Here is a 451,797-nt window from a genome sequence, read left to right on the forward strand (position 1 = left end):
CTGTATAGGTCATTGGTACGGCCTCATCTAGAATACTGTATTCAGTTCTGGAGGCCATATCTTCAAAAGGATATTAATACATTAGAAACTGTACAAAGGAGGGCAACTAAAATGGTGCATGGCCTACATCACAAAACATACCCAGAAAGACTAAGAAATCTCAATATGTATAGTTTGGAGCAGAGAAGGGAAAGGGGGGACATGATAGAAACTTTCAAATATATGAAGGGTTTTAACAAAGTCCAGGAGGGAAACATTCTCCAAATGAAGAGAAGCAATAGGACACGAGGACATGCACTGAGACTGGAGGGGGCGGGAGGTTCAGGGGAAATTTGCGGAAAAATTATTTCACAGAAAGGGTAGTGGACAAGTGGAATAGCCTCCCATCAGAGGTGGTAGAGGCTAAGATAGTAGAGCAATTTAAACATGCATGGGATAGACATAAGGATATCCTTACAAAGAAATAAGGATCAAATAAGGTTAGTGATAAAAAAAAAATAATATATAAAAAAAAAAAAGGGGCAGACTAGATGGGCCAAGTGGTTCTTATCTGCCGACAAATTCTATGTTTCTATGTTTCTATGTCTCTGCAAGTGAGGGCGGGGTGTCCGTCAAAAGGTTCTGCAGAGCCCAAGCCAGCTCATTCCCTCCCCAGGCAGCAACGAGCCAGGTGCAGGACGCAAGCTCCCGGGGTAGCGCTCAAGATTACACAGACTTGTAGCCACTGTAGAGATACGGGACGCCGGTCTCTAGCACCGATAGTGATCATTGGATATCTCATTCATCTCCGCATTAGATGCTGAGTGCACGGAACTTTCACATGAACTGAATGATTTTGCACCACGGTACTTTATATAAGTGATTCATACAATAGTGATTTCTGCATTAATGCACTGTATATGTATGCCTCCTCCATTTCATATAATCATAAGTAAAGGTTCCAGAACCGGTTCAGGATATTGCATTTCATTGGCAGATGTCAATCATTACACAACAAAGGCTTTAACAAGCCAGACTACCGGCATCAGACACCGAGGGGCGATAGCACAGCGAGGATAATAAACCAACCTTATCCCAAGTGTTATCTCACGCGCCTCACACATATGTGAAACTACATAGTTTGTTGTAATAGTATGACGCGCGTGCACATTGTGCCGCATGCGCAGTATTGCCATTTTTTTTCCTGATAGCTGTGACCGAAATCTGCTAGCGAACAACTCGGAATGATTCCCTTGGTGCAATGGTGGCGGTACATAGACGACATTCTCTTCATCTGGAGGGGAAATAGAAATAGTCTTAATGCCTTTTGTGCACATCTAAATGAGAACAATGTCAACATACATCTGACTTTCTGCATAAGCAATTCATATGTTACCAGTACTTATAGTAAGCCCACAGATTCTAACACGTATATTGGATCGGATACTAGCCATGTGCCACAGTGGTTACAAAATATACCTAAGGGGCAAATGGTTAGATTAAGAAGGAACTGCTCCAACTTAAATACCTTTCAGGAACAAGCCTCAGATATGGTTTCAAAATTCGAGCAAAAAGGATATGATGAAAATAAATTAAATAAAACAGTTAAAGAGGTGGAAGGATATGATAGGAATATATTATTATCCCAGGAGAAAGTTACCTTAGATAAAGATGAAAGTGATGGGTTGGCTTTTGTCACTCAATTCAATCGACAATATAAAAAGGTGGAACAAGTAGGAAGAAGAAACTGGACCACCCTATTAAAAGATCCAACCTTAAAATCCATCCTACCAGAAAAGCTGAAATTTATTTACAAAAGCGCCCCCACAATTAAGAATAAAATTGTTCAGAGTTCCCTCCCGATGGATAGAACTAGATTTTTACCCTGAAATAAAGGTTTCTATAGATGTGGTGATTGCAAGTTATGTAAAGCATGTCCTAATAAAAACACCAAGTTAACTGAAATAGAAACATCTATGGGTGTATTCAAATGTAAGGATTTTATTACTTGCCACACCAACTATGCAGTCTATATGATTGAGTGCACGTGTAATAAATTATATGTAGGTAAAACGAAGAGAGCATTAAAAGTACGATGGGCAGAAAATACTCGTAATATTGATAAGGGTAATGAAGGACATCCATTCTCATTACATTTTAAGAAGATCCACAATCAATCATTAAAAGGAATGAAGAATTTTTGTGGATTAGCGATTACAAAGAATAATTGGAGAGCAAACGATAGAGATAATAGATTACGTAAAAATGAAACGAGGATGATTTTTTATTTTAAAACCTTACAACCACTGGGATTAAATCATGATTTCGAAATCAAATGGTTTTTGTGAATTTATTAATAAATGATACATGTGAGAGAGTGGAATCACGAGACTCTCAAACCTCTTTCTGAATTAGCATATACAGATTTTATTAGCTGTATTCTAGGAGTAGTGTAGTTAGGTGATCCTTTTTATATTTTTTATTAATAGGATCTATATATACTCATCTTTTAGTGAATATGTATAAAGCAGTAAGGACCCTTTTGAATGTATTAATTTTACATATATATCCAATGGTTTATTACTGTGATTCTTATCACATAGCGAATTGGTATGCGTTTTTGCTTTTTATTATTTTGTCATTATCCCTATAGAAATTGTGATTTATTCCGCTTTTAAAACAAAATGGGCAATAATACTCTTTCTTCTGTTATGATAAGTTTGTTCTTATCAAAACACGGAGTAGACACCACTTCCGCCCTTAGTCAGGGATGAGGGAGTGACATCACTTCCACCCTTAATCAGGGATGGGGGAGTGATGTCACTTCCGCCCTTAGTCAGGGATGGGGGAGTGACATCACTTCTGCCCTTAGTCAGGGATGGGGGAGTGACATCACTTCTGCCCTTAGTCAGGGATGGGGGAGTGACATCACTTCCACCCTTAGTCAGGGATGGGGGAGTGATGTTACTTCCGCCCTTAGTCAGGGATGGGGGAGTGATGTCACTTCCGCCCTTAGTCAGGGATGGGGGAGTGACATCACTTCCACCCTTAGTCAGGGATGGGGGAGTGATATCACTTCCGACCTTAGTCAGGGATGGGGGAGTGATGTCACTTCCGCTGTTAGTCAGGGATGGGTTAGTGACATCACTTCCGCCCTTAGTAAGGGATGGGGGAGTGATGTCACTTCCACTCTTAGTAAGGGATGGAGGGAGTGACACCACTTCCCCCATTAGTAAGATGTGGGTTAGTGACATCACTTCTGCCCTTAGTAAGGGATGGGGGGGGGGGGGGGAAGTGATGTCACTTCCGCCCTTAGTCAGGGAGTGACGTCACTTCAGCCAGTGTGATTCATCGATATGGAACTTCCGTCTCAATGGAGGAAGAGGAATCTAGTATTAAATAGAAGGACTTATTGATATAATTTATGCCCTTAGTTGAACTATAAGAAGAACGTCATACTTGCCCATATGGGTGGTCTTCAGTATGCCGAATGTCGGGATCCCGGCGCACAGTATACCGGCGCCGGGATCCCGACACCCGGCATACCGACAGCTATTCTCCCTCATGGGGGTCCACAACCCCCCTGGAGGGAGAATAAAATAGCGTGGCACATGTAGCATGCCACCATGCCCGCAAGGGTCTCCTTTGCGCTTGCCACACTGTCGGTATGCCGTCGGTCGGGCGCAGGTATGCTTGTCGCCGGGAGCCTGGCCGCCGGCATACCGTTCTACACTCGCCCATATATCTATTATCAATTTTTTTTTAGGTATTGACCGGCTCACCCCTATTATAATATGGAGGAGTCTTCACTTCCACCCTTAGTTAAGGATTAAGGACTGACCTCACTTCCACCAGTATGGCATTGATTGAGATGATATTCTTGTCCCAATGGAGGAAGTGGAGATAGGAGCCAAATAGATGTTACTAAAGACGTAACGTCCGCCCTAAGATGAGGGGAAAGAAAAACGTCATATAATCGCCATTATGTTTAAGAAGTTTTAGGGATTAAAAATCTATCTATATTTATAATACAGATTTTATAAAATAATATTTTGGGATGTATTTTTATAATGAGTAAATGCCCAATGACGTAGTATGGAAGTTGGACATAATAGGGAAGTTACATATGTGTCACATAAAAAATGGCTACTTCCGGTGACTCCTTTCCGTCCACTAGGTATAAATTGCATGAATGTTAGTCTGTCACCATTCCTTGACAAAGACGCCAGGAGCGTGGAAACGCGTCGGGAGTGGTGACAAACAGGACAGAGTACATCAGCCTTGCCAGCACATTGTTGGTCTAGAACCATCAGGAGGGTGAGATTATCCCGGGATTCCACTCTCCAGGGAATGGTGACGATGTTATAATCTGACCGTTTGGAGCTGATGAGAAAAAGATGAAAATGTCCCTGTATCTTTTTATATTTTAATATTTTTTAAATATCAATATTTTAAGCATTTGACATTCGGATAATTACTTATGCAGTGTAAGCCATAAACACCGGAGGAGAGGAAAGGGAAAAGATACCTGTATGCACTTTTACCAAGTTGTCTTACAAGTAAGCTCCATGGGGGTAATTCCAAGTTGATCGCAGCAGGATATTTTTTAGTAGTTGGGCAAAACCATGTGCACTGCAGGGGGGGCAGATATAACATTTGCAGAGAGAGTTAGATTTGGGTGGGTTATTTTGTTTCTGTGCAGGGTAAATACTGGCTGCTTTATTTTTACACTGCAATTTAGATTGCAGATTGAACTCACCCAAATCTATCTCTCTCTGCACATGTTATATCTGCCCCCCCTGCAGTGCACATGGTTTTGCCCAACTGCTAAAAAATGTCCTGCTGCGATCAACTTGGAATTACCCTCAATGTCAGCACATATATGTATTGGTGGTACACGTGGTGTCTTTCCTGTTGATTGAAGGGGAGCAACGATTGGTGGAAGAAAACCTCTTGGAAACGGGTTCACAATGTATTCCCTGCTCTGTACACCTAGTGGCTATACTTTAGGACATTTGTGATCAGAAATACTGCACTATATTATTTTTATTGTTGTGTTTATTTTTCATATGTCTGGAGCGATATGATGGATGGATTGTGGATTTGTGGCATCCCAAGAATAACAGGGTGCTAAGTATATCTGTGTTGTAACGTCTCTAAGTGCATATACATATGGTAGTATTTTGTGCATGTATGAGACGGGTGACTCATATTTACCTAATGTAATGCAGCGGGATTTCTAGACTGCGCTATAGAATATTGTCATTTTCATATGACTATACTTTCCTATATATGCTGAATACAGAATGGGTGAATATAATAGATAAGATAATGATGAATATGAAATCACCGTTATATTGTGATTATATAGAATCATCTGGGTATCATGTATACATACCCGTGTATATACATACTGTCCAGGAATATATATATATACCTTTAGAAAGTTGTCTCTGACACAGTATTTGACAGTTCCACCCTCTGATCAGGGACATTATCCATGTGTCCTGTCATCTCAGGGGAATTTCTGGGAACATATAGATTACTGCTCATCATCTCATGTAGTACTGCTGTCCTGCGTCTGGCTGTAGCCTTCTGAATACAGATATTATGTAGAACCTTTCTTTCCCTGTTCGTGTAGAAGGAATAAAGCTGTATACATTACACACGGTGCGATGACTATATAGTCACAATGGTAAAAAAATTAGCACATATCGCACCATGATCCTCATTCAGACCTGTTCACATGCTGTATTTTCTCACAGTAGTACGATCGGGTCTGAACTGCGCAAGCGTGTAACCCACAATTTGCAGGCGTGTTGCTGCCCGGTGACAGGGCAGCAACACATTGCAATGCGCAGGCGTGTTGCTGCAGGGTAACAGGGGTCGCCGGAGAGCGATGGCTTCTACGATGAAAGCGATCGCAGGCATTACGGTGTGTAATAATGTGTAATGGGCATTACAGTGTGTGGCATAATATGTAATGGGCCTTATGGATGTGTAATAATGTGTAAGGGGCATTACGGGATGTGGCATAAGTAATGGGCATTATGGTATGTGGCATAATGTATAATGGGCATTATGGATGTGTAATAATGTGTAATGGGCATTATGCTGTGTGGTATAATGTGCAAGGGGCATAATGGTGTGTAATAATGTGTAATGGGCATAACAGTGTGTAATAATGTGTAATGTGCATAACGGTGTGTAATAATGTGTAATGTGCATAACGGTGTGTAATAATGTGTAACGGTGCTGCAGATTTGTTTTAATTTTCAGCTGTGTGCTCACAATTCAAGTTGCTGTTTGTGCATTACTATACAGGTTGTGTGACACAGGTGTGTACATTACACTTGTACTTTGTAGATAAATTGTGTATAATATTTTTCCCACAGATATGTCAGCAGAGGAAAATCACAAATTCTGGTCTGGATTTATTGAATTGTATCACGAGAACGAGTGCCTGTGGTGTGTAATAAGTGTGGACTATGCCAACAGGACACAGAGGAATCAGGCATATGACCAGCTGATCAGATACAGTAGAGCCAGGAACAGCGCTGCAGACCTAGATTAGGTAAAGAAGAACATCGCAAATTTCCAGTGTTTTTGTAGGATTACAAGAAGTACATGGAATCACAACATTCTGGAGCCGGGACGGATGAGGTTTACAAGCCAACGCTGTGGTATTATCACCTCATGAAATTCACTTTAGAGCAAGAGACAAGACTAAGGTCACAGTGTAATCTGGATCCAGATTCTCCCACTCTTGTGGAAGAGGAGGCATCGGATAGTCTGGACCTGGTAAGTACACACACATTTGTATTGTATTGTACACACACATTTTTACATGGAGTTCATTTTTGTTTTATATTGCAGAATATTACACCGGAGCTGGAAGTGAAGCCTTCCATGAGTGAGGCAACTGAAGTGGACGACCCAACGCCACAGCAATGACCCCCAAAACAGTGGAGGTCATCCGAAAAACCACTTCTGCCCCGCCCAGCTCACAACAGTTTTTTACTCATGCAGAGTTTTTTACTCATGAGGTTCTATATAGGTCTCCGGACTTGGAGCAATCTGTTGCCAATTACATTGAGGTGGAGATGCGACTGATGAAGGAGGATCAAAAGATCTGCAAGTGTCTGGTTCTTGATGCTACCTCATGCACAATGATGAATCTCTTGTTGAGACGTGTGAGATAACACCACCTGCCATGTGCTGTCTCCCAAATGTGCACCCACATCACCAACCCATGCATTATGTGCCGGGAAACCCTCCTCAACAGATTAGCTATTTTACGCAAGGACCCATACAGCCCACCCCCTCCTTCCATTCCAGCGTGTCGTCCAGTGGTATGTACTTAGACATGCTGAATACACAGTCCTCTGTACTGGACGATCCTCATTTTTTAAATTTGTTTTTTATTTTCAAACCGGATTTTTAATTGTTTAAAAAAAATGTTGTTGCCCTTACCCTAGTCTCTTGCTCCAAGTAATCTGCATTGAGGTCATTAGAACCACAGCGTTGGTTTCTTGACCTCAGTGTCCAGGACTTCTGATCATTGTGATCTATGCACTTCTTGTGTTCCTTCTAAAAGCACTGTTCAGAAATCTGCACTTCATCTTCTCTCCCCAATGTATGGTGGCAGCAGTGATCGCGCTGAGCCGAAAAAAAAGTGGGTCCCAGGGACCCCTCACCTTTAAAAATTAGGGTCCTAACTGTCCTTTTGTGGGTGCCATCGGAATGAAGGTTCTTATTAATCTTATTAATGATTCAAATATAAAAACACAACAACAAAACAAAAACTTAGGCGTCTGGCTTTGTGGGGAAGGGGCTTGGCCACATAATAGTGCCAATTTACATTACACCACACAGTAGTGCCGCTTATACACATTGCACCAGGTAGAACCTCCTATACACACACTGCGCCAGGCAGAGCACATTATACACATTGCACCAGGTAGAGCACATTATACACATTGCACCAAGCAGAACCACCTACACACATTGTGCCAGGCAGAGCACGTTATACACATTGTGCCAGGCAGAGCACGTTATTCACATTGTGCCAGGCAGAGCACGTTATACACATTGTGCCGGGCAGAGCACGTTATACACATTGTGCCAGGCAGAGCACGTTATACACATTGTGCCAGGCAGAGCACGTTATACACATTGTGCCAGGCAGAGCACATTATACACATTGCGCCAGGTAGAGCACATTATACACATTGCACCAAGCAGAACCACCTATACACATTGTGCCAGGCAGAGCACGTTATACACTTTGCGCCAGGCAAAGCACATAATACACTTTGCGCCAGGTATAACCAGCTATACACATTGCGCCTGGCAGAGCACGTTATATACATTGCGCCAGGCAGAGCACGTTATATACATTTCACCAGGTAGACCCACCTATACACACACTGAGCCAGGCAGAGCACGTTATACACTTTAAATGGGGAGAAGATGCGGGCAGCGCGATTGAATGGGGAGAAGCTACCAGTGGTGATTTGATGGCAAGAGAGGCATTGAAACAGTATTATTAGCAGAGACGCACTGGTCACTTAGAGACCTCTCCGCTTGTAGTGCGTAAAACGTGCTATAGCGCATATTTTGCAATCAGTGGGTGTAGTGGGAAGAGAGTGAGGTGGGTGTAGGGGAAAGAGAGAAACTGACTGAGAGGGGGGAGACTGACAGTGTGGTGACAGAGAAGAGAGACGGACAGAGAGAGGGGGCGGGACAGACAGAGAGAGAGAGAGGGAAGGAGACGGACAGAGAGAGACAGGGAAGGAGACGGACAGAGGGAACCAGACAGACAGAGAGAGGGAATGAGAGAGGGAACGAGGAGACGGACAGAGAGAGAGAGTGAACAAGGAGACGGACAGAGAGAGAGAGGGAACGAGGAGACGGACAGAGAGAGAGAGGGAACGAGGAGACGGACAGAGAGAGAGGGAACGAGGAGACGGACAGAGAGAGAGGGAACGAGGAGACGGACAGAGAGAGAACGAGACGGACAGAGAGAGAACAAGACGGACAGAGAGAGAACGAGACGGACAGAGAGAGAGATAGGGAACGAGGAGACGGACAGAGAGAGAGAGAGGGAACGAGGAGACGGACAGAGAGAGAGAGAGGGAACGAGGAGACGGACAGAGAGAGAGAGAGAGGGGGAACGAGGAGACGGACAGAGAGAGAGAGGGGGAATGAGGAGACGGACAGAGAGAGAGAGAGGGAACGAGGAGACGGACAGAGAGAGAGAGAGAGAGAGAGGGAACGAGGAGACGGACAGAGAGAGAGAGAGGGAACGAGGAGACGGACAGAGAGAGGGAACGAGGAGACGGACAGAGAGAGAGAGGGAACGAGGAGACGGACAGAGAGAGAGAGGGGGAACGAGGAGACGGACAGAGAGAGAGAGAGGGGGAACGAGGAGACGGACAGAGAGAGAGAGAGGGGGAACGAGGAGACGGACAGAGAGAGAGAGAGGGAACGAGGAGACGGACAGAGAGAGAGAGAGAGGGAACGAGTAGACGGACAGAGAGAGAGAGAGGGAACGAGGAGACGGACAGAGAGAGAGAGAGGGAACGAGGAGATGGACAGAGAGAGAGAGAGAACGAGGAGACGGACAGAGAGAGAGAGAGGGAACAAGGAGACGGACAGAGAGAGAGAGAGAGAGGGAACGAGGAGACGGACAGAGAGAGAGAGAGGGAACGAGGAGACGGACAGAGAGAGAGAGGGAACGAGGAGACGAGCAGAGAGAGAACGAGACGGACAGAAAGAGAACGAGACGGACAGAGAGAGAACGAGACGGACAGAGAGAGAACGAGACGGACAGAGAGAAAGGAAGGAGGGGATAGATGGAGGCAGAGGAAAGGGAGTGATTGAGAGAGGGGCTTCTACTACTGTCACATTGCTTGAAGTCAGTGGTGTATATAATCTGGGGCTGTTAATGTACATGGACATGGCTGCCAGTGCCTCTGCACATTCCTTCGACGGACTTTTGGCGCTGGGGACGGTCAGGACAGGGGCATACCTCCCAACTGTCCCGATTTTCGTGAGATGGTCCCGCTGTCCCATCTGTGGGCAGCAGTGTCCCACGGTGGGGGCAGGGGAGGGACAGTTGGGAGGCTCTTGCACTCACAGCAGAGTGAATAGACGCTGTGCGCATGTGCACACAGCTTCTATTCATGGAGACAGAGGTACTGGGGGCATGCCAGCAGCTCACTGAGCGCTGGCCATGCCCCCATGGGCCATAGTAACCAGAACGGGGGCCGTGGCTTGCGATCGTGGAATTGCCGCAAGGCCACGCCCCTTTATGCAAAGACACGCCTGTTTTATGTAGACACGCCCCCTTTTCGGCGCTGGGTGCCGAAGTCCCTCTTGGCAATCCTTGAATGTTGGGAGGTATGCAGGGGTGTAATAGAAGTAGGCAAGGGCTGAGAGAGCGGCTCCTGTCCTCCCCTTCCAGCCCGGTGTCCGTGTCAGCACAATAGAGGGGGAGTTTAGATTAGTAAAATAAGTACAGTAAGACACAGGCAGCATTTGAGTGGGAGGAGGAGAGCGGACCTTTTACTGGTCGGGAGACAGGACACGAGTGACTGGCTGTGCAGTGGCCGTTTTAACACACGGGCTCTGGGGCACTGGTGGTGGGCGGGCGAACAGGCGCAGCGCTGGTCGCGGCATTTAATGAGTCAGTGAGACTCATTGTAATGCCGTCCCTGAACCAGCCCCCACCGCGGGAACAGACAGCCCCCCTCTCCCCACGCCACTAGTAACCGCTTAAAGCTAATCTCTACCATGAGATCGCGGAGCACCCAACCCCTCTCTCCCTGGCCACGGACCACTGGTAGCACTCAGAAGCCAAACCCCCTCCCCAGCCGACTGTTACCCACTGTCACAGAGGATCGCTGCCACGGAGCTGCTCTATCATGTCCTGACTGGCGGCAAGGCTCCACCTCCTGTTTTTAAAGCCTGCCGCCGGCGCCGTGCCGTCACGCCAATCAATCTGCCAGGCTAGGGATTGGCTGCAGCGGAGCGCGTCCCAGAGGACTCGCGCATGTTGGAAAAGTGAGTCCCTGAACATCAATACCGGGTAAAAAACGCGCTATAGCGCGTTTTTGCGAACACTGGTGGCAGCACTGATATTCTGTGGGATACGCCTGATTCCTCTACTGGTTGCTGTTGGCATAGTCCTTTTTAAGAAGTCTCTTGTTCTCCTGATAGAGTCAATGAATCCAGACCAGAATTGGTGATTTTCTTCTATTTTTTGTGTATCATTTTTTTTTATTGTGTTGTGTTTTTCTTGTTTAATTAATGGTTGGTAATGCAAATGTCATTTTGTGTAACATATTTTTGTAATAATCAGAGGGTCAGCGAGACGTTATGGAGCCAATGTATCATTTACTATTTGCTGCTAATTCCCGCAAAACAACCGGACCTCCCAAATGTAAGTAGAAGGGACAGCAGCAGGTATCTCCCATACCTTCATACATGGACGTTTCCAGGCAAGGGTCAGATAAGTTTATTTAAATACTGTAAAGTTTGATTAATTTACAAGGAAAAGCAATACTGTATCACACTGTGGTTCGGGCCGCTGCAGCCACATAACGTAAGCAAATAACCGCTAAGATATGTATGCACGTTGCATATACACGCCAACACGCTATGCGCACAATGCAGTGACCCGTGTGGCTGACTACACCTTATCCCCAAACAATGGAATGCGACACCAGTAGTTACATGTAATGTTGTGGTCCAACACATCAACAGTATTTACTCAAAATATACAGATAAGATACAATATTACAGAGAAGAGCTACAACCAATAGTACATACGTTTGTTCACCAGCGCTCCCGGATCCGGTCCTCAGTCAGTCTTAGCAAGATGACCTTCAGAGAATAGACTGAGCCTAGTCAGGAGGACTCTCTTTATACAATGTGTCCAAATACAGTACAATGGGAAGTGTAAGCGCTTCTTTCATAGGTCAAAGGGCAGGTCATTTACAGTACATGAGGGGTCATAGGTTGGTTTAAATGAATGGGTGATGCTTGGTCCGGTCCAGGTGTACTTGCAGGTGTTCACCCCTGGTTCCCGCCGAATATCAAGAGTACAGTATTTACAGTATTTGTGAATAGTACAATTCTGCACATATCTATGCACAGAAACATGCTATAAACTGCAAATAGCAACCGGAATGTAGATCTCAAGATATTGCACATCTGGATACCAAGCACTAAGTCCTAACCTTACTCCATCCCCTCACATCCTGAATGACTCTGTTATTCTATCCTTTGAGTATATGTAACTTGCTGGAAATGTGTGTGGAGACTATGTGCAAATTATGCACTATATAAATAGAATATTGAATATGTCTTTGTGGCTTTTCTGTGCGATTGCGTATGCTACCGTATATACTCATACCACGTGTCAATACGTGAACCAGTGTACGTAGCGTGCGTGGATGCGTACACATGGTGACTACGCGCACGCAGAGGCCACTCGGTTTGGTGTTTGCATGTGGTGTGTATGTAATATTTTTGACTTCGACAATACAACAACCCTAATTCACCTACAAGTAAAAACAACAAAAAAACTGAACCTTTGAACAGACATCATTTATTTAAAAAAAAATAAGATATCTATATACACCCCACTATTCACACGAGCACACAATCAGACATAGCCACAATCACAAGTACATAGTCACTATTGGTGGTTCTGGGCTCCGGCCAGTTCAAGGGAAATCGCACAGTCACAATGGCAACGTGTGTACCCACCTTTGCACACCAGACGGGGTATTTATACACAGCAACACTGATATTATGTGGACACAAAAGTAACACTACAAGTGACACATTAACAGGAAATTGTTTCTGTCACCATAGCGACAATTATCTGGAAATAAGATAATACAGACACATAAAAAGACTCAACGGAAATCTTTTGTTTTTAAACAACTTTATTTCATATTTTTAATACACAGATTTTTCTCTATATTTTAAACTTAAAAAATACTTTACTCTGCACAACAGCCTATGGGGGTCATTCAGAACCAGCCGCAATAGCGTCTCGCAACAGTTTGCTGGTGGTGGTAATATATACATGCACACATTGCGGTCACATCCCTGAGGGGTTAACGCGGGTGGGCTAGGACCATTTTTCAGGGGCTGCATGATGTCACATCTGCGTTCATCTCTGATTAACCCCCTATAAGCTTCCAGAGTGCACCTCATATCTCATCTTTTCCAAGTTACTACAAATGATATGAGATCGGTAGCAGCACTACTTTCAGGATTATTACACAGAACACACATAAAGGCTGACACAGCAAATAACAGTAACACATACAAGGGATTAATTAGAAATAAGGAAGCATAATCATCATTAAGTCTAATTATCAACTGATTCTATGCGAGACCCATACACCTCTTTACTGCCTCCAGCAGCCCCTGGTACTGCACTGCGGCCATCCGCCCTGTCTCCCCCCCACTACTACCACTCGCCGTCTCCCCCACTACTACCACCTGCCCTGTCTCCTCCCACTACCCCATCTTCTCACACTACTGCCACCGCCCTGTATCCCCCCACTACGGTCACTTGCCCTGTCTACCCCTCTACTGCCACCACCCTGTCTCCTTCCACTACTGCCACCCGCTGTCTCCCTGACACCTTAGCTCTTTTTTGGGACATGATTACCCACATAGACACTGCCTCCAGCAGCCCCTGGTACCGCACTGCAGCCATCCGCCCTGTCTCCCCTGACACCTCAGCGCTGCTTGGAGACAATATTACCTATGTAGACACTGCTCCAGCAGCCCCCACTAATGCAAAGGTGCCGCCTACCCGACATCTCAGCACTGCTTGGGGAATTGATACTGCTAGTTACAGTCCTTCATCTGCAGATGGAACCGAACAGGGCGCTGCTTCTGGTACCTTGGACCCTGGTCATGTAGGGCTGGGAGAGTCAGTAAGATTATGTAATAGAGTCACCATCTTACAGGCAGCCGGTGAAGGGAGCAGAGAATGGGTGTTATGTGGCAGGAACGGGCTGGTTAGGTAACAGCCTGGCTGCTGCATTCTGTACAAGCTACAAGCGGTGCAATTCTTTTGCTGGGAGACCCAGGTAGAGGACATTGCAGTAGTCTATGTGTGAAGATAAAAAATACATGTATGACTGTAGGTAGATCTTCTGAGGGAAATAAGTGCTGGAGTCTGGCTATGTTCCTCAGATGAGGATCTGATTGTGGCTGATATTTGATGTCTAAGCGTGGAAGTCAACTGTTTGAAAAGTTGGTTGGGGGTGTTTTTTCCGGTCTAGTAGATAGGAAAAAACAAACACCTGACTTTTCAAACAGTTGAATACCCCCCAAGTATCACTCCACCATCCAGGACACCAAGGGGGAAATTTACTAAGATGGGAGTTCTATTTAAGATGGGATGTTGCCCATGGCAACCAATCAGATTCTACTTCTCATTTATCTAGCACCTTATAGAAGATAATACCTGAAATCTGATTGGTTGCTATTGGCAACATCCCATCTTAAATAGAACTCACATCTTAGTAAATTTACCCCCAAGATTCCGCACATGATCAGCATTTTGTTACTCTGAACCCCCAAGCTTAAGTCTGTTTGGTTTGCAAAGCTGAGCTGTAGCCCTGCCCTTTGTTGGTGAGCTTCTATCAGAAGGACCTGTTGTATGTATATTGCAAAAAGCATAAGAGATAGGACAGAATCTTGAGGAACATTACATGGCAATGATAAGTATACTCAAGAAGATCAAAATGGTTTCTCACCTGCGTGGTCTATTGTGTGCAACAAAAGCTTATTTCTCAGAGTATGGAAATGCCTGTGTGACTTCGCTGATGTGTAACAAGATGTGATTTCTGTGTAAAACATTTCCCGCACTCAGAGCAAGAAAATGGCTTCACACCTGTGTGACTTGTTATGTCTAACCAGATCTGATTTGTGTGCAAAACATTTCCCACACTCAAAACATGGAAATGGCTTCTCACCTTTGTGACTTCTCTGATGTATAACAAGAACTGATTTCCGTGCAAAACATTTCCCACACTCAGAACATGGAAATAGCCTCTCACCTGTATGACTTCTCTGATGTCTAACAAGATCTGATTTACTTAAACAACATTTCCCACACTCAGAGCAAGAAAATTGATTCTCACCTGTGTGACTTCTCTGATGTTTAACAAGATCTGATTTCCATGCAAAACATTTCCCACACTCAGAGCAAGAAAATGGCTTCTCACCTGTGTGACTTCTGTTATGTCTAACCAGATCTGATTTGTGTGCAAAACATTTCCCGCACTCAGAGCAAGAAAATGTATTCACACCTGTGTGACTTCTGTTATGTCTAACCAGATCTGATTTGTGTGCAAAACATTTCCCGCACTCAGAACATGGAAATGGCTTCTCACTTGTGTGACTTCTCTGATGTATAACAAGAACTGATTTCCGTGCAAAACATTTCCCACACTCAGAACATGGAAATGGCCTCTCACCTGTGTGACCTCTCTGATGTTTAACAAGATCTGATTTCCATGCAAAACATTTCCCACACTCAGAGCAAGAAAATGGCTTCTCACCTGTGTGACTTCTCTGATGTCTAACAAGATCTGATTTACTTAAACAACATTTCCCACACTCAGAGCAAGAAAATTGCTTCTCACCTGTGTGACATTGCTGATGTCTAACAAGATCTGGTTTGTGTGCAAAACATTTCCCACACTCAGAACATGGAAATGGCTTCTCACCTGTGTGACTTTGCTGATGGGAAACAAGATGTGATTTCCGTGTAAAACATTTCCCACACTCGGAGCATGAAAATGTCTTCTCACCTGTGTGACTTCTTTCATGTTTAGTAAGATTTGATTTGTCTGCAAAACATTTCCCACACTCAGAACATGGAAATGGCTTCTCACCAGTGTGACTTCGCTGATGTGTAATAAGATCTGATTTCCGTGTAAAACATTTCGTACACTCAGAGCAAGAAAACAGATTCTCACCTGTGTGACTCCTCTGATGTATAACAAGATGTGATTTCTGTGTAAAACATTTCCCACACTCAGAGCAAGAAAATGGCTTCTCACCTGTGTGACTTCTGTTATGTCTAACCAGATTTGATTTCCGTGTAAAACATTTCCCACACTCACAGCAAGAAAATGGCTTCACACCTGTGTGACTTCGCTGATGTGTAAAAAGTTGTGATTTCTGTGTAAAACATTTCCCACACTCAGAGCAAGAAAATGGCTTCACACCTGTGTGACTTCTCTGATGTGTAACAAGATGTGATTTACTTAAACAACATTTCCCACACTCAGAGCAAGAAAATTGCTTCTCACCTGTGTGATTTCTCTGATGTCTAACAAGATCTGGTTTGTGTGCAAAACATTTCCCACACTCAGAACATGGAAATGGCTTCTCACCTGTGTGACTTTGCTGATGTGTAACAAGTTGTGATTTCCATGTAAAACATTTCCCACACTCGGAGCATGAAAATGTCTTCTCACCTGTGTGACTTCTTTCATGTTTAGTAAGATTTGATTTGTCTGCAAAACATTTCCCACACTCAGAACATGGAAATGGCTGCTCACCAGTGTGACTTCGCTGATGTGTAATAAGATCTGATTTCCGTGTAAAATATTTCGTACACTCAGAGCAAGAAAACAGATTCTCACCTGTGTGAATTTGCTGATGTGTAACAAGTTGTGATTTCTGTGTAAAACATTTCCCACACTCAGAGCAAGAAAATGGCTTCACACCTGTGTGTCTCCTCTGATGTCTAACAAGATATAGTTTGTGTGCAAAACATTTCCCACACTCAGAACATGGAAACGGCTTCTCACCTGTGTGACTTTGCTGATGTTTAACAAGATCTGATTTGCGTGTAAAACATTTCCCACACTCAGAACATGGAAACGGCTTCTCACCTGTGTGACTTTGCTGATGTTTAACAAGATCTGATTTGCGTGTAAAACATTTCCCACACTCAGAACATGGAAACGGCTTCTCACCTGTGTGACTTCTCTGATGCATAACAAGATGTGATTTCCGTGCAAAACATTTCCCACACTCAGAACATGTCAGTGGCCTCTCACCTGTGTGACTTCTCTGATGTATAACAAGATGTGATTTGTATGTAAAACATTTCCCACACTCTGAACATATCAGCGGCCTTCCACCTGCCTTACCTGTGTGTGGGTTAATAGGCTTTGTGTTCTGTGTAAAACATTTGGCATCTATAGAACAGGGAAACACTGTATCTACTGTCAGAGCTGTAACAGATGCACCAATATCAGAGTGATCAGGAGAACACTTCCCAGGATCAGAAGGACCAGCTGATAGAGCTGGATGTATCATTGGGGTAATGGGGTTATCTCCTGGAGAATCCGGTCTACTGTCGTTATCGGTTATTTCAGAATCCAGGGATAACATTAGATGTCCTTCTGAGATATTCCTGCTTGTGTGTCCATCTGCTGGAAATAAAATACATTATGGAAATGTGACATTTTTTGTAACAATATTAATCTTGTAAACAATAGGATAAGACGACTCTCTGGGACACTTAATTGTAAATGTGTGGGTATAATAAAACATAACTTTTAATGAAGGCTTTATAATATTGTGTCTCAATCATTGTGTCCACCCTCCTGAGAATACTCACAATAACAAATATAATATTATAATAAGACTTAGATATACCTCTCTCTTATAACTAACCATGAAACATCAATAGAGATGTAGTCACTCGCCAAGTCCTATGTCAGCACCAATGTAAAACAATAGATGGGGAACATATCGTAGACTCTAGATGAACAATAACATCAGTCATATGAGTTGATAGATCAGAGAAATGTCTCCTAACGTTACTCCTGGAAGCATTGGTAAGGTAGCATTCCTTTATGTGTGTGCTCATACGCTGGTAAGCCTGTACATGTGTTACTCACCCTTATATAAGGTATATTGCTACAGCAGAGTAGGTGTGTGGAACAAGGTATTTTACATGCAATACACCATATAATACACTGTAATCATCATCATCTGATAGGTTATAATACACTGTTACACCCCATCATCAGTGTCTTAACTCTATACTCTCCATAGTAATAAGGATGATGTGTGTACGGTAAGTATGATACAGAGAATTACATATCAGAATCTATACAGCTGCAGCCATACTTCTGCTTCTCATACGTGTGCTACTGGCAGCAGTGAACATCTGAGTGAGAGTGCAGGGAAGACAGCAGAGTCTGATGAGAAAGAGATTGGATCTGCCTTTGCAGGGATGTACCACACCTGTCACCCCTGTTAGTATATAAAATAATAAAAAAGAGGGGTGTGGTCCATCCAGGCGTGCTTTATGGAGATCTCCTCACTAAGTGGCTTCTTATCTAACCTACCTGATATCTCTTAGCCGCCGCTGGTACCAAGACCCAATCTATTAGGTCCACCACTCCTACTGCCCTAAAGCCGCTCCCTCCGGGCACCGTTCACTGCCGCAGCCTAGTGACGCCGCTGATGCCACAGGCTGTATTCTGGGGCTAAGTGTGCCCAAGTTTTCCTGCACGCTCCTGACACCTGACTTGAAGGCGCTTTTCGCTCAGTCGGGATCACTTGCTCTCCCACTCACACGGGTGCGCAGATTCCGCTACTGCTGGGGACAGAACGGGCTGCCCATAGTCAGTGGAGCCCGGCGGTGATATTGGGAAGTGAGATGACTGTCATTTTGGATCCTGGTGCCCGGCCATCGCATGCTTTGACTTCTGCCTTCAATAAGGTGTAAAATTGATATAAGCTGCTAAAAAAGTGTTGTGATGGCTGGACCGGGGTCACTACACTAAATTGAGGCATTTGCCTGGAGGTGAAACTACCTTCTATTTATATGGTACCACTATAATCTACTTCCTCTCAGTCTACATGCAGAGCACAGTATCAAGTATCGTCTGAGTACAGCTCATTACACTCTGATTACAACCTCACAGTATATTATTTTGTGGATTTATTCACTGAATATATTTTTCCATTTGTGTCTCTCTGTGCTGAGTACTTCACGTCTGTGATCACGCTGACCTCTAGTGGAATTTCTCGGTCATTACTGTGTTATTTGAGTTGCATTACATCATGTTTACTTGAAATTTTGGCTCGGCTACCCCTGTCATCCCGACTAAGAATGTCATTTTGAACTGTGTCATCTTGATGTAACCTCCTAACAGCGTACTCCTTTTATTTATAGATCGTTTGTATTTTCCTATCTCTGAGAGGTCCGTCTCTTTGTAGCCGGCTTAACATGCCTCCAAAAAAGGTTAAAAGGTACCAAATTGGCCCACCTGTCCATCTCTTTGGTACCTCAAATTCAGGTGGTCCTTCTAAGACCGCTACAACATCATCTGCTTCTTCTTGTCAGACGCACATGAGGCATACTGTGACAAATTACATGGCCCTATGTGGGCAATGCCATTATGTAGTGTTAGGACTGCTGACATCGGAGAAGCCGTGAAGTGGCGCAGCAGCTTAAACATGTGTAAACTTATTCTCTGAATTTCTATTACCAGATAGGTTCAGGTATGGTTACAGGTCATTTTTTAGTTTGCTGAAGGGAAATGTAGGGGTGGGATTTGCAACCCCCCCTCTCTGTCTGTTTGTCTGTGAACCCTGCCCCTTTCCAGTACCTGATACATAATTATCTCCAGGAATGATCGAGCATTTACCATTGTTTGTCTGCTTGTGTGCGAGAGGCATTGAATGGGAGCAGTATTTGGAAGGCATGCTGTTCCTTGTAGTACCCATGGGAGATCCTGGGGGTGGCTCCTGGGCAAGTTAGCTCTCTGTCTGGGTGTGTTTTAGTAATAGCCTTTATCATGAGGCCTACTGTGACAAATTACATGGCACTATGTGGGCACTGCCATTATGTAGTGTTAGGACTGCTGACATCGAAGAAGCCGTGAAGTGACGCAGCAGCTTAAACATGTGTAAACTTATTCTCTGAATTTCTATTACCAGATAGGTTCAGGTATGGTTACAGGTAATTTTTTTGTGTGCTGAAGGGAAATGTAGGGGTGGGATTTGCAACCCCCCCCTCTCTGTCTGTCAGACGCACAGCCCAGCTGTAATGGCTGAAAACATCTTAAGACACACTAGATGGTCCTGTTACTCTATGCTCTATACATTCTGTGTTATCTACATTTAAGGACTGAAATAACCTCAGAATTTAACTCTAATATTCAAGCTTTGAGGTCCGGTATCAGTGAGATTGGCACTCGTACAGACTAAGATGAAAGAGATTGTTGCGTCTCACAAAGATCTGATTTCAGCACATGACACCCTTCAGGAAGACCCGGTCTCTATTCGTGATAAAGTAATTGATTTAGAAGACAGGTCTCGGAGAAATAATATCAGAATAATGGGCATGACGGATTCTGTTACAAATTCTGAGCTTTATGATCATGCCACGGTCCTCTATTCAGAAGCTTCCACTGAAGACTCCCAAAGCCCAAACAGACCCCTATCCAAGCACCGAGGGACACTCTGCTCAGGGTCCACTTTCTTCATATAAAAGAACACATTCTAGTCTGCTTTGTCTTCCTCATCCACAGCCGAGTGTCTGGATAATCTGCAGATATTTCCAGATATTTCTTCTGTGACGCTGGCCAAAAGGCGTCTATTCCACCCAAGGAAATGTGCAATACAAATGGGGCTTTCCTACTAAGATTATTGTGATGCGAAATGGCACCTTCACAGTGATACCTTCACCCGAGGATGGCCCTGCTATTCTGAAAATGTGGGATTTTTCTGTTGACAGTCCTTCATGACACTTTACCTAAACCAATCCCAGATGAGTTGACTTCCGTCTTGAAGCAATATGCTAAGTTGTAAGACTGCAAGAGACACTCAGAGTTTGTTTCCTACTGTAACATGTGCCAACTGGGACTAAGTTACTGGGCATGGATCTATTTTTGGGTCAGATTTATTTATTCTTATTATGGGTTTAAAACGTGTCTGTTTCTCTTTATTTCCTGTGCTATTTAATTGCTATATAGTATATGGTCTGATATACTTTCTAGTCTTACGTTTCATAATACCTTTCTAGAATGTTTGGGTGTTCAGGCAAAGCATGACTGATTCGTCTAACATCCTGTTGCCCTTATAAAGGTGTTGGTAGAACCTAAATTGAATATCAGGCCATGTTCCTGGCCTTTACCTCCTTTGGACACATTGGTTACATTGAGATTTGATATTTCTTTGTACAGTTGTTACTATGATGACTAGATTTTGCACTCTCGCATGGCTACTTGGGGCAGTCGGTGGGTTTCCCTTTTAGGCCCGACCGCCACCTTTTTCTACCTTTCTGTCACGGTACCCTAGTGACGGAATCTCTAGCTCCTTTATGGACGCTATTTCTGTTTGTCTTCCATTTTTGTTCCCTATTTTATTTTTTCTGTTATGATAGTTTGAAGTATGCACACGCCCTACAGACTCTATTGGACTTTACACAGATGATCCTAGATGTTTCATACCAAGATCTGATCTCTATCATGGTGACGTTTTTAATTCTTAATGTAAAAGGTCTTAATTCTCCTCATAAGAGACGTCTTGCAATAAAATATTTCACTGACCAGAAGGCGGCGGTGGTAGCCATTCAGGAATCACATGTTCCATTGCACTCTGCCCCTCAGTTTACCAATAACTTGCTATATCTCCTGTGGTGTAGCCATCCTTTCTAATAGATCCTGCCCCTATCACCTGGAAAGCAAGTGGGTGGATTGCAATGGTAGATATTGAATTCTAGTTGGGAAAATCCATTATAAATATGTCACCCTCACTTCTCTCTATGCCGCTAATGCCAGACAGCCCCAATTTCTTATATATTGTTTTTCAAAAGCTACAAGAAATTGCACTTCTCCTTATGGGAGATGTTACTCTTGCTACAGACCCTCATCTTGATAGATCCTCCACTACTGATGAACAGACCAGTAATGCCGCCCGTTCCTTAGCTTCCTCATGCTCCCTTTATTAGCTGAATCTGACCTCTATAACACTCGGAGAGTTAGACATCCAGGTGTGCGTGATTACATTTATTACTCTGCTGTACACAGGTCATATTAGAGAATAGACCTCCTTCTAGGTCATTACAATTGATCCCTTGCATTAATATATTTCATTATGGGGTGATAGTGTGACGACACATTGTGTCGCACAGTGGTGAAATACACGCGGTTACTTTCCTAGCCCTGTTCCTAACCATGGACTCCACTAATTGCCATTATGTTATTAGTCATATGCTAGGCAATATTGTATTGTATTGTGTTATTATATTGTACAGTTATGTTTTATCTGTTATATTAGGAATATGCAGGTTATTTGGTTATACTGTGTGCAATGTGTGTGATTGTATGCCAGAGTGTTAGTAACATAGTTACATAGAAACATAGAATTTGATAGAATTTGATGGCAGATAAGAACCACTTGGCCCATCTAGTCCGTTTTTTATTTTATCCTTTAGGCAATCTCAACCCTTTTTTAACCTTGATTCTTTGTAAGGATATTCATATGCCTGTCCCATGCATGTTTAAATTGCCCTACAGTCTTAGCCTCTACCACCTCTGATGGGAGGCTATTCCACTTATCCACTACCCTTTCTGTGAAGTAATTTTTCCTTAAATTTCCCCTGAACCTCCCCCCCTCCAGTCTCAATGTATGCCTTCGAGTTCTAATACGTCTTTTCCTTTGAAGAATGTTTCCCTCCTGAACTTTGTTAAGACCCTTTATATATTTGAAAGTTTCTATCATGTCTCCCCTTTCCCTTCTCTCCTCCAAACTATACATGTTAAGATCTTTTAGCCTTTCCGGGTAAGTTTTGTGATGTAGGCCATGCACCATTTTAGTTGCCCTCCTTTGTACACTCTGTAATGTATTTATATCCTTCTGGAGATAGGGTCTCCAGAACTGGACACAGTATTCCAGATGGGGCCGTACCAATGACCTATACAGTGGCATTATCACTTCATTTTTCCTGCTACTGATTCCTCTCCCTATGCAACCAAGCATCTGACTTGCCTTTCTCATTGCTTTGTTGCATTGCTTTCCTGCCTTCAAGTCACTTGAAATAGTGACTCCTAAATCTCTTTCCTCCTCAGTAGTTTCCATTAGTTACATCAGTTCATTGTAATGTAAGTCCCCTAGCTATACAATCAGATGTGATTAGGAGTAGGTTCAGTAGTAAACAGTTTCTGTATGGAGCTGCAGGTAATCTGATCCTATATACCCCATTGTGTACAGGAGCCCAGATACCTCGTCTCGTCCTCTGTGACCTCCTGACTGACCAGCTTGAGTGATAAAAAGACAGGGGAGGCAAGAGGAGTAGGCTCTTCTGAGGTGAGATCTGGCCAGAAGGTCAGAGAGTGTGGAGTTCTTGACCTGAGAGGAATGAGGTGTATTGCTTCTGAAAGCTACTGGTAGGATAGCGCTTCCAATGTGCTGAGGCCTAGAAGCATGGTTGTTATCCTCTTGTTTCAAAAAGGCTACTGGACATGCACTGAGGACGAGGCTGCCAGTGTGCTGAGTGAGGATTGTCTAGACGCATTGTGGACACTGGATGACAAGCTTTTCCTGGGAGTGCAGACTTGGTGGCTCTGCTATATAGATACTCCCGCATACATCTGTAATCCTATACTATTGTGGGGACCTAGTGAGATACCATCCTGGCATGTAATAGTTACTGTTTTAGTGTACTGTGTGTGTATATTTACAATAAAGGGCATTTGCCACTTTACTAAACTGTTTACCTGAGTGATCTGAGAATCCGTATCCTCACAATTAGTTACTACTTTTTAGATGCCATTTTGTCCATGTGTATCTCCATTTTGTTTATGTATGTCCTCACTGCTCTATATATGTTCATTTTATTAGGATTAGTGGGAAGAATATACACAGCTTTTAGGCTGGCTGATTATAATAGATATATCTTCCTATTATCAGTATCTCAGATGGAAAGTGTCTAGTAAGATGTTTGGAATATTGTATACATAAGTAGGTGAAAGGGGACAGTTGTCCAGGATAAGATAAATGATGTTATTAAAGGGGGACCCTGGGGGCGACTGAACTATATTGTTTAAACTACGTAATTGATGACCATCATCTGGGACAGATCATGAAACATCTGAGATAAGAGCTGAGTATCTAATTTGTTCTTCCTATTATTGTAACTGAGTATAACTTGTTATTTCCAGGTTCTCATTGTTGTAACTTAGAGAAATAAATGCTTATCCTTTATGAAATGTCCTGTGTCAGTCTCCATATTTATCACATTGTATCCCAGAACCTGGTCACTTGAATTTTTCTACCGACAGTAATTTCATGGTCTGATCACACCCCTCTGATAGGGTCCTGGTCGCCTTTTCCCGCTACTCCTCCTTTACCACCTTGGAGATTCCAGGATTATATATTAATGGATGCTGAAGGCACTAGAGTTTTTGCAAGAGGCCCTGTCCTCCTACTTAGACGTGGACGCTCCTGAAGATACTTCCATTAGGAACCATTGGTGTGTCCTTAAGGCCATGGATCAGAAGGCCGTCATCCAATTGCCAGGGGACAGGTAATCAGCAGGGAATGTGCAGGACTCTGAATGCTGGTTCCCACACACAAGCTCAATAAATTTATTATACACCTAAGGCGGTGGTAGCAAGACTCAGATGCTGCCAACTCAGTAATAGGAGCCGTTCACTAGCCAATTCCCTGAGGCCGGCTGCTACAGGAGCATGTGAATACATGACAGGGGCTGCACCAGATATTTCCTAAGCTTTGTATCATGTGGCATGAGTAACCCTGAGCATGTGCCCCAGCAAGCAGCCGCACCATGCCAGAAATATATGTAGATATGGTAGACCTACTGTCGATAACGCTATTTCTCCTAATTCCACAGTATCCACATGATATACATTGAGATATGAGGTCAGCGGATTGGAACCAATGATCAAAAGCTTTTGGCCTCCCAGAATACAACGGGCCAGTCCTCTATATCCCCGCCTCCTGGCTCAGGAAATTCAGTTGTTTTCCAAAGCTCAAGGCAGGAGCATCATAGAGAGCCCTAATCAGGCGAGAAGAAGACACATGCACACACTTCCGTACAAGAAGGAAGAGGTTAGTAAGTGTAAGGGTCCTCAAATCAGGTGTGTCAGGGTGGGATCCCTGTGGATACAGTGGACCAAGGAGAAATAGAGTTATCAACAGTAAGTCTACCATAACTACATAATTCTCCTGTAGGGTCCACAGTAATATCCACAGAATATACATTGGGATGTCCCAAATCAATTTCGTGGAGGGGGCGCTCCAGATTGGAAAGGAGAATCCTTTGCCCAAATGTAGCATCCTGAGAGGCAAAGGTATCAAAGGCATAATGTCTAATGAATGTGTTAATGGAAGACCATGTGGCTGCCTTACATATCTGTTCTGCTGAAGCACCACGTTGTGCTGCCCATGACAGACCTACCTTACGTGTAGAGTGAGCAGAGACACTAGCTGGATTAGGGATATCAGCTTGAGAATATGCTTCTGAATCGTCATCCGAAGCCACCTCGCCAGTGTTTGCTTGTCAGCAGCCAATCCTCTCGTGAAATCCGTAGAAAATGAAGAGTGTCTGTCTTTCTGATGGCACTGGTACGATCCACGTAGACCCTTAAAGCCCGGACTACGTCCAAAGATGCATCTCCCGCAGAAAGATCTGGCCCTTGGAAGGCTGGGACTACAATTTCTTTGTTAAGGTGGAATTTAGACACCAACTTAGGAAGATAACCAGATTTGGTTCTGAGAACCGCTCTGTCTGGGTGAAATATCAGAAAAAGAGGGCAACACAACAATGTCGCAAAATCTAAAACTCTTCTAGCTGAGGCAATAGCAGAGTAGAAAGAGAATCTTAGCTGTCAACCATTTAAGATCCACTTACGTCAGTGGTTCAAATGGAACAATTTGAAGCACCTTTAGGACTATACCTAGATCCCAAGGCGCTGTAGGAGGAACAAATGGAGGTTGGATGTGAAGCATTCCTTGGAAAAAAGTGCAAACATCCTGCAGGTTAGCATTTTTCTTTTGAAACCACACCGTCAATGCTGACTCCTGAACTCTCAAGGAAGCCACCTGTAGACCTTTATCTATTGCTGCCTGAAGGAATGCTAGGACTCTGGGAACTCTGAAAGACCTAGGGTCAAATTTCCTGGCACTGCACCATTGAATATAAGCATGCCATATTCGTTTGCATGAATGGCATGTCGACTGAGAAATTCCGCTTCCTAGTGCCACCGTAACGTGTGGCTCACCTCCTTCATTGCCTTTTGGCTGCGAGTTTCTGATGATTGAGGTACGCTACTGCCATTGCATTATCCGAGCGAATTTGAACTGGTTTCCCCCACAGAAAGTCCTTTGCCTGAATGAGTGCCATATATATGGCCCGAAGTTCCAATATATTTATTAGCAGGCAACTTTCTTCCTTGGTCCACTGCCCCTGGAAGCAACATTTTTCTGACACTGCTCCCCAGCCCTGAAGACTGGCATCCGTTGTCAGAACCTCCCAATCTGAGATCCGAAAGGGTCTTCCTTTGTCCAGATGGGATGTCTGTAGCCACCAGGCTAATGACCTCCGTACTTACAGAGGAAGGACCATAGTCTGAGTTTTTATTATCTGATATAACCCATTCCACTTGGAATTTAGCATACTCCACCATGTCGAATGTCGACACCATTGATCCCATCACACGCATAGCTGCGTGAATGGATACCCTTTGACTCTGTAGCAGCTCCTGAATCCTTGACTGTATTGTGGTCATTTTGTTCAGAGGTAAAAACACTCTCTGAAGACCAGAATTCAATACAGCCCCCAAGTGAGTCATACGTTGGAACCAGGGACAACTTTGCCCAATTTATGAGTCAACTGTGACACTGAAGCAATTCCTGAGACTGCACCAGGATTAATAGGTCGTAGAGGTATGGAAAACTCCTTATCCCTTGTCGACGGAGATAAGCCGCCATTACCATCATAATTTTGGTGAACACTCTGGGAGCTGTAGCCAGTCCAAATGGTAGGGCCTGAACTGAAAGTGTTGCTGGAGGATAGCAAACAGTGCTATAGGAACATGCAGGTAATCATCCTGGATATCAAGGGATACCATAAAATCCTCCAGCTCCATGGCCAAAATAATGGAAGGTAAAGTCTCCATATGAAACAGAGGCACCCAAATGTACTTGTTCAGCACCTTGAGATTGAGTATGGGCCGGAATGACCAATTTGGCTTCTGAACTAGAAACATGTTGGAATAGAAACCTTGTCCTTGTTGCGCGCGCACAGGGAATTGGAATTATCCTCCCAGATTGAAGCAACTTCTGACCTGCCTGTTGTAAGGCCCTGGCCTTCGTTTCTACGGAAGATGGGCTGGTACAAAAGAACCTTTGTGGAGGGTGTTTCTTGTAGGCAAACGCATAACCATGAGAAACCGCTTCTTGCTCCCAGGCATCTGTGGTGGACTGCTGCCAGATCTGTGCAAAATGATGAAGTCTGCCTCCCACCCCCCTGGAGTCCCCCAGGTGGAGGACCACACCATCAAGCTGACGGTTTATCTTCTGGCTTGGAAGCAGGCCCTCTGCTAATTGCTTTTTAGTCTTACCAGACTTGTCAGATTGGGACTGTTTGCCATAACCCTTCCCTTTTGCTTTTCCCTGGGTCCGAAAGGGCCGAAAAGCTGGAAACCTAGGTTTGGATTTGTGGGTTGAAGGAAACTTCACATTCTTGGAGTCTGCCTCTGACTACAAAATACTGTTTAATTCTTTACCAAAAAGAATATCTCCAATAAAAGGTAAAGACTCTAGAACCTCCTTGGACTCGGAGTCAGCTCTCCATGTACGTAGCCAGACCGCTCTGTGAGCTGCTACTGCTGAGGCTGATGCTTGAGAGACAATAGTACTCATGTCCAAGGCTGCTTCTTCCATAAACATGTGCAATATGGGAGTTTTGCTCTCTAGATGCCAATGAGACATCATCCTCCAATGCATCAGCCGAGGCCGCCACTGCTTTTGCCATCCAGGCTGAAGCTATGGCTGGTCTTACAATTACCCCAGACAATGAGAAGATTGTTTTTAAAAAAACATCTATTTTTCTATCCGTAACAATCATATAATGATGTTGAAGGCAGAGGTAATCTAGATTTTCGAACCAATCGAATGACATGTGTATCTACTTTGGGAGCCACTCCCTTTTTAAACAGTCCCCAGCTGGAAGAGGATAATGGGAATTCCATTTCCATGAAATTCTAAACTTCTTACTGGGTGTGACCAAAGCCTCTTGCATAATCTCCGTCAGCTGTTCTAACCCCGGAAATTCAGTTCTGACTGTTTTGGGATGTTTAAACACAGGAGCATTGGATTTTAACAAAGGGCTCTGCTGCCTCCTATAAGGATAGAAAGGCTTTCACAGCACTAATTAGCTCAGGTATATCCACTGAGCTGGGACCTTCATCCTCGTCTGTGTATGCAGACCCAGAATGCGAGGAATCCTCATCCTCCGAAGTGTCCCCATCTGAAACATGTGTAGACTGTGAAGATGTAGTTTCATGTTACCTTCCACAGGCCTTTCAGTCCGTTTTAGTTGAAAGGCTGCAGATTCCTGGACTGGATGTGATAAAACCCAGGGGGAATGTTGCATGTAAGGGTTAACAGGGTAACCTATCATTGGTATAGGAGCTGGCATTATGCGCTCAGCTACACCAAATAATGTCTGTGCAAACGTAGCCCATGGGGGTTCCATCTGAACGTGTGCCTGCCTAGGATTATTCAGGAGGCTTTGGTGAAAGCTAAAACAATTTGCACATAATCCATTCTGCACCAGATCCTGAGAGGTTAACCCAGCTTTCCAGGACAAACATGAAATCAGTGTTGGTGCTGCTGTGGAGAGTGTATCCTCCTCACCCTTGCTGCTCTTAGACATGATAAACAAATCACACATTTGTATGGTGTTAACTACACAATTTGTGACTGAAATCAATTAATAGCTTGCTAAAGTGACATGCAATCCGATTCCTCCCTGCCTTGCACCAGCACTGAGGATCTGTATACATGACAGAAATAGTAAAGTCAGCAATCACACTAGCAATCAGTCACAAGTTATACATTAGTATAATAAGCAACATGAGCACATCACCAACTACAGATACATTTCAAGTATGTAGGAGAACCATATTACTGCATTACCTTATATAGGAAACTTAACGTATTCAGTCACACAGCGAAAGAAACGGCAATAGTTTACAGACTCATATGCATCAGGCACTTATCCAACTCCTCGTACCCAATACATTAGTGAATGCTGAGTGGATCCAGACGCAAATAGTGTACACAAACTCCAAGTGCACACAACAGTGAACATAGACGCCCAAGTGAAGACAAATGCACCAGTCACACAGGCGCCTATGCTGCGATTGGGTCCTTTAGAAACACAGCATCTCAGACGGAAGCAGCAAATCAGTTCATGGCAGGAAACTCGGAGGAAACTGGTCATGAACCGGGGGAGGGGTGACCAGGGGAGCGTCTTACTCCCCACTGCTGACTTAAACCCCAGGGACCCAGGCCTCACACTAATCCCTGGAGTCTATGATCCCTGGAACCTAGCACTGGTGTACCGAGGTGGCAGCCGCATCAGCAACTGTTCGGTAGTCTCCCCCCCCCCACGCTATGCGGAACTGACGCCTTACCTTCTTCCCGTGCTCCGGCCACAGCCTGTTAACGTCAGCTGGACTTGCTAGTACATCCAACACAGACTTCCGCCGAAACAGCACTGTACACGTGGGTTAGTGTTGTTGCGACCTGGCGGGGAGTTGTTGGAGTAACTCTTTCTGAGGTACGTGTAAGATGCTTTTCAGAAAACTCGCTTAAGAAATGTAAGACTATAAAAATAAATGAAATAAGCTTAGGGCTGCCAAAATCAGCAACCCAAAGATCGTTGTCCGGCTCCTGCCACACCAACAAAAAAACTGAATTGCCTAAGCCAGAAAGCAGGGATATAGGGGACTGGCCCGTTGCATTCCGGGAGGCGGAAAGCTTTTGATCATTGGTGCCAATATGCTGACGTTACCTCATATCCCAATGTATATCCTGTGGATACTGCTGTGAACCCTGCAGGAGAAAAGGAGTTTATATATAGACCGGCGTGTGCTAATAGTGATACTCTCAGGAAATACCTTGCATGTAATACCATAGGCATAGGTACTGCTAGCAAACAGTATGGCTGCTGGTGACACACAGTGACATGATGTGAAGGGCGAGCAGGAGTATAATAGGGGCTCATGGCTCCTGATGTATGAGACACACCAGAGAGAGTGGGGAGGAGACTGGTCAGATCTCTGGGCTGGTAACACACAGTGACATGATGTGAGGGGGAGAGCAGAAATATAATAGGGGCTGATGGCTCCTGATGTATAAGATACACCAGAGAGTGTGGGGAGGAGACTGGTCAGATCTCTGGGCTGGTAACACACAGTGACATGATGTGAGGGGAGAGCAGGAGGATAATAGAGGCTGATGGCTCCTGATGTATGAGATACACCAGAGTGTGGGGGGAGGAGACTGGTCAGATCTCTGGGCTGGTAACACACAGTGACATGATGTGAGGGGGAGAGCAGGAGTATAATAGGGGCTGATGCCTCCTGATGTTTGAGATATACCAGAGAGTGTGGGGAGGAGACTTGTCAGATCTCTGGGCTGGTAACACACAGTGACATGATGTGAGGGGAGGAGAGCAGGAGTATAATAGGGGCTGATGGCTCCTGACTCCCCCACTGGGCAGATACATTTCCCTCATTAGTTTGTACTGACAGAGGAGGGTGTAGGATAAGAGATTGCTGTAGTGACTGAGAAAGGAGAATATGTGACTCTTTTCTGTAATAAGTGTTTATTACTCACCTGTGCTGATATCTGTAGGGATTTCCTCCTCCTTACACTGCTGATCACCCTTCACATACGTCTCGTCTTCTTCCTCTATATCTTCTGCCTTTATAACAGTCACATACGTCTCTTCTTCTCCCTCTATATCTTCTGCCTTAATAACAGTCACATACGTCTCTTCTTTTCCCTCTATATCTTCTGCCTTCATATCAGTCACATACGTCTCTTCTTTTCCCTCTGTATCTTCTGCCTTTATATCAGTCACATACGTCTCTTCATCTCCCTCTATATCTTCTACCTTTATATCAGTCACTTCTTCTTCTTCTATGTCTTCTGTTTTAATATCAGACAGACGTTCTACCTAAAACACAAAAAAAAACCCACTATAATGATATTTGCATACAGTCAGTTTAAACTGAGGTGAAAAAATAAGAATTTACTCACCGGTAATTCTGTTTCTCGTAGTCCGTAGTGGATGCTGGGTACTCCGTAAGGACCATGGGGTATAGACGGGCTCCGCAGGAGACTGGGCACTCTTAAAAGAAAGATTAGGTACTATATCTGGTGTGCACTGACTCCTCCCTCTATGCCCCTCCTCCAGACCTCAGTTAGGGAAACTGTGCCCGGAAGAGCTGACATAATAAGGAAAGGATTTGGAATCCAGGGTAAGACTCATACCAGCCACACCAATCACACCGTACAACTTGTGATAACTATACCCAGTTAACAGTATGAAACAATAATGAGCCTCATTAACAGATGGCTCATAACAATAACCCTTTAGTTACGCAATAACTATATACATGTATTGCAGAGAGTCCGCACTTGGGACGGGCTCCCAGCATCCACTACGGACTACGAGAAATAGAATTACCGGTGAGTAAATTCTCATTTTCTCTGACGTCCTAGTGTATGCTGGGTACTCCGTAAGGACCATGGGGATTATACCAAAGCTCCCAAATGGGCGGGAGAGTGCGGATGACTCTGCAGCACCGAATGAGCAATTCAAGGTCCTCCTCAGCCAGGGTATCAAACTTGTAGAATTTTGCCAACGTGTTTGAACCCAACCAAGTAGCAGCTCGCAAAGTTGTAAAGCCGAGATCCCTCGGGCAGCCGCCCAAGAAGAGCCCCCTTCCTTGTGGAATGGGCTTTTACAGATTTAGGATGTGGCAGTCCAGCCACGGTATGTGCAAGTTGAATCGTGCTACAGATTCAACGAGCAATAGTCTGCTTCGAAGCAGGAGCACCCAGCTTGTTGGGTGCATGCAGGATAAATAGCGAGTCAGACTTTCCGACTCCAGCTATCCTGGAAACATAGATTTTCAGGGCCCTGACTACGTCCAGCAACTTGGAATCCTCCAAGTCCCTAGTAGCCGCAGGCACCACAATAGGTTGGTTCAAATGAAACGCTGATACCACCTTAGGGAGAAACTGGGGACGAGTCCCCAGATCTGCCCTGTCCATAGGGAAAATCAGATATGGGCTTTTAAATGACAAAGCCGCCAATTCTGACACCCGCCTGGCCAAAGCCAGGGCCAACAGCATGACCACCCTCCACGTGAGATATTTTAACTCCACGGTCTGAAGTGGCTCAAACCAATGTGATTTCAGGAAATCCAACACCACGTTGAGATCCCAAGGTGCCACACCGGAGGCACAAAAGGTGGCTGAATATGCAGCAAACCCTTAACAAACGTCTGAACTTCAGGCAGTGAAGCCAGTTCTTTCTGAAAGAAAATAGACAGGGCCGAAATCTGGACTTTTATGGACCCCAATTTTAGGCCCATAGTCACCCCTGCCTATAGAAAGTTCAGGAATCGACCCAGCTGGAATTCTTCCTCTCTTTTTTACTATCCTCAGTACCCTGGGTATGCGAGGAAGAGGAGGGAACACATAAACCGTCTGGTACACCCACGGTGTCGCCAGAGCGTCCCAGCTATCGCCTGAGGGTTCTTGACCTGGCGCAATATCTTTTTAGCCTTTTATTGAGGTGGGACGCCATCATGTCCACCTGTGGTTGTTCCCACCGGTGTACAATCAGCTTTAAGACTTCTGGATGAAGTCCCCACCTCTTCCGGGTGGAGGTCGTGTCTGCTGAGAAAGTCTGCTTCCCAGTTTTCCACTCCCGGAATGAACACTGCTGACAACCGATGCATCTGAAGATGCGATCCGGACCACTTGTCCAATAGATCCCACTGGAAGATCCTCGCATGGAACCTGCCGAAGGGAATGGCTTCGTAAGAAGCTACCATCTTTCCCAAGATTCGCGTGCAGTGACGCACCGACACCTGTTTTGGTTTCAGGAGGTCCCTGACCAGAGATGATCATTCCTGGGCTTTCTCCTCCGGGACAAACACCTTCTTCTGTTCTGTGTCTAGAATCATACCCAGGAACAGCAGACGCGTCGCAGGAATCAGCTGCGACTTTGTGATATTCAGAATCCAGCCGTGCTTATGCAGCACTTCCTGAGATAGTGCTACGCTGACTAGCAACTGCTCCTTGGACCTCGCCTTTATCAGGAGATCGTCCAAGTACGGGATAATTATAACTCCCTTCTTTCGAAGGAGTATCATCATTTCAGCCATTACCTTGGTAAATACCCTCGGTGCCGTGGACAGACCAAACGGCAACGTCTGGAATTGGTAATGACAGTCCTGTACCACAAATCTGAGGTACTCCTGGTGAGGTGGGTAAATGGGGACATGCAGGTATGCATCCTTGATGTCCAATGACACCATAAAATCCCCCTCTTCCAGGCTTGCAATAACTGCCCTGAGCGATTCCATCTTGAACTTGAACTTCCTTATATAAGTGTTCAAGGATTTTAAATTTAGGATGGGTCTCACCGAACCGTCTGGTTTCGGTAACACAAACATTGTGGAATAGTAACCCCGCCCCTGTTGAAGGGGGGGGGGGGGGGTACCTTGATTATCACCTGCTGGAGGTACAGCTTGTGAATAGCGTCCAGTACTACCTCCCTTTCTTTGGGAGCAGCCGGGAAGGCAGATTTGAGGTAACGGCGAGGGGGAGTGAACTCGAACTCCAGCTTGTATCCCTGAGATACCACTTGCAGAACCCAGGGATCCACCTGTGAGCGAACCCACTGGTCTCTGAAGTTCCGGAGATGCGCCCTCACCGCACCTGGCTCCGCCTGTGGAGCCCCAGCGTCATGCGGTGGACTTAGAGGAAGCGGGGGAGGATTTTTGTTCCTGGGAACTGGCTGTCTGGTGCAGCTTTTTCCCTCTTCCCCTGCCTCTGGGCAAAAAGGAAGCGCCTCTGACCCGCTTGCCTTTTTGTGTCCGAAAGGACTGTACCTGATAATACGGTGCTTTCGTAGGCTGTGAGGAAACCTGAGGTAAAAATATTGACTTCCCAGCTGTCGCTGTGGATACTAGGTCCGAGAGACCATCCCCAAACAATTCCTCACGCCTTTTAGAATCAGCATCACCTGTCCACTGCCGAGTCCATAATACTCTTCTGGCAGAAATGGACATTGCATTAACTCTAGATGCCAGCCGGCAAATATCCCTCTGTGCATCTCTCATATATAAGACTACGTCTTTAATATGCTCTATGGTTAGCAAAATAGTATCCCTGTCTAGGGTATCAATATTATCTGACAGGGTATCGGACCAAGCTGCTGCAGCACTACACATCCATGCTGAAGCAATTGTAGGTCTCAGTATAGTACCTGAGTGTGTATATACAGACTTCAGGATAGCCTCCTGCTTTCTATCAGCAGGCTCCTTTAAGGCGGCCGTATCCTGAGACGGCAGTGCCACCTTTTTTGACAAGCGTGTGAGCACCTAATCCACCCTAGGGGATGTCTCCCAACGTAGCCTGTCCTCTGGCGGGAAAGGGTACGCCATCAGTAACTTTTTAGAAATCACTAGTTTCTTATCGGGGGAACCCCACGCTTCTTCACACACTTCATTCAACTCATCTGATGGGGGAAAAACCACTGGTTGCTTTTTCTCCCCAAACATAATACCCTTTTTAGTGGTACCTGGGTTAATGTCAGAAATGTGCAACACCTTTTTCATTGCCGTAATCATGCAACGGATGGCCCTTGTGGATTGTACATTAGTCTCGTCCTCGTCGACACTGGAGTCAGACTCCGTGTCGACATCTGTGTCTGCCATCTGAGGTAGCGGGCGTTTTTGAGCCCCTGATGGCCTTTGAGACGCCTGGGCAGGCACGGGCTGAGAAGCTGTATTGTCATCGAACCTTTTATGCAAGGAGTTGACACTGTCGGTTAATACCTTCCACATATCCACCCACTCTGGTGTCGTCCCCGCAGGGGGTGACATCACACTTATCGGCACCTGTTCCACCTCCACATAAGTTTCCTCATCAAACATGTCGACACAGCCGTAGAAAATGGCGCCGGTGTGCGGAGAAGCCCCGCCCCTTCATCGGCTGGCTTCTCCCGCGTTTTTTATGTATAATGGCGGGGGTTAATGCACATATACAGCTTATTAAAACTGTATTATGTGCGGTTTGCCATGTAAGGTACTCTAATTGCTGCCCAGGGCGCGCCCCCCCCCCAGCGCCCTGCACCCATCAGTGACCGGAGTGTGTGGTGTGCAGAGGGAGCAATGGCGCACAGCTGCAGTGCTGTGCGCTACCTTAATGAAGACCGGAGTCTTCAGCCGCCGATTTTCAACTTCGCATTCTGTCTTCTGGCTCTGCAAGGGGGACGGTGGCGCGGCTCCGGGACCGGACGACCGAGGCTGGGCCTGTGTTTGATCCCTCTGGAGCGAATGGTGTCCAGTAGCCTAAGAAGCCCAAGCTAGCTGCAAGCAGGTAGGTTCGCTTCTCTCCCCTCAGTCCCTCGTAGCAGTGAGTCTGTTGTCAGCAGATCTCACTGAAAATAAAAAACCTAACAAATACTTTATTTTCTAGGAAGCTCAGGAGAGCCCCTAGTGTGCAACCAACTCTGGCCGGGCACAGATACTAACTGAGGTCTGGAGGAGGGGCATAGAGGGAGGAGCAAGTGCACACCAGATAGTACCTAATCTTTATTTTAAGAGTGCCCAGTCTCCTGCGGAGCCCGTCTATACCCCATGGTCATTACGTAGTACCCAGCATCCACTAGGACGTCAGAGAAAACACTATAATGACATTTGCATACAGTCAGATTAAACGGAGGTGAAACAGTATAATATCAGTGTATAAGACACATAGCTCCTCTACAGATCATATAGTGACAGTCACTTTGGTATATTGGGGAGACCCTAAATCTCACCTACCTGTTCCTCCTGTGGGATCCTGTGATTCTCCTCTGTACAATCCTGGGAATACAGAGGACGGGGACATCTCTCTGGGGTATCTCTGTTACTGGGCCCATCTGTAGGAGACACACAGTGACTGAGTACAGTGTATATATGTGATTATCAGATGATGTGTGTATATAGGGGGCCCCCATACCTGCTCTCCCCTGTACAATACATGACAGTCTCCTCTTACCCAGTGATGTGAGGGGCCGGTGATTCTCCATCATCACGTCCTTGTACAGACCCCTGTGTTCCTCAATATACTTCCCCTCCTGCATGGAGACATAGACAGTGACATCCTGACACCTTATAGGAACCTGACACACACAGTGATACAGTCATCACCCAGACACGTCACCTGGTGTTACTGTATAATGTCCCATTCCCAGCAGTCACCTCTCCAGTCATCACCCAGACACATCCCCTGGTGTTACTGTATAATGTCCCATTCCCAGCAGCCACCTCTCCAGTCATCACCCAGACACATCCCCTGGTGTTACTGTATAATGCCACATTCCCAGCAGTCACCTCTCCAGTCATCACCCAGACACATCCCCTGGTGTTACTGTATAATGTCCCATTCCCAGCAGTCACCTCTCCAGTCATCACCCAGACACATCCCCTGGTGTTACTGTATAATGCCCCATTTCCAGCAGTCACCTCTCCAGTCATCACCCAGACACGCCCCCTGGTGTTACTGTATAATGTCCCATTCCCAGCAGTCACCTCTCCAGTCATCACCCAGACACATCCCCTGGTGTTACTGTATAATGTCCCATTCCCAGCAGTCACCTCTCCAGTCATCACCCAGACACATCCCCTGGTGTTACTGTATAATGCCCCATTTCCAGCAGTCACCTCTCCAGTCATCACCCAGACACATCCCCTGGTGTTACTGTATAATGCCCCATTCCCAGCAGTCACCTCTCCAGTCATCACCCAGACACCCCCCCTGGTGTTACTGTATAATGTCCCATTCCCAGCAGTCACTTCTCCAGTCATTACCCAGACACGTCCCCTGGTGTTACTGTATAATGTCCCATTCCCAGCAGTCACCTCTCCAGTCATCACCCAGACACGCCCCCTGGTGTTACTGTATAATGTCCTATTCCCAGCAGTCACCTCTCCAGTCATCACCCAGACACACCCCATGGTATTACTGTACAATGTTCCATTCCCAGCAGTCACCTCTCCAGTCAGCACCTGAATGATCTTGTTAGTGAGTTCCTGGATCTTCTGGTCACTGTGTCTCTCATGTATCAGTGAGTGAGGTGGAGGCACCATGATGGTGCTCTGGGACCTGCTCAGTCCTCCTGACACATGAGCATGGCTGCTGGGTGTCTCACGCTCACCAGATGTCTTCTTCACACCTCTGTGAAATGGGGGAGACATAAATATCACTGTAAATATCCCCTCACCTCCACAGTCATGTCCCTGTACTATTACCATAGATAATAAGAATTTACTTACCGATAATTCTATTTCTCGTAGTCCGTAGTGGATGCTGGGAACTCCGTAAGGACCATGGGGATTAGCGGCTCCGCAGGAGACTGGGCACAAAAGTAAAGCTTTAGGACTACCTGGTGTGCACTGGCTCCTCCCCCTATGACCCTCCTCCAAGCCTCAGTTAGGATACTGTGCCCGGACGAGCGTACACAATAAGGAACGATTTTGAATCCCGGGTAAGACTCATACCAGCCACACCAATCACACCGTACAACTTGTCATCTGAACCCAGTTAACAGCATGATAACAGAGGAGCCTCTGGATAGATGGCTCACAACAACAATAAACCCGATTTAGTTAACAATAACTATGTACTAGTATTGCAGACAATCCGCACTTGGGATGGGCGCCCAGCATCCACTACGGACTACGAGAAATAGAATTATCGGTAAGTAAATTCTTATTTTCTCTGACGTCCTAGTGGATGCTGGGAACTCCGTAAGGACCGTGGGGATTATACCAAAGCTCCCAAACGGGCGGGAGAGTGCGGATGACTCTGCAGCACCGAATGAGAGAACTCCAGGTTCTCCTCAGCTAGGGTATCAAATTTGTAGAATTTTGCAAACGTGTTTGCCCCTGACCAAGTAGCTGCTAGGCAAAGTTGTAAAGCCGAGACCCCTCGGGCAGCCGCCCAAGATGAGCCCACCTTCCTTGTGAAGTGGGCATTTACAGATTTTGGCTGTGGCAGGCCTGCCACAGAATGTGCAAGCTGAATTTTACTACAAATCCAACGAGCAATAGTCTGCTTAGAAGCAGGAGCACCCAGCTTGTTGGGTGCATACAGGATAAACAGCGAGTCAGATTTTCTGACTCCAGCCGTCCTGGAAACATATATTTTCAGGGCCCTGACAACGTCCAGCAACTTGGAGTCCTCCAAGTCCCTAGTAGCCGCAGGTACCACAATAGGCTGGTTCAGGAGAAACGCTAAAACCACCTTAGGGAGAAATTGAGGAAGAGTCCTCAATTCTGCCCTGTCCGTATGAAAAATCAGGTAAGGGCTTTTATAAGATAAAGCCGCCAATTCTGACACGCGCCTGGCCGAAGCCAGGGCCAACAGCATGACCACTTTCCATGTGAGATATTTCAAATCCACAAATTTAAGCGGTTCAAACCAATGTGATTTTAGGAACCCCAAAACTACATTGAGATCCCAAGGTGCCACTGGAGGCACAAAAGGAGGCTGTATATGCAGCACCCCCTTGACAAACGTCTGAACTTCAGGAACTGAAGCCAGTTCTTTCTGGAAGAAAATCGACAGGGCCGAAATCTGAACCTTAATGGATCCTAATTTTAGGCCCATAGACACTCCTGTTTGCAGGAAATGCAGGAATTGACCCAGTTGAAATTCCTCCATTGGGGCCTTCCTGGCCTCGCACCACGCAACATATTTTCGCCAAATGCGGTGATAATGCTTTGCGGTCACATCCTTCCTGGCTTTGATCAGGGTAGGAATGACTTCTTCCGGAATGCCTTTTTCCTTTAGGATCCGGCGTTCAACCGCCATGCCGTCAAACGCAGCCGCGGTAAGTCTTGGAACAGACAGGGTCCTTGCTGGAGCAGGTCCCTTCTTAGAGGTAGAGGCCACGGGTCCTCTGTGAGCATCTCTTGAAGTTCCGGGTACCAAATCCTTCTTGGCCAATCCGGAGCCACGAGTATAGTTCTTACTCCTCTCCATCTTATAATTCTCAGTACCTTGGGTATGAGAGGCAGAGGAGGGAACACATACACTGACTGGTACACCCACGGTGTTACCAGAACGTCCACAGCTATTGCCTGAGGGTCCCTTGACCTGGCGCAATACCTGTCGAGTTTCTTGTTGAGGCGGGACGCCATCATGTCCACCTTTGGTTTTTCCCAACGGTTTACAATCATGTGGAAGACTTCTGGGTGAAGTCCCCACTCTCCCGGGTGGAGGTCGTGCCTGCTGAGGAAGTCTGCTTTCCAGTTGTCCACTCCCGGAATGAACACTGCTGACCGTGCTATCACATGATTTTCCGCCCAGCGAAGAATCCTTGCAGCTTCTGCCATTGCCCTCCTTCTTGTGCCGCCCTGTCTGTTCAAGTGGGCGACTGCCGTGATGTTGTCCGACTGGATCAGCACCGGCTGACCTTGAAGCAGAGGTCTTGCTTGGCTTAGGGCATTGTAAATGGCCCTTAGCTCCAGGATATTTATGTGAAGTGATGTCTCCAGGCTTGATCACAAGCCCTGGAAATTTCTTCCCTGTGTGACTGCTCCCCAGCCTCGCAGGCTGGCATCCGTGGTCACCAGGACCCAGTCCTGAATGCCGAATCTGCGGCCCTCTAGAAGATGAGCACTCTGCAACCACCACAGGAGAGACACCCTTGTCTTTGGTGACAGGGTTATCCGCTGATGCATCTGAAGATGCGATCCGGACCATTTGTCCAGCAGGTCCCACTGGAAAGTTCTTGCGTGGAATCTGCCGAATGGGATTGGAAGCCACCATTTTTCCCAGGACCCTTGTGCATTGATGCACTGACACATGGCCTGGTTTTAGGAGGTTTCTGACTAGTTCGGATAACTCCCTGGCTTTCTCCTCTGGGAGAAACACCTTTTTCTGGACTGTGTCCAGGATCATCCCTAGGAATAGAAGACGTGTCGTCGGGATCAGCTGCGATTTTGGAATATTGAGAATCCAACCGTGCTGCCGCAACACTGCTTGAGATAGTGCTACCCCGACTACCAACTGTTCCCTGGATCTTGCCCTTATCAGGAGATCGTCCAAGTAAGGGATAACTAAAACTCCCTTCCTTCGAAGGAGTATCATCATTTCGGCCATTACTATGGTAAAGACCCGGGGTGCCGTGGACAAACCAAACGGCAGCGTCTGAAACTGATAGTGACAGTTCTGTACCACAAACCTGAGGTACCCTTGGTGAGAAGGGTAAATTGGGACATGGAGGTAAGCATCCTTGATGTCCAAAGACACCATATAATCCCCTTCTTCCAGGTTCGCAATCACCGCTCTGAGTGACTCCATCTTGAATTTGAACCTTTTGTATGTAAGTGTTCAAGGATTTCAGATTTAAAATAGGTCTCACCGAGCCGTCCGGCTTCGGTACCACAAACAGCGTGGAATAATACCCCTTTCCCTGTTGCAGGAGGGGTACCTTGATTATCACCTGCTGGGAATACAGCTTGTGAATGGCTTCCAATACCGCCTCCCTGTCGGAGGGAGACGTCGGTAAAGCAGACTTTAGGAAACAGCGAGGGGGAGACGTCTCGAATTCCAATTTGTACCCCTGAGATACCATTTGAAGGATCCAGGGGTCCACCTGTGAGTGAGCCCACCGCACGCTGAAATTCTTGAGACGGGCCCCCACCGTGCCTGAGTCCGCTAGTAAAGCCCCAGCGTCATGCTGAGGACTTGGCAGAAACGGGAGAGGGCTTCTGTTCCTGGGAACTGGCTGTTTGCTGCAGCCTTTTTCCTCTCCCTCTGCCACGGGGCAGAAATGAGGAGCCTTTTGCCCGCTTGCCCTTATGGGGCCGAAAGGACTGCGCCTGATAATACGGCGTCTTCTTATGTTGAGAGGCTACCTGGGGTAAAAATGTGGATTTCCCAGCAGTTGCTGTGGCCACCAGGTCTGATAGACCTACCCCAAATAACTCCTCCCCTTTATAAGGCAATACTTCCATATGCCTTTTGGAATCAGCATCACCTGACCACTGCCTCGTCCATAACCCTCTTCTGGCAGAAATGGACAGCGCACTTACTCTTGATGCCAGTTGGCAAATATCCCTCTGTGCATCACGCATATATAGAAATGCATCTTTCAAATGCTCTATAGTCAGTAATATACTGTCCCTATCTAGGGTATCAATATTGTCAGTCAGGGAATCCGACCAAGCCACCCCAGCACTGCACATCCAGGCTGAGGCGATTGCTGGTCGCAGTATAACACCCGTGTGAGTGTATATACATTTTAGGATATTCTCCTGCTTTCTGTCAGCAGGTTCCTTAAGGGCGGCCGTACCAGGAGACGGTAGTGCCACCTGTTTAGACAAACGTGTGAGCGCTTTATCCACCCTAGGGGGTGTTTCCCAACGTGCCCTATCCTCTGGCGGGAAGGGGTATGATGCTAATAACCTTTTAGGAATTATCAGTTTTTCATCGGGGGAAACCCACGCTTCATCACACACTTCATTTAATTCCTCAGATGCAGGAAAAACTACAGGCAGTTTTTTCTCACCAAACATAATACCCTTTTTAGTGGTACTTGTATTATCAGAAATATGTAAAAAAAAATTCATAGCCTCAATAATGTAACGTGTGGCCCTACTGGAAGTCACATTCGTCTCTTCATCGTCGACACTGGAGTCAGTATCTGTGTCGGCGTCTGTATCTGCCATCTGAGGTAACGGGCGTTTTAGAGCCCCTGATGGCTTTTGAGACGCCTGGACAGGCACAAGCTGAGTAGCCGGCTGTCTCATGTCATCAACCGTCTTTTGTAAAGAGCTGACACTGTCACGTAATTCCTTCCATAAGCTCAGCCACTCAGGTGTCGACTCCCTAGGGGGTGACATCTCCATTACAGGCAATTGCTCCGCCTCCACACCATTTTCCTCCTCATACATGTCGACACAATCGTACCGACACACAGCACACACACAGGGAATGCTCTGATAGAGGACAGGACCCCACTAGCCCTTTGGGGAGACAGAGGGAGAGTATGCCAGCACACACCAGAGCGCTATATATACAGGGATAACCTTATAGAAGTGTTTTTCCCCTTATAGCTGCTGTTTATGAATACTGCGCCTAATTAGTGCCCCCCTCTCTTGTTTTACCCTTTTCTGTAGTGCAGGACTGCAGGGGAGAGTCAGGGAGACGTCCTTCCAGCGGAGCTGTGAGGGAAAATGGCGCCCGTGTGCTGAGGAGATAGGCTCCGCCCCCTTCTCGGCTGACTTTTCTCCCGCTTTTTGCTGTATTCTGGCAGGGGTTAAAATACATCCATATAGCCCTGGGGGTTATATGTGATGTATTTTCGCCAGCCAAGGTGTTTTTATTGCTGCTCAGGGCGCCCCCCCCCCCCCCCAGCGCCCTGCACCCTCAGTGACCGGAGTGTGAAGTGTGCCTGAGGAGCAATGGCGCACAGCTGCAGTGCTGTGCGCTACCTTGGTGAAGACTGATGTCTTCTGCCGCCGATTTTCCGGACCTCTTCTTGCTTCTGGCTCTGTAAACTGTGTACCTAAAACTAAACTTTTTCTAAGAAACTCAGGAGAGCTCCTAGAATGCACCCTTCTCGGCCGGGCACAAAAATCTAACTGAGGCTTGGAGGAGGGTCATAGGGGGAGGAGCCAGTGCACACCAGGTAGTCCTAAAGCTTTACTTTTGTGCCCAGTCTCCTGCGGAGCCGCTAATCCCCATGGTCCTTACGGAGTTCCCAGCATCCACTAGGACGTCAGAGAAAATAGGATTTTGGTACTTACCAGATAAATTATTTTCTTTGAATCCACAGGGGGCACTGGAGTTCTCTTGGGATATGGACGGTGCAATAGCAGGGATAGGCACATTTAAACATTTAAATGTGTAACCCTCCTTCCCCTTCCATACTCCCAAGATGCCTTATTGTTTTTTTGCTGAGCCAAATAGGAGCGACAGAGAGGATGAACAACGGAGAATTACATATAACATTATAACATAACGGACAACTATAAAGTTGACACAACATAACAGACAATTAGAAAGTTGACATGACAATAGATAACAATCACCTTAACATTTGAACAAGTCTGTGAAAATGTGTTACCATAAGAACTATTGAACTTACCACCAGCCAGGTGAAACTGCTCTGGGTGGGTGTCCAGTGCCCCTGTGGGTGCAACGAAAAGTATTTATCTGGTATCAAAATCCTGTTTTCTTTCTAAGCCACTAGGGGTCACTGGAGTACTCTTGGGACGTACCAAAGTTTCCCCCTTGGGCGGAAGAGCTGTCTGATGTGAAAGAAGATACTACCTGTGGTAGAAAAGCAGGATTTGTCCAAAGTTCCGCTCTGTCAGTATGAAATACCAGATACAGTGGCTTGTATGACAAGGCACCCAATTGTGCAACACACCTTGCTGAAGCTAAGGCTAGGAGAAACATGGTTTTCCATGTTATAAACTTACCATTCACGAGTTGCAAGGGTTCAAAACTTGACTGCAAAAACATGCAAAACTACATTCAAGACCCATGGAGCTGTAGGTGGAATGAATGGAAGTTGAACTCTAAGGACACCTTGCAGGAAATTGTGAACTGTTGGCAAAAGAGCGAAACGCCTTTGAAAGAAAACTGACAAGGCAGAGACCTGCACCATTAGTGTCGCGAAACATAGTCCTTCATCTAACCCCGTCTGTAAAAAGAGCAAAAGATGGGATAACTTGAAAGAATATGTCGGAAACATCCTAGCTTCACACCAACCGCTCGCCAAATCCTGTGATAATGAGCTGCTGAAACTGGCTTCCTAGCACGTAACATGGTTGGTATAACCAACTGTGGAATGCCCTCTCATCTTGAAAGTAGTCTCAACAGCCACCCTGTAAAACGCAGCCACGCTAAATCGGGGTAAAGGAACAACCCCTGCTGTAGTAGGTCTGGACATAGCGGGATCAGCCAGAGATCATCTGCGAGTAGACCATGGAGATCCGAGAACCACACTCTCCGAGGCCAACGAGTCGCCACTAGTATGACGGTCGTGGACTATCGTTTGATCCACTTTAGCAACCGAGGAAGCTGGAGAAATGGAAATAGATACACAAGGCTATACGGCCACGCTATGGTGAGAGCAATCACTGCCACTGTCTTTGGATCTCTTGTTTTGGACACATATCTGTCTGATGATTGTGGCGAGAAGCCATTAGATCCACCTTTGGGTAACTCCACCGTTGGACTAACATCTGGAACACTTCTGGATGTAAGGCCCATTCTCCTGGAGGAAAATCCTGCCGACTGAGATAATCTGCTTCCCAGTTGTGCACTCTTGGAATGAAGACCGCCAACAATATCACGTGGTGATGTTCGGCCCAATTGAGGATTCGAGCAACCTCTCGCATGGCCTTGTGACTTTGAGACCATCCCCTTTTTGTTGATGTATGCGACTTCTGTCGCGTTGTCTGACTGAACCTGAACAGTCTGAAACAGGAGCAAGTGAACTGCCTGACGCAGAGCGTTGTAAATTGCCCAGAGTTCCAGGACAGTGGTTAACAGTAATCTTTCTCGGTCTGAACATAGACCCTGAAACTGACAATGTTGGACCACTGCTCCCCAACCTTTGAGACTTGCGTCCATCATCAGAATTATCCAATTCCAGACTTCAAACCTTTTTCCTGCACTGAGATTTTGTATGTGGAGCCACAAGAGTAGTGATACATAACGGACAATTAGAAAGTTGACACAACAATAGATAACAATCACCTTCACATTTGAACAGGTCGGTGAAAATGTGTTACCATAAGAACTACTGAACTGACCACCAGCCAGGTGAAACTGCTCTGGGTGGGTGTCCAGTGCCCCTGTGGGTGCAACGAAAAGGATTTATCTGGTAAGTATCAAAATCCTGTTTTCTTTCTAATCCACTAGGGATCACTGGAGTACTCTTGGGACCTACCAAAGTTTCCCCCTTGGGCGGAAGAGCTGTTTGGCACCAGTAACACTAGACGGCCAAAGCTAGAAGCTGATGCCGCAGAATTATCAAACTTGTAAAAGCGCACAAACGTCTGCACTGATGGCCATGTAACTGCATGGCAAGGTTGTGTCGTAGAAGCTCTAAGGCCTGCTGCCCATGACGTTCCCATCGACTAGCATGAAAGTGTACCTGACGAATGGTCAGGTTAATCTATCTGGCCATGGTCTGTTTGGAAGCTGGCCAACCTATATTGACTGCATCATAGAGAACAAACAAAGTATCGTTATATGTACAGTTGATGTTCGGGCTACATAAACGCGGAGTGCGCGTACCACATCCAATGTAGCTGGAGTACCCGAATCTTCTGAAAAACAGGAACTGTGATTGGTTGATTGATATGAAAGAAGATATTACCTGTGGAAGAAAAGCGTGATTTGTCCAAAGTTCCGCTCTGTCAGTATGAAATACCAGATACAGTGGCTTGCATGACAAGGCACCCAATTGTGCAACACGCCTTGCCGAAGCTAAGGCTAAGAGAAATACTGTTTTCCAAGTTATACTACAGCAGGGGTCGTTCTTTTACCCCGATTTAGCGCGACTGCGTTTTATGGGGTGGCTGTTGAGACCACTTTCAAGACGAGAGGGCATTCCACAGTTGGTTATACCAACCATGTTACGCGTTAGGAAGCCAGTTTCAGCAGCTCATTATCACAGGATTACTGGCAATCAGTGTCCTGGAACTCAGGGCAATTTACAACACTCTGCGTCAGGCAGTTCACTTGCTCCTGTTTCAGACTGTTCAGGTTCAGTTGGACAACGCAACAGAAGTTGCATACATCAACAAAAAGGGGATGGACTCAAAGTCACATGGCCATGCGAGAGGTTGCTTGAATCCTCAATTGGGCCGGACATCACCACATGATATTGTCCTGGAGACAAGCGAACCATCTGATGAATTTGTAGATGAGAGCCAGATCACTATGCGAGAAGATCCAGTTGAAAAGGACCTGAGTGAAATCTTCCGAACTGGAGTGTGATGAAAGATGCTCCCATCTGTCTTACCAGTCGAATGCACAAATGCACCAAGACTGTCCGTGGTTTGAGCACTGGCAGTACTAGATGATGAATAGCATGTACTTTCTGTTGTGACAGGTAAATGCATTGTTCCACCGTAATCAGAATCATTCCTAAAACTGAATTCTTTGACAATCCAACCGTACTGAACTAGTACACTGTACAACAGTAAGGCATGTTAAAGAATTTGTTGAGACGAAGCCTTGATGAGAAGGTCATTTAAGTATGGAACGATTATCACTCCCAGGGATCTGAGATGAACTATCATCACAGACATCACCTTTGTGAATACCCGAGGCGCTTGTCGTACTGCAAACTTAAGTACGCCAGATGCGGATGTGGTGGCCAAATTGGAATGTGTAAGTACGTATCCTTGAGATCCCGCAAAATCATGAATTGCTGTGGTTCTAAACCTGCAATCACTGACCGTAGGGATTCCACCTTGAATGTGTAGTGACGTACCGATTGAACCCCTTTAGGTTCCATATTGGTTTGACTGAGCCATCCGGCTTTGATACTACAAAAAGATTGGAATAAAACCCTTGACCTTGTTGGTGTACTGGAACCTGAACCAAAACTGCTGAATGTACGAGAGACTGAACAGCGGTCTGCAGATCTGCCCACTTGTCTGCTGACACAGGCAGACCTGTCTTGAAAAACTGCATCGGTGATAGACAGTCAAACTCATTGAAACCTCTTAAAACAAAACTGCGGATCCCCCTATCTGTGATGTCTGAAACTACGCGAAGGGAAACTTCTGAAGGTGTGCTCCCACAACTGAAGAGCCGAGATGGGCTGGAAGCCCGTCATGCCACTGGCTTGAGTCCTGACGATGGTTAGTGGTTTGTTGAAAACCACGTCCCTATGCATGGTTGGCAGGTAAACAGATCCCCCCCTCATTTACTGAGAATTCCATTTGTCCAATTCAGGACCAGATAACATCAGTAGAAGGCAACGCCTCTATTCCTCATTTTGATTCTGCCTCGGCCTGTCAAGAACGCAACCACAGCAGCTGTTGGGCTGAAAGCCGAGAACAAACTTGTCCAACGTCCAACGAAGCCGTACCTAAATACTCAACCAATTCACAAATGTGATCGGTAAGAAATATAAGCTGGTCTGAGGAAAAACCCTGTTGTAGGCCTAACCTGAGCTGTTTCATGCAACTACAGCCTTGTTAACCTAAACTCCAACTTAAACAGGTGTAAGCATCACCCCTGTTGCTGTATACATGGACTTTAGCATGGCCTCCAGCTTACTCTCCGAGGGGTCTTTAATCGTAGCTGCACCCGGGACTGGAATAGTTAATTTTAGTGAAAGTTTATAAACTGAAGACTCCACCGATGGTGATTTAGTTGTCATAGCCTGTGGGAAAAGATATTTAGACAGAAATCGTGTTGTCCCAGAAAAGTGTTTAACTGGATTTAGCCATGCTTCTATGAAATGCTTATTAAGAGATATGAATAAGAAAAACACACAGTCGCCCATAGTCTGCTAGCTAAAACCTCATATGTTTCAGTGCAACCTAGCAGCTGGCGTACCGCTCTAATGAGATCATCATAGCTCGGGCTATTAGTGACCTCACTATCTGACTCCTGACCCAATGCTGAGATAGCAGATGTGGCACTGAATCATCAGAATGTGATTATGAGACAAACGATGACATTCTTAGAAATTGAACTATACATGGACTTTGTAACCCAGCAAAGTTCTAGAAACATCCTGAGCCCACATTGGCTGCTCACACGGTATTAACCGTGAATCAGACTTAGCCGCCTCATGGTCTTTTCGTGCAGCGGACAACTCTGACTGCAAATCAGACATTCTCACAGTTATCACAGACAAGCTGCTGTTTCTCATATTGTCATGCAGACAGACAATAATACAGTGAGACAACGTCCGCACAACTCAGTGAAAATAACTGTAGTGTCTATAATACCACGTGCACCGCACTGTGTCATAGAGGAAATCTATGATGGTCACTGTGCCACCTACTAAACACCCCTGCCCCCTCCAGTGGCCGTGTGTTGTAGGACTGACATATTGCTGTAGGAAGAAGCAGGAAGTAGGTGTGTAACCTTTGTGTGAAAATGGCGTCCCAGCATGTGCTTTTTTTTTTTATAAACATATAGCATTCCAAAAGCATTAATAACCTAGGCTTAATAGCCTATGTCCCTTATAGCCCTGGCCACCATCCCTTATATTTAGGTGAACCGCTGAACTAGGGACCGCCATGACCTCCCCCAATGCTTAAAGCAGTGAGCCGCGCCTAGCTTCTTCCACCCATACCCCCCGCATTGTATACCAAGTGCCGGCTCTGAGTGACGGTGCCCTGCAGCAGCTACCCACCGTGGTCTGTATGCTGGTGGAAGCCGGGGAGCGGGGTAGATGTGTGATGTGACGGGCGTCCAGTGGCAGCAGTGTGATCTGTCCGCTGCTGGGAGCTGCGCTGCCGGGAGCCGCTTCTCTGGAGCCACGAGGTGTAGCCTGACAGGTGCCCAGCGGCAGCATTATGTGACCGCTGCTGGGAGCCGCTTTCCAGTTGTCTAGAGGGGCAGATTGTAGAGGGCAGCGCTGTTTGGAGCTGTGCTGCCTGGTGCCAGGGAGCAGGCTGGTGTGGAGCGACACAGGCGCCCAGTGGCAGTATGTGTCTGACCGCTGGTGGGAGCCAGGAAGCGGGGGAGATTGAGCCAGTAAAGCTATACCTTAGTAAGCAGCTCATACAAAACACTTTCCCCGCACATGGAGGGGCGGCAGCAGGAGCTAACTGCCCCACAATCACAGCAACAAACAGGTCCAACAGAGCGGCGGCAGCATAAGCTGACCACCCGCTCCTTACCTCAGTGTAATGGGGAGGTTCTGACGGGGCTTCTCTCTAAGCTCCATCAGCTCCTGCAGCCATGGCTGAATCAGCTAACGCTGATGAAGGTCTATAGCGGGTCTTCTCTGTCTAAGCACCAACAAGCCTTTGCTGCACAACAGCAGCACACACTCCCGGACCCACACTTCTTAATAAGCTGGGAAGGGAGTGTGATTGATACAAGAAAAAATATTTAGAAAAAGTAAAAGTAAACCCTGCAATGACTCCCGGTTGTGACCTTCCCTGATGAAGGCAAAAAAAAAACACTGAGGCATCTTGGAAGTATGGAGGGGGGAAGAGGGTTACACATTTAAATATTTAAATGTGCCTATATCTGCTAACACACTGTCCATATCCCAAGAGTACTACAGTGCCCCCTAGTGGATGAAAAATAAATAAGTGATGTCACTGTGACGCTCCCAGATCCCCTAACCTCCCCAGTCATGTCCCTGTATTACTATAGATATAAGTAATGTCACTGTGACGCTCCCAGATCCTCTCACCTCCCCAGTCATGGCCCTGTATTATTACTATATATATAAGTGATGTTATTGTGATGCTCCCAGATCCCCCTCGCCTACCCAGTCATGTCCCTGTATTATTACTACAGATATAAGTGACGTCACTGTAACACTCCCAGATCCCCTCACCTCCACAGTCATGTCCCTGTATTATTACTATAGATATTAGTGATGTCACTGTGACACTCCCAGATCCCCTCACCTCCACAGTCATGTCCCTGTATTATTACTATAGATATTAGTGATGTCACTGTGACACTCCCAGATCCCCTCACCCCCCCAGTCATGTCCCTGTATTATTACTATAGATATTAGTGATGTCACTGTGACACTACCAGATCCCCTCACTTTCCGTCATGTCCCTGTATTATTAATATAGATATGTAATGTAACTGCAACACTTCCAGACCCCCTCACCCCCCAGTCATGTCCCATTATTATTATAGATATAAGTGGTGTCACTGTGACGCTACCAGATCCCCTCACCTCCCCAGTCACGTCCCTGTATTATTATTAGAGATATAAGTGATGTCCCTGTGACGCTCCCAGATCCCCCTCACCCCCCAGTTATGTCCCTGTATTATTACTAGAGATATAAGTGATGTCACTGTGACATTCTCAGATGCCCTCACCTTCCCAGTCATGTCCCTGTATTATTACTATATCTATAACTGATGTCACTGTCACATTCCCAAACCCCCTCACCTCCCCTGTCATGTCCCTGTATAAGGTATGTCACTATGATGCTCCCAGATCCCCTAAACTCCCCAGTCAAATCTATGTATTATTACTAGAGATATAAATTATGCTACTGTGACACTCTGAGATCCCCTCACCTCCTCAGTCATGTCCCTTAGTGTTCAAGATAGGCTGTTTAAGCTGGGTGCCACGCCCTGCCCGATTTTTTAAGGGCAAAATCCGTCCTGCCCTTTCTGCGGCATCCTGATAAAACTGCTGTCAGCTTCCTGCCTTCTCAGCATGTAAAGATGCCTTGCGCGTGCGCACGGCATCCATTCATGCTAGTGGAGAGAGCTTGGGGAAAGCCCAGCACATAGTAGGTGCTGGGAACGTTTCCAACAGTGACGCTGCCGGCCGCCCACATCCCCTGCAGTAACGTCTGTGGGCTGCACCACCCACTTAAATGATGTTTTATGGCCACGAACCCTATTTTACATGCCAACGAACCTTTTCGGATGCGCGCGTGACTTTGCCGTGCGCGCACACATATGCCACTGCAGTCCAGGGCACTGCCTAACACTATTTCTGGAGTGAACACTATCCCTGTACTATTACTACAGATAAGTTATGTAACTGTGACTCTCCCAGATCCCCTCACCTCCCCAGTCATGTCCATGTATTACTAATAAAGATATAAGTGATGTCACTGTGACTCTCCCAGATCCTCTCACCTCCCCAGTCTTGTCCCTGTATTATTACTATAGATATAAGTGATGTCACTGTGATGCTCCCAGATCCCCTCACCTCCCCTGTCATGTCCCTGTATTATTACTGTAGATATAAGTGAAATCACTGTTTTATTCCAACGTCCCCTCACCTCCCCAGTCATGTCCCTGCATTATTACTATAGATATGTGATTTCACTGTGACACTCCCAGATCCCCTCACCTCCCCAGTCATGTCCCTGTATTATTACTATAGATATAAGTGATGTCACTGTGATATCACCACCACTCCCAATGTATAATAATAATAATAATAATAATAATAATAATACCAGGACACCACAAGCTGCTGTCCCTGTATAATAATAACCATACACAAAAACCTGCTCCCCCTGTATTATACTAATAACAACAACAGGAACCCCCATTCTACTCTTCCTTTAAAATAATAATAAAATGACACCACAGGCTGCTCCATCTGCAAAAAAATAATAATAATAGGACACAACAGGCCGCTCCCGTCTGTATAATAATAATAATAATAATAATAATAATAATGATGACAAAACACCACAGGCTGCTGCCTCTGTATAATAATAAGTGGACACGACTAGCTACTCCTTCTTTATAATATTAATAATAGGACAACAAAGGCTACTCCTCCTGTATTATAATAATAATAATAACAACAATAACTGCACACCACAGGCTACTCCCCCTGCATAATAATAATAATGCTTCCCCTGTATAATAATAACAACAGGACACCACAGGGTGCTCCTCCTGTATAATAACAGGACACCACATGCTGCTCTGCCTGTATAATAATAATAATAATAATAATAATAATAATAGAACACCACAGGCTGCTTCCCCTGTATAATAATAATAATAAATAACTGTACACCACAGGTCGCTCCCTCCGTATAATAACAGGATACCACAGGCTGTTCCTCCTGTATAATAATAATAATAACAACAACAACAACAACAACAGGACACCATAGGCTCCTCCTCCTGTAGAGTAGGATGTCACAGGCTGCTCCTCCTGTCTATTATGACAAAACAGAATGCTACCCCTGTATATTATTGCAACACAGGCTGCTCCTCCTGTATACTATGACAAGACAAAATGTTATCCCTGTATATTATGACAATACAGGCCGCTCCCCCTGTACAGCACAATGCCACAGGACACAACACCTGTAATGTCCCGTATATAGAATTACGGTAACGGTGGGATCTGTGCCACCTGTAATACGGTAACGGTGGGGTCTGCGCCACCTGTATTACGGTAATGGCGGGGTCTGCGCCACCTGTGTTACGGTAACAGTGTGGTCTTGTGCCACCTGTATTACGGTAACGACGGGGTCTGCGCCATCTGTATTATGGTAACGGCGAGGTCTGTGCCACCTGTAATACTGTAATGGCGGGATCTGCGCCACCTGTATTACGGTAACGACGGAGTCTGCGCCACTTGTATTACGGTAATGGCTGGGTCTTGCGCCACCTGTATTACGGTAACGACAGGGTCTGCGCCACCTGTATTACGAAAACGGCGGATTCTGCGCCACCTGTATTACGGTATCGGCGGGGTCTGCACCACCTGTATTACGGTAACGGCACAGTCTGCGCCACCTGTATTACGGTAACGGCACGGTCTGCGCCACCTGTATTACGGTAACAGCACGGTCTGCGCCACCTTCATCACGGGAACGGCGTGGTCTGCGCCACCTGTATTACGGCAGCGGCGGGGTCTGCGCCACCTGTATTACTGTAACAGCGAGCTCTGCGCCACCTGTATTACGGTAACGGCGGGGTCTGCGCCACCTGTATTACGGTAACGGCGGGGTCTGTGCCACCTGTATTATGGTAACGGCGGGGTCTGCGCCACCTGTATTACAGTAATAGGACACTAGAGTGTCAGCCACCTGTACAGGGATAATGCAGCACCAGAGGCTGCTCCAGCTGCACTATAACAAGGCACCAGAGTCTGCTCCCCCTGTAGTACAGAACCTGACACCAGAGCTGCTCAGCCTATAGAATAATAATAATAATATCATTACCTGCTGCCAGACACAGCAATGGCTGCTCTCTGCTCCTGCTGCCTTGTGGGAATGATAGAAGGAAGGCGGAGCTCAGACCAGGGGAAAATGGCCGCCGCTCCTGACGTCACTACCCGACCAGGGAACCTATTGCTGCTGCCGGACTGGTCTACAAGAAAATGGCCGCCGGCCTCCTACACTGAGGACATGTATGGTAAGAAGGATTACAGAGGGCTGGGCTGTGGGTGGTGTAGAGGAGGGGAGGGGCCAGTAACCAGGTAGCAGCCGTTGCCAATCATACACTACTTTCGGCCTGTGCGTTCCACCTTACTTCCGGACTGTGCGTTCCACATACAGGAAGTGAGTTTTCATCGACTGCTGCAGCCTCCCAGTGTCCGTGGAGATCAGGTAATGGCGTCTTACTATACAGGGGGAGCAGCCTGTGGTGTCCTGTTATTATTAATATACAGGAGGAGAAGCCTGTGGTGCCCTGTTATTATTAATATACAGGGGCAGCAGCCTGTGGTGCCCTGTTATTATTAATATACAGGAGGAGCAGCCTGTGGTGCCCTGTTATTATTAATATACAGGGGGAGCAGCCTGTGGTGCCCTGTTATTATTAATATACAGGAGGAGCAGCCTGTGGTGCCCTGTTATTATTAATATACAGGGGGAGCAGCCTGTGGTGACCTGTTATTAATATTATACAAGAGGAGCAGCCTGTGGTGCCCTGTTATTATTATTATTATACAGGAGGAGCAGCCTGTGGTGTCCTGTTATTATTGTTATTATACAGGGGGAGCAGCCTGTGGTGTCCTGTTATTATTTTACCGGGGCAGCAGCCTGTGGTGTACAGTTGTTGTTGTTATTATACAGGGGGAGCAGCCTGTAGTGTCCAGTTGTTGTTGTTATTATTATTATTATTATTATACAGGAGGAGCAGCCTGTGGTGTCCTGTTATTATTGTTATTATACAGGGGGAGCAGCCTGTGGTGTCCTGTTATTATTTTACCGGGGCAGCAGCCTGTGGTGTACAGTTGTTGTTGTTATTATACAGGGGGAGCAGCCTGTAGTGTCTAGTTGTTGTTGTTGTTATTATTATTATTATTATTATTATAATACAGGGGGAGCAGCCTGTGGTGTCCTGTTATTATTGTTATACAGGGGGAGTAGCCTGTGGTGTCCTGTTATTATGAAACAACAAAGTATGGTCCTTCAAAGAGAACAAAGGACCAAAAAAAAAAGCAACTATAAGCCTTTTCCTGGGCACACTTGAAAACTTGAAAAAAATTTTTGGAAATGATGAAATTATTAAGACATAACTTTTATTAATGTATACTTTAAGAGAAGACGAGAGCTGGCATCAATAATTAAAGAACATGGGTGTTCACATGTACTAATGTACCTGTTATGGGCAGAATAATGATTTAAGTGATCGAAAATAAATAAAACCTCATTCACAAAGATAAATCATACAGATCCTCTATGATCGGATTTTTATATGAGTGAGGTCACTACCTCGAGTCTGATATAATCTGATAAATGCTGTAACCTGTGACCAGGTTAATGCACTGGGCCCCAAAGTGTTTTAACTGCTGGAGAGTAAAATACCTACGGTACCTAGTATTCCCTGGTGGTTCCCCATCCAGGTACTGACCAGGCCCTGCAGTGCTTGGGTTCCAAGATCAGACGAGTTTGGGCATACTCAGTGCGGTCTGACCGTAGGTAAGTCTGTCTCCTAGGCGCACCGTTGACCGATTGTATTGGGACCCAGGATGTCAATCACAGAATAAATACCAGGTTATATTTGTGCAATAAGTTGATACAATAAATTGCTAGATTGTTGCTGAGGGATCTAGTCAGTGGTGATTTGAGGCAGTAATAATGACTGTGGGGTCTTGGGGTTAGGATTCCCAAACTCAAACTCTATTGCAGTTATGCTCTCAAATAGCCCACAATAATCAAAACAATAATAAAAAAAAAAGTGTCTACAGTACAATTCATTCTCTGATATTGGTTTTAGTATAGTAATTACAGTTGCAGCCTCTTTCTCACCCCTTACCCAGTAATCATGCACCAAAAAAGAGATGTTATGCACAAAAAATATAAGAGTCTAAATACATTACATAACAGGAGATAATCAGCTTTCACCTGTTAGCCAAGGAAGCATATGGTGGACCTTATGGGAGAATACGGGGGAGCTGTGGTTTGGGCAAGGAGAACTCGTTTCCTTACCCAACCTGTTCAGGAGACCCTCAGACTGGTGGACAGTGCAGGAATCGAGGAGTGAGGCGGCCGCGGTCTGTGCGACCGGAAGTTCGGGCACTGGAACCGGAAGTGACGCATGTTTCGCTCCAAGAGCTTGATCACATGATCGCCTGCTCTCGGAGTTCCCCACTGCCAGTATTTATGTAAGGGCGCAGCCTATCACTTAGTGGGAGAGGTAGGGAAAGCATCTAAGTTAGCTACATCACCTGAGGTTGAGAATAGATTTCAACAAGTTAGAACTAATTGATTAAGCAGTATATCATTAAGAGTATAATGAAATTGTTATCCAGCTAAACTGATTAAGTTTGGAGAACAGAAAATGAGGATAGTAAATCCTATATTGAAAATTAATATATATATGAAATAAGAATAAAAAATACAACTTAAAAAGGAAAAAATTAATAAAATAAAAAAGGGGGAAATATGAGATAAAAAAAAAAAATTTGTATGGTGAGTATAAAGTGAAAAGTATCAATTACAGGGGATTGCAGGTTATGAATACATGTCAGATTAGGTGTCATTTATTAGGAGCAAGATATGGTTATTTATATTAAATCCGGAGGAATTGTAGGGGTGATGTACCTACAGGGGGGGGGTTTGGGAAAAAGGGGGTGGGGGGGAAAGAAAGGGAAAGGTGGGGGGGAAAGGGGGTTGTTAGGGGGGAGGAAAGGAGGAGGGGAAAAGGAAAAAAGATAGATAATAAAAATTAATTACCAAAATGGATATTTAGGGGATTCTGAATAAGTGTGGGGGGGAAAGAGTTAGATATGTAGGATGGGTAAGAGATAAAGACCTGAATCTAGTACAGTGAGCAAACCGGAAATTACAACTTTTTGCACGGAAATTATTATTAACAAAAATTTTTACAGAAAGAACAGGAACATCTGAATTCCCCTCTGACTTGGAAAATCTATCGTCACAAGAAAGGCTAGCTCTGGCGACATTGGAGGAACTTGCTGACCCTAATGAATCAATTCCCACTACACAACAAACGAGACCCTCGCTGAAGAAAAAATCCATCTTTTTTTCCCAAGGATTCCTTATGCCCAGAGGTTATAGTTTTCCCGAACTTGGTTACTCGGGATCTGGACAGATTATATCTGAATAAGAAATACCGTCACTCTGCAGATAATCTGATACCGAATTAACGGAGGACTCTCCAGGAGATCAAAACCTGGACCGACGTAGTTCTGAAACCGTCGGATAAAGGAGGAAATTGTCACAACTGAGGGCCTGAGCTGATCGGAGGCAGCCTCAGTTGTAGGGGCTGAGATGTAACGGAACCTGGGAGGTTGTATCAGACCCCTAGACATGTAAGTAACATGTAGAATAACTGCCCGAAGGCGTGACCACGACAACCAGGATAAAAGTCAATGATGTTTATTATGACAAACTCCGTAACACAGCAGCAGTAAAAGGAAACATAAAAGTCAACAGAGGATAAATACAATTACTGGGTACTACAGGGTGGCAAGGGCCACAGGCACTGGTAGTGTGAGACAGTTCTTATAATCTTCTAGTTGGAAAGTCCTTACCAGGCCTGACTGTAGCAATGGAGAGAACCCAGGATCGTACCAGCTGGTGTTCCAGGAAAGGCTGGGCTGCTGAAGATAAAACGGCTGCTGTGGATACTGGCTGGAACCAGACTGTTGTTGGTACGGAGTGGATACTGGCTGGAAGCAGTTAAATAATAAACGAACTTGAGAGCGATGAAATAATAATGAAGTTTGGAGTTTGAGAGCGGTGAAATAATAATACCGGTGGAGAGTGGTAAACTGCAGAAAGGACACCGGCCCTTTAAGAGAAGCTGTACACTGCTGGAAGCTGGGCTGGAAGCAGGTGATTGATAATGAAGTTTGGAGTTTGAGAGCGGTGAAATAATAATACCGGTGGAGAGTGGTAAACTGCAGAAAGGACACCGGCCCTTTAAGAGAAGCTGTACACTGCTGGAAGCTGGGCTGGAAGCAGGTAATTGTTGTAGCTGGAAACAGGTGAGTCCAGAATGGATCGGAGAGTCAGGCTACACCGCAGATGGAATGCTGGTGCTGGTCTCTATAGCAGAAGTCTGGAGACAGGAGCTGGAACCTGGAAGACAACCACAGGAGAGAGACAAACTGGAACTAGGTTAGACAACCAAAGCACTGACGCCTTCCTTGCTCAGGCACAGCTTACTTATACCTGCAGCAAGGAAGGGGTTGGCTAGGCAATTATGCAAATCAACAATACAGACAGCAGATTGGTGGAAATGATCAGATGACAAAATCCAAGATGGCTGCGCCCATGCAGACACTTGGAGGGAAGTTTGGTTTGTAATCCATGTGAGAATTGAAACAGTAATGGCGACGCCGGCCACATGAGACAGGAGACGCCAGACTGACAAGCGCACATTTAACCACGCGGGCACAGCGGAGGCCGCGGCTGATGAAATCACCACTCTGACATTCTGCATGTGGAAACTCAGGAACAGCGGGATCCGGTCCTGGAACGCTGAGCCAGCCTTAGGAGGCATCTGAAGGGTAAGTAATGGCGTCCAGATACCCGGATCGTGACAGAAATGTTGTGATCTGGCCAACAGAATTATATCTCAAACAAGCCAAGAAACAACTGGACGACCAATCATGCTACCAGAAGAGTATTTTTGACCCTACAGAAAGGTACACTAAACTCTATATGAATATCATAAACAGGGCATATCACGAAGGCACTATAACCAAGTCAGAGCAGGACTATCTAACGGTAAATAATCCTCGAGTACCTAAATTTTACCTTTTACCAAAGGTCCACAAGGATCTCCGGGACCCCCCTGGTCGGCCCATAGTCTCAGGAAACGGCGACCTACTAGAAAGAGCCTGCACATTTTTGGACACACATCTTAGGGACTACGTTTTGGAACTCCCATCATATACCAGTGATACAACTGATGTCCTCAGAAAGATCAGTGATATACATTTGGAAGAAACACATCTCCTCATGAGCCTTGATGTTGAGGCGTTATATACAAGCATCAAACATGACCTTGGCATCTAAGCGGTAGAATACTTTCTGAGAATGTGGGGAATGGATGATTTTCACCAATTTCTGTTACAACTTCTTCAATGTGTATTAAACAAGAACTATTTCACTATCAACAACCTCTTCTACACCCAGGTAAGAGGAACAGCGATGGGGGCAGCTTGTGCCCCGATGTACGCCAACCTCTTCCTGGGCTGGTGGGAGAGGGAGTTTGTATTTACGTCTGATCTTGGAACCCAAGCACTGCAGGGCATGGTCAGTACCTGGATGGGGAACCACCATGGAATACTAGGTACCATAGGTATTTTACTCTCCAGCAGTTAAAACACTTTGGGACCCAGTGCATTAACCTGGTCACAGGTTACAGCATTTATCAGATTACAGGTACACTACCGATTTTCCGGCATCCTCGGTTCCAGTGCCGTGCCGGATTATCGATTTTGCCGGATTAACGGTGGAAACTAATTTTGCACCTTCAGAACATTTCTGAAGCAATAAATAGTAAAATATATGCTACAGTATATTAATTAATGAATAAACACAATAGTGTATCCAAACTGTTTATAGGCAAAACAGGTATCAGGCTCAGGCTGTGTGTTCCGCCCATGTGGACGCCATAACAGCCCCACTGATGCTTGCTGTGTCACCTGCAGTGTCCGTGGAAGCTGTACCCACATTGCGTGTTACGCCCATGCACAGAAAATGTTCCAGATTAAAGGATGTCCCTAACCCCCTTTAATCCGGAAAAATCAAAATTGTCCGGATTAAAAGAGGTTCCGGATCATCGGTTGCCGGTGGTGTACCTGTATATCGGACTCGAGGTAGTGACCTCACTCATATAAAAATCCGATCATAGAGGATCTGTATGATTTATCTTTGTGAATGAGGTTTTATTTATTTCTCTGACGTCCTAGTGGATGCTGGGAACTCCGTAGGGAATAGCGGGCTCCGAAGGAGGCTGGGCACTCTAGAAAGATCTTAGACTACCTGGTGTGCACTGGCTCCTCCCACTATGACCCTCCTCCAAGCCTCAGTTAGATTTCGTGCCCGGCCGAGGTTGGATGCACACTAGGGGCTCTCCTGAGCTCTTAGAAAGTAATAGTCTTAGATTTTTTTATTTTCAGTGAGACCTCCTGGCAACAGGCTCACTGCAGCGAGGGACTAAGGGGAGAAGAAGCGAACCTACCTGCTTGCAGCCGGATTGGGCTTCTTAGGCTACTGGACACCATTAGCTCCAGAGGGATCGACCGCAGGCCCAGCCTTGATGTTCGGTCCCGGAGCCGCGCCGCCGCCCCCCTTACAGAGCCAGAAGCAAGAAGATGGTCCGGAAAATCGGTGGCATGAAGACTCTGTCTTCACCAAGGTAGCGCACAGCACTACAGCTGTGCGCCATTGCTCCTCTCACACACTTCACACTCCGGTCACTGACTGTCGCTGGGGGGGGCGCCCTGAGGCAGCAATAAAAACACCTTGGCTGGCTAAAATACCTCAATATATAGCCCCAGGGGCTATATATGAGGTAATACCCCTGCCAGAATTCCATAAAAAGCGGGAAAATAGGCAGCGAAAAAGGGGCGGAGCCTATCTCCTCAGCACACTGGCGCCATTTTTCCCTAACAGCTCCGCTGGAAGGAAGCTCCCTGGCTCTTCCCTGCAATCTACAGTAACAGTAATAGGGAAAAGAGAGGGGGGGCATTAAATTTGGCAGTATATACATTATATTTTATTGAAAAGCAGCTATTAGGGACATAACTTAGTTAGTCCCTGTATTTATATAGCGCTCTGGTGTGTGCTGGCATACTCTTACTCTGTCCCCCCAAAGGGCTTTTTGTGGGTCCTGTCCTCTGTTTGAGCATTCCCTGTGTGTGTGGAGTGTGTCGGTACGGCTGTGTCGACATGTTTGAGGAGGATAATGATGTGGAGGGGGAGCAGATGCCTTTAGCAGGGATGTCACCCCCTGGGGGGCAGACACCTGAGTGGATGAGTTTATGGCAGGAAATGAGTGCACGTCTAGACTCCTTACATAAAAAATTTGACGACATGCCGACTGTGGGACAGCCGAGTCTTCAGCTCGTGCCTGTCCAGGTGTCTCAAAAGTCATCAGGGGCTCTGAAACGCCCGCTATCTCAGATGGCACAAGTAGATGTCAACACGGATACTGACACCAGTGTCGACGACGATGAGTCAAATTTAATGCCCGTTAAGGCCATTCACTACATGATTGAGGCAATGAAAGAGGTGTTAAATATTTCTGATTTACATCCAGGTACCACAAAAAAGGGTATTATGTTTGGGGAGAAAAAACTACCTGTAGTTTTTCCCCCGTCAGATGAATTAAATGAAGTGTGTGAAGAAGCGTCGGCGTCCCCTGATAAGAAATTGGTAATTCCTAAGAAGATACTAATGGCATTCCCTTTCCCGCCAGAGGATAGGTTACATTGGGAAACACCCCCTAGGGTGGATAAAGCGCTCACACGTTTGTCTAAAAAGGTGGCACTACCGTCCCAGGATACGGCCGCCCTTAAGGAGCCTGCTGATAGAAAGCAGGAGGCGATCCTGAAGTCTGTATATACACACTCAAGCATTATACTTAGACCAGCTATTGCGTCACAAAAAAAAAATAGAAAAAACTATGCGCTCAGGTGAATAGCACTGCACTAGGTTGTCAGCAGCCTCTTGAAGAAGGGAATTGCCAATCCCTTAAAACGAAAACTATAAAACAAATAACAAGTGGCGCTAGACAACCAGAGTATAATAAAACATTTATTTTCTAAAATGCATGTAGAAATTACAACAACCTCCCGGGGGTAATAAATCTTAAAACATCACAATGTCTGAATAAGCACTAAATAGGTCTAATTAGTAACATATAATTAGTATATCATTAACACCTGGAAGTTGAACAGCCTTTTATGGATTATATATGTGCACACTGATATTGCTAATTGATGAAACGAAAGTCACTAGCACCTGTATTCTAATAGCCAGTTGCAAATACATAAGTTCATAAGAATGGGTAGCTGTTGCAGAAAAGAAACAAATGTATGTTATTAGCTGTATGCACACAGTTACCACTGGGCAGGAGCTCCTTCAATCTCTGCTCCCTGGTGTTGTCCCACTGTCCGGATGGAGACACTCGCCAGAACCTCAGTGGGCAATCTGGAAGCCACGCCGTGCGGGGTGTCTAAGAGCGCTGTCCTAGCCCAGTCCACACCGGCTCCGGTACGTCCGTACTTTGCAAACGGGGGCTAATAGCTGGTAAATCCGGAGTAAAGTAGGGATAGCGTTCCTGGTGTGTGTGACCTACAATGAGCCTTTCCTCTATTGGGCGGGCGTCCGACAGGGGCTCCGTTCGCCGGTCTGCGCCAGACTTGGAGAGGAGGCACTCGTAGCTTCCACCGTTCAGCTTAGAGTATGCGGTCTGGCTGCAAAGGTGAAAAGATGCAGTGCAGGTGTCTCCAACCGCAGTAGTGGACAGTTGATCTCAGTGAGCAAAGTAAATCGCTGTTTAGGTGTAAAGCTTCCCGTAGCTTTGGGGTGTAAATCCTTGTAGTAGGAAGCCTGTATCCTTAACGCGTTTCAACGCCAGCAGGGCGTCTTTTTCGAAAGGCAGGTCCCGTCCAATAGAGGAAAGGCTCATTGTGGGTCACACACACCAGGAACGCTATCCCTACTTTACTCCGGATTTACCAGCTATTAGCCCCCGTTTGCAAAGTACGGAGGTACCGGAGCCGGTGTGGACTGGGCTAGGACAGCGCTCTTAGACACCCCGCACGGCGTGGCTTCCAGATTGCCCACTGAGGTTCTGGCGAGTGTCTCCATCCGGACAGTGGGACAACACCAGGGAGCAGAGATTGAAGGAGCTCCTGCCCAGTAGTAACTGTGTGCATACAGCTAATAACATACATTTGTTTCTTTTCTGCAACAGCTACCCATTCTTATGAACTTATGTATTTGCAACTGGCTATTAGAATACAGGTGCTAGTGACTTTCGTTTCATCAATTAGCAATATCAGTGTGCACATATATAATCCATAAAAGGCTGTTCAACTTCCAGGTGTTAATGATATACTAATTATATGTTACTAATTAGACTTATTTAGTGCTTATTCAGACATTGTGATGTTTTAAGATTTATTACCCCCGGGAGGTTGTTGTAATTTCTACATGCATTTTAGAAAATAAATGTTTTATTATACTCTGGTTGTCTAGCGCCACTTGTTATTTGTTTTATAGCTATTGCGTCAGCATGGATGTGCAGTGCTGCCGCTGCGTGGTCAGATAAACTGTCAGAAAATATTGACACATTAGACAGAGACACGATTCTGCTAACAATTGACCATATCAAAGACTCAAGGGCCCTACACACTAAAAGATTATCTGTCCAATCTGTCTGATTGGAAAGAAAATCTGGCAATGTCTGGGAGCAAATGGCAATTGACTATTTGCTCTCAAACATTGGAAAACAGACAAAAATGGACTTTAAGACAAATTGGTTAAGTTTGTTTCATTAAACCAATTTATCTGAACTGTTTTTGTCCATTTTCTTGATTTTGGGAGCAAATTGTTGATTGTCATTTGCTCCCAGCCATTGCCAGATTTTCTTTCCAATCAGCCAGATTGGACAGATAATCTTTAAGTGTGTAGGGCCTATAAGTCTTATACATGAGAGATGCACAGAGGGAAATCTGCCGGCTGGCATCTAAAGTAAGTGCATTATCCATCTCTGCTAGGAGATGCTTATGGACTCGCCAGTGGACTGGAGATGCAGATTCCAAAAGGCACATGGAAGTTTTGCCTTATAAAGGGGAGGAATTATTTGGGGATGGTCTCTCCGACCTAGTTTCCACAGCAACGTCTGGGAAGTCAGCATTTTTACCCCATGTCCCCTCACAGCCTAAGAAGGCGCCATTTTATCAGGTGCAGTCCTTTCGGACCCAGAAAAACAAGCGTGGAAAAGGAGGGTCTTTTCTGTCTAGAGGCAGAGGTAGGGGAAAAAGGCTGCAACAAACAGCAGGTTCCCAGGAGCAAAAGTCCTCCCCCGCTTCTTCTTCCAAGTCCGCCGCATGACGGTGGGGCTCCACAGGCGGAGCCAGGTACGGTGGGGGCCCGCCTCAAGAATTTCAGCGATCAGTGGGCTCGCTCACAGGTGGATCCCTGAATCCTTCAAATAATATCTCAGGGGTACAAGCTGGAATTCGAGGCGACTCCACCCCACCGGTTCCTAAAATCTGCCTTGCCGATTGCTCCCTCAGACAGGGAGGCGGTGCTAGCGGCAATTCACAAGCTGTATTCCCAGCAGGTGATAATCAAGGTACCCCTACTTCAACAAGGCCGGGGTTACTATTCCACACTATTTGTTGTGTCGAAACCGGACGGTTCGGTGAGACCCATTTTAAATTTGAAATCCTTGAACACATACATATAAAAATTCAAGTTCAAGATGGAATCGCTCAGGGCGGTTATTGCAAGCCTGGACGAGGGGGATTACATGGTATCCCTGGACATCAAGGATGCTTACCTGCATGTCCCCATTTACCATCCTCACCAGGAGTACATCAGATTTGTGGTACAGGATTGCCATTACCAATTCCAGACGCTGCCGTTTGGACTCTCCACGGCACCGAGGGTATTTACCAAGGTTATGGCGGAAATGATGATACTCCTTCGAAAAAAGGGAGTTTTAATTATCCCGTACTTGGACGATCTCCTAATAAAGGCACGGTCCAAGGAACAGTTGTTGGTGGGAGTAGCACTATCTCAGGAAGTGCTGCACCAGCACGGCTGGATTCTGAATATCCCAAAGTCACAGCTGGTTCCGACGACTCGTCTAATGTTCCTAGGGATGATTCTGGACACAGTCCAGAAAAAAGTGTTTCTCCCGGAGGAGAAAGCCAAGGAGCTGTCATCTCTAGTCAGAGACCTCCTGAAACCAAAACAGGTATCGGTGCATCACTGCACGCGGGTCCTGGGAAAGATGGTAGCTTCTTACGAAGCAATTCCATTCGGCAGGTTCCATGCCAGAATCTTTCAGTGGGGCCTGTTGGACAAGTGGTCCGGATCGCATCTTCAGATGCATCGCTTGATAACCCTGTCTCCAAGAACCAGGGTGTCTCTTTTGTGGTGGCTGCAGAGTGCTCATCTTCTGGAGGGCCGCAGATTCGGCATACAGGACTGGGTCCTGGTGACCACGGATGCCAGCCTTCGTGGCTGGGGGGCAGTCACACAGGGAAGAAACTTCCAAGGACTATGGTCAGGAGACTTCTCTTCACATAAATATTCTGGAACTAAGGGCCATCTACAATGCCCTAAGTCAAGCAAAATCCCTGCTCCTACATCAGCCGGTGCTGATCCAGTCAGACAACATCACGGCAGTCGCCCATGTGAATCGACAGGGCGGCACAAGAAGCAGGATGGCAATGGCAGAAGCCGCAAGAATTCTCTGATGGGCGGAAAATCACGTACTAGCACTGTCAGCAGTGTTCATTCCGGGAGTGGACAACTGGGAAGCAGACTTTCTCAGCAGGCACGACCTCCACCCGGGAGAGTGGGGACTTCATCCAGAAGTCTTCCAAATGATTGTAAATCAGTGGGATCGTCCACAGGTGGACATGATGGCGTCCCGCCTAAACAAAAAACTAGAGAGGTATTGCGCCAGGTCAAGAGACCCTCAGGCGATAGCTGTGGACGCTCTAGTGACACCGTGGGTGTACCAGTCAGTTTATGTGTTCCCTCCTCTGCCTCTCATACCAAAGGTATTGAGAATAATAAGAAAGCGAGGAGTAAACACAATTCTCGTGGTTCCGGATTGGCCAAGAAGAGCGTGGTACCCGGAACTTCAAGAGATGATCTCAGAGGACCCGTGGCCTCTGCCGCTCAGACAAGACCTGCTACAGCAGGGGCCCTGTCTGTTCCAAGACTTACCGCGGCTGCGTTTGACGGCATGGCGGTTGAACGCCGGATCCTGAAGGAAAAGGGCATTCCGGAGGAAGTCATTCCTACGCTGATTAAAGCCAGGAAAGAGGTTACAGCAAATCATTATCACCGCATATGGCGGAAATATGTTGCATGGTGTGAGGCCGTAAAGGCCCCAACAGAGGAATTTCAACTGGGTCAATTTCTGCATTTCCTGCAAGCAGGAGTGAATATGGGCCTAAAACTGGGCTCCATTAAGGTACAGATCTCGGCTCTGTCGATTTTCTTTCAAAAAGAACTAGCTTCAGTACCTGAAGTTCAGACATTTGTAAAAGGAGTGCTGCATATTCAGCCCCCGTTCGTGCCTCCTGTGGCACCTTGGGATCTCAACGTGGTGTTGAGTTTCTTAAAATCACATTGGTTTGAGCCACTAAAAACCGTGGATCTGAAATATCTCACGTGGAAGGTGGTCATGTTATTGGCCTTGGCTTCTGCCAGGCGAGTATCAGAATTGGCGGCTTTGTCTTGTAAAAGCCCTTATCTGATTTTCCATATGGATAGGGCAGAATTGAGGACTCGTCCCCAGTTTCTCCCTAAGGTGGTGTCAGCGTTTCACCTGAACCAGCCTATTGTGGTGCCTGCGGCTACTAGGGACTTGGAGGACTCCAAGTTGTTAGACGTGGTCAGGGCCCTGAAAATATATGTTTCCAGGACGGCTAAAGTCAGAAAATCTGACTCGCTGTTTATCCTATATGCACCCAACAAGCTGGGTGCTCCTGCTTCTAAGCAGACGATTGCTCGTTGGATTTGTAATACAATTCAGCTTGCACATTCTGTGGCAGGCCTGCCACAGCCAAAATCTGTAAATGCCCACTCCACAAGGAAAGTGGGCTCATCTTGGGCGGCTGCCCGAGGGGTCTCAACTTTACAACTTTGCCGAGCTGCTACTTGGTCAGGGGCAAACACGTTTGCAAAATTCTACAAATTTGATACCCTGGCTGAGGAGGACCTGGCGTTCTCTCATTCGGTGCTGCAGAGTCATCCGCACTCTCCCGCCCGTTTGGGAGCTTTGGTATAATCCCCATGGTCCTTTCGGAGTTCCCAGCATCCACTAGGACGTCAGAGAAAATAAGAATTTACTCACCGGTAATTCTATTTCTCGTAGTCCGTAGTGGATGCTGGGCGCCCCGTCCCAAGTGCGGATTGTCTGCAATACTTGTACATAGTTATTGCTAACTAAAGGGTTATTGTTGAGCCATCTGTTGAGAGGCTCAGTTGTTTTCATACTGTCAAACTGGATATAGTATCCAGGTGTGATTGGTGTGGCTGGTATGAGTCTTACCCGGGATTCAAAATCCTTCCTTATTGTGTACGCTCGTCCGGGCACAGTGCCTTAACTGAGGCTTGGAGGAGGGTCATAGTGGGAGGAGCCAGTGCACACCAGGTAGTCATAAATCTTTTTTAGAGTGCCCAGCCTCCTTCGGAGCCCGCTATTCCCCATGGTCCTTTCAGAGTTCCCAGCATCCACTACGGACTACGAGAAATAGAATTACCGGTGAGTAAATTCTTATTTTTTCATTATTTTTTGGCTGCATCATTTGGATAGAGCGCCTACCTGGTATTCCCCACATTTGTCTCTGTATGAGGAGGCCGGCTACCCCTCTCCAGGTGGCTGCTAATCCTAAGGTGTATTCCATCACAGACCTGCCCAGCGCCAACAAACCTTGTTTTTACATGCTGTGTGCGCTGCCAACATCTGCACCCATGCAGCAAGTAGGGGAGGGCAGCATCTAGAAGCAGGCACAGAGAGCGGCACTTACTCCTTCAGGGGGCTTCTTCGCTCATCCGCCTCACGGGGCTCCCAGCAGCTCATCCTTCCTAGGCTGCAGAGGGTGTGGGTAGGAGGCAGGGGGCTGCGGGTGTAGCATGGCAGGAGCCTCTGGTATGGGAGGGCCAGGTTATAGCCTGCAGGCAACTGGCACTGTACCCCGCTCATGGCTGCTGCTGCTGACCCCGTCCAAGCCCCAACTCATGTTACTCCATGCGGCTGCTCCCCTGTCTGTCTCCGGCTGCCTTCCCCCTGTCTGTCTCCGGCTGCCTTCCCCCTGTCTGTCTCCGGCTGCCTTCCCCCTGTCTGTCTCCGGCTGCCTTCCCCCTGTCTGTCTCCGGCTGCCTTTCCCCTGCCTGTCTCCTGCCTCCTTCCCCCTGCCTGTCTCCTGCCGCCTTCCCCTTGCCTGTCTCCAGCTGCCTTCCCCTTGCCTGTCTCCGGCCGCCTTTCCCCTGTTTGTCTCCTGCCTCCTTTCCCCTGTCTGTCTCCTGCCACCTTTCCCCTGTCTGTCTCCTGCCACCTTTCCCCTGTCTGTCTCCTGCCACCTTTCCCCTGTCTGTCTCCTGCCACCTTTCCCCTGTCTCCTGCCGCCTTTCCCCTGCCTGTCTCCTGCCGCCTTCCCCCTGCCTGTCTCCAGCCGCCTTCCCCCTGCCTGTCTCCGGCCGCCTTTCCAGGAGACCCTGTCCCTTCACAATGTACTGCACATCAGTTCATTGTGACTCCACCCACAATAGCGCTACAATCTAGATCAGGCCCACTATGCAGTACAGCATTATGGGGCTGGGTCACAGGAACCTTGGAGACACTGACCAGGACTCTATGGCTGTGGGGAAATAGGAGACTTAATGACCACTCTATTCCACATTTACTATGTTACATGTGCAATATGTTTTATGTGTTATATTTATTTCAGGAACTCCAGCTGTGGGGAACGGAGTCTTTATTACACATCACACGTTCTGTATTATCTCTGATTGACCGAGGATGGACAAGAACAGGAGTCACAGGACTGAGAGTATAATAAAAATCACCCTGGAGATCATCTACCTGCTTACTGGGGAGGTGAGTGGATCTGGGAGCGTCACAGTGACATCACTTATATCTATAGTAATAATACAGGGACAGGAATGGGGAGGTGAGGGGATATGGAAGCGTCACTGTGATGTAACCTATAGCTATAGTAATAATACAGGGACATGATTGGGAAGGTGAGGGGATCTGGGAGCATCACATTGATGTCACTTTTATCTATAGTAATAATTCAGGGACATGACTGTAGAGGTGAGGATATCTGGGCGTGTTACAGTGACATCACTTATATCTAAAGTAATAATACAGGGACATGACTGGGGAGGTGAGGAGAACTTGGAGCAACACTGTGACCTCACATATCTATCGTACTAATAAAGGAGCATGACTGGGGAGGTGAGGGGTTCTGGGAGCACTACAGTGACATCACTTTTATTTATATTAATAATACAGGGACATGACTGGGGAGGTGAGGGGATTTGGAAGTGTCACAGTTACATCACATATATCTATAGTAATAATACAGGGACATGACTGGGGAGGTGATGGGATCTGGGAGCATCACAGTGACCTAACTTATCTATAGTAATAATACAGGGACATGACTGGGGAGGTGATGGGATCTGGGAGCATCACAGTGACCTAACTTATCTATAGTAATAATACAGGGACGTGACTGGGAGGTGATGGAGTCTCGGAGCGTCACAGTTACCTAACTTATATCTATAGTAATAATACAGGGACATGACTGGGGAGGGTGAGGGGATCTGGGAGTGTCACAGTGACATCACTTATATCTATAGTAATAATACAGGGACATGAATGGGGAGGTGAGGTGATCTGGGATTGTCACTGTGACATCACATATCTTTTTTGTAATAATACGAGAACATGACTGGGGAGGTGAAGGGATCTGGGAGCGTCACTGTGAAGTCACATATCTATAGTAATAATACAAGGACATGACTGGGGAGGTAAGGTGACCTGGGAGTGGTACAGTGATGTCACTTATATCTATAGTAATAATACAGGGACATAACTGGGGAGGTGAGGGAATCTGGGAGCATCGCAGTGACACATGACTGGGGAGGTGAGTGGATCTGGGAGTGTCACAGTTACTTCACTTATATCTATAATAATAATACAGGGACAGGACTGGGGAGGTGATGGGGGGTCTGGGAGTGTATATATTGATATTTGATTTCTCCTCCATTACACAGGATTACACAGTAGTGAAGAAGACATCCAGTGAGTGTGAGATACTCAACAGCCATCCCCGTGTGTCAGGAGGACTGAGTAGAACCCAGAGCCCAATCACGGTGCCTCCACCTGACTCACTGACACATGAGAGACACAATGACCAAAAGATCCTGGAACTCACCAACAAGATCATTCAGCTGCTGACTGGAGAGGTGACTGCTGGGAATGGGACATTATACAGTAACACCAGGGACTGTGTCTGGGTGATGACTGGAGGGGTGACTGCTGGGTATGGGGCATTATACAGTAACACCAGGGGACGTGTCTGGATGATGACTGGAGAAGTGACTGCTGGGAATGGGGCATTATACAGTAACACCTGGGGATGTGTCTGGGTGATGACTGGAGAGGTGACTGCTGGGAATGGGGCATTATACAGTAACACCAGGGGACGTGTCTGGGTGATGACTGGAGAGGTGACTGCTGGGGATGGGGCATTATACAGTAACACCGGGGGACGTGTCTGGGTGATGACTGGAGAAGTGACTTCTGGAAATGGGACATTATGCAGTAACACCAGGGAACGTGTCTGGGTGATGACTGGAGAGGTGACTGCTGGGAATGGGACATTATACAGTAACACCAGGGGGGGTGTCTGGGTGATGACTGGAGAGGTGACTGCTGGGAATGGGGCATTATACAGTAACACCAGGGGGACATGTCTGGGTGATGACTGGAGAAGTGACTGCTGGGAATGGGACATTATACAGTAACACCAGGGGGGGTGTCTGGGTGATGACTTGAGAGGTGACTGCTGGGAATGGGACATTATACAGTACCACCGGGGGATGTGTCTGGGGGATGTCTGGAGAGGTGACTGCTGGGAATGGGGCATTATACAGTAACACCAGGGGGACATGTCTGGGTGATGACTGAAGAAGTGACTGCTGGGAATGGGACATTATACAGTAACACCAGGGGGGGTGTCTGGGTGATGACTGGAGAAGTGACTGCTGGGAATGGGACATTATACAGTAACACCAGGGGGGTGTCTGGGTGATGACTGGAGAGGTGACTGCTGGGAATGGGACATTATACAGTAACACCAGGGGGGGTGTCTGGGTGATGACTGGAGAAGTGACTGCTGGGAATGGGACATTATACAGTAACACCAGTGGGGGTGTCTGGGTGATGACTGGAGAGGTGACTGCTGGGAATGGGACATTATACAGTAACACCAGGGGGGGTGTCTGGGTGATGACTGGAGAAGTGACTGCTGGGAATGGGGCATTATACAGTAACACCTGGGGATGTGTCTGGGTGATGACTGGAGAAGTGACTGCTGGGAATGGGGCATTATACAGTAACACCAGGGGATGTGTCTGGGTGATGACTGGAGAGGTGACTGCTGGGAATGGGACATTATACAGTAACACCAGGGGGGGTGTCTGGGTGATGACTGGAGAGGTGACTGCTGGGAATGGGGCATTATACAGTAACACCAGGGGGCGTGTCTGGGTGATGACTGGAGAGGTGACTGCTGGGAATGGGACATTATACAGTAACACCAGGGGGGTGTCTGGGTGATGACTGGAGAAGTGACTGCTGGGAATGGGACATTATACAGTAACACCAGGGGGGGTGTCTGGGTGATGACTGGAGAGGTGACTGCTGGGAATGGGGCATTATACAGTAACACCGGGGGATGTGTCTGGGTGATGTCTGGAGAAGTGACTGCTGGGAATGGGGCATTATACAGTAACACCAGGGGGACATGTCTGGGTGATGACTGGAGAAGTGACTGCTGGGAATGGGACATTATACAGTAACACCAGGGGGGGTGTCTGGGTGATGACTGGAGAAGTGACTGCTGGGAATGGGACATTATACCGTAACACCAGGGGGGGTGTCTGGGTGATGACTGGAGAGGTGACTGCTGGGAATGGGACATTATACAGTAACACCGGGGGATGTGTCTGGGTGATGTCTGGAGAAGTGACTGCTGGGAATGGGGCATTATACAGTAACACCAGGATGTGTGTCTCGGTGATGACTCAAGAGGTGACTGCTGCAAATAGGACATTATACAGTAACACCAGGGAATGTATCTGGGTGATGACTGGAGAGGTGACTGTTGGGAATGGGGCATTATACAGTAACACCAGAGGACGTGTCTGGGTGATGACTGGAGAGGTGACTGCTGGGAATGGGACATTATACAGTAACACCGGGGTATGTGTCTGGGTAATGACTGGAGAGGTGACTGCTGGGAATGGGGCATTATACAGTAACACCGGGGGATGTGTCTGGGTGATGACTGGAGAGGTGACTGCCGGGAATGGGGCATTATACAGTAACACCGGGGGACGTGTCTGGGTGATGACTGGAGAAGTGACTTCTGGGAATGGGACATTATGCAGTAACACCAGGGAACGTGTCTGGGTGATGACTGGAGAGGTGACTGCTGGAAATGGGACATTATACAGTAACACCAGGGGGGGTGTCTGGGTGATGACTGGAGAGGTGACTGCTGGGAATGGGGCATTATACAGTAACACCAGGGGGACATGTCTGGGTGATGACTGGAGAAGTGACTGCTGGGAATGGGACATTATACAGTAACACCAGGGGGGGTGTCTGGGTGATGACTGGAGAGGTGACTGCTGGGAATGGGACATTATACAGTAACACCGGGGGATGTGTCTGGGGGATGTCTGGAGAGGTGACTGCTGGGAATGGGGCATTATACAGTAACACCAGGGGGACATGTCTGGGTGATGACTGAAGAAGTGACTGCTGGGAATGGAACATTATACAGTAACACCAGGGGGGGTGTCTGGGTGATGACTGGAGAAGTGACTGCTGGGAATGGGACAGTATACAGTAACACCAGGGGGGTGTCTGGGTGATGACTGGAGAGGTGACTGCTGGGAATGGGACATTATACAGTAACACCAGGGGGGGTGTCTGGGTGATGACTGGAGAAGTGACTGCTGGGAATGGGACATTATACAGTAACACCAGTGGGGGTGTCTGGGTGATGACTGGAGAGGTGACTGCTGGGAATGGGACATTATACAGTAACACCGGGGGATGTGTCTGGGTGATGTCTGGAGAGGTGACTGCTGGGAATGGGGCATTATACAGTAACACCAGGGGGACATGTCTGGTTGATGACTGGAGAAGTGACTGCTGGGAATGGGACATTATACAGTAACACCAGGGGGGGTGTCTGGGTGATGACTGGAGAAGTGACTGCTGGGAATGGGACATTATACAGTAACACCAGGGAACGTGTCTGGGTGATGACTGGAGGAGTGACTGCTGGGAATGGGGCATTATACAGTAACACTGGGGGACGTGTCTGGATGATGACTGGAGAGGTGACTGCTGGGAATGGGACATTATACAGTAACACCAGGGGGGGTGTCTGGGTGATGACTGGAGAAGTGACTGCTGGGAATGGGACATTATACAGTAACACCAGGGGGGGTGTCTGGGTGATGACTGGAGAGGTGACTGCTGGGAATGGGACATTATACAGTAACACCAGGGGATGTGTCTGGGTGATGTCTGGAGAGGTGACTGCTGGGAATGGGGCATTATACAGTAACACCAGGGGGACATGTCTGGGTGATGACTGGAGAAGTGACTGCTGGGAATCGGACATTATACAGTAACACCAGGGGGACATGTCTGGGTGATGACTGGAGAAGTGACTGCTGGGAATGGGACATTATACAGTAACACCATGGGGGGTGTCTGGGTGATGACTGGAGAGGTGACTGCTGGGAATGGGACATTATACAGTAACACCAGGGGGGGTGCATGGGTGATGACTGGAGAAGTGACTGCTGGGAATGGGACATTATACAGTAACACCAGGGGGGGTGTCTGGGTGATGACTGGAGAAGTGACTGCTGGGAATGGGGCATTATACAGTAACACCTGGGGATGTGTCTGGGTGATGACTGGAGAAGTGACTGCTGGGAATGGGGCATTATACAGTAACACCAGGGGATGTGTCTGGGTGATGACTGGAGAGGTGACTGCTGGGAATGGGACATTATACAGTAACACCAGGGGGGGTGTCTGGGTGATGACTGGAGAGGTGACTGCTGGGAATGGGGCATTATACAGTAACACCAGGGGGCGTGTCTGGGTGATGACTGGAGAGGTGACTGCTGGGAATGGGACATTATACAGTAACACCAGGGGGGGTGTCTGGGTGATGACTGGAGAGGTGACTGCTGGGAATGGGGCATTATACAGTAACACCGGCGGATGTGTCTGGGTGATGTCTGGAGAAGTGACTGCTGGGAATGGGGCATTATACAGTAACACCAGGATGTGTGTCTCGGTGATGACTCAAGAGGTGACTGCTGCAAATAGGACATTATACAGTAACACCAGGGAATGTATCTGGGTGATGACTGGAGAGGTGACTGTTGGGAATGGGGCATTATACAGTAACACCAGAGGACGTGTCTGGGTGATGACTGGAGAGGTGACTGCTGGGAATGGGACATTATACAGTAACACCGGGGTATGTGTCTGGGTAATGACTGGAGAGGTGACTGCTGGGAATGGGGCATTATACAGTAACACCGGGGGATGTGTCTGGGTGATGACTGGAGAGGTGACTGCCGGGAATGGGGCATTATACAGTAACACCGGGGGACGTGTCTGGGTGATGACTGGAGAAGTGACTTCTGGGAATGGGACATTATGCAGTAACACCAGGGAACGTGTCTGGGTGATGACTGGAGAGGTGACTGCTGGAAATGGGACATTATACAGTAACACCAGGGGGGGTGTCTGGGTGATGACTGGAGAGGTGACTGCTGGGAATGGGGCATTATACAGTAACACCAGGGGGACATGTCTGGGTGATGACTGGAGAAGTGACTGCTGGGAATGGGACATTATACAGTAACACCAGGGGGGGTGTCTGGGTGATGACTGGAGAGGTGACTGCTGGGAATGGGACATTATACAGTAACACCGGGGGATGTGTCTGGGGGATGTCTGGAGAGGTGACTGCTGGGAATGGGACATTATACAGTAACACCAGGGGGACATGTCTGGGTGATGACTGAAGAAGTGACTGCTGGGAATGGGACATTATACAGTAACACCAGGGGGGGTGTCTGGGTGATGACTGGAGAAGTGACTGCTGGGAATGGGACAGTATACAGTAACACCAGGGGGGGTGTCTGGGTGATGACTGGAGAGGTGACTGCTGGGAATGGGACATTATACAGTAACACCAGGGGGGGTGTCTGGGTGATGACTGGAGAAGTGACTGCTGGGAATGGGACATTATACAGTAACACCAGTGGGGGTGTCTGGGTGATGACTGGAGAGGTGACTGCTGGGAATGGGACATTATACAGTAACACCAGGGGGACATGTCTGGGTGATGACTGGAGAAGTGACTGCTGGGAATGGGGCATTATACAGTAACACCAGGGGGACATGTCTGGGTGATTTCTGGAGAAGTGACTGCTGGGAATGGGACATTATACAGTAACACCAGGGGGGGTGTCTGGGTGATGACTGGAGAGGTGACTGCTGGGAATGGGACATTATACAGTAACACCGGGGGATGTGTCTGGGGGATGTCTGGAGAGGTGACTGCTGGGAATGGGGCATTATACAGTAACACCAGGGGGACATGTCTGGGTGATGACTGAAGAAGTGACTGCTGGGAATGGGGCATTATACAGTAACACCAGGGGGACATGTCTGGGTGATGACTGGAGAAGTGACTGCTGGGAATGGGACATTATACAGTAACACCAGGGGGTGTGTCTGGGTGATGACTGGAGAGGTGACTGCTGGGAATGGGACATTATACAGTAACACCAGGGGGGGTGTCTGGGTGATGACTGGAGAAGTGACTGCTGGGAATGGGACATTATACAGTAACACCAGTGGGGGTGTCTGGGTGATGACTGGAGAGGTGACTGCTGGGAATGGGACATTATACAGTAACATCGGAGGATGTGTCTGGGTGATGTCTGGAGAGGTGACTGCTGGGAATGGGGCATTATACAGTAACACCAGGGGGACATGTCTGGTTGATGACTGGAGAAGTGACTGCTGGGAATGGGACATTATACAGTAACACCAGGGGGGGTGTCTGGGTGATGACTGGAGAAGTGACTGCTGGGAATGGGACATTATACAGTAACACCAGGGAACGTGTCTGGGTGATGACTGGAGGAGTGACTGCTGGGAATGGGGCATTATACAGTAACACTGGCTGACGTGTCTGGATGATGACTGGAGAGGTGACTGCTGGGAATGGGACATTATACAGTAACACCAGGGGGGGTGTCTGGGTGATGACTGGAGAAGTGACTGCTGGGAATGGGACATTATACAGTAACACCAGGGGGGGTGTCTGGGTGATGACTGGAGAGGTGACTGCTGGGAATGGGACATTATACAGTAACACCAGGGGATGTGTCTGGGTGATGTCTGGAGAGGTGACTGCTGGGAATGGGGCATTATACAGTAACACCAGGGGGACATGTCTGGGTGATGACTGGAGAAGTGACTGCTGGGAATCGGACATTATACAGTAACACCAGGGGGACATGTCTGGGTGATGACTGGAGAAGTGACTGCTGGGAATGGGACATTATACAGTAACACCAGGGGGGGTGTCTGGGTGATGACTGGAGAGGTGACTGCTGGGAATGGGACATTATACAGTAACACCAGGGGGGGTGCATGGGTGATGACTGGAGAAGTGACTGCTGGGAATGGGACATTATACAGTAACACCAGGGGGGGTGTCTGGGTGATGACTAGAGAAGTGACTGCTGGGAATGGGGCATTATACAGTAACACCTGGGGATGTGTCTGGGTGATGACTGGAGAGGTGACTGCTGGGAATGGGACATTATACAGTAACACCAGGGGGGGTGTCTGGGTGATGACTGGAGAAGTGACTGCTGGGAATGGGGCATTATACAGTAACACCTGGGGATGTGTCTGGGTGATGACTGGAGAAGTGACTGCTGGGAATGGGGCATTATACAGTAACACCAGGGGATGTGTCTGGGTGATGACTGGAGAGGTGACTGCTGTGAATGGGACATTATACAGTAACACCAGGGGGGGTGTCTGGGTGATGACTGGAGAGGTGACTGCTGGGAATGGGGCATTATACAGTAACACCAGGGGGCGTGTCTGGGTGATGACTGGAGAGGTGACTGCTGGGAATGGGACATTATACAGTAACACCAGGGGGGGTGTCTGGGTGATGACTGGAGAGGTGACTGCTGGGAATGGGGCATTATACAGTAACACCGGGGGATGTGTCTGGGTGATGTCTGGAGAAGTGACTGCTGGGAATGGGGCATTATACAGTAACACCAGGATGTGTGTCTCGGTGATGACTCAAGAGGTGACTGCTGCAAATAGGACATTATACAGTAACACCAGGGAATGTATCTGGGTGATGACTGGAGAGGTGACTGTTGGGAATGGGGCATTATACAGTAACACCAGAGGACGTGTCTGGGTGATGACTGGAGAGGTGACTGCTGGGAATGGGACATTATACAGTAACACCGGGGTATGTGTCTGGGTGATGACTGGAGAGGTGACTGCTGGGAATGGGGCATTATACAGTAACACCGGGGGATGTGTCTGGGTGATGACTGGAGAGGTGACTGCCGGGAATGGGGCATTATACAGTAACACCGGGGGACGTGTCTGGGTGATGACTAGAGAAGTGACTTCTGGGAATGGGACATTATGCAGTAACACCAGGGAACGTGTCTGGGTGATGACTGGAGAGGTGACTGCTGGAAATGGGACATTATACAGTAACACCAGGGGGGGTGTCTGGGTGATGACTGGAGAGGTGACTGCTGGGAATGGGGCATTATACAGTAACACCAGGGGGACATGTCTGGGTGATGACTGGAGAAGTGACTGCTGGGAATGGGACATTATACAGTAACACCAGGGGGGGTGTCTGGTTGATGACTGGAGAAGTGACTGCTGGGAATGGGACATTATACAGTAACACCAGGGGGGGTGTCTGGGTGATGACTGGAGAAGTGACTGCTGGGAATGGGACAGTATACAGTAACACCAGGGGGGTGTCTGGGTGATGACTGGAGAGGTGACTGCTGGGAATGGGACATTATACAGTAACACCAGGGGGGGTGTCTGGGTGATGACTGGAGAAGTGACTGCTGGGAATGGGACATTATACAGTAACACCAGTGGGGGTGTCTGGGTGATGACTGGAGAGGTGACTGCTGGGAATGGGACATTATACAGTAACACCGGGGGATGTGTCTGGGTGATGTCTGGAGAGGTGACTGCTGGGAATGGGGCATTATACAGTAACACCAGGGGGACATGTCTGGTTGATGACTGGAGAAGTGACTGCTGGGAATGGGACATTATACAGTAACACCAGGGGGGGTGTCTGGGTGATGACTGGAGAAGTGACTGCTGGGAATGGGACATTATACAGTAACACCAGGGAACGTGTCTGGGTGATGACTGGAGGAGTGACTGCTGGGAATGGGGCATTATACAGTAACACTGGGGGACGTGTCTGGATGATGACTGGAGAGGTGACTGCTGGGAATGGGACATTATACAGTAACACCAGGGGGGGTGTCTGGGTGATGACTGGAGAAGTGACTGCTGGGAATGGGACATTATACAGTAACACCAGGGGGGGTGTCTGGGTGATGACTGGAGAGGTGACTGCTGGGAATGGGACATTATACAGTAACACCATGGGATGTGTCTGGGTGATGTCTGGAGAGGTGACTGCTGGGAATGGGGCATTATACAGTAACACCAGGGGGACATGTCTGGGTGATGACTGGAGAAGTGACTGCTGGGAATCGGACATTATACAGTAACACCAGGGGGACATGTCTGGGTGATGACTGGAGAAGTGACTGCTGGGAATGGGACATTATACAGTAACACCATGGGGGGTGTCTGGGTGATGACTGGAGAGGTGACTGCTGGGAATGGGACATTATACAGTAACACCAGGGGGGGTGCATGGGTGATGACTGGAGAAGTGACTGCTGGGAATGGGACATTATACAGTAACACCAGGGGGGGTGTCTGGGTGATGACTAGAGAAGTGACTGCTGGGAATGGGGCATTATACAGTAACACCTGGGGATGTGTCTGGGTGATGACTGGAAAGGTGACTGCTGGGAATGGGACATTATACAGTAACACCAGGGGGGGTGTCTGGGTGATGACTGGAGAAGTGACTGCTGGGAATGGGGCATTATACAGTAACACCTGGGGATGTGTCTGGGTGATGACTGGAGAAGTGACTGCTGGGAATGGGGCATTATACAGTAACACCAGGGGATGTGTCTGGGTGATGACTGGAGAGGTGACTGCTGGGAATGGGACATTATACAGTAACACCAGGGGGGGTGTCTGGGTGATGACTGGAGAGGTGACTGCTGGGAATGGGGCATTATACAGTAACACCAGGGGGCGTGTCTGGGTGATGACTGGAGAGGTGACTGCTGGGAATGGGACTTTATACAGTAACACCAGGGGTGTCTGGGTGATGACTGGAGAAGTGACTGCTGGGAATGGGACATTATACAGTAACACCAGGGGGGGTGTCTGGGTGATGACTGGAGAGGTGACTGCTGGGAATGGGGCATTATACAGTAACACCGGGGCATGTGTCTGGGTGATGTCTGGAGAAGTGACTGCTGGGAATGGGGCATTATACAGTAACACCAGGATGTGTGTTTCGGTGATGACTCAAGAGGTGACTGCTGCAAATAGGACATTATACAGTAACACCAGGGAATGTATCTGGGTGATGACTGGAGAGGTGACTGTTGGGAATGGGGCATTATACAGTAACACCAGAGGAAGTTTCTGGGTGATGACTGGAGAGGTGACCGCTGGGAATGGAACATTATACAGTAACATTAGGGGACGTGTCTGGGTGATGACTGGAGAGGTGACTGCTGGGAATGGGACATTATACAGTAACACCGGGGTATGTGTCTGGGTGATGACTGGAGAGGTGACTGCTGGGAATGGGGCATTATACAGTAACACCGGGGGATGTGTCTGGGTGATGACTGGAGAGGTGACTGCCGGGAATGGGGCATTATACAGTAACACCAGGGGGGTGTCTGGGTGATGACTGGAGAAGTGACTGCTGGGAATGGGGCATTATACAGTAACACCTGGGGGTGTGTCTGGGTGATGACTGGAGAAGTGACTGCTGGGAATGGGGCATTATACAGTAACACCAGGGGGGGTATCTGGGTGATGACTGGAGAAGTGACTGCTGGGAATGGGACATTATACAGTAACACCAGTGGGGGTGTCTGGGTGATGACTGGAGAGGTGACTGCTGGGAATGGGACATTATACAGTAACACCGGGGGATGTGTCTGGGTGATGTCTGGAGAGGTGACTGCTGGGAATGGGGCATTATACAGTAACACCAGGGGGACATGTCTGGTTGATGACTGGAGAAGTGACTGCTGGGAATGGGACATTATACAGTAACACCAGGGGGGGTGTCTGGGTGATGACTGGAGAAGTGACTGCTGGGAATGGGACATTATACAGTAACACCAGGGGACGTGTCTGGGTGATGACTGGAGAAGTGACTGCTGGGAATGGTGCATAATACAGTAATACCAGGGGATGTGTCTGGGTGATGACTGGAGAGGTGACTGCTGGGAATGGGACATTATACAGTAACACCAGGGGGGGTGTCTGGGTGATGACTGGAGAAGTGACTGCTGGGAATGGGACATTATACAGTAACACCAGGGGGGGGTGTCTGGGTGATGACTGGAGAGGTGACTGCTGGGAATGGGACATTATACAATAACACCAGGGGACGTGTCTGGGTGATGACTGGAGAAGTGACTGCTGGGAATGGGGCATTATACAGTAATACCAGGGGATGTGTCTGGGTGATGACTGGAGAGGTGACTGCTGGGAAAGGGGTATTATACAGTAACACCAGGGGACGTGTCTGGGTGATGACTGGAGAGGTGACTGCTGGGAATAAGGTATTATACAGTAACACCAGGAGATGTGTCTGGGTGATGACTGGAGAGGTGTCTGCTGGGAATGGGGTATTATACAGTAACACCAGTTGATGTGTCTGGGTGATGACTGGAGAGGAGACTGCTGGGAATGGGGCATTATATAGTAACACCAGGGGCCGTGTCTGGGTGATGACTGGAGAGGTTACTGCTGGGAATGGGGCATTATACAGTAACACCAGGGAATGTGTCTGGGTGATGACTGGAGAGGTGACTGCTGGGAATGGGACATTATACAGTAACACCAGGGGATGTGTCTGGGTGGTGACTGGAGAGGTGACTGCTGCGAATAGGACATTATACAGTAACACCAGGTAATGTATCTGGGTGATGACTGGAGAGGTGACTGTTGGGACTGGGCCATTATACAGTAACACCAGGGGATGTGTCTGGGCGATGACTGGAGAGGTGACTGCCGGGAATGGGACATTATACAGTAACACCAGGGGATGTGTCTGGGTGGTGACTGGAGAGGTGACTGCTGGGAATGGGGCATTATACAGTAAAACCGGGGGACGTGTCTGGGTGATGACTGGAGAGGTGACTGCTGGGAATGGGACATTATACAGTAACACCGGGGGATGTGTCTGGGTGATGTCTGGAGAGGTGACTGCTGGGAATGGGGCATTATACAGTAACACTGGGGGACGTGTCTGGATGATGACTGGAGAGGTGACTGCTGGGAATGGGGCATTATACAGTAACACCGGGGGACGTGTCTGGGTGATGACTGGAGAGGTGACTGCTGGGAATGGGGCATTATACAGTAACACCAGGGGGACATGTCTTGGTGATGACTGGAGAAGTGACTGCTGGGAATGGGACATTATACAGTAACACCAGGGGGGGTGTCTGGGTGATGACTGGAGAAGTGACTGCTGGGAATGGGACATTATACAGTAACACCAGGGGGGTGTCTGGGTGATGACTGGAGAGGTGACTGCTGGGAATGGGACATTATACAGTAACACCAGGGGGGGTGTCTGGGTGATGACTGGAGAAGTGACTGCTGGGAATGGGGCATTATACAGTAACACTGGGGGACGTGTCTGGATGATGACTGGAGAGGTGACTGCTGGGAATGGGGCATTATACAGTAACACCGGGGGACGTGTCTGGGTGATGACTGGAGAAGTGACTGCTGGGAATGGGACATTATACAGTAACACCAGGGAACGTGTCTGGGTGATGACTGGAGGAGTGACTGCTGGGAATGGGGCATTATACAGTAACACTGGGGGACGTGTCTGGATGATGACTGGAGAGGTGACTGCTGGGAATGGGACATTATACAGTAACACCAGGGGGGGTGTCTGGGTGATGACTGGAGAGGTGACTGCTGGGAATGGGGCATTATACATTAACACCAGGGGGACATGTCTGGGTGATGACTGGAGAAGTGACTGCTGGGAATGGGACATTATACAGTAACACCAGGGGGGTGTCTGGGTGATGACTGGAGAGGTGACTGCTGGGAATGGGACATTATACAGTAACACCGGGGGATGTGTCTGGGTGATGTCTGGATAGGTGACTCCTGGGAATGGGACATTATACAGTAACACCAGGGGGACATGTCTTGGTGATGACTGGAGAAGTGACTGCTGGGAATGGGACATTATACAGTAACACCAGGGGGGGTGTCTGGGTGATGACTGGAGAAGTGACTGCTGGGAATGGGACATTATACAGTAACACCAGGGGGGTGTCTGGGTGATGACTGGAGAGGTGACTGCTGGGAATGGGACATTATACAGTAACATTAGGGGACGTGTCTGGGTGATGACTGGAGAGGTGACTGCTGGGAATGGGACATTATACAGTAACACCAGGGGGGGTGCATGGGTGATGACTGGAGAAGTGACTGCTGGGAATGGGACATTATACAGTAACACCAGGGGGGGTGTCTGGGTGATGACTAGAGAAGTGACTGCTGGGAATGGGGCATTATACAGTAACACCTGGGGATGTGTCTGGGTGATGACTGGAGAGGTGACTGCTGGGAATGGGACATTATACAGTAACACCAGGGGGGGTGTCTGGGTGATGACTGGAGAAGTGACTGCTGGGAATGGGGCATTATACAGTAACACCTGGGGATGTGTCTGGGTGATGACTGGAGAAGTGACTGCTGGGAATGGGGCATTATACAGTAACACCAGGGGATGTGTCTGGGTGATGACTGGAGAGGTGACTGCTGGGAATGGGACATTATACAGTAACACCAGGGGGGGTGTCTGGGTGATGACTGGAGAGGTGACTGCTGGGAATGGGGCATTATACAGTAACACCAGGGGGCGTGTCTGGGTGATGACTGGAGAGGTGACTGCTGGGAATGGGACATTATACAGTAACACCAGGGGGGGTGTCTGGGTGATGACTGGAGAGGTGACTGCTGGGAATGGGGCATTATACAGTAACACCGGGGGATGTGTCTGGGTGATGTCTGGAGAAGTGACTGCTGGGAATGGGGCATTATACAGTAACACCAGGATGTGTGTCTCGGTGATGACTCAAGAGGTGACTGCTGCAAATAGGACATTATACAGTAACACCAGGGAATGTATCTGGGTGATGACTGGAGAGGTGACTGTTGGGAATGGGGCATTATACAGTAACACCGGGGTATGTGTCTGGGTGATGACTGGAGAGGTGACTGCTGGGAATGGGGCATTATACAGTAACATCGGGGGATGTGTCTGGGTGATGACTGGAGAGGTGACTGCCGGGAATGGGGCATTATACAGTAACACCGGGGGACGTGTCTGGGTGATGACTGGAGAAGTGACTTCTGGGAATGGGACATTATGCAGTAACACCAGGGAACGTGTCTGGGTGATGACTGGAGAGGTGACTGCTGGAAATGGGACATTATACAGTAACACCAGGGGGGGTGTCTGGGTGATGACTGGAGAGGTGACTGCTGGGAATGGGGCATTATACAGTAACACCAGGGGGACATGTCTGGGTGATGACTGGAGAAGTGACTGCTGGGAATGGGACATTATACAGTAACACCAGGGGGGGTGTCTGGGTGATGACTGGAGAGGTGACTGCTGGGAATGGGACATTATACAGTAACACCGGGGGATGTGTCTGGGGGATGTCTGGAGAGGTGACTGCTGGGAATGGGGCATTATACAGTAACACCAGGGGGACATGTCTGGGTGATGACTGAAGAAGTGACTGCTGGGAATGGGACATTATACAGTAACACCAGGGGGGGTGTCTGGGTGATGACTGGAGAAGTGACTGCTGGGAATGGGACAGTATACAGTAACACCAGGGGGGTGTCTGGGTGATGACTGGAGAGGTGACTGCTGGGAATGGGACATTATACAGTAACACCAGGGGGGGTGTCTGGGTGATGACTGGAGAAGTGACTGCTGGGAATGGGACATTATACAGTAACACCAGTGGGGGTGTCTGGGTGATGACTGGAGAGGTGACTGCTGGGAATGGGACATTATACAGTAACACCGGGGGATGTGTCTGGGTGATGTCTGGGGAGGTGACTGCTGGGAATGGGGCATTATACAGTAACACCAGGGGGACATGTCTGGTTGATGACTGGAGAAGTGACTGCTGGGAATGGGACATTATACAGTAACACCAGGGGGGGTGTCTGGGTGATGACTGGAGAAGTGACTGCTGGGAATGGGACATTATACAGTAACACCAGGGAACGTGTCTGGGTGATGACTGGAGGAGTGACTGCTGGGAATGGGGCATTATACAGTAACACTGGGGGACGTGTCTGGATGATGACTGGAGAGGTGACTGCTGGGAATGAGACATTATACAGTAACACCGGGGTATGTGTCTGGGTGATGACTGGAGAGGTGACTGCTGGGAATGTGGCATTATACAGTAACACCGGGGGATGTGTCTGGGTGATGACTGGAGAGGTGACTGCCGGGAATGGGGCATTATACAGTAACACCGGGGGACGTGTCTGGGTGATGACTGGAGAAGTGACTTCTGGGAATGGGACATTATGCAGTAACACCAGGGAACGTGTCTGGGTGATGACTGGAGAGGTGACTGCTGGAAATGGGACATTATACAGTAACACCAGGGGGGGTGTCTGGGTGATGACTGGAGAGGTGACTGCTGGGAATGGGGCATTATACAGTAACACCAGGGGGACATGTCTTGGTGATGACTGGAGAAGTGACTGCTGGGAATGGGACATTATACAGTAACACCAGGGGGGGTGTCTGGGTGATGACTGGAGAAGTGACTGCTGGGAATGGGACATTATACAGTAACACCAGGGAACGTGTCTGGGTGATGACTGGAGAGGTGACCGCTGGGAATGGAACATTATACAGTAACATTAGGGGACGTGTCTGGGTGATGACTGGAGAGGTGACTGCTGGGAATGGGACATTATACAGTAACACCGGGGTATGTGTCTGGGTGATGACTGGAGAGGTGACTGCTGGGAATGGGGCATTATACAGTAACACCGGGGGATGTGTCTGGGTGATGACTGGAGAGGTGACTGCCGGGAATGGGGCATTATACAGTAACACCAGGGGGGTGTCTGGGTGATGACTGGAGAAGTGACTGCTGGGAATGGGGCATTATACAGTAACACCTGGCGATGTGTCTGGGTGATGACTGGAGAAGTGACTGCTGGGAATGGGGCATTATACAGTAACACCAGGGGGGGTATCTGGGTGATGACTGGAGAAGTGACTGCTGGGAATGGGACATTATACAGTAACACCAGTGGGGGTGTCTGGGTGATGACTGGAGAGGTGACTGCTGGGAATGGGACATTATACAGTAACACCGGGGGATGTGTCTGGGTGATGTCTGGAGAGGTGACTGCTGGGAATGGGGCATTATACAGTAACACCAGGGGGACATGTCTGGTTGATGACTGGAGAAGTGACTGCTGGGAATGGGACATTATACAGTAACACCAGGGGGGGTGTCTGGGTGATGACTGGAGAAGTGACTGCTGGGAATGGGACATTATACAGTAACACCAGGGGACGTGTCTGGGTGATGACTGGAGAAGTGACTGCTGGGAATGGTGCATAATACAGTAATACCAGGGGATGTGTCTGGGTGATGACTGGAGAGGTGACTGCTGGGAATGGGACATTATACAGTAACACCAGGGGGGTGTCTGGGTGATGACTGGAGAAGTGACTGCTGGGAATGGGACATTATACAGTAACACCAGGGGGGGGTGTCTGGGTGATGACTGGAGAGGTGACTGCTGGGAATGGGACATTATACAATAACACCAGGGGACGTGTCTGGGTGATGACTGGAGAAGTGACTGCTGGGAATGGGGCATTATACAGTAATACCAGGGGATGTGTCTGGGTGATGACTGGAGAGGTGACTGCTGGGAAAGGGGTATTATACAGTAACACCAGGGGACGTGTCTGGGTGATGACTGGAGAGGTGACTGCTGGGAATAAGGTATTATACAGTAACACCAGGAGATGTGTCTGGGTGATGACTGGAGAGGTGTCTGCTGGGAATGGGGTATTATACAGTAACACCAGTTGATGTGTCTGGGTGATGACTGGAGAGGTGACTGCTGGGAATGGGGCATTATATAGTAACACCAGGGGCCGTGTCTGGGTGATGACTGGAGAGGTTACTGCTGGGATTGGGGCATTATACAGTAACACCAGGGAATGTGTCTGGGTGATGACTGGAGAGGTGACTGCTGGGAATGGGACATTATACAGTAACACCAGGGGATGTGTCTGGGTGGTGACTGGAGAGGTGACTGCTGCGAATAGGACATTATACAGTAACACCAGGTAATGTATCTGGGTGATGACTGGAGAGGTGACTGTTGGGACTGGGCCATTATACAGTAACACCAGGGGATGTGTCTGGGCGATGACTGGAGAGGTGACTGCCGGGAATGGGACATTATACAGTAACACCAGGGGATGTGTCTGGGTGGTGACTGGAGAGGTGACTGCTGGGAATGGGGCATTATACAGTAAAACCGGGGGACGTGTCTGGGTGATGACTGGAGAGGTGACTGCTGGGAATGGGACATTATACAGTAACACCGGGGGATGTGTCTGGGTGATGTCTGGAGAGGTGACTGCTGGGAATGGGGCATTATACAGTAACACTGGGGGACGTGTCTGGATGATGACTGGAGAGGTGACTGCTGGGAATGGGGCATTATACAGTAACACCGGGGGACGTGTCTGGGTGATGACTGGAGAGGTGACTGCTGGGAATGGGGCATTATACAGTAACACCAGGGGGACATGTCTTGGTGATGACTGGAGAAGTGACTGCTGGGAATGGGACATTATACAGTAACACCAGGGGGGGTGTCTGGGTGATGACTGGAGAAGTGACTGCTGGGAATGGGACATTATACAGTAACACCAGGGGGGTGTCTGGGTGATGACTGGAGAGGTGACTGCTGGGAATGGGACATTATACAGTAACACCAGGGGGGGTGTCTGGGTGATGACTGGAGAAGTGACTGCTGGGAATGGGGCATTATACAGTAACACTGGGGGACGTGTCTGGATGATGACTGGAGAGGTGACTGCTGGGAATGGGGCATTATACAGTAACACCGGGGGACGTGTCTGGGTGATGACTGGAGAAGTGACTGCTGGGAATGGGACATTATACAGTAACACCAGGGAACGTGTCTGGGTGATGACTGGAGGAGTGACTGCTGGGAATGGGGCATTATACAGTAACACTGGGGGACGTGTCTGGATGATGACTGGAGAGGTGACTGCTGGGAATGGGACATTATACAGTAACACCAGGGGGGGTGTCTGGGTGATGACTGGAGAGGTGACTGCTGGGAATGGGGCATTATACATTAACACCAGGGGGACATGTCTGGGTGATGACTGGAGAAGTGACTGCTGGGAATGGGACATTATACAGTAACACCAGGGGGGTGTCTGGGTGATGACTGGAGAGGTGACTGCTGGGAATGGGACATTATACAGTAACACCGGGGGATGTGTCTGGGTGATGTCTGGATAGGTGACTCCTGGGAATGGGACATTATACAGTAACACCAGGGGGACATGTCTTGGTGATGACTGGAGAAGTGACTGCTGGGAATGGGACATTATACAGTAACACCAGGGGGGGTGTCTGGGTGATGACTGGAGAAGTGACTGCTGGGAATGGGACATTATACAGTAACACCAGGGGGGTGTCTGGGTGATGACTGGAGAGGTGACTGCTGGGAATGGGACATTATACAGTAACACCAGGGGATGTGTCTGGGTGATGTCTGGAGAGGTGACTGCTGGGAATGGGGCATTATACAGTAACACCTAGGGATGTGTCTGGGTGATGACTGGAGAAGTGACTGCTGGGAATGGGACATTATACAGTAACACCAGGGGGGGTGTCTGGGTGATGACTGGAGAAGTGACTGCTGGGAATGGGACATTATACAGTAACACCAGGGGGGTGTCTGGGTGATGACTGGAGAGGTGACTGCTGGGAATGGGACATTATACAGTAACACCAGGGGGGGTGTCTGGGTGATGACTGGAGAAGTGACTGCTGGGAATGGGACATTATACAGTAACACCAGTGGGGGTGTCTGGGTGATGACTGGAGAGGTGACTGCTGGGAATGGGACATTATACAGTAACACCAGGGGATGTGTCTGGGTGATGTCTGGAGAGGTGACTGCTGGGAATGGGGCATTATACAGTAACACCAGGGGGACATGTCTGGGTGATGACTGGAGAAGTGACTGCTGGGAATGGGACATTATACAGTAACACCAGGGGGACATGTCTGGGTGATGACTGGAGAGGTGACTGCTGGGAATGGGACATTATACAGTAACACCAGGGGGGTGTCTGGGTGATGACTGGAGAAGTGACTGCTGGGAATGGGACATTATACAGTAACACCAGGGGGGGTGTCTGGGTGATGACTGGAGAAGTGACTGCTGGGAATGGGGCATTATACAGTAACACCTGGGGATGTGTCTGGGTGATGACTGGAGAGGTGACTGCTGGGAATGGGACATTATACAGTAACACCAGGGGGGGGGGGGGTCTGGGTGATGACTGGAGAAGTGACTGCTGGGAATGGGGCATTATACAGTAACACCTGGGGATGTGTCTGGGTGATGACTGGAGAAGTGACTGCTGGGAATGGGGCATTATACAGTAACACCTGGGGATGTGTCTGGGTGATGACTGGAGAAGTGACTGCTGGGAATGGGACATTATACAGTAACACCAGGGGGGGTGTCTGGGTGATGACTGGAGAGGTGACTGCTGGGAATGGGGCATTATACAGTAACACCAGGGGATGTGTCTGGGTGATGACTGGAGAGGTGACTGCTGGGAATGGGACATTATACAGTAACACCAGTGGGGGTGTCTGGGTGATGACTGGAGAGGTGACTGCTGGGAATGGGACATTATACAGTAACACCGGGGGATGTGTCTGGGTGATGACTGGAGAAGTGACTGCTGGGAATGGGGCATTATACAGTAACACCAGGGGATGTGTCTGGGTGATGACTGGAGAGGTGACTGCTGGGAATGGGACATTATACAGTAACACCAGAGGGGGTGTCTGGGTGATGACTGGAGAGGTGACTGCTGGGAATGGGGCATTATACAGTAACACCGGGGGGCGTGTCTGGGTGATGACTGGAGAGGTGACTGCTGGGAATGGGACATTATACAGTAACACCAGGGGGGTGTCTGGGTGATGACTGGAGAAGTGACTGCTGGGAATGGGACATTATACAGTAACACCAGGGGGGGTGTCTGGGTGATGACTGGAGAGGTGACTGCTGGGAATGGGGCATTATACAGTAACACCAGGGGGACATGTCTGGGTGATGACTGGAGAAGTGACTGCTGGGAATGGGACATTATACAGTAACACCAGGGGGGGTGTCTGGGTGATGACTGGAGAAGTGACTGCTGGGAATGGGACATTATACAGTAACACCAGGGGGGGTGTCTGGGTGATGACTGGAGAGGTGACTGCTGGGAATGGGACATTATACAGTGACACCGGGGGATGTGTCTGGGTGATGTCTGGAGAAGTGACTGCTGGGAATGGGGCATTATACAGTAACACCAGGATGTGTGTCTCGGTGATGACTCAAGAGGTGACTGCTGCAAATAGGACATTATACAGTAACACCAGGGAATGTATCTGGGTGATGACTGGAGAGGTGGCTGTTGGGAATGGGGCATTATACAGTAACACCAGAGGAAGTTTCTGGGTGATGACTGGAGAGGTGACCGCTGGGAATGGAACATTATACAGTAACATTAGGGGACGTGTCTGGGTGATGACTGGAGAGGTGACTGCTGGGAATGGGACATTATACAGTAACACCAGGGGGGGTGTCTGGGTGATGACTGGAGAGGTGACTGCTGGGAATGGGGCATTATACAGTAACACCGGGGTATGTGTCTGGGTGATGACTGGAGAGGTGACTGCTGGGAATGGGACATTATACAGTAACACCAGGGGATGTGTCTGGGTGATGACTGGAGAGGTGACTGCTGGGAATGGGGCATTATACAGTAACACCGGGGGATGTGTCTGGGTGATGACTGGAGAGGTGACTGCTGGGAATGGGGCATTATACAGTAACACCAGTGGGGGTGTCTGGGTGATGACTGGAGAGGTGACTGCTGGGAATGGGACATTATACAGTAACACCGGGGGATGTGTCTGGGTGATGTCTGGAGAGGTGACTGCTGGGAATGGGGCATTATACAGTAACACCAGAGGGACATGTCTGGTTGATGACTGGAGAAGTGACTGCTGGGAATGGGACATTATACAGTAACACCAGGGGGGGTGTCTGGGTGATGACTGGAGAAGTGACTGCTGGGAATGGGACATTATACAGTAACACCAGGGGGGGTGTTTGGGTGATGACTGGAGAGGTGACTGCTGGGAATGGGACATTATACAGTAACACCATGGGACGTGTCTGGGTGATGACTGGAGAAGTGACTGCTGGGAATGGGGCATTATACAGTAATACCAGGGGATGTGTCTGGGTGGTGACTGGAGAGGTGACTGCTGGGAATGGGACATTATACAGTAACACCAGGGGGGGTGTCTGGGTGATGACTGGAGAAGTGACTGCTGGGAATGGGACATTATACAGTAACACCAGGGGGGGTGTCTGGGTGATGACTGGAGAGGTGACTGCTGGGAATGGGACATTATACAGTAACACCAGGGGACGTGTCTGGGTGATGACTGGAGAAGTGACTGCTGGGAATGGGGCATTATACAGAAATACCAGGGGATGTGTCTGGGTGATGACTGGAGAGGTGACTGCTGGGAAAGGGGTATTATACAGTAACACCAGGGGACGTGTCTGGGTAATGACTGGATAGGTGACTGCTGGGAATGGGGTATTATACAGTAACACCGGGGGGAGATGTGTCTGGGTGATGACTGGAGAGGTGTCTGCTGGGAATGGGGTATTATACAGTAACACCAGGGGATGTGTCTGGGTGATGACTGGAGAGGTGACTGCTGGGAATGGGGCATTATATAGTAACACCAGGGGACGTGTCTGGGTGATGACTGGAGAGGTGACTGCTGGGAATGGGGCATTATACAGTAACACCAGGGGATGTGTCTGGGTGATGACTGGAGAGGTGACTGCTGGGAATGGGACATTATACAGTAATACCAGGGGATGTGTCTGGGTGGTGACTGGAGAGGTGACTGCTGCGAATAGGACATTATACAGTAACACCAGGTAATGTATCTGGGTGATGACTGGAGAGGTGACTGTTGGGACTGGGGCATTATACAGTAACACCAGGGGATGTGTCTGGGCGATGACTGGAGAGGTGACTGCCGGGAATGGGACATTATACAGTAACACCAGGGGATGTGTCTGGGTGGTGACTGGAGAGGTGACTGCTGGGAATGGGGCATTATACAGTAACACCGGGGGACGTGTCTGGGTGATGACTGGAGGAGTGACTGCTGGGAATGGGGCATTATACAGTAACACTGGGGGGCGTGTCTGGATGATGACTGGAGAGGTGACTGCTGGGAATGGGGCATTATACAGTAACACCAGGGGACGTGTCTGGGTGATGACTGGAGAGGTGACTGCTGGGAATGGGGCATTATACAGTAACACCGAGGGACGTGTCTGGGTGATGACTGGAGAAGTGACTGCTGGGAATGGGACATTATACAGTAACACCAGGGAACGTGTCTGGGTGATGACTGTAGGAGTGACTGCTGGGATTGGGGCATTATACAGTAACACTGGGGGACGTGTCTGGATGATGACTGGAGAGGTGACTGCTGGGAATGCGACATTATACAGTAACACCAGGGGGGTGTCTGGGTGATGACTGGAGAGGTGACTGCTGGGAATGGGGCATTATACATTAACACCAGGGGGACATGTCTGGGTGATGACTGGAGAAGTGACTGCTGGGAATGGGACATTATACAGTAACACCAGGGGGGGTGTCTGGGTGATGACTGGAGAGGTGACTGCTGGGAATGGGACATTATACAGTAACACCGGGGGATGTGTCTGGGTGATGTCTGGAGAGGTGACTGCTGGGAATGGGGCATTATACAGTAACACCAGGGGGACATGTCTGGGTGATGACTGGAGAAGTGACTGCTGGGAATGGGACATTATACAGTAACACCAGGGGGGTGTCTGGGTGATGACCGGAGAGGTGACTGCTGGGAATGGGACATTATACAGTAACACCAGGGGGGGTGTCTGGGTGATGACTGGAGAAGTGACTGCTGGGAATGGGACATTATACAGTAACACCAGGGGGGGTGTCTGGGTGATGACTGGAGAGGTGACTGCTGGGAATGGGACATTATACAGTAACACCAGGTGATGTGTCTGGGTGATGTCTGGAGAGGTGACTGCTGGGAATGGGGCATTATACAGTTACACCAGGGGGACATGTCTGGGTGATGACTGGAGAAGTGACTGCTGGGAATGGGACATTATACAGTAACACCAGGGGGACATGTCTGGGTGATGACTGGAGAAGTGACTGCTGGGAATGGGACATTATACAGTAACACCAGGGGGGGTGTCTGGGTGATGACTGGAGAGGTGACTGCTGGGAATGGGACATTATACAGTAACACCAGGGGGGGTGTCTGGGTGATGACTGGAGAGGTGACTGCTGGGAATGGGACATTTTACAGTAACACCAGGGGGGGTGTCTGGGTGATGACTAGAGAAGTGACTGCTGGGAATGGGGCATTATACAGTAACACCTGTTGATGTGTCTGGGTGATGACTGGAGAGGTGACTGCTGGGAATGGGACATTATACAGTAACACCAGGGGGGTGTCTGGGTGATGACTGGAGAAGTGACTGCTGGGAATGGGGCATTATACAGTAACACCTGGGGATGTGTCTGGGTGATGACTGGAGAAGTGACTGCTGGGAATGGGGCATTATACAGTAACACCAGGGGATGTGTCTGGGTGATGACTGGAGAGGTGACTGCTGGGAATGGGACATTATACAGTAACACCAGGGGGGGTGTCTGGGTGATGACTGGAGAGGTGACTGCTGGGAACGGGGCATTATACAGTAACACCAGGGGGCGTGTCTGGGTGATGACTGGAGAGGTGACTGCTGGGAATGGGACATTATACAGTAACACCAGGGGATGTGTCTGGGTGATGTCTGGAGAGGTGACTGTTGGGAATGGGGCATTATACAGTAACACCAGGGGGACATGTCTGGGTGATGACTGGAGAAGTGACTGCTGGGAATGGGACATTATACAGTAACCCCAGGGGGGTGTCTGTGTGATGACTGGAGAAGTGACTGCTGGGAATGGGACATTATACAGTAACACCAGGGGGAGATGTGTCTGGGTGATGACTGGAGAGGTGTCTGCTGGGAATGGGGTATTATACAGTAACACCAGGGGATGTGTCTGGGTGATGACTGGAGAGGTGACTGCTGGGAATGGGGCATTATATAGTAACACCAGGGGACGTGTCTGGGTGATGACTGGAGAGGTGACTGCTGGGAATGGGGCATTATACAGTAACACCAGGGGATGTGTCTGGGTGATGACTGGAGAGGTGACTGCTGGGAATGGGACATTATACAGTAATACCAGGGGATGTGTCTGGGTGGTGACTGGAGAGGTGACTGCTGCGAATAGGACATTATACAGTAACACCAGGTAATGTATCTGGGTGATGACTGGAGAGGTGACTGTTGGGACTGGGGCATTATACAGTAACACCAGGGGATGTGTCTGGGCGATGACTGGAGAGGTGACTGCCGGGAATGGGACATTATACAGTAACACCAGGGGATGTGTCTGGGTGGTGACTGGAGAGGTGACTGCTGGGAATGGGGCATTATACAGTAACACCGGGGGACGTGTCTGGGTGATGACTGGAGGAGTGACTGCTGGGAATGGGGCATTATACAGTAACACTGGGGGGCGTGTCTGGATGATGACTGGAGAGGTGACTGCTGGGAATGGGGCATTATACAGTAACACCAGGGGACGTGTCTGGGTGATGACTGGAGAGGTGACTGCTGGGAATGGGGCATTATACAGTAACACCGAGGGACGTGTCTGGGTGATGACTGGAGAAGTGACTGCTGGGAATGGGACATTATACAGTAACACCAGGGAACGTGTCTGGGTGATGACTGTAGGAGTGACTGCTGGGATTGGGGCATTATACAGTAACACTGGGGGACGTGTCTGGATGATGACTGGAGAGGTGACTGCTGGGAATGCGACATTATACAGTAACACCAGGGGGGTGTCTGGGTGATGACTGGAGAGGTGACTGCTGGGAATGGGGCATTATACATTAACACCAGGGGGACATGTCTGGGTGATGACTGGAGAAGTGACTGCTGGGAATGGGACATTATACAGTAACACCAGGGGGGGTGTCTGGGTGATGACTGGAGAGGTGACTGCTGGGAATGGGACATTATACAGTGACACCGGGGGATGTGTCTGGGTGATGTCTGGAGAGGTGACTGCTGGGAATGGGGCATTATACAGTAACACCAGGGGGACATGTCTGGGTGATGACTGGAGAAGTGACTGCTGGGAATGGGACATTATACAGTAACACCAGGGGGGTGTCTGGGTGATGACCGGAGAGGTGACTGCTGGGAATGGGACATTATACAGTAACACCAGGGGGGGTGTCTGGGTGATGACTGGAGAAGTGACTGCTGGGAATGGGACATTATACAGTAACACCAGGGGGGGTGTCTGGGTGATGACTGGAGAGGTGACTGCTGGGAATGGGACATTATACAGTAACACCAGGTGATGTGTCTGGGTGATGTCTGGAGAGGTGACTGCTGGGAATGGGGCATTATACAGTTACACCAGGGGGACATGTCTGGGTGATGACTGGAGAAGTGACTGCTGGGAATGGGACATTATACAGTAACACCAGGGGGACATGTCTGGGTGATGACTGGAGAAGTGACTGCTGGGAATGGGACATTATACAGTAACACCAGGGGGGGTGTCTGGGTGATGACTGGAGAGGTGACTGCTGGGAATGGGACATTATACAGTAACACCAGGGGGGGTGTCTGGGTGATGACTGGAGAGGTGACTGCTGGGAATGGGACATTTTACAGTAACACCAGGGGGGGTGTCTGGGTGATGACTAGAGAAGTGACTGCTGGGAATGGGGCATTATACAGTAACACCTGTTGATGTGTCTGGGTGATGACTGGAGAGGTGACTGCTGGGAATGGGACATTATACAGTAACACCAGGGGGGTGTCTGGGTGATGACTGGAGAAGTGACTGCTGGGAATGGGGCATTATACAGTAACACCTGGGGATGTGTCTGGGTGATGACTGGAGAAGTGACTGCTGGGAATGGGGCATTATACAGTAACACCAGGGGATGTGTCTGGGTGATGACTGGAGAGGTGACTGCTGGGAATGGGACATTATACAGTAACACCAGGGGGGGTGTCTGGGTGATGACTGGAGAGGTGACTGCTGGGAACGGGGCATTATACAGTAACACCAGGGGGCGTGTCTGGGTGATGACTGGAGAGGTGACTGCTGGGAATGGGACATTATACAGTAACACCAGGGGATGTGTCTGGGTGATGTCTGGAGAGGTGACTGTTGGGAATGGGGCATTATACAGTAACACCAGGGGGACATGTCTGGGTGATGACTGGAGAAGTGACTGCTGGGAATGGGACATTATACAGTAACCCCAGGGGGGTGTCTGTGTGATGACTGGAGAAGTGACTGCTGGGAATGGGACATTATACAGTAACACCAGGGGGGTGTCTGGGTGATGACTGGAGAGGTGACTGCTGGGAATGGGGCATTATACAGTAACACCAGGGGGACATGTCTGGGTGATGACTGGAGAAGTGACTGCTGGGAATGGGACATTATACAGTAACACCAGGGGGGGGTGTCTGGGTGATGACTGGAGAAGTGACTGCTGGGAATGGGACATTATACAGTAACACCAGGGGGGGTGTCTGGGTGATGACTGGAGAGGTGACTGCTGGGAATGGGACATTATACAGTAACACCGGGGGATGTGTCTGGGTGATGTCTGGAGAGGTGACTGCTGGGAATGGGGCATTATACAGTAACACCAGGATGTGTGTCTCGGTGATGACTCAAGAGGTGACTGCTGCAAATAGGACATTATACAGTAACACCAGGGAATGTATCTGGGTGATGACTGGAGAGGTGACTGTTGGGAATGGGGCATTATACAGTAACACCAGAGGAAGTTTCTGGGTGATGACTGGAGAGGTGACCGCTGGGAATGAAACATTATACAGTAACATTAGGGGACGTGTCTGGGTGATGACTGGAGAGGTGACTGCTGGGAATGGGACATTATACAGTAACACCAGGGGGGGTGTCTGGGTGATGACTGGAGAAGTGACTGCTGGGAATGGGACATTATACAGTAACACCAGGGGGGGTGTCTGGGTGATGACTGGAGAAGTGACGGCTGGGAATGGGACATTATACAGTAACACCAGGGGGGTGTCTGGGTGATGACTGGAGAGGTGACTGCTGGGAATGGGACATTATACAGTAACACCAGGGGGGGTGTCTGGGTGATGACTGGAGAAGTGACTGCTGGGAATGGGACATTATACAGTAACACCAGTGGGGGTGTCTGGGTGATGACTGGAGAGGTGACTGCTGGGAATGGGACATTATACAGTAACACCAGGGGATGTGTCTGGGTGATGTCTGGAGAGGTGACTGCTGGGAATGGGGCATTATACAGTAACACCAGGGGGACATGTCTGGGTGATGACTGGAGAAGTGACTGCTGGGAATGGGACATTATACAGTAACACCAGGGGGACATGTCTGGGTGATGACTGGAGAGGTGACTGCTGGGAATGGGACATTATACAGTAACACCAGGGGGGTGTCTGGGTGATGACTGGAGAAGTGACTGCTGGGAATGGGACATTATACAGTAACACCAGGGGGGGTGTCTGGGTGATGACTAGAGAAGTGACTGCTGGGAATGGGGCATTATACAGTAACACCTGGGGATGTGTCTGGGTGATGACTGGAGAGGTGACTGCTGGGAATGGGACATTATACAGTAACACCAGGGGGGGGTGTCTGGGTGATGACTGGAGAAGTGACTGCTGGGAATGGGGCATTATACAGTAACACCTGGGGATGTGTCTGGGTGATGACTGGAGAAGTGACTGCTGGGAATGGGACATTATACAGTAACACCAGGGGATGTGTCTGGGTGATGACTGGAGAGGTGACTGCTGGGAATGGGACATTATACAGTAACACCAGGGGGAGTGTCTGGGTGATGACTGGAGAGGTGACTGCTGGGAATGGGGCATTATACAGTAACACCGGGGGGCGTGTCTGGGTGATGACTGGAGAAGTGACTGCTGGGAATGGGGCATTATACAGTAACACCAGGGGATGTGTCTGGGTGATGACTGGAGAGGTGACTGCTGGGAATGGGACATTATACAGTAACACCAGTGGGGGTGTCTGGGTGATGACTGGAGAGGTGACTGCTGGGAAAGGGACATTATACAGTAACACCGGGGGATGTGTCTGGGTGATGACTGGAGAAGTGACTGCTGGGAATGGGGCATTATACAGTAACACCAGGGGATGTGTCTGGGTGATGACTGGAGAGGTGACTGCTGGGAATGGGACATTATACAGTAACACCAGAGGGGGTGTCTGGGTGATGACTGGAGAGGTGACTGCTGGGAATGGGGCATTATACAGTAACACCGGGGGGCGTGTCTGGGTGATGACTGGAGAGGTGACTGCTGGGAATGGGACATTATACAGTAACACCAGGGGGGTGTCTGGGTGATGACTGGAGAGGTGACTGCTGGGAATGGGACATTATACAGTAACACCAGGGGATGTGTCTGGGTGATGTCTGGAGAGGTGACTGCTGGGAATGGGGCATTATACAGTAACACCTAGGGATGTGTCTGGGTGATGACTGGAGAAGTGACTGCTGGGAATGGGACATTATACAGTAACACCAGGGGGGGTGTCTGGGTAATGACTGGAGAAGTGACTGCTGGGAATGGGACATTATACAGTAACACCAGGGGGGTGTCTGGGTGATGACTGGAGAGGTGACTGCTGGGAATGGGACATTATACAGTAACACCAGGGGGGGTGTCTGGGTGATGACTGGAGAAGTGACTGCTGGGAATGGGACATTATACAGTAACACCAGTGGGGGTGTCTGGGTGATGACTGGAGAGGTGACTGCTGGGAATGGGACATTATACAGTAACACCAGGGGATGTGTCTGGGTGATGTCTGGAGAGGTGACTGCTGGGAATGGGGCATTATACAGTAACACCAGGGGGACATGTCTGGGTGATGACTGGAGAAGTGACTGCTGGGAATGGGACATTATACAGTAACACCAGGGGGACATGTCTGGGTGATGACTGGAGAGGTGACTGCTGGGAATGGGACATTATACAGTAACACCAGGGGGGTGTCTGGGTGATGACTGGAGAAGTGACTGCTGGGAATGGGACATTATACAGTAACACCAGGGGGGGTGTCTGGGTGATGACTAGAGAAGTGACTGCTGGGAATGGGGCATTATACAGTAACACCTGGGGATGTGTCTGGGTGATGACTGGAGAGGTGACTGCTGGGAATGGGACATTATACAGTAACACCAGGGGGGGGTGTCTGGGTGATGACTGGAGAAGTGACTGCTGGGAATGGGGCATTATACAGTAACACCTGGGGATGTGTCTGGGTGATGACTGGAGAAGTGACTGCTGGGAATGGGACATTATACAGTAACACCAGGGGATGTGTCTGGGTGATGACTGGAGAGGTGACTGCTGGGAATGGGACATTATACAGTAACACCAGGGGGGTGTCTGGGTGATGACTGGAGAAGTGACTGCTGGGAATGGGACATTATACAGTAACACCAGGGGGGGTGTCTGGGTGATGACTAGAGAAGTGACTGCTGGGAATGGGGCATTATACAGTAACACCTGGGGATGTGTCTGGGTGATGACTGGAGAGGTGACTGCTGGGAATGGGACATTATACAGTAACACCAGGGGGGGGTGTCTGGGTGATGACTGGAGAAGTGACTGCTGGGAATGGGGCATTATACAGTAACACCTGGGGATGTGTCTGGGTGATGACTGGAGAAGTGACTGCTGGGAATGGGACATTATACAGTAACACCAGGGGATGTGTCTGGGTGATGACTGGAGAGGTGACTGCTGGGAATGGGACATTATACAGTAACACCAGGGGGAGTGTCTGGGTGATGACTGGAGAGGTGACTGCTGGGAATGGGGCATTATACAGTAACACCGGGGGGCGTGTCTGGGTGATGACTGGAGAGGTGACTGCTGGGAATGGGACATTATACAGTAACACCAGGGGGGTGTCTGGGTGATGACTGGAGAAGTGACTGCTGGGAATGGGGCATTATACAGTAACACCAGGGGATGTGTCTGGGTGATGAGTGGAGAGGTGACTGCTGGGAATGGGACATTATACAGTAACACCAGTGGGGGTGTCTGGGTGATGACTGGAGAGGTGACTGCTGGGAAAGGGACATTATACAGTAACACCGGGGGATGTGTCTGGGTGATGACTGGAGAAGTGACTGCTGGGAATGGGGCATTATACAGTAACACCAGGGGATGTGTCTGGGTGATGACTGGAGAGGTGACTGCTGGGAATGGGACATTATACAGTAACACCAGAGGGGGTGTCTGGGTGATGACTGGAGAGGTGACTGCTGGGAATGGGGCATTATACAGTAACACCGGGGGGCGTGTCTGGGTGATGACTGGAGAGGTGACTGCTGGGAATGGGACATTATACAGTAACACCAGGGGGGTGTCTGGGTGATGACTGGAGAGGTGACTGCTGGGAATGGGACATTATACAGTAACACCAGGGGATGTGTCTGGGTGATGTCTGGAGAGGTGACTGCTGGGAATGGGGCATTATACAGTAACACCTAGGGATGTGTCTGGGTGATGACTGGAGAAGTGACTGCTGGGAATGGGACATTATACAGTAACACCAGGGGGGGTGTCTGGGTAATGACTGGAGAAGTGACTGCTGGGAATGGGACATTATACAGTAACACCAGGGGGGTGTCTGGGTGATGACTGGAGAGGTGACTGCTGGGAATGGGACATTATACAGTAACACCAGGGGGGGTGTCTGGGTGATGACTGGAGAAGTGACTGCTGGGAATGGGACATTATACAGTAACACCAGTGGGGGTGTCTGGGTGATGACTGGAGAGGTGACTGCTGGGAATGGGACATTATACAGTAACACCAGGGGATGTGTCTGGGTGATGTCTGGAGAGGTGACTGCTGGGAATGGGGCATTATACAGTAACACCAGGGGGACATGTCTGGGTGATGACTGGAGAAGTGACTGCTGGGAATGGGACATTATACAGTAACACCAGGGGGACATGTCTGGGTGATGACTGGAGAGGTGACTGCTGGGAATGGGACATTATACAGTAACACCAGGGGGGTGTCTGGGTGATGACTGGAGAAGTGACTGCTGGGAATGGGACATTATACAGTAACACCAGGGGGGGTGTCTGGGTGATGACTAGAGAAGTGACTGCTGGGAATGGGGCATTATACAGTAACACCTGGGGATGTGTCTGGGTGATGACTGGAGAGGTGACTGCTGGGAATGGGACATTATACAGTAACACCAGGGGGGGGTGTCTGGGTGATGACTGGAGAAGTGACTGCTGGGAATGGGGCATTATACAGTAACACCTGGGGATGTGTCTGGGTGATGACTGGAGAAGTGACTGCTGGGAATGGGACATTATACAGTAACACCAGGGGATGTGTCTGGGTGATGACTGGAGAGGTGACTGCTGGGAATGGGACATTATACAGTAACACCAGGGGGGGTGTCTGGGTGATGACTGGAGAGGTGACTGCTGGGAATGGGGCATTATACAGTAACACCGGGGGGCGTGTCTGGGTGATGACTGGAGAGGTGACTGCTGGGAATGGGACATTATACAGTAACACCAGGGGGGTGTCTGGGTGATGACTGGAGAAGTGACTGCTGGGAATGGGGCATTATACAGTAACACCAGGGGATGTGTCTGGGTGATGACTGGAGAGGTGACTGCTGGGAATGGGACATTATACAGTAACACCAGTGGGGGTGTCTGGGTGATGACTGGAGAGGTGACTGCTGGGAATGGGACATTATACAGTAACACCGGGGGATGTGTCTGGGTGATGACTGGAGAAGTGACTGCTGGGAATGGGGCATTATACAGTAACACCAGGGGATGTGTCTGGGTGATGACTGGAGAGGTGACTGCTGGGAATGGGACATTATACAGTAACACCAGAGGGGGTGTCTGGGTGATGACTGGAGAGGTGACTGCTGGGAATGGGGCATTATACAGTAACACCGGGGGGCGTGTCTGGGTGATGACTGGAGAGGTGACTGCTGGGAATGGGACATTATACAGTAACACCAGGGGGGTGTCTGGGTGATGACTGGAGAAGTGACTGCTGGGAATGGGACATTATACAGTAACACCAGGGGGGGTGTCTGGGTGATGACTGGAGAGGTGACTGCTGGGAATGGGGCATTATACAGTAACACCAGGGGGACATGTCTGGGTGATGACTGGAGAAGTGACTGCTGGGAATGGGACATTATACAGTAACACCAGGGGGGGTGTCTGGGTGATGACTGGAGAAGTGACTGCTGGGAATGGGACATTATACAGTAACACCAGGGAGGGTGTCTGGGTGATGACTGGAGAGGTGACTGCTGGGAATGGGACATTATACAGTGACACCGGGGGATGTGTCTGGGTGATGTCTGGAGAAGTGACTGCTGGGAATGGGGCATTATACAGTAACACCAGGATGTGTGTCTCGGTGATGACTCAAGAGGTGACTGCTGCAAATAGGACATTATACAGTAACACCAGGGAATGTATCTGGGTGATGACTGGAGAGGTGGCTGTTGGGAATGGGGCATTATACAGTAACACCAGAGGAAGTTTCTGGGTGATGACTGGAGAGGTGACCGCTGGGAATGGAACATTATACAGTAACATTAGGGGACGTGTCTGGGTGATGACTGGAGAGGTGACTGCTGGGAATGGGACATTATACAGTAACACCAGGGGGGGTGTCTGGGTGATGACTGGAGAGGTGACTGCTGGGAATGGGGCATTATACAGTAACACCGGGGTATGTGTCTGGGTGATGACTGGAGAGGTGACTGCTGGGAATGGGACATTATACAGTAACACCAGGGGATGTGTCTGGGTGATGACTGGAGAGGTGACTGCTGGGAATGGGGCATTATACAGTAACACCGGGGGATGTGTCTGGGTGATGACTGGAGAGGTGACTGCTGGGAATGGGGCATTATACAGTAACACCAGTGGGGGTGTCTGGGTGATGACTGGAGAGGTGACTGCTGGGAATGGGACATTATACAGTAACACCGGGGGATGTGTCTGGGTGATGTCTGGAGAGGTGACTGCTGGGAATGGGGCATTATACAGTAACACCAGGGGGACATGTCTGGTTGATGACTGGAGAAGTGACTGCTGGGAATGGGACATTATACAGTAACACCAGGGGGGGTGTCTGGGTGATGACTGGAGAAGTGACTGCTGGGAATGGGACATTATACAGTAACACCAGGGGGGGTGTTTGGGTGATGACTGGAGAGGTGACTGCTGGGAATGGGACATTATACAGTAACACCATGGGACGTGTCTGGGTGATGACTGGAGAAGTGACTGCTGGGAATGGGGCATTATACAGTAATACCAGGGGATGTGTCTGGGTGATGACTGGAGAGGTGACTGCTGGGAATGGGACATTATACAGTAACACCAGGGGGGGTGTCTGGGTGATGACTGGAGAAGTGACTGCTGGGAATGGGACATTATACAGTAACACCAGGGGGGGTGTCTGGGTGATGACTGGAGAGGTGACTGCTGGGAATGGGACATTATACAGTAACACCAGGGGACGTGTCTGGGTGATGACTGGAGAAGTGACTGCTGGGAATGGGGCATTATACAGAAATACCAGGGGATGTGTCTGGGTGATGACTGGAGAGGTGACTGCTGGGAAAGGGGTATTATACAGTAACACCAGGGGACGTGTCTGGGTAATGACTGGATAGGTGACTGCTGGGAATGGGGTATTATACAGTAACACCAGGAGATGTGTCTGGGTGATGACTGGAGAGGTGTCTGCTGGGAATGGGGTATTATACAGTAACACCAGGGGATGTGTCTGGGTGATGACTGGAGAGGTGACTGCTGGGAATGGGGCATTATATAGTAACACCAGGGGACGTGTCTGGGTGATGACTGGAGAGGTGACTGCTGGGAATGGGGCATTATACAGTAACACCAGGGGATGTGTCTGGGTGATGACTGGAGAGGTGACTGCTGGGAATGGGACATTATACAGTAATACCAGGGGATGTGTCTGGGTGGTGACTGGAGAGGTGACTGCTGCGAATAGGACATTATACAGTAACACCAGGTAATGTATCTGGGTGATGACTGGAGAGGTGACTGTTGGGACTGGGGCATTATACAGTAACACCAGGGGATGTGTCTGGGCGATGACTGGAGAGGTGACTGCCGGGAATGGGACATTATACAGTAACACCAGGGGATGTGTCTGGGTGGTGACTGGAGAGGTGACTGCTGGGAATGGGGCATTATACAGTAACACCGGGGGACGTGTCTGGGTGATGACTGGAGGAGTGACTGCTGGGAATGGGGCATTATACAGTAACACTGGGGGGCGTGTCTGGATGATGACTGGAGAGGTGACTGCTGGGAATGGGGCATTATACAGTAACACCAGGGGACGTGTCTGGGTGATGACTGGAGAGGTGACTGCTGGGAATGGGGCATTATACAGTAACACCGAGGGACGTGTCTGGGTGATGACTGGAGAAGTGACTGCTGGGAATGGGACATTATACAGTAACACCAGGGAACGTGTCTGGGTGATGACTGGAGGAGTGACTGCTGGGAATGGGGCATTATACAGTAACACTGGGGGACGTGTCTGGATGATGACTGGAGAGGTGACTGCTGGGAATGCGACATTATACAGTAACACCAGGGGGGTGTCTGGGTGATGACTGGAGAGGTGACTGCTGGGAATGGGGCATTATACATTAACACCAGGGGGACATGTCTGGGTGATGACTGGAGAAGTGACTGCTGGGAATGGGACATTATACAGTAACACCAGGGGGGGTGTCTGGGTGATGACTGGAGAGGTGACTGCTGGGAATGGGACATTATACAGTAACACCAGGGGGGGTGTCTGGGTGATGACTGGAGAGGTGACTGCTGGGAATGGGGCATTATACAGTAACACCAGGGGATGTGTCTGGGTGATGACTGGAGAGGTGACTGCTGGGAATGGGACATTATACAGTAACACCAGGGGGGGTGTCTGGGTGATGACTGGAGAGGTGACTGCTGGGAATGGGGCATTATACAGTAACACCAGGGGATGTGTCTGGGTGATGACTGGAGAGGTGACTGCTGGGAATGGGACATTATACAGTAACACCAGTGGGGGTGTCTGGGTGATGACTGGAGAGGTGACTGCTGGGAATGGGACATTATACAGTAACACCGGGGGATGTGTCTGGGTGATGACTGGAGAAGTGACTGCTGGGAATGGGGCATTATACAGTAACACCAGGGGATGTGTCTGGGTGATGACTGGAGAGGTGACTGCTGGGAATGGGACATTATACAGTAACACCAGAGGGGGTGTCTGGGTGATGACTGGAGAGGTGACTGCTGGGAATGGGGCATTATACAGTAACACCGGGGGGCGTGTCTGGGTGATGACTGGAGAGGTGACTGCTGGGAATGGGACATTATACAGTAACACCAGGGGGGTGTCTGGGTGATGACTGGAGAAGTGACTGCTGGGAATGGGACATTATACAGTAACACCAGGGGGGGTGTCTGGGTGATGACTGGAGAGGTGACTGCTGGGAATGGGGCATTATACAGTAACACCAGGGGGACATGTCTGGGTGATGACTGGAGAAGTGACTGCTGGGAATGGGATATTATACAGTAACACCAGGGGGGGTGTCTGGGTGATGACTGGAGAAGTGACTGCTGGGAATGGGACATTATACAGTAACACCAGGGGGGGTGTCTGGGTGATGACTGGAGAGGTGACTGCTGGGAATGGGACATTATACAGTGACACCGGGGGATGTGTCTGGGTGATGTCTGGAGAAGTGACTGCTGGGAATGGGGCATTATACAGTAACACCAGGATGTGTGTCTCGGTGATGACTCAAGAGGTGACTGCTGCAAATAGGACATTATACAGTAACACCAGGGAATGTATCTGGGTGATGACTGGAGAGGTGGCTGTTGGGAATGGGGCATTATACAGTAACACCAGAGGAAGTTTCTGGGTGATGACTGGAGAGGTGACCGCTGGGAATGGAACATTATACAGTAACATTAGGGGACGTGTCTGGGTGATGACTGGAGAGGTGACTGCTGGGAATGGGACATTATACAGTAACACCAGGGGGGGTGTCTGGGTGATGACTGGAGAGGTGACTGCTGGGAATGGGGCATTATACAGTAACACCGGGGTATGTGTCTGGGTGATGACTGGAGAGGTGACTGCTGGGAATGGGACATTATACAGTAACACCAGGGGATGTGTCTGGGTGATGACTGGAGAGGTGACTGCTGGGAATGGGGCATTATACAGTAACACCGGGGGATGTGTCTGGGTGATGACTGGAGAGGTGACTGCTGGGAATGGGGCATTATACAGTAACACCAGTGGGGGTGTCTGGGTGATGACTGGAGAGGTGACTGCTGGGAATGGGACATTATACAGTAACACCGGGGGATGTGTCTGGGTGATGTCTGGAGAGGTGACTGCTGGGAATGGGGCATTATACAGTAACACCAGGGGGACATGTCTGGTTGATGACTGGAGAAGTGACTGCTGGGAATGGGACATTATACAGTAACACCAGGGGGGGTGTCTGGGTGATGACTGGAGAAGTGACTGCTGGGAATGGGACATTATACAGTAACACCAGGGGGGGTGTTTGGGTGATGACTGGAGAGGTGACTGCTGGGAATGGGACATTATACAGTAACACCATGGGACGTGTCTGGGTGATGACTGGAGAAGTGACTGCTGGGAATGGGGCATTATACAGTAATACCAGGGGATGTGTCTGGGTGATGACTGGAGAGGTGACTGCTGGGAATGGGACATTATACAGTAACACCAGGGGGGGTGTCTGGGTGATGACTGGAGAAGTGACTGCTGGGAATGGGACATTATACAGTAACACCAGGGGGGGTGTCTGGGTGATGACTGGAGAGGTGACTGCTGGGAATGGGACATTATACAGTAACACCAGGGGACGTGTCTGGGTGATGACTGGAGAAGTGACTGCTGGGAATGGGGCATTATACAGAAATACCAGGGGATGTGTCTGGGTGATGACTGGAGAGGTGACTGCTGGGAAAGGGGTATTATACAGTAACACCAGGGGACGTGTCTGGGTAATGACTGGATAGGTGACTGCTGGGAATGGGGTATTATACAGTAACACCAGGAGATGTGTCTGGGTGATGACTGGAGAGGTGTCTGCTGGGAATGGGGTATTATACAGTAACACCAGGGGATGTGTCTGGGTGATGACTGGAGAGGTGACTGCTGGGAATGGGGCATTATATAGTAACACCAGGGGACGTGTCTGGGTGATGACTGGAGAGGTGACTGCTGGGAATGGGGCATTATACAGTAACACCAGGGGATGTGTCTGGGTGATGACTGGAGAGGTGACTGCTGGGAATGGGACATTATACAGTAATACCAGGGGATGTGTCTGGGTGGTGACTGGAGAGGTGACTGCTGCGAATAGGACATTATACAGTAACACCAGGTAATGTATCTGGGTGATGACTGGAGAGGTGACTGTTGGGACTGGGGCATTATACAGTAACACCAGGGGATGTGTCTGGGCGATGACTGGAGAGGTGACTGCCGGGAATGGGACATTATACAGTAACACCAGGGGATGTGTCTGGGTGGTGACTGGAGAGGTGACTGCTGGGAATGGGGCATTATACAGTAACACCGGGGGACGTGTCTGGGTGATGACTGGAGGAGTGACTGCTGGGAATGGGGCATTATACAGTAACACTGGGGGGCGTGTCTGGATGATGACTGGAGAGGTGACTGCTGGGAATGGGGCATTATACAGTAACACCAGGGGACGTGTCTGGGTGATGACTGGAGAGGTGACTGCTGGGAATGGGGCATTATACAGTAACACCGAGGGACGTGTCTGGGTGATGACTGGAGAAGTGACTGCTGGGATTGGGACATTATACAGTAACACCAGGGAACGTGTCTGGGTGATGACTGGAGGAGTGACTGCTGGGAATGGGGCATTATACAGTAACACTGGGGGACGTGTCTGGATGATGACTGGAGATGTGACTGCTGGGAATGCGACATTATACAGTAACACCAGGGGGGTGTCTGGGTGATGACTGGAGAGGTGACTGCTGGGAATGGGGCATTATACATTAACACCAGGGGGACATGTCTGGGTGATGACTGGAGAAGTGACTGCTGGGAATGGGACATTATACAGTAACACCAGGGGGGGTGTCTGGGTGATGACTGGAGAGGTGACTGCTGGGAATGGGACATTATACAGTAACACCGGGGGATGTGTCTGGGTGATGTCTGGAGAGGTGACTGCTGGGAATGGGGCATTATACAGTAACACCAGGGGGACATGTCTGGGTGATGACTGGAGAAGTGACTGCTGGGAATGGGACATTATACAGTAACACCAGGGGGGTGTCTGGGTGATGACCGGAGAGGTGACTGCTGGGAATGGGACATTATACAGTAACACCAGGGGGGGTGTCTGGGTGATGACTGGAGAAGTGACTGCTGGGAATGGGACATTATACAGTAACACCAGGGGGGGTGTCTGGGTGATGACTGGAGAGGTGACTGCTGGGAATGGGACATTATACAGTAACACCAGGTGATGTGTCTGGGTGATGTCTGGAGAGGTGACTGCTGGGAATGGGGCATTATACAGTTACACCAGGGGGACATGTCTGGGTGATGACTGGAGAAGTGACTGCTGGGAGTGGGACATTATACAGTAACACCAGGGGGACATGTCTGGGTGATGACTGGAGAAGTGACTGCTGGGAATGGGACATTATACAGTAACACCAGGGGGGGTGTCTGGGTGATGACTGGAGAGGTGACTACTGGGAATGGGACATTATACAGTAACACCAGGGGGGGTGTCTGGGTGATGACTGGAGAGGTGACTGCTGGGAATGGGACATTTTACAGTAACACCAGGGGGGGTGTCTGGGTGATGACTAGAGAAGTGACTGCTGGGAATGGGGCATTATACAGTAACACCTGTTGATGTGTCTGGGTGATGACTGGAGAGGTGACTGCTGGGAATGGGACATTATACAGTAACACCAGGGGGGTGTCTGGGTGATGACTGGAGAAGTGACTGCTGGGAATGGGGCATTATACAGTAACACCTGGGGATGTGTCTGGGTGATGACTGGAGAAGTGACTGCTGGGAATGGGGCATTATACAGTAACACCAGGGGATGTGTCTGGGTGATGACTGGAGAGGTGACTGCTGGGAATGGGGCATTATACAGTAACACCAGGGGGGGTGTCTGGGTGATGACTGGAGAGGTGACTGCTGGGAACGGGGCATTTTACAGTAACACCAGGGGGCGTGTCTGGGTGATGACTGGAGAGGTGACTGCTGGGAATGGGACATTATACAGTAACACCAGGGGATGTGTCTGGGTGATGTCTGGAGAGGTGACTGTTGGGAATGGGGCATTATACAGTAACACCAGGGGGACATGTCTGGGTGATGACTGGAGAAGTGATTGCTGGGAATGGGACATTATACAGTAACCCCAGGGGGGTGTCTGTGTGATGACTGGAGAAGTGACTGCTGGGAATGGGACATTATACAGTAACACCAGGGGGGTGTCTGGGTGATGACTGGAGAGGTGACTGCTGGGAATGGGGCATTATACAGTAACACCAGGGGGACATGTCTGGGTGATGACTGGAGAAGTGACTGCTGGGAATGGGACATTATACAGTAACACCAGGGGGGGGTGTCTGGGTGATGACTGGAGAAGTGACTGCTGGGAATGGGACATTATACAGTAACACCAGGGGGGGTGTCTGGGTGATGACTGGAGAGGTGACTGCTGGGAATGGGACATTATACAGTAACACCGGGGGATGTGTCTGGGTGATGTCTGGAGAGGTGACTGCTGGGAATGGGGCATTATACAGTAACACCAGGATGTGTGTCTCGGTGATGACTCAAGAGGTGACTGCTGCAAATAGGACATTATACAGTAACACCAGGGAATGTATCTGGGTGATGACTGGAGAGGTGACTGTTGGGAATGGGGCATTATACAGTAACACCAGAGGAAGTTTCTGGGTGATGACTGGAGAGGTGACCGCTGGGAATGAAACATTATACAGTAACATTAGGGGACGTGTCTGGGTGATGACTGGAGAGGTGACTGCTGGGAATGGGACATTATACAGTAACACCCGGGGGGGTGTCTGGGTGATGACTGGAGAAGTGACTGCTGGGAATGGGACATTATACAGTAACACCAGGGGGGGTGTCTGGGTGATGACTGGAGAAGTGACTGCTGGGAATGGGACATTATACAGTAACACCAGGGGGGTGTCTGGGTGATGACTGGAGAGGTGACTGCTGGGAATGGGACATTATACAGTAACACCAGGGGGGGGTCTGGGTGATGACTGGAGAAGTGACTGCTGGGAATGGGACATTATACAGTAACACCAGTGGGGGTGTCTGGGTGATGACTGGAGAGGTGACTGCTGGGAATGGGACATTATACAGTAACACCAGGGGATGTGTCTGGGTGATGTCTGGAGAGGTGACTGCTGGGAATGGGGCATTATACAGTAACACCAGGGGGACATGTCTGGGTGATGACTGGAGAAGTGACTGCTGGGAATGGGACATTATACAGTAACACCAGGGGGACATGTCTGGGTGATGACTGGAGAGGTGACTGCTGGGAATGGGACATTATACAGTAACACCAGGGGGGTGTCTGGGTGATGACTGGAGAAGTGACTGCTGGGAATGGGACATTATACAGTAACACCAGGGGGGGTGTCTGGGTGATGACTAGAGAAGTGACTGCTGGGAATGGGGCATTATACAGTAACACCTGGGGATGTGTCTGGGTGATGACTGGAGAGGTGACTGCTGGGAATGGGACATTATACAGTAACACCAGGGGGGGGGTGTCTGGGTGATGACTGGAGAAGTGACTGCTGGGAATGGGGCATTATACAGTAACACCTGGGGATGTGTCTGGGTGATGACTGGAGAAGTGACTGCTGGGAATGGGACATTATACAGTAACACCAGGGGATGTGTCTGGGTGATGACTGGAGAGGTGACTGCTGGGAATGGGACATTATACAGTAACACCAGGGGGAGTGTCTGGGTGATGACTGGAGAGGTGACTGCTGGGAATGGGGCATTATACAGTAACACCGGGGGGCGTGTCTGGGTGATGACTGGAGAGGTGACTGCTGGGAATGGGACATTATACAGTAACACCAGGGGGGTGTCTGGGTGATGACTGGAGAAGTGACTGCTGGGAATGGGGCATTATACAGTAACACCAGGGGATGTGTCTGGGTGATGACTGGAGAGGTGACTGCTGGGAATGGGACATTATACAGTAACACCAGTGGGGGTGTCTGGGTGATGACTGGAGAGGTGACTGCTGGGAATGGGACATTATACAGTAACACCGGGGGATGTGTCTGGGTGATGACTGGAGAAGTGACTGCTGGGAATGGGGCATTATACAGTAACACCAGGGGATGTGTCTGGGTGATGACTGGAGAGGTGACTGCTGGGAATGGGACATTATACAGTAACACCAGAGGGGGTGTCTGGGTGATGACTGGAGAGGTGACTGCTGGGAATGGGGCATTATACAGTAACACCGGGGGGCGTGTCTGGGTGATGACTGGAGAGGTGACTGCTGGGAATGGGACATTATACAGTAACACCAGGGGGGTGTCTGGGTGATGACTGGAGAAGTGACTGCTGGGAATGGGACATTATACAGTAACACCAGGGGGGGTGTCTGGGTGATGACTGGAGAGGTGACTGCTGGGAATGGGGCATTATACAGTAACACCAGGGGGACATGTCTGGGTGATGACTGGAGAAGTGACTGCTGGGAATGGGACATTATACAGTAACACCAGGGGGGGTGTCTGGGTGATGACTGGAGAAGTGACTGCTGGGAATGGGACATTATACAGTAACACCAGGGGGGGTGTCTGGGTGATGACTGGAGAGGTGACTGCTGGGAATGGGACATTATACAGTGACACCGGGGGATGTGTCTGGGTGATGTCTGGAGAAGTGACTGCTGGGAATGGGGCATTATACAGTAACACCAGGATGTGTGTCTCGGTGATGACTCAAGAGGTGACTGCTGCAAATAGGACATTATACAGTAACACCAGGGAATGTATCTGGGTGATGACTGGAGAGGTGGCTGTTGGGAATGGGGCATTATACAGTAACACCAGAGGAAGTTTCTGGGTGATGACTGGAGAGGTGACCGCTGGGAATGGAACATTATACAGTAACATTAGGGGACGTGTCTGGGTGATGACTGGAGAGGTGACTGCTGGGAATGGGACATTATACAGTAACACCAGGGGGGGGGTCTGGGTGATGACTGGAGAGGTGACTGCTGGGAATGGGGCATTATACAGTAACACCGGGGTATGTGTCTGGGTGATGACTGGAGAGGTGACTGCTGGGAATGGGACATTATACAGTAACACCAGGGGATGTGTCTGGGTGATGACTGGAGAGGTGACTGCTGGGAATGGGGCATTATACAGTAACACCGGGGGATGTGTCTGGGTGATGACTGGAGAGGTGACTGCTGGGAATGGGGCATTATACAGTAACACCAGTGGGGGTGTCTGGGTGATGACTGGAGAGGTGACTGCTGGGAATGGGACATTATACAGTAACACCGGGGGATGTGTCTGGGTGATGTCTGGAGAGGTGACTGCTGGGAATGGGGCATTATACAGTAACACCAGGGGGACATGTCTGGTTGATGACTGGAGAAGTGACTGCTGGGAATGGGACATTATACAGTAACACCAGGGGGGGTGTCTGGGTGATGACTGGAGAAGTGACTGCTGGGAATGGGACATTATACAGTAACACCAGGGGGGGTGTTTGGGTGATGACTGGAGAGGTGACTGCTGGGAATGGGACATTATACAGTAACACCATGGGACGTGTCTGGGTGATGACTGGAGAAGTGACTGCTGGGAATGGGGCATTATACAGTAATACCAGGGGATGTGTCTGGGTGATGACTGGAGAGGTGACTGCTGGGAATGGGACATTATACAGTAACACCAGGGGGGGTGTCTGGGTGATGACTGGAGAAGTGACTGCTGGGAATGGGACATTATACAGTAACACCAGGGGGGGTGTCTGGGTGATGACTGGAGAGGTGACTGCTGGGAATGGGACATTATACAGTAACACCAGGGGACGTGTCTGGGTGATGACTGGAGAAGTGACTGCTGGGAATGGGGCATTATACAGAAATACCAGGGGATGTGTCTGGGTGATGACTGGAGAGGTGACTGCTGGGAAAGGGGTATTATACAGTAACACCAGGGGACGTGTCTGGGTAATGACTGGATAGGTGACTGCTGGGAATGGGGTATTATACAGTAACACCAGGAGATGTGTCTGGGTGATGACTGGAGAGGTGTCTGCTGGGAATGGGGTATTATACAGTAACACCAGGGGATGTGTCTGGGTGATGACTGGAGAGGTGACTGCTGGGAATGGGGCATTATATAGTAACACCAGGGGACGTGTCTGGGTGATGACTGGAGAGGTGACTGCTGGGAATGGGGCATTATACAGTAACACCAGGGGATGTGTCTGGGTGATGACTGGAGAGGTGACTGCTGGGAATGGGACATTATACAGTAATACCAGGGGATGTGTCTGGGTGGTGACTGGAGAGGTGACTGCTGCGAATAGGACATTATACAGTAACACCAGGTAATGTATCTGGGTGATGACTGGAGAGGTGACTGTTGGGACTGGGGCATTATACAGTAACACCAGGGGATGTGTCTGGGCGATGACTGGAGAGGTGACTGCCGGGAATGGGACATTATACAGTAACACCAGGGGATGTGTCTGGGTGGTGACTGGAGAGGTGACTGCTGGGAATGGGGCATTATACAGTAACACCGGGGGACGTGTCTGGGTGATGACTGGAGGAGTGACTGCTGGGAATGGGGCATTATACAGTAACACTGGGGGGCGTGTCTGGATGATGACTGGAGAGGTGACTGCTGGGAATGGGGCATTATACAGTAACACCAGGGGACGTGTCTGGGTGATGACTGGAGAGGTGACTGCTGGGAATGGGGCATTATACAGTAACACCGAGGGACGTGTCTGGGTGATGACTGGAGAAGTGACTGCTGGGAATGGGACATTATACAGTAACACCAGGGAACGTGTCTGGGTGATGACTGGAGGAGTGACTGCTGGGAATGGGGCATTATACAGTAACACTGGGGGACGTGTCTGGATGATGACTGGAGAGGTGACTGCTGGGAATGCGACATTATACAGTAACACCAGGGGGGTGTCTGGGTGATGACTGGAGAGGTGACTGCTGGGAATGGGGCATTATACATTAACACCAGGGGGACATGTCTGGGTGATGACTGGAGAAGTGACTGCTGGGAATGGGACATTATACAGTAACACCAGGGGGGGTGTCTGGGTGATGACTGGAGAGGTGACTGCTGGGAATGGGACATTATACAGTAACACCGGGGGATGTGTCTGGGTGATGTCTGGAGAGGTGACTGCTGGGAATGGGGCATTATACAGTAACACCAGGGGGACATGTCTGGGTGATGACTGGAGAAGTGACTGCTGGGAATGGGACATTATACAGTAACACCAGGGGGGTGTCTGGGTGATGACCGGAGAGGTGACTGCTGGGAATGGGACATTATACAGTAACACCAGGGGGGGTGTCTGGGTGATGACTGGAGAAGTGACTGCTGGGAATGGGACATTATACAGTAACACCAGGGGGGGTGTCTGGGTGATGACTGGAGAGGTGACTGCTGGGAATGGGACATTATACAGTAACACCAGGTGACGTGTCTGGGTGATGTCTGGAGAGGTGACTGCTGGGAATGGGGCATTATACAGTTACACCAGGGGGACATGTCTGGGTGATGACTGGAGAAGTGACTGCTGGGAATGGGACATTATACAGTAACACCAGGGGGACATGTCTGGGTGATGACTGGAGAAGTGACTGCTGGGAATGGGACATTATACAGTAACACCAGGGGGGGTGTCTGGGTGATGACTGGAGAGGTGACTGCTGGGAATGGGACATTATACAGTAACACCAGGGGGGGTGTCTGGGTGATGACTGGAGAGGTGACTGCTGGGAATGGGACATTTTACAGTAACACCAGGGGGGGTGTCTGGGTGATGACTAGAGAAGTGACTGCTGGGAATGGGGCATTATACAGTAACACCTGTTGATGTGTCTGGGTGATGACTGGAGAGGTGACTGCTGGGAATGGGACATTATACAGTAACACCAGGGGGGTGTCTGGGTGATGACTGGAGAAGTGACTGCTGGGAATGGGGCATTATACAGTAACACCTGGGGATGTGTCTGGGTGATGACTGGAGAAGTGACTGCTGGGAATGGGGCATTATACAGTAACACCAGGGGATGTGTCTGGGTGATGACTGGAGAGGTGACTGCTGGGAATGGGACATTATACAGTAACACCAGGGGGGGTGTCTGGGTGATGACTGGAGAGGTGACTGCTGGGAACGGGGCATTATACAGTAACACCAGGGGGCGTGTCTGGGTGATGACTGGAGAGGTGACTGCTGGGAATGGGACATTATACAGTAACACCAGGGGATGTGTCTGGGTGATGTCTGGAGAGGTGACTGTTGGGAATGGGGCATTATACAGTAACACCAGGGGGACATGTCTGGGTGATGACTGGAGAAGTGACTGCTGGGAATGGGACATTATACAGTAACCCCAGGGGGGTGTCTGTGTGATGACTGGAGAAGTGACTGCTGGGAATGGGACATTATACAGTAACACCAGGGGGGTGTCTGGGTGATGACTGGAGAGGTGACTGCTGGGAATGGGGCATTATACAGTAACACCAGGGGGACATGTCTGGGTGATGACTGGAGAAGTGACTGCTGGGAATGGGACATTATACAGTAACACCAGGGGGGGGTGTCTGGATGATGACTGGAGAAGTGACTGCTGGGAATGGGACATTATACAGTAACACCAGGGGGGGTGTCTGGGTGATGACTGGAGAGGTGACTGCTGGGAATGGGACATTATACAGTAACACCGGGGGATGTGTCTGGGTGATGTCTGGAGAGGTGACTGCTGGGAATGGGGCATTATACAGTAACACCAGGATGTGTGTCTCGGTGATGACTCAAGAGGTGACTGCTGCAAATAGGACATTATACAGTAACACCAGGGAATGTATCTGGGTGATGACTGGAGAGGTGACTGTTGGGAATGGGGCATTATACAGTAACACCAGAGGAAGTTTCTGGGTGATGACTGGAGAGGTGACCGCTGGGAATGAAACATTATACAGTAACATTAGGGGACGTGTCTGGGTGATGACTGGAGAGGTGACTGCTGGGAATGGTACATTATACAGTAACACCAGAGGAAGTTTCTGGGTGATGACTGGAGAGGTGACCGCTGGGAATGAAACATTATACAGTAACATTAGGGGACGTGTCTGGGTGATGACTGGAGAGGTGACTGCTGGGAATGGGACATTATACAGTAACACCAGTGTATGTGTCTGGGTGATGACTGGAGAGGTGACTGCTGGGAATGGGACATTATACAGTAACACCAGGGGATGTGTCTGGGTGATGACTGGAGAGGTGACTGCTGGGAATGGGGCATTATACAGTAACACCAGGGGGTGTGTCTGGGTGATGACTGGAGAAGTGACTGCTGGGAATGGTACATTATACAGTAACACCAGAGGAAGTTTCTGGGTGATGACTGGAGAGGTGACCGCTGGGAATGAAACATTATACAGTAACATTAGGGGACGTGTCTGGGTGATGACTGGAGAGGTGACTGCTGGGAATGGGACATTATACAGTAACACCAGTGTATGTGTCTGGGTGATGACTGGAGAGGTGACTGCTGGGAATGGGACATTATACAGTAACACCAGGGGGGGTGTCTGGGTGATGACTGGAGAGGTGACTGCTGGGAATGGGGCATTATACAGTAACACCAGGGGGTGTGTCTGGGTGATGACTGGAGAAGTGACTGCTGGGAATGGGGCATTATACAGTAACACCGGGGGGCGTGTCTGGGTGATGACTGGAGAGGTGACTGCTGGGAATGGGGCATTATACAGTAACACCGGGGGGCGTGTCTGGGTGATGACTGGAGAGGTGACTGCTGGGAATGGGACATTATACAGTAACACCAGGGGGGTGTCTGGGTGATGACTGGAGAAGTGACTGCTGGGAATGGGGCATTATACAGTAACACCAGGGGGACATGTCTGGGTGATGACTGGAGAGGTGACTGCTGGGAATGGGACATTATACAGTAACACCAGTGGGGGTGTCTGGGTGATGACTGGAGAGGTGACTGCTGGGAATGGGACATTATACAGTAACACCAGAGGGGGTGTCTGGGTGATGACTGGAGAGGTGACTGCTGGGAATGGGGCATTATACAGTAACACCGGGGGGCGTGTCTGGGTTATGACTGGAGAGGTGACTGCTGGGAATGGGACATTATACAGTAACACCAGGGGGGTGTCTGGGTGATGACTGGAGAAGTGACTGCTGGGAATGGGACATTATACAGTAACACCAGGGGGGGTGTCTGGGTGATGACTGGAGAGGTGACTGCTGGGAATGGGGCATTATACAGTAACACCAGGGGGACATGTCTGGGTGATGACTGGAGAAGTGACTGCTGGGAATGGGACATTATACAGTAACACCAGGGGGGTGTCTGGGTGATGACTGGAGAAGTGACTGCTGGGAATGGGACATTATACAGTAACACCAGGGGGGGTGTCTGGGTGATGACTGGAGAGGTGACTGCTGGGAATGGGACATTATACAGTGACACCGGGGGATGTGTCTGGGTGATGTCTGGAGAAGTGACTGCTGGGAATGGGGCATTATACAGTAACACCAGGATGTGTGTCTCGGTGATGACTCAAGAGGTGACTGCTGCAAATAGGACATTATACAGTAACACCAGGGAATGTATCTGGGTGATGACTGGAGAGGTGGCTGTTGGGAATGGGGCATTATACAGTAACACCAGAGGAAGTTTCTGGGTGATGACTGGAGAGGTGACCGCTGGGAATGGAACATTATACAGTAACATTAGGGGACGTGTCTGGGTGATGACTGGAGAGGTGACTGCTGGGAATGGGACATTATACAGTAACACCAGGGGGGGTGTCTGGGTGATGACTGGAGAGGTGACTGCTGGGAATGGGGCATTATACAGTAACACCGGGGTATGTGTCTGGGTGATGACTGGAGAGGTGACTGCTGGGAATGGGACATTATACAGTAACACCAGGGGATGTGTCTGGGTGATGACTGGAGAGGTGACTGCTGGGAATGGGGCATTATACAGTAACACCGGGGGATGTGTCTGGGTGATGACTGGAGAGGTGACTGCTGGGAATGGGGCATTATACAGTAACACCAGTGGGGGTGTCTGGGTGATGACTGGAGAGGTGACTGCTGGGAATGGGACATTATACAGTAACACCGGGGGATGTGTCTGGGTGATGTCTGGAGAGGTGACTGCTGGGAATGGGGCATTATACAGTAACACCAGGGGGACATGTCTGGTTGATGACTGGAGAAGTGACTGCTGGGAATGGGACATTATACAGTAACACCAGGGGGGGTGTCTGGGTGATGACTGGAGAAGTGACTGCTGGGAATGGGACATTATACAGTAACACCAGGGGGGGTGTTTGGGTGTTGACTGGAGAGGTGACTGCTGGGAATGGGACATTATACAGTAACACCATGGGACGTGTCTGGGTGATGACTGGAGAAGTGACTGCTGGGAATGGGGCATTATACAGTAATACCAGGGGATGTGTCTGGGTGATGACTGGAGAGGTGACTGCTGGGAATGGGACATTATACAGTAACACCAGGGGGGGTGTCTGGGTGATGACTGGAGAAGTGACTGCTGGGAATGGGACATTATACAGTAACACCAGGGGGGGTGTCTGGGTGATGACTGGAGAGGTGACTGCTGGGAATGGGACATTATACAGTAACACCAGGGGACGTGTCTGGGTGATGACTGGAGAAGTGACTGCTGGGAATGGGGCATTATACAGAAATACCAGGGGATGTGTCTGGGTGATGACTGGAGAGGTGACTGCTGGGAAAGGGGTATTATACAGTAACACCAGGGGACGTGTCTGGGTAATGACTGGATAGGTGACTGCTGGGAATGGGGTATTATACAGTAACACCAGGAGATGTGTCTGGGTGATGACTGGAGAGGTGTCTGCTGGGAATGGGGTATTATACAGTAACACCAGGGGATGTGTCTGGGTGATGACTGGAGAGGTGACTGCTGGGAATGGGGCATTATATAGTAACACCAGGGGACGTGTCTGGGTGATGACTGGAGAGGTGACTGCTGGGAATGGGGCATTATACAGTAACACCAGGGGATGTGTCTGGGTGATGACTGGAGAGGTGACTGCTGGGAATGGGACATTATTCAGTAATACCAGGGGATGTGTCTGGGTGGTGACTGGAGAGGTGACTGCTGCGAATAGGACATTATACAGTAACACCAGGTAATGTATCTGGGTGATGACTGGAGAGGTGACTGTTGGGACTGGGGCATTATACAGTAACACCAGGGGATGTGTCTGGGCGATGACTGGAGAGGTGACTGCCGGGAATGGGACATTATACAGTAACACCAGGGGATGTGTCTGGGTGGTGACTGGAGAGGTGACTGCTGGGAATGGGGCATTATACAGTAACACCGGGGGACGTGTCTGGGTGATGACTGGAGGAGTGACTGCTGGGAATGGGGCATTATACAGTAACACTGGGGGGCGTGTCTGGATGATGACTGGAGAGGTGACTGCTGGGAATGGGGCATTATACAGTAACACCAGGGGACGTGTCTGGGTGATGACTGGAGAGGTGACTGCTGGGAATGGGGCATTATACAGTAACACCGAGGGACGTGTCTGGGTGATGACTGGAGAAGTGACTGCTGGGAATGGGACATTATACAGTAACACCAGGGAACGTGTCTGGGTGATGACTGGAGGAGTGACTGCTGGGAATGGGGCATTATACAGTAACACTGGGGGACGTGTCTGGATGATGACTGGAGAGGTGACTGCTGGGAATGCGACATTATACAGTAACACCAGGGGGGTGTCTGGGTGATGACTGGAGAGGTGACTGCTGGGAATGGGGCATTATACATTAACACCAGGGGGACATGTCTGGGTGATGACTGGAGAAGTGACTGCTGGGAATGGGACATTATACAGTAACACCAGGGGGGGTGTCTGGGTGATGACTGGAGAGGTGACTGCTGGGAATGGGACATTATACAGTAACACCGGGGGATGTGTCTGGGTGATGTCTGGAGAGGTGACTGCTGGGAATGGGGCATTATACAGTAACACCAGGGGATGTGTCTGGGTGATGACTGGAGAGGTGACTGCTGGGAATGGGGCATTATACAGTAACACCAGTGGGGGTGTCTGGGTGATGACTGGAGAGGTGACTGCTGGGAATGGGACATTATACAGTAACACCGGGGGATGTGTCTGGGTGATGTCTGGAGAGGTGACTGCTGGGAATGGGGCATTATACAGTAACACCAGGGGGACATGTCTGGTTGATGACTGGAGAAGTGACTGCTGGGAATGGGACATTATACAGTAACACCAGGGGGGGTGTCTGGGTGATGACTGGAGAAGTGACTGCTGGGAATGGGACATTATACAGTAACACCAGGGGGGGTGTTTGGGTGTTGACTGGAGAGGTGACTGCTGGGAATGGGACATTATACAGTAACACCATGGGACGTGTCTGGGTGATGACTGGAGAAGTGACTGCTGGGAATGGGGCATTATACAGTAATACCAGGGGATGTGTCTGGGTGATGACTGGAGAGGTGACTGCTGGGAATGGGACATTATACAGTAACACCAGGGGGGGTGTCTGGGTGATGACTGGAGAAGTGACTGCTGGGAATGGGACATTATACAGTAACACCAGGGGGGGTGTCTGGGTGATGACTGGAGAGGTGACTGCTGGGAATGGGACATTATACAGTAACACCAGGGGACGTGTCTGGGTGATGACTGGAGAAGTGACTGCTGGGAATGGGGCATTATACAGAAATACCAGGGGATGTGTCTGGGTGATGACTGGAGAGGTGACTGCTGGGAAAGGGGTATTATACAGTAACACCAGGGGACGTGTCTGGGTAATGACTGGATAGGTGACTGCTGGGAATGGGGTATTATACAGTAACACCAGGAGATGTGTCTGGGTGATGACTGGAGAGGTGTCTGCTGGGAATGGGGTATTATACAGTAACACCAGGGGATGTGTCTGGGTGATGACTGGAGAGGTGACTGCTGGGAATGGGGCATTATATAGTAACACCAGGGGACGTGTCTGGGTGATGACTGGAGAGGTGACTGCTGGGAATGGGGCATTATACAGTAACACCAGGGGATGTGTCTGGGTGATGACTGGAGAGGTGACTGCTGGGAATGGGACATTATTCAGTAATACCAGGGGATGTGTCTGGGTGGTGACTGGAGAGGTGACTGCTGCGAATAGGACATTATACAGTAACACCAGGTAATGTATCTGGGTGATGACTGGAGAGGTGACTGTTGGGACTGGGGCATTATACAGTAACACCAGGGGATGTGTCTGGGCGATGACTGGAGAGGTGACTGCCGGGAATGGGACATTATACAGTAACACCAGGGGATGTGTCTGGGTGGTGACTGGAGAGGTGACTGCTGGGAATGGGGCATTATACAGTAACACCGGGGGACGTGTCTGGGTGATGACTGGAGGAGTGACTGCTGGGAATGGGGCATTATACAGTAACACTGGGGGGCGTGTCTGGATGATGACTGGAGAGGTGACTGCTGGGAATGGGGCATTATACAGTAACACCAGGGGACGTGTCTGGGTGATGACTGGAGAGGTGACTGCTGGGAATGGGGCATTATACAGTAACACCGAGGGACGTGTCTGGGTGATGACTGGAGAAGTGACTGCTGGGAATGGGACATTATACAGTAACACCAGGGAACGTGTCTGGGTGATGACTGGAGGAGTGACTGCTGGGAATGGGGCATTATACAGTAACACTGGGGGACGTGTCTGGATGATGACTGGAGAGGTGACTGCTGGGAATGCGACATTATACAGTAACACCAGGGGGGTGTCTGGGTGATGACTGGAGAGGTGACTGCTGGGAATGGGGCATTATACATTAACACCAGGGGGACATGTCTGGGTGATGACTGGAGAAGTGACTGCTGGGAATGGGACATTATACAGTAACACCAGGGGGGGTGTCTGGGTGATGACTGGAGAGGTGACTGCTGGGAATGGGACATTATACAGTAACACCGGGGGATGTGTCTGGGTGATGTCTGGAGAGGTGACTGCTGGGAATGGGGCATTATACAGTAACACCAGGGGGACATGTCTGGGTGATGACTGGAGAAGTGACTGCTGGGAATGGGACATTATACAGTAACACCAGGGGGGTGTCTGGGTGATGACCGGAGAGGTGACTGCTGGGAATGGGACATTATACAGTAACACCAGGGGGGGTGTCTGGGTGATGACTGGAGAAGTGACTGCTGGGAATGGGACATTATACAGTAACACCAGGGGGGGTGTCTGGGTGATGACTGGAGAGGTGACTGCTGGGAATGGGACATTATACAGTAACACCAGGTGATGTGTCTGGGTGATGTCTGGAGAGGTGACTGCTGGGAATGGGGCATTATACAGTTACACCAGGGGGACATGTCTGGGTGATGACTGGAGAAGTGACTGCTGGGAATGGGACATTATACAGTAACACCAGGGGGACATGTCTGGGTGATGACTGGAGAAGTGACTGCTGGGAATGGGACATTATACAGTAACACCAGGGGGGGTGTCTGGGTGATGACTGGAGAGGTGACTGCTGGGAATGGGACATTATACAGTTACACCAGGGGGGGTGTCTGGGTGATGACTGGAGAGGTGACTGCTGGGAATGGGACATTTTACAGTAACACCAGGGGGGGTGTCTGGGTGATGACTAGAGAAGTGACTGCTGGGAATGGGGCATTATACAGTAACACCTGTTGATGTGTCTGGGTGATGACTGGAGAGGTGACTGCTGGGAATGGGACATTATACAGTAACACCAGGGGGGTGTCTGGGTGATGACTGGAGAAGTGACTGCTGGGAATGGGGCATTATACAGTAACACCTGGGGATGTGTCTGGGTGATGACTGGAGAAGTGACTGCTGGGAATGGGGCATTATACAGTAACACCAGGGGATGTGTCTGGGTGATGACTGGAGAGGTGACTGCTGGGAATGGGACATTATACAGTAACACCAGGGGGGGTGTCTGGGTGATGACTGGAGAGGTGACTGCTGGGAACGGGGCATTATACAGTAACACCAGGGGGCGTGTCTGGGTGATGACTGGAGAGGTGACTGCTGGGAATGGGACATTATACAGTAACACCAGGGGATGTGTCTGGGTGATGTCTGGAGAGGTGACTGTTGGGAATGGGGCATTATACAGTAACACCAGGGGGACATGTCTGGGTGATGACTGGAGAAGTGACTGCTGGGAATGGGACATTATACAGTAACCCCAGGGGGGTGTCTGTGTGATGACTGGAGAAGTGACTGCTGGGAATGGGACATTATACAGTAACACCAGGGGGGTGTCTGGGTGATGACTGGAGAGGTGACTGCTGGGAATGGGGCATTATACAGTAACACCAGGGGGACATGTCTGGGTGATGACTGGTGAAGTGACTGCTGGGAATGGGACATTATACAGTAACACCAGGGGGGGGTGTCTGGGTGATGACTGGAGAAGTGACTGCTGGGAATGGGACATTATACAGTAACACCAGGGGGGGTGTCTGGGTGATGACTGGAGAGGTGACTGCTGGGAATGGGACATTATACAGTAACACCGGGGGATGTGTCTGGGTGATGTCTGGAGAGGTGACTGCTGGGAATGGGGCATTATACAGTAACACCAGGATGTGTGTCTCGGTGATGACTCAAGAGGTGACTGCTGCAAATAGGACATTATACAGTAACACCAGGGAATGTATCTGGGTGATGACTGGAGAGGTGACTGTTGGGAATGGGGCATTATACAGTAACACCAGAGGAAGTTTCTGGGTGATGACTGGAGAGGTGACCGCTGGGAATGAAACATTATACAGTAACATTAGGGGACGTGTCTGGGTGATGACTGGAGAGGTGACTGCTGGGAATGGTACATTATACAGTAACACCAGAGGAAGTTTCTGGGTGATGACTGGAGAGGTGACCGCTGGGAATGAAACATTATACAGTAACATTAGGGGACGTGTCTGGGTGATGACTGGAGAGGTGACTGCTGGGAATGGGACATTATACAGTAACACCAGTGTATGTGTCTGGGTGATGACTGGAGAGGTGACTGCTGGGAATGGGACATTATACAGTAACACCAGGGGATGTGTCTGGGTGATGACTGGAGAGGTGACTGCTGGGAATGGGGCATTATACAGTAACACCGGGGGATTTTTCTGGGTGATGACTGGAGAGGTGACTGCTGGGAATGGGGCATTATACAGTAACACCAGGGGGTGTGTCTGGGTGATGACTGGAGAAGTGACTGCTGGGAATGGGGCATTATACAGTAACACCTGGGGATGTGTCTGGGTGATGACTGGAGAAGTGACTGCTGGGAATGGGGCATTATACAGTAACACCAGGGGATGTGTCTGGGTGATGACTGGAGAGGTGACTGCTGGGAATGGGACATTATACAGTAACACCAGGGGGGGTGTCTGGGTGATGACTGGAGAAGTAACTGCTGGGAATGGGGCATTATACAGTAACACCAGGATGTGTGTCTCGGTGATGACTCAAGAGGTGACTGCTGCAAATAGGACATTATACAGTAACACCAGGGAATGTATCTGGGTGATGACTGGAGAGGTGGCTGTTGGGAATGGGGCATTATACAGTAACACCAGAGGAAGTTTCTGGGTGATGACTGGAGAGGTGACCGCTGGGAATGGAACATTATACAGTAAGATTAGGGGACGTGTCTGGGTGATGACTGGAGAGGTGACTGCTGGGAATGGGACATTATACAGTAACACCGGGGTATGTGTCTGGGTGATGACTGGAGAAGTGACTGCTGGGAATGGGGCATTATACAGTAACACCAGGGGATGTGTCTGGGTGATGACTGGAGAGGTGACTGCTGGGAATGGGGCATTATACAGTAACACCAGAGGAAGTTTCTGGGTGATGACTGGAGAGGTGACCGCTGGGAATGGAACATTATACAGTAACATTAGGGGACGTGTCTGGGTGATGACTGGAGAGGTGACTGCTGGGAATGGGACATTATACAGTAACACCGGGGTATGTGTCTGGGTGATGACTGGAGAGGTGACTGCTGGGAATGGGACATTATACAGTAACACCAGGGAATGTGTCTGGGTGATGACTGGAGAGGTGTCTGCTGGGAATGGGACATTATACAGTAACACCAGGGAATGTATCTGGGTGATGACTGGAGAGGTGACTGTTGGGAATGGGGCATTATACAGTAACACCAGAGGAAGTTTCTGGGTGATGACTGGAGAGGTGACCGCTGGGAATGGAACATTATACAGTAAGATTAGGGGACGTGTCTGGGTGATGACTGGAGAGGTGACTGCCGGGAATGGGACATTATACAGTAACACCAGGGGATGTGTCTGGGTGGTGACTGGAGAGGTGACTGCTGGGAATGGGGCATTATACAGTAACACCGGGGGACGTGTCTGGGTGATGACTGGAGGAGTGACTGCTGGGAATGGGGCATTATACAGTAACACTGGGGGGCGTGTCTGGATGATGACTGGAGAGGTGACTGCTGGGAATGGGGCATTATACAGTAACACCAGGGGACGTGTCTGGGTGATGACTGGAGAGGTGACTGCTGGGAATGGGGCATTATACAGTAACACCGAGGGACGTGTCTGGGTGATGACTGGAGAAGTGACTGCTGGGAATGGGACATTATACAGTAACACCAGGGAACGTGTCTGGGTGATGACTGGAGGAGTGACTGCTGGGAATGGGGCATTATACAGTAACACTGGGGGACGTGTCTGGATGATGACTGGAGAGGTGACTGCTGGGAATGCGACATTATACAGTAACACCAGGGGGGTGTCTGGGTGATGACTGGAGAGGTGACTGCTGGGAATGGGGCATTATACATTAACACCAGGGGGACATGTCTGGGTGATGACTGGAGAAGTGACTGCTGGGAATGGGACATTATACAGTAACACCAGGGGGGGTGTCTGGGTGATGACTGGAGAGGTGACTGCTGGGAATGGGACATTATACAGTAACACCGGGGGATGTGTCTGGGTGATGTCTGGAGAGGTGACTGCTGGGAATGGGGCATTATACAGTAACACCAGGGGGACATGTCTGGGTGATGACTGGAGAGGTGACTGCTGGGAATGGGACATTATACAGTAACACCAGGGGGGTGTCTGGGTGATGACCGGAGAGGTGACTGCTGGGAATGGGACATTATACAGTAACACCAGGGGGGGTGTCTGGGTGATGACTGGAGAAGTGACTGCTGGGAATGGGACATTATACAGTAACACCAGGGGGGGTGTCTGGGTGATGACTGGAGAGGTGACTGCTGGGAATGGGACATTATACAGTAACACCAGGTGATGTGTCTGGGTGATGTCTGGAGAGGTGACTGCTGGGAATGGGGCATTATACAGTTACACCAGGGGGACATGTCTGGGTGATGACTGGAGAAGTGACTGCTGGGAATGGGACATTATACAGTAACACCAGGGGGACATGTCTGGGTGATGACTGGAGAAGTGACTGCTGGGAATGGGACATTATACAGTAACACCAGGGGGGGTGTCTGGGTGATGACTGGAGAGGTGACTACTGGGAATGGGACATTATACAGTAACACCAGGGGGGGTGTCTGGGTGATGACTGGAGAGGTGACTGCTGGGAATGGGACATTTTACAGTAACACCAGGGGGGGTGTCTGGGTGATGACTAGAGAAGTGACTGCTGGGAATGGGGCATTATACAGTAACACCTGTTGATGTGTCTGGGTGATGACTGGAGAGGTGACTGCTGGGAATGGGACATTATACAGTAACACCAGGGGGGTGTCTGGGTGATGACTGGAGAAGTGACTGCTGGGAATGGGGCATTATACAGTAACACCTGGGGATGTGTCTGGGTGATGACTGGAGAAGTGACTGCTGGGAATGGGGCATTATACAGTAACACCAGGGGATGTGTCTGGGTGATGACTGGAGAGGTGACTGCTGGGAATGGGACATTATACAGTAACACCAGGGGGGGTGTCTGGGTGATGACTGGAGAGGTGACTGCTGGGAACGGGGCATTTTACAGTAACACCAGGGGGCGTGTCTGGGTGATGACTGGAGAGGTGACTGCTGGGAATGGGACATTATACAGTAACACCAGGGGATGTGTCTGGGTGATGTCTGGAGAGGTGACTGTTGGGAATGGGGCATTATACAGTAACACCAGGGGGACATGTCTGGGTGATGACTGGAGAAGTGACTCCTGGGAATGGGACATTATACAGTAACCCCAGGGGGGTGTCTGTGTGATGACTGGAGAAGTGACTGCTGGGAATGGGACATTATACAGTAACACCAGGGGGGTGTCTGGGTGATGACTGGAGAGGTGACTGCTGGGAATGGGGCATTATACAGTAACACCAGGGGGACATGTCTGGGTGATGACTGGAGAAGTGACTGCTGGGAATGGGACATTATACAGTAACACCAGGGGGGGGTGTCTGGGTGATGACTGGAGAAGTGACTGCTGGGAATGGGACATTATACAGTAACACCAGGGGGGGTGTCTGGGTGATGACTGGAGAGGTGACTGCTGGGAATGGGACATTATACAGTAACACCGGGGGATGTGTCTGGGTGATGTCTGGAGAGGTGACTGCTGGGAATGGGGCATTATACAGTAACACCAGGATGTGTGTCTCGGTGATGACTCAAGAGGTGACTGCTGCAAATAGGACATTATACAGTAACACCAGGGAATGTATCTGGGTGATGACTGGAGAGGTGACTGTTGGGAATGGGGCATTATACAGTAACACCAGAGGAAGTTTCTGGGTGATGACTGGAGAGGTGACCGCTGGGAATGAAACATTATACAGTAACATTAGGGGACGTGTCTGGGTGATGACTGGAGAGGTGACTGCTGGGAATGGGACATTATACAGTAACACCCGGGGGGGTGTCTGGGTGATGACTGGAGAAGTGACTGCTGGGAATGGGACATTATACAGTAACACCAGGGGGGGTGTCTGGGTGATGACTGGAGAGGTGACTGCTGGGAATGGGACATTATACAGTAACACCGGGGGATGTGTCTGGGTGATGACTGGAGAAGTGACTGCTGGGAATGGGGCATTATACAGTAACACCAGGGGATGTGTCTGGGTGATGACTGGAGAGGTGACTGCTGGGAATGGGACATTATACAGTAACACCAGAGGGGGTGTCTGGGTGATGACTGGAGAGGTGACTGCTGGGAATGGGGCATTATACAGTAACACCGGGGGGCGTGTCTGGGTGATGACTGGAGAGGTGACTGCTGGGAATGGGACATTATACAGTAACACCAGGGGGGTGTCTGGGTGATGACTGGAGAAGTGACTGCTGGGAATGGGACATTATACAGTAACACCAGGGGGGGTGTCTGGGTGATGACTGGAGAGGTGACTGCTGGGAATGGGGCATTATACAGTAACACCAGGGGGACATGTCTGGGTGATGACTGGAGAAGTGACTGCTGGGAATGGGACATTATACAGTAACACCAGGGGGGGTGTCTGGGTGATGACTGGAGAAGTGACTGCTGGGAATGGGACATTATACAGTAACACCAGGGGGGGTGTCTGGGTGATGACTGGAGAGGTGACCGCTGGGAATGGGACATTATACAGTGACACCGGGGGATGTGTCTGGGTGATGTCTGGAGAAGTGACTGCTGGGAATGGGGCATTATACAGTAACACCAGGATGTGTGTCTCGGTGATGACTCAAGAGGTGACTGCTGCAAATAGGACATTATACAGTAACACCAGGGAATGTATCTGGGTGATGACTGGAGAGGTGGCTGTTGGGAATGGGGCATTATACAGTAACACCAGAGGAAGTTTCTGGGTGATGACTGGAGAGGTGACCGCTGGGAATGGAACATTATACAGTAACATTAGGGGACGTGTCTGGGTGATGACTGGAGAGGTGACTGCTGGGAATGGTACATTATACAGTAACACCAGGGGGGGTGTCTGGGTGATGACTGGAGAGGTGACTGCTGGGAATGGGGCATTATACAGTAACACCGGGGTATGTGTCTGGGTGATGACTGGAGAGGTGACTGCTGGGAATGGGACATTATACAGTAACACCAGGGGATGTGTCTGGGTGATGACTGGAGAGGTGACTGCTGGGAATGGGGCATTATACAGTAACACCGGGGGATGTGTCTGGGTGATGACTGGAGAGGTGACTGCTGGGAATGGGGCATTATACAGTAACACCAGTGGGGGTGTCTGGGTGATGACTGGAGAGGTGACTGCTGGGAATGGGACATTATACAGTAACACCGGGGGATGTGTCTGGGTGATGTCTGGAGAGGTGACTGCTGGGAATGGGGCATTATACAGTAACACCAGGGGGGGTGTCTGGGTGATGACTGGAGAAGTGACTGCTGGGAATGGGACATTATACAGTAACACCAGGGGGGGTGTTTGGGTGATGACTGGAGAGGTGACTGCTGGGAATGGGACATTATACAGTAACACCATGGGACGTGTCTGGGTGATGACTGGAGAAGTGACTGCTGGGAATGGGGCATTATACAGTAATACCAGGGGATGTGTCTGGGTGATGACTGGAGAGGTGACTGCTGGGAATGGGACATTATACAGTAACACCAGGGGGGGTGTCTGGGTGATGACTGGAGAAGTGACTGCTGGGAATGGGACATTATACAGTAACACCAGGGGGGGTGTCTGGGTGATGACTGGAGAGGTGACTGCTGGGAATGGGACATTATACAGTAACACCAGGGGACGTGTCTGGGTGATGACTGGAGAAGTGACTGCTGGGAATGGGGCATTATACAGAAATACCAGGGGATGTGTCTGGGTGATGACTGGAGAGGTGACTGCTGGGAAAGGGGTATTATACAGTAACACCAGGGGACGTGTCTGGGTAATGACTGGATAGGTGACTGCTGGGAATGGGGTATTATACAGTAACACCAGGAGATGTGTCTGGGTGATGACTGGAGAGGTGTCTGCTGGGAATGGGGTATTATACAGTAACACCAGGGGATGTGTCTGGGTGATGACTGGAGAGGTGACTGCTGGGAATGGGGCATTATATAGTAACACCAGGGGACGTGTCTGGGTGATGACTGGAGAGGTGACTGCTGGGAATGGGGCATTATACAGTAACACCAGGGGATGTGTCTGGGTGATGACTGGAGAGGTGACTGCTGGGAATGGGACATTATACAGTAATACCAGGGGATGTGTCTGGGTGGTGACTGGAGAGGTGACTGCTGCGAATAGGACATTATACAGTAACACCAGGTAATGTATCTGGGTGATGACTGGAGAGGTGACTGTTGGGACTGGGGCATTATACAGTAACACCAGGGGATGTGTCTGGGCGATGACTGGAGAGGTGACTGCCGGGAATGGGACATTATACAGTAACACCAGGGGATGTGTCTGGGTGGTGACTGGAGAGGTGACTGCTGGGAATGGGGCATTATACAGTAACACCGGGGGACGTGTCTGGGTGATGACTGGAGGAGTGACTGCTGGGAATGGGGCATTATACAGTAACACTGGGGGGCGTGTCTGGATGATGACTGGAGAGGTGACTGCTGGGAATGGGGCATTATACAGTAACACCAGGGGACGTGTCTGGGTGATGACTGGAGAGGTGACTGCTGGGAATGGGGCATTATACAGTAACACCGAGGGACGTGTCTGGGTGATGACTGGAGAAGTGACTGCTGGGAATGGGACATTATACAGTAACACCAGGGAACGTGTCTGAGTGATGACTGGAGGAGTGACTGCTGGGAATGGGGCATTATACAGTAACACTGGGGGACGTGTCTGGATGATGACTGGAGAGGTGACTGCTGGGAATGCGACATTATACAGTAACACCAGGGGGGTGTCTGGGTGATGACTGGAGAGGTGACTGCTGGGAATGGGGCATTATACATTAACACCAGGGGGACATGTCTGGGTGATGACTGGAGAAGTGACTGCTGGGAATGGGACATTATACAGTAACACCAGGGGGGGTGTCTGGGTGATGACTGGAGAGGTGACTGCTGGGAATGGGACATTATACAGTAACACCGGGGGATGTGTCTGGGTGATGTCTGGAGAGGTGACTGCTGGGAATGGGGCATTATACAGTAACACCAGGGGGACATGTCTGGGTGATGACTGGAGAAGTGACTGCTGGGAATGGGACATTATACAGTAACACCAGGGGGGTGTCTGGGTGATGACCGGAGAGGTGACTGCTGGGAATGGGACATTATACAGTAACACCAGGGGGGGTGTCTGGGTGATGACTGGAGAAGTGACTGCTGGGAATGGGACATTATACAGTAACACCAGGGGGGGTGTCTGGGTGATGACTGGAGAGGTGACTGCTGGGAATGGGACATTATACAGTAACACCAGGTGACGTGTCTGGGTGATGTCTGGAGAGGTGACTGCTGGGAATGGGGCATTATACAGTTACACCAGGGGGACATGTCTGGGTGATGACTGGAGAAGTGACTGCTGGGAATGGGACATTATACAGTAACACCAGGGGGACATGTCTGGGTGATGACTGGAGAAGTGACTGCTGGGAATGGGACATTATACAGTAACACCAGGGGGGGTGTCTGGGTGATGACTGGAGAGGTGACTGCTGGGAATGGGACATTATACAGTAACACCAGGGGGGGTGTCTGGGTGATGACTGGAGAGGTGACTGCTGGGAATGGGACATTTTACAGTAACACCAGGGGGGGTGTCTGGGTGATGACTAGAGAAGTGACTGCTGGGAATGGGGCATTATACAGTAACACCTGTTGATGTGTCTGGGTGATGACTGGAGAGGTGACTGCTGGGAATGGGACATTATACAGTAACACCAGGGGGGTGTCTGGGTGATGACTGGAGAAGTGACTGCTGGGAATGGGGCATTATACAGTAACACCTGGGGATGTGTCTGGGTGATGACTGGAGAAGTGACTGCTGGGAATGGGGCATTATACAGTAACACCAGGGGATGTGTCTGGGTGATGACTGGAGAGGTGACTGCTGGGAATGGGACATTATACAGTAACACCAGGGGGGGTGTCTGGGTGATGACTGGAGAGGTGACTGCTGGGAACGGGGCATTATACAGTAACACCAGGGGGCGTGTCTGGGTGATGACTGGAGAGGTGACTGCTGGGAATGGGACATTATACAGTAACACCAGGGGATGTGTCTGGGTGATGTCTGGAGAGGTGACTGTTGGGAATGGGGCATTATACAGTAACACCAGGGGGACATGTCTGGGTGATGACTGGAGAAGTGACTGCTGGGAATGGGACATTATACAGTAACCCCAGGGGGGTGTCTGTGTGATGACTGGAGAAGTGACTGCTGGGAATGGGACATTATACAGTAACACCAGGGGGGTGTCTGGGTGATGACTGGAGAGGTGACTGCTGGGAATGGGGCATTATACAGTAACACCAGGGGGACATGTCTGGGTGATGACTGGAGAAGTGACTGCTGGGAATGGGACATTATACAGTAACACCAGGGGGGGGTGTCTGGATGATGACTGGAGAAGTGACTGCTGGGAATGGGACATTATACAGTAACACCAGGGGGGGTGTCTGGGTGATGACTGGAGAGGTGACTGCTGGGAATGGGACATTATACAGTAACACCGGGGGATGTGTCTGGGTGATGTCTGGAGAGGTGACTGCTGGGAATGGGGCATTATACAGTAACACCAGGATGTGTGTCTCGGTGATGACTCAAGAGGTGACTGCTGCAAATAGAACATTATACAGTAACACCAGGGAATGTATCTGGGTGATGACTGGAGAGGTGACTGTTGGGAATGGGGCATTATACAGTAACACCAGAGGAAGTTTCTGGGTGATGACTGGAGAGGTGACCGCTGGGAATGAAACATTATACAGTAACATTAGGGGACGTGTCTGGGTGATGACTGGAGAGGTGACTGCTGGGAATGGTACATTATACAGTAACACCAGAGGAAGTTTCTGGGTGATGACTGGAGAGGTGACCGCTGGGAATGAAACATTATACAGTAACATTAGGGGACGTGTCTGGGTGATGACTGGAGAGGTGACTGCTGGGAATGGGACATTATACAGTAACACCAGTGTATGTGTCTGGGTGATGACTGGAGAGGTGACTGCTGGGAATGGGACATTATACAGTAACACCAGGGGATGTGTCTGGGTGATGACTGGAGAGGTGACTGCTGGGAATGGGGCATTATACAGTAACACCAGGGGGTGTGTCTGGGTGATGACTGGAGAAGTGACTGCTGGGAATGGTACATTATACAGTAACACCAGAGGAAGTTTCTGGGTGATGACTGGAGAGGTGACCGCTGGGAATGAAACATTATACAGTAACATTAGGGGACGTGTCTGGGTGATGACTGGAGAGGTGACTGCTGGGAATGGGACATTATACAGTAACACCAGTGTATGTGTCTGGGTGATGACTGGAGAGGTGACTGCTGGGAATGGGACATTATACAGTAACACCAGGGGGGGTGTCTGGGTGATGACTGGAGAGGTGACTGCTGGGAATGGGGCATTATACAGTAACACCAGGGGGTGTGTCTGGGTGATGACTGGAGAAGTGACTGCTGGGAATGGGGCATTATACAGTAACACCGGGGGGCGTGTCTGGGTGATGACTGGAGAGGTGACTGCTGGGAATGGGGCATTATACAGTAACACCGGGGGGCGTGTCTGGGTGATGACTGGAGAGGTGACTGCTGGGAATGGGACATTATACAGTAACACCAGGGGGGTGTCTGGGTGATGACTGGAGAAGTGACTGCTGGGAATGGGGCATTATACAGTAACACCAGGGGATGTGTCTGGGTGATGACTGGAGAGGTGACTGCTGGGAATGGGACATTATACAGTAACACCAGTGGGAGTGTCTGGGTGATGACTGGAGAGGTGACTGCTGGGAATGGGACATTATACAGTAACACCAGAGGGGGTGTCTGGGTGATGACTGGAGAGGTGACTGCTGGGAATGGGGCATTATACAGTAACACCGGGGGGCGTGTCTGGGTTATGACTGGAGAGGTGACTGCTGGGAATGGGACATTATACAGTAACACCAGGGGGGTGTCTGGGTGATGACTGGAGAAGTGACTGCTGGGAATGGGACATTATACAGTAACACCAGGGGGGGTGTCTGGGTGATGACTGGAGAGGTGACTGCTGGGAATGGGGCATTATACAGTAACACCAGGGGGACATGTCTGGGTGATGACTGGAGAAGTGACTGCTGGGAATGGGACATTATACAGTAACACCAGGGGGGGTGTCTGGGTGATGACTGGAGAAGTGACTGCTGGGAATGGGACATTATACAGTAACACCAGGGGGGGTGTCTGGGTGATGACTGGAGAGGTGACTGCTGGGAATGGGACATTATACAGTGACACCGGGGGATGTGTCTGGGTGATGTCTGGAGAAGTGACTGCTGGGAATGGGGCATTATACAGTAACACCAGGATGTGTGTCTCGGTGATGACTCAAGAGGTGACTGCTGCAAATAGGACATTATACAGTAACACCAGGGAATGTATCTGGGTGATGACTGGAGAGGTGGCTGTTGGGAATGGGGCATTATACAGTAACACCAGAGGAAGTTTCTGGGTGATGACTGGAGAGGTGACCGCTGGGAATGGAACATTATACAGTAACATTAGGGGACGTGTCTGGGTGATGACTGGAGAGGTGACTGCTGGGAATGGGACATTATACAGTAACACCAGGGGGGGTGTCTGGGTGATGACTGGAGAGGTGACTGCTGGGAATGGGGCATTATACAGTAACACCGGGGTATGTGTCTGGGTGATGACTGGAGAGGTGACTGCTGGGAATGGGACATTATACAGTAACACCAGGGGATGTGTCTGGGTGATGACTGGAGAGGTGACTGCTGGGAATGGGGCATTATACAGTAACACCGGGGGATGTGTCTGGGTGATGACTGGAGAGGTGACTGCTGGGAATGGGGCATTATACAGTAACACCAGTGGGGGTGTCTGGGTGATGACTGGAGAGGTGACTGCTGGGAATGGGACATTATACAGTAACACCGGGGGATGTGTCTGGGTGATGTCTGGAGAGGTGACTGCCGGGAATGGGGCATTATACAGTAACACCAGGGGGACATGTCTGGTTGATGACTGGAGAAGTGACTGCTGGGAATGGGACATTATACAGTAACACCAGGGGGGGTGTCTGGGTGATGACTGGAGAAGTGACTGCTGGGAATGGGACATTATACAGTAACACCAGGGGGGGTGTTTGGGTGTTGACTGGAGAGGTGACTGCTGGGAATGGGACATTATACAGTAACACCATGGGACGTGTCTGGGTGATGACTGGAGAAGTGACTGCTGGGAATGGGGCATTATACAGTAATACCAGGGGATGTGTCTGGGTGATGACTGGAGAGGTGACTGCTGGGAATGGGACATTATACAGTAACACCAGGGGGGGTGTCTGGGTGATGACTGGAGAAGTGACTGCTGGGAATGGGACATTATACAGTAACACCAGGGGGGGTGTCTGGGTGATGACTGGAGAGGTGACTGCTGGGAATGGGACATTATACAGTAACACCAGGGGACGTGTCTGGGTGATGACTGGAGAAGTGACTGCTGGGAATGGGGCATTATACAGAAATACCAGGGGATGTGTCTGGGTGATGACTGGAGAGGTGACTGCTGGGAAAGGGGTATTATACAGTAACACCAGGGGACGTGTCTGGGTAATGACTGGATAGGTGACTGCTGGGAATGGGGTATTATACAGTAACACCAGGAGATGTGTCTGGGTGATGACTGGAGAGGTGTCTGCTGGGAATGGGGTATTATACAGTAACACCAGGGGATGTGTCTGGGTGATGACTGGAGAGGTGACTGCTGGGAATGGGGCATTATATAGTAACACCAGGGGACGTGTCTGGGTGATGACTGGAGAGGTGACTGCTGGGAATGGGGCATTATACAGTAACACCAGGGGATGTGTCTGGGTGATGACTGGAGAGGTGACTGCTGGGAATGGGACATTATACAGTAATACCAGGGGATGTGTCTGGGTGGTGACTGGAGAGGTGACTGCTGCGAATAGGACATTATACAGTAACACCAGGTAATGTATCTGGGTGATGACTGGAGAGGTGACTGTTGGGACTGGGGCATTATACAGTAACACCAGGGGATGTGTCTGGGCGATGACTGGAGAGGTGACTGCCGGGAATGGGACATTATACAGTAACACCAGGGGATGTGTCTGGGTGGTGACTGGAGAGGTGACTGCTGGGAATGGGGCATTATACAGTAACACCGGGGGACGTGTCTGGGTGATGACTGGAGGAGTGACTGCTGGGAATGGGGCATTATACAGTAACACTGGGGGGCGTGTCTGGATGATGACTGGAGAGGTGACTGCTGGGAATGGGGCATTATACAGTAACACCAGGGGACGTGTCTGGGTGATGACTGGAGAGGTGACTGCTGGGAATGGGGCATTATACAGTAACACCGAGGGACGTGTCTGGGTGATGACTGGAGAAGTGACTGCTGGGAATGGGACATTATACAGTAACACCAGGGAACGTGTCTGGGTGATGACTGGAGGAGTGACTGCTGGGAATGGGGCATTATACAGTAACACTGGGGGACGTGTCTGGATGATGACTGGAGAGGTGACTGCTGGGAATGCGACATTATACAGTAACACCAGGGGGGTGTCTGGGTGATGACTGGAGAGGTGACTGCTGGGAATGGGGCATTATACATTAACACCAGGGGGACATGTCTGGGTGATGACTGGAGAAGTGACTGCTGGGAATGGGACATTATACAGTAACACCAGGGGGGGTGTCTGGGTGATGACTGGAGAGGTGACTGCTGGGAATGGGACATTATACAGTAACACCGGGGGATGTGTCTGGGTGATGTCTGGAGAGGTGACTGCTGGGAATGGGGCATTATACAGTAACACCAGGGGGACATGTCTGGGTGATGACTGGAGAAGTGACTGCTGGGAATGGGACATTATACAGTAACACCAGGGGGGTGTCTGGGTGATGACCGGAGAGGTGACTGCTGGGAATGGGACATTATACAGTAACACCAGGGGGGGTGTCTGGGTGATGACTGGAGAAGTGACTGCTGGGAATGGGACATTATACAGTAACACCAGGGGGGGTGTCTGGGTGATGACTGGAGAGGTGACTGCTGGGAATGGGACATTATACAGTAACACCAGGTGATGTGTCTGGGTGATGTCTGGAGAGGTGACTGCTGGGAATGGGGCATTATACAGTTACACCAGGGGGACATGTCTGGGTGATGACTGGAGAAGTGACTGCTGGGAATGGGACATTATACAGTAACACCAGGGGGACATGTCTGGGTGATGACTGGAGAAGTGACTGCTGGGAATGGGACATTATACAGTAACACCAGGGGGGGTGTCTGGGTGATGACTGGAGAGGTGACTGCTGGGAATGGGACATTATACAGTAACACCAGGGGGGGTGTCTGGGTGATGACTGGAGAGGTGACTGCTGGGAATGGGACATTTTACAGTAACACCAGGGGGGGTGTCTGGGTGATGACTAGAGAAGTGACTGCTGGGAATGGGGCATTATACAGTAACACCTGTTGATGTGTCTGGGTGATGACTGGAGAGGTGACTGCTGGGAATGGGACATTATACAGTAACACCAGGGGGGTGTCTGGGTGATGACTGGAGAAGTGACTGCTGGGAATGGGGCATTATACAGTAACACCAGGGGGCGTGTCTGGGTGATGACTGGAGAGGTGACTGCTGGGAATGGGACATTATACAGTAACACCAGGGGATGTGTCTGGGTGATGTCTGGAGAGGTGACTGTTGGGAATGGGGCATTATACAGTAACACCAGGGGGACATGTCTGGGTGATGACTGGAGAAGTGACTGCTGGGAATGGGACATTATACAGTAACCCCAGGGGGGTGTCTGTGTGATGACTGGAGAAGTGACTGCTGGGAATGGGACATTATACAGTAACACCAGGGGGGTGTCTGGGTGATGACTGGAGAGGTGACTGCTGGGAATGGGGCATTATACAGTAACACCAGGGGGACATGTCTGGGTGATGACTGGTGAAGTGACTGCTGGGAATGGGACATTATACAGTAACACCAGGGGGGGGTGTCTGGGTGATGACTGGAGAAGTGACTGCTGGGAATGGGACATTATACAGTAACACCAGGGGGGGTGTCTGGGTGATGACTGGAGAGGTGACTGCTGGGAATGGGACATTATACAGTAACACCGGGGGATGTGTCTGGGTGATGTCTGGAGAGGTGACTGCTGGGAATGGGGCATTATACAGTAACACCAGGATGTGTGTCTCGGTGATGACTCAAGAGGTGACTGCTGCAAATAGGACATTATACAGTAACACCAGGGAATGTATCTGGGTGATGACTGGAGAGGTGACTGTTGGGAATGGGGCATTATACAGTAACACCAGAGGAAGTTTCTGGGTGATGACTGGAGAGGTGACCGCTGGGAATGAAACATTATACAGTAACATTAGGGGACGTGTCTGGGTGATGACTGGAGAGGTGACTGCTGGGAATGGTACATTATACAGTAACACCAGAGGAAGTTTCTGGGTGATGACTGGAGAGGTGACCGCTGGGAATGAAACATTATACAGTAACATTAGGGGACGTGTCTGGGTGATGACTGGAGAGGTGACTGCTGGGAATGGGACATTATACAGTAACACCAGTGTATGTGTCTGGGTGATGACTGGAGAGGTGACTGCTGGGAATGGGACATTATACAGTAACACCAGGGGATGTGTCTGGGTGATGACTGGAGAGGTGACTGCTGGGAATGGGGCATTATACAGTAACACCGGGGGATTTTTCTGGGTGATGACTGGAGAGGTGACTGCTGGGAATGGGGCATTATACAGTAACACCAGGGGGTGTGTCTGGGTGATGACTGGAGAAGTGACTGCTGGGAATGGGGCATTATACAGTAACACCTGGGGATGTGTCTGGGTGATGACTGGAGAAGTGACTGCTGGGAATGGGGCATTATACAGTAACACCAGGGGATGTGTCTGGGTGATGACTGGAGAGGTGACTGCTGGGAATGGGACATTATACAGTAACACCAGGGGGGGTGTCTGGGTGATGACTGGAGAAGTAACTGCTGGGAATGGGGCATTATACAGTAACACCAGGATGTGTGTCTCGGTGATGACTCAAGAGGTGACTGCTGCAAATAGGACATTATACAGTAACACCAGGGAATGTATCTGGGTGATGACTGGAGAGGTGGCTGTTGGGAATGGGGCATTATACAGTAACACCAGAGGAAGTTTCTGGGTGATGACTGGAGAGGTGACCGCTGGGAATGGAACATTATACAGTAAGATTAGGGGACGTGTCTGGGTGATGACTGGAGAGGTGACTGCTGGGAATGGGACATTATACAGTAACACCGGGGTATGTGTCTGGGTGATGACTGGAGAAGTGACTGCTGGGAATGGGGCATTATACAGTAACACCAGGGGATGTGTCTGGGTGATGACTGGAGAGGTGACTGCTGGGAATGGGGCATTATACAGTAACACCAGAGGAAGTTTCTGGGTGATGACTGGAGAGGTGACCGCTGGGAATGGAACATTATACAGTAACATTAGGGGACGTGTCTGGGTGATGACTGGAGAGGTGACTGCTGGGAATGGGACATTATACAGTAACACCGGGGTATGTGTCTGGGTGATGACTGGAGAGGTGACTGCTGGGAATGGGACATTATACAGTAACACCAGGGAATGTGTCTGGGTGATGACTGGAGAGGTGTCTGCTGGGAATGGGACATTATACAGTAACACCAGGGAATGTATCTGGGTGATGACTGGAGAGGTGACTGTTGGGAATGGGGCATTATACAGTAACACCAGAGGAAGTTTCTGGGTGATGACTGGAGAGGTGACCGCTGGGAATGGAACATTATACAGTAAGATTAGGGGACGTGTCTGGGTGATGACTGGAGAGGTGACTGCTGGGAATGGGACATTATACAGTAACACCGGGGTATGTGTCTGGGTGATGACTGGAGAGGTGACTGCTGGGAATGGGACATTATACAGTAATACCAGTGGATGTGTCTGGGTGATGACTGGAGAGGTGATTGCTGGGAATGGGGCATTATACAGTAACACCAGGGGGGGTGTCTGGGTGATGACTGGAGAAGTGACTGCTGGGAATGGGGCATTATACAGTAACACCTGGGGATGTGTCTGGGTGATGACTGGAGAAGTGACTGTTGGGAATGGGGCATTATACAGTAACACCAGAGGAAGTTTCTGGGTGATGACTGGAGAGGTGACCGCTGGGAATGAAACATTATACAGTAACATTAGGGGACGTGTCTGGGTGATGACTGGAGAGGTGACTGCTGGGAATGGGACATTATACAGTAACACCGGGGTATGTGTCTGGGTGATGACTGGAGAGGTGACTGCTGGGAATGGGACATTATACAGTAACACCAGGGGATGTGTCTGGGTGATGACTGGAGAGGTGACTGCTGGGAATGGGGCATTATACAGTAACACCGGGGGATTTTTCTGGGTGATGACTGGAGAGGTGACTGCTGGGAATGGGGCATTATACAGTAACACCAGGGGGACATGTCTGGGTGATGACTGGAGAAGTGACTGCTGGGAATGGGACATTATACAGTAACCCCAGGGGGGTGTCTGTGTGATGACTGGAGAAGTGACTGCTGGGAATGGGACATTATACAGTAACACCAGGGGGGTGTCTGGGTGATGACTGGAGAGGTGACTGCTGGGAATGGGGCATTATACAGTAACACCAGGGGGACATGTCTGGGTGATGACTGGAGAAGTGACTGCTGGGAATGGGACATTATACAGTAACACCAGGGGGGGGGTGTCTGGGTGATGACTGGAGAAGTGACTGCTGGGAATGGGACATTATACAGTAACACCAGGGGGGGGGTGTCTGGGTGATGACTGGAGAGGTGACTGCTGGGAATGGGACATTATACAGTAACACCGGGGGATGTGTCTGGGTGATGTCTGGAGAGGTGACTGCTGGGAATGGGGCATTATACAGTAACACCAGGATGTGTGTCTCGGTGATGACTCAAGAGGTGACTGCTGCAAATAGGACATTATACAGTAACACCAGGGAATGTATCTGGGTGATGACTGGAGAGGTGACTGTTGGGAATGGGGCATTATACAGTAACACCAGAGGAAGTTTCTGGGTGATGACTGGAGAGGTGACCGCTGGGAATGAAACATTATACAGTAACATTAGGGGACGTGTCTGGGTGATGACTGGAGAGGTGACTGCTGCGAATAGGACATTATACAGTAACACCAGGTAATGTATCTGGGTGATGACTGGAGAGGTGACTGTTGGGACTGGGGCATTATACAGTAACACCAGGGGATGTGTCTGGGCGATGACTGGAGAGGTGACTGCCGGGAATGGGACATTATACAGTAACACCAGGGGATGTGTCTGGGTGGTGACTGGAGAGGTGACTGCTGGGAATGGGGCATTATACAGTAACACCGGGGGACGTGTCTGGGTGATGACTGGAGGAGTGACTGCTGGGAATGGGGCATTATACAGTAACACTGGGGGGCGTGTCTGGATGATGACTGGAGAGGTGACTGCTGGGAATGGGGCATTATACAGTAACACCAGGGGACGTGTCTGGGTGATGACTGGAGAGGTGACTGCTGGGAATGGGGCATTATACAGTAACACCGAGGGACGTGTCTGGGTGATGACTGGAGAAGTGACTGCTGGGAATGGGACATTATACAGTAACACCAGGGAACGTGTCTGGGTGATGACTGGAGGAGTGACTGCTGGGAATGGGGCATTATACAGTAACACTGGGGGACGTGTCTGGATGATGACTGGAGAGGTGACTGCTGGGAATGCGACATTATACAGTAACACCAGGGGGGTGTCTGGGTGATGACTGGAGAGGTGACTGCTGGGAATGGGGCATTATACATTAACACCAGGGGGACATGTCTGGGTGATGACTGGAGAAGTGACTGCTGGGAATGGGACATTATACAGTAACACCAGGGGGGGTGTCTGGGTGATGACTGGAGAGGTGACTGCTGGGAATGGGACATTATACAGTAACACCGGGGGATGTGTCTGGGTGATGTCTGGAGAGGTGACTGCTGGGAATGGGGCATTATACAGTAACACCAGGGGGACATGTCTGGGTGATGACTGGAGAAGTGACTGCTGGGAATGGGACATTATACAGTAACACCAGGGGGGTGTCTGGGTGATGACCGGAGAGGTGACTGCTGGGAATGGGACATTATACAGTAACACCAGGGGGGGTGTCTGGGTGATGACTGGAGAAGTGACTGCTGGGAATGGGACATTATACAGTAACACCAGGGGGGGTGTCTGGGTGATGACTGGAGAGGTGACTGCTGGGAATGGGACATTATACAGTAACACCAGGTGATGTGTCTGGGTGATGTCTGGAGAGGTGACTGCTGGGAATGGGGCATTATACAGTTACACCAGGGGGACATGTCTGGGTGATGACTGGAGAAGTGACTGCTGGGAATGGGACATTATACAGTAACACCAGGGGGACATGTCTGGGTGATGACTGGAGAAGTGACTACTGGGAATGGGACATTATACAGTAACACCAGGGGGGGTGTCTGGGTGATGACTGGAGAGGTGACTGCTGGGAATGGGACATTATACAGTAACACCAGGGGGGGTGTCTGGGTGATGACTGGAGAGGTGACTGCTGGGAATGGGACATTTTACAGTAACACCAGGGGGGGTGTCTGGGTGATGACTAGAGAAGTGACTGCTGGGAATGGGGCATTATACAGTAACACCTGTTGATGTGTCTGGGTGATGACTGGAGAGGTGACTGCTGGGAATGGGACATTATACAGTAACACCAGGGGGGTGTCTGGGTGATGACTGGAGAAGTGACTGCTGGGAATGGGGCATTATACAGTAACACCTGGGGATGTGTCTGGGTGATGACTGGAGAAGTGACTGCTGGGAATGGGGCATTATACAGTAACACCAGGGGATGTGTCTGGGTGATGACTGGAGAGGTGACTGCTGGGAATGGGACATTATACAGTAACACCAGGGGGGGTGTCTGGGTGATGACTGGAGAGGTGACTGCTGGGAACGGGGCATTATACAGTAACACCAGGGGGCGTGTCTGGGTGATGACTGGAGAGGTGACTGCTGGGAATGGGACATTATACAGTAACACCAGGGGGGGTGTCTGGGTGATGACTGGAGAGGTGACTGCTGGGAACGGGGCATTATACAGTAACACCAGGGGGCGTGTCTGGGTGATGACTGGAGAGGTGACTGCTGGGAATGGGACATTATACAGTAACACCAGGGGATGTGTCTGGGTGATGTCTGGAGAGGTGACTGTTGGGAATGGGGCATTATACAGTAACACCAGGGGGACATGTCTGGGTGATGACTGGAGAAGTGACTGCTGGGAATGGGACATTATACAGTAACCCCAGGGGGGTGTCTGTGTGATGACTGGAGAAGTGACTGCTGGGAATGGGACATTATACAGTAACACCAGGGGGGTGTCTGGGTGATGACTGGAGAGGTGACTGCTGGGAATGGGGCATTATACAGTAACACCAGGGGGACATGTCTGGGTGATGACTGGAGAAGTGACTGCTGGGAATGGGACATTATACAGTAACACCAGGGGGGGGTGTCTGGGTGATGACTGGAGAAGTGACTGCTGGGAATGGGACATTATACAGTAACACCAGGGGGGGTGTCTGGGTGATGACTGGAGAGGTGACTGCTGGGAATGGGACATTATACAGTAACACCGGGGGATGTGTCTGGGTGATGTCTGGAGAGGTGACTGCTGGGAATGGGGCATTATACAGTAACACCAGGATGTGTGTCTCGGTGATGACTCAAGAGGTGACTGCTGCAAATAGGACATTATACAGTAACACCAGGGAATGTATCTGGGTGATGACTGGAGAGGTGACTGTTGGGAATGGGGCATTATACAGTAACACCAGAGGAAGTTTCTGGGTGATGACTGGAGAGGTGACCGCTGGGAATGAAACATTATACAGTAACATTAGGGGACGTGTCTGGGTGATGACTGGAGAGGTGACTGCTGGGAATGGTACATTATACAGTAACACCAGAGGAAGTTTCTGGGTGATGACTGGAGAGGTGACCGCTGGGAATGAAACATTATACAGTAACATTAGGGGACGTGTCTGGGTGATGACTGGAGAGGTGACTGCTGGGAATGGGACATTATACAGTAACACCAGTGTATGTGTCTGGGTGATGACTGGAGAGGTGACTGCTGGGAATGGGACATTATACAGTAACACCAGGGGATGTGTCTGGGTGATGACTGGAGAGGTGACTGCTGGGAATGGGGCATTATACAGTAACACCGGGGGATTTTTCTGGGTGATGACTGGAGAGGTGACTGCTGGGAATGGGGCATTATACAGTAACACCAGGGGGTGTGTCTGGGTGATGACTGGAGAAGTGACTGCTGGGAATGGGGCATTATACAGTAACACCTGGGGATGTGTCTGGGTGATGACTGGAGAAGTGACTGCTGGGAATGGGGCATTATACAGTAACACCAGGGGATGTGTCTGGGTGATGACTGGAGAGGTGACTGCTGGGAATGGGACATTATACAGTAACACCAGGGGGGGTGTCTGGGTGATGACTGGAGAAGTAACTGCTGGGAATGGGGCATTATACAGTAACACCAGGATGTGTGTCTCGGTGATGACTCAAGAGGTGACTGCTGCAAATAGGACATTATACAGTAACACCAGGGAATGTATCTGGGTGATGACTGGAGAGGTGGCTGTTGGGAATGGGGCATTATACAGTAACACCAGAGGAAGTTTCTGGGTGATGACTGGAGAGGTGACCGCTGGGAATGGAACATTATACAGTAAGATTAGGGGACGTGTCTGGGTGATGACTGGAGAGGTGACTGCTGGGAATGGGACATTATACAGTAACACCGGGGTATGTGTCTGGGTGATGACTGGAGAAGTGACTGCTGGGAATGGGGCATTATACAGTAACACCAGGGGATGTGTCTGGGTGATGACTGGAGAGGTGACTGCTGGGAATGGGGCATTATACAGTAACACCAGAGGAAGTTTCTGGGTGATGACTGGAGAGGTGACCGCTGGGAATGGAACATTATACAGTAACATTAGGGGACGTGTCTGGGTGATGACTGGAGAGGTGACTGCTGGGAATGGGACATTATACAGTAACACCGGGGTATGTGTCTGGGTGATGACTGGAGAGGTGACTGCTGGGAATGGGACATTATACAGTAACACCAGGGAATGTGTCTGGGTGATGACTGGAGAGGTGTCTGCTGGGAATGGGACATTATACAGTAACACCAGGGAATGTATCTGGGTGATGACTGGAGAGGTGACTGTTGGGAATGGGGCATTATACAGTAACACCAGAGGAAGTTTCTGGGTGATGACTGGAGAGGTGACCGCTGGGAATGGAACATTATACAGTAAGATTAGGGGACGTGTCTGGGTGATGACTGGAGAGGTGACTGCTGGGAATGGGACATTATACAGTAACACCGGGGTATGTGTCTGGGTGATGACTGGAGAGGTGACTGCTGGGAATGGGACATTATACAGTAATACCAGTGGATGTGTCTGGGTGATGACTGGAGAGGTGATTGCTGGGAATGGGGCATTATACAGTAACACCAGGGGATGTGTCTGGGTGATGACTGGAGAGGTGACTGCTGGGAATGGGGCATTATACAGTAACACCGGGGGATTTTTCTGGGTGATGACTGGAGAGGTGACTGCTGGGAATGGGGCATTATACAGTAACACCAGGGGGTGTGTCTGGGTGATGACTGGAGAAGTGACTGCTGGGAATGGGGCATTATACAGTAACACCTGGGGATGTGTCTGGGTGATGACTGGAGAAGTGACTGCTGGGAATGGGGCATTATACAGTAACACCAGGGGATGTGTCTGGGTGATGACTGGAGAGGTGACTGCTGGGAATGGGACATTATACAGTAACACCAGGGGGGGTGTCTGGGTGATGACTGGAGAAGTAACTGCTGGGAATGGGGCATTATACAGTAACACCAGGATGTGTGTCTCGGTGATGACTCAAGAGGTGACTGCTGCAAATAGGACATTATACAGTAACACCAGGGAATGTATCTGGGTGATGACTGGAGAGGTGGCTGTTGGGAATGGGGCATTATACAGTAACACCAGAGGAAGTTTCTGGGTGATGACTGGAGAGGTGACCGCTGGGAATGGAACATTATACAGTAAGATTAGGGGACGTGTCTGGGTGATGACTGGAGAGGTGACTGCTGGGAATGGGACATTATACAGTAACACCGGGGTATGTGTCTGGGTGATGACTGGAGAAGTGACTGCTGGGAATGGGGCATTATACAGTAACACCAGGGGATGTGTCTGGGTGATGACTGGAGAGGTGACTGCTGGGAATGGGGCATTATACAGTAACACCAGAGGAAGTTTCTGGGTGATGACTGGAGAGGTGACCGCTGGGAATGGAACATTATACAGTAACATTAGGGGACGTGTCTGGGTGATGACTGGAGAGGTGACTGCTGGGAATGGGACATTATACAGTAACACCGGGGTATGTGTCTGGGTGATGACTGGAGAGGTGACTGCTGGGAATGGGACATTATACAGTAACACCAGGGAATGTGTCTGGGTGATGACTGGAGAGGTGTCTGCTGGGAATGGGACATTATACAGTAACACCAGGGAATGTATCTGGGTGATGACTGGAGAGGTGACTGTTGGGAATGGGGCATTATACAGTAACACCAGAGGAAGTTTCTGGGTGATGACTGGAGAGGTGACCGCTGGGAATGGAACATTATACAGTAAGATTAGGGGACGTGTCTGGGTGATGACTGGAGAGGTGACTGCTGGGAATGGGACATTATACAGTAACACCGGGGTATGTGTCTGGGTGATGACTGGAGAGGTGACTGCTGGGAATGGGACATTATACAGTAATACCAGTGGATGTGTCTGGGTGATGACTGGAGAGGTGATTGCTGGGAATGGGGCATTATACAGTAACACCAGGGGGGGTGTCTGGGTGATGACTGGAGAAGTGACTGCTGGGAATGGGGCATTATACAGTAACACCTGGGGATGTGTCTGGGTGATGACTGGAGAAGTGACTGTTGGGAATGGGGCATTATACAGTAACACCAGAGGAAGTTTCTGGGTGATGACTGGAGAGGTGACCGCTGGGAATGAAACATTATACAGTAACATTAGGGGACGTGTCTGGGTGATGACTGGAGAGGTGACTGCTGGGAATGGGACATTATACAGTAACACCGGGGTATGTGTCTGGGTGATGACTGGAGAGGTGACTGCTGGGAATGGGACATTATACAGTAACACCAGGGGATGTGTCTGGGTGATGACTGGAGAGGTGACTGCTGGGAATGGGGCATTATACAGTAACACCGGGGGATTTTTCTGGGTGATGACTGGAGAGGTGACTGCTGGGAATGGGGCATTATACAGTAACACCAGGGGGACATGTCTGGGTGATGACTGGAGAAGTGACTGCTGGGAATGGGACATTATACAGTAACCCCAGGGGGGTGTCTGTGTGATGACTGGAGAAGTGACTGCTGGGAATGGGACATTATACAGTAACACCAGGGGGGTGTCTGGGTGATGACTGGAGAGGTGACTGCTGGGAATGGGGCATTATACAGTAACACCAGGGGGACATGTCTGGGTGATGACTGGAGAAGTGACTGCTGGGAATGGGACATTATACAGTAACACCAGGGGGGGGTGTCTGGGTGATGACTGGAGAAGTGACTGCTGGGAATGGGACATTATACAGTAACACCAGGGGGGGGGGTGTCTGGGTGATGACTGGAGAGGTGACTGCTGGGAATGGGACATTATACAGTAACACCGGGGGATGTGTCTGGGTGATGTCTGGAGAGGTGACTGCTGGGAATGGGGCATTATACAGTAACACCAGGATGTGTGTCTCGGTGATGACTCAAGAGGTGACTGCTGCAAATAGGACATTATACAGTAACACCAGGGAATGTATCTGGGTGATGACTGGAGAGGTGACTGTTGGGAATGGGGCATTATACAGTAACACCAGAGGAAGTTTCTGGGTGATGACTGGAGAGGTGACCGCTGGGAATGAAACATTATACAGTAACATTAGGGGACGTGTCTGGGTGATGACTGGAGAGGTGACTGCTGCGAATAGGACATTATATAGTAACACCAGGTAATGTATCTGGGTGATGACTGGAGAGGTGACTGTTGGGACTGGGGCATTATACAGTAACACCAGGGGATGTGTCTGGGCGATGACTGGAGAGGTGACTGCCGGGAATGGGACATTATACAGTAACACCAGGGGATGTGTCTGGGTGGTGACTGGAGAGGTGACTGCTGGGAATGGGGCATTATACAGTAACACCGGGGGACGTGTCTGGGTGATGACTGGAGGAGTGACTGCTGGGAATGGGGCATTATACAGTAACACTGGGGGGCGTGTCTGGATGATGACTGGAGAGGTGACTGCTGGGAATGGGGCATTATACAGTAACACCAGGGGACGTGTCTGGGTGATGACTGGAGAGGTGACTGCTGGGAATGGGGCATTATACAGTAACACCGAGGGACGTGTCTGGGTGATGACTGGAAAAGTGACTGTTGGGAATGGGACATTATACAGTAACACCAGGGAACGTGTCTGGGTGATGACTGGAGGAGTGACTGCTGGGAATGGGGCATTATACAGTAACACTGGGGGACGTGTCTGGATGATGACTGGAGAGGTGACTGCTGGGAATGCGACATTATACAGTAACACCAGGGGGGTGTCTGGGTGATGACTGGAGAGGTGACTGCTGGGAATGGGGCATTATACATTAACACCAGGGGGACATGTCTGGGTGATGACTGGAGAAGTGACTGCTGGGAATGGGACATTATACAGTAACACCAGGGGGGGTGTCTGGGTGATGACTGGAGAGGTGACTGCTGGGAATGGGACATTATACAGTAACACCGGGGGATGTGTCTGGGTGATGTCTGGAGAGGTGACTGCTGGGAATGGGGCATTATACAGTAACACCAGGGGGACATGTCTGGGTGATGACTGGAGAAGTGACTGCTGGGAATGGGACATTATACAGTAACACCAGGGGGGTGTCTGGGTGATGACCGGAGAGGTGACTGCTGGGAATGGGACATTATACAGTAACACCAGGGGGGGTGTCTGGGTGATGACTGGAGAAGTGACTGCTGGGAATGGGACATTATACAGTAACACCAGGGGGGTGTCTGGGTGATGACTGGAGAGGTGACTGCTGGGAATGGGACATTATACAGTAACACCAGGTGATGTGTCTGGGTGATGTCTGGAGAGGTGACTGCTGGGAATGGGGCATTATACAGTTACACCAGGGGGACATGTCTGGGTGATGACTGGAGAAGTGACTGCTGGGAATGGGACATTATACAGTAACACCAGGGGGACATGTCTGGGTGATGACTGGAGAAGTGACTACTGGGAATGGGACATTATACAGTAACACCAGGGGGGGTGTCTGGGTGATGACTGGAGAGGTGACTGCTGGGAATGGGACATTATACAGTAACACCAGGGGGGGTGTCTGGGTGATGACTGGAGAGGTGACTGCTGGGAATGGGACATTTTACAGTAACACCAGGGGGGGTGTCTGGGTGATGACTAGAGAAGTGACTGCTGGGAATGGGGCATTATACAGTAACACCTGTTGATGTGTCTGGGTGATGACTGGAGAGGTGACTGTTGGGAATGGGACATTATACAGTAACACCAGGGGGGTGTCTGGGTGATGACTGGAGAAGTGACTGCTGGGAATGGGGCATTATACAGTAACACCTGGGGATGTGTCTGGGTGATGACTGGAGAAGTGACTGCTGGGAATGGGGCATTATACAGTAACACCAGGGGATGTGTCTGGGTGATGACTGGAGAGGTGACTGCTGGGAATGGGACATTATACAGTAACACCAGGGGGGGTGTCTGGGTGATGACTGGAGAGGTGACTGCTGGGAACGGGGCATTATACAGTAACACCAGGGGGCGTGTCTGGGTGATGACTGGAGAGGTGACTGCTGGGAATGGGACATTATACAGTAACACCAGGGGATGTGTCTGGGTGATGTCTGGAGAGGTGACTGTTGGGAATGGGGCATTATACAGTAACACCAGGGGGACATGTCTGGGTGATGACTGGAGAAGTGACTGCTGGGAATGGGACATTATACAGGTACCCCAGGGGGGTGTCTGTGTGATGACTGGAGAAGTGACTGCTGGGAATGGGACATTATACAGTAACACCAGGGGGGGTGTCTGGGTGATGACTGGAGAGGTGACTGCTGGGAATGGGACATTATACAGTAACACCGGGGGATGTGTCTGGGTGATGTCTGGAGAGGTGACTGCTGGGAATGGGGCATTATACAGTAACACCAGGATGTGTGTCTCGGTGATGACTCAAGAGGTGACTGCTGCAAATAGGACATTATACAGTAACACCAGGGAATGTATCTGGGTGATGACTGGAGAGGTGACTGTTGGGAATGGGGCATTATACAGTAACACCAGAGGAAGTTTCTGGGTGATGACTGGAGAGGTGACCGCTGGGAATGAAACATTATACAGTAACATTAGGGGACGTGTCTGGGTGATGACTGGAGAGGTGACTGCTGGGAATGGTACATTATACAGTAACACCAGAGGAAGTTTCTGGGTGATGACTGGAGAGGTGACCGCTGGGAATGAAACATTATACAGTAACATTAGGGGACGTGTCTGGGTGATGACTGGAGAGGTGACTGCTGGGAATGGGACATTATACAGTAACACCAGTGTATGTGTCTGGGTGATGACTGGAGAGGTGACTGCTGGGAATGGGACATTATACAGTAACACCAGGGGATGTGTCTGGGTGATGACTGGAGAGGTGACTGCTGGGAATGGGGCATTATACAGTAACACCGGGGGATTTTTCTGGGTGATGACTGGAGAGGTGACTGCTGGGAATGGGGCATTATACAGTAACACCAGGGGGTGTGTCTGGGTGATGACTGGAGAAGTGACTGCTGGGAATGGGGCATTATACAGTAACACCTGGGGATGTGTCTGGGTGATGACTGGAGAAGTGACTGCTGGGAATGGGGCATTATACAGTAACACCAGGGGATGTGTCTGGGTGATGACTGGAGAGGTGACTGCTGGGAATGGGACATTATACAGTAACACCAGGGGGGGTGTCTGGGTGATGACTGGAGAAGTAACTGCTGGGAATGGGGCATTATACAGTAACACCAGGATGTGTGTCTCGGTGATGACTCAAGAGGTGACTGCTGCAAATAGGACATTATACAGTAACACCAGGGAATGTATCTGGGTGATGACTGGAGAGGTGGCTGTTGGGAATGGGGCATTATACAGTAACACCAGAGGAAGTTTCTGGGTGATGACTGGAGAGGTGACCGCTGGGAATGGAACATTATACAGTAAGATTAGGGGACGTGTCTGGGTGATGACTGGAGAGGTGACTGCTGGGAATGGGACATTATACAGTAACACCAGGGGATGTGTCTGGGTGATGACTGGAGAGGTGACTGCTGGGAATGGGGCATTATACAGTAACACCAGAGGAAGTTTCTGGGTGATGACTGGAGAGGTGACCGCTGGGAATGGAACATTATACAGTAACATTAGGGGACGTGTCTGGGTGATGACTGGAGAGGTGACTGCTGGGAATGGGACATTATACAGTAACACCGGTGTATGTGTCTGGGTGATGACTGGAGAGGTGACTGCTGGGAATGGGACATTATACAGTAACACCAGGGAATGTGTCTGGGTGATGACTGGAGAGGTGTCTGCTGGGAATGGGACATTATACAGTAACACCAGGGAATGTATCTGGGTGATGACTGGAGAGGTGACTGTTGGGAATGGGGCATTATACAGTAACACCAGAGGAAGTTTCTGGGTGATGACTGGAGAGGTGACCGCTGGGAATGGAACATTATACAGTAAGATTAGGGGACGTGTCTGGGTGATGACTGGAGAGGTGACTGCTGGGAATGGGACATTATACAGTAACACCGGGGTATGTGTCTGGGTGATGACTGGAGAGGTGACTGCTGGGAATGGGACATTATACAGTAATACCAGTGGATGTGTCTGGGTGATGACTGGAGAGGTGATTGCTGGGAATGGGGCATTATACAGTAACACCAGGGGGGGTGTCTGGGTGATGACTGGAGAAGTGACTGCTGGGAATGGGGCATTATACAGTAACACCTGGGGATGTGTCTGGGTGATGACTGGAGAAGTGACTGTTGGGAATGGGGCATTATACAGTAACACCAGAGGAAGTTTCTGGGTGATGACTGGAGAGGTGACCGCTGGGAATGAAACATTATACAGTAACATTAGGGGACGTGTCTGGGTGATGACTGGAGAGGTGACTGCTGGGAATGGGACATTATACAGTAACACCGGGGTATGTGTCTGGGTGATGACTGGAGAGGTGACTGCTGGGAATGGGACATTATACAGTAACACCAGGGGATGTGTCTGGGTGATGACTGGAGAGGTGACTGCTGGGAATGGGGCATTATACAGTAACACCGGGGGATTTTTCTGGGTGATGACTGGAGAGGTGACTGCTGGGAATGGGGCATTATACAGTAACACCAGGGGGACATGTCTGGGTGATGACTGGAGAAGTGACTGCTGGGAATGGGACATTATACAGTAACCCCAGGGGGGTGTCTGTGTGATGACTGGAGAAGTGACTGCTGGGAATGGGACATTATACAGTAACACCAGGGGGTGTCTGGGTGATGACTGGAGAGGTGACTGCTGGGAATGGGGTATTATACAGTAACACCAGGGGGACATGTCTGGGTGATGACTGGAGAAGTGACTGCTGGGAATGGGACATTATACAGTAACACCAGGGGGGTGTGTCTGGGTGATGACTGGAGAAGTGACTGCTGGGAATGGGACATTATACAGTAACACCAGGGGGGGTGTCTGGGTGATGACTGGAGAGGTGACTGCTGGGAATGGGACATTATACAGTAACACCGGGGGATGTGTCTGGGTGATGTCTGGAGAGGTGACTGCTGGGAATGGGGCATTATACAGTAACACCAGGATGTGTGTCTCGGTGATGACTCAAGAGGTGACTGCTGCAAATAGGACATTATACAGTAACACCAGGGAATGTATCTGGGTGATGACTGGAGAGGTGACTGTTGGGAATGGGGCATTATACAGTAACACCAGAGGAAGTTTCTGGGTGATGACTGGAGAGGTGACCGCTGGGAATGAAACATTATACAGTAACATTAGGGGACGTGTCTGGGTGATGACTGGAGAGGTGACTGCTGGGAATGGGACATTATACAGTAACACCGGGGTATGTGTCTGGGTGATGACTGGAGAGGTGACTGCTGGGAATGGGACATTATACAGTAACACCAGGGGATGTGTCTGGGTGATGACTGGAGAGGTGACTGCTGGGAATGGGGCATTATACAGTAACACCGGGGGATTTTTTTGGGTGATGACTGGAGAGGTGACTGCTGGGAATGGGGCATTATACAGTAACACCAGGGGGTGTGTCTGGGTGATGACTGGAGAAGTGACTGCTGGGAATGGGGCATTATACAGTAACACCTGGGGATGTGTCTGGGTGATGACTGGAGAAGTGACTGCTGGGAATGGGGCATTATACAGTAACACCAGGGGATGTGTCTGGGTGATGACTGGAGAGGTGACTGCTGGGAATGGGACATTATACAGTAACACCAGGGGGGGTGTCTGGGTGATGACTGGAGAAGTAACTGCTGGGAATGGGGCATTATACAGTAACACCAGGATGTGTGTCTCGGTGATGACTCAAGAGGTGACTGCTGCAAATAGGACATTATACAGTAACACCAGGGAATGTATCTGGGTGATGACTGGAGAGGTGACTGTTGGGAATGGGGCATTATACAGTAACACCAGAGGAAGTTTCTGGGTGATGACTGGAGAGGTGACCGCTGGGAATGGAACATTATACAGTAAGATTAGGGGACGTGTCTGGGTGATGACTGGAGAGGTGACTGCTGGGAATGGGACATTATACAGTAACACCGGGGTATGTGTCTGGGTGATGACTGGAGAAGTGTTAGGCGCCGAGGGTCCGCTCGTCAGTGCGGCCGGCGCCTAGCAACGGGGACGCCACTGTCGGATCGTGTTCCCCGTTGCTGGGTCTAAGTTTATATCATCACTGGTTTCCTGGCTGTGTAGCATGCAGCTGCACGGCATGTTGTAATTATCACTCATCTGTTTTCCTGGCCATGCAGCTTGTCAGCTGCATGGCATTTAATCCAATCAGCCTCCAAACAGCTGATTGGAAGACTCTCTGTTAAAAGCACTCCCAGGACTCCTCACAGACGCCGGTGATAGCTTCCTGTTTGCCTGATTCTGCTGCAGAGAGAGTTCCCAGTCCCGGTCTGTTCGTTTGTTCCTGTTCTCAGTGATCCAGTACTCGGAAGTTACCATCTGTTCCTGGAGTCTGACCGAGCACCTTTAACATCTGGTGGTGTTCGTGAGTCGCGGCGCAGCCGTGTGTTGCGGCTTGTCCGCTACTATTTATTATTGTGTTTATTTTGAGTTCTGGAGCTTTGCGGAGGATTCCGCTTCCACAAGATCCACTCTGGTGTCCAGCGGTGCCGGATAGGAGTGTCGGATCTGTGGATCCTTGGTTGTCCTTTTCCCTGGCGGCTAGTCCGCACATACCTTTTGATTTAGTTAAGTTAGCTTGTAACCCCTGGCTTGGTTGCTTAGTCAGAGGGCCCCTTGTTATCTCCCTGTCTCGGACTTCCCCTTGTCTCCCATTAAGACCTGCGGGGGCATCGGGGTTGGGCAGACTTAATCCGCCCTTCGAACGCGGCTGCCATGGGCTCAAGCAACCATAGTCTCGCAGGGGATTTCTGATAACACGGGCGAGACAACGGAGTTAGGGCGCCAGGGGTTACTAGGCTCTCCAGCTCCCACAACCTGTATTTCATTCCTGTACTCAGATCTCTGCCATAAGATCTTCTCCAGTCTGGAGTACAGGAATCGTAACAAGAAGTGACTGCTGGGAATGGGGCATTATACAGTAACACCAGGGGATGTGTCTGGGTGATGACTGGAGAGGTGACTGCTGGGAATGGGGCATTATACAGTAACACCAGAGGAAGTTTCTGGGTGATGACTGGAGAGGTGACCGCTGGGAATGGAACATTATACAGTAACATTAGGGGACGTGTCTGGGTGATGACTGGAGAGGTGACTGCTGGGAATGGGACATTATACAGTAACACCGGGGTATGTGTCTGGGTGATGACTGGAGAGGTGACTGCTGGGAATGGGACATTATACAGTAACACCAGGGAATGTGTCTTGGTGATGACTGGAGAGGTGTCTGCTGGGAATGGGACATTATACAGAAACACCAGGGAATGTATCTGGGTGATGACTGGAGAGGTGACTGTTGGGAATGGGGCATTATACAGTAACACCAGAGGAAGTTTCTGGGTGATGACTGGAGAGGTGACCGCTGGGAATGAAACATTATACAGTAACATTAGGGGACGTGTCTGGGTGATGACTGGAGAGGTGACTGCTGGGAATGGGACATTATACAGTAACACCAGGGGATGTGTCTGGGTGATGACTGGAGAGGTGACTGCTGGGAATGGGGCATTATACAGTAACACCGGGGGATTTTTCTGGGTGATGACTGGAGAGGTGACTGCTGGGAATGGGGCATTATACAGTAACACCAGGGGGTGTGTCTGGGTGATGACTGGAGAAGTGACTGCTGGGAATGGGGCATTATACAGTAACACCTGGGGATGTGTCTGGGTGATGACTGGAGAAGTGACTGCTGGGAATGGGGCATTATACAGTAACACCAGGGGATGTGTCTGGGTGATGACTGGAGAGGTGACTGCTGGGAATGGGACATTATACAGTAACACCAGGGGGGGTGTCTGGGTGATGACTGGAGAAGTAACTGCTGGGAATGGGGCATTATACAGTAACACCAGGATGTGTGTCTCGGTGATGACTCAAGAGGTGACTGCTGCAAATAGGACATTATACAGTAACACCAGGGAATGTATCTGGGTGATGACTGGAGAGGTGACTGTTGGGAATGGGGCATTATACAGTAACACCAGAGGAAGTTTCTGGGTGATGACTGGAGAGGTGACCGCTGGGAATGGGACATTATACAGTAAGATTAGGGGACGTGTCTGGGTGATGACTGGAGAGGTGACTGCTGGGAATGGGACATTATACAGTAACACCGGGGTATGTGTCTGGGTGATGACTGGAGAAGTGACTGCTGGGAATGGGGCATTATACAGTAACACCAGGGGATGTGTCTGGGTGATGACTGGAGAGGTGACTGCTGGGAATGGGGCATTATACAGTAACACCAGAGGAAGTTTCTGGGTGATGACTGGAGAGGTGACCGCTGGGAATGGAACATTATACAGTAACATTAGGGGACGTGTCTGGGTGATGACTGGAGAGGTGACTGCTGGGAATGGGACATTATACAGTAACACCGGGGTATGTGTCTGGGTGATGACTGGAGAGGTGACTGCTGGGAATGGGACATTATACAGTAACACCAGGGAATGTGTCTGGGTGATGACTGGAGAGGTGTCTGCTGGGAATGGGACATTATACAGTAACACCAGGGAATGTATCTGGGTGATGACTGGAGAGGTGACTGTTGGGAATGGGGCATTATACAGTAACACCAGAGGAAGTTTCTGGGTGATGACTGGAGAGGTGACCGCTGGGAATGGAACATTATACAGTAAGATTAGGGGACGTGTCTGGGTGATGACTGGAGAGGTGACTGCTGGGAATGGGACATTATACAGTAACACCGGGGTATGTGTCTGGGTGATGACTGGAGAGGTGACTGCTGGGAATGGGACATTATACAGTAATACCAGTGGATGTGTCTGGGTGATGACTGGAGAGGTGATTGCTGGGAATGGGGCATTATACAGTAACACCAGGGGGGGTGTCTGGGTGATGACTGGAGAAGTGACTGCTGGGAATGGGGCATTATACAGTAACACCTGGGGATGTGTCTGGGTGATGACTGGAGAAGTGACTGTTGGGAATGGGGCATTATACAGTAACACCAGAGGAAGTTTCTGGGTGATGACTGGAGAGGTGACCGCTGGGAATGGAACATTATACAGTAACATTAGGGGACGTGTCTGGGTGATGACTGGAGAGGTGACTGCTGGGAATGGGACATTATACAGTAACACCGGGGTATGTGTCTGGGTGATGACTGGAGAAGTGACTGCTGGGAATGGGACATTATACAGTAACACCAGGGGGGGTGTCTGGGTGATGACTGGAGAGGTGACTGCTGGGAATGGGACATTATACAGTAACACCGGGGTATGTGTCTGGGTGATGACTGGAGAGGTGACTGCTGGGAATGGGACATTATACAGTAACACCAGGGGATGTGTCTGGGTGATGACTGGAGAGGTGACTGCTGGGAATGGGGCATTATACAGTAACACCGGGGGATGTGTCTGGGTGATGACTGGAGAAGTGACTGCTGGGAATGGGGCATTATACAGTAACACCAGGATGTGTGTCTCGGTGATGACTCAAGAGGTGACTGCTGCAAATAGGACATTATACAGTAACACCAGGGAATGTATCTGGGTGATGACTGGAGAGGTGACTGTTGGGAATGGGGCATTATACAGTAACACCAGAGGAAGTTTCTGGGTGATGACTGGAGAGGTGACCGCTGGGAATGGAACATTATACAGTAAGATTAGGGGACGTGTCTGGGTGATGACTGGAGAGGTGACTGCTGGGAATGGGACATTATACAGTAACACCGGGGTATGTGTCTGGGTGATGACTGGAGAAGTGACTGCTGGGAATGGGGCATTATACAGTAACACCAGGGGATGTGTCTGGGTGATGACTGGAGAGGTGACTGCTGGGAATGGGGCATTATACAGTAACACCAGAGGAAGTTTCTGGGTGATGACTGGAGAGGTGACCGCTGGGAATGGAACATTATACAGTAACATTAGGGGACGTGTCTGGGTGATGACTGGAGAGGTGACTGCTGGGAATGGGACATTATACAGTAACACCGGGGTATGTGTCTGGGTGATGACTGGAGAGGTGACTGCTGGGAATGGGACATTATACAGTAACACCAGGGAATGTGTCTGGGTGATGACTGGAGAGGTGTCTGCTGGGAATGGGACATTATACAGTAACACCAGGGAATGTATCTGGGTGATGACTGGAGAGGTGACTGTTGGGAATGGGGCATTATACAGTAACACCAGAGGAAGTTTCTGGGTGATGACTGGAGAGGTGACCGCTGGGAATGGAACATTATACAGTAAGATTAGGGGACGTGTCTGGGTGATGACTGGAGAGGTGACTGCTGGGAATGGGACATTATACAGTAACACCGGGGTATGTGTCTGGGTGATGACTGGAGAGGTGACTGCTGGGAATGGGACATTATACAGTAATACCAGTGGATGTGTCTGGGTGATGACTGGAGAGGTGATTGCTGGGAATGGGGCATTATACAGTAACACCAGGGGGGGTGTCTGGGTGATGACTGGAGAAGTGACTGCTGGGAATGGGGCATTATACAGTAACACCTGGGGATGTGTCTGGGTGATGACTGGAGAAGTGACTGTTGGGAATGGGGCATTATACAGTAACACCAGAGGAAGTTTCTGGGTGATGACTGGAGAGGTGACCGCTGGGAATGGAACATTATACAGTAACATTAGGGGACGTGTCTGGGTGATGACTGGAGAGGTGACTGCTGGGAATGGGACATTATACAGTAACACCGGGGTATGTGTCTGGGTGATGACTGGAGAAGTGACTGCTGGGAATGGGACATTATACAGTAACACCAGGGGGGGTGTCTGGGTGATGACTGGAGAGGTGACTGCTGGGAATGGGACATTATACAGTAACACCGGGGTATGTGTCTGGGTGATGACTGGAGAGGTGACTGCTGGGAATGGGACATTATACAGTAACACCAGGGGATGTGTCTGGGTGATGACTGGAGAGGTGACTGCTGGGAATGGGGCATTATACAGTAACACCGGGGGATGTGTCTGGGTGATGACTGGAGAAGTGACTGCTGGGAATGGGGCATTATACAGTAACACCAGGATGTGTGTCTCGGTGATGACTCAAGAGGTGACTGCTGCAAATAGGACATTATACAGTAACACCAGGGAATGTATCTGGGTGATGACTGGAGAGGTGACTGTTGGGAATGGGGCATTATACAGTAACACCAGAGGAAGTTTCTGGGTGATGACTGGAGAGGTGACCGCTGGGAATGGAACATTATACAGTAAGATTAGGGGACGTGTCTGGGTGATGACTGGAGAGGTGACTGCTGGGAATGGGACATTATACAGTAACACCGGGGTATGTGTCTGGGTGATGACTGGAGAAGTGACTGCTGGGAATGGGGCATTATACAGTAACACCAGGGGATGTGTCTGGGTGATGACTGGAGAGGTGACTGCTGGGAATGGGGCATTATACAGTAACACCAGAGGAAGTTTCTGGGTGATGACTGGAGAGGTGACCGCTGGGAATGGAACATTATACAGTAACATTAGGGGACGTGTCTGGGTGATGACTGGAGAGGTGACTGCTGGGAATGGGACATTATACAGTAACACCGGGGTATGTGTCTGGGTGATGACTGGAGAAGTGACTGCTGGGAATGGGACATTATACAGTAACACCAGGGGGGGTGTCTGGGTGATGACTGGAGAGGTGACTGCTGGGAATGGGGCATTATACAGTAACACCGGGGGATGTGTCTGGGTGATGACTGGAGAGGTGACTGCTGGGAATGGGGCATTATACAGTAACACCAGGGGGGGTGTCTGGGTGATGACTGGAGAAGTGACTGCTGGGAATGGGGCATTATACAGTAACACCTGGGGATGTGTCTGGGTGATGACTGGAGAGGTGACTGCTGGGAATGGGACATTATACAGTAACACCAGGGGATGTGTCTGGGTGATGACTGGAGAGGTGACTGCTGGGAATGGGACATTATACAGTAAAACCGGGGGATGTGTCTGGGTGATGACTGGAGAGGTGACTGCTGGGAATGGGACATTATACAGTAACACCAGGGGGGGTGTTTGGGTGATGACTGGAGAGGTGACTGCTGGGAATGGGGCATTATACAGTAACACCAGGGGGGGTGTCTGGGTGATGACTGGAGAGGTGACTGCTGGGAATGGGGCATTATACAGTAACACCGGGGGATGTGTCTGGGTGATGTCTGGAGAAGTGACTGCTGGGAATGGGGCATTATACAGTAACACCAGGGGGACATGTCTGGGTGATGACTGGAGAAGTGACTGCTGGGAATGGGACATTATACAGTAACACCAGGGGGGGTGTCTGGGTGATGACTGGAGAAGTGACTGCTGGGAATGGGACATTATACAGTAACACCAGGGGGGGTGTCTGGGTGATGACTGGAGAGGTGACTGCTGGGAATGGGACATTATACAGTAACACCGGGGGATGTGTCTGGGTGATGTCTGGAGAAGTGACTGCTGGGAATGGGGCATTATACAGTAACACCAGGATGTGTGTCTCGGTGATGACTCAAGAGGTGACTGCTGCAAATAGGACATTATACAGTAACACCAGGGAATGTATCTGGGTGATGACTGGAGAGGTGACTGCTGGGAATGGGACATTATACAATAACACCGGGGGATGTGTCTGGGGGATGTCTGGAGAAGTGACTGCTGGGAATGGGACATTATACAGTAACACCAGGGGGGGTGTCTGGGTGATGACTGGAGAGGTGACTGCTGGGAATGGGACATTATACAGTAACACCAGGGGGGGTGTCTGGGTGATGACTGGAGAGGTGACTGCTGGGAATGGGACATTATACAGTAACACCAGGGGGGGTGTCTGGGTGATGACTGGAGAAGTGACTGCTGGGAATGGGGCATTATACAGTAACACCTGGGGATGTGTCTGGGTGATGACTGGAGAAGTGACTGCTGGGAATGGGGCGTTATACAGTAACACCAGGGGATGTGTCTGGGTGATGACTGGAGAGGTGACTGCTGGGAATGGGACATTATACAGTAACACCAGGGGGGGTGTCTGGGTGATGACTGGAGAGGTGACTGCTGGGAATGGGGCATTATACAGTAACACCAGGGGGCGTGTCTGGGTGATGACTGGAGAGGTGACTGCTGGGAATGGGACATTATACAGTAACACCAGGGGGGGTGTCTGGGTGATGACTGGAGAGGTGACTGCTGGGAATGGGGCATTATACAGTAACACCGGGGGATGTGTCTGGGTGATGTCTGGAGAAGTGACTGCTGGGAATGGGGCATTATACAGTAACACCAGGATGTGTGTCTCGGTGATGACTCAAGAGGTGACTGCTGCAAATAGGACATTATACAGTAACACCAGGGAATGTATCTGGGTGATGACTGGAGAGGTGACTGTTGGGAATGGGGCATTATACAGTAACACCAGAGGACGTGTCTGGGTGATGACTGGAGAGGTGACTGCTGGGAATGGTACATTATACAGTAACACCGGGGTATGTGTCTGGGTGATGACTGGAGAGGTGACTGCTGGGAATGGGGCATTATACAGTAACACCGGGGGATGTGTCTGGGTGATGACTGGAGAGGTGACTGCCGGGAATGGGGCATTATACAGTAACACCGGGGGACGTGTCTGGGTGATGACTGGAGAAGTGACTTCTGGGAATGGGACATTATGCAGTAACACCAGGGAACGTGTCTGGGTGATGACTGGAGAGGTGACTGCTGGAAATGGGACATTATACAGTAACACCAGGGGGGGTGTCTGGGTGATGACTGGAGAGGTGACTGCTGGGAATGGGGCATTATACAGTAACACCAGGGGGACATGTCTGGGTGATGACTGGAGAAGTGACTGCTGGGAATGGGACATTATACAGTAACACCAGGGGGGGTGTCTGGGTGATGACTGGAGAGGTGACTGCTGGGAATGGGACATTATACAGTAACACCGGGGGATGTGTCTGGGGTATGTCTGGAGAGGTGACTGCTGGGAATGGGGCATTATACAGTAACACCAGGGGGACATGTCTGGGTGATGACTGAAGAAGTGACTGCTGGGAATGGGACATTATACAGTAACACCAGGGGGAGTGTCTGGGTGATGACTGGAGAAGTGACTGCTGGGAATGGGACAGTATACAGTAACACCAGGGGGGTGTCTGGGTGATGACTGGAGAGGTGACTGCTGGGAATGGGACATTATACAGTAACACCAGGGGGGGTGTCTGGGTGATGACTGGAGAAGTGACTGCTGGGAATGGGACATTATACAGTAACACCAGTGGGGGTGTCTGGGTGATGACTGGAGAGGTGACTGCTGGGAATGGGACATTATACAGTAACACCGGGGGATGTGTCTGGGTGATGTCTGGAGAGGTGACTGCTGGGAATGGGGCATTATACAGTAACACCAGGGGGACATGTCTGGTTGATGACTGGAGAAGTGACTGCTGGGAATGGGACATTATACAGTAACACCAGGGGGGGTGTCTGGGTGATGACTGGAGAAGTGACTGCTGGGAATGGGACATTATACAGTAACACCAGGGAACGTGTCTGGGTGATGACTGGAGGAGTGACTGCTGGGAATGGGGCATTATACATTAACACTGGGGGACGTGTCTGGATGATGACTGGAGAGGTGACTGCTGGGAATGGGACATTATACAGTAACACCAGGGGGGGTGTCTGGGTGATGACTGGAGAAGTGACTGCTGGGAATGGGACATTATACAGTAACACCAGGGGGGGTGTCTGGGTGATGACTGGAGAGGTGACTGCTGGGAATGGGACATTATACAGTAACACCAGGGGATGTGTCTGGGTGATGTCTGGAGAGGTGACTGCTGGGAATGGGGCATTATACAGTAACACCAGGGGGACATGTCTGGGTGATGACTGGAGAAGTGACTGCTGGGAATCGGACATTATACAGTAACACCAGGGGGACATGTCTGGGTGATGACTGGAGAAGTGACTGCTGGGAATGGGACATTATACAGTAACACCAGGGGGGGTGTCTGGGTGATGACTGGAGAGGTGACTGCTGGGAATGGGACATTATACAGTAACACCAGGGGGGGTGCATGGGTGATGACTGGAGAAGTGACTGCTGGGAATGGGACATTATACAGTAACACCAGGGGGGGTGTCTGGGTGATGACTAGAGAAGTGACTGCTGGGAATGGGGCATTATACAGTAACACCTGGGGATGTGTCTGGGTGATGACTGGAGAGGTGACTGCTGGGAATGGGACATTATACAGTAACACCAGGGGGGGTGTCTGGGTGATGACTGGAGAAGTGACTGCTGGGAATGGGGCATTATACAGTAACACCTGGGGATGTGTCTGGGTGATGACTGGAGAAGTGACTGCTGGGAATGGGGCATTATACAGTAACACCAGGGGATGTGTCTGGGTGATGACTGGAGAGGTGACTGCTGTGAATGGGACATTATACAGTAACACCAGGGGGGGTGTCTGGGTGATGACTGGAGAGGTGACTGCTGGGAATGGGGCATTATACAGTAACACCAGGGGGCGTGTCTGGGTGATGACTGGAGAGGTGACTGCTGGGAATGGGACATTATACAGTAACACCAGGGGGGGTGTCTGGGTGATGACTGGAGAGGTGACTGCTGGGAATGGGGCATTATACAGTAACACCGGGGGATGTGTCTGGGTGATGTCTGGAGAAGTGACTGCTGGGAATGGGGCATTATACAGTAACACCAGGATGTGTGTCTCGGTGATGACTCAAGAGGTGACTGCTGCAAATAGGACATTATACAGTAACACCAGGGAATGTATCTGGGTGATGACTGGAGAGGTGACTGTTGGGAATGGGGCATTATACAGTAACACCAGAGGACGTGTCTGGGTGATGACTGGAGAGGTGACTGCTGGGAATGGGACATTATACAGTAACACCGGGGTATGTGTCTGGGTGATGACTGGAGAGGTGACTGCTGGGAATGGGGCATTATACAGTAACACCGGGGGATGTGTCTGGGTGATGACTGGAGAGGTGACTGCCGGGAATGGGGCATTATACAGTAACACCGGGGGACGTGTCTGGGTGATGACTGGAGAAGTGACTTCTGGGAATGGGACATTATGCAGTAACACCAGGGAACGTGTCTGGGTGATGACTGGAGAGGTGACTGCTGGAAATGGGACATTATACAGTAACACCAGGGGGGGTGTCTGGGTGATGACTGGAGAGGTGACTGCTGGGAATGGGGCATTATACAGTAACACCAGGGGGACATGTCTGGGTGATGACTGGAGAGGTGACTGCTGGGAATGGGACATTATACAGTAACACCAGGGGGGGTGTCTGGTTGATGACTGGAGAAGTGACTGCTGGGAATGGGACATTATACAGTAACACCAGGGGGGGTGTCTGGGTGATGACTGGAGAAGTGACTGCTGGGAATGGGACAGTATACAGTAACACCAGGGGGGTGTCTGGGTGATGACTGGAGAGGTGACTGCTGGGAATGGGACATTATACAGTAACACCAGGGGGGGTGTCTGGGTGATGACTGGAGAAGTGACTGCTGGGAATGGGACATTATACAGTAACACCAGTGGGGGTGTCTGGGTGATGACTGGAGAGGTGACTGCTGGGAATGGGACATTATACAGTAACACCGGGGGATGTGTCTGGGTGATGTCTGGAGAGGTGACTGCTGGGAATGGGGCATTATACAGTAACACCAGGGGGACATGTCTGGTTGATGACTGGAGAAGTGACTGCTGGGAATGGGACATTATACAGTAACACCAGGGGGGGTGGCTGGGTGATGACTGGAGAAGTGACTGCTGGGAATGGGACATTATACAGTAACACCAGGGAACGTGTCTGGGTGATGACTGGAGGAGTGACTGCTGGGAATGGGGCATTATACAGTAACACTGGGGGACGTGTCTGGATGATGACTGGAGAGGTGACTGCTGGGAATGGGACATTATACAGTAACACCAGGGGGGGTGTCTGGGTGATGACTGGAGAGGTGACTGCTGGGAATGGGACATTATACAGTAACACCATGGGATGTGTCTGGGTGATGTCTGGAGAGGTGACTGCTGGGAATGGGGCATTATACAGTAACACCAGGGGGACATGTCTGGGTGATGACTGGAGAAGTGACTGCTGGGAATCGGACATTATACAGTAACACCAGGGGGACATGTCTGGGTGATGACTGGAGAAGTGACTGCTGGGAATGGGACATTATACAGTAACACCATGGGGGGTGTCTGGGTGATGACTGGAGAGGTGACTGCTGGGAATGGGACATTATACAGTAACACCAGGGGGGGTGCATGGGTGATGACTGGAGAAGTGACTGCTGGGAATGGGACATTATACAGTAACACCAGGGGGGGTGTCTGGGTGATGACTAGAGAAGTGACTGCTGGGAATGGGGCATTATACAGTAACACCTGGGGATGTGTCTGGGTGATGACTGGAGAGGTGACTGCTGGGAATGGGACATTATACAGTAACACCAGGGGGGGTGTCTGGGTGATGACTGGAGAAGTGACTGCTGGGAATGGGGCATTATACAGTAACACCTGGGGATGTGTCTGGGTGATGACTGGAGAAGTGACTGCTGGGAATGGGGCATTATACAGTAACACCAGGGGATGTGTCTGGGTGATGACTGGAGAGGTGACTGCTGGGAATGGGACATTATACAGTAACACCAGGGGGGGTGTCTGGGTGATGACTGGAGAGGTGACTGCTGGGAATGGGGCATTATACAGTAACACCAGGGGGCGTGTCTGGGTGATGACTGGAGAGGTGACTGCTGGGAATGGGACATTATACAGTAACACCAGGGGTGTCTGGGTGATGACTGGAGAAGTGACTGCTGGGAATGGGACATTATACAGTAACACCAGGGGGGGTGTCTGGGTGATGACTGGAGAGGTGACTGCTGGGAATGGGGCATTATACAGTAACACCGGGGCATGTGTCTGGGTGATGTCTGGAGAAGTGACTGCTGGGAATGGGGCATTATACAGTAACACCAGGGGGACATGTCTGGGTGATGACTGGAGAAGTGACTGCTGGGAATGGGACATTATACAGTAACACCAGGGGGGGTGTCTGGGTGATGACTGGAGAAGTGACTGCTGGGAATGGGACATTATACAGTAACACCAGGGGGGGTGTCTGGGTGATGACTGGAGAGGTGACTGCTGGGAATGGGACATTATACAGTAACACCGGGGGATGTGTCTGGGTGATGTCTGGAGAAGTGACTGCTGGGAATGGGGCATTATACAGTAACACCAGGATGTGTGTTTCGGTGATGACTCAAGAGGTGACTGCTGCAAATAGGACATTATACAGTAACACCAGGGAATGTATCTGGGTGATGACTGGAGAGGTGACTGTTGGGAATGGGGCATTATACAGTAACACCAGAGGAAGTTTCTGGGTGATGACTGGAGAGGTGACCGCTGGGAATGGAACATTATACAGTAACATTAGGGGACGTGTCTGGGTGATGACTGGAGAGGTGACTGCTGGGAATGGGACATTATACAGTAACACCGGGGTATGTGTCTGGGTGATGACTGGAGAGGTGACTGCTGGGAATGGGGCATTATACAGTAACACCGGGGGATGTGTCTGGGTGATGACTGGAGAGGTGACTGCCGGGAATGGGGCATTATACAGTAACACCAGGGGGGTGTCTGGGTGATGACTGGAGAAGTGACTGCTGGGAATGGGGCATTATACAAGTAACACCTGGGGATGTGTCTGGGTGATGACTGGAGAAGTGACTGCTGGGAATGGGGCATTATACAGTAACACCAGGGGGGGTATCTGGGTGATGACTGGAGAAGTGACTGCTGGGAATGGGACATTATACAGTAACACCAGTGGGGGTGTCTGGGTGATGACTGGAGAGGTGACTGCTGGGAATGGGACATTATACAGTAACACCGGGGGATGTGTCTGGGTGATGTCTGGAGAGGTGACTGCTGGGAATGGGGCATTATACAGTAACACCAGGGGGACATGTCTGGTTGATGACTGGAGAAGTGACTGCTGGGAATGGGACATTATACAGTAACACCAGGGGGGGTGTCTGGGTGATGACTGGAGAAGTGACTGCTGGGAATGGGACATTATACAGTAACACCAGGGGACGTGTCTGGGTGATGACTGGAGAAGTGACTGCTGGGAATGGGGCATTATACAGTAGGGTCTGGGACTCAGGGTCGACAGCACAAAGGTCGACACACTTTAGGTCGACGCCAATTGGTCGACACACATTAGGTCGACAGGGTCAAAAGGTCGACAGGGTCAAAAGGTCGACAGGAACAAGGTCGACATGGAAAAAGGTCGACATGAGTTTTTTATGTTTTTTTGGTGTCGTTTTCTTCGTAGAGTGACCGGGAACCCGAATTAGTGCACCGCGTCCCCTCGCATGGCTCGCTTCGCTCGCCATGCTTCGGGCATGGTGCCTTCGCTCCGCTACCGCTTCGCTCGGCACACTTTACCGTTCCAATCGTAGTCCACGTGGATCGTTAAGTATGAAAAGGTTCAAAAAAAGAAAAAAATCATGAAAAACTCATGTCGACCTTTTTCCATGTCGACCTTGTTCCTGTCGACCTTTTGACCCTGTCGACCTTTTGACCCTGTCGACCTAATGTGTGTCGATCAATTGGTGTCGACCTAAAGTGTGTCGACCTTTGTGCTGTCGACCTGGAGTCCGGATACCATACAGTAATACCAGGGGATGTGTCTGGGTGATGACTGGAGAGGTGACTGCTGGGAATGGGACATTATACAGTAACACCAGGGGGGGTGTCTGGGTGATGACTGGAGAAGTGACTGCTGGGAATGGGACATTATACAGTAACACCAGGGGGGGGTGTCTGGGTGATGACTGGAGAGGTGACTGCTGGGAATGGGACATTATACAATAACACCAGGGGATGTGTCTGGGTGATGACTGGAGAGGTGACTGCTAGGAAAGGGGTATTATACAGTAACACCAGGGGACGTGTCTGGGTGATGACTGGAGAGGTGACTGCTGGGAATAAGGTATTATACAGTAACACCAGGAGATGTGTCTGGGTGATGACTGGAGAGGTGTCTGCTGGGAATGGGGTATTATACAGTAACACCAGTTGATGTGTCTGGGTGATGACTGGAGAGGTGACTGCTGGGAATGGGGCATTATATAGTAACACCAGGGGCCGTGTCTGGGTGATGACTGGAGAGGTTACTGCTGGGAATGGGGCATTATACAGTAACACCAGGGAATGTGTCTGGGTGATGACTGGAGAGGTGACTGCTGGGAATGGGACATTATACAGTAACACCAGGGGATGTGTCTGGGTGGTGACTGGAGAGGTGACTGCTGCGAATAGGACATTATACAGTAACACCAGGTAATGTATCTGGGTGATGACTGGAGAGGTGACTGTTGGGACTGGGCCATTATACAGTAACACCAGGGGATGTGTCTGGGCGATGACTGGAGAGGTGACTGCCGGGAATGGGACATTATACAGTAACACCAGGGGATGTGTCTGGGTGGTGACTGGAGAGGTGACTGCTGGGAATGGGGCATTATACAGTAAAACCGGGGGACGTGTCTGGGTGATGACTGGAGAGGTGACTGCTGGGAATGGGGCATTATACAGTAACACTGGGGGACGTGTCTGGATGATGACTGGAGAGGTGACTGCTGGGCATGGGGCATTATACAGTAACACCAGGGGGGGTGTCTGGGTGATGACTGGAGAGGTGACTGCTGGGAATGGGACATTATACAGTAACACCGGGGGATGTGTCTGGGTGATGTCTGGAGAGGTGACTGCTGGGAATGGGGCATTATACAGTAACACCAGGGGGACATGTCTTGGTGATGACTGGAGAAGTGACTGCTGGGAATGGGACATTATACAGTAACACCAGGGGGGGTGTCTGGGTGATGACTGGAGAAGTGACTGCTGGGAATGGGACATTATACAGTAACACCAGGGGGGTGTCTGGGTGATGACTGGAGAGGTGACTGCTGGGAATGGGACATTATACAGTAACACCAGGGGGGGTGTCTGGGTGATGACTGGAGAAGTGACTGCTGGGAATGGGGCATTATACAGTAACACTGGGGGACGTGTCTGGATGATGACTGGAGAGGTGACTGCTGGGAATGGGGCATTATACAGTAACACCGGGGGACGTGTCTGGGTGATGACTGGAGAAGTGACTGCTGGGAATGGGACATTATACAGTAACACCAGGGAACGTGTCTGGGTGATGTCTGGAGGAGTGACTGCTGGGAATGGGGCATTATACAGTAACACCAGGGGGGTGTCTGGGTGATGACTGGAGAGGTGACTGCTGGGAATGGGACATTATACAGTAACACCGGGGGATGTGTCTGGGTGATGTCTGGATAGGTGACTCCTGGGAATGGGACATTATACAGTAACACCAGGGGGACATGTCTTGGTGATGACTGGAGAAGTGACTGCTGGGAATGGGACATTATACAGTAACACCAGGGGGGGTGTCTGGGTGATGACTGGAGAAGTGACTGCTGGGAATGGGACATTATACAGTAACACCAGGGGGGTGTCTGGGTGATGACTGGAGAGGTGACTGCTGGGAATGGGACATTATACAGTAACACCAGGGGATGTGTCTGGGTGATGTCTGGAGAGGTGACTGCTGGGAATGGGGCATTATACAGTAACACCAGGGGGACATGTCTGGGTGATGACTGGAGAAGTGACTGCTGGGAATGGGACATTATACAGTAACACCAGGGGGACATGCCTGGGTGATGACTGGAGAAGTGACTGCTGGGAATGGGACATTATACAGTAACACCAGGGGGGGTGTCTGGGTGATGACTGGAGAGGTGACTGCTGGGAATGGGACATTATACAGTAACACCAGGGGGGGTGTCTGGGTGATGACTGGAGAAGTGACTGCTGGGAATGGGACATTATACAGTAACACCAGGGGGGGTGTCTGGGTGATGACTAGAGAAGTGACTGCTGGGAATGGGGCATTATACAGTAACACCTGGGGATGTGTCTGGGTGATGACTGGAGAGGTGACTGCTGGGAATGGGACATTATACAGTAACACCAGGGGGGGTGTCTGGGTGATGACTGGAGAGGTGACTGCTGGGAATGGGGCATTATACAGTAACACCAGGGGGGGTGTCTGGGTGATGACTGGAGAGGTGACTGCTGGGAATGGGACATTATACAGTAACACCAGGGGGGTGTCTGGGTGATGACTGGAGAAGTGACTGCTGGGAATGGGGCATTATACAGTAACACCTAGGGATGTGTCTGGGTGATGACTGGAGAAGTGACTGCTGGGAATGGGACATTATACAGTAACACCAGGGGGGGTGTCTGGGTGATGACTGGAGAAGTGACTGCTGGGAATGGGACATTATACAGTAACACCAGGGGGGTGTCTGGGTGATGACTGGAGAGGTGACTGCTGGGAATGGGACATTATACAGTAACACCAGGGGGGGTGTCTGGGTGATGACTGGAGAAGTGACTGCTGGGAATGGGACATTATACAGTAACACCAGTGGGGGTGTCTGGGTGATGACTGGAGAGGTGACTGCTGGGAATGGGACATTATACAGTAACACCAGGGGATGTGTCTGGGTGATGTCTGGAGAGGTGACTGCTGGGAATGGGGCATTATACAGTAACACCAGGGGGACATGTCTTGGTGATGACTGGAGAAGTGACTGCTGGGAATGGGACATTATACAGTAACACCAGGGGGACGTGTCTGGGTGATGACAGGAGAGGTGACTGCTGGGAATGGGACATTATACAGTAACACCAGGGGGGGTGTCTGGGTGATGACTAGAGAAGTGACTGCTGGGAATGGGGCATTATACAGTAACACCTGGGGATGTGTCTGGGTGATGACTGGAGAGGTGACTGCTGGGAATGGGACATTATACAGTAACACCAGGGGGGGGTGTCTGGGTGATGACTGGAGAAGTGACTGCTGGGAATGGGGCATTATACAGTAACACCTGGGGATGTGTCTGGGTGATGACTGGAGAAGTGACTGCTGGGAATGGGACATTATACAGTAACACCAGGGGATGTGTCTGGGTGATGACTGGAGAGGTGACTGCTGGGAATGGGACATTATAAAGTAACACCAGGGGGGGTGTCTGGGTGATGACTGGAGAGGTGACTGCTGGGAATGGGGCATTATACAGTAACACCGGGGGGCGTGTCTGGGTGATGACTGGAGAGGTGACTGCTGGGAATGGGACATTATACAGTAACACCAGGGGGGTGTCTGGGTGATGACTGGAGAAGTGACTGCTGGGAATGGGGCATTATACAGTAACACCGGGGGATGTGTCTGGGTGATGACTGGAGAGGTGACTGCTGGGAATGGGACATTATACAGTAACACCAGTGGGGGTGTCTGGGTGATGACTGGAGAGGTGACTGCTGGGAATGGGACATTATACAGTAACACCGGGGGATGTGTCTGGGTGATGACTGGAGAAGTGACTGCTGGGAATGGGGCATTATACAGTAACACCAGGGGATGTGTCTGGGTGATGACTGGAGAGGTGACTGCTGGGAATGGGACATTATACAGTAACACCAGAGGGGGTGTCTGGGTGATGACTGGAGAGGTGACTGCTGGGAATGGGGCATTATACAGTAACACCGGGGGGCGTGTCTGGGTGATGACTGGAGAGGTGACTGCTGGGAATGGGACATTATACAGTAACACCAGGGGGGTGTCTGGGTGATGACTGGAGAAGTGACTGCTGGGAATGGGACATTATACAGTAACACCAGGGGGGGTGTCTGGGTGATGACTGGAGAGGTGACTGCTGGGAATGGGGCATTATACAGTAACACCAGGGGGACATGTCTGGGTGATGACTGGAGAAGTGACTGCTGGGAATGGGACATTATACAGTAACACCAGGGGGGGTGTCTGGGTGATGACTGGAGAAGTGACTGCTGGGAATGGGACATTATACAGTAACACCAGGGGGGGTGTCTGGGTGATGACTGGAGAGGTGACTGCTGGGAATGGGACATTATACAGTGACACCGGGGGATGTGTCTGGGTGATGTCTGGAGAAGTGACTGCTGGGAATGGGGCATTATACAGTAACACCAGGATGTGTGTCTCGGTGATGACTCAAGAGGTGACTGCTGCAAATAGGACATTATACAGTAACACCAGGGAATGTGTCTGGGTGATGACTGGAGAGGTGACCGCTGGGAATGGAACATTATACAGTAACATTAGGGGACGTGTCTGGGTGATGACTGGAGAGGTGACTGCTGGGAATGGGACATTATACAGTAACACCAGGGGGGGTGTCTGGGTGATGACTGGAGAGGTGACTGCTGGGAATGGGGCATTATACAGTAACACCGGGGTATGTGTCTGGGTGATGACTGGAGAGGTGACTGCTGGGAATGGGACATTATACAGTAACACCAGGGGATGTGTCTGGGTGATGACTGGAGAGGTGACTGCTGGGAATGGGGCATTATACAGTAACACCAGGATGTGTGTTTCGGTGATGACTCAAGAGGTGACTGCTGCAAATAGGACATTATACAGTAACACCAGGGGGGTGTCTGGGTGATGACTGGAGAAGTGACTGCTGGGAATGGGGCATTATACAGTAACACCTGGGGATGTGTCTGGGTGATGACTGGAGAAGTGACTGCTGGGAATGGGGCATTATACAGTAACACCAGGGGGGGTATCTGGGTGATGACTGGAGAAGTGACTGCTGGGAATGGGACATTATACAGTAACACCAGTGGGGGTGTCTGGGTGATGACTGGAGAGGTGACTGCTGGGAATGGGACATTATACAGTAACACCGGGGGATGTGTCTGGGTGATGTCTGGAGAGGTGACTGCTGGGAATGGGACATTATACAGTAACACCAGGGGGGGTGTCTGGGTGATGACTGGAGAAGTGACTGCTGGGAATGGGACATTATACAGTAACACCAGTGGGGGTGTCTGGGTGATGACTGGAGAGGTGACTGCTGGGAATGGGACATTATACAGTAACACCAGGGGATGTGTCTGGGTGATGTCTGGAGAGGTGACTGCTGGGAATGGGGCATTATACAGTAACACCAGGGGGACATGTCTTGGTGATGACTGGAGAAGTGACTGCTGGGAATGGGACATTATACAGTAACACCAGGGGGACGTGTCTGGGTGATGACAGGAGAGGTGACTGCTGGGAATGGGACATTATACAGTAACACCAGGGGGGGTGTCTGGGTGATGACTAGAGAAGTGACTGCTGGGAATGGGGCATTATACAGTAACACCTGGGGATGTGTCTGGGTGATGACTGGAGAGGTGACTGCTGGGAATGGGACATTATACAGTAACACCAGGGGGGGGTGTCTGGGTGATGACTGGAGAAGTGACTGCTGGGAATGGGGCATTATACAGTAACACCTGGGGATGTGTCTGGGTGATGACTGGAGAAGTGACTGCTGGGAATGGGACATTATACAGTAACACCAGGGGATGTGTCTGGGTGATGACTGGAGAGGTGACTGCTGGGAATGGGACATTATAAAGTAACACCAGGGGGGGTGTCTGGGTGATGACTGGAGAGGTGACTGCTGGGAATGGGGCATTATACAGTAACACCGGGGGGCGTGTCTGGGTGATGACTGGAGAGGTGACTGCTGGGAATGGGACATTATACAGTAACACCAGGGGGGTGTCTGGGTGATGACTGGAGAAGTGACTGCTGGGAATGGGGCATTATACAGTAACACCGGGGGATGTGTCTGGGTGATGACTGGAGAGGTGACTGCTGGGAATGGGACATTATACAGTAACACCAGTGGGGGTGTCTGGGTGATGACTGGAGAGGTGACTGCTGGGAATGGGACATTATACAGTAACACCGGGGGATGTGTCTGGGTGATGACTGGAGAAGTGACTGCTGGGAATGGGGCATTATACAGTAACACCAGGGGATGTGTCTGGGTGATGACTGGAGAGGTGACTGCTGGGAATGGGACATTATACAGTAACACCAGAGGGGGTGTCTGGGTGATGACTGGAGAGGTGACTGCTGGGAATGGGGCATTATACAGTAACACCGGGGGGCGTGTCTGGGTGATGACTGGAGAGGTGACTGCTGGGAATGGGACATTATACAGTAACACCAGGGGGGTGTCTGGGTGATGACTGGAGAAGTGACTGCTGGGAATGGGACATTATACAGTAACACCAGGGGGGGTGTCTGGGTGATGACTGGAGAGGTGACTGCTGGGAATGGGGCATTATACAGTAACACCAGGGGGACATGTCTGGGTGATGACTGGAGAAGTGACTGCTGGGAATGGGACATTATACAGTAACACCAGGGGGGGTGTCTGGGTGATGACTGGAGAAGTGACTGCTGGGAATGGGACATTATACAGTAACACCAGGGGGGGTGTCTGGGTGATGACTGGAGAGGTGACTGCTGGGAATGGGACATTATACAGTGACACCGGGGGATGTGTCTGGGTGATGTCTGGAGAAGTGACTGCTGGGAATGGGGCATTATACAGTAACACCAGGATGTGTGTCTCGGTGATGACTCAAGAGGTGACTGCTGCAAATAGGACATTATACAGTAACACCAGGGAATGTGTCTGGGTGATGACTGGAGAGGTGACCGCTGGGAATGGAACATTATACAGTAACATTAGGGGACGTGTCTGGGTGATGACTGGAGAGGTGACTGCTGGGAATGGGACATTATACAGTAACACCAGGGGGGGTGTCTGGGTGATGACTGGAGAGGTGACTGCTGGGAATGGGGCATTATACAGTAACACCGGGGTATGTGTCTGGGTGATGACTGGAGAGGTGACTGCTGGGAATGGGACATTATACAGTAACACCAGGGGATGTGTCTGGGTGATGACTGGAGAGGTGACTGCTGGGAATGGGGCATTATACAGTAACACCAGGATGTGTGTTTCGGTGATGACTCAAGAGGTGACTGCTGCAAATAGGACATTATACAGTAACACCAGGGGGGTGTCTGGGTGATGACTGGAGAAGTGACTGCTGGGAATGGGGCATTATACAGTAACACCTGGGGATGTGTCTGGGTGATGACTGGAGAAGTGACTGCTGGGAATGGGGCATTATACAGTAACACCAGGGGGGGTATCTGGGTGATGACTGGAGAAGTGACTGCTGGGAATGGGACATTATACAGTAACACCAGTGGGGGTGTCTGGGTGATGACTGGAGAGGTGACTGCTGGGAATGGGACATTATACAGTAACACCGGGGGATGTGTCTGGGTGATGTCTGGAGAGGTGACTGCTGGGAATGGGGCATTATACAGTAACACCAGGGGGACATGTCTGGTTGATGACTGGAGAAGTGACTGCTGGGAATGGGACATTATACAGTAACACCAGGTGGGGTGTCTGGGTGATGACTGGAGAAGTGACTGCTGGGAATGGGACATTATACAGTAACACCAGGGGACGTGTCTGGGTGATGACTGGAGAAGTGACTGCTGGGAATGGGGCATTATACAGTAATACCAGGGGATGTGTCTGGGTGATGACTGGAGAGGTGACTGCTGGGAATGGGACATTATACAGTAACACCAGGGGGGGTGTCTGGGTGATGACTGGAGAAGTGACTGCTGGGAATGGGACATTATACAGTAACACCAGGGGGGGGTGTCTGGGTGATGACTGGAGAGGTGACTGCTGGGAATGGGACATTATACAATAACACCAGGGGACGTGTCTGGGTGATGACTGGAGAAGTGACTGCTGGGAATGGGGCATTATACAGTAATACCAGGGGATGTGTCTGGGTGATGACTGGAGAGGTGACTGCTGGGAAAGGGGTATTATACAGTAACACCAGGGGACGTGTCTGGGTGATGACTGGAGAGGTGACTGCTGGGAATAAGGTATTATACAGTAACACCAGGAGATGTGTCTGGGTGATGACTGGAGAGGTGTCTGCTGGGAATGGGGTATTATACAGTAACACCAGTTGATGTGTCTGGGTGATGACTGGAGAGGTGACTGCTGGGAATGGGGCATTATATAGTAACACCAGGGGCCGTGTCTGGGTGATGACTGGAGAGGTTACTGCTGGGAATGGGGCATTATACAGTAACACCAGGGAATGTGTCTGGGTGATGACTGGAGAGGTGACTGCTGGGAATGGGACATTATACAGTAACACCAGGGGATGTGTCTGGGTGGTGACTGGAGAGGTGACTGCTGCGAATAGGACATTATACAGTAACACCAGGTAATGTATCTGGGTGATGACTGGAGAGGTGACTGTTGGGACTGGGCCATTATACAGTAACACCAGGGGATGTGTCTGGGCGATGACTGGAGAGGTGACTGCCGGGAATGGGACATTATACAGTAACACCAGGGGATGTGTCTGGGTGGTGACTGGAGAGGTGACTGCTGGGAATGGGGCATTATACAGTAAAACCGGGGGACGTGTCTGGGTGATGACTGGAGAGGTGACTGCTGGGAATGGGGCATTATACAGTAACACTGGGGGACGTGTCTGGATGATGACTGGAGAGGTGACTGCTGGGCATGGGGCATTATACAGTAACACCAGGGGGGGTGTCTGGGTGATGACTGGAGAGGTGACTGCTGGGAATGGGACATTATACAGTAACACCAGGGGGACATGTCTTGGTGATGACTGGAGAAGTGACTGCTGGGAATGGGACATTATACAGTAACACCAGGGGGGGTGTCTGGGTGATGACTGGAGAAGTGACTGCTGGGAATGGGACATTATACAGTAACACCAGGGGGGTGTCTGGGTGATGACTGGAGAGGTGACTGCTGGGAATGGGACATTATACAGTAACACCAGGGGGGGTGTCTGGGTGATGACTGGAGAAGTGACTGCTGGGAATGGGGCATTATACAGTAACACTGGGGGACGTGTCTGGATGATGACTGGAGAGGTGACTGCTGGGAATGGGGCATTATACAGTAACACCGGGGGACGTGTCTGGGTGATGACTGGAGAAGTGACTGCTGGGAATGGGACATTATACAGTAACACCAGGGAACGTGTCTGGGTGATGACTGGAGGAGTGACTGCTGGGAATGGGGCATTATACATTAACACCAGGGGGACATGTCTGGGTGATGACTGTAGAAGTGACTGCTGGGAATGGGACATTATACAGTAACACCAGGGGGGTGTCTGGGTGATGACTGGAGAGGTGACTGCTGGGAATGGGACATTATACAGTAACACCAGGGAATGTGTCTGGGTGATGACTGGAGAGGTGACTGCTGGGAATGGGGCATTATACATTAACACCAGGGGGACATGTCTGGGTGATGACTGTAGAAGTGACTGCTGGGAATGGGACATTATACAGTAACACCAGGGGGGTGTCTGGGTGATGACTGGAGAGGTGACTGCTGGGAATGGGACATTATACAGTAACACCGGGGGATGTGTCTGGGTGATGTCTGGATAGGTGACTCCTGGGAATGGGACATTATACAGTAACACCAGGGGGACATGTCTTGGTGATGACTGGAGAAGTGACTGCTGGGAATGGGACATTATACAGTAACACCAGGGGGGGTGTCTGGGTGATGACTGGAGAAGTGACTGCTGGGAATGGGACATTATACAGTAACACCAGGGGGGTGTCTGGGTGATGACTGGAGAGGTGACTGCTGGGAATGGGACATTATACAGTAACACCAGGGGATGTGTCTGGGTGATGTCTGGAGAGGTGACTGCTGGGAATGGGGCATTATACAGTAACACCAGGGGGACATGTCTGGGTGATGACTGGAGAAGTGACTGCTGGGAATGGGACATTATACAGTAACACCAGGGGGACATGTCTGGGTGATGACTGGAGAAGTGACTGCTGGGAATGGGACATTATACAGTAACACCAGGGGGGGTGTCTGGGTGATGACTGGAGAGGTGACTGCTGGGAATGGGACATTATACAGTAACACCGGGGGATGTGTCTGGGTGATGACTGGAAGGGTGACTGCTGGGAATGGGACATTATACAGTAACACCAGGGGGGGTGTCAGGGTGATGACTGGAGAAGTGACTGCTGGGAATGGGACATTATACAGTAACACCAGGGGGGGTGTCTGGGTGATGACTAGAGAAGTGACTGCTGGGAATGGGGCATTATACAGTAACACCTGGGGATGTGTCTGGGTGATGACTGGAGAGGTGACTGCTGGGAATGGGACATTATACAGTAACACCAGGGGGGGTGTCTGGGTGATGACTGGAGAGGTGACTGCTGGGAACGGGGCATTATACAGTAACACCAGGGGGGTGTCTGGGTGATGACTGGAGAGGTGACTGCTGGGAATGGGACATTATACAGTAACACCAGGGGGGTGTCTGGGTGATGACTGGAGAAGTGACTGCTGGGAATGGGGCATTATACAGCAACACCTAGGGATGTGTCTGGGTGATGACTGGAGAAGTGACTGCTGGGAATGGGACATTATACAGTAACACCAGGGGGGGTGTCTGGGTGATGACTGGAGAAGTGACTGCTGGGAATGGGACATTATACAGTAACACCAGGGGGGTGTCTGGGTGATGACTGGAGAGGTGACTGCTGGGAATGGGACATTATACAGTAACACCAGGGGGGGTGTCTGGGTGATGACTGGAGAAGTGACTGCTGGGAATGGGACATTATACAGTAACACCAGTGGGGGTGTCTGGGTGATGACTGGAGAGGTGACTGCTGGGAATGGGACATTATACAGTAACACCAGGGGATGTGTCTGGGTGATGTCTGGAGAGGTGACTGCTGGGAATGGGGCATTATACAGTAACACCAGGGGGACATGTCTGGGTGATGACTGGAGAAGTGACTGCTGGGAATGGGACATTATACAGTAACACCAGGGGGACATGTCTGGGTGATGACTGGAGAGGTGACTGCTGGGAATGGGACATTATACAGTAACACCAGGGGGGGTGTCTGGGTGATGACTAGAGAAGTGACTGCTGGGAATGGGGCATTATACAGTAACACCTGGGGATGTGTCTGGGTGATGACTGGAGAGGTGACTGCTGGGAATGGGACATTATACAGTAACACCAGGGGGGGGTGTCTGGGTGATGACTGGAGAAGTGACTGCTGGGAATGGGGCATTATACAGTAACACCTGGGGATGTGTCTGGGTGATGACTGGAGAAGTGACTGCTGGGAATGGGACATTATACAGTAACACCAGGGGATGTGTCTGGGTGATGACTGGAGAGGTGACTGCTGGGAATGGGACATTATACAGTAACACCAGGGGGGGTGTCTGGGTGATGACTGGAGAGGTGACTGCTGGGAATGGGGCATTATACAGTAACACCGGGGGGCGTGTCTGGGTGATGACTGGAGAGGTGACTGCTGGGAATGGGACATTATACAGTAACACCAGGGGGGTGTCTGGGTGATGACTGGAGAAGTGACTGCTGGGAATGGGGCATTATACAGTAACACCAGGGGATGTGTCTGGGTGATGACTGGAGAGGTGACTGCTGGGAATGGGACATTATACAGTAACACCAGTGGGGGTGTCTGGGTGATGACTGGAGAGGTGACTGCTGGGAATGGGACATTATACAGTAACACCGGGGGATGTGTCTGGGTGATGACTGGAGAAGTGACTGCTGGGAATGGGGCATTATACAGTAACACCAGGGGATGTGTCTGGGTGATGACTGGAGAGGTGACTGCTGGGAATGGGACATTATACAGTAACACCAGAGGGGGTGTCTGGGTGATGACTGGAGAGGTGACTGCTGGGAATGGGGCATTATACAGTAACACCGGGGGGCGTGTCTGGGTGATGACTGGAGAGGTGACTGCTGGGAATGGGACATTATACAGTAACACCAGGGGGGTGTCTGGGTGATGACTGGAGAAGTGACTGCTGGGAATGGGACATTATACAGTAACACCAGGGGGGGGTGTCTGGGTGATGACTGGAGAGGTGACTGCTGGGAATGGGGCATTATACAGTAACACCAGGGGGACATGTCTGGGTGATGACTGGAGAAGTGACTGCTGGGAATGGGACATTATACAGTAACACCAGGGGGGGTGTCTGGGTGATGACTGGAGAAGTGACTGCTGGGAATGGGACATTATACAGTAACACCAGGGGGGGTGTCTGGGTGATGACTGGAGAGGTGACTGCTGGGAATGGGACATTATACAGTGACACCGGGGGATGTGTCTGGGTGATGTCTGGAGAAGTGACTGCTGGGAATGGGGCATTATACAGTAACACCAGGATGTGTGTCTCGGTGATGACTCAAGAGGTGACTGCTGCAAATAGGACATTATACAGTAACACCAGAGAATGTATCTGGGTGATGACTGGAGAGGTGGCTGTTGGGAATGGGGCATTATACAGTAACACCAGAGGAAGTTTCTGGGTGATGACTGGAGAGGTGACCGCTGGGAATGGAACATTATACAGTAACATTAGGGGACGTGTCTGGGTGATGACTGGAGAGGTGACTGCTGGGAATGGGACATTATACAGTAACACCAGGGGGGGTGTCTGGGTGATGACTGGAGAGGTGACTGCTGGGAATGGGGCATTATACAGTAACACCGGGGTATGTGTCTGGGTGATGACTGGAGAGGTGACTGCTGGGAATGGGACATTATACAGTAACACCAGGGGATGTGTCTGGGTGATGACTGGAGAGGTGACTGCTGGGAATGGGGCATTATACAGTAACACCGGGGGATGTGTCTGGGTGATGACTGGAGAGGTGACTGCTGGGAATGGGGCATTATACAGTAACACCAGTGGGGGTGTCTGGGTGATGACTGGAGAGGTGACTGCTGGGAATGGGACATTATACAGTAACACCGGGGGATGTGTCTGGGTGATGTCTGGAGAGGTGACTGCTGGGAATGGGGCATTATACAGTAACACCAGGGGGACATGTCTGGTTGATGACTGGAGAAGTGACTGCTGGGAATGGGACATTATACAGTAACACCAGGGGGGGTGTCTGGGTGATGACTGGAGAAGTGACTGCTGGGAATGGGACATTATACAGTAACACCAGGGGGGGTGTTTGGGTGATGACTGGAGAGGTGACTGCTGGGAATGGGACATTATACAGTAACACCAGGGGGGGTGTCTGGGTGATGACTGGAGAAGTGACTGCTGGGAATGGGACATTATACAGTAACACCAGGGGGGGTGTCTGGGTGATGACTGGAGAGGTGACTGCTGGGAATGGGACATTATACAGTAACACCAGGGGACGTGTCTGGGTGATGACTGGAGTAGTGACTGCTGGGAATGGGGCATTATACAGAAATACCAGGGGATGTGTCTGGGTGATGACTGGAGAGGTGACTGCTGGGAAAGGGGTATTATACAGTAACACCAGGGGACGTGTCTGGGTAATGACTGGATAGGTGACTGCTGGGAATGGGGTATTATACAGTAACACCAGGAGATGTGTCTGGGTGATGACTGGAGAGGTGTCTGCTGGGAATGGGGTATTATACAGTAACACCAGGGGATGTGTCTGGGTGATGACTGGAGAGGTGACTGCTGGGAATGGAGCATTATATAGTAACACCAGGGGACGTGTCTGGGTGATGACTGGAGAGGTGACTGCTGGGAATGGGGCATTATACAGTAACACCAGGGGATGTGTCTGGGTGATGACTGGAGAGGTGACTGCTGGGAATGGGACATTATACAGTAATACCAGGGGATGTGTCTGGGTGGTGACTGGAGAGGTGACTGCTGCGAATAGGACATTATACAGTAACACCAGGTAATGTATCTGGGTGATGACTGGAGAGGTGACTGTTGGGACTGGGGCATTATACAGTAACACCAGGGGATGTGTCTGGGCGATGACTGGAGAGGTGACTGCCGGGAATGGGACATTATACAGTAACACCAGGGGATGTGTCTGGGTGGTGACTGGAGAGGTGACTGCTGGGAATGGGGAATTATACAGTAACACCGGGGGACGTGTCTGGGTGATGACTGGAGGAGTGACTGCTGGGAATGGGGCATTATACAGTAACACTGGGGGGCGTGTCTGGATGATGACTGGAGAGGTGACTGCTGGGAATGGGGCATTATACAGTAACACCAGGGGACGTGTCTGGGTGATGACTGGAGAGGTGACTGCTGGGAATGGGGCATTATACAGTAACACCGAGGGACGTGTCTGGGTGATGACTGGAGAAGTGACTGCTGGGAATGGGACATTATACAGTAACACCAGGGAACGTGTCTGGGTGATGACTGGAGGAGTGACTGCTGGGAATGGGGCATTATACAGTAACACTGGGGGACGTGTCTGGATGATGACTGGAGAGGTGACTGCTGGGAATGCGACATTATACAGTAACACCAGGGGGGTGTCTGGGTGATGACTGGAGAGGTGACTGCTGGGAATGGGGCATTATACATTAACACCAGGGGGACATGTCTGGGTAATGACTGGAGAAGTGACTGCTGGGAATGGGACATTATACAGTAACACCAGGGGGGGTGTCTGGGTGATGACTGGAGAGGTGACTGCTGGGAATGGGACATTATACAGTAACACCGGGGGATGTGTCTGGGTGATGTCTGGAGAGGTGACTGCTGAGAATGGGGCATTATACAGTAACACCAGGGGGACATGTCTGGGTGATGACTGGAGAAGTGACTGCTGGGAATGGGACATTATACAGTAACACCAGGGGGGTGTCTGGGTGATGACCGGAGAGGTGACTGCTGGGAATGGGACATTATACAGTAACACCGGGGGGGTGTCTGGGTGATGACTAGAGAAGTGACTGCTGGGAATGGGGCATTATACAGTAACACCTGGGGATGTGTCTGGGTGATGACTGGAGAGGTGACTGCTGGGAATGGGACATTATACAGTAACACCAGGGGGGGGTGTCTGGGTGATGACTGGAGAAGTGACTGCTGGGAATGGGGCATTATACAGTAACACCTGGGGATGTGTCTGGGTGATGACTGGAGAAGTGACTGCTGGGAATGGGACATTATACAGTAACACCAGGGGATGTGTCTGGGTGATGACTGGAGAGGTGACTGCTGGGAATGGGACATTATACAGTAACACCAGGGGGGGTGTCTGGGTGATGACTGGAGAGGTGACTGCTGGGAATGGGGCATTATACAGTAACACCGGGGGGCGTGTCTGGGTGATGACTGGAGAGGTGACTGCTGGGAATGGGACATTATACAGTAACACCAGGGGGGTGTCTGGGTGATGACTGGAGAAGTGACTGCTGGGAATGGGGCATTATACAGTAACACCAGGGGATGTGTCTGGGTGATGACTGGAGAGGTGACTGCTGGGAATGGGACATTATACAGTAACACCAGTGGGGGTGTCTGGGTGATGACTGGAGAGGTGACTGCTGGGAATGGGACATTATACAGTAACACCGGGGGATGTGTCTGGGTGATGACTGGAGAAGTGACTGCTGGGAATGGGGCATTATACAGTAACACCAGGGGATGTGTCTGGGTGATGACTGGAGAGGTGACTGCTGGGAATGGGACATTATACAGTAACACCAGGGGGGTGTCTGGGTGATGACTGGAGAGGTGACTGCTGGGAATGGGGCATTATACAGTAACACCGGGGGGCGTGTCTGGGTGATGACTGGAGAGGTGACTGCTGGGAATGGGACATTATACAGTAACACCAGGGGGGTGTCTGGGTGATGACTGGAGAAGTGACTGCTGGGAATGGGGCATTATACAGTAACACCAGGGGATGTGTCTGGGTGATGACTGGAGAGGTGACTGCTGGGAATGGGGCATTATACAGTAACACCAGAGGGGGTGTCTGGGTGATGACTGGAGAGGTGACTGCTGGGAATGGGGCATTATACAGTAACACCGGGGGGCGTGTCTGGGTGATGACTGGAGAGGTGACTGCTGGGAATGGGACATTATACAGTAACACCAGGGGGGTGTCTGGGTGATGACTGGAGAAGTGACTGCTGGGAATGGGACATTATACAGTAACACCAGGGGGGGTGTCTGGGTGATGACTGGAGAGGTGACTGCTGGGAATGGGGCATTATACAGTAACACCAGGGGGACATGTCTGGGTGATGACTGGAGAAGTGACTGCTGGGAATGGGACATTATACAGTAACACCAGGGGGGGTGTCTGGGTGATGACTGGAGAAGTGACTGCTGGGAATGGGACATTATACAGTAACACCAGGGGGGGTGTCTGGGTGATGACTGGAGAGGTGACTGCTGGGAATGGGACATTATACAGTGACACCGGGGGATGTGTCTGGGTGATGTCTGGAGAAGTGACTGCTGGGAATGGGGCATTATACAGTAACACCAGGATGTGTGTCTCGGTGATGACTCAAGAGGTGACTGCTGCAAATAGGACATTATACAGTAACACCAGGGAATGTATCTGGGTGATGACTGGAGAGGTGGCTGTTGGGAATGGGGCATTATACAGTAACACCAGAGGAAGTTTCTGGGTGATGACTGGAGAGGTGACCGCTGGGAATGGAACATTATACAGTAACATTAGGGGACGTGTCTGGGTGATGACTGGAGAGGTGACTGCTGGGAATGGGACATTATACAGTAACACCAGGGGGGGTGTCTGGGTGATGACTGGAGAGGTGACTGCTAGGAATGGGGCATTATACAGTAACACCGGGGTATGTGTCTGGGTGATGACTGGAGAGGTGACTGCTGGGAATGGGACATTATACAGTAACACCAGGGGATGTGTCTGGGTGATGACTGGAGAGGTGACTGCTGGGAATGGGGCATTATACAGTAACACCGGGGGATGTGTCTGGGTGATGACTGGAGAGGTGACTGCTGGGAATGGGACATTATACAGTAACACCAGGGGGGGGTGTCTGGGTGATGACTGGAGAAGTGACTGCTGGGAATGGGGCATTATACAGTAACACCTGGGGATGTGTCTGGGTGATGACTGGAGAAGTGACTGCTGGGAATGGGACATTATACAGTAACACCAGGGGATGTGTCTGGGTGATGACTGGAGAGGTGACTGCTGGGAATGGGACATTATACAGTAACACCAGGGGGGGTGTCTGGGTGATGACTGGAGAGGTGACTGCTGGGAATGGGGCATTATACAGTAACACCGGGGGGCGTGTCTGGGTGATGACTGGAGAGGTGACTGCTGGGAATGGGACATTATACAGTAACACCAGGGGGGTGTCTGGGTGATGACTGGAGAAGTGACTGCTGGGAATGGGGCATTATACAGTAACACCAGGGGATGTGTCTGGGTGATGACTGGAGAGGTGACTGCTGGGAATGGGACATTATACAGTAACACCAGTGGGGGTGTCTGGGTGATGACTGGAGAGGTGACTGCTGGGAATGGGACATTATACAGTAACACCGGGGGATGTGTCTGGGTGATGACTGGAGAAGTGACTGCTGGGAATGGGGCATTATACAGTAACACCAGGGGATGTGTCTGGGTGATGACTGGAGAGGTGACTGCTGGGAATGGGACATTATACAGTAACACCAGAGGGGGTGTCTGGGTGATGACTGGAGAGGTGACTGCTGGGAATGGGGCATTATACAGTAACACCGGGGGGCGTGTCTGGGTGATGACTGGAGAGGTGACTGCTGGGAATGGGACATTATACAGTAACACCAGGGGGGTGTCTGGGTGATGACTGGAGAAGTGACTGCTGGGAATGGGACATTATACAGTAACACCAGGGGGGGGTGTCTGGGTGATGACTGGAGAGGTGACTGCTGGGAATGGGGCATTATACAGTAACACCAGGGGGACATGTCTGGGTGATGACTGGAGAAGTGACTGCTGGGAATGGGACATTATACAGTAACACCAGGGGGGGTGTCTGGGTGATGACTGGAGAAGTGACTGCTGGGAATGGGACATTATACAGTAACACCAGGGGGGGTGTCTGGGTGATGACTGGAGAGGTGACTGCTGGGAATGGGACATTATACAGTGACACCGGGGGATGTGTCTGGGTGATGTCTGGAGAAGTGACTGCTGGGAATGGGGCATTATACAGTAACACCAGGATGTGTGTCTCGGTGATGACTCAAGAGGTGACTGCTGCAAATAGGACATTATACAGTAACACCAGGGAATGTATCTGGGTGATGACTGGAGAGGTGGCTGTTGGGAATGGGGCATTATACAGTAACACCAGAGGAAGTTTCTGGGTGATGACTGGAGAGGTGACCGCTGGGAATGGAACATTATACAGTAACATTAGGGGACGTGTCTGGGTGATGACTGGAGAGGTGACTGCTGGGAATGGGACATTATACAGTAACACCAGGGGGGGTGTCTGGGTGATGACTGGAGAGGTGACTGCTGGGAATGGGGCATTATACAGTAACACCGGGGTATGTGTCTGGGTGATGACTGGAGAGGTGACTGCTGGGAATGGGACATTATACAGTAACACCAGGGGATGTGTCTGGGTGATGACTGGAGAGGTGACTGCTGGGAATGGGGCATTATACAGTAACACCGGGGGATGTGTCTGGGTGATGACTGGAGAGGTGACTGCTGGGAATGGGGCATTATACAGTAACACCAGTGGGGGTGTCTGGGTGATGACTGGAGAGGTGACTGCTGGGAATGGGACATTATACAGTAACACCGGGGGATGTGTCTGGGTGATGTCTGGAGAGGTGACTGCTGGGAATGGGGCATTATACAGTAACACCAGGGGGACATGTCTGGTTGATGACTGGAGAAGTGACTGCTGGGAATGGGACATTATACAGTAACACCAGGGGGGGTGTCTGGGTGATGACTGGAGAAGTGACTGCTGGGAATGGGACATTATACAGTAACACCAGGGGGGGTGTTTGGGTGATGACTGGAGAGGTGACTGCTGGGAATGGGACATTATACATAACACCAGGGGGGGTGTCTGGGTGATGACTGGAGAAGTGACTGCTGGGAATGGGACATTATACAGTAACACCAGGGGGGGTGTCTGGGTGATGACTGGAGAGGTGACTGCTGGGAATGGGACATTATACAGTAACACCAGGGGACGTGTCTGGGTGATGACTGGAGTAGTGACTGCTGGGAATGGGGCATTATACAGAAATACCAGGGGATGTGTCTGGGTGATGACTGGAGAGGTGACTGCTGGGAAAGGGGTATTATACAGTAACACCAGGGGACGTGTCTGGGTAATGACTGGATAGGTGACTGCTGGGAATGGGGTATTATACAGTAACACCAGGAGATGTGTCTGGGTGATGACTGGAGAGGTGTCTGCTGGGAATGGGGTATTATACAGTAACACCAGGGGATGTGTCTGGGTGATGACTGGAGAGGTGACTGCTGGGAATGGGGCATTATATAGTAACACCAGGGGACGTGTCTGGGTGATGACTGGAGAGGTGACTGCTGGGAATGGGGCATTATACAGTAACACCAGGGGATGTGTCTGGGTGATGACTGGAGAGGTGACTGCTGGGAATGGGACATTATACAGTAATACCAGGGGATGTGTCTGGGTGGTGACTGGAGAGGTGACTGCTGCGAATAGGACATTATACAGTAACACCAGGTAATGTATCTGGGTGATGACTGGAGAGGTGACTGTTGGGACTGGGGCATTATACAGTAACACCAGGGGATGTGTCTGGGCGATGACTGGAGAGGTGACTGCCGGGAATGGGACATTATACAGTAACACCAGGGGATGTGTCTGGGTGGTGACTGGAGAGGTGACTGCTGGGAATGGGGAATTATACAGTAACACCGGGGGACGTGTCTGGGTGATGACTGGAGGAGTGACTGCTGGGAATGGGGCATTATACAGTAACACTGGGGGGCGTGTCTGGATGATGACTGGAGAGGTGACTGCTGGGAATGGGGCATTATACAGTAACACCAGGGGACGTGTCTGGGTGATGACTGGAGAGGTGACTGCTGGGAATGGGGCATTATACAGTAACACCGAGGGACGTGTCTGGGTGATGACTGGAGAAGTGACTGCTGGGAATGGGACATTATACAGTAACACCAGGGAACGTGTCTGGGTGATGACTGGAGGAGTGACTGCTGGGAATGGGGCATTATACAGTAACACTGGGGGACGTGTCTGGATGATGACTGGAGAGGTGACTGCTGGGAATGCGACATTATACAGTAACACCAGGGGGGTGTCTGGGTGATGACTGGAGAGGTGACTGCTGGGAATGGGGCATTATACATTAACACCAGGGGGACATGTCTGGGTGATGACTGGAGAAGTGACTGCTGGGAATGGGACATTATACAGTAACACCAGGGGGGGTGTCTGGGTGATGACTGGAGAGGTGACTGCTGGGAATGGGACATTATACAGTAACACCGGGGGATGTGTCTGGGTGATGTCTGGAGAGGTGACTGCTGGGAATGGGGCATTATACAGTAACACCAGGGGGACATGTCTGGGTGATGACTGGAGAAGTGACTGCTGGGAATGGGACATTATACAGTAACACCAGGGGGGTGTCTGGGTGATGACCGGAGAGGTGACTGCTGGGAATGGGACATTATACAGTAACACCAGGGGGGGTGTCTGGGTGATGACTGGAGAAGTGACTGCTGGGAATGGGACATTATACAGTAACACCAGGGGGGGTGTCTGGGTGATGACTGGAGAGGTGACTGCTGGGAATGGGACATTATACAGTAACACCAGGTGATGTGTCTGGGTGATGTCTGGAGAGGTGACTGCTGGGAATGGGGCATTATACAGTTACACCAGGGGGACATGTCTGGGTGATGACTGGAGAAGTGACTGCTGGGAATGGGACATTATACAGTAACACCAGGGGGACATGTCTGGGTGATGACTGGAGAAGTGACTGCTGGGAATGGGACATTATACAGTAACACCAGGGGGGGTGTCTGGGTGATGACTGGAGAGGTGACTGCTGGGAATGGGACATTATACAGTAACACCAGGGGGGGTGTCTGGGTGATGACTGGAGAGGTGACTGCTGGGAATGGGACATTTTACAGTAACACCAGGGGGGGTGTCTGGGTGATGACTAGAGAAGTGACTGCTGGGAATGGGGCATTATACAGTAACACCTGTTGATGTGTCTGGGTGATGACTGGAGAGGTGACTGCTGGGAATGGGACATTATACAGTAACACCAGGGGGGTGTCTGGGTGATGACTGGAGAAGTGACTGCTGGGAATGGGGCATTATACAGTAACACCTGGGGATGTGTCTGGGTGATGACTGGAGAAGTGACTGCTGGGAATGGGGCATTATACAGTAACACCAGGGGATGTGTCTGGGTGATGACTGGAGAGGTGACTGCTGGGAATGGGACATTATACAGTAACACCAGGGGGCGTGTCTGGGTGATGACTGGAGAGGTGACTGCTGGGAATGGGACATTATACAGTAACACCAGGGGATGTGTCTGGGTGATGTCTGGAGAGGTGACTGTTGGGAATGGGGCATTATACAGTAACACCAGGGGGACATGTCTGGGTGATGACTGGAGAAGTGACTGCTGGGAATGGGACATTATACAGTAACCCCAGGGGGGTGTCTGTGTGATGACTGGAGAAGTGACTGCTGGGAATGGGACATTATACAGTAACACCAGGGGGGTGTCTGGGTGATGACTGGAGAGGTGACTGCTGGGAATGGGGCATTATACAGTAACACCAGGGGGACATGTCTGGGTGATGACTGGAGAAGTGACTGCTGGGAATGGGACATTATACAGTAACACCAGGGGGGGGTGTCTGGGTGATGACTGGAGAAGTGACTGCTGGGAATGGGACATTATACAGTAACACCAGGGGGGGGTGTCTGGGTGATGACTGGAGAGGTGACTGCTGGGAATGGGACATTATACAGTAACACCGGGGGATGTGTCTGGGTGATGTCTGGAGAGGTGACTGCTGGGAATGGGGCATTATACAGTAACACCAGGATGTGTGTCTCGGTGATGACTCAAGAGGTGACTGCTGCAAATAGGACATTATATAGTAACACCAGGGAATGTATCTGGGTGATGACTGGAGAGGTGACTGTTGGGAATGGGGCATTATACAGTAACACCAGAGGAAGTTTCTGGGTGATGACTGGAGAGGTGACCGCTGGGAATGAAACATTATACAGTAACATTAGGGGACGTGTCTGGGTGATGACTGGAGAGGTGACTGCTGGGAATGGTACATTATACAGTAACACCAGAGGAAGTTTCTGGGTGATGACTGGAGAGGTGACCGCTGGGAATGAAACATTATACAGTAACACCAGTGTATGTGTCTGGGTGATGACTGGAGAGGTGACTGCTGGGAATGGGACATTATACAGTAACACCAGGGGATGTGTCTGGGTGATGACTGGAGAGGTGACTGCTGGGAATGGGGCATTATACAGTAACACCAGGGGGTGTGTCTGGGTGATGACTGGAGAAGTGACTGCTGGGAATGGTACATTATACAGTAACACCAGAGGAAGTTTCTGGGTGATGACTGGAGAGGTGACCGCTGGGAATGAAACATTATACAGTAACATTAGGGGACGTGTCTGGGTGATGACTGGAGAGGTGACTGCTGGGAATGGGACATTATACAGTAACACCAGTGTATGTGTCTGGGTGATGACTGGAGAGGTGACTGCTGGGAATGGGACATTATACAGTAACACCAGGGGGGGTGTCTGGGTGATGACTGGAGAGGTGACTGCTGGGAATGGGGCATTATACAGTAACACCAGGGGGTGTGTCTGGGTGATGACTGGAGAGGTGACTGCTGGGAATGGGACATTATACAGTAACACCAGTGGGGGTGTCTGGGTGATGACTGGAGAGGTGACTGCTGGGAATGGGACATTATACAGTAACACCAGAGGGGGTGTCTGGGTGATGACTGGAGAGGTGACTGCTGGGAATGGGGCATTATACAGTAACACCGGGGGGCGTGTCTGGGTGATGACTGGAGAGGTGACTGCTGGGAATGGGACATTATACAGTAACACCAGGGGGGTGTCTGGGTGATGACTGGAGAAGTGACTGCTGGGAATGGGACATTATACAGTAACACCAGGGGGGGTGTCTGGGTGATGACTGGAGAGGTGACTGCTGGGAATGGGACATTATACAGTAACACCAGTGTATGTGTCTGGGTGATGACTGGAGAGGTGACTGCTGGGAATGGGACATTATACAGTAACACCAGGGGGGGTGTCTGGGTGATGACTGGAGAGGTGACTGCTGGGAATGGGGCATTATACAGTAACACCAGGGGGTGTGTCTGGGTGATGACTGGAGAGGTGACTGCTGGGAATGGGACATTATACAGTAACACCAGTGGGGGTGTCTGGGTGATGACTGGAGAGGTGACTGCTGGGAATGGGACATTATACAGTAACACCAGAGGGGGTGTCTGGGTGATGACTGGAGAGGTGACTGCTGGGAATGGGGCATTATACAGTAACACCGGGGGGCGTGTCTGGGTGATGACTGGAGAGGTGACTGCTGGGAATGGGACATTATACAGTAACACCAGGGGGGTGTCTGGGTGATGACTGGAGAAGTGACTGCTGGGAATGGGACATTATACAGTAACACCAGGGGGGGTGTCTGGGTGATGACTGGAGAGGTGACTGCTGGGAATGGGACATTATACAGTAACACCAGGGGGACATGTCTGGGTGATGACTGGAGAAGTGACTGCTGGGAATGGGACATTATACAGTAACACCAGGGGGGGTGTCTGGGTGATGACTGGAGAAGTGACTGCTGGGAATGGGACATTATACAGTAACACCAGGGGGGGTGTCTGGGTGATGACTGGAGAGGTGACTGCTGGGAATGGGACATTATACAGTAACACCAGAGGGGGTGTCTGGGTGATGACTGGAGAGGTGACTGCTGGGAATGGGGCATTATACAGTAACACCGGGGGGCGTGTCTGGGTGATGACTGGAGAGGTGACTGCTGGGAATGGGACATTATACAGTAACACCAGGGGGGTGTCTGGGTGATGACTGGAGAAGTGACTGCTGGGAATGGGACATTATACAGTAACACCAGGGGGGGTGTCTGGGTGATGACTGGAGAGGTGACTGCTGGGAATGGGGCATTATACAGTAACACCAGGGGGACATGTCTGGGTGATGACTGGAGAAGTGACTGCTGGGAATGGGACATTATACAGTAACACCAGGGGGGGTGTCTGGGTGATGACTGGAGAAGTGACTGCTGGGAATGGGACATTATACAGTAACACCAGGGGGGGTGTCTGGGTGATGACTGGAGAGGTGACTGCTGGGAATGGGACATTATACAGTGACACCGGGGGATGTGTCTGGGTGATGTCTGGAGAAGTGACTGCTGGGAATGGGGCATTATACAGTAACACCAGGATGTGTGTCTCGGTGATGACTCAAGAGGTGACTGCTGCAAATAGGACATTATACAGTAACACCAGGGAATGTATCTGGGTGATGACTGGAGAGGTGGCTGTTGGGAATGGGGCATTATACAGTAACACCAGAGGAAGTTTCTGGGTGATGACTGGAGAGGTGACCGCTGGGAATGGAACATTATACAGTAACATTAGGGGACGTGTCTGGGTGATGACTGGAGAGGTGACTGCTGGGAATGGGACATTATACAGTAACACCAGGGGGGGTGTCTGGGTGATGACTGGAGAGGTGACTGCTGGGAATGGGGCATTATACAGTAACACCGGGGTATGTGTCTGGGTGATGACTGGAGAGGTGACTGCTGGGAATGGGACATTATACAGTAACACCAGGGGATGTGTCTGGGTGATGACTGGAGAGGTGACTGCTGGGAATGGGGCATTATACAGTAACACCGGGGGATGTGTCTGGGTGATGACTGGAGAGGTGACTGCTGGGAATGGGGCATTATACAGTAACACCAGTGGGGGTGTCTGGGTGATGACTGGAGAGGTGACTGCTGGGAATGGGACATTATACAGTAACACCGGGGGATGTGTCTGGGTGATGTCTGGAGAGGTGACTGCTGGGAATGGGGCATTATACAGTAACACCAGGGGGACATGTCTGGTTGATGACTGGAGAAGTGACTACTGGGAATGGGACATTATACAGTAACACCAGGGGGGGTGTCTGGGTGATGACTGGAGAAGTGACTGCTGGGAATGGGACATTATACAGTAACACCAGGGGGGGTGTTTGGGTGATGACTGGAGAGGTGACTGCTGGGAATGGAACATTATACAGTAACACCATGGGACGTGTCTGGGTGATGACTGGAGAAGTGACTGCTGGGAATGGGGCATTATACAGTAATACCAGGGGATGTGTCTGGGTGATGACTGGAGAGGTGACTGCTGGGAATGGGACATTATACAGTAACACCAGGGGGGGTGTCTGGGTGATGACTGGAGAAGTGACTGCTGGGAATGGGACATTATACAGTAACACCAGGGGGGGTGTCTGGGTGATGACTGGAGAGGTGACTGCTGGGAATGGGACATTATACAGTAACACCAGGGGACGTGTCTGGGTGATGACTGGAGAAGTGACTGCTGGGAATGGGGCATTATACAGAAATACCAGGGGATGTGTCTGGGTGATGACTGGAGAGGTGACTGCTGGGAAAGGGGTATTATACAGTAACACCAGGGGACGTGTCTGGGTAATGACTGGATAGGTGACTGCTGGGAATGGGGTATTATACAGTAACACCAGGAGATGTGTCTGGGTGATGACTGGAGAGGTGTCTGCTGGGAATGGGGTATTATACAGTAACACCAGGGGATGTGTCTGGGTGATGACTGGAGAGGTGACTGCTGGGAATGGGGCATTATATAGTAACACCAGGGGACGTGTCTGGGTGATGACTGGAGAGGTGACTGCTGGGAATTGGGCATTATACAGTAACACCAGGGGATGTGTCTGGGTGATGACTGGAGAGGTGACTGCTGGGAATGGGACATTATACAGTAATACCAGGGGATGTGTCTGGGTGGTGACTGGAGAGGTGACTGCTGCGAATAGGACATTATACAGTAACACCAGGTAATGTATCTGGGTGATGACTGGAGAGGTGACTGTTGGGACTGGGGCATTATACAGTAACACCAGGGGATGTGTCTGGGCGATGACTGGAGAGGTGACTACCGGGAATGGGACATTATACAGTAACACCAGGGGATGTGTCTGGGTGGTGACTGGAGAGGTGACTGCTGGGAATGGGGCATTATACAGTAACACCGGGGGACGTGTCTGGGTGATGACTGGAGGAGTGACTGCTGGGAATGGGGCATTATACAGTAACACTAGGGGGCGTGTCTGGATGATGACTGGAGAGGTGACTGCTGGGAATGGGGCATTATACAGTAACACCAGGGGACGTGTCTGGGTGATGACTGGAGAGGTGACTGCTGGGAATGGGGCATTATACAGTAACATTGAGGGACGTGTCTGGGTGATGACTGGAGAAGTGACTGCTGGGAATGGGACATTATACAGTAACACCAGGGAACGTGTCTGGGTGATGACTGGAGGAGTGACTGCTGGGAATGGGGCATTATACAGTAACACTGGGGGACGTGTCTGGATGATGACTGGAGAGGTGACTGCTGGGAATGCGACATTATACAGTAACACCAGGGGGGTGTCTGGGTGATGACTGGAGAGGTGACTGCTGGGAATGGGGCATTATACATTAACACCAGGGGGACATGTCTGGGTGATGACTGGAGAAGTGACTGCTGGGAATGGGACATTATACAGTAACACCAGGGGGGGTGTCTGGGTGATGACTGGAGAGGTGACTGCTGGGAATGGGACATTATACAGTAACACCGGGGGATGTGTCTGGGTGATGTCTGGAGAGGTGACTGCTGGGAATGGGGCATTATACAGTAACACCAGGGGGACATGTCTGGGTGATGACTGGAGAAGTGACTGCTGGGAATGGGACATTATACAGTAACACCAGGGGGGTGTCTGGGTGATGACCGGAGAGGTGACTGCTGGGAATGGGACATTATACAGTAACACCAGGGGGGGTGTCTGGGTGATGACTGGAGAAGTGACTGCTGGGAATGGGACATTATACAGTAACACCAGGGGGGGTGTCTGGGTGATGACTGGAGAGGTGACTGCTGGGAATGGGACATTATACAGTAACACCAGATGATGTGTCTGGGTGATGTCTGGAGAGGTGACTGCTGGGAATGGGGCATTATACAGTAACACCAGGGGGACATGTCTGGGTGATGACTGGAGAAGTGACTGCTGGGAATGGGACATTATACAGTAACACCAGGGGGACATGTCTGGGTGATGACTGGAGAAGTGACTGCTGGGAATGGGACATTATACAGTAACACCAGGGGGGGTGTCTGGGTGATGACTGGAGAGGTGACTGCTGGGAATGGGACATTATACAGTAACACCAGGGGGGGTGTCTGGGTGATGACTGGAGAGGTGACTGCTGGGAATGGGACATTTTACAGTAACACCAGGGGGGGTGTCTGGGTGATGACTAGAGAAGTGACTGCTGGGAATGGGGCATTATACAGTAACACCTGTTGATGTGTCTGGGTGATGACTGGAGAGGTGACTGCTGGGAATGGGACATTATACAGTAACACCAGGGGGGTGTCTGGGTGATGACTGGAGAAGTGACTGCTGGGAATGGGGCATTATACAGTAACACCTGGGGATGTGTCTGGGTGATGACTGGAGAAGTGACTGCTGGGAATGGGGCATTATACAGTAACACCAGGGGATGTGTCTGGGTGATGACTGGAGAGGTGACTGCTGGGAATGGGACATTATACAGTAACACCAGGGGGGGTGTCTGGGTGATGACTGGAGAGGTGACTGCTGGGAACGGGGCATTATACAGTAACACCAGGGGGCGTGTCTGGGTGATGACTGGAGAGGTGACTGCTGGGAATGGGACATTATACAGTAACACCAGGGGATGTGTCTGGGTGATGTCTGGAGAGGTGACTGTTGGGAATGGGGCATTATACAGTAACACCAGGGGGACATGTCTGGGTGATGACTGGAGAAGTGACTGCTGGGAATGGGACAATATACAGTAACCCCAGGGGGGTGTCTGTGTGATGACTGGAGAAGTGACTGCTGGGAATGGGACATTATACAGTAACACCAGGGGGGTGTCTGGGTGATGACTGGAGAGGTGACTGCTGGGAATGGGGCATTATACAGTAACACCAGGGGGACATGTCTGGGTGATGACTGGAGAAGTGACTGCTGGGAATGGGACATTATACAGTAACACCAGGGGGGGGTGTCTGGGTGATGACTGGAGAAGTGACTGCTGGGAATGGGACATTATACAGTAACACCAGGGGGGGTGTCTGGGTGATGACTGGAGAGGTGACTGCTGGGAATGGGACATTATACAGTAACACCGGGGGATGTGTCTGGGTGATGTCTGGAGAGGTGACTGCTGGGAATGGGGCATTATACAGTAACACCAGGATGTGTGTCTCGGTGATGACTCAAGAGGTGACTGCTGCAAATAGGACATTATACAGTAACACCAGGGAATGTATCTGGGTGATGACTGGAGAGGTGACTGTTGGGAATGGGGCATTATACAGTAACACCAGAGGAAGTTTCTGGGTGATGACTGGAGAGGTGACCGCTGGGAAGGAAACATTATACAGTAACATTAGGGGACGTGTCTGGGTGATGACTGGAGAGGTGACTGCTGGGAATGGTACATTATAGAGTAACACCAGAGGAAGTTTCTGGGTGATGACTGGAGAGGTGACCGCTGGGAATGAAACATTATACAGTAACATTAGGGGACGTGTCTGGGTGATGACTGGAGAGGTGACTGCTGGGAATGGGACATTATACAGTAACACCAGTGTATGTGTCTGGGTGATGACTGGAGAGGTGACTGCTGGGAATGGGACATTATACAGTAACACCAGGGGATGTGTCTGGGTGATGACTGGAGAGGTGACTGCTGGGAATGGGGCATTATACAGTAACACCGGGGGATTTTTCTGGGTGATGACTGGAGAGGTGACTGCTGGGAATGGGGCATTATACAGTAACACCAGGGGGTGTGTCTGGGTGATGACTGGAGAAGTGACTGCTGGGAATGGGGCATTATACAGTAACACCTGGGGATGTGTCTGGGTGATGACTGGAGAAGTGACTGCTGGGAATGGGGCATTATACAGTAACACCAGGGGATGTGTCTGGGTGATGACTGGAGAGGTGACTGCTGGGAATGGGACATTATACAGTAACACCAGGGGGGGTGTCTGGGTGATGACTGGAGAAGTAACTGCTGGGAATGGGGCATTATACAGTAACACCAGGATGTGTGTCTCGGTGATGACTCAAGAGGTGACTGCTGCAAATAGGACATTATACAGTAACACCAGGGAATGTATCTGGGTGATGACTGGAGAGGTGGCTGTTGGGAATGGGGCATTATACAGTAACACCAGAGGAAGTTTCTGGGTGATGACTGGAGAGGTGACCGCTGGGAATGGAACATTATACAGTAAGATTAGGGGACGTGTCTGGGTGATGACTGGAGAGGTCACTGCTGGGAATGGGACATTATACAGTAACACCGGGGTATGTGTCTGGGTGATGACTGGAGAAGTGACTGCTGGGAATGGGGCATTATACAGTAACACCAGGGGATGTGTCTGGGTGATGACTGGAGAGGTGACTGCTGGGAATGGGGCATTATACAGTAACACCAGAGGAAGTTTCTGGGTGATGACTGGAGAGGTGACCGCTGGGAATGGAACATTATACAGTAACATTAGGGGACGTGTCTGGGTGATGACTGGAGAGGTGACTGCTGGGAATGGGACATTATACAGTAACACCGGGGTATGTGTCTGGGTGATGACTGGAGAGGTGACTGCTGGGAATGGGACATTATACAGTAACACCAGGGAATGTGTCTGGGTGATGACTGGAGAGGTGTCTGCTGGGAATGGGACATTATACAGTAACACCAGGGAATGTATCTGGGTGATGACTGGAGAGGTGACTGTTGGGAATGGGGCATTATACAGTAACACCAGAGGAAGTTTCTGGGTGATGACTGGAGAGGTGACCGCTGGGAATGGAACATTATACAGTAAGATTAGGGGACGTGTCTGGGTGATGACTGGAGAGGTGACTGCTGGGAATGGGACATTATACAGTAACACCGGGGTATGTGTCTGGGTGATGACTGGAGAGGTGACTGCTGGGAATGGGACATTATACAGTAATACCAGTGGATGTGTCTGGGTGATGACTGGAGAGGTGATTGCTGGGAATGGGGCATTATACAGTAACACCAGGGGGGGTGTCTGGGTGATGACTGGATAAGTGACTGCTGGGAATGGGGCATTATACAGTAACACCTGGGGATGTGTCTGGGTGATGACTGGAGAAGTGACTGTTGGGAATGGGGCATTATACAGTAACACCAGAGGAAGTTTCTGGGTGATGACTGGAGAGGTGACCGCTGGGAATGAAACATTATACAGTAACATTAGGGGACGTGTCTGGGTGATGACTGGAGAGGTGACTGCTGGGAATGGGACATTATACAGTAACACCGGGGTATGTGTCTGGGTGATGACTGGAGAGGTGACTGCTGGGAATGGGACATTATACAGTAACACCAGGGGATGTGTCTGGGTGATGACTGGAGAGGTGACTGCTGGGAATGGGGCATTATACAGTAACACCGGGGGATTTTTCTGGGTGATGACTGGAGAGGTGACTGCTGGGAATGGGGCATTATACAGTAACACCAGGGAGACATGTCTGGGTGATGACTGGAGAAGTGACTGCTGGGAATCGGACATTATACAGTAACACCAGGGGGACATGTCTGGGTGATGACTGGAGAAGTGACTGCTGGGAATGGGACATTATACAGTAACACCATGGGGGGTGTCTGGGTGATGACTGGAGAGGTGACTGCTGGGAATGGGACATTATACAGTAACACCAGGGGGGGTGCATGGGTGATGTCTGGAGAGGTGACTGCTGGGAATGGGGCATTATACAGTAACACCAGGGGGACATGTCTGGGTGATGCGGAGAGGTGACTGCTGGGAATGGGACATTATACAGTAACACCAGGGGGGGTGTCTGGGTGATGACTGGAGAAGTGACTGCTGGGAATGGGACATTATACAGTAACACCAGGGGGGGTGTCTGGGTGATGACTGGAGAGGTGACTGCTGGGAATGGGACATTATACAGTAACACCAGGTGATGTGTCTGGGTGATGTCTGGAGAGGTGACTGCTGGGAATGGGGCATTATACAGTAACACCAGGGGGACATGTCTGGGTGATGACTGGAGAAGTGACTGCTGGGAATGGGACATTATACAGTAACACCAGGGGGACATGTCTGGGTGATGACTGGAGAAGTGACTGCTGGGAATGGGACATTATACAGTAACACCAGGGGGGGTGTCTGGGTGATGACTGGAGAGGTGACTGCTGGGAATGGGACATTATACAGTAACACCAGGGGGGGTGTCTGGGTGATGACTGGAGAGGTGACTGCTGGGAATGGGACATTTTACAGTAACACCAGGGGGGGTGTCTGGGTGATGACTAGAGAAGTGACTGCTGGGAATGGGGCATTATACAGTAACACCTGTTGATGTGTCATTATACAGTAACACCAGGGGGGGTGTCTGGGTGATGACTAGAGAAGTGACTGCTGGGAATGGGACATTATACAGTAACCCCAGGGGGGTGTCTGTGTGATGACTGGAGAAGTGACTGCTGGGAATGGGACATTATACAGTAACACCAGGGGGGTGTCTGGGTGATGACTGGAGAGGTGACTGCTGGGAATGGGGCATTATACAGTAACACCAGGGGGACATGTCTGGGTGATGACTGGAGAAGTGACTGCTGGGAATGGGACATTATACAGTAACACCAGGGGGGGGTGTCTGGGTGATGACTGGAGAAGTGACTGCTGGGAATGGGACATTATACAGTAACACCAGGGGGGTGTCTGGGTGATGACTGGAGAGGTGACTGCTGGGAATGGGACATTATACAGTAACACCGGGGGATGTGTCTGGGTGATGTCTGGAGAGGTGACTGCTGGGAATGGGGCATTATACAGTAACACCAGGATGTGTGTCTCGGTGATGACTCAAGAGGTGACTGCTGCAAATAGGACATTATACAGTAACACCAGGGAATGTATCTGGGTGATGACTGGAGAGGTGACTGTTGGGAATGGGGCATTATACAGTAACACCAGAGGAAGTTTCTGGGTGATGACTGGAGAGGTGACCGCTGGGAATGAAACATTATACAGTAACATTAGGGGACGTGTCTGGGTGATGACTGGAGAGGTGACTGCTGGGAATGGGACATTATACAGTAACACCGGGGTATGTGTCTGGGTGATGACTGGAGAGGTGACTGCTGGGAATGGGACATTATACAGTAACACCAGGGGATGTGTCTGGGTGATGACTGGAGAGGTGACTGCTGGGAATGGGGCATTATACAGTAACACCGGGGGATTTTTTTGGGTGATGACTGGAGAGGTGACTGCTGGGAATGGGGCATTATACAGTAACACCAGGGGGTGTGTCTGGGTGATGACTGGAGAAGTGACTGCTGGGAATGGGGCATTATACAGTAACACCTGGGGATGTGTCTGGGTGATGACTGGAGAAGTGACTGCTGGGAATGGGGCATTATACAGTAACACCAGGGGATGTGTCTGGGTGATGACTGGAGAGGTGACTGCTGGGAATGGGACATTATACAGTAACACCAGGGGGGGTGTCTGGGTGATGACTGGAGAAGTAACTGCTGGGAATGGGGCATTATACAGTAACACCAGGATGTGTGTCTCGGTGATGACTCAAGAGGTGACTGCTGCAAATAGGACATTATACAGTAACACCAGGGAATGTATCTGGGTGATGACTGGAGAGGTGACTGTTGGGAATGGGGCATTATACAGTAACACCAGAGGAAGTTTCTGGGTGATGACTGGAGAGGTGACCGCTGGGAATGGAACATTATACAGTAAGATTAGGGGACGTGTCTGGGTGATGACTGGAGAGGTGACTGCTGGGAATGGGACATTATACAGTAACACCGGGGTATGTGTCTGGGTGATGACTGGAGAAGTGTTAGGCGCCGAGGGTCCGCTCGTCAGTGCGGCAGGCGCCTAGCAACGGGGACGCCACTCTCGGATCGTGTTCCCCGTTGCTGGGTCTAAGTTTATATCATCACTGGTTTCCTGGCTGTGTAGCATGCAGCTGCACGGCATGTTGTAATTATCACTCATCTGTTTTCCTGGCCATGCAGCTTGTCAGCTGCATGGCATTTAATCCAATCAGCCTCCAAACAGCTGATTGGAAGACTCTCTGTTAAAAGCACTCCCAGGACTCCTCACAGACGCCGGTGATAGCTTCCTGTTTGCCTGATTCTGCTGCAGAGAGAGTTCCCAGTCCCGGTCTGTTCGTTTGTTCCTGTTCTCAGTGATCCAGTACTCGGAAGTTACCATCTGTTCCTGGAGTCTGACCGAGCACCTTTAACATCTGGTGGTGTTCGTGAGTCGCGGCGCAGCCGTGTGTTGCGGCTTGTCCGCTACTATTTATTATTGTGTTTATTTTGAGTTCTGGAGCTGTGCGGAGGATTCCGCTTCCACAAGATCCACTCTGGTGTCCAGCGGTGCCGGATAGGAGTGTCGGATCTGTGGATCCTTGGTTGTCCTTTTCCCTGGCGGCTAGTCCGCACATACCTTTTGATTTAGTTAAGTTAGCTTGTAACCCCTGGCTTGGTTGCTTAGTCAGAGGGCCCCTTGTTATCTCCCTGTCTCGGACTTCCCCTTGTCTCCCATTAAGACCTGCGGGGGCATCGGGGTTGGGCAGACATAATCCGCCCTTCGAACGCGGCTGCCATGGGCTCAAGCAACCATAGTCTCGCAGGGGATTTCTGATAACACGGGCGAGACAACGGAGTTAGGGCGCCAGGGGTTACTAGGCTCTCCAGCTCCCACAACCTGTATTTCATTCCTGTACTCAGATCTCTGCCATAAGATCTTCTCCAGTCTGGAGTACAGGAATCGTAACATTATCACCGGCCAGACAAAAGAAAAAATTTCAACAGGAGTTAATTTTTTCACTTATCCAGTAGGGAGAATTTTATCGGCCTCATGAATCCCACCGGTGTTGGGCCAAATCCTGGCCAGTTTTTGGTTAGTCAGATTCAGGAACTTACCCAGATGGTTCAGGATCTGTCCCTCCGGGTGAGCTCACAGGAAGATCTGTTACGGACTTCCCCGAGGGTCATCCCTGAACCAAAAATGCATCTGCCTGACCGTTTTTCTGGGGATAGAAAACAGTTTTTTAATTTTAAAGAGTCTTGTAAACTGTATTTTCGTTTAAGACCAGTTTCCTCAGGTACGGAGGCTCAGCGGGTTGGAATTATAATTTCTCTGCTTCAGGGGGATCCTCAGACCTGGGCTTTTGGTTTAAAGACAGACGATCCGGCCTTATCGTCTGTAGACGCTTTTTTGAAATCTTTAGGGCTATTGTATGACGACCCTGATAGAGAGGCATCCGCAGAAAGTCAGTTGCGTGTTCTAAGACAGGGTAGGAATCCTGCAGAGAATTATTGTACGGAGTTTCGCCGTTGGTCGAACGACTGTGGCTGGAATGATCCTGCCCTGCGCAGTCAGTTTCGCCTCGGCTTATCTGAATCTATAAAAGACAGCCTCCTTCAGTATCCTGCTCCTGAGAACCTTGATAAACTCATGGAGCTCTCTATTAAAATAGATCGTCGGCTCAGAGAGCGGAGGACTGAGAAAGGGGCATCTGTAGTTTCTTTTCCCTGTGTTTCTTCCGTTCCGATAGACATGGAGGAGCCTATGCAGATTGGTCTCTCCAAATTGTCTCCGGAAGAAAGAACCAGGAGGCAAAATTCTGGTCTGTGTTTGTACTGCGGAGGTAAGGGACATTTTGCCCGTAGTTGCCCAAACAAGTCGGGAAACTTCCTGACCAAGTGAATAGTGAGGGGGTTCACTTTGGTCTACAGCTCATCTCCTCAAATAATTCACTATTGGTTCCTGCTAAAGTTTCTTATGACAGCCTCTGTTCCTCGGTCTCTGCTTTTGTGGACAGTGGAGCTGCAGGAAACTTTATGGACTTAACATGGGCCAAGGCCTTAGGTATTCCTCAGTTAACCTTAAGTAGGTGTATCACCATGCATGGTTTAGATGGGAGTCCCTTATCCAATGGGGTTATTTCTCTATGTACACCTCCTGTTTTGCTCTCGGTGGGAGCTCTACATTCTGAAAAGATTGAGTTTTTTCTTACCCATTGTCCAGCAGTTCCTGTGGTTCTGGGTCACCCTTGGCTGGCCTTTCATAATCCCATCATAGATTGGCAGTCTGGGGAGATTCTACAATGGAGTACCATCTGTGATAAAGAATGTATTACACTTCCTATCCGAGTAGCTGCTGCCAGGTCCGCACATATTCCTGGAGAATACCAAGATTTTTTGGATGTGTTTTCCAAGGGCAATGCGGATATTTTGCCTCCCCATAGGCCTTATGATTGTACCATTGAGTTAATTCCTGGTGCCACGTTGCCTAAAGGAAGGTTATATGCATTGTCTGGTCCTGAAACTGTGGCCATGAATGAGTATGTGAAAGAAAGTCTTGAGAAAGGGTTTATCAGGCCATCTAAATCCCCTTTAAGTGCAGGTTTTTTCTTCGTAGAGAAGAAGGATGGTTCCCTCAGACCCTGCATTGACTTTCGAGCCCTGAATAAAATCTCAGTAAAGAATACTTACCCTCTGCCTCTGATCTCTGTCCTCTTTGATCAGCTACGTTCGGCTGTTATTTTTTCCAAGATTGACCTGAGAGGAGCATATAATCTCATTAGAATCAGATCGGGGGATGAGTGGAAAACGGCATTCAGTACTCAATCAGGTCACTATGAGTATCTGGTCATGCCTTTCGGCCTATCTAACGCTCCGGCAGTCTTTCAGGATCTCATTAATGATGTGCTCCGTGAGTTTCTGGGAAGATTCGTTGTGGTCTATTTAGACGACATTTTGATTTATTCTGACTCTATAGAACAACATGTTACCCAGGTGCGTCAGGTACTTAAGAAATTACGTGAAAATCACTTGTATGCCAAACCGGAGAAGTGTGAATTTCACGTCACGGAGGTATCCTTTTTAGGGTACATTATTTCCCCTCGGGGATTCCGAATGGAACCTAAGAAGCTCCAAGCCATCCTGAGTTGGGCGCAACCCACCAACTTAAAAGCAATTCAGCGCTTTTTAGGGTTTGCGAACTACTACAGAAGGTTTATTCACTCTTTCTCTGACATAGTTGCTCCCATTGTAGCACTCACTAAGAAGGGAGCAGATCCTACCAATTGGTCATGTGAAGCTAAAGTATCTTTTCAGGCCTTGAAACAAGCCTTTGTCTCAGCCCCTGTCCTTAGACATCCCAACCCAGAATTGCCTTTCATCGTTGAGGTAGATGCCTCGGAGGTTGGTGTAGGGGCTATCCTTTCTCAGAAGGATCCAGATTCCCTTGAGTTACATCCTTGTGCCTTTATGTCCAGGAAATTCTCATCTGCTGAATCCAACTACGATGTTGGTAATCGGGAGTTGCTGGCTATTAAATGGGCTTTTGAGGAGTGGAGACATTGGCTTGAAGGAGCGACCCATACCATTTCTGTTTTGACAGATCACAAAAATCTTCAATACATTGAATCAGCTAAGCGACTGAATGCCCGACAGGCTCGTTGGGCTTTATTTTTCACTCGTTTCAAATTCATTATCACCTTCAGACCTGGTTCCAAGAATACCAAGGCAGATGCCCTCTCACGCAGTTTTCTTCCCGCTCAAGACAACAGTCCTGTTACTCTCATACTTCCGCCTTCAGTCATTCAGGCAGGTCTCACACAGGATGTTTTTTCTCAATTGAAGCTGCTTCAACATCAAGCTCCGGGAAATACTCCTGCTGGTCGTCTTTTTGTTCCTGAGTTTTTGAGAGCAACTGTTTTGGAGGAATTTCATGATAGCAAAGTTGCAGGGCATCTGGGAGTCGCTAAAACTTTTGAATTGGTATCCCGCTCAGTGTGGTGGCCTGGTCTTTCTAAAGACATTAAAGAGTTTGTTTTTTCGTGTCAGGTCTGTGCACAGCATAAAGTTCCCCGTTCTTTGCCTATTGGTCAACTTATGCCATTGAATGTTCCTCTTAGACCATGGTCGCATATCTCCATGGATTTTGTGGTGGATCTCCCTCTGTCAGCTGGATGCACAGTCATATGGGTGGTAGTGGACCGTTTTAGTAAGATGGCTCATTTTATTGGTCTTCCCCGATTGCCATCTGCCCAGGGATTGGCAGTCTTGTTCCTCCGTCATGTTTTCAGACTCCATGGGTTACCCACTGATATTGTTTCTGACAGGGGTCCACAATTCATTGCACAGTTTTGGAAGTCTTTTTGTGCTTCGTTAAAAATGAAATTATCATTAACCTCCGGTTATCATCCGCAATCAAATGGACAGACTGAGCGAGTGAACCAATCCTTAAAACAATATTTGCGTTTGTACTCGGACAAACTCCAAAATGACTGGTCTGAGTTTCTTCCATTGGCAGAGTTTGCTTATAATAATGCCTGTCATTCCTCCACCAATGTGTCTCCATTTTTTGCAGTTTTTGGTTTCCACCCCAGAGCTAATTCATTTTTCCAACATTCCTCTGTCTCCTCTCTGGCCCTGACCTCTCATCTTAAACTTATTTGGAAAAAAAGTGCACATAGCTCTCAGAAAAGCAGCTTTCAAGGAAAAAGATTTTTCGGACAGGTTCCGGTGGCCGTGCACTTTTAGAGTAGGAGACAGGGTGTGGCTGTCGACTCGCAATATCAAACTTCGACAAACCTCAGCCAGATTGGGTCCTAGATTTATTGGACCATTTCTCATTATCAAAAAAGTCAATCCAGTTGCTTTCCGGTTACAGCTACCAAAAACGTTACGAATCGGAAATACCTTCCATTGCTCTTTGCTCAAACCATATGTTTCATCTAGCAGATTTCCTCGTAAAAAACCTCAGGGGAGATCACCAGTTAATGTACAGGGTCAGCAGGAGTTCGTGGTTGAGAAGGTTCTCGATTCCAAGCTGTCCCGGGGTCGGCTTTATTTTTTGGTGCATTGGAAAGGTTATGGTCCTGAGGAAAGGTCGTGGGTCCTAGATGAGGACCTTCATGCCCCAAGGCTCAAAAGGGCATTTTTTCAAGAATTTCCTCAGAAACCCGGATTTAGGGGTTCCTTGACCCCTCCTCAAGGGGGGGGTACTGTTAGGCGCCGAGGGTCCGCTCGTCAGTGCGGCCGGCGCCTAGCAACGGGGACGCCACTGTCGGATCGTGTTCCCCGTTGCTGGGTCTAAGTTTATATCATCACTGGTTTCCTGGCTGTGTAGCATGCAGCTGCACGGCATGTTGTAATTATCACTCATCTGTTTTCCTGGCCATGCAGCTTGTCAGCTGCATGGCATTTAATCCAATCAGCCTCCAAACAGCTGATTGGAAGACTCTCTGTTAAAAGCACTCCCAGGACTCCTCACAGACGCCGGTGATAGCTTCCTGTTTGCCTGATTCTGCTGCAGAGAGAGTTCCCAGTCCCGGTCTGTTCGTTTGTTCCTGTTCTCAGTGATCCAGTACTCGGAAGTTACCATCTGTTCCTGGAGTCTGACCGAGCACCTTTAACATCTGGTGGTGTTCGTGAGTCGCGGCGCAGCCGTGTGTTGCGGCTTGTCCGCTACTATTTATTATTGTGTTTATTTTGAGTTCTGGAGCTTTGCGGAGGATTCCGCTTCCACAAGATCCACTCTGGTGTCCAGCGGTGCCGGATAGGAGTGTCGGATCTGTGGATCCTTGGTTGTCCTTTTCCCTGGCGGCTAGTCCGCACATACCTTTTGATTTAGTTAAGTTAGCTTGTAACCCCTGGCTTGGTTGCTTAGTCAGAGGGCCCCTTGTTATCTCCCTGTCTCGGACTTCCCCTTGTCTCCCATTAAGACCTGCGGGGGCATCGGGGTTGGGCAGACATAATCCGCCCTTCGAACGCGGCTGCCATGGGCTCAAGCAACCATAGTCTCGCAGGGGATTTCTGATAACACGGGCGAGACAACGGAGTTAGGGCGCCAGGGGTTACTAGGCTCTCCAGCTCCCACAACCTGTATTTCATTCCTGTACTCAGATCTCTGCCATAAGATCTTCTCCAGTCTGGAGTACAGGAATCGTAACATTATCACCGGCCAGACAAAAGAAAAAATTTCAACAGGAGTTAATTTTTTCACTTATCCAGTAGGGAGAATTTTATCGGCCTCATGAATCCCACCGGTGTTGGGCCAAATCCTGGCCAGTTTTTGGTTAGTCAGATTCAGGAACTTACCCAGATGGTTCAGGATCTGTCCCTCCGGGTGAGCTCACAGGAAGATCTGTTACGGACTTCCCCGAGGGTCATCCCTGAACCAAAAATGCATCTGCCTGACCGTTTTTCTGGGGATAGAAAACAGTTTTTTAATTTTAAAGAGTCTTGTAAACTGTATTTTCGTTTAAGACCAGTTTCCTCAGGTACGGAGGCTCAGCGGGTTGGAATTATAATTTCTCTGCTTCAGGGGGATCCTCAGACCTGGGCTTTTGGTTTAAAGACAGACGATCCGGCCTTATCGTCTGTAGACGCTTTTTTGAAATCTTTAGGGCTATTGTATGACGACCCTGATAGAGAGGCATCCGCAGAAAGTCAGTTGCGTGTTCTAAGACAGGGTAGGAATCCTGCAGAGAATTATTGTACGGAGTTTCGCCGTTGGTCGAACGACTGTGGCTGGAATGATCCTGCCCTGCGCAGTCAGTTTCGCCTCGGCTTATCTGAATCTATAAAAGACAGCCTCCTTCAGTATCCCGCTCCTGAGAACCTTGATAAACTCATGGAGCTCTCTATTAAAATAGATTGTCGGCTCAGAGAGCGGAGGACTGAGAAAGGGGCATCTGTAGTTTCTTTTCCCTGTGTTTCTTCCGTTCCGATAGACATGGAGGAGCCTATGCAGATTGGTCTCTCCAAATTGTCTCCGGAAGAAAGAACCAGGAGGCAAAATTCTGGTCTGTGTTTGTACTGCGGAGGTAAGGGACATTTTGCCCGTAGTTGCCCAAACAAGTCGGGAAACTTCCTGACCAAGTGAATAGTGAGGGGGTTCACTTTGGTCTACAGCTCATCTCCTCAAATAATTCACTATTGGTTCCTGCTAAAGTTTCTTATGACAGCCTCTGTTCCTCGGTCTCTGCTTTTGTGGACAGTGGAGCTGCAGGAAACTTTATGGACTTAACATGGGCCAAGGCCTTAGGTATTCCTCAGTTAACCTTAAGTAGGTGTATCACCATGCATGGTTTAGATGGGAGTCCCTTATCCAATGGGGTTATTTCTCTATGTACACCTCCTGTTTTGCTCTCGGTGGGAGCTCTACATTCTGAAAAGATTGAGTTTTTTCTTACCCATTGTCCAGCAGTTCCTGTGGTTCTGGGTCACCCTTGGCTGGCCTTTCATAATCCCATCATAGATTGGCAGTCTGGGGAGATTCTACAATGGAGTACCATCTGTGATAAAGAATGTATTACACTTCCTATCCGAGTAGCTGCTGCCAGGTCCGCACATATTCCTGGAGAATACCAAGATTTTTTGGATGTGTTTTCCAAGGGCAATGCGGATATTTTGCCTCCCCATAGGCCTTATGATTGTACCATTGAGTTAATTCCTGGTGCCACGTTGCCTAAAGGAAGGTTATATGCATTGTCTGGTCCTGAAACTGTGGCCATGAATGAGTATGTGAAAGAAAGTCTTGAGAAAGGGTTTATCAGGCCATCTAAATCCCCTTTAAGTGCAGGTTTTTTCTTTGTAGAGAAGAAGGATGGTTCCCTCAGACCCTGCATTGACTTTCGAGCCCTGAATAAAATCTCAGTAAAGAATACTTACCCTCTGCCTCTGATCTCTGTCCTCTTTGATCAGCTACGTTCGGCTGTTATTTTTTCCAAGATTGACCTGAGAGGAGCATATAATCTCATTAGAATCAGATCGGGGGATGAGTGGAAAACGGCATTCAGTACTCAATCAGGTCACTATGAGTATCTGGTCATGCCTTTCGGCCTATCTAACGCTCCGGCAGTCTTTCAGGATCTCATTAATGATGTGCTCCGTGAGTTTCTGGGAAGATTCGTTGTGGTCTATTTAGACGACATTTTGATTTATTCTGACTCTATAGAACAACATGTTACCCAGGTGCGTCAGGTACTTAAGAAATTACGTGAAAATCACTTGTATGCCAAACCGGAGAAGTGTGAATTTCACGTCACGGAGGTATCCTTTTTAGGGTACATTATTTCCCCTCGGGGATTCCGAATGGAACCTAAGAAGCTCCAAGCCATCCTGAGTTGGGCGCAACCCACCAACTTAAAAGCAATTCAGCGCTTTTTAGGGTTTGCGAACTACTACAGAAGGTTTATTCACTCTTTCTCTGACATAGTTGCTCCCATTGTGGCACTCACTAAGAAGGGAGCAGATCCTACCAATTGGTCATGTGAAGCTAAAGTATCTTTTCAGGCCTTGAAACAAGCCTTTGTCTCAGCCCCTGTCCTTAGACATCGTAACCCAGAATTGCCTTTCATCGTTGAGGTAGATGCCTCGGAGGTTGGTGTAGGGGCTATCCTTTCTCAGAAGGATCCAGATTCCCTTGAGTTACATCCTTGTGCCTTTATGTCCAGGAAATTCTCATCTGCTGAATCCAACTACGATGTTGGTAATCGGGAGTTGCTGGCTATTAAATGGGCTTTTGAGGAGTGGAGACATTGGCTTGAAGGAGCGACCCATACCATTTCTGTTTTGACAGATCACAAAAATCTTCAATACATTGAATCAGCTAAGCGACTGAATGCCCGACAGGCTCGTTGGGCTTTATTTTTCACTCGTTTCAAATTCATTATCACCTTCAGACCTGGTTCCAAGAATACCAAGGCAGATGCCCTCTCACGCAGTTTTCTTCCCGCTCAAGACAACAGTCCTGTTACTCTCATACTTCCGCCTTCAGTCATTCAGGCAGGTCTCACACAGGATGTTTTTTCTCAATTGAAGCTGCTTCAACATCAAGCTCCGGGAAATACTCCTGCTGGTCGTCTTTTTGTTCCTGAGTTTTTGAGAGCAACTGTTTTGGAGGAATTTCATGATAGCAAAGTTGCAGGGCATCTGGGAGTCGCTAAAACTTTTGAATTGGTATCCCGCTCAGTGTGGTGGCCTGGTCTTTCTAAAGACATTAAAGAGTTTGTTTTTTCGTGTCAGGTCTGTGCACAGCATAAAGTTCCCCGTTCTTTGCCTATTGGTCAACTTATGCCATTGAATGTTCCTCTTAGACCATGGTCGCATATCTCCATGGATTTTGTGGTGGATCTCCCTCTGTCAGCTGGATGCACAGTCATATGGGTGGTAGTGGACCGTTTTAGTAAGATGGCTCATTTTATTGGTCTTCCCCGATTGCCATCTGCCCAGGGATTGGCAGTCTTGTTCCTCCGTCATGTTTTCAGACTCCATGGGTTACCCACTGATATTGTTTCTGACAGGGGTCCACAATTCATTGCACAGTTTTGGAAGTCTTTTTGTGCTTCGTTAAAAATGAAATTATCATTAACCTCCGGTTATCATCCGCAATCAAATGGACAGACTGAGCGAGTGAACCAATCCTTAAAACAATATTTGCGTTTGTACTCGGACAAACTCCAAAATGACTGGTCTGAGTTTCTTCCATTGGCAGAGTTTGCTTATAATAATGCCTGTCATTCCTCCACCAATGTGTCTCCATTTTTTGCAGTTTTTGGTTTCCACCCCAGAGCTAATTCATTTTTCCAACATTCCTCTGTCTCCTCTCTGGCCCTGACCTCTCATCTTAAACTTATTTGGAAAAAAAGTGCACATAGCTCTCAGAAAAGCAGCTTTCAAGGAAAAAGATTTTTCGGACAGGTTCCGGTGGCCGTGCACTTTTAGAGTAGGAGACAGGGTGTGGCTGTCGACTCGCAATATCAAACTTCGACAAACCTCAGCCAGATTGGGTCCTAGATTTATTGGACCATTTCTCATTATCAAAAAAGTCAATCCAGTTGCTTTCCGGTTACAGCTACCAAAAACGTTACGAATCGGAAATACCTTCCATTGCTCTTTGCTCAAACCATATGTTTCATCTAGCAGATTTCCTCGTAAAAAACCTCAGGGGAGATCACCAGTTAATGTACAGGGTCAGCAGGAGTTCGTGGTTGAGAAGGTTCTCGATTCCAAGCTGTCCCGGGGTCGGCTTTATTTTTTGGTGCATTGGAAAGGTTATGGTCCTGAGGAAAGGTCGTGGGTCCTAGATGAGGACCTTCATGCCCCAAGGCTCAAAAGGGCATTTTTTCAAGAATTTCCTCAGAAACCCGGATTTAGGGGTTCCTTGACCCCTCCTCAAGGGGGGGGTACTGTTAGGCGCCGAGGGTCCGCTCGTCAGTGCGGCCGGCGCCTAGCAACGGGGACGCCACTGTCGGATCGTGTTCCCCGTTGCTGGGTCTAAGTTTATATCATCACTGGTTTCCTGGCTGTGTAGCATGCAGCTGCACGGCATGTTGTAATTATCACTCATCTGTTTTCCTGGCCATGCAGCTTGTCAGCTGCATGGCATTTAATCCAATCAGCCTCCAAACAGCTGATTGGAAGACTCTCTGTTAAAAGCACTCCCAGGACTCCTCACAGACGCCGGTGATAGCTTCCTGTTTGCCTGATTCTGCTGCAGAGAGAGTTCCCAGTCCCGGTCTGTTCGTTTGTTCCTGTTCTCAGTGATCCAGTACTCGGAAGTTACCATCTGTTCCTGGAGTCTGACCGAGCACCTTTAACATCTGGTGGTGTTCGTGAGTCGCGGCGCAGCCGTGTGTTGCGGCTTGTCCGCTACTATTTATTATTGTGTTTATTTTGAGTTCTGGAGCTTTGCGGAGGATTCCGCTTCCACAAGATCCACTCTGGTGTCCAGCGGTGCCGGATAGGAGTGTCGGATCTGTGGATCCTTGGTTGTCCTTTTCCCTGGCGGCTAGTCCGCACATACCTTTTGATTTAGTTAAGTTAGCTTGTAACCCCTGGCTTGGTTGCTTAGTCAGAGGGCCCCTTGTTATCTCCCTGTCTCGGACTTCCCCTTGTCTCCCATTAAGACCTGCGGGGGCATCGGGGTTGGGCAGACATAATCCGCCCTTCGAACGCGGCTGCCATGGGCTCAAGCAACCATAGTCTCGCAGGGGATTTCTGATAACACGGGCGAGACAACGGAGTTAGGGCGCCAGGGGTTACTAGGCTCTCCAGCTCCCACAACCTGTATTTCATTCCTGTACTCAGATCTCTGCCATAAGATCTTCTCCAGTCTGGAGTACAGGAATCGTAACATTATCACCGGCCAGACAAAAGAAAAAATTTCAACAGGAGTTAATTTTTTCACTTATCCAGTAGGGAGAATTTTATCGGCCTCATGAATCCCACCGGTGTTGGGCCAAATCCTGGCCAGTTTTTGGTTAGTCAGATTCAGGAACTTACCCAGATGGTTCAGGATCTGTCCCTCCGGGTGAGCTCACAGGAAGATCTGTTACGGACTTCCCCGAGGGTCATCCCTGAACCAAAAATGCATCTGCCTGACCGTTTTTCTGGGGATAGAAAACAGTTTTTTAATTTTAAAGAGTCTTGTAAACTGTATTTTCGTTTAAGACCAGTTTCCTCAGGTACGGAGGCTCAGCGGGTTGGAATTATAATTTCTCTGCTTCAGGGGGATCCTCAGACCTGGGCTTTTGGTTTAAAGACAGACGATCCGGCCTTATCGTCTGTAGACGCTTTTTTGAAATCTTTAGGGCTATTGTATGACGACCCTGATAGAGAGGCATCCGCAGAAAGTCAGTTGCGTGTTCTAAGACAGGGTAGGAATCCTGCAGAGAATTATTGTACGGAGTTTCGCCGTTGGTCGAACGACTGTGGCTGGAATGATCCTGCCCTGCGCAGTCAGTTTCGCCTCGGCTTATCTGAATCTATAAAAGACAGCCTCCTTCAGTATCCCGCTCCTGAGAACTTTGATAAACTCATGGAGCTCTCTATTAAAATAGATCGTCGGCTCAGAGAGCGGAGGACTGAGAAAGGGGCATCTGTAGTTTCTTTTCCCTGTGTTTCTTCCGTTCCGATAGACATGGAGGAGCCTATGCAGATTGGTCTCTCCAAATTGTCTCCGGAAGAAAGAACCAGGAGGCAAAATTCTGGTCTGTGTTTGTACTGCGGAGGTAAGGGACATTTTGCCCGTAGTTGCCCAAACAAGTCGGGAAACTTCCTGACCAAGTGAATAGTGAGGGGGTTCACTTTGGTCTACAGCTCATCTCCTCAAATAATTCACTATTGGTTCCTGCTAAAGTTTCTTATGACAGCCTCTGTTCCTCGGTCTCTGCTTTTGTGGACAGTGGAGCTGCAGGAAACTTTATGGACTTAACATGGGCCAAGGCCTTAGGTATTCCTCAGTTAACCTTAAGTAGGTGTATCACCATGCATGGTTTAGATGGGAGTCCCTTATCCAATGGGGTTATTTCTCTATGTACACCTCCTGTTTTGCTCTCGGTGGGAGCTCTACATTCTGAAAAGATTGAGTTTTTTCTTACCCATTGTCCAGCAGTTCCTGTGGTTCTGGGTCACCCTTGGCTGGCCTTTCATAATCCCATCATAGATTGGCAGTCTGGGGAGATTCTACAATGGAGTACCATCTGTGATAAAGAATGTATTACACTTCCTATCCGAGTAGCTGCTGCCAGGTCCGCACATATTCCTGGAGAATACCAAGATTTTTTGGATGTGTTTTCCAAGGGCAATGCGGATATTTTGCCTCCCCATAGGCCTTATGATTGTACCATTGAGTTAATTCCTGGTGCCACGTTGCCTAAAGGAAGGTTATATGCATTGTCTGGTCCTGAAACTGTGGCCATGAATGAGTATGTGAAAGAAAGTCTTGAGAAAGGGTTTATCAGGCCATCTAAATCCCCTTTAAGTGCAGGTTTTTTCTTCGTAGAGAAGAAGGATGGTTCCCTCAGACCCTGCATTGACTTTCGAGCCCTGAATAAAATCTCAGTAAAGAATACTTACCCTCTGCCTCTGATCTCTGTCCTCTTTGATCAGCTACGTTCGGCTGTTATTTTTTCCAAGATTGACCTGAGAGGAGCATATAATCTCATTAGAATCAGATCGGGGGATGAGTGGAAAACGGCATTCAGTACTCAATCAGGTCACTATGAGTATCTGGTCATGCCTTTCGGCCTATCTAACGCTCCGGCAGTCTTTCAGGATCTCATTAATGATGTGCTCCGTGAGTTTCTGGGAAGATTCGTTGTGGTCTATTTAGACGACATTTTGATTTATTCTGACTCTATAGAACAACATGTTACCCAGGTGCGTCAGGTACTTAAGAAATTACGTGAAAATCACTTGTATGCCAAACCGGAGAAGTGTGAATTTCACGTCACGGAGGTATCCTTTTTAGGGTACATTATTTCCCCTCGGGGATTCCGAATGGAACCTAAGAAGCTCCAAGCCATCCTGAGTTGGGCGCAACCCACCAACTTAAAAGCAATTCAGCGCTTTTTAGGGTTTGCGAACTACTACAGAAGGTTTATTCACTCTTTCTCTGACATAGTTGCTCCCATTGTGGCACTCACTAAGAAGGGAGCAGATCCTACCAATTGGTCATGTGAAGCTAAAGTATCTTTTCAGGCCTTGAAACAAGCCTTTGTCTCAGCCCCTGTCCTTAGACATCCCAACCCAGAATTGCCTTTCATCGTTGAGGTAGATGCCTCGGAGGTTGGTGTAGGGGCTATCCTTTCTCAGAAGGATCCAGATTCCCTTGAGTTACATCCTTGTGCCTTTATGTCCAGGAAATTCTCATCTGCTGAATCCAACTACGATGTTGGTAATCGGGAGTTGCTGGCTATTAAATGGGCTTTTGAGGAGTGGAGACATTGGCTTGAAGGAGCGACCCATACCATTTCTGTTTTGACAGATCACAAAAATCTTCAATACATTGAATCAGCTAAGCGACTGAATGCCCGACAGGCTCGTTGGGCTTTATTTTTCACTCGTTTCAAATTCATTATCACCTTCAGACCTGGTTCCAAGAATACCAAGGCAGATGCCCTCTCACGCAGTTTTCTTCCCGCTCAAGACAACAGTCCTGTTACTCTCATACTTCCGCCTTCAGTCATTCAGGCAGGTCTCACACAGGATGTTTTTTCTCAATTGAAGCTGCTTCAACATCAAGCTCCGGGAAATACTCCTGCTGGTCGTCTTTTTGTTCCTGAGTTTTTGAGAGCAACTGTTTTGGAGGAATTTCATGATAGCAAAGTTGCAGGGCATCTGGGAGTCGCTAAAACTTTTGAATTGGTATCCCGCTCAGTGTGGTGGCCTGGTCTTTCTAAAGACATTAAAGAGTTTGTTTTTTCGTGTCAGGTCTGTGCACAGCATAAAGTTCCCCGTTCTTTGCCTATTGGTCAACTTATGCCATTGAATGTTCCTCTTAGACCATGGTCGCATATCTCCATGGATTTTGTGGTGGATCTCCCTCTGTCAGCTGGATGCACAGTCATATGGGTGGTAGTGGACCGTTTTAGTAAGATGGCTCATTTTATTGGTCTTCCCCGATTGCCATCTGCCCAGGGATTGGCAGTCTTGTTCCTCCGTCATGTTTTCAGACTCCATGGGTTACCCACTGATATTGTTTCTGACAGGGGTCCACAATTCATTGCACAGTTTTGGAAGTCTTTTTGTGCTTCGTTAAAAATGAAATTATCATTAACCTCCGGTTATCATCCGCAATCAAATGGACAGACTGAGCGAGTGAACCAATCCTTAAAACAATATTTGCGTTTGTACTCGGACAAACTCCAAAATGACTGGTCTGAGTTTCTTCCATTGGCAGAGTTTGCTTATAATAATGCCTGTCATTCCTCCACCAATGTGTCTCCATTTTTTGCAGTTTTTGGTTTCCACCCCAGAGCTAATTCATTTTTCCAACATTCCTCTGTCTCCTCTCTGGCCCTGACCTCTCATCTTAAACTTATTTGGAAAAAAAGTGCACATAGCTCTCAGAAAAGCAGCTTTCAAGGAAAAAGATTTTTCGGACAGGTTCCGGTGGCCGTGCACTTTTAGAGTAGGAGACAGGGTGTGGCTGTCGACTCGCAATATCAAACTTCGACAAACCTCAGCCAGATTGGGTCCTAGATTTATTGGACCATTTCTCATTATCAAAAAAGTCAATCCAGTTGCTTTCCGGTTACAGCTACCAAAAACGTTACGAATCGGAAATACCTTCCATTGCTCTTTGCTCAAACCATATGTTTCATCTAGCAGATTTCCTCGTAAAAAACCTCAGGGGAGATCACCAGTTAATGTACAGGGTCAGCAGGAGTTCGTGGTTGAGAAGGTTCTCGATTCCAAGCTGTCCCGGGGTCGGCTTTATTTTTTGGTGCATTGGAAAGGTTATGGTCCTGAGGAAAGGTCGTGGGTCCTAGATGAGGACCTTCATGCCCCAAGGCTCAAAAGGGCATTTTTTCAAGAATTTCCTCAGAAACCCGGATTTAGGGGTTCCTTGACCCCTCCTCAAGGGGGGGGTACTGTTAGGCGCCGAGGGTCCGCTCGTCAGTGCGGCCGGCGCCTAGCAACGGGGACGCCACTGTCGGATCGTGTTCCCCGTTGCTGGGTCTAAGTTTATATCATCACTGGTTTCCTGGCTGTGTAGCATGCAGCTGCACGGCATGTTGTAATTATCACTCATCTGTTTTCCTGGCCATGCAGCTTGTCAGCTGCATGGCATTTAATCCAATCAGCCTCCAAACAGCTGATTGGAAGACTCTCTGTTAAAAGCACTCCCAGGACTCCTCACAGACGCCGGTGATAGCTTCCTGTTTGCCTGATTCTGCTGCAGAGAGAGTTCCCAGTCCCGGTCTGTTCGTTTGTTCCTGTTCTCAGTGATCCAGTACTCGGAAGTTACCATCTGTTCCTGGAGTCTGACCGAGCACCTTTAACATCTGGTGGTGTTCGTGAGTCGCGGCGCAGCCGTGTGTTGCGGCTTGTCCGCTACTATTTATTATTGTGTTTATTTTGAGTTCTGGAGCTTTGCGGAGGATTCCGCTTCCACAAGATCCACTCTGGTGTCCAGCGGTGCCGGATAGGAGTGTCGGATCTGTGGATCCTTGGTTGTCCTTTTCCCTGGCGGCTAGTCCGCACATACCTTTTGATTTAGTTAAGTTAGCTTGTAACCCCTGGCTTGGTTGCTTAGTCAGAGGGCCCCTTGTTATCTCCCTGTCTCGGACTTCCCCTTGTCTCCCATTAAGACCTGCGGGGGCATCGGGGTTGGGCAGACATAATCCGCCCTTCGAACGCGGCTGCCATGGGCTCAAGCAACCATAGTCTCGCAGGGGATTTCTGATAACACGGGCGAGACAACGGAGTTAGGGCGCCAGGGGTTACTAGGCTCTCCAGCTCCCACAACCTGTATTTCATTCCTGTACTCAGATCTCTGCCATAAGATCTTCTCCAGTCTGGAGTACAGGAATCGTAACAAGAAGTGACTGCTGGGAATGGGGCATTATACAGTAACACCAGGGGATGTGTCTGGGTGATGACTGGAGAGGTGACTGCTGGGAATGGGGCATTATACAGTAACACCAGAGGAAGTTTCTGGGTGATGACTGGAGAGGTGACCGCTGGGAATGGAACATTATACAGTAACATTAGGGGACGTGTCTGGGTGATGACTGGAGAGGTGACTGCTGGGAATGGGACATTATACAGTAACACCGGGGTATGTGTCTGGGTGATGACTGGAGAGGTGACTGCTGGGAATGGGACATTATACAGTAACACCAGGGAATGTGTCTGGGTGATGACTGGAGAGGTGTCTGCTGGGAATGGGACATTATACAGTAACACCAGGGAATGTATCTGGGTGATGACTGGAGAGGTGACTGTTGGGAATGGGGCATTATACAGTAACACCAGAGGAAGTTTCTGGGTGATGACTGGAGAGGTGACCGCTGGGAATGAAACATTATACAGTAACATTAGGGGACGTGTCTGGGTGATGACTGGAGAAGTGACTGCTGGGAATGGGGCATTATACAGTAACACCTGGGGATGTGTCTGGGTGATGACTGGAGAAGTGACTGCTGGGAATGGGGCATTATACAGTAACACCAGGGGATGTGTCTGGGTGATGACTGGAGAGGTGACTGCTGGGAATGGGGCATTATACAGTAACACCAGAGGAAGTTTCTGGGTGATGACTGGAGAGGTGACCGCTGGGAATGGAACATTATACAGTAACATTAGGGGACGTGTCTGGGTGATGACTGGAGAGGTGACTGCTGGGAATGGGACATTATACAGTAACACCGGGGTATGTGTCTGGGTGATGACTGGAGAGGTGACTGCTGGGAATGGGACATTATACAGTAACACCGGGGTATGTGTCTGGGTGATGACTGGAGAGGTGACTGCTGGGAATGGGACATTATACAGTAACACCAGGGGATGTGTCTGGGTGATGACTGGAGAGGTGACTGCTGGGAATGGGGCATTATACAGTAACACCGGGGGATTTTTCTGGGTGATGACTGGAGAGGTGACTGCTGGGAATGGGGCATTATACAGTAACACCAGGGGGTGTGTCTGGGTGATGACTGGAGAAGTGACTGCTGGGAATGGGGCATTATACAGTAACACCTGGGGATGTGTCTGGGTGATGACTGGAGAAGTGACTGCTGGGAATGGGGCATTATACAGTAACACCAGGGGATGTGTCTGGGTGATGACTGGAGAGGTGACTGCTGGGAATGGGACATTATACAGTAACACCAGGGGGGGTGTCTGGGTGATGACTGGAGAAGTAACTGCTGGGAATGGGGCATTATACAGTAACACCAGGATGTGTGTCTCGGTGATGACTCAAGAGGTGACTGCTGCAAATAGGACATTATACAGTAACACCAGGGAATGTATCTGGGTGATGACTGGAGAGGTGACTGTTGGGAATGGGGCATTATACAGTAACACCAGAGGAAGTTTCTGGGTGATGACTGGAGAGGTGACCGCTGGGAATGGAACATTATACAGTAAGATTAGGGGACGTGTCTGGGTGATGACTGGAGAGGTGACTGCTGGGAATGGGACATTATACAGTAACACCGGGGTATGTGTCTGGGTGATGACTGGAGAAGTGACTGCTGGGAATGGGGCATTATACAGTAACACCAGGGGATGTGTCTGGGTGATGACTGGAGAGGTGACTGCTGGGAATGGGGCATTATACAGTAACACCAGAGGAAGTTTCTGGGTGATAACTGGAGAGGTGACCGCTGGGAATGGAACATTATACAGTAACATTAGGGGACGTGTCTGGGTGATGACTGGAGAGGTGACTGCTGGGAATGGGACATTATACAGTAACACCGGGGTATGTGTCTGGGTGATGACTGGAGAGGTGACTGCTGGGAATGGGACATTATACAGTAACACCAGGGAATGTGTCTGGGTGATGACTGGAGAGGTGACTGTTGGGAATGGGGCATTATACAGTAACACCAGAGGAAGTTTCTGGGTGATGACTGGAGAGGTGACCGCTGGGAATGGAACATTATACAGTAAGATTAGGGGACGTGTCTGGGTGATGACTGGAGAGGTGACCGCTGGGAATGGGACATTATACAGTAACACCGGGGTATGTGTCTGGGTGATGACTGGAGAGGTGACTGCTGGGAATGGGACATTATACAGTAATACCAGTGGATGTGTCTGGGTGATGACTGGAGAGGTGATTGCTGGGAATGGGGCATTATACAGTAACACCAGGGGGGGTGTCTGGGTGATGACTGGAGAAGTGACTGCTGGGAATGGGGCATTATACAGTAACACCTGGGGATGTGTCTGGGTGATGACTGGAGAAGTGACTGTTGGGAATGGGGCATTATACAGTAACACCAGAGGAAGTTTCTGGGTGATGACTGGAGAGGTGACCGCTGGGAATGGAACATTATACAGTAACATTAGGGGACGTGTCTGGGTGATGACTGGAGAGGTGACTGCTGGGAATGGGACATTATACAGTAACACCGGGGTATGTGTCTGGGTGATGACTGGAGAAGTGACTGCTGGGAATGGGACATTATACAGTAACACCAGGGGGGGTGTCTGGGTGATGACTGGAGAGGTGACTGCTGGGAATGGGACATTATACAGTAACACCGGGGTATGTGTCTGGGTGATGACTGGAGAGGTGACTGCTGGGAATGGGACATTATACAGTAACACCAGGGGATGTGTCTGGGTGATGACTGGAGAGGTGACTGCTGGGAATGGGGCATTATACAGTAACACCGGGGGATGTGTCTGGGTGATGACTGGAGAAGTGACTGCTGGGAATGGGGCATTATACAGTAACACCAGGATGTGTGTCTCGGTGATGACTCAAGAGGTGACTGCTGCAAATAGGACATTATACAGTAACACCAGGGAATGTATCTGGGTGATGACTGGAGAGGTGACTGTTGGGAATGGGGCATTATACAGTAACACCAGAGGAAGTTTCTGGGTGATGACTGGAGAGGTGACCGCTGGGAATGGAACATTATACAGTAAGATTAGGGGACGTGTCTGGGTGATGACTGGAGAGGTGACTGCTGGGAATGGGACATTATACAGTAACACCGGGGTATGTGTCTGGGTGATGACTGGAGAAGTGACTGCTGGGAATGGGGCATTATACAGTAACACCTGGGGATGTGTCTGGGTGATGACTGGAGAAGTGACTGTTGGGAATGGGGCATTATACAGTAACACCAGAGGAAGTTTCTGGGTGATGACTGGAGAGGTGACCGCTGGGAATGGAACATTATACAGTAACATTAGGGGACGTGTCTGGGTGATGACTGGAGAGGTGACTGCTGGGAATGGGACATTATACAGTAACACCGGGGTATGTGTCTGGGTGATGACTGGAGAAGTGACTGCTGGGAATGGGACATTATACAGTAACACCAGGGGGGGTGTCTGGGTGATGACTGGAGAGGTGACTGCTGGGAATGGGACATTATACAGTAACACCGGGGTATGTGTCTGGGTGATGACTGGAGAGGTGACTGCTGGGAATGGGACATTATACAGTAACACCAGGGGATGTGTCTGGGTGATGACTGGAGAGGTGACTGCTGGGAATGGGGCATTATACAGTAACACCGGGGGATGTGTCTGGGTGATGACTGGAGAAGTGACTGCTGGGAATGGGGCATTATACAGTAACACCAGGATGTGTGTCTCGGTGATGACTCAAGAGGTGACTGCTGCAAATAGGACATTATACAGTAACACCAGGGAATGTATCTGGGTGATGACTGGAGAGGTGACTGTTGGGAATGGGGCATTATACAGTAACACCAGAGGAAGTTTCTGGGTGATGACTGGAGAGGTGACTGCTGGGAATGGGGCATTATACAGTAACACCGGGGGATGTGTCTGGGTGATGACTGGAGAGGTGACTGCTGGGAATGCGGCATTATACAGTAACACCAGGGGGGGTGTCTGGGTGATGACTGGAGAAGTGACTGCTGGGAATGGGGCATTATACAGTAACACCTGGGGATGTGTCTGGGTGATGACTGGAGAGGTGACTGCTGGGAATGGGACATTATACAGTAACACCAGGGGATGTGTCTGGGTGATGACTGGAGAGGTGACTGCTGGGAATGGCACATTATACAGTAAAACCGGGGGATGTGTCTGGGTGATGACTGGAGAGGTGACTGCTGGGAATGGGGCATTATACAGTAACACCGGGGGATGTGTCTGGGTGATGACTGGAGAGGTGACTGCTGGGAATGGGGCATTATACAGTAACACCAGGGGATGTGTCTGGGTGATGACTGTATCACAGTGTGTGTCAGGTTTCTATAAGGTGTCAGGATGTCACTGTCTATGTCTCCATGCAGGAGGTGGAGTGTATAGAGGAACACAGGGGTCTGTACAAGGACGTGATGATGGAGAATCACCGGCCCCACACATCACTGGGTAAGGGGAGACTGTCATGTATTGTACAGGGGAGAGCAGGTATGGGGGCCCCTATATACACACATCATCTGATAATCACATATATACACTGTACTCAGTCACTGCGTGTCTCCTACAGAAGGACCCAGTAACAGAGATACCCCAGAGAGATGTCCCCGTCCTCTGTATTCCCAGGACTGTACAGAGGAGAATCACAGGATCCCACAGGAGGATCAGGTAGGTGGGCTATAGGGTCTCCCCAATAAACCAAAGTGACTGTCACTGTATGTTGTGTAGAGGAGCTGTGTGTCATTATATTTGTATTGTTTACATAGGGTGAAGCCCAATTAAATAATATTAAAATCAAAGATACAGAGGGAGAAGAAGAGACATGTGTGACTGATATAAAGGCAGAAGATACAGAGGGAGAAGAAGAGACGTATGTGACTGATATAAAGGCAGAAGATATAGATGGAGAAGAAGAGACGTATGTGACTGATATAAAGGCAGAAGATATAGAGGGAGATGAAGAGACGTATGTGACTGATATAACGGCAGAAGATATAGATGGAGAAGAAGAGACGTATGTGACTGATATAAAGGCAGAAGATATAGAGGGAGAAGAAGAGATGTATGTGACTGATATAAAGGCAGAAGATACAGAGGGAGAAGAAGAGACGTATGTGACTGATATAAAGGCAGAAGATATAGGGGGAGAAGAAGAGACGTATGTGACTGATATAAAGGCAGAAGATTTAGGGGGAGAAGAAGAGACGTATGTGACTGATATAAAGGCAGAAGATACAGAAGGAGAAGAAGAGACGTATGTGACTGATATAAAGGCAGAAGATATAGAGGGAGAAGAAGAGATGTATGTGACTGATATAAAGGCAGAAGATATAGAGGGAGAAGAAGAGACGTATGTGACTGATATGAAGGCAGAAGATACAGAGGGAGAAGAAGAGACGTATGTGACTGATAAAAAGGCAGAAGATATAGATGGAGAAGAGGAGACGTATGTGACTGATATAAAAGCAGAAGATACAGAGGGAGAAGAAGAGACATATGTGACTGATATAAAGGCAGAAGATATAGAGGGAGAAGAAGAGACGTATGTGACTGATATAAAGGCAGAAGATATAGAGGGAGAAGAAGAGACGTATGTGACTGATATAAAGGCAGAAGATATAGAGGGAGAAGAAGAGACATATGTGACTGATATAAAGGCAGAAGCTATAGAGGGAGAAGAAGAGACGTATGTGACTGATATGAAGGCAGAAGATATTGCGGGAGAAGAAGAAACGTATGTGACTGATATGAAGGCAGAAGATACAGAGCGAGAAGAAGAGACGTATGTGACCGATATAAAGACAGAAGATATAGAGGGAGAAGAAGAGACGTATGTGACTGATATAAAGGCAGAAGATACAGAGGGAGAAGAAGAGACGTATGTGACTGATATAGAGACAGAAGATACTGAGGAAGAAGAAGAGACGTATCTGAAGGGTGATCAGCAGTGTGAGGAGGAGGAGATCCCTACAGATATCAGCACAGGTGAGTAATAAACACTTATTACAGGAAAGTGTCACATATTCTCCTTCCTTCTGACCAGTCTCTTCTCCACACTCTCTGGGGTATATTGTACATCAGGAGCCATCAGCCCCTATTATACTCCAGCTCTCCGCCTCACATCATGTCACTGTGTGTTACCAGCCCAGAGATCTGACCAGTCTCCTCCCCACACTCTCTGGTGTATCTCATACATCAGGGGCCAGCAGCCCCTATTATACTCCTGCTCTCACCCTCACATCATGTCACTGTGTGTTACCAGCCCAGAGATCTGACCAGTCTCCTCCCCACACTCTCTGGGGTGTATTGTACATCAGTAGCCATCAGCCCCTATTATACTCCAGCTCTCCGCCTCACATCATGTCTGTGTGTTACCAGCCCAGAGATCTGAACAGTCTCCTCCCCACACTCTTTGGTGTATCTCATACATCAGGAGCCTTCAACCCCTATTATACTCCTGCTCTCCCCTTCACATCATGTCACTGTGTTACCAGCCCAGAGATCTGACCAGTCTCCTCCCCACACTCTCTGGTGTATCTCATACACCAGGAGCCATCAGCCACTATTATACTCCTGCTCTCCCTCTCTCATCATGTCACTGTGTTACCAGCCCAGAGATCTGACCAGTCTCCTCCCCACACTCTCTGGTGTATCTCATACACCAGGAGCCATCAGCCACTATTATACTCCTGCTCTCCCTCTCTCATCATGTCACTGTGTGTTACCAGCCCAGAGATCTGACCAGTCTCCTCCCCACACTCTCTGGTATATCTCATACATCAGGAGCCATCAGCCCCTATTATACTCCTGCTCTCTCCCTCACATCATGTCACTGTGTTACCAGCCCAGAGATCTGAACAGTCTCCTCCCCACACTCTTTGGTGTATCTCATACATCAGGAGCCTTCAACCCCTATTATACTCCTACTCTCCCCTTCACATAATCTCACTGTGTGTTACCAGCCCAGAGTTCTGACCAGTCTCCTCCCCACACTCTCTGGCATATCTCATACATCAGGAGCCATCAGCCCATATTAATCCCATAGTCTTCTTATCATGTCACTGAGGTCAGGTAGGATTTGTTTTCTGTAACTAACATGGTGTTGAGTCTCTGCAATAAGAAGGCAAGCTGAGAACTGAGCTCTCTGCCCTAGAACGCCAGTCTCCTTTTTCGAGTAGGCCGTGAAATTGTTCTTCAGCACACGGATGACTAATGCATTATAGGAGGTCACTGGATTCAGTGGACCATGCTTTAATTAAGAATTGGAACCTCTTAATAGTTCTTATTTTCTAAAGCAGAGTAATGGGAAGTGTATGTGACAGGATGGTCTTCATTCCTTAATATAGGTACTCCATTCCTAGTATGTCTGCAAGTAGAGACCTCATAGATAGAAAAGTTCATACTTCATGAGCAAACAGATTGATTATGGGGAGTGATATTCTGTACAGATGTCCTGGAGAAGGTATCTAGACAATCCCTGTTATACAGAGTGGAGATCATGTAAAGAGGGATAGACACCTTGATAGAAGAATGGTCTGGTTACGCCCCTTGGCTAGAGGATCGGTCCAGTTACGTCCCTTGGCTAGAGGATCGGTCTAATTTTGCCCCTTGGCTAGAGGATCGGTCCGGTTTTGCCCCTGGCTAGAGGATCGTTATGGTTTTGCCTCTGGGCTAGAGCATGGGGTCCGGTTTTGCCCCTGGCAGGAAGAACGGTCCGGTTTTGCCCCTGGCTAGAGGAACGATCCGGTCAGGCCCCTGGGCAGCAGGTGATCACTAAAAAAGCCTAGTTAATCTCCCATTTATAGCGGATCTTTCGTCTGGAGAAAAATTAAATGATACTAAAATTCTCTGGTGAAAATGTCTGTGTATCTTCATTCTCTATAACGTCTGCAATTTAAAGACCTAAGAAACTGTAGGTTAGTATGACAGTACAACAGGAGATTACGTAGAAAGCCCTTTCGAAACAAGTGTGGCGATCCATCAGTGCATTCGGTTGTTGGGTAAAATGGTGGCGGCCTACGAGGCCATACAGTTTGGCAGGTTCCATGCCAGAGTTTTCCAGTAGGACCTGTTGGACAAATGGTCGGGTTCCCACCTACACATGCACCGAAAGATAATCCTGTCGTCAAAAGCTAGGATTTCACTCCTGTGGTGATTACACAGCTCTCACCTACTGGAGGTACGCAGATTCGGGATTCAGGACTGGCTCCTGGTGACCACGGATCCAAGTCTCCGAGGCGTGGGAACTGTCACTCAGGGAGAAAGCTTCCAAGGGAAATGGTCTAGTCAGGAAGCCTGCCTTCACATAAACGTGCTGGAATTGAGAGCCATTTACAACGGCTTTCAACAAGCGGTACATCTTCAAGATCATCCCATGCAGATCCAGTCGGACAATGTAACAGCAGTCGCGTACATAAACAGGCAGAGTGTAACGAAAAGCAGAGCGGCAATGGCAGAGGTGACGAAGATCCTCCTCTGGGCAGAAAGACATCTAAAGGCTCTGTCAGCAATTTTCATTCCAGGAGTAGACAACTGGGAAGCAGACTTCCTCAGCAGACATGATCTCCATCCAGGAGAGTGGGGCCTCCACCAAGAAGTCTTCGCAGAGGTGACAAGTCTTTGGGGAGTTCCTCAAGTAGACATGATGGCATCTCGTCTCAACAAGAAGCTTCAGAGATATTGTTCCAGGTCGAGAGAACCTCAAGCATTAGCGGTGGATGCGCTAGTGGCCCAGTGGGTTTTCCGGTCAGTGTCTGTCTTCCCTCCACTTCCGCTGATCCCAAAAGGGCTCAGGATCATTAGAAGAATAGGAGTTCGAGCAATCTTCATTGCCGCAGACTGGCCAAGGAGGGCTTGGTGCCCAGATCTTCAGGAGTAGCTCATAGAAGATCCTCTTCCTCTTCGCGAGGACCTGTTACAGCAGGGGCCGTGCGTGTATCAAGACTTACCGCGGCTACGTTTGACGGCATGGCTGTTGAGCGGCGAATCCTAGCCCGAAAGGGTATTCCCAAGGAAGTCATCCCCACTCTTATTCAGGCCAGGAAAGGAGTAACGTTGAAACATTACCACCGTATTTGGAGAAAATATGTATCTTGGTGTGAATCCAAGAAGGCTCCTATGGAAGAGTTTCAGTTGGGACGTTTTCTCCATTTTCTTCAGGTTGGTGTGGAGGCGGGCCTCCGAATACGATCAATCAAGGTCCAGATTTCGGCCTTGTCAGTGTTCTTCCAAAAACAATTGGCCTCTCTTCGAGAGGTTCAGACTTTCGTGAAATGGGTTCTGCACATCCAGCCTCCATTTGTGCCTCCAGTGGCACCATGGGACCTTAATGTGGTGTTGCAGTTCCTTCAATCGGATTGGTTTGAGCCTCTACAAGAGATAGAGTAGAAGTTTCTCATTTGGAAAGTGGTGATGCTTTTGGCATTGGCATCTCACAAGAGCCCTTACCTGATCTTCCATGAAGATAGGGCAGAGTTGAGAACTCGTCAACATTTTCTTCCAGAGGTGGTTTCATCTTTCCACATAAACCAACCTATTGTGGTGCCAGTAATTCCTGACACATTCACTGAGTCAAAGTATTTAGATGTGGTTAGGGCTTTGAAGATTTATGTTGCTAGAACAGCTAGAATACGGAAAACAGAGTCTTTGTCCTGTATGCTCCCAACAAAATTGGGTGTCCTGCTTCCAAGCAGACTATTGCACGCTGGATCAGAGGTACGATTCAGCAAGCTGGATTGCTGTTACCGAAGTCAGTGAAGGCCCATTCTACTAGGAAGGTGGTCTCCTCCTGGGGGGCTGCCCGGGGGGTCTCGGCATTGCAACTTTGTCGAGCAGCTACTTGGTCAGGGTCAAACACATTTGCTAAATTCTACAAGTTTGACACCTTGGCCGATGAAGACCTCAAGTTCGGTCAATCGGTGCTGCAGGGTCATCCGCACTCTCCCGCCCATACTGGAGCTTTGGTATAAACCCCATGGTCATGAAGTGGACCCCAGCATCCTCTAGGATTTATGAGAAAACAGGATTTCAGCTGCGGGGTACACTGGGCTCCACAAGGATTGGACAATGGGGTGTAGAGTAGGCTCTTGATCCGAGGCACCAACAGGCTCAAAGCTTTGACTGTTCCCAGAATGCACAGCACCGCCTCCTATATCACCGCGCCTCCCTGCACAGGAGATCAGTTTTGTAAGTTGGTGCTGCAGTAACAGGCACTTAACAGAGGGGCTGCTCCAAGCAGCCCTGAGAAAAGGTTTTTATGAAGTAAAAAGTGAAGACTTCAAGGGCAGCAGCGGTGGTAAATGTCTTGTGACATTCACTGCTGCAGCTCCAGCTCTCCCCAGCGGCGCTGTACACTCCCGAGCCCTGGTTGCCTGGTACCTACAGCGGAGGCTCCGGTTTTCTTCACGTTAGACACACACGGCTGGGGCTCTCCAGGATCGCGTGGCCGCGCTTCGGGAGGTGGTAAGTGGGTCCCGCTTGCGGGACCCTGTCTTTATCGCGATCCGGCGCGGTCAGTGGGAGGCGGGCCGTGCACGCTGGCGGTGGACACTTTGGCAGTACAGGCGATCCCACTAGATCACCAGGGCATGGGCGCAGGTCAGGTTTTCTCTCTAAACCGGTTTTTATATCGCCCACAGTACCCGGTGGTTTTGCCAGCAGAGGGGATAAGGCTTAGACCTGAAGGCCCTCCCCCAGCCCTAGGTCGCCATTTCCAGCAAGTGTTCCCACCCTGGAGCTGCATCTCTGTCTTTTCCTCACTCCCTATCAGTGTCTGCGGCGCCATTATCCCTCAGCTCACTGTTCCTGGGACTGCTTGGGCAAATCCTCCTATGTAAAGCCGCCTGGTTGTCAGCGCTGTGACTTTACATGACACTTAAGTATTCTACCTGCCTTTTTAGACCATGATAGTTAAGAAAGAGAGTGCATTTAGTCAGGGTTTTATAGTACAATTACCCTGTGATATACATCCATTTCTTACTGTGTAGTGTTATATCTATTGACTATTTAGCAATATAAACTAGTCCAGTGCAGTATTATTGTCAGTAATAACCTCTGCATTGTACAAACTGTGACTTTCTCTGGCTGGGTCCACAGGATTATCCACAGGATAATATTGGGATATGGTTGAGGGACAGCGGGAATGGCACCAACGCGGTCACAATCTTTCTGGCCTCCCAGGATGCATCGGGGCCTTCACCATATAGTCCCACCCACTGACTCAGTCAGATCAGTTTTTTGCTTGGTGTGGCAGGAAGCCTCATGGTCACAGAGCTGCTGTGAGAATAGCCTCAAGCTTTTATTATTTAATTTTTATAAACTTACTTGTTAATAGCGTCTTAAACGCATGCTAGAAAGAGTCGCTCCAACAACTCCTCTCCGGGTCGCAACAACGCTTACCTTCGGGTATTAGTGCTGTCTCGACGGGCGTCTGTGTCGGATGTTCCAGCATGTCCAGCAGACGTAACCAGGCTGTGGCCGGAGCATGGGGAGACGGCGAGTCTATGGACTTCCTCTTACTAGAGGGGTCAGGACACAGCTACGCTGAATTTGGTGGAGACTACAAATAGTGTGTTGATGCGCCGAACATCTTGAGTGCGACAGCGCTACGCTCTAGGGATCATAGGCGCCAGGCCTATGTAGAGGCCACGATCCTTACAGTTTAAGTCAACAGGGGGATTCAGACGCTCTCCTGGCCGCCCCTCCTCCGAGTTCATGACCAGTTTCCGCACGTCTCTCGTTTCATGAACTGAATGACCTCACTTCCGGCTCAGACGCTACCACGAGGGTACTCGGTCGCAACTTAGACGCTGCGGTTGTGTACACTAGAGATCCCGCCTAGACAGAGTCGCAGGCCTTAGCGTCTGCATACACGTGGAAGTCACTGAGCGTCCGTGTCCGCAGGAGCGACTGTGTCCGTTATCAGTTATATAAGAGCGGTAGTGTACATCAGTAGCGTCTGAATCCACTCAGCGTCTTACGAGCGTCTTTGCTTGGATATGGAAGTGTGGTGAGTCTCCCTGTATCCCGCTCTCTGGAGGCAGGGTATACAGTACTAAAAATTCTCTCTACTTCTTAGTATGCATTGTTAAGTTTTAGTACCTATTGCATATGAGACCTGTATATTACTGTGTTTTCTGTATGCTATGTTGAAAAAGAACCAGTTAAACAGAAGTACAATTTTCCTACTTATGTATAAGTTATTATGGAGGTTGTATTCTCATATGGCAATGTCTAATGCTTTAACATGTGACTGACTGCTAGTATGTGTGCTGACTTTTCTGTGTAATGTCAGTCCTGTTCTGACCCTCAAATCAGGTGCACTGTGGTCAGATTGATTTCACTTCTATATACTCATATACAGGTGATTTTCAGTCACAAATTGTGTAGTCATTAACAGATTATTACCATGTCTGTGAGCGGCAAAAGTGATAAGGAGAATTTATCAAGCACTCCTACATCCCTAACATGCTTATCTTATAAGACAGGGTTAATTGATGTGGATCAATTGGTGACTTATGAGGGTTTGTGTGCAAACTGTTTCGCTTTTCAGCGAAGTAAAAAACAGGAGTTAGTTCAACCACCAACAGAGCCACCATGGAATATGGTCGCAAAGACACTATCTTCAATAGCGGACAGGTTAGCTCCGGTAGCACCACCTCAAGGGTTAGGTTACACTATGAACCCATACATGCAGCTCCCTTCCTACGGCTTGGTTCCAGTAGCCTCTACAAGCAAACAAGGGACAGGTAAGACAGATGTGTCTATGTGGCAGACTACATAAGATGATACAACAGATGATGATACAGTATATTCAAATACTCCGTATGATGATCAGTCGCAGAGTTTTAGTTCAGAGGATGTAGCTGAACTTATTAATGCTATGAAGGCTGTTCTCTCTTTGGAAGAGCCAGCTAAAACAGTGTTAAAATCTAAAGCACCTGTGTTTAAACGAACAAAATCAGTGAAAACTGAATTCCCAGCGTCAAACGAACTGACAGAAATGATGGATGAGTCTTGGGCGACGCCCAGTAAGAAATATAAGATTCCGAAAAGATGGAATTCTTATTATCCATTTCCAGCTGCGGATTGTTCGTAAAGAGAAGTTCCTCCAAAAGTAGATGCACATGTTCTGCGATTGTGCATAAATCTGCTTTACCACTGTCATCTACCTCGCTAAATGATGTCACTGACAGAAGGGTAGATAGTTTTTTGAAAAATGTATTTTCTCTAGTAGGACTAGTGGTTAGACCTGCGATGGCTTCAGCCTGGGTAGCAAAGGCAATGGGCGAATGGATAGAGGAACTAGAAATTACATCTCTTCTCCTACTTCGGAGCAAGAGTACCTTTTAAGCCGTTTGAGACAATCTGCCCAATACTTAGAACAAGCAGCAATTGATATGGGTACAGTTGCTTCTAAAGCTTCAGCCTTGACAGTAGCTGCTCCCAGAGCAGTTTGGCTACGTACCTGGAAAGCAGATGCGGAATCCAAGAAAGAATTGGAAGCATTGCCTTTCGTTGGTAATATATTGTTTGGGAAACCATTTTCTGATATCCTAGAATCAGAGGCTGAATCAAAGAAGGTCAGATTTCCGGCTATTTATAACCCTAAGTCCAAGGGTTTAAAGTTTTGCTCATTTCGTTGGCAAAGTAAAGCGAAAGCTAAAGAGGAGTCTAAGCAACCCCAGTTCAAAACCAGGGGTAGGAAGCAGTGGGCTAGCAAAAAGCCAGCTTCCAAGCCTGAACAGAAACCATCAGCCTGAAGAGACAGGCCTCCGCCTGGAGGATGCCAGGGTTGGGGGCCGACTCCTTCATTTTTGCACACATATGGCAACAGTCAACAACAGTTGCTTGGGTGCAGAAGGTGGTATCTCAGGGGTATGGGTTCCCATTCAGGAGGCAGCCTCCTCAAAGATTTTTTTGCACCAGCCCGTCTCGTATAGAGTCGAAGGCCAATGCCTTGCAAGCAGCAGTCCAAAAATTACTGCAGTCTGGTGTGATTGTCCCAGTACCTCCATCACAAAGGGGACAGGGGTTTTACTCCAATCTATTTCTTATCCAGAAGCCAAATGGGTCATATCGACCAATTCTCAATCTAAAAATGTTAAACAAATACATTTGGATCCCGAAGTTCCACATGGAGACGTTGCGCTCCATAATGTTGGCCATGGAACCGGGAGATTACATGGTATCTCTGGGTGTACGGGATGCTTACCTACATGTGCCTATAGCACTGTCTCATCAGTGTTACCTCAGGTTTGCCATCCTCCAGGAACATTTTCAGTTCCAAGCTCTGCCCTTCAGGCTAGCAACAGCACCCAGGGTGTTTACCAAGATCATGGTGGTTATGGCAGCTTGTCTGCACAAACAGGGGATAAGAATATTCCCATACCTCGACGACCTGTTAATCTTAGCACATTCGCAAGATTTACTTTTGAGCCATCTTCAACAGACAATAGTTTGTCTACAGAGACACGGGTGGCTCATACATTGGGAAAAGTCGTCTCTGAATCCATTACAGCGGATGGTTCATTTGGGGGCCATATTGGATTCAGACCTACAGAGAGTTTTCTTACCAGAAAAAAAGATGGTCAAGGTGCAGGTCATGACTCAGGAAGCGTTGCACACCCAGACAATGTCAGTCCATGCATCAATGCGACTGTTGGGTCTGATGGTATCAACCTTCGACATGGTGGAATATGCGCAATTCCACTCCAGACCATTGCAGCACCTTATTCTGACCAAATGGAATGGAAATCATCAGACGATAAGAAAGCAGATGATAACGTTTCCAGTAAATGTAAAAAGGTCTCTAGCGTGGTGGCTACAGTCAGACCATTTAAATAAGGGGAGACCCTTTTGGATAAAAGAGTGGCAAGTCCTGACAACAGATGCCAGTCTGCAAGGCTGGGATGTGGTACTCGGAAGCCTTTGGTTCCAGGGAAAATGGACCATAAGGGAAAGTCGCCTGGCAATAAATCTGTTGGAAATAAGGGCCATTTATATGGCTCTAGTTCAGGCAAAGGACAGTCTGCAAGGAAGACCGGTCCAGATTCGCTCAGACAATGCGACAGCAGTAGCGTACCTCAATCATCAAGGAGGAACTCACAGCAAAAGATTGATGGAGGAAGTAACTCCCATTCTAAGATGAGCAGAACTCAATCTCCCAGCATTGTCAGCACTGTTTGTCCCAGGTGTACTGAACTGGGAAGCGGATTTTCTCAGTCGACACACCATTCAGGAAACCGAATGGGCATTACACCCAGAAGTGTTTCAGACAATAGCGAACAGATGGGGTCTACCAGAGATAGACCTCATGGCGTCTCGTCTAAACAACAAAGTTCTGAAGTACGGATCAAGAACCAAGGATCCCGGAGCGGTCCTTGTAGACGCACTGTCAGTAGAATGGAAATTTAATCTGGCATATCTGTTCCCTCCAATATCTCAGTTACCCAGAGTAGTGAGGAAAATAAAGCAAGCACAAGGAGTAATAATTCTGATAGCTCCAGCTTGGCTAAGAAGTAATTGGTACACAGATCTACTGAGAATGTCCGTGGAAGCACCAATACTGCTCCCTCAACGTCCAGATCTGCTAATGCAGGGTCCTTGTTGTCACAGTCATCTGGATCGTCTGTCTTTGACGGCGTGGCTGTTGAAACCTCTATCCTAAAAGCTATAGGATTTTCAAAACAAGTAATCCAAACTATGCTCCGAGCAAGAAAGCCTTCTTCAGCTCGTGTGTATCATAGAAATTGGCAAGCCTATATTCATTGGTGTACTGAAAAAAAGTTTGAATACGAGATCTTTTAAAGTATCCAGGATTTTGGATTTCCTTCAAGCAGGATTGGATAAAGGTTTGAAAGTAGCTTCCTTGAGAGTTCAAGTATCAGCGTTAACTGTATGGTTTCAGCAAAAGATTGCTGATTTACAGGATGTACATACTTTCTTTCAGGGAGTGGTACATATTCAACCTCCATTTGTTCCTCCTGCAGCTCCCTGGGATTTGAATCTAGTTCTTAAATTCCTTCAGGGACTTCCGTTTGAACCACTTAAGAGAGCGGATCTTAAATGGTTAACGGCTAAAGTACTTTTTCTACTGGCAATGGCGTCAGCCAGAAGAGAGTCAGATTTAGGAGCATTATCATGTAAGTCTCCTTTCCTAAAATTTTTTCCAGACAGAGCAGTTCTCAGAACTAGATCTGGTTATCTTCCAAAGGTGGTGTCAAAGTTTCACCTTAATGAAGAGATTGTAGTCCCAGCTTTTCAGGTATCGGGACTTTCTGCGGGAGAAGCGTCGCTGGATGTAGTCCGAGCTTTAAGAATCTACATAGATCGTACTAGTGCCATCAGAAAAACAGATTCTCTCTTCATCCTCTACGGATTTCATAGAAGAGGATGGCCTGCTAGTAAACAGACGCTCGCAAGATGGCTCCGAATGGTAATATCAGAAGCTTATTCTCATGCAGATCTCCCTACTCCGGCTAATGTCTCTGCTCACTCTACACGTAAGGTAGGTCCTTCATGGGCAGCACAACAGGGTGCTTCAGCAGAACAGATTTGTAAGGCAGCCACATGGTCTTCCATAAACACATTCATCAAACATTATGCCTTGGATACTTTTGCCTCTCATGACGCAGACTTCGGGCGAAAGGTCCTCCTGTGTAATCAGGAGCGTCCCCACCACTAAAACTGGCTTTGGGAATCCCAATGTTATCCTGTGGATAACCTGTGGACCCAGCCAGAGAAATAGACATTATGGTAAGAACTTACCGTTGATAACGTAATTTCTCTTATATCCACAGGTATCCACAGGGATCCCACCCTGACGCACCTGATTTGAGGATCTTGACAATCATTAAACCTCCTCCCTCTTGTATGGAAGGGTGTGCATGTGTGTTCTTATCGCCTAAATAGGTTTCTACCTGATGCTCCTGCCTAATCGCTGTGGAAAGAACTGATTTGACTGAGTGAGTGGGCGGGATTATATGGTGAAGCCCCGATGCATCCTGGGAGGCCAGAAAGCTTGTGACTGTTTGGTGCCATTTCCGCTGTCGCTCCAGCATATCCCAATGTTATCCTGTGGATACCTGTGGACATAAGAGAAATTACGTTATCAACGGTAAGTTCTTAACATAACGTCTATTTCTCATACGTCCTAGAGGATGCTGGGGTCATCATAGAAACATGGGGTTATACCAAAGCTCTAGAACGGGCGGGAGAGTGCGGATGACTCTGCAGCACCGATTGAACAACTGAATGTCTTCATCGGCCAAGGTGTCAAACTTGTAGAACTTTGCAAATGTGTTTGACTCAGACCAAGTAGCTGCTCGGCAAAGTTGCAATGCCGAGACCCCCCGGGCAGCCGCCCAGGACGAGCCCATCTTTCTAGTAGAATGGGCTTTCACCGATTCTGGTAACGGCAATCCAGCCGTGGAATGAGCCTGCTGAATCGTATTATAGATCCAGCATGCAATAGTCTGCTTGGAAGCAGGACACCCAATCTTGTTGGGAGCATACAGGACAAACAGAGCCTCTGTTTTCCTAATCTGAGCAGTTCTGGCGACATAAATTTTCAAAGCTCTGACCACATCCAGAGACTTTGATTCAACCAAAGAGTCAGTAGCCACTGGCACCACAATCGGTTGGTTCATGTGGAAAGATGAAACCACTTTCGGCAGAAAATGTTGACAAGTTTTCAACTCTGCTCTATCTTCATGAAAGATCAAATAAGGGCTCTTGTGAGACAAGGCCGCTAACTCAGTCACCCGCCTTGTGGATGCCAAGGTTAACAGGATGACCACTTTCCAAGTGAGGAATTTCAACTCCACCTTCCGTAATGGTTCAAATCAATGTGATTGAAGGAACTGCAACACCACATTAAGATTCCATGGTGCCACTGGAGGCACAAATGGAGGTTGGATGTGCAACATTCCTTTTACGAAAGTCTGAACTTCTGGAAGGGAGGCCAATTGTTTCTGAAATAAAACCGATAAGGCCGAAATCTGTAGCTTAATTGAGCCCAATTTTAGGCCCGCATCCACACCTGCTTGTAGAAAATTGGGAAAACGTCCTAGTCGAAACTCTTCCGTAGGAGCCCCCTTGGATTCACACCAAGAAACATATTTTCTCCAAATACGGTGGTAATGTTTAGACGTTACCTTTTCTGGCCTGAATAAGTGTGGGAATGACTTCACTGGGAATACCCTTACGGGCTAGGATTTTGTGCTCAACCGCCATGCCGTCAAACGAAGCCACGGTAAGTCCTGATACACGCACGGCCCCTGTTGTAACAGGCCCTTAACTCCAGAACATTTATGTGGAAACAAGTTTCCTGACTTGACCATCTTCCTTGGAAGTTTTCTCCCATTGTGACTGCCCCCCAGCCTCGGAGGCTTGCATCCGTGGTCACTAGGATCCAGTCCTGTATCCCAAACCTGCGCCCCTCTAGGAGGTGAGAGCTGTGCAGCAACCACAGGAGTGATATCCTGGTCTTGGAAGACAGGATTATCCTCCGGTGTAGGTGGGACCTGGACACCACTTGTCCAACAGGTCCCACTGGAACACTCTGCATGAAACCTGCCAAACTGAATGGCCTCGTAGGCCGCAACCATCTTCCCCAGCAACCGAATGCATTAATGGATTGACATTCTTGCTGGTTTCAGAATTTGTTTGACCAGACTCTGAAGTTCCAGAGCCTTGTCCACTGGAAGAAAGACTCTCTGTAGTTCTGTGTCCAATATTCCCAAAAACGACAACCGCGTCATCGGAATCAACTGTGATTTTGGCAAATTTAGGAGCCAACTATGCTGCTGAAGAACTGTCAGGGAGAGTGCAACGTTTTGCACCAACTGGTCCCTGGATCTCGCCTTTATCAGGAGATCGTCTAAGTATGGGGTAATCGTGACTCCTTGCTTGCGAAGGAGAACCATCATCTCCGCCATCACTTTGGTGAAAATCCTCGGAGCCGTGGACAGACCAAACGGCAATGTTTGAAATTGGTAATGACAATCCTGTATTGCAAACCTCAGGTAAGCCTGATGCGGAGGATAAATGGGAACATGTAAGTAGGCATGTTTTATGTCCACCGACACCATAAAATCCCCTTCCTCCAGACTGGAGATCACTGCTCGGAGAGACGCCATCTTCAATTTGAATTTCTTTTAGGTAGAAATTTAGGGATTTCAGGTTTAGGATTGGTCTGACCAAACCGTCCGGCTTCGGGACCACAAACAGGCTGGAATAAAAGCCTTCTCCCTGTTGTGACTGGGGAACCCTGACGATAACTTGATTTTGACACAACTTTTGTATTGCGTCGCAAACTACCTCCCTGTCCGGAAGAGACGCTGGTAAGGCCGATTTGAAAAAACGGCGAGGGGGAACGTCTTGAAACTCCAGCTTCTACCCTTGGGATACTATTTGTAAAACCCATGGGTCTAGGTCTGAACGAACCCAAAACTGACTGAAGAGTTTGAGACGTGCCCCCACCGGTGCGGACTCCCGTATATGAGCCTTAACGTCATGCGGTTGAATTGGCAGAAGCCTGGGAGGACTTCTGCTCCTGGGAGCCTGACAAGGCTGGTGATCATTTACCTCTTCCCCTTCCTCTAGTAGCAAGGAAGGAAGAACCTCGGCCCTTCCTGTATTTATTGGGCCGAAAGGACTGCATCTGATAGTGATGCTTTTTCTTTTGTTGTGGAGGAACATAAGGTAAAAAGGATGACTTACCCGCGGTAAATCATCAAGGCCGTCACCAAATAAAGCCTTACCTTTATATGGTAGAGATTCCATACTTTTCTTGGAATCGGCATCAGCATTCCATTGGTGTATCCACAACGCTCGTCTAGCTGAGACTGCCGTGGCATTGGCCTTAGATCCCAAAAGACCAATATCTCTCGCAGCTTCCTTGAGGTATGCTGCAGAGTCCTTGATATAACCCAGCGTCAAGAGGATGCTATCCCTATCTAGGGTATCTATTTCAGAAGACAAGTTGTCTGCCCACTTTTCGATAGCACTACTTACCCACGCAGACGCAATGACAGGTCTGAGTAGCGTTCCTGTGGTCGCATAAATGGACTTTAACGTAGTTTCTTGTTTACGAACCGCAGGATCCTTAAGGGCCGCCGTGGCAGGTGACGGAAGAGCCACCTTTTTAGACAAATGTGACAGGGCCTTGTCCACGGTGGGGGGTGACTCCCACTTTTCCCTATCCGCCGAGGGAAACGGATAAGCTACCGTAATTCTTTTTGGAATCTCAAACTTTTTGTCAGGAGCTTCACAGAGGTTTTCAAATAGCGTGTTCAGTTCATGAGAGGGAGGAAACGTTACATCAGGTTTCCTTTCCTTATACATACAGACCCTTTTATCAGGGACAGTCGGGTCTTCGGTGATATGTAATACCCCTTTAACAGCCACAATCATGTACTGAATGCTTTATGCCAAATTTGGATCTAATCTGGAATCGCTATAGTCGACACTGGAATCAGTGTCCGTGTCGATATCAGTGTCTGCGCACCCTGCACCCTGTAGTGCTGCATGTATGTGGGAGCTTGGCGCGCAGCGTCCGCACGCTGCAGTACCTCAGATAAATGCCGTCACTGAAGTCTTCTTTTCTTCATCTACTCACCTGTCTTCTGACTTCTGGCTCTGTAAGGGGGTGACGGCGGGCTGCGGGTGTGAGCATCTAGGCATACCCAGCGATCAGCACCCACAGGAGCTAATGGTGTCCTGTAGCCAGAAGCAGAGCCCTTGAGCTCACTGGAAGTGGGTGATACTCCTCTCCCCTAAGTCCCACGAAGCAGGGAGTCTGTTGCCAGCAGCCTCCCTGAACATAAAAAACCTAACATAAGTCTTGTCAGAGAAACTCTGTAGAGCTCCCTGCAGTGCGTCCAGTCTCACTGGGCACAATTATAAAACGAGTCTGGAGGAGGGGCATAGAGGGAGGAGCCAGTTCACACCCTTTCAAAGTCTTAAAGTTCCCATGTCTCCTGCGGATCCCGTCTATACCCCATGGTTCTATGATGACCCCAGCATCCTCTAGGACGTATGAGAAAATAAATTTTCCATACCTCGTTGATCTTTTAATCCTGACACAGATGCAGGAGTTGCTCTTATGTAATCTGCGACAGACAATAACATGTCTGCAGAACCATGGGTGGCTCATAAATTGGGAAAAATAGTTTCTGGTTCCGTCACAACAGATGACTCACTTGGAGCTGGTACTGGATTCAGGTCTTCAGAGAGTAAGTTTAAATCTGAACAAGATATCCAAGGTTCACTCAAGGATTCAGGACTTGTTACACAGTGAAATGGTATCCATTCACGCAGCAATGCGGGTGATGGGTTTGATGGTATCAACGTTCGACATGGTGGAGTATTCACAATTCCACTCAAGGCCTCTGCAGCTTCTGATTCTTGCCAAATGGCATGGGTTGCATCAGACGATAAAAACACAGACCCTGTCTCTTACAATAGAAGTAAGAAGGTCATTAGCCCGGTGGCTACAGACATCCCATCTGGACAAGGGTAGACCCCTTTGGATATCAGATTGGGAAATTCTGATGATAGATTCCAGTCTTCAGGGCTGGGGAGCAGTGTCAGAAATGTGTTTTCAGGGGCAATGGACCAGGGAAGAAAGTTGCCTGCCAATAAACATATTGGAACTTTGGGCCATATATATGGCACTGATTCAGGCAAAGGACATTTTTCGGAGAAAACCAGTCCAGATCCGCTCAGGCAATGCAACGGCAGTAGCGTACCTCAACCATCAGGGAGGAACTCGAAGCCGGAAAGCGATGGAGGAGGTAAGTCACATACTAAAGTGGGCAGAACTTCATCATCCAGCCTTGTCCACAGTGTTCGTTCTGGGAGTCCTAAACTGGGAAGCGGACTTTCTCAGTCGACACGCCATTCAGGAAAATGAATGGTCTCTACACCCGGAGGTCTTCCAGACGCTAGTAGACAAGTGGGGGTTTCCAGAGATAGATCTCATTGCATCCCATCTGAACAACAAAGTTTTTGCTTATGGGGCAAGAACAAAGGATCCCAGAGCGATCTTTGTGGATGCCCTGTCGGTCCCATGGGACTTTCATCTGGTTTATGTGTTTCCTTCAATCACCTTATTACCCATGGTGGTGAGAAAGATAAAGCAAGGGAAAAGTGCCGTGATACTAATAGCTCCGGCCTGGCCCAGAAGACATTGATACACAGATCTGCTGAGTATGTCGATGGGTGTTCAACTTCTGTTCCCTCAACATCCAGATCTACTGATGCAGGGTCCTTGTTATCACAGACATCTGGATCGACTGTCTTTGATGGCGTGGCTCTTGAAACATCTATCCTGAAGTCAAGAGGATTCTCACAACAGGTAATTCAGACTATGCTCAGAGCAAGGAAACCTTCCTCAGCTTGCATTTATCACCGAATATGGAAAACCTATATTCATTGGTGCAGTGAATTGAAAATGGACCCTAAGGCTTTCAGAGTTTCCAGGGTCTTAGCATTCCTTCAGGCTGTAATGGATACAGGTTTGAAGGTGGCTTCCTTGAGAGTGCAAGTGTTGGCATTGACTGTATGGTTCCAAAAGAAAATTGCCAATTTACAGGATGTGCGTACTTTTTTCCAGGGAATGCTGCACATTCAACCTTTTTTTGTTCCTCCTACAGTGCTTTGGGACTTAAGTCTAGTCCTGAAAGCCCTTCAAGTTGCCTCATTTGAACCACTTAATAAACTGGATCTTAAATGGTTGACAGCTAAAGTTCTCTTTCTACTTGCTATTGCCTCAGCTAGAAGAGATTCAGATTTAGGGGCATTGTTATGTCGCTCTCCTTTTCTGATATTTCATCCAGATAGAACGGTTCTCAGAACTAAATCTGGATATCTTGCTAAGGTGGTGACTAAATTCCGCCTTAAGGAAGAAATTGTTGTACCAACTTTTCAAGGGCCAGGTCTTTCTGTGGGAGATGCATCTTTGGACGTAGTCAGGGCTTTAAGGATCAACGTGGATCGTACCAGTGCCATCAGAAAGACAGATTCTCTCTTTGTTTTCTACGGATTTCACAAGAGAGGATGGCCTGCTGACAAGCAAACACTAGCGAGGTGGCTTAGAATGACGATTTCAGAAGCATATTCTCAAGCTGATCTCCCTAATCCAGCTAGTGTCTCTGCTCACTCTACTCGTAAGGTAGGTCCGTCGTGGGCAGCACAACGTGGTGCTTCAGCGGAACACATATGTAAGGCAGCCACACGGTCTTCCATTAACACATTCATTAGACATTATGCCTTTGATACCTTTGCCTCAGGATGCTGCATTCGGGCGAAGGATTCTCCTTTCCAGTCTGGAGCGTCCCCTTCACTAAATTGCTTTGGGAAATCCCATTGTTATCCTGTGGATAACTGTGGACCCTGCCAGAGAAATATACGTTATGGTAAGTCCACAGGATCCATAGGGATCCCACCCTGACTCACCTGATTTGAGGATCCTTTTACTCACTGGCCTCTTCCTTCTTGTACGGAAGGGTGTGCATGTGTGTTCTTATCGCCTGATTAAGGCTCTCTATGATGCTCCTGCCTTGAGCTTTGGAATACAACTGATTTGCCTGAGCAAGGAGGCGGGGATATATGGACGGGCCCGTTGCAATCTGGGAGGCTGTCGCTTCATCATATCCCATTGTTATTTTGTGGATCCTGTGGACTTAGGAAGAATACCGATATCAACGGTAAGTTCTTACCATAACGTATATTCACTTGGGTGGAATAGACGCCTTTTGGCCAGCGTCACAGGAGAAATATCCGGAAATAGCTGCATATTATCCAGGCACTCAGCTGTGGATGAGGAAGACAAAGCAGCCTGTAGGATACGTTCTTTAATATGAAGAAAGTGGACCCTGAGCAGAGTGTCCCTCGGAGCTTGGATATGGGCCTGTTTGGACTTTGGGAGCCTATGGATCTTATCAATAAGAAGGTCCGCAGCAGAAGCCTTCGGTGATAGTTTCTGACAAGAGGACCGTGGCATAATCATAAAGCTCAGCATTTGTAACAGAATCTGGAAAGTCCATTATTCTGATATTATTTCTCAGAGACCTGTCTTCTAAATCAATGACTTTATCACGAATAGAGACCAGGTCTTCCTGAAGGGTGTCATGTGCTGAAATCAGATCTTTGTGAGATGCAACAATCTCATTCATTTTAGTCTGTACGAGTGCCAATCTCACTGATATCAGACCTCAAAGCTTAAACATGATGTAATGCAACGCAAATAACACAGTAGTGACCGATAAATTCCACTAGAGGTCAGCGTGATCACAGATGTGAAGTACTCAGCACAGAGAGACACAAATGGCAAAATATATTCAGTGGCTAAATCCACAAAATAATACACTGTGAGGTTGTAATCAGAGTGTAATGAGCTGTACTCAGACGATACTTGATACTGGGCTCTGCATGTAGACTGAGAGGAAGTAGATTATAGTGGTACCATATAAATAGAAGGTAGTTTCACCTCCAGGCAAATGCCTCAATTTAGTGTAATGACCCCGGTCCAGCCGTCAGGACACTTATTTAGCAGTTTATATCAATTTTACACATTATTGAAGGCAGAAGGCAAAGCATGCGATGGCCGGGTACCAGGATCCAAAATGGCAGCCATCTCACTTCCCAATACCACCGCAGGGCTCCGGTGACTGTGGGCAGCCCCTTCTGTCCTCAGTAGTAACGGGAGCTGCGCACCTGTGTTAGCAGGAGAGTAAGTGCTCCCGCCTGAGCCAAAAGCGCCTCCAAGTCAGGTGTCTGGAGCGTGCAGGAAAGACTAGGCACACTTAGCCCCAGAATTCAGCCAATGGCTTCAGCTGCGTTGCTAGGCTGTGGCAGTGAACAGTGACTGGAGTATGCACAGCGAGCAGCTTTAGGGCAGTAGGAGTGGTGGAATTAATAGATTGGGTCTTGGTCCCAGCAGTGGCTGAGAGTTATCAGGTAGGGTAGATAAGAAGCCACTTAGTGAGGAGAGCTCCAGAAAGCACGTCTGGATGGACTCAGGCCATGCCCCTCTTATTTATTATTTTATATACTAACAGGGGTGACAGGTGTGGTACAGCCCTACAAAGGCAGATCCAATCTCTTTCTCATCAGACTCTGCTGTCTTCCCTGCACTCTCACTCAGATGTTCACTGCTGCCAGTAGCACACGTATGAGAAGCAGAAGTATGGCGGCAGCTGTATAGATTCTGATATGTAATTCTCTGTATCATACTTACCGATCACACCATCATCCTTATTACTATTGAGAGTATAGAGGTAAGACACTGATGATGGGGTGTAACAGGGTATTATAACCTAGCAGATGATGATGATGATGATGATGATTGCAGTGTATTATATGGTGTATTGCATGTAAAATTCCTTGTTCCACACCTACTCTGCTATAGCAATATACCTTATATAAGGGTGAGTAACACTTGTACAGGCTTACCAGCGTATGAGCACACACATAAAGGAATGCTACCTTACCAATGCTTCCAGGAGTAACGTTAGGAGACATTTCTCTGATCCATCAGCTCATATGACTGATGTTATTGTTCATCTAGAATCTCCAATTCATACGATATGTTCCCCATCCATTGTTTTACATTGGTGCTGACATAGGACTTGGCGAGTGACTACATCTCCATTTATACTTCATGGTTAGTTACCAGTACAAGAGAGAGATATATCTAAGTCTTATTATAATATTACATTTGTTATTGTGAGTGTTCTCAGGAGGGTGGACACAATGATAGTCTGAGACACAATATTATAAAGCCTTCATTAAAAGTTATGTTTTATTATACACACACATTTACGAATTGTAATATTTGCAAATACTATAAATACTGTACTCATGATATTCGTCGGGAACCCGGTGGTGGAAACCTGCAAAAACACCTGGACCAAGCATCGCCCACTCATTCAAACCAACCTATGACCCCTCATGTACTGTAAATGACCTGCCCCTTGACCTATGGAAGAAGAGAGCTTACATTTCCTTTTGTATTGTATTATGGACACATTGTATAAAAGTACGGCCTCCTGGCCAGGCTCAGTCTATCTCTGAAGGTCATCTTGCTAAGACTGGCTGAGGACCGGATCCGGGAGTGCTGGCGAACAAACATATGGACTGTTGTATCTTTTACTTGTATCTTTTTGAGTAAATATATTGTTGATGCATTGGACCACAACATAACATTTAACTACTGGTGTCGCATTCCATTCTTGGGGGTATATTTACTAAGATTCGTAATTGTCGGAATTTGGTGGGAGATTAAACACGAATGACGTCGGTAGTGTGAATTTGCAACTTTTAGTTTTTTTTAGTGGGATTTACTAAGCTGTCGTATTCTGCATTTTCGTTTTTTCCGATGTCCGATGTCAATTTAAGTGTCCCAGAGAGTCGTCTTCTCCTATTGTTTACAAGATTAATATTGTTACAGAAAATGTCACATTTCCATAATGTATTTTATTTCCAGCAGGTGGACACACAAGCAGGAATATCTCAGAAGGACATCTAATGTTATCCCCGGATTGTGACATAAAAGATAATGACAGTATACAGGATTCTCCAGGAGATAACCCCATTACCCCAATGATACATCCAGCTCTATCAGCTGGTCCTTCTGATCCTGGGAAGTGTTCTCCTGATCACTCTGATATTGGTGCATCTGTTACAGCTCTGAGAGTAGATACAGTGATTCCCTGTTCTATAGATGCCAAATGTTTTACACAGAACACAAAGCGTATTAACCCACACACAGGTAAGGAAGGTGAGAGGCCACTGATATGTTCAGAGTGTGGGAAATCTTTTGCATGGAAATCACATCTTGTTAGACATCAGAGAAGTCACACAGGCGAGAGGCCATTTTCTTGCTCTGAGTGTGGGAAATGTTTTGCACACAAATCACAACTTGTTAGACATCAGCGAAGTCACACAGGTGAGAGGCCATTTCCATGTTCTGAGTGTGGGAAATGTTTTGTAAGTAAATCACATCTTATTAATCATGAGAGAAGTCACACAGGTGAGAGGCCATTTTCTTGCTCTGAGTGTGGGAAATGTTTTGCACTCAAATTAGATCTAGTTAGACATCAGAGAAGTCACACAGGTGAGAAGCCATTTTTTTGCTCTGAGTGTGGGAAATGTTTTGCACTCAAATCAGTTCTTGTTAGACATCAGAGAAGTCACACAGGTGAGAAGCCATTTTCTTGCTCGGAGTGTGGGAAATGTTTTGCACAGAAATCACATCTTATTAATCATGAGAGAAGTCACACAGGTGAGAAGCCATTTTCTTGCTCGGAGTGTGGGAAATGTTTTGCACAGAAATCACATCTTGTTATACATCAGAAAAGTCACACAGGTGAGAATCCATTTTCTTGCTCTGAGTGTGGGAAATGTTGTCTAACAAGATGTGATTTACTTACACATCACAGAAGTCACACAGGTGAGAAGCCATTTCCATACTCTGAGAAATAAATCATCTCTTGTTGCACACAATAGACATCACTCAGGTGAGGAACCATTTTAATCTTCTGGAGTATACTTATCATTGCCATGCGTTGTTCTTCAAGGTTCTTATCCTATCCTATGCTTTTTGCAATATACATGCTACCGGTGGGTGAAATAATCTTCACACCACGTACAGCAATATATGCTTTATGGCAGGCATGTCCAAACTGCGGCCCTCCAGCTGTTGAGAAACTACACATCCCAGCATGCCCTGACACAGCTTTAGCATTCTCTGACAGCAAAACTGTGTCTGGGCATGCTGGGATATGTAGTTTCACAACAGCTGGAGGGCCGCAGTTTGGATATGCCTGCTTTATGGGGTGCTAGGCTGTGTGCACATAGCATATGAGCAGCAACCACAATTTGGGACAGCACCTTTAAGCGTATTTTCTTCTAAAACACACTTACGGGACATATTATGAAAGATCTATTTCTGGAAATAGTTATCATGGTAACACATGCCAGGTGATTTTTAATGGTTGTTGAAATTAGGAAAAATGTTAGATGACATGTATACGTGAATTTTACATAGTGAAAGTAGTTTGTTAAAAAATAATAATATTTTGTCTTGAATAAAACCAGATGGTTATTTATTATACAGGCGTCTTCATTCATATATGCGCCATCTAGTATTATAGCGCCAGTAGTCATCTTTTCTTTCTGAAATAACCAGATGTCATGCCCTCATCTACCACTGCTATGCAGATGACCTGTTCTTTGCTCCGGGTACTGAGTACCCAGTACCAATCCTAAATGGTTGTCTAGCTGAGCTCCAGGTGTGGGTGATGCCAGTTGGCTATGACTCAGTCCTGGTGAAACAGGTCCATATGGTAGAAGTTCACCAACAAAGGGCAGGGCTACAGCTCAGCTTTACCTACCAACCAGACTTACCACATAACACCCATTCTCTGTTCCTTTCACCGGCTGCCTATAAGATGGTGACTATTACATAATCTTACTGACTCTCCCAGTCCTACATGACCAGGGTCCATGTACCAGAAGCAGCTTCTGCCTCCTTACTGACTTACTGTAGGCCCCTATTACATAATCTTACTGACTCTCCCAGCCCTACATGACCAGGGTCCATGTACCAGAAGCAGCTTCTGCCTCCTTACTGACTTACTGTAGGCCCCTATTACATAATCTTACTGACTCTCCCAGCCCTACATGACCAGGGTCCATGTACCAGAAGCAGCTTCTGCCTCCTTACTGACTTACTGTAGGCCCCTATTACATAATCTTACTGACTCTCCCAGCCCTACATGACCAGGGTCCATGTACCAGAAGCAGCTTCTGCCTCCTTACTGACTTACTGTAGCGCCCTATTACAGAATCTTACTGACTCTCCCAGCCCTACATGACCAGGGTCCATGTACCAGAAGCAGCTTCTGCCTCCTTACTGACTTACTGTAGGGCCCTATTACATAATCTTACTGACTCTCCCAGCCCTACATGACCAGGGTCCATGTACCAGAAGCAGCTTCTGCCTCCTTACTGACTTAATGTAGGCCCCTATTACATAATCTTACTGACTCTCCCAGCCCTACATGACCAGGGTCCATGTACCAGAAGCAGCTTCTGCCTCCTTACTGACTTACTGTAGGCCCTATTACATAATCTTACTGACTCTCCCAGCCCTACATGACCAGGGTCCATGTACCAGAAGCAGCTTCTGCCTCCTTACTGACTTACTGTAGGCCCCTATTACACAATCTTACTGACTCTCCCAGCCCTACATGACCAGGGTCCATGTACCAGAAGCAGCTTCTGCCTCCTTACTGACTTACTGTAGGCCCCTATAATACAATCTTCCAGACTCTCCCAGCCCTACATGACCAGGGTCCATGTACCAGAAGCATCTTCTGCCTCCTTACTGACTTAATGTAGGCCCCTATTACATAATCTTACTGATTTACTGTAGTCCCCTATTACATAATCTTACTGACTCTCCCAGCCCTACATGACCAGGGTCCATGTACCAGAAGCAGCTTCTGCCTCCTTACTGACTTACTGTAGTCCCCTATTACATAATTTTACTGACTCTCCCAGCCCTACATGACCAGGGTCCATGTACCAGAAGCAGCTTCTGCCTCCTTACTGACTTACTGTAGTCCCCTATTACATAATCTTACTGACTCTCCCAGCCCTACATGACCAGGGTCCATGTACCAGAAGCATCTTCTGCCTCCTTACTGACTTAATGTAGGCCCCTATTACACACTCTTACTGACTCTCCCAGCCCTACATGACCAGGGTCCATGTACCAGAAGCAGCTTCTGCCTCCTTACTGACTTACTGTAGTCCCCTATTACATAATCTTACTGACTCTCCCAGCCCTACATGACCAAGGTCCATGTACCAGAAGCAGCTTCTGCCTCCTTACTGACTTACTGTAGTCCCCTATTACATAATCTTACTGACTCTCCCAGCCCTACATGACCAGGGTCCATGTACCAGAAGCATCTTCTGCCTCCTTACTGACTTAATGTAGGCCCCTATTACACACTCTTACTGACTCTCCCAGCTCTACATGACCAGGGTCCATGTACCAGAAGCAGCTTCTGCCTCCTTACTGACATACTGTAGGCCCCTATAATACAATCTTACTGACTCTCCCAGCCCTACATGACCAGGGTCCATGTACCAGAAGCATCTTCTGTCTCCTTACTGACTTAATGTAGGCCCCTATTACACAATCTTACTGACTATCCCAGCCCTACATGACCAGGGTCCATGTACCAGAAGCAGCTTCTGCCTCCTTACTGACTTACTGTAGGGCCCTATTACATAATCTTACTGACTCTCCCAGCCCTACATGACCAGGGTCCATGTACCAGAAGCAGCTTCTGCCTCCTTACTGACTTACTGTAGTCCCCTATTACATAATCTTACTGACTCTCCCAGCCCTACATGACCAGGGTCCATGTACCAGAAGCAGCTTCTGCCTCCTTACTGACTTACTGTAGTCCCCTATTACATAATCTTACTGACTCTCCCAGCCCTACATGACCAGGGTCCATGTACCAGAAGCATCTTCTGCCTCCTTACTGACTTAATGTAGGCCCCTATTACATAATCTTACTGACTTACTGTAGTCCCCTATTACATCATCTTACTGACTCTCCCAGCCCTACATAACCAGGGTCCATGTACCAGAAGCAGCTTCTGCCTCCTTACTGACTTACTGTAGTCCCCTATTACATAATCTTACTGACTCTCCCAGCCCTACATGACCAGGGTCCATGTACCAGAAGCAGCTTCTGCCTTCTTACTGACTTACTGTAGGCACCTATTACATAATCTTACTGACTCCCAGCCCTACATGACCAGGGTCCATGTACCAGAAGCATGACTTACTGTAGGCCCCTATTACATAATCTTACTGACTCTCCCAGCCCTACATGACCAGGGTCCATGTACCAGAAGCAGCTTCTGCCTCCTTACTGACTTACTGTAGTCCCCTATTACACACTCTTACTGACTCTCCCAGCCCTACATGACCAGGGTCCATGTACCAGAAGCAGCTTCTGCCTCCTTACTGACTTACTGTAGGCATCCTATTACATAATCTTACAGACTCTCCCAGCCCTACATGACCGGGGTCCATGTACCAGAAGCAGCTTCTGCCTCCTTACTGACTTACTGTAGGCCCCTATTACATAATCTTACTGACTCTCCCAGCCCTACATGACCAGGGTCCATGTACCAGAAGCAGCTTCTGCCTCCTTACTGACTTACTGTAGGCCCCTATTACATAATCTTACTGACTCTCCCAGCCCTACATGACCAGGGTCCATGTACCAGAAGCAGCTTCTGCCTCCTTACTGACTTACTGTAGGCCCCTATTACATAATCTTACTGACTCTCCCAGCCCTACATGACCAGGGTCCATGTACCAGAAGCAGCTTCTGCCTCCTTACTGACTTACTGTAGCGCCCTATTACAGAATCTTACTGACTCTCCCAGCCCTACATGACCAGGGTCCATGTACCAGAAGCAGCTTCTGCCTCCTTACTGACTTACTGTAGGCCCCTATTACATAATCTTACTGACTCTCCCAGCCCTACATGACCAGGGTCCATGTACCAGAAGCAGCTTCTGCCTCCTTACTGACTTACTGTAGGCCCCTATTACAGAATCTTACTGACTCTCCCAGCCCTACATGACCAGGGTCCATGTACCAGAAGCAGCTTCTGCCTCCTTACTGACTTAATGTAGGCCCCTATTACATAATCTTACTGACTCTCCCAGCCCTACATGACCAGGGTCCATGTACCAGAAGCAGCTTCTGCCTCCTTACTGACTTACTGTAGGCCCCTATAATTAAATCTTACTGACTCTCCCAGCCCTACATGACCAGGGTCCATGTACCAGAAGCATCTTCTGCCTCCTTACTGACTTACTGTAGTCCCCTATTACATAATCTTACTGACTCTCCCAGCCCTACATGACCAGGGTCCATGTACCAGAAGCAGCTTCTGCCTCCTTACTGACTTACTGTAGGCACCTATCACATAATCTTACTGACTCCCAGCCCTACATGTCCAGGGTCCATGTACCAGAAGCAGCTTCTGCCTCCTTACTGACTTACTGTAGGCCCCTATTACATAATCTTACTGACTCTCCTAGCCCTACATGACCAGGGTCCATGTACCAGAAGCAGCTTCTGCCTCCTTACTGACTTACTGTAGGCACCTATTACATAATCTTACTGACTCCCAGCCCTACATGACCAGGGTCCATGTACCAGAAGCAGCTTCTGCCTCCTTACTGACTTACTGTAGGCCCCTATTACATAATCTTACTGACTCTCCCAGCCCTACATGACCAGGGTCCATGTACCAGAAGCAGCTTCTGCCTCCTTACTGACTTACTGTAGGCCCCTATTACATAATCTTACTGACTCTCCCAGCCCTACATGACCAGGGTCCATGTACCAGAAGCAGCTTCTGCCTCCTTACTGACTTACTGTAGCGCCCTATTACAGAATCTTACTGACTCTCCCAGCCCTACATGACCAGGGTCCATGTACCAAAAGCAGCTTCTGCCTCCTTACTGACTTACTGTAGGCCCCTATTACATAATCTTACTGACTCTCCCAGCCCTACATGACCAGGGTCCATGTACCAGAAGCAGCTTCTGCCTCCTTACTGACTTACTGTAGGCCCCTATTACATAATCTTACTGACTCTCCCAGCCCTACATGACCAGGGTCCATGTACCAGAAGCATCTTCTGCCTCCTTACTGACTTAATGTAGGCCCCTATTACATAATCTTACTGACTTACTGTAGTCCCCTATTACATCATCTTACTGACTCTCCCAGCCCTACATAACCAGGGTCCATGTACCAGAAGCAGCTTCTGCCTCCTTACTGACTTACTGTAGTCCCCTATTACATAATCTTACTGACTCTCCCAGCCCTACATGACCAGGGTCCATGTACCAGAAGCAGCTTCTGCCTTCTTACTGACTTACTGTAGGCACCTATTACATAATCTTACTGACTCCCAGCCCTACATGACCAGGGTCCATGTACCAGAAGCATGACTTACTGTAGGCCCCTATTACATAATCTTACTGACTCTCCCAGCCCTACATGACCAGGGTCCATGTACCAGAAGCAGCTTCTGCCTCCTTACTGACTTACTGTAGTCCCCTATTACACACTCTTACTGACTCTCCCAGCCCTACATGACCAGGGTCCATGTACCAGAAGCAGCTTCTGCCTCCTTACTGACTTACTGTAGGCATCCTATTACATAATCTTACAGACTCTCCCAGCCCTACATGACCGGGGTCCATGTACCAGAAGCAGCTTCTGCCTCCTTACTGACTTACTGTAGGCCCCTATTACATAATCTTACTGACTCTCCCAGCCCTACATGACCAGGGTCCATGTACCAGAAGCAGCTTCTGCCTCCTTACTGACTTACTGTAGGCCCCTATTACATAATCTTACTGACTCTCCCAGCCCTACATGACCAGGGTCCATGTACCAGAAGCAGCTTCTGCCTCCTTACTGACTTACTGTAGGCCCCTATTACATAATCTTACTGACTCTCCCAGCCCTACATGACCAGGGTCCATGTACCAGAAGCAGCTTCTGCCTCCTTACTGACTTACTGTAGCGCCCTATTACAGAATCTTACTGACTCTCCCAGCCCTACATGACCAGGGTCCATGTACCAGAAGCAGCTTCTGCCTCCTTACTGACTTACTGTAGGCCCCTATTACATAATCTTACTGACTCTCCCAGCCCTACATGACCAGGGTCCATGTACCAGAAGCAGCTTCTGCCTCCTTACTGACTTACTGTAGGCCCCTATTACAGAATCTTACTGACTCTCCCAGCCCTACATGACCAGGGTCCATGTACCAGAAGCAGCTTCTGCCTCCTTACTGACTTAATGTAGGCCCCTATTACATAATCTTACTGACTCTCCCAGCCCTACATGACCAGGGTCCATGTACCAGAAGCAGCTTCTGCCTCCTTACTGACTTACTGTAGGCCCCTATAATTAAATCTTACTGACTCTCCCAGCCCTACATGACCAGGGTCCATGTACCAGAAGCATCTTCTGCCTCCTTACTGACTTACTGTAGTCCCCTATTACATAATCTTACTGACTCTCCCAGCCCTACATGACCAGGGTCCATGTACCAGAAGCAGCTTCTGCCTCCTTACTGACTTACTGTAGGCACCTATCACATAATCTTACTGACTCCCAGCCCTACATGTCCAGGGTCCATGTACCAGAAGCAGCTTCTGCCTCCTTACTGACTTACTGTAGGCCCCTATTACATAATCTTACTGACTCTCCTAGCCCTACATGACCAGGGTCCATGTACCAGAAGCAGCTTCTGCCTCCTTACTGACTTACTGTAGGCACCTATTACATAATCTTACTGACTCCCAGCCCTACATGACCAGGGTCCATGTACCAGAAGCAGCTTCTGCCTCCTTACTGACTTACTGTAGGCCCCTATTACATAATGTTACTGACTCTCCCAGCCCTACATGACCAGGGTCCATGTACCAGAAACAGCTTCTGCCTCCTTACTGACTTACTGTAGGCCCCTATTACATAATCTTACTGACTCTCCCAGCCCTACATGACCAGGGTCCATGTACCAGAAGCAGCTTCTGCCTCCTTACTGACTTACTGTAGGCCCCTATTACATAATCTTACTGACTCTCCCAGCCCTACATGACCAGGGTCCATGTACCAGAAGCAGCTTCTGCCTCCTTACTGACTTACTGTAGCGCCCTATTACAGAATCTTACTGACTCTCCCAGCCCTACATGACCAGGGTCCATGTACCAGAAGCAGCTTCTGCCTCCTTACTGACTTACTGTAGGCCCCTATTACATAATCTTACTGACTCTCCCAGCCCTACATGACCAGGGTCCATGTACCAGAAGCAGCTTCTGCCTCCTTACTGACTTACTGTAGGCCCCTATTACAGAATCTTACTGACTCTCCCAGCCCTACATGACCAGGGTCCATGTACCAGAAGCAGCTTCTGCCTCCTTACTGACTTAATGTAGGCCCCTATTACATAATCTTACTGACTCTCCCAGCCCTACATGACCAGGGTCCATGTACCAGAAGCAGCTTCTGCCTCCTTACTGACTTACTGTAGGCCCCTATAATACAATCTTACTGACTCTCCCAGCCCTACATGACCAGGGTCCATGTACCAGAAGCATCTTCTGCCTCCTTACTGACTTACTGTAGTCCCCTATTACATAATCTTACTGACTCTCCCAGCCCTACATGACCAGGGTCCATGTACCAGAAGCAGCTTCTGCCTCCTTACTGACTTACTGTAGGCACCTATCACATAATCTTACTGACTCCCAGCCCTACATGACCAGGGTCCATGTACCAGAAGCAGCTTCTGCCTCCTTACTGATTTACTGTAGGCCCCTATTACATAATCTTACTGACTCTCCTAGCCCTACATGACCAGGGTCCATGTACCAGAAGCAGCTTCTGCCTCCTTACTGACTTACTGTAGGCACCTATTACATAATCTTACTGACTCCCAGCCCTACATGACCAGGGTCCATGTACCAGAAGCAGCTTCTGCCTCCTTACTGACTTACTGTAGGCCCCTATAATACAATCTTACTGACTCTCCCAGCCCTACATGACCAGGGTCCATGTACCAGAAGCAGCTTCTGCCTCCTTACTGACTTACTGTAGTCCCCTATTACATAATCTTACTGACTCTCCCAGCCCTACATGACCAGGGTACATGTACCAGAAGCATCTTCTGCCTCCTTACTGACTTACTGTAGTCCCCTATTACATAATCTTACTGACTCTCCCAGCCCTACATGACCAGGGTCCATGTACCAGAAGCAGCTTCTGCCTCCTTACTGACTTACTGTAGGCCCCTATTACATAATCTTACTGACTCTCCCAGCCCTACATGACCAGGGTCCATGTACCAGAGCAGCTTCTGCCTCCTAACTGACTTACTGTAGGCACCTATTACATAATCTTACTGACTCCCAGCCCTACATGACCAGGGTCCATGTACCAGAAGCAGTTTCTGCCTCCTTACTGACTTACTGTAGGCCCCTATTACATAATCTTACTGACTCTCCCAGCCCTACATGACCAGGGTCCATGTACCAGAAGCAGCTTCTGCCTCCTTACTGACTTAATGTAGGCCCCTATTACATAATCTTACTGACTCTCCCAGCCCTACATGACCAGGGTCCATGTACCAGAAGCAGCTTCTGCCTCCTTACTGACTTACTGTAGGCCCCTATTACACAATCTTACTGACTCCCAGCCCTACATGACCAGGGTTCATGTACCAGAAGCAGCTTCTGCCTCCTTACTGACTTACTGTAGGCCCCTATTACAGAATCTTACTGACTCTCCCAGCCCTACATGACCTGGGTCCATGTACCAGAAGCAGCTTCTGCCTCCTTACTGACTTACTGTAGGCCCCTATTACAGAATCTTACTGACTCTCCCAGCCCTACATGACCTGGGTCCATGTACCAGAAGCAGCTTCTGCCTCCTTACTGACTTACTGTAGGCCCCTATTACATAATCTTACTGACTCTCCCAGCCCTACATGACCAGGGTTCATGTACCAGAAGCAGCTTCTGCCTCCTTACTGACTTACTGTAGGCCCCTATTACAGAATCTTACTGACTCTCCCAGCCCTACATGACCTGGGTCCATGTACCAGAAGCAGCTTCTGCCTCCTTACTGACTTACTGTAGGCCCCTATTACATAATCTTACTGACTCTCCCAGCCCTACATGACCAGGGTCCATGTACCAGAAGCAGCTTCTGCCTCCTTACTGACTTACTGTAGGCACCTATTACATAATCTTACTGACTCTTCCACCCCTACATGACCAGGGTCCATGTACCAGAAGCAGCTTCTGCCTCCTTACTGACTTACTGTAGGCCCCTATTACATAATCTTACTGACTCCCAGCCCTACATGACCAGGGTCCATGTACCAGAAGCAGCTTCTGCCTCCTTACTGACTTACTGTAGTCCCCTATTACAGAATCTTACTGACTCTCCCAGCCCTACATGACCAGGGTCCATGTACCAGAAGCAGCTTCTGCTTCCTTACTGACTTACTGTAGGCCCCTATTACAGAATCTTACTGACTCTCCCAGCCCTACATGACCAGGGTCCATGTACCAGAAGCAGCTTCTACCTCCTTACTGACTTAATGTAGGCCCCTATTACATAATCTTACTGACTCTCCCAGCCCTACATGACCAGGGTCCATGTACCAGAAGCAGCTTCTGCCTCCTTACTGACTTACTGTAGTCCCCTATTACATAATCTTACTGACTCTCCCAGCCCTACATGACTAGGGTCCATGTACCAGAAGCAGCTTCCGCCTCCTTACTGACTTACTGTAGGCACCTATTACATAATCTTACTGACTCTTCCACCCCTACATGACCAGGGTCCATGTACCAGAAGCAGCTTCTGCCTCTTTACTGACTTACTGTAGGCATCCTATTACACAATCTTACTGACTCTCCCAGCCCTACATGACCAGGGTCCATGTACCAGAAGCAGCTTCTGCCTCCTTACTGACTTACTGTAGGCCCCTATTACATAATCTTACTGACTCTCCCAGCCCTACATGACCAGGGTCCATGTACCAGAAGCAGCTTCTGCCTCCTTACTGACTTACTGTAGGCCCCTATTACATAATCTTACTGACTCTCCCAGCACTACATGACCAGGGTCCATGTACCAGAAGCAGCTTCTGCCTCCTTACTGACTTACTGTAGGCCCCTATTACACAATCTTACTGACTCTCCCAGCCCTACATGACCAGGGTCCATGTACCAGAAGCAGCTTCTGCCTCCTTACTGACTTACTGTAGGCCCCTATTACACAATCTTACTGACTCTCCCAGCCCTACATGACCAGGGTCCATGTACCAGAAGCAGCTTCTGCCTCCTTACTGACTTACTGTAGGCCCCTATTACATAATCTTACTGACTCTCCCAGCCCTACATGACCAGGGTCCATGTACCAGAAGCAGCTTCTGCCTCCTTACTGACTTACTGTAGGCCCCTATTACATAATCTTACTGACTCTCCCAGCACTACATGACCAGGGTCCATGTACCAGAAGCAGCTTCTGCCTCCTTACTGACTTACTGTAGGCCCCTATTACACAATCTTACTGACTCTCCCAGCCCTACATGACCAGGGTCCATGTACCAGAAGCAGCTTCTGCCTCCTTACTGACTTACTGTAGGCCCCTATTACATAATCTTACTGACTCTTCCACCCCTACATGACCAGGGTCCATGTACCAGAAGCAGCTTCTGCCTCTTTACTGACTTACTGTAGGCACCTATTACATAATCTTACTGACTCTCCCAGCCCTACATGACCAGGGTCCATGTACCAGAAGCAGCTTCTGCCTCCTTACTGACTTACTGTAGGCCCCTATTACAGAATCTTACTGACTCTCCCAGCCCTACATGACCAGGGTCCATGTACCAGTAGCAGCTTCTGCCTCCTTACTGACTTACTGTAGGCATCTATTACATAATCTTACTGACTCTCCCACCCCTACATGACCAGGGTCCATGTACCAGAAGCAGCTTCTGCCTCCTTACTGACTTACTGTAGGCCCCTATTGTCACAACTGAGGGCCTGAGCTGACGGGAGGCAGCCTCAGTTGTAGAGGCTGAGTTGTAGTGAAACCTGGAAGGTTGTATCAGACCCCTGGACATGTAAGTTACATGTAGGAAGATTGCCCGAAGGCGTGACCACGACAATTAAGATAAAAGTCAATGATGTTTATTAACAAACTCCATGCAACACAGCAGTAATAAAAGAAATACGTAAGATCAGCAATAACATATCACAGTTCCTGGGTACTACAGGGTGGCCACAGGGCTCTGGTAGTATGGGTACAGTTCTTATTGTCCTCTAGATGGAAAGTCCTTACCAGGCCCGACTGTAGTAGTGGGAATAACCCAGGATCGTACCAGCTGATGTTCTTCGGGAAGCTGGACTGCTGAAGATGAAGTGGCTGCTGTGGGTACTGGTTGGAACCAGTCAGATGTAGACACGGAGTGAGTGCTGGGTGGAACCAGCTAAATGATATATGAAGCTTGAGAGCGATGAAATACAAATGAAATATGAAGCTTGAGAGCGATGAAATACAAATGAAATATGAAGCTTGAGAGCGATAAAATAATAATACCGGTGCTTTAAGGGAAGCTGATCTCTGCTGGAAGCTGAGTGCTGGAAGCAGGTGAATCTGTAGCTGGAAATGAAGTAGTCACAGAGGACTGCAGAGTCAGGCTGCACCGCAGGTGGTAGGCTGGAGTGGGTCTCTTTAGTAGAAGCTTGGAGACAAGAGCTGGAAACCTGGAAAACAACCACAGGAGAGAGACTGGAGCTAGGTTTGACAACCAAAGCACTGACGCCTTCCTTGCTCAGGCACAGGATACTTATACCTGCAGCAAGGAAGGGATTGGCTAAGCAATTATGCAGATTCCAGGGGAACACCGGATTGGTAGAGATTGAACATGTGACAGAAACCAACATGGCTGCGCCCATGTTGGTACTTGGAGGGAAAGTTGGTTTGGAAATCCATGTGAAAACTTAGCAGCAATGGCGGCGCCGGCCGCAGAGGACAGGAGACGCCAGATTGACAACTGCATACTGGAACCACGCGGACAACAGCGGAGGCCGCGGCTGGCATGAGACGCCACTCTGACAACCTGTATACTGGAACACAGGAATGGCGGCGGAGGCCGCGGAGGATGGCAGACGCCATTCAGATGGTAACCATGGCGCCGCTGTGACAGCGTCTCAGAGTGACAGGATAGGGATGCAGAATGTGGACATCAGTATTACAGATGAAATCCGGCCCAGGAATACTGAGCCAGCTTCAGGAGGCATCTAAACAGCAGGTAATGGCGCCCAGATACCCGGATCGTGACAGCACCCCCCCCCCTTTTAGGAGTGGCCCCAGGACACTTCTTAGGCTTCTGAGGAAACTTAGAGTGGAAATTCCGGACCAAGGCAGGAGCATGGACATCTGAAGCATTGGTCCAAGAGTGTTCTTCAGGACCATAGCCCTTCCAGTCAATAAGATACTGTAATTGACCGTAACGGAAACGTGAATCCAGAATCTTGGCAACTTCATACTCAACTCCCCATTGAGTCTGGACTTTCGGAGCCGGAGGAAGTGCAGAATGAAACGGATTCAGAATCAGCGGTTTCAAAAGGGAAACATGGAATGTCCTAGGTATTTTCAAGAAGGGAGGTAACTGGAGTCTGTAAGCAACAGGATTGATGGCTTGTTCAATTTTAAAAGGACCGATGTAACGAGGTGCAAACTTCATGCTGGGAACTCTTAACCTCAAATTCTTTGTGGACAACTACACACGATCACCCACCTTGAGAGCAGGAACCGCTCTACGCTTCTTATCTGCAAACTTCCTGTACCTGAGCGATGCTTTGAGCAGAGCCGCTCGTACATTCTTCCAGTTGTTTGCAAACTGACGCAAGGTGACATCCACTGCTGGAACAGAAGTTGCTGGAAGCGGCTGGAATTCTGGAACTTTAGGGTGGAATCCATAGTTGATTAAGAATGGTGTAGAAGAAGATGAGGAATGGTATTGGTTGTTATGGCTGAACTCGGCCCAGGGAAGGAGTTGAACCCAGTCATCTTGAGAGGAAGACACATAAATGCGGAGGAAGGCCTCCAAGTCCTGATTCACCATCTCAGTTTGACCATCGGTCTGAGGATGGTAAGCTGTAGAAAACTTCAACTTGACTTGGAGGACTTGACACAAACTTCGCCAGAATTTGGCTACAAATTGTACTCCTCGATCTGAGATAATCTCTTCAGGAAGACCGTGGAGTCGGAAGATCTCTTGAATGAACACTTGAGCCAACTTGGAAGCTGACGGAAGACCGGTGAGAGGAATGAAATGTGCCATCTTGTTGAACCGGTCAACTACCACCCAGATGGTATTAAACTTGTTGCACGTAGGCAGGTCTGTAACAAAGTCCATCGACAAATGGGTCCACGGTCGACGGAGAACAGATAATGGAACCAGTTGCCCCGCAAGCGACTGGCGGGATACTTTGTGTTGGGCACACTTTGGGCAAGATGCAATAAACTCCATGACATCCTTCTTCAGAGTTGGCCACCAATAGGACCTAGAGATAAACTCAAGGGTTTTCTGAATGCCTGTAAGTCCGGCAAAACGGGAAGCATGGGCCCAATGCATGAGCTTCTTCCTTAACACCGGCTTCACAAAACTTTTACCTGGTGGGGGCATAGAGTCCATCCCTACTGTGGAGAATGCCAATGGATTAATAATAGGATGCTTGTCTGAAGACTCCGATTCATTTTCTTGCTCCCAAGAGCGGGAAAGGGCATCGGCCTTGCGATTCTGAGAGCCCGGACAGAACTGGAGTTTAAAGTCGAACCTGGAAAAGAAAAGTGCCCATCTGGCCTGACGAGGATTAAGACATTGTGCGCTTTTCAGATATAAAAGATTCTTGTGGTCGGTAAGTATAGTGAGTGAATGTGAAACTCCCTCCAACAGATCTCTCCACTCCTCTAGAGCGAGCTTGATGGCTAGCAACTCCTGGTCGCCAATGGCATAGTTGCGCTCAGCTGGGTAGAACTTCCAGGAGAAGAAACTGCAAGGATGTAGATGACCATCTTTAGCCCTCTGGGATAACACCGCTCCTACTCCAACGGAGGAGGCATCCACCTCAAGGATGAAAGGAGAGTCGATGTCGGGCTGTTTCAGAACCGGTGCAGAGATGAACCGTTGTTTTAATAGATGAAAAGCTTGCGTAGCGTCTTCAGACCACTTGGACGGATTAGCACCCTTCTTGGTCAACGCAGTGATAGGCGCCACAATGGTGGAAAAGTCTTGTATAAACTTTCTGTAGTAATTGGCGAACCCTAAGAACCTCTGGACCCCTTTGAGGGTTAAGGGTATCGGCCAATTCCGGATTGCTTGTAGTTTCTCAGGATCCATCTCTAGTCCGGAACCGGACACAATGTAACCTAGAAACGGAATGGATTTGACTTCAAAAACACATTTCTCTAATTTGCAGTAGAGATGATTGACACGGAGACGGGACAGAACCTCCTTTACCCAGTAACGATGTTCCTCTAGATTATTGGCAAAGATAAGGATATCATCTAGATAAACCACGACATGGCGGTATAAGATGTCTCTGAAGATCTCATTCACTAAATGCTGGAAGACAGCTGGAGCGTTTCTCAATCCGAAGGGCATGACGAGGTACTCATAATGTCCATCACGGGTGTTAAAGGCGGTCTTCCACTCGTCACCCTCACGGATCCGGATGAGATTGTAGGCACCCCTCAAATCCAACTTTGAAAAGATGGTTGCTCCGCTAACTCCTATCAAAGAGCTCTGTAATCAAGGGTAAAAGATATCGGTTCTTGACGGTAATGTCATTCAAACCTCTGTAGTTGATGCACGGCCGCAGGTCACCGTCTTTCTTCTTTACAAAAAAGAAGCCTGCGCCAGCTGGAGAAGAAGAAGGTCGAATAAAACCCTTCGCCAGATTCTCTTTGATGTACTCCTCCATGGAATGCGTCTCTGGTAAGGACAATGGATAAATTCGGCCTCGAGGTGGAACCTTCCCTGGGATGAGATCAATTGGACAGTCCCATTCCCTAGGAGGAGGAAGGATATCAGCAGAAGCTTTACTGAATACGTCCGTGTAGTCTTGATATGGAGGAGGTGGAACATCAGACGACCTGGAGGAGGAAGAACAAACAGGAAGTACTTTGGACAAACAGGTCTCAGCACAGGAGGGACCCCATGCCAGTATTTGCGTAGTTGTCCAGTCAATCGATGGATTGTGGAGACGGAGCCATGGAAGGCCCAAAACCACTGGATGTGTGGCTCTTGGAATCACTAGAAAATAAATAAATTCTGAATGAAGAACTCCTACTCTCAGATGAACTGGTAGAGTCCTTAGAGAAATAACTGCATCAAAAATCTTGCTACCATCCACGGCAGTCAAGGAAATGGACGAGGAAAGTCTCTCGGTGGGTAGGGACCGCCGTTTAACAAATGCTTCCGTTATGAAATTCCCAGCTGCTCCGGAATCTAGGAGGGTAATAACGTTCCTATAACTTTGAGCAATTTGAAGCGAGACTGGGAGATTACAATCATGAGGAGATGGAGAGGAGATCATTACTCCTAGCCGGCCCTCTCCTTGGCGAGCTAGGATTTGAAGTTTCCCGGACGTTTGGGACAGGTATTGATGGTGTGAGACGGAGCTGCACAGTAGAGACAGAGAGACTCAGAAAGACGTCTTCGGCGCTCAGCGGGAGATAGACGGGAACGACCAATTTGCATGGGCTCATCTTTGGATGGAGACGGTTGACGAGGAGGAGGAGCAGAAGATTTTGGAGCAGATAATCTTCCTCGCTCAGTTGCTCTTTCTCTGAACCGCAGATCAACTTTAGTGCATAGAGAGATTAGCTCATCCAACTTAGAGGGCAAGTCTCTGGTAGCTAATTCATCCTTGATGCATTCTGGTAAGCCATGCCAGAATGCAGCATACAGGGCCTCGTCGTTCCATGCCAGTTCGGATGCCAGGATCTTGAACTGTATAAGATACTGTCCCACAGTACGTGTTCCCTGGTGTAAATGGAGAATCTCAGAAGAAGCTGAAGTTACCCGGCCTGGCTCGTCGAAGATGCACCTGAATGTTGTTACAAAGTCAGTATAGGAGGACAGCAGGGTATCGGACTTCTCCCATAAAGGTGATGCCCAGTCAAGGGCTGAGCCACTGAGAAGGGAAATAATATAGACAATTTTAGTACGATCACTGGGGAAACTGCCGGGTTGTAGCACAAAGTGAATTTCACACTGGTTGAGAAATCCCCTGCAGAATCTTGGAGATCCGTCAAATTTTGCTGGCGTTGGAAGATGAAGTTGTGGAGTAGAAATGGGTAAGGTGGGTGGGGTTACAACTGGTGTCGCTGTGGTGGACGCACCGGATGCGCCAGATCCACGAAGGGTCGTTTGGATCCCATCCAGCCGAGTAGAGAGATCCTGGAGACAGTGGATAATATGGCCTTGTGCAGCCTCCTGATGTTCGGGTCTGGCTGCCAGTTCTTGCATCGGCCTGGTCGCTTGATCCTGATCTCCGGCTGGATTCATATGGTCAGCGCTTACTGTCACAACTGAGGGCCTGAGCTGACGGGAGGCAGCCTCAGTTGTAGGGGCTGAGATGTAACGGAACCTGGGAGGTTGTATCAGACCCCTAGACATGTAAGTAACATGTAGAATAACTGCCCGAAGGCGTGACCACGACAACCAAGATAAAAGTCAATGATGTTTATTAACAAACTCCATGCAACACAGCAGTAATAAAAGAAATACGTAAGATCAGCAATAACATATCACAGTTCCTGGGTACTACAGGGTGGCAATGGCCACAGGGCTCTGGTAGTATGGGTACAGTTCTTATTGTCCTCTAGATGGAAAGTCCTTACCAGGCCCGACTGTAGTAGTGGGAATAACCCAGGATCGTACCAGCTGATGTTCTTCGGGAAGCTGGACTGCTGAAGATGAAGTGGCTGCTGTGGGTACTGGTTGGAACCAGTCAGATGTAGACACGGAGTGAGTGCTGGATGGAACCAGCCAAATGATATATGAAGCTTGAGAGCGATGAAATACAAATGAAATATGAAGCTTGAGAGCGATGAAATAATAATACCGGTGCTTTAAGGGAAGCTGATCTCTGCTGGAAGCTTGAGTGCTGGAAGCAGGTGAATCTGTAACTGGAAATGGAGGAGTCACAGAGGACTGGAGAGTCAGGCTGCACCGCAGGTGGTAGACTGGAGCGGGTCTCTTTAGTGGAAGCTTGTAGACAGGAAATGGAACCTGGAAAACAACCACAGGAGACAGACTGGAACTAGGTTTGACAACCAAAGCACTGACGTCTTCCTTGCTCAGGCACAGGATACTTATACCTGCAGCAAGGAAGGAATTGGCTAGGCAATTATGCAGATTTCAGTGGAGCAGCGAATTGGTGGAAACTGAACATGTGAAGGAATCCAACATGGCTGCGCCCATGTTGGTACTTGGAGGGAAAGTTGGTTTGGTAATCCATGTGGAAACTTAGCAGCAATGGCGGCGCCGGCCGCAGAGGACAGGAGACGCCAGACTGATGACTGCCCACCAGAACCACGCGGACGACAGCGGAGGCTGCGGCAGGCATGAGGCGCCACTCTGATAACCTGTATACTGGAACACAGGAACGGCGGCGGAGGCCGCGGAGGACGGGAGACGCCATTCAGAAAGTAAACATGGCACCGCTGTGACAGCGTCTCAGGGTGACAAGAGAGGGATGCAGAATGTGGGCCTCAGTATTACAGATGAAATCCGGCCCTGGAACGCTGAGCCAGCTTCAGGAGACATCTAAAAGGCAAGTAATGGCGTCCAGATACCCGGTTCGTGACAATTGCTTGCGAAGGAGAACCATCATTTTCACCATTACCTTGGTGAGAATTCTCGGAGCCGTGGATAGACCAAACGGCAACTTCTGAAATTGGTAATGACAATCCTGAATTGCAAATCTCAGGCAATCCTTGGAGGATAAATGTGAACATGTAAGTAGGCATCCATTATGTCTATCCAGACTAGAGATTACTGCCTACAGAGATTCCATCCTGAATTTGAATTACTTCAGGTAGAAAATGAAAAATTTTCGATTTAGGATCGGTCTGACTGAGGCGTCCGGGTTTGGAGCCACAAAGAGGCTTGAATAAAAAAAACCACTCCCAGGGGTAAATTTACTAAGGTGGGAGTTTTTTTTAGAACTGGTGATGTTGCCCATGGCAACCAATCAGATTCTACTTAACATTTGTCAAGCTGTTTCTAGAAGATAATAGATACAATCTGATTGGTTGCTATGGGCAACATCACCAGTTCTAAAAATCTCTCACCTTAGTAAATTTACCCCCCTGTTGGAACAAGGGAATCAGGGTAATGACCTGATCCTGACTCAATTTTGAATGGCTGCGCTTACTACCTCCCTGTCAGGGAGAGAAACTGGTAAGGCCGATTTAAAATCGGTGTGGAGAAACGCCTTGAACTCCAGTTCGCATCTGTGGGACACTATTTGTAAAACCCACGGGTCCAGGCCAGAATGAACCCAGAACTGACTGAAAAATGTCAGGCACTCCCCCACTGGGGCGGACCCTCGCAAAGGAGTCCCAGCGTCATGCAGTAGATTTGGCAGAAGCAGGAGATGATTTCTGCTCCTGTGATCCTGAAGAGGTGGACCTCTTCCTCTTCCCCTACCTCTATATGCAAAGAAAGGGAAACTTTTTACTTCTTTCGTACCACATGGGCTGATTTTGTATTTTTTTTATTTTGTGGAGGGACAAAGGGCAGAAAAAACAACTCCCCTGTGGCAGCTGCCCACCAAATCATCCAGGACGCTACCAAACAAGGTCTCCCCTCGAGTACGGGAGAGACTCCATAATCTATTTTGGAAGCAGGAAGCGCCTTCCACTGGTGAATTCTCTGTCATGGCTCCACGCATGGATGTCGTAGCATACTATATATGATCTAACGTTAGGAGAATCTCAACCATAGCTAGCGTCAATACTGGATGATAAAATTATCAGAGCACTTTGCAATAGCCCTACTCATTCACGCACATGCAATGTAGTCCTGAGTAAAGTCTCATGGGTTGTATAAGTAAATATTAATGTATACACCAACGTGCGGTCTGTCGGCTCGTTAAGGACAGATGTCCCAGATGCAGGCAGAGTCACTTTCTTATTAACCGTGAGAGGACCCTTCTTAAAATGGGGGGTGACTCCCCCTGTCTACCGCTGGGAATGGCTAACCTGAATTCCCTTGTGAAGCATGAGAGGAAGGAAAAGGTTTCCTTTTCTTTCTTTATATAGGTAAACCTTCTTCTGTTGGTACAGGAGGGTACTCCGTATTGTCTTATAGCTACAATCATGTACTGAATATTTCTAGTTAATGTCGGAATCATTCTGGAAAACTAGTGTCGACACAGGATTCAGAGTCTGTGTCGGTATCAGTGTGTATTACAGAGACAATGTTAGGAGACCCCGAGGGGTCTGGTGTGGATGAAAAAGAAAACTTTGGAAAAACACCTCTTCCACAGACTGTCTCCAGGATGTGCCTGAGACTCAGACATATTATCACTCAATGTTTTCACCCATACACGTTTTTAGTGGTGTCGGACGGTCCACCACATTATACATATATACACATTTACACACACATATATATATATATATATATATATATATATATATATATCTATCTGTGTCCCTACTAACATTTCCTCAGGGGAAGACCACCCTGTCAGACATGCTACATACATGTGCAAACACCCCACAGACACTCCGGGGCTTATACGGGACAGATCCATTAATCAGAGGAGTAATGTGCGGAGTGGTAACAGAAGGACTGCACATGTCGCACAGCCGTGTGAACTCTCATCATGTAAACTCTGTCAAGGGACACAGAGAGGATTTTGTCAGCTCACAACCCTGCGTTAGTAGCAGAGAACTGTACAACAAAGTTTGCCACAGACCTGCAGCCAGCGGCGGATTGGCACGCCGGGACACTGGACCAGATTCCTTTTGGTTGGTCCGTATGTCCCCTCCGTGGCTGCCGTCATCCCCCATGCTGGCCGGCTGCCGTGATCGGAGCTTAGCTCCGCTCGCGGCAGCCAGGCCCGGCGCTACCCGCACACCAAGGGCCGCGGACAGGTGGATGACTGCTGCGGCTCAGGAGAGAGGGCGGTGGGTGGGAGAGTTAGCTGCTAAATCCCGCCCATTTGATTAGTGATGCCTTTCGGAGCTCCGCCCTTCACCGGCAGCTTTCTGTGCTCCCAGAGGAGGGGGGCGGGGCCAACCTGGGCGGTTCTGACAGTACTATAACAGCAAACCCGGGGCAGCCGTGGTGCTAGCGGAGCCCGCCTTCCAGCACTAGAATCGGCCCGTTCGGAGGCTACGAGACCCCAGGGACAATTCGGCTCTGGAGCCAGCAGCTTGTACAGTATGTGTCCCAGACTGCAGCACAGGTCCTCCCTCACTCCTCTAGTCCCAGTCTTACACTCCCCTCTCCCTGCTCACTCTGCCCCTCCCTGCCTCCCTCACTCCTCTAGTCCCAGTCTTACACTCCCCTCTCCCTGCTCACTCTGCCCCTCCCTGCCTCCCTCACTCCTCTAGTCCCAGTCTTACACTCCCCTCTCCCTGCTCACTCTGCCCCTCCCTGCCTCCCTCACTCCTCTAGTCCCAGTCTTACACTCCCCTCTCCCTGCTCACTCTGCCCCTCCCTGCCTCCCTCACTCCTCTAGTCCCAGTCTTACACTCCCCTCTCCCTGCTCACTCTGCCCCTCCCTGCCTCCCTCACTCCTCTAGTCCCAGTCTTACACTCCCCTCTCCCTGCTCACTCTGCCCCTCCCTGCCTCCCTCTCTCCTCTAGTCCCAGTCTTACACTCCCCTCTCCCTGCTCACTCTGCCCCTCCCTGACTCCCTCACTCCTCTAGTCCCAGTCTTACACTCCCCTCTCCCTGCTCACTCTGCCCCTCCCTGCCTCCCTCACTCCTCTAGTCCCAGTCTTACACTCCCCTCTCCCTGCTCACTCTGCCCCTCCCTGCCTCCCTCACTCCTCTAGTCCCAGTCTTACACTCCCCTCTCCCTGCTCACTCTGCCCCTCCCTGCCTCCCTCACTCCTCTAGTCCCAGTCTTACACTCCCCTCTCCCTGCTCACTCTGCCCCTCCCTGCCTCCCTCACTCCTCTAGTCCCAGTCTTACACTCCCCTCTCCCTGCTCACTCTGCCCCTCCCTGCCTCCCTCACTCCTCTAGTCCCAGTCTTACACTCCCCTCTCCCTGCTCACTCTGCCCCTCCCTGCCTCCCTCTCTCCTCTAGTCCCAGTCTTACACTCCCCTCTCCCTGCTCACTCTGCCCCTCCCTGCCTCCCTCACTCCTCTAGTCCCAGTCTTACACTCCCCTCTCCCTGCTCCCTCTGCCCCTCCCTGACTCCCTCTCTCCTCCTCATACCCCCAGTCTTACACTCCCCTCTCCCTGCTCACTCTGCCCCTCCCTGCCTCCCTCACTCCTCTAGTCCCAGTCTTACACTCCCCTCTCCCTGCTCACTCTGCCCCTCCCTGCCTCCCTCACTCCTCTAGTCCCAGTCTTACACTCCCCTCTCCCTGCTCACTCTGCCCCTCCCTGCCTCCCTCACTCCTCTAGTCCCAGTCTTACACTCCCCTCTCCCTGCTCACTCTGCCCCTCCCTGACTCCCTCACTCCTCTAGTCCCAGTCTTACACTCCCCTCTCCCTGCTCACTCTGCCCCTCCCTGCCTCCCTCACTCCTCTAGTCCCAGTCTTACACTCCCCTCTCCCTGCTCACTCTGCCCCTCCCTGCCTCCCTCACTCCTCTAGTCCCAGTCTTACACTCCCCTCTCCCTGCTCACTCTGCCCCTCCCTGCCTCCCTCACTCCTCTAGTCCCAGTCTTACACTCCCCTCTCCCTGCTCACTCTGCCCCTCCCTGCCTCCCTCTCTCCTCTACTCCCAGTCTTACACTCCCCTCTCCCTGCTCACTCTGCCCCTCCCTGACTCCCTCACTCCTCTAGTCCCAGTCTTACACTCCCCTCTCCCTGCTCACTCTGCCCCTCCCTGCCTCCCTCACTCCTCTAGTCCCAGTCTTACACTCCCCTCTCCCTGCTCACTCTGCCCCTCCCTGCCTCCCTCACTCCTCTAGTCCCAGTCTTACACTCCCCTCTCCCTGCTCACTCTGCCCCTCCCTGCCTCCCTCACTCCTCTAGTCCCAGTCTTACACTCCCCTCTCCCTGCTCACTCTGCCCCTCCCTGCCTCCCTCACTCCTCTAGTCCCAGTCTTACACTCCCCTCTCCCTGCTCACTCTGCCCCTCCCTGCCTCCCTCACTCCTCTAGTCCCAGTCTTACACTCCCCTCTCCCTGCTCACTCTGCCCCTCCCTGCCTCCCTCTCTCCTCTAGTCCCAGTCTTACACTCCCCTCTCCCTGCTCACTCTGCCCCTCCCTGCCTCCCTCACTCCTCTAGTCTCAGTCTTACACTCCCCTCTCCCTGCTCACTCTGCCCCTCCCTGACTCCCTCACTCCTCTAGTCCCAGTCTTACACTCCCCTCTCCCTGCTCACTCTGCCCCTCCCTGCCTCCCTCTCTCCTCTAGTCCCAGTCTTACACTCCCCTCTCCCTGCTCACTCTGCCCCTCCCTGCCTCCCTCTCTCCTCTAGTCTCAGTCTTACACTCCCCTCTCCCTGCTCACTCTGCCCCTCCCTGCCTCCCTCACTCCTCTAGTCCCAGTCTTACACTCCCCTCTCCCTGCTCACTCTGCCCCTCCCTGCCTCCCTCACTCTTCTAGTCCCAGTCTTACACTCCCCTCTCCCTGCTCACTCTGCCCCTCCCTGCCTCCCTCACTCCTCTAGTCCCAGTCTTACACTCCCCTCTCCCTGCTCACTCTGCCCCTCCCTGCCTCCCTCTCTCCTCTAGTCCCAGTCTTACACTCCCCTCTCCCTGCTCACTCTGCCCCTCCCTGCCTCCCTCACTCCTCTAGTCCCAGTCTTACACTCCCCTCTCCCTGCTCCCTCTGCCCCTCCCTGACTCCCTCTCTCCTCCTCATACCCCCAGTCTTACACTCCCCTCTCCCTGCTCACTCTGCCCCTCCCTGCCTCCCTCACTCCTCTAGTCCCAGTCTTACACTCCCCTCTCCCTGCTCACTCTGCCCCTCCCTGCCTCCCTCACTCCTCTAGTCCGTCTTACACTCCCCTCTCCCTGCTCACTCTGCCCCTCCCTGCCTCCCTCACTCCTCTAGTCTCAGTCTTACACTCCCCTCTCCCTGCTCACTCTGCCCCTCCCTGCCTCCCTCTCTCCTCTAGTCCCAGTCTTACACTCCCCTCTCCCTGCTCACTCTGCCCCTCCCTGACTCCCTCACTCCTCTAGTCCCAGTCTTACACTCCCCTCTCCCTGCTCACTCTGCCCCTCCCTGCCTCCCTCACTCCTCTAGTCCCAGTCTTACACTCCCCTCTCCCTGCTCACTCTGCCCCTCCCTGCCTCCCTCACTCCTCTAGTCCCAGTCTTACACTCCCCTCTCCCTGCTCACTCTGCCCCTCCCTGCCTCCCTCACTCCTCTAGTCCCAGTCTTACACTCCCCTCTCCCTGCTCACTCTGCCCCTCCCTGCCTCCCTCACTCCTCTAGTCCCAGTCTTACACTCCCCTCTCCCTGCTCACTCTGCCCCTCCCTGCCTCCCTCACTCCTCTAGTCCCAGTCTTACACTCCCCTCTCCCTGCTCACTCTGCCCCTCCCTGACTCCCTCACTCCTCTAGTCTCAGTCTTACACTCCCCTCTCCCTGCGCACTCTGCCCCTCCCTGCCTCCCTCTCTCCTCTAGTCCCAGTCTTACACTCCCCTCTCCCTGCTCACTCTGCCCCTCCCTGCCTCCCTCACTCCTCTAGTCCCAGTCTTACACTCCCCTCTCCCTGCTCACTCTGCCCCTCCCTGCCTCCCTCACTCCTCTAGTCCCAGTCTTACACTCCCCTCTCCCTGCTCACTCTGCCCCTCCCTGCCTCCCTCACTCCTCTAGTCTCAGTCTTACACTCCCCTCTCCCTGCTCACTCTGCCCCTCCCTGCCTCCCTCACTCCTCTAGTCCCAGTCTTACACTCCCCTCTCCCTGCTCACTCTGCCCCTCCCTGCCTCCCTCACTCCTCTAGTCTCAGTCTTACACTCCCCTCTCCCTGCTCACTCTGCCCCTCCCTGCCTCCCTCTCTCCTCTAGTCTCAGTCTTACACTCCCCTCTCCCTGCCCCTCCCTGCCTCCCTCTCTCCTCTAGTCCCAGTCTTACACTCCCCTCTCCCTGCTCACTCTGCCCCTCCCTACCTCCCTCTCTTCTCCTCATCCCCCCAGTCATTGCTGGCTGCTTAACCCCCCACTTCCCGACCACCTATAACCCATCTTCCGATTGCTCTGTGGCGTCATGTTGTAGCAAATGTACATGATATGTCAGGCACCCTGCTGCTACAGCCAGTAGCGGATCTTGCCACGGGCAAGCAGGACTTTTGCCCGGGGCGCCGCCTTCCAGGGGGCGCCGGCACCATTTGGAGGGCGCCACACCATGGCAAGATCCGCTACTCTGTGCCCCCCGCTGCCCGATGTGTCCCCCGCTGGTCCCGCTGTCCCCCGCTGTGAAGGGAAACTAGATGCTACACGTCTAGTCTCCCTTCATGTAGAGAACCTTTGCTGTGCAGTGCGCGATGACGTCATCGCGCACCGCACAGCATTGTGGGAGTGACAGACGCTAGGGGTCATAATTGACCTCTAGTGTCTATCATCCGAGGAAAGGAGCGGCGCCGTCGGAGATCTGCAGCAGTCGGAAACGGGGATAGTAAGTATTTGGGGGTTTTTTTCAGCGGCGCTACTCCACTGTACAGGGGGCGTAACTGACCACGCCCCCTGTATGAAGCCACGCCCCCACTTTCCACCCGGGGCGCCGAAGGGTCTAGAGCCGGCCCTGGCTACAGCAATACTTCTGCGTCAAACCAACACACTGGAGCCAGCAACAGTGATTCCAGCACTTTATAAAGGTCAGGAATGAAGTGTATACAGGATGGTGCCACTATGTGCTGTGTGGTGACATTGGGCACCGGTGCTGCCCGCCGGGGGATGCTAGTGCTGCCATGCTCATGTGTATGATATGGGCACGCTGCTGCTGCATGATAGTGACACACGCAGGCTGACAGGCTACATACATGATAACAGGGATGTGATGATGATGATGATACGAGCAGGGTCATGTGATACAGCATCACTGGCATGTCGTGCTGTAGAAGAGACGGGGGTCATTAGGGATGAATGGAGGATCAGATTCTGGATTTGGTTGAAGCCTCAGGATTTTCAAGTGAGATTTGAGTTCAGTGAAATCATGAATTGGCACGATTATGTGGCCACGCCCCTTCCCCACGAAGTCACGCCCGTAAAATTTTGCGTTGCGCACTTTCTGTCCCAGCGCTTTATCAGGCCCTTTGAGCAGTAATTCCGCCCACTTGACAGACTTCATCCCCTCAACAGACACCACCCCTATTAGGGCTGCTTCCATAAATTTCCCAGGCTGGTTTCCGGTCCCAATCCGCCCCTGCCTGCAGCGCCCTTTTATTCATATAACAGTATATACAGAAATATACACAGCACTAATTTAATGTTGCACCCTGATACAGTGGTGAAGGAAGGATCAGCGTCCTTGCATGGAAGAAGGGAAAAATGGCGCAGAGTAGTGTGCTGGCTGACTGAGGAAGAAGTCCCGTCCTCGCAATGGCGCGCTTCTCCTCAGTGTGGGTTACTACAATTTTATACTGGCGGGGGTTAGGACAGTGCCACCGCACTATTGCCCTCATTCCGAGTTGTTCACTCGCAAGCTGCTTTTAGCAGCTTTGCACACGCTAAGTCGCCGCCTACTGGGAGTGAATCTTAGCTTATCAAAATTGCGACCGACGGATTCGCAATATTGCGATTAGACCTCTCTTAGCAGTTTCTGAGTAGTTCCAGACTTACTCGGCATCTGCAATCAGTTCAGTGCTTGTCGTCCCTGGTTTGACGTCACAAACACACCCAGCGTTCGCCCAGACACTCCCCTGTTTCTCCGGCCACTCCTGCGTTTTCCCAGAAACGGTAGCGTTTTTTCCCACACGCCCATAAAACGGCCAGTTTCTGCCCAGTAACACCCACTTCCTGTCAATCACATTACGATCGCCAGAGCGAAGAAAAAGCCGTGAGTAAAATTCCTAACTTCTTAGCAAATTTACCTGGCGCAGACGCAGTGCGGACATAGTGCATGCGCACTAAGCGGAAAATCGCTGCGATGCGATGAAATTTACCGAGCAAACAACTCGGAATGAGGGCCTATATGCCCTTATGTGCTAGTGTTAAAGGAGGATTTTATGCCCTGCAGTGCCTGTTATGTGTGGGAGCATGGCGCGCAGCGTTCCGTTTGCTGCGCTGTACCACAGAATGCCGTCACTGTAGAAGTCTTCTTTTCTTCTGCTACTCACCTGTCTTCTAACTTCTGGCTCTGTAAGGGGGGTGACGGCCGGCTGAGGGAGTGAGCATCTAGGCGTACCCAGCTATCAGCACCCTCAGGAGCTAATGGTGTCCTGTAGCCAGAAGAAGAGCCATTGAATTCACTGGAAGTGGTTCCTACTTCTCTCCCCTAAGTCCCACGAAGCAGGGAGACTGTTACCAGCAGATCTCCCTGAAAACAAAAAACCTAACAAAAGTATTTTCAGAGAAACTCAGTAGAGCTACCCTGTAGTGCATCCAGTCTGCCTGGGCACAGTTCTAAAACTGGAGTCTGGAGAAGCGGCATAGAGGGAGGAGCCAGTTCACACCCTTTGAAAGTCTTAAACTGCCCATGTCTCCTGCGGATCCCGTCTATACCCCATGGTTCTAATGGTGACCCCAGCATCCTCTAGGACGTATGAGAAAATGTATATACCAGCACTACATATGTATGGGTAGAGTAATAACTGATATAAGCAAGTGAAATATAAAACGGATTTAAACACGTTTTATTTATCAAATTTATGAGATCCTTTCACAACGGGATTGGTTTACAGCTGCTCCCTGCAGAGCGTTACTACTGCATACAACCTAAGTGCTCCCTGCAGAGCGTTACTACTGCATACAATCTAAGTGCTCCCTGCAGAGCGTTACTACTGCATACAACCTAAGTGCTCCCTGCAGAGTGTTACTACTGCATACAACCTAAGTTCCAGACATATATATTGGTAGATGCTCAATTAGCTAAGTGATATCATTCAGGTGCTCGAAAGGGAGCGCTTGAATGATATCACTAAGCTAATTAAGCATCTACCAATATATATGTCTGTTGTGAGAGGCAGAGAGGTTCCTGCATTAGGAGGAGGTGCAGGTCCTGACATGCCACATGGAGCATTATGGGGTTGCTCCAAGGTAGGTGGCTCTTAGCTTAGACATATTGTAGTAAGGAGCCATTATCATGTGACTCCTTGCTGGTTAATATTAGACCCAGATTGGGGTAATGGAGGTGTGAGGTGTGGTGCCTCTGGACTGGCTGAGCTGGATGGCTTTAGTGTGGCATACCTTTACATTCTATAAACACTTTTCACTTATTAATTTTTTAACACTATTTCTCTATTTTAATTACATTTCATGTTTGTATCAACCTCTCTATAGCTTCGGCTTCCTTAATACTAATTTATTAACACTATAATTTTTTCACTGGTATGCTACGCTGGGCTTTCTGGCTTATGTCGGTGTTTTGGGGTGCCACACCCTGCACCTAGATATAGCGCTAGGGTCCCCAAATATACAGAGACACCTTGATGCGGCATTGGGACTTAACCACACATTTGTGCAAATATGTGTAACGAAGATCTCTGAATTCTATTATTATGTGGGATTTATATCTGGTTACTGTTATCATTCAGGGTGCTGGGGGAAACCAATGCCTTTTTTTCTTCCAACCTAAGTTCCCTCTGCAGAGCGTTACTACTGCATACAACCTAAGTGCTCCCTGCAGAGCGTTACTACTGCTTACAACCTACTGTAAGTGCTCCCTGCAGAGTGTTAGTACTGCATACAACCTAAGAGGCCTTTTCTGGTAACCACTATGTCTTACAATGACCACTTTGTTACTATCCATAGCGTATCACACGTTAGGACAGTGTTACTACCTATAATGTATAACAGTGGGATCGTTCTCAAGGGCACAAAGAAACATATATGTTCAATTCAGCACATATTTTGCCATTTGTGTGTCTCTGTGCTGAGTACTTCACGTCTGTGATCACGCTGACCTCTAGTGGAATTTCTCAGTCATTACTGTGTTATTTGAGTTGCATTACATCATGTTTACTTGAAATTTTGGCTCGGATACCCCCGTCACCCCGACTAAGGATGTCATTTTGAACGGAGTCATCTTGATGTAACCTCCTGACAGCGTACTACTGCTCCTTTTATTCATAGATTGTTTGTATTTTCCTATCTCTGAGAGGTCAGTCTCTTTGTAGCCGGTTTACCATGCCTCCAAAAAAGGTTAAAAGGTATCAAATTGGCCCCACCTGCCCATCTCTTCGGTACCTCGAATTCAGGTGGTCCTTCTGAGACCACTACATCATCTGCTTCTTCTTGTAGATGCACAGCCCAGTTGTAATGGCTGAAGACGTCTTAGGACACTCTAGATGGTCCTGTTACTCTACGCTCTATACATTCTATGTTATCTACATTTAAGGACTGAAATCCCTCAGAACTTAACTCTAACATTCAAGCTTTGAGGTCCAGTATCAGTGAGATTGGCACGCGTACAGACTAAGATGAAAGAGATTGTTGCATCTCACAAAGATCTGATTTCAGCACGACACCCTTCAGGAAGACACGGTCTCTAGTCGTGATAAAGTCATTGATTTAGAAGACAGGTCTCGGAGAAATAATATCAGAATAATGGACGTTCCGGATTCTGCTTCAAATGCTGAACTTTATGATTATGCCACGGTCTTCTTTTCAGAAACTTTCACTGAAGGCTTCTGCCGTGGACCTTCTTATTGATAGGATCCATAGACTCCCAAAGTCCAAACAGGCCCCTATCAAAGCACCGAGGGACACTCTGCTCAGGGTCCACTTTTTTCATATTATAGAACGAATTCTACGGCCTGCTTTGTCTTTCTCATCCACAACTGAGTGCCTGGGTAATCTGCAGCTATTTCTGGATATTTCTCCTGTGACGCTGGCCAAAAGGCGTCTATTCCACCCAAGGAAATGTACAATACAAATAGGGCTTTCCTACTAAGCTTATTGTAATGCGAAACGGCACCTTCACAGTGATACCTTCACCCGAGGATGGCCCTGCTATTCTGAAAAAGTGGGACACTCCTGTTGACAGCCTTCATGACACTTTACCTAAACCAATCCCGGAGGAGTTGTCTTCTGTCTCGAAGTAATATGCTAAAGGAGTAAGACTGCTGCAGACACCCAGAGTTTGTTTCCTACTTTAACATGTGCCAATTGATCTATTTTTAGGCCAGATTTATTTGCTCTTGTTATGGGTATAAAACGTATCTTTTTTTTCTGCTGCGGGGTACACTGGACTCCACAAGGATAGACATTGGGGTGTAGAGTAAGATCTTGTTCCGAGGCACCAACAGGCTCAAAAGCTTTGACTGTTCCCAAAATGCATAGCGCCGCCTCCTCTATAACCCCGCCTCCCTGCACAGGAGCTCAGTTTTGTAGTCGGTGCTTGCAATAGCAGGCACGTTACAGGGGGGCTGCTCCAGCAGCCCTAAGAAAAAAGCTTTTTTGCTGAAAAAAGAAGTCTACAAGGGCTGCAGCAGAGGTCAGATGTCAGGAGACATTTCCTGCTGCAGCTTCATCTCTCCCCCAGTGGCGCTGTACACTCCCACGCCCTGGTTGCCGAGTACCTACAGCGGAGGATCCGGTTTTCTTCTGGTCAGTCACACATGGCCGAAACTCTCCTGGATCGTGTGGCCGCACTTTGGGAGGAGGTAAGTGGGTACTGCTCGTGGGACCCACACTTTATCACGATCCGGCGCTGCCAGTGGGAGGCAGGCCGCGCGTGCTGGCGTTGACACTGTGGCAGTACAGGGACCCCATTAGACCACCAGGGCAAGGGCACAGGTCAGTTTCTCTCAAAAGCCATTTTTATGCAGCCCACAGTACCGGTGGTGAAGTCCAGCAGAGGGATAAGTCTTCCCAAGCCCCAGGGCGCCACTTAGAGTAAATGTTCCCGCCCTGGAGCTGCATATCTTTCTCTCTCACTGCTAGTTAGTGTTTGGGCGCCATTACACACAGCAACACTGTTCCTGGGACTGCTGGGGCAAATCCTCCTCTGTAAAGCCGCCTGCATGTCAGCGCTGTGTTTTTTACAGGACACTTAAGTATTCTACATGTCTGCTGACAGTGTAAGAAAAAGTGCATTTAGTCAGGGTGATTTAGTACAAGTACCCTGTGATATACATCCAGTCTTTACTGTGCATTGTTATATCTATTATCTGTATAGCTATATCTCATTGTATGGCTAGTCCAGTGCAGTATTATTGCCTGTCATAACTTCTTCATTGTACAACTGTGACTATATGTGTTCATCTGGCTGCTGTGTGACCTCCATTTCGTGTTTCTCACTCGGCTTGCTATCCCTATATTCTATAACCTCTGGGGGCTAGGTGCGTCAGGTTTATTATTAATATAGGTTGTTCACAAGATATACTTAGTGTGTATTTTTCTCTGTGATTTTAGTCACCATATCTCTCCTGAATTCCTGTTTGTGCTGAATACACTGCACGGTTCAGGTATTGTGCTGCTGATATTGTACTGTGTTACCTTATATTGCGCTTTATAACATGTCCGCTACTGAGGGTAACGGTTCTGTGGCTGATCCCACCGGGAGTGGTGATGAAGCTGCAGACACATTTGAGGAAAACGTAGTAGCTGAGGGTTCTGGTGGTTCCTTGCCCCCCAGTGGGACGGTAGCAACGGGGGTTCAGAATAACCCACTGTGGGCTACCTTCTCCACGCTACTGACTATGCAAGTTACCAGACTAACGCCCCCTATGGGACCACCTGTGTCGGTGCAACAGTTCATGGTCCCCGCGGTTAATCCGTCGTGGGCAGATCAATTGTCCACTCAGTTATAGCAATTGAGCCATTCCCTGACTACTAAGAAGTCTAACCCTCGGCCGCCTAAGACCAAGAGGTCATCCAAGCGGGTCATTACTTCCTCACAATCCACTGCTGTCCCTGACAGCTCGTCTGATGAAGATAGCGTTTATACTGAACCCACAGATACCGATCTGGATGCTCCTGATGGGGATGGTGTTTCACAAGTGGATGTTCCTGATTTATTGGAGGCTATCAAGATCATTCTTCAAATTACAGATGACCCGGAGCCGTCCGTTCCTCCTAAGAAACCGGACAGGTTTAAGCGTCAGAAGGTGGCTAAACAAGTTTTACCTCCTTCTGATCATCTTGTTGATAAACATCAGGAATCCTGGGAAAATCCAGGAAAGACGTTCAAGCCTCACAAGAATCTGCTTGCTCACTATCCCCTCACGCCGGAGCTGAGTAAAAATTGAGAAACGCCTCCGCCAGTGGATTCACATGCGGCAAGGATGGTGGTCTCATCAGCACTACCGTCATGTCTCTAAAAGAGCCTACGGATAAGTGTGTGGAGGGTAGTCATTGTCTAAAGGCGATTTACACCCTAGCGGGTGCTGCGCATAGGCCCACTATTGCAGCAACATGGGCTGCAGAAGCTATTGAAGCGTGGGCCCAGGAGTTGGAAGCTGAAATCTCTTCTGACCATGCTCGGCAATGCTTATAGTATATAGTCACAGCTTCTCACTATATTAAGGAGGCGGCTTCTGATGCCGGTATCCTGGCGGCCAAGGCTTCTACTACGTCCGTTCTGTCCTGCCGGATTTTATGGCTGCGGTCCTGGTCTGTGGATCTGGTCTCTAAGAAAACCCTGGAGGTACTACCTTTTATGGGAGATATCCTTTTCGGAGAGGACCTTAATAAGAGAGTGGCTGATTTGGCATCTGCTAAAACAGCCTGTCTGCCAAGTACTCAAGCAGCATTCGTGGATGCACTGGTGGTTCCATGGACCTTTCGGCTGCCGTACGTATTCCCTCCGGTGTTACTTCTGCCCAGGGTAATCCGGAAGTTCAAGCAGGAAGGAGGAAGCCTGCTTCTCATAGCTCCAGCGTGGCCCAGATGGCACTGGTTCTCAGACCTCCAGGGCCTCTCGCTAGAGCGTCCCATTCTACTTCCACAACGACCAGATCTCCTCGTTTAGGGCCCCTGTGTCTACTAGGGCTTGGCGGCATGGCTCTTGAAGCTTCCGTCTTGAGGGCTAAAGGATTTTCTGAGGCGGTCATTCAGACTATGTTGTGGGCCCGGAAACCGGCTTCTGCTTGGATTTACCATAGGGTCTGACATTCTTACTTTGTTTGGTGCGCATCTAACAATCATGACGCTTCCAAGTTTAGTACAGCCAAGCTTTTGGCTTTCCTTCAGCAGGGCCTAGACTTAGGCCTGCATCTGGCTTCCATCAAGGTTCATATTTCTGCCTTGTTGGTTTGATTCCAGAGAAAAATTGCAACCTTACCTGATGTACATACCTTCACTCAGGGTGTTTTGCGGATTCAACCTCCCTAAGTCCCGCCTGTGGCTCCTTAGGATTTGTCGGTGGTTTTGGAGGCATTACAAGAGTCTCCCTTTGAACAACTTGAATTGGTGCACTTTAAGTGGCTTTCTCTTAAGGTCTTGTTTCTACTGGCTATTGCCTCTTCTAGACGAGTGTCGCATTTGGGTGCCTTGTCTTGTAGTTCCCCAATCTGATTTTTCACCATGACCGGGCGGTTCTTAGGACTTGTCCCGGGTATTTACATAAGGTGGTCTCATTGTTCCACCTTAATCAGGAGATCGTGGTTCCGGCCTTTGCCTATCCTGATTTGTCTTCCAAAGAGCGGTCTTTGGATGTGGTACAGGCTCTCCGTATCTATGTGAAGAGGACAGCTTCCATCAGGAAGTCTGATTCCCTCTTTGTTCCGTTTGGTTTTCACAAACATGGCTGGCCTGCTCACAAGCAGACCCTGGCCTGTTGGATTAGAATGGTGATTGCACATGCTTATGTTCGGGCTGGCATTCCGGCTCCTGCTAACATTAAGGCCCATTCTACTCGGCTTGTTGGACCTTATTGGGCGACCCGCCGTGGTGCGACCCTTGAACAATTGAGCAAGGCGGCTACGTGGTCCTCAGTGAACACGTTTATAAGTTTCTATGCCTTCAATACTGCCGCTTCCCAGGATGCTTCCTTTGAAAGCCGGGTTCTACAGTGTGTCCCCTCCCATAAGGAACTGCTTTAGGACATCCCCAATGTCTATCCTTGTGGAGCCCAGTGTACCCCGCAGCAGAAAATTAGATTTATGGTAAGAACTTACCTTTATTAAATCTCTTTCTGCGAGGTACACTGGGCTCCACAAGGCGCCCACCCTGACGCACTTAGCTTTTTTTGGGTTGGTATGCCATTAGCCGCTGACACTTTCTCCTGTCGTGAGAGTGTGGTGTATGTGGCTACTAACTGTTGTCGTCTCTTTTACCTGCTACTGCATTGGGCTGGTTAACTAAAAACTGAGCTCCTGTGCAGGGAGGTGGGGTTATAGAGGAGGCGGCGCTATGCATTCTGGAAACAATCAAAACTTTTGAGCCTGTTGGTGCCTTGGATCAAGATCCTACTCTACACCCCAATGTCTATCCTTGTGGAGCCCATTGTATCTCGCAGAAAGAGATTTAACAAAGGTAAGTTCTTACCATAAATCTCGTTATCTTAATTTCCTGTGCTATTTAATTGCTATGTAGTATATGGTCTGATAATCTTTCCACTGCAGTGATCGCGCTGAGCGCCAAAAAAAGTGGGTCCCATGGACCCCTCACTTTTAAAAATTGGGGTCCTACCGGTCTTTTTCTGGGTCCCATCGCAATAAAGGTTCGTATTAATCTTAATCTTGTTTGGACACTACAAAAGTGTTGCAAGGTGGGGGGATGGGGTGACAATGCTGCTGGGCTGTGTAGCATGCAGGACACCCTGCACCATAGGTGTAACGAGACATTTTGGTGCCCTTAGGCAGAAAGTGAATTAGTGTTCCACCTCCTAGCGTGCAAAGCACAGGCAGCGCACGCCGAAGGCGCGCTGCAAAATTTTAGGGGCGTGGCTTCATGGGGACAGGGTGTGACCACATAATAATGCCAATTCACATTACACCACACAGTAGTGCCGCTTATACACATTGCGCCAGGTAGAACCTCCTATGCACACTGCGCCAGGTATAGCACGTTATACACTTTGCGCCAGGTACAGCACGTTATACACTTTGCTCCAGGTACAGCACGTTATACACTTTGCTCCAGGTACATCACGTTATACACATTGCGCCAGGTACATCACGTTATACACATTGCGCCAGGTACAGCACGTTATACACTTTGCGCCAGGTACAGCACAATATACACTTTGCTCCAGGTACATCACGTTATACACATTGTGCCAGGTACATTATGTTATACACATTGCGCCAGGTACATCACTTTATACACTTTGCGCCAGGTACAGCACGTTATACACTTTGGGCCAGTTAGAGCACGTTATTATACACATTGCGCCAGTTAGAGCGCTTTATTATACACATTGCGCCAGGCAGAGCACGTTACTATACACATTGCGCCAAGCAGAGCACGTTACTATACACATTGCGCCAAGCAGAGCACGTTACTATACACATTGCGCCAGGCAGAGCACGTTACTATACACATTGCGCCAGGCAGAGCACGTTATTATACACATTGCGCCAGGCAGAGCACGTTATTATACACATTGCGCCAGGCAGAGCACGTTATTATACACATTGCGCCAAGCAGAGCACGTTACTATACACATTGCGCCAGGCAGAGCACGTTACTATACACATTGCGCCAGGCAGAGCACGTTACTATACACATTGCGCCAGGCAGAGCACGTTATTATACACATTGCGCCAGGCAGAGCACGTTATTATACACATTGCGCCAGGCAGAGCACGTTATTATACACATTGCGCCAGGTAGAGCACGTTACTATACACATTGCGCCAGGCAGAGCACGTTATATACATTGCGCCAGGCAGAGCACGTTATATACATTGCGCCAGGCAGAGCGTGAGTGTGGTACTACCCCGCTAGCCCAAGTGGCATTATACCATTGTGCAGATATGCCAAGGCAGTGCAAATAGAGGGTACTGCATACATGAATTTGCAAATATAGCTGATGGGAATCCACTTCTTGGCAACCAGATTTTAAGTTAGACACACACACACACACACACACACACATTATAAACAAACATCGACACACACATGTATATATACAGACAATAACACAAGCTGCCCATCCCTGTTACCGGGTTGCTGGGTGCTGAGAATAGCCGGGAACAGAGCTCTCTCCACTCCGCGTCTCCTGCCGCCCGCCCCCAGGCCCGCGCTCCATAGACACTGTGCCTGACAAAGCCGTCTCTCCTCTCCCCCCGCCAGGTAATCACTGCTCCGTTATAGCCGCCGCACTCTGCTGTGTTGGGCCGTGAGGGGAAGCGGCAGCAATGTCTGTCAGTGACCGGGGGGGGAGGCTTGGGGCGGGGGGGGGTTCTCGGGGGGTAGCTCGCGGCAGAAATTGCAAGGGGACGGGGAGGCGGCACCAACCATGCGGCACCCTCCCTGTCTATCAGTGACGGCAGCGCAGCACCATATGGAAGGGGACGGGGAGGCGGCACCAACCATGTTCCACCCGGGCTCACGGCAGCGCAGCATCCATTGGAAGGGGACGGGGAGGCGGCAGCGACTATGCTCCGCCCTCCCTGTATATCAGTGACCCGGGAAGGGGGGCGGCTCACGGCAGCGTAGCATCAATTGGAAGGGGACGGGGAGGCAGCATGAGGATTTACTGATGGTGGTGTGCAGCGCTCGTCACAGCGCGTCCTGCGGGACCCGCTGATTTTTGAAAACCGGGTCCCTTACTGCTTATAGCGCGTAAAATATGCGCTATAGCGAGTATTTGCGATCACTGCACTGTTACGTTTCATAATACCTTTTTAGAATGTTTGGGTGTTCAGGCAAAGCATGACTGATTCATGTAACATCCTGTTGCTCTTATAAAGGTGTTGGTAGAACCTACATTGGATATCAGGCCATGTTCTTGGCCTTTACCTCCTTTGGATACATTGGTTACATTGAGATTTGGTATTTCTTTGTACAATTGTTACTATGATGACTAGATTTTGCCTCTCGTATGGCTACTTGGGGTAGTCTGTGGGTTTCCCTTTCAGGCCCGACCGCCACCTTTTTCTACTTTTCTGTCACGGTAGCCTGGTGACGGAATCTCTAGCTCCTTTATGAACGCTATTTCTTTTTGTCTCCCATTTTTGTTCCCTATTTTATATTTTCTGTCTGATAGATTTGAAGTATGCACACACCCTATAGACTCTACTTGACTTTACACAGATGATCCTAGATGTTTCATTCCATGATCTGATCTCTCTCTATCATGGTGAAGTTTTTAAGTCTTAATGTAAGAGGTCTTAATTCACCTCATAAGAGACGTCTTTCACTAAAATATTTCGCTGACCAGAAGGCGGCGGTGGTAGCCATTCAGGACCCGCATGTTCCATTGCACTCTCCCCCTCAGTTTACCAATAACTACCCAGCATGCTATATCTCCTGTGGTGTAGCCATCCTTTCCCATAGATCCTGCCCCTTTCACCTGGACAGCAAGTGGGTGGATTGCAATGGTAGATATTGGATTCTAGTTGGGAAAATCCATTATAAATATGTCACCCTCACTTCTCTCTATGGCCCTCATCCCAGACAGCCCCGATTTCTTAAATATTTTTTTTTCAAAAGCTACAAGAAATTGCACTTCTCCTTATGGGAGATGTTACTCTTGCTCCTGTCCTCATCTTGATAGATCCTCCACTACTGATGAACAGACCATTAATGCCGCACGTTCCTCAGCTTCCTCATGCTCCCTTTATTAGCTGAATATGACCTCTATAATACTTGGAGAATTAGACATCCAGGTGTGTGTGATTATACTTATTACTCTGCTGTACACAGGTCATATTAGAGAATAGACCTTCTTCTAAGTCATTACAATTGATCCCTTACATTCATATATTTCAATATAGGGTGATATTAGTTACTACTTTTTAGATGCCATTTTGTCCATGTGTAACTCTATTCTGTATACGTATGACCTTATTACTTTATTTATGTAATTTTATCATGATTAGTGCTTAAGAAACCAGTTAGAAACATAGATCCACAGTTGTCTTCTACCTTTGACCTATTGTGAAGGACATAGTGAGTGGGAAGAATGGCCCTCATTCCGAGTCGTTCGCTCTGTAAATTTCTTCGCATCGCAGTGATTTTCCGCTTAGTGCGCATGCGCAATGTCCGCACTGCGACAAGTAATTTTGCTATGAAGATAGTATTTTTACTCACGGCTTTTTCTTCGCTCCGGCGATCGTAGTGTGATTGACAGGAAATGGGTGTTACTGGGCACAAACAGGCCGTTTTATGGGCGTGTGGATAAAAACGCTACCATTTCTGGGAAAAACGCGGGAGTGGCTGGAGAAACGGAGGAGTGTCTGGGCGAACGCTGGGTGTGTTTATGACGTCAAACCAGGAACGACAAGCACTGAACTGATCGCAGATGCCGAGTAAGTCAGAAGCTACTCTGAAACTGCTAAGAAGTTTGTAATCGCAATATTGCGAATACATCGTTCGCAATTTTAAGAAGCTAAGATACACTCCCAGTAGGCGGCAGCTTAGCGTGTGCAATACTGCTAAAATCGCCTTGCGAGCTAACAACTCGGAATGACCTCCAATATACACAGCTTTTAGGCTGGCTGATTATAATAGATATATGTTCCAATTATCAGCATCTCAGATGGAAACTGTCTAGTAAGATGTTTGGGGTATTGTATACATAAGTAGGTGAAAGGGGACAGTTGTCCAGGATAAGATAAATTATGTTATACTGAATGACTACTGCACCCAGCATCACAGACCTGAATGTAATACCTGGTAAGACAATGTTAGTGTATCCTTGCATAGTATAAAGCCTAGAGACTTACACATATCAGGTTAGTTCTGATTGAATTTACTTCTGTCTACAGCAGATACAGACTTCTATAAACCCACCTCAGTTTAATAAAGAGGGACCCTGAGGGCGACTGAACTATATTGTTTAAACTACTTCATCGATGACCATCATCTGGGACAGATCATGAAACATCTGAGATAAGAGCTGATTATTCTAATTTGTTCTTGCTATTACTGTAACTGAGTATAACTTGTTATTTGCAGGTTCTCATTGTTGTAACTTAGAGAAATAAATGCTTATCCTTTATGAAATGTCCTGTGTCAGTCTCCATATTTATCACATTGTATCCCAGAACCTGGTCGCTTGAATTATTCTACCGACAGTAATTTCATGGTCTGATCACACCCCTCTGATAGGGTCCTGGTCGCCTTTTCCCACTACTCCTCCTTTACCACCTTGGAGATTGCAGGATTATATATTAATGGATGCTGTAGGCACCAGAATTTTGCAAGAGGCCCTGTCCTTCTACTTAGATGTGGACGCTCCTGAAGATTCTTCCATTAGGAACCATTGGTGTGCCCTTAAGGCCATGGATCAGAAGCCAGAGAAGGCCGTCATCCAAGTGCCAGGGGACAGGTAATCAGCAGGGAAGGTGCAGGATTCTTAATGCTGGTTCCCATACACAAGCTCAATAAATGTATTATATACCTAAGACGACGGTAGCAAGACTCAGATGCTGCCAACTCAGTAACAGGAGCCGATCATTAGCCAATTCCCTGAGGCCGGCTGTTACAGGAGCATGTGGATACATGACAGGGGCTGCACCAGATATTTCCTAAGCATTGTGTCACGTGGCATGAGGAACCCCGAGCCTGTGCCCCAGCAAGCAGCCACACCATGCCAGAAATATATGTAGTTATGGTAGACTTACTGTCGACAATTCTAATTCTCCTAAGTCCACAGTATCCACAGGATATACATTTGGGATATGAGGTAGCATCAGTGCATTGGTACCAACGATCAAAGGCTTTCGGACTTCCAGAATGCAATGGGCCAGTCCCCTAAATCCCCGCCTCCTGGCTCAGGCAATTCAGTTCTTTTCCAAAGCTCAAGGCAGGAGCATCAAAGAAAGCCCTAATCAGGTGAGAAGAACACACATGCACACCCTTCTGTACAAGAAGGAAGATGTTAGTAGGTGAAAGGATCCTCAAATCAGGTGCATCAGGGTGGGATCCCTGTGGATACTGTGGACTAAGAAGAAATAGAGTTATCAACGGTAAGTCTACCATAACTATTATTTCTCATGCAGTGTCCACAGGTTATCCACAGGATAACATTGGGATATCCTAAAGCAAATTTAGTGGTGGGGAGGCTCCTGATTGGACAGGAGAATCCTTCGCCTGAATTCAGCGTTCTGAGGTATCAAAGGCATAATGTATAATGAATGTGTTAATTTAGACCATGTGGCTGCCTTACATATCTGTTTAGCTGAAGCACTACGTTGTGCTGCCCATGATGTACCTACCTTACGTGTAGGGTGAACAGAGATATTAGCCGGAATAGGGAGTTCAGCTTGAGAATATGCTTCTGAAATCGTCATCTGAAGCCACCTCGCCAGTGTCTGCTTGTAAGCAGTCCATCCTCTCTTGTAAATCCATAGAGAACAGAGAGTGTCTGTCTTTCTGATGGCACTGATATGATCCACGTAAATCATATAGGCACGAACTATGTCCAATGATACATATTCCACAGAAAGGTCCGGCCCTTGGAAGGCCGGGACAACAATTTCTTTGTTAAGGTGGAATTTAGACTCCACCTTAGGAAGATAACAAGATTTGGTTCTAAGAACCGCTTATCTGGATGAAAAATCAGAAAAGGAGCGACATAATAATGCCCCTCAATCTGACACTCTTCTAGCTGAAGCAGTAGCCAGTAGAAAGAGAGCTTTAGCTGTCCACCATTTATGATCCACCTGCTGTAGTGGTTCAAATGGAGCAACTTGAAGTGCCTTTAGGACTAAACTTATATCCCAAGGCACTGCAGGGTGGTTGGATGTGAAGCATTCCCTGGAAGAAAGTGCACACATCCTGTAGGTTAGCAATTTTCTTTTGGAACCATACAGACAATGTTGACACCTGATCTCTCTAGGAAGCCACCCGTAGACCTTTATCCATTCCTGCCTGAAGGAATGTTAGGACTCTGGAAACTCTGAAAGACCTAGGGTAAAATTTCCGGTCAGTGCACCACTGAATATAGGCTTGCCATATTCGGTGATAAATGCGAGCGGAGGATGGTTTCCTTGCTTTAAGCATTGTTTGAATTACCTGTTGTAAGAATCCTCTTGCTTTCAGAATGGAAGTCTCAAGAGCCACGCCGTCAAAGACAGTTGATCCAGGTGCTTGTAATAGCAAGGACCCTGAGACAGTAGATCTGGATGTTGAGGAGCATCCATCGATATCCTCTGCAGATCTGCGTACCAATGTCTTCTGTGCCAAGCCGGAGCTATTAGTATCACGGCGCCCTTTCCCTGTTTTGCATCACCCTGGGAAACAGGGCGATCAGTGGAAACACATAGGCCAGACGAAATTCCTATCTCACTGACAGGGCATCCACAAAGGTTGTCCTGGGATCCTTTGTTCTTGACCCGTATGCGTGAACTTTGTTGTTCTGACGGGACGGCATGGCATGAGATCTATCTTCAGTAACTCCCACTTGTCTACCAGAGTGTGGAAGAACTCGGGGTGTAAATCCCATTCAAAAGAAGAGAATAGTTTACACCTGCGCTGGACAATGAAGGCAGCAATCAAGAATCTCTTCCAGTGTTATGAAGACTGGAAACAACACGGAATATAATGCAAAAGAGGGGGATACTGTCATGCGCCAAACAAAGAAGGGTACCAGATACTTATAATACGAAATGTCCTTGTATGATGTTGACGGTTTCCATTTCTTATTTCTTTATAACTCGCGAATATACAGTCTCTTCCCAATGGATGACCATATGTGAATAGAAAACATAGAAAGAAAATCCAATGTGTAGTAGACTCCTCAAATGTCAAATTAATAATGGGGAATGGAGATAAATCCAGCAGAAATCTTTTACTTTGTGAACATGAAATGGATATTACGGGACCACCAGAAACGTGAGACGGTCAGAGAAGATTGATGCTCACTCATAAGCTTACATCAGACAGCAAATTCCATGCTTATAAAGGTATCGTTGCTTCATATATTCAAAATCTCTCACACTTAAAAGATCAGGAGAATATCACGCTTACACGTGTGCTTACTTGAGACAAGTTGTATATGGTCATGTAGCAGTTTCTTTATCTCCCCCACACGGTCAAGGATATTCCCACAGGTCAACGTCCATGAATTTAAAAAAATAAATAAAAAATACCAATGTGTAGTATTTCTTTATAAAATATAGTATAAGATGTGGGTGCAGGTGAGACAGAACCCCCACTCCGTGAGCACACAGTGTGTGTAACAGGACCACCCGAGGTGTGCAAAGGATATCATTCTATAAATGCTCACTCTCAAGTTTATACAGCCATATCTCTCAGGCTTTACAAAAGATTAGTTCTTTATAGGCTGATAAGGTAACTAGCCAGGCTTACACATAAGCTTACTTGAAACTGATGTTGTAAATTCCCGTAGCGGTTTCTTTTCCACACAGGTAATGTAGCTCCCAAAAAAACAACCATATAGTGATAAAATTGGTATTTAATGGGTACAAATATATAAAACACACAGGCACACCAAAATGGCCTGACTTGGGTCAATGGAAACAAAATCACAGCTGAGCGGATAAAGAACAAAAAGGGCCCATGTATTCTCACCACTCTGCTGGATGCCACAAGTACAGGTCTGGGTATCCAAACAACCACCCCACCAACGCGTTTCGACTGCTTTAGTCTTCCTCAGGGTGATGGTGTGTGTCAGATCCCAGAGCCATCTATTTAAACTCTGTATAGTCCCGCCCACTCCTAATTCAATTAGGCAGATACATATATTACTTTGGAAAATGAGGATAATCCATAAACTAAATGTACATTTTGACCATTGAAGCTTGGGGGGTCATTCCGAGTTGTTCGCTCGCAAGCTGATTTTTGCAGTTTTGCTCACGCTAAGCCGCCGCCTACTGGGAGTGAATCTTAGCTTCTTAAAATTGCGAACAACGGATTCGCAATATTGCGATTAAACACCTCGTAGCAGTTTCTGAGTAGCTTCAGACTTACTCGGCATCTGCAATCAGTTCAGTGCTTGTCGTTCCTGTGTAGACGTCACAAACACACCCAGCGTTCGCCCAGACACTCCCCCGTTTCTCCGGCCACTCCCGCGTTTTTTCCGGAAACGGTAGCGTTTTCTCCCACACGCCCATAAAACGGCCTGTTTCCGCCCAGAAACACCCATTTCCTGTCAATCACATTACGATCGCCAGAGCGAAGAAAAAGCCGTGAGTAAAAATACTAACTTCTTAGCAAATTTACTTGGCGCAGTCGCAATGCGTACATTGCGCATGCGCACTAAGCGGAAAATCGCTGCGATGCGATAAAAAATACAGAGCAAACAACTCGGAATGAGGGCCCTGGTACAGTCACCATATGATATGTAATAAACAGTCACATTGTACAATTTCCACGGCATTAATGATGTTTACTTCTGTTTTTTTCGGGTTGTCATGGCAACCGTGACCACTGGCCAATGAACGTCAGAGGATTTAAGCCAATGAGTCCGCTCCAAAGATATCTAAATGGGACGTGCTTTCAATTAAATAACTAAGCCAATGAGATTCAGCCCACCAGGTGACGCACTTCCCTTCCCATGCGTTCCACTGGTGCCCGGATGTTACGTTTTTACGTTTCAAACATGAAAATGGGATCGCCTGTGATTCGCATCTCCTTAGTATGCGTTCCACCGGCTCACAGGAATATGGCTGTGCGTTCCAAAACGTTGGAATATTTTACAATAGTGAATAATAAGGATTACCCCTAATTGTTATAGACCATTTTTTCTTAGATGATATATAAAGGGAAAATAGGATTTTATATACCTACCAGTAAATCCTTTTCTCGTAGTCCGTAGAGGATGCTGGGGTCCATATTAGTACCATGGGGTATAGACAGGTCCACCAGGAACCATTGGCACTTTAAGAGTTTAACACTGTGGGCTGGCTCCTCCCACTAGATTTTACTAAAAGAGCTCTGTAGAGCTCCCCTAGCTGTGACCGGCTCCTCTGGGCTCATTTTCTAAACTGAGTCTGGAAGGATGGGCATACAGGCACGTGGAGGCCACACACACTACTGAGCCTCATTTTGACTTGTTTTAAGGACATTACATCAAAGTTGGATCATCCTGTAGTGTGTTTTTCCACTTTAATTTTGAGTGTGACTCCAAATCCAGACCTCCATGGGTTAATTTGATTTCCATTGATCATTTTTGTGTGATTTTGTTGACAGCACATTCAACTATGTAAAGAACAAAGTATTTAATAAGAATATTTCATTCATTCAGATCTAGGATGTGTTATTTTAGTGTTCCCTTTATTTTTTTGGAGCAGTATACTTTACTCTGCACAACATGGATAAAATATCCTTTAAAGCACAGAAACAATTCAAGTTACATTATAGTATTGTAGGTAAGTAAAACAGATTCATATCAGGAGAGCCAAAACCCTATGGGGGCCATTCAGACCCAGCCACAATAGCTGCCCGCAGCAGTTTGCTGGTGGTGGCAACATGCACATGCGCAGACACACACATTGTGGCCGCATCCCTGAGAAGTGAACGCGGGCGGGACAGGACCATTTTCCAGGGGCTGCGTGATGTCACATCTGCGTTCATCTCTGATTAACCCCTCTATAAGCTTCCAGAGTGCACCTCATATCTCATCTTTTCCAAGCTGCTACAAATGATATGAGATCGGTAGCAGCACTACTTTCAGGATTATTACACAGAACACACATAACGGCTGACACAGCAAATAACAGTAACACATACAAGGGATTAATTAGAAATAAGGAAGCATAATCATCATTAAGTCTAATTATCAACTGGTTCTGTGCGGGACCCATACCTCTTTACTGCCTCCAGCAGCCCCTGGTACTGTACTGTGACCATCAGCCCTGTCTACCCCCACTACTGCCACCTGCTTTGTCCCCTTCCACTACTGCCACCACCCTGTCTCCCTACACAACTGCCACCCACCCCATATCCCCCACTACTACCACCCTGTCTCTTTCCACTACTGCCACCGCCCTGTCTCCCCCCACTACTGCCACCCACCCTGTCTCCCCACACAACTGCGACCGGCCCCGTCTCCCCCCACTAGCACCACAATGTCTCCTTCCACTACTGCCACCGCCCCATCTTCCCCCACTACTGCCACCACCCTGTCTCCCCAAATGCCACCCACCCCTCCAGCTACTGCCACCCACCCCACCCCACTACTGCCACTGCCCTGTCTCCCCTGACACCTTAGCGCTGCTTGGGGACAATATTACCCACAGACAGTGCCTCCGGCAGCCCCCGCTACAGCACTACTGCCACTGCCCTGTCTCCCCCCACTACTGCCACCCGCCCCGTCTCCCCCCACTACTACCACCCTGTCTCCTTTCACTACTGTCACCACCCCATCTCCCCCCACTACTGCCACCGCCGTCTCCCCAAATGCCACCTTCCCCTCCAGCTACTGACACCCACCCCGCCTCCCCCCACTACTGCCATTGCCCTGTCTCCACTCTGACACCTTAGCGCTGCTTGGGGACAATATTACCTATAGACAGTGCCTCCGGCAGCCCCCGCTACAGCACTAGTGCCACCACCCTGTCTCCCCCTCTGACATCTCAGAACTTCTTGGGGATTCTTTGTACTGCTGGTAACAGTCCTTCATCTGCAGGTGGAAGAAAGCAGGGCAGTAAAGAGGCAGAAGCTGCTTCTGGTACCACGGACCCTGGTCATGTAGGGCTGGGAAAATCAGTAAGATTATGTAATAGTCGCCATCTTACAGGCAGCCAGTGAAGGGAGCAGATAATGGGTGTTATGTGGCAGGAAAGGGCTGGTTGGGTAACAGCCTGGCTGCTGCATTCTGTACAAGCTACAAGCGGTGCAATTTTTTTGCTGGGAGACCCAGGTAGAGGACATTGCAGTAGTCTATGTGTGATGATACAAGTACATGTATGACTGTAGGTAGATCTTCTGAGGAAAATAAGTGCTGGAGTCTGGCAATGTTCCTCAGATGAGGATCTGATTGTGGCAGATACCGATGTCTAAGTGTCACTCCACCATCCAGGACACCAAGATTCCACACAGGATCAGCATTTTGTAACTCTGAACCCCCAAGCGCAAGTCTAGTTGGTTTGCAAAGCTGAGCTGTAGCCCTGCCCTTTGTTGGTGAGCTTCTATCACAAGGACCTGTTTCACCAGGACTGAGTCACAACCAACTGGCATCATCCACACTTGGAGCTCAGCTAGACAACCATTTAGGATTGGTACTGGGTTCTCAGTACCTGGAGCAAAAGAAAGGGTCATCGGCGTAGCAGTGGTAGATGAGGACAAGACATCTGATTATTTCACCCAGTGGTAACATGTATATTGCAAAAAGCATAGGACAGGATAAGAACCTTGAAGAACAACGCATGGCAATGATGAGAATACTCCAGAAGATTAAAATGGTTCCTCACCTGAGTGATGTTTATTGTGTGCAAGAGCTAATTTATTTCTCAGATTATAGAAATGGCCTCTCACCTGTGTGAGTTCGCTGATGTCTAACAAGATGTGATTTCTTTGTAAAACATTTCCCACACGCAGAGCAAGAAAATGGCTTCTCACCTGTGTGACTTCTGTGATGTATAACAAGATCTGATTTCTGTGTAAAACATTTCCCACACTCAGAACATGGAAATGGCTTCTCACCTGTGTGACTTTGCTGATGTGTAACAAGTTGGGATTTCCATGTAAAACATTTCCCACACTCAGAGCAAGAAAATGGCCTCTCACCTGTGTGAGTTCGCTGATGTCTAACAAGATATGATTTCTTTGTAAAACATTTCCCACACTCAGAGCAAGAAAATGGCCTCTCACCTGTGTGAGTTCGCTGATGTCTAACAAGATCTGATTTATGTGCAAAACATTTCCCACACTCAGAACATGCAAATGGCTTCTCACCTGTGTGACTTCTGTGATGTACATCAAGATCTGATTTGTGTGCAAAACATTTCCCACACTCAGAACATGGAAATGGCTTCTCACCTGTGTGACTTCTGTGATGAATAACAAGATCTAATTTCCGTGCAAAACATTTCCCACACTCAGAACATGGAAATGCCTTCTCACCTGTGTGACTTCTGTGATGTATAACAAGATCTGATTTCCGTGTAAAACATTTCCCACACTCAGAGCAAGAAAATGGTTTCTCACCTGTGTGACTTCTGTGATGTCTAACAAGATGTGATTCCCGTGAAAAACATTTCCCACACTCAGAACACGGAAATGGCTTCTCACCTGTGTGGCTTTGCTGATGTCTAACAAGATGTGATTTCCGTGAAAAACATTTCCCGCATTCAGAGCAAGAAAATGGCTTCTCACCTGTGTGGCTTTGCTGATGTCTAACAAGATGTGATTTCCATGTAAAACATTTCCCACACTCAGAGCAAGAAAATGGCTTCTCACCTGTGTGACTTCTGTTATGTATAACAAGATGTGATTTCGATACAAAACATTTCCCACACTCAGAACATGGAAATGGCTTCTCACCTGTGTGACTTTGCTGATGTGTAACAAGTTGTGAATTTTGTGTAAAACATTTCCCGCACTCTGAACATATCAGTGGCCTCTCACCTGCCTTATCTGTGTGTGCGTTAATAGGCTTTGTGTTCTGTGTAAAACATTTGGCATCTATAGAACAGGGAAACACTGTATCTACTGTCAGAGCTGTAACAGATGCACCAATATCAGAGTGATCAGGAGAACATTTCCCAGGATCAGAGGGATCAGCTGATAGAGCTGGATGTATAATAGGTGTAATGGGGTGATCTCCTGGAGAATCCTGTCTACTGTCATTATCTCTTATGTCACAATCCGGGGATAACATTAGATGTCCTTCTGAGATATTCCTGCTTGTGTGTCCATCTGCTGGAAATAAAATACATTATGGAAATGTGACATTTTCTGTAACAATATTAATCTTGTAAACAATAAGAGAAGACGACTGTCTGGGACACTTAATTGTAAATGTGTGTGTATAATAAAACATAACTTTTAATGAAGGCTTTATAATATTGTGTCTCAGACTATCATTGTGTCCACCCTCCTGAGAACACTCACAATAACAAATGTAATATTATAATAAGACTTAGATATATCTCTCTCTTGTACTGGTAACTAACCATGAAGTATAAATGGAGATGTAGTCACTCACCAAGTCCTATGTCAGCACCAATGTAAAACAATGGATGGGGAACATATCGTATGAATTGGAGATTCTAGATGAACAATAACATCAGTCATATGAGCTGATGGATCAGAGAAATGTCTCCTAACGTTACTCCTGGAAGCATTAGTAAGGTAGCATTCCTTTATGTGTGTGCTCATACGCTGGTAAGCCTGTACAAGTGTATATAAGGTATATTGCTACAGCAGAGTAGGTGTGGAACAAGGTACTTTACATGCAATACACCATATAATACACTGCAATCATCATCTGCTAGGTTATAATCTTCTTTCTCTTACGTCCTAGAGGATGCTGGGGTCCATTTAGTACCATGAGGTATAGACGGGTCCTTTGGGAGCCACTGGCACTTTAAGAGTTTAATAGTGTGGGCTGGCCCCTCCCTCTATGCCCCTCCTACCAGACTCAGTTTAGAAAATATGCCCAGCGGAGCCAGACACAGCTAGGGAAACTCCTAAGAGTTTTCTTAGTTTTTTATTTCTAGAGTTAATTAGGTTACAGGAAGGCTGCTGGCAACAGCCTCCCTGCTTCGTGGGACTTAGGGGGGGGGGAGGAGGGACCAACTTCCTGAAGAGTTAATGGTTATCTACTCCGCTTACAGGACACTGAGCTCCTGAGGGTGCTGATCGCAAGCCCACGAGGCGACTGCTCACTCCTGCAGCATGGCCGCCACCCCCTAACAAAGCCAGAAGAAAGAAGAGTGGCGAGTACAGCGCCGGCTTCCCGATTAGCGAGTCTCCGGCAGGTATGGCGGCACAAGGGTGGGAGTGCAGCTCTGATAGGCTGCGCTCCAGGAAGGCTCAGCAACACAGTGTAGGCGCTTTGAGGGGCGTCCTCAGCCAGCGCGGATAAACCCTACACTGGTCACGCAGCTAACAGGGGCTAATCCCCCTGTTAGCACTAAAATCCTCAGGCCAGTATAAATAATTAGTGCAGGAAGCCGGGGCGGGGCTTCCTCTCAGCGGATCCAGCACTCACCAGCACAATTTTCTCCCTGCAGATCATAGGAATTAGGACACTGACAGGGAGCGCTGCTCTCCCTATTAAGGTTAGTTAGTCAGCGCCGGGCTTTTATCATAATAACTGCCTACAGGGGCGCTGTGTGGCTGGCTCCTTATACTCTGTGACTCTCTGAAGGTACTCTGGGGGGAACGGTGTCTGACATTTTCCTGTGTGTGTGTATATAAATGTGTATATCCACATTACCATGTCTAAGGACTCTGTGTCCTGTGCTGCAGAGTGTGTATCTTCTCCTGAGGAGTCTATTCCATGTACTCAGGACTGCAATATCCTGTCTCAGCCTTCTGAATCCAAACCCCCATGGGTGGATTCTTTAAGGGGAATGATATCCCAGATTTCAACAAGGATGTCACATACTGAGAAAGAGACGCAGTTTTTGAGACAATCCTTAGTGGGTATGAAGTATTCAGCTCCCACTACTTCCTCTAAAACCCCACCTACATACCCCAAAAAACGTGCACTGACCCAGATAATGCAAGCTGACACTGATACCGACTCTGATACAGGGGACGGTGATGGGGATATGCAGGGGGGGGGGGGGATGTATCCCTTGCTAAAGGGGTGCAGCTAATGATTGATGCCATTAGGGATGTTTTGCATATTTCTGAGAAGGTTCCGGAACAAGTAGAGGAATCTTATATTACAGTAAATAAGAAGTACTCGCTTACGTTCCCTGCTTCTAAGGAGTAAAACTCCTTGTTTGAAAAATCCTGGGAAAACCCAGAGAAAAAATTCCAAATCCCTAATAGAATTCTCATTGCTTTCCCTTTCCCTGAAGAGAATAGGAAGAAGTGGGAAAACCGACCTATAGTAGACGCTTCTGTATCTAGGCTGTCTAAAAAGGTGGTTTTACCTGTCCCTGGTTCAACCGCCATAAAGGAGCCGGCTGATCGCAAGATTGAGACTACACTCAAATCACTATACACTGCTACAGGCGTGGCTTTAAGGCCCACTATTGGTCAGGCACATTACTAGAGGACTTATATACTATGGATAGGAGTGACATTGACTTTTTACGTCACATACAGGATTCAGCAGGTTTCATGGTGGAGGCCATGAAGGACATTGGCCTGCTACTTCCATGGCTGTCTCGGCACGCAGAGGACTCTGGCTCTGCAGCAGCCCCAGCTAGGAAATCTTATCCCAAACCTACACTGCAGTCCTTTTGGACTGCAAAATGTAAAAAATCCAAACCCCTCCCACCTTTTTTAGTGGAGGGCAGGGAAGATCCAAAAAACCTCACCAACATCTACCTGCATCCATATTTGGAAGGGAGCCTGCCTAGTCCAGCTGCCGGTGTTTAGCCTGGAGGGAGTAAGGAGGAATTCCGGAGACTCCAATCTTTTGCTCTTTCCACTGCTCCATGCTGGGAGCTTGACACGGTACAGGGAGGAAAACCAGCCCACACTATTAAACTTTTAAAGTGACAGTGGCTCCTAAAGCACCCGTCTATACCCCATGGTACTAAATGGACCCCAGCATCCTCTACAGACTACGAGAAAAGGATTTACCGGTAGGTCATTAAAATCCTATATTTACATCCCCATCATCAGTGTCTTACCTCTATTCTCTCAATAGTAATAAGGATGATGTGTGTACGGTAAGTATGATACAGAGAATTACATATCAGAATCTATACAGCTGCTGCCATACTTCTGCTTCTCATACGTGTGCTACTGGCAGCAGTGAACATCTGAGTGAGAGTGCAGGGAAGACAGCAGAGTCTGATGAGAAAGAGATTGGATCTGCCTTTGCAGGGATGTACCACACCTGTCACCCCTGTTAGTATATAAAATAATAAATAAGAGGGGTGTGGTCCATCCAGACGTGCTTTCTGGAGCTCTCCTCACTAAGTGGCTTCTTATCTACCCTACCTGATAGCTCTCAGCCGCCGCTGGGACCAAGACCCAATCTATTAAGTCCCCCACTTCTACTGCCCTATAGCCGCTCACTCCGCTCACTCTGGGCACCGTTCACTGCCGCAGCCTAGTGACGACTATGAAGCCATGGGCTGTATTCTGGGGCTATGTGCGCCCAGTCTTTCCTGTACGCTCCAGACACCTGACTTGGAGGCACTTTTGGCTCAGGCAGGAGTACTTGCTCTCCAGATAACACAGGTGCTCAGCTCCCGCTACTGCTGGGGACAAGCGTTGTAGGGAGGTCATACAGGCACGTGGAGGCCACACACACTACTGAGCCTCATTTTGACTTGTTTTAAGGACATTATATCAAAGTTGGATCAGCCTGTAGTGTAGTTTTCCACTTTAATTTTGAGGGTGACTCCAAATCCAGACCTTCATGGGTTAATAAATTTGATTGATTGATTTTGTTGTCAGCACATTCAACTATATAAAGAACAAAGTGTTTAATAAGAATATTTCATTTATTCAGATCTAGGATGTGTTATTTTAATGTTCCCTTTATTTTTTTGAGCAGTGTATTTTGCCATTTGTGTGTCTCTGTGCTGAGTACTTCACGTCTGTGATCACGCTGACCTCTAGTGGAATTTCTCGGTCATTACTGTGTTATTTGAGTTGTATTACATTAGGTTTACTTGAAATTTTGGCTCGGATACCCCCGTCACCCCGACTAAGAATGTCATTTTGAACTGAGTCATCTTGATGTAACCACCTGACAGCGTACTACTGCTCCTTTTATTCATAGATCATTTGTACTTTCCTATCTCTGAGAGGTCAGTCTCTTTGTTGCCGGCTTATCATGCCTCCAAAAAAGGTTAAAAAGGTACCAAAATCGGCCCCACCTGTCCACTTCTTTGGTACCTTGAATTCAGGTGGTCCTTCTGAGACCGCTACAACATCATCTGCTTCTTCTTGTCAGACGCACAGCCCAGCTGTAATAGCTGAAGACGTCTTAAGACACTCTAGATGGTCCTGTACTCTACGCTCTATACATTCTATGTTATCTGCATTTAAGGACTGAACTAACCTCAGAACTTAACTCTAATATTCAAGCTTTGAGGTCCAGTATCAGTGAGAATGGCACTCATACAGACTAAGATGAAAGAGATTGTTGAGTCTCACAAAGATCTGATTTCAGCTCATGACACCCTTCAGGAAGACCCGGTCTCTATTCATGATAAAGTCATTGATTTAGAAGACAGGTCTCAGAGAAATAATATCAGAATAATGGGCGTTCCGGATTCTGCTTCAAATGCTGAGCTGTATGATTATGCCACGGTTCTCTTTTCAGAAACTTTCACTGAAGGCTTCTGCCGCTGACCTTCTTATTGATAGGATCCATAGACTCCCAAAGTCCAAACAGGCCCCTATCCAAGCACCGAGGGACACTCTGCTCAGGGTCCACTTTTATCATATTAAAGAACGCATTCTAGAGGCTGCTTTGTCTTCCTCATCCACAGCTGAGTGCCTGGATAATCTGCAGATATTTCCGGATATTTCTCCTGTGACGCTGGCCAAAAGGCATCTATTCCACCGAAGGAAATGTACAATACAAATGGGTATTTCCTACTAAGGTTATTGTAATGTGAAACGGAGCCTTCACAGTGATACCTTCACCCGAGGATGGCCCTGCTATTCTGAAAAAATAGGATTTTAATACCTACAGGTAAATCCTTTTGACGTAGTCTGTAGGGGATACTGGGATAGTCTTAGTACCATGGGGTATAGATGGGGTCCATTGGAGCCTGGCACTTTAAAACTTCTTCAGAATGTGCTGCTCCTCCCCTCTATGCCCCTCCTGTAGACTCTTTCTAGGAAAACTGTGCCCGAGGAGACGGACATACTTTGAAAGGAGGAAAAGAGACAAGAAAGTGGTGAGAGAACGAACCATCACACAGCAACACTAACCACAACTTGAACATAGGGACAGCAAAAGCAGACCCAAACTACAACACACAAGAACAACTCTTGCTGGAAAATATCAAAGCACAGAGGCGGGCGCCCAGTATCCCCTATGGACTATGAGAAAAGGATTTACCGGTAGGTATTAAAATCCTATTTAATGTCCAAGGGGATACTGGGATGGTCTTAGTACCATGGGGAAGTTCCAAAACTATAAACCGGGTGGGAGAGTGCTGAGACCCCATCAAAACTGACCAAACTGAAGGTCCTCAGTAGCTAAGGTGTTGAACCTTTAAAAGTTTACAGCGTGTTCAAATCCAACCAAGTAGCTGCCCAGCATAACTGCAAAGCTGAGACACCCCGGGCAGCCACCTAGGAAGAACCCACTGACCGTGTGGAGTGGGCCTGAACAGACCTCGGCAGCAGCAAAGCAGCCGAAGAGTGAGCCTGTTGGATCGTAAGCATGATCCAACATGCAATAGACTGCTTCGGAGCAGGACAACCAATCTTTGAAGCATCATAGAAAACAAAAAGCGAGTCTGATTTTCTGAGATGAGCTAGACTCTTGACATAAATCTCCAAAGCCCGAACCACGTCCAAGGATATTGGTGTAACAGACGTGCCAGTGACAACCAGAACAACCATCGGCCAACTGATATGAAATGCTGACACCACCTTAGGCAAGAACTTCTAGCGAGTTTTAAGCACCGCTCTATCCTCATAAAACACCAGAGAAGGACTCTTACAGGATAAGGCCCCTAATTCCAAAACACGCCTCACTGAGGCCAAGGCCAACAACATGATAGCCTGCCATGTCAAATACTCCATGGCCACCTTGTGGAAAGGTTCAATAAAACCGATTGGAGAAAGGCCAGAACCAAACTGACAACTCACGTCGCTGTGGGAGGCACAAAGGGTGGTCGAATATGAAGGACACCTCTCAAGAACATTTGGACCACTGGGAGAACAGCCAATTGTTCCCTGGAAGAAAAAGAATAGGCTGAGATTTGAACTTTTATGGAGCCTAAGCGTAGGCTCACATCCACAGCAGCCTGCAGGAAGTGCAAGAAATGTCCCAGATGAAAATCCACAGCAGAATACTGTTGACCCTCACACCAAGAGACACATTTCTTCCATATGCGATGGTAATGTTTTGATGCGACCATTTGGCCGGCTTTCAGCATAGTCGAGATAACCTTGCCCGGAATCTATTTACTGGCAAAAAATCCTCCCAATATACTTCCATTGCATCAAACGTAGCCGTGGTAAGTCTGGAAAGACGAACGGCCCTTGTGTAAGATGATCATCCTGAACTGGCAGAGGCCAGGGGCCTTCGAGCAATAAGGCTAGAATGCCTATAGGGCCAGTCTGGGGCAATCAGAACTGCCTGAACCCTGTCACTTTAAGTCCTTTGAGAACTCTTGGAATTAGAGGAACTGGGGGGAACAAGTACACCAACCGGTAAATCCACGGTGTCGCCAGAGCGTCCACTGCTGTGGCCTGTGGATCCCTCCTCCCAGAACAGTAACGCAGAAGCTTCTTGGTTAGCTGAGAAACCAACAAGTCAATTTGGGGGTAGCCTCACCGATGAAATATCTGCTGAAACACTTGCGGTTACAGGCCCCATTCCCCCAGGTGCAGATCGTGTCTACTGAGGAAGTCTGCTCCCCAACTGTCTACTCTCGGAATTAATATGGCGGAAATGGCCTTGGGATTCCGCTACACCCAGATGAGTATCTGCGACACCGCCCTCATTGCAGCTCTGCTGTTTGGAACTCCTTGTTGGTTTATGTACGCCCCAGTTGGCGCGTTTTCCGACCATACCTGTATGGCCTGATACTGAAGGATATAAAGAGGTCAGCAGAAGGGCATTGTAAATTGCCCTGAGTTCCAAAACATTTATCGGAAAGGAAGCCTCTTGATCAGAGTACCTTCATGGAAACCGAGCCCCTAGGGTCATTGCACCCCAACCATGGAGGCTTGCATCCGTTGTTAACAGAATCCAATGATGAATTCCGAAGTATCGACCCTCCGGGAGGGAGATCAGCAACCACCATAAGAGGGAAATCCTGGCATTTGGTGAAAGGCACATTATCTGGCGCATGTGCAGATGTGACCACCATTTGTCCAGGAGATTCAGCTGGAATGGTCATGCATGAAATCTTCTGTACCGAATTGTGTCGTAGGAGGCCATCATCTTTCCCAGTAAGCGTATGCAAAGATGTACCGAGATTTTGTTCAGCTTCAAAATGGAATGTACCATAGTCTGAATTTTCTTTGCCTTTTCCATAGGAAGGAACACCTTCTGAGACACTGTGTCCAGTATCATTACCAGGAACTGAAGCCTCTGCATAGGTTCTAGGTGGGATTTCTGCAGATTGAGAATCCACCCATGATCCGTGAGTAGTCGTGTTTGAAGGCTGATCTTTTCCATCAACTGTGCTCTGAATATAGTCAATATGAGGAGATCATCCAAGTATGAATCAATGTTCACTTTCTGCTTGTGGAGTTGTAGCAACATCTCTGCCATCCCCCCTGATAACACCATCAGTGCAGATGAGAAACCGTACGGCAAGGCCTGAACCTGGTGGTGACTGTCCTGCAGTGCAAACCTGAGGAAAGCCTGAAGAGGCGGCCATATTGGGATGTGAAGATACGCATCCTTAATATCCAGCGAAACCAGGAATTCCCCTTCTTCCATGTCACGCTTGGCTTGAGTTGGGGATCTGATGACTGATAATTGACTGAGGGAGCAGCTATCGGCAAAGGAAGGAAATGAGGTGGCTGAATGTAGTTCTTACTCATGGATTGAAGACTTAGGCCTGAAGATGTAGAGGGGTAGGCAATGTGGTCAATGACCGAGAAAGATACACTGAAGAAAGAGGAAGTCAGTTTTAAGGAGACCTCAATTATACACAACGACTAGGAGAGAAGTCTGAGCGAAGAGCACAGGGCACCTTACAGCAGCAAGTAACTTGAAGTACTGGCAACATAGCTAAGCATCAACCCCTTTTTATAAGGGAAGCTGGATTGGTTGGACACAAACTGGGATACCTATTGTCTTGGATTGGTCTCCAACATGGTGGATCCCTGCACAGAGGACACATGTGGAACCAGCACACAGCCACTACCTCTGCCCTCAGCCTCCCACATGCTGCACTCCAGCAAATGGACACTTGGAAACAGACACCTCCGGCTGCCGTGCTGCGCTCCCCAGGACCCGGACCCCGGCCTCCAGATGCCCGGCAGCCGCACCGGAGGACCTTGCTGCTGTAGTTCCTATCCATCGCAGCAACATCAGCTAGCTAAGAGGAAGGCCGCAGGGACCAGAACCGGTGTTTAGACTCCGGATGCTCACAGTACCCCTCTTTTTAAGGTGGTCTTAGTTGGATTCTTTGCATGAAAGGCACAACTCAGTCTTGGAGCATGAACATCCTCTGCAGCCACCCAAGATCTTTCCTCCGGACCATATCTATGAGATACTGGAGACAACCATACCTCTTGCAGAAGTCAAGAAACTTATGAACCTCGACTTACTCATTTTGAGCAGCTTGAACCTTGGGAGGTTAAGGAATAGCTGCCCGAAAATGATTTAGCACAAGAGGCTTTAGCAGAGAAATGTGAAAGGCACTGGGGATTTCCAAATAGGGAGACAGTTTCACCTTGTAAGAAACAGGATTCAAAACTCTTTTAATAGGATACGGACCGATGAATCTTGGAGCAAACTTTTTGGAAGGAACTTTGAGTCTGAGGTCTCTGGTGGATATCTAAACACGATCTCCCACTTTGAGACTAGGAACAGCCCTACGTTTCCGATCAGCGTAGGTCTTTTATTTCTGGGAGGTATTAAGTAGCGCCTTATTTATTTGTCTCCAAATCTTAGTGAACTGATGAAGAGCGGATTCAGAAGCAGGAACCTCAAGAGGTGGGAGAGATTAGAAGGAAGGAACTCGTAGATGAAAATAAGATTTTAAACCTACCGGTAATTCTATTTCTCCTAGTCCGTAGAGGATGCTGGGGACTCCGTAAGGACCATGGGGTATAGACGGGCTCTGCAGGAGATAGGGCACCTAAAAAGAACTTTGACTATGGGTGTGCACTGGCTCATCCCTCTATGCCCCTCCTCCAGACCTCAGTTAGAGAACTGTGCCCAGAGGAGATGGACAATACAAGGCAGGATTTAGAAATCCAAGGGCAAGATTCATACCAGCCCACACCAAGCATACCATGTAACCTGGATCATACATAACCAGTTAACCGTATGAACAACAACAGTAACGGTCCAAGACCGATTTCAACTGTAACATAACCCTTATGTAAGCAACAACTATATACAAGTCTTGCAGAGTTTCCGCACTGGGACGGGCGCCCAGCATCCTCTACGGACTAGGAGAAACAGATTTACCGGTAGGTTTAAAATCTTATTTTCTCTTACGTCATAGAGGATGCTGGGGACTCCGTAAGGACCATGGGGTTTATACCAAAGCATCCAATCGGGCGGGAGAGTGCGTGTGACACGCTAGGTCCACATCAGCCAGGATATCAAACTTGTAGAATTTAGCAAAAGTGTTCGACCCCGACCAAGTCGCCGCTCTGCAAAGCTGTAATGCCGAGACGCCTCGGGCAGCCGCCCAAGAAGAGCCCACCTTCCTAGTGGAATGGGCCTTAACCGAATTTGGTACCGGCAATCCAGCCGTAGAATGAGCCTGCTGAATTGTATTACAGATCCAGCGAGCAATAGTCTGCTTCGAAGCAGGTGCCCCAATCTTATTGGCAGCATACAGGACAAACAGAGCCTCTGTTTTCCTAATTCTAGCCATCCTAACTACATAAATCTTTAAGGCCCTGACTACGTCCAGGGATCTGGAATCCTCCAGGTCACTTGTAGCCACAGGTACCACAATAGGTTGATTCACATGGAATGACCTCTTCCGGAATCCCCTTTTTCGCTAGGATTCGGCGTTCAATCGCCATGCCGTCAAACGTAACCGCGGTAAGTCTTGAAATACACATGGCTCCTGTTGCAACAGGACTTCCCTCAGGGGAAGAGGCCAGGGATCTCCTGTGAGCATCTATTGTAGATCTGAGTACCAGGCCCTTCGAGGCCAGTCTGGGACAACGAGTATCGTCTGTACTCTTCTTCGCCTTATAATCCTCAACACTTTTGTGATGAGAAGAAGAGGAGGAAACACGTAGACCGATTTGAACACCCACAGTGTTACCAGAGCATCTACTGCCACTGCCTGAGGGTCCCGAGACCTGGCACAATACCTCCGAAGCTTCTTGTTGAGGTGTGACGCCATTATGTCTATTTGAGGAGTTCCCTAAAGACGCGTTATGTCTGCAAAGACTTCTTGATGAAGACCCCACACTCCTGGATGGAGATCGTGTCTGCTGAGGAAGTCTGCTTCCCAGTCATCCACTCCCAGAATGATGACAGCCGACAGAGCGCTTACGTGATTTTCCGCCCAGCGAAGAATCCTGGTGGCTTCCGCCATCGCGACTCTGCTTCTTGTCCCGCCTTGGCGGTTCACATGAGCCACTGCTGTGACATTGTCTGATTGAATCAGAACCGGTAGGTTTAGAGGAAATCTCTCCGCTTGTCGAAGGCCGTTGTAAATGGTCCTGAGTTCCAACACATTGATGTGTAGACAGGACTCCTGGTCTGACCACAGTCCCTGAACATTTCTTCCTTGTGTGACTGCTCCCCATCCTTGGATGCTCGCGTCCGTGGTAACCAAGATCCAATCCTGAATTCTGAACCTGCGACCCTCCAGCAGGTGAGCACTTTGCAACCACCACAGGAGAGACACCCTGGCCCATGGGGACAGAGTTATTTTCCGATGTAAGTGCAGATGGGACCCGGACCACTTGTCCAGAAGGTCCCATTGAAAAGTCCTTGCATGGAACCTTCCGAAGGGAATGGCCTCGTAGGCCGCCACCATTTTTCCCAGAACTCGAGTGCATTGGTGAACTGACACCCTTTTCGGTTTTAGCAGGTCTCTGATGTTCTGGATGTCCTGGGCTTTCTCCAGAGGGAGGAAGGCCTTCATTTGTTCCGTATCCAGTATCATACCGAGGAATGTTAGTCGAGTTGTTGGAATCAACTGTGACTTCGGTAGATTCAGAATCCAACCGTGTTGCTGGAGCACTCTCAGAGAGAGCGCCACACTGCTCAGCAATTTCTCTCTGGATCTCGCTTTTATTAGGAGATCGTCCAAGTATGGGATAATTGTGACTCCATGCTTGCGCAGGACCACGATCATTTCCGCCATTATCTTGGTGAAAATCCTCGGGGCCGTGGAAAGTCCAAACGGCAATGTCTGAAATTGGTAATGACAACCCTGTACAGCGAATCTCAGGTATTCCTGATGGGAGGGATATATGGGGACATGAAGGTACGCATCCTTTATGTCCAGAGACACCATAAACTCCCCCTCCTCCATACTGGCTATAATCGCCCTGAGCGATTCCATCTTGAATTTGAATCTTTTTATGTACAGGTTTAGGGATTTCAGATTCAAAATAGGTCTGACCGAATCGTCCGGTTTCGGGACCACAAAGAGGGTTGAGTAGTAACCTCTTCCCTGCTGGTTCAGGGGAACCCTGATTATCACTTGCTGTATACACAGCGTTTGAATTGCAGCTAACACTACATCCCGTTCCAATGTGGAAGCTGGTAGGGCCGACTTGAAAAATCGGCGCGGGGGCACCTCCTCGAATTCTAGTTTGTAACCCTGGGAAACTATTTCCAACATCCAAGGATTCAGGTCTGAACTGACCCAGGCCTGGCTGAAAAGTTGAAGACGTGCCCCCACCGGTGCGGACTCCCTCAGGGGAGCACCAGCGTCATGCTGTGGGTTTTGGAGTAGCCGGGGAGGACTTTTGTTCCTGGGCACCTGCCGAAGCAGGTGCTCTTTTGCCTCTGCCCTTACCTCTGGTGAGGAAGGAGGATCCCCGACCTCTTCTGAACTTGTGCGACCGAAAGGACTGCATCTGATAGGGTGGTACTTTCTTTTGCTGTTGGGGAATAAATGGTAAAAAGTTTGATTTACCTGCTGTAGCTGTGCAAACCAGGTCCGTAAGCCCATCCCCAAACAATACATCTCCCTTATAGGGTAGAACTTCCATATGTTTTTTGGAATCCGCATCACCCGTCCATTGGCGAGTCCATAAGGATCGTCTCGCTGAGATAGACATGGCATTGGCCCTAGAAGCCAGCAATTCAATGTCTCTTTGAGCATCCCTCATAAATAAGACTGCGTCTTTAATATGGGCTAGAGTTAAGAATATAGTATCCTTATCCATATTATCAAATTGATCTGTCAGCTCATCTGTCCAAGCTGAAATCGCGCTACACACCCATGCCGATGCAATTGTCGGTCTTAGCACAGCACCCGTATGAGAATAAATACACTTTAAGGTAGTCTCCTGCCTGCGATCTGCAGGGTCCTTAAGGGAAGCTGTGTCAGGAGACAGTAGCGCCATCTTCTTGGACAAGCACATCAGGGCCTTGTCCACAGTGGGGGGTGATTCCCAAGTCCCCCTGTCCTGTTGAGGGAAGGGGTATGCCATATAAATTATTTTGGGGATCTGCGGCCTCTTTTCCGGTGTCTTCCAAGCTTTTTCAAAGAAATCATTTAGTTCATGAGATGTGGGAAAATTTATAATCAGTTTCTTTCCCTTAAACATGTGTACCCTTGTGTCGGGGACCAAGGGTTCATCCGCAATATGCAACACATCCCTTATTGCCACAATCATACACTGAATGCTTTTAGTCACCCTAGGGTGTAATTTCACTTCATCATAGTCGACACTGGAATCAGAGTCCGTGTCGGTAGTAGTGTCTTGTGTTAAGGGACGCTTTTGAGACCCTGATGGGCCCTGTGGGTCGGTCCAATCCAAGGATTGACCCCCTGATGTTCTCCCTAATTCAGCCTTATCAAGCCTCTTATTCAACATATGCCACATGTCCATCCATTCCTGAGTCGGCACAACCGACGGGAACACCACTCATTTGCTCCACCTCCTCCTTGGAGAAGCCTTCCGCTTCAGACATGTTGATACCACGTACCGACACCCCCCACACACAGGGATTACCTATAAGGGGACAAAACCCCAACCAGGCCCTTAGGAGAGACAGAGAGAAAGTATGCCAGCACACACCCAGCACTTAATAACACTGTGGAAAAATATGACCAGATAGCGCTTTTTTATATATAATATTCCAATTCCCACTCACTGCGTCGCCATGTGCCCCCCTCCTCTTTTTTCCAGCCTGTGAAGTTCAGCAGGGGAGAGACCAGGGAGTCAGCGTTCAGCATGCAGTTTCTGTGGAGAAAATGGCGCTGGTTAGTGCTGAGGATCAAGCCCCGCCCACCTAACGGCGGGCTTCGGTCCCAGGGCTTTTTTTATTAAAATGGCGGGGGATTCTTGGATTTACTGCCTCCGCAGCCTAATCCATCTTAACATGCCCAGAAGTGAGGAATATTGCTGCCCTTGGTCGACTCTTTCAGTCTGTCCATCAGTCTGGGGATGGTAGGCTGAAGAGAAGTACAACTTGATTCATAGGACAGAGCTGAGAGCTTTCCAGAACTTGGCAACAAATTTAGGACCCTGATCAGAAACTATTTCCGGTGGAAGGCCAAGCAAATGAAAAATCCATGAGAAAAACAATTTGGATAGCTGAGGAGCAAAGGGAAGACCAGTGAGGGGTATGAAGTGAGCCTTCTTCGAAAATCATTCCACAATGACCCAAATGGTGTTGTGCCCTCTGGAGACTGGCAAATCGGTTATGAAATCCAGAGAGATGCGAGTCCAATGCTTTTGAGGTGTTGGAAGTGGATGAAGAAGACCCGAGGGAGATGTTCGTGGACTTTTATGTAGAACACACTTGGAAAAGGCTGCTACAAATTCAAGGATATCCGTTTTAAGATGAGGACACCAGTAGAATCGCTGAATGAATTTGAGAGTCTTAAGACCACCGGCATGACCCATGAAATATAAAGAATGAGCCCACGTAAGCTATTTCCTGCAAAATTTTGGTGCTACAGAAGTTCTCCCCGGAGGAGGTAGAGGAACAGTACGAATTGAAGCAAATGAAGCCGGATTCAGAATAAATTGTTTCTCAGAGGAGTTGAGTGAATCATCCGTTTGAAAAGAACCAGAAATTACATCTGCTCTTTGATTTAAGGTTCCTGGCCGGTTAAAGAGTTTGAAGGAGAACCGAGAGAAGAAGAGAGCCCACCTGGCTTGCCATGGGTTTAAACAACGAGTTTAAACAATGGGTTTAAGCGATCATGGAAGGACTTGGAGGAGAAGACGGAATGGGAGAAGATTCTGAATGATCAGGACTGGGGCTCAATGTTAGTTGATTAGGAAGAAGAAAAGGTCTCAAGTCAGTTTGAGAGGATTCCTGTATAGGACGAGGTTTAGCTTTCTTATGAGATGATTTTCCAGCTCTGCCCATTCTTCAGCATAACATTACGGAGATTAGAGAACAAGGTCAGGAGGCCAGTAGCAACATAGCAGAAGTATTGAAGTGTGGAAATAGGGAGACATCAGTGAGCATAGACCCCCAGTGGCCATCGGTTACAGAAACATTGTGAGGTCAGTTGTTTATGGGTAATAGCAAGAAGGTGCCATCCTTGGGCTGTAAAGTCATTTATAGGAGCCAGCAACTGGGGCCTGCTACTGTCCTGTACACATGGACTGTTACGCCGTAGCTATACTGATGCCCCAAGAGCTCTAATTGGATCTTGCGGGGATTGAGGGGAGCAGGAGGGAAAAAAAACCCAGCAGCAGTCATACAGTACGGAGGATGTAGTCAGCACAGTCTGCCACCAGTGGGAGTTGACAGAGCAGGAGTGGGAGCCAGGCAGTAATAATAATAAAAGCAGTTCAGATGACCACTTACTGCCCAGGTAGGGCCGCAGCGGCAGAAGTCCCTGCCGGAAATCACTGAGGCTGTAGTGAAGGGCACTGATCATGGGCTGGCAGTGTCTGTAGCTCCCAGAGAAGCGGCTGGTTTCAGGAGGGCATGTGGCTATATTGCCAGTTTTCAAGATGGCCACTTCTGGCAATGAAGCCTAAATCAGAAGAAACTGGCCAGCTATGGCGGGTGAACCAGGTCAGTAATAAGGCAGGAGAGGGTACTAGGATGCAGTGGCACAGGGTAGTGTATCTGGCTGCGTAGGAACCCTACGTGTATGTCCTCTATAATTCACAGCTCTGCCAGATTCCACCGTAGCACCATGGGTTAGGAGGAGAGGAGGAGATGCTGGGACACTGCTGGAGTGATGACAGGTAAGCGCTCCGTGTATTCCCCGCTGCCATGACTCAGGGCTTCAATGGCCGGACAATATGAGAAGGCAGGCTGCGGGCGGGTGAGCTGACTAACCTGACGTGTCCCTGCTGAGGCCACCAATCCCCATAGTATGCACCAAATCAGATGCCGGGAGAGCAGCTCCGCTCCGTGTCTCCTGACGTGGTCACCGCTGAGCCCCAGTCAGCCTCTTCACAGCAACTCCAACAGCACGGCTAGGCACAAGAGTGGCACGGGTGCACAGCCCTCGGTGAGTAGCAGCGCTACCTTGCTGAGGTCCGGTCCACGGTGGGATCACTGCACAACTTCAGTCCGCGGCTTCGGATCTGGGTGTAGGCCACAACCTGCAAAAGCCAAATGAATGGCTCCCTGGCTCCGCAACCTACAAAACACACAGAGGGGCAAGAAAGGGCCCGAAAGAACCCGTAGGACAGCTGGAAAAGGCAGAAAGGACCTATATAAGCAGGAGCTCCTTTATCCTGCTGACTTTCTAGTCAGGCCACACCCCCCGTGACATCATTTATTGATGTTGAAAACAAAAGTAATGTAGATTTCCACACCAATCTAAGACCTGCAAATCTACTTTGGGAGCCACCTCCCTTTTTTTTTTTAAACAGTCCTCAGCTGGATGAGGATAATTGGAATTCCATTTCTTGGAATTCTAACTTCCTACTGGGCGTAACCCAAAATTTCTATCAGCTGTTTTGGGATGTTTAAACACAGTTGCCTTAGTTTTTAACACAGGCTCTGCTGCCTCTTCTAAGGATAGAATGGCTTACATAGCACTAATTAGCTCAGGTATGTCCACTGAGCTGAGACCTTCTGAAGTGTAATGAGTCCTCATCCTCCAACGAATCCTCATCTAAAACATGTGTAGACTGTGAAGATGTTGTATCATGTCTATGTGATTTACTTACCACTAGCGTTTCAGCCTGTTTTTTAGAGAGGCTGACAATTCCCTAGGTGTATAAACCTCAGAATGAATGCTGCATGTAAGGGTTAATAGGGAAACCTATCACTGGTATAGGAGCTGGTATAAACTGCTCAGCTACATTGAATAATGTCTGTGCAAAGTAGCCCATGAAGGTTCACCAGGACCTGTGCCTGACTCACTGTACACGTGGGTAAGCGTTGTCTCGACCCGGCGGGGATTTGTTGGAGCGACTGTAAGGTGAGTATAAGATGCTTTATAGAAAGATCACTCAAAAAAAATATAGTAATACTATAAAAATAAAATAAGAAAACTTATGGCTGCTAAAAAAAAGCACCCTCTGACCATGGTCCGGCTCCTGCCACACCAAACAAAAAACTGATTTGCCTGAGCCAGGAAGCGGGGATATATGGACAGGCCCATTGCATGCTGGGAGGCCAAAAGCTTTGATCGTTTGGTGCAAATCCGCTGTCACGTCCTCATATCCTAATGTTATCCTGTGGATAACCTGTTGACCCTGCCGGAGAAAGATATATATATCTAAGAGGATAGAATTTGATTGGTGTTGTTACACTGTTTTGTTGGCAGGTTACTTGATACTTTTGGCCTCATTGGTTACTATAGGTCACGTAGACGAGGTTCTCTCCGTATTCTCGGATGTAGCGTGTGTCATATGACGTCACTTTGATGTGCTGGAGCGTGCGACGGACGGCGACATGGATGGTTCCACCAGGTATATTAACGACACGGCACATGCACATGCGTGTAGATCAGGCATTCCCAACCACGGTCCTCAAGGCACACCAACAGGGCAGGTTTTAGTGATAACCAGGCTGCAGCACAGATGGTTAAATCAAAATAACTGAGCTACTAATTAAGGCACCTGTGCTGTAGCCTGGATATCATTCATACCTGCACTGTTGGTGTGCCTTGAGGACCGTGGTTGGGAATGCCTGGTGTAGATGGTGACACTAAAACTACTGGATGATCATTGTGAATGTCTGAGGTATTGATACAATGCAAATTTGTTGAGATATTGTTTCTTTTTCAGATGGAACCATGGGTCGTGCACGTGAAGTGACTGGCAAAAGGGAGCCATTGGTTTTGGCCGAGACCGGCATTTGTTTGTTGGTGATCCCTTGTAGACAGTGAGTAGTATCCATCTACAGTGGAAGAAGCATGGATACCAAGAATCTCAGCGGCGGAACAGTGGGCGAAAGTAGATCATGGCAAATCGGGACCACAGGCATTTAGGGCGCCTAGCAACCACCAACCATTCCAAACGCATCATGAATTGCACCAACAGTACAATGCCGGACCCAGCCAAACAATCCTAGATCTGGTGAATTGGAGGGCCACGTAAGATGTGGTGGCACGTCAGATTGGTGCTCTGAAAACCAATCCAAGCCTTTCGGCAACTGTTGCATACCTAAAGTTTAACACTAATACTATAGCTGTTTTTATGGTAATTGTTTTGGGCAATAGCGTAGGACCTGCAGTATAGTGGGGTCACTTGTCGGGGGCTGCAGGCTTAAATGCACTGAGCAATATATGAACTAAAACTCCACTGTTTATTATTGTTAGTTAAAATAGTAATGCAAGACACATTTATGTATGTAGTAAGGCTACTGGGAGACCTTAGATTGAGCAATATTGGATCTGGCCATTACATTCCCTAAAGTCATAACCTCAGAACTGCACAGAGCAGGAATTATTATTCACAAGTAATTAGAAATGTGTTCATCATGAACAAGTCCACAATTACCGTCTGAAGGTTACACAATTATTTCAAGTCTACACAGTCGATATTTGAGTATAAAGCCTTTAACACTATTCACTATTCACGAAACGCGTTGGCTGACACGCAATTTTGATTTAGAGTGAATTGGAGTGGATAAGAACAAGCCGCCCATGCAAGGGTGACAACAAGTGCAAAACGCTTGTCTTCTGATTATACAGATATGTACTTGTGATAAGCTTTTACTCTGTTTTACTTGAAGTTCTAGATTCAAATTTCATTTTATTTCTGAATCTTATACGAATTGTATTTGGTGAGCTCAGGCCTACTGTATAGCAGGAAATATTTCATACCTGCATCATCTAACAAAATGCATATAAATTAGGCACTCCACAAAAACTATACTAATTATATTATATACACACTTATATACACATTTATATATAATCACTAATAATAAACTTCTAATTGTTACTTTTAATAACATTATAGTGATGTGTGTAATAACTCTCTGCATGTGATATTTGTCATGGATAGCCTTGTGTTAGAAACACCCAACTGAGAACAGGGCTGATGGCGGAGGAGGGTGTAGGATAAGAGATTGCTGTAGTGACTGAGCAATGAGAATATGTGACTTCTGTAATAAGTGTTTATTACTCACCTGTGCTGACATCTGTAGGGATCTCCTCCTCCTTACACTGCTGATCACCCCTCACATACGTCTCTTCTTCTCCCGCTGTATCTTCTGCCTTTATACCAGTCACATACGTCTCTTCTTCTCCCTCTATATCTTCTGCCTTTATATTAGTCACATACGTCTCTTCTTCTCCCTCTATATCTTCTGTCTTCATATCAGTCACATACGTCTCTTCTTCTCCCTCTATATCTTCTGCCTTTATATCAGTCACATACGTCTCTTCTTCTCCCTCTATATCTTCTGCCTTTATATCAGTCACATACGTCTCTTCTTCTCCCTCTATATCTTCTGTCTTCATATCAGTCACATACGTCTCTTCTTCTCCCTCTATATCTTCTGCCTTTATATAAGTCACATACGTCTCTTCTTCTCCTTCTATATCTTCTGTCTTCATATCAGTCACATACGTCTCTTCTTCTCCCTCCATATCTTCTGCCTTCATATCAGTCACATACGTCTCTTCTTCTCCCTCCATATCTTCTGCCTTTATATCAGTCACATATGTCTCTTTTTCTCCCTCTATATTTTCTGCCTTTATATCAGTCACATACGTCTCTTTTACTCCCTCTATATCTTCTGCCTTTATATCAGTCACATACGTCTCTTCTTCTCCCTCTGTATCTTCTGCCTTTATATCAGTCACATACGTCTCTTCTTCTCCCTCTATATCTTCTGCCTTTATATCAGTCACATACGTCTCTTCTTCTTCCTCTATATCTTCTGCCTTTATATCAGTCACATACGTCTCTTCTTCTTCCTCTATATCTTTTGCCTTTATATCCGTCACATACGTCTCTTCTTCTTCCTCTCTATCTTCTGCCTTTATATCAGTCACATACGTCTCTTCTTCTCCCTCTATATCTTCTGCCTTTATATCAGTCACATACGTCTCTTCTTCTCCCTCTATATATTCTCCCTTTATATCACTCACATACGTCTCTTCTTCTCCCTCTATATCTTCTCCCTTTATATCAGTCACATACGTCTCTTCTTCTCCCTCTATATCTTCTGCCTTCATATCAGTCACATACGTCTCTTCTTCTTCCTCTATATCTTTTGCCTTTATATCCGTCACATACGTCTCTTCTTCTTCCTCTCTATCTTCTGCCTTTATATCAGTCACATACGTCTCTTCTTCTCCCTCTATATCTTCTGCCTTTATATCAGTCACATACGTCTCTTCTTCTCCCTCTATATATTCTCCCTTTATATCACTCACATACGTCTCTTCTTCTCCCTCTATATCTTCTCCCTTTATATCAGTCACATACGTCTCTTCTTCTCCCTCTATATCTTCTGCCTTCATATCAGTCACATACGTCTCTTCTCCCTCTATATCTTCTGCCTTTATATCAGTCACATACATCTCTTCTTCTCCCTCTATATCTTCTGCCTTTATATCAGTCACATACGTCTCTTCTTCTCCTTCTATATCTTCTGTCTTCATATCAGTCACATACGTCTCTTCTTCTACCTCCATATCTTCTGCCTTCATATCAGTCACATATGTCTCTTCTTCTCCCTCCATATCTTCTGCCTTTATATCAGTCACATACGTCTCTTCTTCTCCCTCTATATCTTCTGCCTTCATATCAGTCACATACGTCTCTTCTTCTCCCTCTATATCTTCTGCCTTTATATCAGTCACATACGTCTCTTCTTCTCCCTCTATATCTTCTGCCTTCATATCAGTCACATACGTCTCTTTTTCTCCCTCTATATTTTCTGCCTTTATATCAGTCACATACGTCTCTTTTACTCCCTCTATATCTTCTGTCTTTATATCAGTCACATACGTCTCTTCTTTTTCCTCTATATCTTCTGCCTTTATATCAGTCACATACGTCTCTTCTTCTCCCTGTATATCTTCTGCCTTCATATCAGTAACATACGTCTCTTCTTCTCCCTCTGTATTTTCTGCCTTTATATCAGTCACATACGTCTCTTCTTCTCCCTCTATATCTTCTGCCTTTATATCAGTCACATACGTCTCTTCTTCTTCCTCTATATCTTCTGCCTTTATATCAGTCACATACGTCTCTTCTTCTTCCTCTATATCTTCTGCCTTTATATCAGTCATATACGTCTCTTCTTCTCCCTCTATATCTTCTGCCTTTATATCAGTCACATACGTCTCTTCTTCTCCCTTTATATCTTCTGCCTTTATATCAGTCACATACGTCTCTTCTTCTTCCTCTAAATCTTCTGCCTTTATATCCGTCACATACGTCTCTTCTTCTCCCTCTATATCTTCTGCCTTTATATCAGACAGACGTTCTACCTAAATAACCCAAAAAATAATACAATGGCATTTGCATAGTGTTAGATTAAACTGATGTGAAACAGTATAATATCAGTGTATAAGACACAGAGCTCCTCTACAGATCATATAGTGACAGTCACTTTGGTATATGGGGAGACCCTAAATCCCACCTACCTGATCCTCCTGTGGGATCCTGTGATTCTCCTCTGTACAGTCCAGGGAATACAGAGGATGGGGACATCTCTCTGGGGTATCTCTGTTACTGGGCCCATCTGTAGGAGACACACAGTGACTGAGTACAATGTATATATGTGATTATCAGATGATGTGTGTATATAGGGGGCCCCATACCTGCTCTCCCCTGTACAATACATGACAGTCTCCTCTTACCCAGTGATGTGAGGGGCCGGTGATTCTCCATCATCACGTCCTTGTACAGACCCCTGTGTTCCTCTATAAACTCCCCCTCCTGCATGGAGACATAGACAGTGACATCCTGACACCTTATAGATACCTGACACACACAATGATACAGTCATCACCCAGACACGTCCCCAGGTGTTACTGTATAATGTCCCATTCCCAGCAGTCATCTCTCCAGTCATCACCCAGACACATCCCCTGGTGTTACTGTATAATGTCCCATTCCCAGCAGTCACCTCTCCAGTCATTACCCGGACACATCCCCTGGTGTTTCTGTATAATGTCCTATTCCCAGCAGTCACCTCTCCAGTCATCACCCAGACACATCCCTAATGCCCCATTCCCAGCATTCACCTCTATCACCCAGACACATCCCCCGGTGTTAATGTATAAAGCCCCATTCCCAGAAGTCACCTCTCCAGTCATCACCCAGGCACGTCCCCTGGTGTTACTGTATAATGTCCCATTACCAGCAGTCACCTCTCCAGTCATCACCCAGACACGTCCCCCGGTGTTATTGTATAATGTCCCATTCCCGGCAGTCACCTCTCCAGTCATCACCCAGACACATCCCCCGGTGTTACTGAATAATGCCCCATTCCCAGCAGTCACCTCTCCAGTCATCACCCAGACACGTCTCCTGGTGTTACTGTATAATGCCCATTCTCAGCAGTCACCCAGACACGTCTCCTGGTGTTATAGTATAATGTCCCATTCCCAGCAGTCACCTCTCCAGTCATTACCCGGACACATCCCCTGGTGTTACTGTATAATGTCCTATTCCCAGCAGTCACCTCTCCAGTCATCACCCAGGCACATCCCTAATGCCCCATTCCCAGTATTCACCTCTATCACCCAGACCCATCCCCCGGTGTTAATGTATAAAGCCCCATTCCCAGAAGTCACCTCTCCAGTCATCACCCAGGCACGTCCCCTGGTGTTACTGTATAATGTCCCATTACCAGCAGTCACCTCTCCAGTCATCACCCAGACACGTCTCCCGGTGTTATTGTATAATGTCCCATTCCCGGCAGTCACCTCTCCAGTCATCACCCAGACACGTCCCCCGGTGTTATTGTATAATGTCCCATTCCCGGCAGTCACCTCTCCAGTCATCACCCAGACACGTCCACTGGTGTTACTGTATAATGTCCCATTCCCAGCAGCCACCTCTCCAGTCATCACCCAGACACGTCTCCTGGTGTTACTGTATAATGCTCATTCCCAGCAGTCACCTCTCCAGTCATTACCCGGACACATCCCCTGGTGTTACTGTATAATGTCCTATTACCAGCAGTCACCTCTCCAGTCATGACCCAGACACATCCCCCGGTGTTACTGTATAATGTCCCATTCCCAGCTATCACCTCTCCAGTCAACACCCAGACACGTCTCCTGGTGTTACTGTAGAATGCCCCATTCCCAGCAGTCACCTCTCCAGTCATCACCCAGACACGTTCCCTGGTGTTACTGTATAATGCCCCATTCCCAGCTATCACCTCTCCAGTCATCACCCAGACACGTCTCCTGGTGTTACTGTAGAATGCCCCATTCCCAGCAGTCATTTCTCCAGTCATCACACAGGTACGTCCCCTGGTGTTACTGTATAATGCCCATTCCCAGCAGTCACCTCTCCAGTCATCACCCAGGCACGTCCCCTGGTGTTACTGTATAATGTCCCATTACCAGCAGTCACCTCTCCAGTCATCACCCAGACACGTCCCCCGGTGTTACTGTATAATGTCCCATTCCCAGCAGTCACCTCTCCAGTCATCCCCCAGACACAACCCCTGGTGTTACTGTATAATGCCCCATTCCCAGCAGTCACCTCTCCAGTCATCACCCAGACACGTCCCCTGGTGTTACTGTATAATGTCCCATTCCCAGCAGCCACCTCTCCAGTCATCACCCAGACACGTCTCCTGGTGTTACTGTATAATGCTCATTCCCAGCAGTCACCTCTCCAGTCATCACCCTGACACGTGTCTTGGTGTTATAGTATAATGTCCCATTCCCAGCAGTCACCTCTCCAGTCATGACCCAGACACATCCCCCGGTGTTACTGTATAATGTCCCATTCCCAGCTATCACCTCTCCAGTCATCACCCAGACACGTCTCCTGGTGTTACTGTAGAATGCCCCATTCCCAGCAGTCATTTCTCCAGTCATCACACAGATACGTCCCCTGGTGTTACTGTATAATGCCCATTACCAGCAGTCACCTCTCCAGTCATCACCCAGACACGTCCCCCGGTGTTATTGTATAATGTCCCATTCCCGGCAGTCACCTCTCCAGTCATCACCCAGGCACGTCCCCTGGTGTTACTGTATAATGTCCCATTCCCAGCAGCCACCTCTCCAGTCATTACCCAGACACGTCCCCCGGTGTTATTGTATAATGTCCCATTCCCGGCAGTCACCTCTCCAGTCATCACCCAGACACGCCTCCTGGTGTTACTGTATAATGTCCCATTCCCAGCAGTCACCTCTCCAGTCACCACCCAGACACTTCCCCTGGTGTTACTGTATAATGTCCCATTCCCAGCAGTCACCTCTCCAGTCATCACCCAGACACATCCCCTGGTGTTACTGTATAATGTCCCATTCCCAGCAGTCACCTCTCCAGTCATCACCCAGACACATCCCCCGGTGTTACTGTATAATGTCCCATTCCCAGCTATCACCTCTCCAGTCATCACCCAGACACGTCTCCTGGTGTTACTGTATAATGTCCCATTCCCAGCAATCACCTCTCCAGTCATCACACAGACACACCCCTAATGCCCCATTCCCAGCATTCACCTCTATCACCCAGACACATCCCCCGGTGTTAATGTATAAAGCCCCATTCCCAGAAGTCACCTCTCCAGTCATCACCCAGACACACCCCTAATGCCCCATTCCCAGCATTCACCTCTATCACCCAGACACATCCCCCGGTGTTAATGTATAAAGCCCCATTACCAGAAGTCACCTCTCCAGTCATCACCCAGGCACGTCCCCTGGTGTTACTGTATAATGTCCCATTCCCAGCAGTCACCTCTCCAGTCATCACCCAGACACGTCCCCCGGTGTTATTGTATAATGTCCCATTCCCGGCAGTCACCTCTCCAGTCATCACCCAGACACATCCCCCGGTGTTACTGTATAATGCCCCATTCCCAGCAGTCACCTCTCCAGTCATCACCCAGACACGTCCCCTGGTGTTACTGTATAATGTCCCATTCCCAGCAGTCACCTCTCCAGTCATCACCCAGACACGTCTCCTGGTGTTACTGTATAATGTCCCATTCCCAGCAGTCATCTCTCCAAGTCATCACCCAGACACGTCCCCTGGTGTTACTGTATAATGCCCCATTCCCAGCAGTCACCTCTCCAGTCATCACCCAGACACGTCTCCTGGTGTCATAGTATAATGTCCCATTCCCAGCAGTCACCTCTCCAGTCATTACCCGGACACATCCCCCGGTGTTACTGTATAATGTCCCATTCCCAGCAGTCACCTCTCCAGTCATCACCCAGACACGTCCCCCTGTGTTATTGTATAATGTCCCATTCCCGGCAGTCACCTCTCCAGTCATCACCCAGACACGTCCCCTGGTGTTACTGTATAATGTCCCATTCCCAGCAGCCACCTCTCCAGTCATTACCCAGACACGTCCCCCGGTGTTATTGTATAATGTCCCATTCCCGGCAGTCACCTCTCCAGTCATCACCCAGACACGTCTCCTGGTGTTACTGTATAATGCCCTTTCCCAGCAGTCACCTCTCCAGTCATTACCCGGACACATCCCCTGGTGTTACTGTATAATGTCCTATTCCCAGCAGTCACCTCTCCAGTCATCACCCAGACACATCCCCCGGTGTTACTGTATAATGTCCCATTCCCAGCTATCACCTCTCCAGTCATCACCCAGACACGTCTCCTGGTGTTACTGTAGAATGCCCCATTCCCAGCAGTCATTTCTCCAGTCATCACACAGGTACGTCCCCTGGTGTTACTGTATAAAGCCCCATTCCCAGAAGTCACCTCTCCAGTCATCACCCAGACACGTCCCCTGGTGTTACTGTATAATGTCCCATTCCCAGCAGTCACGTCTCCAGTCATCACCCAGACACGTCCCCCGGTGTTAATGTATAATGTCCCGTTCCCGGCATTCACCTCTACCACCCGGACACATCCCCTGGTGTTACTGTATAAAGCCCGATTCCCAGAAGTCACCTCTCCAGTCATCACCCAGACACACCCCTAATGCCCCATTCCCAGCATTCACCTCTATCACCCAGACACATCCCCCGGTGTTAATGTATAAAGCCCCATTCCCAGAAGTCACCTCTCCAGTCATCACCCAGGCACGTCCCCTGGTGTTACTGTATAATGTCCCATTCCCAGCAGTCACCTCTCCAGTCATCACCCAGACACGTCCCCCGGTGTTATTGTATAATGTCCCATTCCCGGCAGTCACCTCTCCAGTCATCACCCAGACACATCCCCCGGTGTTACTGTATAATGCCCCATTCCCAGCAGTCACCTCTCCAGTCATCACCCAGACACGTCCCCTGGTGTTACTGTATAATGTCCCATTCCCAGCAGTCACCTCTCCAGTCATCACCCAGACACGTCTCCTGGTGTTACTGTATAATGCCCCATTCCCAGCAGTCATTTCTCCAGTCATCATCCATACACGTCCCCTGGTGTTACTGTATAATGCCCCATTCCCAGCAGTCACCTCTCCAGTCATCACCCAGACACGTCCCCTGGTGTTACTGTATAATGTCCCATTCCCAGCAGTCACCTCTCCAGTCATCACCCAGACACGTCCCCTGGTGTTACTGTATAATGCCCCATTCCCAGCAGTCACCTCTCCAGTCATCACCCAGACACGTCTCCTGGTGTTACTGTAGAATGCTCCATTCCCAGCAGTCACCTCTCCAGTCATTACCCGGACAAAACCCCTGGTGTTACTGTATAATGTCTCATTCCCAGCAGTCACCTCTCCAGTCATTACCCGGACACATCCCCTGGTGTTACCGTATAATGTCCTATTCCCAGCAGTCACCTCTCCAGTCATCACCCAGACACATCCCCCGGTGTTACTGTATAATGTCCCATTCCCAGCTATCACCTCTCCAGTCATCACCCAGACACGTCTCCTGATGTTACTGTAGAATGCTCCATTCCCAGCAGTCATTTCTCCGGTCATCACCCAGGTACGTCCCCTGGTGTTACTGTATAATGCCCATTCCCAGCAGTCACCTCTCCAGTCATCACCCAGACACATCCCCTGGTGTTACTGTATAATGCCCCATTCCCAGCAGTCACCTCTCCAGCCATCACCCAGACACATCCCCCGGTGTTACTGTATAATGTCCCATTCCCAGCTATCACCTCTCCAGTCATCACCCAGACATGCCCCCTGGTGTTACTGTATAATGTCAAGGGGTCAGCTTGCTGGGGGTAGCTTGCTGTTATGCACACCTGTGCCTGCAGGAATGTACTGGTGTCTGAACGGAGAGGGATGCAAAACAAATGAACTCACAGACAGACTAAGGAATATGACATTACATACACAGAAGGTGATAGGGTAACAAAATAAACACAAAGTGAACAGAGAAGCCCAGAGGCTAAGAAACTGGGTGTCTCCCTAGTTTTAGGAATGCTCAGATGTAAAGAAGCGAGATGTTGTGTTTTAATACGTAGAGAACCCGAAATGCTGTTGCTAAGGGCAACAGCAAAACCCTAAAGGGTTACCAACGGGTGTGGCAGTAAACTCCTTGGTCAGAGATGGAATAATAGACACAAGGAGAGTCTCCACAATCCTAGTCCTCACTTGCAGTGCACTGGTTCAGCTTACTGCCACTAAACCGACACCTGAACACCTTGCACAGTGAGAAAGAATTTTGGCAGGCAAGTCTGAGAATACAGCCGCAAACTTGCTAAGTTCACAGAGTAGCAAAAGAACCCCAGCAAGTTAAACGACTGACTCCAGTCTTGCTGCTAGGTCTGGATTGGCAGAGTGTAGTACCAAATCCCAAGGCCTATTTGCAGTAAGCAACAAACAAATACAAAGTTACACAGTACTGGCTAACTTTCAGAAACTGACTAACCAACAAAGCTTCAGCAGCATCTGCTTAACCTGAGAAGAGGGTTTATAAAGCAGGTGCTGTCCACGCGCCACTCAGACCTCACAGACTGTGAGCACAAAAACCAGCACCGGATCCCCTGCCGTGCACAGAGCCTGTAACCACTGCACAGCAAAAGACCCGAACCGGAGTATCAGCTGCGCTCAGGTTACTCCGCTAGCACTTGTCTCCTGGTTGCCATGACGACGTGGCAGCACAGGGCAGGAGACCCTAACAGTACCCCCCTCTGACGAGGGGTCAAAGAACCCCTACCACCGGGTTTATCGGGGAACTGCGAGAAGAAAGAGCGTATCAGTCTGGGGGCATGAAGATCACAACTGCGCACCCACGACCGCTCCTCCGGGCCATACCCCTTCCAGTGCACCAAAAATGACAGCCGACCCCGAATCATCTTGGAGTCAAGAATCCTTTCAACAACAAACTCCCTCTGGCCACGTATCAGAAGAGGAGAAGGTCTTCCACTGGAAGAAGGATTACTAATCACCCGTTTTAAAAGGGAACAATGAAATGTTTTACTGATACCCAAAGAACGGGGCAGATCTAACTGAAATGCCACCGGATTGATAACCCTGGTGATCTTATAAGGGCCGATGAACCGGGGGCCTAACTTATGAGATGGCTGTCTCAACTTCAAATTCTTGGAAGACAACCAGACGAGTCTCCTAATTTGAAGCTGCAGGGTCTTTTCCGTTTGTCAAAAACCCTTTTGGTCACTAATGACACAGACACAAGGGCTTTCTTCACTTTCCTCCAAATACCTCTAAGGACCGAAACCACAGAGGAACCACCAGGCGTGGAATCCAGTGGGTCAAAAGAATTGGCCTTAGGATGATGCCCATACACACAAAGGAAGGGAGAGATCCCTGTAGCAGAGTGAGCCGCGTTGTTATAGGCAAACTCCGCCATGGACAGATGAGCAACCCAGTCAGTCTGACACTTGGAGACATAACACCTGAGGAACTGCTCCAAGGACTGGTTCACCCTTTCAGTCTGCCCATTAGACTGCGGATGGTAGCCTGACGACAAGCTGACAGAAATCTGGAGATCGGAACAAAATGCCCTCCAGAATTTGGCCACAAACTGGGATCCGCGGTCAGAGACCACATCAAGTGGCAACCCGTGGAGGCGCACAACATGCAGCATAAATAATTCAGACAGGCGTCTGGCCGATGGCAGCCCAACCAGTGGAACGAAGTGCGCCATCTTCGAAAACCTGTCAACGACAATCCAGATGGCTGTCATCCCCGAGGATTTGGGCAAGTCCACCACAAAATCCATTGAAATGTGGGTCCATGGCTTAGATGGAATAGAGAGTGGATGTAATGGGCCAACAGGAACCCCTCTAGGAGTCTTATTTCGGGCACAGATGTCACATGCCCGAACCCACTGATCCACATCCTTAGCCACCGAGGGCCACCACACCGCCCTAGATTGCAACTCCTGAGTTCTGGCAATACCTGGGTGACCTGCCGACTTCTTGGCATGGAATTCCAGGAACACTCGCTGTCTTAACCTAGGAGGCACAAACAAAAGACCTACCGGAAGGTCTGGAGGAGCCTGCTCCTGTGCTCTAAGGACTAATGACAAGAGGTCCTGGGTAATGCCCACTTTGATACATGATGGGGACACAATGGGCAATGGCTCCTCGGTGGTCTCCTGGATTGGAGCAAAACTCCGCGAGAGCGCATCAGCCTTGATGTTTTTTGACCCAGGGCGATATGTTATCAAAAAATTAAAGCGAGCAAAAAACAAAGCCCATCGTGCCTGCCTGGCATTGAGACGCCTCACTGACTCTAAATATGCCAAATTCTTATGGTCGGTGAGAATTGAGACCGCAAACTTAGCCCCCTCAAGCCAGTGTCTCCACTCCTCGAGTGCATCCTTAATAGCCAACAATTCCCGGTTACCCACGTCATAATTCATCTCGGCAGGCGAAAATTTACGGGAAAAGTAAGCACAGGGATGAAGGCGATTATCAGACACTCCCATCTGAGAGAGCACTGCCCCAATACCCATCTCAGAGGCATCCACCTCCACCACAAAAGGACGCTCTGGATCTGGGTGTCGCTCACCTTGGCCGAGACAAATGCCCTTTTGAGACGGGCAAAAGCTGCTTTGGCCTCACAAGACCAGTGAGCAACATCCGCCCGTTTCTTAGTGAGTGCCACCAAGGGCACCACTATAGACGAAAATCCAGCGATAAATCGTCTATAAAAATTTGCAAGGCCCAGGAAACGCTGAAGCGCCTTCAAACTAGTGGGCTGCACCCAATCCAGGACTGCCTGTACCTTTGAACCCTCCATTTGGAAACCTTCGCACTTCTCCAGCTTCGCCCCAAGCCGGTGGTCTCTGAGTTTCTGGAGGACTAAGCGTACATGCTTCCGATGTTCCTCCAGGGAATGGGAGAAGATTAGGATGTCATCTAAGTATACAACTACGAATCTATCCAAATATTCCCTGAGCACATCGTTCATGAAATCCTGGAAGACTGCCGGGGCATTACAGAGCCCAAAAGGCATCACCAAATATTCATAATGCCCTGAGTGGGTATTAAAGGCAATCTTCCATTCATCCCCCTCTTTTATTCGGATTAGATTGTACGCACCGCGTAGGTCAATCTTCGAAAAAATAGTGGCAGTACGAAGCTGGTCAAACAAGACCGAAATGAGAGGCAGTGGGTATGAGTTTTTAATCGTGATACGGTTCAATTCCCTGAAGTCGATGCAGGGTCGCAACGAACCGTCCTTTTTACCCACGAAGAACCCCGACCCAACTGGAGACTGTGAAGGTCTGATAAATCCCTTAGCCAAGTTCTCCTGAATGTACTCTGCCATAGCCTGAGTCTCAGGACGTGACAGGGAGTACAACCTGCTCTTGGGAAGCTTAGCATTCGGCAACAAATCAATGGCACAGTCATAGGGGCGATGGGGAGGTAGTACCTCTGCAACTTTTTTGGAGAACACGTCCGCAAAATCTGCATAACATCCTGGCAAACTTAGCTGCGAAAGCCTGACTGGAAGGCTCAAGCAACTCCTGAAACAATCCGTACCCCAACTAAGAATCTCCCCAGAGACCCAGTCAAATTGAGGATTGTGGGCTCTTAACCAGGGTAACCCCAACACCAATGGGGCAAAAGTACAGACAGTCACATAAAAGGACAATTTTTCAGAGTGTGTGGCTCCAATAAACAAAGAAATCTGGCTAGTGCAAGAGGTAATTTTACCCTGGGATAATGGTTCCCCGTTCAACCCACAGATCTCAATTTCCGATGCCAGGGGTACTAAGGGAACAGAGTGTTTCAGGGCGAATTGGCGGTCCATAAAAACCCAGTCGGCCCCACTGTCCACAAAGGCCTCAGTCTTGACAGTTTGACCGAGGATCTTCAAGGTCACCGGAATGATAAAAGTCTTCTTGGGAAATTCTGACTTCTGGCCTGACAGGATATTTCCCATCACCCTTAGGCCCTGAAGTTTTCCGGCTTCTCTGGGCATGATACTACCACATGACCTTTATTCCCACAGTACAAACACAACCCCTGCTGTCTCCTCCGCGTCTTCTCACGCGAGGAGAGGCGGGTAGCCCCAATCTGCATAGGCTCCTCTGAAAATTCCTCAGAGTCTGAGGTTCCCTTGGGAAAGAAGGAAACCTCGGTCTCCCTTTCAAGCCTACGCTCTCTCAGCCGTCTATCCACCCGGATGGATAACTGCATGAGCTGATCCAAGCTATCAGGCAAGGGATATTGTACCAGTTGGTCTTTTATCTGGTTAGAAAGACCTCTTCGGTACTGGTGTCTCAGGGCTGGGTCATTCCACTGGGTATCATGGGCCAACCTCCGAAACTCCGTACAGTAAACCTCAACTGGCGTTCGCCCTTGCTTAAGGATCGAAATCTGAGCCTCGGCTGAGGCCGTCTTGTCAGGGTCATCATACAACATGCCCAGTGCCGTAAAAAAAGCATCAACACTTTTAAGCGACGGACAGTCAGGCTGCAACCCATATGCCCAGACCTGTGGGTCTCCTTGTAGCAAGGAAATCACTATGCCCACCCGCTGAATCTCTGACCCAGAAGACTGAAGCCTAAGCCGGAAATATAGCTTGCAGCTCTCCTTGAAACAAAAGAACTGCGAGCGATCTCCAGAAAAGCGATCCGGGAGTTTTACTTTCGGCTCCTTAACCCCTGAAGGTGCTGCTGCGGGAGCTCCGCCAGCGGCCTGGGATGTGTGCATTTTAATGGACAAATCATTAAATTGACACAAGGAGAGTCTCCACAATCATAGTCCTCACTTGCAGTGCACTGGTTCAGCTTACTGCCACTAAACTGACACCTGAACACCTTGCACAGTGAGAAAGGATTTTGGCAGGCAAGTCTGAGAATACAGCCACAAACTTGCTAAGTTCACAGAGTAGCAAAAGAACCCCAGCAAGTTAAACGACTGACTCCAGTCTTACTGCTAGGTCTGGATTGGCAGAGTGTAGTACCAAATCCCAAGGCCTATTTGCAGTAAGCAACAAACAAATACAAAGTTACACAGTACTGGCTAACTTTCAGAAACTGACTAACCAACAAAGATTCAGCAGCATCTGCTTAACCTGAGAAGAGGGTTTATAAAGCTGGTGCTGTCCACGCCCCACTCAGACCTCACAGACTGTGAGCTCAAAAACCAGCACCGGATCCCCTGCCGTGCACAGAGCCTGTAACCACTGCACAGCAAAAGACCCGAACCGGAGTATCAGCTGCGCTCAGGTTACTCCGCTAGCACTTGTCTCCTGGTTGCCATGACGACGTGGCAGCACAGGGCAGGAGACCCTAACAGTACCCCCCTCTGACGAGGGGTCAAAGAACCCCTACCACCGGGTTTATCGGGGAACTGCGAGAAGAAAGAGCGTATCAGTCTGGGGGCATGAAGATCACAACTGCGCACCCACGACCGCTCCTCCGGGCCATACCCCTTCCAGTGCACCAAAAATGACAGCCGACCCCGAATCATCTTGGAGTCAAGAATCCTTTCAACAACAAACTCCCTCTGGCCACGTATCAGAAGAGGAGAAGGTCTTCCACTGGAAGAAGGATTACTAATCACCCGTTTTAAAAGGGAACAATGAAATGTTTTATTGATACCCAAAGAACGGGGCAGATCTAACTGAAATGCCACCGGATTGATAACCCTGGTGATCTTATAAGGGCCGATGAACCGGGGGCCTAACTTATGAGATGGCTGTCTCAACTTCAAATTCTTGGAAGACAACCAGACGAGTCTCCTAATTTGAAGCTGCAGGGTCTTTTCCGTTTGTCAAAAACCCTTTTGGTCACTAATGACACAGACACAAGGGCTTTCTTCACTTTCCTCCAAATACCTCTAAGGACCGAAACCACAGAGGAACCACCAGGCGTGGAATCCAGTGGGTCAAAAGAATTGGCCTTAGGATGATGCCCATACACACAAAGGAAGGGAGAGATCCCTGTAGCAGAGTGAGCCGCGTTGTTATAGGCAAACTCCGCCATGGACAGATGAGCAACCCAGTCAGTCTGACACTTGGAGACATAACACCTGAGGAACTGCTCCAAGGACTGGTTCACCCTTTCAGTCTGCCCATTAGACTGCGGATGGTAGCCTGACGACAAGCTGACAGAAATCTGGAGATCGGAACAAAATGCCCTCCAGAATTTGGCCACAAACTGGGATCCGCGGTCAGAGACCACATCAAGTGGCAACCCGTGGAGGCGCACAACATGCAGCATAAATAATTCAGACAGGCATCTGGCCGATGGCAGCCCAACCAGTGGAACGAAGTGCGCCATCTTCGAAAACCTGTCAACGACAATCCAGATGGCTGTCATCCCCGAGGATTTGGGCAAGTCCACCACAAAATCCATTGAAATGTGGGTCCATGGCTTAGATGGAATAGAGAGTGGATGTAATGGGCCAACAGGAACCCCTCTAGGAGTCTTATTTCGGGCACAGATGTCACATGCCCGAACCCACTGATCCACATCCTTAGCCACCGAGGGCCACCACACCGCCCTAGATTGCAACTCCTGAGTTCTGGCAATACCTGGGTGACCTGCCGACTTCTTGGCATGGAATTCCAGGAACACTCGCTGTCTTAACCTAGGAGGCACAAACAAAAGACCTACCGGAAGGTCTGGAGGAGCCTGCTCCTGTGCTCTAAGGACTAATGACAAGAGGTCCTGGGTAATGCCCACTTTGATACATGATGGGGACACAATGGGCAATGGCTCCTCGGTGGTCTCCTGGATTGGAGCAAAACTCCGCGAGAGCGCATCAGCCTTGATGTTTTTTGACCCAGGGCGATATGTTATCAAAAAATTAAAGCGAGCAAAAAACAAAGCCCATCGTGCCTGCCTGGCATTGAGACGCCTCACTGACTCTAAATATGCCAAATTCTTATGGTCGGTGAGAATTGAGACCGCAAACTTAGCCCCCTCAAGCCAGTGTCTCCACTCCTCGAGTGCATCCTTAATAGCCAACAATTCCCGGTTACCCACGTCATAATTCATCTCGGCAGGCGAAAATTTACGGGAAAAGTAAGCACAGGGATGAAGGCGATTATCAGACACTCCCATCTGAGAGAGCACTGCCCCAATACCCATCTCAGAGGCATCCACCTCCACCACAAAAGGACGCTCTGGATCTGGGTGTCGCTCACCTTGGCCGAGACAAATGCCCTTTTGAGACGGGCAAAAGCTGCTTTGGCCTCACAAGACCAGTGAGCAACATCCGCCCGTTTCTTAGTGAGTGCCACCAAGGGCACCACTATAGACGAAAATCCAGCGATAAATCGTCTATAAAAATTTGCAAGGCCCAGGAAACGCTGAAGCGCCTTCAAACTAGTGGGCTGCACCCAATCCAGGACTGCCTGTACCTTTGAACCCTCCATTTGGAAACCTTCGCACTTCTCCAGCTTCGCCCCAAGCCGGTGGTCTCTGAGTTTCTGGAGGACTAAGCGTACATGCTTCCGATGTTCCTCCAGGGAATGGGAGAAGATTAGGATGTCATCTAAGTATACAACTACGAATCTATCCAAATATTCCCTGAGCACATCGTTCATGAAATCCTGGAAGACTGCCGGGGCATTACAGAGCCCAAAAGGCATCACCAAATATTCATAATGCCCTGAGTGGGTATTAAAGGCAATCTTCCATTCATCCCCCTCTTTTATTCGGATTAGATTGTACGCACCGCGTAGGTCAATCTTCGAAAAAATAGTGGCAGTACGAAGCTGGTCAAACAAGACCGAAATGAGAGGCAGTGGGTATGAGTTTTTAATCGTGATACGGTTCAATTCCCTGAAGTCGATGCAGGGTCGCAACGAACCGTCCTTTTTACCCACGAAGAACCCCGACCCAACTGGAGACTGTGAAGGTCTGATAAATCCCTTAGCCAAGTTCTCCTGAATGTACTCTGCCATAGCCTGAGTCTCAGGACGTGACAGGGAGTACAACCTGCTCTTGGGAAGCTTAGCATTCGGCAACAAATCAATGGCACAGTCATAGGGGCGATGGGGAGGTAGTACCTCTGCAACTTTTTTGGAGAACACGTCCGCAAAATCTGCATAACATCCTGGCAAACTTAGCTGCGAAAGCCTGACTGGAAGGCTCAAGCAACTCCTGAAACAATCCGTACCCCAACTAAGAATCTCCCCAGAGACCCAGTCAAATTGAGGATTGTGGGCTCTTAACCAGGGTAACCCCAACACCAATGGGGCAAAAGTACAGACAGTCACATAAAAGGACAATTTTTCAGAGTGTGTGGCTCCAATAAACAAAGAAATCTGGCTAGTGCAAGAGGTAATTTTACCCTGGGATAATGGTTCCCCGTTCAACCCACAGATCTCAATTTCCGATGCCAGGGGTACTAAGGGAACAGAGTGTTTCAGGGCGAATTGGCGGTCCATAAAAACCCAGTCGGCCCCACTGTCCACAAAGGCCTCAGTCTTGACAGTTTGACCGAGGATCTTCAAGGTCACCGGAATGATAAAAGTCTTCTTGGGAAATTCTGACTTCTGGCCTGACAGGATATTTCCCATCACCCTTAGGCCCTGAAGTTTTCCGGCTTCTCTGGGCATGATACTACCACATGACCTTTATTCCCACAGTACAAACACAACCCCTGCTGTCTCCTCCGCGTCTTCTCACGCGAGGAGAGGCGGGTAGCCCCAATCTGCATAGGCTCCTCTGAAAATTCCTCAGAGTCTGAGGTTCCCTTGGGAAAGAAGGAAACCTCGGTCTCCCTTTCAAGCCTACGCTCTCTCAGCCGTCTATCCACCCGGATGGATAACTGCATGAGCTGATCCAAGCTATCAGGCAAGGGATATTGTACCAGTTGGTCTTTTATCTGGTTAGAAAGACCTCTTCGGTACTGGTGTCTCAGGGCTGGGTCATTCCACTGGGTATCATGGGCCAACCTCCGAAACTCCGTACAGTAAACCTCAACTGGCGTTCGCCCTTGCTTAAGGATCGAAATCTGAGCCTCGGCTGAGGCCGTCTTGTCAGGGTCATCATACAACATGCCCAGTGCCGTAAAAAAAGCATCAACACTTTTAAGCGACGGACAGTCAGGCTGCAACCCATATGCCCAGACCTGTGGGTCTCCTTGTAGCAAGGAAATCACTATGCCCACCCGCTGAATCTCTGACCCAGAAGACTGAAGCCTAAGCCGGAAATATAGCTTGCAGCTCTCCTTGAAACAAAAGAACTGCGAGCGATCTCCAGAAAAGCGATCCGGGAGTTTTACTTTCGGCTCCTTAACCCCTGAAGGTGCTGCTGCGGGAGCTCCGCCAGCGGCCTGGGATGTGTGCATTTTAATGGACAAATCATTAAATTGACACAAGGAGAGTCTCCACAATTATAGTCCTCACTTGCAGTGCACTGGTTCAGCTTACTGCCACTAAACTGACACCTGAACACCTTGCACAGTGAGAAAGGATTTTGGCAGGCAAGTCTGAGAATACAGCCACAAACTTGCTAAGTTCACAGAGTAGCAAAAGAACCCCAGCAAGTTAAACGACTGACTCCAGTCTTACTGCTAGGTCTGGATTGGCAGAGTGTAGTACCAAATCCCAAGGCCTATTTGCAGTAAGCAACAAACAAATACAAAGTTACACAGTACTGGCTAACTTTCAGAAACTGACTAACCAACAAAGATTCAGCAGCATCTGCTTAACCTGAGAAGAGGGTTTATAAAGCTGGTGCTGTCCACGCCCCACTCAGACCTCACAGACTGTGAGCTCAAAAACCAGCACCGGATCCCCTGCCGTGCACAGAGCCTGTAACCACTGCACAGCAAAAGACCCGAACCGGAGTATCAGCTGCGCTCAGGTTACTCCGCTAGCACTTGTCTCTCGGTTGCCATGACGACGTGGCAGCACAGGGCAGACCCTAACACTTGCGTGGAATTTAATAAGTGTGGAATTAAGAAGTGTGTTATCCGAACAGTTAAAAAAACAGCTGAACAAACATTGAGCACCATCAAGGAAAGGTAACTTACTTAAACAACTTATTCCTACACCACTTAACCCAAAATTATCTCACAAACGACCACAGCATGTTCATCAAACTACTGTTTCTTATTTCAATTCATGGAATTCTCACCAAATGTAACACATTCTACACTCACCCTAAAACTCACCCCTCTGTGCACATTACAGCTTATATTCTCCAGTTCCCTCTTCTATCCACTCATGAGTTTTATACTTACTTCTCTGCTAGTACTTTGACAACCACAATTGGCCACCAGAATAAACACTCACAAACATCCACCAATATTTATCTCAGTGTTCTGCTTTTATTAGATGGTGCCATATCACCAAATCCAGGCCCCGGCCACCTGTCCCTCTCAAACTCAGCTATCTCAAAACAACATAGAACTCCATCTAACCTCATAAATATCACGTGTCTCCCATCCCCCTCCAAGTCACTAAAATGTGGCTTTTGGAATGCACGATCTGTTTGTAACAAATTACCATCCATTCATGGCCTCTTCATATCTCACAACTTTAATCTGCTGACTATAACAGAAACCTGGCTCACACAATCAGACACGGCCTCTCCTGCAGCACTGTCACACGGTGGTTTCCACTTCACACACACACAACCCCCCAGGCCTGGTAATAGTAAAGGTGGTGGGGTTGGACTCTTACTGTCCCAATTTTTCACATACACTGTTCTACCTCAGGTTTCATCACTCGCATTCACATCATTTGAAGTTCACTCTATCAGGATTTTCACCACCTTCTCTCTGCGTGTTGCAGCTATCTATTGTCCTCCTGGGCAACCCAAACAACAATTTCTAGAAGATTTTTCTGCCTGGCTCCCTCACTTCCTCTGACATCTCCACCATCATTATGGGTCGATATCAATATAGCTCTTGACAGTCCACAATCTGTTCATGCCTCCAAATTCCTCTCTCTATCCTCCTCTCTTGGCCTTTTTCTCCTAGTCCGTAGAGGATGCGGGGGACTCCGTAAGGACCATGGGGAATAGACGGGCTCCGCAGGAGACATGGGCACTAAAAAGAACTTTAGGTATGGGTGTGCACTGGCTCCTCCCTCTATGCCCCTCCTCCAGACGTCAGTTAGAGAAACTGTGCCCAGAGGAGACGGACAGTACGAGGAAAGGATTTTGTAAATCCACGGGCAAGATTCATACCAGCCACACCAATCACACCATATAACATGGAATACAAACCAGTCAACAGTATGAAACAAACAGTAGCAGTCCAAAACTGATCAAAACTGTAACATAACCCTTATGAAAGCAATAACTATATACAACTCTTGCAGGATGTTGTCCGCACTTAGTGTTCACTCTAGGAAATTTTAGGGCAGGGTGCTGATCACGGGTAGGGCACATTTTTCATTCGGGAGGGCACATTTTTCGTTCGGGAGGGCACATTTTTCAGTTAGAAGGGCAAAATTAGGTACATACTATAATGCTTGGTCCTCCCATTCCCACACGATAAAGAATGGGCAGTGTGCGCCAAAGGCGAAAATTTAGGGGCGTTGTTTTTCGTGGGGTTAGGGGCATGGCCACATAATAGTGGCAATTCATATTACACCACACAATAGTGCAGCTAATACACACTGCACCAGGTAGAACCTCCTATACACACTGCGACAGGTAGAGCACGTTATACATATTGCGCCAGGCAGAGCACATTCTACACTTTGCGCCGTGGTGATGGAGAATTTCAAACCATGCCGGAGGACTGGCGGGCGGGAGACACCGCAGGCTCTGATTGGCTGCTCCTCCACGCTGACCCTGTCTCCACCTTCAACTGAGAACTATCAGCGCGGCGGGGGGAGGAGTAACAGTGCGGCGGGGGGAGAAATGACAGCACACTGGCATGGAGAGAAGGCAGTCCTTTGGTGATTAACAGGGCGGCAGGGCGGGCACAAACGGGCAGGGTGCTTTCTGTCACTCAGAAAAGGGGCAGGGCGCAGCGCCCTGCGAAAGGAGCTTAGAGTGAACACTACGCACTGGGACGGGTGCCCAGCATCCTCTCCGGACTACGAGAAAAAGACTTACCGGTAGGTTTAAAATCTTATTTTCTCTTACGTCCTAGAGGATGCTGGGGACTCCATAAGGACCATGGGGATTATACCAAAGCTCCAAAACGGGCGGGAGAGTGCGGATGACCCTGCAGCACCAAATGAGCAAACAGTAGGTCCTCATCAGCCAGGGTATCAAACTTGTAGAATTTAGCAAAATTGTTTGAACCCGACCAAGTAGCTGCTCGGCAAAGTTGTAATTCCGAAACGCCTCGGGCAGCCGCCCAAGAAGAGCCCACCTTCCTAGTGGAATGGGCCTTTACCGAATTCGGTAACGGCAATCCAGCCGTAGAATGAGCCTGCTGAATCATGTTACAGATCCAGCGAGCAATAGACTGTTTAGACGCAGGCGCACCAACCTTCTTGGCTGCATATAGGATAAACAGGGCCTCTGTTTTCCTCACCCGAGCCGTTCTGGCCACATAAATTTTCAATGCCCTGTCCACATCCAGGGACTCAGAATCCTCAACGTCCCTTGTAGCCACAGGCACCACAATAGGTTGGTTCATATGAAAAGAGGAAACCACCTTAGGCAAAAATTGAGGACGAGTTCGCAACTCAGCTCTATCCACATGGAAAATTAGATAAGGGCTTTTATGAGACAAAGCCGCTAACTCCGACACACGCCGCGCCGAAGCCAAGGCCAATAACATGACCACTTTCCAAGGGAGATACTTTAATTCAACTGTCTTAGAGGCTCAAACCAGTGAGACTTAAGGAACCTTAACACCACAGTAAGGTCCCATGGTGCCACTGGAAGCACAAAAGAAGGCTGTATATGTAGCACCCCTTTCACGAAAGTCTGGACTTCTGGAAGAGAAGCCAATTCCTTTTGAAAGAAAATGGAGAGGGACGAAATCTGAACCTTGATGGAGCCTAACTTTAGGCCCAAATTCACTCCAGTTTGCAATAAATGGAGGAAACGGTCCAGATGGAATTCTGCCGGAGGAGCAGTCTTGACTTCGCACCAAGACACATACTTCCTCCAGATACGGTGATAATGTTTTGATGTCACCTCCTTCCTAGCCTTTATCAGAGTAGGGATGACCTCTTAGGGAATAACCTTCTCCACTAGGATCCTGCGTTCAACCGCCATGCCGTCAAACGCAGTCGCGGTAGTCCTGGAACAGACAGGGCCCTTGTTGTAACAGGTCTTCCCTGAGAGAGGCCACGGATATGCGGTGAGCATTTCCTGCAGATCCGGATACCAGGTCCTTCGAGGCCAATCTGGAACAATGAGAATTGTCCGAATTCCTCTTCGTCTTATGATCCTCAGTATCTTTGAGATGAGAGGAAGAGGAGGGAATACATAGACCGACTGAAACACCAACGGTGTCACAAGTGCGTCCACTACAAATGCCTGAGGGTCCCTTGACCTGGCGCAATATCGCTGAAGTTTTTTGTTGAGACGTGAAACCATCATGTCTACTTGAGGCAGGCCCCACTGACTTGCAATCTCTGTGAAGACTTCTTGATGAAGTGCCCACTCTCCCGGATGCAGATCGTATCTGCTTAGGAAGTCTGCTTCCCAGTTGTCCACCCCCGGAATGAAGACTGCTGTCAGCGCACTTACATGACTCTCCGCCCATCAAAGAATCTTTGAGACTTCTGCCATTGCCACTCTGCTCCTCGTGCCGCCTTGGCGGTTTTCATGAGCTACTGCTGTGACGTTGTCTGACTGAATCAGAACCGGTAGACCTCGAAGTAAGGTCTCCGCCTGGCGAAGGCCGTTGTATATGGCCCTTAATTCCAAAACGTTGATGTGTAGACACGCCTCCTGGCTTGACCACAGACCCTGGAAGTTTCTTCCCTGTGTGACTGCTTCCCATCCTCGGAGACTCGCGTCTGTGGCCACTAGAATCCAGTCTTGGATACCGAACCTGCGACCCTCTAGAAGGTGAGCACTCTGCAGCCACCACAGGAGAGACACCATGGCCCTGGGGGACAGGCAGATCATCTGATGAATCTGTAGATGAGACCCGGACCACTTGTTCAGAAGGTCCCACTGAAAAGTCCTTGCATGGAACCTGACGAATAGAATGGCCTCGTAAGACGCCACCATCTTTCCCAGCACTCGAGTGCAGTGATGTACCGACACCCTGTCTGGCCTCAACAGGTCCCTGACCAAGCTCTGAAGTTCCTGGGCCTTTTCCATCGGAAGACTCTCTTTTGTTCCGTGTCCAGAATCATGCCTAAGAAAGGCAATCGGGACGTTGGAACCAACTGTGACTTTGGCAGATTTAGAATCCAACCGTGTTGTTGTAACACCCTCAGGGAGAGTGATACGCTGTCTAGCAGTCGTTCTCTCGATCTCGCTTTTATCAGGAGATCGTCCAAGTATGGAATAATTGTGACACCCTGCTTGCGCAGGAGCACCATCATCTCTGCCATTAATTTGGTAAAAATTCTCAGGGCCATGGAAAGCCCAAACGGCAACGTCTGAAATTGGTATGACAATCCTGCACCACAAATCTCAGGAACACCTGATGAGGTTGATAAATGGGGACATGAAGGTATGCATCTTTTATGTCTAGGGACACCATATAATCTCCCTCTTCCAGACTGGCGATGACCTCCCTGAGCGATTCCATCATGAACTTGAACCTCTTTAAGTACAGGTTTAAGGATTTTAAATTCAGAATAGGTCTGACCGAACCGTCCGGTTTCGGGACCATAAACAGGGTTGAGTAATAGCCCATCCCCTGCTGCTGCAAGGGAATTTTGACCACCACTTGTTGAAGGCACAACTTTTGAATTGCTGCGAAAACTACCTCGCTCTCTGGGGAAGAAGCCGGCAGAACCGATTTGATAAACCGGCGAGGAGGCACCTCTTCGAATTCCAGCTTGTACCCCTGGGAAACAATGTCTATTGCCCAGGGGTCCACTTGAGAATTAACCCAGACCTGGCTGAAGACGAAGACATGCCCCCACAGGAGTGGACTCCACCCGTGGAGCCCCAGCGTCATGCGGTGGATTTAGTAGAGGCCGGGGAGGACTTTTGTTCCTGGGACCTGGCTGTAGTTGGCAGCTTTTTGTCCTTCAAGAAAAAACCAAAACAAAGAAGTGTTGGAAAGTAGACTCTTTTTTGAGAGCACTCTAATTCAGAGGGTGGAAATGTAATTTATTAATACTGGTAAAACCATTTTTATTAGGTTACACATTAAAGAATTTTTTTAAGGAGTATCTGCGTGAAAAATTAGAAGCTTTGCGAAAATATAGAACAAATTACAAATAGTACGTGATATACATATCACAATGTATCAGTTGCCGGAGATTAATGGCTGTGGTTACAGAGTTCATTAATCATTACACATTCAGACTCATGTAATGTATGACCATCATTTGTTCAGCAGATATCCATTGTGGATTACAATAAATACAGAGAGTTAAATCATAGGTCATACGAGAGTCAGGTACCCAGTAGTATATATATGGGTGGGTGCACTGTATAGGGGAGTCAATTTCTTGCAGTACCAGGGTGTTCAGAGGTGGTCTCCCATCCTAGTACTAACCCGGCCTTTCACTGCTTAGCTTCAAAGGTCAGAAGAGATTGGGCATCTCCAGTGATGTATGACCGCAGATATTGTACTCTCCCTCTTGGATCACCTAAATACGTGCAGCCACTTGGTTTAGTTACCCTTTAACTTGGCAGTCACAAATAAGATATAAACATATTGACGGACTATTTTTGTAACGGGAAGGTTACACAGCATCCACAATTTGGGCTTGCCTTTTCACTGATGCAAACCAATTTTTTGGAGTTCCAAATGCCCAATATTTTGGGTGTGGATGACACTATAGGGGAGTCAATTTGTTGCAGTACCTGGGTGTTCAAAGGTGGTCACCCATCCTTTTACTAACCCGGCCTTTCACTGCTTAGCTTCCAAGGTCAGAAGAGATTGGGCATTTCCAGTGAGGTATGACCGCAAATATTGTACTCACCATCCTGAATCATCCAAATTTATAAATTGTGATTGCAAAAGATAGCGAATTTTATATACATATGTGTTATGCACACCAGTGCCTGCAGGAAAGTACTGGTGTCAGAACTGTTATGCACTCCAGTGTCTGCAGGAATGTACTGGTGTTTGAACCGTTATGCAAAACAAATGGATTCACAGACAAACTGGGGAATATGACATAACGTACACAGAAGGTGATAGGGTAACAAAATACACACAAAGTGAACAGAGAAGCCCAGAGGCTAAGGAACTGGGTATCTCCCTTGTATTAGAACTGCTCAGATGGAAAAAACAAGATGTTGTGTTTTAATACATAGAGAACCCGAAATGCTGTTGCTAAGGGCAACAGCAAAACCCTAAAGGGTTACCAACGGGTGTGGCAGTAAACTCCTTGGTCAGAGATGGAATGATAGACACAAGGAGAGTCTCCACAATCCTGATTCTCACTTGCAGTGCACAGGTTTTAGCTTACTGCCACTAAACTGACCCCTGACACCTAGCACAGTGAGACAGGATTAGACAGGCAAGTCTTAGAATACAGCCGCAAACTTGCTAAGTTCACAGAGTAGTAACAGAACCCCAGCAAGCTAAACGACTGACTCCAGTCTTACTGCTAGGTCTGGACTGGCAGAGTGTAATACCAAATCCCCAGGCCTATTTGCAGTAAGCAACAAACAAATACAAAGCTACACAGTACTGGCTAACTTTCATGAACTGACTAACCAACAAAGATTCAGCAGCATCTGCTTACAGTGAAAAGAGGCCTTATAAAGCAGGTGCTGTCCACGCCCCACTCAGACCTCACAGACTGTGAGCACAAAAACCAGCACCGGATCCCCTGCCGTGCACAGAGCCTATAACCACTGAACAGCAAAAGACCCGAACCGGAGTATCAGCTGCGCTCAGGTTACTCCACTAGCACTTGTCTCCCGGTTGCCATGACGACGTGGCAGCACAGGGCAGGAGACCCTAACAATATGGTACAATGTTCGAAAGATTAAATGGGATAATGGGTAGCCACCTGGCTTAATCACCCTGTAACATATCAACCACAGATAACAATATACACATGAGTGAAGGCCTGTTATGTGGGTAAAATTCCTGGACACCACACACTGTCCACAATTAGGACTTGCCTATCACTCCTGAAAATGCCCAAAGAACACCAGAACGGCCGGACCAAAATCAGTAACTATATAGGTGCAGGATATAATTATGCTGCACAGAAATGAATTTTCTAAATAGTCAATTTATGGTACACCCTTATGCACTAAACCAGACAATGGCTGAAAGGTGCCTGATGCCTAGAACCTCTAATGAATACCTGCATATATTGTAGGAAAGCAGGCTGGAACTAGGTGCTTGTAGATGATTTGCACATATGTTGATTTGCTTGAGCCTAATAAGTTCAAAGTTCTGAGCATTTGCTGAAATTTGCCATTATTGAATTTCAAAAGAAAAAACACAGTCAGTGATACCTATAGAATTGATATCAACTTGCTATTAATGTTTATAGCCAGTGTGGATAATCCCAATTTTATACCTTGATGCTGAGGGTATAAAATCCTTGTGGTATTGCTGGTTGGGACAGTTTATCCTGTATTGCTCTTTAACATAGTATGAGTGTGACAATACGGCTGGAAAATATGATGTCACTTGTAATGGCTACTAATAGCTCAAAGACAGGAAGAAAGGAAGAGAAGAATAGAGGGAGGGAAAAACTTTTTTGCTGACAAACTGATTATTGTATGTGCAGATCGCAATAAAGGGAGTGCGGGGTATACGATACCAGCTCCGGTCTTAACTGTGGGACCCGCCTGCTGCCGTGCCCGTGCTCCAGAGACTTCAGGGGCTGCAGCGGCGTGTGGTCGAGGTGTCCCCGTTCAGAAGACGGAGCTTGCGGCCGTTGCCTGGTGACTGTCCTCGGGATTCCGGCTAGTGCGGTCACGTGTGCGCATCACGTGATCGCGGTACTTCCTCCTGACGTACGTTTCGCATTGAGTGCTTGATCACAGGACGTGATGTGTTAGCTGAGAGTTGCAGTTTTTAAACAAGAGTGCTGATGATTAATTGGACCTGATAATTGTTTAACACTGGGTCAACCCACATTGGATCATTTAATTGCATGGTTGAGGATACTTGATGTTTCTGTAAGACGGCAATTAAGGATGTGTAAATAATATATATGATATGCGGGAGATGAATTAATAAGGACTGTATCCTGATATCATGGTTACTTATATATTTGCATGCCAATTGAATTATTAATGGGCTGAGTTCATAAATTAATTAATTCATATGACGTATCGTGTAATAAATTGATATCTTGCTGTGCAACATGTAATTGATTATGTGAATTATTAAAGTGAAAAATTAATCCAAACCAATGTATGTATATAATTAATTAAACTGTAAACGCTTTTTGATTAACACTATAATTAGTAGAAAGTAGTATTATAGTGATTATGAATATATTAAAATATACGATGTGAGGAGGAAAAATAAGGGATGAGGTGTATTAGAATGAAGTATAGTAAATTATAATAAATTATTAAAGATATGAATTTTTCACTTTAATAATTCACATAATCAATTACATGTTGCACAGCAAGATATCAATTTATTACACTTAACGATACGCCACCTGTATTACGGTAAGGGCGGGGTCTGCACCACCTGTATTACGGTAACGGCGGGGTCTGCGCCACCTGTATTACGGTAAGGGCGGGGTCTGCACCACCTGTATTACGGTAACGGCGGGGTCTGCGCCACCTGTATTACGGTAACGTCGGGGTCTGCGTCACCTGTGTTACGGTAACGGCGGGGTCTGCGCCACCTGTATTACGGTAACGGCGGGGTCTGCGCCACCTGTATTACGGTAACGGCGGGGTCTGCGCCACCTGTATAACGGTAACGGTGGGGTCTGCGCCACCTGTATTACGGTAACGGCGGGGTCTGCGTCACCTGTATTACGGTAACGGCGGGGTCTGCGCCACCTGTATTACGGTAACGGCGAGGTCTGCGACACCTGTATAACGGTAACGGTGGGGTCTGCACAACCTGTATTACGGTAACGGCGGGGTCTGCGCCACCTGTATTACGGTAACGTCGGGGTCTGCGCCACCTGTATTACGGTAACGTCGGGGTCTGCGTCACCTGTATTACGGTAACGGCGGGGTCTGCGCCACCTGTATTACGGTAACGGCGGGGTCTGCACCACCTGTATTACGGTAACGGCGGGGTCTGAGCCACCTGTATTACAGTAATAGGACACTAGAGTGTCAGCCACCTGTACAGGGATAATGCAGCACCAGAGGCTGCTCCAGCTGCACTATAACAAGGCACCAGAGGCTGCTCCCCCTGTAGTACAGAACCTGACACCAGAGCTGCTCAGCCTATAGAATAATAATAATAATATAATTACCTGCTGCCAGACACAGCAATGGCTGCTCTCTGCTCCTGCTGCCTTGTGGGAATGATAGAAGGAAGGCGGAGCTCAGACCAGGGGAAAATGGCCGCCGCTCCTGACGTCACTACACTGCCAGGTAACCTATTGCTGCTGCCGAACTGGTCTACAAGAAAATGGCCGCCGGCCTCCTGCACTGACGACATGTGTGTTAACATCGATTACATATGCCGGGGCTGTGGGCGGGGTGTAGTAGGGGAGGACCCAGTAACCAGTAAGCAGCCTTTGCCAATCATGCCCTACTTCCTGCCTGTGCGTTCCACCTTACTTCCGGACTGTGCGGTCCACATGCAGGAAGTGAGTTTTCATCGACTGCTGCAGCCTCCCAATGTCCGTGGAGATCAGGTAATGACGTCTTACTATACAGGGGGAGCAGCCTGTGGTGCCCTGTTATTATTACTATACAGGGGGAGCAGCCTGTGGTGCCCTGTTATTATTACTATACAGGGGGAGCAGCCTGTGGTGTCCTATTATTATTATACAGGGGGAGCAGCCTGTGGTGTCCTGTTATTATTACACAGGAGGAGCAGCCTGTGGTGTCCAGTTATTTTTATACAGGGGGTGCAGCCTGTGGTGTCCAGTTATTATTATTATACTGGGGGAGCAGCCTGTGGTGTCCTGATATTATTATTATACAGGGGGAGCAGCCTGTGGTGTCCTGTTATTATTATTATACAGGGGGAGCGGCCTGTGGTGTCCTGTTATTATTCTTATACAGGGGGAGCAGCCTGTAGTGTCCTGTTATTATTATTATACAGGGGGAGCAGCCTGTAGTGTCCTGTAGTTGTTATTATTATTATTATTATTATTAATAATATAATAATACAGGTTGAGCAGCCTGTGGTGTCCTGTTGTTGTTGTTATTATTATTATTATTATACAGGGGGAGCAGCTTGTGGTGTCCTGTAATTATTATTATTATACAGGGGGAGCAGCCTGTAGTTTCCTGTTATTATTATTATACAGGAGGAGCAGCCAGTGGTGTCCTGTTATTATTATTCAGGGCAGTAGCCTGTGGTGTCCTCTTATTATTATTATTATTATTATTATACAGGGGAAGCAGCCTGTGGTGTCCTGTTATTATTATGCAGGGGGAGTAGCCTGTGGTGTAATTTTATTATTATTATTATTATTATACAGGGGTGCAGCCTGTAGTTTCCTTTTATTATTATTATACAGAGGGAGTGGCCTGTGGTGTCCTGTTATTATTATTAATATACAGAGGGAGCGGCCTGTGGTGTCCTGTTGTTATTATTATACAAGGGGAGCAGCCTGTGGTGTCCTGTTATTATTATTATTATTATACAGGGGGAACAACCTGTGGTGTCCTGTTATTATTATTCATGTGGGTAGCCTGTGGTGTCCTATTATTAATATTATTATTATTATTATTATTATTCATGTGGGTAGCCTGTGGTGTCCTATTATTATTATTATTATTATTATTATTATTATTATTCAGGGGAACCAGCCTGTGGTGTCCTGTTATTATTATTATTATTATTATTATAATACAGAGGGAAAAGCCTGTGGTGTCTTGTTATTATTATACAGGGGAAGCAGCCTGTGGTGTCCAGTTATTATTATACAGGGGGAGTAGCCTGTGGTGTAATATTATTATTATTATTATACAGGGGTGCAGCCTGTGGTGTCTTGTTGTTATTTTTATACAGGAGAACCAGCCTGTGGTGTCCTGTTATTATCATTATTTTCTCATACGTCCTAGAGGATGCTGGAGACTCCGTAAGGACCATGGGGTATAGACGGGATCCGCAGGAGACATGGGTACACTATTAAGACTTTGAATGAGTGTGAACTGGCTCCTCCCTCCATGCCCCTCCTCCAGACCTCAGTTAGATTCTGTGCCCAGGAGAGACTGGACACACACTAGGGGAGCTCTACTGAGTTTCTCTGGAAAAAGACTTTATGTTAGGCTTTTTTATGTTCAGGGAGACCTGCTGGCTACAGGCTCCCTGCATCGTGGGAGTGAGGGGAGAGGGTCAGACCTACTTCTTCTTAGTTCAAGGGCTCTGCTTCTTAGGCTACTGGACACCATTAGCTCCAGAGGGTTCGATCACTTGGTGCGCCTAGCTTAGGGGTGGGCAACATACGGCCCGCGGACAGGATGCGGCCCGCAAACCGATCCTGCCCGGCCCGCTACCTCCCACCAGCGCGCAATCACAAGTGGCCCGACAGGCTGAGCTGTTTGTGATTGCGATGCAGCACCTCCAAAGCTGCTGCTGGCGCCGCTGAGGAAATCCTGGGCGCGGGTCTCGCGGTCGTGTCACGTGATGCCTCACGTCAGCCGGTCTGCTGACTGATGTATTTCATTTTTTTACAGAGGACGGGAGCTCAGCCAGGTTGTGTCTGTCGCGGTTGAGGCAGCTGCGTAGTACTAACGTGAGAGTGGGAGACTGGCTGCTGGGCTGGCTGCCTGTAGCTCCTGCAGCTCCTCAGGTAGTTCTCGCATGGGGTTTTAATGGAGCCGGACGAGGTGCAAGGGTAGCGCCAAAGGAGAACAGGCTGAACCAGTGACTGGCTGTCTCCGGTGCTCTCACTGACTGCAGTATTAGTCAGTTCTGTGCCTCACAAATCGGGGAGACTCGGTCGACGGGTAGGGGAGAGGGGAGGTAATGTATAATAAATTAAGATGGCTGGGTGTGGCACATACTGCCCCTATCATGCTGCTAATATTATCAATAACAGCATAATACTGGGTGATGTCTTTGTTTTCAGCACTGTTTTGTTTTCTTTTGGGATTTTTTTTAATACTGGCTTATAGTGGTTTTTATACATTGTATGTTTATTTGTGCCTGCGGGGAAAGGGGGCGGGGGAGCGGCCCTCTGATATTCATTAGAAACTGTTCGGTGGCCCCCCAGCTTAAATAATTGCCCACCCCTGGCCTAGCTGCTTGTTCCCGGAGCCGCGCCGTCACCCCCCTCAGAAGACAGAAGCCGGGTGAGTATGAGAAGAACAGAAGACATCAGACGGCAGAAGACTTCAGTAACGGAAGTAGGTGCAGCGGTAGCGCTGCGCTCCATGCTCCCACACACCAACGGCACTCACAGGGTGCAGGGCGCTGGGGGGGGAGCGCCCTGGGCAGCAGTTACTGAGGGTCTTTTCACTGGCAAGAGTCGGTGCCCGGGCACCGTGTACGATACCCCCGCCAGTATAAAGCAGCGGTTGCACTGCGCGCCATTGCTCCCACACACTAACGGCTTTACAAGGGTGCAGGGCGCAGGGGGGGGGGGGGGAGCCCTGGGCAGCAATATCCTCTCCATTAAGCCTGGTTAAACACGTATACAGTGCATAGGCTCTGTATACGGACCCCTGCCAGCATAAAAAGCTAAAATATTAGCGGGGCTGAAGTGCGACGAGAAGGGGCGGGGCTTTGCCCTCACAACATGATTCAGCGCCATTTTCTACATGTCCCCGCCAAAACAGTGTACAGTGTAAACGAAGGGGGGGCACAGTGATTAGTGCAATATAGTATGAAATATAGCACTATCTTAGATAATGGGCATGTAATCATTGTGTTGTGCATATGTGTCTGTGTGTTCCCTGTCAGGTATACCCACTATAGCTTTTCAGTACACATGTCGACATGTGTGAGTGCTAGGTCGCAAACAGCTATGGGATTCTCTCTGTCGGCATCGCCGACTCCTGTTGATACTTGATTCAGTAGATGAAGTGTCAGCAGGCCGGTAGTATTATGCTGTAGGGGAGACACAGTAGTATGTGGGTGTAGGGGAGACACAGTAGTAGGTGGGTGACCCTGTCGGCACCAACTGATATTACCGGGTGAAAATTAACATGCTGTAACTAACCTGTATATATATTTATATATGTATATGGTACTGTTCCATGGGCCTGTACCTCGAGCACAGACATGGTAGTATTTGTGGGGAATTGTTATTAAAATTATTTATGTATACTTCCCTCGGACCCCTCGGGGTCGCAAGAATGTTATTTTGCCTGGTTCCTACTCCCTGCTGTCGACGATTGCTAGGTTTTCTGTCGACCATAAGGTTTCCTGTTAGATCCACAACTGGGGCATTCAGTACATGGTCATACACATTCAGAACACGTCACTAGGGACCCGGACAATCCGCTTATATGTATGGTGTGTGTGTGTGTGTGTGTGTGTGTGTGTGTGTGTGTGTGTGTGTGTATATATATATATATATATATATATATATATATATAGTGAAAAAATAGTTGTCTGCACTCACATTCAGATTAATTAATTGCTGGGGTGACACTCAATCTTCCATTGGTAGAGAATACATTCCTCATTCCATGAATATACAAAGTTCCTGTAAAGAGTGCACTCACCAGACGGGTACTGTAGCCAACAGGGTTTTATTAGGACATAGTTTCCATTATCATGCCGACGTTTCGGTCCTTAATAGGACCTTTGTCAAGGTTCAAAGACTACCCATACAGCTTATCTATATATAGCCTTCACCATAATTGTACAGTATGCAAGAAAACCCGACACAGAACATATATAATACAAAAGACATATATAACATACACACACACAGAATACTTAATACAGTGTATAGTCAGGCCCACTTACATTTTTCAGTATACCGCTCATCCATCCCGTGTCTTAACCGGGAGGATCGTTGCACATTACTTCCCGCCGCGATGATTATCGTTGAACCGCACGCTGGAGAAGGCGGAAGTGCTCTTTGGAACGCACCCACGTGTTACCATCACGTGGTGATCACAACTTCCGTTTTCATTAGTATCGCGATTAGTACATTGCGTATACGACAACACGTCATGTGACCCACTCGTCAAATAGCCACGACTGTGGGGTCACCTAGCAACCGAAGTACTATACTTATGTTTATATGGTAAAATGTATGGCAACTATGAATCAGTATACCTCATTTAGATATATATTGCACATTGTAAGTGGGGCTGCAAGCCACTAGATAAAACGATTGCAGGCGAATAAACCACATTGGGATCAGATTACAGCATATTACTAATTATACATAATATGGATTTAGTACAGGGCTAGGTACCACAGACCGAAACACACTAGTAGATATGTAAGCTGAAAAAAATAAAAATAAAAATAAAAATGAAATAGAGATAAATAGGCCTCATCTGGTACTTCTCCAGCGTGCGGTTCAACGATAATCATCGCGGCGGGAAGTAATGTGCAACGATCCTCCCGGTTAAGACACGGGATGGATGAGCGGTATACTGAAAAATGTAAGTGGGCCTGACTATACACTGTATTAAGTATTCTGTGTGTGTGTATGTTATATATGTCTTTTGTATTATATATGTTCTGTGTCGGGTTTTCTTGCATACTGTACAATTATGGTGAAGGCTATATATAGATAAGCTGTATGGGTAGTCTTTGAACCTTGACAAAGGTCCTATTAAGGACCGAAACGTCGGCATGATAATGGAAACTATGTCCTAATAAAACCCTGTTGGCTACAGTACCCGTCTGGTGAGTGCACTCTTTACAGGAACTTTGTATATTCATGGAATGAGGAATGTATTCTCTACCAATGGAAGATTGAGTGTCACCCCAGCAATTAATTAATCTGAATGTGAGTGCAGACAATTATTTTTTCACTGGATTTCTGGAATAACTATTCTCTGGGAGGTTATACAGATTTTTTGTTGTGCACCCAAGGCCCTCTCTTCTAAAGAAATTTATCTGTTTCAACTATCTATACTGAAGTGGCTAGCTATACTGATATGACACCAAGGTACAGCTCTCCGGTTGTTGGACTATAATCCACGGCGAGATACTGGTTATGATATGGCTGGATTGTTTTGTTGATTAATATTTTTTTGATTTTTTTGAATTATTACTTTTTGATTCTTTTTTGGTAATTTTTTTAGGTCTCTAGTTGTTTTTTGTACTAAGATTTTTTCCCCAAATTCTGTGGTGATATCGGTACATCCTTTGAAATATTTATTGCTATTGTGGTATTGATATGGAAAATTTAGTAAATCCTGAACTCTTGTCAAACGCTGAATATGGTCAGGTGTCCTATACTGATGATGACGCGGAGCGTCTTCTTTTCAATTTGACTGACTTTGGTGCTATCCCGGGAGAGAAAGCTATTGATGTATATTACAAACTGTTAAATTTCAATAAACGGGAAATTGATTTACTTCTACATGGACAGTTTCTTTCCGATTATTTTCGGAAGAAACAAATTCCACGTGGATTTCGGGTGCGTAATATCCCCACCATCGGTCGCAATAATCCGGTATTCTGCAGCCGATGGTGCGGGATCTTGAACAAATGTTCATTAGATCTTATGTTATTGGTAATTGAAGAGGTAGGAGTTGAGCTTAAGAAAGTAAGGAACGATTTGAGTTCCAACAAGGATCAGCTTGAAAGTATACTGAAAGGTGATAAAACTGAGGACTGGCTCGTGAAACTAAATTCACAAGTAGATAAATATAAAACAGATTTGATTAATTTTAAACGTAACAAACTTGAGAAAGTGGAAAGAGATTATCGTGATCATAGAGTTTATGGATGGTTGGTAGGGAATGATTTCCCTCCCCGTAGATCACGTGAATTTAGATCCAATAGAGGCCAATACCAATTAGACCAATATTCTACTGCTTCTAGCTCAGACAGAGATAATTCTGATCGGAGAAACTATCAACGTCCTCCTTTTTCTCGGGTGGCTACCCGCTCGCAATTAGATCCGACACAGGTAGACATCAAAGGCCCCACCCAAGGAGGGGGTCCTACAAAAAACATAAAAAAACCTCCGAAGAATCCACGAGCGAAGTAATCAATATTTCGTCAGTAGCATTAAGTCCTGAACAAGAAAAGGTATTGTCGCGAGGGTTGTCCTTTATTCCCACAGTACATTTTAGCCCAATGAGGTGGAAAATTGATAATTACTGTTTGGCACGCAAATTAAGACTCAAAGAAAAATTTGGGGACAATAAACGTGACATACCTGATCTTGTATTCAAAAAGAGAAGCACCTACGATCCTCCATCTAATAATACCAATATTAAAACCTTTACACGTATGATGGAACAATCGGTGACTGACTCCATGAATAATTCGATTAAGGGTAGACCAAATCTCAATTAAATGGAAAGACTTGCTCTCAAACAATTAAGAGACAATCCCATGATTACGATACGCCCAGCAGACAAGGGTGGGGCAGTTGTGTTACAGGATACAGTAGCATACAATAGAGAAATATTACGACAGTTGGGGGATGAATGCACCTATAGGACCCTTGAATGTGATCCTATGCCTCTGTTCAAGAAAAAACTTGATACATTGCTGAAAATGGCACTCAGTATGGGTGTCATTTCAGAAACAGTGTCATCCTTTATGCATACTGAGTTTCCTGTGTGTCCGATTTTGTACACTTTACCAAAAGTGCATAAATGTGTTGATGCTCCCCCTGGTAGACCAATTATATCTGCCAGGGGATCATTATTTCAACCAGTTGCACGCTACCTTGACACCTACTTGCAACCATGTGTCAGACAGATAGAGAGCTACATCAAGGACACTAATGATTTTATTGTTGGATTAAAAGCTATCACTGAGTATAGTGAGGATTGCTTACTTGTGACCATGGATGTGTCTTCACTTTACACAGTCATACCCCACCAAACGGGTATGGCTGCTGTAAAGAAAGCATTAGTGAAGATCCAACAACGCAACCCACCGATTGAATTTCTGCTGGAGCTACTTGATATGACGTTGACATGTAATTACTTTAAGTTTGGTGACCGATACTACCTCCAGACATCAGGGACCGCGATGGGGAGTAACATAGCCCCGGCGTATGCAAATTTATACATGGATGAGTATGAACAACACTACATATTACCGATGTTTGGGGGTAGTATCGGTTACTATAAACGCTATATCGACGATATATTCCTAATATGGTCTGGAGGTGTAACTGCACTAGAGAGTATGGTTTCGCACCTCAATCAGTTGGATACACCAATCAGATTCACCATGGAATGTGATTCCAAAAGTATTAACTTCTTGGATGTTACCGTGTTCACCACAGATGGGGGTTATGGATTTAAACTGTACAGGAAGGCCACTGACCGAAACACACTCTTACATTACAGTAGCTACCATCCAAAGCCACTTAAAGAGAGCTTACCAATTTCCCAGTTCATTAGAGTGATGAGGAACAACTCTGACACTGAGATACTTAAAAGTCAGCTTACAGAAATGCAACACCGGTTCCTGGACAGGGGATATCACCCTGATGTTATCGATCGATGTTTGAAAACAGCTGAACACCGATATAAGATTGGCAGAAGACCCGAGCCAGAGTGCGGTAAAAATCCGTTTGTGTTTCTCACTACATATGACACTGGTAGCTTTGCTACACGATCTGCTATCAAAAAGAATTGGGGTATTGTGGCTACTGATGGGGTGCTGAAAGACACACTTCCAAAGCAACCTTTGATTGCATACAGACGAGGACCTAACCTTCGGGACATGCTGATGCGTCCTGCTCAGTCGGTTGGCAAGGAAGGTGATAATTGGCTACCTACCAAAAAATTGGGGTGCTATAAGTGTCCAAATTGTACTACTTGCAGAAGTATGTTAACAGGGGACAGTTTCCCACATCCGCATGATGGTAGACGGATAACAATACAACATCGATTGACATGCACATCCGATTATATCATTTATATCCTGATATGTCCATGCTCACTTGTATATGTGGGTAAAACAATCAGGTCGTTCCGTGAACGAATTGCTAATCATCGCTCCAATATCAGACTGGCATTAAAAACTGGTGGATCTGATAAACCAGTAGCACGTCACTTTGTTCAACATCAACACCAATTGACAGCCCTAAGATATATGGTGATTGACAGAATAGCACCACTTTCTAGGGGTGGTGATCGTGCCAAGACTCTTCTACGCCGTGAGGCATATTGGATACAGAAACTGGATACTGTCTACCCAAAGGGTCTTAACGATGCAGTACACTACAGCATTTTTCTCTGAAGGATTGGTCCTGGACAGTACCAGATGAGGCCTATTTATCTCTATTTCATTTTTATTTTTATTTTTTTCAGCTTACATATCTACTAGTATGTTTCGGTCTGTGGTACCTAGCCCTGTACTAAATCCATATTATGTATAATTAGTAATATGCTGTAATCTGATCCCAATGTGGTTTATTCGCCTGCAATCGTTTTATCTAGTGGCTTGCAGCCCCACTTACAATGTGCAATATATATCTAAATGAGGTATACTGATTCATAGTTGCCATACATTTTACCATATAAACATAAGTATAGTACTTCGGTTGCTAGGTGACCCCACAGTCGTGGCTATTTGACGAGTGGGTCACATGACGTGTTGTCGTATACGCAATGTACTAATCGCGATACTAATGAAAACGGAAGTTGTGATCACCACGTGATGGTAACACGTGGGTGCGTTCCAAAGAGCACTTCCGCCTTCTCCAGCGTGCGGTTCAACGATAATCATCGCGGCGGGAAGTAATGTGCAACGATCCTCCCGGTTAAGACACGGGATGGATGAGCGGTATACTGAAAAATGTAAGTGGGCCTGACTATACACTGTATTAAGTATTCTGTGTGTGTGTATGTTATATATGTCTTTTGTATTATATATGTTCTGTGTCGGGTTTTCTTGCATACTGTACAATTATGGTGAAGGCTATATATAGATAAGCTGTATGGGTAGTCTTTGAACCTTGACAAAGGTCCTATTAAGGACCGAAACGTCGGCATGATAATGGAAACTATGTCCTAATAAAACCCTGTTGGCTACAGTACCCGTCTGGTGAGTGCACTCTTTACAGGAACTTTATATATATATATATATATATAGGATATGTGTGTATTACATTATGTATACTCATATTATGATTTCCAATGAATGCTGAAGTAAAAGTATTCCTTCTCATGTGCTGGTCGCTCTGTTGATAAAGCTCTAGGTCGGCCGTGACGAGTTGGTCTCAGATCCTCACAAGGAGTCCGAATGTTTATTATTTTTCCCGCCATAGATAGAATACTGTAAAAGTCAACTCCTTGTCGACACGGGGCCCTGTCATAAAGGATCGTACGCAGGAAGCTAAGTGATATTTTATTTCTATGCTTTGGAGTTATTTGCATTACATGCACATGGGGGAGTGTTTATATTCGGAAAGGCATCCGATAGAATTACCCTAAAGAGAGAGGGTGTGTGTCTTATGTTGGTTCCTCTCTATAACATGGCGGCAGGCTGCCGTGCAACTGCAGGAGGTGTGGCCGGGGGAATGCTGAGGCTGACTCCGAGAGATACTGCAGTGTTTCCCTGGGACGGTGTACCGCTGTTTGGGGAGGCCTCAGTTCAGTCAATGTTGGCGGATACCACTGGTAAGTATAACTTCGTGAGTTAGATTCTCTAACCATGGTTGGTGACGTATGCTACTGTGGGATGCAGTCATTTCAACTGGTTCGATACCGTTCTTTTTTCCCTTTCGGTGCAGATTGTGGAAGGTGAAAAGGTAAGAGTTCTGCAGCCTTGTCAGGTTCGCAGAAGCGGATGTCGTTTTCTGTTTCTACCACATCCACCGCATGTCGCTGGGTCTATCTGGCTGGAGGCCACTCCGGTGGAACTCGTCTACTACTCTTCAGTCAGTCCGGGAATGGACTTGGACCTGTGAGTTAATTATAGAATCCAAAGGCGGACATACTGGCGTTTACAGATGGTTTCCCTCACTGATTTTTCAAATAGATCTTGCCGTTTCCCCTCTGGAAGGGGAGGTAGTACGGATGCCATACCAGAGTTGCTTCAAGGTCAGGGCATTGTCCTGCAGTCCCTGGTAAAAAAAAAAAAATAGGAAAACAGAGATTTCTCCTTACGAAGTTGAACTACAGGATGGAATCTCTCAGGCCAGGGAGCTCCAGCACGTAAAGGTAGAAAGGGGTTAAATGCATTGTTCTCTGCATTCAGCTTATCTGGGTTGATATCCAGGACTGTCTTTGCCATTTCACCGGAGTGATGGCAGTAGGATGGTATTCTTTCACTAGTGAGAGCCATTGTTATTCTGTACTGGGACACTCTCCTGATTAAGGCGAGGTCAAGACACAAGTGCAAATCGTTGTTTCTCTCTGAGTGTTCTTCAACACAGGGAATGGCTGTTTTCCCAACGACGTAGACGTCGGAGGTGGGTATCAGAGTAGATACGAAACGGTTGAAGTTCTCTGTGTTTTCCTGTGGAAAGAGGTCTGCGGATCCGGAGTCGGATCAGATTTGCAGTGACAATCCATCATTATGTTCCGTTGATGAAGAAGATGGTGCGGCCTAAGAGGCTTTTCGGTGAGCAGGTCAAATGCCAGAGTGGATTTCACGGGGCCAGTTGGAAATGTGGTCCGAATCTCACCTGCACATGCGCCAGAATATAATCCTAATGGCCAGGATATCGCTCCTGGGGTGCCTGCTCAGTTCTCACCTCCTAGAGGGACGAAGGTTCGGAATCCAGGATGAGATCCTGGTGTCCATGCATGCAGATCTCCGATACTGGGGAGCAGTCCTTGCAAGGGAAGTATTTCCAGAGGAAAAGGTCAAGCTGGGAAGCTTGTCTGCAATAAGCTTTCTTGAATTAAGAGCTATTTTCAGTAAACATATGCTTAGTGATCTGCACGTGTTAATTCTGTTGGACGACTTGACAGCAGTGGTGTTAGTAAGCCGCTAGGCGGAACAAGGAGCAAAGCGGCAATGGCAGATGCCGTAAAAGTTTTCTGCTGGGTGAAAAGACTGGTAAATGCTATATTAGCAGTCTTAGTTCCGGATGTGAATGACGGAGAAATAGTTTCCTCTGCAGACGCGATCTCCATCCGGGAGAAATACTGTCGTCATCGAGAAGTTTCGCTGAAGTGACAAGTCTTTGAGGAGTGCCTCACTTGGACATGTTGGCATCTCGCCTCATCGAGAGACCTCAGGTATATTGTTCCAGGTCAGGGGACAATCAAGCTATAGCAGTGGACGTCCTCGAGACACCTTGGGTGTTTTCAGTCGGTCTATGTGTCCCGTCCGTTATCACTCTACTGAAGGTGATAAACATAAGAAGAACAAAGGTTCAGGCGATCCTCATTGTTACGGTCTAAACAAGGAGGGCTTGGTATCCAGTTCTTCAAGATTTACTCATAGAAGATCCCTGGCCTCTTCCTCTACATGAGGAACTGTTATAGCAAGATCCGGCCGTGTATCAAGACTTACTGCGGCTGCGTTTGACGGCGTGGCGATTGAATGCCATATCCTAGCCAGAAAGGGTATTCCCAGTGACGTCATTGCCACTCTTCTTCAGGCTAGAAAAGAAGCAAAGCCTTACCACCGTGTTTGGAGAAAATATGTGTCTTGGTGTGAATCCAAGAAAGCTACTACGGAAGCTTCAGCTGGGTCTTTCTTCTCCATTCTTTGCAAGCAGGTGTGGGTGCAGGCCTAGAGTTAGGCTCCATTCAAGTGCGGTTTTGGCCTTATGCATTTTCTTTCAAGAAAGAATTGGCGACCTTTCTGGAATTTCGGACCTTCGTGGAAGGAGTACTGCACATCCAACTTCCATTTGTGCCCCCAATGGCACCGTGGGACCTTGACGTGGTGTTGCGTTTTCTTGTGTCACAATGATTGGAACGTTTATGAAAGGTTGTGTTAAAAATGTATTTCTTGGAGAGTGGTCATGCTTTTGGCTTTGGCGTCCGCAAGGCGGGTGTCAGAAGTAGCGGCTGGGTCTCACAAGAGCCCCTGTTTGATCTTCCAGGTGGATAGAGCGAAATTGAGAACTCGGATAATAGTTCTGCCAAAAGTGGTTTCGGTGTTTCACAGAAACCAGCCTATTTGATGCCTGTGGTTACTTAAACATTGGCTGATTCAAAGTCTCTCGATGTAGCCAGGGCTTTGAATATTTATGTCGCCAATTTGGCCCAGATTGGGGAAACAGAGGCTCTGTTTGTCCGGTATGCTCCCAGCGTGATTGGGGCGCCTGCGTATCTGCAGTCGGTTACACACTAGATCTGTGATCCGATTCGGCGTGCTCGTTCTACGGCTGGATTGCCGTTACCGAATTCGGTGGTGACCCATTCTACTAGGAAGGTGGGCTCCTCTTGGGCGGATGCCCGAGGAGTCTCGGCGGTTCAACTTTGCAGAGCGGAAACTTGGTCGGGTTCAAACACTTTTGCTAAGCTCTACAAGTTTGATACCCTGGCTGATGGGGACCTCATGTTTGCTCAATCGGTGCTGCAGAGTTGTCCGCACTCTCCCGCCTGGTCTGGAGCTTTGGTATAAACCCCATGGTCCTTACGTAGTCCCCAGCATCCTCTAAGACGTATGAGAAAATAGGATTTTAATACCTACCGGTAAATCCTTTTCTCTTAGTCCGTAGAGGATGCTGGGCGCCCGTCCCAGTGCGTACTGTATCTGCAGTTATTGGTTATGGTTACACTATTGTGGTGTTTCTTTTCTGTCAGGCTGTTGCTGATGTTGTTCATGCCATGGCATGCGGTGTCTTATTATTGGTTGTGTTGACACACTATGGGGTAAATTTACTAAGGTGGGAGATTTTTAGAATTGGTGATGTTGCCCATGGCAACCAATCAGATTATATCTATTATCTGCTAGAAGCAGCTAGAAAAATGGTAAGAAGAATCTGATTGGTTGCCATGGGCAACATCACCAGTTCTAAAAATCTCGCACCTTAGTAAATTTACCCCTAGTTGTGTTACATATTCTCTCAGCATGTGGCTGTGTATTGTTCATGCCGTTGGCTGGTGTTCTATTGAATGCCACGTTCTGCGGTATGTTCATGGTGTGAGCTGGTATGACACTCGCCGTGTTTAAACAATGAATTCTTTCCTCGAAAATGTCCGTCTCCCTGGGCACAGTTCTCTAACTAGAGTTTGGAGGAGGGGCATAGAGGGAGGAGCCAGTTCACACCCATTCAAAGTCTTATAGTGTGCCCATGTCTCCTGCGGATCCCGTCTATACCCCATGGTCCTTACAGAGTCCCCAGCATCCTCTACGGACTAAGAGAAAAGGATTTACCGGTAGGTATTAAAATCCTATTATTATTATTATTATTATTATTATTATAATAATACAGGGGGAGCGGACTGTGGTGTCCTGTTATTATTATTACTATACAGAGGGAGCAGCCTGTTGTGTCCTGTTGTTGTTGTTGTTATTATTATTATTATTATTATACAGGGGAGCAGCCTGTAGTGTCCTGTTGTTGTTGTTGTTGTTGTTGTTGTTATTATTATACAGGGGAGCAGCCTGTAGTGTCCTGTTGTTGTTGTTGTTATTATACAGGGGAGCAGCCTGTAGTGTCCTGTTGTTGTTGCTGTTATTATTATACAGGGGAGCAGTCTCTGGTATTTTATTATTATTATTATTATTATTATTATAATACAGGAGTAGCAGCCTTTGGTGTCCTGTAATTATTATTATTATTATTATTATTATACAGGGTGAGCAGCCTGTGGTGTCCTGTTATTATTATTATTATTTTTATTATTATTATTATACAGGGGAGCAGCCTGTAGTGTCTTGTTGTTGTTGTTGTTGTTGTTGTTGTTGTTGTTATTATTATACAGGAGAGCAGTCTCTGGTGTTCTATTATTATTATTATAATACAGGAGTAGCAGCCTGTGGTGTCCTGTAATTATTATTATTATTATTATTATTATTATTATTATTATACAGGGTGAGCAGCCAGTGGTGTCCTGTTATTATTATACAGGGTGAGCAGCCTGTGGTGTCCTGTCATTATTATTATTATTATTATTATTATTATTATTATTATTATAATTCAGGAGTAGCAGCCTGTGGTGTCCTGTAATTATTATTATTATTATTATTATTATACAGGGTGAGCAGCCTGTGGTGTCCTGTTATTATTATTATACAGGGTGAGCGGCCTGTGGTGTCCTGTTATTATAATACAGGGTGAGCAGCCTGTGGTGTCCTGTTATTATTATACAGGGTGAGCAGCCTGTGGTGTCCTGTTATTATTATTATTATTATACAGGGTGAGCAGCCTGTGGTGTCCTGTTATTATTATTATACAGGGTGAGCAGCCTGTGGTGTCCTGTTATTATTATTATACAGGGTGAGCAGCCTGTGGTGTCCTGTTATTATTATTATACAGGGTGAGCAGCCTGCAGTGTCCTGTTATTATTATACAGATGGAGCAGCCTGTGGTGTCCTGTTATTATAGTGTTCCTTCTAGGCTGTTTCAGCAGGGTGCTGCCCCCTGCCCTTTCTCGGTGCACCCTGCAGGACCATAAATCGCCCCCTTGTATACAGAATGCAGCAGTCAGAGCGCAGGTTACAATGTTGTCGTCTGCTCCCTGACCACCTCTGACATTGAAACACAATTTCTATTCTTAGTGAACTGGAAGGCAGAGGAGGCACTGTAACTAACACAGAACTCTGATAAAGAGGGAAAGAACAGGGTAAGCAGTGAGCATGTACTGCTTACAGTATTTCCCCAGTAGAACAGACTTATTTTTTTCCTATATATTTTAACCCATTGTTTAACTTTTCTGTTTTATAACACATAGAAGACTGGACATATACAGTATGTTTCTCAGTATAGATGTTAGGGGTCTTATATGTATGTATGGGTATATGATTTACTAAAGGCAAAATGTATGTACAAAAACTATAAACATATACGCTATGCTTTGTGTGAAAAGCGTCACATCAAAAATGTGCCCTTCAAAATAAAAATGTGCCCTCTTCAATGCTCAGCACCCTGCCCTAAAAATATCCTAGAGTGAACACTATATTATAATACAGGGGGAGTAGCCTGTGGTGTCCTTTTATTATTATTATTATTATTATTATTATTATTATACAGGAGGAGCAACCTGTGGTGTCCTATTATTATTATTATTATTATTATACAGGAGGAGCAGCCTGTGGTGTCCTATTATTATTATTATTATTATTATTATTATACAGGGGGAGTAGCCTGTGGTGTCCTATTATTATTATTATAGAGGAGGAGCAACCTGTGGTTTCCTGTTAATAAAGACATGTTATTATTTTTATACTGGGGTGCAGCCTTTAGTGTCGTTGTTATTATTATTATTATTATTAATAATTTTATTATATGTAATTGTGGGGATTGAAAATATTGCTCAAATTCTAGGATATATTAAAGCAAGGACCATAATATCCCTGGCATGTGTAACAGATGATAATTGGAGCAGTATGAAGCAAATGTATATCACACTCCTGGAAGTGTCACTGTGACATCACTTATATCTATAGTAATAATACAGGGACATGATTGGGGAGGTGAGAAGGTCTGGGATAGTCACTCTGATGTCACTTATATATATAGAAATAATACAGGGACATGACTGCGGAGGTTATGAGGTCTGGGATAGTCATTTTGACGTCACTTATATATATAGAAATAATACATGGACATGACTGTGGAGGTGAGGGGATCTGGGAGTGTCACAGTGACATCACTTATATCTATAGTAATACTGGGACATGACTGGGAAGGTGAGGGAATCTGGGAGCGTCACTGTGGCATCACTTATATCTACAGTAATACAGGGACATGACTGGGAAGGTAAGAGGATCCGGGAATGTCACAGTAACATCACTAATATCTATAGTAATAATACAGGGACATGATTGGGGAGGTGAGGGGGACCTGGGAGTGCCACAGTGACAAGAGAAAAAAAGTAGACTTCTTTGTGGGCTCACTCTTGTGAAGAAATAATGAGATATTCTCAAAGAATAAAACTTAACTTTTATTACAAATGATTAAGAAATTATTCAATCTCCTGAGAACAAATAATGTCTCTTGCCGCCTTCCCCCTGCCTGTCTCCTGCCGCCTTCCCCTTGCCTGTCTCCTGCCGCCTTTCCCCTGCCTGTCTCTTGCCGCCTTTCCCCTGCTTGTCTCTTGCCGCCTTTCCCGTGCCTGTCTCCTGCCGCCTTTCCCCTGCCTGTCTCCTGCCGCCTTTCCCCTGCCTGTCTCCGGCCACCTTTTCCCTTGTGTGTCTCCTGCAACCTTTCCCTTGCCTGTCTCCTGCAGCCTTTCCCATGCCTGTATCCTGCCGCCTTTCCCCTGCCTGTCTCCTGCCGCCTTTCCCCTGCCTGTCTCCTGCCACCTTTCCCCTGCCTGTCTCCTGCAACCTTTCCACTGCCTGTCTCCTGCCACCTTTCCCATGCCTGTCTCCTGCCGCCTTTCCCCTGCCTGTCTCCTGCCACCTCTGCTACACCATCAGCTGGATGTGTGAAACCTGAGGTCACGGAGACTGTAAGCTGCAGCTCCATGAATGAGGCCATGAAATTTCCCTCAGGAGACCCTGTCCCTTCACAACCAATTCTCACCCTTACACCACTTCATGGCTGCAGCCATACTCGTCTGACAACTCAGGACACATAGAGCACATGCTCCGTATGGGTCCTGCACATGAGCGGTGTACCGAACATCAGCTCATTGTGACTCCACCCACAATAGCGCTACACTCTAGATCAGGCCCACTATGCAGTACAGCCTTATGGGGCTGGGTCACAGGAACCTCGGAGACACTGACCAGGACTCTATGGCTGCGGGGAAATAGGAGACTTAATGGCCACTCTATTCCATATTTACTATGTTACATGTGCAATATGTTTTATGTATTATATTTATTCCAGGAACTCCAGCTGTGGGGAACGGAGTCTTTATTACACATCACATGTTCTGTATTCTCTCTGACTCACCGAGGATGGACAAGGACTGGAGTCACAGGACTGAGAGGATAATAAATATCACCCTGGAGATCATCTACCTGCTGACTGGGGAGGTGAGTGGATCTGGGAGCGTCACATTGACCTTATATCTATAGTAATAATACTGGGACATGACTTGGGAGGTGAGGGGATCTGGGAGTGTCACAGTGACCTTATATCTATAGTAATAATACAGGAACATGACTGGGGAGGTGAGGGGGTCTGGGAGTGTCACAGTGACCTTATATCTATAGTAATAATACAGGAACATGACTGGGGAGGTGAGGGGATCTGGGAGCGTCACAGTGACCTTATATCTATAGTGATAATACAGGGACATGACTGGGGAGGTGAGGGGATCTGGGAGCATCACTGTGACCTTATATCTATAGTAATAATACAGGGACATGACTGGGGAGGTGAGGGGATCTGGGAGCATCACAGTGACCTTATATCTATAGCACAGGTTCTCAAACTCGGTCCTCAGGACCCCACACAGTGCATGTTTTGCAGGTCTCCTCACAGAATCACAAGTGAAATAATTAGCTCCACCTGTGGAACTTTTAAAATGTGTCAGTGAGTAATTAATACACCTGTGCACTTGCTGGGTTACCTGCAAAACATGCACTGTGTGGGGTCCTGAGGACCAAGTTTGAGAACCACTGATCTATAGTAATAATACAGGATCATGACTGGGGAGGTGAGGGTATCTGGGAGTGTCACAGTGACATCACTTATATCTATAGTAATAATACAGGGACATGACTGGGGAGGTGATAGGATCTGGGAGCATCACTGGGACCTTATATCTATAGTAATAATACAGGGACATAACTGGGTAGGTGAAGGGATCTGGGTGCGTCACTGTGACATCACTAATATCTATAGTCATAATACAGGGATATGACTGGGGAGGTGAGGGAATCAGAGCATCACAGTGAGGTCACATCTATAGTAATAATACAGGGATGTCACTGGGGAGGTGAGGGGGTCTTAGACCATCACAGTGACATCACTTATATCTATAGTAATAATACAGGGACTTGACTTGGGAGATGATGGGATCTTGGAGCTTCATAGTGACGTCACTCATCTATAGTAATAATACAGGGACATGACTGGGGAGGTGAGAGGATTTTGAAGCGTTACTGATAAGTAACATATCTATAGTAATAATACAGGGACTTGACTACGGAGGTGGGGGGATCTGGGAGTGGCGCAGTGATGTCACATATCTATAGCAATAACACAGGGGCATGACTGGGGAGGTAAGGGGATCTGGGATCGTCACAGTGGCATCACATATCTATAGTAAATACAGGGACATGACTGGGGAGGGAAGGGGATCTGGTAGCGATGCAGTGATGTCACATATCTATAGTAATAACACATGGACATGACAGGGGAGGTGAGGTGATCTGGGAGTGTCACAGTGACATCACTTATCTCTATAGTAATAATACAAGGACATGACTGGGGAGGTGAAGGGATCTGGGAGCATCACTTTGACGTCACATATATCTATAGTATTAATACAGGGACATAACTGCGGTGGTGAGGGGTTTGGGAGCGTCACAGTGATGTCACTTTTGTCTATAGTAATAAAACGGACATGACTGGGGAGGTGAGTGAATCTGGGAGTGTCACAGTGACATCACTTATATATTTAGTAATAATTCAGGGACATGACTGGGGAGGTGAGGGGGTCTGGGAGCGTCACAGTGACATCACTTATATCTAAAGTAATTATACAAGGACATGACTGGGGATGTGAGGGAATTGGAGCGTCATAGTGAGGTCACTTATATCTATATTAATGATACAGTGATGTGACTGGGGAGGTGAGGGGGTCTTGGAGCCTCACAGTGACATCACTTATATCTATAGTAATAATACAGGGACATGACTGAGGAGGTTAAGGGATCTTGGAGCTTCATAGTGACGTCACTTATATCTATAGTAATAATACAAGGACATGACTGGGGAGGTGAGGGGATCTGGTAGTGTATATATTGATATTTGATGTCTCCATCATTACACAGGATTACACAATAGTGAAGAAGACATCCAATAAGTGTGAGACACCCAGCAGCCATCCCCGTGTTTCAGGAGGACTGAGTAGAACCCAGAGCCCCATCACGGTGCCTCCACCTCACTCACTGACACATGAGAGACACAATGACCAGAAGATCCTGGAACTCGCCAACAAGATCATTCAGCAGCTGACTAGAGAGGTGACTGCTGGGAATGGGGCATTATACAGTAACAACGGGGGACGTGTCTGGGTGATGATTGGAGAGGTGACTGCTGGGAAAGGGGCATTATACAGTAACACCAGGGGACGTGTCTGGGTGATGACTGGAGAGGTGACTGCCGGGAATGGAGCATTATACAGTAACACCAGGGAATGTGTCTGGGTGATGACTGGAGAGGTGGCTGCTGGGAATGGGACATTATATAGTAACACCAGGGGACGTGTCTGGGTGATGACTGGAGAGGTGACTGCTGGAAATAGGACATTATACAGTAACACCAGGGGACGTGTCTGGGTGATGACTGGAGAGGTGACTGCTGGGAATGGGACATTATACAGTAACACCAGGGGACGTGTCTGGGTGATGACTGGAGAGGTGACTGCTGGTAATGAGGCATTATACAGTAACACCAGGGGATGTGTCTGGGGGATGACTGGAGAGGTCACTGCTGGGAATGGGACATTATACAGTAACACCGGGGGATGTGTCTGGGGGATGACTGGAGAGGTGACTGCTGGGTATGGGGCGTTATACAGTAACACCAGGGGATGTGTCTGGGTGATGACTGGAGAGGTTACTGCTGGGAATGGATCATTATACAGTAACACCAGGGGATGTGTCTGTGTGATGACTGGAGAGGTGACTGCTGGGAATGGGACATTATACAGTACCACCAGGGGTCGTGTCTAGGTGATGACTGGAGAGGTGACTGCTGGGAATTGGACATTATACAGTAACACCAGGGGATGTGTCTGGGTGATGACTGGAGAGGTGACTGCTGGGAATTGGACATTATACAGTAACACCAGGGGATGTGTCTGGGTGATGACTGGAGAGGTGACTGCTGGGAATAGGACATTATACAGTAACACCAGGGGATGTGTCTGGGTGATGACTGGAGAGGTGACTGCTGGGAATGGGACATTATACAGTAACACCAGGGGATGTGTCTGGGGGATGACTGGAGAGGTGACTGCTGGGGATGGGGTATTATACAGTAACACCAGGGGATGTGTCTGGGTGATGACTGGAGAGGTGACTGCTGGGAATGGGACATTATACAGTAACACCAGGGGATGTGTCTGGGGGATGACTGGAGAGGTGACTGCTGGGGATGGGGTATTATACAGTAACACCAGGGGATGTGTCTGGGTGATGACTGGAGAGGTGACTGCTGGGAATGGGACATTATACAGTAACACCAGGGGATGTGTCTGGGTGATGACTGGAGAGGTGACTGCTGGGAATGGGACATTATACAGTAACACCAGGGGATGTGTCTGGGTGATGACTGGAAAGGTGACTGCTGGGAATGGGACATTATACAGTAACACCAGGGGACTTGTCTGAGTGATGACTGGAGAGGTGACTGCTGGGAATGTAACATTATACAGTAACACCGGGGTGTATGTCTGGGTGCTGACTGGAGAGGTGACACCAGGGGACTTGTCTGAGTGATGACTGGAGAGGTGACTGCTGGGAATGTAACATTATACAGTAACACCGGGGTGTATGTCTGGGTGCTGACTGGAGAGGTGACTGCTGGGAATGAGACATTATACAGTAACACCAGGGGATGTGTCTGGGTGATGACTGGAGAGGTGACTGCTGGGAATGGGGCATTATACAGTAACACCAGGGGATGTGTCTGGGTGATGACTGGAGAGGTGACTGCTGGGAATAGGACATTATACAGTAACACCAGGGGACGTGTCTGGGTGATGACTGGAGAGGTGACTGCTGGCAATGGGACATTATACAGTAACACCAGGGGACGTGTCTGGGTGATGACTGGAGAGGTGACTGCTGGGAATGGGACATTATACTGTAACACCGGGGGATGTGTCTGGGTGATGACTGTATCACTGTGTGTGTCAGGTTCCTATAAGGTGTCAGGATGTCACTGTCTATGTCTCCATGCAGGAGGGGGAGTACATAGAGGAACACAGGGGTCTGTACAAGGACGTGATGATGGAGAATCACCGGCCCCTCACATCACTGGGTAAGAGGAGACTGTCATGTATTGTACAGGGGAGAGCAGGTATGGGGGCCCCTATATACACACATCACCTGATAATCACATATATACACTGTACTCAGTCACTGTGTGTCTCCTACAGATGGGCCCAGTAACAGAGATACCCCAGAGAGATGTCCCCGTCCTCTGTATTCCCAGGATTGTACAGAGGAGAATCACAGGATCCCACAGGAGGATCAGGTAGGTGGGATTTAGGGTCTCCCCAATATACCAATGTGACTGTCACTATATGATCTGTAGAGGAGCTGTGTGTTTTATACACTGATATTATACTGTATCACCTCAATTTAATCAAACATTATGTAAATGCCATTGTATTTCTCTTTCATCCACTAGGGGACACTGGAGTCTTATACAGTAGGGGTCTAAAGCTTGCAACCGGAACTGTGGCACAATGTAAAATTAGCATTGTCTGCACAGCCGGCTCCTCCCCTTCACATCCCTCCTCCCTCGGTTTGAAAAATTGTGCCTAGGAGGTAACATTACAGAAAACTCAGGCTGCGTCAACCTAATGAAAAGGGGGACAAAAGCCTTTGAATTAGAGAGACAATGATCCCATATAAAGGGATCTGCATCTCTCTATGGAAAATCCGGAGCACAGAGTCAGCATTTCCATTGGCAGTGAGTACTGGTGGGTAATATGGGCCTTAGATAGAAAGGCAGAGGCTATTAGCAGACTCCTTCCAATTCCCACAACTTAAGGTTTAAAAAATGATTATTATTATTATCTGGCCAGTGTGCACGCTGCTGCCTCCAGGCTTCCTGTAACTTAAGTCCTGTCAGACTAGCAGCGCAGCTCCCCCGCCGCCCGACTTCTTTTATACACACAGCGCGGGCTCAAACACTCCCTGGCCGGCTTCTACTCCCGCTGCATGTCAGCCCCCCCCCCCCCCGGCCCCCCCTCTACATCGGAGGGAGACGCATCGCGGCTGTCAGCGGCAGCATCCTCACATACAGCGGGGACGCGCACTGACCTCCCGCCGCACGCTGAAATGGTCTCTCGCCCTTTCCCACTGCCAGCGCCTGTCAGTAGCAGCATCACACACACTACGGGCGCTTGGGAAGTGCGTCCACTGCCCGCTCAGATGATCTCTCGTCCCTTCCCGCCGCCAGCGGAGGGCTGAGGGTGACTACAAAGGGGGAAATTAATAGAAACTGATCCTCTTGCTAGTAAGTCCGGCCTGGGGCAGCCGGTAAGGGGGTAGAGTGACCCTAGGAAGGACCCAGAAGCTATAATAATACATATTTATTAAATAAATGGCAGCCATTTTTAAATGAATAGAGGCGCCAAAAGGACTCTCTCAGGCGTTATTACCTTTAGAATAGACGGGCTTCCTGTCCGGTCAAAGCAGAGGGACGGGTTATTATAATAGAGCAACTACTCCCTCTACTGGACATTTGTATTTGGGACTCTCTCAGGCGTTATTACATTTAGAATAGACGGGCTTCCTGGCCGGTCAGAGCAGAGGGACGGGTTATTATAATAGTGCAACTGCTCCCTCTACTGGACATTTGTATTTAGGACTCTCTCAGGCGTTATTACCTTTAGAATAGACGGGCTTCCTGGCCGGTCAGAGCAGAGGGACGGGTTATTATAATAGTGCAACTGCTCCCTCTACTGGACATTTGTATTTAGGACTCTCTCAGGCGTTATTACCTTTAGAATAGACGGGCTTCCTGGCCGGTCAGAGCAGAGGGAGGGGTTATTATAATAGAGCAACTGCTCCCTCTACTGGACATTTGTATTTAGGACTCTCTCAGGCGTTATTACCATTAGAATAGACAGGCTTCCTGGCCGGTCAGAGCAGAGGGACGGGTTATTATAATAGAGCAACTGCTCCCTCTACTGGACATTTGTATTTAGGACTCTGCTGCAATGGATTTTCAATGGATTCTGACAGGCATTTTTATGCTTTAGATTTTCAAGGGACTTCTAAACAAAAGATCCCGATGAAATGATGGGAACGACTGGATCACAACCCCGACCTCAGAACTGAAATACAGTTGGGTGTGTGAGGGTTGCAACGAGGCTGGTGATATTATTATTATAAATTGTTATTTTTTGTTTTTTGTGTAGTGTTTAGAAAGATCCAGCTAGGGGGATCCAGTGTACCTTTACTCCCATCACCCATTACCGTCTTTCTGTTCCTATTATAAAGGGGGGGAAGCACTGAGGAGCGCTCTATGGGGTACGGCTTCAAATGTCGCCAACACTAAGACTTATTATGTTTCCACAAAATGTAGTAAGATGAGCAAGGGTGAGCGGCTCCTGGGTATGCGTTGCCTGTCTAGTTAAGGGCATCCAGCACGGGAGGAAGGCTCCGCCAAGGTCATGGGAGCAAGCCCTAACAGGTATTTCAAAGGAAATGTCAGAATCCCGCAAACAGCAGTCGGAAAGGACTGAGGGATTCTCAAAGACTATGGAGGAATTTCTGATTTAAATTAATCCCTCCTGCGCAAGCATAAAGTAATGCGAACAAGTCGATTAAGAGAACCATCCTCATCTTACACGAAGGAGGAAGAAGGTCTTATTATAGATAAAGAGGCAAGATACTTAAGTCTGCCTTAGATCAGGAGTTTAGATTCCCTTATAGAAGCGGTTATAGAGACCCTAAACTTCAGGGAGTAAGAAGTTAAGGATACAGAGAGTTTTCGATTGATTCGTATCCCACAATCGTTGCCAGTAGTGCTCCCTATTCCTAGAACTCTCCAGACTCAGATGGCGAATGCTTGGAAGCAGCCTTATAAATGCTTTCAAGTGCCAAGGAGGTTTGAATTTAAGAATCCTGTATCAAAAAGTGTAATGGTTAAATGGCCTACTGGGCATTTTCAAACAAGGCAATGTCACCTAGGCCTAGCGTGACCACCTTAAAGGATATGTCAGGTCGCACACTGCAACAAAAGCAATTTTTGTACCAGCACATTGTCACATGGACTGGGCGTGAATAGGTAGCATGGAGGAGGTTTCTCAGTAGCAGAGCATATTGGAGAATTAGCTGCTTATCTGTGCCAGGCTTCAAAGGACGCTCATAAAATAACAGTCAGTTATTGCAGGTTTGGAACTAGGACAGTTAATGGTATCCATGGACATAAGGGATGCATTCCTGCATATTCCGATTTGGACCCCCCACCAAGCTTACTTAAGATCTGCACTGGTGCAGGATCCTTTCCAAATGAAGGGTCCTACCATTCGGTCTATCATCAGCCCCAGGACTCTTTTACGAGGATCATGGCAGTAATGGTGGCAGGATTGAGACGATCTCCTGATCAAAGCCTCCTCTCAAGAACGACTCATCAAGGATGCTCAGACATCTTATCAACTTCTCATTCAACATGGGTGGATGGTGAATTTCCAGAAACCTAACCTCAGACCAATGCAACGGATTCCATTCCTATATCTCATCTTGGACACAGTAAGATTGAGGGCTTTCTTACCAGAGAACAAGATCCAGGACCTACAGAGGCTAGTGACTCAGGTACTGAGGACACAGACGGTCTCCCTGCACCTCTCTGTGCAACTTCTTGGGATGATAGTGACGTCTTTCAAGGCTCTCTAGTACAGCTGACTTCACTTACGACCATTCCCAATGAACGTTACTGCTCAGGGACCAGGGTAACACTGGCTCCTGCATCGAAGGATCCGATTTCCACAAGAGATACGGATCTCCTTAATTGGGTGGTCGTTCCACTAAAACCTTGCAGCAGGCAAGAATTTGGAATTTAGGATTGGAGAATTCTCCCAACAAATGCCAGTCTCAGAGGTTGGGGAAGCTGTCCTAGAGACCCATCACTTTCAGGGCAAATGGACTTTACTGGAGAGCGGGTTACCCATAACCATTCTCGAACTGAGAAGCAGTTTACAATTCGCTTCCCTTAGCTGAAGATATAGTCAGTGGTCAACAGTGAACCGGAAAGCAGATTATCACAGTCGCCAGGACTGCATCCAGGCGAGCGGTGCTTACACAGATCTTCGACATGATGGTGAGTAGATGGTGTCTACCTCAGGTGGACCTGATGGCGTCTCGACAAAATCATTAGCTGCCCAGGTATGTGTCCAGGACAAGAGATCCAGCAGCAGAGGAAATGGACACGCTGACACTTCCTTGGTGTTACAGAAGGGTTTACATTTTTCCGCCTTTCCCACTCATACCCCGAATTCTCCAAAAAGGGGTAATACGAGAGCGAATATGGACAATTCTCATAGCACCAAGTTGGCCCTGTAGAGGTTGGTACTCGGACTTACGGGGGATACTAGCGGAGGACCCTTGGCGGTTACCTCGAAGGGAGGACCAGCTATATCGGGGCCGTTCCTCCACTCAGACCTGAACAGGCTACGTTTAATGGCGTGGCTGTTGAGACCCGGATCTTAAGAGTGAGAGGGATACCAAGAATGGCTATTCCTAAAGATGATCGCTGCTCGAAAGCCGGTGACACCCATGTACGACTGCAGACATTAGAAGAAGTACATGGACTGGTGTTAGGAACATGGGTAGAATTAGACGAACGTCCACTTACCCAGACTTCTACTTTTCACTCCAGCTGGTCTAGGTGAAGGACTAAGACTAGGTTCCTTGAAGGTTCAAGTTTCGGCTCTCTCCATCCTATTTCAACAGCGGTTAGCGTCCTTAGAAGAGGTTTAAACCTTTTTACAGGGGGTTCTGAGGATACAACCTCCTTTCCGTCCTCCCACTGCGCAGAGGGACTTAGATTTGTAGTTGGAATTTTTGAGATCACCATCTTTTGAGCCGTTGGAAAGAACAGACCTGCAATATCTCTCTTGAAAGGTCACGTTATTACTTGCCTTGGCTTCGGCCGGAAGGGTTTCGGTGTAAGGAGCCCTATCAGGTTAGAGTCCTTTGTTAATTTTACAGAAGGATAAGGCCAAACTCCGTACATGAGCGGATTTTCTTCCTAAGGTCGTTTCGGGGTTTCAGGTAAACCAACCGATTGTGGTCCCATCCTTTCAGGGATTCGCAGATGGGGACGTGTCTTTGGATGTTGTCCGAGCTTACGAATATACTACAAGTTACGTCGTCCTTTAGAAGGTCGGACCATTGGTTTGGTCCAAAGAATGGTTGGCCAGCATCTAGGCAGTCTTTGTTTAGATGGAATAGCTTTGCCAATCGGCAAGCTAATATTTCCTGTGGTAAGCAGTTTCCAGTTCAGACTGGTGCTCATAATACCAGATCAGTGCGTGCCTCATGGGCGGCTATTCGAGGTGCTTCCACTACTCAATTTTGCAGAGCGACAACGTGGTCTTCAGCCCACACATTCGCAAACTTTTACAGGTTTGATACCTTGGCGTCCGGAAATTCTAAGTTCGGACGTTTAGTTTTGCAGGCCATCGACAGCACTCCCTCCCTTGGGGATAACTTTGGGACGTCCCCTACTGTATAAGACTCCAGTGTCCCCTAGTGGATGAAAGATAAAAGAGGGTTTTGGTACTTACCGATAAATCCATTTCTCTGAATCCTCTAGTGGACACTGGACGCCCGCCTCGGTGCTGTCAACCTGCTGTGTTCAAAGTTCTTGTTCAAACAGTTCGTGCAAACAGCGTTGGTTTTTCTGTTAAGAGTTTCTTGGATGCTGTTTGCTTTGTTGTACGGTTCGGTTCCTCGCCAAGTCCTATAGTATCATGTCCTATTCTCTCAGTCAAATTTTTCAAACTGATGGAGGAGGGATGTGAAGGGGGATGAGCCAGCTGTGCAGACAATGCTAATTTTAGATTGTGCCACACCTCCGGTTGCAAGCTTCACACCCCTACTGTATAAGACTCCAGTGTCCCCTAGAGGATTCAGAGAAATTAATTTATCGGTAAGTACCAAAATCAGATTTTTTTGGGTTATTTAGGTAGAACGTCTTTCTCGTATAAAGGCAGAAGATATAAGGAGAGAAGAAGAGACATATGTGACTGATATAAAGGCAGAAGATATAGAGGAAGAAAAAGAGACGTATGTGACTGATATAAAGGCAGAAGATATAAGGAGAGAAGAAGAGACGTATGTGACTGATATAAAGGCAAAAGATACAGAGGAAGAAGAAGAGACGTATGTGACTGATATAAAGGCAGAAGATACAGAGGGAGAAGAAGAGACGTATGCGACTGATATGATGACAGAAGATACAGAGGGAGAAGAAGAGACGTATGTGACTGATATAAAGGCAGAAGATACAGAGGGAGAAGAAAAGACATATGCGACTGATATGATGACAGAAGATACAGAGGGAGAAGAAGAGACGTATGTGAGGGGTGATCAGCAGTATAAGGAGGAGGAGATCCCTACAGATATCAGCACAGGTGAGTAATAAACACTTATTACAGAAGTAACATATTCTCATTGCTCAGTCACTACAGCAATCTCTTATTCTACACCATCCTCTGCCATCATCCCAGTTCTCATTTGGGTGTTTATAACACAAGGTTATCCATGACAAACATCAGATGAAGAGAGTTATTACACACATCACTATAGTGTTATTAAAAGTAACAAGCAGAAGTTTTTAGGGATCATATATAAGTAGTAGTGTGTTTTTTGTAAAGCGCCTAATTTGTATGGGATCTAAATTTCTCAGTTTAGCAACCATTTATTAAATAACCTTCATTTTGTTAGATGATGCAGGTATTAAAAAACTCCTTGTATATAGTAGACCTATTTGGCCATTTGTGGTCATGTTTACTATATCTTTTCATTTAGTGAGGTGTAGTCGTGGTGTAAAGGACAGTTTGTGATTCCTGATTAGTTAAAAAAACAAATACCAAATACTGAACAACATCACCAAACAGGTAATTTCAACTTTAAACTTGTCATTTATTTTGTACTGTCTGGACATGGTTACTAATAACAGATGCACAGACATAATTCTTAAAGCTATGTGTGCAAATGCTAGGAGATTAGGAGACAAAATTACAGAGCTAATTGTGATAATGACCAGGGATAACCTGGATATTGTGGCAATTACAGAGTCATAGTGCAATGAGAATCATGACTGGGACATAGCTATACCAGGATACAATTTATTTAGGAAGGATAGAATGGTCAGTGTAGGAGGAAGGGTAGCAATGTATGTGGGAAAAAAGCATAAATGCTACTTCAATTAATACAAAATATTGAAGACAAATCAGGCCCTTTTGGTCACCACAGAAATCGTGAAAAAGGACATTATTCGCATTGGGGTGATCTCTAGACCACGTGGCCTGGGGCAGGATTTGGACAGGAATCTATTGTTGGACATCACTAAAATGGCTTTAAAGGGAGAAGTCCTAATCATAGGAGGCATTAATTTACCTGATGCAAGGGGTGGGGTCTTTTGCAATTTCAGCTGCAAGTGGTAAATTCCTTACAGGGAGCATCTCTCAATAAACAGCAGATATTTCCCTTCTGCATAGAAGAGCGGTCCGGAAAGAAAGAAAGAAACTTCCTTTTTGGGAGCACTCTTGTTAACTTAATTGCAATTAAAATATAACCTTTAATAACTATGCACTAAAAATTCATATATATGGATCTTAATTAAAAGAAAGATTACTATTGACTGAATTGTCTTACTATCAGTATTATATCAATCAGGGTGAAAAATATTTTATTTAGAAGAAATATATTCATATGTGTAATACTTTACCATCTAGAACACTGCCAGACAGCCGTGGGCTCTCCCTATTGTTTCCTGTAAATAGAATCAGTTACATGTGCATGGTATCCACACATACACCTTATTCATTATCATTTTCAGAAGGGAGCGTCTGAGGCTTATATATACTGTCTATGTATGGTATGTATCCCTTCCATACCTACCATACATAGACAGGAAAACTATGTATATAGGAAACTATAGGTCTGTAAGACAATACAGAAGGAAACTATAGGTCAGTAAGACAATACAGAAGGAAACTATAGGTCAGTAAGACAATACAGAAGAAACTATAGGTCAGTAAAACAATACAGAAGGAAACTAGGTCAATACAACAATACAGAAGAAACTATAGGTCAGTGAGGCAATACAGAAGAAACTATAGGTCAGCAAGACAATAGAGAAGGAAACTATAGGTCAGTAAGACAATACAGAAGGAAACTATAGGTCAGTAAAACAATACAGAAGGAAACTATAGGTCAGTAAGACAATACAGAAGAAACTATAGGTCAGTAAAACAATACAGAAGGAAACTAGGTCAATACAACAATACAGAAGAAACTATAGGTCAGTGAGGCAATACAGAAGAAACTATAGGTCAGCAAGACAATAGAGAAGGAAACTATAGGTCAGTAAGACAATACAGAAGAAACTATAGGTCAGCAAGACAATAGAGAAGGAAACTATAGGTCAGTAAGACAATACAGAAGGAAACTAGGTCAGTAAGACAATACAGAAGAAACTATAGGTCAGTAAGACATTACAGAAGAAACTATAGGTCAGTAAGACAATACAGAAGAAACTATAGGTCAGTAAGACAATACAGAAGAAACTATAGGTCAGTAAGACAATACAGAAGAAACTATAGGTCAGTAAGACATTACAGAAGGAAACTAGGTCAATACAACAATACAGAAGAAACTATAGGTCAGTAAGACAATACAGAAGAAACTATAGGTCAGCAAGACAATAGAGAAGGAAACTATAGGTCAGTAAGACAATACAGAAGAAACTATAGGTCAGCAAGACAATAGAGAAGGAAACTATAGGTCAGTAAGACAATACAGAAGGAAACTAGGTCAGTAAGACAATACAGAAGAAACTATAGGTCAGTAAGACATTACAGAAGAAACTATAGGTCAGTAAGACATTACAGAAGAAACTATAGGTCAGTAAAACAATACAGTCAGAAACTATAGGTCAGTAAAGGGCCCTACACACTTAAAGATTATCTGTCCAATCTGGCTGATTGGAAAGAAAATCTGGCAATGTCTGGGAGCAAATGACAATCAACCATTTGCTCCCAAAATCAAGTTCAGATAAATTGGTTTAATGAAACAAATGTAACCAATTTGACTGAAAGTCCATTTTTGTCTGTTTTCCAATCTTTGAGAGCAAATAGTAAATTGCCATTTGCTCCCAGACATTGCCAGATTTTCTTTCCAATCAGCCAGATTGGACAGATAATCTTTTAGTGTGTAGGGCCCTAAGACAATACAGTAAGAAACTATAGGTCAGTAAGACAATACAGTAAGAAACTATAGGTCAGTAAGACAATACAGAAGAAACAATAGGTCAGTAAGACAATACAGTAGGAAACTATATGTTATGATTCCCGTACTCCAGACCAGAGGAGATCGTATGGCTGAGGTCAGAGTACTGGGAAGATATGCTGGTTGTGGGAGCAGGAAAGCCTAGTAACCCCTGGCGCCCTAACTCCGTTGTCTCGCCCGTGTTATCTGAAATCCCCTGCGAGACTATGGTTGCTTGAGCCCATGGCAGCCGCGTTCGAAGGGCGGATTATGTCTGCCCAACCCCGATGCCCCCTCAGGTCTTAATGGGAGACAAAGGGAAATCCGAGACAGGGTGATAACAAGGGGCCCTCTGACTAAGCAACCAGGCCAGGGGTTACAAGCTAACTAACTTAAACCAAAGGTATGTGCGGACTAGCCGCCAGGGAAAAGGACAACCAAAGATCCACTGATCCGTTACTCCTCTCCAGCACCGCTGGATACCAGAGTGGATCCGTGGAAGCGGAATCCTCCGCAAAAGCTCCAGGACACAAATATACTAAATAATAAACAGTAAGCGGACAAGCCGCAACACACGGCTGCGCCGTGACTCACGAACACCACAGGATGTTAAAGGTGCTCAGTCAGACTCCAGGAAAAGATGACAAATCTCCGAGTACAGGACCACTGAGGACAGGAACAACCGGCTTGAGCAGGACTGGATACTTTCTGCAACTGACATAGGCAAACAGGAAGCTGCCGACACCGACTTTCAGAACTGGAGGACAGGCAGAATCCACTGGAACTCAGAGTAGGACACGGGATCAGACACAGGGACTGACACAGGAATCAACACAGGGACTGACACAGGAATCCACACAGGGACTGACAGGAACCAGCTCAAACTTAAAGCAGACTGCAAACCAAGGAATATCATCAGCATCTGCTAACTGCAGTGAGCCAGCATATATCAGAGAGGCCTAATTAATTATCTCTTGCAGCTGGCCTGCTGCACGACTAAGCTGACAAGATGCAATCAGCAGCCAGATGAGGCTGAACACATGGGAACAAGCTGCAATTGCACAGACTCACCAGCGGCAGCAGACAAGAGTAATCCAAAACAGAGCAATGGGAAATCCTGGCATGCAAGACAACTAAATAAACATAAAATAGGAATGAACCACTACCTGTGGTTCATAACACTATATAGGTCCGTAAGACAATACAGTAGGAAACTATAGGTCAGTAAGACAATACAGTAGGAAACTATATAGGTCAGTAAGACAGGAAACTATAGGTCAGTAAGACAGTGATACAGTAGGAAACTATAGGTCAGTAAGACAATATAGAAGGAAACTATAGGTCAGTAAGACAATACAGTAGGCAACTAGATGAGTAAGACAATACAGAAAAAATTATAGGTCAGTAAGAATACAGAAGGAAACTATAGGTCAGTAAAACAATACAGAAGAAACTATAGGTCAGTAAGACATTACAGAAGGAAACTAGGTCAGTAAAACAATACAGAAGAAACTAGGTCAGTAAAACAATACAGAAGAAACTATAGGTCAGTAAGACAATACATAAGGAAACTATAGGTCAGTTAGACAATACAGTAGGAAACTATAGGTCAGTAAGACAATACAGAAGAAACTTTAGGTTAGTAAGACAATACAGTAGGAAACTATAGGTCAGTAAGACAATACAGAAGAAACTATAGGTCAGTAAAGACAATACAATAAGAAACTACAGGTCAGTAAGACAATACAGTAGGAAACAGGTAAGTTAGCCAATACAGTAGAAAACTGTAGGCCAGTAAGACAATACAAAAGGAAACTGTAGGTCAGTAAGACAATACAAAAGGAAACTGTAGGTCAGTAAGACAATACAAAAGGAAACTGTATTTCAGTAATACAATACAGTGGGAAACTAGGTCAGTAAAACAATACAGTAAGACACCATAGGTCAGTAAGAAACTATAGGTCAGTAAGACAATACAATAAGAAACTATAGGTCAGTAAGACAATACAGTAAGAAACTATAGGTCAGTTAGACAATACAGTAAACTATAGGTCAGTAAGACAATACAGTAGGAAACTATAGGTCAGTAAGACAATACAGTAAGAAACTAGGTCAGTAAGACAATACAGTAAGAAACTGTAGGTCAGTAAGACAATACAGAAGGAAACTATGGGTCAGTAAGACAATACAGTAGGAAACTATAGGTCAGTAAGACAATACAGTAAGAAACTATATGTCAGTAAAACAATACAATAGTAAACATCTACAAAGCCTTTTTCTCTTACGTCCTAGAAGATGCTGGGGACTCCGTAAGGACCATGGGGTATAGACGGGCTCTGCAGGAGACATGGGCACCTAAAAAGAACTTTTCCTATGGGTGTGCACTGGCTCCTCCCTCTATGCCCCTCCTCCAGTTAGATTCTGTGCCCAGAGGAGAATGGGTGCACTGCAGAGAGCTCTCCTGAGTTTTCTGTAGAAAAATAATTTTGTTAGTTTTTTTATTTTCAGGGAGCACTGCTGGCAGCAGACTCCCTGCATCGTGGGACTGGGGGGAGAGAAGCAGAGCTAGCTTAGTGATTGGGCACTGCTTCTAAGGCTACTGGACACCATTAGCTCCAGAGGGAGTCGGAACACAGGTCTCGCCCTGGGGATCGTCCTGGAGCCGCGCCGCCGTCCTCCTCACAGATGCTGGAAGATGGAAGCCGGGCGAGTATGAGAAGATAGAAGACATCTCAGGTGGCAGAAGACTTCAGGTCTTCGTGAGGTACCGCTGCGCGCCATTGCTCCCAGACACAACACACAGAGGCTGCACTGATGGGTGCAGGGGGGGGGGGGGGGGGCGCGCCCTGGGCATCAAGAATCCTCAAAGTTTGATGCACAAAGAGTATGATTAGGCTGCGGAGGCAGTAAATCACAGATCCCCCGCCATTTTATTACAATTGCACTGGGACCGAAGCCCGCCGTCGGGTGGGCGGAGCTTGATCCTCAGCACTAACCAGCGCCATTTTCTCCACAGAAGCTGCATGAGAACGCTGGCTCCCCAGTCTCTCCCCTGCTGGGGGGCACATTGGTAACGCAGTGAGTGGGAATTGGATGGAGATATATATATATATATATATATATATATATATACGCTATCTGGTCATTTATTTTTTCCGGTGTTATTTAGGAGCTGGGTGTGTGCTGGCATACTCTCTCTCTGTCTCTCCTAAGGGCCTGGTTGGGGTTTTGTCCCCTTGTAGGTTGATCCCTGTGTGTGGGGTGTCGGTACGTGCGTGTCGACATGTCTGAGGCGGAACGCTTCTCCAAGGAGGAGGTGGAGCAAATGAGTGGTGTGTCCCCGTCGGTGGTGCCGACTCAGGAATGGATGGACATGTGGCATATGTTGAATGCAAGTGTGGCATCTTTACATAAGAGGTTTGATAAGGCTGAATCCAGGGAGGCATCAGGAGGTCAATCCTCGGATTGGACCGACTCACAGGGCCCGTCGGGGTCGCAAAAACGTCCCTTAGCACAAATTGTGGACACTACTACCGACACTGACTTTGATTCCAGTGTCGACTATGATGAAGTAAAATTGCAACCTAAGGTGACAAAAACATTCAGTGTATGATTGTGGCAATAAGGGATGTGTTGCATATTGAGGATGAACCCTCGGTCCCCGACACAAGGGTACACATGTTTAAGGGTAAGAAACAGATTATTTATTTTCCCACATCTCATGAACTAAATGAGTTCTTTGAAAAGGCTTGGGAGACTCCGGAGAAGAGACCGCAGATCCCAAAAATTATTTATATGGCATACCCCTTCCCTAAACAGGACAGGGGGCGTTGGGAATCACCTCCCACTGTGGACAAGGCCTTAACGCGCCTGTCCAAGAAAGTGGCGCTACCGTCGCCAGACACAGCGGCCCTCAAGGATCCTGCAGATCGCAGGCAGGAGACTACTTTAAAGTCTATTTATTCGCATACTGGAGCTGTGCTAAGACCGACTATTGCGTCGGCATGGGTATGTAGCGCAATTTTAGCATGGACAGATGATCTGACGGCTGAATTTGATACCATGGATAGAGATACTGTATTGTTAATTCTAGCCCATATTAAAGACGCAGTCTTATTTATGAGAGATGCTCAAAGGGACATTGGATTGCTAGCTTCTAGGGCCAATGCCATGTCTATCTCAGCGAGACGATCCTTATGGACTCGCCAATGGACGGGTGATGCGGATTCCAAAAAACATATGGAAGTCCTACCCTATAAGGGAGACGTATTGTTTGGGGATGGGCTGACGGACCTGGTTTCCACAGCTACCGCAGGTAAATCAAATTTTCTCTAACGTCCTAGTGGATGCTGGGGACTCCGTAAAGACCATGGGGAACAGATGGGCTCCGCAGGAGACTGGGCACTCTAAGAAAGAATTAGTACTACTGGTGTGCACTGGCTCCTCCCTCTATGCCCCTCCTCCAGACCTCAGTTAGAATCTGTGCCCGGCCAGAGCTGGGTGCTTTTAGTGGGCTCTCCTGAGCTTGCTAATAAGAAAGTATTTTAGTTAGGTTTTTTATTTTCAGAGAGCTTCTGCTGACAACAGACTCTCTGCTACGAGGGACTGAGGGAAGAGAAGCAAACCTACTCACTGAAGCTAGGTTGCGCTTCTTAGGCTACTGGACACCATTAGCTCCAGAGGGATCGAACACAGGTACGTTGGTCGTACGTTCCCGGAGCCGCGCCGCCGTCCCCCTCGCAAAGCCAGAAGTCAGAAGCCGGCAGAAGCAAGAAGACATCGAAATCGGTGGCAGAAGACTCCTGTCTTCACATGAGGTAGCGCCCACACTACCCACACACTCTGGTCACTGTAGGGTGCAGGGCGCAGGGGGGGGGGGGCCCTGGGCAGCAATTAGGATACCTCTTGGCAAAAAGACACATATATACAGCCGGGCACTGTATATATGTACGAGCCCCCGCCATTTTATTTACACAGACCCGGGACAGAAGCCCGCCGCTGAGGGGCGGGGCCTTCTTCCTCACCACTCACCAGCGCCATTTTCTCTCCACAGCTCCGCTGAGAGGAAGCTCCCCAGGCTCTCCCCTGCAGTATCCAGGTAGAAAAAGGGTAAAAAGAGAGGGGGGGGGCACATAAATTTAGGCGCAAATTGTCATAAACAGCAGCTACTGGGTAAACACTAAATTACTGTGTAATCACTGGGTTATATAGCGCTGGGGTGTGTGCTGGCATACTCTCTCTCTGTGTCCCCAAAAGGCCTTTGTGGGGGTCCTGTCCTAAAGTGAGCATTCCCTGGGTGTGTGCAGTGTGTCGGTACGTTTGTGTCGACATGTTTGACGAGGAAGGATACGTGGAGGCAGAACAAGTGCAGATGAATGTGGGGTCGCCGCCGACGGCGCCGACACCTGATTGGATGGATATGTGGAAGGTGTTAAATGATAACGTAAGCTCCTTGCATAAGAGGTTGTATAAAGCTGAAGCCTTGGGACAGTCAGGGTCTCAACCCATGTCTGATCCTACAGCTCAGAGGCCGTCAGGGTCTCAAAAGCGCCCGCTATCCCAGATTGTTGACACAGATATCGACACGGATTCTGACTCCAGTGTCGATGACGATGATGCTAAGTTGCAGCCTAAATTGACTGAAGCCATCCGCTACATGATTATAGCAATGAAGGATGTATTGCACATATCAGAGGAAAACCCTGTCCCTGACAAGAGGGTTTATATGTATGGGGAGAAGAAGCAAGAAGTGACTTTTCCCCCTTCACATGAATTAAATGAATTGTGTGAAAAAGCGTGGTATTCCCCTGATAGGAAAGTAGTAATTTCCAAAAGATTGCTTATGGCTTACCCTTTCCCGCCAACCGACAGGTTACGCTGGGAATCCTCCCCTAGGGTAGATAAGGCGTTGACACGCTTATCTAAGAAGGTGGCCCTGCCGTCACAGGATACGGCCGCCCTAAAGGATCCTGCGGATAGGAAGCAGGAAGGTATCCTGAAGTCTGTTTATACACATTCTGGTACTCTACTGAGGCCAGCAACAGCTTCGGCCTGGATGTGTAGTGCGGTAGCAGCATGGACAGATACTCTGTCTGAGGGGATAGATACCCTGGACAGGGAGACTATTTTACTGACCCTGGGACATATCAAAGACACTGTCTTATATATGAGGGATGCCCAGAGGGATATTTGCCTACTGGGCTCTAGAGTAAACGCAATGTCGATTTCTGCCAGAAGGGTCCTGTGGACTCGGCAGTGGACTGGTGATGCCGACTCTAAAAAACACATGGAGGTTTTACCTTACAAGGGTGAGGAATTGTTTGGGGACGGTCTCTCGGACCTGGTTTCCACAGCAACGGCTGGGAAGTCAAATTTTTTGCCATATGTTCTCTCACAGCCAAAGCACCGTATTACCAAATGCAGTTCTTTCATTCAAAAAAAGCCTCCACTAAATCCACCGCGTGACGCTGGGGCTCCAAAGGCGGAGTCAGGAGCGGTGGGGGCACGTCTCCGAAATTTCAGCCACCAGTGGGTTCGCTCACGGGTGGATCCTTGGGCTATACAAATTGTGTCTCAGGGATACAAGCTGGAATTCGAAGTGACGCCCCCTCACCGTTACCTAAAATCGTCCCTGCCGGCTTCTCCCATGGAAAGGGAGGTAGTGTTGGCGGCAATTCACAAGTTATATCTCCAGCAGGTGGTGGTGAAGGTTCCCCTTCTTCAACAGGGATGGGGCTACTATTCCACAATGTTTGTGGTGCCGAAACCGGACGGTTCGGTCAGACCCATTTTGAATTTAAAATCCCTGAACATTTATCTGAAGAAATTCAAGTTCAAAATGGAATCGCACAGAGCGGTCATTGCAAGCCTGGAAGAGGGGGATTTTATGGTGTCGCTGGACATCATGGATGCTTACTTGCATGTCCCCATTTATCCACCTCATCAGGAGTACCTCAGGTTTGTGGTACAGGACTGTCATTACCAATTCCAGACGTTGTCGTTTGGCCTGTCCACGGCACCGAGAATATTTCCCAAGGTAATGGCGGAGATGATGGTACTCCTTCGAAAGCAAGGAGTTACAATTATTCCATACTTGGACAATCTCCTCATAAAGGCGAGGTCCAGGGAGCAGTTGCTGATCGGCCTAGCACACTCTCAGGAAGTGTTGCAACAACACCGGTGGATCCTGAATATTCCAAAGTCGCAGCTGATCCCTACGACGCGTCTGCCCTTTATGGGCATGATTCTGGACACAGGCCAGAAGAAGGTGTTTCTCCCGGCGGAGAAGGCTCAGGAGCTCGTGACTCTGGTCAGAGACCTCCTAAAACCGAAACAGGTATCGGTGCATCACTGCACGCGACTCCTGGGAAAGATGGTGGCGTCATACGAAGCCATTCCCTTCGGCAGGTTCCATGCGAGGATCTTTCAGTGGGATCTGTTGGACAAGTGGTCCGGATCGCATCTTCAGATGCATCGGCTGATCACCCTGTCCCCCAGGGCTAGGGTGTCTCTTCTGTGGTGGCTGCAAAGTGCTCACCTCCTCGAAGGCCGCAGGTTCGGCACACAGGACTGGGTCCTGGTGACCACGGATGCAAGCCTCCGAGGATGGGGGGCAGTCACTCAGGGAAGAAACTTCCAAGGGCTGTGGTCAAGTCGGGAGTCTTGTCTGCACATCAATATCCTGGAACTAAGGGCCAAATACAACGCCCTGAGTCAAGCGGAGCCTCTGCTTTGAAACCAACCAGTGCTGATTCAGTCAGACAACATCACCGCAGTGGCCCATGTAAACCGCCAGGGCGGCACAAGAAGCAGGGTGCAATGGCGGAAGCCACCAGGATTCTTCGTTAGGCGGAGAATCACGTGCAAGCACTGTCAGCAGTGTTCATTCCGGGAGTGGACAACTGGGAAGCAGACTTCCTCAGCAGGCACGACCTCCACCCGGGAGAGTGGGGACTTCATCAAGAAGTCTTCACGCAGATTGTAAATCGATGGGAACTGCCACAGGTGGATATGATGGCGTCCCGCCTCAACAAAAAGCTAAAAAGGTATTGCGCCAGGTCAAGGGACCCTCAGGTGATAGCTGTGGACGCACTAGTAACACCGTGGGTGTTCCAGTCGGTCTATGCATTTCCTCCTCTTCCTCTCATACCAAAGGTGCTGAGAATTGTAAGAAAGAGGAGTGAGAACAATACTCATTGTTCCGGATTGACCAAGAAGGACTTGGTACCCGGAACTGCAAGAAATGCTCACAGAGGACCCATGGCCTCTGCCTCTCAGACAGGACCTGTTGCAACAGGGGCCCTGTCTGTTCCAAGACTTACCGCAGCTGCGTTTGACGGCATGGCGGTTGAACACCGGATCCTAGCAGAAAAAGGCATTCTGGAGAAGTTATTCCTACGCTGATAAAGGCTAGGAAGGACGTGACAGCAAAGCATTATCACTGTATATGGCGAAAATATGTTACTTGGTGTGAGGCCAGGAAGGCCCCTACAGAGGAATTCCAGCTCGGACGGTTCCTGCACTTCCTACAGTCAGGAGTGTCTTTGGGCCTAAAATTAGGGTCCATAAAGGTCCAGATTTTGGCCCTATCCATTATCTTTCAAAAAGAACTGGCTTCACTGCCTGAGGTTCAGACGTTTGTTAAGGGAGTGCTGCATATTTAGCCCCCTTTTGTGCCACCAGTGGCACCTTGGGATCTTAACGTGGTGTTGGGTTTCCTGAAATCCCACTGGTTTGAGCCACTTAAAACCGTGGAGCTAAAGTATCTCATGTGGAAAGTGGTCATGCTGTTGGCCTTAGCTTCGGCTAGGCGTGTGTCAGAATTGGCGGCTTTGTCATGTAAAAGCCCCTATCTGGTTTTCCATATGGACAGGGCAGAATTGCGGACGAGTCCGCAATTTCAGCCAAAGGTGGTGTCATCTTTTCATTTGAACCAACCTATTGTGGTGCCTGCGGCTACTCGTGACTTGGAGGATTCCAAGTTACTTGACGTAGTCCGGGCTTTGAAGATTTATGTAACCAGAACGGCTGGAGTCAGGAAGACTGACTCGCTGTTTATCCTGTATGCATCCAACAAGCTGGGTGCTCCTGCTTCAAAGCAAACTATTGCTCGCTGGATCTGTAACACGATTCAGCAGGCTCATTCTGCGGCTGGATTGCCGCATCCAAAATCAGTGAAAGCCCATTCCACAAGGAAGGTGGGCTCTTCTTGGGCGGCTGCCCGAGGGGTCTCGGCATTACAGCTTTGCCGAGCTGCTACTTGGTCGGGTTCAAACACATTTGCACAATTCTACAAGTTTGATACCCTGGCTGAGGAGGACCTTGTGTTTGCCCAGTCGGTGCTGCAGAGTCATCCGCACTCTCCCGCCCGTTTGGGAGCTTTGGTATAATCCCCATGGTCCTTACGGAGTCCCCAGCATCCAATAGGACGTTAGAGAAAATAAGATTTTACTCACCGGTAAATCTATTTCTCGTAGTCCGTAGTGGATGCTGGGCGCCCGTCCCGAGTGCGGACTTTCTGCAATACGTGTATATAGTTATTGCTTACTAAAGGGTTATGTTATGTGGCATCCGTTGAGTGATGCTCGTTTGTTGTTCATGCTGTTAACTGGGTATGTTACCACAAGTTATACAGTGTGATTGGTGTGGCTGGTATGAGTCTTAACCTGGATTCCAGTACTGTCAGCTCTTCCCGGCACAGTTTCCTTAACTGAGGTCTGGAGGAGGGGCATAGAGGGAGGAGCCAGTGCACACCAGGTAGTACTAAATCTTTCTTTAGAGTGCCCAGTCTCCTGCGGAGCCCGTCTATTCCCAATGGTCGACCGGTGCCCAGGAACAAAAGTCCTCCCCGGCCACTGCAAAACCCTCAGCATGACGCTGGGGCTCCCCTGAGGGAGTCTGCACAAGTGGGGGCACGTCTTCGACTTTTCAGCCAGGCCTGGGTCATCTCAGACCTGAATCCTTGGGTGCTGATAATAGTTTCCCAGGGTTACAAACTGGAATTCGAAGAGGTGCCCCCGCGCCGATTTTTTAAGTCGCATTACCAGCTTCTACACCAGAATGGAATGTAGTGTTAGCTGCAATTCAAACGCTGGGTCTACAGCAAGTAATTATCAGGGTTCCCTTGAACCAGCAGGGAAGAGGCTACTACTCGACCCTCTTTGTGGTCCCGAAACCGGACGGTTCGGTCAGACCTATTTTGATATACAAAAAAAGCAATTGAGGCTGCGCTAGATTATTACATAAAACAACAACAATATCTGATAATTCAATGTTTAGTTAAAAATAAATGTATGTAATATGGGAATATAAACCATCAATGGTAGTTCCAAATAATGACATTAAAAAGTACACATGGTAGAATAAATAAAACCAGGGTTACCCATAGGCCAGGAATATAGGTGGTATTGAATTAGGAAAGTCCGTTCCAGATTTGTTCCACCAATAGTTAATATGTCCAGCAACTACAGATTTAGGAGGTGTATATATCCAAAATTGTGGCTTTTACCGCTAGAGGATATGTTGCTCCAAGGTGGTAAATGGTGAGCTCCTCATGCAGTGCGGTGGACAAAGTTCAACAGTTCAGCCAAATAACAGACACCTTCCGGTATGGATCTTTTGCTGGAATGTAGTAGGGAATGGTCCGGACTTTTTAGCAAGGATGCTGGGCGCTCGTCCCAGTGCGGAAACTCTGCAAGACTTGTATATAGTTGTTGCTTCCGTAAGGGTTATGTTACAGTTGGAGTCGGTTTTGGACCGTCACTGTTGTTGTTCATACGGTTAACTGGTTATGTATGATCCAGGTTACATGGTATGATTGGTGTGGGCTGGTATGAATCTTGCCCTTGGATTTTTAAATCCTGCCTTGTAGTGTCCATCCCCTCTGGGCACAGTTCTCTAACTGAGGTCTGGAGGAGGGGCATAAATGGAGGAGCCAGTGCACACCCATAGGAAAAGTTATTTTTAGGTGCCCATGTCTCCTGCGGAGCCCGTCTATACCCCATGGTCCTTACGGAGTGCCCAGCATCCTCTACGGACTAGGACAAATAGATTTACCGGTAGGTTTAAAATCTTATTTAAATGAGTTCCTCCTAACACTGCACTGCAGACATTTGTGAGCAAAATAAAAAACCTATGGAGAATTATCACCAATAACTTTTTGCGGCTAATTGGTTAGGGAGTTTTTGCGATGAACTGAATCCCCCCCCATAAAATGTTTATACATACAGTATGATGTTACATTGAGATTACCGCTGGAGGAAACTCTGCCACAATATTATTAAATGTGTAATTTATCCCATCCTCGTATGGGTGTAATATATTAATATATTCTTACTGAACAGGATTACCAGCACTGAATCAATTATCCCCCAATATAATATACATGCCGATGTTTAACAACAGATACAATTGTCTTTTGATTACTTTATTCACCTTTATACATTTACCTTTGTGTTTTATATATCACTGATTTATCTTACATACTTTACTGTACTTAATAAAGGTTATATATTATTTATTAGTGCGCAAACAGGACAGCACTTTCTCTTCTTTGCTGTTTTATTATTGCAAAGCCCATGTCACCTCCAGTAATCCCACGTGAGCGTCCATGTCACCTTTAGTAATCCCACATGAGCGTCCGTGTCACCTCTAGTAATCCCACATGTGCGTCCGTGTCACCTCTAGTAATCCCACATGAGCGTCCGTGTCACCTCTAGTAATCCCACATGAGTGCCCATGTCACCTCTAGTAATCCCACATGAGCGCCCATGTCACCTCTAGTAATCCCACATGAGCGTCCATGTCACCTCTAGTAATCCCACATGAGCGTCTATGTCACCTCTAGTAATCCACATGAGCGTCCATGTCACCTCTACTAATCCCACATGAGCGTCCATGTCACCTCTAGTAATCCCACATGAGCGTCCATGTCACCTCTACTAATCCCACATGAGTGTCCATGTCACCTCTAGTAATCCCACATGAATGTCCATGTCACCTCTAGTAATCCCACGTTAGCGTCCATGTCAACTCTAGTAACCCCACATGAGCGTCCATGTCACCTCTAGTAACCCCACATGAGCGTCCATGTCACCTCTAGTGATCCCACATGAGCGTCCGTGTCACCTCTAGTGATCCCACATGAGCGTCCGTGTCACCTCTAGTGATCCCACATGAACGTCCGTGTCACCTCTAGTGATCCCACGTGAGCGTCCGTGTCACCTCTAGTAATCCCACGTGAGCGTCCATGTCTCCTCTAGTAATCCCACGTGAGCGTCCACGTCTCCTCTAGTAATCCCACGTGAGCATCCACGTCACCTCTAGTGATCCCACGTGAGCGTCCGTGTCACCTCTAGTAATCCCACGTGAGCGTCCTTGTCTCCTCTAGTAATCCCACGTGAGCGTCCTTGTCTCCTCTAGTAATCCCACGTGAGCGTCCCTGTTTCCTCTAGTAATCCCACGTGAGCGTCCCTGTCTCCTCTAGTAATCCCACGTGAGCGTCCGTGTCACCTCTAGTAATCCCACGTGAGCACCCGTGTCACCTCTAGTAATCCCACGTGAGCGCCCGTGTCACCTCTAGTAATCCCACGTGAGCGCCCGTGTCACCTCTAGTAATCCCACGTGAGCGCCCGTGTCACCTCTAGTAATTCCACGGGAGCGTCCACGTCACCTCTAGTAATTCCACGTGAGCGTCCGTGTCACCTCTAGTGATCCCACGTGAGCGTCCGTGTCACCTCTAGTAATCCCACGTGAGCGTCCTTGTCACCTCTAGTAATCCCACGTGAGCATCCCTGTCACCTCTAGTAATCCCACGTGAGCGTCCCTGTCTCCTCTAGTAATCCCACGTGAGCGTCCCTGTCTCCTCTAGTAATCCCACGTGAGCGTCCGTGTCACCTCTAGTAATCCCACGTGAGCGCCCGTGTAACCTCTAGTAATTCCACGTGAGCGTCCGTGTAACCTCTAGTAATTCCACGTGAGCGTCCGTGTAACCTCTAGTAATTCCACGTGAGCGTCCACGTCACCTCTAGTAATTCCACGTGAGCGTCCACGTCACCTCTAGTGATCCCACAGGAGCGTCCACGTCCCCTCTAGTAATCCCACATGAGCATTCAGTGTTGATCAAGCTCCAGTCTAAGCATCCTAGCCGTTTTTTGTTTTTTAATAAACATAAAAGCAATGATTACAGGTAAAAATGTCTGTTATAGAATTATATATTGTATCCTGTAACACCCTGAGTCTTGTCTACTCATTTTATATATTAATGTATTTTATTTCCAGGAGATGGACACACAAGCAGGAATATCTCAGAAGGACATCTAATGTTATCCCTGGATTCTGAAATAACGGATAATGACCGTAGACTGGATTCTCCAGGAGCTAACCCCATTACCCCAATTATTCATCCAGCTCTATCAGATGATCCCTCTGATTCTGGGAAATGTTCTCCTGATCACTCTGATATTGGTGCATCTGTTACAGCTCTGAGAGTAGATTCAGTGTTCCCCTGTTCTGTAGATGCCAAATGTTTTACACAGAACACAAACCTTATTACTCATCAGCCAGCTAAGGCAGGTGAGAGGCCATTTCCATGTTCTGAGTGTGGGAAATGTTTTACATATAAATCATATCTTGTTAGACATGAGAGAAGTCACACAGGTGAGAAGCCGTATTCCTGTTCTGAGTGTGGGAAATGTTTTGCATATAAATCAGCTTTTGTTACACATCAGAGAAGTCACACAGGTGAGAAGCCGTATTCCTGTTCTGAGTGTGGGAAATGTTTTGCACACAAATCACATTTAGTTATACATCAGAGAAATCACACAGGTGAGATGCCATTTTCCTGTTCTGAGTGTGGGAAATGTTTTGCATGCAAATCATATTTTGTTATACATCAGAGAAGTCACACAGGTGAGAAGCCGTATTCCTGTTCTGAGTGTGGGAAATGTTTTGCACACAAATCATGTTTAGTTATACATCAGAGAAGTCACACAGGTGAGAAGCCGTATTCCTGTTCTGAGTGTGGGAAATGTTTTGCACACAAATCACATTTAGTTATACATCAGAGAAATCACACAGGTGAGATGCCATTTTCCTGTTCTGAGTGTGGGAAATGTTTTGCATGCAAATCATATTTTGTTATACATCAGAGAAATCACACAGGTGAGATGCCATTTTCCTGTTCTGAGTGTGGGAAATGTTTTGCACGCAAATCATATTTTGTTATACATCAGAGAAGTCACACAGGTGAGAAGCCGTATTCCTGTTCTGAGTGTGGGAAATGTTTTGCACACAAATCACATTTAGTTATACATCAGAGAAGTCACACAGGTGAGAAGCCGTATTCCTGTTCTGAGTGTGGGAAATGTTTTGCACACCAATCACATTTAGTTATACATCAGAGAAATCACACAGGTGAGAAGCCATTTTCCTGTTCTGAGTGTGGGAAATGTTTTGCACGCAAATCATATTTTGTTATACATCAGAGAAGTCACACAGGTGAGATGCCATTTTCCTGTTCTGAGTGTGGGAAATGTTTTTCATCGACATCACATCTTGTTAGACATCAGAGGAGTCACACAGGTGAGAAGCCATTTTCCTGTTCTGAGTGTGGGAAATGTTTTGCACGGAAATCAGTTCTTGTTAAACATCAGCGATTTCACAGATGAGAAGCCATTTTCATGCTGTGAGAGAAATAAATCTGCTCTTGTTGAACATATTAGACATTACCCAAATACGGAACCATTTACATCTTCTGGAGTATAATTATCACTGCCGTCCAATGTTCCTCAAGGGTGAATCCGATCTCTTATGCTTTATAAAATATACATGCTACCACTGGGTGATATAATCAGACGTCATGGCCTGGTCTACCGCAGCTATGCAGATGACCTGCTTTTTGCACCATGTACTGAGAACCTAATACCAATCCTAAATGGTTGTCTAGCTGAGTGCCAGGGGTGGATGATGCCAGTTGGCTGTGATTCAGTCTTTGTGAAACATAATAGAAGCTCACCAGCAAAGGACAAGACTACAGCTTTACCAACCATCTGGATTTATGCTTTGGTGTTCAGAATTGCAAAATACTGAACATGTGCTGAATCTTTGTGTTGTCCTGGTATGTGGCTGACACAGACATCAGGTATCTGCCACATACAAATCCTCATTCTTCCATCTGTGGACCATAGCCAGAATCAAGCACTTGATTCCCTCAGAAGTTCATAGACTACTGCAATGCCATCTACCTGGGTCACCCAGCAAAAGAATTACAGAGCTTGCAGCTAGTACAGAATGCAGCAGCCAAACTGTTACCTAACCCGCCCGTTCCTGCCTCATAACACCCATTCTCTACTCCCTTCACCGGCTACCTGTAAGATGACAAATCTATTTCATAATTGGCTAACTGACCTTCCCAGCCCAACATTACATGGTCCAAGGTACTAGAAGCAGCTTCTGCCTCCTTACTGCCCTGCTTGCTTGCTTGCTTCTACAGATGGACTGTTACCAGCAGTACCAAGAATCTCCTGTCATTCATTTATGGGTTGAACGTTTAGCTTTGACCATGGAACTCACTGCCTTGCACAGTCCAAGAGGCCTCCACTCTAGAGACCTTCTCAAGCAGACTGATGACTGTTACTCACGCTTTTCATTAATGTTCCTCTATTTACTTCCTAAATAATACATCCCAAATGCTTAGGTCTTTTTTCTGTTGTTTATTTTGTATCTTGTGCTTTGTGTAAATGTGAATGTCTAATACCAGTTTGCACAATCTGTATTGCTGCACGACAATATGGCGGCCATTGGAACGTGTTTTCACTTCTAGTTTGCCTAACTTGTTGCAGACACTCATCTTGATCAGGAGTGCTGAGTGTTTTCTGATACAAGATCCTATCCATATATACCCTGTACATTACCATGTGCATTAGAGTCACCCGGGTTCCATCTGCTGTGGTTTGTTGTATGTTACATCTATATGGTGCGGATACTCCCCTGTATTTCATAATAAAAGCTTTTATTTGCATCTAATTATTACATTAAAGCTTTTTTCTCTAACGTCCTAAGTGGATGCTGGGGACTCCGTAAGGACCATGGGGATTAGCGGCTCCGCAGAAGACTGGGCACATCTAAAGAAAGCTTTAGGACTACCTGGTGTGCACTGGCTCCTCCCCCTATGACCCTCCTCCAAGCCTCAGTTAGATCTCTGTGCCCGAACGAGAAGGGTGCACACTAGGGGCTCTCCTGAGCTTCTTAGTGAAAGTTTTAGTTTAGGTTTGTTATTTTCAGTGAGACCTGCTGGCAACAGGCTCACTGCATCGAGGGACTAAGGGGAGAAGAAGCGAACTCACCTGCGTGCAGAGTGGATTGGGCTTCTTAGGCTACTGGACATTAGCTCCAGAGGGACGATCACAGGCCCAGCCTGGATGGGTCCCAGAGCCGCGCCGCCGGCCCCCTTACAGAGCCAGAAGCAAGAAGAGGTCCGGAAAATCGGCGGCAGATGACATCCTGTCTTCACCAAGGTAGCGCACAGCACTGCAGCTGTGCGCCATTGCTCCTCAGCACACTTCACACTTCGGTCACTGAGGGTGCAGGGCGCTGGGGGGGGCACCCTGAGCAGCAATAAAAACACCTTGGCTGGCGAAAATACATCACATATAGCCCCCAGGGCTATATGGATGAATTTTAACCCCTGCCAGAATCCATAAAAAAAGCAGGAGAAAAGTCCGTGAAAAAGGGGCGGAGCCTATCTCCTCAGCACACTGGCGCCATTTTCCCTCACAGCTCAGTTGGAGGGAAGCTCCCCTGGCTCTCCCCTGCAGTCACTACACTACAGAAAGGGTTAAAAAAGAGAGGGGGGCACTAATTAGGCGCAGTATTAACAATACAGCAGCTATAAGGGGAAAAACACTTATATAAGGTTATCCCTGTATATATATAGCGCTCTGGTGTGTGCTGGCAAACTCTCCCTCTGTCTCCCCAAAGGGCTAGTGGGGTCCTGTCCTCTATCAGAGCATTCCCTGTGTGTGTGCTGTGTGTCGGTACGTTTGTGTCGACATGTATGAGGAGAAAAATGATGTGCAGACGGAGCAGATTGCCTTTAATAGTGATGTCACCCCCTAGGGGGTCGACACCTGAGTGGATGAACTGTTGGAAGGAATACGTGACAGTGTCAGCTCTGTATAAAAGACAGTGGTTGACATGAGACAGCCGGCTACTCAGCTTGTGCCTGTCCAGACGTCTCATAGGCCGTCAGGGGCTCTAAAGCGCCCGTTACCTCAGATGGCAGATATAGACGCCGACACGGATACTGACTCCAGTGTCGACGGTGAAGAGACAAATGTGACTTCCAGTAGGGCCACACGTTACATGATTGAGGCAATGAAAAATGTTTTACACATTTCTGATAATACGAGTACCACCAAAAAGGGGTATTATGTTCGGTGAGGAAAAACTACCTGTAGTTTTCCTGAATCTGAGAAATTAAATGAGGTGTGTGAATGCGTGGTTTTCCCCCGATAACAACTGATAATTTCTAAAATGTTATTGGCATTATATCCTTTCCCGCCAGAGGTTAGGGTGCGTTGGGAAACACCCCCTAGGGGGGATAAAGCGCTCACACGCTTGTAAGGGCTCTACCCTCTCCTGAGATGGCCGCCCTTAAGGATCCTGCTGATAGAAAGCAGGAGGGTATCCTAAAATGTATTTACACACATACTGGTGTTATACTGCGACCAGCAATAGCCTCAGCCTGGATGTGCAGTGCTGGGTTGGCGTGGTCGGATTCCCTGACTGAAAATATTGATACCCTAGATAGGGACAGTATATTTTTGCCTATAGAGCATTTAAAAGATGCATTTCTATATATGCGTGATGCACAGCGGAATATTTGCCGACTGGCATCAAGTCTAAGTGCGTTGTCCATTTCTACCAGTAGAGGGTTATGGACACGTCAGTGGTCAGGTGATGCGTATTCCAAATGGCATTTGGAAGTATTGCCTTATTAACGGGAGGAGTTAGTTGGGGTCGGTCTTTCAGACCTGGTGGCCACGGCAACAGCTGGGAAATCCACGTTTGTACCCCAGGTCGCCTCTCAACATGAGAAGACGCCGTATTATCAGGTGCAGTCTTTTCGTGGACAAGGGGCAAAAGGTTCCTTTTCTTCCCCGTGACAGAGGAAGAGGAAAAAGGCTGCAGAAATCAGCCAGTTCCCAGGAACAGAAACCCTCTCCCGCCTCTGCCAAGCCCTCAGTATGACGCTGGGGCTTTATAAGCAGAATCAGGCACGGTGGGGGGCCCGTCTCAATGAATTTCAGCGCGCAGTGGGCTCACTCGCAAGTAGACCCCTGGATCCTTCAGGTGATATCTCGGGGGTACAAATTACAATTCGAGACGTCTCCCCCTCGCCGTTTCCTAAAGTCTGCTTTACCGATGTCTCCTTCTGACACGGAGACAGTTTTGGAAGCCATTCACAAGCTGTATTCCCAGCAGGTGATAATCAAGGTACCCCTCCTGCAACAGGGAACGGGGTATTATTCCACACTGTTGTGGTACCGAAGCCAGACGGCTCGGTGAGACCGATTCTAAATCTAAAATCTTTGAACACTTACATACAGAGGTTCAAATTCAAGATTGAGTCACTCAGAGCAGTGATTGCGAACCTGGAAGAAGGGGACTACATGATGTCTCGGGACATCAAGGATGCTTACCTTCATGTCAAAATTTTCCCTTCTCACCAAGGGTACCTCAGGTTGATGGTACAGAACTGTCACTATCAGTTCAGACGCTGCCGTATGGATGGTCCACGGCACCCCGGGTCTTTACCAAGGTAATGGCCGAAATGATGATATTCCTTCGAAGGAAGGGAATTTTAGTTATCCCTTACTTGGACGATTCCCTGATAAGGGTAAGATCCAGGGAACAGTTGGAGGTCGGTGTAGCACTATCTCCGGTAGTGTTGCGGCAGCACGATTGGATTCTCAATATTCCAAAATCGCAGCTGGTTCCGACGACTTGTCTTCTGTTCCTAGGCATGATCCTGGACACAGTCCAGAAAAAAGGTGTTTTCTCCCGGAAGAGAAAGCCAGGGAGTTATCCGAGCTAGTCAGGAACCTCCTAAAACCGAGCCAAGTCTCAGTGCATCAATGCACAAGGGTTCTGGGTAAAAATGGTGGCTTCCTACGAAGCAATCCCATTCGGCAGATTCCACGCAAGAACTTTCCAGTGGGACCTATTGGACAAATGGTCCGGGTCGCATCTTCAGATGCATCAGCGGATAACCCTGTCACCAAGGACAAGGGTATCCCTCCTGTGGTGGTTGCAGAGTGCTCATCTTCTAGAGGGCCGCAGATTCGGCATTCAGGACTGGGTCCTGGTGACCACGGATGCCAGCCTGCGAGGCTGGGGAGCAGTCACACAGGGAAGGAATATCCAGGGCTTATGGTCAAGCCTGGAGACATCACTTCACATAAATATCCTGAAGCTAAGGGCCATTTACAATGCTCTAAGCTTAGCAAGACCTCTGCTTCAAGGTCAGCCGGTGTTGATCCAGTCGGACAACATCACGGCAGTCACCCACGTAAACAGACAGGGTGGCACAAGAAGCAGGAGGGCAATGGCAGAAGCTGCAAGGATTCTTCGCTGGGCGGAAAATCATGTGATAGCACTGTCAGCAGTATTCATTCCGGGAGTGGACAACTGGGAAGCAGATTTCCTCAGCACGACCTCCACCCGGGAGAGTGGGGACTTCACCCAGAAGTCTTCCACATGATTATAAACCGTTGGGAAAAACTCGACAGGTATTGCGCCAGGTCAAGGGACCCTCAGGCAATAGCTGTAGACGCTCTGGTAACACCGTGGGTGTACCAGTCAGTGTATGTGTTCCCTCCTCTGCCTCTCATACCCAAGGTACTGAGATTGATAAGATGGAGAGGAGTAAGCACTATATTCGTGGCGCCGGATTGGCCAAGAAGGACTTGGTAACCGGAACTTCAAGAGATGCTCACGGAGGATCCGTGGCCTCTACCTCTTAGAAGGGACCTGCTCCAGCAAGGACCCTGTCTGTTCCAAGACTTACCGCGGCTGCGTTTGACGGCATGGCGGTTGAACGCCGGATCCTGAAGGAAAAAAGGCATTCCGGATGAAGTCATCCCTATCCTGATCAAAGCCAGGAAGGATGTAACCGCAAAACATTATCACCGCATTTGGCGAAAATATGTTGCGTGGTGCGAGGCCAGTAAGGCCCGATGGAGGAAATTCAACTGGGTCGATTCCTACATTTCCTGCAAACAGGAGTGTCTATGGGCCTGAAATTGGGGTCCATTAAGGTTCAAATTTCAGCTCTGTCAATTTTCTTCCAAAAAGAACTAGCTTCAGTCCCTGAAGTTCAGACGTTTGTAAAAGGGGGTACTGCATATACAGCCTCCTTTTGTGCCTCCAGTGGCACTTTGGGATCTCAATGTAGTTTTTGGGTTCCAAAAGTCACATTGGTTTGACCCACTTAAATCTGTGGAGTTAAAATATCTCACAGGAAAAGTGGTCATGCTGTTGGCCCTGGCCTGGGCCGGGCGCGTGTCAGAATGGGCGGCTTTATCCTGTAAAAGCCCTTATCTGTTTTTCCATTCGGACAGGGCGGAATTGAGGACTCGTCCTCAGTTTCTCCCTAAGGTGGTTTCAGTGTTCACCTGAACCAACCTATTGTGGTGCCTGCGGCTACTAGGGACTTGGAGGACTCCAAGTTGCTAGACGTTGTCAGGGCCCTGAAAATCTATGTTTCCAGGATGGCTGGAGTCAGGAAATCTGACTCGCTGTTTATCCTGTATGCACCCAACAAGCTGGGTGCTCCTGCTTCTAAGCAGACTATTGCTCGTTGGATTTGTAGTACAAGTCAGCTTGCACATTCTGTGGCAGGCCTGCCACAGCCAAAAATCTGTAAATGCCCACTCCACAAGGAAGGTGGGCTCATCTTGGGCGGCTGCCCGAGGGGTCTCGGCTTTACAACTTTGCCGAGCAGCTACTTGGTCAGGAGCAAATACGTTTGTAAATTCTACAAAATTGATACCCTGGCTGAGGAGGACCTGGAGTTCTCTCATTTGGTGCTGCAGAGTCATCCGCACTCTCCCGCCCGTTTGGGAGCTTTGGTATAATCTCCATGGTCCTTACGGAGTCCCCAGCATCCACTTAGGACGTTAGAGAAAATAAGAATTTACTTACCGATAATTCTATTTCTCGTAGTCCGTAGTGGATGCTGGGCGCCCATCCCAAGTGCGGATTGTCTGCAATACTGGTACATAGTTATTGTTACCAAAAAATTCGGGTTATTGCTGTAGTGAGCTATCTTTTCTAGAGGCTCCTCTGTTATCATGCTGTTAACTGGGTTCAGATCACAGGTTGTACAGTGTGATTGGTGTGGCTGGTATGAGTCTTACCCGGGATTCAAAATCCTTCCTTATTGTGTACGCTCGTCCGGGCACAGTATCCTATCTGAGGCTTGGAGGAGGGTCATAGGGGGAGGAGCCAGTGCACACCAGGTAGTCCTAAAGCTTTCTTTAGATGTGCCCAGTCTCCTGCGGAGCCGCTAATCCCCATGGTCCTTACGGAGTCCCCAGCATCCACTACGGACTACGAGAAATAGAATTATCGGTAAGTAAATTCTTATTATTTTTTATTCTGTTTTATATTCCCGTCTGAGTAATTACGCCATAATGTCTAATCTCGGAGTGGACCCCAGAAGATGTAAAGAAACCGTGTAAATTTTCCATCATTCTGTTTCGTGTAAGCATACAGGTAAGTGATGGCACGGTGGACACTGCAGAAATAAAAAACTCAGCCTTTATTCTACTTAAAAAAATTACAAAGCCCATAAATCAAGCTTGGTCGGACAAGACAGAATCCACATTAATGGTGGCACATCATATAGGCTGAGGACCCATGTTTCTGGGATATATGGCATAACTCCCTCTTTTCCCACAAAAACCTTCCCTTCACCATTCACAATGTCCACCATTGCCCCTTCAGAAGGGTCACAACTTTCCTTTGCTTGTTCCACCTACTCCACAGAGCCCAGGACCATCTCCATGACCATTTCATGTTTATCTGGAGGCCTGGCATCTGGGAGGTTTGTGGCCTGAGATAGCCACAGAACTGCCAGGTAGTGGGCAAAAAGGATCCACAGCCCCCTGAGGAACTGGAGAGTCCAAAGATCGACCCTGCATGAGGTAAAGAAGGGTCGAACACAGGGTCTGTCTTACCTATTTCCTTCCTAAAAGCTGCTCTTTACCCACTTTGGTATCTGTGGGATCCCACTCCAATTTTCCTTGAGAGTCCTTACCTTCACTAATCCCTTCTACACCTACCAGTTCCTTCCCCTTCCAACCACTCCTTTTTAAGCTTTTGACCACCTGCTGTGTGAGCCCCATCCAACTACTCCATTCCTTGACTCATTGGTGTAGCAACCCCTTTCTCCCCCCCACACCCACCACACTGCTACACTGCAGTAAAGCTGTGAGACTTGCTGCTAGCAGTACTCACTAAGCATACACACTCGCATCATGATTACACAGCTGTGCCATGTCACAACTGAGGGCCTGAGCTGACGGGAGGAAGCCTCAGTTGTAGGGGCTGAGATGTAGTGGAACCTGGGAGGTTGAATCAGACCCCTGGACATGTAAGTTACACGTAGGAAGATTGCCCGAAGGCGTGACCACGACAACCAAAGTAAAAGTCAATAATCATTTATTAAACAAGCTCCATGTGTCACAGCAGTGGTAAAATAAATACTATAATCAACAGTAAGTATATCACAGTTCCTGGGTACTACGGGTTGGCAATGGCCACAGGGCTCTGGTAGAATTAGGTACAGTTCTTATTGTCCTTGAGATGGAAAGTCCTTACCAGGCCCGACTGTAGTAGTGAGAATAGCCCAGGAACACACCAGCTGATGTTCCTTGGAAAGCTGGTCCGCTGTTGATGAAGTAGCTGCTGTGGGTACTGGTTGGAACCAGTCAGGTGTTAACACGGAGTGGATGCTGGATGGTACCAGCCAAATGATCGTATGAAGCTTGGGAGCGATGAAATACTGGTACCGGTGGTTTGTGGAAATCTGCAGGAAAAGCACCGGCACTTTAAGAGAAGCTGATCTCTGCTGGAAGCAGATGGATCTGTAGCTGGAAACTGGAGTAGTCACGGAGGACTGCAGAGTCAGGCTGCACCGCAGGTGGTAGGCTGGTGCGGGTCTCTTAGTGGAGGCTGGAGACAGGAGCTGGAAACCTGGAAAAACAACCACAGGAGAGAGAGACTGGAAACAAGGTTTGACAACCAAAGCACTGACGATTTCCTGGTTCAGGCACAGGATATTTAAACCTGCAGCAAGGCAGGCATTGGCTGAACAATTATGCAGATTCCAGTAGAGCAGCGGATTTGTGGAAACTGAGGCATATGATAGAAACCAACATGGCTGCGCCCATGTTAGCACTTGGAGGGAAAGCTAGTTTGAGAAACCATGTGGAGATTCAGTAGTAATGGCGGCGCAGGCCGAGGAGGGCAGGAGACGCCACACTGACAACTTGCATACTGGAACCACATGGATGACAGCGGAGGCCGTGGCAGGCATGAGACGCCACACTGATGAATCTGTATACTGGAAACAGGAACGGCGGCAGAGGCCACGGAGGGCTGGAGACGCCATTCTAAGACTTAACATGAAGCCGCTTGTGACATCGCTTTAGAGTGACAGGAGGGAGATGTACAGTATGGACATCAGCAACGCAGGCGAGATCCGGCCCTGGAACGCTGAGCCAGCCTCAGGAGACATCTGAATGGTAAGTAATGGCGTCCAGATACCCGGATTGTGACATGCCAGAGACACTGTCTCACTGACAACCAGGATGAGACACTCCCAGAAAGGCATGTATGTATGAGTACGGAGAGAGTGGGTGCAGTGGGGCTGCATAACTGACATCTGAGCCTGTCACGTCAGTGAGGTGGATGGGGCATCCCAATCCCAGCTGGAACAGCACACTATATGTAAGAGCCGGAGCGGTGCAGGGCTACTGGCTGACAGCCTATCATCTCGGTTCAGCGACAGAAGTCTGTAAATGATGGGAAATAACATCTGGCCCATGGCTACTGTGAGGAAATGAGAGGTCTGTGACAATATAGCTATGCCTCATTTCTCATGTCAAATATGTACTTTTTATCCCCATATCCCTATACATTAAATTCATCTGTTTCCTCATTCTCCATAACATGTCCATTACTGCTCACCCAATATTGTGTTTAAATCAACCTTAATATTAATATATGCAATTGTGTTACGTTATCTGTTGCAACTTTAGATAATGTATTCATGTTAGACCTAGTTTTCTATTGTTTACTACCACCACAGTGGACACTTAAACGGTGAGTTATATAAGGTACCATTGTCCCTTTTTGTTTACTCCCTATTGTCCAACAGTGAGCTGACCAGACATGGTTGCTCCCTGGCTGATGTAATCACCTTGATTAGAATATGTATTGTATTCCAATGCTGTAAGATCCTTAGACAAATATGTCACACACAGCCCTGCTATATGAAGCTACTAGTAGAGCTAACCAGAGTTGAAAGGAGAGATTCTTTGCTCTCTGACTAAGAAGTGATGTTCTGTCAGGAGTTTGTGGTGGGAATTGTCATGTGGAATTGGATTACAGAGGTGTGCTGAGCTGTTTATAGCCCATTCTGTTCAATAAACCACCGTTGTTTTTTTATCTACCACTGTGCCTGAGTGATTTGGAACTCTGTATCTTCACAGCTACTATCAATGGTGGGTAACTTCCTTGATGGTAAAACTAGGTATCATCAGGTAGACCATCAATGATTCCTGATCATCAATGGTTGATGGCCAATCCTAGACCGAACCCTGACAGACCACAGCCATCACCGGATCCACAATGTGTACCTGGAAGCTGCCACATCTGGCACTTTGTCACCTGCCAGCAGATCTACCCTCAACAGCTTTCCACATCTAGGCTGGAACTCTGCAGGTTTCCTTCACCACCTGCTTGGATCTCCTTTTGCATCAGCATCCCGGCCAGCCTCACACAGGTCAATGGAAGCAGCATTATGATAACTTTTGACTCTATTTGCTGCAGCTGCTGTATAGTTCCTGTGATTTCCTCCAGCTCATTAACCAGCTGCACCAGCTCCTCATTTCATGTAACTCTATCCCAGCTGCTGCAAGTTTTTTCTCCTGCAGGGTCCACAGGTTATCCACAGGATAACATTGGGATATGATGACGCGACAGTGGATTTGCACCAAACGGTCAAAGCTTTTGGCCTCCCAGCATGCAGTGGGCCCGTCCATATGTCCCCACCTCCTGGCTCAGGCAAATCAGTTTCTTGTTTGGTGTAGCAGGAGCCAGACCATGGTCAGAGAGCTGCTGGTTTTTAGCAGCCATAAGCTTTCTTATTTTATTTCTATAGTCTATTTTTCTTGAGTGATCTTTCTAAAAAGCGTCTTACACCTACCTTAGAAAGAGTCGCTCCAACAATTCCCCGCCGGGTCGTGACAACGCTTACCCATGAGTACAGTGCTGTTTTGGCAGGCGTCTGTGTTGGATATACTAGCAAGTCCAGCAGAAGTTATCAGGCTGTGGCTGGAGCATGGGGAGAAGGTAAGGCATCGGTTCTGCTTAGAGGGGGAACACGGACACAGCCGCACAGTTTTGGAGGAGACTACCAAACAGTCACTAATGCTGCTGCCACCTAGGGTGCACCAGCGCTAGGCCTTAGGGATCATAGGCTCCTGAGGTAGTATGGGATTGATGTCACCAGTGGGGAGTCAGATGCTCCCCTGTTCACCCCTCCCCCCGGTTCATGACCAGTTTCATCCGAGTCCGCCATGAACCATTTTCCCGCTTTCGCCTGAGACGCTGTGTATCTAAAAAGACCCAGTCGTAACATAGGCGTCTGTGTTCACTGTAGGTTCACGAGGCGAGTGTGTACACTATTAGCGTCTGGATCCACTCAGCGTTTGCTAATGTATTGATCAGTCCTGGAAGCGGGATGAGTCTCCCTGTATCACATTCTACTGAGCACGGGTAATACAGCACTAAGTCTCTATCTACCTTTTGAGTATGAATAGTTGGATAAGTGCCGGATGCATACGAGTCTAATAATTATTACTGTTGTTTCTTTTGCTATGTGTCTGAATACGGTTAAACTCCTATATAAGGTAATAGTTACATAGTTACATAATTAGTGAGGTTGAAAAGAGGCAAAATGCTCGTCGGGTTCAACCTGTATTCTGTGATCAGCTGATCATATTATAATGTACCTGCTGATGTAATGGCTTAGTAACAATTGACAACAATGATTCTTACCACTCCCAGATTAATGTCACTGTGGTAAATGCTATAACCCTGCATACCCTTTCCAGTTAGAAATTTGTCTAATCGGTTTTTAAATACATTTACAGAGTCTGCCATTACTATCTTCTCCGGCAGGTAGTTCCAAATTTTTATTGCCCTTACCGTGAAGAACCCTTTCCTACTTTGTATACGGAATTTTCTCTCCTCTAACCTCAGCAAGTGCCCACGTGTCCTATACAAAGTTCTTTTAATAAACAAATCCGCTGCTAGCTCCTTGTGCTGACCCTTTACATATTTGTAGATATTAATGTCTCCTCTTAGTTGCCGCTTTTCTAGTGTATACATATTTTTCTTACGTCCTAGAGGATTCTGGGGTCCATTTTAGTACTATGAGGTATAGACGGGTCCGCAGGAGCCTTCACACTGTTAAAAAGTCTTAAAGTGCCTAACTGGCTCCTCCCTCTATGCCCCTCCTCCAGACCTCAGTTTAGAAAATGTGCCCAGGAGACTGGATGCACACTAGTGGAGCTCTACAGAGTTCTGCTAGAAAAAGACATTGTTAGGTTTATTATTTTCAGGGAAGCTGCTGGCAACACCTTCCCTGCTTCGTGGGACTTAGGGGAGGAAGTAGGAACCAACTTCTCATTTAGTTAAATGGCTCTGCTTCCGCGGACAGGACACCATTAGCTCCTGAAGGGTACTGAACACAGCCCAAGCCTGGCCAGCGCTCACTCCCACAGCACTGCCGCCACCCCCTAACAGCCAGAAGTCAGAAGACTGGTGAGTATATTACCGGAGTCCTACCAGAGAGGAGTCCTCCGGTCATCGTTGGAGGCTCACAGGTACAAGCGCAGTGGCGGGACGCTGCGCAGCCATGTCTCTCGGTGTGCAGAGCGCACAGAGAGGGTGCGCTCTGGACGACATGAAAAATCCTTACTCTCACTGGCCACATCGCAAATACATGTTAGCCGCTGGTTTGCCTACCTCGGCCAGTATAAAAATATTCCATATTGTTGAGGCAAAATCGCGCCATTACAGGGGGCGGGACTTCTCCTCAGCTTGCCAGGATACTCACTAGGCGCCATTTTCTCCTGCCACAGTGATGCTGCTGAACGCTGTCTTCTCCTCATAACAACGCTGACACAAGTACCAGGTTGTTATAGAGGGGGGAGGGAGTGTTTTATTACATTAGGTCAGTGTACCTAATATTGGAAAAAGCGCTGTAGTTTTGTGTAGTTATTATACATATTCTACTTATTAGGCGCAGTGTGTGGACTGGCAAATCCCTCTGTTTCTCTGACAGACCTTAGTGTGAGTCTGTCTCCGATAGCTCCCCTGTGTGATAGTGGTGTGTATGTACACGTGTGTAACATGTCAGACAATAGAGAGAGCTCTTCCCCAGAGGAACCCATTCTAGATGCACAGGAGGGTAATGTAGTGGCCCTTCCTTCTCAGAAGGAGCCGATGTGGATGAGAAAATTGCAAAGTAATATGTCAAAGCTTGCTAAAAAATTCTCTGAGTCTGAACAACAAAGTATTGGAGAGTCTGTGGAGGATGTACTTTTTCCTGACCCATCCACGTCATCCACTTGGGACCCTTCCAGTTCCCAAAGAGGTCTCTGGCGCAGGTTATACAAGGGGACACAGACACAGATTCTGACACTGAAGTCGACACTGGGGAATTGAGAGGGGTAGACCCCAAATTAGCCAAAAGCATTCAATGTATGATAATCGCTATTAAAGAGGTGTTAGAGATTACAGATGCAACACCTGAACCTGAGGAAAAGACTTACCATATATACTCGAGTATAAGTCGACCCGTATATAAGCCGAGGCACCTAATTTTACCCCAAAAACCTGGGAAAACGTATTCACTCGAGTATAAGCCTAGGGTGGGAAATGCAGCTCTAGCCGTACACAGCCCTCATACTGCCAGATATGCCCCCACAGTGCCAGATATGCCCCACACAGTGCCAGATATGCCCCACAGTGCCAGATATGCCCCCACAGTGCCAGATATTCCCTCATGCTGCCAGATAAGCCCCACAGTGCCAGATATGCCCTCATGCTGCCAGATATGCCCCACAGTGCCAGATGTGCCCCACAGTGCCAGATATGCCCTCATGCTGCCAGATATGCCCCACAGTGCCTGATATGCCCCAGTGCCTGATATGCCCCACAGTGCCTGATATGCCCTCATGCTGCCAGATATGCCCCACAGTGCCTGATATGCCCCACAGTGCCTGATATGCCCCACAGTGCCAGATGTGCCCCAGTGCCAGATATGCCCTCATGCTGCCAGATATGCCCCACAGTGCCTGATATGCCCCACAGTGCCTGATATGCCCCAGTGCCTGATATGCCCCACACAGTGCCAGATATGCCCCACAGTGCCAGATATGCCTCATGCTGCCAGATATGCCCCACAGTGCCAGATATGCCCCACAGTGCCAGATGTGCCCCACAGTGCCTGATATGCCCCACAGTGCCTGATATGCCCCACAGTGCCTGATATGCCCCAGTGCCTGATATGCCCCACAGTGCCAGATGTGCCCCACAGTGCCAGATGTGCCCCACAGTGCCAGATATGCCCCACAGTGCCTGATGTGCCCCACAGTGCCAGATGCCCCACAGTGCCTGATATGCCCCAGTGCCTGATATGCCCCACAGTGCCTGATATGCCCCACAGTGCCTGATATGCCCCAGTGCCTGATGTGCCCCACAGTGCCAGATGTGCCCCACAGTGCCAGATGTGCCCCACAGTGCCAGATGTGACCCACAGTGCCAGATGTGCCCCACAGTGCCTGATATGCCCCACAGTGCCTGATATGCCCCACAGTGCCTGATATGCCCCAGTGCCTGATATGCCCTACAGTGCCTGATATGCCCCACAGTGCCAGATATGCCCCAGTGCCTGATATGCCCCACAGTGCCTGATATGCCCTACAGTGCCAGATATGCCCCACAGTGCCAGATATGCCCCAGTGCCTGATATGCCCCACAGTGCCTGATATGCCCCACAGTGCCTGATATGCCCCACAGTGCCTGATATGCCCCAGTGCCTGATATGCCCTACAGTGCCTGATATGCCCCACAGTGCCAGATGTGCCTGATATGCCCCACAGTGCCAGATGTGCCCCACAGTGCTAGATACTTACCTTCCGTCGCTCCCGCGCTGTCTTCTGAAAGAGGGACACGGAGAGCGCAGCGCGCGGCTCTCCTGTGTCCCTCCTGCATCTCGGGCGGCAACGGCGCGTGTTAAAGGAAGTGCCGGTTCGTGCACTTCCTTTAACACTCAGACGCTGCTGGAGATGCAGGAGGGACACAGGAGAGCCGCGCGCTGCGCTCTCCGTGTCCCTCAACGCTGACTCGATTATAAGCCGAGGTGGCTTTTTCAGCACAAAAAAACGTGCTGAAAAAGTCGGCTTATAATCGAGTATATACGGTATTTTAATTTGAAAAAAAAAAAATAGGTGAGGACTTTTCCTCCTTCAAAGGAATTGAATACATTCTTTGAAGATTCCTGGTCTAACACAGAAAAGAAATTTAATTTCACTAACGTCCTAGAGGATGCTGGGGACTCCGTAAGGACCATGGGGATAGACAGGCTCCGCAGGAGACATGGGCACTAAGAAAGACTTTAGACTATGGGTGTGCACTGGCTCCTCCCTCTATGCCCCTCCTCCAGACCTCAGTTTATTACTGTGCCCAGAGGAGATGGGTGTAATTACAGGAGCTCCCCTGAGTATTTTGTTAGGTTTTTTATGTTCAGGGAGCTCTGCTGGCAACAGACTCCCCGCAGCGAGGGACTGAGGAGAGAGAAACAGACCTACTTTAAGTAGCCTCTGTATCTTAGGCTACTGGACACCATTAGCTCCAGAGGGATCGGTACGCAGGTCTCACCCTCGCCGTCCGTCCCGGAGCCGCGCCACCATTCCTCCTCGCAGAGCCAGAAGATAGAAGCCGGGTGAGTATGAGAAGAAAAGACATTAGAGGCGGCAGAAGACTTCATGTTCTTCACTGAGGTAACGCACAGCACTGCAGCTGTGCACCATTGCTCCCAAACACCTCACACAGAGCAGTCACTGTAAGGACGCAGGGGGGGCGTCCTGGGCAGCAATAAAACACCTTTCTGGCAAAATAATCTTATATACAGCTAGGCACTGTATATAAGAAGAGCCCCTGACAGTTTTTTTTTTTTTTTAAACATTTCTTTCTCCCGCCCGTTTGGGAGCTTTAGTATAATCCCCATGGTCCTTACGGAGTCCCCAGCATCCACTAGGATGTTAGTGAAAATAAGATTTTAAACCTACCGGTAAATCTTTTTCACGTAGTCCGTAGAGGATGCTGGGCGCCCGTCCAAAGTGCGGACTACTTCTGCGAGACTTGTATATAGTTTTGCTTACATAAGGGTAATGTTATGGTTTCATCGGTTTTGTGCCGATGCTATGTTGTTTCATACTGTTGACTGGTTGTTGTGTTCCTAGTTATATGGTGTGTTTGGTGTGGGCTGGTATGAATCTTGCCCTTGGATTGCTAAAATCCTTTCCTCGTACTGTCCATCTCCTCTGGGCACAGTTTCTCTAACTGAGGTCTGGAGAAGGGGCATAGAGGGAGGAGCCAGTGCACACCCATAGTCTAAAGTCTTTCTTAGTGCCCATGTTTCCTGCGGAGCCTGTCTATCCCCTTGGTCCTTACGGAGTCCCCAGCATCCTCTACGGACTATATGAAAAAGATTTACCGGTAGGTTTAAAATCTTATTATTCCTAGAAGGATACGTTTAGCGTACCACTTCCCTGAAGAGGACAGGAACAGATGGGAATCACCCCCCATGGTAGACACTTCAATTTCTAGGCTGTTTAAGAAAATTATTTTACCTGCCCCAGGGTCGGCTTCATTAACAGAACCTGCTGACCGTAAATTATTAACAGCCTTAAAGTCCCTTTATATGGCTTACAGAACGTTACTTAGACCCACGATTGCTTGTGCATGGGTCGGTAATGCTGTGCAAAAATGGTCAGACAACGTGCTTGCAAATATAGACACAGTTGATAAAGATGAAATGGTCTTAACTCTAGGTCACATAAAAGATTCTGCAGGTTACTTGGTGGAAGCTGTAACGGACACAGCCCCAGATGGCTCATGAGGAGTACTTTTTGCCAGCCTGTTTCTGGATTCAGTGCGTTAGTGTAAAGAGACAGGACAGAACTTGGTTATCACCTATACAGCATGCTGCCTGGATTCCCAATAGAACTGGACATCACATATTATTGTGAAACATCATCCCTCTGTCATATGTGTTTGTGTTTATCAGGGACTAATATGTCTAGCCTGATGTTTTGTACAGAATGCATATGAAGATGTATATATATGAATGTACTGGTTATTGTGTTATAGTTTGTAAAATAATGTCCCCGTCCCCGTCCCATGTGACTGCTATGATAACCTGTTTGTTTGGTGTTGGAGATACAGCCAGTATCAGATGTCAGTCCATACACCCCTCTCATTCTTCCCCACACAATGGATTCCAGGCTACACAATCAGATTAATTAAGGTTCATTTAGTTAACATCTATTGTGTGCTAGAGGACATGCCTGGACATGTTAAAGTAGGTCTATCTGAAAGTGTTCTGTAGTCAGCCCCTTTAATGTAACCCACCCAATACAGAGCCAGAAGGTGTCGCATTATGGTAGGACAGACAAAGGTTTGAGGATAACAGAGGCTATTGAAACAGAGAGTGCAGGGAAGTTCTTGGCCTGAGAGGAGTGATGTGTTTGGCTTCTGAAAGCTACTGGTAAGATAGTGCTGCCAGTGTGCTGAGGCCTAGAAGCATTGTTGGGATCTGCTGGTTTCAAGAGGCTACTGAACGTGCACTGAGGGGGAGATCTACACAGAAGGGGACTTAGTAAGTAGGATACCATCCTGGCATGTAATAGTTACTGTTTTGTGTACTGTGGGTGTATTTTTACAATAAAGGGCATTTGCCACTTTACTAAACTGTTTACCTGAGTGATCTGAGAATCCGTATCTTCACAGAAGCTATGAAGGATATTGGTTTGCTGGGTTCCAAATCCTCAGCTATGGCAATTTTGGCTCGTAGAGCACTGTGGATTCTCCAATGGAATGCAGATGTGGAATCAAAGAGAAATATTGAGGCGCTTCTGTTAGGGTCTCCTGCCCTGTGCTGCCACGTCGTCATGGCAACCGGGAGACAAGTGCTAGCGGAGTAACCTGAGCGCAGCTGATACTCCGGTTCGGGTCTTTTGCTGTGCAGTGGTTATAGGCTCTGTGCACGGCAGGGGATCCGGTGCTGGTTTTTGTGCTCACAGTCTTTGAGGTCTGAGTGGGGCGTGGACAGTACCTGCTTTATAAGGCCTCTTTTCAGGGTAAGCAGATGCTGCTGAATCTTTGTTGGTTAGTCAGTTCATGAAAGTTAGCCAGTACTGTGTAGCTTTGTATTTGTTTGTTGCTTACTGCAAATAGGCCTGGGAATTTGGTATTACACTCTGCCAATCCAGACCTAGCAGTAAGACTGGAGTCAGTCGTTTAGCTTGCTGGGGTTCTGTTACTACTCTGTGAACTTAGCAAGTTTGCGGCTGTATTCTAAGACTTGCCTGTCTAATCCTGTCTCACTGTGCTAGGTGTCAGGGGTCAGTTTAGTGGCAGTAAGCTAAAACCTGTGCACTGCAAGTGAGAATTAGGATTGTGGAGCCTCTCCTTGTGTCTATCATTCCATCTCTGACCAAGGAGTTTACTGCCACACCCGTTGGTAACCCTTTAGGGTTTTGCTGTTGCCCTTAGCAACAGCATTTCGGGTTCTCTACGTATTAAAACACAACATCTTGCTTTTTTCCATCTGAGCAGTTCTAATACAAGGGAGATACCCAGTTCCTTAGCCTCTGGGCTTCTCTGTTCACTTTGTGTGTATTTTGTTACCCTATCACCTTCTGTGTACGTTATGTCATTTTCCCCAGTTTGTCTGTGAGTCCATTTGTTTTGCATAACAGCTCAAACACCAGTACATTCCTGCAGACACTGGAGTGCATAACATATTCAGCAGCCTAATACTCCTGTTGAAATTTTGTGGGAATATGGAGCATACCCCTCAAAATACGTTGCAACAGGTGGTCGATCAGGTGCAGGTCCTGACTCGACAATTTAATGATTTGTCCATTAAAATGCACACCTCCCAGGCTGCTGGTGGAGCTCCCGCAGCAGCAGCACCTGCAGGGGTTAAGGAGCCGAAAGTAAATCTTCCGGATCGTTTTTCTGGAGATCGCTCGCAGTTCTTTTGTTTCAAGGAGAGCTGCAAGCTATACTTCCGGCTTAGGCCTCAGTCTTCTGGGTCGGAGATTCAGCGGGTGGGCATAGTGATTTCCTTGCTACAAGGAGACCCACAGGTCTGGGCATATGGGTTGCAGCCTGACTGTCCGTCGCTTAAAAGTGTTGATGCTTTTTTTACGGCACTGGGCATGTTGTATGATGACCCTGACAAGACGGCCTCAGCCGAGGCTCAGATTTCGATCCTTAAGCAAGGGCGAAGGCCAGTTGAGGTTTACTGTACGGAGTTTCGGAGGTTGGCCCATGATACCCAGTGGAATGACCCAGCCCTGAGACACCAGTACCGAAGAGGTCTTTCTAACCAGATAAAGGACCAACTGGTACAATATCCCTTGCCTGATAGTTTGGATCAGCTCATGCAGTTATCCATCCGGGTGGATAGACGGCTGAGAGAGCGTAGGCTTGAAAGGGAGACTGAGATTTCCTTCCTTCCCAAGGGAACCTCAGACTCTGAGGAATTTTCTGAGGAGCCTATGCAGATTGGGGCTACCCGCCTCTCCTCGCGTGAGAAGACGCGGAGGAGACAGCAGGGGTTGTGTTTGTACTGTGGGAATAAAGGTCATGTGGTAGTATCATGCCCAGAAAAGCCGGAAAACTTCAGGGCCTGAGGGTGATGGGAAATATCCTGTCAGGCCAGAAGTCAGAATTTCCCAAGAAGACTTTTATCATTCCGGTGACCTTGAAGATCCTCGGTCAAACTGTCAAGACTGAGGCCTTTGTGGACAGTGGGGCCGACGGGGTTTTTATGGACCGCCAATTCGCCCTGAAACACTCTGTTCCCTTAGTACCCTTGGCATCGGAAATTGAGATTTGTGGGTTAAACGGGGAACCATTATCCCAAGGTAAAATTACCTCTTGCACTAGCCAGATTTCTTTGTTTATTGGAGCCACACACTCTGAAAAATTGTCCTTTTATGTGACTGTCTGTACTTTTGCCCCATTGGTGTTGGGGTTACCCTGGTTAAGGGCCCACAATCCTCAATTTGACTGGGTCTCTGGGGAGATTCTTAGTTGGGGTACTGATTGTTTCAGGAGTTGCTTGAGCCTTCCAGTCAGGCTCTCGCAGCTAAGTTTGCCAGGATTGCCAGGGTGTTATGCAGATTTTGCGGACGTGTTCTCCAAAAAAGTTGCAGAGGTACTACCTCCCCATCGCCCCTATGACTGTGCCTTTGATTTGTTGCCAAATGCTAAGCTTCCCAAGAGCAGGTTGTACTCCCTGTCACGTCCTGAGACTCAGGCTATGGCAGAGTACATTCAGGAGAACTTGGCTAAGGGATTTATCAGACCTTCACAGTCTCCAGTTGGGTCGGGGTTCTTCTTTGTGGGTAAAAAGGACGGTTCGTTGCGACCCTGCATCGACTTCAGGGAATTGAACCGTATCACGATTAAAAACTCATACCCACTGCCTCTCATTTCGGTCTTGTTTGACCAGCTTCGTACTGCCACCATTTTTTCTAAGATTGACCTACGCGGTGCGTACAATCTAATCCGAATAAAAGAGGGGGATGAATGGAAGACTGCCTTTAATACCCACTCAGGGCATTATAAATATTTGGTGATGCCTTTTGGGCTCTGTAATGCCCCGGCAGTCTTCCAGGATTTCATGAATGATGTGCTCAGGGAATATTTGGATAGATTCTTAGTTGTATACTTAGATGACATCCTAATCTTCTCCCATTCCCTGGAGGAACATCGGAAGCATGTACGCTTAGTCCTCCAGAAACTCAGAGACCACCGGCTTGGGGCGAAGCTGGAGAAGTGCGAATTTGAAGTTCAGCAAATCGCATTTCTAGGATATATTATCTCCCCAGAAGGTTTCCAAATGGAGGGTTCCAAGGTACAGGCAGTCCTGGATTGGGTGCAGCCCACTAGTTTGAAGGCGCTTCAGCGTTTCCTGGGCTTTGCGAATTTTTATAGACGATTTATCACTGGATTTTCGTCTATAGTGGCGCCCTTGGTGGCACTCACTAAGAAAGGGGCGGATGTTGCTCACTGGTCTTGTGAGGCTAAAGCGGCTTTTGCCCGTCTCAAAAGGGCATTTGTTTCGGCCAAGGTGCTGCGACACCCAGATCCAGAGCGTCCTTTTGTGGTGGAGGTGGATGCCTCTGAGATGGGTATTGGGGCAGTGCTTTCTCAGATGGGAGTGTCTGATAATCGCCTTCATCCCTGTGCTTACTTTTCCCGTAAATTTTCGCCTGCCGAGATGAATTATGACGTGGGTAACCGGGAATTGTTGGCTATTAAGGATGCACTCGAGGAGTGGAGACACTGGCTTGAGGGGGCTAAGTTTGTGGTCTCAATTCTCACTGACCATAAGAATCTGGCATATTTAGAGTCAGCGAAGCGTCTCAATGCCAGGCAGGCACGATGGGCTTTGTTTTTTGCTTGCTTTAATTTTTTGATAACATATCGCCCTGGGTCAAAAAACATCAAGGCTGATGCGCTCTCGCGGAGTTTTGCTCCAATCCATTGTTTCCCCATCATGTATTAAAGTGGGCATTACCCAGGACCTCTTATCATTAGTCCTTAGAGCACAGGAGCAGGCTCCTCCAGACCTTCCGGTAGGTCTTTTGTTTGTGCCTCCTAGGTTAAGACAGCGAGTGTTCCTGGAATTCCATGCCAAGAGGTCGGCAGGTCACCCGGGTATTGCCAGAACTCGGGAGTTGCTATCTAGGGCGGTGTGGTGGCCCTCGGTGGCTAAGGATGTGGATCAGTGGGTTCGGGCATGTGACATCTGTGCCCGAAATAAGACTCCTAGAGGGGTTCCTGTTGGCCCATTACATCCACTCTCTATCCCATCTAAGCCATGGACCCACATTTCAATGGATTTTGTGGTGGACTTGCCCAAATCCTCGGGGATGACAGCCATCTGGGTTGTCGTTGACAGGTTTTCGAAGATGGCGCACTTCGTTCCACTGGTTGGGCTGCCATCAGCCAGACGCCTGTCTGAATTATTTATGCTGCATGTTGTGCGTCTCCACGGGTTGCCACTTGATGTGGTCTCTGACCGCGGATCCCAGTTTGTGGCCAAATTCTGGAGGGCATTTTGTTCCGATCTCCAGATTTCTGTCAGCTTGTCGTCAGGCTACCATCCGCAGTCTAATGGGCAGACTGAAAGGGTGAACCAGTCCTTGGAGCAGTTCCTCAGGTGTTATGTCTCCAAGTGTCAGACTGACTGGGTTGCTCATCTGTCCATGGCGGAGTTTGCCTATAACAACGCGGCTCACTCTGCTACAGGGATCTCTCCCTTCCTTTGTGTGTATGGGCATCATCCTAAGGCCAATTCTTTTGACCCCCTGGACTCCACGCCTGGTGGTTCCTCTGTGGTTTCGGTCCTTAGAGGTATTTGGCGGAAAGTGAAGAAAGCCCTTGTGTCTGTGTCATTAGTGACCAAAAGGGTTTTTGATAAGCGGAAAAGACCCTGCAGCTTCAAATTAGGAGACTTCGTCTGGTTGTCTACCAAGAATTTGAAGTTGAGACAGCCATCTCATAAGTTAGGCCCCCGGTTCATCGGCCTTTATAAGATCACCAGGGTTATCAATCCGGTGGCATTTCAGTTAGATCTGCCCCGTTCTTTGGGTATCAATAAAACATTTCATTGTTCCCTTTTAAAACGGGCGATTAGTAATCCTTCTTCCAGTGGAAGACCTTCCCCTCTTCTGATACGTGGCCAGAGGGAGTTTGTTGTTGAAAGGATTCTTGACTCCAAGGTGGTTCGGGGTCGACTGTCATTTTTGGTGCACTGGAAGGGGTATGGCCCGGAGGAGCGGTCGTGGGTGCGCAGTTGTGATCTTCATGCCCCCAGACTGATACGCTCTTTCTTCTCGCAGTTCCCCGATAAACCCGGTGGTAGGGGTTCTTTGACCCCTCGTCAGAGGGGGGGTACTGTTAGGGTCTCCTGCCCTGTGCTGCCACGTCGTCATGGCAACCGGGAGACAAGTGCTAGCGGAGTAACCTGAGCGCAGCTGATACTCCGGTTCGGGTCTTTTGCTGTGCAGTGGTTATAGGCTCTGTGCACGGCAGGAGATCCGGTGCTGGTTTTTGTGCTCACAGTCTTTGAGGTCTGAGTGGGGCGTGGACAGCACCTGCTTTATAAGGCCTCTTTTCAGGGTAAGCAGATGCTGCTGAATCTTTGTTGGTTAGTCAGTTCATGAAAGTTAGCCAGTACTGTGTAGCTTTGTATTTGTTTGGTGCTTACTGCAAATAGGCCTGGGAATTTGGTATTACACTCTGCCAATCCAGACCTAGCAGTAAGACTGGAGTCAGTCGTTTAGCTTGCTGGGGTTCTGTTACTACTCTGTGAACTTAGCAAGTTTGCGGCTGTATTCTAAGACTTGCCTGTCTAATCCTGTCTCACTGTGCTAGGTGTCAGGGGTCAGTTTAGTGGCAGTAAGCTAAAACCTGTGCACTGCAAGTGAGAATTAGGATTGTGGAGCCTCTCCTTGTGTCTATCATTCCATCTCTGACCAAGGAGTTTACTGCCACACCCGTTGGTAACCCTTTAGGGTTTTGCTGTTGCCCTTAGCAACAGCATTTCGGGTTCTCTACGTATTAAAACACAACATCTTGCTTTTTTCCATCTGAGCAGTTCTAATACAAGGGAGATACCCAGTTCCTTAGCCTCTGGGCTTCTCTGTTCACTTTGTGTGTATTTTGTTACCCTATCACCTTCTGTGTACGTTATGTCATTTTCCCCAGTTTGTCTGTGAGTCCATTTGTTTTGCATAACAGCTCAAACACCAGTACATTCCTGCAGACACTGGAGTGCATAACAGCTTCCCTACAAGGGTGAGGTCCTCTTTGGTGACAAGCTGGATGCCATGATTTCAACAACTACCTCAGGCAAATCAGCATTTCTCCCTTCTGCAGCAGCAACCGCTAAGAAAGCGTATCATTCTCATACGATGCAGTCCTTTCGGCCCAACAGATACAAAAAGGCCAAAAATGCCCGCTTCTCCACAGGAAGAGGGCGGGGAAGAGGTAGGAAGCCTACCACACCATCAGGCTTGCAGGAGCAGAAATCAACCGCTGCTTCTGCAAAAATCACAGCATGATGCTGGGATTCCCTGCTATATGATCAGGTGGGGGCACGTGTAAAGATCTTCAATCAGGTCTGGGTGCACTCATATCTGGATCCTTGGATAATACAAATATTATCTCAAGGTTACAAGTAAGAGTTTCAAGAGCTCCCCCATGCCGATTTTTCAAATCAGCCTTACCAGTTTCTGTTCAAGACAGAGGAAAGGTCCTGGACGCATTACACAAATTATGTCATGACAAAGTCATTTCCTTGGTTCCTGTACTACACCAGGAACAGGGATTTTATTCAAGCCTGTTTTGTGGTACCAAAGCCGGACGGCTCGGTCAGACCGATTCTAAACCTAAAATCTCTGAACCTTTTATTTAAGAAGATTCAAATTCAAGATGGAATCCCTGAGAGCGGTGGTCTCCAGTTTGGAGGAGAAGGAATTTATGGTGTCAGTGAACATCAAGGATGCTTATTTGCATGTTCCAATTTACCCTCCACACCAAGCATACCTGAGGTTTGCGGTTCAGGACTGCCACTACCAGTTCCAGATGTTACCTTTCAGGCTCTCCACGGCGCTGAGAATATTTCCGATCTTCAGGAGTTACTGGTAGAAGATCCTTGGCCTCTTACTCTTCGAGAGGACCTGCTTCAGCAAGGGCCATTGGTTTATTAAGACTTACCGAGGCTGCGTTTGATGGCATGGCTGTTGAGTGCCAGATCCTAGCCCAAAAGGGTATTCCCAATGAAGTAATTCCCACACTTATTCAGGCCAGGAAAGGAGTAATGTCTAGACATTATCATCGCATTTGAAGAAAATGTCTCCTGGTGTAAATCCAAGGAGTTTCAATTAGGGCGTCTTCTCCTATTTCTACAGGCTGGTGTGGATGCAGGTTTAAGATTGAAATCTATCAAGGTCCAGATTTCGGCCTTGTCCATTTTCTTTCGGAGGCAATTGGCTTCACTTCCTGAGGTTCAGACGTTCATAAAGGGGGTTCTGCTCATCCAACTACCATTTGTGCCTCTTGCGGCACCATGGGATCTTAACGTGGTGTTGCAGTTCCTTAAATCTGATTGGTTTGAGCCTCTACAGGAGGTGGAGTTAAAGTTTCACACTTGGAAAATGGTCATGCTGTTGGCCTGGGCATCAGGCAAAAGGGTGTCTGAGTTAGCGGCTTTGTCTCACAAGAGCCCTTATTTGAGCTTTCATGAAGATAGGGCTGAACTGCGGACGCGTCAGCAATTTCATCCTAAGGTTGTATCTTCCTTCTATGTGAACCAATCTATTGTGGTGCCAGTGGCTTCTGACACCTCAGCTGTTTCTAAGTCCTTGGATGCCGTCAAAGCTCTGAGGACTTATGTCACGAGAACAGCTCATGTAAGGAAAACAGAAGCATTGTTTATCCTCTATGATCCCCACAAGTTTGGGTGTCCTACTTCTAAGCATCTATTCCACACTGGATCAGAAGTACGCCATCTACCTAATGTAATATTTAGTGATGAGCGCCGGAAATTTTTCGGGCTTTGTGTTTTGGTTTTGGGTTCGGTTCCGCGGCCGTGTTTTGGGTTCGAACGCGTTTTGGCAAAACCTCACCGAATTTTTTTTGTCGGATTCGGGTGTGTTTTGGATTCAGGTGTTTTTTTCAAAAAAACCTAAAAAACAGCTTAAAACATTGAATTTGGGGGTCATTTTGATCCCATAGTATTATTAACCTCAATAACCATAATTAACACTCATTTTCAGTCTATTCTGAACACCTTACATCTCACAATATTATTTTTAGTCCTAAAATTTGCACTGAGGTCGCTGGATGACTAAGCTCAGCGACCCAAGTGGCCGACACAAACACCTGGTCCATCTAGGAGTGGCACTGCAGTGTCACGCAGGCTGGCCCTTCAAAAAACACTCCCCAAACAGCACATGACGCAAATAAAAAAAGAGGCGCAATGAGGTAGCTGTGTGAGTAAGCTAAGCGACCCTAGTGGCCGACACAAACACCTGGCTCATCTAGGAGTGGCACTGCAGTGTCACGCAGGATGGCCCTTCAAAAAACTACTCCCCAGTCCCCAAACAGCACATGACGCAAAGAAAAAAAAGAGGCACAATGAGGTAGCTGTGTGACTAAGCTCAGCGACCCAAGTGGCCGACACAAACACCTGGTCCATCTAGGAGTGGCACTGCAGTGTCACGCAGGATGGCCCTTCAAAAAACTACTCCCCAAACAGCACATGATGCAAAGAAAAAAAAGATGCGCAATGAGGTAGCTGTGTGAGTAAGCTAAGCGACCCTAGTGGCCGACACAAACACCTGGCCCATCTAGGAGTGGTACTGCAGTGTCACGCAGGATGGCCCTTCAAAAAACACTCCCCAAACAGCACATGACGCAAAGAAAAAAAGAGGCGCAATGAGGTAGTTGTGTGAGTAAGCTAAGCGACCCTAGTGGCCGACACAAACACCTGGCCCATCTAGGAGTGGCACTGCAGTGTCACGCAGGATGGCCCTTCAAAAAACACTCCCCAAGCAGCACATGACGCAAAGAAAAATGAAAGAAAAAAGAGGTGCAAGATGGAATTGTCCTTGGGCCCTCCCACCCACCCTTATGTTGTATAAACAGGACATGCACACTTTAACCAACCCATCATTTCAGTGACAGGGTCTGCCACACGACTGTGACTGAAATGACGGGTTGGTTTGGACCCCCACCAAAAAAGAAGCAATTAATCTCTCCTTGCACAAACTGGCTCTACAGAGGAAAGATGTCCACCTCATCATCATCCTCCGATATATCACCGTGTACATCCCCCTCCTCACAGATTATCAATTCGTCCCCACTGGAATCCACCATCTCAGCTCCCCGTGTACTTTGTGGAGGCAATTGCTGCTGGTCAATGTCTCCACGGAGAAATTGATTATAATTCATTTTAATGAACATCATCTTCTCCACATTTTCTGGATGTAACCTCGTACGCCGATTGCTGACAAGGTGAGCGGCGGCACTAAACACTCTTTCGGAGTACACACTTGTGGGAGGGCAACTTAGGTAGAATAAAGCCAGTTTGTGCAAGGGCCTCCAAATTGCCTCTTTTTCCTGCCAGTATAAGTACGGACTGTCTGACATGCCTACTTGGATGCGGTCACTCATATAATCCTCCACCATTCTTTCAATGGGGAGAGAATCATATGCAGTGACAGTAGACAACATGTCCGTAATCGTTGTCAGGTCCTTCAGTCCGGACCAGATGTCAGCATCAGCAGTCGCTCCAGACTGCCCTGCATCACCGCCAGCGGGTGGGCTCGGAATTCTGAGCCTTTTCCTCGCACCCCCAGTTGCGGGAGAATGTGAAGGAGGAGATGTTGACAGGTCGCGTTCCGCTTGACTTGACAATTTTCTCACCAGCAGTTCTTTGAACCCCTGCAGACTTGTGTCTGCCGGAAAGAGAGATCCAAGGTAGGTTTTAAATCTAGGATCGAGCACGGTGGCCAAAATGTAGTGCTCTGATTTCAACAGATTGACCACCCGTGAATCCTTGTTAAGCGAATTAAGGGCTCCATCCACAAGTCCCACATGCCTAGCGGAATCGCTCTGTGTTAGCTCCTCCTTCAATGTCTCCAGCTTCTTCTGCAAAAGCCTGATGAGGGGAATGACCTGACTCAGGCTGGCAGTGTCTAAACTGACTTCACGTGTGGCAAGTTCAAAAGGTTGCAGAACCTTGAACAACGTTGAAATCATTCTCCACTGCGCTTGAGACAGGTGCATTCCACCTCCTATATCGTGCTCAGTTGTATAGGCTTGAATGGCCTTTTGCTGCTCCTCCAACCTCTGAAGCATATAGAGGGTTGAATTCCACCTCGTTACCACTTCTTGCTTCAGATGATGGCAGGGCAGGTTCAGGCGTTTTTGGTGTTGCTCCAGTCTTCTGTACGTGGTGCCTGTACGCCGAAAGTGTCCCGCAATTCTTCTGGCCACCGACAGCATCTCTTGCACGCCCCTCTCGTTTTTTAAATAATTCTGCACCACCAAATTCAAGGTATGTGCAAAACATGGGACGTGCTGGAATTTGCCCATATTTAATGCACACACAATATTGCTGGCGTTGTCCGATGCCACAAATCCACAGGAGAGTCCAATTGGGATAAGCCATTCTGCGATGATCTTCCTCAGTTGCCGTAAGAGGTTTTCAGCTGTGTGCGTATTCTGGAAAGCGGTGATACAAAGCGTAGCCTGCCTAGGAAAGAGTTGGCATTTGCGAGATGCTGCTACTGGTGCCGCCGCTGCTGTTCTTGCGGCGGGAGTCCATACATCTACCCGGTGGGCTGTCACAGTCATATAGTCCTGACCCTGCCCTGCTCCACTTGTCCACATGTCCGTGGTTAAGTGGACATTGGGTACAACTGCATTTTTTAGGACACTGGTGAGTCTTTTTCTGAGGTCTGTGTACATTTTCGGTATCGCCTGCCTAGAGAAATGGAACCTAGATGGTATTTGGTACCGGGGACACAGTACTTCAATCAAGTCTATAGTTGGCTCTGCAGTAATGATGGATACCGGAACCACGTTTCTCACCGCCCAGGATGCCAAGGCCTCAGTTATCCGCTTTGCAGCAGGATGACTGCTGTGATATTTCATCTTCCTCACAAAGGACTGTTGGACAGTCAATTGCTTGGTGGAAGTAGTAAAAGTGGTCTTACGACTTCCCCTCTGGGATGACCATCGACTCCCAGCAGCAACAACAGCAGCGCCAGCAGCAGTAGGCGTTACACGCAAGGATGCATTGGAGGAATCCCAGGCAGGAGAGGACTCATCAGAATTGCCAGTGACATGGCCTGCAGGACTATTGGCATTCCTGGGGAAGGAGGAAATTGACACTGAGGGAGTTGGTGGGGTGGTTTGCGTGAGCTTGGTTACAAGAGGAAGGGATTTACTGGTCAGTGGACTGCTTCCGCTGTCGCCCAAAGTTTTTGAACTTGTCACTGACTTATGATGAATGCGCTGCAGGTGACGTATAAGGGAGGATGTTCCGAGGTGGTTAACGTCCTTACCCCTACTTATTACAGCTTGACAAAGGCAACACACGGCTTGACAAATGTTGTCCGCATTTCTGTTGAAATACTTCCACACCGAAGAGCTGATTTTTTGGGTATTTTCACCTGGCATGTCAACAGCCATATTCCTCCCACGGACAACAGGTGTCTCCCCGGGTGCCTGACTTAAACAAACCACCTCACCATCAGAATCCTCCTGGTCAATTTCCTCCCCAGCGCCAGCAACACCCATATCCTCCTCATCCTGGTGTACTTCAACACTGACATCTTCAATCTGACTATCAGGAACTGGACTGCGGGTGCTCCTTCCAGCACTTGCAGGGGGCGTGCAAATGGTGGAAGGCGCATGCTCTTCACGTCCAGTGTTGGGAAGGTCAGGCATCGCAACCGACACAATTGGACTCTCCTTGTGGATTTGTGATTTCGAAGAACGCACAGTTCTTTGCTGTGCTTTTGCCAGCTTAAGTCTTTTCATTTTTCTAGCGAGAGGCTGAGTGCTTCCATCCTCATGTGAAGCTGAACCACTAGCCATGAACATAGGCCAGGGCCTCAGCCGTTCCTTGCCACTCCGTGTGGTAAATGGCATATTGGCAAGTTTACGCTTCTCCTCCGACGATTTGAATTTAGATTTTTGAGTCCTTTTTTTACTGATCTTTTGTGTTTTGGATTTTACATGCTCTGTACTATGACATTGTGCATCGGCCTTGGCAGATGACGTTGATGGAATTTCATTGTCTCGGCCATGACTAGTGACAGCAGCTTCAGCACAAGGTGGAAGTGGATCTTGATCTTTCCCTATTTTTGGAACCTCAACATTTTTGTTCTCCATATTTTAATAGGCACAACTAAAAGGCACCTCAGGTAAACAATGGAGATGGATGGATACTAGTATACTTATGGATGACGAGTGACTGACGACACAGAGGTAGCTACAGCCGTGGACTACCGTACTGCGTCTGCTAGTATAGAGATGATAATGATATAAAAAATATATATATATCACTACTGCAGGTATATATAATATAATGACGGACCTGCTGGACACTGTCAGCAGACTCCTAAACTACTAGTATGAAGAAGATAGAAAAAAAAACCCCACCACAGGTAGGTATACAATTATGGACGAGCACTGACAACACAGAGGTAGCTACAGCCATGGACTACCGTACTGCGTCTGCTAGTATAGAGATGATAATGATATAAAAAATATATATATATATCACTACTGCAGGTATATATAATATAATGACGGACCTGCTGGACACTGTCAGCAGACTCCTAAACTACTAGTATGAAGAAGATAGAAAAAAAAAACCCACCACAGGTAGGTATACAATTATGGACGAGGCACTGACGACACAGAGGTAGCTACAGCCGTGGACTACCGTACTGCGTCTGCTAGTATAGAGATGATAATGATACAAAAAATATATATATATCACTACTGCAGGTATATATAATATAATGACGGACCTGCTGGACACTGTCAGCAGACTGCTGAACTACTAATATGAAGAAGATAGAAAAAAAAACCACCACAGGTAGGTATACAATTATGGACGAGCACTGATGACACAGAGGTAGCTACAGCCATGGACTACCGTACTGCATCTGCTAGTATAGAGATGATAATGATATAAAAAATATATATATATCACTACTGCAGGTATATATAATATAATGACGGACCTGCTGGACATTGTCAGCAGACTCCTAAACTACTAGTATGAAGAAGATAGAAAAAAAACCACCACAGGTAGGTATACAATTATGGACGAGCACTGACGACACAGAGGTAGCTACAGCCGTGGACTACCGTACTGCGTCTGCTAGTATAGAGATGATAATGATATAAAAAATATATATATATCACTACTGCAGGTATATATAATATAATGACGGACCTGCTGGACACTGTCAGCAGACTCCTAAACTACTAGTATGAAGAAGATAGAAATAAAAACCCCACCACAGGTAGGTATACAATTATGGACGAGCACTGACGACACAGAGGTAGCCACAGCCGTGGACTACCGTACTGCGTCTGCTAATATAGAGATGATAAAGATGATAGAGATGAACAAAAAAATATAACACTACTGCAGGTAAATATTTATATAATATAATGAATGACGGACCTGCTGGACACTGTCAGCAGAATGCGTTTATAGAATAAAAAAACAAAACACCACAGACAGGAGTGTTTAACTTTTTCAGGCAGACAATATACTGGTGGTCACTGGTCAGTCACACTGGCAGCAAGTGTGCACTGTACTCCTGCTATAACTGCTCCCCAGTCTCCCCCACAATTCAGCTGTGTGAGCAGTGAGCACTCAGCACAGTCAGATATACATATAGATGATATTATCATGCAGCACACTGAGGCTGAGCACAGATATGGTATGTGACTGTGTATCATTTTTTTCAGGCAGAGAATGGATTATATTAAATAATAAATAAAACTGGTGGTGGTCAGTCACTAGTAACTATCAGCAAAACTCTGCACTCTGAGTACTCCTAATGCTCCCCAAAATTACTAAGTAATCAACTCAAGTGTCTCTATCTATTCTAACGGAGAGGACGCCAGCCACGTCCTCTCCCTATCAATCTCAAAGCACGTGTGAAAATGGCGGCGACGCGCGGCTCCTTATATAGAATCCGAGTCTCGCGATAGAATACGAGCCTCGCGAGAATCCGACAGCAGTATGATGACGTTCGGCGCGCTCGGGTTAGCCGAGCAAGGCGGGAAGATCCGAGTCTGCCTCGGACCCGTGTAAAAAGGCTGAAGTTCGGGGGGGTTCGGATTCCGAGGAACCGAACCCGCTCATCTCTAGTGCCGGTATGACCTCCTTACAACCCACTCAAGTGGCTCAGGTAGTGCAGCTCATCCAGGATGGCACATCAATGCGAGCTGTGGCAAGAAGGTTTGCTGTGTCTGTCATCGTAGTGTCCAGATCATGGAGGCGCTACCAGGAGACAGGTCATATATATATATATATGTGTGTACAAAAGAAGCTACCAGCGCCACAGATACAGTATCTAAGGTATATAAACAGTATGGGGAAAAAAAGGAGGAACGTTCTGGACTAATAAACAGAACTAGACCTGGTAGACACTCCCTTTCAAGTATTTAGGGTGTTAGCTAAGAAACCTCAAAGATATATGAAGGCACTGGTATATATGCCTACAAATTGAAAATAGTGCAGGGGGATGAGGTTGTTACAAGCGACCAAAGGTGTCAAATAAATAATGTAAAAAACCAGGTACTGATAAAAAAAAAAATATATTTTAATTTCAAAAAGGACGGGCACTAAAAAAAGGTTGGTAATAACTGAAACAATAAAACTAGACCAATGCAGCCTAGTAAAAAACTGTTGTATAAAAAAGAGCAAGAAGCTAGGTTGATAAAATCAAAGCTACATATGCCTAAAATTCATAAAAGGTTCACACAGGCATAGGAAAAATACGATGTAAAATACACAGGATAAAACATGAAAAAGCTTATCTTTTAAGAGGTTGAGGTAAAATCAGAGTAGCATCCAACGCGTTTCGTCCCTCATGGACTTCATCAAGGGTTATGAACAACAGTTTTTTACTAGGCTGCATTGGTCTAGTTTTATTGTTTCAGTTATTACCAACCTTTTTTTAGTGCCCGTCCTTTTTGAAATTAAATTTTTTTTTTTTTTTATCAGTACCTGGTTTTTTACATTATTTATTTGACACCTTTGGTCGCTTGTAACAACCTCATCCCCCTGCACTATATATATATATATATATATATATATATATATATATATTTATTTATTTTTATCTTTTTTTTTTTTAAATAAATTATGTCTGTTCAAATGTTCTGTTTATTTTTTACTTGTAGGGGAATTAGGGTTGTTATATCTAAATAAACTTAGGGATTGGGAAATGTGTGGCTTAGGGATTGGTGCAGGAAAGAGGGGTTTGTGTTCCTGGAACACTGGGCGGACTTCTCAGTCAGGCGCCATCTCTTTTGTCGTGACGGATTGCACCTGACTGAGGAGGGGGCAGCGGTGCTGGGGGGAAGGATGGAAGGAAAGGTTGGAGGAGATTTTAAACTAGGAGCCTGGGGGGAGGGTTTAGCTAGAAACTACGGGTCATGCAGTGAGAATAGTGGGGATGGCGGTAGTAAACGAAATGGGGGAGAAGTTGGGGGGAGGGTAAGAGCAGGCAGTAAGGTTACTAACATGGGTACTAAAAGCGATTTTACCAAAGCACTAACCAATGACGATTACAGGTCATCATTGCTACATAAGGTGAAAGATGTCACTAACGCAAGGGAAAATACTTATCTTAGTTGTATGTATGTAAACGCCAGAAGCATTACTGGTAAAAAGGGTGAAATAGAAATACTTGCAGCAAGCAAACAGTATGATATTATAGGCATTACTGAAACTTGGTGGGATGAATCTCATGATTGGACAGTCAATCTAGAGGGCTATACACTGTTTAGGAGAGACAGACTAAATAAAACGGGTGGAGGGGTATGTCTTTACGTAAAGCCGTTTTTAAAACCTAATATATGGGAAGATATTCAGGAGGGGACTGTAGACACTGTCGAGACATTATGGGTAGAAATTGCATGCGGGGGAAAAAGGAAAAAAAGTTAGTATTGGGTGTATGCTATAGGCCACCTGGTATCAACGTATCTGATGAGGAATTGTTACTAAAGCAAATTGAAAGAGCAGCAGGAGTAGGAGACATAGTAGTGATGGGAGATTTTAATTATCCAGAGATAATCTGGAAAAACGATTCATGTGATACTGCTAGGGGCAATATGTTTTTAAACACACTTAATGATAACTACTTAGTTCAACTAATTGAGGAACCAACTAGGTACAATGCAATCTTAGACCTGGTATTAACAAACAATGGGGATTTGGTATCCGGTATTATAGTAGGGGAACCCATAGGAAACAGCGACTACAATGTGGTCACATTCAATATCAGTTTTCATAAACAGCCCTATACTAGCTCAACTAGGACTCTAAACGTTAGCAAAGTGAATATTGAAAAGATGAGGGTATTTTTCAGGGATATTGAATGGGAAGGTTTCTTTTTAGGAAAAAATACTACGGAGAAATGGTACTAAAATTCCTGCTAGCTAAAAATACACTCAAATTTATTCCAAAGAGCAGCAAAAAAAAGAAATAAAAATTATAAACCGATGTGGCTTAACAAAAAAGATAAAGGAACTTATGGGCAAGAAAAGGTGAACATTTAAAAAATACAAATCATACGGGGAAGCAGAGTCATTTCAGCACTATAAGGAATGTAACAAAATATGTAAAAAGGAAATAAGAGCGGCTAAAGAAGAAACTGAAAAACTAGTAGCAAAGGAAAGCAAAGCGAATCCCAAAAAATTCTTTAAATACATTATTAGCAAGAGATTAAAGAAGGAGAGTATAGGCCCTTTAAAAGACAAAAGACAAGATATTAGCATGCATAAAATGGGGTATTGATGCTAGGGACGAGAGTATTATACTCCCGTTATATAAATCACTAGTGAGGCCACACCTTGAATACTGTGTACAGTTCTGGGCACCGTACTACAAAAAGGATATCCTGGAGCTTGAAAAGGTACAGAGCAGGGCGACCAAACTAATTAAGGGCATGGAGACGATGGAATACAAGGAAAGGCTTGAAAGACTAGGCATGTTTACATTGGAAAAGCGGAGACTAAGAGGGGATATGATCAACATCTACAAATATATAAGGGGACAATACACAGAGCTTGCGTGGGACCTGTTTTTGGTTAGTTCAACACAGAGGAGATTCCGCACAATACGGCGTAAAGGCTTTTTCACGGTAACGACAATACGTGTTTGGAATTCCCTGCCCGAGGGAGTTGTAATGGCGGAATCTGTCAACACCTTTAAGAATGGGTTAGATAAATTCCAATTGGATAAGGATATCCAGGGGTATGGTGCATAGTCATGCATTATAGTTACTATAAATAGGGATAAAATGCAATGGCTGACAGCAGCATCAGTCAGAAATTTTAGTCAAATCATCATGCATAGGACACCACAAATAGGTTGAACTCGATGGACAATTGTCATTTTTCAACCTCAGATACTATGTTACTATGTAAGTTGGGAGTCTTAAGCAAAAATGATAATGACATAGCGGACACACTAAATGAGTTTTTTTCAACAGTATTTACTAGAGAGGACCCAATTCAGGGACTAACACATAATCTCAATAATGAGAATATCCCCCTGATAGGTACTTATTTAAGCGAGGAAGTAGTCTGTGACCGATTAAAACATTTAAAGATTAATAAGTTACCAGGTACCCATGGTATTCACCCAAGGGTTCTAATGGAGCTTCACTCTGAACTTGCAAAACCGCTATTTCTGATCTTTAAGGATTCAGTAATATCAGGTATGGTTCCCAAAGACTGGCGTATAGCGGAAGTAGTGCCTATATTCAAAAAGGGTAGTAAAGCTGAACCAGGTAATTATAGACCAGTTAGTCTTACATCTATAGTGGGGAAAGTATTAAGTTCCTTGAAGTCAATAAGGTCATTAAAAGGAATCAACATGGGTTTATGAAGGACAGATCCTGTCAAACCAACTTACTTGGCTTTTATGAAACAGTAAGCGCAAATCTAGATCAGGGTAAAGAGGTGGATGTAATCTTATTAGATTTTACCAAAGCATTCGACACTGTACCACACATGAGAATCTCCAAAAGGCATCACATTACAGATTAGACATTCTTATAACATGTCAAAAAAAAGTTTGATTTTATTTCCATCATTTACACTTTCAAAAAAAATAAAAAATGACGTCTGCAAAAGTTTGGGCACCCTGACTTAATGGATATTTAATACAACTTTTTTCACTTTAATTGTCTCTGAGTGCCGCTTTCTGCTGGAGGACTGTATCACACGTCTTAGTGGGCACCAGAGCATGTTGATCTACGTGTGAGTGCCGGCTGCTGCTGTAGTTTTATATATTATATATATATATAAATATATATAGTTTTAAATAAATGATATCTGTTCAAATGTTCTGTTTCTCTTTTACTTGTAGGTGAATTAGGGTTGTTGTATTTAAATAATAAACTTACCTGACCCTTGCCTGGAAATGTCCATGTATGAAGGTATGGGAGATACCTGCTGCAGTCCCTTCTACTTACATTTGTGAGGTGCGGTTGTTTTTGAGGAATTAGCAGTAAATATGAAATGATACATTGGCTCCATAACGTCTCGCTGACCCTCTGATTTTTACAAAAATATGTTACACAAAATGACATTTGCATTAACAACCATTAATTAAACAAGAAAAACACACCACAATTTTTCCCCCAAAAAACTTTATCTATATAAAACAATAGAAGAAAATCACCAATTCTGGTTTGGATCCATTGACTCTATCAGGAGAACAAGAGCCTTTTTTAGCAAGGACTATGCCAACAGTAACCAGTAGAGGAATCAGGCGTATCCCACAGAATATCAGTGCTGCCACCATACATTAGGTAGAGAAGATAAAGTGCAGATTTCTGAACAGTGCTTTTAGAAGGAACACAAGAAGTGTATAGATCACAATGATCAGAAGTCCGGGACAATGAGGTCAAGAAACCAATGCTGTGGTACTAATGACCTCAATACAGGTCACTTGGAGCAAGAGACTAGGGTAAGGGCAACAACAATTTTTTAAACACAACTTAAAAACCGGTTTGAAAAAAAATAATTATAAATTTAAAAAATGAGGATCGTCCAGTACAGAGGACTGTGTACTCAGCATGTCTAAGTACTGCCACTGGATGAATTGCTGGAATAGGAGGAGGGGGGAGGGCTATATGGGTCCTGGCAGAAAACAGCTCATCTTAGTGATGTGGGTAGGTGGGTGGGGCACATTTGAGAGACAACGCCTGGCAGGTGGTGTTATCTCACACGCCTCGACAAGAGATTCGTCATTTGCGCGTGAGGTAGCATCAAGAACCATATGCTTGTAGATCTTCTTTTGATCCTCCTTCATCAGTTGCATCTCCATCATGATGTTATTGCCAAAATTTTGCTCCAAGTCTCGGGACCAATGAAGAACATCCTTGGCGTGAGTAAAAAACTGTTGTGAGCTAGGCGGGGAAAAAGTGGGTTTCTGGACAACCTCCGCTGTGTTGGGGTCGTGGCTGTGGAGTTGGGTTATCCACTTCAGTTGCCTCGCTCATGGAAGGCTCCAGTTCCAGCTCCGGTGTAATATCCTGCAAAATAAAACAAAAATTAACTCCATGCAAAAATGTGTGGTTGCAATACAATACAAATGTGTGTGTACTTACCAGATCCAGACTCTCCAATGTCTACTCTTCCACAAGAGTGGGAGAATCCGGATCCAGATTACACTGTGACCTTATCCTTGGCTCTTGCTCCAAAATGAATCATGAGGTCATAGTACCACAGCGTTGGCTTGTAAACCTCATCCATCCCGGCTCTTGAACGTTGCAATTCCTTGTACTTATTCTGCTCCTACAAAAACACTTTGACATTGTTTGATCTTCTTTACCCAATTTAGGTATGCAGCGCTGTTCCTGGCTCTACTGTATCTGATCAGCTGGTCATACGCCCGATTCCTCTTTGTCCTGTTGGCATAGTCCACACTTATTACACACCACAGGCACTCGTTCTCGTGATACAATTCAATGAATCCAGACCAGAATTTGTGATTTTCCTCTGCTGACATATCTGTAAGAAAAATATTAAACATAATTTAATTACAAAGTACATGTGTAATGTACACACCTGTGTCACACAACCTGTATAGTAATGCACAAACAGCAACTTGAATTATGAGCACCCAGCTGACCCATATCCATCGCCGTTACACATTATTACACACGTAATGCCTATTATACATTATTACACACCATAATGCCCATTACACATTATGCCATACACCGTAAAGCCTGTTACACATTATTACACACCATAATGCCCATTACACATTATGCCATACACCGTAAAGCCCGTTACACATTATTAAACACTATCATGCCCATTACACATTATGCCATACACCGTAATGCCCATTACACATTAAACCACACAGCATAATGCCCATTACATATTATCACACACCAAAATGCCTAATGCACATTATGCCCCACACCGTAAAGCCTGTTACACATTATTACACACCGTAATGCCCATTACACATTATGCCACACCGTAAAGCCTGTTACACATTATTACACACCATAATGCCCATTACACATTATGCCATACACCGTAAAGCCCGTTACACATTATTACACACTATCATGCCCATTACACATTATGCCATACACCGTAATGCCCATTACACATTATACCACACAGCATAATGCCCATTACACATTATCACACACCAAAATGCCTAATGCACATTATGCCCCACACCGTAAAGCCTGTTACACATTATTACACACCGTAATGCCCATTACACATTATGCCACACACCGTAAAGCCTGTGACACATTATTATGCACTGTAATGCCCATTACACATTATTTCACACCATAATGCCCATTACACATTATGACACACACCATAATGCCCATTATTATTATTATTACATTTTATTTATAAGCCGCCACATGTGTTTCGCAGTGCCGTACAAAGGACAGTACAGGGAGACAAAACATAGCATTACAGTAAATAAATAACTGAAATAGAGTACAGGTAACATAAAGCACCACATGTTCTCAAGACATAATACAGCTAAGATGTAAGTATTGAGGGAGAGATCATCGTACTACTAGAGGCTGGTGGCCATAGATGGAGATGATCCTTTACTAGCAGGGTAAAGATGGTCATTGAGTAGGGCAGAGTTGCGAGTGAAATGTGTTGAGACGAGGGCTTAGATAAGAAGAGGAAAGAGGGCCCTGCTCTGAAGAGCTAACAATCTAGTGGGGAGGGGTGACAGACAGATGACAAGAGGTGCAGGCAAGCAGGAGGTAGTCTGATGGCAGTATGCAAGCAAAGGTGAGATGTTCACGGCATGAGGTAGGGGGTGGAGGCGCAGCCTCGGGACTGGGTTATGCATTACACATTATACCACACAGCGTAATGCCTTTTACACATTATAACACACTGTAATGCCTAATGTACATTATGCCACACACCGTAAAGCCTGTTACACATTATTACACACCGTAATGCCCATTACACATTATGATACAAACCGTAATGCCCATTACACAATATTACACACCATAATACCCATTACACATTATGCCACACACGTAAATTCCATTATACATTATTATACAAAGTAATGCACATTACGCATTATAACACACTGTAATGCCCATTACAAATTATTACACACTGTAATGCCCATTACACATTATTATACTTCCGTGATGCATATTACACATTATTACACACCGTAATGCCCATTACACATTATTCTACATCCGTAATGCCCATTACACATTATTATTCATCCGTAATGCCCATTAAATATTATTACACACCATAATGCCCATTACACATTATGACACACTGTAATGCCCATTACACATTATGCCACACACCATAAAGCCCATTACACATTTCTTCACCGTAAAACACATGACACATTATGCCATACACGTAATGCCCATTACACATTATACCACACAGCATAATGCCCATTACACATTATGCCACACACTGTAATACCCATTTCACATTATTACCGTAATACCTATTACACATTATTATACACTGTAATGCCCATTACAAATTATTACACATCATAATGCCCATTACACATTATTATACATACGTAATGCACATTGCACTTTACACACCTAATACCCTTTACACATTATTATACATACTTAATGCACATTACACATTATTACACACCGTAATGCCCATTACACATTATTATACATCCATCCTGCACTTTACACATTATTACATACTGTCATGTCCATTACACATTATTACACACCATATTGCCCATTACACATTATCCATCCGTAATGGCCATTACACATTATTATAAACTGTAATGCCCTTTACACAATATTATACATCAGTAATGCACATTATTATAAACCGTAATGCCCACTACACATAATTATACATCTGTAATGCCCATTACACACCGTAATGTCCAATACACATTACACACCGTAATGCCCAGTACATATTATTACACACACCGTAATGCCCATTACACATTATGCTATAAACCATAATGCCCATTACACATTACTACACACCAAAATGCCCTTTACACATAATTATACATCCGTAATGCCCATTACACATTATTACACATCCGTATAGCCCATTACACATTTTTCTACATCAGTAATGCCCATTATACTCTGTAATGCTCATTACACATTATTATACATCCGTAATGCCCAATACACATTATTACACATCCGTATAGCCCATTACACCTTATTGTACATCTGTAATGCCCATTATACTCTGTAATGCCCATTACACATTATGCTACACACTGTAATGCCCATTACACATTATTATACACTTGTAATGTCCATTACACATTATTACACACCATAATGCCAATGACACATTATTACTCACCGAAATGCATTATTACTCACCGAAATGCATATTGCACTTTATGCTACACACCGTAATGCCCATTACACATTATTACACAATGAAATGCACACTACACATGCTACACACTGTAATGCCCATTACACACCGTAATGCCCATTACACATAGGGGGTAATTCTGAGTTGATCGCAGCAGGTATTTTGTAAGCAGGTGGGCAAAACCATTTGCACTGCAGGTGTGGCAGATATAACATGTGCAGAAAGAGTTAGATTTGGGTGGGGTGAGTTCACTCTGCAATCTAAATTGCAGTGTAAAAATAAAGCAGCCAGTATTTACCCTGCACAGAAACAAAATAACCCACCCAAATCTAACTCTCTCTGCACATGTTACATCTGCCCACCCCTGCAGTGCACATGGTTTTGACCAACTGCTAAAAAAATTCCTGCTGCGATCAACTTGGAATTACCCCCATTATACCAAACAGCATAATGCCCATTACACATTATTACACATCATAATGCCCATTGCACATCATGCCACACAGCGTAAAGCCCATTACATATTATTATACATCCGTACTGCACATTACACATTTTTACACACCATAATGCCCATTACACATTATTATACCTCCATAATGCCTATTACACATTATTACAAACCGTAATGCACTTTACACATTATTATATATCCGTAATGCCCATTACACATTATTACAAACCGTAATGCCTTTTACACATTATTAGACATCCGTAACGCCCATTACACATTATTATATATCCATAATGCCCATTATACACCGTATTGCCCATTACAAATTATGCTACAAATTGTATTGCCCATTACACATTATTGTACATCCATAATGCACATTACACATTATTACACACCATAATGCCCTTTACACATAAACATATATTTGTAATACCCATTACACATTATTACACACTGTAATGCCCATTACACATTAGATTAGCTGAAGGCTGCATAAGCCTAATGCCATATAAGAGCCCAACTTTTGGTGATTGGTTGTTTGATGACTAAGCAGTTGCTAGGCAGGTCATATTTCCGGTATTTTTTCCTATAGGATTAGAGGGTTGTCCATCAAGCTTTAAGGGGTTGGCCTTATGTTCGTATATAGGGCAGGATCATGTGCCTCAGACTTCCTCTTGCCATTTATTGTACGGCCCAGGAAGGCTGAGTATACTGCTACAGTTTATTTGTACTGTTTCCAATTGTTTAGTTATATTTTCTGTACTGTCTTCCTCCCTTGTTTTACCTTCAATTATTCATTTGTGGTTGCTTCCGCTGCCCATCATGCCGCGTCCACGCCGCTCTGCTCCCCCCTCCCGCTGCCTTGTGGAGGACGTGGGCACCCCTCGCTCCCGCTCCCGTAGTGCGGCCCCCCGGAGGTTGCTTCCGGCAGCGGGCCAGGGAGTGTGGGGCAGCAGGGTCCTGTGCCCGTTGTACAATGGACTGCGGCGGTTGCGGAGGGGCCCCTCCCTACAGGGGGGCCTTTTTTGCCTGCACATAGGGTTGGGGATGGGGTGACTGGGGCGGGCCCTGGGGATTTCAGAGCGGGGAGTATGGCTGGGAATGCCACAGCGCCCGCCCCTTCTACATTTTCGGGGCGGGGGTTCCCGGATGGGGATCCCACGGCGGGAGCCTTTTTACTGGCCTCCCGGTCACCCGTTGCATATCTTCTAGCGTTGGCGTCCCCGGGCGTTGGGCTCCAGGCGCCCCCTACGGCGCCCCAGTCATCCATCGCGGCGGCGTTCCACCTGCCCGGCCCTCCTCTTTCGTTTGCCGCACCTCACAGGTTTGCTGGGGGTCAGTTTTTCCCCGGTGACCTTCCCTGGCCTCTGGCGCAGGCGTTTCCCGCGTCTTCTGGAGCGCCTTTCATAGGCCTCCCGGTGCCGTCCTCCCCGCAATTTTCACCGTATTTTGCCAGCTCGGCTGTCGGCGTCCAGCCCACGTGGTCGGTCAGCGCCCCCCCCCCTGCCTTTGCGGGCTCGCATGCCGGGTTGTCCCCGGCTGGGGTGAAACCGTTGGCACACTTTTTGCTGCGCCCCCTGCGCTTACTCAGTTCCATCCGGTTTCGTCTGGATTTTCTGGGTCGGTCGGTTACATTTCACCTCCTGCATGGCGGCCTGCTTACACCATTGGTGGCGCTACGGGGGCCGGGTCTGCCTTCCCCCCACGCCTTTTCGTACCCCTAAGTTGGGGGTCCTCCCCCACCGCTTCCCGTTGGCCCCCCTCCGCAGAGTGACTGGGCTTTGCCCCCTCCCCCGCCTGTTACCCCCATTGCTGTTGATGCGCTGCTTTCTCCTGCGCCTGTTGTCCCCTCTGTTTCCTCCTCGCAGGTGCTGGCTGGTTCCGGGTCTTCGTTGTGGAGGGGCTGGGGGTCGGAGAGGGCCGCGGCACCGACGGGGGAAGTTCCACCGCCACCGGAGTCAGGTGCAATGGACGATGCTGTTCCGGTTCCTTCAGGCACTGGTGAGCACGCTATTACTTCACACTGTTCGTCTAGCTCTTTTTCCTCCTCGTCTAGCAGTGTTTCTTCAGGTTCTCCGCGGCGCCCGTGTAAACTAGCTAGACTTATCGCGTGGCGCATGGCGAAGGAATCGCGAAAGGTGATAGCGCCGGTGTCGGCAGTTCCCCCTGAACCCCCCCGTTATACGAAGATGGTGCATTGCGCCAACATGGCAGTTACCCACGGGGTTCGTAAGCGGATGCGAGAAAAAATTAGGAAGGGGAAGTGCGTTGACATCTTTACCCTTTCGGATGATATGCAGCAGGGTTTTGACGCAGCTAAGAAACCGGGGGGCATTGGGGAGAGTGCTTTCTGCAATTTTCACCAGTGGTTGCGGGGGTTCTTGGTTTTTAAGGCTTGCTGCACAGAATCGCGGCCCGCTGAGTATTCCAATTTGGTCAAATACCTGTTTTTGGTGCATGACATATACTTAAAATCCAAAGGTTCTGCTTGGCGGGATTACGACGAGAAATTCCGTCATAATCATGATGGTACCCCATTCTGCCTGCGGGTTTTAAGGATGTCAAGGTGTGGTTGGAGGTCACACAGCAGTTTAAGCCCACTCCGGACGCCGTGGTCAAGAAGCCCGTGGCGGCCGGGGTTTTGGGCTCCTGCTCGGTGGGGAAAGGATAGTGTTTTGCCTACAACGAGGAAAATGCACCAGGGGAGTAAATTGTCGTTTTCGACACTCGTGTAAGTTGTACGGGGTCACCCGGCCAAAGACTGCACCTCGGCGGCGAGCTGTAAGCCCTCCGCTCCAGCCGAGGCAGGGGGGAGTTGGCAAGTAAGGCCTTCTCCCCGATTCGAGTTCCCAAATTGCGGCGCTGGCTGAGTTTATACCCCGACAAGTCGGCAGCGTCGCTCCTTTTGGAGGGATTTCGGCATGGTTTTCGTCGGCCCATTTCGGATTCGGTGCACGTGGTGGCGCGCCAGAATTTGAGGTCGGCTCGCGAATTCCCACAGGAGGTCCGGCGGAAAGTGGATGCGGAGATCGGCTTGGGGCATATGTGTGGGCCCTACGCCTTTCCCCCTATGCCCTCCTTGTGCATCTCCCCCATTGGGGTGGTGCCCAAGAAGGCCCGGGCAAGTTTCGCCTGATACAGCACTTGTCGCATACTTTGGGCATTTCGGTTAATGACTCCATTCCTCAGGCCGTGTGCAGGGTGCGTTATCAGTCTTTTGATGTTGCTCTGCGCTTGGTGCGGTACTGTGGTCCGGGGGGCCTGTTGGCGAAATTGGACGTGGAGTCGGATTTTCGGCTACTTCCCCTGCATCCAGATTCCCTGCGGTTTCTGGGTTTCAAACTGGGGGTCGAGTTTTATGTGGATCGGTGTCTCCCATGGGCTGTTCGGTCTCCTGCGCCTATTTTGAGAGATTTTGCACGTTTTTGCACTGGTGCGTCCAGGCCGCCTTCGGCCAACTCGGGGTGGCTCACTACCTGGACGATTTTCTCTTTATGGGCCCAGGGGGCAGTTCGATCTGTGGAGATATTCTGTCGGTGGCTAGGTCCTTGTTCAAAAGTTTGGGGGTTCCCGTCGCGCAGGACAAGTGTGAGGGCTCCTGCACTTGTCTTAGCTATTTAGGAATTTAAATAGACACGGTGGCGGGTTGATGTCGCCTCCCTGAGGATAAAGTGTGTAAGCTGTTGGGTTTAATTCACGATTGTTTAGGCAAGCGCAGGGTTCGGCTTAAGCAGGTACAGTCTTTGCTGGGTTCGTTCAACTTTGCGTGCCAGATTATCCCCATGGGTAGGGTTTTCTGTCGCAAACTGGAACGGGCCACGGCGTGGGATGGTACGGCAGCATCACACCGTGTACCTTTCCCGCGAGATCAGGGATGATTTGCGGATTTGGGTTTCGTTCCTGGTGTCCTTCAACAGGGAGGTTTTGTGGCCTCCCCCTTGTTGTTCCAGCAGTTGGCTCCAGTTGTTCACGGATGCCTTGGACAGTCAGGGCTTCGGGGCATTTTTTGCCAGGATTTCTTGAGTTGTGGGCCAACTTGGGGGTGGTCCTCTCCTCAGGCTTTGCGGCTTCTACGGCATCTAGTGTTAGTTTTCTTGCGGCGCAATATTAATTTCAGGGCCCGTCATGTTCCCGGAATCGACAAAGGAATTGCGGATGCATTGTCTCGGTTCCAATTTGATAAGTTCCGGGCGTTGGTTCTGGGAGCGGCAGCGGAGGGTTTACCGTGCCCACCTTCTGTCTGGCAGATTGTCGAATCGGGTTAGCTGCTCTGGCCAGGTGTGCGTTGGCTCCTTCCACGCTCAGGGCGTATGATGCGGCCTGGCGTGATTGGTCGGCATTTCAAAGTAGGTACGATGTGGCAGGTGAGTCCCCGGCTGGCGTTTTGATAGCCTTTGTTTGGGAACATTATCAAAAGGGTAGGTCAAAAGCGCCCATGTCTTCTGCCCTTGCGAGCATTTCCTTTCACTCTCAGCTCCACGGGATGATGGACCCCACTGGGTCTTTTGTCATTTCCAGAGCACTTAAAGAATAGGCTAGAATGCGACCAGCGCCCGTGGACTTCCGTAGACCCGTGACGTTGCAGCTTCTAACGGAGTTGCTGGGTGTGCTGCCTCGAATTGCGACCTCGGAGTTCGAGGTGGCCCTGTTTAGTTGTGCATATGCCCTAGCTTTCTTTGGGGCTTTCCGAGTGAGCGAGTTAGTGGCGTTCAGCAAGTCATCTCGTGAGTCGGGTATGCTTTACGAGAATGTACGCCTGCAGGATGGCCTGTTGCTCTGTAGGATTGTGCGGTCCAGACAGATCAAACAGGTCGGGGTCGCTGGGTGTCCTTGGAGGCCCAGGAGGAAGCGAGTGTTTGCCGGCTGCGGTTGGCGCAGGAGTATCTCCGGTTGAGGCCTTCGGAGGGCGACCAGTTGCTGGTGCACGCGCACGCTGGCCCGCTGATGAAGTTTCAATTTGCTGCTGTCTAAGAAATGTTTGGAGGCGTTGGGCTTGCGCGGGGCGCACTTCGGTACCCATTCCTTTCGGATTGGGGTGGCTACCCATGCAGCGGCTACGGGTTCATCCCCGGCGGCTATTCGGGAGCTGGGCCATTGGAAGTCCGCCTCCTATAAGTCTTATGTCCGTTTTGATAAGATGTAGGTGCGCCTGTTGCACTAACCCAAAAACGTGTTTACTCGTTGGTTTTTGAACGCTTACCGTTCAGGAATCGAGGGTGTGAAGTGAATTTTTACATTTTCCTCCGAGGGGGCCTAATTTCAATTGGCTGTTCTCTTAAGGTCCACGGGAGGTTTTTTGAGTTTTCTCCTTCACTTGGGTTATTTCTGTTTATTGCATTATATATGTTTTGTTTTGTGTTCACATTTCTGATGTTAGGGTGTTTTTCTTTTTCAGCTGTTGTTGATTTTGGGGCGGCGAGGCATCTCATGGCACTTAGGGCAGCTGATGTTTTTGGGTCCAGGGAGTTGCGTTGGTTAGGTGTCAGGGGCATGCTGTGGGGTGATTTGTCGCGGCTCCTTTTTCACCGTGAGCGCCGCTGGGGTCGCCCCAGTTGTATTATCCTGCAAATAGGTGGGAATGATTTGGGCCGAGTTAAGGGCATAGATTTAATTTTGTCCATTAAGGCGGATTTGGTGGCAATTCGTTGTCACTGGCCGGGAGTCCGTATTGTGTGGTCGGAGATAGTTCTGCGTTTTCATTGGCGTGGTGCGGTGCGTTTCTCGGCTCTGGAGAAGGCTCGCAAGAAGGTGAACTCGGCAGTGTCTCTGTTTGTTAGGGCCATAGGTGGAGTAGCTATCAGGCATCCTTTACTTGTGCTGCGTAATCGGCAGTTCTACAAGGAGGATGGGGTGCATCTTTCTCCGTAGTGCAGGTTTTCCTGGAGGATGTTTTTGGTCCTTTTCGTTAGGGCTCTTTAGTTTGTTCTTAGTTTGTTATTATTTGCTGGTTCGGATGGCGGTGGCGGTTTTGTAAACCTTTGGTGGCAGGAAGTCGCTACCAACCAGCGGTCAAACAGGCATAAGTGGTCGTCTTAGATTAGCTGAAGGCTGCATAAGCCTGAGGCCATATAAGAGCCCAACTTTTGGTGATTGGTTGTTTGATGACTAAGCAGTTGCTAGGCAGATCATATTTCCGGTGGTTTTTCCTATAGGATTAGAGGGTTGTCCATCAAGCTTTAAAGGGTTGGCCTTATGTTAGTATATAGGGCAGGATCATGTGCCTCAGACTTCCTCTTGCCACTTATTGTATGCACTCCCGCCCTCCCTGATTACATTTACTTTGTTTTGTTCCTTCAGTTGGCTATTGAAAGCCAGATTGGCGGGAAGTCACTACCAACCAGCGGTCAAACAGGCATAAGTGGTCATTGTGGAGCACCCTCTTTAGAAGGACGGCAGGTGTGTCCTTCTCTTGCAGTTGGACATTTAGACGTTCCCATGCGGGAACCGAACATTTGCCAGAGAAAAGAGTGGTGAGGCCAGCACAATGCGGGTTATGCAGGAAGGAGGCGGGGTTTGGGTACTCCCCTCCATGGTTTGTTGGTTTTCATCTAGGTGACTGGAGCTGGTGTCTGGTAGCGACTTTCCTTTGCCATCCTCCAATTTAAATTTAACTCTACAATCTAAATTAATTCCAATTCAATTACAATTATAGTTTAAAGAGTTGGTCAGCAATCAATAAATATCGTCTGACCTTTAACTCCAGCTACCGTGTCCGTGTCTTTATTTCAGTGTGCGTGTTGTTTTATTTTAGTGATAAGCTAGCTTAAGAAAGGTTTATGTAATCACAATAAAGTTATGGGCGCCTTACTACACATCTTTAATGCCCGTTACACATTATTCTACAATCCTTAGTGCACATTACACATTATTATATGTCCGTAATGCCCATTACACATTATTACACACCGTAATGCCTATTACACATTATTACACATCCTTAATGCCTTTTACACATTATTATACATCTGTAATGCACATTACACATTATTACACACCATATTGCCAATTACACATTACACACCGTAATGTTCATTACACATTATTATAAAGCCGTAATGCCCATAAGACATTATTATATACACCGTAATGCCCAATACACATTACACACCGTAATGTCCAGTACTTATTATTACACACACCATAATGCCTATTACACTTAATTATACATTCATAATGCCCATTACACATTATTACACACCAAAATGCCATTTACACTTAATTATACATCCGTAATGCCTATTACACATTATTACCGATCTGAAATGCCCATTACACATTATTCTACATCTGTAATGCCTATTTTACTCAGTAATGCCCATTACACATTATGCTACACACCGTAATGCCCATTACACATTATTATACACCATAATGCCTATTACATAATATACCACACACCGCAATGCTCTTTACACATTATTACACACTGTAATGTCCATTACACATTATGATACAAACTGTAATGCCCGTTAAACATTACTACACATCCATAATGTCCATTACACATTACACACCATAATTCCCAGTACATATTATTACACACACCGTAATGCCCATTACACATTATGCTACAAAACTGTAATGCCCATTACACATTATTATACATCCGTAATGCCCATTACACATTATTACACACCAAAATGCCCATTACACATAATAATACATCCATAATGCCCATTGCACATTATTACACACCATAATGCCCATTATACTCAATAATGCCCATTACACATTATGCTACACACCGTAATGCCTATTACACATTATTAAACATCCGTAATGTCCATTACACATTATTACACACCGTAATGCCATTACACATTATTACACACTGAAATGCACATTGCACATTATGCTATACACTGTAATGCCCATTACACATTATTATACATCTGTAATGCCCATTACACATTGTTACACACTGTAATGCGCATTACACACTGTAATGCCCATTACACATTACTGGACACTAAAATGCACATTACACATTATACTGCACACCGTAATGCCCATTGCACATTATTATACATATGTAATGCCCATTACACATTGTTACACACTGTAATGCTCATTACACACCGTAATGCCCATTGCACATTATACCAAACAGCGTAATGCCCATTACACATTATGCCACACACCGTCGTGTCCATTACACATTATTATACATCCGTACTGCACATTACACATTATTACACACTGTCATGTCCATTACACATTATCACACACCGTATTGCCCATTACACATTATCCATCCGTAATGCCCATTACACATTATTATAAACTGTAATGCCCTTTACACATTATTATACATCCGAAATGCACATAACACATTATTACAAACCGTAATGCCCATTACACATATTTATACATCCATAATGCTCATTACACACCGTAATGCCCATTGCACATTATGCTACAAAACCGTAATGCCCATTATACATTATTATACATCCGTAATGCACATTACACTTTATTACACATCATAGTGCCCTTTACACATAATTATACATCCGTAATGCCCATTACACATTATTACACATACGTAATGCCCATTAGACATTATTTTACATCTGGAATGCCCATTAAACATTATGCCACAAACCACAATGCCCATTACATATTATTATACGTCTGTAACGCACATGACATATTAATACACACCATAATGCCCTTTACACATAATTATAAATCCGTAATGCCCATTACACATTATTACATACCGTAATGCCCATTACACATTATTTTACATCCATAATGCCCATGATAAAGCTAATTATTTATCTTGAACCTAAGCTATATACTTACAACATACGCAATAGACGCACGAGGTGCCATAATGGTACGCACTTAGCGTAGCAGACGCTAGGCCGTGGTCGAGACGCACGAGCAGCACATTCGCTCACGGCTTACGCTTGGTATCGAGCACGCTATAGGCGGCCCGAGTACCGTAATGCTACGCTATGAGCGTAGCGGACGCTGTACCGCAAGAGCGGGATATGAGCGGCGCTGACGCTCACTGATCTACACACAGACAACCTTGTAACAACACACTGTAAGGGTATGCTTATACTGTAGACCTTAGTACTGTAATACTACCACAATGAAACGCTGATTAACCCAGATAATATGAAAGCTGTTTGAGCGATTGAGACGCTCAGAAACCCTTTATACTAACTAGTGAAACACACACTCCTTGCTAAGGTTCCAACACCTTTACTGACGATATTTAGTACGTAAGAAAAGGGAAAAACAAAAACAGTTCATACACTACAGACCTGACATTAATACCTAAACACAATAACTAAGCAGAAATACAAACATTAGCAAACGATTGCAAATACAAATAAACAGAAAGAGGATAAATGGCAAACACTTATAATATAAGTTAGCTACAAAAGAACAATTGCATACATACAGAGTAACGAAATGGCCACAGAGAAAAACTTACACACGTGGGAATGAATCGCAGGCGCAATCTGGAAACCAGCTCCAAGTTAATCAATGATGAAAACCTTTGTTGAGAGAAGTGAGTGAGCTGGCCCAGGCTGGCTGCCTTATATTTACAGCCTACATTCACAATACAATGGTCCTTACAATCTCATTGTTCATTGGACACAGGAATGTCTCTTTGCACTATAACAAAAGGTCATAGGTGGGTTCGTACGGGTGGAATGTGTCTCTCTCCAACTGCTCAGGTGGGAGGCATCCTCTGGATCCCCCCTGCATGTGTAATGAACTGCAAATACTGTAAATGTCCATAAACTACTTTTACATATAACTATACGCTGGAGCGACCGATCTCTTCCTAACCAACACCGGAATGTTTCTAATAAAATACTCTTCAGTTAGGTACCAGACACCGCTGTTCAACCTTTGTCAGACCCTTTGTATCATGTAAAGAGGAATTCCCAAGTCCCTGAAACCGTTTAAACTAAACAAACTTACTGACATTGTTAAGGGGAATATTATCTATAAAACACGCTATGTGGGTTAATTGTACTATAAACGAGTCGCCCGCTACAAGCCCATAAACTCTACCGTACATACGCATGTCATGCGCGTAATTGCCGGAGCGAGTGTACGCAATTTGCGGACATGTGCACGCACGGCAGACTGCATGCACGAGCAGTGGGCGTGCGCATTGGGGTTAGTATATGGCAATGTGAATAACGATATTTTTCGACTTTGACACCCATTACACATTATTACACACTGTAATGCCCATAACACATTATTCTACACACTGTAATTCCCATTACACATGATTATACATCCGTCATGCCCATTACACATTATTATACATCCGTAATGCACATTACACATTATTACACACCATAATGCCCATTACACATAATTATACATCCGTCATGCCCATTACACATTATTACACACCGTAATGCCCTTTACAGATTATTATAAATACGTAATGCACCTTACACATTATTACACACTGTAACGCCCTTTTCACATTATTATAAATACATAATGCCCCTTAGACATTATTACACACCGTAACGCCCTTTACACATTATTATAAATACATAATGCCCCTTACACATTATTACACACCATAACGCCTGACAATGTCAAATTCCTTTGTCGTATAAACAACCCTTTATGAAGCTAAGAACACTGTACGCTGTTTACTTAAGAAGTACCGTAATGGTACGCTATTGGCGTAACGATCGCTCGGCCGTAGGCGAGACGCTCAAGCGTCACGTTCGCTCGCGGTCCAGTGATCACAGGACACGTTATTGGTTATGTCTAGGGGAATGGTTCGCTGTAGCGTAGCCTACGCTCGAGACCACGAGGAGGTCACCAGCGAAGCAGACGCTCACAACACTATACCTTTATTTCTAAACCTAATACCAATGAAATACACTGAATACCTTAATGTGAGTACAGGGTGTAAGTGCAACCTTGTGTAACCTGACTAACTACAAAGCTGCTTGAGCGTCACCGACGCTCAAGTGAACACTTCACACTATAGAAAATACACAGATACTGGTTTAGGTTCCAAAGCCTATTAACTGTATTATATCTAATATACTTGTAAAAAGGGGATAACAGTACAAATGATACACTACAATATAACAGAGACTTCCTAACCACAGAACTAAACAATAAATACAGAAAGACAATACTACACTGACCTAAATGCAATACAATACAATGCTATAATACTATGAGAGATATACGAGAAAAGAGGAGAGAGAGAGAGAGAGAGAGAGAGAGAGAGAGACGGAGAGAGATGAGAGAAATTGGCTCACAGAAAGACAATGATTACGGAGAGAAACTTACGCACAAAGGGTAACGATCGCATGCGCCTCGATATCCAGCTCCCGGCTATCAGCAGATAACCGTTGATGAGAGAGAGTGAGAAGTTGGATATGGTCGGCCTGCCTATTTATGCCCCACACACAATGCAATCTCATAGTCCCTACAATCCCATTGTCCATTGGCCGAAGGAATTCGGCCCTGCATCATAACAAAAGGTCATAGGGTGATTCATACAGGTGGGCTGTGACGATTTCCAACAGCTCAGGTGGGTGGGAAACTGGGTTTCCCGCCGCATACCTGAGTATGAGTAAATAATAGAAATGGACATAAACTTCTTATGTCCATAACTATTCGCACGAGCGATTAATACGCTCCAAACCAACACCGGAATATTGCTAATTAAATACTCTTCCGATGGGTACCAAACACTGCTGTATGATTCCTGTTAGACCCTTCGTACGATACAAAGAGGGATTCCTTAGCTCAGGGACCTTCTATATTAACCAAACTTTCAGAAACTATCAAAGGGATCATGATCTCTAAACTACATTAATTATGAAAATATGTAACGAATGAGTCGCACGCTACGACTACATAATCTCTACCGTAAATACGCATACCGCGCCTGCGAGTGCACGCTATTGCGGGTATGCGCCTTCACGGGAGAGCGCACGCATGCGCAGCGCGGACCAGTGTGCGGTGCAAATATGGCAACGTGCATAGAGACATTTTTCTGACTTTGACAGTCCACCCTTTGGCAGTCAATAATAACTGCCACAAAACATTTAAGGAGAAAAATGTAAGTCAGGGGTTAATTGATTTCCATGGTGGGGTAGGGAAGAAGAGAGGAGTAGGTGTGAAAAAAGGGTATGACCTAGTGAGAAAGTAGAAGCATGTGTGTATGAGTCCATGTTTGGAGGGTCATGTATCATCGTGCCGTACGTGTCGTAAATCAAGCTTCGAGGTATTGCGAAGTATACATTTGAATTCCTTCTTATCCCGTACTAAGGGTCTGTGGATGGGCTGTCAAACTCTACCGAGCTCATTTCGGCTATAGTTGTAACAAAAATGGGGATGCACATTTTAGTTGATGATACATGAATGGGGGGAGGTATGTGGTTGCTGATATCTGTGCCTGTATTCCCTATCGACTATGTGTGTTATTACCTGAGGGTTGTAGAGATGAAGATAAAGAACACTTATGGAAAATGCAATGATATTCTATGTCAGGGAAATGTACATCTGTCGTCGAAGTTGTGTTCGGTATCTGTTGAGAGTCGTCTTCTTTGCGCTGTATTGCTCCTTGGGCATGAGCAAATAGCTTTGTCTGAGCCATCAGATTTACAAAAAATGTTGGGCTAGCGTGAGTTTAAAAGTACTAGGGAAACTGGGGATCCATGGCAAAGTTCATCAAGTGTCCATATTTAAAGTTGTCAAATCTTTTTCTTTGGTGCTTGTCTGTTGTCTGTATAGCGTCTCGCCAACTTCCTCGTCCAAGGGGGGGGTCTTTGTATCTTGGAGAAAAGCAGAAAAACAGGTGAAAGAAACGGACCGTATAATCGCATTTTCATCACATTCTGGTTTCTATCATTGGGTCATAAATCAAATCCAGGTTAATTACGGTTTCCTCACTCCTCAAGCTCATCACTTTTGTACTTTGTTTGCACCTCATTAAAGCCTGCCCGCATCTAAATATCAATCCAATCGATATAATGACACCCAAGATACATAGTAGAAACTTTCCAACATCCATTATGACTCCTTGAGCCCAGTCTCCCAAACCGGAGAACCAATTTCGCGGGTTCAACCATGACACCCAACCAGTCAGCTCATTACCTACAGCAGCAAGGGTGAGATTGTGTTTTCGACGAAATTCCCATTTTAATTGCAGAATATCATCCATCTTTTGGTCTATGACCTCTACCGGATCCTCGGTGTTATTTGTGATATACGTGCAACACTTTATACCGTACTGTGTTGCCAATGTAACACAATATCCACCTGTTACTGCTGTAAGATAATTAAGAACCATCCTATGCTGAACTAGTTCTGTTTTGTAAGCTTGGAGTTCTCTTCCAGTGTACCTAAACGTGTCATCATACATTTCAGTGATATTATCTAACAAATTGGCGAGTGCGGAAATGTATTTATAATTCATCACTCCTCGAGCGGTACGAGTGAAATCTAACGCTACCAGAACCTGAATCCCGGTGGATTCATGGATAAGATCAGAGGCCGGATGCTCTAACCTTTCTGACAGTTGTCTTTTAACTCGGTGCTCGTAATGAGTGTGAGTATAAGGAGCTTGGGCAACACGGTGTATGTCCTTCATTTTGTCATGTGTAACAGTCATCACTTCAGGCAATACTTTTCCAATATAACACAATCCTTCAGAGTTTGGGGCAAGCCACTTGTATGCCTTTCTCCCGCATATGAAATATGCGTCATCGGGGAGAACATAAGGGACGGAGAAGGACATGACCATGTTACAAACCTTCCAGGTGAAATCTCCTGACCCTAATTCTTCCATCTGCTTAATGCACGTATCAGTTTGTACGATATGTGCACAGTATCCTGGTGATACCTCTCCAACTCTAGTAATCCTATTTCCTAAGGTATATCGATACCGAAAAGATTTTCCTCTACTGGCTATGTGGCGTACGAGCTCTGTATCTGTAGGCATTCTATCTGCTCTGTGTGAAAAGGTCATGGTAAGGTTGCTCCATGACACTTCCCAATTTCCCGGCTTACGGGGATTGGAGATATTAAAACATAAGAGGGACCTATCCACATGGTATTGGTGGAGCTTCAAACTAGGAGGGCTGGAGATGTTAAACCTCCGGTCCACCGGTCTCCCACCCTTTAGCTCAAGTACCTCCCCTACCGTTAAAGGAAATGGTACTAGCCCTGATTTGCTATGCCCTTGAGGTACTTGAGAACATACCCAAAAATTTTGTCTCATTTTAACACGCTACCCACTAAGGAGTGATAGTCACTCAATGGATGCCGGTCCCTAGGGTTATTAAACCTGAATTGGCATTATTGTTACCGAGCCTACTGATACAGTTTTCTTTTTGAGCTAACAATCCTTCAAAGAAAATGTTTACAGATAACATGGTTGTTAGATCGTGCCCGGTACTCGCCTTTGCTTGGTGATTGGGTTGCTATTGGAAATTTACACCTCCGTCTCAGTCATCAGGACCTTTCTGGATCCTTTCTCGACCTCACTGGTACTCTCACCGAAACAGACTGCTCTGGTCAACATCATGGTTAACGGAAAAATCCATATCACAGTCTCTTGGGGCAAGTCCATCTTACAGGAGGAGAAAAGAAGACATTTTGTAAAGGGGGTATAAGAAAATCAGTTTGAGGGGGAGAGAACTCGTTACGATAATAAGTTCTCTCGTCTTGTTGTTCTTCTTGTTCTGCTGTCTTCTCAAAGTTGCTGTCTCTCAGTCTTCCAAACGAACATTCTGGTGATGCAATATTCCTTCCCAACCAGCGATCTTTCTGTAAGGAGCAAAAATCTGGCATTACCATTGGTCCAACTGAGGGGTGACATACCATCTTTAAACCATGGAAACATGAGTGAGAAGAGAGAGAAAACAAAAAAAACAAAAGAGATAGAGAACAATTCATGTGCATATATATATTACATAACTCGACATTAACCATCAATAGGAAAAGAGAATCAAAGCATTTTTTTTTTTTAAACATTGTCAACATTAAGAAAACATTGTTAGACTTATTAGGCTGTCATAACTATGTGTCTCCTTGAGCAGTCCCTCCCACCAGCACCTGCATTACTCCACTGTCTGTATCTGGCCAGAAATACATTGTGGCGGAGGTCATGCTGGGGTTTGGTAGACTTCTGCAAGGACCAAGTGGATATGCAATGTGTGGATCCTTACCAATACTCGTCAGAGATGGGGATAGAGAGAGAGAGAGAAAAAAAAAACATTTCACAAATACATTTACAACTTTTTCACCTGGTCATTCCTGTGTCTTCAGTGAATGACCTCCCACTTTATTAACCGTCACCTCAGGCTTACCATCAGTCCTAATGATCACCTTTCCTGACTATATATTATGGGTGTGGCCCAAAATTCTTCCTATATGATCCCTGATTATAATTTGGTGTGTCATAACTTTTGCTCATTTCTTGGTCTAGGGGGTCTAACTTTATGTGGGTTATTACAGTTGCTAGCATAATGCCCTTCTCTCCTACAATGATAACAAATCCTGGGCTTCCTCCACGTGTCAATGACCTGAGGTTTTGGTTGATTTGATGCCTCCTCAAACGCTCGGATGCTCATCATCATCAACCGTTTTCCCTGTATCTCCCTGCTTCCTTGAACATCATGGTTATGGTGTCGTCTTTCTCTTGATCTACAATCTCTTGCAAGGTGTCCCTTTTTATGACAATAATAACATATTACAACAGTTGACTTACTTACAGGGTTTGGTGGTACATACGCAGGCTGCTTCGTGGTCATAGCCTGTATACTTGCTTCCATTACCTTATCTCTCAGTGACTCTCTGTATCTGGTGATATTCCGATCATGATTGATGACGGTCTCCCTTAGTGCGGCCACCGAGATATCTCTCCAGTTTGGATTGGTGGTCTGTACCCTTGTTTTTAGTTCATCCTTTAAACCATTCATTAATACCTTAACCGCCATTCCTTTATGTTGTGCATTTGTCTTGATGTCTGTGATCCCAGTGTTTCTAGCCATTATTTGCAGTGCTCGATTGAAATAACCAGAAATACTTTCCCTTTCGTTTTGCCTTATGGAGAAAATTTCATTCCACTTGACAGTGGCTGGGAAATATATTCCTAATTGTCGGTTAATCTGCCTAATACATTCCTGATTGTGTTCCTCCGTACAAGGTACCTCCGTGTCTAAATTACAATCAGCAATGAACTTCGCAGGGTTAACACTGGAGGGCAAACATGCCCTCAGCACTGTCCGCCACCCTTTGTTGGTGGGTTCTGTGGCGTTTCCTAGTTCTTTAATAAACTTCTGACATTTGGCTAGATTTTTCCTAGGATCAGGAAATTCAGACATAATTGAGTTTAATTCGGTCCGGGACCAGAGACAGCGCATTGCACTGTCCTTGACGGGAGTAATTCCCTGATCGTCAGTCTTCCCATTGGGGACTGAGATCACCCTGGCCAGATCGAACTCAGTTACATCATCTTGTGTTGGTCTTACATTTTGGGGTACATCTGTTTGTGCGTGATATGAAACATTGTACGTACCTGTGGACACGACCTTACCTGACCCTCCGTTAGGGGGTTTGATTATTGCCTTTACCAATTTGGTCGCGTCCACCTGGATGTCTTGTAGGATGGCTGCTGGAAGAGGTGCCGACATCGCTCTGGGCTCACTTTCTTGTTTGTATTCCTGAGGGAAGTTTGACATGGGGTGCAACTTGCATAGGTTAATAGTTGTACATTCAACAGTATTACAATAATCATTGTTACATTTATTACACTTATTCTTATAATCTATACTACAGTTGCTAAGAGCGTTTTTATTGTTTAACCCTGTGCTTCTCTCCGCAACCACAATCCTCCCCGATGCCATGTCTCTCCTCTCAAGATAAGAGTCAGAAAAGTCAATAGACTCTCTTTGTAATTCACTTTCCTGTTGCCATAACTGTAAATATTCATAATGTTTATTTTGTCTCTTCGTTGGTTCAATGAGACTTATCCTCCTCCTTAAATTTTGTAACACTTCTGGACTGAAGCTACCTATTCTTGGGAATTTGTCCCTGTCTTGTACAGTCATTCTTTCCCATTCATCACATAAAATTTCTGTGTGACTTCCGTATTTTTCACACATGATGTACCTTGCCGACCCAATTGATCGGTTCTCTGAATCAACCCGAACCGAGGTTGATCGCCCCCTACCTGAACAACTGGCCCCCATAATCTGCAGGCGTTTGCTTATTCCTCCTTGAATATCAAGGCTTTCAGCGAACCCTTACAAACAAACCAAGAAGTCCTGGGCAGGCCGGCGGTGGCGGTTTACCAAGTACCCCACTTACTTCTCGCCCACGTTGGCCTGTGCTGCAATCACTGTATCCAGAGCTGCGGTACCCAACCCAGGGCCCCTGTGAACCTTTATTTACTGGGGCGCGTTCCCCAGCAAGTATTGGTTGTTGGATAGTTCCCGAGTGACCAGCGAACTTCCCTTCCAAAAATAAAAAATTACACAAATCACGTCAGAATGTACAAATAGCGTTTGTGACCACTTTACTCTAATGGTATTAGGTCAGATTACTAACTATTGCACACAATTACGTGCGGTACAATCGTTCAGTACATAAGACTACTTCTTATGTACTGAGAGATCAATGGAATCGAAACTTTCTACTGCGATTCCTTCAGCAGAGCTTTTATGGCCTATATGGGTTCTGCACCAACGCCCCCAGGGGTTGTGCCACTGATCTCTATAGCGGACCTTCTTGTACCTTATGACCTCCTGGTCTTGTTACCTTGCGACCTCCTGGTCTTGTTACCTTGCGACCTCCTGGTCTTGTTACCTTGCGGTCCGCTATACTCTAATGCTCGAATATTTATTTAACCAAGGATGCCTCCCTAGCCACCGTATATGTCACTTACACGTATGTCCCTTGACGAGTACCCGACTTTCCTTTTGGTTCAACCTCTAAGTTATATAAACTTATGTGATATAAAACACACTCACTCAACACATGTACACTTTGTTTCTATATCTATTTCTGCGCAGAAATTGTCTTCAGTCCAACCGTGTTACCAATTAGGAGCAGGATCTGTTAAACTAAATTTCAAATTTTTCCAAAAATAGATTTGCGTTATTTACCGCGTCGCGTTATTTACCGCTGTGCGTTACTTATCGCCTTTGCGCTAATTATCGCTTTGCGCTAAAATCCAACTTTTCGTGTCTTGAGCTACGTGGGCGTAACCGGACGCTACGTTGCGTAATGAACGCTGCGTGCGTCTGCCTTTGGATTGCGTACGCTAGTCTTTGTTAGAGACACGTGTACGCAATGCAAAGATCCACCGTAACACAATATATTTTTATCAATGTAAATGATCCCTGATCATCTACCGCAATCCACACTGACTGCCTTGTACCTCAGACAAACCGTGTGTTTGTTCTATACTTTAACTATTACCTTTACTATGAAATAACAGCAAATCTCTTTTTAGCACTTTCTATCAACTATAAAATTTGCAAACAGGAATAGTGATATACGAAATTGAAAAAGAAATGCAGATAAATGTATGCGTGCGTGTATACGCAAGACAGAAGAGAAATAAAACAGTTTTAAAAGACACAAGCGTTTTGTTCTTACTTCCGGTTCCCGGATTCCTTCAGCACTCTTTATCTAAGCGAAGCAGACGCTTATCCCGTCAGCACTGCGAGACAACCTCCCACCCTTTGCTGGAGGGAAAATGTCTGCTGATCTACCTAGTGCAGATATGAGAAGGATCGGACGAGCCCCCAATTGACAATGTCAAATTCCTTTGTCGTATAAACAACCCTTTATGAAGCTAAGAACACTGTACGCTGTTTACTTAAGAAGTACCGTAATGGTACGCTATTGGCGTAACGATCGCTCGGCCGTAGGCGAGACGCTCAAGCGTCACGTTCGCTCGCGGTCCAGTGATCACAGGACACGTTATTGGTTATGTCTAGGGGAATGGTTCGCTGTAGCGTAGCCTACGCTCGAGACCACGAGGAGGTCACCAGCGAAGCAGACGCTCACAACACTATACCTTTATTTCTAAACCTAATACCAATGAAATACACTGAATACCTTAATGTGAGTACAGGGTGTAAGTGCAACCTTGTGTAACCTGACTAACTACAAAGCTGCTTGAGCGTCACCGACGCTCAAGTGAACACTTCACACTATAGAAAATACACAGATACTGGTTTAGGTTCCAAAGCCTATTAACTGTATTATATCTAATATACTTGTAAAAAGGGGATAACAGTACAAATGATACACTACAATATAACAGAGACTTCCTAACCACAGAACTAAACAATAAATACAGAAAGACAATACTACACTGACCTAAATGCAATACAATACAATGCTATAATACTATGAGAGATATACGAGAAAAGAGGAGAGAGAGAGAGAGAGAGAGAGACGGAGAGAGATGAGAGAAATTGGCTCACAGAAAGACAATGATTACGGAGAGAAACTTACGCACAAAGGGTAACGATCGCATGCGCCTCGATATCCAGCTCCCGGCTATCAGCAGATAACCGTTGATGAGAGAGAGTGAGAAGTTGGATATGGTCGGCCTGCCTATTTATGCCCCACACACAATGCAATCTCATAGTCCCTGCAATCCCATTGTCCATTGGCCGAAGGAATTCGGCCCTGCATCATAACAAAAGGTCATAGGGTGATTCATACAGGTGGGCTGTGACGATTTCCAACAGCTCAGGTGGGTGGGAAACTGGGTTTCCCGCCGCATACCTGAGTATGAGTAAATAATAGAAATGGACATAAACTTCTTATGTCCATAACTATTCGCACGAGCGATTAATACGCTCCAAACCAACACCGGAATATTGCTAATTAAATACTCTTCCGATGGGTACCAAACACTGCTGTATGATTCCTGTTAGACCCTTCGTACGATACAAAGAGGGATTCCTTAGCTCAGGGACCTTCTATATTAACCAAACTTTCAGAAACTATCAAAGGGATCATGATCTCTAAACTACATTAATTATGAAAATATGTAACGAATGAGTCGCACGCTACGACTACATAATCTCTACCGTAAATACGCATACCGCGCCTGCGAGTGCACGCTATTGCGGGTATGCGCCTTCACGGGAGAGCGCACGCATGCGCAGCGCGGACCAGTGTGCGGTGCAAATATGGCAACGTGCATAGAGACATTTTTCTGACTTTGACACGCCTGATATAGATAAGTGAATACAAAATGGAAGCTGGATGTCAGTTAGTCTATTGTTCATAAAATAAACTGTTGCTTTAAAAGTGATTTTTTTTATATGTTTGCAGAAACTGACGTTAGTGAAAACAAGAAGTACGGCAGCTGCGCAGTGTGTCATGAGACTGTGGTTAGCTAGTGTTCTGCAGAATAGGCAATTGTATTTTGCAGAATAAAGATAATTAAAAGTAGGTGAAAGGTAAAATGTATTTTGATATTAAACAGTCATAATTACAAGATGTTGAGCTAATAAATTGGAGATCCTCCCTAAGGGGAGTTTTAAAATTAATAATATACTCTGATAAATGAATTGTGATTGGTCTATGTAAATGATTGGCCTGTTAATTGGATTGGATCATGTAACGCTGTAATTAGAAGTATATAAGATGAAATTATTGTGTCAATGGGCAGTTCATGATATTCTTTTATCATGAGCCCTGTGAATTTTCCAGTGCAATAAATCTACCAAAGAGACTTCAATTATTTTGAACAGCAAAATAATTTTGGAGGCCACCACCGAGATCAATCCAACATTGACACATGAAGAAGGAAGGTGTACTGGTGCTGGGGTACCTGGATCAACCGTGGCCATGGGTAAGAGCTGTTATCTTACTTCTGCTCCATGTGTCCCTGCCTCGGTCTGCTGCCTTTGTGTGTTATTGTTGGTTTGTAACTCTTTGAAGTCTTTTTGGAGATTGTGAGTATGGAACCAAATTGAATATAACTGCATTTTATTAAATGGCAGTGTAAAAATAAAGCAGCCAGTATTTACCCTGCACAGAACAATATAACCCACCCAAATCTAACTCTCTCTGCACATGTTACATCTACCTCCCCTGCACTGTACATGGTTTTGCCCATCTGCTAACAAATTTGCTGCTACAATCAACTCTGAATTACCCCCTAAGTACATCAGCAGGTGAAAACATTACTGGTTAGCCTTAGTGATGAGCGGTTTCAGTTCCTCGGAATCTGAACCCCCCGAACTTCACCAATTTTACACGGTTCCGAGGCAGACTCGGATCCTCCCGCCTTGCTCGGTTAACCCGAGCGAGCCCAAACATCATCATCCCGCTGTCAGATTCTCGCGAATTTGTATTCTATCTAAGGAGCCACGCGTCACCGCCATTTTCACTCGTGCATTGGAGATGATAGGGAGAGGACGTGGCTGCATTCTCTCAGTTTCTGTGCTCAGTGTGCTGCAAATATCTGTGCTCAGTGTGCTGCAAATATCTGTGCTCAGTGTGCTGCAAATATCTGTGCTCAGTGTGCTGGAAATATCTGTGCTCAGTGTGCTGCAAATATCTGTGCTCAGTGTGCTGCAAATATCTGTGCTCATTGTGCTTAAAATATCTACGTTCTCTGTCTGAAAAACGCTCCATATCTGTGCTGCATTGTAGTATATAGTAGGAGGACAGTGCAGAATTTTGCTGCCCAGTGACCACCAGTATTATATAGCAGTACAGTACAGTAGTCCACTGCTTACCTACCTCTGTGTCGTCAACTATACGATCCATCCATACCTGTGGTGCATTTTAGTTGTGCGCAGTATATATAGTAGGAGGACAGTGCAGAATTTTGCTGACCACCAGTATATAATATATAGCAGTACGGTGCAGTAGGCCACTGCTCTACCTACCTCTGTGTCGTCAAGTATACTATCCATCCATACCTGTGGTGCATTTTAGTTGTGCGCAGTATATATAGTAGGAAGACAGTGCAGAGTTTTGCTGACCACCAGTATATAATAAACAGCAGTACGGTACAGTAGGCCACTGCTCTACCTACCTCTGTGTCGTCAAGTATACTATCCATCCATACCTGTGGTGCTTTTTAGTTGTGCACAGTATATATAGTAGGAGGACAGTGCAGAATTTTGCTGACCACCAGTATATAATATATAGCAGTACGGTACAGTAGGCCACTGCTCTACCTACCTCTGTGTCGTCAAGTATACTATCCATCCATATCTGTGGTGCATTATAGTTGTGCACAGTATATATAGTAGGAGGACAGTGCAGATTTTTGCTGACCACCTGTATATAATATATAGCAGTACAATACAGTAGGCCACTGCTCTACCTACCTCTGTGTCATCAAGTATACTATCCATCCATACCTGTGGTGCATTTTAGTTGTGTGCAGTATATATAGTAGGAGGACAGTGCAGAATTTTGCTGACCACCAGTATATAATATATAGCAGTACGGTACAGAAGGCCACTGCTCTACCTACCTCTGTGTTGTCAAGTATTCTATCCATCCATACCTGTGGTGCATTTTAGTTGTGCGCAGTATATATAGTAGGAGGACAGTGCAGAATTTTCCTGACCACCAGTATATAATATATAGCAGTACGGTACAGTAGGCCACTGCTCTACCTACCTCTGTGTCATCAAGTATACTATCCATCCATACCTGTGGTGCATTTTAGTTGTGCGCAGTATATATAGTAGGACAGTGCAGAATTTTGCTGACCACCAGTATATAATATGTAGCAGTACGGTACAGTAGGCCACTGCTCTACCTACCTGTGTCGTCAAGTATACTATCCATCCATACCTGTGGTGCATTTAAGTTGTGCGCAGTATATATAGAGGACAGTGCAGAATTTTGCTGATCACAGTATATAATATATAGCAGTACGGTACAGTAGGCCACTGCTCTACCTGCCTCTGTGTCATCAAGTATACTATTTATCCATACCTGTGGTGCATTTTAGTTGTGCGCAGTATATATAGTAGGAGGACAGTGCAGAATTTTGCTGACCACCAGTATATAATATATAGCAGTACGGTACAGTAGGCCACTGCTCTACCTACCTGTGTCCTCAATTATACTATCCATCCATACCTGTGGTGCTTTTTAGTTGTGAGCAGTATATATAGTAGGAGGATAGTGCAGAATTTTGCTGACCACCAGTATATAATATATAGCAGTACGGTACAGTAGTCCACTGCTCTACCTACTCCGTGTCGTCAAGTATACTATCCATCCATACCTGTGGTGCATTTTAGTTGTGCGCAGTATATATAGTAGGAAGACAGTGCAGAATTTTGCTGACCACCAGTATATAATATACAGCAGTACGGTACAGTAGGCCACTGCTCTACCTACCTCTGTGTCGTCAAGTATACTATCCATCCATATCTGTGGTGCATTATAGTTGTGCACAGTATATATAGTAGGAGGACAGTGCAGATTTTTGCTGACCACCTGTATATAATATATAGCAGTACAATACAGTAGGCCACTGCTCTACCTACCTCTGTGTCGTCAAGTATACTATCCATCCATACCTGTGGTGCATTTTAGTTGTGTGCAGTATATATAGTAGGAGGACAGTGCAGAATTTTGCTGACCACCAGTATATAATATATAGCAGTACGGTACAGAAGGCCACTGCTCTACCTACCTCTGTGTTGTCAAGTATTCTATCCATCCATACCTGTGGTGCATTTTAGTTGTGCGCAGTATATATAGTAGGAGGACAGTGCAGAATTTTCCTGACCACCAGTATATAATATATAGCAGTACGGTACAGTAGGCCACTGCTCTACCTACCTCTGTGTCATCAAGTATACTATCCATCCATACCTGTGGTGCATTTTAGTTGTGCGCAGTATATATAGTAGGACAGTGCAGAATTTTGCTGACCACCAGTATATAATATGTAGCAGTACGGTACAGTAGGCCACTGCTCTACCTACCTGTGTCGTCAAGTATACTATCCATCCATACCTGTGGTGCATTTAAGTTGTGCGCAGTATATATAGAGGACAGTGCAGAATTTTGCTGATCACAGTATATAATATATAGCAGTACGGTACAGTAGGCCACTGCTCTACCTGCCTCTGTGTCATCAAGTATACTATTTATCCATACCTGTGGTGCATTTTAGTTGTGCGCAGTATATATAGTAGGAGGACAGTGCAGAATTTTGCTGACCACCAGTATATAATATATAGCAGTACGGTACAGTAGGCCACTGCTCTACCTACCTGTGTCCTCAATTATACTATCCATCCATACCTGTGGTGCTTTTTAGTTGTGAGCAGTATATATAGTAGGAGGATAGTGCAGAATTTTGCTGACCACCAGTATATAATATATAGCAGTACGGTACAGTAGTCCACTGCTCTACCTACTCCGTGTCGTCAAGTATACTATCCATCCATACCTGTGGTGCATTTTAGTTGTGCGCAGTATATATAGTAGGAAGACAGTGCAGAATTTTGCTGACCACCAGTATATAATATACAGCAGTACGGTACAGTAGGCCACTGCTCTACCTACCTCTGTGTCGTCAAGTATACTATCCATCCATACCTGTGGTGCTTTTTAGTTGTAATACAATAAAAAGGAGAGGAAAGACAAAAAACCCTTGTTTGGGAGCACTCATTAGTAACGATCGAAATGTGAGTAGTGAAAGGAAATGAAATAAAACTTAACCTTTATTTCTTGAAAATAAAAAGATATATATACCTAAAGTAATATCTATAATAG

At 48.2% G+C, this 451,797-nt stretch overlaps 3 protein-coding genes and 3 pseudogenes across 4 annotated transcripts; 1 reads left to right on the forward strand and 5 right to left on the reverse strand.

The window, feature by feature from the left end:
* Nucleotides 1-12,920: 12,920 nt before the first annotated feature.
* Nucleotides 12,921-53,280, reverse strand: LOC134983524 (zinc finger protein 585A-like). The gene is made up of 6 exons (XM_063949178.1): nucleotides 53,238-53,280; nucleotides 37,377-37,560; nucleotides 36,382-36,460; nucleotides 36,161-36,262; nucleotides 30,931-31,269; nucleotides 12,921-17,468 (listed from the first exon to the last, which is right to left on the reverse strand). Exons 2-6 carry the CDS (start codon nucleotides 37,470-37,472, stop codon nucleotides 14,887-14,889), a joined length of 3,198 nt encoding a protein of 1,065 aa, XP_063805248.1. The 5' UTR covers nucleotides 37,473-37,560; nucleotides 53,238-53,280; the 3' UTR covers nucleotides 12,921-14,886.
* Nucleotides 53,281-53,539: 259 nt separating this feature from the next.
* LOC134983540 (zinc finger protein 615-like) lies at nucleotides 53,540-386,011 on the forward strand. Its single transcript, XM_063949196.1, has 8 exons — nucleotides 53,540-53,624; nucleotides 68,153-68,301; nucleotides 69,489-69,680; nucleotides 222,817-222,895; nucleotides 223,014-223,111; nucleotides 223,210-224,428; nucleotides 244,935-245,900; nucleotides 384,822-386,011. The coding sequence occupies exons 2-8, from the start codon at nucleotides 68,224-68,226 to the stop codon at nucleotides 385,913-385,915; spliced, it is 3,726 nt and encodes a 1,241-aa protein (XP_063805266.1). The 5' UTR covers nucleotides 53,540-53,624; nucleotides 68,153-68,223; the 3' UTR covers nucleotides 385,916-386,011.
* LOC134983548 (5S ribosomal RNA) lies at nucleotides 54,825-54,943 on the reverse strand (annotated as a pseudogene).
* Nucleotides 291,892-314,941, reverse strand: LOC134983531 (FK506-binding protein 5-like). 2 transcript variants are annotated; one of them, XM_063949186.1, is made up of 4 exons: nucleotides 314,864-314,941; nucleotides 314,644-314,745; nucleotides 312,175-314,487; nucleotides 291,892-293,360 (listed from the first exon to the last, which is right to left on the reverse strand). In XM_063949186.1, exons 1-4 carry the CDS (start codon nucleotides 314,895-314,897, stop codon nucleotides 291,958-291,960), a joined length of 3,852 nt encoding a protein of 1,283 aa, XP_063805256.1. In that variant the 5' UTR covers nucleotides 314,898-314,941; the 3' UTR covers nucleotides 291,892-291,957. The 2 variants fall into 2 exon arrangements, with proteins under 2 accessions (XP_063805256.1, XP_063805255.1); XM_063949185.1 differs by having other exon boundaries at nucleotides 291,892-293,363.
* LOC134983549 (5S ribosomal RNA) lies at nucleotides 336,073-336,192 on the reverse strand (annotated as a pseudogene).
* LOC134983545 (5S ribosomal RNA) lies at nucleotides 336,422-336,541 on the reverse strand (annotated as a pseudogene).
* Nucleotides 386,012-451,797: the final 65,786 nt, after the last annotated feature.

The sequence above is a fragment of the Pseudophryne corroboree genome (assembly GCF_028390025.1).
Source record: "Pseudophryne corroboree isolate aPseCor3 chromosome 3 unlocalized genomic scaffold, aPseCor3.hap2 SUPER_3_unloc_17, whole genome shotgun sequence".
Taxonomy (NCBI): Eukaryota; Metazoa; Chordata; class Amphibia; order Anura; family Myobatrachidae; genus Pseudophryne; species Pseudophryne corroboree.

Bases quoted from the DNA above. Each gene is read 5' to 3' on its own strand.
- LOC134983524 (XM_063949178.1), bottom strand. From the start codon at position 37,472: ATGGTGCCTCCACCTCACTCACTGATACATGAGAGACACAGTGACCAG. The intron at 36,461-37,376 runs GTGACTGCTGGG...GTCTCCATGCAG, and splicing joins TTCAGGTGCTGACTGGAGAG to GAGGGGAAGTATATTGAGGA. The intron at 36,263-36,381 runs GTAAGAGGAGAC...TGTCTCCTACAG, and splicing joins CCGGCCCCTCACATCACTGG to ATGGGCCCAGTAACAGAGAT.
- LOC134983540 (XM_063949196.1), top strand. From the start codon at position 68,224: ATGGACAAGAACAGGAGTCACAGGACTGAGAGTATAATAAAAATCACC. The intron at 68,302-69,488 runs GTGAGTGGATCT...TCCATTACACAG, and splicing joins TCTACCTGCTTACTGGGGAG to GATTACACAGTAGTGAAGAA. The intron at 222,896-223,013 runs GTAAGGGGAGAC...TGTCTCCTACAG, and splicing joins CCGGCCCCACACATCACTGG to AAGGACCCAGTAACAGAGAT.
- LOC134983531 (XM_063949185.1), bottom strand. From the start codon at position 314,897: ATGATGGAGAATCACCGGCCCCTCACATCACTGG. The intron at 314,746-314,863 runs GTAAGAGGAGAC...TGTCTCCTACAG, and splicing joins CCGGCCCCTCACATCACTGG to ATGGGCCCAGTAACAGAGAT. The intron at 293,364-312,174 runs GTGAGTAATAAA...TTTTATTTCCAG, and splicing joins CCCTACAGATGTCAGCACAG to CAGATGGACACACAAGCAGG.